The sequence below is a fragment of the Microtus pennsylvanicus genome, chromosome 12 (genome assembly GCF_037038515.1).
Source record: "Microtus pennsylvanicus isolate mMicPen1 chromosome 12, mMicPen1.hap1, whole genome shotgun sequence".
Classification (NCBI taxonomy): Eukaryota; Metazoa; Chordata; class Mammalia; order Rodentia; family Cricetidae; genus Microtus; species Microtus pennsylvanicus.
In genome coordinates, this window is record NC_134590.1 from 6,461,797 (window position 1) to 7,038,512 (window position 576,716).

Sequence of the window (576,716 nt, forward strand, 5' to 3'; positions counted from 1 at the left end):
CAGCACTTCATCTTCCTTCCACTTCCTAAAATCCTGTTGATGCCATTTGTTGTCCAAACCCAACTGAGGACCAGAGAGCACAGAAACTCATTATTGTCGTCATTAAAATCACCTTCCTGTGCTGACACCAGGATGAAGAGAAGAGAAGAAGGGAGAATTATCTAGACAGGCTAAGGGAGAATGTCTTCTATATGTCAAGGCACATGAGACACTTCAATAAAACATAAGAGACAGAAAATGTGTGGGTGCACCCCTCGCGGTCCTGAGTTCCTTGCTCGTGCTCTCTCTCCTGCTCCTGATTTGGACCTTGAGATTTCTGTCCGGTGCTCCAATGTGGGGGTCTGAAAAAGCATGGGATAAAACTGGACTTGCTGAATATAGTGGACAATGAGGAATACTGAGAACTCAAGAACAATCGCAGTGGGTTTTTGATCCTACTGCACGTACTGGCTTTGGGGGAGCCTAGGCAGTTTGGATGCTCACCTTACTAGACCTGGATGGAAGTGGGTGGTCCTTGGACTTCCCACAGGTCAGGGAACCCTGATTGCTCTTCGGGCTGAAGAGGGAGGGGGACTTGATCGGGGGAGGGAAATGGGAGGTGGTGGCGGGGAGGAGGCAGAAATCTTTAATAAATAAATAAATAAACATAGAAAATATAAAAAAAGAGACAGAAAATGGACGGTAACTAATGACTGAAGAAGCGAAATGAAACAGAGAGTGTTGTTGGTTGAATATGAGATGCTCCCCATAGGCTCATGACTTTAAACACTTGTTACCCAGATTAAAACCTTGTCTTGGGAGGTTATTGTAGGTTCCAAGAGACGGATCCTTGAGGGCTATAACCCAGACCTACATCTGGGTTTGTCTATCTTCTTCATGCTGACATGACGTGACCAATTACCTCACATCTCCATCACACAGACACAAGCAAGCCCAATGTCATGCCTTCCCTGTCGTGATGGACTCTTCCTTCTGAACTGTGAGCCATAATAAGCCTATCTTCTCAAGTTGCTTCCATTGGGTATTTATTCTGACATGATAAGAAAAGCATCCAGTACAAAGGATGTCTGAGTCCCAGGAAGAAAACTGAAAATGTACTGTTGAAGAGTCCGTGCCTCTGTTCTAATTCCCAGCATCCCTAATATTGGGAATCCTCATGAACCAAAATCAAGAAAAAAGATCCCAAGTCCCAAGTGGTTAGAACATTTAGCTGCATGTGAAGGGTGCTGAGGGTCAGAACATAATGATTCAATGCCTTCTAGGTTCTAAAGAAAATATTTAATTCCATATATTCTACATGGTCAAATAATGAAAATGTGGACAAATTGCTGATGATATAAGGCTCAGTAGATATTTGTGTGGCATTTGTGAACCCCTAATTTCAATTTCCAGAATCACATAAACCAGGTGCACTGGTACATACCTGTAATCCTAGCACTGTGGAAATGGAGGCAAGAGGACCAGAAGTTCAAAATAACCTTTGGCTACATGGGAAGTCTGGGGCCAGTTTGTGACATGAAACCCTGTCCAAAGGGGGATGCAAATGTGGACCATCTCATTTCCACTACTTCCCTTCAAAAATGTGTGGCTGCTTCCCATTCTCCCATCTTACTCAGAATGATAGAACTTAATTTGAACACCCTGTATGCATGTATTCAACACACACACACACACACACACACACTTTATAACTGAATCGACTCATCCTCTGTTCTAAGGTCTTTTATCAGCCCCTCCTTTACTTTCCTAGCGCCTTTCTTTCAGCTTTCATTATCATAATGGCCTCTTCAGTGGGCTCCCTCTCCATTTCCCAGCACATCAATCAATATTCACTCTGCTGCCAAAGGACTTTTCTACATTTATATTGCATAGTCCCTTAATCTTCTTTGAAACTCATCAATTGATCTCCCTTTCATAATAAAACCCAAATTCCTTAGCATGACACATAAAAGCCTAAACATACCCCTTGAGGTGTCTTATGTTGCAGTCATACCAATCCCTAGGCATTTCTCCAATAGAGCAAAATTTTATACTTTATATGGGGAATCAGATATAATAAAATCAATTAATTATAAACCCTGTTTGCATTGTGTAAGCCGTCATTGATTACAAGTCAGTCTGTACTAGGAATTAATAACTGACCAACAAAGAAGGAAGGAAAGCAAGCCTCCCACAGACAAAGCATGATAGCACATGTCTGTCTTGAGCATATGGCCAGGGACTCTGCCAATCTCCTTCCTTGGAATTCTATTCTTGGGTTCTGTTTCCCTTTGGCATCCATGATCAATGCAGGGAGCACTTGTGTAAGGTCAGGGCCCACGAGCAGAGGGACAAAGGCTGTGTATACCAAAAAGTAAATACAAAAAAATGGTTTGGATTTTTCCTATTTCAATCACTGTTTGCTTAGAGTACAAAAATACGCTCAGAACAATGGCTCATGTGCTATTTAAATTTCTACAGGGAGAAACTGAATTGTGTATTAAGATTTTGGATCTCTCTGTCATATAAACTGTTTCCATTGAAAAATTACAATCTGACTTTGATACTGGGGATTAGAAGCACTACCCAGCAGACTACCTCCTCTGCCTAGCTAACCAGCTGGCCTTCCATTAGCAAAAATATCATTACCTTTGGAAAGCTATTTCTCTGATCCTTCCAGCAGAAATTCCGTATGTTTTCCGTCTGCTGCCATGACACTCTGGGTAGAGTTCTCTCTTTAAGAGGTTAGTGCTCTGTATTCCAATCTTAATTTCATATTTCATCCCCCTGTCCTGGTGCTGACCATTCAGAGAAAGAACTGAGAGAAGCCTTTCTTTATCCTCATAATACCTTAGGACACAAAAAGTTTGTTTAAAAGAACTGATTCTAGGCATAGTGGCCCGTGCCTTAAATACTAGAACTTTGTGGACTGAGGCAGGAGGATTGCCATTGAGTTTGAGGCCCAGCCTATGTTACAAAGTGAGACTCTATCTATGGCAAAGAAGAATATGGAGGAATAGGAGAAGGAGGAAAGAAGAGGAGGAGAAAAAGAATGTAGAAGAGGAAGAAAAGTTGCAATAGATTATTATATGAAACCTACAGACTGTACGATTGTAATTTTTACCGATATTTTTCTAAATTGTAAGTGAAGCATTTCATAAAAACTTGCTCTGGGGTTCTACATCTCTAAGTTATAATGAGTGTTTCTAGCATTCACATGGTAGCCAATATGCAAACTAGTAGAACACACCGGCATTCACATGGTAATCGACATGCAAACTGGGGAAAGCCATCCTGTTTACTTTATATTTGGGCAAACTCTTCTGTGGCTTTTCACAGGAAAACATGAAGAAAACATCTACTCACCCCAGATGAGGCACGTAGAACAGACCAAGACACGATTCCACCCCAGTCTAGCTTTGTGAGCTAATGAATTTCTTGGGAGTCTAAGTGAGGAGTTTTTTGTGAAAACATGGATGAGTCAATTACAGAAAAGCCCACCCAGTGTAGGTGATAGTTTAGGAATTCCACATCCCAACAATTCCCTGCAGTACTTGCAGGCAGCTCCACCAGGGTCTCCTCCTCTCCTTAGCAACTGTTTACTCTGGATACCACCTTGGGGATTTGCCTTGACAACCTTGCAACTTCATGAACTTTGTAAGTCTTGTAAGCTTCATGAACTTCCTAAACCTTGTAATTCTGTCAGTTTCTCGAATCTCCAGAGTCTCACTCCCCACACCAGGAAAAAACACTTCAGTTCAGAGAGAATCACTGTACAATGGTGCTGTTCTGTGTGTCAACCATTATCCGTCTTGCGTGATTAAAAGGATTACTGGCACTGACCTAAAAAAAAAATATATGATTTTTTTGCCAAACTGGGAAGACATTTAGAAATCAATAGCTCATGAAATATGCTGATAGCTTCAAATGAGCTTTGTCTGGGTAACGCCATTAGTGTAAGTTCCTGAATGGCACACAGCAACTATGCTCTCCCCATATACCACACATTAAGTCAATTGTGTGTGCGTATTTGTGCATTTGTTTATTAATATTGATATTCAAACTCTTTTAAGATAATTATATACATGTGACCAGCTAAAAACAATATTAGCACCAGTATTTCAGGGTCTTTGCGATGGGCGGCATACAGCATCAGTATTTCAGGGTCTTCACAATGGGCAGTGTACAGCATCAGTTAATGGTATCTTTAGCCTAACTCAGCAGCTAGGTTTGTGCTGGTTTCCCATGATATCACAAATATTTTATCTCATAGTTTCTGGTCAAAAAGCCTGGAACTGTTTATGCGTAGAAAACAAAGAAAATTTTCTAAAAATGCTTGTTTATATAACCACATGATTTGCAAGGTTTTAAAAGATGAATTATAAATGACAAGTCAAAAGTAAAACATTACAGAGAGCATATTACACTTTACATGTTACATATTACAGGGAATATCAGTGGCTACAGTAGAGCAAACTGCATGCTAAAAATGGATGCCTTATCCTGTATGTAAAGTATGCCTTGATAACTTGAAAACTCAAATTATTTTGTAGGGCTGGAGAACAGGAAATGACCTAAAGGGTCATGAAGAAATTTCAGAGGTCATGAAAATGCCATATATTTTTATGATGGTTGATGGTTATTTGGATAGATATATTTGTCAAAAATATCCCGATATGAGAAACAATTTATTTTTTCTGACTTACATCTCAGAAGAGGAGCTTTTGAAAATCAATAATGAAGCAAAGCAAAGCTCTTGCTTGTTTTTCAAGCCCTATCAAGTTGCTCGTTTAAGAATTTATATTCATAAAGACTGAGAACTGTATTGTTGCAGGGACTGTTCTTGGCCAGATTCCCTCAGGGTTTAAAAATAATATATGTAAATCTTATTAAGTGAGTAGCATCATGAAATTTCTTTCTGTATGAAGATAAATTGTAAATGTTTAGCTTTGTAAAATGACTAGGTTTTCATGTATATTAATATGTATATCAAATTTCATAGCTGTAACATTTTACCATCCAGTGACAAGGACTATCAAAAGCAATGCAAATAGCTGATAAACTTGGATAGTCACAAATCCTTGTTTTACAATTAGGTGGAGAAACTGTCACATAAAAATGGATGAACTTAGAAATACAGATGAACTTTGATAGCAACGCTTATCATCTAGATGCCTGAAGACAAAATCCCTCCAGGTAACAAACGCTGCTTGATGCTACAGTTGGTGAGTATTCATGATACAGTACCTGAAGGCCCTCTCATGCATGGTCTCACATCATCTTTTAAATACCCTCTTTTTTTTCTCATTTTTCTTCTCGAGATTTGCCCTCCTGAGATAAAAGCTATTTTTTAAAAAAAGTGAAGCTGTCTCCCACCATTCCCAGTATCTCCCGATCGGATGCGTCCACACAAGGCTTGATGCACCACACCTGGCAAGAGGCTTGGCAGTGAGCATCTGCTTTCCTGCTGCAAGTGAAAGTTGAGAGACAGCAGAGAACATGAATGAGGAGCAGAAGAGTCAGCATCCAGTCAACAATGAAGGGCGAGAAGGAAAATTTGTGTGTACGCTTACTACAAGGTACTGCTAAACCAGACGTGAAAATGGGCAGAAGCTGATTGAGAGAGCACAAACTTTCAACAGAACACACCAATCAGAAGTCTTAACTCTGCCCAAAATGCTACAGACTAGGCACAGGAGATTAAGCTGACAATGGAGAGTGTGAGGTCATGTGTGTGTGTGCGCGCACACACACACACACAGAATTATAACTAAATCAAATCAATGACTTATCAGAATTTAATGTTGCCTTTTATTGTTTGTTTTTAAACCATTCTTATAATGGATCTGCAAAAAATTCTCCTCATATCAGTCTCCTTTAGGGTAAACCTCCAAGGGCAAATGGCTTGAGAGAACCACAGTGGAGGGAGGGCGCAAGGAGTTAGATCACACAAACATGGAGGGACATGAAGAAGCCTGTGGAACCTGAAAGGATTGTCATAAGCCTGCTACTGCTTTTAAACTGCCCCCAGCCAGACAGCGCAGGAGCTCTCCCAGGTCCTGAACAAGTCCCCCGGCTAGCATAGGCTTCAGTGGTGCTGTGTAGACTTGCAGCCTGAAATCCGAACGTTCTGCCTCAAGACTTCTCTCTTCTTCAGGAAAGTTTCCCCACTGGCTTCCACCCTGGGGACAATGTTTCATGCTTGCGTTCACATCCAGTTAAATGCTAATTGTTCTTTAATATCATCGTTCCAATCGTCTTCCCCTCATTATGACAGCATTGCACTAGGGAGCAAGAATCGAGCAGGGAGGCAAAGGCTTAACGCGGAGAATAAAGATAGAGAGAAAGCGGCGGCGAATTCAGCTTCCCATCAGACCTCTGAACACAGAACCTGGGAGCTTGATGTGAATACATTAAACTTTCATTTGGTTCTTTTTTAACCTTTTTATCATTAACTAGTACAACAGGTATGAGTGTGCACAATTGCATGTGCGTGCACACACGTACAACATGCTTTATTTCATTATTCATTCATTCATCAGTTCAGCATTTACTGAAGCATTCCCTCTACATAACCGCACTAATTCCACAGAAACTTTGTTTTTCCCTTTATGAACAGCTAATGTAAAGTTAATCATTGTCCAATATCCCTCTATGTTATCTTCTCAAAACTAGTTTCATTACTAAAATATGAGAACATTGAGATGCTAATTTCACTGTGATTCTCATCAGTGACTATTAAAACTTTATTGCTCCACCAGAGTTTGAGGCTCTTCCAGGTTTAATAAGCATTGGCTACATGCTAGATACTGTCTCTGGGGCAGGTCAATGTCAAAGTGTGAGCTATCCAACACATACAGTATCACTTCCCTACCAAGGCTTGTGTGGGTCCTACCATAAATAGTCCAATCTACCTTCCAGTCACTTTTTGATGCTGTTATGCATGGCAGGTTCTGTTCCAGCTATATTAATCTATTTCCAAAATTAGGTTGGACTTAAGCTTTGGGTCTTATATTATATCTGATTCTAATTCAATGAGGTATTGATATCTAAGAACTCTGTGTGCCCCAGGATAAAATACAAAATAATCACAGATATGGTAATTGTGTGTGTGTGTGTGTGTGTGCGCGCGCGTGCGTGTGTGTGTGCATGTGTGCATTTGAGTGCCAATGAAGGTAATTAGGGTTTCTTACAGGAGCAATGACAGATGCATGAACAACCTACTTGTGTCTACAAGACTTTTTTCTCCCTCCATCAACAATCATTAACTACCTATAAAAACTCACAAGGGCCAGGGCCTCTTGAGCTTCTCTTTACTCCCTGACAGGATGCTGATAACCTGGTTTTGTGCAGGCAATCTCAGCTACTGAGTGTCCAAGGCTGTGACAACCAGGCCATGCCTGGAAGACAGCACCACCTAACATCTCACCCTTCCCTCTGTCTTTCTCATTCTTCCTACCTCCTTCTCCATGATGTTCCCCCAGCCTTGGAGGGGTGATGCAGATGTCCCATTTAAGACTGAGCATTTGATGGTCTTTAATGCCTGGTTATGAGTCTCTGCAGTAATCACTGCCCACTGTGAAAGGAAACTTCTCTGAAGGAAGCAGACAGCAGCCCTGATCTACAATAATAAACATGAATATGCAGGAGGAAATTTAACAGGCATGAAACTTCCATCTAGCAAAATAATAGCGGTACCTTCTGGTCAGGTTTACAGTATCTGGTGTGAATTCCCTCCTGAGGAATGAACCATCAGTCCAATTAGAAAGCAGCAGACTGCCCCATAACAGTCATGGCATGGTTGCACCAATGGCCACAAAAAGGTTATTTTGTGTAGACTTCCAAGCAGAGAGGTTGAATAAGGGTTTTTTTTTTCCTTAATAGGGAAAAGGGAACATATTTAATGATTTTTGTCACAATTTCAGAACCTAGATAGTATCACACTGTGGAACAGCATGCAGCTACAGTGCAGATATTCAAAGGAAGAACTATGCCAGCACATCCATGCTAATCTATGTACATCAAAGAGGCAGAACAGCACAGAGAGCGGAATGACGAGATCTAAGCCTACGAGGCCTGAGGAGGAGTCCGGGGCTCTCCAGTGTTAGATGCCTCACTGCTCCAACTCCCCAGCCTGTAAGGTGTGGTCAGCCAGAGGCTGCTGTGGAGTAGAATGAGGTTATCCATGAACAGCACGCAGATGGTACCCAATACAGTCTTTCTAAGGCTTCTAAAGTGGTATATAAGTTGAAGGAAGCTAACCTGATAGCTTCCGCATTTTCAGAGATTGTCCCTTCTAATTGGTGATGTCAAGAGCTTAGCTTGGAGAAGGAAGGGAACAACAGTGTCTTGTTAGGAAGCAGAGACTAATTGGGTGTTTCCTTTTCTCAAATACAGCAAATTAGAAACTTGTGTCTTGGGATTGCAAACTCTCCCTTGGCTGTATCTGACAGTGGTTGAGAGCTTGTTTGGAGACAGTGTCCCTGTCGCTGACCTGAACACAGTTGGCGCTGTGATTTTTTGCACAAACCTTCTCTTTACTGTTTTGCTTCTGCTCTCATCTGTCCTCCAGAAGATCAGACTCCATGTGGCTGACTTCTCCATCACTATGACAAAACTTCCTATGTTCAGAAACGCTTCTCCTCAGGGTAGATGGGAACTAACACAGAGACCACAACTGCACAATGTGTAGAGAGTGGGAGACTTTGAAGCTCCCAATCATAAATGGGGGGTCTTCGTCAAACTCTCCCCTTAGGGCTCAGGGAGCTATAGGGGAGAGGAATAGGAAGAGTGTAAGAGCCAGAGGTAACGGAAGACTCGAAGGAAACAGTGTCCTCTGGACACAGTAGACGGATTCACACATGACCTCATACAAACTGTAGCGGCACACACACAAGAACTGCACAGGTTCGTGCTATCCAGGGTCTCAGCACTAAGAGGAGTTGGATATGAAGCCCCATCCCTAGCCAAGAAACTGCTTTTAGCAACGGGGAAATCAGTTTTCCCAAACACACTCCAGGGCAGGCTCCCAACCAAGGAGTAGCTGGCTAACACGAAATGAGCTCAGTGGTATTTTGTAGACTCCTTTTTCATTTTGCTTTGTTTTGGCATTTTTGAGTCTTATTGTGGAGGAGTTGTGAATTTGTTTTAAAGAGAGAAAGAAAAACATAAAGCGGGGTAAGTAGAGAGATGGGGAAGATCTGGGAGGAATTGGGAAAGGCAAGAACACAATCAAAATATACTGTATGAATAAAATTTCAGCTAAGTAAAAGTAAATGATTTGAATGAATGATCTCTAGTGAACTGATTTCGGGGGTATTGTATGGCTGTGTGTTTGGATACATGTACAGACGTGTGAAAAGGTATACATGTGTACACATGTGTGAAGACCAGGTTGACATAGGTTTCTTCTTGTAGTCAGTCTCTCAAAGAACCTGGAGCTTGCCACTTCAGGTAAAGCCAGAGCGTTCCAGAGACGCGTCTTTCTCCCCGACTCCCAGTACTACAGGTAGTGTGTGTGTGTGTGTGTGTGTGTGTGTGTGTGTGTGTGTGTGTGTGTGAATGCTGAGGAGATGATCTCAGTTTCTCACGCCTGTGCAGCAAGCACTTTATTGACACAGCTGGCTCCCCAGGCCTAAATAATTAATGATACTAAATGCTATGAGTCAGGGTTGTGCAGCATGAACACTGGCAAAGTTTAGACTAAGTCCTAAGTGAGCCAGGGTCGAGCAGGACGAACACTGGCATTTAGACTAAGTCCTAAGTGAGCCGGGTCGTGCAGATGAACACTGGCGTTTAGACTAAGTCCTAAGTGAGCCAGGGTCATGCAGCAAGAACACTGGCTTTAGACTAAGTCCTAAGTGAGCCGGGTCGAGCAGGATGAACACTGGCTTCAGACTAAGTCCTAAGTGAGCCGGGTCGTGCAGATGAACACTGGCTTCAGACTAAGTCCTAAGTGAGCCGGGTCGTGCAGCATGGACACTGGCATTTTGAAGTGCAGTTTGTAAGTGCTCCCCTTAGTTCACGGGAAGATTTTGACTGTGATGCCCATTCTGATTTTAAGCCCAACTCTGCAGGCCATGTCACTTTCGTTCTCAAAATATGACCCCTGCAATTAAATTAAAGGAGCTAAGAACTCATATTAGCATTTACATTGTTCAAGGGATTAAAGTTAATTGCCTTCGATTATTTAAGGCAGCTTAACAATACTTCCACTTGGAGACTTTTCCCCTCTTGAGTTTCTCAAGGTGGTTTATAAATCTTCAGTTTATAAACCCTTCTTTCCACTCTAAGTAGTAAAACACAGAGACACATTTAATTTTAATGAAATTTTCCAATGGAAAAAGATAGATCTTCTCTCCGAGTTTAATATGTGAGAACGCAATTCCCGGAGCATTTCAAGATGGTTTGAAATGAAACCTTGCAAATAGTGGGATGCCATCCTTTCCCAGGGACAGCAGGGTGTCATTTCCACCCTTCCCCCTCCAACAGCCTCTCTCCGACAATGAAAACTTAAAAAAAGATAAATAATAAACCAACTATGTTTGTGAAGCTTTGTAATTTATGTTCAAAGGCTATGAGTCACGAAGATCTGGTACAAACTCAGAACCAATCTATTAGCCGTGTGACTCATCAGACTGCCTAACATTTATAGTTCTTCTGTTCCTTGTGTGGACAATGAAGCAAATGGCAACATTTCCCACATAAGACTGAGGTGAGCTCGAAGACTACGACAACTGAGCAATGTGTCAGCACAGCGAGCCCTGGAGGTACACTGCTTCTGCAAAGAGGTGTCACCTATGGCAATTGAGTCTTTTTGGAGAGCATTTTCTGAGTCAGAGATCTTTGAATAAGGGGATCACCATCTGTCTCATCTAATCAGCAGAAGTAATAGTTGTCTGATAGTCTAATAATAACCTGACAGTCTTTCTAAGAAAGGGGCGATTCTCCAGCAGAATGCCTTCAATCTCTCTGTTCTCTGGGCTACAGCCCTCAGACTGGAACTGTGGGTCACCCTGGAACTCACATCGGCCAGCAAAAATGCAGATATGAACTTCTATAAGCACATGAGCGATAGATAGATAGATAGATAGATAGATAGATAGATAGATAGATAGATAGATAGATAGATAGATAGATGCAGGGAAGGAGGGAGGGAGGGAGGGAGGGAGAGATAGTAGATAGACAGACAGATAGATAAACATAGATGATAATTGGTAGGTAGATGACAGAAGACAGATATTAGGTAGGTATACAAATAATAGATAATATTAGTATGAGTCTCTTGAGAACTCTGAAACAGAACCATATACAAATATGAAAACCCAAATAATTAAAAATAAAACTTGATATAAACTAGGGTATCAACATGCTTGGAATATAAGATCCTTGAAGGCAAGCATTAACCTTGAAGTATTAGCCATGCAATAAATATCCAGTAAATACTTCAAGAATCCATCCATCAATATATTTTAGCACAGCCATGCAAATATTGCGACATTTTTAAAGGTACATGTGAATTGAAATGCGCAAGGCCCAGCCTTACAAAGCATAATGTCAAAAAGGTGCTAAATGCAGAAGTGTCCAAATTACCAGCCACGCCAGATGGCTGAGAGCGTATATGAGCCTCCCCAAATGTCAACCTAGGGAACAGAGTGTCCCAAAGGAACTGAAAGCTAGGGACTAGATGAATCACATCTGCTGTTGTCATGGATACCGTTCATCTTATCTGTGTGAACCTGGAAACTAAAAGCACTCAAGAATAGAGTGGCTAGCTACTTAATTGAGGCCTCATCTGTTACCAAAGACTTAGGCCAATAGAGCATCCTTAATGTTTAATAAGCACTCAGAGTGGACTTGGCCTCGCACAAAATGTGACAAATGAACATATACAGTTTCTGTTCCCCTGCTCTGTTGTCGACGCTAGGTACCAACGAGACATTTTAAAACATCTTTGACAGCATCCCAGCTCCAGATATTCTGACATAGAAGCTTGAGGTTGGTATCCCAAAGATTCCCCATGTAAAGTTGTTACAAGTAGGATAAGGAACTGTGGCTGAAAGTGCCCATGGATAGTCTACTGAATGCTCAGAAGCACACAGCATTCACAGTCCTTCATCTATCCAGCTCAATATTCAGGCCAGGCTCTGCTGTAACTGATTCTATCTTAGCGCCTAGGTTCTCCGCTGTCCAACAATTGCTCCAAGGCTTCCAACTTCCTTACTCAGTGAATCTATACAGGTAGGAATATAGGCCAAGGGGATTGCAGACCACATAGGTAAGAAGCTGGTTAGAGAAAAAGGCACACTGTTAAAAAAGCAACATTTCTAGTAAGTCCCAAATCTAGGACAAGTGCAGAAAAAAGGCACTAATACAAGTAGAGACAGAGTTGAATTTTGTGTATATATGGCAAAGTGTCTAAAAATAAATGAGTTTGTGAGCATATATTGTTAAAGTCTCTGAGACATCTGTCTGTGTAGAATTAACTGGATTTTCAATTCTGCTAAATGTTTTTCAAACTACATTTTTTTGTTTGTTTCAGGAAAGAGAAATAAATACTCAGGAGCTCCATTCTACTTTACACCAAACTAGTGAAACGCAAGCAATGGCTTTAGCATGGGAGACAAGGAAAATGAATGACTAGAAACAGAAACAGATGTTTTCTACATTTAAACTTGGGAAAAGTTTGGCAAAATAATATTTTTACTGGCTATTATGGTGTCTTATTCTATGAACCAAATCGAAAATTCTTAGACAGCGTATGTTGCTACGGTTGGAATCTCGCATGTCTCCAGGGTCACATGACAAAGACTTGCTTCCAGTGGCTTCTATTAGAGGTTAAAAACATTGAGAAGCGGGGCCTTAGGATGAGGTCTTCCCGGCACTGGGGTGTTTGGGGGGGGGGGGTGATGGAATCCTGGTGCTTTCCGTTTCTTCCTCTCCACGTCCAACCCTGAGGTTCCGGGACCTGCATGGCTATGAACTCCCTTCACCCAAGCTCTAAACCCAGCAAAGTTGTCTCACCCTGGACTGGAACCGCCAAAGTTGTGAGCCAAAATAAGCCTTGGATATCTCTGGTATTTTATGATAGTGATGGGACTCTGACTAACACCTGTGATCAAAGTAAGTGACCACAACTCTCCCCACTGTTATAGTTACATAAACAAACATGAAGGTGGGCCAGCATGCCATTGTCAAAGCATCCCTGAACCCAGTTCCCTAAGGAGCATTGGGTATGACCTTACAGTTTCTCCTCATTTACTTGGCAAAACTCTGAGGAAGATGGCAGACTCATTTGGCCACTTCTGACAACCAAGAGATGCGACTCACTCTGGTTTATTTTAAAGATGCATATGGATGTTTTTAAAGGAGAAACATTGCAGACATCCATCCTCTGAACCCATGGACTAGACCAATAACACTCATAAGCCTCCCCTCTTCCCTCCATCCTTTTACGTGCATAGTCTTATGTGACACATTGATTGTGTTCTTATGTACGTTCTATTCCCCCACATTATTCATAATTTATTTCTAATTCACAAACCAAGGCAAGATTCAGATGCTTAAAGAACGCCAAGAGGGGTTTAAAACCACTAACTGTTCTTGAAAAAGGATCCACAGTCAGTTCCCAGCACCCACATCAGACAGCTCGCAACCAGCTCAGCAGCTCACAGTTTCAGGGGATCGAACACCCTCTTCTGGTCTCCACAAACCCCTCTATGTATGTGGCTCACATATATACAGTTATGTGCATACACATAAAATAATAACTCCAAAAGAAGCTTTTAAATTTCTAATAGTTCTGTGATAATTCTTGAATATGACTCTAAAATACATGACAATAATAGGAAGTTTTAAAAGGTGCTTTGGATTATAGTAAAGTTTAAGGACTAGCTCAGTAAGTAAAAGAGTCAGTTCACTAAATGGAAGAAAATATTTGCATCTACAAGCTTGGGAGTAGTGCAAAGAAATGGCCAGTAAGAGCATCCTCAGTATCTCTTATCTAGGAAGATGACAAACAAGACCATGATGTCACATTATTTTACATTTGTTTGGGTGGTCACTATAACACTAACAAGATGATGAAAAATATGGAAAAGTGTGTGTGTGTGTGTGTGTGTGTGTCTACAATTCAAATTTTAAAAAGAAGGAAATTCTGACACTGCATGGATGAAGATGTTTTAGATAAGTGAAACAAGCCAATTTAATTATTAAAATAAACACTGTGTCCCTTACAGAAATGCAGTAAGTAAACTAATCAAATTCCTATAGGTAGGAGACAAGAGTGGTGGCTGCTATAGAGAAGGGAGCTGCTAAACGGTTGCAGGATTTCAGTTCTGTGTGATGAAAAAGTTGCAGAAATAATGATAGCCACGCAGCACGGCAGTGAGAAGGTGCTTAGACGCCACAGGACTGTATGCTGAAAGTGTTTATGGTGAGCTGTGACAGTGAACACTTGTCACCCCAGAGCTTGTCAGAAGCCCAAGAGAAGGAACACTCGATGTAAGTGAGTTCCTGACTAATCTGGCCTACACAGTGAGCTAGGCAAGTTAGGGAATACAAGATAAAGTGGTGTTTTATGTGTATTTCGCCACAATAAAGAGTAAGAAATAGGAATGAAATTAAATCAATAGCTTTTACTTATTTTCCTCATGAACCCACAGTTTGGGCAAGGTTAGATATCTTGGTCTGATTCTATGTGATGTCAGCTGTGGTTGAAGATCCTCTTCCAGGATGTCTCACACATGGCTCTCAAGCTGGTGTTGCTGTTGGCCAGGCTCTCAGCTCAGGTTGTCAATCAAGAACTTTAGTTCTCCAAATGGGTGACATGAGGAGCCTTCTTCATGGCATAATATATTGCCCTTTTCCTTGAACACTGAAATCACACCCACAATATTCTATTGGCAAAATAGTCTAAATAATACGGGAAAAAACCCACCCAAATCAAAGGGAAGGGCATAGACCTTACCTTTGGGTAAGAAAAATTGTTGCTGGGCAGTGGTGGCATATGCCTTTAATCCCAGCACTTGGGAGGCAGAGGCAGGTGGATCTCTGTGAGTTTGAAGCCAGTCTGGTCTACAGAGTGAGTTCCATGACAAGCAGAGCTACACAGTAAGACCCTGTCTCGAAAATAAAAACAACAACAAAAGAAAAATTGTCCAAGAATTTATAGCCATCTTTAAGTCAACCGCACAATTAGATTCTTCTAGAACTTTCCTCCAGCTGATAGTTTGTCCACATGACACATTATCTCATCCTTTCAAGAACTTACTTCCTCACGCATGGCTGCCATTGGATCCCTAGAATTCCTCAGAATATATTGTGTAGCCTCAAAGCAACTATCAACTGCTTGATTTTTTTTCAGTTTGTATAAACAAGAATGAGATTGTAATTAACTCAGATCTCTATTTCATGTGAAGCTATGCACGACATAGGTAACCAATAATATATGTGTTGACTGCCATTACATCCAATGCTCATATCTAGCACCAGTAGCCAAAGGGACTGTGTAATATGATATAAACTATGGGCATATATTGTTTCGCTTTTTCACATATGCATTGAGCATGGAGTTGAGAGCCATGAGCAATGTGGAATATTTGTGAATACAGCAAACACCATCTGTTCCCTAAATAAAGTAGAACCTTTGGGGTGCAAGGGATAGTTGGAGATCCACTGCTACATAAGTCACCACTATATTCAAAATAACACTGGCTGACTCTCCCTTTTCTTCAAGATGGTTGAACTTGATTGTCAAGTTAACCTACCTGTTGAGAAGGAGTCTCAGCTGAAAAAAAAAATGCCGCCAACAGATTGGTCTGTAGGTGGGTCTGTGAGGCATCTTCTTGATTGCTAATGATGTAGGAGTACCCAGCCCACTGTAGGCATCTGTCCCTAACTAGGTGGACCTGGGCTATATAAGGAAGGCAGCTGAAAAAGACAGGGAGCATTCCTGCTTCAAGCCAGTAAGAAGTATTCCTCTGTAGTGTCAATGTCTTCCCCACTTGCTTCTCTGCTTTCCTTTTGAGAAGGGTCTCTCACTCAACCTGGAGCTCCCCAGATTTGCTAGACTAGCTGGTTGGCAAGAGCATGGGACCTTCCTGTCTCTACCCTCCCAGCACTGGCGGCATGGGACCTTCCTGTCTCTACCCTCCCAGCACTGGCGGCATGGGACCTTCCTGTCTCTACCCTCCCAGCACTGGCGGCATGGGACCTTCCTGTCTCTACCCTCCCAGCACTGGCGTTGAAGACGCAATGCCGTTGAAGACGCATGCCACCGCTCCAGCTCTTCACAGGTCGTTGTGCCTGCGCAGGGGACACCTCACTCACTAAGCCGTCTTCCCAGATCTCCATTTCATTAGTTTGCTCTTACATGGTTTGTCACTTGACTTTTGTTTGTTTGTTTGTTTGTCTGTTTCTATTTCTTGATACAAGGTTTCTCTGTGTAGCCCTGACTGAAACTCAATCTGTAGACGAGGCTAGCCTAGAACTCTGAGATCTGCCTGCTTCTGCCCCCCCAAGTGCTGGGGTCAAAAGTATGTGCCACCACCGCCCGGCCTTGATAGTTGACTTTCATGCCTCATCTTTATCTTATTCAAAATGAGATTTAATCTTCACAACAGATCTCTGACAGGAGATTTAAAAGGGAAATGAGGAGAATGTTTTTGTATGTAGACCACAGGAGAGTGGGAAATTTCATGAACAGACAAGAGATGAGAATAATGAGTGAAGGCACCAAATAGAGCCATGTTTATAAGAACTTCAGATAGTCAGCAGATACAATATGTGTACATGTGTATACAGGTTTAGCCTAATCTAATACACTATCAAGAGGCAGCATATACAAGCAGACTCAGCATCCCCATCTTCCCAGTTAGAGTGAGGTTTGCTGACTCTCGTGTTTCACACACTATTGTTTTCATCGGATGATGCAGAAATACGGGTTTCCTACGCACCCATGCTGCCCCTTCACTTTTCTCAATGAAGCCAGAAATATCTTCTAAGAACTCCTTAGATCCTCTCTATCCCTGTTTGGAATGCTCTAAGGAGCGCCAATAAGATCAGAGTGAAAGACAAATGCCTTGCTATTGGTCAGCTGGCTCTCATGAGCCTTACCAGTCTTTCCAGACTAGTTTCGCAGCATTCCTGCCCATAACCCAGCCCAACAGTGTGCTTCCTTGGATTTCTGTGGTATCTCCTCTCAGATGGCTTTAGCTCAAGAAGCTTGCACAGTCCTGTCCACTCTCCGGGTCACTGTCCGTATTTTACACCACACGTTGCTCCTAGATTTGCCAGAGATTTGTCTTCACCAACTAGCTTCGCTATAGCCAAGACTTTACTTCTTCCATCACCAATAAGTGATAATTTCTAAGTGCATCTCATGGGTTCATAGGAAAGGGTGTTGAATGTATGCGCAATGAATACAGTCATTCACAAACACCCAGCTTTCTAGGATGTCGGGATCAGCTGACCTGTCGAATGTATCTAAAATGGGGAGTGAGGATTGAGCAAAGAAAGAGACGTGAGACAGGAGATAGAGTTGGGAGGGTTCTCAGCGAATACTTTAGCAGCCTCAAATTTATCTTCCATTGTCCTTTTATACCCAAAGCAAATAGGGAGTGCAAAAAGCTTCTTTTTTTTTCTTTTTGTTTTTTTGAGACAGGGTTTCTCTGTGTAACAGTCCTAACTGTCCTGGAACTCACTCTGTAGACCAGGCTGGCCTCAAACTCCCAGAGATCCGCCTGTCTCTGCCTCCCGAGTACTGGGATTAAAGGCATGCGCTACCACTGCCCTGCACAAAAGGCTTCTTTACCATGGCTCAAAGAACAAACAAGCATAATCACCTCCTTAATACTCAAAACAACCGGCCCTTAGTCAAACATCCTACTATCTGGTCTTGAAGAGCAAGACATCTAGTAGCTATGTCTTTAGTAAGCATCCTCTTATTTAGCGTTTACAAGCTTGAACTCTGACCTTAAGTCAGGATGGAAAGAGAGTCACTGTGGGCTCCCACACTGCTAGGAAGCCCTTCCTAACAACATGCATACCTGCGTTGATAGATCTTGCCTGTCCTCCAGGGGTTGGAAAGCAACATCATATGGAGAGTTGAAAAGATTCAATAGCTATGGAGAGATTAACCCTTAGGGATACTTACGGAGGTTCAACTATAAATAATGCAACTAATAGAATTTAAACCTTTTTCTTTTATTATTTGCTATTGTACCCAGATGTGTTAGTTTTAAAAGCTAAGGTAAAAATTTACCTTTAAACATTGTTCTACCCTAATAGAAGAGCAATGAAAAATAAGAGTATAGAAAAGAAATCCAACTAAAAGCACCATTTTGATCTTATTAACAGAGGGAACACACTAGCGTAGCACTGATGTGTTATTGGAGAAGGAGTGGTGCACTGAGTGATGTGTTTCACTTAACAGTCAGTGCCAAACAATTTAAAGACTCACAGTATTTATTTAGAAACAGTAAGAGCAGTCAGGCTGGTGGTGCATACCTTTAATCTCAGCACTGGGGAAGTAGAGGCAGGTGGATCTCTATGAGTTCAAGGCCAGCCTGGTCTACAGAGTGAGTTCCAGAGCAGGTAGGGCTGTTACACAGAGAAAACCTGTCTCAAAAAGAAAGAAAGAAAGAAAGAAAGAAAGAAAGAAAGAAAGAAAGAAAGAAAGAAAGAAAGAAAGAAAGAGAGGAAGAAAACCAGGGACCCATAACTTAGAAAACAAAATCAAAACGAACGAAACATTTAACAGAAATTATGAAGTTCAGATATAGTTCCTCAACAGTTTTACATTTCTCATTTATGGATTAGACCATCAAAAGCATAATAATAAATCTTCACATGCACAGGTTTAAAATCCTGACATACCATAGGGTAGGCTCTTAATATGCTCTAAGAGAAAATATCACAGATATAGCGTCACATTCTTCCAGTTCTATCTTGCCCAAATGTTTAACACATTGACATTATGCGGGGACCACAAAGATGAACTCTGTGTTCCATAGCATGACCTAATCTTCAGCTCAGATGATAAGAAAAGTAAAATTAGCTTATAGCATCTGCCGCCAACATTTGAAAGCCATGGCTTCTGCCAGAGCTCAGCTTATGACAGCTGAGATATTACACTGTATGAATATCATATTATATGAATATTATACTGTCTATCTTTCTGTTGGGACAAATTACAGCACCAGCATTTTATGGCTGGCAAAAATAATTATAAAAAATCATCATGTATAAAGATAAATACAGTATAACCTCAGTGCTAATTCTATCTCTAAACTACAATGACAATTGTAAAGTTTGAATATTTCTGCCTTTCTGCCCTGATGAATTCACAATCAAAACTTGACAGCTAAAAAAATTGGCAAGATCAACATGTGTAATAACAGATTTAACTTCCATGCTGTCATCGTAATTGTGAAGAAAATAGCAATTGAAATAATCCTGTTTTCTATGGGTATGAGGTCAAGGGAAATTATCTTTCTCAATTTTAAAATATAAATTGTTAGATCTCTTAGAAAATCACAGTAAATTGGACGCTGAAGACTTGATGGTCAATGTTGTCAGGTTTACACTAGGTGCATAGCACAAGTATTTCTCCAGACTACAGGAAATGATCAAACTCAGGCATCCAGAGGAGCATCTAAGAGGGTTTTCTCTAGGAGTCTACTCTCGGGTCACCCAAAAATCGGGCTCATCTACACTGTTACTGTTCTCCTCTTTAATCTAGGCTTACACATCTTATTCCTCATCTTGTCAACAAATATTTGAGTGTCCACTAAATTCTACACATGCACAAGCAATGTTCCCAAGGAGCTTACATTCCAGGCAGGAGATACAGATAATAAAGCAATAAGTGCATTTTGTGGTATCTTATGAATCTCTGTGCATCTGGAAAACCAAATAACAGAAGTGGGTGTGAACGAATATGTCTAAACAAAACGACCCAAATCAGGCTCAGTGAGAAAAGGACATCTGAAAATGTTTACAATGAAAAGGGAAGCAGCTGTTTGGCTATCTGTAATAAGTGAGTTCCAGGCAGAAGTGGAAACATGTCTGGAGAATTCTAGAAATAGAGGTCAGTGAGGTCAAAGAGATGGAAGGGAGCGATGTTCTAAGAACTAAATCACATCACAGGGCTAGAGAGCGAGCGGAACTGTTGAGTTTTTCCTGCTCTTCAAGAGTTCCAGGGTCCTGAAACCACACCGTGCAGCTCACAACTGCCTGTAACTTTAGCTCTAGGGGATTTGACAGTCTCCTCAGCCTTCCATAGGTACCTGCACACATGTAACATACATTCACATAGACATGTATGAACAAATACAAGTAATCCTTAAAAAAAAAAAGTAGAGTGTGTGGGCTCTGGAAGTTTAGTATTTAATGTTGTTAAGCAGTTGGGGGTTAGCAGAAGGCTCGAGTTAGCTGTTAAAGGAGCCTGTACCTCCTTGGGATGGGCCTGTGTCACAACCCTAGTGTGTCACAAACCCTCGTGCATTCGTGGCCTAAAAGAAGCCTGTGGGGATGGTGGCATCAGTGTGAATGTAAGAGCAGGTTCAGAAGGCCACCATCTGCAGCCATTGGTCAGCCATACCCCCTAGGGAAGAATGCCTGAGGACTCCATTTTCATGAGCACAAATGAAGCCAACAGGAAGGCAAGAGTCAGGCAGCGACACACCTGGTGTGCATCGCTACCAAGTTCTGCATGTGTCCACTGGTCTCAGAGCGCGAGCTTCTGGGGGAAAGGAAGACAGGCAGGACTAAGAGAAAGCGGTGAATCAGGATTAACTGGACAGGCTGGAAAATTAGATTTGACAAGAAAGCAGCATGGGCTCCCAGATTCCTGTCTTGGGAAATAGATTGTATGTGTTGCATGAAGTTAATATTTGGGGGAGGAAGATGAACTGACATTCGCCTCTTACTACCAAGGGAAATAATGCATTCTCTTGTCAGTCACCAGGCTTAAAACATTGCCTTGTTTCTAACTTGATCCAACATTATTAAATACGTCCATAAATAATGCATCTCCTCTGCCTTCCAGGAGCTTGCTCCCTTACCACCGCGATAATAGCACGCAAGCTCAGTGTTGGAGTTATGCTAATAGAAAATCTAAATTCTTCCTTCATGCTGAGAATAGATCGATGTTTAGGAGAAAGCTGGGAGAGGTAGCACACCCCTGTGCTGAAGCACCTTCCGGGAGGAAATAGTCACTGCGGGTGGAACTGCAGCTGAGGAGAGCAGATGCCCGGTGGCCTTCTTCAACAGAAAGCCCAAGAAGCAGCAGAGCCCTGGCTTGCCCGAGTTGCAGCAGGAGAACTGTGAGGAGGCCCAAAAGGCCTTGGAACCAGGACTCAGGGTCACAGGTCACAGGAAAGCCAGTGGGACTTCTTGAGTAATGATGAGAACCTAAGAAAGGAAATGGTCAACCCCCCAGTGAAGGAAGAGAGCAGTGTCAGGGCTCCAGACTCACTGTTCCACTCCTTTGGATTCTACCAACCAAGGGCTGAAAACACTCGCAGGGAAACCGACATCTACGCTAAGCCTATGTAGACCTTTTCTTGTCACTTTTTCTCCAAATAACAAAGTAAACAAATGTTCTCATGGCTTTTATTCTATTAGTTGTTTTAGGTATTCTAGAAATGACTTAAAGTATATGGACAGGTGTGCCTAAGTTCTAGACACACGTTAAATCATTTTACAGCAGGGACTTGAGCATCCTTGGTTTTGACATCCTTGGCGTCCTGGAACAAATGTCCCAAGGATACCAACAGTCAACCACACTTGACAAGGGGGTAAGGGAAGAGCAGAGGGAAGAGCAAACAGAGTGTGAAGGCAAGAAGAGCTTGGATATGGCGACCCTTGCCTGCAATCCTAACATTACAGAGGCTAAAGTGTCCATGGTTCAAGACCAACCTGAGTGTCTAAATGTTTTCAAAAGCTCATGAATGAGAGCCTTGGTTATGTTTAAAATTATATATTTTGTTGTTGTTGTTTTTCAAGATAGGGTTTCTCTGTAGCTTTGGAGCCTTTCCTGGAGCTCACTCTGTAGACTAGGATGACCTCGAACTCACAGAGATCCACCTGTTTCTGCCCCCAAGTGCTGAGGTGAAAGGTGTGCACCACTACTGTCTGGCAAGAATTATTTTTCGATTTGGGACAAAAACAAATACTTGATGTTTCTGACATTTGACACAGTCCTGTGTATCTCAGACTCATCTCCAGCTTGTTGTCTAGCTGATCTTGAGTTCCTGGTCCTCACAACCCTACTTCCCAAGCGCTGGAATTATAGATGTGTTCCCCCACGCTGGATCAGCACTAACATGTCAGAACTGAATCCAAGTGTCACAAGCTTGCTTTGTCTTAAAAAATATAGGAATTATTTGTTATTTTTTCCTAGAGATTAACATAAAATATTTTACTTCATCTTATAACAATATTTACATTAAAATTACAGCCTAACAAATGATAAAAAGTTAATGCTGGATTTTTAACTGTATTAATTACTTGCATTATTTTCATTATGTTTTAAAAGTATTAATTTCTTACATTTTAGCATTTTTCTGTATCCACATTGCAAACCTCTTGAAATATAAAATTGGTATGTTTTCTTGGTAATTTTTCATTTCCTACAATGCCTAGAAATATAAGGTATTCATTTAATAATGAGGAAAAAAACAAATACAATGTTGATTGATCTCTCTTGTGTGTGAGTGAGTGTGTGTGTGTGTGTGTGTGTGTGTGTGTGTGTGTGTGTGTATGTACATATGTGGAGGTGGGGTACACTTGCCCATGGAAGCTCAGGTGAAAACCAGAAGTTGACAGTTCAAATTTCTTCCTTTATCTCATCCCATGTTTTTGTTTTTTGATTTGGGGTTTTGTTTGCTTTCTGTTCTGGGTCTTTCGTTTGTTGTTGTTTGCTTGTTTTGTTTTCCACACAGGGCCCCTTCACTGAACCCAAAGCTTGCTGTTTTGGATAGGCAGATAGCACCATGCCCAGCTTTTACGTGGTTGTTAAGAAAGATCAGGCCTTTAATCCTAGCCCTCAGTGAATCTCTGTTAGTTCAGAGCTAGCCTGGACTACACAAGTTTCAGGCTAGCCATATTGAGACTCTAAAACTTAAAAAAAAATTAAATTAAAAAAATCTGAACTTAGGAACTAAGGTTCTCATGTTTGCAAAGCAAATGCTCTACCCACTGAACCATATATCCAGTCCTGATGTCAATAATAAAAACCTAAATAATAGAAACAAAACAAATGTTAGTTAGTTTGTTTGTTTGTTTTTAATAAGGAAGATGACTTAAGTAAATCGGACCAAAAGCTTACAAATAATTGTTCCTCATAGTCTATATTTTTATTGATAGTTTATATTCAGAGTCTTGAGCAGCATTTTTTTATCTGTTGGAGCTATTTTCCAAGTTTGTCTAGAGCAGACCCATCTCAGGAGCTGCTGGAGTGACAGAGTGGCTGTCCTGAATTTAGACAACAATGCAATTCAATTCCATCTTCCCACTTCAGTTTTCTAGGTATTTATCACATTTTGTGACTAAAAATCTATGAAAACTACTTAATTTCCATCAATAAATTTATACCAAGTCCAGGTTGTATCTCAGAACTTAATGGAACATTGGTTCAGAAAACTTGAGCATATGGGAATGCATACTAGTAATTATAAAAGGGAGATTTCAGAATTCTAAGTAATATAAAAAGAAATAACCAGAGCAAAAACAAAACAAAACACAAAAGACAACAGTTTTTTTTTTCTGTGACAAAGGAAAAGTGAGTAAGGAAGGAATTGAACCACAGAAGAAACCTACCTTTAATCCCAACCACTGCTGAATTAATGCCTTCAAGAGGAGAGTGAGCACTGGCTCAGCAATGCCTTATCTCTCAGAGGACCAGAAACTTACCAGACGGTACATGCTAGAACAGATCACATGGAAAGTGGCTCAGTATACTTCTTATTGGGCTTGGGGTGTTGGATGCCAACTGTCAAGGATGAAAGAATCATGGAAGCTCAAACACACAGATCCATTGGCAGCTTTACTGAAGTTGACAGCAAACCTGACCTTCGAGAGGACCCCATTCCCCTTTGTGCCTGTGCAATGGCCCTTAGCGCCTTTCATTGACAATGGTGAATGTCACACCAGCTGGCAGCAGAGAATCATCTACAAGGTCCTGTTCCAGCTTCACAAGAAGGACCACAAGCAGTTGTAGCTAATGCGTACTGCATTGACAAACCATTCCTCTCAAGAAAGTCTGTTGTAAAACAAAAAGCATGGGATTTGCTTAGAGATTTTAAAGAGAACCTTGAAGGCAGATTTTCCTGTGCAATAACTTGAAGAAGGACGCTAAAAAAGAAATCCAACACTAGCTCACAGTTAGCTCAGTAGGTAGAACATGAGACTCTTAATCTCAGGGTCATGGGTTCATGCCCCAGGTTGGGCACCAGACGGACAAGGATGCTAAAAAAGAAATCCCACGCTAGCTCAGAATTGAGTATAATTAAAGGTTATTTATTTAGGGGTAGACTCACAGATCACAATCCTCTGCTGGAACGGGGAACAGCAACCGAATCCAGCAGCCAGCAAAGAGGCTGGACACATGCTTTACATTGGCATATATAGTATAAGAGGCCATGCCCAAGTGGGTGGGTAACTTAAAGGCTCCTGGTGGTAGGAATTCCTATAGCAATAACTGAGACATACAACCATAGAACACTGTTGTGGAATTGGGGAAGGCAAGGTGCATTCACTTAAAAAGCACCAGCTAGAAGTAGTGACATGGCAGGGGGTGGTAGGACGTTGAATGGGAGCCCTACTTAAGAGTTGATGTGGGATGTCCTTCTGAATATGTGTTATTTTATTGGTTGATGAATAAAGCTGTTTCAGCCAATGGCTTAGCAGAGTAAAACCAGGCAGGAAATTTGAACAGAGACATAGAGAGTAGGCAGAGTAAAAGAGATGTCTTGTAGCTGCCAAAGGAGAAAGATATCACACCCTTGTGGAGTTACATAGATTAACAGAAATGGGTTAATTTAAGATGTAAGAGCTAGCTAGAAATATGCCAAAGCCATTGGCCAAATGGTTTTGTAATTAATATAGTTTCTGTGAAATTACTTGGATCTGGGCAGCTAGGAAACAAAAGTGCAAGTTTCTGTCTACAAAAGGTCACAAGGACAGAGGTTCTAAGATGAAGATACTGGCACACCATTTAAAAGCTTCTACATGCGTGACTCTAGACAGTGTGAGCTATACGAGGCACAGGTGCTGCCTTCAGTCCACAGGAGAACATTAGTGATGACCAGTGACTACCACAGGCCTCACAGAGAGCCCAAGGAAACCCCAAAGAAAAACAATGGCTGTGGGATAACAGTGGTGCCCTTGTACTAGGGGCTACACAGAATGACAGAGAAACAGTCAAAGAATTCACTCATTGCTAAATTCTGTTTTGTATATTAACCATAGACTTTTTAAGTGGTAACTTTTAAATGGTATTTTAGAAGTGAGTACACATAGCTAGGGCATAACTCAGCGGTAGAAGGCTCACTAGCATGTCCAAATTCTTGAGTTAAATTCTCAGCGCTGCAAGAATTGTCATAAAAAGAATGAAGAACATCAGAGTGTTGCAGCGCTCTGGGAAATATGCACTAATGCCAGGCACCCCATTCTCTTACCACTGATCCCACAGTAGAAGCAAAGGTGGGATGTAGGTGCACCACTTCCCTCCCCTCCATAGATTCTGATAAGGATGAGAAGCAAAGAGCTCAATTCATAACATAACCTCCAACCACTTGAAAGACATAATTCAATTTCCCTCAGTAGAATCTATAAGCTGTGTAAAAATGATAGAATCCACCATCACCCTACATCCACGCTGTGAAAATCCGGGGCAGCTCTGCCGACATCATCTGCTCTGAGTCACACATTTTATACTTAGCAAAGGACTGCTGAGCTCTTATAATTAAGGATTGACAACAACACCTGGGAAGACATACAAAGGTGCAGCGCACACGTTTACATAATTTAACTTTATCTAACAGGAAGGATATATAAATTTTTTAATAAATAAACCACAGCAGATAGTAGAAAAGGCTTTAGGTAATTATTATACCAAAAGTTATTAATCAAAGATAACACATGTATTAATTTCACAATATACAAAGTAATTAGAATAAGTTATTATAAATTTGTCAAGATAGTAAAATAACAAGTCATCCAAACTCAAGTGAAAAGATGTTATTGGCAGAGGAATTGATAGCTTGGAGACATCTTTATGTATTATAAATCTGCAGTACAGATAAAAGTTTATTGTATAGACAGAGGGTCTAATTCATCATCTGCTCAGTACTGCTGCTGTTGCTGCAAGTGCCAAATGCCATGGATATTTTATGTTTTCTTCTGTAACTTAATTATTATAAGTTAACATCTATATTCTGTCTTAATTCTAGTTAATATCTGATTCAAAGTCCATCACATCCCCCTTGCCTGCTCCTTATCCCTCAGCCTCACAGTTAAGATTGTGAACACAAATTAGATTTAGTGTATTAATGCTTTCAATAAACCCATTAAATACAGGCCCTCTGGTCTCTATGTGGTAAATTTCCTAGCTGCTGTGCCCTAGGTTCTGTCTGAGCTTCTCATGAGAGAGTCCCAGGACTAGGGACAAGCTGATGTCCCAGTGAATGTCCAATTGATGACTTTCAGCAAAAACAAACAAACAAACGAATAAAACGCTCATTGTTGCTAGTTCAGAAAGCAGAGTTGAATAGATTGGAGAAAGTAAAAACCAACTGTTTATCTACCAGCCAGAGATCCCCACTGTCATCAGCTGGGTAAACTTTTCTATACTTTTGTGATTTTTAAAGTTTATATTGCAGTACCATTTTATACACAGCTTTATCTGTCAGATAACACATAACTTTTAGTTAGAATCGTTGAGTTTCAAGACACAGGCAATAGTCAAAGAATCTTAAATCAACAATAGGATGTATGTAGGAACCCGGGAGGACAGGCATTCAGCAGACCTTGCATTGTCTTGCACACCCAATGTCTATACAATATAGCTATACTTTCTGCATCTTGGTTCAAACTAATGGAAGAAATTTAATTAAAATCATCCTTGACCCCAGAAGTATCGACTAATGCGAGAATGGTTATCTCAGCCAACTCTTAAGTAAACCCAATTATTTAATCAAATAGTTAAGAGGAACCGAACATTTCTACCATAACTTTGAGTCATTTTTTTTTTGAGACAAGGTCTCAAACAACCAATGGTGGCGATCATGACCTAACTGTTGAGTGTCCTGTCTACACAAGCCTGTGCCACCAAACGCTCAGTTTACACTCCACCTCTCTTCTGTCATTTTACATCCACCGTATCATTTCTTTCATCTTCTGGGAATTGAGTTTGGGGTCCTGCACATGACAAGCGCTTCCTGCTCCATGCTGCTGCACCTGCCTCTGTCACATCAAGAGACAGCTTGGAGCTATGTGATGATGGTGTATGTGTAAGTGCTATGTAACTTGGGACACTTGTATAGACTTCATATTTTTTTTCAGATATTCAGAAATTCCAGTGCTTGTCAGTATATCTCTGGAGACATCTAAATTTCACCAATGAAATTCTTAGAAGGAATATCAGCGTAAGTGGATGGTAGAGATTACTTGGTGACCAATAAAATCTCCTTCCTTCTTCCTAAATACAGGCTGCCTAATCTGCACCACCCAGACTTCTTGGCAGATAAATGTGTCCTTGTAACTAAATTTTCCTCGAGAGCAGCATAGGAGTGGAAGTGAGGCCCAGGCCTTATCTTTACAGTGTTGGCATGCCTCCTCCTCCTGATGTCTTGCAGCGTGGCTAGCCTCCCTGGTAACCTCTGCACAGAGAGGAAACAGCAAATGCCTGTTACTCACATCACTGCATTGTAAAACTTATGTGCTCCTTCAGAGAGGAATTTTAGTGTGTGTGATGTCCATAAAGATTTCATTGACTTATGACCCCTTAGCATTATAGGAAAGTTCCATTTTTCCATAACTCAACAGAGAGACTCATTTTAATTTTTTTTAAATAAAAAATTTAAAGACAAACCTGCTAGCAGTTTGAGTGTCTCTCGGGTTTTTGATCATTTGGGGTTCTTTGTTTATGGATTTCCAGTTTCTATTCTTTGATGTCTGTTCTGTCATAAATTTGTAAGAACTTTTCATAGAAAATGTGAGAAAGGGATAAAATGAGATGAGTAAGAGCATTTCTCTCTGTGAAACTGGGAGATGGAGCACGAGTTGTTCCTTATGTGGCTTTCTATTTTTACACATTTAAAAATGTCTATAATAAGAAGCAAAGTTTTATGCCAAATGTGGTGGCATATTCTTGTGATCTCAGCACTCGGGAAATCAAGAGTTCAAGACCAAAGTGTGTTATACAGCAAGTATGACAGTCCTGGGGATGTAATAAGCCCCAGTATTATACACACACACACACACACACACACTCCTCTTCTCAGTTTACTGAAAAGATCTAAAAGCAATAATCAAACAATGACATATTATTATTTTTTTATTTGTTTAACTCAGTGTCTTATTCTGTAGGTTCAAGCTGGTCTTGAACCCACTATGCTGGCCCTTGTTACTTAATTGGCTCGTATAGGTCTCGTCTCTTACCACTATTGCATTGAGGATCATGTTTCAGCATGAATTTGGGGGACGGGGGACACGGACACTCAAGCTCAATACTAGTCATGGTAGGAAACTTGTAAGAGGAAAACAATTCATTGTAGATGCAAAAGCCATGATAGAACAAACACGGATTACTAAGAAATAAACTAGGTAAACTTTAGTAAGAGGAGGGCCAATGAGCCACCACCAAAATGTGACTGGCCAGGTAGTCCCAGGACTCAGAGGCAGAGGCAGGTGAATCTATATGAGTTCAAAGTCAGCCTGAGGTGCATAGCGAGTTCCAGGACAGCCAGTGCTACACAGAGAAGCCAGGTCTCAAAAAGCAAACAAACAAATTAAAACAAAACAAAAAATATGACCAATGACAAATTGTCAATCCATGCTGTGAGCCATTTAGAACATGTGGTACAGAAAACATCACGCTGATATTTCATCAAGTAAACACGAAAACGCTATCTAAATACAACTTTCAAAGTACTCTAGTTAAGAAATAGAGAGGTGGACGGGTCAGAGGGGACAGGTTAAGCAAAACTCCATGAAAGCAGCTGGACAACAGCGCCATTAGATATTTCTGAAGATGTATGACCCGATTTTTTCTAATAACTCAATGCTAAATTTAAAAAGAAGAGAAATGGGACTATTTAATTTAAATGACAGCACACATGCAAGTGTGAGTTTCTCACGCATCCTATCAGTGAGCCATATGGGAATTGTGTTTGCCCCCTGATTCAAATAAACAGCCATGAAAAGACATTTTTTTTGTACAATTGGCTTTTTATTACAGTGATAAACACTAACATACTGGTCAACAAGTTCAGTTCTTATGAAGTCTAGCACAAATAGTATAACTTACACTGTGAACCATTTCATGTCTATTTTAATACTTAGACTTTACTACACGTTTTCATTTTTATTACATTAAATATGCTAGTAGCATCTTTTAGTACTTTGATGGGGCTTGTTTGCTTGGTTAGTGTTTTCCCAGAGACAAAATTCAAGGCTTTGTGTATTTGAGGCATCCATGCTGCTACTGAGCTATATGTACTCCAAGCCCTAACCATAATACACTTTGTACACAAATGACTTCAATTTTGCTTTTGTATTAATGAATGATAGAATAAGAATAAATGAATTGAGGTTGTATTGTTGCTAGAATCCATCTTTGACTCTTTTTTAAACTCTAGGCGATCCAAATTGGATAATACCCAACACTTTTTAAGGAAATACTGTTTTAATTAAGAAAGCTATGTATTTTTGAAAGATACATTATCTAGCCTCATATTTTTTATTATCACTATCATTACTACCATTGTTGCTATTGGGATTTTAAAACAGGTTTTCATATAGTGCAAGCTGACCTCAGGCTTACTGTATACCAAAGATTGGCCTCAAACTCCTGATCTACTGTCTCTGCCTCCTGACCGCTGAGATTTTAGGCATGACCCATGCCAGTCCTGACTTACATTCTTTCTTTCCTATATAATTTAATTATTCTTAGCCTGTATGTAGTCCTGGTGCCTGTGTATGCCAGAAGAGGGCATCAGATCCCTGGAACTGGAGTTAGTGAGTTATGAACCCTGGGGGGAAGGGATACTGGGAACTCCACCCAGGGACCCTGGAAAGAGGTCCGGTGCTGGGAACCACCGAACGGTCTCTACAGTGTACGTTCCATTTTAAACAGCAACTACTGCATTTGCTTTCATCTTCAGGGCATTCTCATATGTATACATAATATGCATATATATAATGATTAGTTCAATTTCCTTTTGAATTCTGTTCATATTCTATAACCCACTTATCCACATCGTTAATTTAGTCTAAAAATCACAACAGAGTAACCATTTTTAGATTGTAGACATCCCTAAATTGTCTTTCTAAACCAAATGTGCAAAGATATGCTACTTTTGCGTGTGCTACATGGAGCTTTAAATTCTTATGTGTATAACCTATTTTTAACAAAGTTAAACCCCTCAAAATGTTCATGCAACGATTCCTGTTCAGAAAAGGCCAATGGAACAGAAAGACCCAAGCCAGCAAATAAGGAAGTGAGTGACACAGGAAACATTTCTCCTGCAGGAGTGTAAGGTTTTAATCGATAATGTTACAAAGCGCATGGGGAAAGTACGAGGGAGGAGTCAGGCAAAGGCTGCAAGATTCTGTGGTGAAGCACTGGAGCTTCGGCAGGTCCCATACAGGAAGTGTGGTCTAAGTAATGGCTCTCACAGCCTCAGGAATGGCCACATCATTTAACACCTCTGCCTGTCGGGTCACAGCTATAGTAAGTGTTATTACAGTTGGTTTAATGTGAACTTGCCACCAGTGAGAACCACCTGAGAGGAGTCTTGCCCACAGAACTGTCCCGATTACCCTGATTGCTGTGGGATGGCACCTCTTTGTGTGGCTGGCAGCCCCGATGAAAGGGCTATTTCAGAAGGAAGAGCATCTCGCCTCTGCTTGCTCAGCCTCCCCTCCTGTGTCCCTGTTCATTTGTGCTGCAGCTGCTGCCAACTCCTTTGCTGGTGTCAGAGCCAGCATTTCCAAGTTCTCGTGGAATAGGGACCAATGACTTCCGGAGTCTTCTGGTGTTCCAGTTCCAAATGGGGATATCCCCCCCCCAGGCCCCTGCCCTATGGACTAGTTGTTGCCCGGTGAGAGGCCGCTATTGAGAGACTAGTCTGACTGTGGAGGACCCATCTCCAGAACCCAGTAGGGGATTATCAGCATCGCAAGTGTGACTAGGCTCTCAGTTTGTTAAAGATAACATATATGTATATTTCCTTGATTATGTTCCTCTAGAGAGCAAGGCTAATACTGGTGTATCATTTCAGCCATTTTGCTGACAAAGAAATAGTTGTTGCTTTCTATGACTAAATCAGAAAAGCTAAAGGAGATGTTCATTGATTTTATTAACTTTTAGGGAAACCTTGTGAAATCCTGAGGTGAATGTGTAATGGTAACATCTGTCTCCATTTGTGTTCTAGACACTTAGTGTCAAAATGCCATTCTCATCTTTGGCCAGGATCTTAAGGAATGGTGTTCACTTCCCTTCTGTTACAATGTGCATCAGGATCTTAGCTTCTTTCTAGACTAAATTAGGCTACCTCACCCCATATTGTCATGTATTTTGTAACATTATCAATTAAAATCTTACACTCCAGTCTATTTGGTGTTCTGTTAGCTTCTTGTACCTTTAATAGGGATGTCCTTTAGGTTAGGAAAGTTTTCTTCTATGATTTTGTTAGATATATTTTCTGTGCTTTTGAACTGGACTTCTTATCTTTCTTTGATCTTTTCATGGTGTCCCAGATTTCCTGGATGTTTTGTGTTAAGAGTTTGCTGGATTTAATGTTTTTTTTGACCAATGAATCTATTTTCTCTATAGGATCTTGTTGTCAGTGGCTTCTGTCCTGCCGGTCAGAACATTCAGTCCCAAAGAAACACACGGAGGCCTACATTAATTATAAACTGGCTGGCCTATTAGCTCAGGCTTCTTATTAATTAATTCTTAACTTCTTAAATTAGCCCATAATTCTTTTCTGTGTTAGCTACGTGGCTTGGTACCTTTACCAGTGAGGTGTTGTGAGGTGTTCTCATCTTACTTTCTCTGCATCTGGGTGATGACTGCAGACTGATCTTTCCTCTTCCCAGAATTCTCCTGTTCTCGTCACCCCACCTATACTTCCTGCCTGGCTACTGACCGATTAGTGTTTTATTAAATTATATTAAAACAATACAACTGACAAATCTTTAAAGGGCATAAGATGATTGTTCCATAGCAGTATCTTCAATACCTGAGATTCTCCCTTACAAATCTTCCATTTCTGTTGGTTTTGCTTGCCTCTGTTCTTCCCATTAGTTTACCCAGATTTTCCATTTCCAGAATTCCCTTGGTTTGTTTTTTCTTTATTGCCTCTATTTTGGTCTTCACATATTGAACTGTTTGCTTCACCTGCTTGTCTTTCTTTATGAGATTTATTGATTTCTTCTAATTTTTTTGTTTGTCTTTTCCTCTATTTCTTTAAGGGAAATTTCCTCTTTAAAGGTCTCCATCGTCCTCATAAAGTTACATTTAAAATCATTTTCTTCTGCTTCTTCTGGGTTAGGATGATCACATCTTCCTGTTGTATGACCACTGGGTTCTGGTGTTACCATTTGCTTTTTAGGTCATTGAATGAATTCTTGCATTGGGACCTACCCATCTCTTCCTCCGATTAGTGCCAGCAGCATTTTTGGGTCTTGGTCCAATCTTTGCAGTTGCTGTCTGTATCTTTGGGAACCGTTCTTGGTCTGCTTTGTACTGTTACCGTCTGTGTCTCAGGGAGCCAATGAGGTCTCCCTTGGCCTGCTCTCTTGATCCACCCTCTTGGTCTGCTCTCTTGGTTCACTCTTTTGGTCCACTCTGTGCAGGACTCATAAGTGGATACTAGCTGTAAAGCAAAGGATAATGAACCTACAGTCCACGACCCTAGAGAATCCAAATAACAAGGTGAACCCTAAGAGAAACATATATAGATATCCCTGGGAAGGGGAAATAGACAAGATCTCCTGACAAAATTGGAAGCATGGGGCTGGGGAAAGAAGGGAGGACAGAAGGGGAGGAGGAGGGGAGAAAGGAAGGAGAAGGAGAACTTGAGGGAACAGGATAGTCAAGATGAGGGAAGGACAAAGACAAGAGTAAGGAAATAGATACTTTGATTGAGGGGCCCATTATGGGGCTAGCAAGAAACCTGGTTCTGGAGGAATTCCCAGAAATCCACAAGGATGACCCCAGCTAAGACCCTAAGCAATAGTGGAGAAGGTGGACAAACGGGCCTTGCCCTGTAGTCAGACTGATGAATATCTTAAATATCACCATAGAACCTTCATCCAGCAACTGATGGAAACACAGGCAGAGACCTGCAGCAGAGCACTGGGCTGAGCTTCCAGAGTCCAGTAGAAGAATGGGAGGATGGTAATATGAGCAGAGGTCAAGACCAGGATGGGAACACCTACTGAAATAGCTTAGAGCTAATGAGAGCTCACCAACTCTGGCCAGACAGGGAAGGAACCAGTATAGGACCAAGCTAGAGCCTCTGAATGTTGGTGACAGTTATATGGCTCAGGCAGATTGCTGGGCCAGAGGAAGTGGCACCAGGATTTATCCCTACTGCTTGGACTGGCTTTTTTCAAATCCATTCTCTTTGGATGGATCCCTTGCTCAGCCTGGACACAGTGAGGAGGGCCTTGGTCCTTCCTCAGAGCAATGTGCCTTACCCTCTCTGGGGAATGGATGGAGGTGGGGGTAGGTGAAGAGAATGGGAGGAAGGGAGGGAGTGGGAACTTGGATTGGTATGTAAAATGAAAACAGATTGTTTTCTTTTTTAAAAAATAAAATAAAAAAATCTTACATTCTGGTGGGAGAAATGGATCCTGTGTCACTTCCTTATTTGCTGGCTTGGGTCTTTTTGAACAGGAATCCTTGCATGCACATTTTGAGGGGTTTAGCTTTGTTAAAAATAGATCACATACACAAGAGTTTAAAGCTCCATGTGGCAAACACGGAAGTGGCGTATCTTTGCACATTTGGTTTAGAAAGACAATTTAGGGATGTCTACAATCTAAAACTGGTTACTCTGTTGTGATTTTTAGGCTAGTTTACTATGTGGATAAGTTGAATATAGAATATGAACAGAATTTGAAAGAAAATATAAACTCAGCATTTATATATGCATAGATATCTTCATATATATTCATGATTGAAACTATCAAGCAAAAACAGTACTTGAGGTTTTACACAACATGGAACAGAGGTTGGAGAGATGGCTCAGCCTTTTGAGTGATGACTGCTATTCCAGAAGACTTGGGCTCAGTACTCAGCACCCACACATTGCTCGTAACCATCTGTCACTCAAGTTTAAGGGTATCTGATGTGTTCTTCTATACTCAGCAGGTACCAGGTACAAATGTGGTGTACAGATTATACACACACACACACACACACACACACACACAAAATCAAAACTCCCATATGCATAAAATAAAAATAAATAAAAATTTCTAAAAACTGGAACATTATCATCATTCCTCAATCTTTTGGCTAAAATTCAGTATAGCATTCATTCTTATCAGTTCAAAAACTGGGCCATCAGACCAAGACAGGAGACGCGACACCTATCTGTAACCCGAGTAGAAGTAGAGGCGAGAGGGTCAGTTAGGAGTTCAAGGACATCCTTGGCTACGTAACGAGCTTGGGGCCAGGGAAGGTATCTGAGACCCTATAAGCAAACAAACAAGCAAAGAAACAGAATTTGTAAAGAACATCTATCTTAAAGTTCTTATAGCTGGACATGTACATTCACGGTGAGAAAGTCAGAGATGCCCCAGAGAAGTTGTCTGAACGGCAATGCTCCCATTGGACCTTTGACCTAAATAGGGTGAGGTGCTTGGCACCTAACCTACAGACTGTTAAACATTTGAGACTGTGATGGTTAGCATTTGTTGACCTAAGGGATATAGAGTCATCCAGGAGACAAACCTTCAGACATGTTTATAAAGAAGTTTCTAGACCAGGTTAATTGAAAGACCCACACTAATTGTGGATGGCACCATTTCATGGGCTGGGGTCTCAGACCAAATAAAGAGGAGACCCAGCATTAGCAGCTCTCTGCCTCCGCTGTGGATCTGGGCGGCCGCTGCTTCCCTCTCTTGCTGCCATGCCTTCCTGACATCATGGCTCTTCAAACTGTGAACAACAAATGCTTCCACGACAGCAAGAAAAGAAACTGAAATAGAGAGTCCATCTCTATGCCCAATGTCAGGTTTTAAAATATTTTAAAATTTTCTTATATGGAGTTAAGTTGCCCAACTTAACTCTCTGAACTTCATTTTACTCACCTTTAAGATGTAATTGTAATAATATATCTCACGCCAACAGGTTTGCTATGACCATCAACTGGATACTATGTAAAAGAACATTGTGAAACATTCTTTAACTGTCAGTTAATAGGAATAAACAGATGAGCAGGATTTATAAACCTTACGGTATTGAGATAAAAATGGGTAAAGAATTGTGTGAGGTGATGTGTATAATGACATTTGTATAGAAAGATTAGTTTTTAAGACTTTAGAAAGTTGACAGTGGCCAGGGATGGCGGTGCACACCTTCCTAGCACTCAGCAGACAGAGTCAAGGTCTCAGTGAGTTCCAGACCAGTCTAGTCCACAGTACAAGGTCTATGCCAGCCGGAGTAGTGAGATGTCCCTGACTCAGAAACAACAAGCTAGGTGTGGTGGGGCACGCCTTCAATCCAACACTCAGTAGGGGGAGAAGACTAGCAGACCTCTGTGAGTTCAAGGCCAGCCAGGGCTATTACACAGAGAAGCTCAGTCTCAAAAAAAAAAAAAATCCAAAACAAACAAACAAACAAAACCCAAAAACCAAAAAAAAAAACCAAACCCCACCAACAATTTAAAAAACCAACAGTTGGAAACCCTGATCTTCTACTATAATGACATGCCCAACACTGGACATAACAAATCTCCTCCAATAATGTTCCCCTGAAAGATCCATAAGCAATACGCGCAGGAACAGAAGGAGGCAATAAACAGATGATGATCATGCACGGGTTTCAAAGTGTCACCTCAGTAAAAACTACGAACTATGCCTTCAATTTTTCTTAGTACCAACCTGACCTAAATCAATTTAAAATTTTCATTTAAAGATAAAAACTAAAAGAGAGGTTATAACCAAATTAATACATGCTAATTTGATATGTACAGTACTGCAAATGACCAAATTTGTCACAGACAATTCCAAAGATTTGTTTATTTACCTGTTCTTACTGATTTTTTCAATACTAGGGATTGAATATAGAGACTTATGCAAAGGTAAGAATTCCACAACAAACATATTCCCAGCCTCTAAGACTAACCGATTTATATTGCATTTCCTGAAGTCTGCATAGAGTGGTTCTCAACGTGTGGGTCACAACCCCTTTGGGATGTCAAATGACCCTTTCACAGGAGCTGTATTCCAGATATTTATTTACATTACAATTCATTTGCAAAAAGTAGCACAATTAGTTATGAAGTCGCAATGAAAATAATTTCATGGTTGGGGATCAGCACTACAGGAGGAACTGTATTAAAGGGTCACAGTGTCAGGAAGGCTGGGAACCACTGCCCCATAATCTCCTCCAGTCTCACTAAAATATTTATCACTTATATGTAGGTTACTACTACATAATTATCTTTGATTCAATTTTCTCTTCAGGATTGTAGTTCTCCCATCTAATCTTCCTGTTTGTATGTTGGGAGGACATATTTCAACTCAGATATCCCAGTCTCCTAAAAATGAAGTTTCTAACTTGACCCGCATCCTGTCACCTGGCCCCAGACCCTCCTGCACAGCCATGCCAGAGCTAACATCATGCTTACTATCCTACTGACTCCCCGCACAGCCACAGCAAAGTCACTCTGTGCTTCCTATACTACTGATCCCCTGAACAGTCAAAGTGGAAGTCACAGTGTGCTTACTATCCTACTGACCCAGAAAGGCGTGTTCTCAACAGCTTCCCTTTGCTCTTCAAATCCACACCACACAAAAATCTCCATGTTTCCCCCATCAGAAGATTTACCGTCTCTTCCTTAGGATCCTGGTGCTGTCTCTCCAATCAGGCCTCTGAGATCTTTACACATAAGCCCCTTCCCTCACCTTCAGACCTTCAGATGCTCTCTGATGTTCAAACTTCTCAGTATCTATAGACACAGCTCAGATTCCTAAGTCCAGCATGTGAAGTTGATTACTTTTAACTTTTCCTCACACTGACAGTGCAACCTTTAATCACAAATGAAATGCCTTGACGTAAATATGCCTTGCTCTTTCCCACTTCACATCTTGTGGGGTCACAGATGAAGGAAAGGCCTTCCTCTTCCTTTGTTTCCCATCCATAACCACGCAGTCATTCATTCAAGCATGCATTGAGTAATCCCAGTGTACCAGACCATAACAGCAGAGGTGAACAAGCCAGGGCCCCGGCCTTTGTAATATAAGACACTAACGAAGCTGGTACACGTGTACCAGTTCCGCTTCTTTTACTGTGAGAAAGCACCATGACCACGGTAACTTACAGAAGAGTTTGTTTTGCTTACGATTCCAGAGACAGAATAGCCAGCAGGCTTGGCAGCAGGTACAGGAAGCAGAGAGCTCACGTCTTGAACCACAAACAAAAAGCAGAGAGAACAAACTGGAAATGGCAGGGAGGATTTTTTTTCTCTCAAAGCTTTCTCCAGGGATGTATTTCCTCCAGGAAGCCAAACCACCTGAAGCTCATGATAGCTCCACCAAGTGAGGACCGAGTGATCAAATGCTTCACACTAGGGGAACATTTCTTACTCAAACCACCACACCACGCAATGGCTAATATTGATTGCTGCTATCTAGAGCAAACTAGGAGACAAGCCTCTAGGCTTGCCTGTGAGGGATTATATTGATGAGCGTAATCAATATAATGTAAGGAAGACCCACCTTAAAATTGGGTGGCAGGGTTCCCTGGGCTGGATATCTGAGCATGTACACTCATCTCTCTCAGCTTCTCGATGGCAGACGCAATGTGACCAGCTGCCTCCAGCTCCAGCGGCGGGGTTTTCTCCACCACGTGAGACTATGAACCAAAATAGGCCCTTTTCCTCTGAAGTGATGCTTGCCAGGGATTTCAGTCACAGTAGCAGGAAAAGTCACGCACACACAGTAAAAAGGAGACATGAAACAAGGCTGATGCTCACACAAAATCAGCTAAGGACTCTAATCTTTTTTCCATAAAATTTGAGAGGAATGTCTCATATTTTGTGTATGAAAATCCACTTTGTCAGCCATCAAGCCAGGATGAAGATGTGTCACATAACCCAGGAAGGATGGGAGCTAACTGGCTACAGCCAAGAAAGACAAAATACATCCAAGTGGGCAAAGATTCCACATCAGGAGTCAAACATTGTTACAACTCATCTGTCTATTCATGGACTAGCAAGAGGCTCTCCCATAGACGCTACTGTTTCTACTGGGTTTGACCCCTTATGTCCTGATAGAGTCCAGCATATTTAGTCTTTAATGTATTTGTAGCCACTGTGAGGATTTGGGGTCAAGCTACAAGATATACCATAGATCCAATGGGCATTTGTTCTGCTCTCTTTGGTCATGATATTAATTTCAAAAACAACAAAAAAAAATATCCTCAGAGGAATAATGGATGTTGCAAACCTGAGTAGTGTTTATGATGTAGTTGGTGGTGATCCGTCCTTTGCAACATTTGTAACCCCCTGGAAACCACCTCATAAGATAAAACTGTTTGTTTTCTCAGATTGTCACACTCACATTTATCTGCTCCTTGCTTGTGCTTGTGGGAAGACACGATTCTCATTATTTTTTAAGTAGAGTCATAACCCTTTTGTATTATGTAGAAGCAAACAACAATCGATATTCAGAGAGTTGGTGCAATATGTCTGCACCAAGAATGAAGGAGGAAACCAGAGACTGAGAAGAGAGGAGAGAAGAAGCAGATGTAGAATACAGACAGGTGTTTCACAGAGGCCAAAGGAACCAGGAAGGGAAGCAGACACAGAGATATGTAAGCATCATTTAGATGTGGGAGTCAGGCACAGGGATCCACACACAGAAGAGAATGTTGCAGAAGGATCGCGGATTGATGTGACACCAGAGCATAGGGAAGGACACAGGACCACATGCAGCAGCTGGGGACATGGGTAGTTGGGAGAATGGCCCACAAATGCTGCAAACAGGTAATTTCCCCTCAGTATTCCCTGGGGAGAGAGACACAGTTGCTATGCTTCCCCACCAGAACCAGCTACATAATTCTACCTCTGGAGCCTTGTGCAGAGTTTCCGTCAACCATACACCATACACAATGAGCTATAAATATTTAGCTCTGTGCCCCAGGGAATCCATAGCTCAGTGAGATGAGTTATTCATGTTTATGTGGAAAAAAATGTTCACACCCTCACAGTGCTCAAGTCCCCAGGTTCAAGCTCATCGTGTAGAAGTTTCTATATACTCAGTTTACTTCTGATTCATATTTGGCAACAATTTTATCTCCGTTTTAGACTGTTTGTTTCTTGAGGTAGTTGTGGTGGTGGTGGTTCTGCAGATTGAACCAAGGACTTTGTATATTCTAGGCAAGCACTTCTTCACTGAGCTATAGCCCCAGCCTGGATTGATCATTTCTCTGTGAGGATAATAGGAAAATAAAAGGAGGAGAAAGATAACCAGGGACCGGGTATATAAAACAGTCACTGGACTTGGTGGCCCACACTGCAATCCCATGTCTTGCTCCTCTATTACCGTGTTCGAACATTGAACAAAAGCAACTTGGGGAAGGAAAGGGTTTGTTTGGCTTACAGGTTTCAGCCCATCACTGAGGGATCCATGGTAGGAAGTCCAAGCAGGAACTGAAGCAGAAACCATGGAAGAGCATTGTTTACTGACTTGCTCCCTCAGCTCAACATTGGCTTTTTTACACAGCCCGGACCATCTGCTGGATGGAGACACTGCACACAGTGAGATGGGTCCTTTCACATCAATCAGTAATCAAGAGGTGCCCCCCAGGATGCCCACCAGCTGAACTGAGGGCAGCAGTTCCGCAGCTGAAGTTTCTTTTCCCCAGTGACACTAGTTTGTGTAAAGTTAACAGAACTAACCAGGGCATCCCAGGACGTGAGGAGCAAAGGCAGAGGATTGCCGTTTGAGGCCAGACTGCACTACACAGGAAGTTACAGAACAACCTGGGCTACAGAAACAGGAGAGGAGGAGGTGGGGGAGTTTCTAAAGCAGACAGTAGGGGGGGTCTCTTCTGCATCCATATTTAGAAGAAAGGATCACAAACTGGGTGGGGGTTGCAACACTGTGGCACAGTTGTAAGAAAGAGAACACAGAACTTAGAGTCACTAAATTCTCTTCACTTAAGACAGGAGTTCTCCTTATGCAGGCCAAGGTGCTTACCTTACCTCTCAAAATGTGGAAAAATCTACAACGTAACTTTGACGTGGACATTATTACCTAGGGAATAGTTTTTATCTACAGTGTTCCTAAGCTAGAACATTCCACTCTTCCATTGCTTAGTTTGCTCACCGAAGACAGACACACACACACACGCGCACGCAGGCACACACACACACACACACACATATATCCACGTTTTAGCTTTCCTTTCTTCCTAATTCCATGTGTTGTATTATGTATCAACCATCCTCACTCCTCAGGTACCAACTCATCTTTTAGAACTGAACACAGCTAGTGGGGTACACCTGTAACCCCAGGACTCAGGAGACCCAGGCACGATGATTATGAGTTTGAGGTTAGCCTGGGCTACATAGTAGAAACTGCCTCAAAAAAAGAAAGAAGAAAGAAAGAAAGCAAGAAAGCAAGAAAGCAAGAAAGAAAGAAAGAAAGAAAGAAAGAGAGAAAGAGAGACAGGAGAGATGGCTCAGCAGTTAAGAGTGCATTGGCTGCTCTTCCAGAGGTTCTGAGTTCAATAACCAACAACCACAAGGTGGCTTGATGAGATATGGTGTTCTCTTCTGGCATATGTGCAAACAGAACACTGTATTTCCTTTGAAATATATATATTTCCTTTGAAAAACACCTACTACCTTTAAGTATTTCCTTGGCACATGTTTATGATTTGTTATCTGTGTGACTGTGTTCCTATAGGCACATGAGTATAGATTCCTGTGGAGGCCAGAGAAAGACATTGGAACCTTTGGAGCTGAAGTTCCAAACAACTGTGAGCCCCCTGGTGTGGCTGCTGGGAACTGAACTTGGGTCCTTTGCAAGAACAGGAAGCCATCTTTACTGCTGAGCCATCTGTCCATCCACCTCCTTTAGTATTTTATATTGCTATCGTGAATCACTTACATTTTGAAATGTGTTGATTCAATTCGTCTGTCTCCCCAGCAGATCTGAAGCTCTTCAAGTCTGCGCCATACAAGCTGGTGGCGAGCTGCGGTCTCTTCAAGCAGATCTGAAGATCTTACAAGATGGTGGCAAGCTGCGGTCTCTTCGCTCTCCTGGCAGCTCCATTAATATTTTATTTCTACCCCTGCTCATTTCTGAACTAATGGCTGTGGTTTTATGCTATGGTAGGCAGGCAAAAGTGGAAGTTTTCAATGTCTCCTTTTTATTTCTGGAGTAGTTTAAACTGTGCTGTTGGCTCCTAACTTGAACAATCTGCTCCCTCCCCCTTCCTTCTTCAATTTCCCATAACTGGAAGAGAGAACCAAAGGCACCATGTCTTTAGTTTTATAAAACATAGACCCGAGTCTAGAAACCCAAAGAAGAAATGCTTTGACAGTGTGGCATGTCCCTCCAACTGCATCCTTGGCACCTCTCTTCTGTGCAGACAGCCATATGTCCTTAGAGGTAAGGATGGGAGGAGATGGCAGGATGTCTGAGAAGGTGACAGTCATCAGCTCTCCATGGTAACCTCGTTGATTGCAGTAGTGCAGACAGGACAGTCATGATTCCCCAGTAGTGCAGACAGGACAGTCATGAGTCCCCAGTAGTGCAGACAGGACAGTCATGAGTCCCCAGTAGTGCAGACAGGACAGTCATGAGTCCCCAGTAGTGCAGACAGGACAGTCATGAGTCCCCAGTAGTGCAGACAGGACAGTCATGAGTCCCCAGTAGTGCAGACAAGAAAGTCATGATTCCCCAGGAAATGATGGCCACTGAGAATACAGGAACTGTAGGTTCAGGCTTGGATACTCCAGCCAGAGCACTGTGAGGATTTCATTCTTAAAGCCAATTGTTTGCAGAGTGCCAGCACTGAGACAGGCATCAGGAGTGACCACAGGTTTAAAGAGCGAGGGCAAAGCATCCAGAACACAACTGGCTCTAAGCTGAAAGTCCGGGTTATCAGTCCTGGTTTGTACCATCTGTAGTGCTGTGGAACAATGGTCTTGTACTCTGTAAAGATTTGTCACTTGTATTGGTTTAATAAAACATTGATTGGCCAGTAGCCAAGCAGCAAGTATAGGCGGGGTGACCAGACTAGGAGAATTCTGGGAAGATGAAAGGCTCAGTCTGCAGTCATCACCCAGACCAAGAGGATGCAAGATGAGAATGCCTCACTGATAAAAGATACCAAGCCACGTGGCAAACACAGACAAGAATTATGGGTTAATGTAAGATGTAGGAGGTAGTTAATAAGCAAGCCTGAGCTAATAGGCCAACTGGTTTATAATTAATGTAGGTCTCTGTGTGTTTCTTTGGGACTGAACGGCTGTGGGACCGGGTGGGACAGAAACCTCTGTCAACAGTGGAGCCTTGAATTTGCTGCATTACTGGAAAAGCAGCAGGATAACAGCATTACCTTAGCAAGCAGGGACTTGGGGTCAGGCGGAAGAAACAGTCTAGGTGAAGGAAGACTGACCAGAGAGTAGGTATGAGAGGAAGCAGGAGGGGGCAGTGCCACCATTTGAGGGAAGAGCTTGGCAAAGGGACAGAGGACCTCTAGCATGGTGGGAGATGCTATTTTATGTTGCATTTAGGACCCCATGGGTGTTGTAGAATATTAGTTAAAGATGTGTTACATTCGTGGGCGGTGGTGGCACATGTCTCTAATCCCAACTCTGGGGAGGCAGAGGCAGTGGATCTCTGTGAGTTCGAGGACAGCCTGGTCTATGGAGCGAGTTCCAGGACAGGCTCCAAAACTAGAGAAACCTTGACTCAACCCATCCACAAAAAAAAGAAAGAAAAAAAAGAAGATTTGTTACATTTGTTTGTGCCATGGAACATTTGTTTAATGATATAAAGATGTGTTGCATTCTTTCATGTTACATTTGTTTAACTCTGTGAAGCTGTGTTGCTTTGCCTGTCTAAAACACCTGGTTGGTCTAATAAAGAGTTGAATCACCAAAAGCAAGGCAGGAGAAAGGATAGGTAGGGGTGGCAGCCAGGGAGAATAAATGGAAGGAGAAATCTGGGGATCTAGGAGCAAAAGAAGGAGGAGGAGGACACCACTGGTCAGCCGCCGAGCTACACAGCAAGTCACAGAATAAAGAAGTAAAGAAGGGTTTACATAAAAAGAGAAAGATAAAAGCTCAGTGGCAAAAGGTAGATGGGATAAGAAAAGCTGGCTAGAAACAAGCCAACCTAAGGCCAGGCATCCATAGGAAATAAGCCTCGTGTATTTATTTGGGAGCCCGGGGGCAGACCCTCAAAGAGCAAAGAGTAAAAACAAACAACAAACCAACTACACGTCAGTGAGGGTTTCAGCAGAGGGAAAAAGTCGGAAATCAGTGAGAGAGCTGTAGAAGAGTGGACATTGGAAAGGGAGGTGCGTACATCTCAGCCCTCAGAACTCTGCTGAGGCCAGAAGTCCTAAGAACACTCCAGAAGTGAGATGCAGTCGTAGTCAGAGTTGAGGGTCACAGGTTGATTAGCTGGGGCCCTGCAGAAATGCGATGGGACCGATCTGAACGTCAGTTCCCTTAGAAATACTCACAGACAGCAGAACCATTTTAAACCGAGCATCTGGGTAATCTATGGTCCAGGGATGCTGACACATAAAATTAATCTTCACAGGCATTGAATTGAATTTAGATTTGTTTGAAAAATATTTGGCATAGTGTGTGTAATATAATTGATTTCTTACAGAACCTTAAATTGAATATAGAATTTAATTCCTTGACAAGGCAAGAAATCAGAACCCTCTCTATTAATGAATGAGTCTGTGTAGAAGCCAAAACTATTGGGAAAAATTAAAAAATAAAGAGCCAGGAATGGGGGTGCTGCACCTGGGCAGTCCAGGCAGGAGGACTGTGAACTTGACCTAGCTTGGATTACACAGTAAGACTGGCCTGGGCTGCACAGTAGGACCATTGAGTTCAAGGATAGACTGGTCTACATGGCAGGGTTCTGGCCAGCAAGGGCTGCATTGTGAAATCCTGTCTCAAGAAGGGAACAGAAGCAAAGGCTTAGTGGTTAAGAATATTTGCTCCTCTAGCAGAGGTCCAAGGTTAGGTCCCACCCCCACAATGCAGCCCACAATCTGCTACTCTAGTTCCAAGGGGTCTGGCATTCTCTTGTGGCCCCCCAGATCACCAGGCACACAGTGCACACACATACACGTAGGCAAGCACACATGCACATAATATAAAGAAATAAATAAACTTAGAAAAGAAAGGGTGGGTTGTGTTTGCAGTTGTTTTATTTGTTATTGCTTCATTCTACTTCTCACTTCCTGAAAGTCACTGAAGCTCCATGGAAAAGAGATGCCAAGAGGAAAGGAACAACAACAGCCAAACCCCACCAAATATCAGCCATGGATCCAGAGAAAAGCTAGCTCAGCATCTCACAGATGCTTCCCAAATAGAATACTGTCCTCAAGACAGATCGTTTCCAAATTAGTGGGGGGTATGATATGCATAGCTGAACCCAGCAGGCAATTGTGAAGAGAACAATATGTTTTCTAGTCTTAGCACAACATATAGGAAAGAAATATGAGCAAATAGTTAGCTGTATGAATATTTGAACATTGCAACAACAGAGAGTAGCCTGTGTTAAGATCATTGATAATTCAGAATATTCTATCCATTCATTACATTAATGTATTCCATTAATGCTGTAGTCATTCCTAACTGCTTATCAACATTTTTCTACTATGAGTAAAAAGCTTTTATAATGTAAAGGAGTGTTACCAAGACAGGAATAGTGAAAGCCGGGCAGTGGTGGTGACGCCTTTAATTCCGGCACTTGGGAGGCAGAGGCAGGCGAATCTGTGCCTGGTCCACAGAGCAAGTTTTAGAATAGCCAAGGTTACAGAGAAACATTGTCTCCAAAAAACAAATGTGTGTGTGTGTGTGTGTGTGTGTGTGTGTGTGTGTGTGTGTGAGAGAGAGAGAGAGAGAGAGAGAGAGAGAGAGAGAGAGAGAGAGAGAGAGAAAATATAATATAGGAAGTCAAACTGATGGAGCTTGGTAATGGATTCCATGGGGGGAGTGAGAGAAAACTGAAGTGTCATGAATGTGGCCTCGTGAGGTTTCTGAGTGAAACAGTGGCCCAGGAAACCTGGAAGGAGAGAGTGGAGCACACACTTCATAGACAGGTCTGGGCATCGTTTGCAGTTGTCATAGCATCTGCCTGCACTAGAGCCGAGTAGCGCGCTCCAGTATCGTCTACCTGGGGCTGGTATACCATTCACTAGTTCGGAATGTGAACACAGAAGTGCACTGACTCTACGGCCCTTCCTCCCCCTTATCTTTTTAGCATGATTAGCAGGCATTGAGCAGGTGGGGATTATGGCACACTTGGGAGTGTTTGCTAGCACAGGGAGGCTTGCTTGAAACAGGTGCACACCTGTAAGGTCAGCTTTTTGCAGGCTGGGCAGGTGGACTGGGAAAGTTTCAAGTCAACTAGAGATACCTATGGAGACCTTGTTTCAAAAAAAAAAAAGAAAGAAAGAAAAGGAAAAGAAAAGAAAACCCCAAAGATAATAAATTCCTAGATTTTTTTTTCTTCTTTAGAGATGTCTGGCTGACTTTTTCCTTCTAGCCAGCAGATGGCAGTGTTTTATCTTCTTTAAGTATTTGTAATCACAGCTTTTGTTTTGGATCCTCCATGAAAAAACAAGGGCTTTTGAGAGTTCACCTTACATTCTTTAATCCCAAACTCCCTTAAACTCCTGCTCAATTTGCCTTCTACTTGTTTGGTGCAAACAATTGCTACTAGTTTTGTAAACAGGAAACCCTGCTTTTGTTTCTTCGTTTATTTGTTTTGTCTTGTGATTTCTCTGGGTAACAGCTCTAGCTATCCAGCTCTTGTAGACCAGGGTGGCCTTGAACTCACAGAGATCCGCCTGCCTCTGCCTCCTGAGTGCTGGGATTAAAGGTGTGTGCCACCACCACCCAGCTTCTCTCTCTCTCTCTCTCTCTCTCTCTCTCTCTCTCTCTCTCTTTGACAAATTTACAGTGTGAGGCTCAGGTTGGCCTCCAGTTCTTACCACCACAATTATTTTCTTTAATTTTATTTCTTAACATTTTTTTTTCTGAAAAAGTCAATGATTCCCAGAAATTTCAAAAATACAGTTCCATGTATTTAATTGCAGAGGGCAGAGTTAAAGATTTGATTGGTTTTCCTTTCCCATCAGAAAGATGAACCCCTTCAACTGGGAAGTCTCTGACTGCTGTCTCATTCCCAAGGTACATTGTGTATTGACAGCCTTTAATAATTTTTCCCCTGTAACTGTTTGATGTGTGAAGTAAACCCAGCACACATACAGCTAACTTGCACCTGTGAACACACCACAACGACAGTGGTTCTGAAGTTCTCTGCTCTTCATAACGCCTTCAAGACATATGAATAAATGGGAAATCAACATACAGACGGCCTTGAGCTCTGCGGAGCAAGTCCGAGCCCTTCATCTCAAAAGCACAAACAAGGAGAAAATATTGAGAGACTTGAGCTGTATGCAGGAATGAGATCCCCTTCAAGGCAGTCTCCACGATATCCCATTTCTGTTACCATCATGACTGTTATGATACACAAGAGCAAAAAACGTGGCTGTTCCGTTTCCATTCCCTCCTGAGGTCTTGTTACTCCAAAGCTTATAGAAGCTAGATTTCTGCTATTTACTTAAGTGCAAACAGAAACAATATAGCAACCTACAAGTCCCCCAAACAAAAGGAACGCTCCAGTACCTCCTTTGAATGTATGTACAAGAACAACAGAAAATGCCTCTAATTGGAACTTTCCAAAAGCATTTCTCCCCAATTAGAGTCAGTAATGACTCTAAATGGCACTGTCTCAGGGACAGCTCATCAGTTAATTATAAGGAGCCCTCTAAATTGAGGAGGGAAGAATGATACTCAGTTTTGATCAGTGCAGATAAATATGGCTTGTCATTATTCACTCGATATTTTAGACAGTCCATCAGAGGAAAACAAGGAACAGAAATAATTGTCTCTATGAAGAACAGAGATTATGAGAATAAAACTGAACATTTACTTAACTCTGTCTTCTTGTCTGGGGTGTTTTTTTTCCCCCAACATTCCGTTCATATGATCCCTGGAGACACCCCTTTGCTTGCCCAGTTTCTCTTCCATCTGGTTCCTCTAAACAAGGGGAAACAATGGTAATTCCATTGTTATAGCTAATAACGTGGGAAAATGGAAATACATTTTAAATATAATAGTTACATAATTTAGCATATAAGTAAAATGTGAATGTCAAAGGTTAAAGCCTGTGTAATTTTTGTCTTCTAACATCTGTAGCACTCCATGTTCCAGTAACATCTTAAAATTAGAGCGTTTACTTGATATATATATATACTATATATAATGTATACATATATGTATATATATAATCCCATCAGCTAAAATTTAAACTAATTCTTCCATCTTATAAATATAAAAAAAGCTATTGTAAAAATAACAACTTTTCAGCTTAATGTTTATCTTAACAGTTTTCAGAATTCTCATTTAAAACATTCTTCCCTCCTCATGTATTTTTTATGATTATTTTTCTCCATCTTCTTTCTCTTGTGCTTTGCGTATTTGTGTTCATGGAGTTTCCAGTCACCACAGATGTGTGGCTTTTGCCTGCTGTCAGGCAAAGCCTCTCAATTGCTCCTGTCTACGGCCACCTCCTCCGTGACCTAGAGTTAGGAAGCAGACTCCCGATGCAGAACTGTTTAGAAATAGCCCTTCAGCTTCCCTATCCCCTAAGGAGTTTGCCGCACATGCCTAGAACTCCTTCCATCTGGCCTCCACACAAAGGGCTTATGCCACTTTAACACAAGGCTTTGTTTTATGAGGAGTTCATCTGAGGGAATACCTAGGACACAATAGTCACGGTGCTGGAGAACCTGCTCTGACCAGTTTTGTTGTTGTTGTTTTTTTTTTTAAATACTTAAACTCAAGATGACAGAAACTACATTTGGCTGACTACAAAGACCAAGGAAGGTAAGGGCTGTGATGTTGACAGATCTGAAGCCCAGCTGAGGAAAAGCCACTGCCACGGCTCTTTCCTGGCCATTCTTACAATTCTTGTGTTTGGATGGCTTCAGCAGAACAAGGGGAGGTGGTTACATGGATGCCTGTGCACTAGAATAAAACCTTTGTGAGCCTGACCGGAAGACAGCACTTTATCGCAATCTTGGCTTTTTCAACAGAAAACATATGTAATTAGTGGACTAATGACTTAACTTTCATACATTTTTTTTCCCTTCCAATGTACACCAAGAATTCGCAAACCTCTTATTTAAGCTGAAAATCTTCCTTTTAAAATTGCATGGTGGGCTCCGTGTTGGCTCAACTGAATTTTCTCCTCCCAAGTGGCCACACCATCCCACAGCTCTTCTTTTCACCGCACTCCCGGTCTTAAGATCTGAGGATTTGGTGGTACTTTTGTCTAATGCTAGATTGGAGAAACTAAATCTAAAGAATAAACACCAAAGGGTCACAAGGGAAAGAAAGCAGCAACAAGGAAATATAAGCAGGCACACCCCTCCCCCACACAGCGACTTGACTTTTAATGATTCATTTAAAACTGTGTTATAGAGTGCTACAGCAAAGACTATTTGGGTTCTAGAGATGGCCAAGCCCTTTAGAAGATGCCAATCTTGTTATTAAAGTGGGTGGTTAAAAAAAAGGTTTGTTCTGGCATATTCTTCTCAGAACTTAGTAACACCTAAATTTTTATTCTGTTGCCTGCACCACCACCCCCGTCCCCCCCCCCCTTTCCTGCCTCCTTCATCCTCTATCCCCACCCCCACTCACCCCGCAGCCCTAGCACAGGCCTTTTAGGCCTGGCTCTCCACACCTGGATAAGGCATATTCGGCTGCCAGCAGGCACCTACAAAAGGCAGCAGGAACCCACAGATGAGTTCTGGGTTTGCCAGTGGTGCTGAATCTTGGGTTTAGTGAGTAAATCATTACAACGGAATCCACTTCCAAGCACAAACTGGCTTTAAAAAAAAGGGAAACAGCAAGTCCAAATTGCTTCGTTTTTCTTAGAGGAAATCCTGAAACTGCTGTAGATTGCAGCGTTGGAAAAACAAGCTCATGTTTCCAGTTTCTGTAAAGCGCCACTTCCCCACTCTGAGCTGTTCCAAGGAGTTCAAGCATTCATGCTGACTCAGTTTGTCCCCGCTGCATGACCCGAATGGTCTGCTGGGTTGACTAGGAACAGAGACAAGCTGATATCCGCTTAGCTGTTTTAGGTTTAACAATACATATTACTAGGTCCAGACATTGTGTTGGTCAGATCTATAGAACTATGGAGGTATGAATATATAATGCATCTTTCCAGAAAGAAAGGGCAAACCAAAAACCTCTGCTGATGGTCTCAAGGTCACTGACCCAGGACAACCCTAGAGACTGGGCACCGAACTCCTGATCCCGAGCCCCCTGGAGAAGGTGGGGGGTTCGAGGCCGCGTGGTGGAAGAGCTAGCGAGGACAGTTCTTTTATACTCCAGCTGGAGTAAAACGAACGCAGGCTTGCGTGTTGTCAATGCTGGTGACAGCATCCAGCCAGGGGTGTAGGGGTTCGGGGGTGCGCAGCGGTCCTTTCTCGGCAGAGTCTCCCGAGACACCCGCGGAGAGGGCGGGTGAGCACCGCCCGGGGGTGGGGAGGGGATGGACCCGGGGAGCCCCGAAGCCAGGACGAGGGGCGCGGACCCCGTGTGCGCTCGCACCCCGGGGTTGCGGGAAAGCGGGAGCGGCGGCGGGTAGGGAAGGAAGTAGGAAAGAGGAAGGAAAGGCGGGAGGGGCCGGCGTCCCCGGGCGGCTGCAATTTCTGCGGCCGGCCTGGTGGGAGGAGCGGGAGGAGCGGGAGGAGCGGGAGGAGGATCCCGAGCCGTCCGTCAGCCAGCCGGCGCGGGAGGTGGAGAGAGCGGGAGGAGGAGGATTAAAGATGGCCACCAGCAGCTGCGGGAGACGGCCACCAGCCCTCACTTTCCGGGATGTTGCCCGCGGCCCGGCCCGGCCTTGATGGAGAACAGCAGCCGGTGCAGCGCCGAGGCTGAGGCGGCGGCGGCGGGGACCCGGCGAGGGAGAAGACGCGGCGGAGCAGGGACCCGGGCCGGAGAAGGGAGCGGCGGCGGAGGCGGCGTCGCTGCCCCGGCCGCCTAGCGCGGCTGTCGCCCGGCGGCCCCGGCCCCGCAGCTCGCGGACTGCAGCGGGCGCTCGGCCCCGGCCCGGCCTGGGAGGGTTCCCGGGCCCCGCATCCAGGTTCGCCGGTCCGCGGTGAGTGCTGCTCGCCCGCTCGCCCGCCCGCGGGGCGCTTTGTTCCTGCGGGGTGGAGGCGCTGTCCGCGCGGCCCCGCGCTCGCCGCCGGGCACAGGCCGCGGCCCAGCCGCTCCCCCACCCGCGTCCTCCGCCGGGCCTGGAGAGGGCGCCGTCGGCGTCGGGTCCCCGGCCGGCGGACAAGGGGCAGGCGGGGGCGTAACCTGGCGGCGTCCCGGGAACGGGGGTCCCCCCGGGCGGACCCTACGGGTGACCATTCCTAGATTCCCCCCACCCCCCTCCTCCGCCAGGGCCCCGCGGAGCGCGGCCTCCATCCCTCGGGTGCCGTCTCCAGGGCCGCGGGCCTCTCCTGGCTCATCCCTCTGCGCCCTGAGCTGGAAACCCTTCCCCGTGGAAAGGACCTAGGATGCTTCTGTCCTGCATCGGGGATGTGGTGGCATCACCAACATCCACGGTGATGGCGGGGTTTAAAAGGCAGCGGTGACCTTTCCGATCGGTTGCATCGGAGGTGCTGCGTTCCCATTGATTTTTGACGATTTGAGTCCGAGAGACCGATTCTGAGATCTTCCTCCGTAGACATAATGGGATAAAATCAGATCTAGCATGTTTACCATAAGCATGGGTTTTCAGTGCCTCAACGGTGGCTAAGTGTTTTCTGTGGGAAAATGGTGCTTATGCATATGAAAAACTATTTTCGTTCACTAATAGGCATGGTCGGTCAATACCAAGTGGTTATTATGTTGTCTGAAAAACCAACAAAACAGAAAAACAAAACCTTGTGCATCGAGACAGCATATTTCCAGGCTGGTATCTGTCAGGCAGATTTAGATCAATCAGTTTTCACGATCAAGACGTTTAAGAAGTAAAAAACAAAACAACCCAGGAAATGCTGATATACAGAGAAACTGGATGTAGTGTTAGTGTTTAGGTTTAGTAAAAATAAATCTGTCTTTAAAAAGAAAAATAAAAGCTCATGGGACCCTGCAATGTAAGGATTTAGCTTGATATGCTTTTATGTTTAAAAAAAATCCGTTTTCCATTAGGTTTGGGAACTCATGGTGTTTGAAATCAGTATTGTGTATGATAATACTTAGAACACAGCTCTGCCTCAAGCAACTAGAAATACAGGTTTTGAAATAGTTTCTTTTCCTTAGTTGAAATCCATTCCTGTAAAAATATGCTCCTAACCAAATTTCTGCACGAATGTGGTATGAGTTAGAAAGCACGAGGTTCTGAAGTTACTGGGAAAATATGAAAGCAAGTTAAACAGTAGTGCAGTATTCCAGTGTCTGTCAGATTCTCTGAGCCTGTTTACATCCGGCATTCTCAGTACCACTAAAGTGGTTCATTCAGCGGGGTCTTGGAATTTCCACAAATTATCCTCAGAATGTAGGATTTGCTAGTGGCCCCCCCCCCATTTTATATGGGACCACAACAATTCTGAACAACTGGACATACTAGTTAAGGAATATCTGCCTGGGTTTGTGGCTCCCACCTGTTCTCCCAGTGCTTGGGAGGCTGAGCAAGAGAAACAGCTAAGCTTAGTAGTTTCAAGTCCGTCTGAGCAACACATGTGACACTACCTCAGAAAAATAAAAATGAATGTATGTGCCTGCCTTCCCACCTGATTGTGTCTAATGTCTGTGATCGAGCGGATAGCAGTAGAGCACGGAGATTTTCATGTGTCCTCATGCAAAGGTTAGGAAAACGTTGATCCCATTGTACAGATGGGCATTTAGGCAATTTTGAAGGTCTAGTACCCAAATGGTCTAAATTTAGAGCTAGTGAGGACAGTTGATAGATGGTTGCGTTTTGTTTTGATTTTTCGAGACAGAGTTTCTCTGTGTAACAATCCTAGCTTTGCTGTAACTCTCTCTGTTGACCAAGCTGGCCTTGCCTTGAACTCACAGAGATCCACCTGCCTCTGACTCCCAAGAGCTGGGATTAAAGGTGTGTGTCACCACTGCCCAGCCCCAGTTGATAGATGTTAAGATGAGTAACTGATGTTTTAGGACATCAGTTAGAAGTGGAAACATCTGAAGATGATCATAACATGGCAGACTGGAGCCACAGGCTGTAGGCTTGCAGTAAAAAGGGCTCAGTGGTAGGGACCCCGCTTGGGTGACCCCATGTGTGCCCTGCTCTGGGGTCATACCCAGAGGCCATTCCTGTAGCATCCTTCCCAGGATCAGGTACCCTCTGGTTTGAGTGCTGTCCATGATCTCCCATTCACCTTCCCCCTGTGTTTTCATGTTCTTTTCCATTTATGTCGTGTATAGATGTGTTAATCTGGTGTGTGCACTGATCCCAGCCCCCTTCTGTATGTCTTATGCATTTATTATCCATAATATAATTCACAAATTAATGACATGGCTAGTTTTTTTTTTCTGGTTGGGTTTACTTAGGTATCGTCTTCCAGCAGTGAGGTTTTACTTGTATGTCCAGCTTGTCTCTGTTATAGACAAGCTGAACCTTCCATCACGCCTTTCGTGCCTCTCTGCTGTAAGCCCTCAACCCTGGCAGCCATCAGTGTCTTCTGTGGAACACCATCCAGATGCCTACAGAATGCTGCCTTTTGTGTCTTTATGCATTCGGCATAATGCCTGTGTCACCCAGCAGTGGGACAGTCATGGCTGGCCAATGCTAACAGCCTGCTCTCCCAAACAAAACAAAACAAGACAAAAGACAAGCCAACCCTGACTTGGGACGTTTGGTGGTTACTGTAGTGTAATAATTGCCATAGCCTATTCTAAGCCTCATAAACCACTGTGGCAAAGTCGTAACAGTTCAACCACGGGTGCTGTTCGGCTGGTACCAACCAGCTCCAGCATATGCTGAGTTTCCTTTTCTGACTTAAGAGCATGGTCCCCATTTTGTCCATTCATGATTAATGGACATTTGAGTTCTCCGTTTTGGTTAATTATGAATGGAGATATTTTGAACTTCGGCAGGCAGGTCTGCTTGTCTTGACTGAGTATGCAGAGGTGGGACTCTAAGGTCCTATCTAAGTATCAAGGCACTTTTATCAAACTATCAAACTGTTTTCCAAAACGACCATACCTTCTGCATGCCTACCCACGATGTGGTAGTTTACCATTGTCAGCACTTGTAATTGGCCAGTCTTACTTTAGCCCTTCCTTGTGTGTATATTATGTGCTAATATGTTTGTTTACACTTTGCCTTAGTTCTTATTTTCAGGAGTAGTTGAGACAACAGGAAGTTTAGGATGGACATTTCACACAGTACCTTTTTGTCTTAGCTGTCTTAGCTATGGTCTCGCTTTGATGAGTTATCAAGGCTGTTTCTCGGGTGACTTAGTATGTACTTCATCTTTCATGTTGTGAAATTAGCTTTTAGTAAAGAGATCACTACCAAATTTTATTTTCCACTTTTACTCAGGCTTGAAAAAATTCTCAGGTGCTGCTTGGGTTTCAGTTCAGCTTTGCCCTGAAGAGATTTCACTGCTGTATTTTAAGGCTCATTGGACTGATTGCTTACAGTTCTAACGCTAAAGCTAGGTGTGATCCCTGTTCGTGGGAGGTGGAGGCAGGAGGACCAGGAGTTTAAGGCTAGCCTCAGCTAAGTGGCGAGTTTGAGGGCAGTGAAAGGGTCGGATTGGATTATGTATATTCCTTATAGGCATTTGAATTTTAAAAGTATTTCAAGGGGCTGGAGAGATGGCTCAGTGGTTAAGAGCACTGGCTGCTCTTCCAGAGGTCCTGAGTTCAATTCCCAGCAACCACATGGTGGCTCACAACCATCTGTAATGAGATCTGGTGCCCTCTTCTAGCATGCGGGCATACATGGAGGCAGAATGTTGTATACATAATAAATAAATCTTTTTAAAAAAGTATTTCAATTTAATTATGTTGTCCACATGTGTACAGATGCCCTCAGAAATCAGAAGCCTGGGACTCCCTTGGGTTGGCGTTGTAGGCTGTTGTGATCCTCATGCTGTGGGTGCTGGGAATTGAACTCAGGTCCTCTGAACAGAGGTATGTGCCCTTAACTGTTGAGCCACCTCTCCAACCCCTGAGCATTTAAGTTTCAGTAGTAAAATGCATTCTTTATTTTTAGAATACTATGTCATCAGTTAGGAATGGATTATAAGAAGCGGTAGCTAGAACCTTATTGGCAGTTTTATCAGATTACTAGAATAATTATACCCATAGTCTGAGGACCTGCAGTGTGAGACGTGTGTAACCTTGTCTATTTGCTCATTAATTCATGCCTTTGTTACACTCAGAACAAGCATCTCGTGCATGTTGCTTGCACAGTAGTTGTCAGGGCAGAGCTTAGAGTTGAGTGAACGAGACCGCTGGACAGGGCCTTGCCTAAATGATGGCCTGGGGTATATGAGGTGGGGAGTCCCAAGAACTCAGACTTCACCTTGGTCAGGACTTCCTACAAGAACCAGTGTCTACCTGGAGACCCCCAGGGTATAAGCAGGTGACTTTGAGGTGTCAGCAGACATGCAGACACGCACAGTGGAGGAAGACTGAGTAGCCGTGCTATTTTCCAGTTCTGCTGTCATTGCCCGGTCTCACCCATCCTTAGGATGGCCAGTAGAAGTGCTTGAGAAGGGAGGGGAAGTAGGAAGGAGGAAGAAAAAAAGGAGAAAAGGATGGAAGGAAGGAAGGGAAGGAGTGAGTGAGTCCTTGAGAAAGAACTTGAGAATATGCCAAACAGCAAATGTGTGCTCTGTTACTGAGTTGTTATGTTGGTAGTCTCCTCTCATGGGGGCATTTATAGAATGGATACATTTAATTGTGTAGACTTTGATCTCAGGTTTTGTAAAAAATATTAGTATAGGAATAACTTTGGCATCCCTTTTAAATATATATTCTTAGTTAAGTATATTTGGTATTTATTGTTAACATTTTTATTATTTATTGTGTTTTCTGTTAAACACTTTATCAACATGGAAAGCTCTGATTCTGTGATGATACAAGATTATATTTAGTTCTTCTGGTAGAGCAACAGATTTGATGCCCAGGCATTCTCTTATGATTTTGAAATAGTGTGTGTGTGTGTGTGATCTTTTTTTTTCTCTTTTGAGCATGGTCTCCCTAGAATTCCTGTGCTCAAGTGATTCCTCCTGCGTTCCTCCTGATAGGTAGGATTATGCTCAAGCAGCAATGTTTTTCCTGATTGTTCCACCTCTAACTGCCATTTAAATAAAACAAACCAGCCCACACCAGATTGCTGAGTTCTGGATCTGTGTATTAATATTCAGCTGCTGGTGCTCAGGCCTGTCCTCAGCGTGTCTGACACTTCTCTGATGCCTTCTCCCTCAAGTGTGTCCACCTTGCCTGCCTGTTTAGCTTAGACGCTCAGCTCCTGCGCCATAACCAGACTGAGACCCCAAAATCCTCAGCCTCCGTATCCTTCAGGCCCACATTGACAGAAGCCTCAGATCTGATGGCTTTTGTCTTCTAAATATTCTCCCCCTCAGCCTCTTTCTCATCCCCCAAGCTGGTTTTCAGCCCCTGTCTGTCTCTGAAGTGTTACAGAGATCCTGTAATGATCTGAGCTCCATCCTCCCCCTTGCCCATAGATGCCCCTTATACACTTACCACACTGAATTCTGTCTCTGCCAATTCTGAAAACTAGGAACTTGCAGACTTTCAGTTATTTTCCCTGCATAGAACCCTTGAATCTCCAGATTTAGTATCAGATTGCTGTGGAAGCGGTTGGACCTGGTGAAGATAAAAGTCCTTGGGCCCTGCCCTGCTTCCCCAGTCCTGTCTCTGCCAGCCATTTTTTGGTTCAGTTTACAAAGTAGCACCAAGGGCAAGCCGTGTGTCTGCCGTGCACACTGCAAGGGGGCAGAGCGCTCTCACTCAGCTCAGAAAGGGTTGTGTGGAGCGCTGATAACAAGCGCGTGCTGTTGTAGTTACGTGGATAGTGACTTAACACTTCTGGATTCCGCTGCAGTGTTCAGCCTAGCTGGCCAGTCCGTATCCCTGGAGTGCTGAGTGCCATGGAGGAACAGACTGGGTTCAAAGGGCAACGGCAGGACTGGGCACCATGTGAGTGGGGTTGCCGTTAACTGTGTGAGAGCCTCTCGTGAAGAGAAGAAATCTGGAGCAGCTGAGAGGAAAACTGTAGCTCTGAGAGGAGATCTAGTGCCGAGGCTTGGAATTGGAGGATGTGGGCAGGGAGAAGCAAAGGCTGGCTGCGGAGAGGCCAGAGGGGAGCCGCAGTCCCTGTCCTTGCGGAGGGACTTTGAGCTCTAGGCTCAGGAACTTTTTGCCCATGTCGTATTTCACATTCTCCGCCAGGACAGAGGTGCATTCCGGCTTCCACCTGAAAGTTCAGAGGCCAGCCCACCCGCACTGGCCTCTGCGCCCCCTGAGCTCCCAGGCTGTACTTACTCTCATTCTTAGGCCCGTGGCTTTGTGGGCAGAGGACGAAGCCTAGGTTTCTGTCTTCAGTTTCTGAGTTCCTGTTTCAGTGGTTTCGTGTTTGTGAAATTGTGGAATTGCTGAAAATGGGATTCCTTGTTGATAACTGGGCAGTAGATACCCAGCCACACTGCCGTGACTCATAGCTCCTATGGATGCGGCCCATAGCTCCTATGGTTGCGGCCTGTGCCGCACACTGAGGATCTGATGGTGGTGAGCCTGGACTGCATTTCTCTACGATGGACTTGCAGACCTTATCCCAGCGCTGATGCCACTCTCAAGAGATGCCACACACTAGGCAGGTGACCCATAGGGAAGGAATTAACTCCAAGCTAAGTGCGGGGGTTCATTACAGAGGGCTTGGCTCACCCCTTCTCTTCTTTGCCTTTCTTTAGCAGGGATTTTTTTTTCAAGTTAATTTTTTTATGGCTTCATTTGTCTTTATGTGCAAACATTGACAGGTCTAGAATATAAATTCTGTATACAACTTGAAATATGGTCTTGCAGAATTTTAAATATCTAGCAACATTTTTGTGCACCCAGTGGTATTTCTTACGGTTTCATGTGACTGAACAGAGAGTTGCCCTGTAGTTTGTTTACTCGGCCCTGTTGGTTTAGGACTTTGGTGGGGTGGTTTTTTGAGTCTAGCTGTCTTAGATTCCATTAGAGACCTTTCAACTCTGGAGCATTCTAGTGTCATCCTGGACATTCAACTGCTTGCTACCTGTAATTTTAAGTGGCCTGATCTTTAATCCTCAGACTTCCAAAGCCCTGAAGTTCCTGCTTGTGTTTGGAACTTCTGGGGAAGGACACAGGGAGGGAGACCTAAGAACTGATTCTCCAGAGGCTCAAAGTCTGGAGGCAGAATACTTAATGTCTGTTAGTAATATGAGTCTTTCCTACATTAATGTCTAACCAAGAGGCATCATGTCCAGTAGGTCGAAGGCAATAGCTCATAAATGCTGGATTATTGATCTTCTGTATTGTGTTATATTTTGACCACGTAAGCTATAGATTTCGCTAATGGCTCTTTTAACATTGTTTGGAGTTTGGTGTTTCTGCCTGGACGGGGTCTTGACTTTATTTCCCTGTCAGAGTGGTCAGATGTGCACGTGAGGTTTTCCAATAAAAGATGTGATTTTTTTTTTCAGTTTAAACTTCAGCCCCCTAGAATTCATTTTTAGCTTGGCTTCCAATGTGCACCAGTGTGTTGGTGGATGCTGTGTGGCTTTACACAGTGTTAAGGCTGCTAGTGATTTCTGTATTATTGTTCTGCGATGTCCCACAAAGGAGCATTGTGTCGATGAGAAGCTGCTGTACTCCAGCAAGCTCAGGACTTAAACTGATCTCCAGCTTACAGAGAGCTGGCGTAGACAGGATGCAGTTAGGCCTATGGTGAGACTGCAAGCTGAGATTCGCAACTTCCAATCACCTCGACATGTGGGAAGGCACGGAAGGTGTAACGAGCGGTTCCTACCATTTGGATGTCAGAGAACATTTTCCGAAGGCATTTCAGCTCCCTGACCCTCCTGTGGCCTGACCCCTCAAGCTTTCTTCTGGTAATACTGTGGCAGGACAGTGCCCAAGCCAAGGAGAGAGACTTCCAACTCTACAAGTCCACAGAGCTGTGTTCCCACGTCCAGGTCACCTAGCCTGTCCAGCCTCTTTTTTTTTAATATTTATTTATTATGTATACAATATTCTGTCTGTGTGTATGCCTTCAGGCCAGATGAGGGCACCAGACCTCATTACAGATGGTTGTGAGCCACCATGTGGTTGCTGGGAATTGAACTCAGGACCTCTGGAATAGCAGGCAATGCTCTTAACTGCTGAGCCATCTCTCCAGCCCCCTGTCCAGCCTCTTTGCCAGTCCTTTCCATCCCAGGTCCTTGACTTAATACTGACAACTGAACTCTTTCACACCGTCCCTTAGTTTGCTTTCCTCAGTTTCTTAAGCCTTTGATACTTCTGTGTACGAGGAGCTCACAGGACAAGGTAGTTTCTGACATACAGTAGGTATGTGCTCAACACATAATGACCCGTACATGCCTGGTAATGATCTGTGCATGCCTGGTATCAGACTGGCCCAACTTCTTCCTGTGTGATGGTTCCTCCTGGCCGTTCCCCTCAGTTCTTTAGCTGGTTTGGACTTTGAGGAAGCCTACCATTGGAAGAGGAAAGAAGAGTATGGTATGTGGCCTTCATTTATTAGTCCATTAGGAAGTTAGGCCCAGTGGTTTTGTGTTGCCTGCTGTTTTCGCCTGCTGTAGCTATTCTGTGTATGTAAATCGCATTTCGTGAACTATGAGTTAGGAAGTGTTGCAAGAATTCCTACAACTGTATTTTCTCGAACTATGAAAATTGCTTAGTATATTTTAAGCACAAGTTTGGACAAATGCTTTACCTGTTTTAATTTCACTGAACCTTTGTTAATTCTGTGTTTATTACCTTATTGATTGTTGCAGAGAGAGAGAGAGAGAGAGAGAGAGAGAGAGAGAGAGAGAGCGAGCGCAAGAGAGCTAGCAGTCTCTTGTTCCTGTCACCCGGCTAACAGCCGAGTGCTAATAACAACTTGTGCAGTTGTAGGAAAGCAGCTTGCATTTTATTACGAATAGTGTCCGATGAGTGCAGAAATGTTGATGTTTCGCCCATCCTCCCTTCTACAGACGGCTACTGCCGGGGTTTCTGTCCTACGTTTTCTACAATAGTCATGTAAAACTTTAATTACATGGCATTTTTCACAATTCTGCTTTATTATTAAGACTTCCTCTTTTAATAAGTACTAAATTGGCTTACTGGGTACTTTCATTTCTAATTTGTAACAGAGTACAGAGGAAGAAGAACTCAGTCATCAGTCAGGGATATTTAGTGTCAGTATGCCCATGCTCGGTGTAGAGGAGCTTTTGGGAAGGAAGGATGTTCATAGTGCATTCAGATGAATCGATAAAGAGCACTGTCCTACATAGGGCAGGGCAGCACAATGTTGCCTTTTAAACACAACATAGGCAAAAGTTGGTTTTCATTAAATAGTTGAGTAAAATGTACATAATAATATCATTGTAAAAATATAAAAGTCTTAGGAAAATAAATGTTAAAGGCTTGGGATTTATCTCACTTGGTAGATTCTTGTGTAGCATGCACAAGGCCCAGGGTTACAGCCTCTTGCACATGGCATGGTGTAGCTCGTCCCTAATCCCAGCCTGGGGGAGGTTGAGATGAGAGGCTCGGAAGTCCACCATCATCGTCTGCTACATTAGCAGTTGAAGACCAGCCTGGGCTTCATGAGACTCAAATAATGAAATAAAATAAAACGAGTTTAATGTTCCTTTTAGGAGTTCTGCAGCTTCACTTTGTGGGCATGCTTTACACGTTTCTTTTTTCTGTTCCTCTTAGAAATCACTTGGTAAATTTATTTTATTTTATTTTTATTTTTCGAGTTTATAATCACATTTCTTTGACTAAAGTCTCAGTATCTCTGACTTCTAATTCTATGTTCTTTCCCTGTGATAATTGCTTATAGAACACAGGATTGGGTGATCTAGATGCCAGATATCATATCTGTTTCATGAGACAGGGTCTCCCTCTGGAGCACAGACTGTCTCTGGCATGTGCAGGCTTCACCACTATGTCTGACTGAGATGGCAAATATCATATTAAAGTAGATAAGGGTATAATAAAAAACTTCATTTATTTTTAGAATAATTGTTGTGTACAGATTGCCTGATAATTTTGTGTAGCTTGATTTATTTCTGCAGCATGCACTGATTAAATTGAAAGCAAAAGGGATCATCCTTGCTGCCTGGGATGCCGCAATCCTTAATGGTAAATTCTGTGATTCTTTCCCAAATGTTCATCAATAGCGATGTCAGGACGAGATCGTGCTGCCCACACTTTTATAGCGCAGTGGAGACAGGAGAGTAAATGATTACCGGGTGTGTGCGGAAGTTCTGTGGACACTTCCTGAGTTGAGAGCGTACTGCCATTGATGTGATGGGGAGAACCCTAGCGTGCTACTTGGTCTGAATGACGGAGGAGTGAAAGAATTTCCTTGGTAAAAACTGTAAAGTTTACTTACACCAGGATTACAGCAATCAGAAGTTGGAGGGTTTTACTGTCTGATCCAGGGGAGGCTTAGGGCAGGTACCCTAAAACTTAAGGAACAGAAATGACGTAACATGCAGTGAACATCCAGAGCTTTGTGACATCATTCATGTCTGTGGTAACGTTGTGAGGTCATCTCAGTTCTTTATATAAAATCTAAAGGTCCTCTAGTTCTTTATATTGGTATAGTATTTGATTTAACTTATACACAGCTGTAGATTACATAAAATACCTAAAATAAAGTACTTAACACCATAGAAACACTAAGTAAATGCTCCCTGTCCTGTAGTGTTTAGGAGAGTATTACAAGAAGTTTGCAAAATTTTTACATGTTCATTGTAGACACATTGCATATTTTGTGGCACCAGAATTGAGTCCAAGGTCTCGTACATTTAGGGAGGCAGTCTGCCATGGAATGGGGATGCTGGGCAGCCCCATCCCGGCTCTTCATGATTTCCATCCTTGGACGCAGAGCCTACAGATTATATTCTAGGTTATGCCCTGTAAGGTGACACAGTCTATTGGGTAGATGATAGATATGTGTTGAGTATTTCATTTGATTTGTCAAACTTCATAATGAATTAGATTATTTGGGTCTTTGGCCAAAATGAAAATTGGTATATTGCTGTTTTTTTCTTTTTAATTTCAGAAGTTCCAGTGGTTGCAGTGTTTTTATTTCGTTTAGGTCAAGTAGCACTGAAAGATCTCAGGACTTTACGGAATGTAGGATTGCTGAGGTGGCTGTCAGTGGCCCGCTTGAATGTCTGGGGTAAAAGGACAGAGCTTGGGTGTGTGGCAGGTGACAGGAGGCAGGAGAGGGCAAATGGATTCTTCCTGTGTAATGGGTGATCTGCCTCGGGTCACTCAGAGTACCAGAGGGTACCTAGCCTAGCCTGAAGCATATCCTCCAAAACTATGAAGAACAAAAATCTTTGGAGTTAGTATTAGTTGTGCAACTAGTGCTGATGGGAATTGTATCATAATATCCACTGTGTTCCCCACCTCCCTCTCCTCAGAGACCTAGATTCACATCTGAGTCACCGGAGTAAATAAGCTGGGTGTTGCCCAGCTTCTCAGGTTACATAAGCATACATGGGCTAGCATAGGTGGCTATACCCGCTCAGAAGGAGGGGGAAGGCACGCAGCTGCTGAAGATGCTTCAGGGCCGAGGCGGTCACTGGCATGCGCCTGTGTGGTTGGGGCAGGCTAGGGCGAAAGTGCCCATGGCAGTCCTTGAGATGGTGCAGTGTCCTGTGTTCATTAGCCTGGAGACGAGCAATGTCTTTACGAGAAATGCCGACTTGGTGTGGGTTTCCATATAGTTTGAGATTTTCTCTCCTCTCTTCCCTCTGCTCTGCTGGGGATCGACCCTGAGGCTGGACACATGGGAGGGACATCCCATAATGAATGTTTCTTTTACAAAATGTTGACGGCTGTTTACTGGTATTGGGAAGTTGTTAGAAGGAGTTCTGGCCTCTGGCCTCTGGTCTTAGCAGTGTTGCTGATAGGCAGCTTAGTGTAGCCCCGAGTGTAACTCTCGCTGTGCCTGCGAGTCACCTGGCTGAGAAGAAGAGCTCCTTTAGGAAGCACAATTTTAACGGGGAGCACTGTTGGCACCCCAGCATCTGACTCTTACATAGGTGTTCATAGTGCCCAGTGTGCTTTAGAGTTAAGAATAATTTGAGTTTTGTCAGAGCTTGGAAGTCTCCCTCTATAGTCTGGAGGTAGTGATGGTCCTGTCTGTGCTCCCTCTGTAGTCTGGAGGTAGTGATGGCCCTGTTTGTGCTCCCTCTGTAGTCTGGAGGTAGTGATGGCCCTGTCTGTGCTCCCTCTGTAGTCTGGAGGTAGTGATGGCCCTGTCTGTGCTCCCTCTGTAGTCTGGAGGTAGTGATGGCCCTGTCTGTGCTCCCTCTATAGTCTGGAGGTAGTGATGGCCCTGTCTGTGCTCCCTCTATAGTCTGGAGGTAGTGATGGCCCTGTCTGTGCTCCCTCTATAGTCTGGAGGTAGTGATGGCCCTGTCTGTGCTCCCTCTGTAGTCTGGAGGTAGTGATGGCCCTGTCTGTGCTCCCTCTGTAGTCTGGAGGTAGTGATGGCCCTGTCTGTGCTCCCTCTGTAGTCTGGAGGTAGTGATGGCCCTGTCTGTGCTCCCTCTGTAGTCTGGAGGTAGTGATGGCCCTGTCTGTGCTCCCTCTGTAGTCTGGAGGTAGTGATGGCCCTGTCTGTGCTCCCTCTGTAGTCTGGAGGTAGTGATGGCCCTGTCTGTGCTCCCTCTGTAGTCTGGAGGTAGTGATGGCCCTGTCTGTGCTCCCTCTGTAGTCTGGAGGTAGTGATGGTCCTGTCTGTGCTCCCTCTATAGTCTGGAGGTAGTGATGGCCCTGTCTGTGCTCCCTCTATAGTCTGGAGGTAGTGATGGCCCTGTCTGTGCTCCCTCTATAGTCTGGAGGTAGTGATGGCCCTGTCTGTGCTCCCTCTATAGTCTGGAGGTAGTGATGGTCCTGTCTGTGCTCCCTCTGTAGTCTGGAGGTAGTGATGGTCCTGTCTGTGCTCCCTCTATAGTCTGGAGGTAGTGATGGCCCTGTCTGTGCTCCCTCTATAGTCTGGAGGTAGTGATGGTCCTGTCTGTGCTCCCTCCTTCAGTTTCCTTCTTCCATTTCTTTTTTTTTTTTAAGCAATTCGAGACGAACTGGAATCTCCTGGGAGAAGGTCCTCAGCTGAGGAGCTGTCTCCTTCAGGTGGGCCTGTGGGCAAGTCTGTGAGAAATGTTTTTGATTAATGATTTTTAACTAATGATGTGGATGGCCCAGCTCACTGAGTGGTCCTGAGCTGGGCGAGGAACGGGGCTGAGCAAGCTGTGGAGAGCAAGCCAGCAAGCAGCATTCCGGTGTGGAATGACCTCTGCTTCAGCTCCTACCTTGAACTGCCTAAGCTTCCCTCAGTGAGGCCCTACCCAGATAAGTGAGTGGTAAAGTGGACTTTTAACACGCAAGTATTAAACACAGGATTAGAGTTTGGAAAAAGCGCAGTACAGTGTCTCGGCCCTGGAGACCTAACTGGGCCAATGCTGGGAAGAAGACATGAGAGTCACACGTGGGAAAGCAGGGACTGGGTGGGCTGTGCAGGCACTGACATAGGATGCTCCCTGAATTTATCTGCAGTTATCACAGGAAGGAAGGCTAGCTTGTCTCTCTGGGAGGTCTCTGTAGGGGACCAGTCTCAGGCTGCGAACACCAGGGAAGAGGAAGCTGAGGTTACAGCTTTCTGCACACTCTGTCAACATTTGTCAGCATTTGGGCTGGGGAAAGTTCTGCCATTTCCCCCAAACCTGACCCGGGAAGGCCTTGGGGTCCTGGTCATGGCCGTGCTCATGTCAAACATTACACAGGCACCCAGGTCAGGACTTCATCTGCTCCCCACAGGAAAACATAGGCATATAAGATTCAGTGACAAATCTTGGCTGGATCAGACAGTGTGCCGGGCAAGTCTGTGCTGTGAGGGGCATCTTGTAGTGAATCTGTAGGGAACTGCTTCGGATGTGGTCTCAGGACTCACTCCACACAGCACTTCTGAGCACAGGTTCCTCCCTGGTGGTTAGCTGAGTGGCACACTTTTTCTGCCACTTGAGGTACCCCCCCCCCAAGCACGTCTTTATTAAATGCCCACTTCATATGCCGAAAAATATGAAGTGGGAAGATGCTGCTTCCTGCTCGCGAGCTCGCACCTGCTAGTCCAGGTTCGGAGGAATTTCCTGTGCCAGAGGACCTGCTCCCGAGTGTCCTTGGCTTCCTGCCTCACTGCCATTTGGAATTCCCAATTCAGCCTGTCAGCTTGTTGTCCTGCAACTCTGGCCTCACAGGGCCTCTGGCAAATCCACATGCTGCCTCCCCCCCCCCCCCAATCTTGGCCCCTTGTATTTATTGCTTATACAGAAGAGGACCTCATTTGCGGTTTGTTCTTTAGGTGGGTATCAAACTTGTAAAGAAAGCCAGTCACTGGAACATCTTCAGTGGGACTGTACTCATAAGAAAATAGAATTTTGATGAAGCAGTAGGAATCCCATTTGAAAACTCTAATGGACTGAGTGAGAAGTATCATAAATTTTATTTATTTATTTGGGGCAGGGTCTCATTATGTAGCCTGTCTGGCCTGGATGAAATTCTGTTTGTGGACCAGGCTGGCCTTAGTCCCACAGAAGCCCACCTGCCCCTGCCTCCAGAGTGCTCGGATTAAAGGCGTGCACCTCCATGCTGGACTTTCAGCACTGGTTGCAAGAGACATTAATTTATGTGGTCAAATATATACATTATCTCATTGTTCTGTTTCACACTGTCTGTTCTGTGTTAAGATCTCTGCTAAAATTTGGGAACCAGATGGTCATCTCAATATTCTATAGTAAAATAATTTTACAAAATGCAATTCAGTCATTCATATTTTTTCTCTCTCCTCTCAATCTCTCTCTCTCTCTCTCTCTCTCTCTCTCTCACACACACACACACACACACACACACACACACACACACGACTTTTCTCTATAGTTACAGACTGTAGTCTGGTGATTGAAAGATAAAACTTGGCATGGAAATATCCAACAACACTTCCTGTATTATGGTATTGTTTTAATTGTTTTATGGTAGTATGTCAGGTTCATACCATTTAAGATTTTTTTCTTTTCCTTTCTGTTTATCTTTTCTGTTTACTATCTGTCAGATTTTATGAAAGCTTCTTTGTATTTGCTATTGGCCAGGACTCGGGAAGTTTTGGATCTGGGAAGATGGCCGGTGTTAGACTGGATGGGCTAGACCAAGAGATGTGAGCTCCAGCCAGTATAGCCGAGCAAGGGCTCAAGGGATTTTTTTGGAGGCCATGCCAGAGGCAGAACACCTGAGAGCACCCCACCCAGCTTCTTGTTCTTGAGAATTCAGGTGACGACACCCATGGATTCTGTGAGAGGGACTTGTGGATCCCTCATGCATGAGCAGAAGCATTGCTGTGTACAGGGTCTGTATGGGTGGCCTTCAGCTAGCTCTCTCTGCAGGTCCTGGGCTCTGGATAGTGGCTTGCTACCATTCCTTAAGATTGGGAGTGGTGTTTGAAAGTAGGTCTGGTCTTAGGAAGTATCTAGACAGGGACCAGGCTAGGGACTGCCAAAAACATAGAAACAGAAGTTTATTTATCATAACTTAGCTGAGATAGGGCTAAGGTGGTGAACAAGGAGAGGATGACTATAACAGAAAGATCTAGAAACCCTGGTTGTCCATCCTGGGAGCATGCCGTGGGGGTGGGGTAGAAACAGGGTTAGTTTGACATTCTTTCATGTAAAATGCCTTTTCAGGGTAAAAATCAGTTCCAGGGTTAATGAGTAGCCATCAGTCTGCCCTGTTGGCACTGTGTGACATCACGAGAGCGCCGAGAACTGCTGAGATCTGCTGCTGCTTCCCAGTGCTGTCTTCCAGGGAAACTGGTGTGCAGACAGAAGTGAGCTCCACTCAGCGGGAATGTGCTTCCTTGCAGAACAGGCGGATGTGAAAAAGCACTTTAGCCCCAGGTCCTTGTGTCACTGCAGGAGGCAAACCTGCAGTTCAGAGTGACAGGAAGCAAGGGGAAGGCTTGTTTGTTAGGGTACCTCGTGGTAAGTGTGAGATTCCACAGTAGGCATGGTTGTTAGGGAAGGCATGGTTGGTAGGGCACTCCGTGGTAAGTGTGAGCTTCCAGGCTTTCATTTATGGCCCAGCACAAGCTGCGTTGGCATGACAGTTGGTTGGACTTGGAGGAGAAAGGGACCACGTGGGAAATTTGGTGACAAACTCATGGAGCGTAAGCAGCAGGAGCGAGAGCTGCTCTAGGGCCTCATTAGCAGGAGTTACTTTTTTATTTATTGTTGAGACAGTCTCACTCTGTGGTCCAGCCTGGCATTGGAGTTACTATCCTCCTGCCTCAGCCTCCCAGGCCTGTGATTATAGGCCTGTGCCTTCACGCTAGGCTGAGCAGCAGGCTTTAGACATACTGTTTTTGAGTCCCCTCCTATTAAGGTTGCTTTGCTCAAAAACCTAGATTAGATGAGCCCTGTTCAGGTAAGGTATTGGCCCCTCCCAGAGTCAGAATACAGAGATGTGATGTAGGGCAATCGCCTTGAGGTTCTTTCTTTGTACGTTGATGGTCATTCCCATGAAGCAGAAATCAAAAGCTACACACCCTTCCTAGAAATGGTTAGAACATCTCTTTGGTAACCCCATTTTTTCCCCTGCTTCTGTTTCTGCTTACATTCAAAAAGAGAGATGTGTCAGCGTGTCTTGTTTGTTTGTTTGATTCGTGGTTATCTGTAGCAAGGCTTTGCTGTCTGTCCCAGGCTGGCCTGGGTCTCCTGGCAGCCTCTGTCTCAGTAATGTGCACCAGAGCACCCGGTCCAAGCGCACGAGTTGGGTGCAGCCTTTCCTGTGTAAGAAAGCCCAGATGCAAGCTGAGGTGCCATAGCTAGAGGCTGAGCCATCGTGCAAACAGGGGCACTGGGCATTCCAGGTCTCTGTGATTGTTGGTTGGTATTTTAGAGCTGAAACTGTGCCTACTTGTGTCTGCATGGTGGAGAAGAGGAACACGTGTTTAGAGAGGAACGGCGAGAGGTCCTTGCTACTCCAGCAACCAGGAAGGAAACAGTGGCTGAAGCCTGAGGTGTCTGTCTGCACAGATCCCAAACCAGTTCTCTGCAGACAACAGCTTGCTTTCTGCTACCCTTTGCTTATGGTGGCCATGTTCCTAGCAGGGCAGCTCAGTTCTCCAGTCTCCCCACCCCCACTTTCTGGTCTTCCCAGACTCGGTGAAGGGGCAGCTCCCCCTTAATAGTTGGGGAAGGCAGCCTACCCAGTTCATGCCTGTGTTTCCTTTCTGTGTTTTTGTATGTGTTGGCTTTTTGTTCCTTTTAAAATTGGAGATGGCTCCCTTGGTAAAGAGCCTGCTGTGCCAGGGTGAGGGCCTTTGGTTGGGTCCCTAGCACCTGTGTGAAAGTCCAGGCATGGCAGCATGGGCCGTGACCCCAGTATCGGATAGGCAAAGGCAGGCGGATCCCCGGGACAGGCTGTGCAGCTCATCTGTCTTCATCAGTGAGCTCCAGGTTTAGTGGGAGATCTCTTTCAAATAAGTGAATGAATGAATGAATGAATGAATGAAATAGGTGGAGACACAACCGACAAGGCACACACCCATAGCTGTCCTCGGTCTCTGCAGACATCCATGTGCACACCACAATTGCTGGGCACTTACACACTTGTTGGCTTTCTTCTAAGTTGATATTTTGTTCTATATGTTGAATACCAGTTTGTTACTTGTTCTACAAACGCTTTCTCCCAGCTTAGAACTTCTCCTCAGTTATGTAAGTGCTTTTTAGAGTGGAGGTTAATTTTGGTGAAGCCAGAGACATGGCGCCAGGAGCGCGAGGGAACCGCGTGTGCATTCCCGCTAGAGAGATGAACTAGGGTGCCAAGGTCTCCTTTCCCCCTTTTGATTTGGTCTGGCACCCAGCCCCTGGCACAGTGCCACCAACATTCAAGAAGACGCTCCCCGACTCAGTCACACCTTTCTGGAAACAACCTCTTGGTCACACCTAGAGGTGTGTTCTCATGGCAGTTCTAAACACAGCCAAGACACCTGTGGAGATACACCCTCCCAACCCGGCTGCCTGTCAACCTGACACATCCTGACATTACCACCTGACCACGGAAGTTTCGCTTCTTTCTCTATGTAAAATGCTGTCAGTCCACCCCTAAAGTCCTCACAGACTTTGCCAGTTCCAGTGCTGCTAGGAACCCTCTTCTGAAGCTCTCAATTCTGATCTCTTCACGGTGAGACCCTGTTGAAAATGAACAGACAGGCGACACACTTGCAGTGCACGACAGCACAGAGCACACATTTCAGAAGGGATGCCACGGGAGGATGGCAGGCAAACATCTGGTCAAAGCAAAACCTAAACACATAGGGCAGACACCAAACTGTCCCGCTCCATCGCCGGCCTCTGGGCTGACCATTCAGTCACCTGGGTTCTAGTGGCTGCTTGCAGCCCGGCCTTTAAGCTCCGTTGTCTGCGCTGCAAGGAGCTTCCCTCGGAGTGGAGTCTCATAGATATGCCCAGACTAACAATCACATCTGGGATCCAGTGGGTAATGTTTGGCTGGTCTTTTGAAGACAAGGTCTCATTCTGTAGCCCAGGCTGCTGCGTGTTGGATCTCTGTGCTGTTGACATTGAGACTTCATTTTCTTTTGATTTATACTTTTAAGTATATATTGTGAGTTTTTATTTGCTAATATTTTTAAAAGTTTGGGTGATGGTGGTACACACCTTTAATCCCAGCACTTGGCAGGCAGAGGCAGGCAATTTACTGAGTTCTGAGTTCGAGGCCAGCCTGCTCTACAGAGTAAGTTCTAGGACATCCAAGACTACACAGAGAAACGTTGTCTCAAAAAGCAAACAAAAATCATGGCTTGGAGTCTATTATAGTGGCACGTGCCTTTAATCCCAGCACTCAGGAGGCAGAGGCGGGTGGATCTCTGTGAGTTAGAGGCCAGCCTGGTCTACAGATCGAGTTCCAGGACAGCCAGGGCTCCACAGAGAAACCCTGTCTCAAACTCAGACGAGCTCCTGTGGTGCAGTTGGTTGGCGGGAAGCACTTGTGTGAAAAATACAACTAAACGAGATTTTGTTAAGCTCTTGATGTGTAGAGTATACGCGGCCTATGTTTCCAGTCATTTCTTCTCTTACTGTTTGGCTTTTGTTGTTGTGGTGTTGCTGCTGTGTGAGATAGTCTAGAAAGATCTTCAGACTGAGAAGCATCAACAAGCAGCATATTTAGAGATTGCGCTGCCGCTCATATAGGAAAAAGGGAAGCAAAATCATACATCAGTGTGAATTTATCAAACGAAGGTAAGGGAGGTATGGGGGCAAGGGTTTATGGAAGGGACTGATGCTTCAAAGTTACATCTTTTTATATAGCTTAGGTTTTTCCAGGTCTGTTACTTTTCACATTTAGATGAGAATGGAAGTTGGAAAAATCCTAAATTGCTAAAACAAGTGAACTACTTATATTTTAAATTAGTATTGTGTCCACATTAGAAAATCAGTCTAAGTTACTTATTAACCCAGTGTGTTAACATTTACCCTCAGCTTAAGTGGAGTTCGGGGACATAAAGATCCTCATCTCTTCCTGCCATGCTTACTTTCTGCACTTATGTGAACAAAATAGTTTAGAGACAATTTTAGGTACATTGAGGATTGAGTTTTGAAGTTGTTGGAATAACGGCTTCCTTGAGAAAGATGAGATGTGTAAATATGGGGTAGGAGAAGGAAAGAATAAATCTTTGGGGGGAAGGATTGGAGTTGAAGACATCAGTTTAATCCATCATTTTTAAAACCAGTATATATTCACATGTGAATAAATTGTGAAACTTTAAAAATAGAATCTGTGGGACTAGAGAATGGGTCAGCCCCTTATCCCAGCTCCAGGGATCTGGCACCCTCTTCTGACCTCTCTAGACATCCACACACATGACATACAACCTCTGTAGGTATCCACATACATGACGTATGACCTCTACAGGTGTCCACACACATGACATATCTTCATAAGGACACGCACATACAGATAAATAAAAATTAAAATAAGCATTAAGTTAACAAAATAGGAATCCATACCATAATAAACTGATTGATAAGCAAATACATGGGGAATTCTTATAGAAGAATTCAAGCTCAGGAGCTGGAAGCCATCACTTTGAAGCCAGTTAGCATGGCTAGCAATGGTTAGGGGTGCCAAGGATCAAAACAAAACCAGGGGATCACTGACCATATTCTCAGTGTCTTGCAGCATTTCCCCACAGACTGTATTAGTTGCAAGGAATAAAATAGCGATTATACATTGGTGACTGCAGTTATGACACCCCAAATGGACACATCCTCATCTCTGCCCAAGTGGCATGACCTCCCGTTAGGAGGAACCATCAGGCGAATCCTGAATCAGGAATGCTATACTCTAGAAAATGGAGCGGCATGAGCAGAGGGCGTGTTTTATGAGTAGGTTAGTCCTGTAAATGAAGGCTGCAGAAGGAGCCCTGTTCCCATTAGAGGCCATGATGTAAGCGTGGGCTAGCAGTGCACTGCTTGGTCTTCTGTTGCCTGCCAGGTTGAGAGAAGGTGCTGTAGAACCTGTCACTGGATCAGCTGAGAAATGTGGCTACACAGACCGAGGGATGGGCAGATGAAGGTGTAACGACGAGGATTAGCTGGAGTTGATGGCTCTGTTTTGTCTGTACAGGAATGTACCCCTAGCAAAATGCACAATCGCAGAGAAGCACAGGGCTGTGATGCTTGTGGCACCTGTGATTTATCCTGGGGAGGGGCTGGGGAAGAACAGGTGAGCACAGATTGAAATAAGACGGGTAGCTAGAGGCAGGTGAACCTGGCTTTACTGTGGTTTTTGTGTTCTTATACAGCGTTTGTAACTCTTCTGTAAGTTTGAAATTATTTCGAAGCAAAATATTTAAAACATTAAAAACACCTGCCCTTTATTCCAGAGTGTTCTCATTTACGGAGCCCTTGTTTCTCTGCCTGGAGTCGGAGTTTGGAATGAGCGGTTTGCAGGATTTCTCTCCTCTTTGGTGTTGAACTCTGCAAACCACCCTTGTCAGCTGTGGCTGGAGTTAGGAGAAAACAAGCCATTCGTGGCTCCGGAGACTCTGTTTAGGGGCGCGTTTTCTCTTGTAACTACAATCACACCTGCTCGTCAGCTGCTGTCCTCAGGATTGTCACTATCTTATATTTTAAAGGGCTTTTAGAACAATTTATTCAAATTTTAAAAAGCCCATGATTATTTAATGCTCTTGTTTTATACATTCTGGCCTTTTTATTGCCCTAATAGGTATACATTTGCTTGTTAACTGTCTGCCATTGTTTCCTGTCTCCTTTCCTAGGTGTTGAGGATGTTATACCAAACAAAACAAATTTCTGCTCTCATGAATTTTACTTTCTCTGTGTGTGTGTGTGGGGGGGGGGGTTTAGGGAAAACAAGAGAAGAAGTTAGCTGGAGAGAAGGGAGTGAGGGGATCCTAGGGCAGATTTGGAAACACTCCCTGGGTTGGCTGCACAGAAATGATGTCTCATGAGGGCACTCACAGACAGAGCAGCCAGTGCGAAGGCCTTGAGGCAGGATGTGCCAGGTCCATGAGGTGTGAGGACGTGGTAGGAAATGGTGGCGGGAGCACGACCATGTCTTACTGACTCTTTGATGACAGTGTTAATTCTCACTGAGGGCAAGGAGAAGCCGCCATGGTAGGGATGCTCTACACTCTGATCGTCCTCTCCTGAGAAAGGACTGGAATACAGTCGGGGTAGAGATCTGAGGGTCAGCTCCTAAACCCTAGCAGGAACTCATGAGACAGATGACACTGACATTGACCAGCACAGATACTGTGTAAGTGAAGAGACTCTGACTGTACTTTGGGAATTGTCAGTTGTATCTGCTGCTGGAGTGTAGGGAGGGGTAGGAACTAGGCTTTTAGAGGTGGGGATGGAGGAGGGATCAGTCAAGGAGGTGGGAAGGGAGTCACCAAGAACGGGTCAGACTAAGAGAGTGAGCAGCAGGAACAGGAACCTGTCAGCATGCCCGGGGTGGGGGTGGGGGTGATGCTGGTGCTGCCTGTAGCTCAGGGAAGGTCTGTAGGTTACCTGCTACCTCTAAGTTTCAGTGGTGTGGTGCTGGGGAGAAATCCAATAGGAGTGTGCTCAGTTTGAATGGGACGGTCCTAGCAGGTGGAAGTGATGTCTGACTGTCCCTTCAGGGATATTAGGGGAAAGGGTTGTTTATCTTCTAGTAATTGGAGATCTGTCTGCCAGTAGTTGTTATTTTCTTGGGAGGAGACAGAAGTGGGACTTAACCAGCAATGTCGGTGCTTAGCAGCAGGCTGACATCTGTACTGACGGAGGTTTAGAGGCCATGTGTGACCATGAAGCTGGCACAGTGGTGGGGGTAGGGGGCGGTACCGTCAGCTCCTGTGGTCCTCTTCTCATGGTTTCTGGGATCAGGTCAGCATGTGGAGGGCTACAGATTTCATGTGCTCTTTTCTTTGTTTCCTTGGTGCTTTTCATTATGTTGTCTGGCAGGTGTCCCAGAAGAGCCATAGGAGGCTATAAAATTGCTTATTAAAAGTTTCTTTCTGAAAGTGAGCATTTTGTTATTATTTAATGGTTCACTTTGTTTAAACTCAGAGACCCTTGAAAATTGCTAAAGACTGAGAAACAGTGTTTTTTTTTTTTTCATTGATCTGCAAACTACAAAGAGTTACTTGATTCTAAGTCCTTTAGACTTTGCTGAGATCGAGGCATAGCTAACATTTAGCTAAATCTGGAGTTCAGGCGACTGCTTTTAATTTATATAACTGAGTTTTGAAATTCAGATTTTTATGTATGAACATTTGTGCGTTTAAAAATACTCAACCCTTGGACACTGTACCAGACTCACTCTAAATCAGAGGTAAACAAGGCAGAATATAAGAATATATAAACTATAAGGGCCACGGTGGAAACAGTGTCTAAATTGTGGTCTGTTTAAAACTTGACACCTTGAAATTGTGTTGTAGGCTACAAGTAGAATGTGCTGACATCTTCTAAGCTTTTTCTTGGCTGAACTTATATTGAAATGCAAGCTTAGAAAGCTCCATCCACTGTATCGTGTTTTATATCTGAGCTTTACAGTATCTCTATCTGCATGCCACTCAGAAGGATGGAGTCAGGAAAACATTGGCACGTAGCTGGCTCTTCCAGTTGTCTGGCTTGCTGCTTCTACTTTATCTGATACCTGCTTGGGCCTGGCCTCTCAGAACTGGCAAAACCAGATAATCAGCACGTGTAAGAGAAGAGGAAACAACTCGGGAAGAAAGAGCAGAAGGGAGGAACAGCCCTTTCGCCAAAGAGAAGCCATGAGGTAGCCAGAGAGTATGGTAGAGTATGCAGCATATTAAGGAGCAAGAAGATGCAAATTAAGATTGCAGTGAGTACCATTTTATACCCTAAAATTATAAGGAAGTGAAAGGATATGGCTAAATATGAGCCATTACTGCTCATGAGAGCATAATCGCTAAGCACATAGTAGGGAATAAATTTAGTGCCAGGAAAACTGAATGGATGAGTCTTGGAGATGTAATATTGAATAGAAACATTAAGTCAAACATAAGAGCTGTTTGTCATTTTTATAGATTTATAAAGAAACTAGAATACCATCTTGTTGAAAGAGACATAAATATATAATATACTTAAAACAATGATGAAGGCAAAATAGATGTGTGCATTTATAAATGGCGGGAGTTGGAGGTGTGGAGTAACAGGAGTAACCTACGTTTAGTTCTTGAGTTAGGAGACAGTTGCTAGATGTTCTGTTTTTGTTTGTCTGTATCTAGAGGCTCTCATGTAGCCCCTGCTAGACCTCCAACTTCCTATATAGCTGCGGATGGCCTTGAATTCTTGTTCTGGCCTCACTTTCCATAGTACTGTTGTCTGCGGATATGGCTCGTTTGCTTTGCACTTAAGAATGATGCCGTGCTTTGTAACCCAACCCCAAAGTGGTTACTAATTCTTTTATTAAAAGAATAGGTTTTTTCGCCAGGTGGTTGTGGTGCACGCCTTTAATCCCAGCACTCGGGAGGCAGAGGCAGGCAGATCTCTGTGAGTTCGAGGCCAGCCTGGTCTACAAGAGCTAGTTCCAGGACAGGCTCCAAAGCTACAGAGAAACCCTGTCTCGGGGAAAAAAAAAAGAATAGATTTTTCTTTTGTTCTGTTTTGCTGTTCTACACGTGTGTTAGGGAAGTGTCAGTGCTAGGAAGGGTCCTGACCCACATGTTAGAATTTCTCTGAACTGTGTCCTACACATGAAGGAGAATGCACATTTTATATCTCTGAACTGTGTCCTACACATGAAGGAGAATGCACATATTATATCTCTGAACTGTATGTCTACACATGAAGGAGAATGCACATATTATATCTCTGAACTGTGTCCTAGACATGAAGGAGAATGCACATATTTAGTTTTCATTTGATAAGATTCAGAGTCATGAACCTCGCGATGTTCATGTTATTATTTTGCTTTGAATTTAGCTGAACATTAACAAGTAATTGTAAGTAGCAAATAATATGTTTAAAATATAATTAAGATAGGGCTATAGTTCCGTTAGCAGAACATTTGTCTAGCATTCTGAATGTTGGAAAGTAATATTGAATGAGAACATTAAGCCCTATAAAATAAGCACTGTTTGGTGTTATTTCTATGGATTCGTTTATAGGATCTCCAGCATTCCATGATGAGCTGTGGTAGCTCACGTCTATAATCCTAGCACTTGAAGGTGGGTGCAGGAAGATTGACTCCATAGTGAGTTCAAGGTCAGCCTATGCTACCTAAGACCCGGTTAAGTTCGATTTAGGACAGGTGTCTTCACTGCAATTTGAATTACTAATGGTGCCGCTAAGTCGCTGGTTTAAATGTTTCTTCCTCAGTGAACTTGTTTGTGTCTATCATCTGATACAACATGCAACTTAAAGTTGTTGAAAACGCAATGAAGGATTTTGAAAAGTAACATTTATTATCTATTTGTTTCCATCTGTGTGCCGCGGCATGTTTATTGAACTCAGAGTCCATCTTGCAGAAATCGGCTCTTTACCTGATGAGCTGTCATTAATGAACTGGGCTCATCTCGAAAAATCAAAAAAAAAAAAAAAAAAAGAAATGGCTTCCAATTTTTGAAGAATATTTTTCTCTCCAACTTTACCTTCTAATTAATTAAATATCAGCCAAGCTTGGTTGGCATGGTGGTATTTGCTTGTAATCCCAGAAGCTGGGAGTTCAAGGCTAGCCTGGGCTACAGAGTCTCAACAAATAAATAAATAGATAGATAGATAGATAAATAAACAAACAAACACAAATAAAAACCATCAGCAGTAGTAAAAAGAAACAGCCAAGAAGTGAGATACTTATCACAGCTAGATTAAATTTGGATAGGTCTTGAGTGATTAACTGATTTTGTTTCAATTATTATACTATGAATAGTGAGATTAACAAAGTTTTATGACCCAGACTAGTAGTGAGCAGGAAAGCAGAATGTTGCTACTCACATTTGAAGGCATGGGATGCTGGCTCTATATCCAGATACTAGGATTCTCATGCTGAAATAGGGACTCACAAATAAGAGAAAAATTTAAATACTCTGTGTGTGGAGTGGCTGCAGTGTGACCTGTGAGGGAGGGTGGGGGTTTCTGATTTTAAATTCACACAAATCCGTTTAGCTCTTCACTGCATGTACCTCCTGATGCTGGACACACATACCTAAGGGGATACTGGTTTGTTTGTTTGTTTGCTTGTTTTCTCTGAAGGGGAAACAAGTTAATACCAGCCCCAAAAGGTAGCTCTGGCTTTAGGTTGGCCCCGTCACTCACTACGGCTTTGTCAGTTTGTCTTCATGTAACTTCTCTGGGTCTCAGTTTCTTCACCAAGTAAAGCCAAACTGGGTGACCTATCATGGATACTTTAAGTGACCTGCTTTTCATGGATTTTAAGAAAAGCTATCAGCCCTATTTTTTAAAAGCTTCTTCTTACATTTTGTTTACTCTTTTTGTGTGTGCGTCTGTGCCTGCTGACCTTCTAGAGTCCAGAGAGCAACTTGTAGGAATCCTCTTCTCCATCCACCGTGTGGGTTCCAGGGATCAAACTCAGGTGTGGTTGTCAGGCTTGCCGGCAAGCACCTCTACCCACTGAGCCATCTTGTTGGCCCCTCTCCTGGGTTGTTTTAAAGCAGGGTTTATCTGCCTTGAGTGATGGGCTCTCAGGTGTAAAGGGATGTGGCAGGCGACAGGTACAGATGGCAGAAGATCTTGGGTCAACTTGTCTTCAGGACATGAGCTGAGTCTCTTTCTTTCTCACAGGTGTGATACCCTCGACATCTTCTTCAGGAAGAAAGTGCCTGTCGTTCCTGCCTCTACAGGTTCATGCCAGCCCAGCTCACAGAATCAGGTCAGTTTGGGGACTTTATTAGGCTCTTGGTAAAGGAGCCAAGGACAGAATCCTTGAGTCTCCTGAGCTGGGGTTCCGAATGCCCGCCGAGGTTTCCATTCTGCTTCATCCCTGATAGCTGGGTAAGCTTGGGAATGCCATTTTCTCTTCATTCGCACCAAACCGGGTCTGTTGGAATTCACTATCTTCAGCAGCAATTCTGTCTTTAATCATCAATATTTTTAGTATTGGTACCTGTAAATTGTAAATGGAGACTGGTCGTTCATCTTCCGGCCACCCATATGGAAATAATCACACAGAAACTTTATTAATTACAACACTGCTTGGTCAACAGCTTACACGTGTTCCTACTTAGCTCTTACATCTTAAACTAACCCATTTCTATTAATCTGTGTATCCCCATGAGGCTGTGGCTTACTGATAAGGTTCTGGTGTCCTTCTGCAGCTACATCTAGCCTACCTGTCTCTGTCTTCTTTCTCTCTGCATTCAGGTTAGTTTTCCTGCGTAGCTATATTCTGCCCTACCATATGCCAAAGAAGCTCCTTTATTAACCATTGGTAATAAAACATATTCACAGCATACAGAGGGGAATCCCACATCAGTAAATGACAAAATCATGTATTAGAAACATTTCCTTTGTCTCTTTCCTGGAAAATACTGAGTTTTGATGAACTAACACATCATAAAGTGAAATTATACTATATTGTTAGTGCACTTACATACACGTGGAGCGTCATGGCCTAGCAACATAGCACACTGTGGAACATCGTCCCCCACCCCTCTCTGCTCCGTCCAGCATCTGAGACTCTTGTACTATCACTGGACCCAGAAAAGAGCAAAGTTCAATGCTGAAAGCGAGGTTTTTAGGAGGTGTGCACTGTTTTGACACTGGAGTCGGCAGCAGTGAGCTGGGACATCTGTAGTAACTTCAGAGTGCAGGGTTCTTTAATTAGTTCTGTTGTCTCCACTGTGAGTGACCAGCTGGAGTGGAAAGTGGCACCGTAGGTGTTTGTGAGTCCTGGGATTCTGCAACTGCCTTAACTGTAGCATTTCATTTTAACTGAGGGCCTTTGAATTGCTTAGTTTTTCACGGGCTATCAGTCCTTCAGGGATGTTCTTCACTGTGGAGATGGTGCCTTTTGGGCATCTTCTCTGCTGTTTGAAAATCCCCCAGCTTAACTAAAAAGGGAAAGGTATCAGGCTTTTGGGAGTTTTCCAGGAGACACAGATCCAAGGGCAGAAACACAGCCAGGTTGCACAATGGTGACCCAGGGGCCTAAGCACAGAAATTCCTTGCCAGCTCTCAGCAAAGTGTCTGTTCTCTGGACACATGTGGGTTTCTCTCCTCTGTATATGTGTGTTTCCCTGTCCTCTGCACAACTCACCTTTCCCCATGCTCTTTCCACACGGTGTGTTTCACTCTCTCCTGTACACACTCAGGTTTCTCTGTCCCCTGGACACATGCGCGTGCTCCTGACCCTGGTAACTCCTGCCTTCAGCCGTCACCCTTCACGCTGGCAGCATGCTTCACTGCTCCTCCCCAGCTGTGTCTCAATGGAGACCCCCGGCAGGCTCTTCTACAGGAGCCTACAGTTCCCAGAGCCCCCATTCCTTGCCCGGCTCCAGACAGGCTCAGGAGAGGGGCATTTAAAACCTCACATTGGCCTTCCCTTCAAAGCCTGTTCTCTAAAAAACCCGACTTCTTCCCTCTGAAATGCAGGTGTGGTCACCTGCCAGCGCCCCTTCCAGCAGACAGCGTGTGCAGAAAGTCAGTGGTACAGCACGCTTAGATCCCAGCCCCAGTACCCAATGAGGAACTGAAGCGTTTCAGGGAAGGAACTGAAGAAATGACAGGTGAATTTGTGAATACAGACACTGATTGAAGCTGAAAATGCCCAGTGGAAAAAGTTCTTATAATCTGGATAAAATTGTAAAATAAAGTAGCATATTGCTAATAATTTTAGGATTTTAGATTATAATTTATTTTTCCTTAATTTTAAAAAATGCTGGTTAAAAGTTAGTACCCAGGAGAAGGAGTCTTCACAGCGCAGAGCACTGACCTGGCAGGCCTAAGACCCAGAGTCTGGTGTTCGTCACCACGGACGAAGGGTAAGTCACTGAGTAGGCACAGAATTTAGGTTTCATCACCACTTTCTCTCTTCCTGTGAAACTTTGTATAATTTTCCCCTTTTCTGTAGACTTTTGGCTTATTGAATGATACCTGAGATTTGCACCCCACAGAACTATTTTTAAATCCTTAGTATCCTTAGTGGGGGCTTATTTGGAGAACAGAGTATACTTAGGGGCAATTAATTAACAACAACCCCTGTAGAGAAACCCAAGTGGTCTAAGTGTGAAAACCTGCCAGGCCCCAGACACGCCTCTCCCGTCAACTGTCTGCAGATTTCCAGAGCGCCTCTCATTTTCTCATCAGTAAATGGCTCTGCTACTGGTTCTTAGTAGAAGCGTCAGAGGTGATGACCGCGCAGAGGCGGTCTGGTGCAGCGAGAGGCGTGGCTCTGCCTGACTAGGGAAAGGAGCAGAAGGTCCATGTCCCCGTGGCCTTGTCAGGGAGTGTGCTGGTCATTTCCCCTGTGACCTGTCCTACCAAGATCTCTGCTAAAAACGCCTGCATGGATTACTGTGGCTGTGAGATGTCTCGTTGCTTCCGGGGCCTCCTGAGGAGCAGATCCTTGAGGAAGTGGATCTGTGTAAGTAAGGAGAAGGGAGGAGCTCAGGAGGAAGTCTCCCACACCCAAGCACCTTGACCTGATTGGATCAGGCGTCAGACGTGTGTCCGGGCACATTGTGTTGCTTTGTTTTTTCCTTCAGGAGTGACTGACACACTTGTAATCTCAGCACCTGGAGGCCACAGTGAAGCGACAGTGTGGGCCAGCCTGGGCTACATGGGGACCTGTCAGAAAGGAAAGACGGAACAAACACAAATGAGTGTAATGAAAGGGCTTGGCCGTATAACTGATCTCGAGGAAAGACGGGAAGTGGTGATCTCTGGGACACAGGCTCTCGGGCTGTTTTGTTAGTTCTTTGTGCACTGAGGCAGGAAACTCAAAGAAACTGGCCTAGACTCCACTTCAGAAGCCCAGGTTCAGGACCCTGTGACTGCATGGATGGCCATGTGAACAATCAGATTTCAAATCATACAGAGAAAGGAACAGAGTCCTTAAAAATTTTTTTTCTTACCTAATATTTTTGGTTTTTTATGTAAAAAATTAGGATATCCAATTACTTGTTCAAGAGTTGCCTCTAAGAGCCCCACAGGTATGAATATACCCCTCTGCCCCAGTTTTGATAAAAGTTAAACTTTAAAGAGCAGAGTTAAGATTTGTCTTAGTTCAAAAGCATCAGTAGATAAGCCTTGTGCTTTGCCATATTTGAGGATAGAATATTCAGGAACGAGGGCTGTGGGGTGTGTGTGTGCACGTGCGTGCACATATGTATGTTTACATATCTTTGAAGGAAAACTGCTCAAAGTTTCTTAGAAAGCAAACCATCCCACCTGAAAGGATGCCTCATGCTGGGCTGGGGGAGGGCTCAGGGGTGAAGTGCTTTGGCACAAACCTGATGGCCCGTGTCTCATCCAGACATAACGGTGTCTGTGATCGCAGTGTTGCCGCAGCAGACCAGGAGGTGGAGAGCAGATATGGCAGCTGCGCCGGGGGTACACAGCAGCAAATAACAAGGAGACTGTCTCAGACATGGTGGAAGGCACAGTGCTATGCCCAGAGCTGCCCTCTGACCTCCACATGCATGCTGTAACACGTACATGCGTGCGCGCGCACACACAGACACACACACACAGGGAGGGGGAGGATTAAAAAATAGAGCACATTAAGCCTGACTGTGAAGGTCTTCCCACACACTTAGGTTGTCTAGAAATCAGTGATTGTGTTTTTATGTGGGCTTATCTTTCTCTCCTGTGCTTCTTAGATTATGCTTTTCGGTGTTTTTCATTTCTTGCACCTGCTGAAGAATAGCCTGTTCAAAGAATTTAGTTTGATAATGTCACATTTATATTTGAAATCCACCTACATCATCTGAATAATAACTAATGGTAATAAAAACAGTATTATTAGTAGGTAGCATTTACTGTTTCCTTGGGTTTCTTTATCATATATTACTTCATTTATTCTTCCTAATAAATAGATTCCATTATTGTTAGTCTAATTTTCTGCTTGGGTGGTGATAGGGCCAGAGTCGCTGGTTGGCTCCAACACTCTGCAGCTGCATGGGTCTTATAGAAAAACATCTCACTTCTTCCTTTTGATCCTAAATGGGCATGAAACAGTTTGACTGTTTGTGTTTGAACGCAGTATTAAAGATGATAGACATTTGTATCATGCTCTTTTCTTTTAGGCCACCAGCCATCTCCCAAATCATGACACAGACTTGTTTTGAATGCCCTGACTACCTTGGGCATGTTTCTGGCTAGCTCTTTTAACTTAAATTAACCTGTTTCTCTTTACCTTTGGTCTTGGGGCTTATTACCTTTCTTACTTCTGTGTATCTTACTTTCACCGTTTCTCATATGTGGATGGCAGATAGCAGCTGCCTGACTTCTTGTCCGCAGCTTGTCTCTCTTTCTCTCTTCCTCATTCTCTCATCTTCCTTCTCAAACCTAGATTTCTCCTCCTATTTATTCTGTCTGCCCACCAGCCCCACCTATCCTCTCTCCTGCCTAGCTATTGACTATTCAGCTTTTTATTAGACCAATCAGGTGCCTTAGGCAGGCAAGGTGAAGCAAATGCAACTTATCTTTACACAATTAAACACACATCCTTATATTGTTAAACAAATACAGCATAAATAAAAGTAATACATCTTTGCCTAGTTAAAATAATATTTTACAACAGTTATTGTGTTAAACACATGTTTCAGCCATCTTATTGTATTGGTGAGAAAAATATAAAACTCCCTGGTAGGAAGGTATTTCAGGAAGAGTGTTTCTTCATGCTCTATCCCTGGGTGGAGGTAAAATTTTATTTGGGGAAAAACCTACTGACCTGAAACTGAATCTCAAGCACTGCTAAATCTAATTGTATTTTTGGTATTTAATGTGTTAAGTACTTTACTTTGGAACTCTATCTGTTTAGGTAGTTGCCCGTAGTTACCTTTCGCTGTAGACAGTGTGTGTATGAGACAGGATCTCACTGTGTTGTCCTTGCCGATTTCAGACTTGTGACCTGAGTGCTGGGATTACAGGCATGAGCCTCCACCCCTGGCTCTGGAGTCATTTTGAAAACAGCCATCCTACTGCCATATCCTGTAGATCTCCAGGGCAGGGAGTGCAGCCAGGCTGCCACAGACAGGAACCTTCCTAGGTGCCTGCGCCTTTGTTTCTCTCCTAGAGTCGCCTGTAGCTTGTTTTTGTTGCTGGTTGCTCAGCTTTCTTAGCGTGTTCAGTGGTCCATCCAAGTACGAAGGCTAACTACGTAAGTGCCTTGTTGTGTGTCCTCAGTAGGAGAGAGGGGCCGTGGGCCCTTCTGAGGGTGTCTAGAGCCATTCTCAGAGAAGTGTACCTGGTAGGAGAGAGGAGCCATGGCCCTTTCTGAAGGATGTCCAGCAGGCATTCTTGGAAGAGTGCAGCTTAATGTTCATGGAGAGTTTCCTGCCCAGATCCAGGGAAAGGACGGTTTCTCTAGGACCTTGTGGCAGGAAGAAAGGGAGTACGCTTACTGTAGTAACTGGAAGGGAAAGTCAGAGATTGTCCTGAGAAAAAGCAGGAGGTGCAAGTTTGAGTCTGTTTCCAGGTTACTAATTTGGAGTGTCTCTTTATGGTTTCTTGCATTCATGGGTACTGGGTTTTGTGCTAGACTTTATTTCTGTAGCTCTTTAGGAGTCTGAATGAGAGTGCATTCTAATTCTAGTGGAAACAGGATCTGAGTGAGCTTCACTCTTGTTTAAGAAGCAGGTAGGCCTCAACAGATCAGTCATGCTTTGTCTGAAGCAGACAGCAAAAACTGTGAGGTAACCTTTGGCATCTTTTCTACTTTGTTTCCAAATTGGATATACCCCCCCCCCTTTTTTTTTGTTTTTCGAGACAGGGTTTCTCTGTAGCTTTGGAGCCTTTCCCGGAACTAGCTCTTGTAGACCAGGCTGGCTTCAAACTTCCAGAGATTCACCTGCCTCTGCCTCCTAAGTGCTGGGATTAAAGGTGAGTGCCACCACCGCCTGGCCCCCCCCCTTTTTTTTAAAGAAAAAACGCTTTATTTTATTTTATTTTCTCAGATGTCTTACTCTGTAGCCTTGGCTATCCTGGAACTCACTATGTAGACCAGGCTAGTCTTGAACTCATAGGGATACCCCTGTCCCTGCCTCACGAGTGGTAGGATTAAAGTTTGCTCATTTGGTGTGCAGATGTCTGTCCATGCACTTACACAACACTGTAAGTGTGGAAGTCAGAGGATGACTTTCAGGCGTTGGTGTTTTTCCTACCCCTGTGGAGCCTGAAGCTTGAATGATCAAGTTTGTAGCAAGTGCATTTACATGCCTAGCCACCCTGCGAGCCCTGTGCTCCTTTCTGCATGCTTTACCTAAGCCCTGGATCTCAGCATGGTTGGATTTTTTAAAAGTTAGAAAACTACTCAACAAAATTAATAGACAATGTATAAGGTGTTTTAAGTAATTCACAAGTTTTATAAAGGCACTTATGTTGGAGACCAGCTTTGACAAAAATACCACTTACCAGGTAGGGTCATGGGAATTGGAAAACAGTAAAGAGAATGAAGATGTAAGTGAAAATAATAAAACAGAAACATAGGATAGCACCAGGAGGGGGTTCAGTGAATACTGAAATTCGCCTGTGTTCAATGTCTATACACTTTTATACCCCAACACAACAGGGAAGTAGACAAAAGACTGCTTTACCGTGTTACAAAGAGCAATTTGAGCCTTCAAGCCATTAATCCATGAGAAAAGCATTCTGTTGTTTAGGCAGTGAACCCACCCCAGACCAAGTATCCTGAAGGCAGCCACACCCAAGGTCAAATCTCCTATTTCAAAAGAAGGAGCAGAAGTATGCTTGAATAGCCCGACCACTGGCCAGGGTGGAGTGGATCTACCTGTGTGGGCCACCTTAATGTCAAAAGGACCAAGCAACCACACAGTAGGTCAGGGTGTAACCACACAGTAGGTCAGGGTGTAACCACACAGTAGGTCAGGGTGTAACCACACAGTAGGTCAGGGTGTAACCACACCCTAGGTCAGGGTGTAACCACACAGTAGGTCAGGGTGTAACCACACAGTAGGTCAGGGTGTAACCACACAGTAGGTCAGGGTGTAACCACACACTAGGTCAGGGTGTAACCACACACTAGGTCAGGGTGTGACCACACACTAGGTCAGGGTGTAACCACACACTAGGTCAGGGTGTAACCACACAGTAGGTCAGGGTGTAACCACACAGTAGGTCAGGGTGTAACCACACAGTAGGTCAGGGTGTAACCACACACTAGGTCAGGGTGTAACCACACACTAGGTCAGGGTGTGACCACACACTAGGTCAGGGTGTAACCACACAGTAGGTCAGGGTGTAACCACACACTAGGTCAGGGTGTAACCACACAGTAGGTCAGGGTGTAACCACACACTAGGTCAGGGTGTAACCACACAGTAGGTCAGGGTGTAACCACACACTAGGTCAGGGTGTAACCACACACTAGGTCAGGGTGTAACCACACAGTAGGTCAGGGTGTAACCACACAGTAGGTCAGGGTGTAACCACACAGTAGGTCAGGGTGTAACCACACAGTAGGTCAGGGTGTAACCACACAGTAGGTCAGGGTGTAACCACACAGTAGGTCAGGGTGTAACCACACACTAGGTCAGGGTGTAACCACACACTAGGTCAGGGTGTAACCACACAGTAGGTCAGGGTGTAACCACACAGTAGGTCAGGGTGTAACCACACAGTAGGTCAGGGTGTAACCACACAGTAGGTCAGGGTGTAACCACACAGTAGGTCAGGGTGTAACCACACCCTAGGTCAGGGTGTAACCACACCCTAGGTCAGGGTGTAACCACACAGTAGGTCAGGGTGTAACCACACAGTAGGTCAGGGTGTAACCACACAGTAGGTCAGGGTGTAACCACACAGTAGGTCAGGGTGTAACCACACAGTAGGTCAGGGTGTAACCACACACTAGGTCAGGGTGTAACCACACACTAGGTCAGGGTGTAACCACACACTAGGTCAGGGTGTAACCACACACTAGGTCAGGGTGTAACCACACAGTAGGTCAGGGTGTGACCACACACTAGGTCAGGGTGTAACCACACAGTAGGTCAGGGTGTAACCACACAGTAGGTCAGGGTGTAACCACACAGTAGGTCAGGGTGTAACCACACACTAGGTCAGGGTGTAACCACACAGTAGGTCAGGGTGTAACCACACAGTAGGTCAGGGTGTAACCACACAGTAGGTCAGGGTGTAACCACACAGTAGGTCAGGGTGTGTAGCCACGCTCGTCAACAACGTTGAACAAGCTAAAACTCTCTGAGCTTCAGACAAGGTGGAAATAGGCTCACATTTTTGGGCCTCCACAAGTTTAGTCCTCTAGTTTTGGTTTCCCTTGATGATACACTCCAGTGAACATTGCTGTTGGAGAGATGTCTGTGGTTCAGCCATAGATCTTCACTGCTGCAACTCTGGGGTCCTGAACGTGTTGTGGGCAGAGTCTTGTGCATTTGTTTATACAAGGAAAAGAAAGAGCAGTCATAGTCTTCTATGTTCTTCTCACTTTTAATGAGAATGGTAATCCATTCTCAGAGGAAGCGGTGAACACTCTGCAGGAAATTTATCTCTACTCTGCCCTGAGTACTAGAAATGTAATTGAAGGATATGGCTGGGTAGCAGCGTTTGCTTAGCATATTTTCAGGGCTGCAGAACTCCTACCCCCCCCCCCCAAAAAAAAAGCCAAAACGAAGCCAAGTCCTAGAAATGTAAAGGCAAAGGGAGAACATCTCATTGTGTAACTCACCTCTCACTTCTTTTACTTCTTAGACAATCTCACTGTGTAGCCTGAGTCTGTGTTAGACTCACTATCCTTCTGCCTCAGTTTCCTTCCCCACTCCCAGTCCCAGGATTGTAGGCATGTCACCCAACCATGACTAGCTTGCTTTTGTTCATTTAGACTCAAGTACTTCCACTATTATTCTTAAAGAAATCCACATTCTTTATCTTTTTCTTTCTGGAGTCTGCCTAGTGACGTGGGAAAATATCCTGCCATAGGAGCAGGAAGCCACATGAGATGTACAAAAAAAAATAAGTCCCCGAAAATCGGATAGCAGCAGAATTAGCTGTGCTTGGCTGGGGCTGACGGATGAGAACAGGGTTTACAAGGTGTTTTCCAGAACGGGGCTGAGTGAGCCCAGATCTGCATGATTTTCGTTGGAAAGGCCGAAGAGGTTGTATGCGTTAGACATTTTTTCAGTTTGTCAAAGGTTTTCTATGCATGTGTACAGGTAAAATTGAGATTTTGCACTTCTTCTTGCTAATTTTCAAAGACATATTCACCACCACGCTCTGACAGCTTTGACGCACTCTCACACGAGGCTGCATCTATATACTGAGATGTGACTCTACAGCGGGATGCAGTTCAGAACCAGATCCTGGCTGTAGTCTGTTTTCTGTGGGCCCTAGGTCAACAGCTCTGCTCGGGACTTGAGCTTCTTGCCATCCTTTGTAGCTAGTTTGGGGGAAGGAGCAGAGACTGCAGCCAGCCGACTATCCTAACTCTGCTCCTCTGGCCGCTGGTGTGGCTGCTCATCTTCATTCTCAACTTAGTAAATTAGTAAAGTGCTTCTGGTTTGTAAACTAAAGGAGACTTCATAGCCGGGGCTACACATGAAAATTAGTAGAAACAGGATAGATGATGTCTACATCGCCTGATTATAGTTAGGATTAAAGAGGTCACTTGTGAAAGACGGTGGGTAAATGTGGACCTGAAATATAGCAGCTACTTGGGTCAAGCTAAATGGTCAAATAAGTATGAAATCCCTTTCCTGAGAATACAGTCCTATACTGAATACTTGTGGATGCCTAGGAAACAAAATGTGGGTATGAACCGTGGACCCATATCTCTGAGTAATGATGGCCTGAGAGAAACAAACGGCACATGCTAGAAAGTAACATCTTCTTCCAGAAATCCACTGAAGAAAGCAGAGCAGATAGTTAAATACACAACACGGGGGGTGGGGGGGAGGAGAGAGAGAGAGAGGGAGAGAGAGAGAGGGAGAGAGAGAGAGGGAGAGAGAGAGGGAGAGAGAGAGAGGGAGAGAGATTGAGAGAGCACATAATAATTCCTTTGATCTCTTGGGGTGGAATGTTAACGTTGGACTGCTTATGTGACTTATTTATAGTCTCAATGCATTCTTTTTGATCTTGCTTAGAGGAAATTTGTTTTATTTTTAAACATTTTTTGTAAAAACAAAATAAGTTTGTCACAGTGCTTGCAGTTTGATAGTAGGGTTATAATGCCTGGCTCACAGGGTTAAGGGCCATTGCCTTACCCAAGTGGAATTTTAATTTTTGATGCTTAGACCCAGCTGTGAAGAATCTGCTTTAGTTCACGACTCAGGAAGAACTTTACTAAATATTTAACTGTCTTTTCCTTGTAAGGAGACAGAATTCCAGCTCTGTCTTCCTCCGGTAGTGGCTGAGCCAGGTGAGAATACAGACATGTCAACCCAGTTGGTTTCCATTGCTGTGACACAGGCAAGGAGAGCAACTTTAAGGACCGGCTGACTTTGCCACTAAGGTTTTCATCCAGGAGCAGCTGCTCTGCTGTCCTGGGCTCTGCTGAAGGGACATCATGGCAGAAGGCATAGTGGAGCAGGTTTTGCCAGCAAGCAGAGAGCAAAGGGAAAGCAGGTGTCCCCCTAAGGCATGCCCATGGTGACCTTCCCCCAGCCAGGCCTCCCCTCCTCCAATATTTCATCCCCCTTTCAGTAGTGGCACTAGCTGGAGACTTGGCCTGTCACACATGTGCCTGTGGGGGCGATTGATATCGAAGTCACGGCATGTTACATGGTACAGGAAATAAGGGGATATTTCGAAAGGAAATAAAGGGTCAAAAAAATAGTGAGAGCAGAGCATCTACATGGTGAACTGAGCAGAGTGTTAAGTTGGGAGAATTCGATGAGGCAGGACAGCTTGCTTCTCGGGTAGGTAACTGGGGAGTGATGTGACTTAAGACACGGGCAGGGTAGCAGCACTTGCCTAGACAGGTGGTTTCCATTCTTTGTGATGACGCCTGGTTCCTTCTAGTACAGAGGGAACACTGTCTACACATGAATTTTATTTTTCCTCTGTTTAATCAGACATGGGGGATCACACCTGTACTCATAGAATTCAAGAAGTTGAGGCAGGAGGATTGCTATAAGTTCAAGCCCAGCCTGATCTACTACAGTTGTTTGAATAAGAATGGCTCCCCTAGGCTCATATATTTTTGAATACTTAGTCATCAGGGAGTGGCATTACATGAGAAGGATTAGGAGATATGGTGTTACTGCAGTTGGCGTGACCATGCTGGAGGAAGTGTGTCTGTAGGGGAGGCCCGTGGATCAGGATGTGGACCAGCTACGACTCCAGTGCCATCTGTCCCGCCATGCTGCCCCATCCCCACCATGATGATGATGGACTAAACCTTTAAAGTTGTAAGCATGCTCCCAGTTAAATGCTTTCTTTTATAAGAGTTGCCTTGGTCATAATGTCTCCTCATAGCAACAGAACAGTGACTGAGACAACTACATAATGAGTTCCAGGCCAGCCTGGGCTACAGAGGGGAGCCTATCTCAATCCATCAATCAGGAGTCAGTAGAAAGAATAACAGCATGGAGAAGTGTGTTGTCCCGGCTGCCCGGCTAGCTTAGCCCCGAAATAACCACACAGAAATTGTATTAATTAAATCACTGCTTGGCCCATTAGTTCTAGCCTCTTATTGGCTAACTCTCACATCTTGATTTAATCCATTTATATTCATCTGGATATCACCACGAGTTCATGGCCTACCAGAAAAGATTCGGCATGTCTGATCTGGTGGCTCCATGATGTCTTTCTCCTGACTCTGCTTTCTTCCTCCCAGAATTCAGTTCTGACTTCTCCACCTAACTAAGTTTTGCCCTATCAGGCTCAAAGCAGTTTCTTTATTCATTAACCAATGAAAGCAACACACAAACAGAAGGACCTCCCACACCAGAAGTAGTGTACTGACTGTGCTTCAAGTGCTTCTAGACTTGGTTACAAGGCCACAGTGGTATACTCTGAGCGACTCGTTTTGAACTTCCTCACCCCAGAAGATCAAAGAGGTACACTCACCAGCCTCCTAGCTAAGTGGAAGCTAGTTAAACACATCCACTTTGTGCTGGCTTTGAAAAGTCTGAATGAAGAGCAAATTTAACAATTTGGCTGCATATAAAATTCCCGAGTTTTGTTCTTGTTTTAAATCAGACGCATATTTACATGCTCAGACCTATAGAAATCCAAGCAAGAGCTGAATTGGAACTGAATGGATCTTTGATCCTCTCTCTCTCTTTCTCTCTGTTGTGTGGTCATATAACGTTTAAGTTACACGTTGAAAGACACCTATTTTCTTATACTCATCAAAGGCAGAATTACTCTGGAGAGAGGTCACACCTCTGGTTATAGCATCTTCATCCTTCCATTCAGCTCATTAGCTTCTACTTGTGTGAACTGGATCCACATCCTGTTCTGTGAACTGGAGAATATCCACCTGGTCCTGTTGTGTGAACTGGAGAGAATCCACCTGGTCCTGTTGTGTGAACTGGAAAAGATCCACCCCTGTTCTGCTGTATGAACTGGAGAAGATCACCCATCCCATTGTGTGTGTCAACTCCAGGATACCATAAGCGTAGGTTTATGTGTATGTAGCTTTATTCATATGTAGTTGTGGTTGGTTCCTTTCAGGACACAACAGGCGTACGTTTATGTGGATGTAGCTTTGTTTATATGTGGTTGTAGCTGGTTCCGTGAACTGGGAAACTACAAAACCATAAGATGAAACTGGTAGGAACAGCTCTGTGCTCGTGCCCCAGCAATTTCAGTTCTTGCAGAACATGTTGATAGGGCTGTCCCGTGTTCTTCTCAGGTGGAAGTGGCTTTCCCAAGTCAGCCATGATGGAGCATGTCTCTAATCCCAGCATTCCTGTGAGGCTGACACAAGGGGGCTTGTGAGTCTAGGCTAGCCTGTACTACATGTGTGAGCCTAGGCTAGCCTGTACTGCATGGTGGATTCCAAGCCAGCGGTGATATTCAGTTTCATGTAAATACTAGCTTTCCCTGATTGTGTCCAGTTGGCTCTTGTTAGGAATAGCTGAAAGACTAGTTAACTCTTAAGTAGACAAAACATACTTCCCTCTTGTTCTTCATCTCCATTGTCTCCTTTTCCTTCCGTCCATTGCATATCTGCCCCTCTCCATTCTCCTTCCTTTCTGTTCTGTGTTCTCTTTCTATCGTTTCCCAGAGTTCTATCCCATGTCATGTGTGAAGGAAGCACTGATTGGCTTGATTCACAATAGTTGCCATAAGAGTGGTTCCCAGAGGGCCAGTAAGTAAGATGGCTCAGCAGGTAAAGGCCATTGCCACCAAGCATGACAAACTGAGTTCAATCCCCAAAACCCACATAGTAGAAGGAAGGGGAAGGGACCAACTTCTGCAAGTTGTCCTTGACCCGCATATATACAACTCTCTCTCTCTCTCTCTCTCTCTCTCTCTCTCTCTCTCTCTCTCTCTCTCTCTCTCTCTCTCTCTGCAGTACTCATTGGACAATACTTTTGGGGAATTACAAAAGTCCCTGGGTAGTAATTTTTGCATATTTCTCAAGATCCAAAAGGAGGAAGAAAGACCTAAAAATATCTCTGTAATGTTTTTTGTCAGTGTTGTGACTTTTAAATTCATGAAGTAAGTTCTTTCCTGCCTAGGTCACGACCTGTTAAGCAATCTAGAGAGGATCGTGGTCAGATGTGACCATGGGGTAAAATGGGACGGGGACTCCGTAGCAGCATGCAGGTAACTCAAGGCCACAGCGAGTAGGGGACAAAAATCCTTCAGATGAGATGCCCAGTCCTCAGATCCTGGACCACCTGGTCACGGAGAAAAGAGTGGGGACAGTGGGTAGCATTACCCGAGGGTGCTGTTCTGCATGTGGGACTTGAAGGGAGGGAGGGAAAGTGAGAACATTGTGTCATCCAGGTCAACTGTCAACTTTCTAGCTTGATTGGTTGCTGCTGCCCTGAAACTGTGGGAAATAGAGATGAGCAGATCTCAGTTTCTGAGGCTGTCAGAAATAATTTCAAACTTCTTATAGAAAAGTTGCAAAATATTCTATAGCGAGCACCATGAATTTTGTATCTCGATTTGCCTGTCATTGCCCTTCTCTGGTGTGAGATTTATTACTTATTTACACATATGATCGCTTCTGTGTACATGTAAACACACACAACATTTAAGTTTCCATCTCTTTATGATAGCCCTTCTGCCACGAATCCCTCCATGTAGATCTCGTATGCTAGCAACTGCACCTCTGTGCACTGAGCTCCGTTACGTTCCTTCAGTCTACCATCCTCCTTCTGCTCTACAGCAGTACGGATGCTCGGTGCAGCACTTGGCTGGCCCCCAGTATGAGCTCTTCTGTGGTCTGTGTTGGTCTAGATGTTGTATGAAGTTGCCTTTGCGTAGCTATGATGAACACTCTGAGAAAGAACTTAAGGAGGAAGGGTATGTTGGCTCATGGTTTCAGAGGGTTCATCCCATGCTTGGTTGGTTCCATTGCTTGGGCAGAACATCGTGGAGGATCAAGTCCTTAGCATCTCTTGCTCTAGAATAGTTGTGTACAATTTCTTTGCCTTTTGTTACATGAACATCTTCAGGGTGTGTACGTATCCTACCTTTCCCTTTGTTTTACTGTGGCTGTGCCTTCTGCCTGCTGTGATTTTGAGTACGTGTCCTTGGTAAAATATTACATAAGGAACATGCCTTTTTTTTTTCTTTTTTTGAGACAGGGTTTCTCTGTGTAATGGCCTTAGCTGTCCTAGAACTCGCTTTGTAGACCAGGCTGGCCTAGAACTCAGAGATCTACCTGCCTCTGCCTCCCAAGTGCTGCGGTTAAAGGCGTGCGCCATCACTGCCTGGCAGTTAGTTCCTCATAACATTTCATCTCCTTTGTGTAACATGTGTTGGTGATGCTTGTTGGAATTATTCTATTTATAATTGGTTTGAAATCCTAGTTTCCTCCACCTTCTCCACGATTAATGATTTTATCAGCATTTTGGTTCTCAGACCGCCTCATGTCTCACTGTATTCTTATGTCCTTTTATTTCCCAACATTTTTTTTAAATGAGCGCGTCATTATTTTCACCCTTTATAGGAAGGCTCACCGTGTGCTTGTAGTGATCACTGCTTGGAGTTGGTCCTTGCCCTGAGTGACTGTGGTTCCTCTTCACAAGAAGAAACCAAGATGCAGACACTTGGCATGTATGCCAGTGGTGGGTGCTTTGTTTCTAGGCTCCATTAGGGAACTGAGCCAGTAAATATGTCTATCTTTATACATAAAAACACACATGTATATGTATGTATCATCTGTATGTCTGTATGCTCCTTTTACATAGATAAGTGTATGAACAGTAATGTTTGGTGGTTGTTTGTTCATTTGAGACAGTGTCTTCTGCAACCTCACTTACCATGTGGCCAAGAATGACCTGGAACTCCTGCGTACGACTGCAGGTGGGTCGGGCCAGCCATATTTTGGAATACAGATTCACACTGGTACCTTCACTTGACCCTTTCCATAGAGAGAACATGTTCCCCACTAGTATCAACATTTTTACTCTTAATATTACTCCATTTTCTCAAGTTTTCCGTGTTTCAGCTGTTCAACCTATTATATCTCAGTAGAGCCAAGCTGTAATATACATTGTCGGTGTTTTCTTATTTGGTTTTTGACATTGCGTATAGTAGATTTTGCCACTCAGATTTAAAATTTCTGTGTAGTCCTATCTGCTAGTGACTCTGTTATTGCTCTAACTGCTTAGATAGTAGGAAACATAATAAATTTAAATGTAACTGATACGTAAACAAGGAAGAAATGAAGTGGTTATTTTCTGGAGACACAGGGATAACTCTCAGTGTTGTCGGGATGCTATTAACACATGTTAATGCTGGACCCTAAACAAATGTTATTTCAGGTACAGAATAAACCAACTCTAGACTTCTCCCCAGTCATTTTCAAACAGACTTTATCGTTCTGTAGCTTCAGATACCATCCTGTCTTTGAAGACTGTCCATCCACATGGCTTTGACCCCAGCTCTGAGCTACTCTGAAAGGGGGACTTGGAGCTCCCGATAGCCTTGGTTGGCTGGTCCCCTGGGTCTCGGCCTTTCTCAGTGTTCTTAGTATAGCTCTCACCTTCTTCCCTCACCTCCTTTCTCGGTGTCCATAACTCTGTCATCGGAACAAGTCTACAGTTTATAGAGCAGAGATGACAGGTATCAGCGCAGTAACTCAGATGACTTGTTTGCTTAGTGCATTAAAACCACATGACTTTGACTGGGCATGGTGCTACACACAGTTGGGAGGTAGGGACCAGATCATCTTTGTGAGTTTGAGGCCAGCCTGGTCTCCATAGTGAGTTCATGACAGCCAGATATACAGAGAGAGCTTGTGTCAATAAAAGCTCCAAATAAAGAAGATTGTATGTCTAATTTCAGTCAAGGAAAGTGGAATTTATTGGCATGTAGGAGGGGAATGAGGTTCTGAGCGATTGTGTGCTGTTGATATGGGCACAGCCAAGCCAAGGACTCCAGTGACTCAGCCCTGTGGCAGTGGCAAAGCCTTCCCCTGGGGAAGCTCAGGGACGGCAGAGCCTTCCTTGGGTCCATTGTGGATGTTGACAAGGTCTGTAGAAAATGTCGTCCAAGGCTTTCTCTCCGCAGATGTTCATGGTCAGAAAGGAGACTGTATCTACCTAGACTAGCTAACCTGCCTCCTTATTAATCTGGATGGAATAGCCCTGCCTCCTTATTCAGTTGTCTATAATAAATACTGCTTCCAGGGTGCTGAGCTGGATCCCAGCTTCTCCGTACATGTGCCCGCCTGTTTTCTGTTCTTTCTTTATTCCCTCGCCACTGCAGTTAGGCCAGTCCTTATAGCCATGCAAAGATATGACACTTTTTGTTTTTTGGTTTTGGTCAATAACTGGATCAATATTTTTAAAGTAGAACTGCCAGTATTGTTTATCAAGCGAGTCATAAGAAGATGCTTGGCAGCCAGAATCCAAATGCAGCACGATAGAATTCTCAAAACTTGCAGCTTGCGCAAAGGAATTTCTGTAGTCTATCATTTCTAGACTGCAGTCACGTAGCTGGCCAGCTCTCATCAGAGTTATTTTAACTCCGAATATTAGTTTTAGCTTGTCAAGAATCTGATTAATTTGTAAGAATGATTAGACATCACAAGAGCTCTGTTTTCCCCTTTTTGTTATTGATTGATTTTGTTATTTGATAATCTCAAATATGTGTACAGCATATTCTGACTTTTCTTTCCTCACACCCTCTTACTTCCTGTCCCTGTCACGCCATGACACAGGGTGTGTGTGTGTGTGTGTGTGTGTGTGTGAGAGAGAGAGAGAGAGAGAGAGAGAGAGAGAGAGAGAGAGAAGTGTGATTTAACTGGGGCCATCTGCAGCCATTGAGTTGAGACTATTTTTTTAATATTTATTTATTCATTATGTATACAATATTCTGTCTGTGTGTATGCCTACAGTCCAGAAGAGGGCACTAGACCTCATTACAGATGGTTGTGAGCCACCATGTGGTTGCTGGGAATTGAACTCAGGACCTTTGGAAGAGCAGGCAATGTTCTTAACCGCTGAGCCATCTCTCCAGCCCCCGAGACTATTTCTCTCGTAGTCTTGAAGCCTGGTGGTGTCGTCAGTGGCTCTGTCAATAGCCAATGGTAACTGGTCCAGCAGTGAGTGCTAAGGGCCCGTGAGGCCCTCCTCCATCCAGGCCATCCTGTCCGGGCAGATCCAGTGCAAGCATCCACATCTGCTATGAATATCCGATTGCAGCAGCTGTGTCGTGCCTAGGACATGACCTCTCAGAACCCTTCTCCCTGTCTTCTGGCTCTTAGAGTCTTTATGGCTCGTCTTACGCAGTGTTTCCTGAGCCGTAGTGGGACTGTCTGGTTTAGGGCTGAGCACACTTTCATCCTTTATTCTCATCCATGAGTGTCTGTATTCGCCACCCTACACTGGAAAGGGAACCTTCTCTGATTAAGCCTGAGAGTTGCTGACATCAATGGATAGAAACATAAATACTTAGAAGGCAGCTTGACACTGGCAATTTACTAAAGCACAGTATTTGGTATCAGTGCCATGGGTTTTGACCAGGTTTACGCACATGTGTGAATTCCCTTCTGTGGAGTGGGTCTCGGATCCGTTCAGATAGCCACTGGTTCTTCACGTGGTGCTAGTGCCAATATTGCACCAGTGGGCTTATCTTGCCTGTCAGGTTTGTCTCACAGCTGATGTGGGAGTCACAGCTGGGCTAATGGATGTTTCTCCGATCCATTCACTACCTCAGGCAGTCTGCAGTAGTTTCTGGGACAGTGGCAGCCATGTGGCAGGGAGGGGTCTTCCAGCTCAGGTCTAACTCCTAAGGAGGTACCCCACACCTGTCTCTGGAACGTTTATCACATAACCCATGGCTTCTGGGAACTTTTTTTTAGCCATGTAAGGTATCTCTTCTCAAACTCATCTTTTAATTATCATCATAAAGCTGTGTTTTTGTTTGTTGGGGGTCTTGTTTGGCACAAGGTCTCACTATGTAGCTCTGACAGACTGAAGGTCCCTATGTAGGCTAGACTGGCCTTGAACTCATAGAGATCCTTCTGCCTTTGCATCCCGAGTGCTGGGTTTGAGGTAGGAATCATCATGTCCAGAGTACATTTTTAAAATTTGATTACAAGACAGTAGTTTGCATACATTTTATACTTCCCTTATTTTAGTTGGCTCTTCCCCTTCTCCTCAGCGCTCTCCTCTCCCCCTTCTCCCCTGCTGTCCTCAGCTCCATCCTTCTCACTTTTATGTCACCTCTGTTCTCCTGGCCCCTTCCTCAACGCATCTCTCCTGCAGTGATCTTTTTCTAGTTTCTGGCTTCCATAGGTACTCAGAATCAAACACATGACATTAGAGTTTTGAAGCTAGGAGTCACATAGAAGAGAGTAACAATATAATTTTTCTATTTCTATGCATTTATATACAAATTTCATAATATTTTTCATTTGAGTAAAATACCATTGTATCTATAGACCGTTTTTTCAGTGTCCATTTTTCAGTGATGGACTTCTAGGCTGATAATGTTCCTTAGCTGTGCGGCTAGAACAACATGCGTGTGAATGGTCCATTTGCAACATGTTCTGGATACACTGAATGCTGGGCAAGGTCTGCATTCTATTTGTAGAGCAGCTCTCCCCTCCTGCTTAAGAAGCAGATTGCTTGCTGCCATCCTACGCTGCGACCCTGGCATCCTTGGGTGTAGCGAAAGAAGCTGTTAGTGATTCACTCATGCCGATAGATAAATCATTTGTACAAGTAAGGAGCACAGCTGGTTCTTGCTCACCGAGAAGAGCATGCTGGCCCTCGTGACGGCACAGAACGCCGGACAGGAAGTGGGCAAGCAAGGTGGAGTAATCATGGAGGTGCAGCTGCATGGGTTCGTGTCTGTTCTTCCTGTAGCCACCTCTTGTCAGCTGCCCACTGGGGACTCGCATTACCTTTCCCCTTCATTTCTTGGCCTGTTGTCTTTGTGTTTTTCTCATTTTAGTTTATGATGTTATTTATTCCTTCTCTGAAATTACAGGCTGCCCACAAAACAGATGGTTTTCTTATAGCTAGCCAGACTGATAATCAAACCAGAACTTTTTATAATGAGCAGTTGCCCTTAGATGTGTGGCAGGACTCTAGTCTTATGGTGAAGAACATCAGCTGTAATTTCAGGATTAGTGGATTATGAAACAGGAGCACCAGCCTTCGTGCGGAGCAAACAGCACAGAGGGTAATTGATTCTGCAGTGCTTGCCAGAATCATGGAACTTGGGTGTGTGTTTTGTACAACCAAGCCTTCTTTATTCTAGTGCCCCTTAACTGAGGTTTGCACGCTTACTGTTTCTACTACCCACAGGTCGTGCAGGTTTGGGTGTTTTTCCTTTCTTGTACACTTCTCATTGTTAAATATCTGAGCGAACAAACTTTCTCTTGGGGATCCTAGTTTAAAGCTAATATAAAGAGAGTGTGTGAGGTGTGGAACAGAAATGAAGTAAAAACAGATGGCTGGAGATCAGGCCTTCACTGAACCTTGCTCTTGTTTGTATGCAGTGTCTGAGTTCCCTCACGGTTTGGAGGTTCATGCTATCAGGCAGACTTCTCGGGTCTCATGGGGGTTCCTTTAACATTGCCAGAGTTGGGTGCTTTATTTTAATGTCAGTATTTACTTTGAACTTTATCAGTTAATATTGATTTGGAATTTTGTTGTGACAGGCATTATATTTGTTCAAATTTTGTGATTAGTATTGTAATAAATGTATTTTTATAGTGATAAAATCTGTATCATCTAAAAGTGCCATTTAATTATATTTAACTGTGATTCATTGATACTTTATGCATTCAAAATGTTCTGTAATCATCACTTCTATTTCCAGAACTTTTCTTTGTCTCAGATAGACTCTTTGCTGATTGGGCAGTGATTTCCCGCTCCTCACTTACAGTCTCTGATAACCTCTGCCTTTTGTTCTGTGTCTGCCTGTCTCACACATTTCACGTGTGATCTTAAAAGATTTTCCTCTTCATATATGGCTTTTTCACATAGAATGTTTTCAAGGTCATCTACGTTACTGCAGGTACTGAACTTCAATTTTTTTAGGACAGAACAATACTTTATCATGAGTATATGTCCCCTTTTGTTCCTTTGATAAACAGTTGAGTTATGTCTACTTTTCACCATTGTGAACGGCACTACTGGGGATCTCAGACTCTGCCTGTCTGTGTCCAGTGCTTTTAAGAATTTGCTGGGTCATACGGTGACCAGCCTTTGCAGGGCCAATGAAAGTGCTTTCTGTGTTACATGTTACAATGACACATGAGCGTTCCATTCCACAGTGTCCTGGTTAGTAATAAGTAAACAAGCAAATAATTTATGTGTTCAATTCTTTGGCTGTTTCAGGATTGTGTTACGTTCTTGTTGGTGGGTTATAAAACATCTCTGTGGGTGCTGAATATTAAACCCTAATGAAATATATCAGTTCCAAAGGTTTCCTATGTTCTACCTTTTTGCTTTGTTGGCTCTGTGGTACACTGAAATACTGAATTTTTCTGAAGACCTGTGGACCTGTGTTTCTAGTATTTGCTTGGTTTGCTTGTTGTTTAGGTGACATTTAAAACAAAATATTGCCAAGTTCAAGATCATTGAGTTTTATGCTTTCTTTTTTTTTTTTAATATTTATTTATTTATTTATCATGTATACAATATTCTGTCTGCAGGCCAGAAGAGGGCACCAGACCTCATGACAGATGGTTGTGAGTCACCATGTGGTTGCTGGGATTTGAACTCAGGACCTTTGGAAGAACAAGCAATGCTCTTAACCGCTGAGCCATCTCTCCAGCCCTGAGTTTTATGCTTTCAACTGTAGTATATTGATGCTAACTTCTATGTGGTTATTCCCATTTTTTCAGAGTAAGTTTTTGTTTTTAATTTAGATAGATATTTTGTTTGTGATCTAACAAATAAAGCTTGCCTGAAGGGAAGATTGCAGAGCTAATTACTAGTTAACCACAGGCCAGGCAGTGGTGGCGCACACCTTTAATCCCAGCACTCAGAAGGCAGGGACAAAAGGATCTCTGTGTATTCAAGGCCATCTTGGACTATACTAGATTGATCCAGTCTGAAAGAGAAACAGAGCCAGGTTAATGGTGTGGTGGCTCTTACCTTTAGTCCCAGTACTTGGGAGTCTCAGGCCTTTAATCATCCCAGCACTAGGGAGGTGGAGACTGGAAGGGATATGGCTGGGTTTAGAGAGGGAGCAGCTCAGGCCATTCAGTCTGAGGACTTGTAGGGACAGGATACCCCCTTCGGTCTGAGGATTTCGTACAGGTAAGAACTAGTGGCTGGCAGCGTTCACCCCTTAGTATCTGACTCTGGGTTTTCACTATTAAGACCAATTAGAAATCCGCTACAATCGTCCTTTTCCTGTTGAACGGTCATAGTTTCCCTGCTGAAAATCAGTTGGCTTTACATGTGAAGTGTTTCTCCTGGGCTTCATGTGCTGTGTTGCTGGTGTGTGCGTGCCCGTCATTATGCCAGTGTTTCATTGTTTTGTTGTATTTAACTTGCTTTACTTTGTGTGTATATGTTGATTTGTGTGAATGGATGTAGGCACCTCAGTTGTCTGTTCCCACGCTCATTGTTTTTCTGCCGTAGATGCTGGTGCAGAGGTCCATGGGTTTTATGGCTTCTCTGGCCCATACCTCTCATCTGGCCATGGAAGATGAGATGGGATTACGGGATTACAGGCACTCCTGACGTCATCTGGCTTTTGATCTGGGTTCATGGGCTTGGATTCACTGGGCCAGCTCTCCAGACACTGGCTATTGCTTTTAATATGTACTTTAAAAAGCATTTCTGTTTCTAAGGTTTCAGATATACTTCAGTGGGAGAGCTTGCCTAGCACATGTGAGGGCTAGGTTTGATTCCCTGGGACCACATACACATAGGCACACACACAGACACATTCATACTTATACACATATATGCAGAGATACACACACACTTAGCAACACAGACACGCATGCATGCGTACACATACACACATAGCGACACAGACACACACACATGCACACACACATACATGCACCCCTAATATATTATTAAATCCCTTCCTTCAGGCACCTTGAGCCCCCTCCTGACTGCTTGGGGTTGCAGGCATGTGCCACAGGTCTAGTTTAAGTTTTGCCTTTACTAGTTTCATTTATTTTGTGATACTTCAGAAAGAACTCCAAGTATCACATTCATTACAAATTCTGATGGGTGTCCTTTGAGGAAAATTAATGCCTAGCCCAGCAAATGTTTGGTTACACATTTGATGCTATGCTTTCTGTAGAAACTAATATACTTGATTACAGAAAGAGTATAGGAATGAGAGATACTAGTATCTCTATCTATCTATGTCTCTATGTATCTATATCTATCTATCTATCTATCTATCTATCTATCTATCTATCTATCTATCTATCTATCTATCTAGATTTTTCCAGTCAAGGTTTCTCTCTGTGTAACTTTGGAGCCTGTTCTGGAACTCACTCAGTAGATCAGACTGGCCTCAAACTCACAGAAATCCGCCTGCCTCTGCCTCCGAGTACTAGGATTAAAGGCGTGCGCCACACCACCCAGCATGTGTTTAACTCTTTATCTGATCAAGAACGAATTGTTTTTATGTATTCCGTTGGCAGCAGGGTTTAGGAGATTAGGAATGACCAGCTGCCACTCTCCCATTGTACTGGTGCGCTTTTATTTGTATCAAACATTCCAAAGTACGTCTGCATCCTTGCTACACTTTGTTGTAAGTGAATATTTGGGGGCTGGGACCATAGCCTCAGCAACAGAGCACTTGTCTAGCTTGTGTGAGGCCCCGAGTTCAGTGCAGAGGAAGAAAGGGATGAAGGACCAATAATTATACCATACTTTTACCATAGTCTGGGGCAGTAGTTCTCACCCTACCTAGCAGTGTGGGCCTTTAATGTGGTGACCCCAATCATAAAATCATTTTGTTCCTACTTCAGAAATATAATTTTGCTACTTCTGTGAGTGATAAATATCAGCTATGCAGGATATCGCAACCCACAGGTCTAGGGAGTTGAACATTTTTCTATTCTATATCGTCCTCTCATTTTATGTCTATGAGTGTTGTGTCTGCATGCATGTGTGTGCGCCATGTGCATCTGTACCTGTGGAAGCCAGAGTACGGCATCCAGTCCTTGGACCTGGACTTCCAGATGGTTGGCTTCCATCAGGCAGGTGCTGGGATTCAAACGGTGGTCCTCTGCAGGAGCAACAAGTGCTCTTAACCACTGCGCCACCTCTCCAACCCCCAGCCAAGGGAGAATTAAATATTTTGTAGCAAAAACAATGTGATCAATTACGAGTCTCTCAGAAACTATAATTATTTTTTTAATTTTGAATTTATTTATTCCAACCTATGAATAAAATAGGCGGCTCCCATAATTCTAATTTAAATTACTTTCCCCTGATAACATTGAGAAATCTTGAAACATCGCTTCGTGCCCTTCCTGGTTTGCTCGCTTCGTCTGTGTCTGTGTTCCTTTTCTCTTCCGCATTGTTCTGGAGTGAACGGTATCAGTGAAGTATTTTGGAAGGTGTGCACCTGTGTGTGTACACACTACTGGCATGCTACAGTGTAGGCTGAGCTTGTATGGTAACTGCATTTTAATTGAATTGTTGGTGCAGAGCAGTTGAAGCGGACTCAGTTCCAGGAATAGCAAGCTGGGGAGTGACCTCTGACCAACAGGAACTTACTGCAGCCCTGCAGAGCTGCGGGTGGCAGTACTTGGACTCTGGGTGAGTGTGACTCCTGAGCTTCTCACAGATCTCATTCAGATAGTCAAGGGTCTTCTCACATGTGAAGGAAAGAAGAACGGTACTTGATGTTAGAATGTATAAATGTGAGTGGTGGCTGAGGTTTGCAGAGGTGAAGTCAAGAGATGTGGAGGTGCTTCATGACTGGGTTGTATTGAGTTCAGAGAATTTATAGTCTGTATTTTGGACAGTGTGACTTAAAATTTGCATATTTAGGATATGTTGTTGATTTTCGGAAATTAAAAGTTATGCTATAAATAATTAATATTTTCTTTCATTCTGAATATTTCCATATCAAGAGTTTTTAGAGTTCTTGAGAACCTCTGACATTTAGCTTACAGCCAGTGCTGTGTTTATGCTTTCTGTGCTGTGTCGCTTCTGCACACTGTCCCGGCTGCGGCAGGCTGTCATCTGAAGTGCTGGCCACACTCTGGTTAGCTGCCTGCGTTAGTGGTGCCCTGAGAGCCCCCCTCTCTACTTCACTGTAAGCCTTCACTCTGTCTTTGAAATCTGTGTATTTCTGTCATGTTTGGCTAAACCCCAGAGTATAGTGTGCAGCTCCCCTTACCCACCTGCCACCTGCCACCTGTCCCTTCCCTTCTACTGCCCCTCCAGCGCAGCTTCTCTCCTCCGCTGTCCTCTAGAACTTTATGTCCTCATTATTGTAGGAAGGATTTTATATTTGTTTATTTCACTTTACTTATGTATTATTATTATTATTATGGCCTATTTGGGAAAAGGTCATATTAGAGTCTTGGTTGGCCTGGTACTTGCCATGTAGTCTTGAATGGCCTCAAATTTAGGGCAAGCCTCACTGGGCCCTCTGAGCACTGAGGGTCTGGGTGCGAGCCAGCAGACCTGGCCTTCATCTCTAGGTCTTTAGAGTGCGGACACAACAGTGTTTCTCTCCCTCTCTGGTGGCATTTTATGCTCCTCCTATTCCTGTAGGATGCAGCAGTGGAAAGCAAGGCATAGGAGGCACAGGCCAGTAGTTATTAAATGGATAAATGTGTGGTAGTCATAATGATGCTATTCAAACTTGCCAGCTTAGGAAGACACACATCTATTACCCCAGGTAATAGATGGGCTGGGCTTGCAGGACAGGGTTAGCTGAGTGCTTCTGGCTTCAGATGTCTCAAGAGATTATCTAAAGTTGTGACCTGGGTGGAAACTCCTGTTTTGGATGGCTCATACCCATGGATGTTGACTCAGGAAGCCTGTTGTCTGCTCATGTGGACCCTCCTTAGTGTTGGTTATGTGCCTGCACAGCATGGAAGCTGGCTTCCTCCAGAGCAAACGGTGGATGCCAGCCAGCCAGGGGAAGCTGCTTTTCCTGAGCTAGCCACACATCATCACGTCTGCTGCATTCTGTCCCTAGACGCGTGTCCCTAGGTGTGAGCCACAAGTAAGGAAAGGGTAATTAGACTCTGAAGGAGTGTAAAGGAGTCGGTTCATGTGCTTTATAACCAACGCAGAAGAGACAGCAATTTATACTTTTGTTTTGGGACCTTACCACAATGGATCATTTTCTTGATATTAAAAGCAATGGTCCAGGTAGAAATTGTTTTAGACATTTTAAAGAATGATTTTATTAAAATATTTTGCTTGCTTTTGGAATGCACTGATGCACTTTTCAGAGAAAGAAGTATAGTCTTTGAGCTTTGTGGCATAGAAAAGCTAATAATTAACAAAATTAAAACCCTTTAAACCTTAATTTTTTCACATTCGGAAAATATTGGTTCTTTTTTTGTATGTCAGGCATTTTATTAGGCACTAAGTGTTGGTGCCGAGACAGGCCTGCTCTGTTTCCTCGGAACTCATGATCTGGCGGGGAGATAGACTAGTGCATAGGTATTTACCAATATTAATGAGTGCATTCTGTGGAAACACCAAGGAAGATGGGGTGGCAGAAGACCGTGGGGAGAGCCGCACCTGCCCTGTCAGAAACACCATCGGTCGAGGGGACCGCGAAGCTGAGAATGGAGCTCTCTGTGTGCCAGGAAGGCCCTGTGGTGTGAACAGTTGGTGTGTGAGGCGTTGACAGGATCCTGGGTGATGTCCAGCCAGAAAGGGGAATGCAGTGGAGAGGGAGGAAGGGATCAGACTGAGTCATGATAACGAGTGTGGAACTTATTTCGTGCTCTGCAAGGTATCCGCAGGTTTAAATGTACCAGTTAGAGTTTCTCTTTAACCAGAGGAACCTTGCTGCAAAAGCAAGAAATGACAGGCAGGAGGAGAGTTGGAAAACAGGAAAGAGGCCATCGTGGTCCAAAGAGAAGATGACTTGGCAGTGTCAGAAAAGGAAAAAGATGAAGCTGAGATGGACTTGGTAGAGCTGATGAGACTTAAGGAGACGTGGAGACAAGAAGGTGATTCCTCGGTTTATGGCTAGGGCGGACGGACGAATGCCGCTCCTCTGAGACTGGGCGTTGTGAGAGGGAAATCGTGAGTGTATTTGAGCACTGATTATGTGCAGTCTGCTATCATCTAGAGAGAGCTCACTCGGTCCTGGAATTCAGGGGTTTGGGAAGAGATAAGGACAGTTAAGGTTCTGGAGTGGCCACTTACTTCATGAGCAGGGAGAAAGGGGCAGCATGAGGCTTGCTTTGTTCATGCGTACACATAAAGAGAATGTGTAAGCTTGTCTTCTGTTGCTCTGATAGGATAACCCCACAAAAGCAGCTTTAGGGGGAGGGTGTGAACTAGAATTTGAGGGGCTAGTACATTACTACAAGGAAACCCAGTGACAGGGCCTTGAGGCAGGTGATCATTTCACTTTGGGGAAGTGACCCTCCAGAGCCAGAGCGCAATGCATTTTAATGCAGGTGAGCTAGTGCTTGGCTCATTTTCTGCCATGCACACACCAGAATCTTCTTCCTAGGGAATAGTGCCACCCCAAGTTTCCCCACCTCAGTTACACAACACCCCCACCCCCCAACACTGCCTGCAGGTCTACCTCATCTAGACCCCTGCTGAAACGCCCCAGGAGATTCTAGCCAGTGCCAAGTTGACACTTAAAACTGTATCCCAACATGATGTGTATTTCTTTCTCTTTAAAAATCTTGTTAATTATCTAGTACATAAGAGAGATAATGTTCCCACTGACTTTCTGTTGATGGAGCAGGTAGCAAAGCCACTTCCTCGTGTATGACAACAGTCTGTTCATAACAAACTTAATTCTTTCATTTTCCCACTCTTGCTCTCATTTTGTTGATGTGCCTGGATCAGACGTCGCTTCAATACTCATTGTCTCTCTAGTTTCGTGTGATTTGCATTTGTTGTTTGTTTTCTGAGACAAGGTCTTACTCTGTAACCTTGGCTGGCTCAGACTCACAGAGATCTATCTCTGCCTGCCGAGTGCTGGGATTAAAGGTTTTCGATAGAGGGTATGGGCATGGGTTTATTATATGAAATGTAGGAAACTGTTCCTGAAATATCCACGTGTAATTTTTCTCATGCTTTTATCTGCCTGTAATAATTTAGATGCAGCAATCTTCAAGGCTATTACTTAAATAGCAAAAGTCTTTTTTTTTTTTTTTTTTTTGGTTTTTCTAGACAGGGTTTCTCTGTGGCTTAGGAGCCTGTCCTGGAACTAGCTCTTGTAGACCAGGCTGGTCTCGAACTCACAGAGATCCGCCTGCCTCTGCCTCCCAAGTGCTGGGATTAAAGGCATGCGCCACCACCGCCCGGCAATAGCAAAAGTCTTAAAGGCTTCTTTTGATATATTATTGAAGTTTGATAAGTAGGACGGATTGAAACATCTTCAGATTAGTTTTACATCTATGTGTTGAGCTTTTAATGATTATTAATGTATAACTCAGTTTCATATTATGTGTCCTGTGTCACATGTCGAGTTGGACAGTTCTGCATAGATGTGTTTGATGGGTTTCTAGTTGTCTTTGCATTTCTTTCCCACCACCCCTCATGTCTGTTTCTTTCATCTTAAGTAGAAGCAGTCAATTTGAACTGCCCTCAGTGTAGAAGGAGCCCCACAGAACTGCCCCCAGTGTAGAAGGAGCCCCACAGTAGACTGCCTTTTCTTCTTTCTAGTCCTGGTCCACAGCCCGGAACCCTTTGCTTTCTGTTAACAGCTCTTGTTTCTGACAGTGACGAGCAAAGCCTCATCTCCGTCTCCACTATTCTAGAATAAAGTAGGAAGCCCAGCTTGGTGAAACCTGGCTTACATCATTTCACAGAGATGTGTGTGCCACTACTGCCTGGTCTCTATGATTAACTAGTGTCTTTTGCCGCCCTCTGGTCTCCAGGCAAACTTTGTCAGGATTCTGTAAACAGAAAGGAAGTGCCTATAGATGGGTTCTGTAAACAGGAAGGAAGTGCCTGTAGACGGGTTCTGTAAACAGGAAGGAAGTGCCTATAGATGGGTTCTGTATCCCAGAAGGAAGTGCATGTAGATGGGTTCTGTAAACAGGAAGAAGTGCCTGTAGATGGGTTCTGTAAACAGGAAGGAAGTGTCTGCAAACGGGTTCTGTAAACAGGAAGGAAGTGTCTGCAGACGGGTTCTGTAAACAGGAAGGAAGTGCCTGTAGACGGGTTCTATAACAGGAAGGAAGTACCTGTTCTGACTAGTTTGCTTTTATGGAGCTCATTGTTTTCATGATTTTCAAAACTTATTTCATTGGATTTATAAAATATATAATAATTTATAAGTTCGTTTTAGTGTGTGTATATGTGTAGTGTGTAAGAGGTTTGCATGTAAGTGGTGCATATGTGTGGGAATGTATATGTGTGTACGTATTTGGAGACCAGAGGCTATGCTGAAAGTCTTCCTTGACCATTCTTCAGTTTCTTCCTTGAATCTAGGGCTTACTGGCTCTAGGTGGCTAACCGGCCCTGGGATCTCTGCTTCCCAAAGTGCTGGGATGATGGGTGGCCCATCATACCCTCCCCACCCTTTTGGTGCGTGCTGGGGATCTGGAATCTGGTTCTCAGGCTTGTAGAACTATTGCCTGACTGAAGGAGCACCCTTTACCCATGTTGCTTTTATTAGCGCGCCCCGGTAATGGGTAATGGGAAAGAGCTGTGACGGGTGGGCTTGCAGGTGAGCTTGCTGGTGAGCCTGCACCTGTGGCAATCACTGCAGCCCCTGTTGTGAACGATGCCTCGTGTTTACAGCTGGTCTTTAAGTAGAAGGAAGGTACTGGAGATAACATGGATCACAGCATTTATGTAATGAGTCATGACAGGGAATGCCAGCCACATTCAGACTTCATATTCACCCCAGATACCAACCTAGCAAACTGTGCAAAAAAGCCAAAAAAAATTAGCATAATTATTAATTTAATGTACTGTAGTGAACCAAGTTTGTAGAGACTCAGGCTATACTTTCTATTCTGATTGTCATGGGCCTCAGGTTCTTTGTCCACAGCTTAGAGTTCATTTCTTGAGCTATCTGCTATGGTACAGGTATGGAAGCTTCTGGGCATTGGTGACTGCAGGAGTTGACTAGGCAGAGCCCTCACAGGAGTCCTTGCAGCTTACCCTTCCCTCGGCCTCCTCGTCCGTGCGAGGCCACTGTCCCTCTCAGAGGGTGTGGTCACACACCATCCCAACAGTGGAGGCGAGGCAGCCCTCGTCGTCACTTAGAGCTACTCTGCGGCTGAAACATGGAAACAGCCTGAATGTTTGTTTCAGTTATAGGGCCCAGATGTTTTCAGGGTGGAAGCCACAGCTGGAATGCCTGTCTGTTCCTAGCAGTAGCTTATCTGGGTGATGACGTCTCTCGCACAAGGTCCTGGTGGTGACTGCAGTGTTAAGTCTTACTGTTGGAAGGTTGCTGTTTGTGTCGGGTGTGTTGCCCTTGGTTGTGATTACATTTGACGTGAGCAGCAGTTTGGGGTTACAAGAGAAAGGCCAGATGTCTTAGGGGGACAACTGATTATGTTGGAGTTGATGCATGAAGCTATCTGGCTTGAGTCATTGTTATTTCTTTCTTTGTGTCTCAGGACTGTGACGGCATCAGAGTGGGGAAACGGCAACTCTAGGGTCTTGCTCCTGCTTGTCTTGGGGTCAGGGGCTGTAGTCTTGGGTACGAAGCTACTGCTGATAGACTTTTGTTTGTAACTTTGAAATGCAAGTTTTTTCCTGGTTCCTGTTGGCTTGGGGTAGATGATTGGCGCCTTGTCCTGACAGTTTAATGTAATTAATTTTTGAACATTGAATAAAAATCATAGGCAATTTTCCTAGATTGTATTGACAGATTGAAATGAAGTTATTCCCAAGCTAACACTACCCAGTGTAACTCTCTTAATCACTGAAATGCCCTACCTGATCTCATCTAATGGGTTGTCACTAGCTGACTTCACAGGTGATCCATGAAACCATGGAAGCAGACTTCTTACTTAACGTATTGGAATTAATGTGAGCTTAAGCCACACATAGCTGGTGGCTGCCATATTGGACAATACAGACTTAACTCCTCCCAAGTCCTGGGGGTTACAATCCCTATAAACAGGCCTGTGTGTGGATTTGCCTTAGAATTTCATTCGTTCACCTCACTTTTGATCATGGACCTTACAAGAATCTTGTCACAGAACTGTGTTTGGTGCTGTGTATGTAACTCTTTGGAATTCAGGATTTAGCGGTGTTTCCGGTGTTCGATTCTGCCTCTTCTGGAAAGCCGTGTCCAGGGTGGGTTCTGCTCATTCAGGCTGTTGTGTTTGTTAAGATAATCTGAGAAGACAGAGACTGCTACAGTGAATCTTTTATGTCATGGTGTCTCCTGCTAGGAACACTCTGAAGATCAAGCCAGCGTTTGCTCGAATATTTGAAAAGTGCACTTCCTGTTCTTGAATATTACTTAGTAATAAGATCAGATCTTTAGGAGTGATCGTTATAAAATCTGATACTGTATGTCTGTGGCAATGGTCCTCAGCCCTGGCGCACGTGAGAGGCTATGAAGGAAACCCTCATGCCCACCCACTGCTCTAGGCCTCCACTCCTGACGGGCCGTAAAGGGTGTGCAGAGCACAGTGTCTCGCTGCTCTTAGGACTGGAGGAATCCGTAGGCCTGAGGCAGTGAGCAGATGTGGCTTTCTCTCTGGAGGAAAATAACCTGAATTAGGAACTAATTCAGAATCTCCCTCCCCTTTCTAGTCGGAGCCCAGATTTCAAGTCCCGAGTAAAGTGCCAGCCATCGGGGATGGGCCCCATTGTGCTCACACACCCAGAGCGAGCTGTCCAAGGAACGCCCTAAAGGTCAGTGCCTGGAAGACAAATTAGTGGGCTTCTCTTTAATCTTTACTAACACTGAACTTATTAGTGAATTGTGATGATGGATTGCTTCTGAGTAGAAATGGCTTTTTAAATTTTGATTAATCTATCTTTATACATTTGATGATTAAAATATCTTAGGAACTATAAAATGTCTTAAGAATTACATTTGAATGGGCTGTTTAAAAGCAGATGTACAATGCATGTTCACCTATATGCTTATAGATGTATAAGTCGTATGCAAGGATATTCAAGAAATTGTGATAATGGCTGTAAGGAGGGGACATGAAGCTTGCGGGGATTTCCTTTCACTGTATATTTTTGTATTGGTGCTGTGTTTTAGAACCTGTGGTTATGCTAAATTCCAAAACAAAACAGACAAATACTATGCCTCAAAACTTTCTCGGATTTTTAGCAGTAGTTTTACAATTTTTCTTACTAGGAAGATATAAAACAACCCTGCTGTAAGTGGAGTTGAAGGCCTCTGCAGATTTGGTTTGGATGTGTGATTTAGGGCACCCTTCACCTTTCGTTTTCTGAACTCAAGACTTAGGTTTACTTTTCATTGCATCTTCTTACGCTCTATTTAACTCACCAGGGTCAGATCTGTCCCGTTTGATCTGTAACACCAATTCTTAGAGTGGGCTCTTTCTCTGGTTCAGTTTCTGGTTCTAGCACTTTTGCAGCCACACAGGTGGACGGCCCAGTCCTCTGCATCTTGTCCTTTGACCTTGAAAGACAGCCAGTTCCCGGTGATGATCCCTTGTCTTACCTCTACCCCACCCTTGTCAGCAAAACAGCATTAAATTCATCCACCCAACCCCACACACTATGTTTAGAAATTATTGTTAGCTCATACATAAACCTTTAATGATCTGTTTGTGTCTACCTTTCTTATGCAGGGCTCACCTCTATCATCCCCTCTGGGTCACCCTGTGTGCTAACTGTGCCCAATAGTTAGAGGACCCAGCATCGTGTCTTGTGCTTTTTCCTTTGATGCATAGTCTGTTTGCTAGAAATAAGATCCGCCCCACTCAATGGTCTTTAGTTAAGCTTCCAAGGTCTGATTCGGATGTCACCTCTGATGACTCCAGCTTGTGTCATGTTGACACACAAATCCACCCAGTGCTTTAGGAGTCAAAGTTTTTCTTATTTTTATCATGGTGCTTAGTTTAAGAGATCCCTGAGGCTCTGATGGTCTCTATGCAATACTGAGATGATGCTCAATTCAGTGACCTCCTAAAGCCCATCTGGCTTCAAACTTCTATAGTCCTCTGCCCCACCTTCTCTGTGTGTCTGTTTCTCTGTCTCATCCTATAGTATAGCCCAGGCTACCCTCAAACCATAATCCCCAACCTCAGCCTTCTGAGTGATGGAGTCATAGGAAGTCTGTATAGGATTGTTTTGGCTATCCTGGGTTTTTTTGTTTTTCCATATGAAGTTGAATATTGTTCTTTCGAGGCCTATAAAGAATTGTATTGGGATTTTGATGGGATTGCATTGAATCTGTAGATTGCTTTTGGTAAGATTGCTATTTTTACTATGTTGATCCTACCTATCCAAGAGTATGGGAGATCTTTCCATTTTCTCTTCAATCCATATCCTCTTCAATTTCTTTCTTCAAAGACTTAAAGATTTTGTCTGTAGGTCTTTCACTTGTTTGATTAGAGGTACCCCAAGATATTTTATGTTGTTTGTGGCTATTGTGAAGGGTGATGTTTCTCTGATTTCTTTCTCAGCCCATTTATCATCTGTATATAGGAGGACTACTGATTAATCTTGCTTGTATCCTGCCACATTACTGAAGGTATTTATCAACTGTAGGAGTTCCCTGGTGGAATTTTTTGAGTCCCTTATGTAAACTATTATCATCCACAAATAATGAGAGTTTGACTTCTTCCAGTTGTATCCCCTTAATCTTCTTTTGTTGTCTTACTGCTCTAGCTAGGACTTTGAGTACTATATTGAATAGATATGGAGAGAGTGGACAACTTTGTCTTGTTCCTGATTTAGTGGGGTCACTTTGAGTTTCTCTCCATTTAGTTTGATGTTGGCTGTCAGCTTGTTGTATTTTGCCTTTATTATGTTTAGGTATGTTTCTTGTATCCCTAATCTCTCGAAGATCTTTATCATGAAGAAGTGTTGGATTTTGTTGTAGACTTTCTCAACATCTAATGAGATGATCATGTGGGTTTTTTTTTTCTTTCAGTTTGTTTATGTAGTGGACTATATTGATGGATTTTCATATGTTGAACCATCCCTGCATCACTGGGATGAAGCCTACTTGGTCATGATGGATGATTTTTCTGAGTTGGATTTGGTTTGCCAGTATTTTATTGAGTATTTTTGCACCAATGTTCATGAGGAAGATTGGTCAGTAATTCTCTTTCTTAGTTGCGTCTTTGTGTGATTTAGGTATCAGGGTAACTGTAGACTTGTAAAAAGAGTTCAGTAATGTTTTTTTCTGTTTCTATTATGTTGAACAATTTGTGGAGTATTGGTATTAGCTCTTCTTTCAAAATCTTATAGAATTCTGCACTAAAACCATCTGGTCCTGGGCTTCTTTTGATTAGGAGGCTTTTGATGACTATTTCTATTTTCTTGGGGGTTATAAAACTGTTTAAATTGTTTATCTGGTCTTGATTTAATTTTGGTATGTGGTACTTACCCAGGAAATTGTCCATTTCCTTTAAATTTTCCAATTTAGTGGAGTATATAGGATTTTGAAGTTTGATGAATCTCTGGATTTCCTCAATGTCTGTTGTTATGTCTCCCCTTTCATTTCTGATTTTGTCAACATGGATATTCTTTCTCTGCCTTTGGTTAGTTTGGATAAAGGTTTGTCTATCTTGTTTTTCTTTTTAAATGAACCAACTCTTTGTCTCATTGATTCTTTGTATTGTTTTTTTTCGTTTCTATTTTATTGATTTCAGCCCTTAATTTGATTATTTCCAACCATCTACTCCTCCTGGATGAGTTTGCTTCCTTTTTTCCTAGGGCTTTCAGTTCTGTTAATTTACTAGTGTAGGATTTCTGCAACTTCTTTGCAGATGGTGTTGTGAACTTTCCTCTTAGCACTGCTTTCATTGTGCCCCATAAGTTTGGGTATGCTGTGCTGCCATTTTCACTGAATTTTAGGAACTCTTTAATTTCCTTCTTTTTTTCTTCCTTGATCTAGTGATGATTCAGTTGAATGTTGTTTAGTTTCCATGAGTTTGTGGGTTTTCTGGAGTTAGTGTTGTTGTTGAATTCTAAGTTTAAGCTATGGTGATCTGATAAGATACAGGGGGTTATTCTATATTTTTTTTGTATCTGTTGAGATTTGTTTTGTTACCAAGTATGTAGTCATTTTTAGAGAGGGTTCCATTAGGTGTTGAGAAGAAGATATATTCTTTTGTTTGGGTGGAATGTTCTATAGATGTCTATTAATCCATTTGAATCATGACATCTGTTAGTTCTATTTTTCTGTCAAATTTCTGTTTGGTGACCTGTCCAGTGGTGAGAGTGGGGTGTTGAAGTCTCCACTATTGGTGTGTGTGGTTTGATGTGTGATTTATGCTGTAGTAATGTTTCTTTTACAGATGTGGGTGCCCTTGTATTTGGGGCATAGATGTTCAGAATTAAGACTTCATCTTGTTGGATTTTTCATATGACAAATATGACATGTCCTTCTTCTCTTTTGATTATTTTTAGTTTGAAGTTTTTGTTAAATATTAGGATAACTACACCAACTTGTTTCTTAGGTCTATTATCTTTTTCCAACCCTCTACTCTTAGGTAATGTCTGTGTTTGAAGTTGAGGTGTGTTTCTTGTATGCAGCAGAAGGATGGAGTCTGTTTTCGTATCCATTCTGTTAGTTCGTGCCTTTTTATAGGCAAATTGAGTCCATTGATACTAAGGGATATTATTGACCAGTGATTGCTAGTTCCTGTTATTTTTGTCTTTGTTGTTGTTGATGATATTGTATATGTGTTTCCCTTCTTTGGATTTGCTGGTTTGGGATTATCTATTGCTGTGTCTTTATAGATGTAGCTAACTTCCTTGGGTTGGAGTTTTCCTTCTAGTACTTTCTGTTGGGCTGGATTCATTGGTAGGTATTGTTTAAATCTGGTTTTGTCTTGGAATGTCTTGTTTTGTCCATCTCTGGTGATTGAAAGCTTTGCTGTGTATAGTAGTCTGGGTTGACATCCGTGGTCTCTTAGTGTCTGCATAACACCTGTCTAGGACCCTCTGACTTTCATTGTTTCCATTGAGAAGTTGGGTGTAATTCTAATAGGTCTGCCTTTATATGTTACTTGGCCTTTTTTCTTTTTAGCTCTTAGTATTCTTTCTTTATTTTGCATGTTTAGTGTTTTGACTATCATGTGGCGGGGGCTTTTTTTGTTTTGTTTAGTCTATTTGTTGTTCTGTAAACTTTTCGTACTTTCATAGGTTGTACTTCTTGTACTTTTTTATGTTAGGAAAGTTTTCTTCTATGATTTTGTTGAATATACTTTTTGTACTTCTGTTGATATTATTCTTAGGTTTGTTCTTTTTCACAGTGTTCCATATTTCCTAAATATTTTGTGTTAAGAATTTGTTGAATTTAACATTTTCTTTGGCGGATGAGTCTATTACCTCTATCGTGTCTTCTATGCTTGAGATTCCCATCTCTTGTATTCTGTTGTTTATGCTTGTGTTTGTAGATCCCAATAGTTTACCAGATTTTTGATTTCCAGAATTCCCTCAGTCGATATTTTCTTTGTTGCTTCTATTTCATTTATTAAGTCTTGAATCATTTTCTTCATCTGTTTGGTTGCTTTTTTTTTTTTAAAGGGGTTTGTTGATTTCCAAGTTTTTGTTTGTCTTTTCCTCTGTTTCTTTAAGGAAGTTTTTCATTTCCTCTTTAAGGGCCTCAATCATCTTCATCAAGTTATTTTTACAGTCATTTTCTTCTGCTCCATCTGCGTTGGGATGTTCAGATCTTGCTGTTGTAGATCCACTCACTTCTGGAGGTGCTGTATTACTGTTTATGTTGTTGAGTGTATTCTTACACTGTTGTCTCTCCATCTCTTCCTCCAGTTGAAACAGGTGGAGCCTGTGCTCAGGGCGTCTCCCTTTCTCCAACTGGTGTAGTTGGGGGCTGTGGCTCTGTTGATCTCTCTTAGGGGGCCTGCAGCTCAAGTGGGCACTCTCCTATGTGCAGGAACTTCTGTGTCTCCATAGGTCATCGATGTGACTTGGGATCAGGTACAGAGAATGGCACTGGAGGCTGGCTGGGGCACAGCACTCTCCCAGAGGAACTTCCTACTACAGTTTCTGGAAGCCACTCATGCTTCCCCTCCTCCCTGAGGGGCCCCCAGCTGTGTCACCCCTGCTCACGCTTCTGCTTCTCTACCCCCCATATTTCATTTTTTGTTGTAATAGGAGCGGCGGGGCTGCGTCCCCGACACCCAGCCGCCCACATGGCTAGCTTATGCCCCCAAATAATTATACAGAAAATGTATTCTTTTTTTTTTTTTTTTTGGTTTTTCGAGACAGGGTTTTTCTGTGGCTTTGGAGCCTGTCCTGGAACTAGCTCTGTAGACCAGGCTGGTCTCGAACTCACAGAGATCCGCCTGCCTCTGCCTCTCGAGTGCTGGAATTAAAGGCATGCCCACCATCGCCTGGCCGGAAACTGTATTCTTTTAAACACTGCCTGGCCCATTAGTTCCAGCCTCTTATTGGCTAGCTCTTACATATTGATCTAACCCATTTCTAATAATCTGTGTAGCCCACGAGGTGGCTTACCACGGAAGATCTTAACCTGTGGCTGTCAGGTGGGAGAATCATGGCGACTCCCTGACTCAGCTTCTTTCTCCCAAAATTCTGTTCTGTTTTCTCCACCTACCTAAGGGTTGGCCTATCAAATGGGCCTAGACAGTTTCTTTATTAATAAGAAATCACTCCCACATCATTTCCCCCTTTTCTGTTTAAACAAAAAAGAAAGGCTTTAACTTTAACATAGTAAAATTACATATAACAAAACAGTTACCAAATAAGAATTACAGTTACAATATTTATTTCTACTTTATCTTTTATCATAACTAAGGAAAACTATAACTATCTATCCATTCTTTAACTCCACCAAAGACTCCAGAAGGATATAATATTACCTAAGCAAACAAAAAATCCCAAACCCTAGAAACGACAGAGACATCTTGCTGCCTGGACAGTCACCCAAAGTTCCTCTGTACCATTGGGGCATCCATCTTTGGCCTTCAGGCCCATAGTATACAGCAGACATTTCCATGAAGCAGGAAATTTTAAAGACAGTTCAGTCACTTCCTGCTGTTTCCTGCAGAATGTCTCACAGACTCTCATGAATCAGGAACCCCAAAAGACCATCTTACCTTTAGGCAAGTTCAGCAGTCCTCTCTCTGTGGGTTCTCTGTGTCCAGTTTATGCAACAGTCCAGGCAAGAACAGTTTCTTGCCCAAATGGCTATCAAACTCCATGAGGAGCCTCTTCAATGCCCATCTTCCTCTTGAAGTAGCTGGGGCTGCCAGGAGCAGACATGTCTCATTGCCATGACAAACCCTAAGTTATTAAAATATTTTAAATTCCATATTTTGCAGTCTTTGAGAGATATGAAGAATGTCTATCTAACTGAAATATATCTTTATAGCTAGAAAATCTAACTAACATGACTACAAGCTTTACTATTATCGATGATTATCCATTAGCAACCTATATTTCCTACTATACATTACATTTTAAATGAACTACACAATCACAATACCTTAATCAATATCAGAAATACATATACATATAACAAAATTGACCTTAAAATCCATACCAATGTAAATTATTCATATCTATATCATATCCCCCTTTAAATGTAAAAGAACATTTGTAAACAATATTTGGGAACATGGGTGTTGTAATAGGAGCAGCGGGGCTGCGTCCCCGGCACCTGGCCGCCCACATGGCTAGCTTATGCCCTGAAATAATTACACGAAAACTGTATTCTTTGAAACACTGCCTGGCCCATTAGTTCCAGCCTCTTATTGGCTAGCTCTTACATATTGACCTAACCCATTTCTAATATCCCTGTAACACCACAAGGTGTCTTACCAGGGAAGATCTTAACCTGCATCTGTATCCGGTAGGAGAATTATGGCTACTCCCTGACTCAGCTTCTTTCTCCCAGCATTCTGTTCTGTTTTCTCCGCCTACCTAATTTTATGTCCTATTAAAGGGCCAAGGCAGTCTCTTTATTTAACCAATGAAATTAACACAAGCCAGAAGACTCTCCCCCATCACATGGGCGCAGTTTTTTCTCTCCAAACTGCTTCCTACTGAATGGGGCCACTGTTATTCAGGTCTTTTATGGAATAACCTGTCTGCTAGGTTCATCTCAGTCAGCAGTTGAGCAAAGTAGTTTTTTGACGGTGTTCACAGCAACCTTTCAGGAGGGTGAGGTCTATCATACCATATTGGAATAGAAGAAATGCACAGGGTCTCATCCTCTGTGAAAACAAAAGAAGACCCTTTTCAAAGCATCATATCCTTAGACCCAAATTCTGAAGTCATACCCTCATGATATCCATTCTGGTTCCACTTGGCAGCCTATATAATGAAATGTCTCTCTGTAATTAGCTCCTTTACAGTCAAAAATTTTAAAGAAAACACCATGTACATAATCCAGACTCTCTGTGAATTTTCCATCCATCACGTTGGGCGCCACTCTGTTGTAATAGGAGTGGCGGGGCTTCGTCCCCGACACCTGGCCGCCCACATGGCTAGCTTATGTTCCGAAATAATTACACGGAAACTGTATTCTTTTAAACACTGCCTGGCCCATTAGTTCCAGCCTCTTATTGGCTAGCTCTTACATATTGATCTAACCCATTTCTAATAATCTGTGTAGCCCATGAGGTGGCTTACCACGGAAGATCTTAACCTGCGGCTGTGTCAGGTGGGAGAATCATGGTGACTCCCTGACTCGGCTTCTTTCTCCCAGCATTCTGTTTTGTTTACTCCATCCACCTAAGAGTTGGCCTATCAAATGGGCCTATGCAATTTCTTTATTAATTAACCAATGAAAGCAACAGATTAGAAAGAAATCACTCCCACATCAGATATTTACTAGAGTATTAGTGTAGTATAGATTCTTACTAGAGTATTAGTGGAGTGTAGATTCTTAGTAGAGTAGTAGTCCACAGATTCTTACTAGAGTATTAGTGGAGTATAGATTCGTGGGGTGGACGGAAGGACTGTCTTATGCTACAGGACACACCATTAAAGATGCTTTTTAAGGGGGCTGGAGAGATGGCTCAGTGGTTAAGAGCATTGCCTGCTCTTCCAAAGGTCCTGAGTTCAATTCCCGGCAACCACATGGTGGCTCACAACCATCTATAATGAGGTCTGGTGCCCTCTTCAGGCCTGCAGGCATACACACAGACAGAATATTGTATACATAATAAATAAATAAATGATGCTTTTTAAAGAAGATTTAGCTTTATCTTATATGTATGCGTGTTTGCCTGCACATGTGTGCCTAGTGCCCAAAGATACAGAAGAGGGTGTTGGATTCCCTGGTTCTGGAGTTACAGACAGTTATGAGTTGTCATGTGGGTACTGGGAACCAAACCTGAGTCCTGCAAGAGCAGCAAGTTCTCCTAATGGCTGAGCCATCACCCCAATTCCCATTGAGGATGCTTATGTATGGACATGAGATCTGTAGGCATGGCTAACTCGAAGCTGGAGGCCAGATGTGACCTGTGACCTGATTGTGTGTGTTTTTTGAACTGTGACTAGATTGTCATTTTCAAAGATTTGAAAATATCTCGAAAGAACAATGATTTGTGGTACCAGTGTCCATATATGAACTATATCTGGAGCATAGCCACACTTATTTACTACATGTGACTTCTTTCACCCCACAATTGCAGCATTAAGCAATTATAACAAACACATCCTTGCAAAGTAGTTATTATCTGGCCCTGGATTTGCCAGGCCTCGTTCTAGGCTACACACTCTAGGCTGCCTCAGGATGCTTCAGTTGTTGCCAGCCAAAGGGAGGTGACACGCCCTGGAATTCTAGTCCCACAGCTGAAAACACTGGCATTGCGGTTGGTCTCTGCTCTCTTCTGCCAGTGAAAGTTTATGCAATTGGGTTTTGCTTGACTCTTCCTAACTTGCAGCCAGAAGCTGTGTATAGTCTGGAAGCCAGGCTATTTTTGCTTATAGCATGTTCCGTCTATGAGAGCACATTGCAGAAGCTCGGAAATACAGATCCCTGCATTCGTTAAGATGGTAGCTTCTGCTGGGCATGCTGGCCCATGGCTCCTTCTGAGGAGGCTGTGGAAGAGGATCTTAAGTATGAGGCCCATTTTGTCTGCTCAGCACCATCCTGAATGGAAGTTTGAATGGAGGGTGGGGGTGAGGATGAGGCTTCCAGTGCAGTGCTTGCCCGGCATCTGTAGGTCTTGCACACACTTGGGATCACTTTCACACATTGATTAGCTATAATTATGATTATGATCTAAGTAGACATTGAGTACCCACTATGTGTGGCCCCACACATGCATTGTGATACTCGGTTCTCTTACACTAGAAAACAGAGGGGATTCTCTGATTTAACTTAAGCTGGGCAAGGTGTGTTCGAGGGTTGATTGATGACTTTTCTTTGTGAGCTTTCCCAGCTCCGAGGGATCAAATGCCATCCACAGCATGCCTCCAATGTTTCTAAAGATATTCCGGAAGCACTCCAGCCAAGGTGCTGCTTTTAAAGATCAGGCCCACAGGATCCAGGATCCATTTCCCATGAGGCTGCACACATCAGGCCAATGAGATGAGGATCTAGGATCCATCTCATATGCAAATAGTTTAATTTGTTTAATTATAATATCTTAACTTTCTGAAACTAAATCTAATTAATTTCAAGGCCAGGCCTTTGAACACATGAAATCTAGGACTGGAGAGGTGGCTTAGCTTAGCTGCTCTTCCAGAGGTCCTGATTTGGATTCCCAGCAACCACATGGTGCTCACAACCATCTGTATGGGATCTGGTGCCCTCTTCTGGCATAAAGTTGTACATGCAGAGCACTCATCAATTAACTAAGCAAATCTTAAAATAAAAATGATAATCAGAAATCAGAGGAGGGAGGGAGGGGGGGGAAGCAGGCTTTTGAGAGTGGGGACTGAGCTCAGGGACACTGCTCCAGAAATAAAGACGGGATTGCTGACTGTTGACTGTCAGTGCTTCTTCCTTGGTGTTTCCCCGCTCTGGTTCCCAGCTGCTGCCCGGATTCTGATTGTTCAGCTGTTCTGTTCTTCTGCAGCTTGTATGGTTGACTTGATCTGGACCAGCGGCTCAAGGTTAGGACCTGATGGACCAAAGAGCTGTCTGTGTTTCTACTTATGTTGGATATTTAGGGAAAGTATTTCGTGAATCCGAGTTTCGTTTTTAAATCAAAGTGATTATTTAAAATAATAATGTCAATAGTTATTGTTGCTGGATTCATTTTTTTCTTTTGAAATTTTAAATCTCATTTCCTTATTCATGAAGAAATTTGTAAGAACTTAATAATTATATAACATAACATTCTGTTTAATTTTTGACTGCCAATAGTGTCTTTTATTTCCAGTCCCCTTCAATGGGTTCTGCCAGGGAATTGTTTCCTTAATATTCTGAGTGTTATTCATATTTGGGTTCAGGGTGTGGTTGTTATAATCAGGGAAACTCTCACGAGAGAAGAAAATGCCGTCATGTGTGTAGGGCACTTCCTGAGTACCAGCTGTGTCTGGAGATTAGAATTCTCTGGCAAGATCATACTCAAGACACATTTCTTGTTCCTTACCAGCCTGGCTACAGCCATGATGGAACACACAGAGCGAGCATAGGGTCAGTTGGCCTCCCTCCTACCCTCATACCCTTCCACCATTTATAAAAGTTTTTTTCTGTGTAAAAATACTTGACATGGTGACTTCATCTGAGTATTAAGGAGGAACAAATCCCACTGTCTTTGCTAGAGAATAAAGATTGCTATCCTTGAGTAAACACTTATTTCCTGGGCTCAGAGATGACTTGACGGGTAAAATTTGCTGTGTCGATATGAAGCCCTGAGGTCAGACCCCAGCACCCAGTGAAAGCCAACTGGGGCCATGTACTCCTACAGCCCCAGTACCTGGGGACAGTGGATCAGAGGGCTCTCTTGTCAGTCAGCCAGCCAGTCAGTCTCAGAAAGCTGAGATGGGGAGTGACTGAGCAAGATACTGTGTTAACCTCTGGTGTATACACCTGCACATGCAGACACACACACACACACACACACACACACACAATTTCTGAGTTAGCTTCCAACAATAGTACAAGACTGGTATAGTTATTGTTTTTTTTTTGGGGTGGGGGTTGTTTTGTTTTTTGGGTTTTGTGTGTGTGTTTTGTTTTATTACTTTTTGGGGGCCTGCCACTAGCTCCCAAACAAATACACAGAGATTTATTCTTGCTTATCAGTGCCCAGCCTTAGTTTGGTTTATTTCTAGCTTTTCTTAACTTAAATTATTTTATCCACCTTTGCCTCTCGATTCTATGCCTTTCTTTACTTTTTACTCTGTGACTGGCTGGGTAACTGGCCCCTGGTTTCCTCCCCTCCTCCTTCTCCTTTTTTTTTTTTTGCTCCTCCCTCTTATTTATTATTCCTCCTGGCAGCCCTGCCTATCCTTCTCCTGCTTAGCTATTGGTCGTTCAGCTCTTTATTAGACCAGTCAGGTGTTTTAGACAGACAAAGTAACACATCTTTATAGAGTTAAACAAATGCAACATGAAAGAATGCAACACATCTTTGCATCATTAAACAAATATTCCACAGCATAAAAGAATGTAGCACATCTTAAAATAATATCCCACAACAGACTGGATCCAGATTTCTCTGTCTTCAAATTTTAGCTGAAGCTGGGTTTTCAATTTTTCTGGCAAGTTGCTCTAATGTCTCTGAGTGTGTTTCTCCATCTCTCATTTTGTGGCAATACATGAGTCCATTTCTGTGAAAGTACCTAGCACTGTGTGTCTGAGTCCGAGGACCTTAGACTGCATTTTCTGACCCAGAGGCAGGAAGCTGAGCTCCCTAGGGACCAGCACCAGCCCTGGCTACTCAGTGTAGATGCAGTGCCTCTAAAGGACGGAATAGCTGGTATTTTCCACATGGGAAGCCCGGTCACCAGCCGGTGAGTGGAAAAGACTGGGTTTGAGTAGTTGACGTAGGCAGAAGTAGAGCTGCAGAAACCCGCGAGGCTGGGCTGGGCTGAGGACAGGCCGGGAAGACTGTTGGCTTCCTGAAGTTGAAAACCTGGTAAACATGTCCATAGCCTGAGCTGACATATTCTTTCACCCACAGCCCTGCAGCCCCACTTTCCCTTGTTCTTGCCTCTCTGCTGTAAGGGCGCAGCCCTCATCACCTGTGTCCTCGCCCCACCCAGACTCTCATGGCAAATGGCTGAGTGCATCTGTGCTCACGGAGTGCACTTCATATGGTGCTCGCTCTATCCCGGAGACCTTCATATGGTGCTCGCTCTATCCTGGAGACCTTCATATGGTGCTCGCTCTATCCCGGAGACCTTCATATGGTGCTCGGTCTATCCCAGAGACCTTCATACGGTGCTCGCTCTATCCCGGAGACCTTCATATAGTGCTCTGTCTATCCCAGAGACCTTCATACAGTGCTCGGTCTATCCCAGAGACCTTCATACGGTGCTCGGTGCTCGCTCTATCCCAGAGACCTTCATACGGTGCTCGGTCTATCCCAGAGACCTTCATACGGTGCTCGGTCTATCCCAGAGACCTTCATACGGTGCTCGCTGTATCCCGGAGACCTTCATACAGTGCTCGGTCTATCCCAGAGACCTTCATATGGTGCTCGGTCTATCCCAGAGACCTTCATACAGTGCTCGGTCTATCCCAGAGACCTTCATATGGTGCTCGGCGCTCGCTCTATCCCTGAGACCTTCATACGGCGCTCACTCTATCCCAAAGACCTTCATACGGTGCTCGGTCTATCCCGGAGACCTTCATACGGTGCTCGTTCTGTCCCGGAGACCTTCATATGGTGCTCGTTCTGTCCCGGAGACCTTCATATGGTGCTCGTTCTGTCCCGGAGACCTTCATATGGTGCTCAGCGCTCGCTCTATCCCTGAGACCTTCCTATCCAGGGCACGGTTTACATCTTGTAAATAGGATTCCAATCCAGTTGGTTGTGTCATCATTGAGAACCATCATTCTTATTACATGGTTACAGAACAAATAGGAAAATACATAAAGTTTATGGTGACTCCCAAATATAGGAAGGTGACAAAGCCAAATTGGGGTTTTTGAACACTGTGGAATCAGCTTGGTTTGTTGTTGGAGACCGTGGGTAGGCCCGTGCTGGGAGTACGAGATCAGATGTGTTGTGCCATTCAGGGCTGTACAGTTTGTCTGGATGCTATTTTAAGATACACAGTTTTTATGCCTCTTTCTCCCTCATGTAAGAATCTTTCAGGAGTTGAGAGACCTGACTGGCCTGCTCCTCCTTGCTCTCTGGGGTCTCTGAGCTAAACATCTCTCCCTGGGAACAAATACTGAGTTGTCATCACTGGCTGAGAGAGTCATTCCCCCTTCCCCAGAGAGGGGGGGGGGAGAGACAGAGGGAAGCCTATTCGGAATTTATTTTTGTTTATATGATTCTAATGGTCACAAGTATTTTTTAGAAAAAGAACAGAAAAACTACTTTTAGCTAAGTATTTCTGAAGATGTAATATTTTTCTTGTTACTTTCTGAGCAGATTATATTTAAGTGCATTTTTTGTTTTGTTGTGTTTTTTTTTCTTTTAGCTTTAAAGCATTAAAAGGAAGAGAAAGACTCACTGAAAATACCCTAGAATCAGCTTAGACAAAAGAACTCTAGACTCTCTGCTTATTGCTCCCTACCTTTATGTGTGTGTGTATATGTGTGTGTGTGTATAATAAACCATATAGAAAAAGGTACATTGTAGATTCACACATTCCTACAAAACAGTGTATTTGTCTGTTTTTGTTCTGAAGTTTCATGTTAAAAAGTGGTATTATGTAGCGAGTTGTTTTTCAACATCCTGTCTTTATGCATTTTAAGTCTTCAAATGAACCCATTCTGTTCCATGAAGTTTGCTCATTTCCGTTAGTAAGGACCAGCTCAGATTATGTCTGCTCTCCCACACATCCTATGCACGTGCAAGAGTGTCCCTGGGCATGTGCTTGTGACTGGAGCTGCTAGTTGAGATGGCATGCTTGTGTTCAGTGTCACTAGCTAAACTGGCTAAATGTCACACTGAACTTTAGTATTGTCTTCTTTCCCCGCTGTTGTGTAATTACAATTACAGTGGCAAATGGGAACAAAGGTTTTATCTTTTGGTCCTGAGATCAGGAGTCAGAAATTATCTAACAGTGTAAAAGTACCAGCGTCCAGAGCTGTGTTCCTTCTGAAGGGACAGGGGTGGGGTGACGCGAGCCTCTTCCTTTGTCAGCTTCTGGGGTTCACCCGATTCCTGGCTCATGGCTGCAGTTCCTTGATCCTGCTCCCCCAGCCACATCTTGTCTGGCTCTCATGCTCCTCCCCTGACTTTGTGAACATACCAGCCTGGCTCAGAACATTCTTCTCATCTCAGGGTCCTTGACTTTGTCATATTTGCAAAGTCCTTTTTATTTATTCGGAGGCAGGTCTCATTAGATAGCCCCGGTTGGTTGAATTTAGTTATGTAGACCAGACTGGCCTGAAACTCAAAGAGATCTATCTGCCTGCTGGGTTCAAATGCAAGTGCCAGGCTGGAAAGATGGCTCAGCAGTTAAGAGCACTTGCTTCCGGGGAGCTCCAGCACCCTCTTCCATCCCTCAAGGGTGCTGCACACACGTGGTGCATTTAGATACAGGCAGGCAAAACTCATACACATAAAGTAAAAATAAACTCAAACACCAACATGTGCCACCACATCTGGCCTTGCAGAGTCCCTTTTGCCGTGGAAACTGTCGGGCATCCAAGGGTGACAACTGAGGTATCGTGGCCTGGGACTTCTCTGCTTTATGTGAATGTGGGCTCTTTTGCTTTAGTGGAAAGATTTACTTTGGCTGACTGTAAACTTGTTCTTACTAATTTGCATTTCATTTATTCCTAGTCCGGTTATTCAGCCTTCCTAAGATTTGTGGGTGTTTGTTTCTGTTTTCTGTGAAGTGTGTATTTGTGCTTTGATCACTTTTGGGGTGGGGGTTGTTTGCTTTTCTGTCATTGATTAGAAGGTGCTCTTTGTATGTGTTAGATCTGTCTCATGCTTTTCTGTTCATTCAGGTGTCACAGGCTTCTCCCCCTCCCCAGTTTGGGACTTGTGTGTTATTAGTTTTCTTTTGTTGATTTGGATGTACAGTGGCTTTTAATTTTGATAAAGCTGATTCTGTATTGTTATATGTCTAGTTTTGTTTAACATTCTTTCTTACACTGAGCTTAGGGAACATTTTCCAACTTTGTTATAGCTCATTCCGCAACCAGGCGACTGTGTGAGGCAGGAGGATCATGAACTTGAGTGCAGTCTGGTCTACAGCGATGCTCTTAAACAAGTTTCATTCCCATTAGCGTGTAATACTGTGGTGGGGGCAGGGGGTGTGAGTGGCAGCATCTGCACTTCAGGAGGCCAAACACAGAATCGGGTGACTTGGAGCTGTGAGTTAATACCTGGGGTGTTTCTATGGCCACGGCTCAAATTACCTCAGGATTAAGAAAAGTCAAGTATCAGGCAGTTAAAAATTGTCAGGCAGTTAAAAATGTTTAGTTTTCATTTCAAGCAGAAGAAAGCCTTGGTGTAGAAAGAAAGCCCTGGTTACAACATGCAAGGAGGGTCAGAGAGCTGTATGCGTTCATCCAGATGTTGAGGACCGCTCTCTAAGCTTAGGGTGGTCTGGCCCATCCAGGTGTTGAGGACTTTTCTCTTAGTTTATGGTGGTTTAGCCCATCCAGATGCTGAGGAATTCTAGCTTAGGGTGGTTGAGGACCGCTCTTAGCTTATGTGACTCATTACTTTTAAGACCAGTATACACTGACTTGGTTACATCTTTGGAGAAAGGCATGTTGTCACATCATGGAGGGAGTGAAGACCTGAGCTGGCATTTCCGTGATGTTTTATATATAGCAGACACTGAAGGAATTCAATTTCAACAAAGCCCTGTGGCTGGAATTCAACATCACAGACTGCAGCGCATTGTGTCCCCACACACAGGGAAAGATGACCATAGCTCAACTACTGCCCTATAACCCCAGACCTTCAAATTTACTTTTCCTTACTTGGATTTTTGAGATGGGATCTTACCTTATCGCAGGTCGGCTGGATCTTACAATCCTCCTCCCTCAGACTCTTGAATGTTGATGTTACAGATCTACCGGGGACTTGCAGTGGAGCCCAAGCTGTTCTCCCATTTGAGATCCTCTTGTCTCTGCTTCCTGAGCTCTGAGACACAGCTGTGCATTGTATTATACTGTGGCCCTCTGACTCAATGTAAATCACCTTCCCTAAGCTTCCCTTAGATACCTTTATTCATCTCAACTATATTGATCATCTTTTTCTTATGCATCAAACAGTCTCTCTGTTTGTCTCTGTCTCTCTCTTTCTCTCTGACAGGGTCTCACTGTGTAGTTTTGGAACTAGCTATGTAGACCAGGCTGGCCTTAAAACTCACAGAGATTCCTGACTCTGTCTCCCAAGTTCTGGAATTAAAGGCATGCACCTTTGTCTGTTTCTTATTTACCAGGTATCATCAGGTGTTGGGCAAGAAAAGTTGAGCTGGACATCACCTTTGCCTTCTGTACCATATACTTTTTATTTTTTTAAGTCTGGTGTTGGAAAAATAGCATTTACATAGTGCACTATGGGAACAAAAAAGAGTAGTTGCCTGTGAAATTGAGGGTAGGGAATGCTTTCTCCAAAGAGAGGCAGCTGAGCTGAGATTTAAAGCTCATTTATGAGCATGGAAGCCCTGGCCATGGCTGGATGGACTTGGGATCTGGGGTGTGATGATTCCCAGCATTGCAGGGGCCACAGTAGGGACCCGTGGCTTGGCTGCTCAATCTACAAAGCAGCAACAATCACTTGCACACGCGCTCTTCATTGTCACTGCACTGGGGCTCTGGAGAGGCGAAGGATTAGAGACCGCACCTGTGGGGGAATTCGTAGATCATTGAGGGGTAGTGATGGCTGGATAGCAGTCTTTAAGCAAATTGGTACCTTTTCAGCTTAGACTAATGTGTAATACAGCCTTTGTTCTGGAGACAATTTAGGGGGTTTGTGAAGGGTTTTCATTTAGTAAGAGGTAGGATACATAAATTACAAAGTTTTAAAAAAATAAATGCTATAATATTTAACTTTTTGAGAAATAGTCAATCTGGCCTGCCCAGATTTCTCTCAATAACTTTGAGAGAAAATCTGGTTTTGCCAGTTAGAAAGCAAGTGATATTTTGTTTATTTTTTAATGTATTAGCCCATCACAGACTGAATTCAGGATACAAACCTGACTAAGATTTGGTTTTCACCACTGAAGAAATTATTAGATTAGTGAGGGGAAACCCATTCATTACTTAATGTATCTTAAATAGATAATAACAGTTTGTCCTGGAACCCCATTTGAGTGATCATAGCCTGAGAACACAGATTCTGGTTTCTCCAAAATTCCATATTCTAAGGTGGTTAGCATAGTAACAGAACCTAACACACAAAGAGCCCTGAGGGCTGGGTACTTAGAGGGCATTGCTGTGAACTCAAGCAGGAGCTCCAGGGAGAGGAGGGAATCCCGGAAGCAGCAGCCTCAGGGGTGTTCGATGGCATTCTGAGCCTTTTGATTGGCTCAATTAGTGGTCTGTACATTCCAGAGACTTACACGATGTGGCTAGTAGGTGCAGAGATAGCCCAAGATAGTTTGTAATCAGGTCCTGAGCTCCCACCTTGCAGCACACCGGCCTCTCCACAATCACAGAAGGTATAGTCATCTTATGGTCAAGCGGATGGGTCTTTTTTTTCCAGGAATTTTGCTCCATACTCAAGACAGAGTAGTCTTAAGACCTACTATAAGAAAAATGTCCCTGTGGGTGGGATAAAGTGGCCTGTGCGCTTGGGGACCACTTAGCCCTGAGAAGGTGACATCAAGGCCAAGTACTTTGCAGGTAGGCAAAGCTGAGGAGGGCTCATTCTTGAGAGAAAACAGCATCAACCCATGCAAGGAGCACTGAAAGTATCACCAAGGCTAGGGTTGGGTGTGGAGGGGGGCTTCCTTCCAGGAGAATTTGGACTGGAATCTGCTGAGGGAGGCGGTGCGCTAAAAGAAACCAGAGCATCTGGAAACTCAGATATTAGATCGAGTGTTTTAATGCATTCTCAGGAATAGAGACTCAAATGTTGTGGCATTTTTGCTGTTCACAAGGTAGTTCCGGACCCGTGGAGGACGCTGTTAAGATGACGTACCAGTCCTGTAGTGTGAGATGCGGGGTACCAGTCCTGTAGTATGAGATGTGGGGTACCAGTCCTGTAGTATGAGATGCAGAGTACCAGTTTTGTAGTATGAGATGCGGGGTACCAGTCCTGTGGTGTGAGATGTGGGGTACCAGTCCTGTAGTATGAGATGCAGTTTATCAGTTGGTTCAAAGATCAAGGCTTTGGCTTTGCTGCTTTCCTTTTTTGCTTTCTTTCTTTGTGTTTTTTGGTATTTGTTTGTTTTGAGACAGGATCTTACCATATAGTCTAGGCTGACCTGGGACCTGTGCTGGACTTTCAGGTACAAACCACTGTGCTCAACTTTCAGTTTGGTTTTGAATTTGGAGACAGGGTCCCTTGTAGTCCTGGTTAGCCTCAAACTCTATGTAGCAGAGGAGAACTTGAACTAATCTTCCTGCAGCTCACTTCTGAGGATGGGGTTCCAGGTGTGTGACAGCCACCATGCTGGGTTTATGTTGTTTGGGAGCACAGGCTTGAGACCCAGGGCCTTGTGCATGTTAGGCGCATACTTACAACTGAGCTTCGTCCACAGCCTAAAATTTCTCTCAATTCTTGACTGTCTCCACCTCTGGAATGCTGGCATTAAAGGCTTGCGCCAAGAGAAAATGATGCTAAATCCTGTAGGGTTAGATCTGTCCTGTGCTGTCCAAGGACTTGAGGCTACCAACCATGTCTTTCATCTCTTTCTCTGTTAGTCCTGTGATTTTGCCTCATGTGTTGTTAACTTTCACTCAGGAAGGAGAGGTAGGCGCCCAGGTGGATCGGCTCCCTTCTGCCTGATGCTTTGCCCTTGTTCAGCAAGGAATGCAGGAAATTAATCTGGTTTCTCCAGTTTTTCTTTTGGTTGGAGTTATCATTTCTCTATCTTGTATTTGTTGTTTGTTATTTAAAATCGGGGTCTCATTGTGTGGCTCTTGCTACCTGTCCAGAGCATAGATCTAACTCCTTGGAGTTCCCCCTGCCTCTGCCCCTCAATGCTGGGGTTATAGGCAAGTGTCTTCACAGCTGGGGGACTTTAGCATCATGGCTTTGATCAGGAGACCGTGATCCAAGCTGTTACAGTCGTCCTGTTGTGCTGACACCAGTGTCTGTTGTGTTTATAACTTTTCTTGGTAGCTTTTATCTACACACACACACACACACACACACACACACACACACACACACACCCCTTTCTCTTATTTGTTTTAGCTCAGCACTCAGAATTTACCTTTATTTTCCTTTCTTCTGAAGCCCTGGAGCATGAGTGATAGGATTGAGGAATGGCTGTTCCCTCAGGCCAGGGAACTCTCTGGGGAAGGCTTTCTCTTGGACAGCTGGTCTTCCCTCCCTTGGGTTGTATTCTGGGCGGGACCTTCTCTTACAGAAAGTTTTCCCACCCTTTGCCAGAAGCAGACACCCGGATCTCCCCTCTCTAGAGTGAAACTCTTGGGTTGAAACCTGGGCAGTTTTATGTCTGCTCATCCTGAGACCACACACCTCGAACTTTTCCTTCCTGCTGGCCACTCTCCTGCAGCTTGTCACAGTGAGGTTTTTCACCCATTCGTGGCTCCACGGGCTTCTGGGGTGAAGCAGATTTCACATCAGCCATCTGAGTAGAGAGTCTTTCCTGTTTATTCAGTGGTTTCGCTGTCAAGGCAAGAGTCCTGCTTAAGATTTTCATGGTATGATAAACTTTAGCTTTGCTTTTTCTTTTAAGTTTTTCCTGTCACTCGCTCTCTGCTCTGATAATTACCTGTACATTAGTGCTGTGCACACCACACCACTTACCAACCGTTTCCTTCATGTGGTGGTGTGTGCCTACACGCTGAGAGCATGAGCCCTCACTCACCTGGACTGTGATGGAGGCCCTGCTAAAAGTCGTGATAACCAAATGGTCGTAAAAACATGTGCACCTTGATGGTATCTTTTTGACTTAGTATTTCTCAGTAGCATCCTTGAAGATGCAACCCCAGCTGAGAACTATCATGGAACTCTCTGGTTGCTCTAACCAAGACAACTGGCTTAAATTTTAATCAACCATGTTTCCATGTCTCCATTTTTGCTGTACTAAGTATGTAGTTTGTTAATTAGTTTTGTCAAATTTGATGAGCAAATATTTGTTCTTTGTTTTTATTTGCATTTCTGATGTTCTTAATACCTGTATAGTAATGCACTCTTTTTACCTGCAGTACGTTGTTATTTTAATTGGTTGATTTGTAGTGTTCACTGAGACCGGCTCTCACTTTGAAGCCCAGAGAATCCTTATGCTTCGTGGGTGCTGGAATTTTGGATGTGAGCTGCTAGGCTTGGCTGGTTTCTATGTTTTTATTTTAAGTACATGTTGGTCTAGGGTTTTTGTTTGTTTTCATTTTTTTGTGGGGTTTTTTTTGTTTGTTTTGTTTTGTTTTTTCCAGGCAGGGTTTTTCTATGTAATAGCCCTGGCTGTTGTCCTAGGACTCACTCTGTAGACCAGGCTGGCCTTGAACTCACAAAGATCTGCCTCACAAGTGCTGGGATTAAAGGCGTGTACACCATCTCCACCTGACTTAGGTTTAGGGTTTTTAATTAAAAGAATTCCATAGAGATATTCTAGTTACTAAGCCCTGATCAGACAATCTATTTTGTGCCTATTATTTTTATTAGCTCATTTCTTTCTGTCTTCATTTTTTGTTTATATTTCTTTTAGCCCTGTCCCTGCTGTCTTGCATTCGTAACTCTGGGTATTTTTACCCATAAATTTGTTCTTTTTTTTTTAACAAAGAATTCACTTTTAGTTCTTATCATTTCTTTCTATATTTGTTACTAATCTTTTATTCACATTTATACCTGTGTTTAGATGTATTATTTTTATTTATAAATAGAAGAAATTATAACAATGCCTTTTGGGTTTTGAGACAGACTCTTTCTTTGTAACCCTGCAAGTCTGAAACTATGTAGATGGGGCTGGCTTTTGAGAAATCTGCCTGCCTCTGCCCCCTTGGTGCCAGAGTGCTGGGATTAAAGGCCTGTGCCACCATGCCCATCATAATAATTTACATAGTATGAAGAACTGTAGAATTTCCTGGACTTTAGCACACAAACAGAAATTAATGGGGAAATAGCTCTTTTTTTTTGGTTTTTGAGACCTAGTTTTCCTGGAACTAGCTCTTGTAGATCAGGCTGGCCTCGACCTCCCAAGTGCTGGAATTAAAGGCATGTGGGTCGGGAAATAGCTCTTAACCAGGTATGAATTCTGGGAAATCGAGAGTGCAGAAGGGTTACAGCTGATCAGAATGACCTGGGCTTCAGGAGAAACATCTAGAATGTAATGCAGGATTACAGAGGAAATGAGCTCTAACAGTTCTTGGCAGAATGAACACCTGCTCTCTGAGGACACTAGCCATTGTTGGTCTGACAAGGATTTATTCCATAGTGTAATCAATTATATATTTAGTAATACCAACTAACCTTCAGTAGGGTGATGTTCCCCAGTCATGGTGTCCTGATTGCGAATCCCAGTGGGAGCCCTCACTGCAGGTGGGCGAGGAGGCAAGCTTGGAGATACCTACAGTATCCACTCAGAGCTGTCCACCATAGCTGAGTGTTCTCGGGTGGGTTTAAGTTTCTCTTATTTGTTTTCACCACTGAATATATATCTAAAGAATTGAAGGTGTGCTGAGTTTAGCTTGGAATGGTAGGGAAGGGGTGGGTCTTACATATTTTGTCTTGTAAGAAAGATGGATGGCTTTAGTACATCTCATATTGGGCTAAACTTTTATGACTGTCATTGAAAGGCAAAAAGTTCAGTCTTCAGAAGGTAGGAATTTGATTTATTATTATTATTATTATTATTATTATTATTATTATTACCACTACTACTATTGAACAGGTCTTACTACCTAACCCTTGACTTCCTGGGTAGCCTTGAACTCACAAACATCCACCTGCTTCTGCCCCCAGAATGCTGGGATTCAAGGTGTGACCACAACACCTTCAAGAATTTAATCTCGGGGGCTGGAGAGATGGCTCAGAGGTTAAGAGGATGGCCTCCTCTTCCAAAGGTCCTGAGTTCAATTCCCAGCAACCACATGGTGGCTCACAACCATCTGTAATGGGGTCTGGTGCCCTCTTCTGGCCTGCAGCATACACACAGACAGAATATTGTATACATAATAAATAAATAAATATTTTTTAAAAAAAGAATTTAATCTCTGTGTGACAGAAGCACTGGCCATTGGATCTTCCATGCTAGACTTTGTAGCAGTGTGGTTCTACTGTGTTTCCAACGTAGACATTTTTAAAATTGATTTTTATTGAGCACTACATTTTTCTCTGCTCCCCTCCCTGTCCACCCCCCCCCCCCATGGTCCCCATGCTTTCAGTTTACTCAGGAGATCATGTCCTTTTCCATTTCCCATGTAGATTAATTAGATCTATGCAAGTATCTCTTAGTGTCCTCATTGTTGTCTAAGTTCTCTGGGATTGTGGTTTGTAGGCTGGTTTTCTTTGCCTTGTGTTTAAAAAGCACCTATGAGTGAGCACATGAGATAATTGTCTTTCTGGGTCTGGGTTACCTCACTCAAAATAATGTTTTCTAGCTCCATTTGTTTCCCTGCAAAATTCAAGATGTCGTTATTTTTTTCTGCTGTGTAGCAACTCCATTGTGTACCACATTTTTCTTATCCATTCTTCGATCAAGGGACATGTAGGTTGTTTCCAGGTTCTGGCTATGACAAACAAAGCTGCTATTAACATAGTTAAGCACATGTCCTTGTGGCACGATTGAGCATTCTTTGGATATATATACCCAAAAGTGGTATTACTTGAGGAAGGTTGTTTCCTAATTTTCTGAGAAATTGCCACACTGACATCCAAAGGGGTTGTACCAGCTTGCATTCCCACCAGCAATGCAGAAGTGTTCCCTTTTCTCCACAACCTCTCCAGCATAAGTTGTTTTTGATCTTGGCCATTCTTACAGGTGTAAGATGGAATCTCAGAGTTGTTTTGATTTGCTTTTCTCTGATGACTAAGGATGTTGAACATTTCCTTAAGTGTCTTTCAGCCATTTTAGATTCCTCTGTTGAGAGTTCTCTGTTTAGGTCTGTAATATATATATATATATATATATATATATATATATATATATATATATATATATATATATAGTATATATAATATACTGTAGTATGTGTTCTTTTGGTGACCAATTTCTTGAGTTCTTTGTATATTTTGGAGATCAGACTTCTGTCTGATGTAGGGTTAGTGAAGATATTTTCCCATTCTGTATGCTGTCGTTTTGTCTTGTTGACCATGTCCTTTGCTTTACAGAAGGTTTTCAGTTTCCAGGAGGTCCCATTTATTGATTGTTTCTTTCACTGTCTGTGCTGCTGGGGTTATATTTAGGAAATGGTCTCCAGTGCCAATGTGTTCGAGTGTATTTCCCATTTTTCTTCTATAAGGTTCAGTGTGGCTGGCTTTATGTTGAGGTCTTGATCCATTTGGACATGAGTTTTTGCATGATGATAGATATAGGTCTATTTTCATTCTTCTACGTGTTGATACCCAGTTACGCCAGCACCACTTGTTAAATATGCTTTCTTTTTTCCATTTGATATTTTTTTCTTCTTTGTCAAAAACCAGGTGTTTGAAGATGTGTGGATTGATATCCGGGTCTTCTATTTGGTTCCATTGGTCCTCCTGTCTGTTCATATGCCAATACCAGGCTGTTTTCAGTACTGTAGCTCTATAGTAGAGTTTGAAGTCAGGGATTGTGATGCCTCCAGAAGTTCTTTTATTGTACGGGATTGTTTTGGCTATCTTGGGTATTTTTGCTTTTCCATATGAAGTTGAGTACCGTTCTTTCAAGATTTGTGAAGCATTTTGCTGGGATTTTGATGGGCATTGCCTTGAATCTGTAGATTGCTTTTGGTAAGATTGCCATTTTGATATGTTAATTCTGCCTACCCAAGAGCATGGGAGATTTTTCCACATTCTGGTGTCTTCTTCAATTTCTTTCTTCAAAATTTAATGTTCTTGTCATACAAGTCTTCCACTTATTTGGTTAGAGTTACTCCGAGATATTTTATGCTATTTGTGGCTATTGTGAAGGGTGTTGATTTTCTGATTTCTTCCCCAGCCCTTTTATCATCTGTTTATAGGAGGGCTACTGATTTTTTTTGAGTTAATCTTGTATCCTGCTACATTGCTGAAAGTGTTTATGAGTTGTACAAGTTCCTTGGTAGAAATTCTGGGATTGTTTATCATCAGCAAATGGTGAGGGTTTGACTTCTTCTTTTCTGATTTGTATCACCTTTATCTCCTTTTAGTGTCTTATTGCTCTAGCTAGGAACTCAAGAACTATATTGAATAGATATGGAGAGAGTGGACAACCTTGTCTTGTTCCTGATTTCAGTGGAATTGCTGGGAGTTTCTCTCCATTTAGTTTGATGTTGGCTCTTGGCATGTTGTATATTATCTTTATTATGCTTAGGTATGTTCCTTGTATCCCTGCTCTCTCCAAGACCTTTATCATGAAGGCATGTTGTATTTTGTCAAAAGCTTTTCGGCCTCTAATGAGATCATCATGTAGTTTTTATTTTTCTGCTTGTTTATATGATGGATTATGTTGACAGATTTTCGTATGTTGAACCATCCCTGCATCTCTGGGATGAAGTTGACTTGATCATGGTGGATGATGGTTCTGATGTGTTCTTGGATTCGATTTTTATTGAGTATTTTTACAACCATGTTCATGAGTGAGATTGGTTTGTAATTCTCTTTCTTAGTAATGTCTTTCTGTGGTGTGGGTATCAGAGTAATTGTAGCCTCATAGAAAGAATTTGGCCATGTTTCTTCTGTTTCTATTGTGTGGAATAGTTTGAGGAGTATTGGTATTAGTTCTTCTTTGAAAATCTCGTAGAATTCTGAACTGAAACCATCTGGTCCTGGGCTTTTTTTGGTTGAGAGACCTTTGATGACTGTTTCGATTTCCTCAGCAATTACTGGTCTGTTTGATTTGCTTATCTGGTCTTAATTTAATTTTGGTAAGTGATATTTATCCAGAAAGTTGTCCATTTCCTTTAAGTTTTCCAAATTTGTGGAATAACAAGTTTTTGAAATATGACCTGATGATTTTCTGTATTTCCTCCATGTCTGTTGTTATATCCCCCTTTTCATTTCTGGTTTTGTTAATTTGGATATTCTCTCTCTGTCTTTTGGTTAGTTTGGATAAAGGTTTGTCTGTTTTGTTGATTTTTCTCGAAGAATGGAGAACCAACTCTTTGTCTCATTAATTCTTTGAATTGTTTTCTTTGTTTCTATTTTGTTGATTTCAGCTCTCAATTTGATTATTTACTGCCATCTAGTTCTCTTAGGTGAGTTTGCTTCTTTTTGTTCTGAAGTTTTCAAATGTTCTGTTAATTCACTAGTGTGGGATTTTCCAGCTTCTTAAGTAGGCATTTAGTGCTATGAACTTTCCTCTTAACACTACTTTCATTGTGTCCCATAAATTTGGGTATGTTGTGTGGTCATTTTCATTGAATTTTAGGAAATCTTTAATTTCTCCCTTTATTTCTTCCTTGACTCATTGATGAATCAGGTGAGCATTGTTTAATTTCCATGTGTTTGTGAGTTTTCTGGAATTAGTATTGCTGTTGACTTCTAGTTTTGAGCCATGGTGACTTGATAAGGTACATTGGGTTATTCCATTTTTTTTTTGTATTTGTTGAGGTTTGTTTTGTTACCAAGTATGTGGTCAATTTTTGAGAAGGTTCCATGAGGTGCTGAGAAGAAGGTATATTCTTTTCTGTTTGGATGGAATATTCTGTAGATGTCTGTTAAGTCCATTTGAGTCATAACATCTGTTAGTTCTCTTATTTCTCCATTCATTTTTTTGTCTGACTGATCTATCCAGTGGTAAGAGTGTTGAAGTCTCCCACTATTAGTGTGTGGAGTTTGATGTATGATTTAAGCTTTAGTAGTGTTTCTTTCACATATGAGGGTGCTCTTGTATTTGGGGCATAAATGTTCAATACTGAAATTTCCTCTTGATGGATTTTTCCTGTGACTAATATGAAATGACCTTTTTTGTCTTTCTTGACTGATTTTAGCTTGAAGTCTATTTTGTTGGATATTAGGATAGCTACAGCCGCTTGTTTCTTAGGTCCATTTGATTGGTATATTTTTTTCCTCAACCCATTACTCTGAGATGATGTCTGTTTTTGAGGTTGAGATGTGTTTCTTATATGCATAAAAAGGATGGATTCAGTTTTCGTATCCAATCTGTTAGCCTGTGACTTTTTATAGGTGAGTTGAGTCCATTTACATTAAGCTACATTAATGACCAGTGGTTGCTATCTCCTGTTAATTTAGTTTACATTTCAACATAGACTTTTAACCGTCTGCTTCTGCTGTGTCTGAGCTGCTTCCTACTTCACCTTAAACCGCAACCTCACATGCGGCTTGTAGCACCCAAGTTTTACCCTTTGTTCCTCGAGTGTAAGAAAAACCTGTTTTTTTTTTTTCTAGAAAATCAAAAAGTGGACGCACCTGAGGACCTGCAGGTCCTAGATGAAACTGCTGTTTTTTTTGTTTGTTTGTTTGGTTTTTTTGTTGTTTTTTTTTTCTCATAAGATGAAGGGTAACTTAGCAAAGCTGTCTGAAGTTTTTAGCCAAGCTTCTGGGAGCAGCTGGTGACTGCACACGTGTATTTAAAGGGTTCGCTTGGCCTGTGTGCTTCTGTAGCTTAAATAATGAAAATCCTTTAGAAGGATCTGGGGGAGTGTAAAGTGATTTTCAGGAATTAACACGGGTTGGATCAAGGAGTGCTGTGCAGATTAGGGGCATTATCCTGCTGATGCCTAAACACCCTCTGCTTGGCAGGACAGACACTTTTTCCTTGTTGGAAAAAAATTAGGATTTCTGATGGAAAGCCTATTAAGCACAATCTTTGTAATAAAATAAATCTGTTCATATTTCCCCTTAATATAATTCTGAATATAATTATCCTCCCATTGTGTATTTTGCATATTTCTCTAATTTTCTGCCTTATAATTCTGTTCTTCAGTTGATCTTGGTGGCACAGGCCTATAATCTCAGCTCTTAGGAGGTTCAGACCGGAGGCTTGTCATGAGTTTACTTGTGAGGCTGAGTGGCGTTGATCACACTATAATAGCAAGGCCCTGTATCCCAAAACCAAACCATGTAAAAACTTTTCCTGAACATCCGTTGGGGAAATTGATTATATCCATGTCTGTCCCTGTCCCTCTGCGTCTGTTTGTGTGCGAAAGAGAGAATGGATATATGTAGATAGATAGATAGATAGATAGATAGATAGATAGATAGATAGATGATAGAGATATAGATATATATCATGTCTCTTACATTCTTAAGGATTTATATTACTTTTTTACTTGATTAAACAATTTTTAAAGTTGTATAAAGGAATGAAGCTTCATGATTGAGGAAAGGACCACAAGGCTGTGAGGAAAGATGTCACAGATGAAAGAAACTCAGACCCAGGGGTTTAAGAGCTTTAACCTCTCCTGGTGCTCTGTGGGTTCCTGCTCCTTACTCCATTGCTTTCTCAGCATGAAGTATTGTGTTTGGTTTCTGTCAGGCCCCCTTGCCCAGGCCTCTGGGTGCTGGGGCAAGAGTTATATACTGCTGTTGTAGCCTTATTTTTAACATAACTAAATGAAAATTTATTAATTTATCTCTAAGAAAAATTTCAGATTCTGACCATCCCTTCATGTTAAATAAACATTCAGCTCACAATTTTCAAGAATTGTTTATGATAAATTGGTAAATTAGTGGTAAGCCCGTGATCAGAGCACGAGCAGAGCTCGAAGACTGGAGTGGATTCCCCTCCAGCCTTATTTTGCCCACTGTGGTAATACGAGTGATTCATTGTCTCCTAGTGGAATTCATTAGAGAAAACAGCTACATTTGCAGTAGCAGCAAAAGTGATGTAATTCATAGAACCACACCTAACTAAGAGACTTCTACACTGAAACTATTAAACCCCAACAGGAGGAAGAGCAGACAAGGTGAAAGCAGATTCTGTGTTCATGGATTAGTTGAATTAATGTAAAAATTCACATGCCTGTAGAATCAGTTCAGCCCCTATCTAAATCGAAGTGACCCTCCTTACAAAACTACAAATGAATAAACAACCCAAATAAACAGTATCAACGCCAAGTGAGGGTGACTGCACACATTAGACGTCTAATTCAGGCAGGAAGTTGGAGGCTAATCCTCAATGTGACAGGATCTGTTCTTGTCTGAAGTAAAAACAAAACAAAAATCTTAAGATTCCCATGACCCTAGAGATAGTCACAATTTATAGCAGTCTTGAAGAAGAAAAAAGAGCAAAACCGGAGGCTTCATTCTTCCTGTTTCCAAGTCTGTAGTCATTTTAACTGTTAGATCAGTGGAACAGAGCAAGATAGAGAGAAGTAAGTCCATGAATTTATAAGTGAACTCTCCAGCTAATGTATCCAGAACAGAAAACAATGGACAAAGGCAAGCCCTGTAGTACATGGGGTGGGGGAACTGGGTACCTGTCTTAGGGTAGAAGTCAGGGTAAGAACTCAAACTGGCAGGAACCTGGAGGCAAGAGCTGATGCAGAGGCCATGGAGGGGAGCTGCTTACTGACTTGTTTCTCATAGCTTGCTCAGGACCAGCAGCCCAGTGATGGCAACACCCACCATGGCCTGGGCTCTTCCCATTGGTCACTAATTGAGAAAATACCTCACAGCTGGATCTCACTGAGGCATTTTCTCAACTGAGGTTCCTTCCTCTCTGATGACTCTAGCTTGTGTCAAGTTGACACACAAAACCAGCCAGTACAGCACCCAAATGCAGAAAACTGAGATGATCCCCTGGAATTGGAGTTACAGGCAGTTGTGAGCCACCCAGTATGTGTGCTTACTGTTGAGTTCCAATTCTATTTCTGATTTAGAGATTTTTAGGACTGTAAAATACTACCACATTAGTAGGCTTCTTGAATATATTTGCTGAAATCCTTTTATTAACATTTGGCAGACTTGAGTTGTATTTTCCAAAAATGAATATATTGGACAGCATTGAACTGGGCTCATTTTTGTTACGTTGTAGTTAAATGTTTTTGGCCTTTTGTATGTTCAGGTACTCTTTACCACAATGAGGCTCTTGAGAATATATGATTATGGTAGCCACTCCACACACCTAGCATTGCCAGAGCTAGAACTCTAGGTGGCATGGCCACCCCTCGTCTGAGAGACACCCCTTATTGGGAAGGTGCCTCTTCAGCTGGGAGGCGCCCCTCAGCTGGGAGGTGCCTCTCATCTCGGAGGTGCTCCTCAGACCCTCCTGTCTTAGGGGAGATAGTGTGTGCAGTTGGAAGCCTGCACGCATTCCCCAAGGGCAGCATACTTCTGGTCAGATCTTCATTCTCAAAGGTCTAAGTTGTTGACCCATGGTAGGTGAGACCCCTGCTTAGATGCGGCCTTTCATTTCTTAAGGGGTAGCATGCTAGTTCATGTGACCTCATAGCGAAAATCAAAGCAGGCCATGGCTACTTTAAAACAAACTGAAAACAAACTGCATTTCATTCAGATTGGCCTTATCCTAATGTTCTCCCAGCCTTCCTGGTTCCTTTGTTAGATTTCCTGTTTTTGTGTCTGAGATTGGCTAATTCCCTGCACAATCAGAAGTAACCGAACAGCTGTTGGTGCTTTCTGAACCTGTGATTGAGTCCTTGTGTACTTCAACCCGTTGAGTAGTTCACTGATTGCGGGTACAGTGGGGGGTGCGTGCTCCATAACCGCACATGCGCACTCATGCATCCTTAACGTGAGCGGCCCCGCCCAGTAGCCTTCCTTCCCACGCTCAGTCCATTGGCTCCTCTGCTGCTTCTCTTAGAAAATGTCTGTCACTGTAACGAACTAACAAGACGTCACAAAAGTTTCCAGCCACAGTTCACCAAAGTGGTCTTTAGTTCTATGATCAGTCTTTCTATATTTAAACACTTAAGAGATATGATTCCATCTAATTTATGTAGTTTCAGACTAACAAATTGTTCATCACATGCTCAAAATCCTTCATGTCCAAGCATTTTTAAATTAAAACTAGAAAGTTTGTGGAGTTCGCTTCTTTTTGGCTTTATTTTAGATGTTTTGAGTTTGGGGGTCACCATATATACTTGACTGTTAAGCCTCATAGCAGTAAGGTTTGTGATCCTCTTCTTACAGTTTGAACTAGATGCTAACTGAATGGCAGGCAGTTTTGACTTGCCCCATCATAGCCTATATACATTGGGAACCAGTAGGAGGTTGAGGTTGCCAGTCCACAAAGCTGTTCTGGGAGGTTTCTCAGCTGTAGCTCTGCATTTAAAGCAGTCAGACAGACGCTGGACAGTCTGCGGAAGGTTAAAGTTCTCATAGGCTTGCTTACCCGAGGCAAGGCCGGCCATGCTGACTGCCCGTGTCTTGACATGTTCCTACAGAAACAGAAGTGTGCTTCACCCACCAGCCAAGATGAACATGGTGAAGAGGATCATGGGGCGGCCTCGGCAGGAGGAGTGCAGTCCGCAGGACAACGCCTTGGGCCTGATGCACCTCCGCCGCCTCTTCAGCGAGCTGTGCCATCCTCCGAGGCACATGACTCAGAAAGAACAGGAAGAAAAGCTGTACATGATGCTGCCCGTGTTCAATAGGGTGAGTCCAGCTGGCCGAACATGATCCTTCCAGGACTGCTGGTGCTGTGGAAATCTTAATATTGGCAGAAAGTCATGGATAGATGACAGCATGGGTCTTGTTTCAGTTTTTAATTTTCTGTAAGCCAGGTGAGCACACGTGTAGTCACACCTGGGAGACAGAGCCGACTGCAGGTTTGAGGCCTAAAGAGTGATACCCGCTCTTTGGTTTGGTTTCGCTCTACATTTCTCTAATGAGAGAGGCTGATGCTGGCAGAGTACACTGTGCTGACTTAGTCCTCGTCAGCCCTGGGGTAGAAACGGCGGGCACTCGCTCAGTTTCAGAAGGGGGGAGATTGTCAGTTTTCATTGCGTTATTCTCTTGTGTGATTGCCAAGCCCTTTGTATGCTTCCAAATGGTCACGTAAGGACACTGTGGTGCGGCCTTTAACCCCGGCACTCAGGGTGCAGAGGTAGGCGGATCTCGGTGGGTTCCAGACAGGCATGGTCTACAGAGCGAGTTCCAGCCAGCCTTCCAGAGCTACTTTGTCAGAGCATCTTAGAGAAAAAGGCATCACAGTTAGCATTGGTCAGCTGGCTTTCTGACACATGCCGTAAGCGGAGAGTTACTGGCTATGGTGAACAAAGGAGACTTGGTCCTTTCATGTATTTCTATTCTCGCATGTAGCGATGTTGTTGGAGCTTTATAACATGACATTTTGGTGTTGATCAAGGGTTGCAGTGTGTAGCCTGAGACATCTAGCGGCTCGGCAGTCTTGGAGATCCTGCTGCTGTCCACCAGATGTAGCTGCCCCTGAAGTTCTTAAATCCGAGCTTTCCCTGCTCTTCCCCATTCCCCTTTCTAATGGACTTCCTCCTAAGAAAGGAGAATTCTCTTCCTGCTCCTCCCAACCACAGCGTAGGCAATCCTGCTGCTTCACACACCTAACTCTCTCTATCTTTGTGTAGTTGTGCCTAACTGTTCTCAGCCACTGGCCACTGGTTGAAGGGTTGCTGTAACGCAAAGGTGAATCTTGGGGTACATCCCTTTTGTTCCTCGATAGTTCAGACTTATTCCCTAATGTCATAATCGTTTCTTTTTCCTCCATCCTCACCCCCCTCTTTCTCTTTCTCTTCCCATCCCCTTCTGACTCCTTTTTCTCCCTTGTCTCTCTACCCTGTTTCTGGCTCCCCTCCCTTTTTGCTCCCTCTCTCTCATTCCTTCTTCCCTCTGCCCCATCCCTCTAACACATGTCCCCTATCTCTCCTTCCATCCCCTCTACTCCAGCTCTTCTTGCTCTCTCGCTCTCTCCCACTTTTATCTCATGTCCTCTTCTCCCTCCTGAGTTTCTGACTCACTAATCTTTCTCCATTTCTGTATCATTTTCTCTGGAACATATCTTCTGGAAATTGTTCCTTTCTCCTAATCGTGCTGATATTTAAGGATGAGACACTGAAAATACCTTGGAAATTACGAACGTAGAGAAGCAGGACCTTGTGGTCCGAGGATGTGGCTGAGTTACCTAGCTTGTGTAGTTGAGATGTCATACCTTTGGCCTCCAAAGACCAGAGACCTGTGCTCCTTTCCTATGCCCACTAAGCCTTGACCCCTCCCCGGAGGAGGCTCAAGACAGCCCACTGCTTCCTGATTCCCCCTCAGAACCACCCGAGAGTGCAGGAATCCCATTAAACCTGGATATTTTTAATTTGGCTTGTTGTGATTTGGCTTGATTGGGATTTTTGCGTCGGCAGAGAGCTCATGTTAGGAAAATTCCTAACAATCCCTCTAGGGATTATTTCCTGAATGCTGCTCTCTCAGAAGGCAGGGGTCTTTGTCAGCAGGACTGCTGGTGTGCTCTTAAAGCCACGCTGTGAGATGAGGAATAGTTCCTATTCCGTACCCAGACTTCCACTCTCAGTTTTCCATCCCACTCCCTGTCCTCGTCTACACTGTGCCAGCTTCAGTTGTTTCTTTGACTGCAGAGGGGCAATCATCTTCCTTTTCTGGGCTGTAAAATGAGAGTAAGATTATCCACCTCTAGTTGCTTTTCTTATTACTGTGGTGACATTCGTGATCAGTGTAACTTAGGGTTCACTTTGGATCACAATCTGAAGTCACAGGCTGTCATGGTGAGGAAGACATGGTGGCAGATAGGGGCAGCGGGTCACATGGTATCCGCAGGCAGGAAGCAGAGGGTAATGAATACTCAATGTTCAGATCACTTTTCCATGTGCCTCTCAGTTAAAGTGAGTCTTCTACCTCAGTTAATATAAACTAGATAATCCCTCTCAGACATGCCCAGAGGTTAGCCTACCCAGAGAGCCCTCACAGTGTGCACAGAGGTTAGCCTACCAAGACAGCCCTCACAGTGTGCCCAGAGACTAACCTAACCAGACAGCCCTCACAGTGTGCCCAGGGGTTAGCCTATCTAGACAGCCCTCACAGTGTGCCCCTGGGCTCTCCTAACCAGACAGTCCCCACAGTGTCCCCAGAGACTAAGCTAACCAGACAGCCCTCACAGTGTGCCCAGAGACTAACCTAACCAGACAGCTCTCACAGTGTGCCCAGGGGTTAGCCTACCCAGAGAGCCCTCACAGTGTGCCCAGGGGTTAGCCTATCTAGACAGCCCTCACAGTGTGCCCAGAAACTAACCTAACCAGACAGCCCTCACAGTGTGCCCAGGGGTTAGCCTATCTAGACAGCCCTCACAGTGTGCCCCTGGGCTCTCCTAACCAGACAGTCCCCACGGTGTCCCCAGAGACTAACCTAACGAGACAGCCATCACATTGTGCCCAGAGACTAACCTAACCAGACAGCCCTCACATTGTGCCCAGAGACTGACCTAACCAGACAGCCCTCACATTGTGCCCAGAGACTGACCTAACCAGACAGCCCTCACATTGTGCCCAGAGACTGACCTAACCAGACAGCCCTCACATTGTGCCCAGAGACTAACCTAACCAGACAGCCCTCACAGGTGTGCCCCAAGACTACCCAGACAGCCCTCACATTGTGCCCAGAGACTAACCTAACCAGACAGCACTCACATTGTGCCCAGAGACTAACCTAACCAGACAGCACTCACATTGTGCCCAGAGACTAACCTAACTAGACAGCCCTCACATTGTGCCCAGAGACTAACCTAACCAGACAGCCCTCACATTGTGCCCAGAGACTAACCTAACCAGACAGCTCTCACAGTGTGCCCAGAGACTAACCTAACCAGACAGCCCTCACGTTGTGCCCAGAGACTAACCTAACCAGACAGCCCTCACATTGTGCCCAGAGACTAACCTAACTAGACAGCCCTCACATTGTGCCCAGAGACTAACCTAACTAGACAGCCCTCACATTGTGCCCAGAGACTAACCTAACCAGACAGCCCTCACATTGTGCCCAGAGACTAACCTAACCAGACAGCCCTCACATTGTGCCCAGAGACTAACCTAACCAGACAGCCCTCACATTGTGCCCAGAGACTAACCTAACTAGACAGCCCTCACATTGTGCCCAGAGACTAACCTAACCAGACAGCCCTCACATTGTGCCCAGAGACTAACCTAACCAGACAGCCCTCACATTGTGCCCAGAGACTGACCTAACCAGACAGCCCTCACATTGTGCCCAGAGACTGACCTAACCAGACAGCTCTCCTCTCAGGTTTTTAAGTGGATTTAGTTACCACGTTGGGTGCCACTCTGTTGTAATATGAACGGCGGGCTGCGTCCCGCCACCTGACTAGCTTTACCCGAAATAATTACACGGAAACTGTATTGTTTTAAACACTGCCTGGCCCATTAGTTCCAGCCTCTTATTGGCTAGCTCTTACATATTGATCTACCCCATTTTTAATAATTTGTGTCGCCCACGAGGTGGCTTACCAGGGAAGATCTTAACCTGTGTCTATGTCTGGTGGGAGAATCATGGCAACTGTCTGACTCAGCTTTCTTTTCCCAGCATTTTGTTCTGTTTACTCCACCCACCTAAGGGTTAGCCTATGAAATGGGCCAAGGCAGTTTTTTTATTAATTAACCAAGGAAAGCAACAGATTAGAAAGAAATCACTCCCACATCACTCTCCAAGTGTGCTCGGAGGCTAACTAGGGTGACCTAATCTAATAGTGCCTGGTGGAGCCGTGAGGCGGTGAGTTGAGGAGTTGAGTAGGGCATGGAAAAAACACACTAGGCTTTGATAAATTTGAAAGAAATATAACAAAAGAAATTGGTAGACATTCTTTTAATCTGGTGTTGCTGTAACAAGATGTGCAATGTTAGGGAGTTTTTGTAAGGAAGAATCAAAGAGTCTGGACAGCAGAGGTGCTGACAGTCTGGCAAGGGCTTGCTGAGTCTTGCTAGAGAAGCAAAAGGAAAGGATTTATTTGATTTCTATGTCTAGATCACAAGTCAGTCATTGAGGAAATCTGTAGAAACTCACACAGGAACAGAGAGAGGAACCATAGTGTGGCGCTTACTGGCTTGCTCAGACTGCTTTCTTATGCAATCCAAGCCCACCTGCACAGCGGTGGCACCACACACGGTGGGCTGGGCACACACGGTGGGCTGGGCCCTCCCATATCAGACTTGTTCAGCAACCACTCCGATGGAGACAGCTCCTCAGTTGAGGGTTCCTGTTTCTAGATGACCATAGTTTGTATCAAGCAGGCAAAAATCAGCCAGCACATAGGGATAGTTAGTTTGGTACGTTTACTGAAGTTTGCTGGTTTTGAAGATTACAAAGACTCAATCTTGCTCATAAAAAAAGAAAAAAAAAACTCATGAAGGGAGAAATTTGTAAATTTTCAAAGATAGTGTACAATTAGATCAAAGGAGGAGAGAGCATAGTGTGGAATTATGGGAGGGTGAGTAAGCACTGGGCAGGAGAAGGCTGCTGAGCTCATCTGGGAGACAGATTTTGCTGGGTGAATAGGGTCTGCTAGTGTTGGCTAAGGTCTTGCTAGGTGACCTTAGATTCCTGCTCTCATTGGCGGAAGGGTCCTTTGTGGGTCTAAAGTGAACTGAATAGGGAACTGAGGAGAGCTGACCTTTTCAGGATAGCAGTGTGAAGAGGAAGGAGCAAGAACCGTGCAGGAGGAGACGGTAGCATGAACACAAGGAGAGACAGGACAGTGGTGAAAACAGCCATTTTTAAAATGGGACTGCAATTGGCTATGAATCAAGCCCTGTTCAGAAAGTCGTTGGTTATATTGGAACCAGTTGTAGAGTGTGCTTGCTGTTTTCCTGCTTCATAGTTGGCTTAAAAAGAAAATCGTGGCTATGGTTAGCTCAACATGATTCTTTCAGACTATGAACATTTCCAGGGAGCAACAATGTCTAAAACAGCTGCAAGAATGGCTCTCAGCTTTTAGTGCAGTTCCTTGGGTTGGAACTCAGAGCCTTCTAGTGGTCTACCCTGAGCTACCTGTCCAGTTCACACTCAGCTCTCAGTGTGAACTCTTAAGTGCTACCTGGCATATGTCTGTGTCATCTCCCCCCCCCCCCCAACACACACACACACATACACACACAGATACATACAGACATACACTGACATATACAGAGGCACACACATATATAGACACACTGAAACACACATACAGACACACAGAGAGACATATAAGCACACACACATACAAACACATACAAATACACACATGTACACACACTGACACACTTCAGTGGTTCAGCTTCTGTAGTCACTGAATTGAATCTTAGTCCATGAGTCTTAAAAGTATTTGCATTTTGTGCTTGCTTGCTTGCTTGTTTTCAAAGTGGATCCAAGACAGATTATTTTCTATTTATACTTTTTGGGTTAATTTTCTTATGTCTGTGTTATTGTAAAGAAGTACCTACCATTAACTAGCTATTAAATTTTTTACATTGAAAGCTTTTAATTAGCTGATTAGAAATGCTAGTACATACAGTCCCTTCTTTATAATGAATAGTTCGACCTTCAGAAGTTTAGTATTCCCTCCCTCCCTCCTTCTCTCTCTCTCTCTCTCTCTCTCTCTCTCTCTCTCTCTCTCTCTCTCTCTCTTCCCTCCCTCTCTCTCCCCCCCGCCCCTCTTTCGTATGTGTGTTGGTAGAACATAAATCCACTGTGGGCTCTGCACTGAGCTATATATATCCTCGTCCTTGGTTCAGTACCCACCCACCCACCTCTGTTGCGCATCCTCCTCTATCCTGCCTGCCAGCTCCTAAATAACCACACAGAGACTTCTTATTAATGGTGAAAGCTCGGCCAATAGCTTAGGCTTGTTTCTAACTAGCTGTTATACCTCAAACCATTTCCATTAATTTACTTGCTGTGATGTGGCTCATGGCTCATTACCTACATGTTATGCTTCCTCCGAGTAGCAGCTCTACCTTCTTCCCAGCATTCTCTCTGACTCTAAATCCTGCCTAGCTATTGACTATTCACATCTTTATCAAAACAATCACCATGACATAGCTTTACATAGTGTAAAGGAATATTCCACAACAACCCCATGTATGTGTGCCTATGTAGTTGTAAAACTTCCCGTGTGGGCTCTACTGGCCTACATACCCACCCTGGCTGTGGATTTGGAAGGGCAGGCTCCTTACATGCTTGGGCAAGTGCTCTACCACAGAGGAGTTATGCTTACCTTCCTAGGAAATTCCCAAGTAGTGAAAAGATTGGATGTTATTTCTATACCATTATGACCAGTTAAAATATGTACAAATTATACTCATTGTGTGAATGCTAACAAGCAAAAATTACCATTTCCATCAAATCTACAAATTGAGAGTTGTTTAATGTTTGTCCATGTGCATGAGTGTTCTCCACTAACAGGAAGTATTGTTGGTGAATAAATGGCTCAGTATGGCATTATGGCCAACAAGACTTCGGGAGCCATGGGTTGTGTTGGCCTGTGCTGAGTGCAGTCTTGAAATGCCGCCCTTGAGCTCCATCACAGTCCTGCAGGGCAGCTGCTGCTGTCCTGTCTCAGACCTCAAGATCACAGAAAGTCTGAGAACGGGAATAAACTTACTTGGCAATGTAAAAAATAATCTTTATGTCCAAGAACAAAATCTCACAGAGGAAACACTGGGGATTAAGTTTTGCAAAATGAATAGGTTTTCATTTTCTGAAATTCCATAAGATGGCACTATTAATTATCATAGTATATTTTCCTCTTATTTTGAAATTAATATTTATGAACTTGATCCTTAAGAAATTCCACTTGCTTTTGAAATTATTTTCAGTTTATATTTGAGAAGTATTCAAGTTGAAGTCGGTATCTAAATCCCTCAAGTGACCTTTGCTTTAAAATTGTTGGCATTAGACAGGGCCACACACGTTTAGATCCAGGTAAGAGAAAGACCAAAATTCAAACAGATGGTCTTTTTTGTTGCATTTTATATCCATAGCAACTCATTTAAGAACTAATGGGGGTCAGTATTTAACAATTTTAGATGGTGACATATTTAAGAAACAAGATCTTGTGTATGTCCTAATTTCTTTTATTAGTCATACCTGTTTTTATTTAATGATATCATTCAATAATAATAATAACAGGCTGGGCTCCTACTTTATAAACACTGTTAAATAGCACCATTAGTTTCTTTTCTCTGAATAGGCCAAAAGTGTTTAGTTCAAGTGCTAGGGAATTTTTCAGTATTTATTAGGTAGATATTAAAAATTAGCCTTTTAAGAGGGCTCAGGGACTAGCATCCCCCTCACCAGTGTGAGAGCCTGGCTTTGATTCACAACACTGCTAACATTAGAAGATGATTAACTCATAAAAATAACCCTTGGGATACTAAGTCACCTCTTGTCTGAGTTTCTGTCCTCCCATCAGGTCCCACAGCTGTTTAGCCCCAAAGAAATCACAAAGAGCTTTACATTAATCATAAACTGATTGGCTCATTAGCTCAGGCTTCTTATTAACTCTTAGAACTTATATTAACCCATTATTCTTATCTATGTTAGCCACATGGCTCTGTACCTTTTTCAGTGACATAGTCAGTAACCTCTCGAAGGACAACAGTATGCAGCATTACAGGAAGCTGCTCTGACAAAGATTAGTAGAGAAAATATCCTGGATGCCTCTGGGGATCAGACTGACCCCATATTCAGCTCTTATCTTGGCATAGGTTAGCTTCACTGACCCTTAATTCTCTTAACTGTAAAGGGGATGCTACCAGCACCTGCTCTGTAAAAGTTTATTGGGACGTTAATGACATCTTAAACATTTGAACAGTGCTAGAAATAGTGTAAATCTTTGCTTCTAAGTCTAGTTAATTATTGAATGTGTTTCAAGGTGCTTTTGTTCCTTAGAGTTATTGTCCTACTCCCAGTCAGGGTCACTAATGTCACAAGTTTATCATACAACCATTCTTTCCTGAGCTGAATGTGCTAAGTCTCTCTCTTGATAGGAGGGGAATTCTAGGTGAACTTTTCTGTCCCACCAGCTGCTTCCCAAATAACTACACGGAGACTTATTATTAATTGTTAATGCTTGTCTCCAGCCAGCTCTTACAATTTAAATCAGCCCATTTCTATTCATCTGTATGCTGCCCCAAGTCTCATTTGCCTCATCTATAAACTTCCCATGTTGTTTCTTGAGGGTCTGGCTTGAGGGTCTCCTGACTCCCTCACTCTGCCCTTCTCCCCAATAATCCTGCCTAGCCATCTGCCAATCAGCTTTTTAGTAACAATGAGAGCAACACAGCTTCACAGTGTAGAAAAGGATTACTCCACAGTAGGGAGGGAGGGAGGGAAGGAGAAAGGGGGGAGAGAGAGATAGACAGACCGGCAGATAGACAGGGAGACAGAGAAGACCTCAATCTCCTGCCTTGAAACTCCATGCTCTCTTTAAAAGACATTTACATGGTGGAGCTGTACCTGGGGAAGCATACCTAGTGTTTATAGATGGAGCATTGCTGTCATTTACAGAGAGCATGCTTTCGCCAGGCAATGGTGGCGCACGCCTTTAATCCCAGCACTCCGGAGGCAGAGGCAGGCAGATCTCTGTGAGTTTGAGACCAGTCTGGTCTACAAGAGCTAGTTCCAGGTCAGGCTCCAAAGCTACAGAGAAACCTGTCTTGAAAAACAAAAACAAACAAACAAACAAAAAACAACAAAAAAACACAAAAAACAAAACAAAACAAAAAACCCAAAGAGCAGGCTTTCTTCTGCGCGCCCTTATCTGTTCTGTTTTCCCAGACTGAGATCTCAGTTGCTGTGCTCCTCCTTCTTGCCTTGGTCCAGGCTGCCAGGCCTCTTCACCCTCTTCACCATGATGTCATTTGCACAGCTCTGCCCTCTCTGTAGCATCATACAGTGTCGTCCTTAGGGTCTGTGTCACCTCCTCAGGTCGGCTTGTAGAAGTCTTCCTCCACACTAGACACTCTATTCCTCATAGCACATAGCTATCTTCATTTTCAAGATTTTTTTTGTTTGTCTAAAACAGGCTCTCACCACGTAGCCCTGGCTGTCCTGCAACTCACTGTGCAGACCAGATTCACCTCAAACTCAAAGCATCATTTGCCTCTGTCTCCCAAGCATTGGGATTAATGGTGTGTGCTAACATGCCTGCTATTCTTTTTAATTATGTGTATATATGCATGACACCCCCGCTCCCCCCGTGCTGGAGTTGTAGGTGACAGTGAGCGTCCTGTCATGGGTGCTAGGAATAGAACTTGGGTCCTCTGTAGGTACAGCAAGTGCTCTCACCTCATTGAACCATCTCTCTAGCTTCTTAATTTTAATTTCAATATTTTTATTTCTATTTATTTTTAATGCTGGAGATAGAACCCAGGGACTCATATTCTAACTGCATTCCCTATCACTAAGCTGAACCCCTAATTTTAATAGTCACTGTTTTGCTTTCTGAAACAGGAGCTCTCTGGAGTTCTGAGGCTATGGGATTATAGATATAAATCATAAAACTATACATTTTAAAATTTATAGTCTGTGTTATTCTTGTGTGTGTATATGTACGTGTGTGAGTGTAATTGTGTGTGTGTGTTTGTGTGTGTGTGTCTGTGTGTGTGTTAGTAGGGAGTGAACTGAGTCATTAGAATTTTAAGCTAATTTTTTTAGCATTTGTCATCAGAATTAGAATATGAACTTGGTGGACACTAGAATTTAGTCTTCATTTACCTGTGAGTTCCCAGCTCTTAGACCACTGCTGGGCACGCAGTAGGAATTCGGCAAGTTTTTGTGAATGAATGAATGAATGAATGAATGAATGAAGAGCAGTGCTGTTTCATTATGCTAATATCATTTATGTAGAAGCCATGCTTGTTCATTTCAGAACATACTCCTTTCATCTTTTGAAAAGATTTTGTGATAGAAATGAAGCAATAAAATTCAAGTTTGTATAAGTTGGATGTATTTTCAGAATGTTTTCTGTGCCTTATATGAAGACTTACACTGGAAGAAGTGGCTGTTTACTTAGAAACTTTCTTCCGCTCAGATAAATGAAACACTTAATTCTTACAAGCAGAATATAGTATGCATCAATGTAATCTGTGTCTCAGGAATATTTATAGACACCTTCATTTTAAAATTACATGTTTATCCCTGAGTAGAGGTCAAAAATCATTAGTCGGTACCTGAATTTCTATCTTTTCTTGAGTTTGTTATGGAATATTGGTCTTGGTGATATATAGCCCAGCTACTAAAAGTTACTTGCCACTTACCTTATTGAAGCCCTGTATTCAGACCCACGTATCACCAAAAACAAAACAAACAAACAAAAAACAGAACTATGGGTCTTATTTAACAGACGAAAGATTTAACTGAAAGTACACATTTATCAGAGAGCCATAATGGGGGGGGGGGGCTGGTACAGAGTGCTGGCTGCTCTTGCAGAGGTCACAGGTTCAGTTCTCAGTCCCACCTGGCAGCAAACCACAGACTAATTCCTGTTCAAGGTCATCTGGGACCATCTTCTGACCACATGGGCCCCAGGCAAACCTGTTTATGCACACAATGCATGAACAGAAATGTAAACAAAGCGGTTATATGTGAATAAATTAATTTTTTAAGTTTAAAAAAGTGTAGTAGGAAACAATTGAGGAATTCTTTAAAAACAATTTGTTCTTTGAAAGCATAAAAATTCCTCCTGTGAAATTGACAGAACAGATTACTTCTTGACCAGAGCAACCTTTGCAGAATGGTTTGTTGTTAGTTACCACTTAATTTGAAACAGTATCTTTATAAGGATGTAGGAAACATCCTATATTAAAATGATATTGTGGGGGTTTCTGTATATTTTTCTAGACTCTGTGAAATAAAGTCTTATTATTGTACTGAGAAGTCCAGGTGCACACAGCATACACGTATGACTGTAAACGGAGACTGCTCACTCATTCCCCAGCTGCCCAGACCTGAATAATCACACAACACTGTCTGACCCACTAGCTCAGGATTCTTTTTTATTTATTTATTATGTATACAATATTCTGTCTGTGTATATGTCTGCAGGCCAGAAGAGGGCACCAGACCTCATTACAGATGGTTGTGAGCCACCATGTGGTTGCTGGGAATTGAACTCAGGACCTTTGGAAGAGCAGCCAATGCTCTTAACCACTGAGCCATCTCTCCAGCCCTAGCTCAGGATTCTTATTAACTAACTCTTGTTCTACCACGAGCTTCATGGCTTGTTACCTCTTGCTGCTTGGGCAGTTATATGGCATCTTCTTGACTCCGTGAACTGTCTCTCTCTAGCTCTTCCAGCCTGGCTACATTCTGCTCTGCCACAGGCCAAAGCAGTTTATTTAATAACCAATAGTAATAAAACATAGTCACAGCATACAGAGGGGAATCCCACATCATATGACAGGAATGTGGGCTGAGAAGTCCACATGAGTACATGTATGACAGGCACTGAAAAGTCTACATACATGCATTCATGCAACATTTATGTATGATAGACAGATACTGAGAAGTCCACATGCACACAGCATACATGTATGGCAGATGGTGAGAAAGCCACATTGTATGTGTATGACAGATACTGAGAAGTCTACGTGCACACAGCATACATGTATGGCAGATGGTGAGACCAATTGTAAATAGCATACATACATAACAAAGACTGGGAAGTCTACATACATATAGCAAGAATGCATGGCAGATGCTGAGAGGTCCACTTTGTACATGCTGACAGATAGCAAGGCGTCCACTGCATACAGCTTCCATCTGTGATGCATATAGGTCTTAGGGAGACTGAATGATGGAATTGGTGGAGGGTGGTTCACTAGGCTTTATCTTTTGACTCATTGAGTTTTTTTTTGGGTGTTGAGTTTGCAGTTTGTGTTGCCCTAGCGTTTTATTTGCTGGTTGGTGTTTGTTTTGCTTTTGTTTTTGAGACAGCAGACACTGTGGTTCAGACTGGCTTTGGCTCTGGGCACTCATCCCAGCTCCTCAGCTGGGGTACAGTTGTGTGTACCCAGTCTTCCTTTACCAGTCTCTAGGTAGTACTTGCTTATAGGACAGTGTGCATATAAACACCAACTTAGGAAACTTCCCTGCAAATGCCTAGTGCAATGTTCGTTTGGGAAAGAATGTGGGCAGATTATGTTTGCTGGCTTTATAGCAGCCGTTTGAATAGTAATAATGCAGATAGCACATGGTAAATGGGAAGTGTAGTGTTTACAGCTTACAGGACAGGATTCCCTTTCAGCTGTAAAGAACATTTTAAAAAATTCAGCCTATCCATATGGCTACTAAAATACTACTTCTTCTCTTATGGCGGTCCATCCTGTTTCATCCCTTCTCTTCTGAGTCTACACCAGTTTTTAAGAATTATTATTATAAAGTTCATTTGTCCTAAAATTTTATCAAAGACAGTTTATTTATGAGCCTTCTATTTTTTTCTTTATCTTTTCAAATAGCCTTATATTAAAAATGATTGTGGTTAGAATTTATTTTGAAATATCAAATAAAATGAAGGAATTCTCTGCTCAGTGTAGGTCTGTGTCTGTGTCTTCCCATAGAGCACCTGTCTTCCCTCAGCAAACTGCCCCCTTTCATGAGTTTTCAGTTTAGGCTTCCACAGGGAATGGTTATGTTTCCTGAAGTCTCATAGTGGTGATGTCAGCTTGTTTAGTTAATCATACACTCAACCCATCCATACGCATGAGAACTCATGGCCAGGTATGCTCTTTCGGTAAATGCTTCTTACTTCAGGCAAAGGGACAGGACCTCACTAAATGCTTCTCTCATTTACAGGTTTTTGGAAACGCTCCACCAAATACTATGACAGAAAAATTTTCTGACCTTCTGCAGTTCACAACGCAAGTCTCGCGACTAATGGTGACAGAGATTCGGAGGAGAGCATCAAACAAATCCACAGGTATTTACAGAGGCGTCAGGAGCAGACCTAGGGAGAGGATGGCAGCTTGGTAAACTCGCTGCTGAAATGCAGTAGGGGCAGCCCGGCTGCAGGCACCTGGGCCTCAGCCGCAGCCCTTCTCCACTGCAGTCACTGTTGCCTGCGGTGTCTAAAAGAACAGTTCTGCTGGAAGCTGCCCTACGGGGCCACCGGCCCCTCCACTGCCACCCTGCCATCACCCCGCATCCTCTATACAAATCCTTAAACCGCGGCATGATGCGCAAGGCCAGTCTATGATCTGACGTCTCGTGTGTACTCGTCTCCTTTCCTTGTTCCTTTTCTTTCTTTTGATCAGAATGAGCTGTTGCAGGCTGCAGAGTTGACCGTGCTTTTGTTTCTCTTCTCATTGTGTTCCTCCCAGAAGGACAGTCCTTACTCAGTTTAAGGTTAAGTCACACTTCCTTGATGAAAAATGCTCATAATTTCTGCAATCAAAACATTTTTTATTTTTCCAAACCATTCTTGTGTTTCTTAGCCTCATGAATGGTGCGTGCGTGCATATGTGTGTGTGTGTACATGCGTGCGCACGCGTTTGTGTTATACCATAAGCACCTTAAGAACTGTTGTAGTTGGTTGTTTTTTCAGTTTGACAAAGGTACTGTCCTGTGAGGTGAGGAACCTCAGCTGAGAAATGCCCTCACCATGTGGCACTCAGCACACAGAGTTAAGGCCTTTGGGGCATTTTCTTGATTGAAGATGGATGTGGGAGGGCTCTACCCACTGGACGCAGTGCCACCTGGGCCTGTGTCCTCGGATGGTGTAAGAAGGCAGGTTGAATAGACCCGCAGAGAGCATTCCTCCATGGCTTTTGCTTCAGTTGTCTGCCTTGAGTTCCTGCTCCTGCCTGACTTCCCCCAGTGATGGACTATTGCCTGGAAGTGTGGGATAAAATAAGCCCTTGGAGTTGTTAGGCCAGTGAGGTTATTCTACAGGAGCCCTGGGTGAGGAGCCAGGGTCAGCTGGGACCGTCTTTTAGCATCAGCCTTCCTTCTAGCAAAAAGCCTTAGCTTGGGGCAGAAACTGGTTCCGTGAGTTCGGAGTGAGGTTGTCTTGTTGAGTTACACTCTTGTTGACTTGTGTCTTCATTAAAGAAGGATTTCCTGGAAAATTATTCAGACTCTGCTTAAAAAAACATGATATCTGTTGGCATTTTGGAAGCCAGCACCAGGGAAAGGAGAAAGGCTAGGAACCTTCAGTATGTACACTTCTGCTTCGTTCCTGCGTGCTGGTGGGTTTTCTGCTGTGTAGACAGCTGCCTTCCCACCCTGAACTCAGATGGGAGAGCCAGCCCTCAGGCCTTTTTAATGTGTGTGCTCATCCCATTGTGAGGGACCTATCCTCACAACCCGATCTCACCCTGGTTTCTTCCCAGGTGTCCCATCTGTGTATAACGTCACAGTTGGCTCGGCACCTCAGACCACAGCAGTGGCGCTAAGCACATAATCTGAGATGTCTGTCTGAACCCGAATCCGTTACGCATATTATGCAGTCTTGGAGTAATTAGAATGTCTTTTTTTTCTCTTTTCGGTTTTTCGAGACAGGGTTTCTCTGTAGCGTTGATGCCTGTCCTGGAACTCACTCTGTATATCAGGCTACCCTCGAATTTACAGAGATCCGCCTGCCTTTCCCTCCTGAGTGCTGGGATTAAAGGCGTGCACCACCACTGCTTGGCAGTTAGAATGTCTTTAATTGAGGATTAAATCCATGCATGGTCGGTGGTACAATAAGTGGATTAATACTTGCATTTAAAACCAAGGTGGCTTTGATTACATTTGCACCTGAAATACGTCTAATGAGAGGGTCAGTAAGCCTGTCTGACCGCATTCCCTTCTGCGCCCAGGGTGGAATCGAACCCTCTTGTAGTGCACACTCCTGGTGTAGTTAACGACAGCAGAAGGGAGGATTTGTTGTGTGAGATCTGTGTGGCTGTAGACAGACGGCGGAAAGGGAAGTTCTGTCCCATGTTTGCTGCTGTCATTGAGCTTTCTCTCAGAGTGACACCCGAGAGTAGAGGACAGTTCCAAACTTTGCTTCCACAGGCTCCACCTTCATCCTTGTTCTGTCCTGTGAACACCTGGACTGTCTGGAAGGACACTTGGCTGTGTTCCAGACTTGTTTTCCTGGCTCCCTTGAAGATTTTATACCCAAGCTAATCTTCTCAATGAGATGACAGATGTCTTAAACAGAGTGTGTCTCACTCTTAATTACAGTAATAGTTATGCAAATATTTTAAGTTTTAATTCTGAAGTATTTATAACTTCAGGGGACATTGCAAGAATGATATGGAGAATCTCAGGACACCCTTCATTGTTCTCCACTGTGGCATCTTATTATTAAGGGACTTTAAGGTATATGGTTATCATGTTTCATAAGTCCATATAATATTGAGATTTAACATTCTTAATCTTATTTAGAGTTTTAAAGATTTCACGTTTGCATGTTGCTTTCTCACTTGTGTGCAGTAATATCTTCAGTTTATTGCAAATGACTTTGCTGTATGCAGGAGGCCACAACTAAACCCAATAGTGCAGTTCCCAGTGGCACCATGCTAGTGATGGAGAGGCTGGTGACAGTCACAGTCCTCCAACAGCGCGGTCAGTGACTTGTAGGGAATCTAATTAGACAACCCAGCCTTTCTTTCCAGACAGAAAAACAGTGTGTGGTGCTGTTCTCCAAGGATTTCAGAACCACAGCACCTCAGGTGATACCATCCCCAAGGTGTGCACACGCGGTAGGTAAAAAGAAGCAAGAACAGAGTCCATGAAGTCTAATACCGTCTTCCAGCTAAATTTACAGATGGCTTTTTTTTTGAGGGCCAGGCCTTTTTAGGGCTTTGTTTCTTCATCAGTAAAATAAATATAATAATACTGCAAGCACAGCTCATGCTGTCATCCTGAAGCACCATTGGAAATGGCACTGCTCTCACTGGACTTCACAAAGGGAACGGTGGATTTCATGTTTGTCATGAACACATCTCGTGCTCTGCTTGCTCTGGATGTTGGCTTCTGGAACATCCGTGTGTGACAGGAACTTGCATTTGTCTTAAGGCTGTGCACATTGTGTGCCTATTTGACCTAATTTAAGCTCTTCTGACTCCATGTTTCCTTTCCTCTTGGTGTTTATCTTGATATGCAGTGGAAAAGTTGACACATACATCCCATGTTGTAGCTCAAGAGATGAGTTAACTAAAGTGTGTCTTCATTAACTCTAGAACCCTTAACTCAGCATTCAACTTAACATTGTTAAATGTTATGGAAATTAAAAGATCCTGACACAATGTTTGTGACCAGAAGTAAGGAGTTTGGTCTTGCACTGAGCCACGGCCTCAGCCCAGACAAAATGTGTTAAAGACGCCATAAATGAAATCTATGTTTCCATGAGCTGTTTCCCCACTTAGGGTGGAGGATCCCTTTGCTTGACTGTAAATGCCATTGAAATCGGAAGGTGAGAGTAAACAGTTCTTCCACATTTGTTCATGGTGTGAGGACTTAATTCGTGTTGTTGCTGAAGAGCTACTATTTTTAATATGGTGTGGGTGTGTCAGGTGCATGCACATGAGTGCAGATGCCTTTGGGGACCGGAAGAAACATCTAAAGCCCTGGAACTTGAGTCAGAGGTTCACAGGTAGTTGTGAGCCATTTGAGGTGGGTGTTGGAACTGAACTCATCTTCCAAGAGCAGTGTGTGCAATTATCCAACAAGCTCTTTCTCTATCCCTGATAATTCATTCTGTTAGCAAAGTTTGGGACATCCCTTATATCAACCAGCCACAAATTGTCTAGACCTTCATGTCTGTTCAGGTATATAGCTCCCAGTCACGTACCAGTTGCCCCATACTGTCCATACTTGGGTCTTTCCTGCCTCCTCAAAAAGTGAGTGTTAAAGGTCTTCAAAGGACACATGAAGGGTTCTACTGACTTTGTTCTTTTGGGTTTAGTTTCATTTTCTATTTATTTGGCACATTGACGCACAGAGCATGTAGGTGTGTCTGCTAGGACATTGCCTGTCCCTCTGTCCCTTGCCCTTTTAAATGATGAAGAATTAATGTTCACTGTAAGACAGAATATATAAAAAACACACCATTGCCAGGCATGGCAGAGAGGTCAAAGCAGAAGAATATTGTGAGGGGGGCTAGTCTGGACTGCATGAGAACATGTCTCAAAAACAAACAAAAACAAAACAGTGTAGTAATAGGAGCGGCGGGGCTGCATCTCCAGCACCCCGGCCGCCTGCAAGCTTATGCCCGAAATAACAACACACAAACTGTATTTATTCAAACACTACTTGGCCCATTTCTATCTAGCCTCTTCTCAGCTAACTCTTGCACCTGAATTAGCCCATTTCTAATCATCTGTGTAGCACCACTAGGTGCGCTTACCGGGAAGATTCTAGCCTACGTCCATCCTGGGTTGGAGCTTCATCGCGTGTGCCCAGGAGATGGGAGCATGGTGTCCCTGCTCCAGAGAGCAGAGCTGTCGAGTCTGAGTTCACTTCCTCTTCCTCCCAGCATTCTGTTCTGTTTACTCCTCCCACCTATGTTTTAACCTATCAGGGCCAAGCAGTTTCTTTGTTGCTTAACCAATGAAATCAACAGATTGATATATGAAACTCCCACATCACTTCCCCTTTTTCTGTTTAAACAAAAAAAGGAAGGCTTTAACTTTAACATAGCAAAATTACATATAACAAAACGGTTATCAAGTAAAAATTACAATAATCTTTATCATAATTAAGGAAAACTATAACTATAACTAACTTTCTTAACTCCATCAAAGACTCCAGAAAGATACAATATTACCTAAGCAAACAAGAAAAAAGCAACTTTCAAACTCTAGAAATGACAGAGACATCTCGCTGCCTGGACGGTCATCCAATGTTCCTCTGTACTGTTGGGGCATCCATCTTCGGCCTACAGGCCCATAGTTTCCAGCAGACATTTCCATGAAGCAGGAAATTGCCAAGGCAGTCACTATATGCTTGCCCTGAAGAATGTCTTGCAGACTCTTTCATGAATCAGGAACTCCGAAAGATCGTCTCACTTTTAGGCAAGTTCAGTAGTCCTCTCTCTGCGGGTTCTCTGTGTCCAGTTTATGCAATAGTCCAGGCAAGAGCAGTTTTCTTGCCCAAATGGCTATCAAACTCTTTTTGCAAAGGTATAGTGAAAAAACAATCCTTTAAATCAATAACTATGAGAGGCCATCCTTTTGGTAATAAAGAGGGCAAAAGGAATTCCAGATTGCAGAGGGCCCATAGGTTGAATAACCTTGTTGATGGCCCTGAGATCTGTCACCATTCTCCATTTACCTGATTTTTTCTTAACCACAAATACAGGAGAATTCCAAGGGCTGGTAGATTCTTCTATATGTCCAGCATCTAATTGTTCTTGTACCAGCAGTTCTAAAGCCTGTAACTTTTCCTCAGCTAAAGGCCATTGCTTTCTCCATGTTGGTTTCTCAGTCAACCATTTAGAGGCAAGGCTGTTGGTATCTCTGAAGGGACATCAATTACTTGTTCTTGTACAGCCCGAATGGCCAGTTTTCTCCGTTTGTAATATCTTTTAATATTATTCTCAGAAATATAGGCTCTAGAAGTAGCAGGAATGTTAATTTCAGTATTCCATTGTTGTAATAGGTCACGACCCCATAAATTCATTGCGATATTGGCTACATATGGCCTTAATTTTCCTATTTGACCCTCTGGCCCTATACATTCAACCCATCTCGTGTTCTGCCTTACTCGAGATAGGGTTCCAATTCCCAGGAGCTGAACATTTACATTCTGAAGAGGCTAATACGGATGCCAAGATTCTGGGGGTAATGATACTTACATCAGCACCTGTGTCCAGCAGGCCAGTAATAAAAACGCCATTTACACACACTCTCAGTTTAGGTCTTTGATCATTTATAGAAGTTTGCCAAAACACATGTAACTTATCTTTCTGATCATTATTGCTTGTAACAGTAGGCATGGGGCTTCGTAATTGTCCTGACGAGGCACGTTCTCTGCAGAAACTGGAAATGATTGAACCATGTTTGCCATGGGGGCCTGTGAGCCCCCCCCCTCACGTTTCCCGTCTGTATCAGGTTGCCTTGTCTATCTCTTGTAGACCTGCATTCATTCGTCCAATGTCTGCCTTTTCCACATCTTCTACATCAACCTGAAGGCTGAGTCCTTCTATTTCTAGAAGATGCATTATTATTATTATTATTATTATTTCTGAAAGATGCATTATTATTATTATTATTATTTCTGAAAATCCGTTGTCTACAATTCCTTTTCATATGACCCATTTTGCCACAATTAAAACATTTGGTATTCTGGTGTCTCCTTTTACCATTGGAAATTGCTTCTTCTACCCATGTTTCAGTGCCATAATCAAATGTATCAACATTGAGTGTATGCAAGACCTATTCTTCCAAGGGTGCTGATCTGAGCTTTAAAGGCCCCAAAATCCTTTTGCATTCCACATTTGCATTTTCATAAGCCAAAGACTCAATCATCATACATCTTGCTTCTGGGTCAGATATCCCTATTTGTACAGCCTTAGTTAATCTTTGTAAAAAGTCACTAAAGGGTTCTCTCTGACCCTGTTTAACTCTGACAAATGATTCCATTCTCTGTCCTGGGTCTTGTACCCTGTCCCAAGTCCTTAAGGCTGCTGTAGTACACATGGAGAGTGTGTTTTCATCCAAATTAGCTTGTTCCTGAGGGTCGGAAAAGAGCCCTTCACCTAGAATTTTATCTAAGGAAATGTCAATTCCCTTCGCTTTTTCCTGCTGTTCTAAGAGTCTAGCCTCTTGCCTGAATAAGCATTTCCATTTCAATTGCAGTCCACTCTCAAGTACCGCAGAGCTCAGCTGGAGCCAGTCCAAGGGGGTTGCTCTGCTTGTCATGGCCCACGATCTTAGAATCTCTTTAACAAAAGAGGCTTGCATCCCAAAAGTCATGACAGCCTGTTTAATTTCCTTGAGGTCATTCATACGGACAGGCTCCCATTATCTTCCTTGATGACCCTAGGGTTTCTGGAACCAATCACCTTCTCTGTTGTTATTACTGGAAAGGCAGGTAGAGCTATAGGTAGAGCTTTGTGGAAATTGTCCCAGAGAGATTTACCCACAGATGTAGTTAAAATTTGCCTTTCTACCCTTTGCTCTTCTTCATCAAAATTTAGAAATTCCTCAATCTTTTCAATTCTATTCACCATTGCCTTCTGCAATGTCTGAATCTCCTGTCCAGAATTATGTTCCTAAGCCTCTAAAGTATGAAGTTTGTCCATTAGAGATAACATCTCATCTTTGGACATAATTTTTTTCCTTTTTTTTTCGCTTTATCTTTTTTTTAAATTTATTTATTTATTAAAGATTTCTGTCTCTTCCCCGCCACCGCCTCCCATTTCCCTCCCCCTCCCCCAATTAAGTCTCCCCCCAGCCCGAAAAGCAATCAGGGTTCCCTGTCCTGTGGGAAGTCCAAGGAACCCCCACCTCCATCCAGGTCTAGTAAGTTGAGCATCCAAACTGCCTAGGCTCCCACAAAGCCAGTGCATGCAGTAGGATCAGAAACACATTGCCATTGTTCTTGAGTTCTCAGTAGTCCTCATTGTCCGCTATGTTCAGAGAGTCCGGTTTTATCCCAGGCTTTTCCAGACCCAGGCCAGCTGGCCTTGGTGAGTTCCCGATAGAACATCCCCATTGTCTCAGTGTGTGGGTGCACCCCTCGCGGTCCTGAGTTCCATGCTCATGCTCTCTCTCCTTCTGCTCCTGATTTGGACCTTGAGATTTCAGTCCTGTGCTCCAATTTGGGTCTCTGTCTCTGTCTCCTTTCATCGCTTGCTGAAGGTTAATATTTATGGCATAAACCGTGCCTTCCTGTATTGACAATCTTTCTGCCAATCTGTCGTAAGTTTTAGACAAAATCCAATTGTCACATTCAGCAGTTTTGATTCTCTCAGTTAATGTTTGATTTCCTACAGAAAGGGACTGAAGCTTACAATCCAAATCAGCTGTTCCCTCTTCCATAGTAATGAATTCCTCCTTAACATCAGCCTGGAGAACTTCAAACTGATTCTTGAGAAGATTGTTGTCATTCTCAATTGTTTTTAAGTGTTCAATCTCTGCCTTAAGAATCCTGGATTCGTCTCGTAAAGACTTTATCATATTTCTACTATCAAACCATTTGGTGCCAATGAAAACTACGAATCCCAGAAGGATCCATAGATGTGGGGTGATAGACAACTCTTGTAAAATCTCCCACATGGTACAATTAAAAAAACTGTTAAATTCTTGAACGGTAACGTGTTCAGACATTTTATTTATAAAAGAAAATTTTTTTACCTGCAATGATCGGTTCCTGCCATTGGTGGTCTCTGTGTTTTTGGAGCCTGTCCTAGAACTAGCTCTTGTAGACCAGGCTGGCCTCGAACTCACAGAGATCCGCCTGCCTCTGCCTCCCGAGTGCTGGGATTAAAGGCGTGCACCACCACAGCCTGGCTGGCCTCGAACTCACAGAGATCCGCCTGCCTCTGCCTCCCAAGAGCTGGGATCAAAGGCCACCACTGCCCGGCCAAGTCACTTTGTATCAGACCAAATCTGCCGCTGTGGTGGCTTTTGTTGCAAAACCGCAGGTACTTGAGCTTCTGCTAATTCAGGCAGTGGGCTTCCGCTGCAAATTTAGCCAAGGCAGGCAGAATGGGCCTGTGTGGCCGAGTGTGTCTCGGACTAGGCACTGGGGCCCGAGTCAGGAACTCAGCACTGGGGCCCGAGTCACGAACTAAAAAACAGCACCCGGGAGCGTGCTGTGTTAGCTAGCGGGCTACATGCTTGAGTCGGGGGCAAAATAGCCCGACATTGGATGCCAAAATGTATTGGTGTAAACGAATACAGACAGATTGTAAAAATATATATATAGCTTTAATGGAGAAATAGACTTACAGAACCACCATTCCCGCGGAGACCAGGAAAGCAGAAGCAGCGGCTGGGAGCACCTTCGCCAAATTTATAGGCAAACATTAGCCTGAGGCGAACACACCCCCTTAGGGGCGGGACTTATTCCTACAAAACAGGACCAACAAGATGGCTTGATTAGTAAGAGCCTAATGACATAATTCAGTATGTGGAGACTGTGGTGGAAGGAGAACCAGCTTCCCAGAGTTGTCCTCTAGCTCCCTGTTCCTGCTGTGTAAGCTCTTGCACACGGGCACATACACATATCATAACCATAATGATGGAAATAATGATTAAAAAACAAAACAGACTTTATACCCTTTCAAGTATAAATGCTTATCATTGTACAGATAAATATAAACCAAAAGCATTAATAGTTAAAAATCAAAAGTGTGTTTTTTGTTTTAGTTTAGCATGCTGTATTAGTGTCTGGCAGTCTTGAATAACCGTGGAAAAACCTATTTGACCACTTTTCTAAGTTAATAGTGAGCATCCCAGATGTATTTCCAGTCTGTGCTTGTCTCTCGACTCTGGTCCTCTCTGCCAGGAAAATGACAATGCTTTGAGTTTTAAAGTTGATTTAGTTCTTTAGAAATCTTTTTTCTCCTCTATGAGTATATAGGAGATATTAACCAAATCTCTTCATAAGCAGTGTTGTTATCAGGCATTATGTCAATGTATTGGGTTGCTAGATGCGATCAGTATGAAGAGTAGAAGTCCTTCCCTGAAGCTGCTGCAGATGAGACTGCAGATGCCCAGTTTAACATAAAAGTTGCCCCATCGTGGAGACAACTGGTCTGCTCTGGCCGAGAGTTTCGGCTGCCTGAAGAATGTCTACCTTGTGTCTGTTTAATTGCTCCCAGTGGAAGAGGTGTATGGTTTCTTACTCCTGTCAGTTGGCTCCTTCGTAGCCTTGCAAGAAACAGTTTCTGTTTATACCTGTGCTCTCAGATGGTGGTTGCTAAAGTACATTGATAGTTTTTCTTTTTTGATTTTATTCCCCTTTTCTGTGTAATAAGAATGTCACAAATTTGGGAGCTCCAAACATCACTCCATGTCACTCCCCTTTCCTAAGTGTTACAGAATCCCTGCTGTCCACAGTCAGTTGGTGACTCCTGTACTCTGGGCTCGCTGCCCCCTTGTCAGGTCCTTACTGATTGCACACTCAGGGTCAGTGACCAGGATCACATGTGGACAAGGCTTAGCATGGACTCTGTTCCTGTGGTTCTTGTTCTCTGGAGAGGGCCAGGGACTGTAACTTCATAAACACAGGAATATGGTCATGGGCCACCTGTAGCATCTCACATATTAGCTTTCTCTGGGCAGCTCTACCTGCTGAGCCTTCTCGCCAGTCCAAAGTCATTATCAACTAAATTGACTTTTAGATATTCTTCTAACTCTACCATTCTGTGGAGGATGCTCATCTATCTTACTGTTTCTCCGTCCCCGGGCTAGCCTGTCAAGTAGTCCCTGTGGGTGTAGCTGTGATGGGCGCAGGCAGTGTCTTTGGTCCTCTCACCACCGCTTTCTCTGGACTCACAGTGTCACACACAGTCTTAAAGTAGTGTTTTCTACTTCATTCCCTCTCTCATACACAAATATTCATTAAAAGACTGTATTTTATTTTTTCATAGAGTACAAAATAATGCTATTATAAAATGTGTGCTTAGGAAATGATGCTTTCCCTGATATGTTTTATGGTTTTTTTTTTAAGTTTATAAGGGATTTTCTTCTGCTTACTGGCTTCCCTTTGGTTTTATAGAGGCTGCAAGTCGGGCCATTGTCCAGTTCTTGGAGATCAATCAGAGTGAAGAAGCCAGTAGAGGCTGGATGCTGCTGACAACCATCAACCTGCTGGCATCCTCTGGTCAGGTGAGCGCACAGTGATGGTGTTGGTAAAGGAACCCTTCAGTGTACCGTCTTGGGATTTCAATGCTGCAGTAATCATTTCTGCCTTGAACGTTCTGCTTCCGTGCTTCTCATGACAGCTCCATGAATGTAGTAATAGGAGTGGCGGGGCTGCGTCCCCAGCACCCCGGCCGCCTGGCTAGCGTATGCCCCGAAATAACAACACACAAATTGTATTCATTTAAACACTGCTTGACCCATTATATCTATCCTCTTCTCGGCTAACTCTTGCACCTGGACTAGCCCATTTCTAATAATCTGTGTAGCATCAGTCTTACTGGGAAAGATTCTAGCCTATGTCCATCCTGGGTCGGAGCTTCATTGCGTATGCCTCAGAGAGCAGAGCTCTCGTGTCCGCCTGGGAGAGGGGAGCATGGCGTCTCTCTGAGCTCACTTCCTCTTCCTCCCAGCATTCTGTTCTGTTTACTCCTCCCACCTATGTTTTAACCTATCAGGGCCAAGCAATTTCTTTATTGCTTAACCAGTGAAATCAACAGATTGATATATGACACTCCCACATCACATGAGGCGCTGCCATGTTTCCGTCTTTGTCATGTTACAACACACATAAGTATACCATTATGGAGCATTGTAGGCAACAAGATGGACCACTGGTGGCCCAAGGGAGCTAGCCAGCAGTGGGCATACCCAGCATGTGTGTGACTCACATTAGAAAAATTCTGGCTTAGAACATGCACTCATGTAATATCTTCAGCTAATAAATAAATGACACAGACTATTTATGAGTATTTCTGATTTTTACAGGAAGTAAGGAAGACTAACATCTTGAGTTTCAGAAGGATGTTTTCACCTGATTATCTGACCTGAGACATGTTGAATGTACTCATGAGTGAGACATTTGGACACCTTAGTTTTGTATTTGACATCTTGGGATGTGAAGGGTGTTTTGGTTTTCTAAATCTGGAGTATAATTACCTATTAGAAGGAAAACCAGTGTTCAGTATTTGTTGTCTAAACTCAGTGGACTTAGAAAACCCCAACGTTCTTAACAATGACACTTACTAAAGTCACCACAGAAACAGGGGGTACCTTTAGCAACTGCAGTCTTAAAGTGCTCACCAGCCTGAGCCCTTGGTGCTTGGACTTTTCCTTGGAACAGCCCATGTTCTCTGCAGCTTCCTGGTTTGTCTGCCCTCACTGAAGATGCTTAGAGAACCTGTCAGACCAACTTATCCTGATTTTCAGAACTTACTGTTTACGTTTCAACCTAGAAAGTGGTGCATCTCAGATATCCCTCGAGTCCCGGGTTGGGGGGCGTCCATTCACCATAAGTAACAACCTTCAGGTAGTGCTTGCATAGACCACCATGTCAGTGTCTGTGGCTGCACTAGAGGACTAGCAGAATTCCCAGTTCCTTCTGCCATTAACTATAGCTGCAAATACCTCTATACCACAGTACCCAGATTCAATTTAAAGCACTGTATCCTTATATGCTATTTAAATATTATCTTTGAAATGAAATAATTGTTATCTGTAGTAATAAGAGCGGCGGGGCTGCGTCCCCAACACCCCAGCCACCTGTTCGGCTAGCTTAACCCGAAATAATTACAGGGACACTGTATTCATTTAAACACTGCTTGGCCCTTTAGCTTTAGCCCTTACTGGCTAATTCTGATATACCGATCAACCCATCTCTAATAATCTGTGAGCACCGGTCTTACCGGGAAGATTCTAGTTCAGAGCTTCATCGCATGTGTCTGCCCAGGAGCGGGGCATGGCGTCTCTCTGAGGCATCTGCTCCCGAGAGGAGAGCTGTGAGTCTGAGCTCACTTCCTCTTCCTCCCAGCGTTCTGTTCTGTTTACTCCTCCCACCTATCTTCTAACCAATGAGGACCAAGCAGTTTCTTTTTATTTAACCAATGACCTTCCTCCATCAGTTATCAATACTTCCTATGTGTTGTTTTAATTGAAATGTTTCTGAAAGTTACTAATACTTTTTATAAATGCTTAATTAAGATCTTTTTATGGTGAGAGGGCTGCCCTAGGGGGTAACACCTAACACGACAAAAAAAAAAAAAGATCACTGGATGGAGATTGCTACCTGGCTTTTCAGCTAAGAAAAGAGCCTGACATGGTAGTCTGCTGCTATGATCAGGAGGCTGAGACAGAAGTTGGAAAAATGTAAGGTCAGCCTAGGCTAGCCTGTGAGTTATGGGGCAGCCTGGGCTACATCATGAAACCAAGTCTCAAAAAAAAAAGAAGCAGCCAATGGCGCCTCAGTCACTTAAAACGATGACAAATATGGTACAGTTTGGATGCCAAGTCGTGCCTCAAATGCACCGGTAATAAGATGAGAATGGGAAACCATAGTGCTTTGCATAATGGAAAGGGAAAGCTAGTGAGAATTTGACTGGAAAATGTTGCATTTAAAAAGCAAATTGCGCATTATGCCTTGAGCTGGTGTTTTTGTTTGAGAGCCGTTTTCTGCTGGCACCAGTGTGATAGCAAGATGACTGTAGTCCTGACTCAACATATAAGAGGCAGATAAAATATAGCATAAAATACGGCAATGAGCCACGTGTCGCTCCTCGACAGTAGAAATGCCGTAAACATTGTGAGGTTGAGGGTTAGAGGAAAGAATGGGATTTGGGAAACTCGGAGAAATGACAAAGACTTGAACTACACGCTAGCTACATGGTGGCTTGTGGGGTTGAGAAGCCGCAAACCAAAGCCAAGGAGGCAGCGAGTCTGCAGGGAACGGTGATGTCTATGCAGACGTGGGCCAGACCTTTAAAGCCTTGTTCTCGAAACTTCCCCTCCTCTCCACCCCCACCCCAGGACTATATCTGATGGGTTCATCTCGTGTGTGGCGTTCTGACTGGATTCTCTGCTCCCTCTCCTCTGGCTGTTTATGATCTGTGCTGCTACAAGCTAATGATCTGAATTCAGTTTCTGTTCTTGTTTGTTGGTATTTCATTGGGTGTCTGCCACCAGTTTAAAAAGAAAAGAGTCAAGCTAGAGTGTGAGGCCATTCTCGTGGATTATTGGGCGTACACCCTCAACTGGCTCTCCTACCTAAAGCAGGGTATGTCAGTGATGAGCTTCGATTGCTGTCTTTGTGAGGACCATGCAGTGTTGAGTCTGAGGTGTAAATGCCACACCCTAAGTCATCTTTATTGAAGCTTTCAAGCACCTGCCATTTTGGACTCTGTAGTTCTTCAAACATGTGGTCTCACATCCCAAGTGTCTTCAGGTGGTGTTTCCCCAACTTATTTAGTTATTTGTAATTATCTGTTTCATTTCAGACCTTGTTGATTCTTCCCGTTCATATTGGGTTGCATGTACTGCTATTGTCAGTGGGGGGTTTAGATCAGAGTCACTTAGGGGTCTGTCAATGGTTATAGTCCTAGTCATATGGTCCTTTGAAAGGGAGGAATTCCTAGTCCTGGCCTGCAGCTTCCCATGGGCTGTCTCATATGGCCTAGTCCAGTGATCCTCGGCCTTCCTAATGCTACACCCCTTTAATACAGTTCCACATGCTGTGGTGACCCCTCCCCAGCACGATTAATAAAAACTCAGAGACAGAAATTGGGGTTCAACCTGAAGACCAGAAAAGCAAAGCAGCCAGCCACTCTTACTTTGACCTCAGTCTGGACTTGAGATCCTGTCTCCAGGAATCTCGGAATGAGACTATGTCTGAGAGCTGTCTCCTCTTGTCTTATATTCCTCTCTAGTGCTGGGATTAAAGGTGTGCACCACTAACACTTGGTTTCTATGAAACTAGTGTGTCTACTAGGATTAAAGGTGTGTGTCACCACTGCCTGGTCTGTAAGGCTGGCCAATGGGGCTTCTTTACTCTCTGATCTTCAGCAAGCTTTATTAAAATACAATGAAATGCCACTACACCCCACTACCACCCTAAAATTCTTTTCTTTGCTACTTTGTTACAGTGACACTGCTCCTGTTATGAATAATAATGTAAATATCCTGGTTTTCTAAAAGTCCTAGGCGAACCCTTGTAAAAGGATCATTTCACATCCCAAGTAGTTGTGAGCCATATGTTGAGAACCTCTGCCCTAGATACTCAATAAATATGTCTGATGAGAAAGTGAATTGAAGATATTGCTGGTCCCTACTATAGTCTAACTTTCTGCCCCACTGCACTGTGGATTTTTTGATAATTATATCATACTTCTTAGCGACACTGAAATGATCCCTAAAAGACTATTGATAATTTCGTTTTGTAAATCTCTGAAAATGATAGCACATCATGTGTGTCTCTCAGATGTCCTTCCCACCCAAGACCATCCCAATGAATAGAGATGAAAGTGGCAGGAAAACAAATGTCAATACACTGTTTAGTGGCCGGTGGGTCTACTTACTGAATGATTCATTTATTTCTTCCGACTGGTATTCGACTCGGAGCCTCTTGTCTTCAAGGAAAGAATTCTATCCTAAGGTTTTCTCCAAGCCTTGTTCTAGTTTTTCTTTTGAGATAGTCTTAGTAAGTAGACTAGCCTGGCCTCAAGGTTACCTTGTTGTCCAGATAAAGTTTGACCTTGGGATCCTCCTGTCTCCACCTGTTGCAGCCTGTGCCACCAAACTTAACTGTTAGTCTCTCGTATTTTAGCTGCCGTCTTGATTTATCCTGAACTGTATACACAGTTCTCTTCATTTGTGAGAGAGAGACAGAGAGGAGAGCGAGAAGAGGCCCTGGAGATTAAGTAGTTTCACCATTTGTGGTGTTATGTGTTTTTCTTAAACTCCTAAGGTTTATGTTCTGTGAAACAAGCCGCTTAATAAATAAGTTACTTACTTCACTGTAGCAAACCACTCTTAACATTTGATTAGAGCAGATTTGCCCAAATGGCAAATTGACTGTTTCTCAGTCTGAAGCCGGTTTTTAAATCTTCCTGCATTCAAGAGTGAGCTTGGCTCATATACGGCGCTCTAGCCCATCTTTGTGACGACGTTAGCTGTCCCAGCTCCAGTAATTCCATCTCTCTACTCACTTGGTTGGTTTGTCTTCCAGAAAACCGTGGACTGCATGACAACGATGTCAGTGCCTTCCACCCTGGTTAAATGTCTGTATCTGTTCTTTGACCTTCCACATGTGCCTGAGGCAGGTGGAGGTGCCCAGAATGAGCTACCTCTAGCGGAGCGCCGCGGACTGCTCCAGAAAGTCTTTGTACAGGTAAGCGGGCACTCACCTTGCGGGTTATTTCTGTGTCGGTAAGATAACTAGAGCATTTCTTACGTAGATGTTTTGTCTTCTTCTAGCACAGGTTCTTGCTGTAGGCCAGGCTGACTGCAAACCACAGCCTCCTGTCTCAGCCTCCCAGGTGCTGGGATTATGGGAATGCACCCCCATATTTGCTTGCTTGTTTTCACTTTCATTGGTATTTATTATGGTGTGGCTTTTCCTCATAATTGCATTTTCTTGCAGAAGCAATATGAAAATGCATTCTGGGGATGTTTGAAGGTGTTAGTGCAATTGATTCTGCAAACAGGTCCAGCTGTTAAAATTACATGGGAAGTATCAATGATGTCTCTAAAATTAGATTAAGGAAGTAATTTTTTGCTGAGTTTGTCATATTGAGATTTGGGAAATGTCTTATAATAACAAAAAATGCTATGCAATTTTTATTTATAGATAGGATTTGCCAGGCTTATAAATATTCAACTTAGAAAATAGTGATTTATACTGGCTGCTACCACTTCCTACTGTCTATCTACTGGCTTCTCCTGCTGGACTTCCAACTGTCTGCTGCCACCTCCTCTGAACTTTGGGAATTCCCTTCCCTGTTCTTTTATAGCACTGTGTTAAATGAAGGTAAAAGGCCTTCTTTAAGCACCGTCACATACAGCACCCCATGGTCTTCTGTGGGAGAAAAACTTTTAAGCTTCAAACATTTAGAATACAGTCTGTCCATGGACCTAATATAATTTAAAAAACAAAGCAAATAAAAACAAAACAAAACAAATGACAAATGCGAAATGATTGCACTTGCGTGAGGTGGCTACAGTCTTCAGGAAATGAGAACAAGCGATGCGGGAGGGAAAGCTGTAGGAAAGGGCTCTAGGGGTAAGGTTCCAGCCTTGTAAGATTAGAACCTGTAGGTCCATAGACAGCAGTGTGTATAGCTAACACTACAGTCTGTCACTTCCTGTGCTGAAGATTATGAATTTGATGAGGTTTTTAGAAACTTCAGTGCATAATACACTCATAACACCGTTGAATCTAGGTTTCTGAAGTTATGTAAACAAGGATATAGTTTCCTTATCTACAAAGTGAAACGTGTGTGTCTACAGGCTTTTGAGTTTGAGCTGTAGTTCTCTGCTCAGCACAGACTAGACTTTACATAGCGACTTGCTGCTGTTGTTGCGAGAGCAGCGAGACTAGAGGACGGTGGGTCTGTGCTGTGGTGTAGACGCTGGTGGCCATGTGCCTCTCGTCTTCTCTGCAAGACCTCGAGAAGGCGCTACTGCAGCAGGACGGAGCCTGGGACACTAAGCCAGCTGTAAAATAGACTCGCATCACCAAACAAAATGCTATCTCAATAAATATTTCAGGGCCTTGGTTTGTTGAGTGCTCGTTTATGAGATAGGAAGTCCTGGGTCAGTCCCCAGCGCTGCACTAGCTAGGGGTGGTGGCGCACATCTGTGATCCCAGCATGAAGGAAGCATAGGATAAGGTCTTCAAGATCAGCCCCTGCTCCCTGTGGAGCTCAAAGCTGTCTTGGGCTACATGGAACCCTGTCTCAAAAAAAAAAAAAAAGAATTTTTGAACACTTGATTAATCATATATTCTTATACTAAACTTTAACACTTCATCCCATGTAACTTGAACAACAGTGTTTAACCATAGAACTTTCGGTTTTCGCCAAAATAATTACATTGGCATTTGGCAGATGATCAGAACTGTAGGATTAGGTGAAGAAAAGCATCACATAGGAATTAAAGTTTCTGTGAGACCTTGCTGATGAGTGTAGTGGGTTAATCTTGACAGTTAAGAGTGGCGGCCCCATTTCAGTGACATCTTTTCATTCAAAACAAATTAGCTGAGACCGTAAGCAGCAAGTAGAAGCCGATTTTCTAATCCTAGCATCTAAGCAGGCACGGGGCTCTGTTTCTTTAAGAAATTGACGCCCAGTGTTTGAAAGGGATAGATCTTAACTTAAAATAGTGCGAGGCTCTTGTTAATGTACTGCAGTTGTTAAATGTTAAGGTGCAAAGGAACGTATAGCTTCAGACTCCCCCTTTGCATTGTGGGAGCTGACGTCATGCGTGTAACCCAACCGTGGCGAGGACCTTGTGCGCTCCTTCGCCACTGTGTCAGTTCCTTTGTTTTCCTGCCTCACCCCAGATAGACACCATATCTATCATTTTGTTAAGGAAAAAAACTAGGACGAGCTTATTAAATGCATCAAGCTGGAGGAAATCTCTGTGTTTGTATTCTATGATGACAGATGATTTCCTGGGACCTTAGCAGTTGGTGCCGCTGCACGCAGGCATCCACTGCCTGGTCCGTGTGAGCAGTTCTGCCTCTACCATGCTTGGAAGAGAAGTCCTGTAGGGAAGGAGAGAGCAGCGATAGACAACATTTCCGGCCCGGGGGACAGGGTTAGGCTAAATGGTTTTCAAGAGTCAGTCAGCAGTAAATTGAGAGCCAGTTAGCTATTTTAGGGCTCAGCAGTGAGCAGGGATTTGGTTTGGATTTTATTTTTTAGTTTTTACTATTTCGGTTTGTTTTTTGTTATGAATTAGAGAAATGGCATCTGTTCTAATTGCAGCATCACAAGTAGAATCAAACAGAGCCGACAGCATCCCCTTTATCAGCTTAGCCTTGCTGTGTTTGCTTAGGCAAGAGAAGCACACATCAGGGGGCGCTCTGCACCCAGAAGTTCCTCCAGGCCTTTTGTAGAGAAGGTGCCTATGTTTGCTAACCATGGGAGCCTTTCACCCTCTCAGCCCTCTCTTCCTGTGGGTTGGCAGGTATGAACTAGGAAGCCTATGTTAGTTAAGAAAGTTTCGGCTCTGAGTAGGACACGGACGACCTGTCTTTGCAGGCAGGGCGCGCTATTTCCCGTTCTCTGATTCTTTAGTTCATGGAGCCGTGCTCTCCCTCGTGTTAAGGGACCCACAGTTCCTGAAGAATGTTGTTGAGCTGAAGGAATGATTCTGTGGTGTCTTATATCTCACAAATGTCTAGGTGAGGGGCTTCATCATGGAGAAGGTGATTGTCCCTCACGCTGAACTTGGATCAGAAGGGAGAGACTGTTGAGGGCAAAGTCTACTTGCACTATTGGGGAGCAGCCCCAGTGCAGCAAAATGCCAAGCTAGAGTAATCTTGCAGGTCACAGTTAGCTCCTCCTTCTGGAACTGACAGAGTCTTTGCTGAAAGCCAGATTTCAGGGAGTTTTTTATCAATTAGATGTAATTGAATGATATTTTGAAATTATGATGATTTATACTAATTAGAGATTTCTTCCTACTTCTATATAAAATGGAAACAATTTAAAACTCACTTTAACTATCTAATATCAGTTGTTATACTTAAAAAAATCTATTTCACCAGAGCAAATAAAGAAGAGAAGAACTAAATAAGGAAGTTAAAATGGAAAGTTGTGGTGGCGCACACCTTTAATTCCAGCTCTGGGGAGGCAGAGGCAGAAGGAATCTGTGTGCATTCCAGGCCTAAAGTACTGATACCGAAAAGAAGTATAGCAATGCTGTTTTATTCTGTTTCAAGCTGAATTATCCAAAGATAGAAGAAGGGGAAGTAAGGTTTTTTAAGCACAGTCTCCAGCACACACCTGATCCCTAGATATCTTTTAACGTTCCTAAGAGCAGTGGTCACCGTGATTTTACTGACTGCCCAGTACCCACGCGGAAGCGTGGGTGAAGTTTTGGTCCCACGCCTTCTGGGTAGCACACTCTCTTGTTTCCTTTTCCATCTAGATCTTAGTAAAGCTGTGCAGTTTCGTTTCTCCGGCGGAGGAGCTAGCCCAGAAGGATGACCTGCAGCTCTTGTTCAGTGCAATAACCTCTTGGTGCCCCCCCTATAACCTGCCCTGGAGGAAGAGCGCGGGGGAGGTCCTCACGACCATCTCCCGCCACGGGCTGAGTGTCAACGTGGTGAAGTATATTCACGGTGAGGAGCCTGTTGTCTTCCCACTTTCCCCTGTTGTCTCTAAGTGTTCCAAAATTTGGCCTTTACGTTAATGCATACATTTTGACAGGTCTAGTTTGGCTGAAGCAGAGAGATGTAATTCAAGGCCCACCCCAGCTATGAAGTGAATTTTTGTTTTGTCTGGATAACTTAGTGAGATCCTTTCTCACAATGGAAAGGACAAACAGACTGCCTGTAGCCCAGCTTGACTTGACTAGTTTGTGGGAGAGCGTCTGTCCAGTCCCTAGGATTCCCAGATACACATGTACAGAAACTTACCAGGAGAAAAAAAATGATTTGTTGGGTCTTCCCAAGGCAAGGCATTTTCATAGGTTTTACATAATGGATATGAATTTAAAATTACTTCACTGTTGTGTGAATGTTAGTCTTAATTCAGTGTAGGTTATGCCATTGTCTCTATCCGTTCTCCTAGTGAAAAAAAAGCCAGTGCTTCTGAAGATAGTTCATAAATTCACTGGCAATCTTTCTCATACAGAATAGATAGAAGAGGTAGATTTTTTTTGTCTTCCTAATGTATACATAGTGTCATCTGGCCTTTGAGGAGCCGACGTGAAAGGCAATTCCTGCAGCCTCTCAAGTGTTTCTCTTACTTTGTGTGGATGCACAGAAATGCTGAAGTGTCCTGAAATCCTCGAGTTAATATATGAAGCATATATGTGTGTGGGTGTATGTCTGTGTGTGCATGCGCATGCGTGTGTGTGTGTGTGTGTGTGCGCGCGCGTGCGTGCGTGTGTGGCCTGACACCCCGTCCTGAACTAGCCATTGATGATGTCTTCCTTCTTCTCCCATGTTATTCTTAGCTTCTGTTGTAGGATGCTGAGGCCTCATAGTTGCTGATAGGATGTGACTTAACATTTTATCCCTTTATTTATGAAAGTATTAAGTTGTTTGCACATTGAATACTTGATAATTTCTTTTTCTTCTTTTTTTTAATCTTTGTATGAGTATTTATTAGTGTAAATGGTCAAAAACTATTTGCAAGTGGGCAGTTATTTAGATTTTGTTTAATAATGGCATCAAAGTGTAGTAAGAACTGTGCTAGCATAAGCTGGTTCCCAACTGCTCCTGTGTTACACTTTGTTGCCACTTAGGGCCCCTTCCCGGGCATCTGAGGCCTCATTTCCCCTTTAAAAAAAACAACCTTACCCAGTCCCATGTCATATGTACGTTAGCACGTGATTCTTCCTTAAACCCCTTTTCTTAAGCAATGGATATAGACTTAATTTTTTATCTTTACAGAAAAAGAATGTTTGTCTACGTGTGTGCAGAACATGCAGCAGTCTGACGACCTGTCTCCCCTGGAGATTGTTGAAATGTTTGCAGGGCTCTCGTGCTTCCTCAAAGACTCCAGCGGCGTCTCCCAAACTCTCCTGGATGACTTTCGGATATGGCAAGGATATAATTTCCTCTGTGACCTCTTGCTCAGGTAAACCCCACAGCTTGAGATTACATTTGAAATGTCTGTGGAGAGGTGGGATCGTCAGAAGAAACCAGGGAGCGCTTCCTGTTTGATGCCTTCTTGGGGTCTTGGTGTGGCTCTCCTTTTATTCCCGAGAGGAAGGGGAATTCTGAGTGAGACAGTCTCCTGTAATCACAGAGGAGGCTGGACGGCTGCTTAGTGTGGCTCTCAAGTGTAAACTCTTCCTGCTTCATTATTGTCTTGCTTTTCTTCATCTTATACTACTTGCCAGTGTGTGTGTCTGTGTGTTTGTGTATGAGAGACAGACTAAAAGTTTAAATTTTTGGTTTCATTTAATTCTCGAGATCTCATTCACGAGGACTGCATTTGCATCAGTTGGTCCCGTCCTTTCTTCTATCCAGTCCTTCCACATCCCCTCACTTTTCTCAAGTTCATGGCCTTTTATTTTTAAGTTATTGTTACTTATATAGTTTCTGGTTATTTTTATTAAGTTTCTGGTTTATTATATTTTCAACATAGATTGAAACTGCACTTGTGTATAGAAGATAGATTAGTCATTGCTAAATGTTGTGCCTCCCCACTGTCTCCAGTATTACACACAAAACTGGCTGGGTACATATGTTCTGGGAACTAACTGTGGCCTCGTCCCCACTAGCTATCCTTGGGTGCTCATTGTCTTTGGAACATTTGCTGTATCACAGGACAGCACTGTTTTGTGAATTTATTGTCTGCAAGGACTCTATTCTACTTACTGTTGGCTAATCGGTGACCCCAAGGAGGTATCCCCATCTATAGGAGAGGGCATGTTAATGTCATCCCCGAATAGTAACTGGTGCATTCCTTTAGCTTGTAAGTTGATAAGCTGTCCCTTCATATCTTGAGGCTCCCACACAATCCAATCTTTTATCTGTGGTGAGAGTATAGGATTCTAAACATGGAGGAAGGACATTGGCAGATTAGCTGCTGAAGCCATGGTTGGCTGGAGTAACATCAGAAGCGTGGTTCTGGAGTAGAGTTCTGGGGGGCGTGTTTCATAGTCAGTGGGGGAGAAAGGGCTGTGCAGCTGTGAATATGGTGTAATAACAAGCAGCATGAAGACTCCCTCCAGATGGACGCAATCGGAAAGGCCACAGAGGCACGCTCTAGTGGTGCCCTTGTAGCCATGTGGGCAGGCATCGCTTAGCTGACTCTGCATGCAGCTGGGGTGGAGAAGTGATTGGCGGGTGGAAGCACTTGGCGACCGAGTAGGTGTGGACCTGATCACACACTTAGATTCATGACAATCCCAAACAATACTTGGAAAGCACAGGGGAACAATGCATCCTGTCAGCTGAGTCATGACACTGGCCGGCCGCATCTTTTCTCCTTTCCCAGTCGTAGGCATTTCCTGAGTCTGTGTTGATGACAATTAGTAATTTCTATAATAAGGAAAGTTCTGGTGAGTCTTAGTCCTTATGAAAATGGGATTCTCTCAGGCATTTTGTGCTGTCAGTTGGGCTACAGCAAGAGTCGTATCCTCATGACCTCAGACGGACTCTCACCACCTCAGGCAGGGGCTCTTAGGAGTCAGGTCAGCTCCAAAGTTTGCTTTGCACTCTCAGAGCTTTGACTGACAGTGCCACCCCCAAAAACCCATGCAGCATATATATAACTCTAAGCATTCCCATAAATTTCATTTTTAAACATTGTGGAGAAAACTTACTAGGAGGAATTATCTGAGGCAGGAGAATCACTGTTAGCTCAAGAGCGATCTGTCGTGTATACACACAGTGGATCCTGGTGATAAAATCATGCCATAATTATCTATGGCATGCAGAGCTTCAGGCCAGCAGGGTAGCAGAGGAAAACTGTCTTTTGAAAACAATAAATTAGAAAAAAGTTTGAAATGCTTTATGATGTAGCATAATACAATCTTTAGAATTTTTAAAGAAATATGTATGAGAAAAATGTAAATACTTTGTAATTTATAAATTTACTTACATAGTCTGAAATTGACAAGTAATTCTATATTAAATATAAGAATATTAACAAAAGAAAAAAATGTTCTGAAATCAACCTTTTCTAGATTGGAACAAGCGAAAGAGGCAGAATGCAGAGATGCCTTGAAGGATCTGGTGAATCTGGTAACTTCCCTGACCACGTATGGGGTCAGTGAGCTCAAGCCAGCTGGTGTCACCACAGGGGCCCCCTTCTTGTTGCCTGGATTTACAGTACCTCAGCCTGCAGGCAAAGGTGAGTTCTTCCTGAGTGCCCAGAGTGGAGGAGGAGTGGATTTGTTTCTACTGGTGGATCCTGGGAGGAATTACCAGTGTGAAAGTGATTGCCGTTTTCCATTAAGTTCTTTGCCCGCAGTTGAGCTGCAGAAAGATTTCTCCCTCTTCAGTCTGAGGGACAAGGAGTTGAAAATAGTATGGTAGCACTAAACCAGAGGCGTTCATCGGAAGATGCGTGCTTTTGAGCCCTGTCATCTGGGCCTCCTTCTTTGAGTCTTGCTCCTGCATGTCCTCTGTGTGTGGCTGGAGGTTTGAGCACACACTATGCCTCACCTCTGCTGGGAGGGCCGCTAGGGACATAAGGAAAGCAGGAGGTATGAGTTTTCTTTATCTTTTAAGGTTGTGCAAACCCTAAGACAAAGAGGTCGCGTTATTTCCTTTAAGTTAGAGAATAAGTTTTCATAGGCTACATTCTTCTAACATTTTGATCCTCATAATGGTGCGTTAAATGTTTGATTGGTTCTATTTATTTTTAATTAAATATTTGACCTTGAAGAAAAGTCAGGCCTCTCATGAAAACAGGATCTTGTCTTGGTAAATAGTTGATAGTGGTGAAGCTCATGCTGTGTTGACATGGGAACGTCACACGACACCCACTTGTGTGCTTGTTTTCTATGTCAGGTCACAGTGTGAGGAACGTCCAGGCCTTTGCAGTTCTTCAGAATGCATTTTTAAAAGCAAAAACCAACTTCCTTGCCCAGATCATCCTTGACGCCATCACAAACATTTACATGGCTGACAATGCCAACTACTTCATCCTAGAGTCCCAGCACACCCTGTCCCAGTTTGCGGAGAAGATCGCCAAGCTCCCAGACGTGCAGAACAAATACTTTGAAATGCTGGAGTTTGTTGTTTTTAGCTTAAATTATATTCCTTGTAAAGAACTCATTAGCGTTAGTATCCTGTTGAAATCCAGCTCCTCTTACCACTGTAGCATCATTGCAATGAAAACCCTCCTGAAGTTTACAAGACACGACTACATCTTTAAAGACGTCTTCAGAGAGGTGGGCCTTCTGGAGGTCATGGTCAACCTTTTGCATAAGTATGCTGCCCTCTTGAAGGATCCAGCTCAGGCGCTCAGTGAGCAAGGTAAACCCCCCCCCCCCCCCGGTTGACATGCTGGGAGAGGGTCAGGGAGGCGCTACTGTTTCTCATTTGGTGGTTGATGTGATTGTGGTGTTAGGGTGCGGATTGCCGAGCCTTAACTTCTTCTTCACCTTTTGTTAGGAAATTGGGCAAGGGGGCTAGAATTGATTTACAGTAGTGGGAGAGAGTTCAAAGTAAACATGCGTGGTCTTCATGACTTGAGTTTATTGCTTTCTCTGGGAGATTTCTTTTTAAATTTCTGGAATAATTGAAATTGTTATTAATTACAATTAGTTAAATACAATTAAATGTGGGTATCTCAAAATATTTTCAGTCTAGAGAACAATTATATCTATTTAGTGGTTTCCTAAACTTTATATGCTTTTTTAATAAATAGCTAAAGTACTGCTGTATCTAGCAGGTGACACGATTTAATTGAGAGTTAATACATGTTGAATGGACAACTGATTTATAAGCATCTTTTTGTATGATAATTCTATTGCCCTCACTGATTAGAATCCCCATGAGAAGGCCATATTTACTTGGTTTGGCATTTTCATTTTTAATATTTGTTACATAACTAACTCTTCCCACATAAAATAAAAATCTGTTAATACTGATTTGTTTGGGCATATTTTAGACAGGTGCTGGACACATGTTATTTTGAAGGGTATATTACTAGCATTTGTGTTAGTGGAGAAAGTAAATGTTAAAGGCAGAATGAAAGGAATTAATTATACAACTAAAACTGGCTCAAATAAAAAAGCAATTTTTCTGATTTAGACCTTTGAACCTATCTTCTAGGGGACTCAAGAAATAATAGTTCAGTTGAAGACCAAGAACACTTGGCTCTGTTGGTGATGGAGGCCTTGACCGTGCTCCTTCAAGGCTCGAACACAAATGCAGGTATCAGGAAAGCACAGCTCATGCTTCAGGAGTGGGTCTCCTGCTCTCCGGGTTCCTGTCATCCGGAGGAGAAACACTGGTTCAGTAATGGTACAGTCAAGCCCCCCAAAATGAGGCACCTTTGGCCTGCTAAAATACTGCCCCAGCAAAATCTTTACTGCTGTTATTGTCTGGAAATATATTTACTGCTTTTTATGGTATGCTTTCTGTTTGGCTTTTTTCTTTCTTTTCCCTTTTTAGTTATAGTATGTACTCTTCTTCAAGTGATTGCCTTATTTAAATTATTTCTGAAATACTTTTTCATAGCTGTGGTTCATAGTCGTAATAGAGCCTGATTTTAATCCCAGCACCCAAGAGGTAGAGGTAGGCAGATCTCTGTGAGTTTAAGGCTAGCCTGGTCTGCACAGAGATTAAAGGATACATAGTGAGGGCTGGAGAGATGGCTCAGAGGTTAAGAGCACTGACTGTTCTTTCAGAGGTTCTGAGTTCAATTCCCAGAAGCCACATGGTGGCTCACAACCATCTGTAATGAGATCTGGTGCCCTCTTCTGGCCTGCAGGGATATGTGCAGGAAGACCCCTGTATACCTAATTAATAAATCTTTTTTTTAAAAAAAGGATACATCATGAGACCCTGCCTCAAAGAAACCAAAATTCTAAGACAACTTGAGAGGACTAAGTGAGCTCAGGCTTGTGGGCAGGCTCACATCATGGAGCCCTTCTTAGGACATGTGCACAAGAGCTCGAATTGGATTCTGGTTGTATGGGGAAGCCACATATCATGTAAAATGCGTGACTGTTGGTGGGAGCACAGAGAAACTCTACAGCCAGCGTATTTAAATGTAATGTGTCCCAGCCAACATACTAACCCACAGTGACGAAAAGATAATTCTTCCCCCACAGGAGAATCACAGCCACACTGAGAAAGGTGCAATGCATAATTATATAAGTGATTGTTTAAATACAGTGTGGTAAGTGCTTAGACAAAGCTGAATAAATCTACTCGGTGACAGGAACTATGAGTCAGATGACATTTCCTGGGCACTGTAGGATCATTTGTCCATTGCAGAATGCTCAGTATGCTTATTGCTACTTAGATTAAGTTGACTGAGATACAGACACAATAAATAATGAAAAACAAGAATTTGTCAAGTTAGCTTTCGGTAGTGTCGTGTGGAGTTGTCCAGCCTAGGATCAGATCATTGTTTGCTGTTATAGAGTAGCTGCTTACCCAGTCACTGCCTTGGCACCTCCCAGGTACAGACATTTCCATGTGTTCTTTTGGTGTCTGTCTTTTCCTTTTTAGGAAAGATGTTTCTTCCCTTGTAATCTGAGGCTCTGTGCTGGGTCCACAGAAAGTATTCTTCAGCTGTTAGCCATGTGGAGTCTGATAGGCTCGGGGTTTGTCCCCCTTCATGTACAAAGGATGTCACAAGTTCATGCCCTAAGTCTGGCTTCTTGTTGTTGTTGTTGTTTTAAAGACAAAGTCTTGTTGTTTGATAGCTCCAGCTCGCCTCGTATTCTCTGCCTCCCACTCCCAAGTGTAGGGCTTGAGCTCTAGGACCTCCCCATATCAGCCTAGATCCAGTGTCATGTCCAAAGTTCATGACCTCTCCATATCAGCCTGGATCCAGTGTCATGTCTGAAGTTCATGCCCTCCCCATATCAGCCTGGATCCAGTGTCATGTCTGAAGTTCATGCCCTTTCCATATCAGCCTGGAACCAGTGTGATGTCCGAAGTTCATGCCCTCTTCATATCAGCCTGGATCCAGTGTCATGTCTGAAGTTCATGCCCTCCCCATATCAGCCTGGAACCAGTGTCATGTCTGAAGTTCATGCCCTCCCCATATCAGCCTGGATCCAGTGTCATGTCTGAAGTTCATGCCCTTTCCATATCAGCCTGGAACCAGTGTCATGTCCGAAGTTCATGCCCTCCCCATATCAGCCTGGATCCAGTGTCATGTCTGAAGTTCATGCCCTCCCCATATCAGCCTGGATCCAGTGTCATGTCCGAAGTTCATGCCCTCCCCATATCAGCCTGGATCCAGTGTCATGTCTGAAGTTCATGCCCTTTCCATATCAGCCTGGAGCCAGTGTGATGTCCGAAGTTCATGACCTCTTCATATCAGCCTGGATCCAGTGTCATGTCTGAACTTCAGAACCTCCCCATATCAGCCTGGATCCAGTGTCATGTCCGAAGTTCATGCCCTCCCCATATCAACCTGGATCCAGTGTTATGTCTGAAGTTCACGACCTCACACTGACTTTAAGGCTTTATAATTCCTATAGAGTTATCTAATGGAAAGCCACTTAAATTGAGGTGACAATGGTCACCAAGGTAAAATAAAAAAGCACTGTTAATTGACATATTTTCATTGAAACAAAAATCCTAAGAAAATCCCAAGTTTCATGGGTAATCAAATATGTAAACAGCAACAAGACTGATAAAATTAAAGTGGAACTATAAGGTATTTTATAAAGAAGGATTGCAGAACTACTTGTTAGAAATACAGATTGGTGATTTACATGATTGATCTGAGAACGGGATCCTGAGTGAGTGGGAACACGGGCTGGGATACTGCCTGTGGACATGAACTCTGTGCTGTCACTGACTAGCTGGGACTTAGGGTTAAATAAGCAGAGGGCAGGCTTTGGTGCAGTCCCCACAACTGGTGTTTTCTGTTGTAGATTTTTGGTTTTGGTTGTTGTGTTGCCGTATTTCCTCATTTGATGCCGTTCTTCTCCTGTATCAGGACATTAATCTTCCTCTAATAAGTCTAGAAAATGTATATATGTATGTTTTCTTGACATCCCGCAATGCAATTTTTATATTGTAGTATAAAAGATAAAATAGGTATGTCAGCTTTCCACACGTTTCTTTAAGGTATTGTTCCCACAGAAGCAGTTGAATTTTAGTTCACCTGACTTACCCTGACTGCCTGACGTTACTCCATGCTGTCCCGTTTCTCCCTACCTCAGGAATCTTCCGAGAGTTTGGCGGCGCACGATGTGCACACAATATAGTCAGGTACCCGCAGTGCCGGCAGCACGCCCTGATGACCATACAGCAGCTGGTGCTCTCTCCGAATGGGGACGACGACATGGGCACCCTCCTGGGGCTGATGCACTCAGCCCCACCCACAGAACTGCAGTTGAAGACCGACATCTTAAGGGTACATTTGATTAATACATGTCTGCTTTCTTACTATTAAATCTAAGGGTCCTTTTATATTAAATATACCTCTTTTCATCAAGGAAATTCTTTAAAGAGAATTATTATGTATTACTTTCTAAAATTATGTGTTCAAGTGTGTATCTGTGTATACGCCCTTGACTGGGTGCCAGTGAAGGCCATGGAGCTAGAGTTGGAGGCCGTTGTGAGAAGCCAGGGATTGAACTCAGGCCATTTGCAGAGCAGTACTCGCTCTTAACCACTGAGCCTACACAAGAGAAATGTTAAAAATCCAAAATAACGAAAGCTCCTCAGTTTATATATGCTAGGAGTTTGGGAAAGCGTGCTCACTCGTGCCTGTCGGTGCCTGTGGTCCTCCTGACTGGCCTTGGAGCAGTTATCCTGGCTCGTTAGAATCGTCTGAAGTTAGTAAAAACTAAACGCATATATGATCTATTCAGCTCCAGTCATCTGATGCTACGCTCATGTACTGATGGGCAGAGGAGGAAAATAGCGCAGCCTGCCCGTGCTTCCCCAGGCATCCTTTCCGCCACACTAATTCCGCACAGGATTTCCGTACGTGTATTTCCTCACAGTGCTGTAGTTACATTGCCATGTAAGGAAACTTCAGAACTCACTAAAATTAAACATTCTCCTTTTAATTTGTTTACATAGGAGTTGAGTGACTCCCAGCAAGGTGGAGTAGATAAGTGAAGACTGTGAAGTGACACATGAAAGCATTTGTCCAAGTGCCAGAAAACTTGTGGTTCTAGCAGCAGCTGGTGCTGTTTCCTGTGTGTAGATATTGTTCTGTACGTTCACATGCGTCCACTCACGTGAGCCTCTCCGCAGAGGTGGATGCTGTTGGTGTCCCTGTGTCATTCTACCTATTTTGATTTATTTTATTGCAGTTCCTTGGCTTGCTGGCTAAACCTCTGCCCCAAGGCCCTCCCTGTGTCTATACACTGTCAAGTGGAGCACAGCTTTATTAAACAATCAGAAATGGGAGTCTAGGGGGCCGGGGAGCCAAGGACAGAGCTAGCTGGTCTCGCACAATTGAGTATCAGCTTTAATCAAAAGAGACTTACTTGTTTTTGGCTAGAATTCTTGTTTCGCATTTCAGCAATATCTGCATAAGAACGAAGAGACATTGATATTTGTATGTTTGCATTAATTTATTGATCCACAATTTCTGAATATCATTTCTGTTGTAACAGGCGGGGTTCCTTAGGAAAATGGGGACTATACAGCTGAGGCAGATAAAGTAACAATGTGAGCCTAAATCGTTGTCTTTAGCCAAAAAGTGAGGGAGTGAGCAAAGCAGGGGACTGAATAAACAAAGGACAGAAACACAGCACCATGACAGGACAGGTCACGGAGAACGTGATTTGCTTTGCGCTCTCCTGGCTACCGGTTTGCTAATCTCTAAGCCAGCACTGGTGGTCGAAGCGCCTGCGGCAGTGGACGGTGCCACGTGCTGTGACTTCAGGGCTAGCGCCTCAGTGCTGGGAAGCAGTGGGGAGGATGTGGGATCTCAACTTCAATTTCCATTTTCGCTGCATTCAAAGATGCTTCCCAGAGTCTCCAACTGTGCAGCCCACATGTCTGCTAATTTGCTCCGCAGTTCTTTATACACAGACTGAAATCCTATGGTCTTGATATTCCTGCTGACACACACGTTGAATTATATATTATATACATAGTGACGTTTTCTCTAATGAGCTCCTGGAATTTAGCTCTCATCATAGCTCTTTATCATATCTTGATTTGAGCAAGAAGTCGCCCTGGAACTTGAAAGTTTCCAATACTGATTGGACTGTGAGATTGCCAGCAGGAGCTGCTCTGATAAAGTAGGAGGCAAAATGTCCTGAAATAATAACTCTTAGACTAAGAATTAGGCACCGTTTTCTAACTCTATCAAAGTCCTAACCAGCCATGAAATTTTTCTTAACTCTGAACTCAGCTGTCGGCATCTATAAAACTGTGATCATGTTCTATGTAGAGGTGTTTACATAACATATAAAACTATGAGCCACACAGTGTAAGGGCATCAGTTTCCGTTGTACCTTTCCCATGTTTAGATATGTTCAGATATAGAAGTGTTTTGCTGCCTATATGACTCAGAATAGTAGATACTTAGAATCTGAAATCATCTAGCATACCTAACCTCAGTGTTTGATAGACTATTTAGGGGCTATGCCCCAGGACTGTGACTGTACCCTCCACAGTGTACACTAACCTCGGTATGTAGTAGGCCGTGTCCCGGGACTGTGACCATACACACCACAGTGTATACTCAGTATGTAGTAGGCCGTGTCCTGGGACTGTGACCATACACACCACAGTGTATACTCAGTATGTAGTAGGCCGTGTCCTGGGACTGTGACCATACACACCACAGTGTATACTCAGTATGTAGTAGGCCGTGTCCTGGGACTGTGACCATACACACCACAGTGTATACTCAGTATGTAGTAGGCCGTGTCCTGGGACTGTGACCATACACACCACAGTGTATACTCAGTATGTAGTAGGCCGTGTCCCGGGACTGTGACCGTACACACCACAGTGTATACTCAGTATGTAGTAGGCCGAGTCCTGGGACTGTGACCATACACACCACAGTGTATACTCAGTATGTAGTAGGCCGTGTCCCGGGACTGTGACCGTACACACCACAGTGTATACTCAGTATGTAGTAGGCCGTGTCCTGGGACTGTGACCATACACACCACAGTGTATACTCAGTATGTAGTAGGCCGTGTCCTGGGACTGTGACCATACACACCACAGTGTATACTCAGTATGTAGTAGGCCGTGTCCTGGGACTGTGACCATACACACCACAGTGTATACTCAGTATGTAGTAGGCCGTGTCCTGGGACTGTGACCATACACACCACAGTGTATACTCAGTATGTAGTAGGCCGTGTCCTAGGACTGTGACCGTACACACCACAGTGTATACTCAGTATGCAGTAGGTTGTGTCCTGGGACTGTGACCATACACACCACAGTGTATACTCAGTATGTAGTAGGCCGTGTCCTGGGACTGTGACCATACACACCACAGTGTATACTCAGTATGTAGTAGGCCGAGTCCTGGGACTATGACCATACACACCACAGTGTATACTCAGTATGTAGTAGGCCGTGTCCTAGGACTGTGACCGTACACACCACAGTGTATACTCAGTATGCAGTAGGTTGTGTCCCAGGACTGTGACTGTATACTCTACGGTGTGCACTAACCTCGGTATGTAGTAGGCCGTGTCCCTTATTGAACACCACAGAAAGCTCTAGTAACTGGTGTGATAAAGCAGTTTACTGTCAGCACCAGGACTGGGATCCATTTACTCTTCACGATAACTTTAAGATTTTTATAACATTGAAATTTCTTAACACGAGTTGTAATTTTTAAGAATAAATATAATTTACTAAACTTGACAATGTGGGAATGATATTGATACCAACATTTTTTAAATGGAAATTAATTCTTTGCAGAAGAATGGAAAGGATATACTATGTTTTTATGTTTTAGTAACATACACAGATAATTTTTTTAAGATAAGAAGTCATAGTATATACAATGAAACAAACTTTCATCATTTCTGAAGCAGTGTGTCTCTGGAGGCTGGTTACATATAGCGTATGTAAACTTTATCCTGTACTAGCCAGTAGCCTTTTCATTTTTTGGCTGCCCTTAGAAACATGTGAAATATTTTAAGTTGACTTTCTAAAACGTGATGACTGCTAAGATTAAAATGTGTCTGAACTCATGGTAGCCACTAGCCTGTTGTGTGATAAGAACTGAAACAGAAGGGAGCGAGCCCACTGTGTGTGTCCACAGGTGCCAGACACAGTTCAGGACAATACAATATCATGGTTAGGTGCATTTGGGGAACTGGAATTTCTGGCTTTAAATCCTACCTTTGCTATTTATTTAATGTAGTATAGAATCTTTGATTTTTTTTACTGTAGTCTTAATTTATCATCCAATAATAGTAGTAATATAGGTTGATCAGCCCTGTTTTGAAAATCCAAAATAATAATAAAAAACTCCAAATTCTAAAACTTAAAAAACAAAAGTAGGGTTTGCCCACGTGTATCATGCATGCCTGTGTACCATGTGCATGCCTGTATCCATGGAGACCAGAAGAGGAAGGATGTCAGGTACCCTGGAACTAAGAGGCTACAGCCTGTTGTGAGCTCCCTGCTCAGGTTCTCTGCAGGAGCTGCCAGTGCTCGTGATTGTGGGATCATGACTCCAGCCTCAAAGTCTAGAACTTTCTGCTCCAATGCCCCATGTCAGAAATCCCCTAGAGTAGAGTTTTGTTTCATACATAAGATTATTTAAAATACTTCACTGTTCAGGCTATCTCTGTAAACCATATAGGAAACACAAACACATTTTTCTATTGAACATGGGCTCCCATGCCCAAGGTATATCATCGCATATATACAGGTGTTCTGCAAACATTACACAGAATTCCTGGACCTAAGCCTTTTTAAGGAGAGACACTCACTTTACTTAACACACAGTACTGTTGAACAATTAAAGACTACAGGGTCTGAAGGAATTCGGTGCTTAGTGCCCCATGTAGTTAAATGGGACAGCACCTTTTTTTTTTTGGTCTTCAGGCTCTAATTTTATAGAGAGACTGTCTTACACTCGAGAAACGGTGTGTATGAATCAAGGACCTCGGTTCTTGGCTGCCCTTACCTTTCCCATCCCTCCTGGACTAATCCCCCCTTTATCCTGTAGACAGTCCACATTCTCATGGCCGTGTGATGTTAGATGGTGTGATTTACTTATTTCATACAATCATTCTGTTAAGAAGTTGAATTCATTGATAGTGTTATAAGTTAAACAAGGTAAGGCTTCTAGCCGTTGTTCGGATCCAGTCTTAGCCTATCAAGAAACATGTAACAGCATTGCCTGAGATTGTATTCTGCCACATTGTCACTTGTCACAGCAAAACTTGAATGCTTTATACAACTATTTATTGGTCAAATGACAAAGACATTCATATCAAATATTCACAGAATGATGTTTGCCTTTGATATTCATGCATGGTAGTTTTTAGTTTAGTTTTGTTTTTTAATTTGAATTCCAAATTAATTTTAGGTTACAACTTTTTTCTTTTCTCCTGCAGGCCCTCCTTTCAGTCCTTCGAGAAAGCCATCGCTCAAGAACAGTTTTTAGGAAAGTTGGGGGCTTTGTGTACATCACATCCTTGCTCGTGGCTATGGAGAGGTCCCTGAGCTGTCCTCCCAAGAACGGCTGGGAGAAGGTGAGCCAGAGCCAAGTGTTTGAGCTCCTCCACACCGTGTTCTGCACGCTGACAGCAGCCCTGCGCTACGAGCCGGCCAACTCGCATTTCTTCAAGACAGAGATTCAGTATGAGAAGCTGGCAGATGCTGTGCGGTTTCTTGGCTGCTTCTCGGACCTTAGGAAAATAAGTGCCATGAATGTCTTCCCCTCCAACACGCAACCTTTCCAAAGACTGCTCGAGGAAGAAGCCACCTCAGCGGACTCCGTGGCGCCCACCCTGCGGCACTGCAGCAAGCTCTTCATCTATCTCTACAAAGTAGCCACCGATTCTTTTGACAGGTATGGGCCGCTCCGCCTTCTGGTTGGCAGGGTGTACTCGGCACAAGGTCAGCCTTCAGGCCGGAGTTAACTGGAAGGGAAGGGAAAACTAATCCGTCTTCTGTTTACTTGAGGTCTGTCCTTTTACCCAGGACTGTCACTATTGCCCAGATGTAGAGTTTGCAGTGCAGAAACCAGTGTTTGCCAGTAAAGGAAAGTTCAGTTAGCTTCTGCTGCACGTAATGGAACAGCTTCCCCCCTCCCCGCTGTAATTAAAATTTCTTACTTGTTTTACATACCAACCAGTTTCCCCTCCCTTCTCTCTTCCTTTCTTCCCCTCTTTCCCCCATCCTCTCTCCTCTGTTCAGAAAGGGCAGGCCTCCCATGGGAGTCAACAGAGCATAGCATATCTCACTGAGGCAAGACTAAGTTCCTCACCGTGCATCAAGGCTGGGCGAAGCATCTCTGCGTGAGAATAGGTTCCAAAAAGCCAGCTCATGCTCCAGGAACAGGTCCTGATCCCACTGCTAGTGACCACACAAACAGACCAAGCTACACAACTGTCATCTACATGCAGAGGGCATAGGCCGGCCCCACGCAGGCTCCCTAGCCGTCGCTAGTGAAACAGCTTCTGTCACGTTTCTCTCCTAGTGTGTCTATTGTTCTTTACTCTCGAGAAACACTAGGTGCATGTGGACGTGTTCGTCCTATTCATCAGCTGGAGAAATGGTTACTATAATGCCTGTGTCCAGGCTGCCGTCAGATAGCCTTTCCTACTTCCCATTTCACAGTCCTGGGAAAACGCCATGGCTCCCTAGGAGACACGTGGGTGTCTGGAGCCATCCCTGTCAAGAGGCCGTCAGAACCATTTCCTCACTCTCCCAGTGATAGAGACCTGCTGCACCCCAGGTCCCTGCACACCCCAGCACTGAGGCTCTAGCCCTGCATGATGCTTCTACGTCCTGGCCACCTGCTCGTTGATAGGGTACACACACAAATAGTTGCAGCGTGCGCACACATTCTATCGTGGAGAAATCCAGGGTTCTGCACAGAAAGAGGCCGGCTCCTTCACCCAGCGTCTTTACTTTCATGGTTTGACTGTGTTTTCAGTTGACATCCCACTAAAAATAGCGTGGTCGTGTTCTGATTTCTCTAGTGTAAGCATTATCATTTTTAATAGTTTCCAGTTTTCCTTCATATAATAAATGGAATTTTCCCATTTCAGCCCTAAACAGACCAAGCAACCAGGGATTCTCATGGGTTTTGTCTATTTTGTTCATGGAATATTTACTTTTGAACATATATTGAGATGTTTCTTGCATCTTAATAATATTTCTTGGTTCCAAATAAGTTTGAAAATCCAGGTATTGTACTTAGTTTCTCATCTTGCTGTTAATCACTGACTTGCAGGAAGCAGCCTGCTGTGTGCACTGAAGGCATGAGCTGTGGAAATGTGTAAACTATACTTCTCTTCTCTCTGCTACTGACCCCACTTAGTACCCTTAGATTTAGTGGCATCTGTTTGACAAGGTCCGTGTTAACACTGGGAGAAGCAGCCTCTGCCTCCAGCAGCTCTCCTCTTCCAGTTGGCCCTGCGTTGTGCTCCTCATGGCCCTCCCTCCCGCAGAACGTGAAGATGTTTCTCATGAAACTGACCCTCCATCTCCTGTGATACTAACCAGCTGCCGGCCAGCAGCGCACGCTCCTAACCGCTAACCCCTGTCTGTTTTGTCATCTGTAGTCGTGCAGAACAGATCCCTCCCTGCCTGACAAGCGAGTCTTCTCTCCCCTCTCCTTGGGGAACACCAGCTTTGTCCAGGAAAAGGTACTGATCTCACACGAGAAGTCAATGTGGACTGCCGTGGGGTTTCCTGTGCTTGACTGTGTGTTTGCGCTCTGTAACCTGGGGGTCATGTTTTGTTTAGGGCTTCCTTGGGGGGACTAAAAAAAAATACATTTTAGGATTTTAGATTTTTAGTTTCCCTTCAGTATGTTGATGAAAGTAAAATGTGTTTAACCTGTAATAGTATGTGGTATGTGTAGAATTTTTCATTCATCCCTATTAAGTAGTTTTCACTGTTATGATCTGGAGAGCAGGCGTACTTTCTATTAAGAACATTGTCCCTGGGCTGGGGAGATGGCTTGTGGGTAAAGTGCCTGTTGTACAAGCGTAATGGCCTGAGTTCAGATCCCCAGAAAGCTTGGAAAGCGGTGCTGTAACCCTGGGGGCTTAGAAGGGGAGATGCGAGGCAGTGAGAAGAGAATCTCCAGAAAGTCTGTGGGCCAGCTAACTTGGCATACATGGTATGAACAAGAGACTCTGTCTCAAACCAGGGGCATGCAGGACTGATACCTGAGGTGGTAATTTGACCTCCCCACAAGTCACGCAGGTTCCTGCTGTGTGCCTACTTACACAAGCAACAAATGCCACCCTCCTTACACAGCAGGAAGCTGTGCATAGAGAAGCTTATCTAACAGCAAAAGTGCTCCTCCCAGACCACTGTGCTCCTCCCAGACCACTTTGCTTCTCCCAGACCATTGTGCTACTCCCAGACCACTGTGCTACTCCCAGACCACTGTGCTACTCCCAGACCACTGTGCTACTCCCAGACCACTGTGCTACTCCCAGACCACTGTGCTACTCCCAGACCACTGTGCTACTCCCAGACCACCTTGATTCTCCCAGACCATTGTGCTACTCCCAGACCACTGTGCTACTCCCAGACCACCTTGATTCTCCCAGGCCACTGCACTCCACTGCCCAGGCACTCTTGCTGACTCCTGGCCTCCCGCAGTGTACTCATGAACTGTTCCCCTAAAGAGAAATAATAACTGGGCTCATGCTTCTTTAAGTAGACTGCTCCCCCCTTTCTTATCAGGTATTGTTGGAGACATTCTTGGTTTTACTGTTATTACAAAGTGAACAGCCCTCAAAGGAAACGTGTATTTTCTCAATCAGGTTGAACTGGTTAAAATATGAGGCTATAACAGAGAAAAGGCCAAGTTTTGAAAAAGGGAAGGAAAAAAACCCCTAAGATTTTACTTTCATATATCCCTTGAAAACGTGTAAGCTGGTCTTGTTCATTGCACATGAATTTTATGAATTAAAGGGGTGGGAGAACCAAATTCGCAAGTGATCAGCCAAGCACAGTTAAGATCCACTCAAGAGTCTGTGAACAGCCTGCACCTAGTCTGATCGGTCTGTGCCTTTGGCACCGTGTGCTTTCTCTTCTCTGTTGTCCTCATGGCTACCACAGTTCATTAGCTCATGTAAACATCTCCAATTGAGTTTTTTGAAAAACGAGTCTGAGAATCTGTTATATTATGCTTCTCATCCTAATGACAGTTGTTCAGACTACAAAACAAATATAATTATGGGTAATGGATCAAAAATATCACACATTCTGGTTTTTTTTCTGTGCCAGTAAATTCAATCAAACTCAGATTAAAATTTTGCTTTATATTGAATAAATATGAGCTTTTTTCTTCTTATTCCATGAGCAATGTAGTCTAAGAACTATTTATAGTGTATGGGGCATGATGAATAACCCTGGTAAGAGAATGTGCCTAGATTACAGGCAGGCATGACCCCATTTCTGTGTGGAACTTGAACACGCGTGAGCTGGCTCACCATGGGTCTTGTGATCTCCTGGGTTATACAGGGCTGACCAAGTTCCTATAGAATACTCACTAGGGAAACAAGGGTACATTTTATTTTATTTTTTGTTTTAGATTTTTGCTAGGGCTTGTATCCCATTACAATTAATCATGAATAGTTTTAAATAAATTTTGCATTTCAATATATTTGTGTCCTCAAATATCTTTTTCTTTTTTGTGTGATACTATGAGTTAATACGGCTTTGTTTGTGCATGCCAAATAATTTTCGTTTAAAGAGCTGATCTTAATTCAAGAGGACCTAAATTAGATACGTTTGAGTGAACTCAGTATAGCTTTCCATTGCAAAATGAATGTGATAAAAGACTTTTCCATTAGTGTGTTTATGATCTCAAAAAATTAATATTAGAGAAAGGATTATATTTATGAAGTATTATGAAAATTTTAATTTAGTATGAAATTACTAAAAGTTCTGATTTTAAAATGACCATATTATAAATGAAAAAGGCCTACAATTTGCTATGTTCCAAAACAATTAGTCCTTGTATGGATTCACTGAAACTCATGGAGTAGAAGTTGATAGTCTAAAAGAATAGACTTCTCTTTTAGAAGAAAAACCTGGAAGCACGTCTGTTATTTAACTGGTGATTGACAAAGAGAAATGGCTCTGTGTAGAGTTCGGTGTGACTTTCAGTTAGAAATGTGTTTTCACTGTGTGCAGTGCAGCCATCTGTAGAGATGCGAGGGACTTAGGGGAAGCCGTCACTCACGCAGCGACCATGTCTGTGTGTGTTTTCTCCGTCAGTCTTACAAACCAATGCCGCCTGGCCCCATTCGTGCTGAAATCACGTTGCCCCAGCCCCACTGCTCAGGACTAAGCACGGCCACTTAAGGAAAGCATTCTGTCACAGAGCTGCATGCCCCGCCCCCATGCCTACAGTTTCAGGTTGCCATGTAGGTCAGTTTGTCCCCTCCTGAGCTATAATCAAGCAAATAATACAGTATATTTATTCACACATCCAAGTATAGTCGTTTTGAAATTAGAATAGTCATGTAGTCACTGTATCTCCATAGCTCCTCAACAGATTACATCAGCTCATGGGCATCTCTTCCATTTAGCAGCCTGTGCTGGGTTCGCTGGCAAGAGAGAGAACAGTCTTGTTCCGTGTTTTCCTGACCTGTGGAACATCCGGACATTAGAGAAGTTTGGACTTCTGATGTGTCTTAGATGAAAACCTGGGGGTTGTCTCTATTTTTAAATAGGAAGAGCCAGTTAGCCTCGTGTTTGGGGAAATAAAACTCGTGACTTATAACTTAAGAGAAATACTAGGGCCAAGTTTTAGTTGAGCAATGTTGAGAGTTAGGGAAACAAAATACACAATAATGAAAACAGTTACACAGACCTGCGGGGGAGGGCTGCAGACACTAGTTACTGTCCAATACCTGTGCCTTGAAATACCTAATGAACAGTCACACAGACCTGCGGGGGAGGGCTGCAGACACTAGTTACTGTCCAATACCTGTGCCTTGAAATACCTAATAAACAGTCACACAGACCTGCGGGGGAGGGCTGCAGACACTAGTTACTGTCCAATACCTGTGCCTTGAAATACCTAATGAACAGTCACACAGACCTGCGGGGGAGGGTTGCAACCTAGTCGCTGTCCAATACCTGTGCCTTGAAATACCTAATAAACAGTCACACAGACCTGCGGGGGAGGGCTGCAGACACTAGTTACTGTCCAATACCTGTGCCTTGAAATACCTAATGAACAGTTACACAGACCTGCGGGGGAGGGCTGCAGACACTAGTTACTGTCCAATACCTGTGCCTTGAAATACCTAATGAACAGTCACACAGACCTGCGGGGGAGGGCTGCAGCCACCAGTTACTGTCCAATACCTGTGCCTTGAAATACCTAATAAACAGTTACACAGACCTGCGGGGGAGGGCTGCAGCCACCAGTTACTGTCCAATACCTGTGCCTTGAAATACCTAATGAACAGTTACACAGACCTGCGGGGGAGGGCTGCAGACACTAGTTACTGTCCAATACCTGTGCCTTGAAATACCTAATGAACAGTTACACAGACCTGCAGGGGAGGGCTGCAGACACTAGTTACTGTCCAATACCTGTGCCTTGAAATACCTAATAAACAGTTACACAGACCTGCGGGGGAGGGCTGCAGCCTAGTTGCTGTCCAATACCTGTGCCTTGAAATACCTAATAAACAGTCACACAGACCTGCGGGGGAGGGCTGCAGACACTAGTTACTGTCCAATACCTGTGCCTTGAAATACCTAATGAACAGTCACACAGACCTGCGGGGGAGGGCTGCAGACACTAGTTACTGTCCAATACCTGTGCCTTGAAATACCTAATAAACAGTCACACAGACCTGCGGGGGAGGGCTGCAGACACTAGTTACTGTCCAATACCTGTGCCTTGAAATACCTAATAAACAGTCACACAGACCTGCGGGGGAGGGTTGCAACCTAGTCGCTGTCCAATACCTGTGCCTTGAAATACCTAATAAACAGTCACACAGACCTGCGGGGGAGGGCTGCAGACACTAGTTACTGTCCAATACCTGTGCCTTGAAATACCTAATGAACAGTTACACAGACCTGCGGGGGAGGGCTGCAGACACTAGTTACTGTCCAATACCTGTGCCTTGAAATACCTAATGAACAGTTACACAGACCTGCGGGGGAGGGCTGCAGCCACCAGTTACTGTCCAATACCTGTGCCTTGAAATACCTAATAAACAGTCACACAGACCTGCGGGGGAGGGCTGCAGACACTAGTTACTGTCCAATACCTGTGCCTTGAAATACCTAATGAACAGTTACACAGACCTGCGGGGGAGGGCTGCAGACACTAGTTACTGTCCAATACCTGTGCCTTGAAATACCTAATGAACAGTTACACAGACCTGCGGGGGAGGGCTGCAGACACTAGTTACTGTCCAATACCTGTGCCTTGAAATACCTAATGAACAGTTACACAGACCTGCGGGGGAGGGCTGCAGCCACCAGTTACTGTCCAATACCTGTGCCTTGAAATACCTAATAAACAGTCACACAGACCTGCGGGGGAGGGCTGCAGACACTAGTTACTGTCCAATACCTGTGCCTTGAAATACCTAATGAACAGTTACACAGACCTGCAGGGGAGGGCTGCAGACACTAGTTACTGTCCAATACCTGTGCCTTGAAATACCTAATAAACAGTTACACAGACCTGCGGGGGAGGGCTGCAGCCTAGTTGCTGTCCAATACCTGTGCCTTGAAATACCTAATAAACAGTCACACAGACCTGCGGGGGAGGGCTGCAGACACTAGTTACTGTCCAATACCTGTGCCTTGAAATACCTAATGAACAGTTACACAGACCTGCGGGGGAGGGCTGCAGACACTAGTTACTGTCCAATACCTGTGCCTTGAAATACCTAATGAACAGTTACACAGACCTGCGGGGGAGGGCTGCAGACACTAGTTACTGTCCAATACCTGTGCCTTGAAATACCTAATGAACAGTCACACAGACCTGCGGGGGAGGGCTGCAGACACTAGTTACTGTCCAATACCTGTGCCTTGAAATACCTAATGAACAGTCACACAGACCTGCGGGGGAGGGCTGCAGACACTAGTTACTGTCCAATACCTGTGCCTTGAAATACCTAATAAACAGTCACACAGACCTGCGGGGGAGGGCTGCAGCCACCAGTTACTGTCCAATACCTGTGCCTTGAAATACCTAATAAACAGTTACACAGACCTGCGGGGGAGGGCTGCAGACACTAGTTACTGTCCAATACCTGTGCCTTGAAATACCTAATGAACAGTTACACAGACCTGCGGGGGAGGGCTGCAGACACTAGTTACTGTCCAATACCTGTGCCTTGAAATACCTAATAAACAGTTACACAGACCTGCGGGGGAGGGCTGCAGCCTAGTTGCTGTCCAATACCTGTGCCTTGAAATACCTAATAAACAGTCACACAGACCTGCGGGGGAGGGCTGCAGACACTAGTTACTGTCCAATACCTGTGCCTTGAAATACCTAATGAACAGTTACACAGACCTGCGGGGGAGGGCTGCAGACACTAGTTACTGTCCAATACCTGTGCCTTGAAATACCTAATGAACAGTTACACAGACCTGCGGGGGAGGGCTGCAGACACTAGTTACTGTCCAATACCTGTGCCTTGAAATACCTAATGAACAGTCACACAGACCTGCGGGGGAGGGCTGCAGACACTAGTTACTGTCCAATACCTGTGCCTTGAAATACCTAATGAACAGTCACACAGACCTGCGGGGGAGGGCTGCAGACACTAGTTACTGTCCAATACCTGTGCCTTGAAATACCTAATAAACAGTTACACAGACCTGCGGGGGAGGGCTGCAGACACTAGTTGCTGTCCAATACCTGTGCCTTGAAATACCTAATGAACAGTCACACAGACCTGCGGGGGAGGGCTGCAGCCACTAGTTACTGTCCAATACCTGTGCCTTGAAATACCTAATGAACAGTCACACAGACCTGCGGGGGAGGGCTGCAGCCTAGTTGCTGTCCAATACCTGTGCCTTGAAATACCTAATGAACAGTCACACAGACCTGCGGGGGAGGGCTGCAGCCTAGTTGCTGTCCAATACCTGTGCCTTGAAATGCCTAATGAACAGTCACACAGACCTGCGGGGGAGGGCTGCAGCCTAGTTGCTGTCCAATACCTGTGCCTTGAAATACCTAATGAACAGTCACACAGACCTGCGGGGGAGGGTTGCAGACACTAGTTACTGTCCAATACCTGTGCCTTGAAATACCTAATGAACAGTCACACAGACCTGCGGGGGAGGGCTGCAGACACTAGTTACTGTACAAGACCTAATGAAGGCTGGGCGGACTTTGAGTATTTGACTGTGTATTACCAAAACAAGCTGACAAAACTTTATTGTATAGTAATTTAAGTTGGAGTCTTAAGTAGCAATTTCTAGTAATTAAAATTTATTACAACATTCATATTAGTTGATGTATGAAAAATTATTTTACTCCCTTTGCAAACAGTTGGGTCTTGCTTGTGAATTAACTATTTAATAAACTTACCATAATCCATAATTAAAGATTGGTCATATCTACTACTTGGTAAGAATTGGTGCTGTATTAACGGCCCTATAAAATGCAGCTAGAACTAAAAAATCATGTTTTAGGTTTTTAATAATGTTTACAATGTTTTCTGCTTATGACCATTTTGTCATATAAGGGTTTGAATTTTGCTGCTGTAATATTTATCCATCTATGAAAAGTTTAATTTCTATGGACAAAAGGTATCTTTGGGTGTGGCTATGGTTTAAGTTCAAATTTAAATCATATAATTCACAAATTTCAAAGAAAGGCCTATATGTAAGATATACAACTGAAATTTGTTTTCATCAAATTTGATTTGGTTTTGTTTATAATGAAAATACTGTGTATGAATTTTTTTTAAATTTCAGTGAATGAGGGAATCTCTTACACTTTGGAGAAAGTGTAATCTTTTTTCTAGATGGATAAAAATATTTTCAGGAATAAAGAGAAAGACTATAGGCAGCAACCGTTAGTAAGATTTGCTTAGAAATCTTAGCTCTTTTTGGTTTAGGGTTATTTTTATTTTATGTATACGATTGCGTTGTTTGCATGTGTGTAAGTGCACTGCCTGCTGTGCCTGGTGCCCAGAGAGGCCAGAAGAGGGTGACAGACATCGTGAGCTGCTCTGAGGGTGCTGGGAACTGAGCTGGAGGCCTCTGCCGGAGCAGCCAGCACCCGCCATGTCTCCAGCCCAGACATCCTTGTCGATAAGTCTCGAAGTTAGAGCTTTCTGAGTGTAAACAACCAAATCCAGGAGCGGAGTGAAGCATGGTTGGCACGGCTTGCTGACGTGCGTGAACGCGAGCGCAGATGAGCGCTTTCCTAGAAGTTCTGTAGAAAGAGAATAGTGCGTGTCTGGAAACTGAAGGAAGGCATCTGTTTCCCAAGCTGCTCCTGAGCTGGAGCCGGAGATGCACAGCTTTTAGTGACAGAGCTCGGCCGGCCTGAGATTAGGCTGAGACCCACCCATTGGAACTAGGGCGCCCACGGGCTGTGGCCACAGGTACCTGTTAGGAGCATTGGACAGCAGAAATGTGCATTGTAGATGAGTATTTTAAGATGTAGAAAAAAGAGCGTTGTGGGAGGGAACGGCTTGACTGTCCATCTGATAGAAGCTTGTTGTATGAAAGACGCCGTCTCTGCTCATAAAGACTGAATGTTTTCAGTGATACTGGAGGGACACACAATGTGAACGTAGTTCCAGATCAGCCAAAGACTTATCTGCTGAGCCAGCACTCACTCAGTTGCTTCTGCTAGAGTAGATCACTTACATCTTGTTAGCCGATGATTCTGTTGCCCTTGGGTCAAGAGAAGATTTACACCACACAGCTTCAAAAGACTTGGGCGAGGGATTCAGTTTAGTCAGCTATTACCCAAAGGGTTGTCCTCTTAGAGCTGTGGGTCACTCGTTCCCCTGCTTTTTAAAAATACCTCCTGGTAGACGTGCTGCTGTTTAATGAAGTGACCCAGAGAGTAGACAGTACAGGCATATGAGCCAAGAACTGGTAAGTTGTCTGCATGAAACTCAGTGAGGTGACCATACATTGGTTTTGTTTTTGATGATACATTGGTTTTTTTTTTTTTTTTTTTAAGAGTCTCACTCATCAGGTTTTTGTAACTCCCTGAATTGCAAGCCTTTTTGCGAATCAATGACTTTAAATAGCAGGAGATGAGGAAAGCGAACTCCGACTGGTTTTATGTGAGGTCTCAACAGGCCTTCCTTCTTTGTAGGCATGCCTTTCATTGCGTCTCAACTCCTCCTGTGTATCCTGCAAAAGGTGTCGCTGACCTGAAGCTCGACCTGACGAGTTCACCTCTCCCGAGTTCCGACGCTGTCATCATCCACCCTGGGGCCATGCTGGCCATGCTGGACCTCCTGGCCTCTGTGGGCTCAGTGACTCAGCCAGAGGTAAGCTGGGTTGAATAGTTCTCTCCAGGTTTAGTGAACCAAAGAGAAGTGTGTTTTTTACCTGAGAAATAAGGACCAAGGAGAGCATTGACCGCAGCAGCCCGTCACAGCAGCAGGAAAGCCATTCGGGCCGGCCGCGCTTTCCAGATAGCGGTTTGCTTTTGAATATAGTTAATTTGTTAACAGTAGAACCCAGCTGGTTGCCTCTGGTGTGCGAGTCCCACTGTTACCCCTTTGTAAGTCCTGATCAGTGGTAGCAATGGCTAAGAGGCAATGCAGAGGAAAAACTTCCTACAGGTACCACAATGAGCCTGTTTATCTCTTCTCTTATGAGCACTCAAAAGTTTGGCTTATTTATACTTGGGGTGATGGTTTTTGCTAAAGTGTTGTGTGGCTTCTAAGCCCCAAAGTGTCACAAACGTAAATGACAAACTTCCATTAAGCGAATTGTCTACCACCATGGAAAAGACTGCATGCCCCAGACACGCAGGCACACAGCTTTAATCCCAGCACTGGAAAGGCAAAGGCGAGCCCGTCCTCGGGCAGCCTGCTCTGCCTATTAAGTTCCTAGCTACATAGTGATACCCTGCCTTACAGAGAAGAAAAGGAGACTTTACACCTGTTTCTATGGAAACAGAACTATTTGCGTAATTGTGGTGTTCGGAAGACGTCAGGGAGAAGACAGTTCAGTCAAGCACAAGTGGAGCGAATCGAAATGAGATTTCTACTTGACTGTATTCTTAAGCTGCTATGTTTATTGCTTGAGCCAGTGTCTTAATTTATATGAGCATGTTTTCAAGGAAATAAAACTTGCTGTTGCCATGGTGCTAGTTGTAGAGAACCGCCGCCCGTGTCACTAAGGCCCCCCCCCCCCCCCCCCCCCGGTGCCTCTCTCTGTTAACTTCAGCATGCTTTGGACCTTCAACTTGCTGTGGCCAATATTTTACAATCGCTGGTGCACACGGAGAGGAACCAGCAGGTCATGTGTGAAGCTGGTCTTCATGCACGGCTGCTGCAGAGGTGCAGTGCTGCCCTGGCCGACGAGGACCACTCGCTGCATCCACCCCTCCAGCGCATGTTCGAACGCTTAGCCTCCCAGGCCTTGGAGCCCATGGTGCTGAGGTTAGTAAATTCTTTTTCATATTTACGTGTTAGTAAAAGACAGTTTTGGGAGTCATCGCATTTGAGGTGAGGGTTTTACCATCTGTTCTGACCCTGTGGTGAAGCCCTGCCTTCTCAGGTACCCAGGAAGCTGGGACAGAATGTGGAGGGTGGGGCACAAATGCAAGGCCTGACTGGGTGACAGACAGCCTTGCTGACTCACAGGGAAAAGTGAATGAACTCTGAGGATGTAGCAAGTCTGCCTAGCATGCACGAACTCTTGGGTCCAATTCCCGGTACCACAAAAAATAAAAAGTTTTCTTTCATGGACTTAATTGAGCTAAATACAGACAAACTACAAAATGGACCAACTCTTTGGAAGTGGCACATCTCCATTCCTAGCGCTTATGAGACTGGGGTGGGGGGATTGTGAGTTAAGGGCAGACTGGCCCACCATAGTGACACCTTGTCTCCAAAAGTAGATAAAGGGGGTTGTGTGCCCTATGTCACACACCTCTGGTCTCCCACCATCTCTAACCTGTGTACCACTGCTCTGTACTCCAGCTCCGTAATTTTGTCACATTGAGAATGCTCTGCTTGCACACACACTATATGTGACATTTATAGATTAATAATTTTTATTTATAATGCTCCTGAGATATATGCAAGTTTTTAATGTATATCATGAATTAGTTCCTTCCTGTTTATTGTTAAATAATATGGTGTGAGCATACTACAGTTTGTGAAGCCCTCCAAATTGTATATATGTGTTTGTATATGCATGCGTGTATGTGTGCGCATGTGTGTGCGTACATGTATGTATGTGTGTGCGTGTGTGTGTTTGTGTCTGTGTGGCAGGGAGGAGGTAGTGCTGAGAATCAACCCAAGGCCTCATGCATGCTGGACAAGTACTCTACTACTGAGGTATATCCCTAGATCAAGAAGAATGTTTTAATTCAAGAGGAAAATGCTGTGTTTTAAAAATGAAATTTGGTGAGTTTTTAAACTTTTTTCTGAGGCTGGTGAGATGACTCAGCAGTTGAGGGCATTGGTTGGTTCCCAGAACACACATTGGGACTTAGAAACCCTCTGTAGCTCCAGGTTCGAAACCCTCTTCAGGCCTCTTTGGGCACCAAGCGCACACGTAGTGCACATATAAATTAATATAAATAGATCCTTTTAAAAGCACCTGTTTTCTTTGAAGTCATATAGCCAGATAGATCTAGTAATACATCACTTTTGTTCCTTCTTTTCCACACATACCTAGAGTTTGTCGTTCTGAGACTATACTACTCTGTAATTATTCTTGTCTCATGTTGAAACTTGAAAAGCTTTTCAAAAACATGGCTAAAATCTACTTGTGATTTTTAAAGCACATTGCCAACTTATTGTGAAGAAAAATACTTGACGTAAACGCGTTAACCAGTGTTGTATCAGGTGGCATGGCCTCTCACATGACAAGGCTCTGAAGGAATGTATGTTTGTGTGTGATTCCTGGATGGTGCGCTGTATGTGTGCACCACATCCAGGACACGCTCAACACATTGCATCGCCTAGCCCTTTGCAACTTCTATACTCTTTCTGGTCTTTAAAATAAGAACAAGAAGTTAGCCTATTTTATAACTATTACATGCTATTATTTGAACCCTTACTCTATTTGAGACATAAGGAAAACATTGGTGACCAGACATTAGAAGGAGCTTTATCTGAAAAAAAATGTACAACCTAGTAACGGAATATAGTCACATAAGCAGAAAATGAAAATATTTTATAGTAAATTCTATAATAGCACTGTTATAGAATCTATTTAAGGACAACTTACCCGAAATTTTAGGGAGGGTGGCATAGAACTGGCTTTCTAAAGGATGGCAATTTAGAATAGAATACGGAAAGTAACCAGGTTAAATCCTGGGGGACTCCACCTCGCCGTGAGAAAGACAGATACGGTGGTCCAGTAAGCAGTACAGCACTTGTGTTAAATGAAGACCTCGGGGGATTTGTGGGTGGGGAGAAAGTAGATGCACCAAAGTGGAAGTGTGCCAGCTTTGGGGGAGTTGGGGCTTCCCCTACCTGGAAGGAACAACCACTGAAGCCTTGAGCAAGGCAGGGACAGTCTGTAGGTTTGAACTTTGAAAGCCACTAATGAGTAGATTGTGTTAGGACAAGGTGGGAATCACAGGAGGCAATGAAGACTGCTTCTAGAATACAAAAACAGGGCAGTTAGTCTGGGTAGTATTAGAGACTGGAGAGAAAGGAGCAGATCAGAGACAGTTTCAGGAAGCAGGATTTACATGATTAACATGGGAATTGTATGAATGTAGGCGGTAAAGTAAATGAGAGGACTACGGACACATTTCAGTGATGTGTGGAAGGGGCACTCAGTGTGTGCAGGAACCATAGTAGGTGTGCAGGCGTGTGTTGATTATAATGTGATGTTGGCATCGCATACTGTGTTCTATCTACTCCATATATATATAATAATTCATTATGCCCCACCCTCGATGTGGCATGTTGTCCTGTAATATTCTCAGTCAAGGAGTAACTTTGCTTTTCTCTTTAGGGAGTTTTTGCGTTTGGCAAGCCCTTTGAATTGTGGTGCCTGGGACAAAAAGCTGCTGAAGCAATATAGGGTCCACAAGCCAAGTTCGCTGAGCTACGAGCCCGAGATGAGAAGTAAGCTGAGTTTGAAATTCTTCATCTTGGTTTATTTTGTTAATGAAATCCATGTGAGGGAGGGTGGATATTTATGAAAACTTTTCCAAACAGAAGAGTTCACTGCTGTTTGAGCAGTGGCACAAAGAACACTTCAGGTTCTCTGAATGTGATGGGCGAGTCGTGGTGGGTGGAACGGGATGTGGGCAGGTTAGCTCCTGGTGTAGAAGAGGGATGTGAGGGAAATGTCCTGTGGGTCATTCACAGGAACCAATCAACTCATCCTCAAAGTAGCTTGAATGAGAGGAGAGAAGATAGATGGAATAAACAGGAATGAGGAGCACAGACAGCTATGGTAGATGTGATGAGTAGCCTCTAAGGAGATGTCACTCCGAGCGGAGGAAAGTGACCTGGGAGGAGGAGAATGCAGGCACTGCCCACTGGTCAGTCAGGGTCATAGGACACAAACAGACACCATGCACCCACAACTGGTGGGAAATGGCAGAGGAGCCCTGGATTCTGGGTTCCAGCCTGTGGCTAACTGTGGTTCTTAGATTTCCTTCCATGGTTAATTCTGTGGTTTTGTGCATGTTTCACTTTACGGTTCCTTCTGGATCTTTGCTGGCCATGGAGGTAGGGCAGATAAGGTGACTTAGAATGATGGTTGAATAGACAATGCTAGCGCACCATGTAGAGACTACCTTTCCCAGGTTTGTGTTTTCTGACCTTTTGTTTTGGATGTGCTAGGCAGCTGCTCTGTCCCTGAGGTACATCCTCCCTGTCCGCTGTAATGTCCGTCACAGTCGTTCCCCACAGTTCTGAGGGGAGACTTCTGACGTCAGCGTGTCAACCTTCAGCCATTGATCCCCCTACTGATCACCACCACTGTTAGCTGCCTTGTCATGGAAACTTGAGATCTCTTGAGTTCTAGCATGTTTTTCATGCTAATTACTGTACATCCCCTTTATGTACTTTGGTTTTTGTGTTTTACACAGTTCTTTAGAATTGAGTTGTAATTTCCTTTGTTAAAGTAGAGGAAATAGTAGTTACTCCCTAAAACAGCATCATAACACTATTATGGTCTACCCGGCATCAGGCACATTGGAGATACCGTGCAGCTCATCTTCAGAGGGAATGTTTCCTTTGTTGCATTTGAGATGTTCCCTGGGAAGACAGGACTGTTTATCAGCTCTGTCTACACATAGAGATCCTCAAACAAAGGGTTTTATTCCGATAGCTCTAAGGGTACAAAAGATGGAGGAAGACAGGAAAAGTGAATGTTGCTATTCCTCTCTGAGCTACCTAGTTACTTTCTGCTATGTTGCTTGTGTTGGGGGGCGGGGAGGTCTTATTTTTTTTTTCAAAGAGAAACGATCAGTACTGTTGTGAATTAAGAAACCACACCCCTTAGCTGAGAGTTAGTTACGTGTCAGGGGTGTTGAGCGGTGATTGTGGGCACTCATATTCATTTTAGTACCCAGTGACTGATGTTCTGCAGCATGTGTGGTCTTTGATAGTAAGATTAAAAGGGAACGCAAGCTCTCCAAGTCTGAAACGGAACAACCAGCATTGCAAGAGCACAAGTATCCTTGGTATGGAAAAAAAAATTCTAGCGTGTGAAAATAACTCAGTCTGGTAAAGTCACTTTAAAATTCAGCTTGTTCTCCTCGCTCCTTGCAGGCAGTATGGTCACCTCTCTGGAAGGTCTGGGCTCTGACAACGTTTTCAGCCTACATGAGGATAACCATTATAGGATAAGTAAAAGTCTGGTGAAGTCTGCAGAAGGAAGCACTGTTCCCTTGACCAGGGTGAAATGTCTCGTCTCCATGACAACCCCTCACGACATCAGACTTCATGGCTCCTCCGTTACTCCAGCATTTGTTGAATTTGACACATCCCTTGAAGGCTTTGGGTAAGGAAGCAGCAAGGTCGCCGGACGGCTCCCTTAGAGCCTCGTTCTATCATCTTGAGCCTCATTGAGGTCTTTGCAGATGGACTTGATCTTGACTGCTGGGTTAGAGTGTGCTGTTATACCTTCTGTGCTGTATGTTTTAAGTGATTCCAGTTGTTTGAGCATGCTGTTTCTATGTTTACTTTTTAAAAATTATCATATTAACTATATTGGTATAACTATGGAGTTAATAATTGAGGTCTATGGTTGAGTACGTTTTAGTAAGTTAATTGTGGATAAAATTGTTTTCTTGGGTCACATCCAGCTCATTCATGTATCCTCTCTGAGTGGCAGAATTATGTCATCCTAGAAGGAAGCTGCTTGAACAAAAGAGGTGCTTTATCTGTTCCCTTCCAGACAGTTAGCCAATTCCTGTTGTAATAAATATGAGCTGTAGATGATAGATAAATTCAGATATTAAGCTCAGATTGGGTTCTTTCATTGTGCCTCCAGATTATGTATGATATTATGGTTGATAAATGTCATCTGTATGACTACTCAGTGACATCAGTGATGTCAGATGATAACTTTAAATATCCTGAGATTGATACAGTAGCCAAAGCAGCAATAAAGACTATTGTGAATTCTACAGTGAATCTCCACATTTGTGAAGCCCAGTAGCCTCAGAGTGTGCACAACTATGTCCAGTTGCCGAATTATGAGGAAGCATTGCAGGGAGATATCTTTTCTGTGATAATGAAATTACTCAAGTGTTTTGATTGAGATCGTATTCCCAGATGTATTTCATACCCTCGAATCTCCAGCTATGGTTGCATGCTTGTTTGCACACACGTTGTATAAAAACAGAGTGGCTCTCTAACCAGGATGTGTTTTCTTTACCAGCTGCCTGTTTCTGCCCAGCCTAGCTCCCCATAATGCCCCTACCAATAATGCTGTCACAACTGGTCTTACTGATGGGGCCGTGGTCAGTGGCATTGGTTCAGGTAAGCGTCACTCCTTCCTAGGGAGGTATTTCTTTTGCAGTTCATCTGGTGTTACCGCCTCTTTTAAGAATGTAAATGGGAGTGGGAAGGCCTCCTTCAACATGGCTCCCACAAAGCCGAGTGTAGCGCTGAACCCGCAGGAAGGCATGCAGTTTCAGAAGGTTCTGACACATGCCCAATAGCTTGCAAAAAAGCAAAAGAAGGAAGAAAAAAGTCTTAATCCTGGAGTGATCTTTCTGGGCCTGCCAGCAACATTTTCGGAAAGTCACACCCATGATTACTTTACCCATTTTGGCACCATTAGCAGATTCCAATTGTCCAGAAGTGAACGGACTGGAGACAGCAGAGGTATATGGCTTTGCGGAGTTTGAGTCTGAGGATGTAGCCAAGATAGTTGCAGAAACAATGGACAACTACCTTTATGGTGCAAGAATTCTATCGTGTAAATTTATGTCACCAGAAAAAGTCCATGAGGACCTTTTTAAAGAGTGGAATGTTCCCTTTCTTCAGCCATTATTCCCGGCAGTGAGTTGCTATAATCAGAAACAGGGGCATTTGCAAATGTTGAAGGTGGAATATCTGTTCAAGAAGAAGGAAAAATTACTCCGGAAGAAGCTAGCTAAGAAGGGGATCAATTATAGTTTCCCTTCGTTGGTTTTACCTCATCCAAAGAAAGGGGCTTCACAGGGCACTCAGGAGTCCAAGGCTAACCAGGTTTTGCGTACCCCAAAAGAAAGGCTTTCGGGTATACCTAGGAATACAACGAAGAGGACATTTTAGGAAATGGCCAAAATGGTTCGTAAGAGGACAAAATGGTTCGTAAGAGGAATAAGACGCCTGAGAAGACTGGACAGCCAGGATCCCACACCAATTTATACACCAACATTTTTGAGAGACGAAAATCACAAGTGACCGAAATCGATGACAAGAAAAATGATGAAATCATTTTCAAACAGCCCGTGCCCACAGTGAAAGAAGAGGTACAAGAAAAAGGAAGAGCAACCAGTGGTCCTGAAAGCGTGCTGTGTTGTGTCTTCCAGGCAGATGTGGTCTACATATGTTACTAGTGCAGCGACATGCAAGCCACTGACGAGATTATTGGAGGAAAAACACATTTGTTCATTCTAGTGAGACACGCCATCATGAAGTTGGCTACTGTGCCCTCTCCTGGCCTGAGTTTTATTCAGGCTTCACAGCTGCCTTAGTTTACTCTGCCTGTATCGCATTACAGACTTAAATACCACCAGTGCTGTTTGATTGTCTGTGTGGTGGCTGTGCACATAAAACCCCAAAGAATATGGCAGGCTTCAACCTTCGACACCAGACACTGGAAGTTAAATACACATACGGAGAACGAGAAGGCAGTTCACGTGTGAATACACATTTGTACAAGTGCTGTAAGAATCTGGAATAACTTGTTTTCATACATAATTACAGTGAGCTAGTGTAGGTTTGACAGGTCAGTTTCAGCAGGTATAGTCAAGATTCAAACAGTGACCAAACTTTTCTACCATTTATCCGAGTACAAGAGAACCGAAAAACTTTGTGTTTTGGGGGAGGGGGTTTCCATCATCCGTTTGTTGCTGTGCTTTTGTATTGTGCATGCAGGTTTGTTAATATACCTACAAGAATGTAAACGGGACCCACAAAGCCTTCGTGATTTTTCTCTTTTACTCCAGGTGAGAGGTTCTTCCCTCCTCCCTCTGGCCTAAGCTATTCCAGCTGGTTTTGCATCGAGCACTTCAGTTCTCCCCCAAATAACCACCCAGTCAGGCTCCTCACTGTTGTGCGGCGAGCGAACTCCTCCGAGCAGCATTATGTGTGCCTTGCTATAGTTCTGTCTGCAAAAGACCGCTCCCTAATTGTCTCCACGAAGGAGGAGCTACTCCAGAACTACGGTTGGTGTCAGCCCCTTTCTGCTTTCATGATTCCACAAGGGGAATGTCTACCTTAATTAATATTCATTTGTAAATTTAAAGTATTAATCCTCATCTGGCTTTCACTAGACTAGTGTAGAGCAGGTTATATGGATTTTCGCCTATTTACCAGTGAATTGTAAGATACTTTTCTGTTTGTGTTTCATACGTACACACATACATACATACACATACACATATTCTTTGAGAATTTCCTACGTCTATGCTGTGTCGTTTGGTCCTAAGTACACCCCACTTAAGGCAAGCAGCAGAGGCTGAGCCTGAGCGAGGGCGCATCTCGCGTGCCAGCGCTTAGGATTCTGGTCCTGATGCTGTGCCGAGGGTTCCCATTTCAGTCACGTCGCCCTTCTCCCCACCCTCTCTCACACCTCCCTCTGATAGGTTTTTCTTGCATCTTTCCTTCAAAATTAATGTTCTTTGGTCCAATCTGTTCTCCCTGGGAAGAGAAGGGTCATCATTTTTTGCTTGCCTAAGTCCACGTTACCCCAGGAACCATGAAGTCATCTTTTTTAAAAGTCTGTCCCATCTTGTAAGCCTGGTGTTTGTATTTCACATGCATAGAGAACATCTGCATTTAAAGACTTGAATTTTCTTCTGTACAGGACCTTGTCTGAGATTTGTTCATGAAACCTACCTCTCTGTCTATTTTTTGTCTTGGTGATAGCTAGTTGCCCAGCTCGAAGCCTTGAGTAACCCTCAACTGCCAGGCCTTGCGCTGTCTTACTGTGGCGCACCGTCCATTCCTCTCCAAAGGGGAAACTCTGACTCCATTACTATTGGTTTGCTTCTGAGATGGAAGTCTCACTGTTAGCTCCTGCTGCCTCCACCCCTCCTGCTGTGATTGCAAGCAGGCCCCGCAGCCACATGCAGTGTTGTGCAGTGTTGTGCAGTGTTGTGCAGCGTTAGGGACCGAGTCTGGCTTCTGTGCATGACAGGCAAGCACTGTAGGAGCTGAACCGCCACACCCACCCTGGTCTTCGTTAGGGTTTGTACTACTGTGCAGAGATACCATGACCATGGCAGCTCTTATTTAATTGAGGGAGCGTATGGTTCAGAAGTTCAGTCTGTTACCACCATGGCGGGACATTGCAGCATGTAGGCAGACGTAGTGCTGGAGACGTAGCTGAGAGTTCTGCCTCTTGGGCAGGCAGTAAGGAGTAGCCTGTCCCACTGGGCATAGCTTGAGCATATATGAGACCTCAGTGCCTGCCTTCACCCTGACACACTTCCTCCAGCAAAGCACACCTTCTAGTACTGCCACACCCTTTGAGGGCCATTTTCTTTCAAACTACCACATGCCCCATAGAGTTTTTAAGTAATATCACCTTCAGTACTGGAGAATATTTTCTGTTTATTAATAAGGAAGGGAAGCACAACTTTTTCCTCTGGTGTGCCTTTGGGGGCATGCAAGACAGGAGCCTGTGCCACTGTGAGTCCGGGGTATCAAACTCAGGCTATCAGACTCAGTAATAAGTGCCTTTACCTATGAGCTGGTTTGGGTGTGTGTGGGTGGGTGTGATTGACACCAGGGCTCCATACATGCTAAGCACACGCCAGCCCTGTGCTTCCTATGATGTTCTTCACGCTGCTGGTCTGTTATTGTGGCTTCCTGAGGCCATCTCCACTTCTTACGTGGGTTTCTCCGTTCTGCTCCAGTTGTCCATCACTCAGTGGATTTTGCATTTGTGGTGTCTTCTCTCTTAAAGGAATTCTCATTCTAAATAAGATCTGATGCTTTACTGTAATAGCTATCTTCATAGGCCCAAAGCAGGAATCAGCATTTTGTTTGTGGTTCTTTCATATAATTGGAACTTTACTTTTAAATGTACTTATTTAATGCTCTTTCCTGTCTGCTCCCAAGTTGGTTATGGGTTATGTTAGCTCATTCATGCCCTTTTTTCAATGTGGTTTTAACCTCTGTCTCTCAGCTAATGTCTCCCCCATTACAAATTGTGAGAAAGAGCAAGACTTTGCTATAACTCAGGGGAAGAATACATGTTGGCACGTGTCAGGTTCTGGATTTGCCCCCTAACACCACCAAGAACAACAAACAAAACAAAAGACAGTGCATAAATTTTCAGTTAGATGAACATTAAAATGAAATTAATATGAACCCTTTGTTTGTTTTTTGTTATAGTTGATCAAAATTTATTCTGAACAACTGGAAAGGGAGATGGGAAGGATCTGGGAGGAGTTGGAGGTGGAGGTGGGGGTGGGAGGAGAAAGGGAAGGAGGGAGACCTGGGAGGAGCTGGGGGTAAGAGGAGAAAGGGAAGAGGGAAGATGTGGGAGGAGCTGAGGTGGGGTGGGAAGGAGAAAGCAAAAGGGAGTACTGTGGTAATTAAATTACAGTCTCAAAAATAAAGAACAAAGATAAGAAAAGAAAATTCTCGCTTTCCTGTAATCTTACTGTTTGCATTGTGTAAACCTGTTGCTAGCATGGTGTGACTAGTGCTACATATCAGGCAGAAGTGGGGAGAGCAGAAAACGTATAGAGTTGGGGAAGCTGGCAGAAGAAGATAACTGTAGGACAAGGTTCTCCCAGAAAGCAAGAGCTTACAACCGGCGATGCCTTCCACACAGAGCCACGCAGAGCTGCTGTCCTGAGATTCTGGGCAGGATGGTCTATGGGATGAGCAGCCTTCCTCTGATGCTGATGGTTACAGAACAGGGGCAGGGTGGGCATGCGCTGTGACTCTTTCCCTCTGCTGTAGTTGATGACTTCAGTGAAGAATCCTCCTTCTATGAGATTCTCCCGTGCTGTGCCCGCTTTCGATGTGGAGAACTGATAGTGGAGGGGCAGTGGCATCATCTGGTCCTGCTGATGAGCAAAGGCATGCTGAAGAACAGCACCGCCGCCCTCTATATCGACGGGCAGCTCGTCAGCACTGTGAAGGTAAGCCTTCTGCACCGGGAGACACAGCCCTTCTCAAGCCAGCTCCTGTGCGTGCGTACGTACATGTGTACGTATATGGAGGCCAGCCGATGACTTTGGGTGTCTTCCTCTGTTGCTCACCACTCTGTTTCTAAGACGGGGTCCCTCTAAACCTAGAGCTCACAGGATGACTAGGTTGGTTAGTACCAGCATCTGTGAGCCTTCCTCCTCCACCTCTCCGGTGCTGCTCACTGATGCAGGCCACCATGCCTGGGTTTCCCTTGGGTGCTTATGCTGTGGGAAGGGATGGGGATGTATAAAGAATGTCACACTCTAGTATTCAGGAGCACTGGGAAGGAGGAGTAAAGAATTCCTTCCTGAATGAGGTGAATATTGGTCTCAGTTGAACGTTTCTAAACCTCAAGTTCAAAATACACCAAAATCTAAAACTTCCTGAGTGCCAGTATCATTCGCAAAAGGTGTGTGTGTGGGGGGGGGGATTTCAAAGTATTTTGAATTTTACATTTTCTGAGTAGCAAAGTTTGCATAGATATGCCAAAGTCTGGAAAATCTGTCTAAAGCACTTCCAGTTCAGACTAAATCGATCTAAAGCATTTCCGGTGCAGGCTGTAAGCTGTCCTTACTTTGAACAGAACTCAGCAAGGTTAAAATTCTTGTGTGAGACAGTGTCCATCTTACTCTGATGTTATTTGAGAGAATAACGAAAGCAGATTAGTCTCCTTGTGTGTAAACATCAGCTTCCTGGAATCATCTTCTTCCCCGGTGGTAGTGATGTTTTATCGTGACATTCTGTGCCAATGAGATAGATGCCGGACTTCCCATTGCAGTATTCGCTGATTCCTTGGTGTATGGTAGTGTTTAACGTGAGTCTCTAGACTGCTAGCTTCCTCTTTATTCACACTATTGTGTCGCCAGCTTTTAGGATTGAGAGGCACACAGCAGCATTACACACACATGTCCAAGTACACACGTCTACTGAGAGTAGTCAGGCTGGTATGGACATGTGGGTCCTCACCACCATGTTGCTGACAACACTGGGATCATTCTTTAATAATGTAAAATTTTGGGTATGATCTGAGTTTGGCTGATGTTATGGAAAACAAATCAGTGGCAATGTCCCTCACCTGTCACAGAAGCTACCGTTACAGGTAGACCCTTAATTCCTCATCTCTTACACCCGACTGAAATATATATTTATTTAAAATGAGTTGATTGATAATCAAGATGTCTCATCAGTAAACAAAACATTTTCAACTCTGAGAATGTCAATCAACCATGCCTGTCTTCTGTTGAGATAATATATGTGCATATGAATTATAGATTTTATTTTTCTTACTATTAAGATACTTTTAATCAGTAATTTTCATTAGACTCATATCAAAATTGGTTTCATCATAGAAACTGTGAACTCTACATTTTCAAAGAAGCATCATTAATCTGATAATTAGACCACAGGCAGTGAGTGATAGTAGCCCTATATTCAATTGTTGCCATTTCTCTATATAATGTACTTTGTGAGAATCTGATGACAAATCTCTGCACTGAGCACCCAGTTACAGACCGTAGAATCTTGCCCTTTGGATTCTCAACTTGGTTTGAATATATGGTGTGGTCTTGGGATAATGAGAACACATATAACGTAAAAGTAGTTATTCCTGGGTTCCAAGTTTTCGCCGCCTCACCCTTGTGTCTTCTCTGCAGTTGCATTATGTCCACAGCACTCCTGGAGGCTCCGGCTCAGCAAATCCCCCAGTGCTGAGCACAGTCTACGCCTACATCGGGACTCCGCCTGCACAGCGCCACACCGCGTCACTGGTTTGGCGCCTGGGGCCCACTCACTTCTTAGAGGAAGTTCTACCTCCTTCCAGTGTCACCACTATCTATGAACTTGGACCAAATTACGTTGGAAGTTTCCAGGCTGTCTGCGTGCCATGTGAGTAACTTAGCCTCAGTTCTGCGCACTGTATGGGACATAACTTCTGCAGAGATTCATGTGTGTGTAGGCCTGGGTATGTGCTTTTTAATTGTATCGATCACTCCTGTTGAAATTGCTCTTCTCGGGTTGAGGATATAGCTCAGGATTAGAGTGTTTTGCTGCCATGTCTAGGTTCCCAGCATCACAAATAAATTGATAGAGAAGGCAAAATATAGAGCCAGGCAGTGGTGAGACCCGCCAGCATTTGGGAGGCAGAGGCAGGTGGATCTCTGTGAGTTTAAGGCCAGCCTGATCTACAAGAGCTAGTTCCAGGACAGCTCAGGGCTACATGGAGAAACCCTGTCTCGGAAAACTAAAAGAAGAAAGGGAAAAAAAGAAAGAAAATATAGTACTCCTTTTCACAGTCACACTGTACTTTTCACAGTCACGCTGTACTTTTCACAATCACACTGTCCTTTTCACAATCACGCTGTCCTTTTCACAATCACACTGTCCTTTTCACAGTCACACTGTACTTTTCACAGTCACACTGTCCTTTTCACAGTCACGCTGTCCTTTTCACAGTCACGCTGTCCTTTTCACAATCACACTGTCCTTTTCACAATCACACTGTACTTTTCACAGTCACGCTGTCCTTTTCACAATCACGCTGTCCTTTTCACAATCACACTGTCCTTTTCACAGTCACACTGTACTTTTCACAGTCACGCTGTACTTTTCACAATCACACTGTCCTTTTCACAATCACTGTCCTTTTCACAGTCACGCTGTACTTTTCACAATCACACTGTCCTTTTCACAATCACTGTCCTTTTCACAATCACTGTCCTTTTCACAATCACACTGTCCTTTTCACAATCACTGTCCTTTTCACAGTCACGCTGTACTTTTCACAATCACACTGTCCTTTTCACAATCACTGTCCTTTTCACAGTCACGCTGTACTTTTCACAATCACACTGTACTTTTCACAATCACACTGTCCTTTTCACAGTCACACTGTACTTTTCACAGTCACGCTGTACTTTTCACAGTCACACTGTACTTTTCACAATCACGCTGTCCTTTTCACAGTCACGCTGTCCTTTTCACAGTCACACTGTCCTTTTCACAGTCACACTGTACTTTTCACAATCACACTGTCCTTTTCACAATCACGCTGTACTTTTCACAGTCACACTGTACTTTTCACAGTCACGCTGTACTTTTCACAGTCACGCTGTACTTTTCACAATCACACTGTCCTTTTCACAGTCACACTGTACTTTTCACAGTCACGCTGTACTTTTCACAATCACACTGTCCTTTTCACAGTCACACTGTACTTTTCACAGTCACACTGTACTTTTCACAGTCACGCTGTCCTTTTCACAATCACGCTGTCCTTTTCACAGTCACGCTGTACTTTTCACAGTCACGCTGTACTTTTCACAGTCACACTGTACTTTTCACAGTCACGCTGTCCTTTTCACAATCACGCTGTCCTTTTCACAATCACACTGTCCTTTTCACAGTCACACTGTCCTTTTCACAGTCACACTGTCCTTTTCACAATCACGCTGTCCTTTTCACAATCACTGTCCTTTTCACAGTCACGCTGTCCTTTTCACAATCACACTGTCCTTTTCACAATCACTGTCCTTTTCACAATCACGCTGTCCTTTTCACAATCACACTGTCCTTTTCACAATCACGCTGTCCTTTTCACAATCACTATCCTTTTCACAGTCACGCTGTCCTTTTCACAATCACACTGTCCTTTTCACAATCACACTGTCCTTTTCACAATCACTGTCCTTTTCACAGTCACGCTGTCCTTTTCACAGTCACGCTGTCCTTTTCACAGTCACACTGTCCTTTTCACAGTCACGCTGTCCTTTTCACAGTCACGTTGTCCTTTTCACAATCACACTGTCCTTTTCACAATCACGCTGTCCTTTTCACAGTCACGCTGTACTTTTCACAATCACGCTGTCCTTTTCACAATCACACTGTCCTTTTCACAATCACACTGTCCTTTTCACAATCACACTGTCCTTTTCAGTCACGCTGTACTTTTCACAATCACTGTCCTTTTCACAGTCACGCTGTCCTTTTCACAGTCACACTGTCCTTTTCACAGTCACGCTGTCCTTTTCACAGTCACGCTGTCCTTTTCACAGTCACGCTGTCCTTTTCACAGTCACGCTGTCCTTTTCACAGTCACGCTGTCCTTTTCACAGTCACGCTGTCCTTTTCACAGTCACGCTGTCCTTTTCACAATCACACTGTCCTTTTCACAATCACTGTCCTTTTCACAATCACTGTCCTTTTCACAGTCACGCTGTCCTTTTCACAGTCACGCTGTCCTTTTCACAGTCACGCTGTCCTTTTCACAGTCACGCTGTCCTTTTCACAGTCACGCTGTCCTTTTCACAGTCACGCTGTCCTTTTCACAGTCACGCTGTCCTTTTCACAGTCACACTGTCCTTTTCACAATCACTGTCCTTTTCACAATCACTGTCCTTTTCACAATCACTTCCTTTTCACAGTCACGCTGTCCTTTTCACAGTCACGCTGTCCTTTTCACAGTCACGCTGTCCTTTTCACAGTCACGCTGTCCTTTTCACAGTCACGCTGTCCTTTTCACAGTCACGCTGTCCTTTTCACAGTCACGCTGTCCTTTTCACAGTCACGCTGTCCTTTTCACAGTTACGCTGTCCTTTTCACAGTCACGCTGTCCTTTTCACAGTTAAGCTGTACTTTTCACAGTCACGCTGTCCTTTTCACAGTCACGCTGTACTTTTCACAATCACGCTGTCCTTTTTTGATTCGTTATCTACTCGCTAATTTCCTATGTTTTCTTCTTGAATTAAAGATGATTTTGATCAACTTCAATCTTATTTTCTTTATGTTACTTCTATCACATGAAGCAATTTAAATATTAAAATGTTGAAAAAAGAACAAGTGGGTCCAATAAACAAAATTCTCAAGATTAAAGCTATCACTCCTAATAATCCGTTTTCTGAAATCCGTTTTTGACTACAGTTTACTTGTGACACTCAGGTGTGTCACATCTGCCTTGTTCTTGTTCTGATTTCAGTCATGGTCTCAGAGACCTAGGTTATGACAGAGAAGTTCTAAATACTAACTAGAGGATGATTGAGTACTCTGTTTACTCAGCCTTGTGTCTGATGAGAGCCGACCCTGTGCTCAGTGGGTTAATATCCCCAAGGGCCTAGTTCTCTGCCCCGCCTCGTGCATATTATATTTCTCTCAAATATATATATGGAGTGTTTGATGGTTTGTTAGATGGAGTTTTCATCCCTTTGCCCCCTGTGCAGTAGGCCTGGTGGTCAGGTTCGGTAAGAGTACAACGGTGTAGGCTTGTATGACTGGCAGCCCCTTGCCTATACTGTAGTCACAGAAATAGACAAGAGCTAAAAAGGCAAAATGGCTTTGAAATCTGGCTGTCTTTTATTTCCACTTTAAAAAATATTTAAAGCCACCCAGGCAAGAATGACAGTAAGAATAGACACTTTGTTCTGAGTGTGTAGAAAACTGTTGGCCATTGTGATAAGACACACTCTTTCTTTTGAAGGTAAAGATGTAAAGTCTGAAGGTGTCATTCCTTCGCCTGTGTCACTAGTTGCAGAGGAAAAGGTGTCATTTGGCCTCTATGCGCTTTCCGTGTCCTCCCTAACAGTGGCGAGAATTCGGAAAGTCTATAACAAGTTAGACAGCAAAGCTATCGCTAAACAGGTAAGTGAACGCTCTCCTAGTTCACCATGGCGGTTCTCACTGGGAGGGTGGTCCAGATGGGCCCTCAGGGTCCCTCAGAGGTGAAGCCCAATGTAGTAGAAGGCGATGCTGCTTGCTTTAAAGATGAAAACAAGGGAACATGGGCCAACAAATGTAGGTGGAAAGACAATGGGTTCTCCACAACCAATACAATGCTGCCAGTACTCTCCTAGGCCGCCAGGACCCGGTTTGTCCTCACATCTTCAAAACTAAGATCATCAAGTTAATGTTGTTCTTAGCTGGTGGTAATTTGGTAAAGCATCCAAGAGACTGCCATGGTCTTCCTCCCCACAGGGCAGGGTTGCTGGATGTAACTGCAACATTTGTTACTCATTTCCTCTTCTGGTGTCATTCTCTCACTGACACAACACTTGGACCAAAAGCAGCTTATGGCAAGAAAAGGGTTATTTCTTGTGTTAGGTTTCAGTCCCTCACTGAATCATGGCAGGAACTCAAACAAGAAGTGGAGGAACCCTGCATGTGACTCCCTCTCGGGTTCATGCTTAGTTATTTATGCAGCTCTAGATAACCTGCCTAGGGTGCCTAGGGATGGTGCCGCCCACAGTGGGCCAGTCTCACCTGCATCAATCAGTTAGTAAGACAGTTCCCCGCAGACATGGCCACAGGCCAATCTGATTAGACAGTTCTCGATTGGAGACTTTCCTTTCAGGTGGTTCTAGGTTGTGTCAAGTTGACAATTCAGTCAAACCAAACTATTTCCTTTGTTGTATTGTGTAGTTTTCCAATGCAGACCTGAGCATCTGAAGTGATTGTTCTCTTTGTGTTTTCTTTCTTTTTTAAACATTCGATCTCTAAAAATCAAATATGAAATACCTAGACTTTTTGAGAAATGTGTTCCGTGATTGGAATGGAAGCATTGACTCTCTTGAAATATAAATTCACATCTTCCACTACCTTTCAGTAATTAGATTTGCAACTACCTTTCTGATGCATTTTCTTAGTTTTATTCTGGGACTTTAATTAGCATATTTGTTTTTCCATATTGCCACCTTCATGTGCCATTTATATTTGGTACATTTTACTCCTAATTTAGGCCAAACATATTTAAATATTTAGCTTAATTGGGAAACTGAGAATATCTTGCTGAGTATCAGCGCTTATGTTGGCAGTGTCAAGTTCGGGCTGAGTGTAGCTGAGCCGTAGAACACTTTCTTCGCACACATTCCCTGGGTGTGACCCCACGCCACAGAATGTTAAGAAGTTGAACTTTATGATCCTAAAGAACACAATTTCTAGTGTTTGTTTGATAAGTTATTAGGCTGACTGGTTTGTGCTTTCTGAAGCAAGTTCTCATTGCATAGCCCACATCAGTCTTGACCTGGATTCCTCCTGCCTTAGCCTCCTAGACACTGAAATTTTAAGCTTGGACCACCACATAGACTTCCTTTTTTTAAAAAAAAAAATACTGATACTGTTAAAATTTAAGCAAATACAATAAAAAAAAAAAGGTTTTCTCTGTGATTCTGGCTCTATGGCAGAAGAGCCTAGTCGGTATGTTTTGTATTTTCCTTATGCAATCATGTTTCATCTGTAATCTTGGAAATTTTATACAAATAAAGCTGATTGGGTCTGGATAAAACTGCATCATCAACGGTATTTGTCTGCAAGGCACTGAATGGTGGACAGTCTTCAAGCCATGGGGGAGGTCTGTTCAGGAAGTCTCTCAAATATTTCTGCTATCTTTACCTCTGTCGACTGTGTTTAAAATTACTTTTATGAAATCTCATACTTTGGAAGTCCTTGCCCAGTTAAAGGAAAGATTGTAAAGAAGACTCATATTTACATGTTCTGTAAGGAGGAGACAGAAAGGGTTTACCCATCATAGGAGTGGTAGCACCATTCCAGACCATTCTTCTCTGACTGTGTTCTTTTCCTTTCCTGTTCTCCAGCTGGGCATTTCCTCCCATGAGAATGCCACCCCGGTGAAGCTGGTTCACAATGCCGCAGGCCATCTCAATGGCCCAGCACGCACAATTGGGGCTGCTCTCATTGGTTACTTGGGTGAGTAAGTTGTCTTTCTTATTTCAAATTCTTTGCTTTCAAATGTGCATTTCTTTCCTTCATATTCATAAAAAGGGAGACAAGGAATTTTTTAAGTTTATATTTTGAAGCACTTGACATTACACTTTAACATTAAAGATCATGTTCCTGCCGTGTTATGAATTTGTACCAAATTCTAATCATATTTAAAAATTATGAGCACTCATGAAATCTCCTGAGCTTCTGTACAAACTGCAAATGGCATGTTGAAACAGTTGTGAAAATCAAAGCATTGGTTACTTTGTGGTTTCATTCTATGCTGGTTTTGCTCGTACGTCTTTCTGTTCCTTAGAAATGATCTGAAAGAACTGGGGTTGTCGCTCCATTGTAGACTGTAGCAGGCACGAAGCCATTAGTCTCTTCCCCAGTAACTCCAGACAGCGGCAGAAAGAGTCAAGTAGGGGAGCTTCTGGGTGTAGACACGGTCCGCCTGTCACAGGCATCATCAGAGTTGCCTTCTGGGTGTAGACACGATCCACATGTCACAGGCATCAGAGTTGCCTCGGCTAGAGCTCCACACTCTGTCTTGGAGTTGGAGTTTATGGTTAGGCAGGATCAAGGCACCCCAATCAGGCTCCCAGGCTTCAGGAGAACTGATTAAAGTTGTGCTCCCGTGATGCTGGTTCCTTTTTAGAGTAACAAGCAGTTTTGCTGGGCCAACTCCTATGTTTAATTCGTCCTTGCAATTTTCAGCACCCTATGCTGGCCATATCCTGACCCTGCTTTTCTTTTGTAGTAATATTGTATTATTAAAGGTCTTCTGTTTGATGGAGCACCGCTTTGGGACTTAGGACTTTCCATTCTTTGCAGAAGCCCCCAGCACAGTGTGGTGTGGTGGGAAGTGATGAGCAAAGCATTGGCAGACCAGGTTCCGATTCCTGCCTTCCCACTGAGTGACTCAGGCCAAGCATCTAAGCTGCTTAGACTTCAGTTTCCTTCCCTGTGAATAACACTTACCCTGATAGCCTTAGAAAATAGTTCTCAAAATCCATGGTTCTCATGGATTAAAATGTTATAAATGCTGCAAAGCCTATAAACATTAAATTCATATTAACATGTGGGTATATTTATATTGGGTTTTTCCTTTTTTATTTAGTTAAACTATAATCACATCATTTCTCTCCTCCCTCCTATCCCTCATGTCTAAGGGCCCTGCCTCCTGGCTTCCCAGATTCACAGCCTGTTCTCTTCAAACCATCGTCTTTACACATTCAGAGAACTGAACCAACTTATAAGTACAGCCTGCTGAGTCTGCTCAGTTGCTTGCATGCCTGTGTTTAAGGCTGTCCACTTGGTTTGGGGTAACCCAATCAGAGAGCTCATCTCCAGTGAAGATTGAGTCTCTTTCTCTCAGCAGTTGTCAGCTGCCTGTCACTCTTCATCACGTTGTGGGTCCCAATGAGATATCGACATTAGGATATCAACCGTTGCTGGAACTGTTCAGGTCTTTAGGGAGACATATTGAGATTTCATGAACACAGCTTCTCTGTCACTTCTAAGAGTCACAGTTTCATAGCAGACTTCCTGGTCTTACATTTTCCCCAGCCTCTCCTCCATCCTGTTCCCTGAGAGATGGGGCTGGGTACCGTATGATCAGCTGATCTGCATTTTGATCTGTTGTGACTTTCTATACTGATCTCTTGCTTCTGCAAATAGAGATTGATGGAGGTGCACACATAAAGGTAAGTGTGGAGACTGTAGCCAGGTTATAGTAGGTTAGGAAAATCGCCCTAGAAGATCCTCAGGTCCATGACCTTACCAGCTGTGTGTCATGGCTGGGCAGCACTTATAAGGATAGCTTGCCCCTGGTCATTGTGATGGACATAGTGCCACACCTGGCCAGGACTCTTGATCTTCTCCTCCCTCAGCACCTTGCATTGCACCTTCTAGTACTATGGAAAATAGTCCTCAAGGAGGAGGTTTGGGGTCAGTTCCAGCTCAAATCCTCAAAGTATCTGTAATGTCTTTGGCATTTGGGAGGCATCCAGGAGCTATGGCAACAGGGACACATCCAGGGCTTTAGCAACAGGAAGACATCCAGGAGCTATGGCAACAGGGAGACATCCAGGGCTTTGGCAATAGGGAGACATCCAGGAGCTATGGCAACAGGGAGACATCCAGGGCTTTGGCAACAGGGAGACATCCAGGAGCTATGGCAACAGGGAGACATCCAGGGCTTTGGCAATAGGGAGACATCCAGGAGCTATGGCGACAGGGACACATCCAGGGCTTTGGCAATAGGCTCTATTGTTTTGGGGCTCTCTTGGACATACTCCCCTGACTAACCACTTGAAAGATTTCCCGTGCCTGGTACTAATTGAAGGTTTGTTAAATAGTTTGTGGGAGGAGTATTAGAAGCCTGTATGATGTAATTTCATTTGAAATGTGTGTACATGCACATATACTTATACGTACAAATGCAATTTTAGCTAAGTATAAAATAATGATTTCTCATACGTTTTATATTGTGACTGATCTCAAAACTCTGGGCTCAAGTGATCTTCATCCATCCTTCTTAGTAACAGGGGCTACACGTCACAGCTACTTTTATTTTTAAAGATTTGTTTTAAGTTTTAAGTATGTGTATATGTAGAAGCTGAGGTGCACGTATGGGCAGGCACCCTCAGAGGCCAAACATGCTGGATCCTGAAGCTGGTGTTATGGGAGGTTGTGAGCCACCTAACATGAGTGCTAAGAGTTGAACTCAGGCTCTCTAGGACCACACGCTGTACTCTAACCACTGAGCCATCTCTCCAGCCTCTGATTGGGCATCTTAATCACTCAGTCCTAAGGAGCAGGCAGGTAGCGCTCACCGGCGCAGCATCCCTGGCCTGCACTCATTTCCCCACATGGATCCCCAGCAGAAACTAGGAAACTCTTTCTCACCCCAGATCACGTTCCTGACCTCTGTGTTTCTAGCCTGTCTCTTGCCCAGCACCATGTACTGGATAGGTGAAGCTGCTCTAAACCCATTCTATATGCTTGTATCACGCCTTTCTGGGAGTCCGTAAACTAACACTGCCTTCTCCCAGATTTTTCTTTCTTTTTTTTTTTTATGAAATATGTGACTGAGCAAACTCGTCAGTGTGACTTCTTGTTTGCATGGGAAATCTATTTAATTATCATTCACTCTCTTTTCAATCAGGAGTAAGAACGTTTGTCCCTAAGCCTGTTGCCACTACGCTGCAGTACATTGGAGGAGCTGCTGCCATCCTGGGCCTGGTGGCCATGGCCTCTGATGTGGAAGGGTTGTATGCAGCAGTCAAGGCCCTGGTCTGTGTGGTCAAGAGTAACCCGCTAGCCAGTAAGGAGATGGAGAGAATCAAGGGCTATCAGGTTGGTAACCGTAAGGCTTTACCGTCACTCCACTTTACCCAGATCACCTCATTCTCATCAGTCCTGTTTTCTAAACTGGAAGCGTATTGAATGAGGAGACATCTGTGTGGCTTTAACTTTGGTTTCTCAGGTCCGCGTCTTTCAGTCTCGCGTGTCCTGCAGACTGCATTGTTTCGGCAGCCTTGATATATATGAGGCGCTGGACCCTCGCTGTCCTACGGAATGGTTCCAGGTCTCTGTGCAAGTCTCATCCACATCTCATCCATCCATGCTGCTTTTGCATGTGACCTGGGTGTGACTAGTCCATGTGCTGAACGCTGAGATATTTATCCGCTCATACTACTATGTGAAGTCTGTCCCTACAGTTCTCCCCCTTCAGTTACTATATAGTGCGGTGGTTAGGGGATAATCAGAGGAAATGTCTGTACAAAGCTTTTAAATGGGATGTTTTTGACCTCAGTTTGACCTAATCTGTATGTTCAAACGCCATGGATAGAGAAAGCCAGCCGTGTTCAGAGTGCTGTTTGCTTGCTTGGGTGTTCTTTCCCTACCCAGAAGGAGTGAAGTGAAATGGATCAGGTTAGCTGTTCCTTGGAGAGACTGGGGGTTGGTGACCCCTCAAAGCTTTCCCCATTTTCTTTGTGGCTCCCTTCTGTTTCACTCCCCTTCATCTCTAGCTCTCATACTCACTAAGTATGGAGAGCCACTGTACAGCGAGCACACACGGGGGTTCCCGACGGTGCAGAGGGGGTTGTGAGACTGGCGTTGTTCTCTGCTGTGTAAACGGTTTAAATATTTGAGGGAACACTGAGTCTCTGCTGTCGGACTTTCGTTGTTGTCACTGGACGCCTGTGAAAGCCAGCATGAAGGCAGGGATGCTGTCTTCCGGCTTGTGCTGTTGGAGGCTTGGTCCACGATCTGCTAGCTCTGTGACTGCTGGCCGGCTGTAAAATAGGACATCGGAGTGGAGAGCATGTGCCTGAGGAGAGCTGTTGATCTCATGCAGCAGGAGACAGGAAGGGACTGAGGACTGTTTCTCCGAGTACATCCCCAGTGGCTCCTTTCACCCAGCGGGACCTCACCTGCCCTAATAGCATTAGGTCATGAAGCCAACAAAGAGTTAACCCGTTGACTAGATCCGTTCTATGTGCCACGATCCACTTGATTATCTGCAATAGGCCTGTTGTGCTTCTTCTTCCAGTTGTTGGCAATGCTGCTAAAAAAGAAACGCTCCCTTCTCAACAGCCACATCCTGCATCTCACCTTTTCCCTGGTGGGGACCGTTGACAGTGGCCATGAGACATCCATTATTCCCAATTCCACGGCTTTCCAGGACCTGCTTTGTGATTTTGAAGTAAGTATACACACTAACTCGTAATACAAAGTTGATGGATCTATTCAGCTTTTTCTTTTTTCTTCTCCGAGAGAGTTAAGCATTTTTATCTCAGTTATATGTGTCTGAAATCATGTAATTTTATGATTATATCAGTACCATTTAGTAAAACATAAGAAATCAAGTAATTATATTTCCTTTTCTCCAAATATTTCCTGTTCTACAAATGTTACAGAAACTAAATGCTTAATGCATACCCTGCAACTGCCCATTTCTACTGCAGCAGGCGAAACCAAAGGTTCCCATTACGCTCTTGTGAAAGAAACTTTTCCACGAGAAGTGGAGTCTGGGTGGTTAGCAGCTCCATAGTGAAAGAATGTGTTCCCTAAAACAGCAGTTTTCAAGTTAATGATTTCAAGTTTATGATTCCTCTGATTTCAAGTTTATGATTACCATTTAATATGCAAACATGAATTGAATACCAAATTCTGGCTCCATTTCACAGTACCTTTCTACTCCATGACTTCCTAGAGCATCTTTTATTACTAAGCCACAATGGTCTATAAATAATTCCTCCCCTTTTTATAAACAGCCATTTCAAAAATAAAATAATCATAACAGCATATATTTTCTTTATTATTTTATAATCTAAAATAATGTGGTTTATCTTTGAAGAATATTGTACTATGTCCATTTCTTCTTTCCTATCCTTTTGCTGTATTTGCACATTTTTCTAATTTATAATATCCAAAATAGTTCATATTATTTTCACCTTAAATGATCAGTTAATTTTTTAAATGCATTTAAAAAAATCTTTTCATTGCCCAAATGTATCATATTTACAGCTCTTTAAAGATTTTATTTTTATTTTTTATGTAAGTATATCTGTGCCCGTGTACAGTACCCAAGGAGACCAGAATAGGGTTTCAGGTCCCCTTTAGCTGCAGTTACAGGTAGCTGTGCACCATCCAGTTTGGGTGCTGGGAACTGAAGCTGTCTCCTCTCAAGAGCAGCGAGGGCTCCTGATGACTAAGCCTTCTCGTTAGCCTGTATTCCACTTGTACCTGAATTATAACCTAGGTCTGCTGGCAATGAATTCTCCCATCTGAAGAAGGCTTTTTCTATTCTCTTTTTATTTAAAAATGCTTTTTCGTGAATGCACTTCTACTTGGCTATTTTCACTTTTCCAAACTTTAAAAATTTTCCAAACTTTAAAAATTTATCTTTATGAATGACATATAGAATATATATAATAGATTTAAAAGCATGGTAATTGCATTTCTGTCTTCTTGGGTCTGTTTATAGTGATTGATTTTTCTCCCCATTTTCTACTGTGTATAGTTAATTATATGACTAAAGTATGTTCCATTAATGTGCTTGATTTTGTTCTGCTGACAATGGGGCATTTTCAGGCTTAAATATTCTGTTGTTCATGCTTTGTTGTAGGTCTGGCTCCACGCACCGTATGAACTTCATCTTTCTTTATTTGAACACTTCATTGAACTGCTGACCGAGTCCAGGTATTAGTTAATGCTCATGTGGTTGACTGTCCACTTGTGAAAGAGATGGTCTTGCAATGTGTGAACTGTCTTTCTCTTACAGTGAGGCTTCCAAGAATGCCAAGTTAATGAGGGAATTTCAGCTAATCCCCAAGCTGCTCCTGACTCTCCGAGACATGTCCTTGTCCCAGCCGACCATTGCTGCTATTAGTAATGTCCTGAGCTTCCTGCTGCAGGGCTTTCCCAGCAGCAACGACCTGCTCAGGTGGGTTTGTCTCTCTAGAGACTGAACTCGCCAGTGAGGTAGAGATGAGTTGAGTTGGATGGAATTGGTCCCTAGGGTCCCTATGCTCATGTAACAAATGTAATGTCAGTATCGTGCAGTAAGGTGTGGGAAGGGGTATGGAAATCAGCCAAAAACATTGGCAGACCTAGATGTGAGAGTTTTTATTATAGGAATTGTCAGCCCCACCCTCACTCCTCAAGGCCTGTTCATTCTCGGGTGTGTGTCACACACATGCATATAGACTTCTGCTTTGCACCTTGCCTTACCCTCTGTCACTCAGAAACAGATGAAGCTTTATTGTTGCGACAGAAATATTTTATATGATTTGAGTATTAATTTATTTAGAGTAACTGAAGAGATGGCTCGGGTGTAAGATCACTTGCTATGCAGCTGTGATGAGCTGAGTAGCACCTACATAGCAAGCCAGGTCTGCCTGTAACCCCATACAGATGGAAGCAGAGACAGAAGGGTCACTGGGGCTGGCTGCTCGCCCAGCTGTCACATAGGAGCACCAGGCTCAGGAAGAGACCCAGTCTCAAAAGAACAAAGTAGAGAAGGACAAGGTAGGAAAGGCAGTTCATTCTCTGTCCTGCACAGATGCACAGGCACTCACCCCTACACACATGCTTACCCCACAGTCACACACAAACACACACTTGCACGCCTATGCTGTAGGTAATAGTTTTTTTTTTTAACATGAGGGAAATTCAGAGTCTTTCCTTTTATTTATGGAGTTTGCAGAAAGTTGTTTGATGCTTTTAACTTTGATATTCAAAGCTGAGGCTTTGACACTGTTTTGGAGAATTTCAATTATCTTAATTACTATTATTTATTTAGAATTTATTCTGCCATATAATCACTTAGATGAAATTATCACCAAACCTCATCAACATTTTAACTTTTTAAGTTTTTCACTTTCTTTGTAAATGAACAAGGGCCCAGAGAACTCTAACTGCTTGTCTCTGGTCACATTGTTAAAAGTCAGTCAGTGCCTCTGTGTGTGTGTGCATATAAATATACTTATATCCACGCACACACATCATATATGTATAACCTAGCCTGTATTCTGAACCCAAGCTCTCTATCCCCGGCTCAGTGGACTCACACAGATCGGCCAGAGCATTCTAACCTGACCTGCCATGCTCTCCAGCTTGTTAAGTCACGTGGCTCAGTGCGTTGAGGAGCCCAGACTTCTGAAAACCTAGAGACATCCCTGTGTTGATGGCACTAGGTGTGGTCTAAGAGAAAGCAAACCGAATACTGTCACCTAAAGAGCCATAGAAGTCGAAGCAGAAATGTGTGTGTTTTTGTTTTCTCATTTCTTTGTATCTCGTGATCTAGGGAAAAGAAACATTAGACCTTTTTTGCTTTCTGCTTTATTTAAAGGTTTGGCCAGTTCATCTCCTCTACGTTGCCAACCTTTGCAGTTTGTGAGAAATTCGTGGTTATGGAAATTAATAATGAAGAGAAACCTGATGTGGGTGAGTTAACCAAAGAAAATGGGCAGCTAATCACTCTGCCCTCATATGATACAAATGAGACTGAATTGTATGTGAAAATATTATGTGACATTCCTCTTTATGTTACATTTTTTTGTCTTTACGGATATATCTGTCATATGTTAAATCTATGTAATATGCAGAAATGTAGTGTGGTCACAACATATAAAATCTTTCCTGATTTTAGAGTCATGGCAGTCCTTTTCTGGTATAACTGAAATTACTTCATTTCTAAAATTATGTCCATATTACTAGTATTATTTCTCAGTCTCCCCCACAACCCAATCCTCTACACTCTCACACACATCCAAATCCACACCCTGTCTTTCTGTCTCATTAGAATACAGTCCTCTAAAAATAAAATAAGAAGAAGAAGATAAAATAAAATCAAACCAGAATGGACAAAAAGAAAAAAAAACAGAATAAAAAAGGGTCAAAGGGAAAGAAGCATACGGATACTGAGACACGCATTCACATGCACAGAAAACCCATGAACAAAATCAGAAACCACAATATATAAGCAAAAGACCTGTAAGAAGAAAACAAGTTCCCATACAAAGCATTGTGAGACAAAAGTCTTTGAAAATGCTGTTACATCGAGTTTGTCTTGTGTTGGCCGTCTACTGTGGAGCTTGGGCCTGCCCTTAGGTGTGGCTTGTTTCCCCAGTGAGATGGTGGTGAAAATTAGTTGGAGACAACTTCTGGTTTAAGGATAGGCGGTGGTATCTGCTACTTCAGTGCTAGAAGGCCATCTGGCTGAGACCTCTGCCAGCCCTGGGCATGCTGCCACAATCTCCGAGTTCATAGTGAGGCACTCTTGTTTTCCTGATGCCCTCCATCCCCTCTGGCTCTTCCAGCCTTCCCACCTCCTCTTCCCCAGAGTTCCTGACTCCTGAGGGAGGGAGATGGAGACATCCTATTTAGAACTGAGTGTTCCAAGGCCCCCTGGTGCTCGGCACCTGAAAGAGGGTGTCCTAAGTCCCCTTGTGAACTTGAAGCATCATAATGAATAAAATAATAAATTCCCTTTCTGTTTTTGGGTGACCTAACCTGTTATATAAACCAAGGTGCCTCTGCCTCCTGATCACTGGGATTAAAGTCATGCACCACTGTACTCAGCTAAATTTACTTTTTATTTCACTATGTAGACCTGACTGGCCTGGAACTCACTATGAAGATGAGACTGGCCTTGAACTCACAGAGATCTGCCCACCTCTAGAATGTTAGTTTAAAGGCACGTGTGACCACACCCTGCCAAATCCATATTTTAAAAGGCAGTCTAAAGTTCTAGAGTAGTCCATGATCCAAACAAATAGAAGCTAAAATCACAATAGAGTTCTGGCTGGGCCTCAGTGCTAGCAGAAATGGAAGCGTGGCGGTGACTAATGGTGCCCAAGCCCTAGGCTTCTGGTCTACCCCATTGAGGGCCTCTGAACCTGTCTTGCTCAGCTTTGCTATAGTTTCTTTTGTTCTTTGTGTAGACTTTGCCTCTGTTTTGAAAATTCTCACTTTGCTTTGTGTATTGTATTTGTTGAATAAACTAATGATTCCTATTTTCAAACTTTAACATCTAGTCTCAACAGAAAGCATGGCTCTCATCTCAGAGAAATTAAGAGAAAGTTTATTCTTGAGCCAGTAATGAGTGATCATGTCCTAGGTTCAGGTTGGCTCAGGTAGCATGTTTTAATGTAGAACGGCTTCGTGAAGTTTTACAGTTACAGAACAAAAGTAAGTAGTTTTTCACATACACTGGTGCAAACATTGGATAGCAGGATCCAGCAGAGCAAGGGAGCATCTTGTCATCTTGATGTTCTCCTATCTGTAGCTGGTGAAAGGTCACAGTCTGCTGGCTGAGTTAATTCATTTCAGAAGGGTTTACTGGATCACACAGAGGCGTTAGGTCAGACACGGGAGAGAAGAGCAAGCTTAGGGGAGCCTAAGGCTTCTGGGGTCCTGATCTGCAACATTCCAAGTCTTCATAATTAGGGAGTTCATTGAGTATATCGAAGCTTTAATGTGGGCGTTGCCTGTTCCAGGAGCTTTAGGTCACACGACTGCATTCACCTCATCTTTAAAGAAAGAGGAAGTAGAGGACCTGTCAGGGACACTGAGGTTCTGTGGAAATAACTGTTTTGATTCCTATGATTTTAATTGGTGGCTTCCTCCTACTAAAGAAGATAGGGGAGTATTAGTTAAAACACAGAAGTCTGAAGTCACTACCTTTGACAATGTTGGAGGTATAAACGAACACTGGTCATAGTTCTAAAGAGAAATTATCTGGTTCATTTTCTTTTTGGTATGGTGGAAATCACTTGTGAAGAACATGTTTCCTACAAGGTTTTTTTCCTCATTATTTCAAAGAAGAGGGTTGGGCATTTTATCCTCTATCCCTGGGGTATGTAAATGTGTTTATCTCCCCCTTAGGATCAGAAGAGGAGTTCGGAGGTCTTGTATCTGCTAATCTTATACTTCTGAGGAACAGACTTCTAGACATCTTGCTAAAACTAGTTCATACATCGAAAGAAAAGACAAGCATTAACTTGCAGTAAGTGAAACCTACTACTCCTAGCCTGGCATGGGGCGCACACCTTCAGTCACACTACTTGAGAAGCAGAGGCAGGCAAATCTTTGTGTGTTTAGGCCAGCCTGGTCACATTGTGAGTTCTAGGACAGCTAGGACCACGTAGTGATAACCTTTCTCAAGGAAAAAAAGAAAGAAGACGACGACGATGAAGAATAAAAAGGAGTAAAAGAACCGATATTCCTGTATGCTGGTCCTTGAAAACAGAGGCTGCACTTTCGTTTCCTGGCCACCCAGACCTGAATAATCTCACAGAAACTATATTAATTACAACACTGTTTGGCCAATGGCTCAGACATATTCCTAGCTAGCTCTTACATCTTAAATTAACCCATTTCTGTTCATCTGTACATCACCACAAGGCTATGGTTACCTGTAATGTTCTGGCATCTTTCTCCTTCTGTGCCTACATAGAATTTCTTTGACTCCACCTACTCCCCCCCCCCTTCCAGATTTCCTATCTGGTTTTAATCTGCTAAGCCATTGGCTGAAACAATTTTATTCATTAACCAATAAAAGAAACACATATATAGAAGGACATCCAATATCAGTTACTCATCACTTCCTGTCAAACAGAAAGAGATTTCAAATAGGTTTCAAAGGATTGACTTTAACCCTGAAATTGATAGTATCTCAAAAATGAAGCTCAGCCAAATTTTCTATTTGAAATCTGAGTTTAGTTTGAAAGCTAATTTCCTTTCTTTGAACCCGTCTGTCTTGGAACAGGGCTTGTGAAGAGCTGGTGAGGACCCTGGGTTTTGACTGGATCCTGATGTTCATGGAAGAACACTTGCATCCCACCACAGTCACAGCTGCCATGCGGATTCTTGTGGCCCTGCTGAGTAACCAGTCGATCCTCATCAAGTTTAAGGAAGGACTCAGCGGCGGAGGATGGCTGGAGCAGACGGATTCTGTGCTGACAAATAAGATAGGGACTGTGCTAGGTGAGAGACTCCAGTTCCGTGCTTCAAAATACGCTGCTGGTCTGTCTGAGTGCCGTGTAAGCATGCCCACTCCAGTTGATAGCACCGCCACTAGGAACTGTGAATTCTAATAACAATAAAAAGAAACTTTATAGTCTTCCAGATTCAAAGTACAGCCAGAAATGGAATTTTAATATGTGAAAACTCAGAGAACTGGCTCTGCTTTTAGTGTTCCATGCAATCTTCTTTGACCTCAACTGTTCCAGCAGAATTGACCAATGGGAGCGTTAGTCAGTCACCGTGCTCACCATGCGATAGCTCGTTTGGTTTGCACAGTAACTGGATGATGTGTAAGTACATCATCCATAACTCACAGAATTGACCAATGGGAGCGTCAGTCACCGTGCCGCATGCGATAGCTCGTTTGGTTTGCACAGTAACTGGATGATGTGTAAGTATATCATCCATAACTCACCGACGAGAAGCAAAGCCCAGGGCTGACATCAGTCACACAGCAGGATAGACGCCCCATTGTCTCAGATATGTATGGTGGGGCCTAAGTCACATGTGACCATCGTGATTCAGAAACGAGATGATGTATGCACGAGAGTGAGAAATTTTCCTTCGTTAGAGTATATTTTAGACAATTAATTCAGCCACACTGAGAAACTGGTGAAGATACATATACTTAAAAACAACCTAGACATAAATCGTTCTTACTGTGTTAAATAACATAACTGGAAAATGCGAATCGCCATTTGAAATTTTAATAGCTTCAGAGTGAAAGTCAGTCACTACTGCCTCTGCGCACAGAAGATTTCTGTTGAAATTGTGGCTGACATCCACTCTGCACTGAGCTCTCTGCTGGGCATGGGGTGTCGGAAGGACCATGTTTGGGTCGTACCCTGAACTCCGGTGTAATCGAGGACTCCTGTAGAGACAGAATTCATAGATGCATGCATGTTCTTAGCCACATCCACCTCTCTCCCAGCTGTCTCCTGGCAAAGTTTCAGAGAATGGTGGGTGACCCACTCCGCTTGGGGCGACCACAGCCACAGTGGGCATGGATCTGCCTTCTCCACGCCTGCCGCCTTCTGACACAGTGCAGATGTGTTGTGTGAGGAGGTCTTTGTGTTCATTTACTCCTAAGCCTGATTCCATGTATAACTTAAGGTTAAGATGTGTATGCTGCCTTTTTTTAGGACAAATTGCTCAGTTTCACTTAATTCTTTTGGAAACATGAGCTCTTTGACAGTTACTCTTGTCTTGAATGTGCTTGTCCACTGTGAGAAGCATCTGTGGACCTGTCCCAGCTCTCTTTGAGAACCTGTGTCCTCCTGGGCAGATGGCTGTGGTCCAGCAGGTGGTGTCGTGAACCTGGACTAAAGATGGGGTCAGCCGCCGGTCCCTGGCTGGCTTTGTCTGTGTAAGCACAGGACAAGTGTGCCACAGCCACAGAGTCAGTGTGGCACTGGGACCCTTCCTAACTCTTCTTCCCTCCTTTCCTCCTAGGGTTCAATGTGGGCAGGAGTGCCGGTGGGAGATCCACAGTCAGGGAGATTAACCGGGAGGCCTGCCATTTTCCCGGCTTCCTGGTTCTGCAGTCTTTCCTGCCTAAGCACACGAATGTCCCTGCCCTCTATTTCCTCCTCATGGCCTTGTTTCTGCAGCAGCCTGTGAGTGAGCTGCCTGAGAACCTGCAGGTCAGTGTGCCTGTCACCAGCAGCCGATGTAAGCAGGGCTGCAAGGTAGGAATTAGCTAGTAAGGTGTCGCTGTAAAACCTGATATTCTTTTCCTTTTGACATTTAAAGTTGAATTTGGGGATTTAAAAACCCTGAAAATTTGCTAGGTGATCTTCCTAGAAAGACGTCCCCATCACAGTTACACCTTCTTTTCTCTCTGGTTGTTCTGTGCGATTGTCTGTACATGAGGACTTTGGTTGACATTAACGATGATCTAAAGGATTGTTTTGAGTAATCTAACTTTACCTAGAAATTTGATTTTATACCAGATAATAATAAATGACGGGAGGGTGTGGGGAGATACCCTGAGCCTGTGATCCCCAGAACCCGAGTAAGAAGTCACCATGGCTACACAGCCCTTAAGTAGGGGGAATGGGGGACCCTTGGAACTCATTGACCCTCTGTACCCGAATTGGTAAACCTTGGGTTCAATAAGGAGACTTTTGTCTCAAAATATAAAAATGAAGACTAGAGAGTGATGAAGAACAGATACCAGACATCAGTCTTGGTTCTCCACACACATCTGCTTATTTTGCGCGCGCGCGCGCGCGCGCGCGCGCACACACACACACACACACACACACCACTCTAAAATGAGTAGGTACAAGTATTGGTTTGAAAAACATTGTTAATTTCTTAATGGTATATAACATTTACATTTTCAAGATGATTTCCAGTAATGATTGATTTGGTTGTCATTAAAGATATTAAAATTGTTTATATGTAGCTGATATCTGTGGCTCCATAAAGACTTACGTTAACCTTTAAATTCAACTTTGCTTCCATCCAACATCAAATGATATTCAAAGCAGTTTTAATATTTAACTAAGCCTTTTCCATGAAATCTCCTAAGCGCTACTCTTAGATTTATGCTCAGTAGAATTTGGTTTCCCAGGTCTTTTTGGAACGCATGGCACCATGGCCATGGTGTTCTATAAAGCTGCTCTCAGTAAATCCCACCATCCACTCATTCTGTCACATCTTACTCATAGGTAGCATACGTTTGTGTCACGGCTGAGTTTGGGGACTGACTTCACTGTGCTCCTGTAAACATGTTCTTAAGATGATGACATTGATGATTTCATCTTTTTTCTAATTGCTGTGTGGGGGTTGGGGCCATATTTTGTCTAGAAAAAGGAATAGAGTAACGTTGACTGTGCAGGTACTTGCTGAGATGGACCAGGTGACGGCCTATACCGTATTCCCCAGGCTTTGATGTGTAGAATGGACGGTTACTAATGATCTATTGGTGGTCATTACTCAGTTAAAGCAAAAGTAGTTTCAAAGAGATTTTAGATTGTTAGAATATCTAAACATCTCCTCTAGAGAAAAAATGACCAGTGTCTTATTGTTGCTTGCTTGATCTGCAGTTTGACTTGGATTCCATCTGGACCTTTATCTTTGGAGTCCCCGCCTCCAGCGGAACAGTGGTCTCTTCCATCCACAACGTGTGCACAGAATCTGCTTTCTTACTGCTGGGGATGCTGCGCAGCATGCTGAATTCAGTGAGTTCCAGACGGCCAGAGGGCTGGCAGCCCACAGCCCACGAGCAGTGCTGGCTACCGCACAGAGAAAGCTCGCTGCCGTTTACCACAGCTGTCTGCTTGCCGTGGCTCTAGTCTCCACCGTTTTCTTACCTCTAATGTAAGGACAGGCAGTGTAGTTAAGACCCCAGATTACAGGCTGGAGGAGTGGCTCACTGGCTGACTCTCTGCCTGCTAAGTGGGAGGTGGGGTTTAAGCCCCAGCACTTAAGAGTGACCAGAAACCACAGACTCTGGAAACAAGGGTCCCACGCCTGGTATTCCAAATGTGCTAGCTTCTGTCTACATCTTAAGTTGAAACATCTTGTGATAACAGCATTTATCTCGTAGGTTATGAGGATTTCTGAGGTATTATATACACAAAATATATTAAAAGTATCATAAGTATCACCTAATATTACCACCATAAGATATATAGTAATAGATATGCATATAATCATTACTTTCATTTAGATGTTATTTTCCGTTCTAGTTATTTATAGAATAGCGGTTAGAAGAGTAGTGACAGAATCTACTCCTGTCTGTCGACAGGCACAACGTGAATGGTGGCCTAGCTTGTTACACAGCTTAGAATTGTATGTTAAGAGGAAATGCTAACCTAGAGTCCTTACATTACTTGTATCTGATGGTTCTCATCTAAGAACAAAACAGCATTGAATTAAATGCATTCATTGCCTTTGAACTTTACTTTCCTGCTGGTCCATAAATAAATGTAAAATTCTATGTCGAGAAGCCACGCTCAGGACAGGTCTCAGGAAATATCATTTTTCAAATACTTAGATTTGCATACTGTCTTACGGAACACCACATGTTTGTCAGCTAGTGCTTGCAGGCACTGCACTGTGATGTAGTGGAAGGTGTATAGGGAGAAATGACTTCTGCATTTTTAGCCTGCCCCCGGCCTTCTGGCAGGATGCCCAGGAACAGTAAAGGCAGAGAGCTACTGTCGTGCAGCCGTAGTCATGTTGATGCTAACAACTGTTCTTAGCCGTGCTCTGAGGAGGGCTGGCGGACAGTTTCGAAGGGTGTGGTTGTCCTCTGACTGCTGGATGTGTTACATGTTTGCACATACATCTTTGATCATGTATGATTTATAAGGTTTCGGATCATTGATATGTGCAGTATTAGAAGAAGAATAAATAGTAAATCCCCCCTCTTTAATTTGAGACAAGATCTCCTGTAGCCCAGGCTACCCTTAAACTTTCCCTGTAGCTGAGGATGACCTTAACTCCTGATGTTTCTCCCTCTGCTCCCCAAGAGCTGGCTTGCAGATGTTTGCACCAAGCCCAGCGAAGCACCATTAGAAGCGTCTCTAACACAGCTGTTTTCTCTCGCCCTGCGTTAGCCCTGGCAGTCAGAAGAAGAGGGGTCGTGGCTCCGCGAGTACCCAGTGACCCTGATGCAGTTTTTCAGATACTTGTACCACAACGTTCCAGACCTCGCCTCCATGTGGATGAGCCCCGATTTCCTGTGTGCCTTAGCAGCCACCGTCTTCCCCTTCAACATTCGCCCTTACTCAGAGATGGTAAGAAGTCGGAGGGACTGGTCAGGCTGGAACTGGTCTGCTCTGGAGGAAGCACGTTTTTCCCCCTAAGTTCCTGACTAGCTTGTCTGTCACCTTCTGTACCACGTCTCTGTCCCTGTCCGCTGTCAGGGCCTCCCCCTAGGAGATCCTCGACTGCACCCCCTGCTTTCTGTCTCCATGCTGTTGTGAGTCCGTTGCTGGTGCCTCTGACCAGGCGACTGCTATTGCATGTCTTTCCAGGAGATGGTGGCTGTGTGCTTAGAAACTGTTCTTCTCAGTAGCAGGATTCTAGCCAAACAAACTGGTTTTTGTTTTAGACAGTAGATGTTTGCTGGGTTTTATTTTTACCAAGTGATTTATAGGGTTGACTTTCTTCATCAGTGACAAAATGAGTGTGATTCTTTTGCTCAACTTTTCTTAACCTTGTTCAACCTTTTATTTTGTACTAACTTAACAGGAAAATATTAGTCTACAATCAGACAGACTACAAAGATGTCTGTCCTTTCAGAGCGGGCCAAAGAGATAGTTCACTCTTCCTGTTCCTGTCATGTATTGCAGGGTCGGAAGTGAACGCCCTTCTTCACACTAATTTTCTCCTCTAAATGTGAAGTGCCCACTCCTGACTTATAGAGACAAACTGCAATGACCTTAACACTCTGCTGGCTTAGAGTTTTAGAGTCCTTGTTTTGGTTCAAAAAGTATGTGTATACATATTTGTGTGTGTGTGCACGCGCACATGCACGCATCTGCATGCATATATGGACTTATAACATTTCCTTAACATCTCCTTTTCAACATCTGGGATTTGTCTACAGCTCTTTCTCTGGCTTGGCTGAAACTTATTGATATTTTGTTTAATTGATTTTGTTTAGCTGCAAAATAAAAAAAAAGATAGCTCAGCCCTTGGGGCTTGCCATTATATAGATTCTTCTCTGACCAGTGACATTTGGCTTCTCAGTAGATAGCTTCAGATATGCAGGTACAATTGTCCCCATGACATCACGTCATGTATCTGAAGTGTTCATATTCCCCATAAAGCAGATGTATTACTAAGGGTCTGTTGGAAGTGTTGAGTAGCATGGTGCAGTGCCAGATTCCTGCCTTGAAAGCCAGGATAAAAGAGTCTGGTCCTGAGCTGACTAGCGTAACGGGAAGCAAAGGCTCAAGGGAGGTAGCCCTGCTTTCGATGTCACTGCTGCTGCCTCTGCTCTCAGTTTTGGCAAACAATACAGGTGAGGTGTCAATATACACTCTAACGCGATTGCCCTTGATTCCTTCCGTCAGGTGACAGATCTCGATGACGAGGTTGGCTCTCCAGCAGAAGAATTTAAAGCCTTCGCCGCAGACACAGGCATGAACAGGAGCCAATCAGAGTACTGCAATGTGGGCACTAAGACATATTTAACCAATCATCCAGCTAAGAAGTTTGTTTTTGACTTCATGAGAGTCTTAATGATCGACAACCTCTGCCTCACCCCTGCTAGCAAGCAAACACCTCTAATTGATCTTTTGTTGGAGGTAAAGACAAGGAAATGCACGTATCATTTGCCCACATTGCTTTTATAATGAAAACATTAGGAACCAATTAAACTCTGCGCAGAATAGTTTGAGACTTCAAATTCTTCTGGGTAACGTACAGGAAATGTGTGAGAGTAGATAGTTCTCAGTGCTACATCAATGGCGAACCCTGTCACTTGGTTCCATTTTTATTTTTGTCCTTTCCTCAAGCATGTTTCTACTTTAGTCTTTTATCACCTTTTCTCCTATGGCAAACTTCTCCAATCAGGGCTCAGGAATGCTGACTTTAATTTCTGTCACAGTGCTTCATCTCTGCCCTTGTGCTATGAGCAGAACTAGAGAAAAGGCCTTTGGGTGCAATGAGTGGACACAGGCTGGAGTCAGCTCACAGGCACGGCGTGTGCGTGCCAGCCCCTGTAGACATTGCAGTCCATCCCACTGCCACCCGCGGCTGCTCCCACTGTCCAGTGCATCTTCCAGCATGCTGTCCTGCACATAGAAGATACTCAGCACACGTTCAGTGACCTTTCCCAAGGGCAGCAGGCTTCTAGTTGTTCTCTCTCGTGGGGAGTGAGAGGATCAGTGGCACAGGAGAAAATGAGACTCTGCACTTGAGCGGTTTCGTTGCTGGCTGTAGATGTGAACCATCCCTGAAAACCACTCTCAGGTGTTCTTCTAGAATTGGGCATCTCACTCAGTGGTAGATTGTTTAAGACTGTGGGTTTGATTCTAAACAACAGTGTCAAATGACCAAAACAAAATATTCATCTACTGACATCACTAAAGAAAATAGATCAGAGAGAGAGAATCTGAATGACTCATCCCTTGCCTGACCCTTCTGGGCAGTGCCTGGAAACGGTACCAAAGAGTCCTTGCTTGTGCAAGGTGTGAGGTTAAGATGTGTGGGGACTGCTCTCTTCAAAGGGAGGGATGGAAACGTGTCACATGCTCACAGCTAGACAAACAAAACAGATTTGTCTGCTCCCTCTGGTGGCTATTGCAGTTAACTTTTTAATTGCAACCTCAAAACCATGGAAGGTGTTTATCTCACTCTTTTGAAAACATCTCCATTTGATCAATTAAAAGAAATCACTTGTGGAATTTAGAAGCATCTTAACCAAAACCACAATTTTTTGAAATTGGCAGAGAGAATCATGTGTCAGCAGTAAACCACACGATTAAAATCCTGCCTGATACAACTTGTTGCTCAGGAAACCTTGAGGCGTTATAGAGCTAGATCTGGAGCTTGGTGGAACAGCTCGAGGATGGAGACCAGTGGTAGAGGTCCGTGATGGAGCCTGGTGACGGAGCTGGTGAGAGCTCCGTGATGGAGCTCAGTGCTGGAGCCTGGTGACGGAGCTCAGTGCTGGAGCCTGGTGACGGAGCTCAGTGCTGGAGCCTGGTGACGGAGCTCAGTGCTGGAGCCTGGTGACGGAGCTCAGTGGCAGAGCTCTGTGATGGAGCTTGGTGATAGAATTTGGTGAGAACTCCATGATAGAGCCTGGTGATGGAACTCAGTGGTGGAGTTCAGTGATAGAGCTCCCTGGCGGAGTCTAGTGATGGAGCTCAGTCGTGGAGATCAGTGAGAGAGCTCCCTGGCGGAGTCTAGTGATGGAGCTCAGTGGTGGAGATCAGTGAGAGAGCTCCCTGGCGGAGCCTAGTGATGGAGCTCAGTGGTGGAGATCAGTGAGAGAGCTCCCTGGCGGAGCCTAGTGATGGAGCTCAGTGGTGGAGATCAGTGAGAGAGCTCCCTGGCGGAGCCTAGTGATGGAGCTCAGTGGTGGAGATCAGGAGAGCGGTGACAGCGCTCCACCATGGAACTCTATAGTGGAGTCTGGTAATAGGGCTCAGTGATGAACAAACAAACAGAACAGCTCAAGAAGGAAGATGGATAGCACCTTAGTATCTAGGGGGAAAAAAAACCCTCAAAACCAAACACTGGAATCACAAGATGGTTTTCAACAGAAATGTGCAGGAAGGATAAAGGCTCCAAGGTTGGCATAGAGGTAAGGGAATGGGCAGGTGTGCCTGGCCAGTGAGAGCATCTCTTTACCTCCTGAGAACACTGACAGCTAAGCAACTGGTCATGAGTAACTTAGGGACCTGTGTTTTTGTTTTGTATGTAAGCAGGAATGATATATTATATTTTGGAATATGTATTATATTTATAATTATATATTGACCTGTGTCAACCTCAAGAATGGTCTCATTGTTGGTGTGTAGAGTTGTGCCTTTTGGACTGGAGAGCTGAGTGTGAGGATTGTAGTCTGGGAACAACAGCAGTGTCAGATTGAAGCCCTGGGAGATGTTAAACTCTTTAAAGCTACAGGCAGATTTTCATGTCTTGATCCCCTGTAACAGTTGGCACAGTCCCTTGGTTTGCTGTGTAATAACTCAACTACATCCCTGCCTAACAGGGAAATAGAACTCCATCTTCACCAGAAAGGGTGATGCTTGTTCTTAAAAATCAGAGATGGAGAGCTAGCTCAGGCACCACACGTGCCTACGTAAGCATACATGTAAATAAAAGTAACTTGCAACAGTAAAGAACTTTACACACTTATATATCTATATACAAATCAGTCTAGTTAATATTACTGTTTTCCATGCCTTCCTTAAAAAGCATGATTGTTAATCTTCTGACTCAAGAGCCGAGCTGTGTGTTTACTGCCTCCCGCACGAAGGGAGGGCCTTAAACACGTTAATCTGCCCACTGGGAACCATACTCTCTTCTGTCTGATTAGTGTTAGTTTTGTCATGGGAAAACGTGCTTTCTTGATATCTGCCAACAGAATCCCGTTCCTGTAGAATGGGTTGAGTGTGACATGGTGCCCGTGTTCCCTGTTCCTGTAGAATGGATTGAGTGTGACGTGGTGCCATATTCCCTGTTCCTATAGAATGGATTGAGTGTGACGTAGTGCCGTGTTCCCTGTTCCTGTAGAATGGATTGAGTGTGACGTGGTGCCCTTGTTCCCTGTTCATAGAGAATGGCTTGAGTGTGACGTGGTGCCGTGTTCCCTGTTCCTGTAGAATGGATTGAGTGTGACGTGGTGCCCTTGTTCCCTGTTCATAGAGAATGGCTTGAGTGTGACGTGGTGCCGTGTTCCCTGTTCATAGAGAATGGCTTGAGTGTGACGTGGTACCGTGTTCCCTGTTCATAGAGAATGGCTTGAGTGTGACGTGGTGCCGTGTTCCCTGTTCATAGAGAATGGATTGAGTGTGACGTGGTGCCGTGTTCCCTGTTCATAGAGAATGGATTGAGTGTGACGTGGTGCCGTGTTCCCTGTTCATAGAGAATGGATTGAGTGTGACGTGGTGCCGTGTTCCCTGTTCATAGAGAATGGCTTGAGTGTGACGTGGTGCCGTGTTCCCTGTTCATAGAGAATGGCTTGAGTGTGACGTGGTGCCGTGTTCCCTGTTCATAGAGAATGGCTTGAGTGTGACGTGGTGCCGTGTTCCCTATTCATACAGAATGGCTTGAGTGTGACGTGGTGCCGTGTTCCCTGTTCATAGAGAATGGCTTGAGTGTGACGTGGTGCCGTGTTCCCTGTTCATAGAGAATGGATTGAGTGTGACGTGGTGCCCGTGTTCCCTGTTCATAGAGAATGGATTGAGTGTGACGTGGTGCCGTGTTCCCTGTTCATACAGAATGGCTTGAGTGTGACGTGGTGCCGTGTTCCCTGTTCATAGAGAATGGCTTGAGTGTGACGTGGTGCCGTGTTCCCTGTTCATAGAGAATGGATTGAGTGTGACGTGGTGCCCGTGTTCCCTGTTCATAGAGAATGGCTTGAGTGTGACGTGGTGCCGTGTTCCCTATTCATACAGAATGGCTTGAGTGTGACGTGGTGCCGTGTTCCCTGTTCATAGAGAATGGCTTGAGTGTGACGTGGTGCCGTGTTCCCTGTTCATAGAGAATGGATTGAGTGTGACGTGGTGCCGTGTTCCCTGTTCATAGAGAATGGATTGAGTGTGACACTGAGGTGAAAGCTTAGGACACAGTTGAACTGCTTTCTGACAGCTGTTTCTATTGGTTGTTAGGGTGGCAACCTAGCTTTCAAGTACAGGACCTGGCAGATGGCCAGACACTAGGGATCCTTGGGTTGTCCTAAAGTGTCAGGCCTTTGACACACAGTGGACAATTCCAACTGTCATAATGTTGTTGGTTTGTATTTGTAGACAGGAATGCTGTTGGTTTGTATTTGTAGACAGGAATGCTGTTGGTTTGTATGTGTAGACAGGAATGCTGTTGGTTTGTATGTGTAGACAGGAATGCTGTTGGTTTGTATTTGTAGACAGGAATGCTGTTGGTTTGTATTTGTAGACAGGAATGCTGTTGGTTTGTATGTGTAGACAGGAATGCTGTTGGTTTGTATGTGTAGACAGGAATGCTGTTGGTTTGTATTTGTAGACAGGAATGCTGTTGGTTTGTATTTGTAGACAGGAATGCTGTTGGTTTGTATGTGTAGACAGGAATGCTGTTGGTTTGTATGTGTAGACCGGAATGCTGTTGGTTTGAATTCGTAGACAAGAATGCTGTTGGTTTGTATTTGTAGACAGCAATGCTGTTGGTTTGTATTTGTAGACAGGGATGCTGTTGGTTTGTGTTTGTAGGCAGAGGCATGCTGTTGGTGGTTTGCAAACACGAAAACAGAGCCAGGACTGTTTCTGACCATCGTACCTGGTCCTAATGGCTGGCTCAGCCTGCTTTCTTATACAACCAGGGCAACCTGTCTAGGGATGGCACAGTCCACAGTGAGCTAGACCTGCCCACATTGATCAGTAATCAAGAAAATGACCCACAGGTTGCTCACAGGGCACTTCCTCCATCGAGAGTATCTCTTCCAAAATGGCTCAAGGTTTGTGTGAAGTTGACAAAAACCAACAGTCACCCTTTGTCTCTAAAATAGGAATTTCCCCATTTCAAAGTGGCATTTGCCAGTTAAGGAGGGCATAAATATATATACCAGAGCACATAAGAACATGCTAATGAGTTCTTTAACAGTTAGGCTGCTGAGTCCCAACAGGACCATTCTAACTAGGCAGTGAGGGCCAGTAAGGAATGGAAGTTTCATCATCACTTTGAAGACTCAGGGGACTAAATTCTTGTATAACTCAGTCACCATAAATAAGTCTCCACCTTCTGGAGCTAGAATTTAAAAAACATTTTTGTTTTTTAAATAAAATTAAGTACTGATCAGTGATGAGTCACTTAGCAGTGTGGCCTGCTTTCATCAGGTGGCCCCGTCTTTGTATGGTTAGGTTTCCTCCTGATCCCGGTGTGCGTGTTGTTTTACTTAGGCCTCTCCTGAACGATCTACAAGAACGCAGCAGAAGGAATTCCAGACACACATTTTGGATAGCGTGATGGACCACTTGCTTGCAGCTGACGTGTTATTGGGTAATTCTGTGTTTATTTTTATGTTTTAAAAGTGCATACATTACCACTTTCCTCTCTCTAATCTTCCTTCTTTCTTTCCTGTCTGACCTCTTTGTTTGAGATGATCCATTCACACTTTTTGCATACAGCAGCGTGTTGTCATCGCTATATAGTGCTATGTCACATGTACGTATGCTTATTAATACTATTGCTGATAGATATATAGAAGGTTCCTGTTAGAGACAACGCCATTAAAACTGCTGTGAACATTGTTATTCAGGAACCACAAGTGTGTATGTTCCATGTGTCTGTTGGGTAGTGGGATCTCAGGTATGTGCACGCTATTCTTCAGGTCGGCTTTGGGTCAGAAAGTCAGAAGGCACTGGACTATATTCTTTCAAGGCATTTGTATTGAGTTGCAATACAAATTAACACTTGAGAAAGTCGTTTACAATAGACACATCACTTTTGTATCAAACAACATGAAATTGCTGAGAGAAGAAAATGTTTTAGTTCAAAGCCAGGAATAGCTGCCTGCCTATCATCCAGGCGTGACTCCAGATGCTGCATCAGGAGGACTGCAAGTTCAAGGAAAGCCTAGGCTACCTAGTGAGACCCTCTTGGAAAGGGAAACTATACAACCTACTCTGAGTGATCATATGAATCATAGAACCTTTCTGGTAAATTAACATTTTCATAAAGTAATTTGCCAGGACAACTTAACTATTGCCTTAATATGTAACTGAATTTTTATCACAAATGTCAATTTACATTTTGTGCCTGTTTTTATCCCCTGAGATCATCTCCTTAGAAGTGGAGGTAATCAGTGATCTGTGTGGTCTCCACAGTATAGGGGGGTGACACTGGAGTCCCCTGGTTAGGGAGCCTGCACTCCTGGTCACAGCTGTCTGTGGCACCTGCTTGAGGTGCCTCCGTGTCAGCTGTTTTGTGAGTCTCATGCCCACACGCGTCATTTGGTTGCTGTGGGAAGTGTGCCACAACAGTCTTGCTGAGAAAGCTCCCCTCCCACCCACACCCCCGTTCATTATTCACACTTAATCCATCTTTAATTGAACTTTTTATCTGGTGAAGATGCGCTGATGCTGAGGTTCTGGCTGCAGAACTCTTAGCTTCTCACAGGCTGTTCTTGGGTGTAGAAGTGTTCACAGGACTTCCAGCCACAAAGCTCGTAACCTGGTAAAAAATAATCTTTTCCATGTTTATCCTGATTTCTGGCCAGGCACATCATTTTCTTAAAACCCATGGCCATGTTTCGTGAGGACTGGGTACACTTGTCTTGCCCTAGCCTGGTGTCTTTGGTCTTGTGCTGGTAGATGTCAATTTTCTTAGATATCTTTTCCTACTTGGACTTAGGGGAGGATGCATCTCTGCCCATTACCAGTGGAGGAAGCTACCAGGTGCTGGTGAACAACGTATTTTATTTCACACAGCGTGTGGTGGACAAGCTTTGGCAAGGCATGTTCAACAAAGAATCTAAACTTCTTATAGATTTTATAATTCAACTCATTGCACAGGTAATCCATCGTCTCTATTAACTGTGGAGCACACGTTTTTCTTTTAACTTTTTCCTGTGGTGTCAGAATTATTGGAAGTAGGTATAATTAATATGATAATGAAGATTAACTTTTTATACACCCAAACTCTGTAAAGGTGAATTGAGAAATATCGAATCCTCCTCCCTTATTTGCAGCCAGTGCTCTCTTACAGAAGTGCCTGGGTTTCAAACTGATCCTTCTCCTGCCGACCCTTTCCAACCCAAGCACTTCACATGCCTTAAGTTGATACAACTCGATAAGCTTTTATAGTGTCATGTGAAGACTACGGGGCATGAGATGAGATGTCCCTTCATCTGTGAGCCTCCAGTTCAGTGTCATCCATATTCCTTTGAGAATGTCATTCCCCCATACGTGCTGGACCAAAGAGCATTGGTCAGGCTTGGCACACATCTTACTTACTTTATCATGTAGAAAAGTAGGGTTACTTTTCCATGTATATAATGGGTTAACGTTTTTATGGGTTTTATGTTTTGGTGTTTGTATGTGTGTGTTACTTTGTAATTTTTTTTTCTATTTCATTTTTTATTCTGATTTTTTGTTTGTTTGTTTGCCTGTTTGTTTTCTAAAGAGAACGACAGAAGGGTGTGTCTTTGAGTGGGTGGGGAAAATCCAGGAATAGTTGGAAAGGAAAACTGAGATCAGAATCCATTGTATGAAGAAAAAAATTCAATAAAACAGGCAAATTCCCTTTTATAGTTACATGAATGACATGTGGTGATATGAACAAATTTAAAGATGTAAAAAGTAAATGAAAGAGAAAAAAATTCTCATCTCCATGCCAAGCTGCAACACTTTCCCTGTGCCATGTTCAGCTGGTGTATGGTAGCGGGTACTTAAGCCAGAGACAGTTCTCAGGTGAGGGATGAAGCCAGAGCACAGGACTGGCCCTCACTGACAATCCTGGGATTTCTTCAGTTGCCATAGAGTTGCCACTCACGCTAACAGAGTTGGCTTGGGGGAAGCTTCCTCCCAGGTGACATCTGCGTGTTCACAGGCATGGATCTCCTCACTGGGGGCTGTAAAAGGCTCTAACATTCTAAAATTGCATTTATGTGATCTTGGGTTCTGAATCCATATGAGCAATGACACCCATTCATTGCATGATAGCTGGCTTGAGCGTGCCTGTGAATGACAGCGGGTTTTACGTTTTCATTCTGTTACTGAAAACCTATCTTTCGTTCCTTTAGTCAAAGAGAAGATCACAGGGATTGTCGCTTGATGCGGTCTATCACTGCCTCAATAGGACCATCTTGTACCAGTTCTCACGTGCACACAAAACTGTCCCTCAGCAAGTGGCTCTCCTTGATTCACTCAGGGTCCTTACTGTAAACCGCAACTTGATCCTGGGACCCGGCAACCACGACCAAGAATTCATTAGCTGTCTTGCTCACTGCCTGATTAATCTGCATGTTGGAAGGTAAGTTTCTCGGGTTCTGTCTGTCCTGTTGTCTTGATAGCATCCCATCAGAACTCTTCATTTTCCTTTTCCCTTCAATGAGTTTTATTTACTGCTTTATCGGCAAGCGTTGCATTTCAGCAGAGATAGTGAGGATTGTTCTCTTTTTACTTTAACATCTTTAAATGTGTTAATAATATGTAACTCATGTAATTGTAAAAAGAAAATTGCTTTTTTATTGAAAAAAAATTGTTCTCATACAATAGATTCCAATCATGGTTTTCCCTCCAACTCCTCCCAGAGTCTATCAACCCAACTACCACCTCTCCCTCCCCCCCCTTAAACAAACAAGCAAAAACCACACAAACCAGAATAAAAAGAAAACAGGGATAAACAAGAAACACACAGGCACATCCATGCACAAACAAAATCCATAAAAGTACAAAGTTAGAAAGCATAATGTAAAAGCAAAAGACCAGTAAGATTAAAAAAGAATCTCAAAGCAGTATGAGACAAAACGCCTACAAAAACGCCTTGGGGTCTTTCTGTGTTGGCCCTCTACTGCTGTAGAAGGGAGAACCACGTGTGTAATCACCTCCAGGGGGAAGAGCTTGACTTCAGGGCAGCTGCAGCTGAAACAAAGGGGAGGACCCTGGCATCAGCAGTGTTTTTAGAGAAGTGATCCTTTGCAATTTTAAGATAAACACTGTCTAAAAGCCGTTACTGTGCATGGCCATCTTGATCTCTAAAGGGGCTTTGAGCTATGTGTAGCTAAGTGCATTTGTGAGCTCAGCCCTCAGAAATGGTACGTTTGTGTCAAACCAGGAGTCCTGTTTGCATCTGCAGAATGTCTGTGCTAGCCAAGGAATGATGGCATGTGGCCGGTGTCCACACGTGTCTGCACAGTGATTCATAGTCATTATGTCTCTCAGCTATAATCATGCCTTCACAGTGGAATCTGGTTTGACTGTTTCAGCAACGTGGAAGGATTTGGCTTGGAAGCAGAAGCACGCATGACCACGTGGCACATCATGATTCCCTCAGACATTGAACCCGACGGGGGCTACAGCCAAGATATCAGTGAAGGTAACTGCCCCTCTGGCTGTGATTGTGGTGCATCTCCAGGTTTAGACATAACAACTGGTTTCAGAAACCACTCACCTAGCCAACCTGCCCGTCTGCCAACCTCCACAGACAGTCTTCGAATGCCGAGAACTGTGAGGCTGGCAAAGCCAACCTTCAGCCTCCTCGTGAAAGTCGGTGGCCTTTGTGCTGCAGTCAAGAACATGGTACTGTCTAGAAAGAGAGCCTGGTGCTTGTGCTGGCATGTCCCTGTTAAAGGCTGGTGGTCAGTGGGACCATCTCATCTTTTTGCTTAGACTGACCTTGAACTATGTACCTATGACCTTTTTACCTAGACTGACCTTGAACTATGTATGCAAATCTAGCCCTGAGATGGCAGTGATCCTCCTGCTTCAGGCTCCCACATCTTACTCTCTTTTTTAGAATCTCATCTTTCCCAGCTCATTAAACATCACATACATTGATTTCTTATTTCATGTGTTCTAGTTACTACATAGTGTCTGTCTTCCAGCAATCCCATGGGCTGGTATAATGTGTGGTCCTCTCCTGGGAAGACCAGAGCTCAGAGTCTCCCCTTCATTCCTTTATCTAAGCAATTGGTGCTTCTGTCTTCTACTAAAATGTCTTGGTCCCCAAAACTGAGATTTGCCCCTCAGAACTGGAGGTCTAGAAACTTTGTTCCTGCAGTGTGCTCTGTAGACTCACTTGGAACTCATAAGACCGTAGATCTATTGAATAAGAATCTCCAGGGATGACAATGGCTGTCTGTCACAAGCCCTCAGAGGGATTCTGAGGCTTGCTAAGGATGGGTCAGCTGCTGTCGGTGGGGAGATAAACCGATTCAGCCACCATGAGAGTGAGTGTGGAGGTTCCTCAAAAAACGTAAAAAAGAGAGCCAGCTGTGGTGGTGCACGCCTAAACACCAGCACTCAGGAGGTAGAAGCAGGCAAATATCTGCAAGTTCAAGGCCAATAGCCAAAGCTGCGTAGTGAACTCTGTCTCAAAGAAAAGAAGAGCTACCTGACCTGTTCCTCTCCTGGGTGTATACCCGAAGATCTAAGTCAGCCTACTCAGAGATATTTGCCCGTCCATATGTGTGTCTCTGCTGTTCTGTTACACAAAATAGCCAAGAAATAGAACCAGCCTAGGAAAAAAAAATGTGTCCATAGTCATGACATTATTTTGTTGACCATAATGAAAAATGAAACCTTGCCGAAAGATAAAACTGAAAAACCATTGTTAGTGAGCAAAGCTGGGCTGAGAAAGAAATGCTCTGTTTTCATGTGGAATCTATATTTGACAGACAGACAGACAGAGGTCATAAGAGTTAAAGGGGTCACCGTGAGAGAACAGGGAGAGATGGTAGGAGAGGGGGGAAGGTGGGAAGAATGGGGGAGCTACCGAGGGGGAGGAAGAGTGCCAGCAAGAGTGGGGGACCATGGGAGGCATGAGTAAGGATTACGTGTATGTGTGAGATGCCATGGCGACCCCCGTTGTTTGTGCTGTAACTTAAAATTCATTTATAGAAACAAATATGTTAAAATTTGTTTTTAGGGGCCCGAGGATATAGCCCTGGCAGAGTACTTGAGTGCCACAGATGGGACCCTAGGTTCAGTTGAGGGTAAAGGACAGCAGAGATATCAATTCTTTCTGAAAGTCAGTAGATAAATGAACAGTACATCATTTTCACAGGATGGAAAGGTTTTCTGGAATGTTTTCTACATTGGCAGAACTTAACTTTGGCTTATCTAAATTAAGTAACTCTCTTCACTGAACTGAATATAATCTAATTCTAAAATTGTGTGTTACAATTAAATACAATAGTTCAAATTCCTAGGTGGGAGGCATGAGGGAAACGGCTGCCTTCGAGTCTCTCTGGATCCTTTTCTTTCTTTCCATTTTCAAGGGCGTCAGCTTCTCATTAAAGCCGTCAACAGAGTCTGGACTGAGCTGATCCACAGTAAGAAGCAAGTCCTGGAGGAGCTTTTCCGAGTCAGCCTGCCCGTGAACGACAGGGGCCACGTGGACATAGCCACCGCACGGCCACTCATCGAAGAGGCTGGTTTGAAATGCTGGCAGAATCATTTGGGTGAGAAGGCCCTCTGAGACCCTGTGGCTTCTGCCCCATGTCACTCTGTGCAGCTAAGGCTCTGCACTGTCCACGCGTGAGCTTAGAGAGTAACTCACTGCTGTGGATGTCACTGTCTCAGCTCCATGTCCACGTCCGCGCCCTTTATCCCTAAAGTATGTCCTTAAAAGTGCCTTGGTAGCTGCTTTTATCATATTAGGTACAAACTAATTTGTTGGGTGATGTTAAGGAGCTATATTATGGACCCTCAGTGGTATATAGTGTTTAGGGCTTATACTTCCTAATTTTCCTCAAATCTAAGACATTTTGTGTTCCAAAACATTCTCAACCACAAATGTTTTGAGATAATAGATTGTGAATAATTAACATAGAGACACATTCTAATTTAAATAAATTTTCATTTTAGTAGAAGAGAGTGACATTACAACCAAATATAAATTCAGCTACCGCACTAGTTCTCAAGCACCTGACCTTAAACAGGGCCAGCAATAAATAATCTGTGGCACCTCCAAGAAACTGAGATGAGCGCTTTTTAGTAATTGGAGCGGATCTTCATCTGCGGTGACTCGTCCCCAGATGGGCTCGCAGGCACAGGAGAGGTGCAGGGAGCTCTGTTCCTGTGTTGCTGTGTTTTCTGTATCTGCATGCCTGCAGCTGCATTTACATGGGCTCAGATATGAACTAGAACAGCCATGGATTGTACTGTGATAGGCACGTTCATGTTCCGGGAATATGGTCCGATCTTCCAGATCTCATTTCCTATTATTGCATTGCAGCCATTGTCTCCGACTGGGTGCTGCAGCTCGAGGAAGGGAATGGTGGATCACGGGGAGATGGCTGTGATCTGTAACCAGAACATGGAATAGTCAAGGCCTAATAAATGCATGATGAATTGTACAATTGCTTAATTCTGTATTTGCAGCCCATGAGAAGAAGTGCATAAGTCGGGGAGAAGCCTTGGTGCCTACCACACAATCCAAACTGTCGCGGGTCAGCAGCGGCTTCGGCCTTTCCAAACTGACAGGGTCGAGAAGGAATCGAAAGGAAAGCGGCCTTCACAAACACAACCCTTCCACCCAGGTACAAGACTTAGCGCTGTGGCTCATACCTCGAAGATTTTTTGTATCTCCAGGTCTAGTTTCGATGGTTTATTATTTATTTATTTGTGCATATGAGTGCTCTATCTGCATGTATGCCAGCATAACAGAAGAGAGCATCAGATAGAAAAGGGCACCAGATCTCATTAAAGATGGTTGTGAGCCAACATGTGGTTGCTGGGAATTGAACTCAGGACCTCCGAAGGAGTAGGCAGTGCTCTTAACCACTGAGCCAACTCTCCAGCGGTGTTTTATTTAATACTGTTCACATATGCAAGCAAAAGGTTTGATGTTGAACTGTTCTGCATTCTGCTTGATAAGAGAGAGGTGACAGGTTCCGGTGTCTTCATCTTGTAAGATGCACGTGGCACTGAGTATGAGAATCCACTGAATAGCTGGAGCAAGTGACAGACAGATAACATTTTCAGAGTTTTCCATAATTGTAGAAATTGTTAGGAGTGATAGGAATGTTTATGGTCTAGTTGTAAATACTTGATTGGTTTGTTTCAATCTTATCTGCCTCCTCCATTAATTTTTCATCCTCATTCGTCATGACCCTTCCCTGTGGCAGTGTGAAAAGGGTCTGAAGGACTTGGCATGTGCCCAGCATGTGTTGTGCCATAGCGGGCTTCTAAGAAGCCAACTTTGAGGAGGATCCAGTATACAGGAAGGGGATTAGGGAATGTCCTCAGAGCCCATCCCAATGGACCCAGTGTACAGGAAGGGGATTGGGGATGTCCTGAGAGCTCATCCCTATGGATCCAGTGTGCAGGAAGGGGGTTGGGGATGTCCCCCTATGGAAAAGAGGGGAACTGGGAAGTATCACACTATAGTGTACTTTACATGGCTGGAGACAGAGTTTTTGGCCAAATTTTATGTCACTGTTCGGCACTAATTTCAGGCTCATTCCCCCCCCACCCCAAAAAAAATTTCAGAAAATGCTAAGGTTCTTTTCTTACGGTTTGCTAGGAGATCTCCCAATGGATGTTTACACATATCGCTGTTGTGCGTGACCTGGTGGACACACAGTACAAGGAGTATCAGGAGGTGAGCATCTGCAACACCCGGTGTCCTGCACCCTTGGGTGAGATGTTTGCTGTCTCTTTTAAATATCAAGTGCTTGTTCACAGCAAACCCCACTCCTCATGAAGCCATCAGCCTTCTTTCCTTAAACTACGACTAAAATATGAGTTATTATATTTACTCAAATGACCTGGTTGCGTTTGTTTTCCAATTACAACTTCTTTTCAGGTCGTTTGTGTTCTTTATCATTGAAAAGCACCCTGGCCTCTCTCCCTGCAGCGCCAGCAGAACGCTCTGAAGTACGTGACGGAGGAGTGGTGCCAGATGGAGTGCGAGCTCCTGCGGGAGCGCGGGCTGTGGGGCCCGCCCATCGGCTCCCACCTGGACAAGTGGATGTTAGAGATGACGGAGGGGCCCTGCCGGATGAGGAAGAAGATGGTGCGCAATGACATGTTCTACAACCACTACCCTTACGTGCCGGAGACGGAACAGGAGACCAGCGTGGCGGTGAGTCGGTCAGCCTTCCTGGTGGCTCCTTTTTCCTTGTTAGGTAACACTGTAACTGGAGGACTGTGTCTGTATACCTGTGACATCACCATGAGGCAGAACACATGTTGCATGTTACAGTGTGTTGTAGAAGCTCTTTAGGTCCACCTTTTCATGGTTAAAATTGGAAGCGAGTTTTCCCCCACAGGACTGTTAGGATTATGTCGGTTGAGTGTTAAGAGAGGAGCTTCTACCATAGGGTAAGCACGCAGCAGCTCCTATCTCTCCTTGTGGGAGTCCAGGCTCCATTCACCTGTGGCTCCATTCCCTGTTCAGTGCTGCCTAGGACGCAGGCCCTCACGTCAGCACCCGTGCCCGTCCACAGTGCTGCCTAGAATACAGGTCCCTGCATCAACATCGGTGCCTGTCCACAGTGCTGCCTAGAATACAGGTCCCTGCATCAACATCCGTGCCCGTCCACAGTGCTGCCTAGAATACAGGTCCCTGCATCAACATCGGTGCCCGTCCACAGTGCTGCCTAGAATACAGGTCCCTGCATCAACATCGGTGCCCGTCCACAGTGCTGCCTAGAATACAGGTCCCTGCATCAACATCCGTGCCCGTCCACAGTGCTGCCTAGAATACAGGTCCCTGCATCAACATCCGTGCCCGTCCACAGTGCTGCCTAGAATACAGGTCCCTGCATCAACATCGGTGCCCGTCCACAGTGCTGCCTAGAATACAGGTCCCTGCATCAACATCGGTGCCCGTCCACAGTGCTGCCTAGAATACAGGTCCCTGCATCAACATCCGTGCCCGTCCACAGTGCTGCCTAGAATACAGGTCCCTGCATCAACATCCGTGCCCATCCACAGTGCTGCCTAGAATACAGGTCCCTGCATCAACATCCGTGCCGTCCACAGTGCTGCCTAGAATACAGGTCCCTGCATCAACATCCGTGCCGTCCACAGTGCTGCCTAGAATACAGGTCCCTGCATCAACATCCGTGCCCGTCCACAGTGCTGCCTTGAATATAGGTCCCTGCATCAACATCCGTGCCGTCCACAGTGCTGCCTAGAATACAGGTCCCTGCATCAACATCCGTGCCGTCCACAGTGCTGCCTAGAATACAGGTCCCTGCATCAACATCCGTGCCGTCCACAGTGCTGCCTAGAATACAGGTCCCTGCATCAACATCCGTGCCCATCCACAGATAAACAGAAAATGAAGCTCGTATGAGGTTGGAACACTTGAGATTGTAAAAGAAGGGTATGCTGTCATTTTCTTACACCTGGGTGTATTTGGAGACATGTCAAGTGGAGGAAGGGAGGTGCATAGAGGGAGTTCCCCTCCATTCCCCTTCGTGTGACGTCAAAGGCAATGAGCAGAAGGAGTGTGGTAGCCAGGGAGCAGGGTGTGGCCAGGCTGTAGTGGGACACTGACTACATTTAGCAGACCTGTTCCCTGCCGAGGAACTAGAGCTTACGGTGAAGTTTTATATGTTTCAGGATTCATGTGCTCTTTACAAAAGTGATAGAATTTGAAGTAATCATCTGTTAGTTTATGAAGTCACTGCAAACTGTACAGTACACGTATACTATCTCTTTTAACTCATAAACATACATGGTAGAATTTGTCAGTTTACAATTTTTTTTCAAGAGAAGATTTTAGACTCTATTAATCAATAGTTCCTTAAAACTACTTTTCTCAATGTGTTAGTTCCATCAAGAACAACATACAGTGTCTCTACCTCCAAATGTGGACACATTGTGAACACAGCAACCCCCGTATTCTGCAGGCTTTTCTAGCACCTGCTTTGTGAGAGCAGAGCAGAGCAATAGTCTTTAGGTTTTGATTGTTGCCTCCATTAAGTCCTTAAGGGTTAAAGCCTAGTGTTGTTTGTCCCTGCCGTCCAGAACCAAAATAATCACACAGAAACTATAATATTTAAATCACTGCTTGGCCCATTAGCTCAAGCTTCTTATTAGCTAACTCTTACATATTAATTTAACCCATTTCTAGTAATCTATATATTGCCACATGGCTGTGGCTTACTGGCTAAAGTTCTGTCAGGTTCCAGCAGGGCTACATGGCTTCTCTCTCACTCCATCTTTCTTTCACCCAGCATTCAGTTTAGCTGTCCCGGCCTAGCTCTGTTCCCCCATAGCTCTGCTATAGGCCCAAGGAAGTTCTTTATTAACCAAAGATATTCACACCATACAGAGGGAATCCAACATCACCTCCCCTTTTTTGTTTAAATGAAAAGGAAGGTTTTAACTTAGTAAAATTACATATAACAAAACAGGTATCAAGCAAGAATTATAGTTACAATATTTATATCTACTTTATCTCTTATCATAACTAAGGAAAACTATATTATTACTACCTACTCTTCAGCTCCATCAAAGACTCCAGAGGATATAATATTACCTAAGTAAACAGGAAGTACATTGTAAGCAACTTGCAACACTCTAAAGATGACAGAGACATCTCGCTGTCTGGACAGTCAGCCAAAGTTCTTGTGTACCGTTGGGGCATCCATCTTCAGCCTACTGGCCCATAGTATCCAGCAAACTTTTTCATGAAGCAGGAAATCTCAAAGACAGTTCAGCCTATATTGGCAGTTTGTCATTCATGTTCTTCTGTGTACTACAAAATGTCTAGCAGGCTCTTTTATGAAGCAGGAACTCCAAAGGATGGTCTCACCTTTAGGCAAGTTCACAGTCATTGCTCTGTGGGACCTGCATGTCCAGTTTATGCAACAGTTTAGGCAAGAGCAGTTTCTTACCCAAATGGCTAGCAAACTCCATGAGGAGTCTCACCGATGCCTATCATCCTCTTGAAGTAATTGGTGCTGCCAGGAGCAGACATGTCTCATTGTCATGAAAAGTCCTAATTTCTTAAAACATTTAATTGCCATATTCTGAAGGTCTCTGAAATATTTGAAGAATATCTAATTGAAACATATCTCTATATATCTAGAAAACCTAACATGACTACAAGTTTGCCTATTATAGATGACGATCTATTAACCTTTTTCTTAATTATACATTACATTTTAAATGAACTGCACAATCACAATGCCTTAATCAAGAGCAGAAATATACATATAACAAGATTGACCTTAACCAATGCAAATCTCTATAGCATATCCCCCTTTAAATATAAAGAAACATTTATAGACAATATTTGGGAATATGGGTGTAGTTCTTTCCAAACTGCTTCCTGCTGTAATTTTTTTGAGGAGTGTACAAGGCAACCTTTTATTGGGTTGTGGTCTATCAAACCACATTAGCCTGGAAGGAATCCACACATTCTCATCCTTTGTGGAAACAAAAGAAGAACCTCTTTTCCAAAGCAACATAGCCTTAGACACAAATTCTGAAGTCAAGATACCTTTATAATATACATGCTGGTTTATCTTAGCAGCCCATACAATGAAATGTCTCTCTGTATTTAGCTTCTTCACAGTAAAAAAAAAAAAATTCAAAGAAAACACAATAATATACATAATCCAGACTCTCTGTAAATTCTCCATCTTTATTTGGCTTATCTTTTTTACTCATTTTATCTCTGTACTCTGTCTCTTTAAACTTTGGTTTTGTTTTGTTTTTTTTTCGAATGATTTACTTTCTCTCTATACTCTTCTCTCTCCCAAGACAACATATATTTATTCAACACTGTGACCCATTTAGAGGTCTTCTATATCTGAATCTGTCCTATTGTGTATCTGTAATTCTTTATTGTCCAGGAGCACTTCTTAAATATTATCCACTAAAAGGGGCAAGAGCCAGTTTTCTGGGTCCCGAAGGTAACATAGTGTGGACGAGCATTTCCTCTGGGGGAGGACTGCAGGGTGCAAGTATACAGAGCATGCTTTATTGAAGGTTAAGCTCCATATTCTCCACCCCTGCCCTCAGCCATGTTAAGTCTTTAGAAATAGAGGTCGTTTGACCTTTCTTTCAACTCCCTAAACTCATTGCTGCCCAACTTATAAAATATAGCCAGGCTACTTGCAGTTAGCAGGTGTGTATCAAGAGAAAACAGCTCCCAAAGACTAGTGACCAGCAGGACGAACCTTGTTTATCCAGAGTGATTATTGTTTCTATGTCGTGTTTACATTGTGTTTTCTGTTGTATAAGCTGTAGACTACAGTGGTGATTAAAAAGCTAATTCTACTTTAGATCTTTCTGTTAGAAATTAAATTAGTGATTATTTCTGCATTTTACTATGTCTTTGTTTATTAGACCTTGAGGACGGGGCAAGGAAGTTTTTTGGTGGAGGTAGGTTGAGACGGAGTCTCGTAGTCCAGGTTCACCTCACATGCAGACTCTTCCGCACCACTTCCCAAGTGCTGAGATCACAGGTGTGGATTTTATTGTGTGAGTGTTTTGCATGTGTGTGTATATGTGCACTATGTATGTGCCCAGGATTTTAGGAGGTGAGAGAGAGCATCAGACTCCCTACAACTACAGTTCTGGATGGTTGTAGCCACCATATAGATGTGAGGAACAGAACCCGAGCTCTCCCCACAGCCCCCAGTCAGTTGGTTCTTAAGCCCTGACAATCTACACACTAGGCTTTAAAATAGCTGAGTTGCTTGTCTAACTTTGAAGTTTGTTTATAAAATGTCTGATATGTTTGATGGTTCATGTGCCACAGACTTGAAAGTAAAAATATAAAATTAAAACAAAGAAACCTAAATAATTAATGCCTTGACAAAACTCAGCCAAAAAGGCCTTTCAGATTCTCGCTTGAACCCTCTCTGCACAGTGACTGTTTGGAAGGGTGAGACACTTCCCATAATGCAAGGAGCTGTGCTGGACGGCACTGCTGTTGTGTGGATTGTGTGTGCTCATAGCTGACATTAGGAAGTCAGTACAGGCTGCGATGAAACTGCAAAACCCGTACTCATGACTCTGAGTCCTAAAGCAAGAGAATAAGATCCTGGGCTGGCAAGGTGGCTCAGCAGGTAAAGGTGCTCGCCAGCAAACCTGATGACCTGGGCTCAGTCCCTCAACCCCTGTGGTAGAAGGAGAGAGAACTAACTGGCCTGTCGTCCTCTGTCCTGCACACATGCCTGTGGTACCTCACTAGCTCACACATGCACGTGTGCGTGCACACGCACACACACGCACACATACATGAGTAACTAAATATTTTTAAATAGGTTGTGTCATATTTTTCAAATTAACAACTTCAAATTTCAAATAAATGTGCTGTTCTTTGCAAACATCAGTGTGGTAAGTACGAGCTGCACACGCATTAGCATGGGGTAGCGCCGGGCAGGAAGCTGACTTATTCTACATTTCCTTTGCTGACTAATGGACTCTGGTAGCTGTCTCTGTGTTTTCATGTAGCTCTTCTAGGATTTGAACCTAAACGGCTCATGTGGGAAAGTCCATCACCAGCATGTTTAAAAGATAGTAAAGCTAAAAAGTATAAAATTATTTTCTAGAAATTTTAAGTGAGAAAAGTAGATTTCTGTAACCATAATAATGATGATGATGATAAATAATTTAGTATAGTTTTCCATGTAAAAGGAAATTGAGGTAATAACACTTTGTTGGCATCCTTGTCATGTTTGCCATTCATTTCTGGACTCTTCACACACCTCTGCCTGGGGCTCTGCAGTAGAACAGGCAGAGTTTGTCTGGACAATGGTGATTGGTCCATCTTGTTGTATTTATCATGTATCTGCCTGGAGGGTTTTTCTTTTTATTAATTTCAATATTGAGCACATGTTAAAACAGTACTGCTTATTATTAATTTGTTTTCAGTATTAGAAGTTTTTATCGGGGTAATCTTGTAGTCACAGACGTTCACAGACGTTAGGGTCAAGCTAAGGGCCTTTGCTCGGTCATCATACCCTAAGTTACAACACACTTAACCTCCTTTCTCAGGGTTGAATTTTAAAAACTTTAAAAATTAAAGTGGGTTTTTCTTACTGCTGGGTAGGGCGCCTCAGTCCTCCAGTATTGGGAACCACAGGCCAGAGGATTATCTTGATTTTGGAGCCACTGTAATCTACATAGTGAATTTCCACCTGCCAGGGCTTGGGAATGAGACCCTGTCCAAACACCTGGAAACAGAAAGCTTTTACTTCCCCTGTGGCCATCTCAGTGGGTTTTGGCAACTGTCTCCCATACCAGACCTCTCCCGAGGTCGGAATATGGCCATGTATTTTACAAGGCTCTGGTGTGAGGCACTTGCCTACTTTCTTGTGAAGTGCCAGAGTCCCGGAAACCATGTGAAGTGCTTGGAAGTTCCCTCGGGGTCTGCTCAGCCAAGGGAAAGTAAGAGAGGATCCGCAGACAGGAGTCCTGGCGAGCGGAGCAGCTGGAAAGGGCTGCTAGCTGCTTCCTCCCTGTAGCCAACTGTTTCCTCCCTGTAGCTGACTGTTTCCTCTCTGTAACTGCTGTTTCCTCCCTGTAGCCGACTGTTTCCTCCCTGTAGCCGACTGTTTCCTCCCTGTAGCCGACTGTTTCCTCCCTGTAGCTGACTGTTTCCTCCCTGTAGTCAACTGTTTCCTCCCTGTAACTGCTGTTTCCTCCCTGTAGCTGACTGTTTCCTCCCTATAGCCAAATGTTTCCTCTCTGTAACTGCTGTTTCCTCCCTGTAACTGCTGTTTCCTCTCTGTAACTGCTGTTTCCTCCCTGTAACTGCTGTTTCCTCCCTGTAGCCAACTGTTTCCTCCCTGTAGCCAACTGTTTCCTCTCTGTAACTGCTGTTTCCTCCCTGTAGCCAACTGTTTCCTCTCTGTAACTGCTGTTTCCTCCCTGTAGCTGACTGTTTCCTCTCTGTAACTGCTGTTTCCTCCCTGTAACTGCTGTTTCCTCCCTGTAGCCAACTGTTTCCTCCCTGTAGCCAACTGTTTCCTCTCTGTAACTGCTGTTTCCTCCCTGTAGCCAACTGTTTCCTCTCTGTAACTGCTGTTTCCTCCCTGTAACTGCTGTTTCCTCCCTGTAGCCAACTGTTTCCTCCCTGTAGCCAACTGTTTCCTCTCTGTAACTGCTGTTTCCTCCCTGTAGCCAACTGTTTCCTCTCTGTAACTGCTGTTTCCTCCCTGTAGCTGACTGTTTCCTCTCTGTAACTGCTGTTTCCTCCCTGTAGCTGCTGTTTCCTCCCTGTAGCCAACTGTTTCCTCCCTGTAGCCAACTGTCTCCTCTCTGTAACTGCTGTTTCCTCCCTGTAGCCAACTGTTTCCTCTCTGTAACTGCTGTTTCCTCCCTGTAGCTGACTGCTTCCTCCCTGTAGCTGCTGTTTCCTCCCTGTAGCCAACTGTTTCCTCCCTGTAGCCGACTGTTTCCTCCCTGTAGCCAACTGTTTCCTCCCTGTAGCCAACTGTTTCCTCCCTGTAGCCAACTGTTTCCTCCCTGTAACTGCTGTTTCCTTCCTGTAGCTGACTGTTTCCTCCCTATAGCCAACTGTTTCCTCCCTGTAACTGCTGTTTCCTCCCTGTAACTGCTGTTTCCTTCCTGTAGCTGACTGTTTCCTCCCTATAGCCAACTGTTTCCTCCCTGTAACTGCTGTTTCCTCCCTGTAGCTGACTGTTTCCTCCCTGTAGCCAACTGTTTCCTCTCTGTAACTGCTGTTTCCTCCCTGTAACTGCTGTTTCCTCCCTGTAGCTGACTGTTTCCTCCCTGTAGCCAACTGTTTCCTCCCTGTAGCTGCTGTTTCCTCCCTGTAGCCAACTGTTTCCTCTCTGTAACTGCTGTTTCCTCCCTGTAGCCAACTGTTTCCTCTCTGTAACTGCTGTTTCCTCCCTGTAGCCAACTGTTTCCTCTCTGTAACTGCTGTTTCCTCCCTGTAGCTGCTGTTTCCTCCCTGTAGCCAACTGTTTCCTCCCTGTAGCCAACTGTCTCCTCTCTGTAACTGCTGTTTCCTCCCTGTAGCCAACTGTTTCCTCTCTGTAACTGCTGTTTCCTCCCTGTAGCTGACTGCTTCCTCCCTGTAGCTGCTGTTTCCTCCCTGTAGCCAACTGTTTCCTCCCTGTAGCCGACTGTTTCCTCCCTGTAGCCAACTGTTTCCTCCCTGTAGCCAACTGTTTCCTCTCTGTAGCTGCTGTTTCTTCCCTGTAGCCAACTGTTTCCTCTCTGTAACTGCTGTTTCTTCCCTGTAGCCAACTGTTTCCTCCCTGTAGCTGACTGTTTCCTCCCTGTAGCTGACTGTTTCCTCCCTGTAGCCAACTGTTTCCTCTCTGTAGCTGCTGTTTCTTCCCTGTAGCCAACTGTTTCCTCCCTGTAGCCAACTGTTTCCTCCCTGTAGCTGCTGTTTCCTCCCTGTAGCCAACTGTTTCCTCCCTGTAGCTGACTGTTTCCTCCCTGTAGCCAACTGTTTCCTCCCTGTAGCTGCTGTTTCCTCCCTGTAGCCGACTGTTTCCTCCCTGTAGCCAACTGTTTCCTCCCTGTAGCTGCTGTTTCCTCCCTGTAGCTGACTGTTTCCTCCCTGTAGCTGACTGTTTCCTCCCTGTAGCCAACTGTTTCCTCCCTGTAGCCAACTGTTTCCTCCCTGTAGCCAACTGTTTCCTCCCTGTAGCTGCTGTTTCCTCCCTGTAGCTGCTGTTTCCTCCCTGTAGCTGACTGTTTCCTCCCTGTAGCCAACTGTTTCCTCCCTGTAGCTGCTGTTTCCTCCCTGTAGCCGACTGTTTCCTCCCTGTAGCCGACTGTTTCCTCCCTGTAGCCAACTGTTTCCTCCCTGTAGTCAACTGTTTCCTCCCTGTAACTGCTGTTTCCTCCCTGTAGCCGACTGTTTCCTCCCTGTAGCTGCTGTTTCCTCCCTGTAGCCAACTGTTTCCTCCCTGTAGCCGACTGTTTCCTCCCTGTAGCCGACTGTTTCCTCCCTGTAGTCGACTGTTTCCTCCCTGTAGTCAACTGTTTCCTCCCTGTAACTGCTGTTTCCTCCCTGTAGCCAACTGTTTCCTCTCTGTAACTGCTGTTTCCTCCCTGTAACCGGCTGTTTCTGCATAGAAACTACACCAGACCCTCAGCAGAATTGCCTCTTGTCAATTAGGTGACTGCTAATTCTTCTAAAATTCTTTCCAGAAAAGCTGCTGTTGGGGCTGATGACACAGCCCGCCTTCCCCTGGTGGTTTTCCCTGCTGCTGACTGGAAAGCAGGGAACCTGTGTCTGGGCTTCCGTGGCAGGGTGGATGTCAACCAGTCAGCCCTGGTTGTGTGTACAGAGATGTAGATGACAAAGTAAATCATGTGTGTTGTTACAGCACAGACTTAGGGGATGAGGGGGAAGAAATGTGCACAAGGTTGTTTCTTGGCGTGAGTGTGTGTGTGTTTGTGTGTGTGTATGTGTGTATTCTTTTGAAGTCATCCATGATAACAGCACTGCTGAAGTTTTGTTTTGCAATTTTTATGTCTGTCTGCTGTTCAGGGCACTGAAACTTTGGTATGTTTAAATTTTATTTAAAACCCTGTTCTTTGGTCAGCGAGGAAGTAACCGTATAAGCTCAGTGGTTGTGTAAGTGGCCAAGTAGGTCATGTTAATTCCCTTTGAGTTGAGTACATCTTCTGTATGTCTTATGGTCCTCAAGAAAATTTTGGTTTTGATATCTTTATATGCTTCCCCCCCCTGATGTGTCTATACTTAATACCCTGTTTTCAGTCTGAGATCCCAAGTAAACAACCCGAGGCTCCGAATGATGTCATTGCCCAGAAGGTAAAACACTAATTACCACAAAGGAATGCAGACTGCTGGGGCTTTGTTCTTGATGCACGGTAGACTAGAGACTAACTTTACAGACTGAGTCTCCTATGAGGTCCCTGGGCTTGAGACTTCTCCCCTTCCTCAGCTGCTCTGCGCTCTTGGCAGGGACTTTTTGCTGCTCACTAACAGGCGGGGCTGTCACCTGACCCAGCGTGTGCTGCTTCACGCGTGACTAACCCGTTGTGAGGCATGTTAGTGATGGGCAGGCGGGCACCCTCGGCTTTTAAAATATACTGCAATTATTTTAAATGCTGAGAATGCAAGACTATGCCAATTAAATTGCTTTCTAGTCAGAAGAAATTAATCTAAAAACAAAGCATATGATCACTTTTTTAATTGGCATGTATTTTTCTTTTTTTGTTTGTTTGTTGGTTTGTTTATTTTCTAAAAAGGTTCAGTACTTTCAATATAGATAAAGAAATGTACCTCAACACATTTTGGAAAGAGTCAGTAGCCAGATCTACATCCATTAATCCATTATTTTGCCCATCACTAACTATGCTATCATATCATCTTTGAAAATACTAGTAGTTTTGGCGGTGATACTCCGGTTACTGCCCAGCCTCCTCTACTTGCCGTCTACTAAGTTTGTCTTTCTGTTTCAATGACGTATAAGCAATTTAGAGTTGAATATGATCATTTTCCTTCTTAGAGAATACCATAAAGGGGCTAAGTTTCTTGTCTTCATCTCGTTTAAATGGAACACGCCATTTCCCTTGTTAGGTTGCCCGTCAGCTCGACTTCCCATTCCTGCGAGATCACTCCACATCCTTTGATATTTTCCAGGGTTGTGCCATGTTTTCCTCCCCCCTTTCTGCGTAGCCCCCTCCTCAGTTTGCCCACAGATCTCAATGACCCTGCTCCACACCTGAAATTAAAGGAAGGGCATTATGGCTTCAGTTGGGTATCTCATGTCTGGAAATCCTTTTAGTATTTCAGCCTAAGTATCTCACCCACCCAGGCACTTGCTTTCCATTTTAGTTGGAAATCAGTTACAAGAATGTGAAAAAAAAATAGGATTTTTTTTAAAGAAGATTGAATGTCATACTTCTTTGAGAACCAAAATGCTGTCTGAGGGGGAAGTATGTTTGGAATTTTCAAAGCCTGGGTGTTAGCAGTCCTTATTCATAGACATTCTTAGAGATTTCGAGCCATTGCTTTCTCCTTGTATGTAGTTTTAAGAAGGAAAACAAGTTTAGGTCAATTGGAAAACTCATTTTAGAATAAAGATGATTCTGTGAAAGAAATATCCTAGTATATCCAGAATATTGAATCTTTCCTTATATCTTTAGGTATTCATTTCTTCATCAGAATTAAGTTATATCTGTTCTTTAGTTATATGTTTCCAAATAGTACCAGACAGTAATACAGACCAGCTCATCTTGCAGGCCAGCCAGAGAGTGCCACCTAGTGTTGAAGGTGTTTTCTGTGCCTAGTGATGTAGAGGTGGCGGGTGCTGGCTGTGTTTAGGGTCCTGCAATCTCTCGAAGTAAGCACTTGAGATTGTCCCCGGTGAATGAGCGCCCTTCAGTCTCCTCTGACAGACATCACTAATTTTCCCCTGATGTTTCTATAATGAATATCCCGCTTTCAGTCTGGTTGGTTCAATCCAAGTTGCAGCCCAGTGTCCTTCATAACGGACATGCTCTCCTCTGCTGTCCCAGAAGGTCAGCAGATCCAGAACTGACGGAACTGCACCAGCCCAGAAATGCTATTTGGTTAAACATGGTCTCTTTCTCTTGGGAAGGACAAAACTACCAGTATTGTTCAATATATGTCACCTTACAAACTGTGGAGTTTTTAATGGAGCCACATAACCTGGAAGTCTGTGTATTTAGTGTTTATTCACTTAGTCTACACAATAACCCCTAAACAATAGGAACACAGAGAAACCCTCACAAGCTTGTGTTGTACTGGTTGAAAAAGTCGTTTTCTCTTGTTATTTCTTAGAAACCTGCTCGGTACAGAAGAGCTATAAGCTATGACAGTAAAGAATACTACTTACGCCTGGCCTCTGGAAACCCAGGCATTGTTCAGGATGCTATCGTAGAGAGTTCAGAAGGGGAAGCTACCCAGCAAGAACCAGAGCATGGAGAAGACACCATTGCCAAGGTCAAAGGTCAGCCTCCTCTTTGAATCTGATTTCAAATCATTTGGAGCATTCCTTCCATGTGACTTCACATGTAAATATGAGCATTTGCAAACAGGAGGGTCAACTATAAACATGTCTGTAGACACTTGACCACCGCAACTGAAAGACTGATGTGTGAATGAGAACTGAAGAGACTGTCTCTATTCCCTATAGATAGGTAAGGTTTATAGTCATTGGCTCAATATGTTTTGATTATATTTCACAAAACACTCAGAGAAACCCGATTCTCTTTTAAATTTGTAAGTTTTCTCAAGGCAGAGATTTTTCATTTTATGTGATGTGTAAGTGTGCATACATAGTTAGGTGTGGCACAAGCACACACGTGTGCTCATGCACATGGAAGCCCCAGGTCATTCACAGGCCTAGCTTCTCAGAAGCCTTCTACCTTGCTCTCTGAGCTCTCTTTCATTGGCCTGTAGCTCGCTAGTTCTGTTAGGCTGACTGGCCAGCAAGTCCTAGGAATGCTCCTGGCTCAGCTACACCAGTTCTGGGGTTACACATGTACAACATTACCCCCAGTAAAGTATTTCTTAATTTTAGTTCATCTGTTCCTGTGCTGTTAAAGAGTTCTATTCCTGTTCCTTGTGATCCATTGTTTGACAAATTTCATTCATGAAGAATCACATTGCTACTTTGGGTGAGGCTTGGCATGGTCTCCTAAGCCCTCTGAGTTCTGATGCGTGTAGTATGCCGTCCCCATGTGTAGCAGGGACTGTCATTAGCCGCTCACTCACAGCGCCTCTCCCGCGCTACTCAGACGAACAACGCGTTCTTGCCACTACTTTCGCTAGCTGTTGCCATCATCCGACTTCCCGGAGAATTGACTGTGTGTGATCGTGGTCCCAAGGACTTTACAGTCATTACCAAATTTAGCCCTCCAACAAACCTCTGAGCTAGGTAGACTCCTCCCCCGTTTTATAATGGAGAAAACCATGGTGCACAAAAGGCAGATAATTTCCCAGAGTCATGCAGGATTGAATTCCCAAGCCTTTGCTGCTGACCCTGAAGCACTGCTGCAGGCCTGTGCTCTCCAGCGTTCTCTTCCTGGAGATGTATAACACAGACTGTGTGTGAGTAGCCTTCGCTGCCGTGACAGCACATGACGAGTAAACTCAGAGCAGAGGTTTCAGAGTCTCCTGTCGTGGCTGCTGCCGTTTTTGAGGTCTGTGGCAAGACCACAGGTACCACGCGGGAGAGCAAAGCTGCTCACCTCATGCAGCCACAAAACAGATAGGAAGTGTCTAAATATCCCCTCCTGGGGTACATCTCCTAATGACCTAATTTTTCCCACTGGGCTCACTCTAAAAATTCCACCCTCTCCCCAGCACCATCCTAAGGCTTTAGCCCATGGGCCTGTGGAGGCCACCTGACCCATAACCGACTCTGGAACTAAACTGTTCCCCGCGTGACCCCGTTGGTTTCTGCACTGCAGGCCTGGTGAAGCCTCCCCTGAAGCGCTCTCGGTCCGCACCTGATGGAGGCGATGAGGAGACCCAGGAGCAGCTACAAGACCAGATCGCTGAGAGCAGCTCCATAGAAGAGGAGGAGAAGACAGACAATGCCACCTTGCTGCGCCTGTTGGAGGAAGGAGAGAAGGTACTGTGTGTGCTTCTGGGGAGCGAGTGTGCTGAAGTAGCAGCAAAAGACAAGGAGCAAGAGCGCAGGCGCAGGGCGACTGAGGGTTCTACAGTGCAGACTCATCAGAAATGGAGTGCATGGTTGACCTGCCTCTCTCTTCTGCCCCACCGTTAGACCACACTCTGCAGACAAGCCATCCTGCTGCCCCCGCCATGATGTGCCTTCCCCTCTGCGTCTCCATCACTGTTCATCATGCAAACTGCACCAGCTGACCAGTGCCCTCACCTCCCGCTTGTATTCACTCCGTTCTCCCTCACAAACAGGAAGCTGTCTGCCTCCTCGGTGCTGCCCGCTCCACTGCTTGTAGCCTGAACATCTGCTGCAGCCTGAGCGTCTGCCGCAGCCTGAGTGCCTGCCGCAGCCTGAGCGTCTGCTGCAGCCTGAGCGCCTGCCGCAGCCTGAGCGTCTGCTGCAGCATGCATGCTGCACTCATTGCATGCACCGTGGTTTTAGCTCTGGACTTTGCTCATGCTGTTTCTTCTGACAGCTCCCCCCACTCCCCTTTACCATAAGGTTCCAGCTAGTAACATCTGTGTGTCCATTAGTCTAGAAGTCTGTAGCCCACATGAGGACACTTGCCTGCTCAGCCTCACTTAGGTGCCCCTCCCCCGGGCTTGCAGACTGCCTAATAGCTATCAGCTATTCCCTTATTATAATCTTTTGTTCCTGTATCTTCTCTTCCTGGTGTGTGCTTATACTCAGACACTGTTTCCTATCCACATCCCATCACCTTATATGACTCCAATCATAACAGACGCACAAACCTTCCTGCAGTAATTAGCTATAGGAAGAAAAATGGATAAATAGGTTACTATATCATGAATTCAAATATCACCCTTCTTGAAAGGCTGTCCTTAGTTAAGTCCTCATACAGCCCCAGAGATCTAACCAAGTCATGAGAAGCTGGTGTGTAATTGAGGCAGTTCTGCTCAGATATGTGCTCTGCATAACCTTGAATGAAATTATCAAAGAAAAAGAGCCATGTGATGATGAAAGCTCAGCCGTTCAGAAGACAACAGGAGAGGGAGGCGCCTGTGGGCCTGGAGCTTCAGCATCTCCACCTGGATGCTGTTCCTCACTGTGGTTTTAGTGTTGAAAACTCAGAAGCTTATGTGCCCCGAGATGTCAGTCTGTCATTTCCTCCGTCCCATCCTCCTCTCCATGACAGTAGCTATTTTAAAGAAAGTCAAGCAGCTGAGGGCAGAGCTCAGCAGTAGAATAGGTGTCTAACATGCATGGAGTCTTGGGTTTCATCCCCAGCACCATAAGGAAAACAAATTTAAACATGTCTATGCCTGGGGATATAGCTCACTGGGTAGAGTGCTTAACCTTGCACACAGGAAGTTCTGGGTTCAATCCCCAGTCCTGAATAAGTGGGATAAAGTGGTATAAGGCTGGAATCCTAGCATTCAGGAAGTGTAGGGAGGAGGCTTTGGAGTTTGAGCCCAACCTGGCTGTCTTAGTCAGGGTTCCTGTTGCTATGAAGAGACAGCATGACCATGACAACTCTTATAAAGAAAAACATCTAATTGGAGGCCTACAATTTCGGAAGTTTATTTCATTATATTCATGGTGCAACATGCAGGCCTGACCGTGCTGGAGAAGAGGCTGGTAGTCCTTGACCTGCAGGCTACAGGAATTGGTCTGGGATGCTGAGTGTAGCTTGGGCACATGAGACCTCAAAGCCTGCCTCCACAGTGATACACTCCCTCCAACAAGACCACCCCTCCTAATAGTCCCACTCTTTGGGGGGCCATTTCTTTCAAACCAGCACACTGGCATACATGAGACTACGGGTTACCACTCATGACATGGGTGACCAAGGCTGGTCCCACAACTGTGGCCTCAGCGGGTAGGAGACAGACATGTCACGCAGAGAGAGAGCTGGGGTTTATTTAGCGAGTATTGGGAAGGGTAGAAGAATAAGGAGTTATGGGATGGAGTGGGACAGAGAAAGAGGAAAGAACAGGGAGAGGCAGAGACTGCCTCTTCAGAAGAAGGATGGACAGAGAGAGAGAGATGGATGGGAGGCAAGATCCAAGATCTACTTGTCTCAGCAGGAATGGGGATATTGGGAGTCGGCAGGGATTGTTTCTTACAGGGACAGGGTACCCAGGTGACAGGGCAGGCCAGCAGATTACAATACTGTGTCTCAAAAAATTAAAATAATTTTTAATGTTTGGATTTTGCTGTAAACAGCCCATTCTTTTATTTATTTATTTATTTGTTGGTTGCTTTTTATTTTGAGGCAGGGTCCTGGAACTCTCCATGTAGACCAGGCTGGCCTCGAACTCAGAGATTCGCCTGCTTCTGCCTCCCTAGATGCACCTGGCATAAGAGACTACTCCTAAATGGGGTGTGGGCTTAAATGGGTGATGTGGGTGAACACTTGTCTCCTGTCGCTGAAGGCATCTGCAGGTAGAATTGAGTGTAGGTTGTTTCTTGGGTTTAATATGTTTAGCTTGGGGCTTACTGTAACAGTAACAAGAGAGAGAAATTAGTCAACAAAAAAAAATCTTTTAAAGTTAAAAGAAAGATTATTTGTGACTTTCTTTGTAGATTCAACACATGTACCGCTGTGCTCGCGTCCAGGGCCTGGACACCAGTGAGGGGCTACTGCTGTTTGGGAAAGAGCACTTTTATGTGATTGATGGATTTACCATGACAGCAACCAGGGAAATAAGAGACATTGAAACTTTACCTCCAAAGTAAGTAAATGAATGAAGAGACATAGGTAAAGCTGCCTTTAGATGACAGAAAATATGTTTGCGTTATTTCTTCTTAATCCCAAGCCTGTATCCTAAGTAACTTTATCTCTCAGTTTGTGTGTGCCTCTGGCCAATACTGTCATTTCCACTAAAAAAAAAGGGGGGGGGGAGTTCTTGTTCATCAAATGATAATTGCATTTCATGTCTTTCCATTATGAGCATTGGATACCAAGTTACAGTCACTGTTAACCTGATATTTTAGTCAGTTTTTCTCTTTCTGTGATAAACAGCATCGCCAGAAAAAGCAGTTTGGAGAGGAAAGAGTCAATTTGCCTTACGTTTCCCTGTCCAGATCCCTCCCTGAGGGAAGTCAGGGCAGGAACCATGGAGGACAGGGCAGGAACCGTGGAGGACAGGGCAGGAACCGTGGAGGACAGGGCAGGAACCGTGGAGGACAGGGCAGGAACCGTGGAGGACAGGGCAGGAACCGTGGAGGACAGGGCAGGAACCGTGGAGGACAGGGCAGGAACCGTGGAGGACAGGGCAGGAACCGTGGAGGACAGGGCAGGAACCGTGGAGGAGTGCTGTTATTGGCTTCTTCACCAAGGCTCACTCAGCCTGCTTTCTTCTACAACCTAGGACCACCCACCTGCCCAGGGGATGGCACTGCCCACAGAAATCAAGAAAATTCCCCACAGACCACTCTTACGGACATGTTTGCACTGAGACTCCTCCCAGATGGCTCTAACTATGGCGAGCTGACAGACTGACCAGCACACATATATTTATATGTTCATTCTGAATTGTGAGGTCACTGGTGAAGTCACTGATGCAGGGTGGAGAGATGGCTGGGAGGGTAAAGGGACTTGCTGCTGGAGCATGAGAGCCTGAATTGAGATTCCCCAGACCCACATGACCAACACAAGCATGGCCACACAGGCACCTGTTACCCCAGTGCTGTGGGGACCGAGCTAGGGAAATTGCTAGGGATTCGTGGCCACTAGCTGTGTTCCCTGTCTCAGAGGAGTGAGGCAGAGAGCGATTCAGTGCCTGAAGTCCTCCGCTTGTGCCTGTGCACCAGCATACACACGTGCATATACACGCTACACATGTACACTTAGACATACGTATGTGCCTGTGCACCAGCATACACACGTGCATATACACGCTACACATGTACACACTTAGACATACGCACGTGCCTGTGCACCAGCATACACACGTGCATATACACGCTACACATGTACACACTTAGACATACGTATGTGCCTGTGCACCAGCATACACACGTGCATATACACGCTACACATGTACACACTTAGACATACGCACGTGCCTGTGCACCAGCATACACACGTGCATATACACGCTACACATGTACACACTTAGACATACGTATGTGCCTGTGCACCAGCATACACACGTGCATATACACGCTACACATGTACACTTAGACATACGCACGTGCCTGTGCACCAGCATACACACGTGCATATACACGCTACACATGTACACTTAGACATACGCACGTGCCTGTGCACCAGCATACACGCGTGCATATACACGCTACACATGTACACACTTAGACATACGCACATGCTTGTGCACCAGCATACACACGTGCATATACACGCTACACATGTACACACTTAGACATACGCACATGCTTGTGCACCAGCATACACGCGTGCATATACACGCTACACATGTACACACTTAGACATACGCACGTGCCTGTGCACCAGCATACACGCGTGCATATACACGCTACACATGTACACACTTAGACATACGTATGTGCCTGTGCACCAGCGTACACACGTGCATATACACGCTACACATGTACACACTTAGACATACGCACGTGCGTGTGCACCAGCATACACACGTGCATATACACGCTACACATGTACACACTTAGACATACGTATGTGCCTGTGCACCAGCATACACGCGTGCATATACACGCTACACATGTACACACTTAGACATACGTATGTGCCTATGCACCAGCATACACACGTGCATATACACGCTACACATGTACACACTTAGACATACGCACGTGCCTGTGCACCAGCATACACATGTGCATATACACGCTACACATGTACACTTAGACATACGTATGTGCCTATGCACCAGCATACACACGTGCATATACACCCTACACATGTACACACTTAGACATACGCACGTGCCTGTGCACCAGCATACACACGTGCATATACACGCTACACATGTACACACTTAGACATACGTATGTGCCTGTGCACCAGCATACACGCGTGCATATACACGCTACACATGTACACACTTAGACATACGTATGTGCCTGTGTACCAGCATACACGCGTGCATATACACGCTACACATGTACACACTTAGACATACGTATGTGCCTGTGCACCAGCATACACGCGTGCATATACACGCTACACATGTACACACTTAGACATACGTATGTGCCTGTGCACCAGCATACACACGTGCATATACACGCTACACATGTACACACTTAGACATACGTATGTGCCTGTGCACCAGCATACACACGTGCATATACACGCTACACATGTACACACTTAGACATACGCACGTGCCTGTGCACCAGCATACACACGTGCATATACACGCTACACATGTACACACTTAGACATACGTATGTGCCTGTGCACCAGCATACACGCGTGCATATACACGCTACACATGTACACACTTAGACATACGCACATGCTTGTGCACCAGCATACACGCGTGCATATACACGCTACACATGTACACACTTAGACATACGCACATGCTTGTGCACCAGCATACACACGTGCATATACACGCTACACATGTACACACTTAGACATACGTATGTGCCTGTGCACCAGCATACCAACGTGCATATACACGCTACACATGTACACACTTAGACATACGTATGTGCCTGTGCACCAGCATACACGCGTGCATATACACGCTACACATGTACACACTTAGACATACGCACGTGCCTGTGTACCAGCATACACACGTGCATATACACGCTACACATGTACACACTTAGACATACGTATGTGCCTGTGCACCAGCATACACACGTGCATATACACGCTACACATGTACACACTTAGACATACGTATGTGCCTGTGCACCAGCATACACACGTGCATATACACGCTACACATGTACACACTTAGACATACGTATGTGCCTGTGCACCAGCATACACACGTGCATATACACGCTACACATGTACACACTTAGACATACGCACGTGCCTGTGCACCAGCATACACACGTGCATATACACGCTACACATGTACACACTTAGACATACGTATGTGTCTGTGCACCAGCATACACACGTGCATATACACGCTACACATGTACACACTTAGACATACGTATGTGCCTGTGCACCAGCATACACACATGTATATACACACTACACATGTACTCACCTAGACACATTGCACACATGCATATACACCCTACACATGTGCACACGGTGGTAGGAGCACATTCAGAAACTACACTGTACTTTGAGTGTCCTGGAAGTGGGGTAACCAGAGCCCACACGGGATGACTAGCTGGGCTCTTTTTTATCTTCCTTTCCTTCCCCCAGTCATGAATGAGGTCATTGTAGGTACTAGAGCAGTAAGTGGTCAGAACACACATGTGGGCTTTTGTCTCCTCTTCAGCATTCTGAGCATCTAACACTACAGTTAATGAGACAGGGCCTCTGCATTCCTAGAGGATATCACAAATAATTGCTTTCTTCAACAGTCTCGGCCAAGCTGTGACTCTAATGAGCCCCTCTTCTGTATAAAAAATAAAAAAAACCTTTGTAATTGTGTTTTATGATTCTTGAAAAATAAAATGAAGCCATGTTTTGTAACTCCTCATATAAAATTAGATCTATATTAAAATGTTTTAAGTGTTTTTATTCTGCTTTGGAAAAAAATAGAGCGTATGTTACTGGCTTAGACCCTGTCCAACTGCTTAATAGAAAGGCTGGTCCAACAAAAATAAACTCTTCGAAAGGGGTTTCCTTGTTCATAGGAGACAGTAGAGTGCTCTCCTAACCACATTTGTAGCTGGAAATTCTGTATGTTGTCTCCCCTCCTGGCCCTGTGTTGGAAATGGTGTCTGCTTCATTAATCAATGAGTTTATCCACCTACTGTTGTGTTTTCTTTGCTCCTTTTTCTCTTGGCTACTCATAGTATGCATGAGCCGATTATCCCTCGGGGAGCCAGACAAGGCCCCAGTCAACTCAAGAGAACATGCAGCATTTTTGCATATGAAGACATCAAGGAGGTGCATAAAAGGAGGTACCTCCTGCAGGTGAGTTGGTGGCCCACTAAATGTTTCCCCCCATTCCTGGTCCGAAAATGTAGTATTTTAAATGGATCGGTATGGTGATAACTGCAGCATCCACACTGCACCTTGGAGACTGGGAACCCAAGGGCCATGGCCCTTAGGATGCATCTGTGTTTCCTTAAACAGTCTGAGTTCTACTGCTCCTCCACTGTGCATCTCTCTCTAGTCTTCAAGTGCACATTTTGTCCTTTCATGTAAAAAGTACATCCTCATCATTTTAGGAACAGAATCTTTAAGTTACTATTTATCATTTTGTTTTTAAAGATCTCTTTAATTTTGAGAAGAATAGGAAAATTCCAGTAGCCAGGCGGTGGTGGCGCACACCTTTAATCCCAGCACCCGGGAGGCAGAGGGCAGAGGCAGGCAGATCTCTATGAGTTCGAGGCCAGCCTGGTCTACAAGAGCTAGTTTCAGGACAGGCTCCAAAGCCACAGAGAAACCCTGTCTCAAAAAAACAAAAAAAACAAAAGAAAGAAAGAAAATTCTTTGATTACATGGCTTAATGTACAGAGGATTCATGAGGCTAAAATATTTTCCAGTGGAGAAATTCATCAACCTTGTAGGACTTCACGGTGGGGAAGTTGGTGTGTTTGTTATGTTCTGTTTCATAATTTATTTTTCTCTAACCATTTCAGCCTATCGCTGTTGAAGTTTTCTCTGGGGATGGACGGAATTACCTCCTGGCTTTTCAAAAGGGAATTCGGAATAAAGTCTACCAAAGGTCTCGTTCATGAGGAATCCCTTATTCGCTGTTGTGGGAAGAAATGGGAGGGGGCCCATTGGCAGCCTGTTCTGCTAGGTGCATAAAATCCAGACTCCAGGCCAGTGAGTCGATGTCTTTGTAGTGTTCTTTTTATTTCCCAGCCTCTTGAAATGGGATTCCTCCTCCTAGCTTTTAGGATGGTGCCAGTTCCCTCCTGAAATAGCTGTCTCCCTTCTGGTAACTCAGAGTGAGAACTGAGCCATCTCTCCAGCCCACTAAAGCATTGCTTTTTAGTCTCAGACTTTGTGATTAAATAGCCTTTGACAGTTGTAAAAGCACTTGATCCCGAACCCAGAACCCACAAAACGTAGAAGAGAAGCAGCTCCACGGCTGTCCCTTTAGCCTCCACACGTGTGCCTTTGCACATGCGGTGTACATACATGTACACGGTAATAATAAATCAAGTAAAAGTTGAAAAGTAATGCTTTTGGGTTCTAAATGTTCCACTTTTTTCCTTACCTTTCTGTGGAGCTCCAGAATGAGTTCCCATAGAAACAGGATCCTCTTGAGAGTCTTCACAGCCCTGGAAAAGAAGTTGAATGCCTTCATTGTTGAAAAAGTAGCATAGCGGCTGGGCGATGGTGGCGCACGCCTTTAATCCCAGCACTCGGGAGGCAGAGGCAGGCGGATCTCTGTGAGTTCGAGACCAGCCTGGTCTAGAGAGTTAGTTCCAGGACAGGCTCCAAAGCCACAGAGAAACCCTGTCTCGAAAAACCAAAAAAAAAAAAAAAAAAAGAAAAGAAAGAAAGAAAAGAAAAAGTAGCATAGCTGCTAAAACTGCTGATCAGTTCTTAGTATGTTTTATCATTGGTGAAACATCTAAAAGTTATTTCTGGAGTTTTTCATTTAATATTTTTGAACCATTTTTATGTTCTTTATTTGACCATAGGTAACTAAATGGCAGAAACCAAAACTGTAGATAGCAGAAGACTTGTGTGTGGTACAGAAATGACATGTTCAAATACAGTCCCTAGACTCCTTTCCTGTGCACAGAAATGACCTGTTCAAATACAGTCCCTAGACTCCTTTCCTGTGCACAGAAATGACCTGTTCAAATACAGTCCCTAGACTCCTTTCCTGTGCACAGAAATGACATGTTCAAATACAGTCCCTAGACTCCTTTCCTGTGCGAGGGCTGACCGAGTGACACCCCACCCACTCGTCTGACTTAGCCATTGCGGAGGCAACGCAGTTTAACCTGCACAACTGTGGGGTGCTGGGAGAGATGCGTTTGTCTTTCCTTCAGAAATGTCTTTGTGCACGGCAGGCTCAAGGTCCAGGTCCTCTCCTGGCTTCCCCTTCAGCTCTCCTTTGAGATTTGAAACACATACTGACGTCACGAGCCTGCAAAAGCTAACAGTAGTGCAGGAAAGTTGCACTTGCATGTCACGTTCAATTAGTGATGTCTGTTTTAATGTTAGTTTGGCCGTGTCGTGCCTGCTGTCAGGTGACTACTTAGGTGCAGACACTCATTAGCTCTTCATTTATTGACTCAGTTTCCCCTTCCCCACTTCATGTGACAGCACAGGTGCTGTGGGCCTCTGTGTCAGCATCCTGGTCACAGGGTCAGGCACAGTAAAGATATGGGGGTTGCCCTTGTTTCTAGGGCTCCATGTGGCCCCTACTGAGACTTCATTTTCACTTCTAAATTTTTTAGGTTCCTGGCAGTTGTGCCATCTCTCACTGACAGCTCAGAGTCTGTCTCCGGTCAGAGACCAAACACCAGTGTGGAACAAGGGTAAGCCATGTATTGATGTTCAAATCATTTCTTTGTGAAATCAAGGTGACTTATATCTAGAGAGAATTATTCGGTATTTAAAAACTTGAATTCTCAAAATACAAGCTTTTATTCTTTCATTTAGTGCTGTATGTGAATATTTCTCATCTTCAAACTCTCTTTGGAAATATAACCTTTAGTATTCTTCAGGTGTATAAAGCATTCTCTGACTTTCTGATGGGACCTTTTCCAGGTTTTCTTATAGTACTAAAGAACACTTTGTTTTTAATGTATAAAATGTCTATAATAAAGTAAAGTGTATAAAGTGATGCAAGATTAATAAAAACTCAGAGACAGAAATTGGGGTTCAACCTAAAAATTTGAAAAGCAAAGCAGCCAGCCACTGGCTCTTACCTCGACCTCAGTCTGAAATGGCGATCCTGCCTCCAGGAATCTCAGAATGAGACTGTCTGAGCACTGTCTCTTCCCATTTTATAATCCTCTCTAGGACTGGGATTAAAGGTGTGTGTTACCTCTGCCTGGTCTGTAAGGCTGACCAGTAAGGCTGTTTGACTCTCTGACCTTCAGGCAAGCTTTATTTATTAAAATACAATGAAATGCCACTACACTAAGGCTCTTGATATGCAAAACCAAATTGATACACAAGAAATTCTCCATTTGTATCCTGCCCTTATTAGACTGATTTCTTTTACTGAATAGATACCAGCTTTCTGCATTAGTCACTTAAACTTCAGATTTAAATTACGTTTTTTTGCTTTCATTAAGAGTACACTCGCACTCTGTCAACTGACTGAGCTACCCCTCTCGTGTGCCCACTTTTCCTTGAGTTCCTGTCGTCAGCTGACAGGGGATGTCTCTATACTGTGGTCTTGATTACACCTCTACTTCTACAGATGCCCCAGCCTTCCTTCCTCTTTTGTTCTCTGGTCTTTAAATTTAAACTCCCTGGCTCTGGGTACAAGCCCATCACCCTTGCCTCCGAGCTCCCCCATGGCTCCTTTTAATCAGAGGATCCTCTGGGTGCTGCAGCCATTTCAAGAATCCATACATTCAGCTTTGTTTGCCATCATTCTGTGACAGGCCACCTGGGAAGAAGTGGTGTTGTGAGATTAAACAAATTACACACATACATACATACACATACACAGTGTAAAAACTTAATAGAGTTTTTTACAAATGAATTTTCTTTTCAATCTGTGCACATCAGAATACATTAAGTTAATAAAAAGTTCCTTTTATTTTTCTTTTATCAGTAGCGAATAAAAATTCTCAGTACATGCTTTTGTTAACCTCAGAATCAGGTCCTAAAAGCTCCACACATTTTTGTTGTCAACATAAATACAGGAAGGGGAGCGTTTCAGTACTGAGGAATGTTGTGGTCCTTCCCAGGGATAGTCCGCATGTTCACTTTGCCTGGTGGAAGGACTTTATAAATGTAGAAAATGGTACCTGTACCACCGAACCTGAGGTGTGCCATCTACCTCCCCTTCAGATAATAAAGGGGATAGCCAATGACTCTTGGACCAATGGTTTATTTTTTAATGCATAGTTTGGATAACCTTAAAGAGCATTTTATAACACTCTGACAGAGCAGCAATGCTAACGTCATAGATTCTCACACTGTCAATCACTTATTTCAGGAGCTGCATACCTACTGTGGTTACAAAGTTGGATTCGATCAGGGTTTTCCAGGTCTTTTACCCATGGTGGATAATGCCATGTATACACAGTGCTATGTCCCCCGACGCTAAGGTTAAATCATGAATAGTGAAACACAGTTCATAGAAAAAAATGCCTCCCTTGCTGTATATTGTGACTTCTGAATTTTCATTTGCTTCAGCTATTTTGTGTTTCAAAGTGCTCCTCATAGTCCTATAAAATGATTCACGACCCACATGAACCGTTCTGTGGGCTGGAAAGGATCTGGAGACAGGAGACTGACATGTGTCAGCTGGAAAGCTATTCGGACTGAAAACTCTGACCTACAGCTGACTGTCTTCTGTGTTTAGGTCTGGATTGCTCAGTACTTTGGTTGGCGAGAAGTCTGTGACCCAGAGGTGGGAGGTAAGCACAAGCACACAGAAGGTTCCTTGTACCTCCTAGGTCACGGTCCATAAATGTAGCCACAGAGGAGAGATTGCGCTTTTATGGGAAACCTTTTTTTATGTCCATTTTTGCACATAAAAAATTTTAAACAGCAAAACTAATTACTCACTCTAAGATGTGTCCCTTTATTGTCTTTCCTAAGAGAGGTGAAATCAGCAACTTCCAGTATTTGATGCACTTGAACACCCTGGCCGGCAGATCCTACAATGACCTCATGCAGTACCCCGTCTTCCCCTGGATTCTCGCAGACTACGACTCCGAGGTAAGCTTCCAGTTATTATACCCGAGTGTAATACATTTTCATAAATGAGGGAAGCTTCAGTTCCCCTGTGCTTCTTTGCGGTCTACTGTTCCCTCATCGGCACAGGCACTATATGAGGAAGACAAGAGGGCATTTAGTGTGGGTACATTGGGCATATAAAATATACCAAAGGTTAGATAATGAGAGTCCCTCCCTTGGTACTAGGCACTGGCTCACCATGTCTATTCAGTTTCCTTTGGTGCTGATCAGTTTGCATCCATTGGAAGTGTCAGAAATTGCCTTTGCAGATTGAATTGTTGTCTAGAAAACCTTGGGAGTGGCCCTTCCTGTAAAATAGCACCGCTGCATAGGAGGACTGTTTTCTGCTTTCCTGACAAGCATGGGGGATTCTCGTAACTTGGGGCTCCAAGTCAATGGCATGCAACACTTGTTCTCACTTCTGTCTGCTGACACTTCCTGTTTGGTGGAGATGACACTGGATCTGATGCAGCAGGAGCCAACGGAGTAAGGCATGATTGGCATTTGTAAGCAAGGAGGAGAAAGATTGGTCACTCTCAAATCAGACATCCACCTAACTTTGTCTCTTGCTAGAATCAAGCTGCCTAAATGATCAGAAATTTTACGTGTCGTATTCTAGAGAAATTGAAGCTTTTGTCCTCAGAAAGATGCTAGCCTAAGGTACACTTGATGCGTGAAGCTGATTCAGCTGGGTGAATGAATACATTTCAAGGGGAAAGATTCATGAGGTGAAAATATTCCAGTTCTTCTGAAAAAGAAAATTTTAAATTACAAATTGTAGAGTGTTAGAAAAACAAAAGCAGTGCATTTTTGTGCGGAGGTAGTAAGGGCCCTCACTTCTTATACAGGTGCAACCCCAGCTCTGTGATGTCATCGTAAGATATGACACCTTCTTCCATGCACCCATCCATCAGTGGCTGAGGCATCCTGCCTCTCCCTTCTTTCTGCTCCCATCAACACTGCCAGGCACCCATCCATCAGTGGCCGAGGCATCCTGCCTCTCCCTTCTTTCTGCCCCTATCAACATTGCCAGGCACCCGTTGAGGAATGAAGTAAAAGGAAGTAGAAGGGCGGGAGGAAACCTAGAAAGACTCCGTCCTCCAAATGGGAGCTTTTGGTCTGCAATGTCCTTCTGTGTCCTTGTTAAGAACTAAAAGTATATCCCTGTTACCTTCCTTCCTACAACCGGAATCCCAAGTGTCTTCCTGTGAAATGCATAATTTCCAAAACATTTGTCGAGCGGGGCTGCTCTGAATGTAAGATGTGTAAACGGCACACACTCTGTTGTTTCAGTCCGGCACACAGATAGGGTCACTGCCGTCACAGTTGCTGTATTCACACTGAGAAGGGCGCCTGGTAACTCAGCATTGGGTTTTGTTTCATATTTCAGGAGGTTGATCTTACTAATCCCAAGACATTCAGAAACCTGGCTAAGCCAATGGGCGCACAGACGGACGAACGGCTGGCCCAGTATAAGAAGCGGTATAAGGACTGGGAGGACCCCAATGGTGAGGCACTCTTTCTGCCTTTGGCTTCGTTTTTGCTTTCAAAAGTCAACACTGTTTAGTGCTCTGACACCTGTGAATATGCCTGCAAGCTGCTGGTGTGTTACGTGTGCACACCTGTACATGTGTGATTGCTGCTGGTGTGTTACGTGTGCACACCTGTACATGTGTGATTGCTGCTTGTGTGTTACGTGTGCACACCTGTACATGTGTGATTGCTGCTGGTGTGTTACGTGTGCACACCTGTACATGTGTGATTGCTGCTGGTGTGTTACGTGTGCACACCTGTACATGTGTGATTGCTCCTTGTGTGTTACGTGTGCACACCTGTACATGCGTGCTTGCTGCTGGTGTGTTACGTGTGCACAGCTGTACATGTGTGATTGCTGCTGGTGTGTTACGTGTGCACACCTGTACATGTGTGATTGCTGCTGGTGTGTTACGTGTGCACACCTGTGCATGTGTGATTGCTGCTGGTGTGTTACGTGTGCACAGCTGCACATGTGTGATTGCTGCTGGTGTGTTACGTGTGCACACCTGTACATGTGTGATTGCTGCTGGTGTGTTACGTGTGCACAGCTGCACATGCATGATTGCTGCTGGTGTGTTACGTGTGCACACCTGTACATGTGTGATTGCTGCTGGTGTGTTACGTGTGCACAGCTGCACATGCGTGATTGCTGCTTGTGTGTTACGTGTGCACAGCTGCACATGCGTGATTGCTGCTGGTGTGTTACGTGTGCACACCTGTACATGTGTGATTGCTGCTGGTGTGTTACGTGTGCACACCTGTACATGTGTGATTGCTCCTTGTGTGTTACGTGTGCACACCTGTACATGCGTGATTGCTGCTGGTGTGTTACGTGTGCACACCTGTACATGCGTGATTGCTGCTGGTGTGTTACGTGTGCACACCTGTACATGTGTGATTGCTGCTGGTGTGTTACCTGTGCACAGCTGCACATGCGTGATTGCTGCTGGTGTGTTACGTGTGCACACCTGTACATGCGTGATTGCTGCTTGTGTGTTACGTGTGCACAGCTGCACATGCGTGATTGCTGCTTGTGTGTTACGTGTGCACAGCTGCACATGTGTGATTGCTGCTGGTGTGTTACGTGTGCACAGCTGCACATGTGTGATTGCTGCTGGTGTGTTACGTGTGCACACCTGTACATGCGTGCTTGCTGCTGGTGTGTTACGTGTGCACAGCTGTACATGTGTGATTGCTGCTGGTGTGTTACGTGTGCACACCTGTACATGTGTGATTGCTGCTGGTGTGTTACGTGTGCACACCTGTACATGTGTGATTGCTGCTGGTGTGTTACGTGTGCACAGCTGCACATGTATGATTGCTGCTGGTGTGTTACGTGTGCACACCTGCACATGTGTGATTGCTGCTGGTGTGTTACGTGTGCACACCTGTACATGCGTGCTTGCTGCTGGTGTGTTACGTGTGCACAGCTGTACATGTGTGATTGCTGCTGGTGTGTTACGTGTGCACACCTGTACATGTGTGATTGCTGCTGGTGTGTTACGTGTGCACACCTGTACATGTGTGATTGCTGCTGGTGTGTTACGTGTGCACAGCTGCACATGCGTGATTGCTGCTTGTGTGTTACGTGTGCACAGCTGCACATGCGTGATTGCAATCAAAATTCAATTTTCAAGCCAGTTTGTGGCCATCTCTAAGGTGTTTGAAGCTGTCTGCAGAGCCCTGACAGGAAACTATCTCCTCTGTCTTGGTCTCTACTAATATTTAGTCTGGAACTACACATTAATTGTGTTTCCTTTAATTTCATTTAGGTACTTTTTTAAAAGCCCTTCATTTAAAGTTATGAATTGATGAAATTTGTAAACTATACAATTTATTATATTTAGTGACTTGGATTTTCCCTCAAGTATATAAAGCAAAGGGGGGAACTTTTGATTTTAAGCCTATTTATATGCCTGTGCCCATTTTCTTTCTGCCCCTCTCCCCACCCTGACTGCCAAGGAAGATATACAATAATGATACATACTATTGCACTGCATTTGTTGATAACAGTTTAGAGAACTGTATCATTACAAGCTATAACCTAATAGAAACTAGTAGCCATTAAGTGGGTATTCTGCTTCAGTGGGTGATGGCTTGCGGAGCCCCAAACTAACCACGGCAGGTGCGCTTCTCTCAGGAGAGAATCCAGCAGGCCTGTCCTCGGTGCCTGCAGATGGGATGTACCTGAGGCTAGTGGGGCTGAAGTGGCCTTGCTGCCCATCCCTGGCACTGGCTGCATTTGGTGTCCCGGTTACCTATCACAATTGCTAACATTTTCAAACCTTCTGATTTGATTAACACCAAGTTTACTTTTCTTATTTCCTTTTGTTTTAATGATGCCCCAACTGTCTGGAGCAGGAGAAACTCCAGCATACCACTACGGCACCCACTATTCGTCGGCAATGATTGTGGCCTCATATCTCGTCAGAATGGAGCCTTTCACACAGATATTCTTGCGGCTTCAGGTAAAGCTCAAATTCTGAATTTTTACCATTCTAATTCAGTCTACTTTCATTTAAAATTGTCTTTTCTTAAAAAAATGTGACCTTAGAAGGAGCACTATGGAGCTTTAGTAGTGACAAGTTGGTGATTCAGAGCTGAGCTGAGAGCTGCTAAGCCGAAATTGATAAATAAACCGAGATTCATTTAGGATGAACAAGTGCCAGGGTCCTGTAGTTAGAGTAAACAGCATGAATATTCCAACGTGGAGGGAGGGGACTGGAGGGTTAGTCTTAACTAGAATTCAGCAAGTGTTTTATTTTCAAAGGCCCTATTCTGTGCCCATGGTTATAATTGCCTCCTCCATATTCTCTCTGTGGTCAGCACATGCCTGCTGATACCCCCCCCCGCACTCTGGGTCAGAACATGCCTGCTGATACCCCCCCCCCGCTGACCCCCCCCATCCTCCGCACTCTGGGTCAGCACATGCCTGCTGAACCCACACACACACACACACACACACACACACACACACTCTGTGGTCAGCACATGCCCGCTGACCCCCACACACGCACTCTGTGGTCAGCACATGCCCACTGACCTCCCCCCCCCCGCACTCTGTGGTCAGCACATGCTTGCTGAGCCCCCTCCCCACACTCTGTGGTCAGCACATGCCTGCTGAACCCCCACACACACACTCTGTGGTCAGCACATGCCCGATGACCCCCACACACACACACTCTGTGGTCAGCACATGCCCGCTAACACCCCCCCCCGCACTCTGTGGTCAGCACATGCCCGCTGACGCCCCCCCCCCCCGCACTCTGGGTCAGCACATGCCTGCTGAACCCCCCCACACACACTCTGTGGTCAGCACATGTCCGCTGACCCCCCACACACACACACTCTGTGGTCAGCACATGCCCGCTGACCCCTCCCCACACACACTCTGTGGTCAGCACATGCCTGCTGAACCCATACACACACACACACTCTGTGGTCAGCACATGCCCGCTGACCCCCCCCCCCCGCACTCTGGGTCAGCACATGCCTGCTGAACCCCCCCCACACACACTCTGTGGTCAGCACATGCCTGCTGAACCCCCACACACACACTCTGTGGTCAGCACATGCCCGCTGACCCACCCCCCGCACTCTGGGTCAGCACATGCCTGCTGAACCCACACACACACACACTCTGTGGTCAGCACATGCCCGCTGACCCCCCCCCCCCCGCACTCTGGGTCAGCACATGCCTGCTGAACCCCCCCACACACACTCTGTGGTCAGCACATGCCTGCTGAACCCCCCCACACACACTCTGTGGTCAGCACATGCCTGCTGAACCCCCACACACACACTATGTGGTCAGCACATGCCCGCTGACCCCCCCCCGCACTCTGTGGTCAGCACATGCTTGCTGAGCCCACACACACACACACACTCTGTGGTCAGCACATGCCTGCTGAACCCCCCCACACACACTCTGTGGTCAGCACATGCCCGCTGACCCCCCCCCCCCCCGCACTCTGTGGTCAGCACATGCTTGCTGAGCCCCCTGCACACGTCCCTCTTGGGCTGTCCGGAAGGACATCTGGGGATAAGGACAAAGCTCTATCTTGCAGTTTCAGGGTTAGTTAAGGAGACAGCTACACATTGTTTTGAATGAGTAAATTGTGCAGTGTTTTTTAGAGTGTGATCAACCGTGTCAGAAATGCAGGTAAAGAGTGGAAAGTGGGGGGAGGGAGGCGACTTAACAGAGTTGGCTTGGGGAAGAGGGGGGAAGGGGCCCTGCAAACACCTGGAAACATAGTGGGATCTACACAGGGCCCAAGGCAAGCATATGCCTGGCAAAGGGGGTGGGGACAGCAAGGTGCCAGGGTACCCAGAACAGAGTGGAGAAGCAAGAGACCTCAGCTGCCCTTAGTGGCCTTTGGCGTTTTCCTATAACAACTGTCGAATGCTCCTTTTCCCTAAAGCACCGTCAGGGTCTGACAGGAGAAAACTGAGGGTGCGTGGGTAAAAATGCTTTCTACATTAACATGTTTTAGCAACCATTAACCTCTGATAACTTTCTACCCAACAGAATCGCAGCAAAAACTTAGGTGTGTTAATTTACATTAACATGCACTAGAAAGTCATGGACTCCACCAATGGCAGACATGAATGGGAGTCCTGTGTGGAACCTGGTACCCTGTGAGCTGACGTAAAGAGCAGAACTGGCCAATCATCTGCTCACACTTAGGAACTTGACTTTCCAATTACATGGGTCCCCACGAGAATGTTCCACAGGCCTTCATCCTTTGTGGAAGATTCTTACTCCTCATAGTCTCGCTGTCTCTCTAAAGACTAATAGTCTACAATCTTTTTGTTTTAATTTTACTTTGACTATAAAACATATACTGGGCATCTTTTGTAAAGAATACACCAAAGAGAAAAGGATTTTATGATTATTTCAACTTCTGTTTGTTTAATGTAGGATGGCAAGAAATGAGAATGTAGGCAAAGGTGTATGAAGTGTTTCAGCCCTTGAACTTGACAAACTCTGTTCCCTCCTTCTGCCCACAGGGTGGACACTTCGATCTGGCAGACCGGATGTTCCACAGCGTGCGTGAGGCCTGGTACTCCGCGTCAAAGCACAACATGGCAGATGTGAAAGAACTTATCCCAGAATTTTTTTATTTGCCAGAATTCCTGTTCAATTCTAACAACTTTGACCTGGGTATGTAGAAGTGGCATTTCTTGGGACCGTTAGCAGTCTCTCTTACAAAGCCTGTCTGCGGTGCTTGGACAGCAAGCTCCCTATAATCCACATTGCCGTGCTGAGTGCTTTGAGTGTCTAAATGAAACACAGGAAAGCAAGTTCATGCCTCAAAAGAGCCAGTTCAACTGGGAATCTGGGAGAAATTTAACACTGGCACAGGCGGCATCCAATAGTTGGGGTTGTGTTGTTCAGCGAAAAGAAAGTGGAAAAAATGTGTTTGAGAAACATCTACTGTTGAAACCCTATCAATGGCCGAGGGTGATGTGTACAATCCCGTGCATCTTATTCTTATCTGCTACCAGAGGCATCATCACTTTATATGCCCATTTTTTTTAACTATGATTTAAAAATAATTTAAATCATGTTTCTTTGTCCTGTGAGTACCCTATTTTCCAGGTTGGGGCAGGGGGGGAGTACCAAATCAGCATGTCTTGAAAAGAGAAAATCTCCATGTGTAATGTTCCTTCTGTTACCTGCCAGTTAGGGGAAGAGACTTTGCCTTCAGTTACAGTCTTGTGGATTATGATTTGCTGATCTCTGCTTCTGAGGGTTTCTTTGAAAGCATCAAATCCATGGTTCCCACTTTAGACTATTCCAGCCAGCTGCTCCTGTTTGTCTTTTTTAAGAACCTGATGTCTGTTGTTTCAATGGTTAAGCACAGACGTGATGGTGCTCACCTGCCGTCCAAGCACTTGGGAGACTGGTGTGGGGGTGATCTTAGGGTGCAGGCCAGCCCAGTCTACAGAAAAACCAAAGGAGTAGTGAGCATAAAAACACTACATAAGCTAGTGGTTCACTCCTACATGTGCGGAATGGAAGCCAGAGCTTAAGCAGACACACCCAGCATGTCACATGACACACGTGGCAGTCAGCTGTGTGTGAGTGCCATGTCACATGACACACGTGGCAGTCAGCTGTGAGTGCCACGTCACATGACACACGTGGCAGTCAGCTGTGTGTGAGTGCCATGTCACATGACACACGTGGCAGTCAGCTGTGTGTGAGTGCCACGTCACATGACACACGTGGCAGCTCAGCTGTGTGTGAGTGCCACGTCACATGACACACGTGGCAGTCAGCTGTGTGTGAGTGCCATGTCACATGACATACATTACGTAGATGAGCTGTGTGTGACATGTCACATGACACACGTGGCAGTCAGCTGTGTGTGACATGTCACATGACACACGTGGCAGTCAGCTGTGTGTGACATGTCACATGACACACGTGGCAGTCAGCTGTGAGTGCCACGTCACATGACACACGTGGCAGTCAGCTGTGTGTGAGTGCCACGTCACATGACACACGTGGCAGTCAGCTGTGTGTGAGTGCCACGTCACATGACACACGTGGCAGTCAGCTGTGTGTGAGTGCACTCACGCATGAGCACATGTGAGGCGCTCAAGTGCAGAGTGAAACATTACTCATCCCACCCGACAACATATACCTGATCGTATGAGAAGGCTGTAGGAGGTTTCAGTCCACAGTCTGGTTGGCCCTGGGGTTCAGCCTATGCTGAAGGGGAGCATCGCAGCATAGGCTTGTGGGGTAGAAGGGCCACTGTCCTGGGACTGGAACGCAGAATGAACTGAGCAGGAAGGACTGGTGTTTCTCTGTGTCTTCAGAACGTGCCCAGTGGCCAGAAGACCACCCCTGAGCCCAGCCTCCTTGTAGTACCAGTCTGACCAAACAAGGGCCTCGGGAGACATTCCACACCCGGTATAGCAATAGGGGAACCTCAGAAGCATCATGCTGAGTGGTAAAAACCCAGCTCCGCTATTGTTGTCACACAACATGAGATGCTTTGGCCATCCTCAGAACAGGTAGACCCCAGACTCACGCACACTGTGACTGCCACGTGCAGGAAGAACACTGAACCGCTCCGTGGTTTCTCGGGGACATAATGGTGTTCTGGAGCTACCTAGAAACGCTGGCTGTGTGCCTGCTGAATGACCAAAGCCACAGAATTGGTCTCTTTAAATTGGTCAGAGTCGTCCTATGACTCTTACCTCAAGAACAAAACCAGGCTTCCGCTCTCCGAGCAAAGATCAGTGGCGTGAGAGAAAGCGCACGGGCTTGTTTTCTGTTTGTGCTCCTGTTCTTGTGTCTTTCCTGGGAAAGGCCTGCAGGATACATAAACTAAGGGTTTGCGACTGTGCCAACTTCAGATACCTTTAAAATGACTGGTAGTTCTGAAGAAATATGTCTGACATAAGTATTCTCTAAAGCTCAATTATTTCTCAAAGAGGCCTAGGGATTATTGCTTGGTTTTAATCAACAAAAATTTGGTCTGTGGGGCTGGAAAGATGGCTCAATGGTTAAGAGTGAGGACCATCTTGCCAGAGGGTCCTAGTTCAGTTCCCTGCAGCCATGTAGAGTGACTCACAGTTGTCTGTAATTCACACACACGTGCACACACGTGCGCACACAGACATATACACAGAGCGGGGATTGATTGAGGGGCTGAGAGGGAGCATGTAAAGTGTGTGGTCACTATAGTGATGACTTTTTGACTTTGTAAGTCACATGGTAGTTTCTTTGTGGTTTGTGTTTTTTGAGACAGGGTTTCTCTGTAGCTTTGAAGCCTGTCCTGGAGCTCGCTCTCTAGACCAGGCTGGCCTCGAACTCACAGAGATCCGAGTGCTGGGATTGGAGGTGTGCGCCACCACTGCCAGTCAGTAAACTGGTTTTTACATCCACCACATTGTAAATGATTAAGTCACAACGATGAAGACGTGATGGTTTCTGCAGGAAGTGTTTTTTCTGGCTGTCTCTTTGAGGCAGCCCAGTGCTCTGAAATTTGAAGATTGCGCTACTTGACGAAACAGCACAGTGTTTATCGAACCAGCTGCGGCGAAGTTAGGCCGCTGGTTTAGTGTTTCGGTAACTCCAGCATGGTGCCGTCTCATTTGTCCCTATGGGAATTATAAGCCAAGATGACTTTTTAGAATTAGTTCATTAAAAAACCCTCTTTTCCAGATGATAATTCCAGTTAATTTTTTAAACCTCAGAGCAGATGTTTTCTTTCTTTTTTCTTAAATTGGGAATCTTGTTTTCTAGCCCAGGCTAGCCTATTACTTACTGTGTAGCTTAAGGTGGCCTAGAACTTGCTATATATAGCTGAGGCTGGCCTCTAAGTGTTGGGATTATAAATGTGTACCACTGTACTTGGCTCAAATTATTTCTTTAATACTTTCAGATTATCTAATATAACTTAAATAAGTTTATATGGAATAAGGATCAATATTTATTGCAAAATGATGTTTTTGTTTCTGCCAAGAGGCTCTAATTTTTCCAAATGTTTTTTCTTTTAATGTTGCAAAAATTTATTGTTTCAGATTTTATTTTTTAATGAGAATCATCACTGCAAAATATCTGTTTTCTGTGGATGCCTCTTAAGTGTCAGCCGGGCATGGTTGCCCTAGCCTTTCATCCCAGCACTTGGGAGGCAAAGACAGGCGATTTTCTGTGAGTCAAGGCCAGCCAGAGCTACACACTAGAAAGACTCTGTCTTTAGTGTGTGTATGTGTGTGTGTTCGTGTGTGTGTGTGAACAGATGAGAAAACTCATGTGCTGAAGTTACTGCAACATGTGCCATTGAAGAGATTCGCAGTTATCAGCATTCTAGAAACTGCTGTGTTGCTCTTAGTGAGCCGTAAGCTTAGCCTCAGAGCCTCCAGGGTCTGACCAGGGAGAAACTGTGTTTAACTTTGTAAGTTAACCCCGAAGGACACTTGAGGGAGTTTTGCTTGTTTTGTTTTTTTCTTTTTTTGAATGTTGGCAGTCTTTCTGAGGCTTGCCCTAGGGAGCAGCCTTGGAGAAAGGCCACAACAGCCTCAGGACAGGGGAGGGTATTCTGTGCGCTGAGGCTGAATAGCTCTGGCAATGAGTCTAGCATAGTTTCTGTCTCTTTAATAGGCAGCCAACCACTAAACTACTCTTCCACTTTATTCCTAACGTGTCCAATTGCACAGGCTGCAAACAAAATGGCACCAAGCTTGGAGACGTCATCCTTCCACCCTGGGCAAAGGGAGACCCGAGAGAGTTCATCAGAGTCCACCGCGAGGTAAGGGAAAGCTGGGCTTCTCTGGTTGGTGACTGCACGCGGAGCGAGGATATTTTCATTCTGTTGACCTCTGAACCCAGGCTCTGGAGTGTGACTACGTGAGCGCCCACCTGCACGAGTGGATCGACCTGATCTTCGGCTATAAGCAGCAGGGCCCTGCAGCAGTGGAAGCTGTCAACGTCTTCCATCACCTCTTTTATGAGGGTCAAGTGGATATCTACAACATAAACGACCCTCTGAAGGAGACGGCCACCATTGGCTTCATTAACAACTTTGGTCAGATCCCTAAGCAGGTATGGAGGTTCTTATCCTTCGTGGGTCCGTTTCCTGGAAAATAACTGCCAGTCGAGGTCTAGTTTGAGTAGATTATATGTCTTCAGAAAGTTAGTTGAGCTTTGTGTTGGGTATGACGGCCCCAGCTCTGGCACCGTAACCTGTCGCTGCTTACTGTGGTACATCTCCTAGGCTCAGCCTTTGAACCTCTTTCCTCAGATGATAAATGGGGTGATATAGTTGATGTTACATGTAAAGTGTATGCAAAGGAAGCCATGGTGCCTGGCATCCAAAGGCCTGAGGACATCTCCCTCTAAGTGTGTCCTCCTCCTCCTCCTCAGCTGTTTAAGAAGCCTCACCCGCCAAAGCGAGTGAGGAGTCGGCTCAACGGAGACAACATCGGCATCTCCATCCCCCCGGGAGTCACCAGTGACAAGCTCTTCTTCCACCACCTAGACAACCTGAGGCCTTCGCTGACCCCTGTGAAAGGTAGGACAGTGGGCACCAGAGCCTGGGGTCAGGACGCTTGCTCTGTGTGTGAGGCTTGAGGTCCTACATTCTCATCTGTCTTAATGCAATGATTTCCATACAGAACTCAAAGAGCCTGTGGGGCAGATTGTCTGCACAGACAAAGGAATTCTTGCAGTAGAGCAGAACAAGGTTCTTATCCCACCGGCATGGAACAAGACCTTCGCCTGGGGCTATGCAGACCTCAGCTGCAGACTGGGGACCTACGAGTCAGATAAGGTGTGCATTGCTTCCCTCCTTCATCCTTCCCCTGCAGTCTGGACAGCCTGGCTTAACAGCTGCGGAGAAGCTGGAACAGTTTCGGAGCCTGAAGACCAAGTGTTTCTAGGAAACTTGTGACCTGGGTGCTGACAGCTTCTCTCCCACTCCAAAATTCTTCTAAGAGATCCTAGTCAGCAAAGGGCTCACCATTTCTGCAACCCAAATACCCTTCTTGTTGTCAGGTCACAATCTGGCCGCTCATCATGGTAACAGTAGCCTAAAGCAGCCCCTCCTACAGCACAAAAGCTGTGCTGTGTCCTAGAGAAACAGACGGGTAGTCTGGTAGATGTTGCCCTCTGCCGGCTCCTCCCACCCAGGTCACACTGGGCACTGTTCTCTGTGGGCAGAATGCTCCTTAAACATGCATGTTCACGGCAGACATGCTACCATCACACAGGTTGAACATCATTTTTCCCAAAAGGGTAAAAATCAGACTGGTATGAACACAGTCTCTTAATTTTGTTGCTTAGCAGCTTCTATAGCTTAGACACTCTTAGGCAGTTGGGATAGAACTTCAGGGGAACTGTCACTAACTGAACCCTGTCCACTGCAACTGAACCCAGCCCAGAGTGAGACAGCGCATGCTTGGGCTGCCCTCCCCGGGAGCACAGCGCAGCTCTTCCTCAGCACTTGGTGGCCTGCGTCTCATTTCTACTTTGTTTGACAGGTAGTGACTGTCTATGAATGTCTGTCAGAGTGGGGCCAGATTCTCTGCGCCATCTGCCCCAACCCCAAGCTCGTGATCACGGGCGGAACAAGCACGGTGGTGTGTGTGTGGGAGATGGGCACCTCCAAAGAAAAGGCCAAGCCCCTCACGCTTAAGCAGGTAACCACAGCAGGGGAGAGGGTGGGCGCAAGCTTGCTCAGCTGCCAGGCTCCAGAAACTACAAAGGCCTCCTTAGGCCAGAGCCACTCCAGACAAACCCAGAGCATGGTCGGGGAGGCGTCGTCTGGCTGTGAGGGTGAAGCTGTATGTTGTTTTTGGCTTAAGACTGTTTCCAGCTCTGTAGTTTAGGCTGTCTTCAGACCCATGCTTCCCCAACCACCTAGGTGTTGGAATTGCAGCTGACCCAAAACATTAATTTACTAGAAATACTTTTCAATAATCAGAATAAGCTGTTTCTCAAAAACTGTCTCTTAAAATCTTAATGAAGTTGTCTTTGGGGACTATATTTCAGGGTACTTAAACACAAATGTTTCTTAGAAATTCTTTACCCACGTGTGTTTTCTGTCGATTGTCATTAATGCTCCCCACAGCGGCTCCACTTCGCTGGGCCACCAAGTCTTAGTTGTTTGTCATTTGTCATTCCTAAGAGCAGATCAGATTCATTCACGTGTCAGCAGAACACTGATGGTGTTGCTGACAAGTGTTTTGATTACTTAATCATTATTTGATTCTATTAATTTTTACTTAATGTGAAAGTTTTTTTTTTTAATGGAGTCTATTTTCTGCTTTCAACTCTCCGTGGATTTTAGGGTTGAATTCAGGGCCCAGGGCTTGTGTTTCGGCTCCTCTGCCCACAGCACCATCCTTCTAGTATTAAACTGCTTTGCAGTGCTGGATCTGCGAGGCTTCATCACAGGTGTTTTCAAAATAAGGAGGGTACATCCATGTTTTTAGGATATAATTTGGAAAGCAATTTATTAATAAGCTATCTCATTTGTTCATACAGAACTCTGAGCCTCAAGTTACAAGGTAGTTACTGTGTCTGGGGGTGAGGGCATGCATAAAAGGCATGCAGCGTTACCTTTGAGATAAAGCCAGAACTTGAGTTCAGATGTGACTATCTTAAAGGCAAAAATCAAACCATGTTTTAGCTGTATATGGGGAGAATTAAGTCCCTTGTCCAACAACCTTCCACACGGAGCAAAGGGTCCTTCTGATCACTACAATGAGCATGTGAAGGCATTCTCCACAGCACCAAAGGTAAGGCTGCTGGCGGTCTTGCTAACCACACTTCCGGCAGAAACGACTCAAAGGCAGCCAATGGACTTTGAGCTCATGTGCCGTCAGTGTGGACTTAGGACTTAAAACAGCGTTCTGTGTTTGCCCAGCATATCTCCAGGTGTCTATAAGACCACAAAATTAAGGCAGCTCCTTCTGTAAGCAAGCATGTCCCACTGGGGACAGGGGAGGCAGCATATTTTCAGTAAATGAAACATTGATCAGAAACTTCTCTTAATTCTTCCCTAACCATCGCACATTGCTGTTCTGGGCTCCATTAGCTCTTCTGCTGCAGTCCTGGAAGGAGCCACCCAGTGCAGACACAGCTGCAGCACAGCAGGATGTAGCAGTGGCATGTCAGGACCAGACCCTTCATCTTTTAGGACCATGTACCACAACCATGCAATTTTAATTTCTTTACTTCTGAGCACTTGGTTCATCCTCTTTAAAATCGCAGGTGCTCACAATCATCTAAAGAGTTTATGGCAGAAGAATAGAAAGAAGCTTAGCTTACGGTCTCGACTTTGGCCCCATAGTCAGCACATGATCCCGGGAAGAGTGGAAAGAGTCCAAACCAGTGGTAGCGGACATTCCCCCTTCCTTCAAAGGCCTGGGCCACCATTTTCCATCCTGCTGAAAAGAATGGAAAGGAGGAGAGTCTAGACCGTCACCCCCGCACCTGCTCTGGGCATCCGGCTCTCTAATAATGAACCTGTCCTTCTGCTGGTACTAGAAGACTGGATACAGCTAGGCTACTCTGCCATTGTGGTTGGCCTGATTTCTCGCTTTCCTCCCTTTGTAGGCTTTACTTGGCCACACGGACACTGTTACCTGCGCCACAGCATCGCTAGCCTATCACATAATTGTTAGCGGGTCCCGAGACCGAACCTGCATCATTTGGGATTTGAACAGACTGTCCTTTCTAACCCAGCTCCGCGGCCACCGAGCTCCCGTTTCTGCTCTTTGTATTAATGAGTTAACAGTAAGTAGAATGTTTAGGAAACATATGGCCAGACTAAACACAGACGCAAGCTCTTTGGAAAGTTGATGGATATTCATGTTGTGTATTCACGATGTAGGAGCCACTGCACCTGCTTGAAAAGCAAGTGGATGATTAACTTTATAATCCAAACAACAACAAAAATGTAAATCATAGGACTTGCTAACAGTCTAAGCGCTTTGTTGAAATTCTTTGTACAGTAAAAACTATTAACCACTGGGTCAATGAACGAGAGAAAAATAATTATCAGGTTACTTAAATTTTAAAGTTACCAGAAGATGGTAGCTTCTTTAAAAGTTGGTGTTTCATATATAAATAAATGAATCAGAATAAAATGAATGCCTTGCCCTAGAGTCTCCTGGCAGACCAAGGCCTTCTGAGGTAGACGAGGAGGAGATCCGTTGCTAAGCTGGAATGATATGCAAGGGGAAATCAGGTGTGAGACTTCCTTTCTGCGAGGCATCCTGTGCAGATGGTGCTCCATCCGCAGAGCAATCCTGGGAATTAATAGCAACCTACCTGTTGGCTTCCTGGCTACACATACTCATTTGCATCTTACCCTGGCCCTGTCCTGGGGCTTTCTTCTTAACACAGTATGAGATTCTTACTATCATCCGCACAGCCTTCTGTCTGGAAGGACCCTTATAACTTTGGTTTCTTCTAGGTGATAATATTTGTAAGACTTAATGTTCTCAACATTGTAACTAAATTCCCAACAAAAGCAAAAGAGAAAGGGTCTATTTTGGCTCATGGTATGTAAGTGGCTATGGTCCATCATGGTGAGGAAGACATAGCAGCTAAACCGTTCTAGTCTGCGGGCTGTGAGTGGGTATAAGGCAGTTGTTAGTACTGAAGTCTGTAAGAAGCACTCAGGCCCTAGCAGGCTGGAAGTAGGGCCAGGCCATAGCCCTCAGAGGCCCACCCTGCAGTGATAAGCCTCCTGCCTCAGGAGTCCAGTGATTCCCACCACGGCCATCACCCGTGTTCATGCATCTGTGGGGTACATTTTACACCCAAACTGTGACACTATGTGCTGCGTTTTAGTCAGATATCTTGCAGTCACTCCTAGGAATTTAGCTCTAGTGATTCCCACACAGAGTGTCACTCGCTGCGAGCAGTGCGCTCAGAGCTGGGAATGCATGGGGTCTTGTATGAGCACTGCACCTAAACAGCTTTCTAAAACTGTGGGCACAACATAACTCCTCGGCCTTGGGGTTTCTCAGTGAGATGCTTGATGCCAGCATTCAGAACACTTTGGTCTAGGATTGTTCCTAAGTAGCTCGAATCATGTTTTTAGTCTTGCCAAGCCATTGTACACCCACACAATTGCAGCCAGGGCTCCAAACTGTACAGATGCATTTGGGTTTGTTGAAGATGTTTTAGTGGAGCTTGCTCAGAGGTTAAAGGCACTGGCTGTTCTTCTATAGGACCAGGGTTCAATTCCCAGCATGCACATGCTGGCTCTCAGCTATCTATAACTCAGTCCTAGGGTATCTGAAGCCCCACATCTGGCTTATGTGGGTATCAGGCGAGCACTCATGATGCACAGTCATGCATGCAGGTAGCAGTTGTGTGCATAGCAGTCTTTTAAAGACGGTTTGTTAAGTCTCAGTGACTTCTGGAGAGGTTTCTGTCTCTGATGTACCTTCCATCCACGGCTCCGTCCAGCTTCTCTAATGAACGGCCTGTCCTCTTGCTAGAAATCATCAGCGTGGTTTGTTTCCCTCTTGTGCTGTAAGTACAGATTTGACAGTAGATACACAGCAGTCTGCAGCACCCATCCGCCTTCTCAGTTACTGGAGACGCCGCCCTCCCGAGCTCATAGTTTTCCCGCTGCCCTCTGGTCCTGGTGTTTGAGTTCGTTGCTTCTTGCCTCCATTTGTGATCCCTTGCTCCAGCAAAGACTCCTCTTTCAGTTCTTGAAGCTTCTGTTGAAGATACCTGTATTACAAACACCAAATTGTAGGTTACCTCAGAAATCATACAGCCATTAATCTTCAGGGCGCAAGGATTTTGAGAGCTAGACATATGTCCTCCTCTTCTCCTCAGGGGGACATTGTGTCCTGTGCCGGCACACACATCCATGTGTGGAGCATCAACGGCAACCCGATCGTGAGTGTGAACACATTCACAGGCAGGAGCCAGCAGATCGTCTGCTGCTGTGTGTCCGAGATGAACGAGTGGGACACGCAGAATGTCATTGTGACAGGACACTCGGATGGCGTGGTCCGGGTAAGTGACCTCAGAAAAGCCTTCATACTGTTCCCGCATGCATATACACACGCAAACACGTCTTGAGACCTTCTGTCCACGCTCAAGCTGGACCTAAGTGCAGCCCCTATTTTTGCTGCTTGCTGTGTGTGTTGGCATCACAGAGAGACAGTGTGTGTCCTAAGCTCTGTAGTCACTCAGGAGATTTTCCTTTTCTTTGTAGCTCTAAGTCCCTTAATTGTACCCTTTGTCAAGGTGACTGAATGTCACTCTCCTAAATTATAGGCTCAGGTTTAGAGACAAAGAAACTGACAGCTTCACCCAAACTATATGCAGTGCCTCAGGCAGCAAGTGGGGCGGGGGGGGGGGGGCGCATGTGCAGTTCTGAGGCTACAGCTTCTGCTGCTAACAGACAAGTGTGCTTGGAGGTGAGGTTTGTCTTCATGCATGCAAGACTTTACAAGTTTTGCAACGTTTACTTATGTGGCTCCTGTCTTAGTTACCATTACCATTCCATTGCTATGAAGAGACCATGACCAAGGCAACTATAAAAGATAGCATTTAATTGATGGCTCAGTTTCAGAGGGTCATTCCATGACCCTCATGGCAGGGAGCAGGGCAGCAAGCAGCCAGAGCGCAGGAGCAATAGCTGAGAGTATACATCTTATCCTCAAATTGAAAACAGAGAGAGCAGAAACAAATGGGGGAAAGGGCGGGAGGAAGGGAGGGAGGGACGGAGGGACGGAGGGACGGAGGGAGGGAGGGTGCCTCAATTCAAAGCTCACTCCCAGTGACACACCTCCTAATCCTCCCTAAACAGTCCACCAACTGGGAACCAAACATTCAAATATGTGAACCTTGAACCTACAGGGCCCGGTTGAAACCTCCACAGTGACCTTGACTTTAAACTTTCTTGACCTCTGTCCTTTGCCCCTAGTGAGGGGTAACTACCAAGTAAGGCAAGCAGCCCCACAGGTTGAGAAAAGCCTATTTAGAAGCAATAAGTGGAACCACACACTTGCTCCTCAGCCTGCACCTTTATGAAGTAATGTGTTCACTGTCTCCAGCCTGACTCTGCCCTGTGCTCTTTCCACGTTACTTTATTGCAGTTCTGGAGGATGGAATTTCTACAAGTCCCCGAAACACCAGCTCCTGAGCCTGTGGAAGAACTGGAAACGCAGGAGGGCTGTCCTGAAGCTCAGATAGGTATTTACCACCTGGTTTAGGTGAAGCTCAGATAGGTATTTACCACCTGGTTTAGGTGAAGCACAGATAGGTATTTACCACCTGGTTTAGGTCTCACCGAGCATCTCAAATGGACAAGGCTGGGCGTCGCCCTTGGCACTGTCTCTGCCGCTGTTGCCAGGCTCCTGTGTACCTGGTTTGCTGGAGTAAGTTCACCAGTGCCCTCTTGGGAGGCAGGCTTAGCTGACCTCGACATCTCAGGCAGATACAGGAGTGCTTTCCCTGCAGTGCAGTATTGGGAGAGTCAGGCAGCTCATCACCTCAGTTCTACAGCTGCTGAGCCCAGCTGGTGGGGTACAGTGTGGACAGAAACAAGTGGGTGCAACGCTTTTAAATTGTTAAGCCAAACATCAGTCCCCAGACCACCTGCTCCTGCTCACGTGGGCAGTAATTGCAACTGAAGGCTGCTACCTGTTGTTTCTGAGACAGTGCCAGGTGATTTCTCCTCAGAACAACTGGGGACAGAGCCAGAGAGCCAGCAGTGGCCTGCCCTGTGCCACTGTCTCCACAGAAGCTGCCCCTCATGGTCTGGCACTAATGACTTGTTGGAAGGAATCAGCTTTCAGTTTGGTGACCTCTGTGTTTCTGCACACAGAGAATTGAATGACTTTGGTGATATAAGGGGCTTCTCCGGAAAAAGGCAACATTATCAGAAGGGCATAAAGTGTCTGCTTTCTGTGTCAGGAAAAATGATCCCATCACGTTCTATTGATAATGTAATTCCCCCAGGCTAAACTGTAGCCCCAGAAGAGGTGATCTGAAGTGGGGATGGGGAGAAGTAGGTTCGGAAACTTTGATTCAGTAACTGTTGGGGGGTTGGCTGCCTGTTTCATCTATGTCATTGGATTATGGGGTCCAGTGAGAAGGAAGTCTTTCCTTTAATGAATAAAAGAAGATAAGTAAATAAGATGGAAGAAGGGCCATGCCCAGGGTAGAGAGAATTCCTATATCGTGGTCCTGTGTATTCTGCTGCGGTGGTTTGCAGAAGGGCGAAGGAAGCAGTCCACAGGGAAGGACTGAACAGTACCAGGCATGAGACGCGAGGAAGGCAAGCTAGGGGCTCCCAGGAGCTCAGAGCCACCGCTCAGCAGCTAAGGAAATGTGTGCGCGCGCTGTGCTGGCGCTTGCATGCGCGCTGTGGGTTTCCCTCATGTCCGCCTGTGCACCTTTTCCCCTGGATCTTCTCTGGGAGGTGTGACTGCAGCAGACAGATCACTGTGAGGAAATGGAGAATGACACTGTGAAGAAAAGGATCAAGATTTAAACTTTTGGTCTTAGAAGTGGCATAGCTACCCACTGCTGCAGCCATGGCCCTGTGCTTCTGTTCTTCACTGTTTGTAAGGTTATAGGGGCAACAGTTCAGAGAATAATGTCCAGTACCAAGAGGCATGGCAGGAAGGCATTTGGCAGAGGGAGGAGATATAAGCAATTGGGTAAGATTTTAGACATTAAAGTTGTGTCCTCAAAGACAGGTAGCAGCAGCCCACACAGACATGGAAGACAAGTTCGTGTAGAGAAACAGTGCACACAAACCTCCATGACGGCGAGCAGGTTGTGGGGAGGGCCAGAGGAGCCAGGCTGCTAGGAAGACTGTAGTCTGGGTTCTGCTGTGAAGAATAAAATGCCAAGCTAAGGATTTTCTCAGGCGTAGTCTATAAAATGGAATTCTAAGACAGATCCTACTTCTTTACTGTCTGTAACCTTACTAGAAATACTTGGCTTAAAGTGTTGTGTTATTGTGGTGCTTACCAATAGAAGAAAAGTGAACAGGACCAAAGTAAGTCTGCCTGATGTGTCTGCCGTCTCCCTTTACTCATATTTACCCAGGGCAGCAAGCCCAAGATGAAGACAGCACCGATTCGGAAACAGAGGAGCCGAGCATCAGCCAGGAGCCCAAGGAAACGGCCAGCCAGCCCAGTAGCACCAGCCACAGGCCCAGGGCAGCCTCCTACAGAGCCACTGCCACGTGGTGTACGGACAGCAGCTCAGATGACTCCAGGCGCTGGTCCGACCAGCTCAGTCTTGATGAAAAAGATGGCTTCATATTTGTGAACTACTCTGAGGGTCAGACCAGAGCCCATCTGCAGGGCCCCCTCACTCATGCCCACCCTAACCCCATCGAAGCACGAAATTACAGCAGATTGAAACCAGGTAAGTTGAGGTCTGGTGTCTTTCTCCCTGCCTGTGAGTGATGTGAGAGGTTGTGTGATGGGCCGTGGGGTCCAGCTCCCTTGGGGCTCTCTCCTTGATCACATCTATGGCCTGGGCCACAGACCAAGGCCTCTGACAGTTCTCCTAGAGTTCGAACTAGGCATGTTTTAAACAAGAAACCACAGTGCAAAAACGGCCTCCATTTCTGTCGCTCCCTAGGTTGAGTTTGTCTCTGTCCTCCACTTCTCCATTCCAGGGTACCGGTGGGAGCGGCAGCTGGTGTTCAGAAGCAAACTGACAATGCACACGGCCTTTGATCGAAAGGACAATGCACACCCAGCTGAGGTCACTGCACTGGGTGTCTCCAAGTAAGGGCCATGCTTTTTGGAGCCCATCTCTCTTTCTGGGTCATTTGCATAGCTAGGGACCCTTATTTCAGCCCAATCCTTGAGACACGTATTATACTTGTAGCTGGTCTCATTCTCTTGGTCAGAAGCTTGCCAACTGGGTGGATTTTAATTCTCAACAAATAAACCATAATGCTCTCTGTGTCTTTTAAAGACACAGCAAGGTTTGAGCCAAAGAAAATTGAAATGGGAAAATAAACCCAGGCTAAGTTTTATTTTTTTGCCTTTCTTAACTAACTTCCTTTGAGGGAATCGGGCTTCCTCTGAACACCATGAGCCCTGGACGAGAGCCCTTCTCCTATTCCACAGGGACCACAGCAGAATCCTCGTTGGTGACAGTCGGGGCCGCGTGTTCAGCTGGTCTGTGAGTGACCAGCCCGGCCGCTCTGCTGCTGACCACTGGGTGAAGGATGAAGGTGGCGACAGCTGCTCCGGCTGCTCCGTGCGCTTTTCCCTCACAGAAAGACGGCACCATTGCAGGAACTGTGGGCAGCTCTTCTGTCAGAAGTGAGTGCATTATGAACTATTTCTCTCATAGAAAGTAGAGAAATAATCACAAAAATAGTCGCCACCCTGACTTCAGTTGCATGTGCACATGTCCTGATGGTTGTCGGAGCGCACGTGTGCATGCCGTCCTGACTGTTGTAAGCACACGGGGTATGTGCACATCCATACATGTTGTCCTGATGGTTGTCGGAGCGCACGTGTGCATGCCGTCCTGACTGTTGTAAGCACACGGGGTATGTGCACATCCATACATGTTGTCCTGATGGTTGTCGGAGCGCACGTGTGCATGCCGTCCTGACTGTTGTAAGCACACGGGGTATGTGCACATCCATACATGTTGTCCTGATGGTTGTCGGAGCGCACGTGTGCATGCCGTCCTGACTGTTGTAAGCACACGGGGTATGTGCACATCCATACATGTTGTCCTGATGGTTGTCGGAGCGCACGTGTGCATGCCGTCCTGACTGTTGTAGGCACACGGGGTATGTGCACAAACATACATGTTGTTCTGATGGTTGTCGGAGCGCACGTGTGCATGCCGTCCTGACTGTTGTAGGCACACGGGGTATGTGCACATCCGTACATGTTGTCCTGATGGTTGTCGGAGCGCACGTGTGCATGCCGTCCTGACTGTTGTAAGCACACGGGGTATGTGCACATCCATACATGTTGTCCTGATGGTTGTCGGAGCGCACGTGTGCATGCCGTCCTGACTGTTGTAAGCACACGGGGTATGTGCACATCCATACATGTCCTGATGGTTGTCGGAGCGCACGTGTGCATGCCGTCTGGACTGTTGTAGGCACACGGGGTATGTGCACATCCATACTGCACTGAGACACGGACGGCGTTACTCTCCATGAGTCCTTAAAACCCTCAGCATTTGCCACTCTGCACACAGTCTGGTTCTTTTCTCGGCTTTACACTGCACCATCTGCACCCTTCTGTAAAGTCAGACTCTGGTTCCTAATCCACTCACAGATAACCATTATTCTAGTGTGTTCAGTGTAACCATTGCTGGGCAGCTCACCTCGGGGCTCTGCAGGAATTGATTCCCAACACTTCCTCCTGAGGATCCCTGGTGTTAGCACCGCACCTTGCAGATTCTGTGACTAATCCTGCAGTGGGCTCCATCCTAAGTGCCGGTTTCCTCCCCAGGAGACAGCACATCCTCCAGGACACAGACTTGACCTGGGTCTTACCTGGTCTTGCTAAAGGACTCTAGAATGGCAGTGCTACTCCTCCTGGCCCAGTAGGACACAGAACTTCCAGATTCTTAGTCATGCTTGGTATGCCAAGCCTTTGTCCCTTTGCCAATCTGATGGTTCAGGAAGTGTCTTGTTGTCTTAACTTACAATGCTGGAGACATTGGCATCTTTTCAGGCATCTATTGGCACCCAGGCTTCCTCTAGGAAAGTCTGCCCGTTTTCCTTGTAGGCTTTCGCCCTCCTTCCTGCCTCTCTTGAGTTCTCTGTGCCCTCCGCAGTGCCATGCACATACCTACTTCTAATTTAATTTTGCGTTTGTACTGTCTGGTGCTCAGGCTTCAATTTTGGTTGCACTTATTATACTCAGTTTGTGCATGTATGTTAAAATTTTGGTATCCTAAGTTTGATCATATAGGAAATTTTATTTTCTTTCAACGTTTTCAAGTTTTACTTTTTGCATTTAATTTTTTATTATAACTTCAGGTTATGATAGGTAGTCTATCTTGGCCCAGAACAAATGTGAGCTCCCCATCCCCTGATGGCACATCCAGGCCTCCCTTGTCCTGCACACACAGAAGGGATACTCTGGATATGCCTCTATGACACCCACATTGTCTCATTGTAAATGCCCTCATAGAAAACACCTGTATAATCATTTTTGAAGGCAGGTTCTGAGGTTTCACAGGTCATATGGTCCCTGGTGAGGAGGTGGTCTTTCCATTGACTCTTGAGCAAGCTTATTGTTACCTCACTGAAGCCCTGAGCTTGTTCTCTGTGGGTAAAAGAGCTTGTCTTTAGAGCTGTTGAGTGCACCGAGTGACAGCAAGTGTGGGGATGGAGGCCAGCTGGGCTTCTGAGGTGTTATAATTACTGGTTTTTTTTTTTCCTTACACCCCCGTTCTTAGAAGTGGATTGCAAGGTACATTAGCAGGAATGTCACTGCCAGCATTTCTGACTTGAATGAGGTGGGGCAGAGGATCCTGTCAGGTAGCACTGTGCTTTGATGTTGTGATTATGGGTGGCGCACCCCAGTGTGATGCTCAGTACTGACACCCACCTGTTCTTTGTAGTGGTTTCAGAATTAAGTATAGGTAAGTCTTTAAATTACCCGTTGCTCAGATATGTGTGGTGAAGGCTGTTGAGAGCATTGACCAAGTAGAGCTGCTGCTTTAGCAGACAGGGCCAGAATCGGCTATGTAGGAAGGTGCAACCTTCCTGCCCTCTGCTGCTGAGAACCGCCTCCATCTTGAGCGTTTGAACAAATCCCTAGCCAGTCCGGTGACCCTCTTAAGCACTTGGTTTATTTTCTGACACTCGGGTTAACAGATTGTATGAATCTGCATCTCCGTTTTGTGAGAATCAAGCTGAAAGTGATTTAATGCCATGCCTGGCGTCATATCCTGATTTACTCTATGGAAAGAAACCCACAGTACTTTATAAAGACCATGAACATATCTTAAGTAGCCTGTGGGAGCACTTCTCTCACAATAATAGAAATAAGAACACTTCACTTAGCAAGAAAAGCCAAAAAAAAATGCCTTTAAGAAATGATTGCAGGACTGTGCAGTCTGCTTGCCACACTTGCTGGCATGTTTAGAACAGCCTGTATTCCCGTTTATGAGACCTCCAACAGTCTCACTTCCCAGGGTTCATTCTCCAATACATAGAATGATGCACACCTGGGCTGGCCCTGCTGTGCTGCTAGGAGACTCTCAGCTGAGCAGCCGACGGACACTGGAGATCCTGTCCTGAGAGTGCATCCCCCACCCCGCACAGGCTCATAGCTTAGCTAGACAGAGCTGATCACCTCTGCTCCCTGTGAAGACCCAGTCTCTGAATCTGCACTGCTTCAAGGTCAGAATCCCGGAATCTCCCCACCCAGGAGACTCGAGGAGACTCCACAGGGACGCCACCACACTGGCTCCATGTGGCTCCAGGTTGCTGTCTCAGGAACCAAACATGGGTCAGAAGACACAAACCATGCTACATGGGAAAACAGATGTTGGCACACGGAGATGAAGGATGTGATGCATAAGGATGGTGGAGCCTGCCGCCAAGGGTGTGACTGGTTGTGACTGGTTTGAAACAGGGACCTGGACAGAAGGACGGCTTTGCTCACATTGTGCCCGCCTCCCACCTGCCACCTTGTGTTACCAAGGAAAGAGCTCTGATTCCACTGTCCCATCTCAGAGGACCCTCCAGAGGTGTCCTGAGCAGCGCAGCAGGCCTAGCATGGCTCAAGCCGTGGGACGCACAGCCTGTGGATGCCTGGAGAGAAACTGCCAGTGATATTGGCCTTCCACTCTCACCCACTCCGGCGAGCATTTCAGACTCAGGAAGAGGAAAGTTTGCAGACATCCCCAGACAGGCTCAGGGTGGGGAAGGAAGTCTGCAGTCCCAGTCCGTGCAGGCTTGGCTCTCCAGAAACCTAGAGGACAGCTCCTAAGGAAGAGTAACTGAGGTTGACCTCTGCCCTGCATGTACGCACACGCATACACACAGGACATGTATCGTGTGAAAATGAGGAGTCACTGAAGGATGAAATGGAGAAGCAGAAGAAGGCTGGAAGGACTCCCGTGGTCACGGACAAGAATGAATATTGCCAAGATGTGCATGCTACCCAAAGCAGCTAAGCCTCATTGTGGTCCCCTTCAGAATACCAATGGCATTCTGCACAGAACTAGGGAAAACACTAAAATTAGTAGGGAAACAAAAAGTCAGAGTTATAGTAGCCAAAGCAGCATGCTGCTGGGCTAAAAACAGATGGTGGGCCAGAGGGTCAGCTTGCAGACACATAGAGAAGTCTGTACACTGTGACTGACTGATAAGTTGACAGAAACACCCTGAAGATAACAGCCTCTTCAGCGATGGCTTTGGAACACCCGAGTACCACATACAGGAGGTTAACACTTGACCCTCTCTATTACTGCATGTGGAAGTCAGCTGAAATAGCTCAAATACTTTGGTGTATGACCAGAAAAGCTCTCACTGCACCAAAAGGATAATATAGGAGAGATCCTTTATGCACTGGTTTAGGCTGGCGGTGATAGCGCACGCCTTTAATCGCAGCACTAGGGAGAGAGTGGCAGGCGGATCTCTGAGTTCAAGCCCCAGCATGGTCTACAGAGCAGGCCCGGGCTACAAAGAGAAACCCTGGCTCAGGCAGTTTTCTAGATCAGACTCCAAAGCATCAAGAGCAACGCGTGACAAATGAACTGTGATCACGGAAAAGGGTGCGGTAAGTGAATGGAGACGCTGCCCGCAGGATGGGAGGGAGCGTGTGCTAGCTCGTCATCCTGGATTCATAGCTAGAGCACTTAAACGAAAACTAGGTCATCTAGATTGAAAATTGGACAAGCGGTCCAAATAGGTACTTCACAGATAACCAATAAATATATAAAGTAATACTCAGTGCCATCAGGCCATAAGGAAATATAATTCAAAATGACAGTGAGATTCCATCTGACCCTAATCTGAATAACTGTCACCAGTAACATGCTCCCGTGGACAGGAGGACAAGACGCTCTTCCACACTGTTGTGAGATGCAAATTAGTCTGGATGGAAAACTAAACTGAGCTGCCATGTGGCCAGCTGTCCTTGAGCATACATCCGAGGACATGGAAGTTAGCATCTGGGCCATGGCATAGCCGTGACCATCGTAGTCCCGGAAGCCAAGAGCTAGAGTAGCAGTGAATGAATGAGTGGATTCGGGGATACTGCACATTTGAAAGATGACTGCAGAGGAGCTGTACGGCCTGAGTTCAAGCATAGGAACCCACATGAGAACAGACTCCCAAAGGCTGGCCTCTGACTTCCGCTCGTACTGCATGCATGCACACATGCTAAATAAAATGTAATAGAATAGTGCAAAGTTCTCATGTATATATGCACACACAGTACTAGGTGTCCTTAAAGGACGAAGGAATGGAACTGAAGAACATGTGTGCTGAGTGAAATAGGCCATTGCAGAGAAAGACGAGTATAGCACACATTCAAGGCCATTTATTGAAAGTTAAAAAATAAAAGTTGGCTGACCTGAAAGTAGAGTATGATGAGTAGCTAGTAGTTCAGGTGCTGGGGATGGGGGACAAGGACAGAAGGGACCAGTGGGTCAGATCAGTGCCTGCGTGTACATGTGTAGAAATAGCACTAAGTGCCATTAATATAATTAATATGCATTGGCAGAAACAAAATGAGCAGTTCCCTGTGAGGACATAAATTAAAAGCCAGAAAACATCCAAGTGGGCAGCGCTCACAATCAAGAGGGAAGGTTAGGCTCAACGATGACACCGCCACACTCGCCACACCTATAGTCCGGGAAACTAGAGGCAGCCCAGCACACGGATGCACATGGATGTGGTCAGCTTTTGACTTCCACCGTGTGGGGCTCAGTGAGGAGACTCAGACCTCCTGGCTTGTCATCAGGCTCCTGTACCCCAAACTTCCCTGACCCAGAGCAGTGAGTCCTAAGCAGTTAAGATCTTCTGACGCTCAGGGTGGATGCAGTTTCGCAGACTCACGGCTGTGTGGAGTCCCTCATGATGTTTCTGATTTTCTCTGCTCACAGATGGGCCTCCTGGCATCTCCGCAACATGAGCACCAACCAGCATGGCCTTGGGCGTTATTCTGGTGTCCTGCTTCTTTGTCCCCAGACTGCCTGCTTCCCAGTGCAGTTCCACATCGCTGGCGCCCTCAGCCCCTGGTGGCTTGTGGAGAGAGAGGATCTGTCACTAACCTATCTCCCCTTTCCTGTAGGTGCAGTCGATTTCAGTCAGAAATCAAGCGCTTGAAAATCTCATCCCCAGTGCGAGTCTGCCAGAACTGTTACTATAGCTTACAGCACGAGAGAGGAGCGGAAGACGGGCCTCGAAACTGCCGAGACTGAGGGAGCTCTCTGGGTCCCGTCTCAGCGCCGCGTGCACTGAAGCAGCCTCCACTTGCTCAGCTCCTCGCACTGAGGATCTCTGGATCACGGTTCCAAGGCCGGTGACTGGCAGGCACTAGCAGTGAGCAGCACAAGATGAACGCGAGGTGGTTCCAGGCGTGTTTCAGAACCCAAGTCTCCCGTAGCGTGCGCCCCAACTGTCTTTCCTGCATCTCATTTTTATAGAGCTATTCATCCTTATTTGGAAAAATCAACAAAAACTTTAAAAAAAGGCTTATAGAAAACAGTAGTAAATCTGACTTCTTTGCAAGCAGCTGTGTATACTGTAAATAGGTATAAAGGCCTTTTTTTTCTAAATAAGGACCTAATTGCCTGTAACATGAGACTTCAAACTAAGCCACTAACTCAATGAACTGTTTAAGGTTTGTCTAACATCTCTCAATTATAAATAAGGGTTTTTTTTTAATCCTCAAAGACATTATCTGTAATATTTTGTTTCCTGTTCAAACCAAGCCTGTGTGCCTGATACCATTTCTTTCTAGTTGCCCACAGTATCTCCACTTAAAATAGGCTAGTAACCAAAATTGTGTAGCCCTGCTTTCGGAGCTAATGTGGGAGAAGAGCGGTCTGGTCATGCGGTGACCCGCAAGTACCTGAGCATCGTGTTCTGGCTGCACACCACCACAGTGTTCTTACATGACAGGCCCCTCACCTGACCTGTGGGCTGTGTGGTCCCAGCGCACCTCGGCATCCATGGCCCAAAGGTGACCAACGTCAGGCAGGACACAGCCCTGCCTCAGTTAATGGAAATAGATTTGCATGTCACCCCAAATTAGCTTCTCTGCACAGAGCATAACAAGTGTGTGTCTTTGGAGACACTGTGTTCTACTACAACTTATTTTCAAAGGGTTTAAAAAAGTGTACAGAATTAACATTTAAACCTTGTAAAACTGGATCATGTCAGAACTGCTTAAGATGAACCTTTCCCATCTAATGCCATCTACCTGAGACAGTGAGATTTATACTGTATCGATGTCTATTTTTTTGGTTTTGCTATGAATATAATTACAATATTTTAATATTTAGTTATTTAATTTCTTCTACTAGTTGGATGCAGAACACACAAATCCAGGAGGATTAAAGCTGGTGGGAGCTGAGAGATAAGTTTATAGAAAAATGGCTTTGGTGGTGGGATTTTTTTAAAAATGTGTGTTATGTACATAAATATAAATATATATATATATGAAATCAAATAAAACAATTAATCTAGATTTTAACATTTTCAGATACTTAGTGCTAATAATATGAACAATTCTAAAAGCCCTGTGATTTGAACAATAGAGGATCACTAATGGCCCAAGAGAAAGGACAGGCCTTGACACCCTCACAGAGGGAGGTACCATTCAAAGGACAGTGGCTTTGGCTTCCCGAACTCTCCATCCTTAGCCCTGGTGACAGGCACACTCATGCACTAAAATGCACATATATGCACATGTGTCAGAAACAGGCATTTGGTACAACAGTGAGCTTGTACCCGGTGGGCTGAAAGCAGCTTCAGAACAGAGAGTAGTTCTTCCTGATCCGCAGGTCTCCAGGAGAAACCGTGAAGGCTGCTTTAGTGCCTTATGCTTCCTAAATTTAAACCTTCCTTTATAGGTTTCAGCCTACAGTCTATCTATGATACATATCAAAATTGACTCAAATACTTCCATTTCTAAACGCTCAAGTACACACGGGAAAAGGATTGTTGGCATTAACTCTTTTCACTGGAAGAAAAGTGGCTTTTGCTTTGCTCTCCTTCCTATGTCTTAAGCAGCCCCGCTATCTCCCCATCACGTCTTCAGAAGGGGCTGGTGTTCCTCCTCAGCTGCAGAAACTGCTTCTGCGTGGTGGTGGGCTGGCCCTGTCTGCGCCTGGATGCTTTATAGCAGTGTTACTCACCTTTGCAGAGAAGCGCTCCTCTTTTGGCCCATGACCTGTGTTTACCCGTAGCCGATAGCAGAGGTGTTCTCGAGACTTGAATATAGGAATGTGTGTGTAGCCACTCGAAGCTTGTTCCTCTGTCTAACCCGAAGTTCTATGGGATGAACACTCTTAAAACTTTCAAACACAACTTCCATATCTCGTAGGTGGAAACCAAACCCCCTCACGATAGCATTTCCTCTGGCAGCTGGTGCTGTGGGCAACTGTTTTGTTCCATCAGTTTTGGTTTTTGTTTTCTTTTCACTTCTGCAGAAATCACGGAGTCGCTCAGGCGGGGCAGTGCACTCACTCGCGTCCCTCGGCTCCTAGCTTTCTACTTTTTCTTCTGTGGTCCGTGCCAATATGCTTAGCAACATTGCGTGTGTCCACCTTCCTGTGGTCTGTATTCCTTTTCTGAGTACCTCACAGGGCTCCAGCCTGATGTTCATTCATGCCTCCGCCCACCCACCCCTCCATCCCTACTCATCCGTGTACTCTGACACATCTGTGTGCAGTGTGCAAGTGTAACGTCACACTTTCAAAGACGAGAAGTAGCTGCCCGTAGCAGCCAGCCCTCTGGAGAATAGCAACACACTCTAGATAAGTTATTTTGCACTTTCTTATGTACAAAGGTGGTAGAAACTTATTTTTGCTTTGTATCATTTAAATACATTTTGTTTTGGTAAACGAACTGTGTATAAAATATTTATGCTGTTAAAAACCTGTTTTTAGAGAGTATTTTTAATTTCAGCAAGTTTGGGTACTTGTTGCATGACCATTAACACAGCTGACTTTTTGTGTCAGTGCGATGTATATTTTTGTCCTGTTATTAACTTGTGAGCCCTAGTAACGGCCAACAGTTCGCACAGCGACGGAAGTAAACTGAAGATGCTGGCTGAGACTGGATTGATTGTGGACTTTTGTACTATATCGCAGAACCCCATATCTGTTCCTCTGGTGGTGATGTAAAAGGCCTGAAGAACTCTTATCTAGTGTGCAATCTGTGATTCCGAGTGTTTATTGTATCTCTGTCTGATGCAAAAAGGTAGACAATTACAATCCATGATTAAATGCAATAGTCCAGGTACTTAAGTATTTTTTTCATTTCAAATAAATACCTACTATTTACCACAAAAAAAATTTAAGTTGTTTGAAATTAAGTTCTTCAGAGAAGAAAAACAAAACTGATGACAATTCTCCCTCTACTTAGTGTAATGTTTTTCTGGCTGAACAAACTTCTTTCCTCTCTGCTTAAATCGCAGAGACAAGCTGTGTGGGTCACAGTCCAAGTTCCAGTTTGATCCATCCCTATGAACCAGGCTGCCTGTCTATATCCTGGACTTTCCCACCATACTGGACAGGCTGGCGACCGTGGGGCTGGCAAAAAAGGGAGGCCAGTGGCTTCTGGGGCGCATGCTCTCAAATTTAAATTGGCCTATCAACGACCTTTTTGCATAATTTTGGTTCTTTATTTTTCTAAGCATTGTTTTCATTATATAAAGCACCTCTGCATGTGTGCACATGTGTGTGTGCGTTCATGCATGCATGTGTGCGTATGTGTGTGTGTGCATTCATGCATGCATGTGTGCGTATGTGTGTGTGTGCGTTCATGCATGCATGTGTGTGTATGTGTGTGTGTCTGGTCCCACCCATCTTCTGAGTCCTGCAGCCATTGTGAGCAGCTGTTCCTTCCAGTTCAACCTCCCAGACTTAGGATTCACCAGCCCCAGCTGTTACTAAGGTCGTCGTGGCCATCGGTTGTTTGGTTTAGAGGTAGCAGTATTCCCAGGGGAAAAAAAACAGACAAGACTTTTTAAGTCTATTTAGACTGTCTCAATTATTTTTTGTCTTTGAAGTCCTCTGCCCTCACACAAAGAGCATGGAAGAATAACACAGTTTGCTGCCGACTTTTGGTCTAGACTTATCTTGAACATTTTCTGAGAACCCTCAAATAGCTTTTCCTCATTTGGTTAATATACATCAATATTTAAAGTCTTATAAAAGCCAAGATGTAAAAATATATTTAGTAACTTTTTTTTAAAACAGGGCCTTGCTATGTAGCCCTGGCTGATGTGGAACTCACAGAAATCCAACTGCTTGTCTCTAAAGTGCTAGAAATAAGGTCTGGCCACCACCCCCAGCATAGTTACAGTGTGAAGCCATGTCAACAGATACATATGTTTATAAATTACTGTAGGAAAACAAAAGCACACGTACAGTGACGGAGCAGTCCTGGCTCCGGAGAAGCAGAGCCAAGGTCCCTAGTCTAGCCAATCAGAGCCTGAGGTTTGATGAGAGATCCAGCCTCAGAACAATAAGCTGCAGAGCAACCGAGGAAACCCACTCAACAGGAACACACAACCCCGTACAAACAGAATGGAGTTGTTGGGGTGTGTGTGTGTGTGTGTACACGGAGGTCAGAGGACATTTTGTAGTCAGTCCTCTCCTCCCACCAGGTGGGTCCCAGGGATGGAGCTCAGGTTGTTTGGCTTGGTGACAAGTGCCTTCTACCCACTGAGATATTTCACTGACCCAGAATTGTTTATGGTTGTGAAAGTTCTTTCATGTCTAGCTGAATAGGGACCAGTAGGTTCTCAGATCTGCTTTAGAATTCTTGTTTTACTGTTCTTCAGTGAAAACCTAGCTAACAAATATTCTAATCTTCCCAAGTAAGTGCTTCTTAATAATTTGAAGCTTCGTTTGTCTGTGGGGGTTTTGTTTAGGGTGTGTGTGTGTGTTGTGCTGTGTGTACATGTTAGTGTGCACATGTAGAGGCCAGAGCGCAACATCAGGGTCTTCTACTATGGGCTCCATTCTATCTTTGTTGTTTTTTTTCCTTAAAACCATTATCTCAGGTTTATTGCATGTGTGCATGTATGTCCTGACAACCCTGGATGTCTGCTCTGTTAGGTTTCCAGGCTTGGCATCACCCACCTTTAGCTACCGATCCATCTCCCCAGCCCTGCACTTTCTCTCACTAAACCTGACCAACAAGCTCTGCTGTGTCTCCCTCTCCGGTGCTGCGTGCCTGACCCTTCCATGGGTGCTTCTGAAGATCCCAGTTCAGGTTCTTGTGGCTGTGTGGCACTTTACCACTGAGCCATCCCCCAGCCTCTGCTTTGTTTTTTTACATAGGGTCTCGCTATGTAGTACCATCTGACCTCAGACTCCCAGCAATCCTCCTGTCTCAGCCTCCCAAGTGTGTGCTGTGATCGCAGGTGTGTGCCACCATGCTGATTGTTATCAAGAATCTATATCTGTAACAATGAACCTGTCATAAAATCTGTCTTGTGTCTTTTCCCTGTCCATAACCATAAAGCCTCATGATGTGCTACAAAAATGCTAGTGGCTAGTGTCATAGGGAGCTGTGTGCTGCTGCAGAATCTGAAGAGCTTTAAGGTGTTCACATAGTCCATTATGTGAGGTCTAGGGAGGTAGGTGGATAGGTAGACAGAGAGACAGATGGATGATAGATCATATATAGGACCAAAATAGTACCAGCACCATAGGAAATTCTAAGTTCTGTGGAAGTAGACACTTCCTTCAAACCTAAACTTTTGTCATTAGCAATAATAATGTCTATGGTTGTCTTCAAAGTGGCATGCTCATTTTTGACCATCACAAATGTGTCTGCCACAGAGCCGGCGTCTGCTGCTTGTTCTGTGAGTACAAAGTGTTCTCCAAGAAAGGGGGCTAGTCACACTACGCTAGTCACACTATGGCTCAACCCCAGGCACATCTACCAAGCAGCTGCAGTGTGTCACTGACTCCTAAAAAGTCAAAACTGAACAAAATTCCCCATTTTTACTGTTCACCAAGGCCATTCTTGTTTGTTTTTGTTTTCTGAGACAGGGTTCCTCTGTGTTTCCCTGGCTGTACTGGAACTCTGTTTAGACCAGCCTGGCCTCGAACTCAGATCCTGCCGTCTCTGCCTCCTGAGTGTTGGAATTAAGGCCTGTGCCACCACTGCCTATTTTCAAGGCCATTTCTTAAGCAAAGCTGGTGCCTGTTTTTGTTGCCTGCGCTTGGTAGTGAAGACGTGCTCACTGATTCCACCCTGATCCCAGTTTTCTCCAGCACTCCTGTATTGCAGGGCAAATATCAGCGTGGTGAAAAGAGCAGACCTGGTTTTAGTATTCTATGAGAGCAGGCTTCATGCTAACCCACAGACAGGTTTCAGGACTGGAGGGATAAAGACCTGAAAACCACAACCCAAGGAAAAGATGCAGGAAGTGCTGCCCACACGGAAGGCATGCTTCCCACACTGCCATGGTGTATCTGCAGTCTTGTTTGCTTGCTAATCAGATTCCAGCACATTCTTTGAGCTTCCCCCAACACCTGCCAAATTGGACTGGGCATTGGCAGCTACAACCAGTTATTGGAACTTCCCTCTGAGACTTAAATCTCTGTGAATGACACACTTCGGAAGTGTTGGGGACTAACAAGGACTTTTAAAACCTCCCATTGATATCCTAGACAAGACTACACTCTTGATCATACACAGCTGTCGGCACTACCATTTAATACTGCATAAGCTCTCACAAGTATGCTATACCCATCAGGCCCAGAGCTGTTTCTCCTCTATCACTTGAGCGAATGACAACCTTTTCTGTATCTGAGTTTCTTAGGTGAAAATTTACTAAGATGCCTGCTCCTCAAGTGCTGTCAAGTTGGGGTGCTTGGACGTTAAAGAGCCAAAGTAGTACGTCTGGCCTCAACACGTTCCCACGAACTTGGAAATTGTCTTAGGGTGTCTATTGCTGTGAAGAGACACCATGACCATGGCAACTCTTATAAAGGAAATATTTGAATGGGCAGCTTACATTTCAGAGGTTCGGTCCATTATCATGGCGGGACATGACAGCATGCAGGCAGATGGCAGATGTGCTGGAGGGATAACTGAAAATCCTACATCTTGCTAGCATCTGGAAGTGAACTGAGATACTGGGTGGTATCTTGATCATTTATGAGACCTGAAAGCCCGCCTCCACAGTGACACACTTCCTCCAACAAGGCCACACCTCCTCCAACAAGGCCACACCTCCTAATAGTGCCACTCTCTTCCAGGGTGATTTTCTTTCAAACCACCAGAAATTAACAAGAAATGATGTGCTGAACTATGAAACCCAGAAGCAAATCAGTGGGGAATTGATCATCCATGTGGTCCGGGCACAGTGGAAAGAGCTCCCGGCAGTCAAAGCCCACAGCCACCCTTGCTTCAGAGGAATCTGAGTTCCCAAAGTGAGGTGCATGAGAAACTAGCGTCCTCCCTCTTCCTTCCAGCCTCTGCTCACAGCGCTCACCCTTCCCAGTGTCCTTTTTATGACCTCAGTGAACGTATGCTTAGAATGATTGCCATGCCATCTGCCAGAATCACACCCGGCCATGCCCTCTGCGCAGAATCACACCCGGCCATGCCCTCTGCGCAGAATCACACCCGGCCATGCCCTCTGCGCAGAATCACACCCGGCCATGCCCTCTGCGCAGAATCACACCCGGCCATGCCATCTGCGCAGAATCACACCCGGCCATGCCCTCTGCGCAGAATCACACCCGGCCATGCCCTCTGCGCAGAATCACACCCGGCCATGCCCTCTGCGCAGAATCACACCCGGCCATGCCCTCTGCGCAGAATCACACCCGGCCATGCCATCTGCCAGAATCACACCCGGCCATGCCCTCTGCGCAGAATCACACCCGGCCATGCCCTCTGCGCAGAATCACACCCGGCCATGCCCTCTGCGCAGAATCACACCCGGCCATGCCCTCTGCGCAGAATCACACCCGGCCATGCCCTCTGCGCAGAATCACACCCGGCCATGCCATCTGTGTAGAATCACACCCGGCCATGCCCTCTGCGCAGAATCACACCCGGCCATGCCCTCTGTGTAGAATCACACCCGGCCATGCCATCTGCGCAGAATCACACCCGGCCATGCCCTCTGCGCAGAATCACACCCGGCCATGCCCTCTGCGCAGAATCACACCCGGCCATGCCATCTGCGCAGAATCACACCCGGCCATGCCCTCTGCGCAGAATCACACCCGGCCATGCCATCTGTGTAGAATCACACCCGGCCATGCCCTCTGCGCAGAATCACACCCGGCCATGCCCTCTGCGCAGAATCACACCCGGCCATGCCCTCTGCGCAGAATCACACCCGGCCATGCCCTCTGCGCAGAATCACACCCGGCCATGCCCTCTGCGCAGAATCACACCCGGCCATGCCCTCTGCGCAGAATCACACCCGGCCATGCCCTCTGCGCAGAATCACACCCGGCCATGCCCTCTGCGCAGAATCACACCCGGCCATGCCCTCTGCGCAGAATCACACCCGGCCATGCCATCTGCGCAGAATCACACCCGGCCATGCCCTCTGCGCAGAATCACACCCGGCCATGCCATCTGTGTAGAATCACACCCGGCCATATCAGGAAGATAAACCATTAGAACTTCAACCCTGATCTTCATCTCTCATGCTTCCTGCTCAGACAAAATGAAACTGCAAGCTTTTTCCCAGGGAAGAGGACAGAGTTGTTCCAATAAAAACAACTCGTTTATGGCCTTGCCTTGAAAACTACAACCAACTTCAGACAATGGGGCTTGAAAATGCTGCTTCTAGCTAAGAGCACAGCGCAGGGACGAAGCGTGGACTTAGGCACAATCTCCAAGTTCCACCCCAGTATGAAAATGTAATGTCCAACACACATTTACAACCATAGCAGGAAACCGCTCCTTTGTAAACTGATTCCTGAAAGGACTCCTGGAGCAAAGGTCAACCCAAGCCAGGCTGTGGCTGCCCACCTACAGATCAGTTGTTAATGTCTGGCTTTGCTGCCCGAGTCTCCCACATTATCGAACATGCGTCCAGTTCAAATTCAAATCCATACATTGAAAATGCTACTTTTTCTTCTAGTAGCAACCCCCATGTTCATGCTGATACACATTCAGCTGGGCCATCAGAAAGTTAGACAAAAACCCTCTTCTAGAACGTTCCTATGAGAGCCTGACCTTTCCATAGCAACTCAGTAAACTTATGGTGAGTTTCCCTTGCCCTACCTTTAAAGTTCAGTGGAAAAGCCTCTGCCAGAGCGGGGATTTTAGGCTCTGCAATCTGCAATTTCATAATATCCCGTTGTGCCAATTTTGACCCTCTGTTGAATCGGTACTGTTTTCAACAGTCGTGATACTAAGCCTCCTCGTGTCTTCCCTCTCAGACGACACACTTTCTTACCTACTCATCTTTATTCACACAGTGGTTTTCATCTTCCTGTCCACTCGCTTTCCACTTGCGAGACAGGCTGATAGGGAGCAGTGTGAGTCTCAGAACTGGGTGCTATGGGTGGCATTTGCTTGTCTCCCGGTAGCTCCTCCACACAACAGTACCAACGCCATATTGAGCCACTGCGCTGATTAAAACCCCGAGTGGCTTCTCTCCTTTGTTCCGACCATGCCTTCTGCCTACCCCTTCAGAGGGATGGTTCCGGCACTCCTGAGGGCAGCGGGGGTCCTGTGGTCCGAGCACAACCTTCCCACAGCCATGCTCTGTAGCGGCTCACTGTCTCCCCATGGCCCACCACTGTGCAGAAATCCTCCAAGCACGTCAGCGGCTGGAGCATCTTTGCTCTCAGCTCGGATGCAGTTTTCATAGAACAACTTCTGCAGCATGTGGGGTTAGGGTTAAGCCTTCGTGTATCTAGATCCCAGGCCTGAAACCCAGTCTTTGAATCCTTCACAGACAACTGATTCTAAACCTTCCATGGCCCTTAGTCCTGGAGGGGTCCATGGAGCCGCATGCCCACTCTCTCAGTGAGAAGCATCCTTACCCAAAGTCAGAACAAAGAGAAAGCCTCCCACCTCGACTGAGCCTGCTCAAATGACAGCCCTGCCTCTACCCTGTCTGTACTGCCTGCACCTGCTGCAGGGCAACAATGGGGGCAGGCAGCAGCCCTCCCTGACCTGTGCTCAGCCCTGGGTGCCCCCACTCATTCTGCCTGCTTACAGACCCCATTGCGCAGGTACCATAATAAGCGATATGAATAACTGAGATATCCTTCCTATAAGCAAGCCTGGTGGCTCACACTTATAATCCTAGCATCCAGAAAGCTGAAGCTGGACTCTGGCGAGTTTGAGGCAAGCCTGGACTACAGACAAACAGGACAACCAGGGCTATAGACTCTGAGCGAGTCTTGAGTACACAAAGCAGCATGTACCAGTGCATTGCTCACTGCCAAGCAGAGGTTCACTGTGTAATTTATACACGTGTATTTATCCATCGACCAGCAACGTGCCCACGTTTCTACATTTGCTCCCGTGTTTAACCATTGTGAAGACTTATTTACAACTTTTAGTATACATTTCCAACTTTCTTGGGTCCTGGTGCCTACATTAGCCATGTGTCCTCTCTCCCCACCCCCTCAGCAGGTATCCAAGGGCTTTTTTCCCAGGAACCAGCCAACACCCATCCACACCCTCCATGTTGTTACTAAGTTCCTATTCTAACACATTCTGACCTGGGGACAGGCCACTTGCCAGGATAAAGAAGGTATCTGTTGAGAAAGTACGTGGCAGTGGCAGGCTGTCCCAGCAGCTGCAGGAGGTACCCAAGCCTCTGGACCTCCCTGGGCTTTTCCTGTCGCCCTCCTCTTCACCCCAGCAGAAGTTAGGGGTCCTTCCTGAGTGGACTGCAAACACAGCAGATGCATCTCCCCAGCTGACCTGAAGGGCTCTGAGGGCAGAATGTGGGCTTAGCTGGGGGTGCCAAAGTGACATTCCTGCCGAATAGTACTTCATGTGCACCTCTACTGAAGAGATGGTGCCCACCCTTCAGAAATCAGGAATTTGGGGATGGTCTTAGTTAGGGTCACTATTGCTGTGATGAAACCACAGTCCACTAAAGGAAGTCAGGGCAGGAACTCACACAGGGCAGGAACCTGGAGGCAGGAGCTGATGCCAAGGCCACGGAGGGGTGCTGCTTACTGGCTTGCTCCCCATGGCTTGCTCAGCCTGCTTTCTCATAGAACCCAGGACCACCAGCACAGGGCTGGCACCACTCCCCATGAGCTGGACCCTCCCCCATCAGCCACTAATTAAGAAAATGTCCCACAGGCTTGCCTACAGCCTGCTTACCTGGAGACATTTTCTTAATCAAGGATTTCTCCTCTCCAATGGCTCTAGCCTGTGTCAAATTAACATAGAACTACTCAGCACAGGGATGGTGGGAATGAGTATTCTTCAGTTTTATACCCCCTCCAAAAAATGTATTTTTCTGTCCTTTTATAGGTCTCTCGATAGAGCCTTGGCTGGCTTCAACTCCACAACCCTGCCCCTGCCTCTAGGGTATTGTGATTAAAGGCATGGGCCACCACATCAGGCTGGAATTTAAGATCTTTTAGAGTAGAATTATTCCTGGTGCCTACAAGTGTTCTCTTCTGAGAACTCAGGGGTCAATGTGAAGCTCTTGTCTTTCCCTTTGCTGTCTGGAAGCGAGAAGAACATATGTCCACCTCATTGTGCTCTCGCCTAGAACTTCCGTCAAGTCTTTGGGCCTAGGCTTCCTGGCGTTTTTTTTTAACATGACTAGACTCTACTCCTTACCGCAGGGCAATATATTTGGTTTAGGATTCGTTACCCCTCTCCACAGAAAACAAAACACACAAAAAACCAAAGTGGGACTTGTAATTGTGTCTGACTTAAGTCTAAACAAATGCTCTCCCTATAATATGGAGGTCTGCGTATCTACAATAAAACTGAAAATGAAACAAAGAAAGGGCTTGGAGTGCTTCCCTGGGCTTTTCCCTTTCCGCAGGCTCAGTTGGCCAGTCTCTTAGTGTGCTTTCTACCAACGTGACCAAAACACCATTCCCAAAGGCAGCTTGGGAGGGAGGGAGGGCATATCAGCTTACCTGTCCATCACTGTCCATCCCTGAGCCGTCAGGACAGGAGCCGGGAGGCAGGAACTCACTCGGAAGCCATGGCGGAATGCTGCTTACTGGCTTGCTCAACCTTTCTTGTCTTTCTTCGCTGTGAGCCAACTCATCATCTCTCCAGCCTTCTGCCTGCTGTCTTATACAACTCCGGTGCTAGTCCCGCCCATCTCAGTCACTAATCAAGAAAATGCCCCACAGACTTGCCTATGGTTCCCTCTTCTCAGGTGACTAGCTTGAGGCAGGCTGACAGAAACCTAACCCGGACAATAAGGTATGTCAAGACACAGTGATAACTTTGGAAATAACTACGCTTTTCAGTTTTCTACTTCAAGCAGTTAGGAGGCAGCACATTCCCTTATTATCATGGCTTCTAGGGCCAAGCCACTGCGAAGATTCCATCTGCGTGCTGAATCGTGTGCTTTCCTTTCCTGTGCCGTAAAGGTGGAGCCTAAGAGATATCTCGCGATCAAGTCTCCTTCCTCTGAGTCTTCTGTGAATTCCAAGCTTTTGGATCCCATAAGGGACGATTGACACATTTTCACTCTTTCCCTTTACTGCCCCCCAACACACACACAGTTGTGAGAAACAGCATTCCAATGCCGTGTCTCCCCTACCCCGGTTTTCTTGCTAATTCAGAGGCTCACGGAGACCAGCGTCTTCAGAGGTTTCTCCTTTTAGTTTCTCCCTGATGGAAGCAACATTTTTCATAAAAGTCCCGCGTTGGGAATAATACAAGTGCTTCTCAAGTGGCAAATGGGTTGTCCAAACTCAATATGCATGAAAAGCAGTAATACACGCAAAAATGCTATGCCTGATACAAAACACAGTGCACCCATGGTTCCATTAATGCACAACGCCCACAAAAGGCAAATGAAACAGGTTAGTGGATCAGGGGCAACACAGCTGGGCATCAGCAAAGGGATTAACTGCAAATGGAACACCAGGAACTTCTGGGAAGAACAAGGACACGGTTTCTAACCACATTTAGTGATGGCTGAGTAAGTTTGGGTACGTAAATTAACTGCTCTGGTTGTTCGGAGGCAAGTTCTTCTTAAGGTCAAAGCTGCTGTGGCAATTATACATAGCTGAGGCTGACCTTCAACTCTTGATTCTCCTGCCTCTGTCTCCCTAGTGCTGGGAGAGCAGGCATGCATTGTCATGTACAGCCTGGTGTGTAAATTATATTTCAACAGAGTTTCTGCGGGGGAAAGGCTTACCAGTGAAATGCCCATCTGATCTGGACTAGGTGAAATTTCTGGTTCTCTCATCCCTTCATAACTATGAGGGATTTATCAAACTAATGAAAACTATATTAAAGGGTTTTTCCATGACTATCCTATAAACTGTGCCCTCTTCTAGGCCTTATCTGAGGGTTAAAAACCACTGGGATCCACTAAACTCGAGCTGGACCAACAGAAAAGGAGACTCGGGGTTTACGGACAGCCCAAAGCCCACAGATTCAGAAGGGGATTTGGAAGGGGAGCGATTTGGAGCTCTGTCCTTCCACTAAAGGGGACAAAGTGGCTTTCCATTCTCCCAATTACTCAGACGGCATGTCCGACTCAAGGATTTTCTCTGTGGACAAGGCCTTTATCAGCCATACCCCTCTATGCTTTAGGACACTGGACCGACTCTCCCTGCAGCTTCTGGAGAACACTGTGCTATTGACACAAATGTGCCTGTCGCTACTCTTCACTGAGTGACCCGGATGTGCCGATGGTTCTGCAAAGTACAACACACCTGTACTTGAAGACACCAGGCTGTCAGGATGGCTACTGGTTTAGGGGAAAATGTCTAGACCTGACTGCCTTTACACTTGATCTTAGCCAAAAGGCCGAGAAGCGCTCTGACTGCCTTTACAGAACTTCACAGGCCCTTTCTCCACAGAGGTTCCAAAGGACTGGAGCCTCTCAAAGGAGCTCAGGTGGTACCCATCTCCCATGGGATGGGGTTTGCACCTGCAGCCACTCTTTTCATCCCCCATCCAAGCTAAGCTCCAGTGTTGTTTCCAGAAGGACGCTCTGGGCTACACAGATTAGTGGGGACATTCCAGGTTTGCTCAAGGGAAGGGGAGCCAGCCTACCATTCAAGAAGCACTTAGTCCTACCAGAAAAGCCACAGTCAAAGCAGTTGGTCTTTGGCTCAGCCCTCCCAACCCACCCTTTCCCACTGGCTATGGGCAGCAGTGGGCACAGGCACAATTACTAACGGGTTCCTCTTCATTGGACACAGATGGGGCCCTCTCATGTGTCTCAATAGCAAGGGACAATGAAGCTCACCTTAGAAGTATATAAAATGACACTAGGGGACAAGGGATGGGGCTGTCCAAAAATGAGTGAGAACAGGGCAGGCAGTTCATTTTTCAGATGCTTAAGGAATTCTTCTCCAATGACAAAATGCACAGCCAAGTCAAAATATCATCCATTTTTTATTATTGTTTTTCTATCTCAGTTTCAGTAAAAAGATTCAGAGAACTGATTGACACATATCATAAAGTTTCACCCATGTACAGCTTATATACAGTTGCTACCATTTCCTTTCCAGTGAACGAGGCGTCACTACCTGCGTCCAAACCAAAGTGCGAGTGAGGAGAGAAGGCTGAGTGAGAGGGGCGGTCTGTGTGCGCCACCACAAGGAGAAGCCAAACCATGGGTACAAACAGCAGGCTCCCAGCACTGTGGAAGGCGTCCCCAGCTCTCGTTTGTCCCTTACATTCTGCAGCAGCTGAAGCCTCTTCTGGTGCAAACAGAACGCTGACTGGAGTCTGGCTCTGCCGGTGATTGCTAAAATATGGTCCATTTTAATATACATGCTATAAAAGTATACTGGAAGTGTCAATCTTCAGAGCTTTCTTAAAATTGGGAACCTATTTTTTACATGGCATAATGTACACAATCTAAAAGTCTATTTGAGAAAAGCTTTGACTGTAAATGGTCCTAATTTCATCTGTTTAGGAGAATATTTGTACCTGTGAGTAAGCTATGCTTTCCTAATTCTGTCTTGTAACACCTTACCAATCCCACAGGAATGCGGTAAGCGAGGGGAATCGACGTCGTCCTGAAGCAGCTCAGTGCATCTTCCTATCACAAGGTTTTTGCTGTTTCTCTGGTGCCTGCGACTTTTTATTGTCAACATCTGGAGTGGGAAGTGGGGCAAACAAAAGCAGGGGGTAGGAATCACTTCCCACGTGGCCTGTGGCAGTGCCATGGCTTTCTACAGAAGCAGGACAGGATGGAGGCCGGTGCAGCCCCCGGTCTCAAGTCACCTAGTAGAGAGCAGACCCAACAGTGACGGCCTTCTCCTTTGCAGGACATACACTGTGTGAGGACAGCACACTCGGTCCCTGGAGGCGAATCCTCAGAACCCAGGCACATCTATAGCAGGAAGGGAATGTGTGATCACTGAAATTCATTTCTAATTTAAACAAAATATTTACTCTTTTCATTACCAAAATATCCTTTACAATGTATCTATTTGCCCCCTCTGACACTGAAGTGGAGAACTGGGCGTTTGCTGAGGGTGACCGACAATGCGCGTTGTCAAGATGGCTGGAGAGCACATAGCACACAGCAACAGCTGTGTCCAGGGCTGAGAGGTGTCCTCCAGTCTGGTGACAATGTCCGGCCCACCCAAGGAGGGCATGGCATCCGTGTGCTTTTCTTCTTAACGGCTATAGATGGCCAGCAGGAGTGGGCAGGGGCCTGGGTCTTCTTTCCAGGAGAGGCGCACAGAGAGCAGGAGGCAGCGCCTCACCTCAGCACCTGCCAGGGCTCCGCCCCAGCCCCACCCCTCCCCATCCTGGGACTCAGGGAACTAAGATCCACAGGTTACCACCAAGCCACGGGATGACTTTCTGCAGCTTTTAAGGTGCCACTGTCTTCGCTGAGGACCCACTTCTGGGTCTCTCGGGGAGTTGGCTATGGTTTTAAAGAGTTTAGTCAGAAGTGGATGCTGACGCCTGCTTTTGGACAAATCAGTAATGGTACAGGTTTCAGCCTCTAGCCTCTGAATTCTGAAACTACTTAAAATCAGGACGTTTCCACTCAGCAGACTGTTACCTCTCTGATAGTTAGGCAGTCTCACGGAACAGAGTCCAGGAGTGGAAGCCCCTGGGTTCCATCCCCGGTACCATGAACAAACAAACAAAAAGGAAGAAAAGAAAACAGAAAAAAGTGAACAATCATTCTTTTTCTTTCTTTTTTAATCTAACTCAGCCCTTCAGAAATACTTGAGTCTCTAAGAGGAGGAGGCCCCAGGACCTGGCTCCCCACGATGCCTGCAGCAAGCCTGGGGCTACAGAGAGGCATTTCCCAATGTAGAGGTCGAAGTTTGTGCAAAAGAGCTCACCACCAGGCACAACCCTAAGAGGGGCTCAACTTCCAGTGTTTGACTCTTTAAAACACAAGTCTCCTAAACTGCAGAATCCAGCATGTGAGGGCAGAGAAGTTAACATGGGAAAACATCTTAGAAAAGAGCGGATCTCTCACAGGCAAGCGCCTGCTATACACTCATCAGTTAGACCACGAGTTTGTTAAATATTCACAGTAATTTCAGAGAAAGACATTCACATCTGCAAAACCTGCATCCGTCACCTCTTCAGCCCCATGCCGGCTCAGTGCAAGACTTCGGAGCTGTTCTGAGAGCTCCTCCTTGACAGTCCATCCTCTCAGGGAAGCTAGGCCTTCAAGGTGGGCTGCAGGATTCCTTTCTCGATGAGATGTGTCTTCAAGGTTCTGTAGATGTTTAACTGCTGCTCTGGCTGGAGCACCAACAGCTGCTGCAGGACTTTACTGGGATTCGGACCCCTGATGAGGAAGCAGAGAAAACATGTTGGCACCATTTGCACACTGTTTGCCCAGGGGGTAAGTGAGCACATGCTAGCGAGAACCCATCTGAAGGGCTAAGCAACCACTGCCACAGAACTGCGACTGCTCCCACGTGAGCGCCCAGCACTCGTGTCAAGGGGAGCAACGCACCAGGATATCTGAGGCTTGAGACGCAAGAAGAGTGAGCAGGCAAGGAGGGAACGGCAGGCACAGAACAGAGATCTAAGTTCTACAGAAATTCTCTCAAGGGCAACCTGATGAAGGGCAAATCCTCGGGCCAGGAGACACAGGACAAACCAAAAGGAGGGCACAAAAAGAAATTTACAAGTTTTAGCCTCAAAGAGACTTCTAGACCATGTAAAGTACTTTGTTGATGAAATACCCTAGGGGAACTATGATCTGAACTATGGATGCACCAGTGTCTTCTTCAAAGTCCCAGGGAAACGCAAAGAGCGTGACGCCCTCTGCTCTCTGAACGGAGGCCAAGGACAGCACTGGCCTCTTGCCCATCCACCAGAGCAGTCCACACAGGAGGAAGGGGCCCAGGGAACAGCTACGGGACCAGCCTGCCACCCTCTCTCCTTGGGCTCACTCTTCCAGGATCCCCACTCCAGCCTTTCAGTGTGTCGCCCAGCTGGGGTACACAGAGCTAAGAGGAACCCCAGGCAGGGGTCTCTCCTTCACACCCTGGCTTCTGCTAACACTGCTGCAGTCATGGGAATGCAAATTCCCACAGCCGGGCCTGGAGAGCTCAACACATGTATACATTCTGTGAATGGTCTGTGAGGCAAGACAGACAAAGCGGCTTATACCTGTAAGCTCAGTATTGGACATGAGTTGGAAGCCAGGCTGGACTATGTAGTGAGTTCCAGGTCAGTCTGATCTACAGAGTAAGACACTGTTGCAAAAGAAAATAAAAACAAAACCCAACAAGCCTACCACCTTCCTCAGTGCACTTGCAGAGGGTGCATGTGTAAACAACGGTGAGATCTACTTAGAAAATCCCAATAGCAAAATATGTAGGGTGGTGCAGAATTCTAAGATGCACATTAAAAACAGGTAGGTAAATGATTTACAGTTCAGATTTTAAAAACAGAATTGTAAGAAGTGGAAATCCTGGCGACAAAGAAACGTCTTCTATAGAAACATCACAAGAGGCACAATTTATTCCGAGAAATCTTTGACTTAAAACAGTAGCAGCGTAACAGCACTGAGCCGCCATCCCACGGGTCACTTTCGTGTCTCGAGGCAAAAAGGCAGAAACCTGTGGTGGCCATGTGCCCCTCACAGCCCAGCTGGTCTTGCTGCATTCCGTGGCATGACCTGGAGCAGCCGCCCACGGAGAAAGGAGCTATGCCAGCAAGCTGAGCTAAATGGAAAGTGATGTCAGCAGGTGTTTCCCGGGAGCTGGATCCAGGACATCTCTGCTGCCTCCAAATAGGCCAAGGATCTGCTTTCAGCCACAGGGGCGTGGCGCAGCGTGACTGTGCTGCTAAGAGAACACAGGCAAATCCTTTCCTAAACAAAGAGTATAAATTTCGCCTTCAAAATCTGCCATCTCTAAAGCCTCTGTTGTTGTCTGTTTTATGGATTTCAGGGGCTCAGCCATAAATTACTGATGTCAGACTCTATCAACAAGGAAATACCATACAAAAAGACAAAGAGGGTGATGGGGTCATAAAGAATAAAACAATCAGAAAAGAAAAACACTGTTGAAATGAAGACAGGGAAATGCTTTACAAAAAGACCAAGAAATCGCATGCTAGCTCTAATGGAAGTGGCCCCAGTGTCCTAACACGCATCAGGCAGGCAGCGAGACAAGCAGTGGCCAACGGAGGGATTCCAAAGCCACATCACGATACTCCAACACGACCTCGAAAGAGAGGATGTGCACTTACACGCATGTACCAGAGCAGAGAAAGGAAAGGCCTGCGATTGTGGCAGGAGCCCCCTCTGCGCTATTAACGTAACGCAAGCACTCACAACTCAAATGACCGCACTCAGCTCTTAGCAAAACTGCACCCGACACAGTGTCACATCTGAAATTGCATGGTGGCTGTCTGCTCCTGTCAGATGCGACGTGCGCCAGAAGAGATGGTGAGCTGAGCCGTGAAGCAGGGCTCAGACCTTAGGTTCTTCCAACCACACACTGAAACCAGGACACACAGCAATAAAGAAAGAACAATGGCAAAGTCTTCATTTGCCTGGAAACCAATCAGCATACTTCTAAATAACCTGAGTGTCAGGGGAGACAGTGGCACGGGAAAACGAGCACACTGGCACCCACAGGACGAGGACCCAGGGGTGCTAAAGACGGGGTCTGCAGCCTTAGAAAAGAAGCCTAAATCAGCAACCTAGGTGTTATCTTAAACATCTAGGCGAAGAACAAATTAAACTTTGAAAATATAAAGAAATGAAAAAGTAAGTATAAATCAATGAAGGAGAAAAGAAACATACCACAGAGAAAACTAATAAAGTCTTTGAAAAGGTGAAGGAAACTGATGAAAATGATTGCAACCCCCCCAAAAGATTAATACAAAATTTCTTACACTAGTATAGATACATATTGTTAAGTGTAATTTATGAGTTTCTGAATGTGGGTTTCCCTCTAAATAACTCTGATGAAAACATATTTTCCATGACCTTCTGGGCCCCAGTGGAGACCAGGGAGATCAAATCACCATGGTATGATTGTTGGCTCTCCCATGCTAAACTGCCATTGTAGGGCAGACTGGAAACACTCATATTCTCTAGTGACAAGAACAGTCAATGATTTACTAAACAGCCACCTCCTCCACCCCTCACTGCCAGCTGAGACCTTTACTATCACTTCAGGTCCTCCACTCTCTCAGGAAGGAGCTGTGAGGACAGGGAGGGGATCACTGTGCTCCGTGATGACGTGTCACTCAAGAGAAGCTCTGAGGACAGGGAGGGAATCACTGTGCTCCGTGATGACGTGTCACACGCGAGAAGCTCTGAGGACAGGGAGGGATCACTGTGCCCCGTGATGACATGTCACTCAAGAGAAGCTCTGAGGACAGGGAGGGAATCACTGTGCTCCATGATGACACATCACAGACACTCCAGCAATAACTGGGCTGAATGAACTGTCTGCTTCCTTAACAGCATTCAGTGTGATGCCCACAGTTAAGAAATGTAACCTGGCTGGGTAGTGGTGGCGCACGCCTTTAATCCCAGCACTAGGGAGGCAGAGGCAGGCAGACCTCAGTGAGTTCAAGGTCAGCCTGGTTTACAGAGTGAGTTCCAGAATGGCCAGAGCTACACACAGAGAAATCTTGTCTCAGAAAAAAGAAATGCAATCTGCTTGTATTTTGAACCTCGCATGAGCCGCATTAACCAGGCCTTCTGATTGGGTCCTGCTAACTGTCATGGTGTGCTCACAGCAATGACCACTGGATCCTACGACGAGAGCCACAATTCCATTTCACTTGACATTATAAATGACCACTGGCAGAGAAGTCAACTTAAACTAGTGGGAACTCAAAAGAATGATGCAATGAAGTGTCTGGTTCTGCTTTAGTAGAGAAGTACCTTATAAAGCTTGTGATGTACACATGCACAAACGTCGCCATCAGATACTGACAATCGAACCTGTCCATTATCCCGCCATGTCCAGGAATGGTGTTTGCAAAATCCTGCAGAAACAAACATACAAATGTGAAATACACATCCCCTGCATCAAATTCTGACATGTAAATGTCTTTTCAGTATTACAGACTTTATAAGGAAAACAACTATACTATTAATTTTTTTCTAACAAATACAAATAAATTAGAATACAGCCAACAGATTAAAATGTTATTTTTCAACTCTCCACTCACTGTTGAATGATTTCTAAATTGGCCCGCAGCACTGAAATAACACTACATATTAATTAAGTCTAGCACTTTTTCTCATTACTGTAATCTCTCTAAATTATCTAGTTTTGTAACTGCCTGTAGCCCTGCACAGTGAGCAGCTGTGTGGGAGCTGCCTCACTGTCACATAGACGCACACGCATCTCTAACTTGTGTTTATCCAACAACCCCTGTGCCGGAACAAACACTCCAGTGGTAAGCACCCTTCTTTAAGCATTGAGGTAAAAGAAGAACAAAGCATCTGGGTGGCTGAGAACGTGCTCATCCATCAGACAGCCTGAGGAGAGGCCAGGTGGTGAGGAGAGGCCAGGCGGTGAGGTTTCTGCAGAAGAGCTCACTACCCAAACCCCAGAGAACACAAGTGTTCTTGTGAACATCTGGGCACTAACACACAAGATACAACAGCAACTGCACATTCAGATATAAAAACAAAAAAACCCTCTCCCTTTAATGAGGAACCTTAGAGACCATTAAAAAAACAAAAACCAAAAAAACCACACTGAATGGTGGTGGCACATGTCTTTAACCCCAGCAAAGGCAGGCGGATCTCTGTGAATTGGAGGCCAGCCTGGTCTACAGAGCGAGTTCCAGGAGAGTCAGAGCTACACAGAGAAACTCTGTCTTAAAAAAACAAAACAAAACAAAAAACCCACAATCTAAATACCTGTGACTAATTTTTCCCAACCTATTTCCTCCCTTCTCTGCTCACTGAGGTGTGAGGGAGCCCCAGTAGCCTGATCCCACTGCAAGGGAGGACAGGGCTGCTTCCCACCCTCCCCCACGGGGAGGGAGCATCCTGAGGCCAGGGACCCTGCAGGCTTTCTATATTACCTTGCCCCGACCACAGCACCCTTGGCAGGGCAGAGGCTCCCCGAGTTCATTTACTTCCCTGATGCTTCCCTGATGACCATCCTAAGGTCCAGGGTGGTTTCCAAACGCTGTTCCCTAACAGCCGCTCGGTCCTGGCTCCCTTAATTTTTTTTTGTTTCGTTTTTGTTTTTGTTTTTGGAGACAGGGTTTCCCTGTGGCTTTGGAGCCTAGGAGCCTGTCCTGGAACTTCAGCGAGGCCTCCCTCCCTGAACTCACGTCAACGCTCTTCCTCGGACGTCTCAGTAAGATTTATCCTCGTCCTCTCTTCAGATCTCGGCTCCAATCCCACCTCCTCGGAGCACCGTTCCCTGACCAGCACATCTTCCCCAGCCATTCTAACCCTCAGTGAGCAGATGTACTTTTATCTGGTAAGGGAGGGCGGCTGTGATGATAGGACTTAGGATGACCCTGCTGTACTAACACGTGGGGATGACTTTAAGTGTCTGGACCATAATCAGCGAACCAACTCTCACAGATCAAATCCAACCCACAAGCGGGTCTTACAAACAAAAGTTTTAAGACTTTCACGGACATTTCTGTGGTGCAAGCTTCATACTGCAGCAGCAGCGTTCAGAGCTGAACCCCAGAGAACGTGCAAGAGTGTTCTCTCCAGCCTGACCTGACAGATTCTACCTAACAGGAGGGGCAGTTCCCGATCCAAATGCTCCTTGGCAGAACTGTGGGTCTGGGAGATGCTAAGCTGCAGATGGCGCACTACTCCATTCCTGAAGTCTGAAAGCCACCCCAGCACTGAGAGACACTCCATCTCCAGAACAGGATAAGACACTTCAAAGGAATGAATATGGCATCACTAAACCTCCCCCCCCCCCAAAAAAAATAGACTCAAACCAGCCAGGCAGCATGGCTGTGAGGCTACACGGATGTCAGGGGCTCAGTGTGGACAGTGTGAGCCACATCCCAAGGACAGAGAGCTCCTATTATGCACAGAGACTGCAGCAGAGAATGTGAAACGCACCTTGATCTTAAAAGCTCTTTTGAATCCGCTGGCGAAGAAGCCTCCAAATGGGCCAATCAGCGATGCAAACGTTGACAACGCAATGCTGTGTATCTGGAAGGGATACAAGCTCACTGTTTCCTGAGGAGGAGGAAGGAGAGAGGACCAGCTGCGTTAACACTGTACTTACTCATGCCACCTAACCCAGGATCATGGCAGACACAGGAGGCTGAGACAGACCACATTTCTGTTAACGCCTCAGCGTTAAAGACCATGACTGAAAACACAGCACATCTCCATGCCCTGTGCCGGCTCCCTTCCCGGCACCCACAGCCTCACCACCACACCCACCACAGTCTCCATGCCCTGTGCCAATTCCCTGCCAGGCACCCACAGCCCCACTGCCACACCCGGTAGAATTCCAGCTCAGCCAGGGCTTAGGAAACACAGTTGTGTGGGAAACGTGGGAGATTCACACACACTTCGGTTCACTCTACACTTGCTCTCTAGACCATAGTATTTTGTTCTTATAATCATAGGATTTATTTTAATTTTATATTTTATAACACTATCTAATTTTAAACAATGAAATAGCAAGAAGTTGTCTTTGTCGCCAAAACTAAGTTGAAAGCTATGGAAACAAACAGAAATAAATATTTTTTCTTTCTTCCTTTTTTTTGGATTGCTTTTTCAAGACAAGGTTTCTCTATGTAACCTTGGTAGTCCTGGAACTTGCTCTGTAGACCAGGCTGACCTCGAGTGCTGAGATTAAAGGTGTGCACCATCACTGCCCGGCTCAGAGATGAGTTTCTTAATATACTGTTAAGGGGTGGTGGCATGCCCCTGTTATTCTATACTCTGTAGGCTGACACAGGAGTACCTGGAGTCAAGGGCCAGACAGGGTTATACGGTAAGACCCTGTCTCAAACAAAACAAAGCCTGTCAAAATGGGCATAAACAAAATTATTTCAAAAGATTTAGAGAAATCATCTGAACAGAATTTTACATTCAAATTATCTGAGGGTATAGCTCTCTTTCCCCCCGGAATTAACTATGAACTAAAAGCAGCACAAGACGGATATGGTCCAGGAAAGACGTTCAGTCCACAAAGTTTTGGATCTGTTCTCAAAGAGCAACATCGCTCCAGACTTAAAGACTGGTACGAGCCCAAGCTTTGTAGGATGTAACAGGAAGCATGGATGGTTAAGAAATGTTTAAAAACAAATGATGAGCACTCAAAGAGATAAGTTATTTGTAGATGTTTCCAAAAACTTGCGGCTGTGAGCTTGAAGTACAATGTACATACACACAGATGTGCACAGTTACTGTATGTCCTTGTTTGCTTTCTGCTGCTATAAAGGCAGGGCTATTTGACTTACAGGTTACAGTCACCTGTAGCAAGCCAAGGGGGGAACCTGGAAGCAATCCTGCTTGCTGGCTGGCTTCTCCTGGGCTTGCTCAGCGACTTTCCTTACACAGCTCAGGCCCACTTGCCTAGGGACAGCACCACCCACAATAGGCTAGGCCCTCCTCCAGCAATTATGAAAATGCCTCACAGACAAGCTCATGGGACAATCTGATGGAGGCAATCCTTCCCATGTAAAAACTAACCGGCCTACTTTTTCCCACTCTAATGATGTAACAGAGTCTACTGTAGAATATACCAAACAATCTGGGGGATGACATCTCAGGTGCTTTAAATGGTGGCAATGGAAGGCTCATTTCTAGATTTCTGTATTAATAATGACCCCGAAAAATCAAGGACTCTTTCAATTGATGAGTCTCAAGCTTTATACTTCCTCAAATCATATCAGTAACATTCATTTGTAAAAATCTATTTATTTTAAATTTTATTTATATTTTAAAATAATTTTTAAAAATATAAACTGCTATCAGTATTTAAATCATTATGCAAATAAATCCCCAGTGTATACACATATGCTTGGAAATGTTAATAGCCATTTGATGTTTAAGATGACAAGCATACAACCCACTTCCACATATTTGGAAAAAAGAAAAAAGAACCAGAGAACGAAGGATCCCCAGACACACCGGCTAAGCCATTTGCTCTTACCCTTCTCAACACTGCCTTTAGGAACGGAGGGAGGGAGTAACTCTGAAGCCGGAACAGTTCTGACGGCTCACATTCCGTCACGAAAGAGTTGACATCGCTTCGGTACTCCACTGGGCACACAAAGTACTGGTGTTTGGACAGCACATAGGCAGCCTGAAGACCAAAGCAAGAATTTGTGAGATAGTGCCCAAGCCAAAGGAAGCCAAGTGCCAGAGCGCACAGCCAGACGCCAAGTGCCTGTGCATCAGCATTTGGCTCTACCCAGTGTTAGGTCAGGATGGTCCCAGGAGAAACTGAAAAACCTTCAGAGAACAAAAGAATTTTCAAAAGCAGTGAGATCTCCATACAACCTCAGAAGGGGCGGGGCTGATGTGATCTTAAATGAGCCTTATAGGAGATCTGACTTTTCAATGTTCTAAGTACGCATGCACTGTATGTGTCCCCATGCCAGGGGACTGCCTTTGGAGTCAGTTTCCCCCTTTCTCTTTTTATGTGAATGCTGAGGATCAAACTCGGGTCCCCAGGATTTGCACAGAAAGGGCCTTTACTCACAGAGCCATCTCTCCAGGCCAAGAACTTACTTTTTAAAAGTCTGCATAGTTTCTCTTAGCAGGGCCTAAGACGGCGTGGTAAAGGACTGTGCGGGGGGCTTACTGTACATAGACTGTGCTAACTTCACACTAGACAAACAGTGCACAACAGTGCGGGAGAAAGGCACTGCCCCTTGCCAGCCTACGATGCCATGGGTGCAGTTCTTAAAATTAACCCTCCTCAGCCATGGCAATGGGAGAGAAGATAAAACATCTTGTTCATCTGATTCCATTTCTCCCCCGGCCATGCAATCCACTGTTTTCCTCAAGAACAGCAGAAATTCAAACATGCCACTAGGAAGAGATTACAACGGCTTGTGCATAGGAATGGCAAGCAGTGCTATCACTACGGGGTCTTGTTTAGATCTCATGGGTGCAGCTCCCTGGCAAATATGAAAGGCACCATCTTGCAGGAGATACCTTGCTTCTCTGGTTCTAACAGTCTTTCCTCCCCATCTTTGAAGATGTTCCCTGAGTCTTAGGTGTAGGGATGTATTGGTGGAGATGGGTGGTCTGTCATATCTACAGGTAAGTGTGGCTCTCGCTTTTCATCAAACAAGTTATTTTTGCGGCAGATGGAGATCATCACAGAATCCATACTAATCATAAGGTAGAGAATGACTATGGGTGCCTATTTAATAAGTTTTAATAAACGTATTACTAGCATTTTGTGGTTTTGTAGGTTTAGAAAAGGCTAAACCCTAGCATGCGTTTTCAGAGTATAAATAAAAGTAAAACCCCAGTAGAACTCACAATGAATCCAAATATGACGGTGGAGAAGAAACCGCCAATGAACCCTTCCCAGGTCTTCTTAGGAGACAGCTGAAGAGGCCGGAGAAGGTGGAGGGTTAGTACACGTACTCCTTATACATTCCCCAATGCCCCGTGCATCTCTTCCCTTTGCTCTCATTTGAACAGCTGAAACTGCAGCTGTCCCCTGCACGGTCATGACTGACCTGAGTGAGCGTCTTCAGAGGCACCTAACACGGGGCAGCCCCTCAAACGTGTGGTGTACTGTGATATCTACTCATCCTGCTAGGTAACCTCAAGTTCGTTCATTCGTTCTTTCTTTCTTTCTTTCTTTCTTTCTTTCTTTCTTTCTTTCTTTCTGCTATAAGTTCAATAGCGAAATAATTTCCTCACGTCTTGCATGCTTCTCTTAGAGTGAGATTATTAGTTATCCCATGCAAACCAATGCTGACCCGCCGCTGACCACAAGGCACAGCAGCGCAGCAGTCTAGGTGGTCTCGTGTGTCAGGTAGGCCGAGCAGACAGGGTCCCACTACATAGCCCACTGGGTCTAGAATTCACAACACTCATGCCTCAGCCTCTCCATTGATAAGGTTATAAATTTGTACTAGCATGCTCAGCTCAGTCCTAATATGCAAGATACATGAGATTTCCTTCATGTATTCAACACCCACCCCCATAATCGATGTCTACCTTTAGGTAGAAAGGAACAGATTGTGCTCTGAGAATAGATACTGCGTCTGTTTCAGTCTGGCTACTATTTCACAGTCAATGAAACATTCAGGGAGGAAAATCTGGAGGGAAGTCCGGAACTCAGTGGGGTAAGGGATAGGAGAGAAAACTCAGGAGCTGTGGTATAACCACCCTACGCTGCCAAGGAAGGTAAGCGTTCAGATGCGTATGACTCAGGGGGAAGGAATGGGTCACAGCCCTGGCTACCTGAGCTCCTTGTAGACTATTTAACTTGAAGTTGAGAAACCTCATTGCTAAACTAGCTGGCAGCAATGGTTTCTTAACAAATCTGGTGACAGTTTTGCCACAGAGAAGGAACCAATGCACCTTCTCCTGGGAACAATTCCGTGTCTGTACTGGTGCCATCGAGTGGGCTCCAAGTGTCTGCTGATTACTTAAGAAAGCGTCGAGCTGACTCACACCAGATCATAAGTGAATTGCCCAACTTCCTGGGCATATCATACAAATAATCTCCTTAGCTGAAATCACCTGAAAGGCATTCAAAACCAGTCCCTAGGATTCCTGCACGGGTCTCAGTCTCACGAGGCATGTTAGTTTAGAGCTTGGCCCACGCGAGCATGGAGAACATGCTGACTTGTTCTGCGCAGCAGCTTTAGACACAGCTCAGAGATGCATACTTTGCATGTCAGCAGCCCACGAGAGGAGAGCTGAGGGAGGCACTGTGAGGGGCAGGCTACCCACACGCTCCCCAGGAGCGGCACACTTCATCACATGGCTCCCGACAGCACAAGGCTAATCCAGACTCCAGCCGTTCCTCCCTAACAGCTTCCCTCTCAGCCAAGGAATGTGTGTGAGATCCTATTAAACACTTGGCTCAGTGTGGAAACTGAATCCTACATCAAGTCCCAACATAAAAAGCTCTCTTAAAAAAAAAAGTCCAAGGAAAAGGTTGGATTTCTCATGAAGAACTGGTTTTTCTTGCCCAAAATGAGATCTGAATAATCTAATTCATACCCTTGCCTCCACTGTCCATAAACAGAACCAAATCAAGGCAAAATGGCAGGCTGTTCACGTGTGCTTTCTTCCTTGTCTCAACTTCTTAACCACTGGCTTTAGATCCTCCAGTCTTTTACGTAGATGAACTTGGGAATCTTTGGAGGACAGTACATAAAGACTGTGCGCCTTGCTCTTTTAGGAAGTTTAGTGACAGACAGCATAGCTAGCCACAGGAATGCTGGGAGTGGGTTAAAGAAGTGAGCAATGAAGATGAGCCCACACAAGCAGGGGAAAATAGAGTTGGGCCCCCATGGAGGACCCAGCCGGACACATGACAGCAGAGGGAACTCCTGCCCTCTCCATGGCAGCGCTCTGTGGCCTGTAAGCCTGTGGGAAGGGCGTCTGTCTAACATTTCCATTACCTTAATTAAGGGAGTTCTTCCAAAAAAGAATCCGAAAAGGTAAGCAGTGATGTCATTGCAGATGACGCTTGATATTGGAACAAGGAACCTTGAAAAGATTAGCAGAGAAAAGTCTGTGTGGTTAGACAGCGAACGCTTATCCCCTCTACAGCTCAGAGTGAACCCACGTTACACCCTTTAGCTCACACAGTGGACAGAGCAGAGCATAGCACAGGGCAAGGCCTAGGAGAAGCAGAAAATACCACACATGCTTGCTCCTTTAGCCAGGAGACGGAGAAAATCTATCTCTAAACTTAGAAAACGCTGCTAAAGAAACTATTAAATAACCAATCTCTATAGTTACACACATTTACATTCTAGTTTTGTAAGGAATAACTTTTCAGGAACTATCGCCTCTCAAGAAGAGCAGTCTTGTGAAATGCAAAACAAGTCACTTGTGCAAGCAGAGACTAAAGTGACAAGCTCATGCCAGGCTCTTAATGCAAATTCTCCTTCAGGAAAATTATTAATCTTAATTCGATCTTAGCTTATGTCACACGCTGATAACTTTGCAGAACCTATTTAAATAAGCAACATTTCTCCCTCAATTGAAAGGTTTTATATGATATCCATCCCTAAACTAGAGTGTTTATACAAACACATGGGCATTTTAGTAAGCTGTCAGGAGGGTCAATTTATCCTGGCAAACTCCAGTTAGCTATGAATGATTCTAGTTGCTGACTTTGCGATGGATGTGGAGGGGTAAGACTCGTGTTCACAGTCTAGATGCATGCACAGAGAATTTATTAAGCCTTTCTCCATTCCCGTTTGTTTCTAATTATGAATCTGGATTACTTTTAGTTAATAAAAATGCTGTCTGAATCTGCAAAGCCCAGTGCTGTGGAGCACCCAGCTCTGCACACACATGGTCTAGAAGCTTGTTCCTTTCCAGAGCGGAGCAGGACCTGCCCAAGTGTCCCCTGGAGAAAAGGCACTTCTCCAGTCTGCTAACTGGAAGCCAGATCCCACCTACTTTCTGCACTCCATGTAGATAACATCCAACCTTTGCTTTTAAAACACAATGCTGGGGTTTGTTAGCATCTGAAAATGGAACTGGGTTTTGGGGAAGACTTTCTACATTTTGCTTGGAACTAGAAGAAAGGGTCTCCAGTCACTGGATAGGCATTCTGTGCTGGGTTGTGAAACAGTAAGAGTCAGTGAGATAGCAAGCGGTCTCCATGCAGTAGTGGAAACCAGAAAGCTACTGCCTGGCGTTAGGGGGTTTAAAGGGCAACACATGAAAACAGAATGCAGCATAACACAACATAATCCCTTACCATATCATGCCTTCAAACAGATTTTGGATGACAAGATGTGACTGAGTAACGGTTATCAGTAAAGTGACATGGGTCCATGCGAACTGTCAACAGCCCAACAACACAGAAGTTAGCAAACACGGCTCATCAAACAGCCAATTAATTAGCAAGAGCGATTTTGAAACACAAGTTTTCTGCCATGACTTCTGATCAAACTTTGTAAGATAGGATCATACAAACAAAACAGTGTGGTTAGTAAATTACACTCTTCACATTGTCTACTAAAACCCTGAAATAACAAAAACATTTAGCAAAATTATTTTAATTTATAGATAAAAGGAATGCTAATACCAGTGAGACATACTATTAAGTCTTTAAAATCACAAAGAAATAAGGTGCCATCTTGGAGCACTCTGTTGACAGCATCGCTGTGGTGTGAGGAAGCAGTGCTGGTCTCTGAGAGCCCCATAGTTAGCATGCTGAAGCTGCAGTCTCTCCTGAGTTTCCTGACAACCTTCCCTGCAAAGAGTTATTCTAACTTCGAATGCTTGAAACCCTCAGGATTCAACTGCCTTTACGTTCCATCTTTTCTTGCTGAAAGACGATCTTTCTAAGTCTGCTCAATGACATGATGCAATTTCAGAATTTCAAAGCCCTGTGCTGTTTCCCTCATCACGCCTGCTTGGCCCTCAGTCTGAGGGTGGGCTGTTTTAGTGACTATAGTATAATTACTATGAGCAGAATGTGAACCAAAAACAGTCATTCTGTGTACTCATCAGATAAACTGGTTTGGCAATTAGGAAGTGATTTTTTAAATAATTCAGATTTTTATTTACTCTTAAACATTATTTATATTTTAACAAGATATTTTATGTTGACTGCTTTCTTCTAGTCTACTGGTATACACTTAAAGGAACCAAGCACTTTACAGTAGTTACATTACAATACACCCTTTTTTCCAATAGGCAACTGGCCCTATTATACTGCACAGCTGGCCCTCTACATACAGTTAATCCTATACCCACAAATCCAGGAACCACAGGTACATGGATCAACATGCACACTTATTCTTTTCTTGTCATTATTCCCCAAGCAATAACTATTTGCACAGGATTTGACTATGTTAAGTATTATAATTAACAGGAATGATGTGAGGTACAAAGGAGGATCCAGCGGACCATTGAGAAACAGAAGGCGCTCAAGCGTGCAGAGTTTGTCATTCACAAGGGTCCTAGAACCGTGTTCCTGACAGGAAGTCTGGTTATTTCCAACCAGTCTTGATGTTCTTAGATCTCATTAAGATTTTATTCTAGGATCACCTGAAATTATAAATGTAGAAAACACTACAGATTTCTTAGCAATAATAATTTGTGGAATATCTTCTTAAAGAAACGCTCAAGTGGGAAGTATGAGTCAACCTGAGAAACGCCTTGCTGATCCCGGAGTTGCACCTCTCAGAACTGCATTGTACTTCAGACTTGTAATTAGCTCCACTTTAGGGAAACGAGAAGCTCACTGTGGATCTTGCTTCTCTCCACCGAACAAACTACCTGAGGGCAACAATGACTATGGCTGACCATAACCACCACGAAACCACATACTCTGCACTACGCTGAAGCCAACAGCCAGTGTCCAAGGACACCTTCAATACGTGACACAAACTTGCTAGGCTTCAGCTACTATCCCAGAGATGAGTTCCCACAGTCAGGAAATTCAAACTTATCATTTACATTATTTCCTTTGAAAATACCTAAAAATGTTTCAGGAACACTTTAGGGACAGTTGTATATTTTAAATCTCAAAATCTTTTCAACTTCAACATTTCGTATCAAATGAACACATAAAAAACCTGATAAATTCTTTGGGCTCGGGTAAGACATTAACTAGCTAATTTGACTGTTATCTCTTCACGTACAGGAAGAAAGATGAATGCTACTATGGAAAACTGTTGATACACACCATGTAAAACTGCAGGCGGTAGTGTTTCTTCACCAAGCTCAGCACGAACATGCAGAAACCTGTTCAAAAACACAAGACAAACTGTGGGATTCTGCACGGAGTATAAGATCCCTGAACACCCCCCACACACCCAAAACCAGTTTCCTGCACTTCATCCAAGCATGTGTCAGTCATCACTCAACGACCTCTCCTACTTTACAGAGAGCATCCTAAGCAGTCTCCTGAAGGAACAATTGTGAAATCTCCCACGTGCCAGACATATTCCATGGGAAAAATTCAATCACTGTCTCCTACATTAATTAAATGAATTAGTCCCTTGCTAATATGGAAGCTGGAAAACATCTTAGGTTATCAATTTACCAAGAGCAGGCTGACAGGTTAGTGGCTGAGTGTTTGCCTAGCATGTGGGGGGTGGGGTCTGATGCTTAATCTTCAGCATAGGAAATTCCACTACATAAAATGTCCATTGATTGAGAGTATTACAGAACGTGTTCAGTGTCCATGAAAATGAGTAACTATGGCAGCTAATGCCCATTGAGCATGCTATGTTCCTAACTCCATCTAAGCTTTTATGTGTATTAATCCAGTCCTTCTGATACCGTTGATGTAGCTCTCCTTCACCATCACCACTTCACTATAGGCAGAGACTATGCTTGCTTTTCTGGCTGCCTAGACCCGAATAATCACATAGAAACTGTATTAATTACAACACTGTTTGGCCAATGATTGTAGTGTGAATATTCCTAGCTAGCTCTTACACTCTAAATTAACCCATTTCTATCAATCTGTGTATCACTAAGAGGCTGTGGCCTACCGGAAAGGTTCCTGCGTGCCCTTCTCCTTCGGCAACTCTCTGACTCTGCCTACTCTCTAAATCTGTTCAGATTTCTCACTGGCCAAAACAGTTTTCTTCAGCAACCAATTATAGCAACACATATGCAGAAGGACAATCCACATCACTTCATGAATGAAGAAAAAAGTTTTGTCTCTGCACTGAGAATTGCAGAAATAAAAGAAATGTTTAGATGCTCCTGGTTCTTAAGTCACGTGGTTCCGTGAAAACTCACGTGGCAAGAATAACTTGTAGTGAACAAAGACTGACTTGAAGTTTCTCACACCAGCAGTATACATACAGTGAAACATGTGCTTTTAAGTCACTTCTCACTTCCCAGTGTCTGACTGTGTCACATACATTCACTGCGATGAAGACATGCTACAGTACCCAACTCAGGGACACTCCCCATTCATACACTAACACGACGAGGGGCTCTCTCAGAATACCAGTAAGCTTTCAGACACGCTGCTCAGAGGTGGAGACTCAAAATGCATGAACTGAGTCTGGCTGAGATAAGCCACCATGCATTCTGCAGTGAGCTTGGAGTGGACCTGACACAGAAACTGAGTCTGTTATCGGCTGACCTGTACCACATGAGACAAACACTCGGCCTTGCACTTTGTGCTCAGTTCACCAGGCAGGAAAACCAAGGGTGCATATCTCCACAAGCGGGGAATCGGCCTCTGTCTACTTTTGATACCTCACTCTACATGTCCACTGCAAAGGATGGCAACAAAATACAGGCGCTAGGGAGCTGACCAGAGTTCCTACTCCTACTTGTCACTGACAGGATCATCGGCTTGCTGGACTACAAAACCAGGAGGCCAACATGCTTTGCTGCAAGCATGCAAAAGCTGTAACAATATTCACGAGATGGGGAGAGAACCAAGAACATGAAACCCGTGCTGCTTCAGCTGCCAAGTGTGTGAAAGTCTGGTTTTAGACAGACTGCCTGACGTTTTCCTTCTGTGATGACGAGATTTTGTTTTCTTCATTGAGAATTTTGTGTATGGATGCAGTAGGTACCGTTTCGCCTTTCTGACTCCTCAAATCCACGGAAGCCCACATGCAGAAGCCTGGCACTGCAGCCATTTTTACCACACTGCACAGAATCAATCCCAAATGCACCAAAGACCTCACTCAGAACTACTATAAGGAGCGCTCTCTGAAAGCAACTTAGTTTGCTTGGGTATTGAGGCCAAGCATTGACAAATGGGACCTCACAGAACTAAAAATCCCATACAGCACAGGAAAGAATCAGTCAAGGGAAGAGGAAGACCCAGAGCAGAGAATGTGACAACTCTTCACCTAATGAAGGATTAATACCCAAAATATACAGAAACTCACAAATAGTCCTGAAAAATAAATGGTCAGATTAAAAACTGAGCCGAGGATCTGAACAGATTTCTCAAAAGAAATAAAAATGGATAAGAAATATCTCAAATGCAAATTTAAACACTGAGGTTTCGCCTTACTCTAGCAGAATGGCTAAGATCAAGAAAACAGAGGTGGGTGTTGGTGGTGGCACGTACCTTTAATCCCAGCCCTTGGGAGGCAGAGGCAGGCAGACCTCTGTGAGTTCAAGGTCAGCCTGGTCTACAGAGTTCCCAGACAGCTAGGGCCGTTACTGGGCTGTAGAGAACCCCTGTCTTGAAAAACTGAAAAAGAAGGGAGGGACAGAAGGAAGAAGAGAGGGAGGGAGGGAAGAAAAAACAGCTGACAACAAAAGTTGGTGAGGGTATAGGAAAGGAGAACTATTGTTCTTTACTGGTAGAGCTACAAACTGGTGTAGCCGCTGTGGAAATCAATGTGGAAAATTCTCAAAAGGCTAAACTCAATAGAACAGTGACTAAGACATCAAGTTTATCTAAAGCTAAATATTTTTAAAGAAAAGCATCCTTTATAAAACTAGATATGAAAATCATTATCATTCACAACTACATGGCTATGTGAATATTTTACGCTTAAAACATAAAAGTGTACATATATAACCTAGTAACTCCAGAGTTAAGATAATTTTTACAATTGGATTCACAGTCATACCTTTTCTTGACTGAAGAATATTTAAATAGTTATGTTTTCAATTAAAATCACAGGCTTTATTAGATGACTACAGACACCAGTATTCACTAAAAAAGTCAGTTAGTTTTTACTAACTTGTCACCTGGAAAGAAGGGCACTTAACTGAGGAGCTGCCTCCATCAGACTGGCTTGTAGACATGGCTGTGGGGCATTTTCTTGATTAATGATGGATGTGGAAGGGCCCAACCCACTGCAGGCAGTGACACCCCTGGGCAAGTGGTCTGGAGTAGCAGATCAAGCAATGGGAGCAAGCCAGTAGGCAAAGATCCCCCATAGACTCGGTTCATCCCTTGCCTCCAGGTTCTGGCTGTGGCTTCCCTCAGTGATGAACCATGATCACGAAATATAAATCAAAGAAACTCTTTCTTCCCCAAGTTGCTTTTGATCAGTGTTTTATCACAGCAACAGAAAGCACACTAGCACAGGTCCCTAACCCACTCAGCTATGATGTAACAGCTCTCAATGTAGTTATGTGGAGCGGGACTGGCTGAGCTGGAGGTGCTGATGCAGATATGACCATCCTGCATCCCATCCCAAGCACTCCCAAGGTAGCAGTGAGAGCCGGTTTCCAACCAACAAAACAAAGTCTCTATAGCCAAGAATAGAAGCAGATGAGATGGCCGAGCAGGTCATGAAAAGTTTAGGAAAAATTGAGATACTGGAAAAGCCCACAAGACACAATACAGGAGATTAGACACAATACAGCAGATTTCAGAAAATGAGTTAACAGTTTAAAAACATATCAAGCATTTATAACATTCCAGGTGCAAGATACAAAAAAAAAAAGGTGAGATAGTCACGAGCATTACAGAGCTTACCGTCTAGCTGAAGAGATGGAAAACGGAAAAATAATTGTTTTTAAATTTTAATATTAGTGATTAAGGACCCAGTAAACATGTGGTGTCAACTCTGAACCGGCCACGAGGAGGAGCCTGGGTTTGAACACGGTGCTTACCAACTTCCTCCTCATTCTTTTTATACTACTTGCCAAAACTTCTGGCATCATCTTAGGTAACTTCAGAGGCACGCTGCACTGTGTGGTAGAGTCACACCCTAGACTACGGCTGAGCTGTGCACACAAAGGTTAAAGGAACAGGTAGTTCAGACACTGATACACAGTCATGGCAGCTGAATGTGAGAAGAAAAGCTGCCAAAGGAGACCTAAGGATTTTACAGAAACCAAAACAACCACATATAACATGTAAGCAAAACAATCCTTAGCTAAGATAATACATGCATGACTGTAGCTACTGATGTCCTTTGGGGGTCAAGCACCCCAAACGTATCAACCGACATCACAGAACTTGCAACCACATGTTTGCTCTCATTCCTAAACAGCCCCAACCCAAGTCATCAAGCCTGGGAGATGGTGCTCTTTTTTATGCAAATCTAGTCTCTGTGTACTATTTCCAGTTTTGCTGACTTTTTTTCTTTGCTTCTTAGTCAAATTCTCTTTGTGATGAGATTATTTAATGTCAGGACAACTTCAAGATTCTACTCAGTGAGTTGTCTTGTATGACAGGAAGCAAGTCATTGAACTTCATGGCCTCTGATAAGGTGGACAGACCCAGAGATAGCTACATTTTTTTCCAATAAAATATAATGTCAATGAATCAGCCTAGGCTGTCTTTGCTTTTTACATCAGCTAGGACATCTTTGCAAAGTCCTTTGGTCATGGCAATAAACCAGCATTTCCCTGCGCCCCTTTACACTGTCGTGTGAACATACAGATAAATGAGCGGCAGGGTTCCTATCTCCTTACACCATCTCAAAGTCCAGCTCCATCAGTCAGACTCACAGCACTGCTGACGACTTAAAGACTCATCAGCACCACACGCAAAGCAGTGAGGCCGAGGTGACAGCGCTCAAAAGCGTCCTGTGGATCCACACATTTTCAGCCGTCTCATCATTCAGCAAACACAAAAGGAAACTCACTGCTGGGCTCTAAGAATTGACCAAATGAGAGCCACAAGCATTGAGAGCCACGGAGTTGGACCAAATAGTTCCATGCTCAATCCAAGCTGCTGTGTGTGTGTGTTTGTGTTTTACGGGACTATGACAATTGTCTATCTCCTAGGATGACACGAGAGCTTTCAGATAGCTACATGGGTAGGAACTGGGCAAAATGCAAAAGGCAAATGTTAATTCTTACAACTGGATGTGGATATATAAAGATCTCGATTTGAAAGTATATCTTAGACCAATAACCTGGGACCCGGAGCAATGTTTATTAGACTGTCATAAAATAGTGGCTGGGCTCCAAGGACCAGCTAATTGTTCACTGTTTAGGTGCTGAGTATAAATCTGCAGGGCACAGGCTCTGCCTCCTCGCTCCTCTCCCTGCTAACTGCTCCCAACCCATTTCTCACTTAGTCACAGACTTTGCTTTTATCTTCTCTTGGTGTGGAAACCCCATGTGGCTTCCCCGGGAGAAGGACAAACCCCTTCCGGGACAAAAAATGCTTCTCGAGACACAGGTAGGTACCAACTCTCCGGGCTTGGACATGCCATCTTCTCAGCTCTGATCCCGGCTCAGCCAGCTAGTCCCAGGATGAACAGCAGAGACCCGCCTACTCCTCACTTTTCATGGCACCAGACACCTTTTCTCCAAGCTATCCAAGCCCTCCTCCTCTGAGCAAGGCCTTCTCTTCCTGCTTCTGTTAATCCTACTCATCATGTTTCCGCCGTGAATTGGGGCACTGAGCCTCACAGGCTTTACTCAGGGTTGGGGTCAGCCACTGTCCCCCATGCTGTCAGTGCCGCCACACTGAGGACTTGAATGTTTGTTCAAAGAAGAACCAGTGACTTTCAAATGAGCTTTGTGAACACTGCCCTATTACCGTGCGGTGACATGTCTGGTAGAAATCAGTACATCACAGGGAAAAACAACCAATGGTTATTTTATGAGATTCTAAACCTTTCACATACAGAACAATCTGTAGAAAGTCTCAACAGAAACAACAAGAAAATCAATTCGCTGTCTGTCTCTGGTCGACAGATGCTATTCTCAAGCATGAGCTACAGCCACCAACAGTGGGAAGGGCAGAAAAAGCAGCCTTGTATACATGGACTTGTGCCTGGTTGGACTTCAAGCTGCAGTCTGATACAACTATGGATCAGGAGACACTGGCGTGGGTTTAGACATGGTACTATACAACCACCTGAAGCTACATTAACTGGAAGTGATGGGTTATAGAATAATCACATTTCATCTGTCTAAGAAAATAGGTGACGGAAGATAGGAAAGTAGCGTACAAGCTCGAATACTCTGAAAATTAGAATAACTTCAGCAAGTCCCTGGAGACCGGAAGTAAGGCTCCAAGGCATCAAAATGATCTTACTGAATACTTCTTTGTTTTTCTGAATGTTTACTACAAAGTATAGAGTATATATTTTTTTTAAAAAAAACATCCTATCTTTAATAAGACTGTTTTAGAGTCTTGGCATGGTTTTCATTTCTCCAGTCTCCCATGGAGAGGTACAGACCAGGCCCCGGTCAGCAGCGGGCACAGGTACAGCCTTCCCACACTACTCAGACTCCACTGACTTTAGGAACTTTGTTAGAAAAGCTGGCTGTTCCTGACAGCCCACAGGACTGAGAAAGCAATGGGCTCTGTGAAGATGGGGGAAGAAGTAAAATCAGGTTGAAGCTCAGTTGAGCATGCACGCTCATTTCTATTCAGCCCAGGCAGTCCATGCAAATGCCACCAAGGAAATGAAGACCAACCAGAACCAAGAGGATGGAAGGAAAATATCGCCAGACTCAACAGCCGATTCAGTAGAAGGAGAGTAAAGAGTTAAAAATGAATGGAGAGGCTGGAGGGACGGCCTGTGGCTTAAGAGCACTGGCTTCTCTTCCAGAAGACCTTGGTTTGATTCCCAGTACCCATCTGGTAGCTCACAACTATCTCCAACCCCAGTTCCAGGGCATCCAGTGCCCTCCACTCCCGGCCTCCTCAGGCAGAAAACAGACTGGAGACCCAGCACTTGCCGAGGAATGTAGGACCCTCAATTTGAGCACCACTACAAGCCACCAAAGAAAATAAATGAACGAACTCGGAAAAGCCAGAAGCCACTACAAAACGTTTTCCTGCTAACTTCACTAACTTTTTAAAACATTAATAAGGTGCATTCCTATCTCCCAAGGAAAGATCCCATCTCAAAACTGACTTCAGAGCAAGACACAGAGCACGGATGTGCACTGAGGAGCAGGCAGCCCTGCCTCGCAGACTACAGAATTTAGGTGACCTCTCAGCAGGGGCCACACCTTCCAGCTGCCAAGAATTCAAAGAGACCAACTGCCTACAAACTGAAGGATCAGGGATATTCTAATGCCTATTTCTAAGAACGCATCTTCTGTAAACACATCATCAATAACCTTGTAAAGATTTATTTATTTTACCGTGTGTGTGCATTTAGCCTGTATGGATGTGTATATGCAGAAGAGAGACTGACAGTAGTGATTCATGACGAGCACGCTGAGACTCGAACCTGGGTCTGTGGCAAGAGCAGCAAGTGCTCTTAACCACGGAACCATCTATTAATAACATTTGGGGTGGGGGTTGGGGACAGGGTTTCTCTATGTAGCACTGGCTGTCCTCGAACTCCTCTAGACCAGGCTGGCTTGGCAGTCACAGAGATCTATCTCAGAGTGCTAGGATTAAAGCTATGTGCCACCACACCCGGCTAAAACTTTTAAAATTAAGGGAAGAAATCAGGAAACAGATTGGATAACAAAGCAGAAATAAAGTGTGGAAAATCCTTTAGGAAAACTTCCCATCCTCTCAAAGCCCCAGATGTTCCACACTGGGTTCCACGCCCTAATCGGCAGCAATGAGAAAGGCACTGGCGTCCTGGAAGCAAGCTTGCCCACAAAACACGCCTTCTCCAGCAGATTGCCTGGTTCATACAGAAGAGTGGTTCTCAATCTGTGGGTCACAACCTCTTTGTCAAACCCCTATCTCCAGAAGTATTTATATTACCATTCATAACAGTCGCAAAGTTACAGAATGAAGGAGCAATGATGCAGTTTTATGGTTGGGGTCACCACAACCCGAGGACTGTGTTAAAGGGCCACATCCTTAGCAAGGTGGGGAACCAACGCTCTAGACGAAACCTTATTCCCTAGGGACAATTATAAATACATATTTGCAAAATTTTCTCTGCAAATTATGTTTGATTAATACATACTCTAATAAATGTTTCAAATTTTCTCTTTTTTAATTATAAATTGATAAGAAAAATTTCAGGAACATGGAATGCTATAATTATGTTTGCTTTAATTACCACTAGGGAATGAATGCTACTTAAGCCCACAATGGAAAAAAATAATTTTATGCATGAGTAATGATGTAAAGAGAGCCCGGAACAGAATGCAACAGAAAAAACACACAAACGCATTTAAATAACCTAGGTAAAGACACATGTGGGAAACATTAACGCAGGTCAGTGCAGACCGACCTCAATTTACCTGCCAGGTAGAGGGCGAAGGATATGAACCTGTGGTAGCGAATGAGGAACTGTAGCTGCTCCTCCCTCTGAACAAACGTAGCAAAGTAATCCGCCACTGTCTCTCCATAGAAGAAGTAGTTCACACACAGGAGGAAGTACCTGCAATTGAAACCCATTAGCTTGGTGAGTATGAATGCTCTCCCCACCAAATGGGACACAATTATTCCCTGCATTTTTGATGGCAAAAAAACCAAATTTGAGTGATTAATTCAAAATACACTCTACAAAAAAAATGCTGTTTTCTCATTCAAACTTTATTTCAGACCAGTCAACAGCAATCAGCAATTCACCAAGTACAATTCATGTGTTCAATCAAAATATAGTATCAGAGACAACAATGTCAAAATGCAACAGACAGATGTTCATATGTCCATGCACGCACACACACACATACACACAGCACTGAGTTTACAATCAACAGGCAGATGTGCACACATCTGCGCAAACACAGCATTAAGTTTATAATGAAAATTAGCTCCTGGCTGCTCAATGTTCTTATGTTTAATAACTAACCCCGGAGAACACAACCTCGCCTCACCAGCTAGTTAAGAGGGAAGGAGGAAGAGGTGGCTGATCATCTCCCCCATTGCTCTGCACATAGTTCTGACATTTTTCTCAGTTCTTCTCAATGCCCAGAAGGGTTCCAATCAAACAATGATTCTTCTTATTTTGATTTAGTGTGTGTGTGTTTCCCATATATTTTATAAGAACAGAGAAAAGTACTAGGAGAAAATGGCCCCTTATAATATCAACACCCACTCCACCACTTTCCCCACCTCCAGGATCTTATTAAACAGCTCAGGTTGGTCTTGACCTCTCAGAATAGTCTTGACCTCATGGCCCTCCTGCCTCAGACAATGGGCAATTGAGCAAGTTGTTGTGGCCAGGATCCTAGAACCAGGGTCAAAGGTCTGTGTCAGCACACTCAGGTAGGAACTATTTAGAATAGTCTAAGCCCAGAGGTGAGAAACACCTGTTTTAGGAAGACAGTGGCTTCAGAGAAGATGTTAATGGAATAGCTTCCTTACGACCATGGAGCCTGACTATGAGCTAGCATAGTGCCGTGTTTCCTACTCCAAAGTCTTGGCAGGGATGAATGCCTTAAATGTTAAAAATAATAAGTAAAGCAAAGCTACACACACACACACACAAATCAAATATTTGATGTTCTCTGATCAACTGGGGAAAAAGAGAGCTTTTCATAAAATTATGATCAGGAAGGAAATAAAATTATATATATATTAATCATTTATTAGATGTCACTACAAAGACTAAAATGAAAGCTTGAGGATCGCTGTGCTGGAGGAGGAACAAAGGTTATTTTCTTCATTATAAATTCAGTTACAGCATGTTTCTCTTTCTCCAAAATCATTCTGCAATTAGAAATGTTAGAGATGGACTCGATTTCCCTATCCAGAGCAGTGTGTCAGTCACTCACCAACTCAGTGTTCTGAACCATGGAAGGTCATAGGAGTGATAGACTCTGTACCCAATGGTGATGATCTCGTGGAAACATTTCACTTGGATGCCCAGAACCTGAGAGTAAAACAACAGGGTCACGTGATCTCCAGTGTTTATATCTGTGCTGTGTGACTTATGTGTATTTTAGAAAGTCTTAATCTACCTATTTCTAATTATTCTAAATGGCAATAGCAAAGAGGCAATATTCACTCTTTCAAGGGAAGTGATGCCTAATGGAGCAGCAAAAGGATAGTTAAAACGAGGGCCTGAGATGTTCCCAAGAATAGCCAGGGGTAGCGAGTCCTTGGGAGGTTTCTTTTTTTTTTTTAATTTATTTATTTATTAAGGATTTCTGCCTCCTCCCCGCCACCGCCTCCCACTTCCCCCCCTCCCCTGATCAAGTCCCCCTCCCTCATCAGCTCGAAGAGCAATCAGGGTTCCCTGCCCTGTGGGAAGTCCAAGGACCGCCCACCTCCATCCAGGTCTAGTAAGGTGAGCGGCCAAACTGCCTAGGCTCCCCCAAAGCCAGTGCGTGCAGTAGGATCAAAAACCCATTGCCATTGTTCTTGAGTTCTCAGTAGTCCTCTTGGGAGGTTTTTATTATTATTTATTGCCACGTATTCACCATTTCTTGAGGTGGATAATCTTTTCTGAGACGGGTCTCACACTATAGGACAAACTGGCCTCTCACTCCCTTCTCAGCTCCCCAGCCTCCTGTGTTTCAGGTACAGGTACAGCACAGCCAGCAACAGCTCTGGTCAGTCTGGGCAGCGTCGCCAGCATGTCCACACAGACAACAAAGCTGATGGAGCTCTGCCTGCAAGGTGTCCTTGTGTTCCTGAGCATCAGCCCTTCCCAGTGATAAACCAGGGATCAAGGTGAGGCTGCTGTAATGTCTGTCCTGTCCCTTTAAGAGACAAGCCCTGCCCACTCCCTCCCCCACTCTCCACACCCCCCACCCCCATCCACCAAGTAAGCAAGAGGATCTTTCTTTCACTTCTAGCCTGAGTCCCTTCCTTTCAGTCTCTCTCCCGAAGAGGTAGCTTCTGCCACTCTCCCTTCTCCCCACTTCTTCCCTTTCCTCTCTATAACCCACTAAATAAATACCCACGTTCTCTGCATGGTGTGCCTAACAGATCTCTGTCTCTCACCCGCTGTGCTGCTCCCTGCCTGGGAATGACTGCATTCGTGGCCCATTGTGGTCTCGTGCCTGCTGCCCACTGCCACCACTCAGGGACCTATGGCGTTTTATTTTTACCATAACATTTGGTGCTCCTGACTTGGCCAGGCTCTCTCCATGTTCCTTCCTGCCCACAGGTGGGCCAGCAGAGGACACGTGAAACCCTGGACTCCAGAACCAGTTTCTTTGCATTAGCTCTACATTCTATCTGCCTAAACACTGACCTCTACACTCACCAGCGGCTTCAGTGGTGAGTTTTCCCCTTCCAGTCAGCCAACCACAGCCTTCACTGCTGAGGTTGAGCCCTCCATTGACATTCATCTCTGGTTGCTTCCCGTAGCTAAAAACGTGCCCGGACGACCTCGGTTGGTCCTCCCGTGCTAGCACTGCACATGCTGTGTGGTGCATTCATTTTGGGGCCCGGGGTCCCTCAGATTTTTCTTTTTCTTTTCTTTGGACCGCTCATAAGTAGTCCCCACCATGAGACTGCTCAGAGCGGCCGGAGCCAGTCAGGCTTTAACATCCGCCTGTAGAGAGGAGACGTCCTCCTATAGGCCCTGCGGTGTTTGCTGTTTTGTGGGTTTTCACATCTTCAACTATGGTATAAACCCTCAAACTATCAGCCACCCGCCTGTGAATGCTCTGCTGGTGTCCCACCAGCTCCACTTTTCCTCAAACTATCCCTGACACCACTACCACTGGTCCCGCAGAAACTGATCCACGAGGCAGCTGTTTTCAATTCCAGCCTTTATTCCCCATAGTGGATTGTGGCATGGCGGCTCAGCAACAGGGCAGATCATGCCTCTAGGTCTCTCTTCCATTCAACATGTGACTGCCGCCATTTTGATTGAGGTCAGGTGACTTTATTGCCATCTTAACTGAGAGTCAGTCAGGTGACCAAGTCCTGCCATCTTTACTGAAGTATTCCCTACCTGGTTCCCTGGTGTTGACTCTGTTACATGTCTGTTTTACACAGTGGCATGCCTTTGGAAGAGCCCACCAAAGCATCCACTTTGCCCAATTCCTGTTCACTGTGTGTGTGTGTATGTGTATGTGTGTGCGCGCACGCACGTACATACATGTTTCTTAAATGCACCTATGTTTACTGTTAAATGTTATAATTTTCTGTTCTTGTATCTCATTCCAGACTACAAAGTAAAAAGTCTCATATTTTAAACTGGTATGTACTTTTAAGTCTCTTAATTCAACCCCGATTTAAAATATAATAAGCTGTTCTCTGCTATTATCAGTTCTGCTGTTAACCTTCTATTGTAATTTTTCCTTCTTTCTGTCTTTTTACAAGTATAAATCTTACCTGTTAAATTGAGAGCCAGTATAGTCAAGCTTAGACCCAGTTCTCTAGGAAGATTCTATACTGTAGTTATGACTTATCTATACCCAGTAAACAGCTCTCATCTGCTCAGAGATCTGGGGAATATGGCATTTAAATGCTTAATTATTAAAAAAAAAACTTTTTATAACAAAAACAGACAGGTTGGCTCTTAGCAGCAGCACTCCATTTTCTCCAAAGAAGACAGAAGACAAATGGACACAGAACAACATCCATGCACAATTTGCTTCAACTGCAAAGTGCTGACCACTGAGATAAACTGCCTTTCATCTAAACTGAAGATCTCCAGATGTGGACAGAATCACTGGAATTGACAGCCTAGCTGGTCAGGTCAAGGTAGGCTTGTCTTCCTACAGATTTCTTAGCCCACAGGATCTTCAGGAGCCTGGCAGGCCCTGAGTTAAACAGCAAAAGACAAATACAACCTTCAGCAACCATGGAGGACCCTGAGGAGTAGCTCTAGGTGCCAACCAAGTAAGTTCTTATGTAGTTTTTTAAACAATAACTCAAGTAAAATTTTATCCTTCCAAAGATCTCTGATACAGTCTGACAGCTGAGAGGTTTTGTCAGTTTAAAAGGACAACCTCACCAAACAAATTTCAGTAAAACATAAATACAAGTCATTAAGGTGTGTACCTGCAAATTATAAAGGTGTGAAGACAAATACAACTTATCAAATTTCTCTCACGCTGCCTTCCATAGTCTTAAAAATACTTTTCATTGTGGAAAAACATCTGTCACAATCGTTCTACTGCTGTTTAAATTTTCATAAACCCAAAGAATTCTTGTGAGTTCCAGGGAGCTGAATTGGAGGATCCACCTTAAACAGGTCAGATACGCCCCTCTCAATTCCCTGGTCCTAATTTTTTTTTTCCTAAACTTAACTTTATCCTCTGTTGTGCCTTAAACATGTGTAAGAGACACCAGACGTTTCCATACCACAAACACTGGACAGGAACAAAGAGACCAGCTATGCCAGGATGTGACCAGCACCCATCTTGCTCAGGTCCCCCCACCCCAAGATGCCCACAAATAAGCAGGAAGCAGTCTTGAGAATCCGCAAATCCAATTCCTTTAACCTGTTGTGCCTAACCTCCTGCCTTTTCATATAAAAAAAGAGATGTGAATGTAATGGTCTGCCCTGTCCCTTTAAGAGACAAGCCCCACTCACACACACACCACCCTGCCCACCCCCACCACTGAGGCATGCAGATCTTCCTTCCTCCTTGCAGCCAGGGCCTATTCCTTTCTGTCTTTCTCCTTAAGAGGTAGCTGCTGCCCTGGTTCCTCTCCCCCCACCTCGTCCCCTTCCCTTCCATAATTTTACTTAAACCATAACAGCTGCAACATCTTGCTCACGCCTGGCCAATTCCAAGACTCAAACAGCACAGTGAGAACCTCTGAGCCAGAAGGGAGTCTTGGTGAACACAATGGATTCTTTTCCTTCCTTTAAACAGCACACCCAAGGGCTTGTCATTGTGCAATCTTGTACAAAAAATGATGCAGTAGGAGCTGCGGGCTAGCTTATGCCCCGAAATAACAACACACAAACTGTATTCTTTTAAACACTGCTTGGCCCATTATATCTAGCCTCTTCTTGGCTAACTCTCGCACCTGGACTAGCCCATTTCTAATAATGTGTGTAGCACCCCAAGGTGCGCTTACTGGGAAGATTCTAGCCTGCGTCCATCCTGGGTCAGAGCTTCATCGCGTCTGCCCGCGAGAGGGGAGCATGGCCTCTGAGCTCACTTCCTCTTCCTCCCAGCATTCTGTTCTGTTTACTCCACCCACCTATGTTCTAACCTATCAGGGCCAAGCAGTTTCTTTATTAATTGACCAATGACCTTCCTCCATCAAAATGAGACTTTTATAAGCTTAAAGAGTTTAAAAATCAAAGACTATAACAGGCCAATTTGTAGCTTAGAATATAAAACATTACTGTTTGGTCTTTCATTGAAAAAAGTTTCAAAATTCATGTTTGTAGGTGTATTTTTTTTTAGCATCTCTTGGGTGAATGAGACAGTGATAACGCAACACACTGCACAAGCATGAGGACCTAGGCTGACATGCATGACGTTCCAACCCCGGCACTGGGGAAGGGATGGAGCAGACGCAGGAGCATCCCAGGCCTCAGGGGTCAGACAGAGGCCTGAGCATGAAGCTCCAGACTCAATGAGAGACCCTACCTCCAAAGAGAAGGTGCAGAGACAGACAGACCTCAACAGCAATCTTCCACCTCCAGGATGTACACACACGAGAAAGTGCAGGCACACAAGTGAATGCACACACACAAACATGCACACACGGGTTGAGGAGAGAAGGATTTCTATAAACTAGCCTTCTCAAACCTGCCATTCAGGGATTTTTAAGCTACTTTGACACCAAATATTGATCATATGTCCAATCATATACCTTTAAAAAATAAGTGTTCCCTTTAGTCACATAATAAAGAAATATTATCTCATAGTACAGGAAAGTAAAGAAAGACTGGAGGCAAAAGTCATTAGTGTATTATAAAACAAAGGATATTTAAAGGTCATTCTTCAAATAATCTTTGTGTAAATATGAAATAAAAGGTTATTTTCACAAAAAATAATCAAAGAATGGGGACAAAGTTCAGTGTTGAAGACAAAATGGCAAACTACACTATTTAAGAGAACAAAGAGCTTTTAGAGTATCACGTGCAGTGATGCGATCTCATGAACACCCACGCAGCACTGAAGGCAGCACTGAACGGACAGGAGGGAAAGGGCTTTATTTAGCAGCCATGATATCTGTGTGATTATCGTTACAGCTGGCGAGGAGGCTACAGAAAGTCTGGGACAACCAAAGGAATTCAAAGTGCTAGAGATAAGAATCTTTAAAATGTCTTTATAGTTTTACGAACCAGGAGATTATGCAGAAATTGATACACCGTGCTACTGACACAGGTAGCGATAAACATTGAAAGAATTTCACTGGCCCAGTTAATGTGTTAGGAGATTAAAAACAAGAGCCAATTCTTTAACAGATACTGAAGAGTCCTGGAAGTGATCTGGGGCATTTGCTATCAGAGAGAGAGAGAGAGACAGAGAGAGAGAGAGAGAGAGAGAGAGAGAGAGAGAGAGAGAGAGAGAGAGAGAGAGAGAGAGACTGTGAAGAAGCACGTAACTCTAAGGCCATGTGGAAACAACCACACACACCTGTGGTAGGGGATGGACGGGCAGAGGCAGCATCAAACAGAAACAGCCAGTCACGTCTGCAGATGACCCATGCATGCTAGGCTAAGTAGCTCAGAGCTGTCAGAAGGCACGGATGTGGGTGTGAACAGAGTGCAAACCAGCAGAGAGTGTCGCGGGGACACATGGAGACTAGATTAATTGAAGCTGGAAACTAGGAATGTGCCATCTGACAAAACAACATAGAAAGAACTTATTCCAAAGGTCTTAGAGTTCAGAGATTTGGGGATCTATGGTGACGCAGACATGGAGTTGTGGGGGGCATTGTGGAACAGGCTGTTCAGTGCAGGAGGCACAGAGTGAGCCAGAGAAGAGACAAGTGTCACAGCCTCTCTGCTCTGGACCACCTCCTCCCATTGGTCCACCTTTGGAAGTGGCCACACCTCCGAAAAGTCCATCAGATGGGACTGACTAGGTCAGACTCCTCTCGGTGATTAGATCCCGGTGGGAAGCAAGCCTTCGACTTAGCCTTTTTAGACAACATTACACATTAGAGGGCTAAGGTGAGGAGGGAACAGAGCAGCGAGGAAAGCCTCGAACAGCAGATTTACGCAGGACGGCTGGAGGAACAGACAGGATTTTGACATGTTGAGTGTCAGATGTGCGTTATGCAAATAAAAATGCCTATTTTTGGTTTAGGAATCTATTTTAAGAAAATAATCTGATTTATGAAATCAGAACTTACTTGTGCTCCAGTATGTTCAGAATTAAAGATGTTCTTATTAAAGAATCAGAACATAACCTGAATGTTTAAAAAAAGCACAGTGATTTAAATAACACAATGCTTCACATTCCATTAGACAGCAGGAAAGGTAAAGAAATCTCAAGTACTTTAGGAAGTTTGATGATTCTCTTTTAAAAATCAGGATCCAACTGAGCATGGTGCACACTATAATCCTACCCTGCGGAGGCTGAAGCAGCAGGATTGCCAGTCTGAGGTCAGCCTGGCCTCCCTGAGCAAGTTCAAGGCCAGCCTGGCCTAGTGAGCAAGTCTGAGGCCAGCCTGGCCTCCCTGAGCAAGTTCAAGGCCAGCTTGGGCAATCCGGCAAGTGCTCTGAATTTTGTCATGGAAATGTAATCTGGCCCTTCTTGGGGGCTTCACCCCCTGACTCCCTGTGCTGATAAAAATTTTTTATTGTGATTAATTTTAATTTCAAGCCGGGCGGTGGTGGCGCACGCCTTTAATCCCAGCACTCGGGAGGCAGAGGCAAGGGGATCTCTGTGAGTTCGAGGCCAGCCTGGTCTACAAGAGCTAGTTCCAAGACAGGAACCAAAAGCTACAGAGAAACCCTGTCTCGAAAATAAAAAAAAAAAAATTTTAATTTCAAATGTATTTTTAGTAAAAGGAAAAGCACACCATGCTGCTGATAATCATATCTGTTCTCAACAGGACACGGTGGAAGACAGTAGGGTGGGTTAGAGGCATTCGTCCTCTCGTCCTCTCCGGAGGCAGAAGAGGAATGTGAGTACACGGAAGCGGCTGCGTGGACCAAGATGAGATGAGTAAAAGGGAGGGTCCAACACCAGCACAGCTGCCTGCTGCACACGTATGTCCCGGGAGGGCAGGGGCCACAGTGGGAGCAGCGGTGCCTGCCCAGGGGAGTGAGCAGTTTTATCTAGAGAGCTTGTCACCTTTTCAACTCATCCTTATATAGTAATAAAGAAAAACACTGTGTGTGCCCCAAGAATGGTCATCACTATTCATGGCTAAGCCATGTCTGGATAATTGGAAACACCTGATAAGTCAATGGATTTCTCCTGGCTCCCACAACTGAGGCAGACATCGAGTGAGGAACGCCTCCACTCCTAGCTCCTCTCTCTACCTCCATGACTCCTATTCAACCTTCAGATGTCCGCTCACGCGTTGCGCAATGCTCCAGACCGTCTGCCAACTCCTTTTTTGCTCTGACAGTGCTAGTCTTCATTTAAACACACAGTCTGTACTGAGAAGCAGCTAATCTGTTCTTTACAGTGTAAACAGCAAGCACCAAGAAAACAGGCTGGTGTGCTCTTCTGAGCACCACCATTAACGCATCCCGGGGCTTTGGTAATGCTCGGTGACATAATGCACCAGTCACCTTGAAGCATTTATGAAATGAATGAAGTCAGCTTAATTTATCTGTTTGCCCTCATGACTTGTTTGGCTTCCCGTACGTATCTAAATCTCCCAGGAGGGCAGGTACTCAGCTCGCCAGTCTAAAGCCTAAGGGTTACACACAGGTCAGCTCGGATCCCATGCAGGCAGTACCACCTTCTCTTATTAGCTCCTCCCTTGATTGACACTGGAATAGCCACCTTGCCATCCACCTTGCTTTCTCTGGGTAATCTTCAGGATCAAGCTTAGGCACCATCTCTCTGTAAGCCTTTGCTATCCCTATTTCAGACCAGATGGCGTGCTTCTCTACCCCTGGGCTGAAACATGGCCTGTCATGAGACTTACCACTACTGAGTCCTGAGTGTTTCTGCTGTCACACTAAGTTCTGTGAAGTCAGGGATCGAGACAGCTATAAGTATTTGGAAGTGCTATATGCATTTCCGTCACACCTAATGCTCCCCACAATCCTGGCTATCTAGGTATCTATGTATTAATGCTCCCCACAATCCTGGCTATCTAGGTATCTATGTATTAATGCTCCCCACAATCCTGGCTATCTAGGTATCTATGTATTAATGCTCCCCACAATCCTGGCTATCTAGGTATCTATGTATTAATGCTCCCCACAATCCTGGCTATCTAGGTATCTATGTATTAATGCTCCCCACAATCCTGGCTATCTATGTATTAATGCACACCCACTTGGTCTCTACTGCATGAGTACACTGAGGGTCCATTGCACCAACAACACATTTGTCTAGATCACTTCATGAAGTAGAAACTGCTAAAGGAGCTGAATTTGCTGCTGTCAAGTCATGGGTTACCTTTTTATAATGATATGCTCAAACAACTTCAATGATATGCATCTACTGAAAAGCCAAGGCACTGGTGCCAATCACTTACCAGGAGCATCAGCATGAAGGACCCCATAGAGATGATCAGGAAAAACAGGGAGATCATGGTCAGGGTGAGAATGCCTCGGATCCACCAGTTCTTCCATCTACAGAGAGAAGTCCATAAAGTCAGGATTTAATAACGTGATTTTAAACTTTTGTTATGTGTGGTTTCAACATAATTCCCAGAATTAAAAATTTGCCCTAACTGTTCTTTAAGAATACCTTATTTCAGCTGGGTGGTGGTGGAGCACGCCTTTAATCCCAGCACTCCCGCGGCAGAGACAGGAGGATCCCTGTAAGTTCAAGGTCAGCCTGGTCTACAAAAGTGAGTTCCAGGACAGGTCCAAAGCCAAAGAGAAACCCAGTCTCGAAAAACAAACAAACAAAAAAAAAAGAAAGAAAAAGAAAAAAAACAAAAAGAGACTACTTTGTCTTATATAATGGCAGCAACAGCTAACACGCGACACTGTGTTAGCTAAAGAGAGAAAGGGGCTGCCATTAAGTAAGAGCGCGGGAATGCAAGGATGGAGAGCTGGGAGAGCCTGAATGTGGGAATGGGATTTCCCGATGGGTTCTGTGAGGGAGCAGCCTGAAGTGAGTCTTGGAAAGGAGACGCTTGGGTTCCTAGAGTCGTAGTCATATGTCTCGTTAAGAATGTGGCGCTCCAAAGAGCAGTCAGGGTTCCCTGCCCTGTGGTAAGTCCTAGGTCCTCCCCCCTCCGTCCATATCTAGGAAGGTGAACATCCAACTGCTCTTTGGACTGGAGAGGGAGGGGGAGAGGAGTGGGGGGAAGGGGAGAGGGGTGGGAGGAGGGGGAGAAGAGTGGGAGGAGGAGGAGAAGAGTGGGAGGAGGGGGAGGGAAAGGGGAGGCTGGGAGGAGGTGGAAATTTGTTTTTTTTCTTTATTCTTCTTTTATCAATAAAAAAAATTAAAAAAAAAAAGAATGTGGCGCTCCCAGCAGAGTTTGTTTCTCAGGGTGAAGCACCCCAGCAACAGGAAGGGCTGGCTCCTGGTATGCCGAGGACTGGCCCCCCTCAGACCTCTGCTTTAAGGCCAAGGCATCCAGCAACCCCTCCTCTCATGCTGTTACCTACGAGAATATCCCTTGGGAGTCCTTGTGTTACTTGATCATGCCATGAGGTAGACCGATAGACACTATACACAAAACTAAGACAATACTACACATGACTGTCACTGTAAGCCATATTAGAAACCCTAAGGTGTCACACCCCTGTAGTCCAGCTACCTGGTGCAGTGATGGAAGGCCACTTACACCAGGAGTGTGAGGCCAGCCCACACTGCCCAAGGCGCTGTCTCCTGAACAGACTCTGAAAGCACTGGTATGTGCAGTATGTGGATCACTGTGGATCCAAACTCTCTGCTGGTTTTAAGATGGTGATTTCTGCCACACATGCTTTAGGCCCCACACAGTTGGAGGCTCCCATGGATTCCAACCTCTTCTCCTATGTGAGTCAATACATCCTCCGTGAGTTTCACTAGCAACGTTCATGAAGATCCAAGGGCCTCAGCTGCATGTGTTGGACCATTTGAATACAGAAGGACGGACTGATCTGTGTAAGCGGTACATTCCTCTCTACACACCGACTCCTCCTTTAGTACACTGTCTGCTGAGGGACGTGGCCGCAAAATATAAATGCACATGTACAGAGTATTTGCTCAGCAAATATTTGAGGAGCTAGTGAGCCAATCAACAGGTTAACAAAAATATAAGGCATACAGTTTAAAGCAGGGTTTTCAGGGCCAACAACATGGTTCAGCAGGCAAAGGGGCTTGCTCTGCAGGACTGGTGAAGGCATAAGGTAGGAACAGGTCTAGAGAGTTCTCCTATGACCTTTGACCTCCACACACCAGTGCTGTGGCTCGTGTATATATGAGCACATATATAATAAATTTTAAAATAACTTTGAAACGATTTTCGTCAGTTGGCACTGCAAACTGGCAGAGAAGGCATGACGGGTGACCTGAACAGCTAGGTCACAGAAATCATCAGAGAGCAGAAAGCCGAAGGAATACCAGTGCCCTGCAAGTGTCCTTTTCCTGGTTCATGCAGTCCAGAGCTCCAGTCAAAGGGACCCTGCTGCCATGTGCAGGGTGTGTCTCCCTGCTCCACTAAGCCTCTCTGTGACCACTGCTACAGACACACCACAGTGTGTCTAATTTATGCTCTGGGTGTTTGGAAATCAAACCAAACAGACAAAGTTAGCTATCATATACGAGTTTTATTAGTTTCAGTAATAACATTTAATTTATATTACAAAAGATTTTGATTCAATCTAGTCTAGTTAATGCATTTTAATCTAGGCATAGGCTCCCTCCCTTTTTACAACAGACCTATTGGCTGATTTCATCTACTTATAAAATACTGACAATATCTCTTCTTTTCAACCACTCTCCTACATCATGTGACTGATTTTATCTTTTTAAACACATAAAGAAAGCATGAATCCTAAGTGTGTGTGTGCGTGTGTGTGTGGTGCTGGGGCTCTCATGCAGAGAACCACGCATACAGGACAAACACTCACTCCACCCCTGAGCCACACCCTCATTCCCTATCCTGAATAGTTTAGACACTTCTTTAAATAATCCTTTAACGCCATCTCTGTACCCAAGGATTCAAAATGTCAACAACACGAAAACAAGAGCTTTTTTTTTTTTTTGCTAGCTGCCCAGGCTCCCTGAGGTCTTGGACCGAGTTTACCCTTTCACATTTCCCTCTACTGGTCAGAAAACATGCAAGAAAACATGCACAACCACAACACATTTTACTGGGCGTCAGGCCTGAACTAAACAGCAGTGTGCAGTCAAAAGACAACTGAAAGGTTCTGCTTAGTTGTACAGATGTAACTCTTGCAGATTAATAAATGGATTAGGGAACTGGGCTAAGTCATGAAGCCAGGCAGAAGTAAATAAAATACCTTAAACCAGCCAGTGACGATAATCCTGTCCTGTCCGCATGAAACCCGGAATATTTAGCCTTCCCCAGAGAAGTATCATAAGCCAGGCCTTGGATGGGGGCTGACACCACTCAGATGTCTGTGTCTGGTCTGAGCTTTAACAGCAGCAGCTGCTGAACCGGAAATGTGAAGAAGACACCCACTCTCTTCCCATCGTCTCACCATCACAGTCAACACACCCTGGCCCTCAAGGAACACATAAAGTGTTCCTGCTCACTTTTCAAAAAGAGAAAACTTTTTCTGGCATCGAAATTAAAGGGTATCACTGTGACATATTACTGTTTATACATATATATTAAACTTAATTTTTATCTGTTTCCCCCCACTTTGCCATGCCCCAGCCTGTAGTGATAAGGCAAGCAGGCCTGCTTTTCGTCCTGCTCGGCTCCCGCATGATTAGCTTTACACCCGAAATAACACACAAATTGTATTTCATTTAAACACCACCTGGCCCGTTAGTTCTAGCCTCTTATTGGCTAACTCTCACATCTTGATTAACCTATTTCTAATAATCTGTGTAGCACCACGAAGTGGTAGCTTACCGGGAAAGATTCATCATGTCTGACCTGGCGGCTGGCTCCATGGCATCTGCCTGACTCTGCTTTCTTCCTCCCAACATTCTGTTCTGTCTTCTCCGCCTACCTATGTTCTGACCTATCAGGCCAAGAAGTTTTCTTTATTAATTAACCAATGAAAGCAACAGATAGATAGAAGACCCTCCTATATCATTTCCCCTTTTTCTGTTTAAACAAAAAGGAAGGCCTTAACTTTAACATAGCAAAATTACATATAACAAAAAACAGTTATCAAGCAAGAATTAGTTATAATATTTATATCTATTTTATCTTTTATCATAACGAAGGAAAACTATAACTAGCTATCCATTCTTCAACTCCATCAAAGACTCCAGAAGGATATAATATTTCCTAAGTAAACAAGAAGTAAGCAACTTCCAAACTCTAGAAATGACAAGAGACATCTCACTGCCTGGACAGTCACCCAAAGTTCTTTTGTACCGTTGGGGCATCCATCTTCAGCCTGCAAGCCCATATCCAGCAGACATTTCCATGAAACAGGAAATTTCAAAGACAGTTTCAGTTACTTTTTTCTGTGTCCTGCAGAATGTCTCACAGACTTTTTCATGAGTCATCATGAAAGACCATCTCACCTTTAGGCAAGTTCAGCAGTCCTTTTTCTGCAGGTTGTGTCCAGTTTATGCAATAGTCTAGGCAAGATCAGTTTCTTGCCCAAATGGCTATCAAACTCCATAAGGAGCCTCTTCAATGCCCATCTTCCTCTTGAAGTAGATTGGTGCTGCCAGGAGCAAATGTGTCTTATTGTCATGAAAAGCCCTAAGTTATTAAAACATTAAATGCCATATTCTGTAGTCTTTGAAAGATATGAAGAATACCTATTTAACTGAACTATATCTCTACGTGTCTAGAAAATCTAACATGACTACAAGCTTGACTATTATTGATGATTATTAATTAACAACCTATATTTCTTAATTAAACATTACATTTTTAAATGAACTACACAATCACAATACCTTAATCAATATCCGAAATAAATATATATAACAAAATTTATACTAGTGTAAATTATTCATATCTATATCATATCCCCCTTTAAATGTAAAAGAACATTTATAAGCAATATTTGGGAACATGGGCACAGTTTTTTCTCTCCAAACTGCTTCGTGCTGAATGGGGGTGCTGTTATTTAGGTCTTTCATGGTATAACCTGTGTGCTAGATTCATCTCAGTCAGCAGTTGAATGAAGTAATTTTTTGAAGGTGTTCACAGCAACCTTTAAGGAGGGCATGGTCCATCATACCATATTGGGATAGAAGGAATCCACAGGGTCTCATCCTCTGTGAAAACAAAAGGACTTTTCCAAAGCATCATATCCTTAGATCCAAATTTTGAAGTCAAAGTATTTTCAAAATATCTATCTTGGATTAGTTCAGCAGCATTTATAAACAAATATCTTTTAGCAGCTGTTGCTTCTTCCTCAGCATTCACACAATTCAAAGAGAGCATAATAACAGAGTATCAAGATTCTCTGTGGATTTTTCATCTTTACATGGCTTTATTTTAACCTCTATTTCTTTTATTTTTACTTTTACTTTTTTTTTTTTTTGGTTTCTCGAGACAGGGTTTCTCTGCAGCTTTGGAGCCTGTCCTGGAACTAGCTCTTGTAGACCAGGCTGGTCTCGAACTCACAGAGATCCGCCTGCCTCTGCCTCCCGAGTGCTGGGATTAAAGGCGTGTGCCACCACCACCTGGCTTACTTTTACTTTTTGAGACAAGTTCTCTGTATATCTTTGTCCTGGAATAACTCTGTAGACCAGACTGTCCTTGAACTCACAGAGGTCTGTCTGCCTCTGCCTCACAGGCATTAGAATTAAAGGTGTATACTACCACACCTTGACGTCACAGAGATCAATCTACCTCTGCCCCTTGAAGTCATAGAGGTCAATCTACCTCTGTCTCCCAGGTATTAGGATTAAAGGTGTGTGCCACCACACCCAACTACTCTCTTTTTTTTTTCTTTTTTAAGAACTTTAACCTTTTTCTCTTCTCTCCCAAGCCAGCATATATTTTTTAACAGCATATATTTTTTAACCAACAGTAAAATATTTAGAGGTTTTTTTTTAAAATCTCTCTTTACTATATATCTCTCTTTTTCTGACTACATGAGTCTTTAAGGAGAGGATGAAAGCCGTGGCTTTGACGACTGGATCCAGTCCATTCCTTAGCTTTCTAGCCTCATGGCGAAGGTACTGGCTGTAGCCATTTTCATTGCCACAACTCTATGGCGTTTCAAGGTCCTTGCCAGCAAGCAAGCTGCAGCATTCTGCTCACAGACCACACTCAGTTAGTTGGACTGCCTGCCTGAAAGAGTCAGAGTTTGCCCTGGCAGGACAGCCCAGAAAGCTGGCATTTTAAAATGGCACAGCTTTTTTCCTGCTATGGCTGAAAACCGAAAAGCATGCGTTCAGCTTTTTATCAACACCGTTTAAGTGTTTCATGGCAGGACCTCTTAAAAGAGCTGCAGGGTTTTGCAGCTAAAGCTGAGTCAGGAAGCCTCTCTTACATGAGAGCGCTTGCTTGCCTCTAGCAAGCAAAGCAAACCCAAGAAATTGCTGCCACCAAGAAAACATGCTTTACTCTATTCTTTCCCAAGCTTTCTCAGGCTTTCTGTGGATTCAGTTATCCATGTGGGCACCATTCTGTTACAAATAGCTCTCCTCTACGAGATGGACGCAGGTTAGAATCTTCCCGGTAAGCCACCACCTCATGGTGCTACACACATTAATAGAAATGGGTTAATCAAAATGTGAGAGTTAGCCAGTAAGAGGCTAGAGCTAATGGGGCAGGCAGTGTTTAAATGAATACAGTTTCCGTGTAATTATTTCGGGTAAAGCTAGCTGGGTGGCTGGAACGCAGCCCACCGCTCCTTTTGCAACACCAACCCCCTCCAAAGGCTGGTCCCCTTCCTCCTCACCAAAACATGCACCACTCTTTCACAGAACATGTACCCTATGACTCCTCTTGTCCCATTACCCTGCTCCCTTTACACCTCCTCCTTCTCTTTCATGGTCTCTCTGTGAGTACACGCACATACACACACACACACACACATGCTCACTATTCTACACACAAATTTAAAGCTAAACTCCACATTATTCTGAGTCTGACTAATTTTGCATAATGCAATGATCTCTGGCTTCATCCATTTTCCTGCAAATATTATAACTGTATTCTTTGAAGCTAAATAAAATTCTCAGTGTATGTGGACTACATCTTCCTGATCCATTTATCTGTTGGTGGCATCCAGGGTGTGGCTCTTGTGGAGAGCAGTGCTACAGCATTTACATGGCTACATCTCCTAAGAGTCCTGCAGGCACACACCCAGAAGGAGTGTGGTTGGGTCACATGGTGGTTTTTAAAAGGATTTTGCTATATTTTAATTATGTGTGTCTGTGTGTGGGTATGTGCATGTGTGATTGGGTGTCTGGAGTACAGGAGAGGGAACTGGGACCCCTAGAACTGGAGTTACAGGTGGTTGTGAGCTGTCTGACATGGATGCTGAGAAACAAACTCAAGACCTCTGTAAGAACAGTATGTGTTCTCAACCACCAACCCATTACTCTAGCCCTCTTTTTAAAAAATGGTTACATTGTATTTTGTGAATTTAATTTTGTACATGGTGAGAGATAATAGGTCTTAAGAGAGAGCCAAACTTAGCATCTTAGTCTCATGTCTCTCATGTTGGCTACAGTATAGAGACACGTCTTCTGGCACTTGCCAGTACACCATGAGCTAAGCCGCATGGTGGGTTACTCAGTCTCTCACAAGGGCTATAGTACAGTCACCCAGTCACAGCCCATGGACTTAAGCTGCCAACACAAGCTCCACCAGTGTGCTGCATGATGGGCTTGGTGTTTTTGCTCATGTAGACAGAAAAGGTTCCAGATATGGGTTAAAGAAAATCAGGTTTGATCAAGGAAGACCCCTGAGATCCTGACTACAGACATAAAGAAATAAACCTAAAAGAACTACAAGATGTGTGATATGTATTCAAACACATGAAAAAACTATCTGTGGCTGACTTATGTACAATGCACAATCTATGCTTGTATTAATGCAGATATACTTTAAAAGTTTATGCATTTCCATAGCAAGGGAACCAACCACCAATGAAAATGGATCCATCATTTCAAAATGCCTGTAACAGCCTCCTCAAAATTCTGCATCCAGAACACCTTCAAGGCTGCTGACTGAGATGAGATAGCCTCACAAAATACTCCAGTCAAGACTTGACCATAATCTTAAATTTTCTCAGGGTTGCCAAAGGTAAAAGCAGTCTAGAAAATTATGCCCATGTTCCCAAAAGATAGACTATGTATATTTATCACCATGTAAGGGTGTTGGTTACAAGTTGTTATAATAGTCAGGAAAAAAAGCTGAACAAAGAAGATTAGATCCAGGGGGTCTCATTCCAAAAAGAAAAGGGGGATATAGAAATGATAAAAGGGTAGATTATTCAATCCACTTAATCTAAAAACAACTATTAACCTTAAACATTTCCCATTGGTGTAAATTTTGGTTTATTGATACAAATTTAAAGGTAATTCTGTTTTACCACATATATATTTCTCCTATTATTTAAGAGTAGACTTATTTAAGACTGTGTTTATGCAGGTCATTTAAAAATAAACATACAATTAAAAATAGATTAATAGTCATCTATAACAGTCAAACTTATAGTCATGTTAGCTATGCTTTCAAGGTCATACACGGATATATTTAGATAGATAGATGGTCTTCAAACACTTCAAAGACCTACAGAATATGGCATTTAATAGGTTTAATAACCTAAAGCTTTTCATGGCAGTGAGACATGTCTGCTCCTCATATCACCAATCTACCTCAGAGAAGAAGATGGGCACTGAATATGGCAAACACTAGAAATGTGGGCAAATAAATTGCACTTGCCTCAATTGCTGACAAGATACTCTCCAATCTGGACCAAAGATGCAAGAAAGATAAATGCCAAACTTTGCTAAGACAAGGTAGGACAATTCTTCAAAATTCCCTGCTTCCTAAAAATGTCAGCCATATATACCACGACTGTAAGGCTATAGATCCCCAAAGTCACAGAAGACTCTAGGGTGCCTGTCCAGGCAGCCTGATGTCCCTGTCATTAGGTAACATTTCATCCTGGAGTCATTAAAAAAGTCAAAATTACATAGTTAACATTTTCCTTAGTTATGACAAAAGATAAATTAGATATAAAACTTTAGACTCACAAAGATAGGATAGACAATATAACATTTTCTCTAATTTTGTCAAATACAAATGGCATGGATATTATAACTGCAATTATTTAATAACTTTTCTGTTGTATATAATCTTATGTTAAGGTTATAACCTTCCTTTTAATTAGACAAAAGGGGGAAATGCTGTGGAATAATCCTTATGCACACTGTGAAGATTTGTTACTCAGATTGGTTTAATAAAAAGTTGACTGGCAAGTAGCCAGAGAAAAATTATAGGCAGAACAACCAAACTAGGAGAATGATGAATAGAAGGTGAAGTCAGAGAGATACAAGCAAGCCACTGAGAAAGCAAAATGTATACAAAATGAGCCACATGGCAAAGTATAGATAAGAAATATGGGTTAATTTAAATGTAAAAGTTAGTAACAAACCTGAGCTATCAGCCAAGCATTTATAATTTATATTAAGCTCTGAGTCATTATTGGGAAGCAGTTACCAGTTAGTTGGAAGCATGTAATCGGGACAGGAAAACTCTACCTATACATTTAGTTACTAAGTCTTACAATTTTGCTGCCTATTTTCCTGGCTAGCTGGGTTGTTTGTTCTTTTCTATGAACACAAAGGGTCTTCCAGTATCGTGTGTTGGACAAAGTGGATTTCTTTGCTCATTTCTTCATTTCAAACAGTATATTCCTTCCTGTGCCCTTGAGGTTGGGGCTAACTTTCTTCTACTTCTCTACACAGTGTTTTATCAAGTCTCTCCACTGACTGCGCTGGCTCAGGCATCATGAACTGCCTTAGATGTGAACTGTTCTTTCTCCATTGGTTAAAAGATGCCTTTTCAGGATACAGCCATCAAGGTTAAAGTTATTTACTTTTGGGTTTTGAAATACATGCTCTCATGTTCTTCTGGCTTTTAGGTGATTGGTGAGAACTAATCTTTTTTATATGTTTAACTTTTGTGAGTTGCTGTTTTTCCTTTACAATTTTTAATATGTAAAAATAATTGATATTTAAACTATAATAAGTCAGGAAAAGGTTCTTCATTTCTATTTAGGAATGTTCTTTCCTCCAGATTTGGGGTTTTCTGTCAAAATTTTATTGAATATTTTTTCTCTCCTGTGGTTATCTAGGTTCCTTCTTCCATCACATGTATTCTTAGGTCTGATCTCCATGTATAACCCAGAGGTCTTGGACACTGTAACTGTGGTTTTTATTTTCTTTTCCTTACTGGTGTTTGAGTGTGGAATTTCCTTAATCTTGCCCGCTCTCCCTGACATCCTTTCTTCTGTTTGGCTGAGTCTATTGGTGATGCTTTCCACTCTTGTTTTTACTGGCTTCATTGAGTTTTTCATTGCTGAAATTTCTTTTTTTCCTACCGCAAAGACCTCATTTTCATTTTCCCTGTTGAATCTTCCCTCTGCTGCTTTCTTTTCCATGTCCTAGGCAGACTTGCCTGTATCTTCTGAGATCACTGATCACTTTTACAAGTCAGCTTTGGGAACCTCCATTCGGCACTTTAACTCCTTCAGAATCTTTGGGTTCAGTAGCCAAGGAGTTAGAATCTTTTGGAGCAGCCACGGTGCCATTTCTTTTCTTCACATATCACAACACACACACATCTGCTGGTTTGGACAAACTCTTATTTCACAGCCTCTTCATACGTACTCAGTCACCAGCGTCACACAATAGTGACTCTCCTGCTTCCCCTCCCAACAGCTGCATGCGCAGTTGTGCACAGCCTGTCCTCCTCCATCTTTATACATGCTGGGTATCATGTATAACTACCACTGTCCAAGAACTTCCAATGCTCTTCCTCTATAAAACAGAATGTTTTTCTTCTCCTCCTCTCTCCTTCCCTGGAGACAGTAGGACTGCCCAGTCTCACCCAGAAGTCTCTACTCAGCAATATTTCATTGCATAGCCAATTCTCCCAGTAAGATAAAAAAAGATTAATCTGCACATTTTCCAGAAATACAGAGTTAGAAGATAAACCCCTATGCATCCATGCTGTATATATCGAGTGCAACTGTCTTTAGCCCTCTTCTCTGCTGCTGTGACAGAACGCCTGAAGCTGGGTAACTTATGAGGAATAGAGACAGACTTCTTACAGTCCTGGAGTCCAGCAGTCCAAGGTCAAGTGTGGCATATGGGAATGCTGCCACTTCATCCTACAGTAGAGGCCACAGGCAAGCCAACAAGAAAAGTCACCTCTATATCAAGACTGCTTTTGTGATAAGTACCCCCACTCCCATGACAATGGCACTCACCTACCCACAGGGGCTCTTGTTATGCCATACCTGTTAGTCCTGCTGCACATAAGGTTCTACATGTGAGCTTTGGAAAACACTTGAAAACACATCCTCCTATACACAAAAACTGCCTCGTAGAGTCAAAGGACTCAGTCAAAGAACATAACACAATATGGAGAGCAGGAAATCACTGTTGCTAACATGGAGTGTGCTTGGCACACATGAGGTGCTTCATTCCCTTGTAGAGACGGGGAAAAAAGCAATCATTTTAAGTGGTTACATGCTGATCGAATCACAGCCAGGCTGTTTAATATAAGTATGTCAGTTCTATTTCAAAAGTTAATGACATGTTTTAATTATTTTCCTAGAGGCACAAGCATCATGAGTCAACAAGAACTTGTGTGGTCACGCAGCTTACTTAAGCCAAAGATAAGGACCCTACAGAGGCGGGTCTAAAGAGCAGGCAGGCTCTGTCATATGATGGAGAACAGGAGTTGGAAAAAGGCCATCAAGCATCCTGAAGCAGAGGTAGACAGGAAGTGTGTGGGTTCTCAGAGAAAGGAGATCCAATGCAAAGCTCAGGAGCACGAGTAGGCTTCCGTGGATCTTCCAGGGTTTTTGTGGCATTAGCATCACCTTGGAGCAGAACCCTGCTATGAGCCTCCCTAAGATACTTAGCTGTCCAGGTCTGGTCTCTACCTACCAGCTGTCGGCAGCAGGTACTGGGCTGACATGATACACTGCCACATGTCCCCAAAAGAGACTGAGAGATGAACACACACCAGATCACAGTCACCTGCCTGCTGATGCACACACCTCAAAGCACAGTCACCTGCCTGCTGATGCACACACCCCAAAGCACAATCACCTGCCTGCTGATGCACACACCCAGAGCACAGTCACCTGCCTGCTGATGCACACACCCCAGAGCACACTCACCTGCTGATGCACACACCCCAGAGCACACCTGAATGGTGAAATGGCTGGGGCAACAGCAGAGACTGAAACTCTTCAGGCTTCTCTCACTTTCAAAAGCACATTTCTTCTGAGGCATCACACAGGAAGGGCTTGGCCAAGCAGTTCCACTCTAAGAACATTGTGGATTCAACTTTAACAAAATTGTGTTTCTTTAGGAGAAAGTAGCCACAAAAGATGTTTACTATACATATGCTTTCCATTGTGAAAATTCAGAAACTAAATGACCCCAATGGGTAGAAAATGCTTAAGGACAGGAGAAATTGCTTCTAACTACACAGAATGCAATGGAAACAGCTCGGTAAGAAGACTCTGATCCCATTCTGCACCGCACAGAGGCACGCACAATTCACAGAGCAGAGGATCTAAGAATATACATCACTACTGCAAATATGTATGCTGGGAAGGTCACGAGTTCCGCCTATGACTCAGAAACTTCTCACACAGCGAGGATTCTTAACCCTATATATCTACAAACTCAAATCTCTGCAACATGGTCTCATTTTGGTTTACTGCACTAACTGAAGGCCTCAGAGAAACATGCAAGTACATGTTTGTACAGAAACATCCATGAACTCTGTACAGAGAATTGCCTGAGACTAAACTGTTAGGAGCAGCTACTGTTCTGGTTGTTAGAATGAAGTCTCTCATGAACGGTGTTATACAGTATCTTTTTGATTTTGAGAAGTATTCCCTCCCTATTCAGTGCAGATGAGAACCAGGCCTGGGTGATGTGGGAGTCCCTTCTGTGTGCTGTGATTACCATCAATAAATAAAGAAACTGCTTTGGACCTATAGCAGGGGAGAACTTAGGTAGGCAGGGAAGACGGAACTGAATGCTGGGAAAAAAGAATGTCGGAGTCAGAGAGAAGTCATGGAGCTGCCAGAGATAGATGCTGGGAACTTTACCAAGTAAGCCACAGCCACATGGAGATACACAGATTAATAGAAATGGGTTAAATTAATATGTAAAAGTTAGCCAATAAGAAGCTACAGTTAATGGGCCAAGCAGTGGCTGAATTAATAGTTTCTGGGTGATTATTTCATGGCTGGGCAGCCAGGACCAATGAGCAGCCCCTTCCCCCAACAGACTGGTATGCCAATGTGGGGCTGACCAAATCCACTTACAAGCCTGAGAGAACTTGGAAAATAATTCTAGACAAAGAAAAAACAAAGTTGCTCAGCTTCTTCATACGATTTTCTTGGATGGACTCTGCTTGCTAGAAGCAAGCAGAGGCATGGCTCTTTTAAGAGAGGTTTTCCTGATTCAGTAATAGCAGGAAAAAAGCTGTACCATTTTGAAATGCCAGCTTTCTGGGTCATGTTGCCAGCGACAACTCTGACTCTTTCAGGCAGGAGGTCTGGCTAAAGAGCATTTGAGTGGGGTTTGTAAGCAGAGTACTGCAGCTTGCTTAATGACATAGACTGGCTTTGTGCCTGAGAATGGGGCTGTGTTCATGGCTCTCAGAGGCGCAAGATGCTCCACCATGCTGGTCTGGGCAGGCAAGCAGAAAGCACCATATATACTATAGTAATAGCACAGATTAAGTTTTAGTCTGGGCAGGCAAGCAGAAAGTATTGTATATACCATAGTAATGGTGCTGTTTAAGTTTTAAGAAGCATTTAGCATTTTAAAAAGCACCCCTGGACAGTAAAGAATCACAGATATGCAATAAAGACAAATCCAGATGAGTCATAGTGTTGAATAAATGTACGTAGGCTTGGAAGAGAGAAGAAAAAGAGTATAGAGAGTCATAAAAGGAAGTTAAGGGTTTAAAAAGGGGATAAAGTCTTTAAAGAGATAGAGTGCAGATAGTCATAGATTAAAAGGAATAAAGAAAATTAAGCCACGTAAAAATGGAAAATTCACAGAGAGTCTGGATTATGTATATTATTGTGTTTTCTTTGAATAAAAGACTGTGAATGAGCTAAATACAGAGAGAGATTTCATTGTGTGCACTGCTAAGCTAAACTAGCATGTATATTATAAAGGTATCATGACCTCTAAAGTTGGGTCTAAGGATATGTTGCTTTGGAAAAGAGGTTCTTCTATTGTTTCCACAGAGGATGAGAACCTGTGGATTGCTTCCAGACTAGTGTGGTTTGGTGGAACAAGACCCCCCAAAGGTCGCCGAGAACACCCCCAAAAATTACTATGCCCAACAATCAGCAGGAAGCAGTATGGAGAGAACTACGCCCATATTCTCAAATATTGTCTATAAATATTTGTTTACATTTAAAGGGGGATATGATACAGATATGAATAATTTGCACTGGTGTGGATCTTGGTTTATTGACACAAATTTAAGGTCAATTTTGTTATATGTATATTTCTGTTTTTGATTAAGATAGTGTGTTTGTGTAGCTCATTTAAAATGTATTGTATAATTAAAAAACAGATTAATAGATAATCATCTATAATAGTCAAGCTTGTAGTCATGTTAGATTTTCTAGATGTACAGAAATATATTTCGGATGGATAGGCATTCTTCAAACCTTTCAAAGACTAGAGAATAAGGCATTTAAAATGTTTTAAGAGCTTAAGACTTTTCATGACTGTGAGACACATCTGCTCCTGACAGCACCAATTACTTCAAGAAGAAGATGGGCATTGAAGAGGCTCCTTATGGAGTTTGCTAGCCATTTGGGCAAGAAGCTGCTCCATCCTGGTCTGCTGAACTGGACATTCAGGACTCACAGAGAAATGACTGCTGAACTTTCCTAAAGGTGATACGATCCCTTCGGGGATCCTGCTTCATGAAAGAGTCTGGTAGACAGGACTGGAGAGATGGCTCAGAGGTTAAGAGCACTGCTTGCTCTTCCAAAGGTCCTGAGTTCAATTCCCAGCAACCATATGGTGGCTCACAACCATATGTAATGAGATCTGGTGCCCTCTTCTGGCCCACATGCAGACAGGTTACTTAATAAATAAATCTTAAAAAAAAAAGAGTCTGCTAGACATTCAGCAGGACACAAAAGAAAGTGAATGACAAACTGCCAATATAGGTGAAACTGTCTTTGAAATTTCCTGCTGCATGGAAAAGTCTGCTGGATACTATGGGCCTGTAGGCTGAATATGGATGCCCCAATAGTACAAAAGAACTTTGGGTGACTGTCCATGCAGCAAGATATCTCTGTCAATTCTAGAGTTTTGGAAATTGCTTACAATGTACTTCCTGTTTACTTAGGTAATATTATATCCTTCTGGAGTCTTTGATGGAGTTGAAGAATTGATAGTTACAGTTATAGTTTTCCTTAGTTATGATAAAAGATAAAATAGATATAAATATTGTAACTGTAATTCTTATTTGATACCTGTTTTGTTATATGTAATTTTACGATGTTGAAGATAAAGTCTTCCTTTTCATTTAAACAGAAAAGGGGAGGTGGTGTGGGATTTCCCTCTGTATGCTGTGATTACCATTAATGAATAAAGGAACTGCTATGGACCTATAGCAGGGCAGAACTTAGGTAGGCAGGGAAGATGAAGCTGAATGCTGGGAAAAAGGAAGGCAGAGTCAGAGAGAAGCCATGGAGCTGCCAGAGACAGATGCTTGCAACTTTACCAGGTAAGCCACAGCCATGTGGTGATATACAGATTAATAGAAATAGGTTACATTAGTATGTAATACAGTTTCTGTGTGATTATTTCATGGCTTGGCAGCTGGGGCCAACAAGCAGCCCCCTCCCCCAACACCTGGGTTCGCCATGCCCATTGCCATGCCTGGGTTCAAATCAGTTCTCTACCCTCCAGGTTATTCATTTACAAAACAGTTACAAGCATAACCATGAAAGCGCTGCCGTGAAAATGTTAGTATGTGTTAATTGCCTAAAGTAGGGCTTAGCACACAACATGCACTAATAAATAGCTGCTATTATTTGCTGTTGTTTTATATTAAAAGTCATTACTGAGGAAGGTCTGACACATTGGCATTCAGCATAATTACAGAGCACTGAACTAACACACACATGTGTATGCATTTATAAGACACACATGTATGCACATACACATACAGTATGGAACACCTCTGATGAAATTTTAAAGCAAAGATGTATCATCTGTGAACTAGGTCACAGAAACAACTGGGAACAGGGACTACTAAAATCAGTCAATAAGGTAGCGTACATTTGTCCCATCAGCTTAAAAAAAAACAGGGAAACACTGCTTTGAAATAATTTACTCTAATATAGTTATAATACTGTGACAAATTTCTCCATTTTCAAGTATAATTCCAGGTTTACTTCCCAAAGTCTTTATTTTCTCAAAGACTAGATTAATGCCAGTCCAGAGGAGGCCTCAGATGCAGACTTCAAAAAGCAAAAGCTTCCTTGGTGCCTTCATCTGCCCTCATTTAAACTGGTTCATTTTTTTCTCTTTAAGACAGGCCATAGAAACTAGACTTTTTCTTCTCTTAGGTAGGTCGCAGAAACTAAAAACATACCCTAATTTTCCTCCAGCTTCCTGTCTTAGAGCTGACTACAAGGAAATATTCTTTTTCATCTTGCCTGAAAGAAGACCAGCAGACCCCATTTGAGGAAATCCCTATTTCATCCGAGGAGGATGAAGCACTGTCCACATCCCAGGAGGAAGAAGCACTGTCTACATCCCAGGAGGAAGGAGTGCTATCCACATCCTATGAGGAAGGAGCACTGTTCACATCCCAGGAGGAGGGAGAGCTGTCCACATCCCAGGAGGAAGGAGAACTGTCCACATCCCAGAAGAAAGGAGTACTGTCTACATCCCAGGATGAGGGAGAGCTGTCCACATTCCAGGAAGAAGAAGCACTGTCCACATCCCAGGAGGAAGGAGCACTGTCCACATCCAAGAAGGAAGGAGCACTGTCCACATTCCAGAAGGAGGGAGAGCTGTCCACATCCCAGGAGGATAAAACGCTGTCCCCATCCAGAAATAAGGAGCACTGTCCACATCCCAGGAGGAAGAAGCACTGTTTACATCTAGGAGGAAGGAGCACTGTCTACATCCCAGGAGGAAGGAGCACTGTTCACATCCCAGGAAGAAGGACTTTACTCTGATCTCAGGATCAAGCTCTTTATGAAGAATACACCTTGTCCCTATGTAGCACAGCAGCTTTAAAGGCTTGGGACAGGATTCAAGAACCAAGAAAAAGAGTTGAATCATATCTTAGGGTTAAACAGGGTCAGAGAGAACCTTTTAGTGACTTTTTACAAAGACTAACCAGGGCAGTACAAATAGGGGTAACTGACCCAGAAGCTAGATGTATAATAATTGAATTTTTGGCTTATGAGAATGCCAATATAGAATGCAAAAGGATCCTTGGGCCTTTAAAGATCAGATCAGCACCTATGGATGAATGGGTCTTGCATACAATGAATGTTGAGACATTTGATTACGGTACTGAAGCAAGGGTAGGAGAAGCAATTCCAATGGTAACAAATTGCTCCTGAAAAGATTAAAAGAGGAGATTCTGTAGTGAGAGCGTTCCTGCTGCCCGGCTCCCAGCTGCCTGGCTAGCTAATGCCCCAAAATAATTACCCGGAAACTGTATTCTTTTAAACACTGCCTGGCCTGTTAGTTCTAGCCTCTTATTTGCAAAATCTCACATCTTGATTAACCCATTTCTAATAATCTGTGTAGCACCACAAGATGGTGGCTTACCGGGAAAGATTCAGCATGTCTGACCTGACGGCTGGCTCCATGGCATCTGCCTCACTTCCCTTCTTCCCAGCATTCTGTTCTGTCTACTCCACCCACCTAAGGGCTGGCCTTCCAGAATTTCTCCTACAGAAATTTTAATGCAGAGGGATAATATTATCTTAGAATGGATCTTTCTACCACATAAACCAAGTAAAAAACTAAAAACTTATGTGGAAAAGGTATCTGAATTAATTAAAAGAAGTAAATTGAGACTTCATCAATTAACAGGTATAGACCCAGCAAAGATTTTAGTCTTTTACTGCAGAAGAAATAAAGTTATGGGAAGACAATGAACCCTGGCAAAAGCCCTGTGCTGGTTTTTTGGGAGAAATTAATAGCAATTGTCCCAAAAGCGATAGACTTAACTTATAAAGAGAACTTCTTGGATTCTTCCCTGAACTGTACATGATGCACCAATAACTGGAGCCTGTACATTTTATACTGATGCAAATAATCAGAGAAGGCAGGTTACAAACCAGAAGAATTAAGTAAGGTGGAACAAAGCCCTTATAATTTTGTCCAGAAGGCAGAATTATATGCTGACACCTTTGCTGTCTCCAGGTAGACAGTGTCGAAGCAGACACGCAGTGGGTGACCGCTATAACACGCACATGCACACACACACACAGAGATACATGCACACACATACATGCGCACACAGCTCACACGACCGACCCACGTTGTGAGAGTCAATTAGGAGGGATTGAGTTAAATGTACGTTTGTCCGGATATCCTCAGAATGGGTATTGCCCAACACAACAAGGAAACTCCGGTTGCCTTTAATCCATGACTAGAGCAGAGGTGGTGTGATCCATTAGGAGAAATGTCTATTGTTTATTGTTCAGTACCAAAGGACAGCATCAAGCAGAAGGAAATCAGAGGGTATCATCATATAAAACCTTAGTATCATCTTTGTGTCTGTGCCTCTTGGGATGTGATACAAAATACATCTCTTCCTGGTGGGATGGGAAAAGATGCTGGTGAACGCTGTCAGCATGTGAGCATTTCTCACAGTAACCTGGATGAAACTGAACGCTTCCTTCAATCTTATATATTTTATAATTCAGATCACCAAAGCATCTGGCACAGGGTAAGAGAGACTTAGCTGAAATCCCATGGTCATAAACACCTTAAAATAACACAAATACAAAAACAGTAAAGCGTTGTTGAGTTTGAGATCATACAGTAAAGCGTTGTTGAGTTTGAGATCATAATTTTAGATTCAGTTAAAGAAAGAAACTCTGGGGGCTGGAGAGATGGCTCAGCGGTTAAGAGCACTGACTGTTCTTCCAGAGGACCCGGGTTCGATTCCCAGCACCCACATGGCAGCTCACAACTGTCTGAAAATGCAGTTCCATGAGATCTGACACCTTCACACCAACGAACATAATAAAGTTAAATAAAAAGTTAAAAAAAAAAAAAAGAAAGAAACTCTGGAGGCTGGGAGATGTCTCAGGCCACAAAGCCCCTCCTGCACAAGCGCCTGGTTGGGATCCCAGCACCCTTGTTAAAGCCAAGTCCAGTGGCACAGGACAGCTTGGGGGCAGCGGGAGGTGGGGTGGGGAAAGGGTAGGGGGAAGCAGTGGGGGAGGGGAGGCGTGCTGGCCAAATCAATGAGCTCTGTGAGAGAGATCCTATCTCAAACAATAACCAAATCAGATACCTGATGCTGACCTCTGGCCTGTGCACACACATGCACGTGCATGCCTACACACACATGAACACTTCCACAAGAACACATACACCATATGCACACACAAATGTACACCCCCCCCCAACAACAGCAACCATCAAAGAAAACGATAAAAATTACTTCTTTTTCTCTCGCATTTGAAGAACACACATTGTGTGATTTTCATTGTGAGGCATCCTGCACTGTTTCTGCAGCCTTCACCAGTCAACCTGCACCCAGGTAAACACGGGCACCAACGAGGCACTTCAGATCCTCCTTCATCACAGCCTTCTTCTCCCATGGGCCCCAAACTCACAAAGAGCCAAACATGAAGCATGGACGAACCGGGATGACCATGAAATGCGTGCTTGTGCTAGGCAGCAAGATGGACTTATCCTCACCCATCATACCTTGAAGACAGTCCAGACAGGGCTTTCTTGAGGATCTCAGGGGTCCTGTCTGAGGATGGTGGGATCTCAGGAACATCAGAATCTCCTCTGGCGTCGAGATCTCCATACCTGTCGTCAATATCTGTTTCCTAAAATTAAAAGGAAGAACTGTCTGCAAAGCATCCGTGCGTATGTTTATTCTGAGATGGGGCTAGGAGTGCCTTGGGGCTGGCCCGGAGCTGGCCTGCAGTTCATTGGGTCACCCTGTGGTTCTCAAACTCTGGCACTCCTGCCTTGGCTTACCAGTGCTGGGATCTAGGTGTGTATTATCAGTCCTGGGGCAAAGTGTTCTTTTAAACAGCGCTGCTTGCCAGCACATCCTCTCATTGCTCGGTGAGCCCACTAAGCTGTCCAGTCTAAGACAAAGGCACTATTAGCCTCCACTGAATGCCCAAGCACTGCCATAGTTTCTTGCTAAGTAAGCTTTATTATCTTTGGTAAAAATCCAAAAGAAAGGATTATCTTAAACAAAAGACAGAAGAACAGTTCAGATGACTCCTAAGTCAGGTGTTTGCTGACAGAACCAAGTATTTACTGTTTGCTTCTCAACTGGGAGGACAGGGCCATTTCTGTAGATTCTAACCAGCCATTCAGTCTGGTTTTCTTTGACTAATATCCCAGCATCAACATGAGGAAGGCTACTTGCTTAGGTGTAGCAATATGGATTTTAACACCCATCATTTTTACTGGATCCCAGGAAAGCCAGTAAAATGGACACTATATTTCTCCAGCATATGGACGTGATCAAAAGTGTTACTTCAGTTGTCAGATTAAACTTACTTGATATCTAAGCTAACTTCTAAGAGGGCACGTACGCAAGCACCGTGCGTGCTATAGGCCCTGGGAGCCCTGGGTCTCTAGGACAAAGACCACCCTAGAAGATTCAGGATAGGCTGGCCAAGGCATTTGTGAGAACAGTCATGGCATCCTACCCTTCTCCTAGCCCTCCAAGCCGCTGCAACCAACAGCCTTCAGGAAGGACTGTGATTCACAGATTTGAGGACCAGAGAGAGCAAGCTCAGGGGCAGGCACTGGGCAAACAGAGAGCTGGGAGACAACTCTGAGGAATCCAAGTTCGGCAAGTCTCATCACCATATTACCTGCACTTGATATGATGCTGAGGATGGGGTCAATTCAAACAAGCAGTAGGCTCTTAGGATTAAATCAAACCCTCCAACCCCTCGGGTGGCTTTCCAAATGAAACGTTAGCATTTAGGCAGAATTTTCAGACTTTACAAAACAAAAATCAAAGTTCAGCCTACCAAACATAGCTCTGATATAATGTCGTTTTCCTTCACGTGAAAAACATTTTTGCAATCCATATCCAAGTCCAGTGGACAGTGACAGACCTGGCTCATGCCTCATCTCCTGTGCGGGCCAGTTTTAACTGTCACTTGAACCAACCTGGACTGTGCATGCAAGGGAGGAATTATCTAGAGCGCATATGTATTTTTGCATCACAGCGATGGTACAGTGACTAAGACAGCACTCAAGTGTCTAAAAGTAAAAAAAGCTCGTCAGCAAGCACACTGCAGCATGGCGCATTTATCTCTCTCTGCTCTGTCTGTGTGTGTGGTGTAGCTAGCTGTCCAGGACCCCTGCCTTTGTGACTTCCCTGTCAGTGAGGAGCTTGAGAATTCCAAACTAAAGTAAACTCTTTCTCTTAGTAACACTGCCTGCTCTCAGGATTTTTTCCTCAAAGCAACAGAAATGCAACTGGAACACTGCCCTCCTTCCATGCTGCCGTGCTCTGGAACACTGCCTCCCCCTACACTGCCATGCTCTCAACACTGCCCTCCCCCCACACTGCCATGTTCTAGAACACTGCCCTCCCCCCACACTGCCATGCTCTAGAACACTGCCCTCCCCCACACTGCCATGCTCTCAACACTGCCCTCCCCCCACACTGCCATGTTCTAGAACACTGCCCTCCCCCCACACTGCCATGCTCTAGAACACTGCCCTCCCCCACACTGCCATGCTCTCAACACTGCCCTCCCCCCACACTGCCATGTTCTAGAACACTGCCCTCCCCTACACTGCCATGCTCTCAACACTGCCCTTCCCACACTGCCATGTTCTAGAACACTGCCCTTCCCACACTGCCATGCTCTCAACACTGCCCTTCCCCCACACTGCCATGCTCTAGAACACTGCCCTCCCCCCACACTGCCATGCTCTAGAACACTGCCCTTCCCCCACACTGTCATGCTCTCAACACTGCCCTCCCCCCACACTGCCATGCTCTAGAACACTGCCCTCCCCCACACTGCCATGCTCTAGAACACTACCCTCCCCCACACTGCCATGCTCTAGAACACTACCCTCCCCCACACTGCCATGCTCTAGAACACTACCCTCCCCCACACTGCCATGCTCTAGAACACTGCCCTCCCCCCACACTGCCATGCTCTCAACACTGCCCTCCCCCCACACTGCCATGCTCTAGAACACTGCCCTCCCCCCACACTGCCATGCTCTCAACACTGCCCTCCCCCCACACTGCCATGTTCTAGAACACTGCCCTTCCCCGATGCTGCCATGCTCTTAGTTATATTCCTCAAGTTCCGAGTTTTTTTTAATATTTATTTATGTATTTATTGTGTATACAATATTCTGTCTGTGTGTATGCCTGCAGGCCAGAAGAGGGCACCAGACCCCTTTACAGATGGTTGTGAGCCACCATGTGGTTGCTGGGAATTGAACTCAGGACATTTGGAAGAGCAGGCAATGCTCTTAACCTCTGAGCCATCTCTCCAGTCCCAAGTTCCGAGTTTTATCTTTCTTCCTTTAGAGAAACACAAATTAAAATTTAAGATTTAATTTTATTTGTTTAATTTCATCCTAAATAAAGACTAAAGTGTAATTCCCAAACACAGTATATTAGAACAGCATTACTCACACATCAGAACTGAATGGGTCCTCTGCCCCAAAGACAGTGGTTTCTAAAGGATGTCAGGTGAATGGACAAAGGATCACTTCACTGCACTGATGCATGCTGGGTAGATTCAAACAGTTTTGAAAAGCAAAGTCCCAGACGCCTTTTGCCAAGCCAATAGTTTATAGGTGGTTGTCAAAGTCTACATGGCTCTCCTTTATCTCTGTTCACCAGGGACCTGTACCTCCAGCTCCCAGTCTGCCATGGCCAGGAGTGTTTCCATGAAAAGCACCAGGGTACACAACAGAAACAACTGACCTGCCTCTCCCACCAAGCCTGCCTCTTGGCTTTCCTTCTGTTACCATCAGCCCTCCTGGGCATCACCCTCGTCCCCGTGCCTCAGCCTCCTCCTATCCTGCCTACTCTAACCTGCTGTGCACACTGCAGCCAAGGCCATTTTACAAAGCCACAAATCCATCTTACTGCTCTCTTGCCAAAAATCACCAGGATGAAGCCAAATCACTGAGTGCTGTTTTGGCTGTTTCTACGAGGGCACCCATGTCTTCCGGGCATCCTCCTTGTGCCCCACTTTTTAAAAAGCGTCCTCCCTCTTTCCTGCATGTAGACACTTATTCTCTGTAAATACAGGAATTACAGCCCTCTCTTGCCCACTTTGTTTCTAACCTCCCAGCCCATTCCTCAAGTCCTGCTCCTGCCGGGCCCTGGCCTGACCTCACCAGCAAGGCCACTCCTTTAGATCTCATCTTCTCTGACTCCCAGCTCCAGGTTAGCTACTCTTCAACTATGTCCCGAATTCACTTTAACACAGTGACCTGCCTGCTAGTCTGTATGTTACTAGTTCACACCCTTTGTGCAGGGAAAGTGTTGACCACAGGCAGCAATCCCGACTCTAAGGAGCGGCACTGAACAAACACAAGTCTGTTCACAAGAAAGTTCTCACCTGCTCTCGCTATAAGCAATCTTAGGTAACTCACCTGGCCTGGGACCTACCTTGTACTTAGGTAGAATGAGGACTATCATCCAACTACAAAGCCCAAATAAAAATTGTCTGCTTATGGCATCTGAGCTGAGTGAGTCTCCCTGATCACCTGCAAGTCTGGCTTCTACAGCAAAACTGATCTTAGAATGCGGAGCGAGATGCTTCCTAGATACTGATTCACTTATGATGCGTTCACCAAAGGAAATAATCACTTCCATTGCATAAGTGACAAAGTTTACACTGAAATGTCAAGCAAACCACTCACTCTGCCCAGCTCTAGATAGACTCCCAAACCACTCTGTGCACTAACGCTAAGCCTGCAGGCACCCTGACAGGAAACCTTAACAACAGAAGAGCCAACTTTGAAGGAATAAAGCCGAAGAACATCCACTGCTGTTTGCAGGAGTTCCTATAAGGCTCTGTCAGCAAGACCACATGGCACTGAGACAAAAGACAGAACCATCCCCAGAACAGGGTCCGGGAAGTGACCTTCACACACGTGCCCACCTCATTCTCAACTCTGAAACAGTGTTTAGGAAGGCCTGCTACAACTGCAGAAATGGGATCCTCACCCAGATATCGTGACACGTACAAAACCCAAGTCAAAGAATTTTTAAGATTTATTTATTATGTATACACACACCAGAAGAGGGCGCCAGATCTCATTATAGATGGTTGTGAGCCACCGTGTGGGTGCTGGAAGAGCAGCCAGTGCTCTTAACCTTAGCCCAGTAAAAGAATTTGTAAAATTCCATAAAGTCTCTGAGTTTGGATTAGGTCCTAAAGACTTTTCTTAAATATAACAAAAGCATGATCCATAAAAGAAAAAAGAAAACAAAATTTACTAAATTATTTTTGAAAGACACTGCTAAGAGAATCAGAAGACAAGCCAAAGAGTAGGAGGGCACCTGTCAATCACACAGCTGCTGATAGCCTGACAGCTAGGAGAAAACACTTGTCAATCACACAGCTAGGGATAGCTCTGACAGGTAAAATAGCTTCTAATGGTCTGACAGCTAGACTCTGACATAAAAGACTCTCAAAGTTCAATAAGAACAGTCAACAACCACAACCCATGAGCAAATATTTTAGCACTCTCCGCCAACGAAAACACACAGATGGCAAAGAAGCACAAGGGAAGATGCTCAACATTATTACTCATTAGGGAAATGAAAACCAAAACCTGCAAGTGAAACAGGCACAGGCACACCAACCAAGTTCCAGAGGCTGAGGAGGAGGGCACACTGCGAGTCTGAGGCCGGTCTGGGCAACAGAGACCCAAACAGACGCTCCTGCGCGTGCACACACGCGTGCGCGCGCACATACACACACACACACAGGTAAACACACTCACACACAGTATACACAAAGGTTACACACATATTCACACATGTATACACACACAAGTATATACACAGAAGTATACACACACGTATACACATACAAGTATATAACAGAAGTAAATATATACACTCACGCACATATACACACAAGCGCGCACGCGCACACACACACACACACACACAGCACATCAGTTGTTGGAAACTGTGAAGTTCTGTCCCTGTATGCTGCTGGTAGGACTGTTAAACAGGATAACTACTTCCAAAAACAGTCTGTGAGTTTCTTGGAAAATTAAATGCATAGTCTCCAGATGATCCAGCCATTGTATTCCACAGCCTTTTATCAAGAAATATGAAGCATATATCTATTGTATGTGGCTGTGCACATAAACCCATGGCAGCTGAATTGCTGTGGTGCCAAACAGGAGACAACCTAAAATCCCACTGTGAAACGGGCAGCCTGTCACTCACTCTCTATGTAAACCTACTGCGACATAGGCTGTGCGGGTGTGGCTATAAGGCAATAACCGCACTAAGGGATGGTGACAGAGGTGGAGGCAGCTGGCGGCCAGCCTGGGTGAAACGAGAAAATAAAGGGTGAGATGAAATGTGTACATGTGTACATGCCTGCATCCACTCCGTTTGTGCAGGATCCCACGACATGTGCACTTAACTTACAGTACTGGAAAGCACACCAATGGCCACAGGTTGGCGGGGACAACAAACAGGAGAAGACAACGATTCATTATTTTAATCATGGTGATGGTTACACTGGAAAAAATAGGTCAAAACTCATCAAACAGTAACTGTGATGGGTTACTTGTCTCCCCAACCTCCGGGTCACACCCTGCTAACCTCCAATGTGATAATACTGAGTGGTCACGGGTGGAGACTGCAGCCGGTGCCCTCACAGGACACAGACAGATGTTCCTGCTCCGCCATGCAAAGACAGCCAGTGCCATCTGAAATATGAAACAGCAACTTCCCCTGGGACCACAGCAGCCACAACCTCCATGTTGGACTTCCAGCCTCCAGAACTGTGAAAAATAAATCCCTGACGAGTCTGTTATAGCAACTTAAACTAACAGCACGCATTTTAAGTGTGTTCAATTTAGTGACGTCACTGGAGAGTTTGAAAAGAGGGGTCCAGAGACGCTAAGATTCTTCCCAACCGTGAACACTGGGTGATGAAGGATGTGGGCATTCACGATGTGAAGATGTTTTGTCACTGTGTGAGGGAGAAATACGGCAATGAAATCTGCCAAGTAGCCAACCTGGAGATGGGGAGGGCATCGGGACTGTCCAGGTGGGTCGCATATACCCCAGTGGAAGACAATGGAGGAAGGACCAGAGGAGACACGAGAGCAGAAGTTACTACAACTGGTTTTGAGGATGGAGGAAGGAGCCACAAGCTAATGAATGCAGGAAGACCGAGGATCGAGAGAGGGCAAGGAAATAGCAGTTCCCTTAAAAGCCTCAGGAAGCAGCAGGCCTGCTGACACCTTGAGTTCAGCCCGTGGGTCTCACTCATTTCAGAGAGCTGATTTCAAAACTCTAAGACAGTAGTCTGTGTTGTTTTAAGCCACTGTTGTGGCAATACTATACAGAATACTAAAAAGCACCCATAGTCCAATCTGCCACACCCAGACCCCTCCAGCAACCCGCCTTTCAGCCAGAGTTCTCCAGCCTCTTCACCTGCCAGAGTCCCACCCCCCAGGACTAAGCTTGCCCCTGAGGACTCTGTGTGCTGAGGGACTGGTGATGGCCCTCTGGGTGACAGACATGAAGGAGCCCAGCCTCCTGGGTGGCCACCCCACTACAGCCCTCGCCATCTGCTGTTTAAAATGCCATGGGCAGTAGTCACATGACAGTCCATCTCAAGCCCTGTTCTAGGACGTCCCTGCTCACTGCAACCTTTCCCCAGAGACAACACGTCATTCTTAAAATTACACTATGTCTAATGGTGTCGTTTATGTAAGTCCCAAGTCCCAAATTAGAACTAAAGATCCCTTAAGGGATAAAGGCATAGGATGACACCGAGAAGCTCAGACAGCTGATGGGTTTTACTCAAATGCTAATTACGATTGTGATAGTGAATGTGCGCTTTACCTGAGTTTTTATGAACGACATCACCACTTTCTCCCCACTACACTGTCTTACCCCATCAGAAAATAAAAACCCAATCAAACAACTAAGAATAACCACACCTACTCCCAGTCCTGCCCCACTAGGATCCTGATTTGGGGGTAGGAGAGCTCTGAAAGAAACATTGCGGACAATCAGAAAATGAGAATATAGACTTTTTTTAAAGATGGGTCTGTGTTGCCCAGACTGACCTTGTACTCCTGGACTTAGTGATCCTCCAGCTTCAACCTCCTAACTAGTTGGAAGTGTGAGTGTGTGCCATTGTAACCAGCTAAATAAGACTTGTTCATCTTTAAACCTGTAACAGTATTGTGGCTGTGTAGGCAAATGTCTGTAAGATACACATGCTTAGACAGGCATTCATCTCAGCACTCAGGAGGCAGAGGCACCAGGCTCCACATGCACACCATCCTAGACAGCTGCCAAAAGGCCTCACCTGACAGTAAGTGGATGAAGAAAACAAGAACAGCCAGGGAAGAGCCCAGGACTATCTCGTCTCCTCATCTGGATTTCTACATATTGAGGTGAAATGTTAGGTCCAAGATGAGCTTAATAAATATTGACTGCCCCACAGCGCCACCACGTATCTGAAACAGCCTACTGGAACAGGGAGATGGTGTGGCAGTGAGCCCTTATCTTAATGCAAACAGGTTCGGTGCCCCCTGGGCCAGGTAGACGATGGAGTGAGATGAGCTTCAGCACCTCACATCCAGCTCTCAGTCAGTCAACCAAGAGTCCTGCTGACACGCGAAAGGACTGCCAGCAGTCAGGAAGCAGCCTTTAGGCTCACAAAACCTCTGAGATAAACAGGATCCCCACAGAGCTCTGGACTCTCCCACTCTGTGCATTTCAATGTTATATTAAAACAAAGTTTAAGATCTTGGTAGTTCCGACAAACACGCAGACATAATTACTAGAAGAATACGTCTGACCCCTCTGTGGGGAAAAAAAAAGATCAAGACAACTAACGGCAGCACCAAGAACGGCAGCACCCCGTAAGAACGGCAGCACCCCGCAGGAACGGCAGCACCAAGAACGGCAGGACCCCGCAAGAACGGCAGCACCCCGCAAGAACGGCAGCACTCCGCAGGAACGGCAGCACCCCGCAGGAATGGCAGCACCCCGCAGGAACGGCAGCACCCCGCAGGAACGGCAGCACCCCGCAGGAACGGCAGCACCCCGCAGGAACGGCAGCACCCCGCAGGAACTGGCCCTGTCACCAGCACTGCCACATTCTGCGCTCCTGCAGTCTGAGCTCACGGTGTGTGTGTCAGAGCTCCCAGGGCCAGTTCCTGTGGTAATGAGGGCCTGGGGAATACTCAGCAAGGATGCCCCACAAATGTTGCCATGAAGAAACAGGAAGAGTCGGCGCTACTGATGCTGGTACATGATGCTTGTCAAAAGCATCCATGAGTGGTGACCACGGTAAGCTCCCCGAGAGCAGAGCGTCACTAATTAGTGAGGGAAGATGATCCTGAGAAAGAAGGAAGCAAAGAGGCACCAGGTTTGGCCAAAGTGCCAGTCGGCTCCACCTGGAGAAGCAACGGAAAGAAGCCTGAGCCGCTGCAGACCATCCCTTCGGATTACTTTACTACATAAAGAACTCTAGAGTGGAAAAAATAATAAAATTACCAAAATAACAAAATGCCACCTTTCCCTGGACATTTACAAATGCACACAATACTGACTGCTTGCATCAGGAAGTCCACTCTAGTGGGACAGGTGGTTTGTTAGAGGTAGCAGACACTATTCTCTGGGAATTTCTCAAAACAGTAAGATGAACTGCTTCAAGTCAAGACCCAAAGTGTAAAAGCTCACGCAGTAACACCTTTAGGCTGTTCTTTAGAAATCCCAAATATGAAAAAGACTTTAAGACCCAGTCCCACCCTCATCTACCCTCAGCTTCCTGACTACACACCTGTCCTAGAACAGCCTCTGTGGCATAGCTTATATTCCTGACGACATGTGCTCAGGAAGGCCCTTGTCCTCTGAGGGCCCCAAGAGGGAACTAAAGGACCCATCAGCTGATCCACAGGGAGTACTAACAGCCAGCTCAGTCCTTTCTGGCTATGTCCACAGTTCTGCACAGCTGTATTGTGACCGCTGCCCACCCTAACCAGGCCTCCACACTGAAAGGCACGCCTTAACCCGCGTCTCGGTTCTGCCACACCTGCTCTCCCACTGCAAAATGCCAACTGCTTTGCCGCTCGCTTGGCTATTACTCCAGACACATCGTGAAGAGCAAGTCCAAAAGAACTGGGCCCCTCACAGACATCAGATGCTCTGACTTATGGCTGACTTAGGCTGTGTGGATTTGCTGTGTAACGATCTGCACTGGGTTTGATAGATTAGCCACCTCCTGATCATTTAATGTCCTGGGCCTCAAAAAGGACACCACCAGTGTGTTAGCATAAACTAATTTGTTAGCGCTCACTGGTTCTGAGTCCCTGTTGGACTCAGAGAGTGGCAGGTCCAAGGCCAATACCTGATGTTCGCTCTTCTGTTTTTCAAAACGGTGCTGGACCTACCCCTCCATTTCTGCTTTTTCTTCTTCCTCACGGAAAAGCACTTGCGCCTCTTCCCTGGCACATGCATACTCCCCTGCACTCCAGGCTCACTCCCGCCCAGCGCTCAGGCCTACTCATCCATGTCAGCGCCTCATCTCTCGTTCATTTCTAAGAACACACCTCCTCTCCAACGAAAAACAATGTCTTCCCTTAGCCTCTTTTTTAATAAAAAAAATTCATACGATATATTTTGATCGTGCTTTCCCCTCCCTCCACTCCTCTCAGATCTCCCCACCTCGCTAATCACACAACTTTATGCTCTTTTCCTCTCCCTCAAAACAAAAAAAGCCAAATGAAACAAGAAGCCCACAAGAATACCAGAGTTCACTGTGTGTTGGCCAACTACTCCTGGGCACGGGTTCTGCCCTGGGGTGTGGCTGATGCACCACTGACTCTGCTGGAGGAAACTCATCTTCCCTTTGCACGGAGGTATCAGCTGTGGATAGTTTCCTGGGTAGGGGTAGGCGCCCCTGTCTGCTCCCCTTTCTCAGAGCTGGGGCCCCCATCTGGGCGGGACCTGCACATGCTGCCTCAGGCTCAGAACTCAGGCGAGTTCATCCGTGCATCAGGCCTGTCGTGAGTCACCCATCACCTCCGGCTCTTACAATCTTTCCACCTCCTCTTCAGCACGTCCTTGAGGGGACAGTCATCCTGAGGAGCAACAGTTGTCCTGAGGAGATGGTCGGTCCCCCAATCTTAACGCTGCCATTACACTGCCCCTTCCCAACAACAGCTACCAAGTGTGCTCCCCTCACCTTCCTAACAGAGAGCCTGGCTTCCACCAAGAGCTTTGGCTGAATTCTGTGTGTGCCTCGGCCTTTAGCCTAAAGCACTACTCAGGATACCTTCCGAGCAACCCCTCCTCTTTTGACACCCAGGACCCTTTATCTTGGTTACCCCTTACATCCCTAACTCTTTTCTGGTATGGACACTCTTCCGTTAGTCTCAACATAAGCACCGCCATCTTTTGAAAGATACATGCCTTCTCTACGCTGCAGGACATCGCTGCCCTAGACTGACTAGCCCATTAATTCCCCAGATAGCTCTGCAATCCTACCCTCCTCTTCAGGGTTCCTGACTAGTTCCAGCACTTTCCAGACCACTGCTCCAGAGCTATGCACGTCTCTACAGAAGTTCCCAGGGACAAGCTACCCATGGTGGTGTGCACACCTAACCCCATCACTGGGGAGGAGGGGGGAGAAAGACAAGAGGCTGGTAAGTTCCAGCTCAGCCTGGACTACACATGAAACACTACTTCAGAGGAAACCAGCAACCAAAACAACAACAAAAACCAAGTCCAGTAGCTTCCCAGAGTCCATGAACAGAGAGGAACATCAAAAGCTATAAGGCTCTCGAGTGCTCAACCCTACCTCCCAAACAGGCAGTTTATGCTCTGGGATTTCTAAACGAATTTCTGTGTTCTGTCCCTAGAATGCCGAGTCAAGCAGCAGCTCTGCATGCCTTTTGCCTAGAACACCCTGCCCTAACCGCTGTCCACCTGACTGGATTCCCAGGCATCCTTTCTTCCCACTTCAACCCTCGGGTGCTCTTTAAAGTTTCTCCTACAGTGTCCAGACGATAGTTCATTCAGACCTTCCAGGGCTAACAAGGCCTTCATGGCTGCCTACTGAATCTAACCCACACAAGGCTCCAGGGTGGGGACTGGGCTGAAGGGGTCCTTGTCCTCTGCCAAGTACTACTCCACCATTACAAGTCCTGTAACATTCCCCTGGAGGTAAGAAGCACTTTTCCCACACGTTAATTCTCCAAACACAGAGCCTTCTCTAGGCAGAAGTCTCAGGGTCCTGAACAATGGAAATGTCACATTAACACCAATATAAAGGCTAAAAAAGGGCAAAGCATGGGGTGCAGTTTAATAGCAGGCTATAAAGCACCTCCTCTACTTCTTACATTAAACTCAAAGGGATTTTTTTCTTCTTGTTCTTTACTGGCTCTTGAACAGAACAGCACTTAAAAGAGTTTCGATGGACCAAATATTAACCAGCCTCCAACGGGCAACTGATTTAAAAATAGCCCTTGACCTGGAAATATAGGTGTGTTCAAATACACACCCTGATAAGAAAGGACAGAAGATACAGCTCAACGCCTCAAAGCCTGGCAAGTCAAGGGCCCCTTGAGAGAACACTCCAGAAGTATAAGAATATTTCAGCCGTTTGACCAAGTTCACCCTCATCTAAGAAATCACCACAAGATGAGTTACAGACGGACGCATTTCATCTTGGAAAACCACGTCCGCCAAAATATGTACCAATGGCAGCTAACAACACAGCATATTATAAACAAACACACAAGCCAGTGGGGTAAACAAGTCACCAAAGGGGGATGACGAGTCTAATGAGGCAAATGATACCACAGAAGCCGTTTCTGTTTTAAATACATTCTGGTGCTTACAATGTAAGTAAATCCACTCAAGAGCTATTTTACGCACTGTTTCACGTTTTCAGGACACGTTTTGTCTTAATAAAAGCTCACTAGCTTTCTCTAGTTAGGGAAGTCAACATGAGGAGGCTGGTATTTCCTTAATTCCAAAGGATAGCAGTGCTAAAACAAAATCCCAACCTAATTAATTCTATTCTGGGTCTAGTTCCTAAGGCAGTTTCCACAAAAGGCTGTTCTTAGCCCCACCGTCTCCAGCTTCCAACCTTGCACAGCTAGAAGATGTATCCTATTTCCCAGACTCTCGTTTGAGCCTCATGCCTATCACCAGTATGGAAGACGCTGTCAACTCACCGAGTCCAAAGTTTTGGTCCTAAGATCACCAGCGTGTTTATTGCTTCCGTGTTTTCCTGGCACAGATTTGTACCTCAAGCTCCATCGAGTTCATTAACATAAGCTTTTGGAAGAACAATCAAGCTGCCCCAGTGTTAGAACAACACAGAGGTGGGGCAATTGCAATTAGGTTTCGGTCACAAAAATCAGTGGGCTTGCAAGACCTTGGGCCATCTTAAGACAACTAGAGAGCAGTCTTTCTGTTTTGAGACTGGGGCCAGGGTCAAGCTTACTACAAAGTGGAAATTATTATTTTTTTTTTGCCTCCACCTTTCCCTATTCCCTGGTGCTGGGATTATGAGCAAACACCACCACACCATCGTCCACAAAGGAATTCAAAGGATGATTCAAAAGTTTTGAGTTTCTCAAGCAAAGTGGAATTCTGTAAACATAGCTTTTATAGTTAAGGTATTCTCTGGCCCAGTTTCCCAATCTACCTATTTCACACGGCCATAAAACTGCATGTTTTTTTTTTCTCCAAAAGTTCTTACTGGCACCAGCTTATTAGGAAAACACCTAAACTCCTGACTAGCTTTAACTTTAACAGTGGTACTACACCTGCAAGTCTTTAAGTATGAAGCAAGGTTAATCTATTCTAAGGTGGGGTATGTATGTGCCAAGTCTGGAATTAGCCTGTTCGGTTAAAGGGAAACCGCTGGTGGGGACAACTGCCCCGTGTGAGATGCTCTCACGTGTTCCCCATGAACGACAGACTCAAACCCTCCGAAATCTTATCAGCCCGGAAAAAAGAACAGAGAAACGAAAGCGCAGCTTGGAGCAGCTCCAGAGCCGGTCTGCGTCAGGCTCCAATGACAGCCTAGAACCCAAGGTGCCCGTCTTAAGTTTACTCCCAACTTTGTCGCCCTACCAAGGAGAGGCGAGGGAGTAGACTGCCGGAGCGCCCGCGGTGACGGGTTCCATCCTGGCCCCTGAGCGGGGTTAGGGTGCGGGATGGGGGAAGAATCTACAGTGCACAGGTTCAAGTGCGGCAGCCCTGGCCTCGCACGCCCCGGGGAACACGCAGGACCCCCGCGGCCGGCACGCCCGCTCTGGGGGCGCGGCCCGGGCCCCGCCTCATTCTCTCTGACTCTCTCACTCACTTTGTCGCTGGTGCTCTCGGTTTCGTGGTCGCCGCCGGCCGCCTCTCCCTCGCGGGGTGGCGGTGTCCCCGCTCCCCCGGGACCGGGGCAGCCCCCGCGGTGCCGCAGCTCCAGCATGTCCCGCTCCCGCGTCGCTGGCTGGGCTGGCGTCGTCTAGCGCCCCGCCACCGCGGAGCCGCGCCGGGTCACCCCCAGAACGGCATCAACGAGCGAGCGCTCGAGGCCGCCGGCAGGGGGTGCGGGCAGGCGCGGGCGGGCGGGGACGCGGCGGCGCCGTTGCCAGGTGCGCGGCTCCACGCACTGGCCCCAGAGGGCGGAGGAGCGGGAGGGAGGCCGGCCCTCCCTCGCGCCTCGCGACCGCGCCACACGGCTCGCCCGCCCGCCCCACCTTCCCGCCGCTGAGCTCCCGCAGCACGGTCACGCGCCGCCGGCAGGCCCCGCCCCGCCCGCCCCTCCGCGCTGCACTGCGGTGCCCCGGGCCACGCCCCCGGGTGATGACGTCACCGCCCGGGCCCGAGCCCAGGTGGGGGCTCGGAAAGGTGCGCGCCGGGCCGTGGAGGTGGGAGACCTGGAGGCGAACCCGCGCGACGGGGAAGCCCTCGACGGCGCAGGGGCGTTAGAGCGAGCTCAGCCGGCTCCTTCAAGGGACTCGGCCCAGCTTGACGCGCCGCGGCGCGGCGGAGCTTCGCAGGCGTCCCCAAGCAGAAACTTGCTCGGCAGGACAGACCCGTTGGCTCCGCGTTCCAGATTTGCCTCCGCGGTGCCTGGGGATGAGTTGGCCAATAGTTTAAATCTCGTACCAGGTTCTGCACTGGGAAAACTCGGGCTTTTGATTTTGACTCTCACAACATGTTCTACCGTGGATTCCACAGAGAACCTTGGATGCCTTAGAGCGCCACCGCCAACCGTGTCTCTCCGAAAGACAAGGACCTTGGGACGCTAAAACTGGAGCGGGACGGACACATAATCTGCGTTAATTCCCTTCTAAATCCTGTTAGCAGGTTCTTAGTGTTCTTCACATGCATTTGCTAGCTGGTCCTTAAAGGCTAACGTGACACGTATTCCACAAACCAGGCAGAGGAGCGCCTTTAATGTAATAAATCAACAAATTCTCGGGTCATTACTGACAAAGTAAAAACAAGTAATATGTTGTTCTTACACTCTAATAACTAGTCAGGAAAACTCAAACATCAGATTAAGACACAATGAGAAACAGCAGATCTTTAAAGCTGTCAAGTTCAGTTAGGGATGCCAGCTTCATTTCCCAAAAGTGTAGAGGAATTATAATTTGTTCTTTGTAAGCAGAGTAGCAAAAAATAATGAAGACGGGCCTGAGAGTGCTCAGCGGACTCTGAGACACTGGAAGCCACACCTAGGACTCAACTCCAATCCCCAAGCCCTGCATACATGGGGGATTCCAGAAAGCTGTCCACTGATCGCTACATTTATGATAAATATCACTGAAAACTAATGGAAGACAAGAGTAAGTCCTACGCGTGATTGTGTGTGTGTGTGTTGTTTTGGTTTGGGGTTTGTTTGTTGGTTTGTTTGTTTGGGTAAAGAATAAAAGACTTCAAGTGATTAGGTTAGTTCTACATTTTTGGAGGGCCAGGGATAAAGCACTTTCTGATGGGAAGGTAAAGTAATCCTTTCCACAGAAGAGGCCACAGAAGGCTGTCGATCCCACCCGGCAGATCTGTAAAATGAATAGTAAGGAGGCTGGCCTCCTGACCCCTCCTAGCCCTTACAGACGCTAGCCTTTCCTTCCCCTGGCACAAGGAGGTGGCTCAACAATTCTCTTTCCCTCCAGCAGTCAACCCCTTCTTCCTTCCTTTCTTTCCCCTTTGCGGTAGGGGGAGTAGAACTAAGAGGGATGAGAGAAGACAGTGAACGTAACAGAGTGCTTCTCTGCTCAGGGAAGCCAGCCAGACAATGTCCGTCATCACAGTACTCCCGCCCTTCTCTAAGTTCTGCCGCTCTCTGTGTTTCAGCTGACATGGTAATTTATTTCTGTCTTCATTATAGTTATTGACTCTAGTTGAATGATCGATGGAACCACAGACTAAGATCTTGCCCCAGAGCCAGCCCTTACCCTCAGTCAGCAGCGTTTGTTGAAGAAGGTGAATGGGAAGCAAATGGATAGAGATACATGGCTTGATAGGAAGTTACTTGGTGTTCATGTTTTGTCTTTAATGTTTTGACTTATGCAGTGTGACCGCTGTTCTTGGTTGTCAACTTGACTATATCTGGAACTAAAACCCTGTGAGGTATTTTTCTTGGTTGGAAGACCCACCTAAATCTGGGCCACACCTGCCTGTGGCAGCCAGAACCTGGAAGGAGGAAGTTCTTGACATTTTCTTGCTTGCCCTTGCTCTTGCTGGCAAGGTCATTCCTTCACTGTTATTAGAGCCTTCTTTGGAATCCCCGAGTGTACTGAAGACCAGCTGAGACATCCAGTCATCTTGGGCTGAACAAGTATTCTTGGACTTCACATCAGAAGACAGTCATTGTTGGAATACTCAGAATACAACCTGCAAGCCACTCTAATAAATCACATAGATGATAGATGATAGATAGATAGATAGATAGATAGATAGATAGATAGATAGATAGATAGATAGATAAGGTAGGTGATAGTTAGCTAGTAGGTAGATGATAGACAGATAGATGGACTGTGTCCGGGCTGTCTCTCTAGAGAACTCTAATTGATACACATGCGTATCCACATTTCTTCATGCTTCACTTCACCTTTAAAAGAGATTAAGTTTAACATGTATTCAAAGAAGTTCCAGTAATATTTTATATTTTAATTAAGATATATTACAATATATTCGATGATAGCTGGCTTTATTGCACTTAACATTTGCAGACTTTATTCAAGGCCCTTTTTCTTTCCTTTTTTTTTCTCTTTCACTTTTCTCCACCTTTGTGTTTGTGTTCTATGGTACAAAATCTGACATGTAAGGATTCCCAAGCCTCCGCTGTCACTACAGTTTGACCTGCTGAAGGGCCTCCAGGAGTCCCAGAGTGTGTGGGAGACACTGGGTCAAGAGACTCCTGGCTAATTTGAAGAGTTTCCATGGCAGTGGTCCTGGAACTGCTTAGCTCTTACCAAGGGAGTGGCTGGGTAGTGTGAGAGCATGCAGTGATGATGTTATTTTTATGGTGTCTATTTTAGCTTGGGTTTTAATTTTTCCCATTGCCTGCAATAATAGGAACAGAATATGCAGAGACCTGCTACTGCTCCTCCAAGAACTGCGTCCTGAGGTTTCAAGACTGAGTAAAGTCTCCCTCTTAGGTGAGAATTTGAGCTGCTTCCCACATCCTTGGCTGTGTTATTCCCAGATCACAGAGTCGCCCGAAAACCAACCAGGAGACCGAGCCCTGTATAAAAGCAAAGAGCCTTTCTTACACAAATTTGCAAACTCGGTCTCTTCGCGTGTCCAATGTATTACAGTGATCAGTTAGAGTTGGGTTTTTATAAGTAGCAAAGGTGGGGGTGAGAGGATTTCTAAGGTTTAGGACTCCTGATTGGCTGACAGAGGATTTCTAAGGTTTAGGACTCCTGATTGGCTGACACGTGTCTAGGGGTGTCCTGGTGAAAAGCAATGGGTGTGTACTGGCAGGTGATCCTATCTACAATGGTTGGAATGAACCTTAGGAATTTCCTTAGGTTGGTTTGTTCCTGGGTGTTACCTGAGTAGTCTCAGTTTGTGGTCTTCATAGCCTCAGGGTGAACTACTGAGACTCAGGCCTCTATGGAGCTTGTCATGCTGGGCCCTACAGGCTTCACCTCCCAGCTCGCCAAGCAAAGGAGAACTCTGCCTCGCCAAGGGTTTCTGGTTGCCTGGATACCCTTCCTATAGCTTTTGTGGCCTGACCTACCTTCTCTGCTACCTCTTCCAGCTCTTTATATAAATAAGTTGGAGGTAATCATTTCTGATTTAAGGGGAAAGAGAAGTGAAATAACAAAATAGATGGCTAAAAAAGCCACGAGGAATCGAATGATTAGCTATTTACCTAAAAATAATACATGTAATTCAGTGCAGATAATATTTTTTTTTTTTTTGGTTTTTCAAGACAGGGTTTCTCTGTGGTTTTGGAGCCTGTCCTGGAACTAGCTCTTGTAGACCAGGCTGGTCTCGAACTCACAGAGATCCGCCTGCCTCTGCCTCCCGAGTGCTGGGATTAAAGGCGTGCGCCACCACCGCCCGGCCTGCAGATAGTAATTTTAATGAACTTTCCCCAGCTAGGCTGACAATGCTCCTTCCAAGAACCAAAGTCCACTGCAGTGGTTTGAATAAGAATGGCCCCCATCAGCTCATAGATTTGAATGCTTGCTCACCAGGGAGTGGTAGTTTTTGAAAGGTTTAGGAGGTCTGGCCTTGTTGGAAGAAGTACGTCTCTGGGGGGTGGGCTTAGTGGTTTCAAGGACCCAAGCCAGACCCAGTGGCTCTCTCTTCTTCCTGATGCCTATGGATCTAGATGTAGAACTCTTAGCTACTTGCTCCTGCACCATGTCTGCCTGTGGACCACCATGCTTCCCACCATGATGATAATGGATTTAACCTGTGAAACAGCAAGCAAGCCCCAGTTAAATTCTTCCTCTTATAAGGGTGGCTGTGGTTATGACACCTCTTCACAGCAATAGAATATTGAATAAGACAAATGACTGAACAAAACCCCAATACCTGACAAGAGAAGCCCTTTTCTGAGTCAGTGGCCAGGGCTAAGAGACTCCCAAATATAAGGTCAATCCCTGTTGCCCTAGGTTACCCCCTAAAGGTGGAAAGTAAGTCCCTATTGCTGAAGACACCATGCACTTCAGAAACAGGACCTAAAGACCCCTGAGCAACTGACAAGGATGCCCCCTCCAGGAAACTAGCTTTTATGGTATCAGAAGGCACCATGCAAGCTTCCAGAGAAGAGAAGCAACCAACAGTCCCACCCAGCTATGACACCTATGAACTACATCAGTAACTACCCTACCGGTGCAATAGTGGTACACATTACTTGTTGATAACCAACTACCCTCTAATTGGACTTAAGACCCATACAACAAGAGAGATTTCATGCCGAGCACTGAAAACCTACGTAATTAACCAGTGCTAGTAAAACCATGGTTATTGGAGGAGAGTCTACAACCAGAATAATCCCTAGCAGTAACCTAGAAACATTTGACCTTATATGCACGTGTAGTCTTCTCCCCTCATCAAGTATATGTCTTTTTGCATCAGAAAGAGACCAATCCAGAAAACCACAAGCAGTCAGTATGGAGAGCTGTGGAGCCTAGTCCCAGCAGACACATCTGTGAAACATTCCTGCACCTAAGCTCAGGGAACATGGTGGAAAATGGGCACAGAAAGACGGTAAAGAGCAGAGGCTCAGGGAGTTTGTCATGAGGGTCTGTCTTCCAGTAACATAGGAAGCTATGGCTGTAAAAGTTTACCAACATGACTGCTGAAATGTGAGCTAACCAAGGAGAATATCAACGAGCATGCCAAAGCGCCCAGGAAAAAGCCCATGAGGCCTCGATCCTACCGGAAGAACTAACTACAGACAACTGAATAAAGCTGGGAGCAGACGAGGTGGTGGTCCTCTTTATGCGTTTAGAGCCCAGCAGCCCTGGAAACAAACACACAAGTAACATTATATGGACTGTACAGGTTATGTTTAGGAATATTTATGCATATACAAATACATATATGGATGTAATAATAATTAGGTTTTTTTAATTTTTATTTTCAAGACAGGGTTTCTCCGTAGCTTTTTGGTTCCTGTCCTGGAACTAGCTCTTGTAGACCAGGCTGGCCTCGAACTCACAGAGATCCGCCTGCCTCTGCCTCCCGAGTGCTGGGATTAAAGGCGTGCGCCACCACCGCCTGGCTAATAATTAGTTTTTTAAAAGGCCATGAATTTGAAGGAGAGAAGGAAGGATATATGGAAGGGTTTGGAGGGAGGAAAGGGAAGGAGAAATATTATGATTAAAATAAAATCTCAAAAATAAAAAGGTAAAGTAAAATAAATTAGTAAAAAAGAACAAAAACAGGGTTTCTAAATTAAACCAATCAATGAGGCATCTTATGGGGAAAGTCTTGAAAGATAATTGTCATTCACAACACTCTTATTTTTAAACTGTGCAGGAAAACAATGCTGAGGCCTGTGATGTTACAGTGAGAGAGACCGGAGGGAATGCAATGGGGTGGTAGAAACCTGGGGTTCATGCGCCAATAGTCCTGAGTTGGGGGTCATGTCTCTATTTACCATCTTCAAGCTCTCACCCAACTCACCTGCGCCTTCATCAGACGTGGCTGAAGCCACATCCTAACTGACAGGTTTAAAGTCTCTTTATCAGATGTGGATGAAGCCACGCCCTAACTGACAGGTCTAAAGTCTCTTCAGGTAACACTTCACACAGAACTCTCACACACATCCTTTCACTTGTTCTACTTCACCTATAAGAAATGGCAAATATTATCATTATTCCCATTTTACAAGAAAAAAGTCAGGAAATTCAGAACGATGGGTTTCTAAAGGAAGTTTTGTGTTGAAACCTAAGTGGGTGGGGGATGGGAGAGTGTATGTCTTGGTTTTGTTGTTGTTGCTGTCTTGAGTAATTCTCTAGGAAGCCCAGGCTGACCTTGAACTCACTACAGAGCCCAGGCTAGCCAGAAAGCCTCGGTCTCCACCCTCAGCCTCCCTCAGCTGGAGTCAGGACTGTGACATAACCACAGGCTTGTCATCTACACGTCTATAATTCAAATTCTACCTGGTTCAGGAGGCAAAGAAATTTTTGATGGCAGAAGCAAGCAGCGTGGGAGCTGGGCTTTCAAAGGACGGAGCTAAATGCATTTTCCCCGGATGGTGGGTAGAAGGGTACATGGTAAGCAAAGATAGAAGTTTTATACTTTTAAATACACACCATTAGAGTGACCACATGAGTGTCTTTGTTGTAAAACTGTGTGTGAGTTAGGGAACCAGTCTGAGTGCAAATCTCGGCTCTGCCCCTGCTAGCCTTGACTGAAGAGCTAAAACCCTCTCTGAACCTAAGGGTCTATGTATTTAGTAAAATAGAGACTCTCAAGGGTTTAAACTTTCCCACTCTTACATTTGAATTTAGGCTCAGTTCTCCAAGCGGGGCAAACAGGTGTCTCTCCCAACAAAGGATCATTTATCAACAAATTACATTCAGGGATGAGGGAGAGGGCATGAACAAGGCCTGAATCAGCCCCACTATGTCTCAAGGACAGTTTCTGCAACCCCCTTGAAACTGACCCACGTATGTCCAAAGATTAAACCTCAACCAATTAAAAGTGTATTGATGTAACTGTTGCTTGTTTAACCAATCATATTTGAAATGAAATTCCCCTAGCTGTGCTTAAAAGAAGCCTTCAAGCTCCTCTCAGGGTCACTGTCATTTTGTGAGTGACGCCGCATATGTGGGCATAGTAAATAGCGCTTTTATTCTTACATACTATTTGAGTCTGGGTTCTTCCTTCAGCATTTCCTCAAACCCTACAACATCATTTTCTTCACCATCCTTATAGAGAATAAACTGACTACTTTATGTACACTCCTGAGAACATGCCTGGCCATTGTGGAGGACAGCAGTGTGGCCTTGCTGTGGGACTTGACCATAATCCTAAATTTTCTTTAGGTCCCCATAAGATTATCAGAGCCCCCAGTCAGCAGGAAATAGCCTGGAAAACTATGCCTATATGCCCAAAAATAAATTATGGATGTTTGTTTTTGTTTAGAGTGTTTTGGTTTCAGGTTGTTGTGGATAATGGTCAGGAAGAAAGCTAAACAAAGAAGATTAAATTCGGAGTTTTTGTTTTGAAAAAAGGGGGGTGCTGTGGCAAAATGGTCTGTACCCTGCAAAGATTTGTCACTTGTATTTGTTTAATAAATGCTGACTGGCCAGTAGCTAGGCAGGAAGTATAGGCGTGGCAACCAGATTAGGAGAATTCTGGGAAGAGGAAAGGCTCAGTCTGCAGCTGTCACCCAGACACAGAGGAAGCAAGATGAGGATGCCTCACTGATAAAAGGTACCAAGCCACATGGCTAACACAGACAAGAATTAGGTGTTAATATAAGATATGAATTAATAAGACGCCTGAGCTAAAGGCCAACCAGTTTGTAATTAATGTAAGCCTCTGTGCGTTTCTTTGGAACTGAACGGCTGCAGGACAGGGCAGGACTGAAACCCCTGTCAACATGACCTATTATTGTTATTCATATTCTTAAAATCCACATTCTGAAAGAGAGGACTATTTGATCTCTAAAGTCACTGCTGTACTCAAGAGGACCTTAAAGAACAGAAAACACTACTATTGTTTTGGTGGGGAAGGTGGAAAGTGAGACAGGAAGTGGGGTGTCTTTGGAAACATCAGCTTACCAAAAGGATTTATGTTCAATCCCTGAGAGGAGTCAAAAATAACCCAGACAGAGCTCCCACTATTAACTGGAATCTGTTGTGTCCATGTACACAGCATGAGGGCTGTGGAACTCCTTACACTTCAGCTCCCTCCATGAGTCCTACGTTCCCTGGGAAAATCACGTGGTAGTGATTTAATCAGACACTTTCTATAAATTCACAATTTTAAAGGATGGAGTACTTACACGTGACTTTCCTTTGACTATTGGCAAAAGCACATTTTAAGCAAAAATAAGATTTATGTTTTTAAATAGACACAAGAGAGAGTCTATACATGTCTCTGATACTGTGTAACAGGTGAGTATTTCGTTCTTCAAATACAGGTGGACTTGTGTCTTCTGGGAAATGGACCAAGTAAATACCTGCTCTTGGAAGGGTTGGATCCCAGCCAGGCATGGGACCTCCCTGCAACCCCAGTACTTGGGAGACAGAGGCAGGAGGATCGCTGCGAGTTGGAGGCTAAGCTGGACTTCTTAATTCCAGGACAATATGAAATAAGAGTGGTTGAGATACTGATGCTAGAAAACAAAACAAAACAGACAACAAAAGCAAAAATCAAACCGAAACCAAATAAAGTCAGGACTGAGCCAACACATTGCTGCAGACTAAATCAGTGGTTTTCATCTGTGTTCAGCAAGTTGCTGGAATCCACAGGTAATGAGGCTCCTAGGTGCAGAGACAGACTGACTCTGGTTGATTGTGTTAAGGAAATACTCTGCCACAGTCCCGTTAGCTGCTGCTGTAGCTTGTATCTAGACTCCCAAAGGTCCGTGTGTTAGAGTTTTGATTGGCAGCCTGTGGTATTATTGGGAGATGGTGCAACCTGTGGGAGAGTAGGCCTAATAGAAGGAAGTCAAGTCGTTGGGACCGTGACTCTGAAACCACAGCCTACCCCCTTCCTTCTCCTTCTCCTTTCCCTCCTTCTATCTCTCTCCTCTTTATTTTCTGTTTCTCCTCTTTTCTTCCTCTCTCCTTCCCTTTCTCCTCTTCCCCTCCCTCTCTCCTGACCACCAGACAGTGACTAACAGTTCTTCCTGCATTCCCCAGCAGGATGCTCGTCCTCATTGTAGGCCTACAGGTAGAGGCCCTCTGAGACTACCAGGGAAATTACTCTTTCCTACTTTTAACTTGATTTTCTCACAGCATTGGAAACTTAATAAGGAACATAAAACCATGGTATAACGTTTAAGTGATGATTGCAATGAAATAGAGCATTTCCAAGCCTCATTGTTGTTGGTTAGGAATCTGGGATTTTTTGAGATGGTGGCAATTATTTGTATTTTTAAAAATATGGCATACTTATTAGTAAGTATGTGTGAATCAGATTTTTTAAATATTGACAAGCTTTCATATTTATATATTATCATAGTCCCTCAGAATTCTCCAATTAGACTACATGAAACCTCAGCTTTGGTTTGCAAAATGTCATCACCGTCATGTTGAAGAACTTGCTACAGCTGTGGCTGGAAGGATGGCTCAGTGGTTAAGGGGGTCTCCCAAGGCCCTGAGTTTGACCGCGCCACTCACATCGGACAGCTCACAATAGCCTGTATCTCCGATTCCAAGGGATCTGATGACCCCTTCAGCCTTTGTAAGCACCTGTACATATGCAAATACTCACAGACACACAGACATAAGCATAATTAAAAATAAAATAAATCATTAGGAACGACTGCATTGGTTAACATGACAGAACACTTCTACACTCTACATTCCTTGTATGACCAGCTGTCTGGTAATCCTTTTTTCACATAGTTTGATCCACTAATAATATTTGGTCCTATTTTAGAGACTTTATTGATTTCTTCATCAAATTAATATTAATAGCCCAAATAATTATGGCCAGCAAGTTGATCTTATCTGGATCCATAACAATAATTTACAATTTAGTTTACTATCTGATACATATTTCTACACTTACTTGGGAAAGCCTGATACATGGAGTTGCTAAAAGGACCAAGACCCTCCACTGCGGCCTTCAGATACTTGGGAGGAGCCCAAAGTAGGTGGGTGGACCAGAAGTCTTACTAACCTAAAATGCTTAAGAGATTTGGTTCTCGTTTTTACGGCAGTGGGTTTTGTGTTGTTTCTCATTTTTGTTCACTCCCCATCAATACCTGGGACAGAGTGTAATTCCTTTTCCACTGAGCTCGGGGAACAAACGCACTCTTACTAGGTTTTGTCAAGTTCAGTATGTTTGAGGAAGAGATTAGTAGTGCAGTGAAAACGTCTTCTACAAGGCAAGAGTATAGAGTTGCCTTCAGCAGGGAAACAAACAAATCTGCCTTGTCACTTGGCCATCTTAAGAGGATAAATGACTAGTATCCGTCTACTCTGTGTACATTGGAGACATTCCTCAGATCTGTGGGCTCCTTGACAAATATTCAAAAGGTGCATCACGTGTTCCAGAACACAAAGAATGACTGTCATAGTTAGGGTAGAAAACATTCAAGTGGAGTGACTCGCTAAGAGATTCAGAAGTTCAGTCCATTATCATCATGACGGAGAGCATAGCAGTGTGCAGACAGACATGGTGCTGGAGCTGAGAGTCCTACATCTTACAGGCAACAGGAAGTGGAATGACTCACTGGGTGGTATCCTGAAACCTCAGATTCCACTCCAACAGTGATACACTTCCTCCAATAACGCCACACCTCCTAATAGAGCCACTCCCTGTGAGATTTTGAGGGCCAATTACATTCAAGCTACCGCTGTGATCATAAACATAGCAAGGAAGGGAAAATTGACCAGGTCTTGAAATGAGCAATCGAGGTTCCTAGCTGTCCTTCCAGTAGTCTCTGGGCATGCTCAGTAGGTCTGCCTGGTAATACCTGATCCCATAGACATGCACCTTTTAAAATTGCTTTTCCGTGTTTATTAACATAGTCTGCATATCAAAATTCATAGGTGGCAAAGAATAACCAGCCTACAGTTCACAACTCCAGAGAACTTAGACAACAAATATGACCCTAAGAGAGACATACATGGATACCCTAGGGAGGAGATAAAAACAAGCTCTCCCGAGTAAATTGGGAGCTTGAGAGGCAGTGGGGAGGGTGGAAGGGGAGAGGAAAGAAAGGAACGGAAGTGAGGAAAATGTATAGTTCAATGAAAGACAAAGTATTAAAAATGCATCACCTGACCCTATGGCTAGAAGTTGAGAGCAGAGATCGGCAGAAGAACCCCCAGTGCATCCTTTGTATTGACTTGTTGTCCGCATGGGGCTCCACGTGTTCACCAGAAAAACTCTCCGGTGAGCATCAGAGAACTGTTCAGTGCCCTCTGCTCTTACTGGGAAATGTTCTCTTGCTATGAATACAAGAGAGTGGTGTGAGGCTGTGGGGAGGAGGAACTGTGCTCTACCCGACACCCTCCTCCAAGGGAACAGTATGATTCTTTTATTTCATTTTATTTTATATTTTTAGCTGCTATGCACTTAGAGAAAAGAAACTCAAGACTCAAGAGACTTGTCACTAAAACCTTCAAAGCCCTGCTCTGTATGGCTGCACACTGGGTGTCATGTGATTTCAGGGGGAAAAAAATCCTCGTCTTCAAGGAATGACCATTTTAATGAATTCTTAACGTTTAAATGCCTATGCAAAAAAGAATATGTATGTAAATATATGTGTGCACATATATACATATATATATACTTCATTACAACTATTTTACAAATGCTTCCATTTGATTTCTCAAGCAAACAGTAATAAAAGCTGTAGGAAAAATTCATGAAAATATAAATAAAATCAAGCAGGGTAAAGATTTTGTAAAAACTTAAAAGTTATACAGAAACATTAAATATGTTAATAACATAAAAACAGAATGAGAGTACACAAAATGGTAAAAAAATATAAAGTCATGAGTTATGCACAACATACAAGGAAATAAGCAGCCCTTAAAATTATGTTATTTGAAAAATGTCAGTTTCATCATCCTTAACATTAAGAAAAACCATAAATCCTGTGTCTGGAAGCCTCAATCCACCCACTCAAGAAAAGAGTGTCAGATAATACGCTGTGGTATTAATAGTCAGATGTATTATCTCAGTCAAGTGGGAAACGGTCGTTTGCGATGGGTCTCCAGTCCAGTTCCCTTTATTTTTGTTCTTTCTTTGCTGCTCCATAACTTTCTGCTTGCTTCAGTCGACACATCTTGGCACCCATCTGCAATGCTGTTGGGTGATCCAGGAGGATGTGTCAGAGTCTGTGCCCAACACGCAAGGGTCAACTCGGTCTTTTCCTCTCCTCACTCATTCATCATCTGTGCGCGTTGGGAGTTGTTCCCTTCTCAGAGTGAGTCATGTTTTAGGCTGTTAACCTGTGTGGAAAGAGGCACCAGAAGTCCTTTCCTGTGTGTCTGTGTCCCCGGTCATCTCTTCTTCACCCTTCTCTCCCCCGCCTGTGGGCTCACTATTCTGATCTATTCTTTTCTGAGTCTGGCATGAATGTTTCCTCATACGGGTGAGAGTATGTGCTGTTTGTCTTTCTGTGTCTGGCTTATTTAACATAGCGTAATGATTTTCATTTCCATCATGAATGTGTGAACCAAAGTTTCTTTTTTTTTTCTTTTCTTCTTCTTCTCTGTGCTGACCAGTATTCCACTGTAGAAATAGACCACATTTTCTTTAGCCATTATTCCACTGAGGACAACTGGGTGAATACAACTTTGCCTGTCTTTGTTCAACCAGGTTATTATTATTATTATTTTTTTTTTTTTTTTTTGGATTTTCGAGACAGGGTTTCTCCGTAGCTTTTTGGTTCCTGTCCTGGAACTAGCTCTTGTAGACCAGGCTGGCCTCGAACTCACAGAGATCCACCTGCCTCTGCCTCCCGAGTGCTGGGATTAAAGGCATGCGCCACCACTGCCCAGCTTCAACCAGGTTATTTTTACAGCTCTGTGGAGTAAAGGTTAATCTTAAGAAGAAAGACAGTCGTTTGTGTGGTTCATATTTGTAGAATATAAATACAAAGTTATGGACTATAAATACATTTGTCTGATGAGTGATTTTAAGTTAAAATCCTTTTTGATAAGTTCTCTAACTTCAGTCTCTCTGGTTACATGGTTGAGTGTGAAATAAGTACTTGTTATATGTTAATTCCTATTCACTTGAAACTTATGGCCCTCACTTTGTCAACTGTGCTTTGTAACAACGTATTCTTGTTTTCATCCAATAGATTTTATATTCTTCTCTCTCTCTTTTTTTTTTTTTTTTTCGAGACAGGGGTTCTCTGTGGCTTTGGAACCTGTCCTGGAACTATGACAGATGTTTTAATGTACAAGAAGAAACTTGAAAGGCTCAGTACTGCCTGGCCCGCTCCAGCAGACTGGGTCAGTTTCAGCCATTGCACACATAACAGACTATTATAGACTCGGTCAAATTCTTCTCAGTTTTGTGGCTCACCTTCCCTCTGGTTTCCAACATCTTTCCCGTTTCCATCGGATGCATCTTCAGAATGGCCCGTGATATCCATTTCTGTGAATGTGTGAGATTGTTCCTGTCATCCTGAAGATGGAAACTTTCTCTCCAGGGATACAATGGCTGTTGATGGCCACCAATGGCCGTCAATATCCTTATTTCCTTCAAAATTCCCTTTGTGACTGAAGTGCTTTCTAAAACATACTTCAAAGTTCTTCTGACCTCTCCCTCCGATGATGCCTCAGCTGCACGCTCAGTTAGCTACACTATATCCTACTCCTGGTAGGAAAATCTGTGTTTTTAGCTTCAGCTGCAGGGTGTTATGGACTGGGTAGCTCAAACAATAAAAAAAAAAAAAGAATATTTTCTTGTGTCTCAGAAGGCAGGACCAAAGAGTCACATGGTGGGTTTCTGGGGAGGGCCCTCCTCCTGGATTGCAGACAGAAAACCAGGTGAAGAGGACAGTAGCATTCTCTGGAGTCTTCTCCAAGATGCCTCTCCTTTGGGGCCATCATTTCACCCTGACTTCAGTTACTTCCCATTTCAGAACACAGCATTTAGGACAAGAAGTAGAGGCAACATGAACTGCTGATCATGTGTGGAACGGGTGAGGGTTTAAGAGCAGTGGTGTGCCTTTTACTTGAGCAGCCTACTGTCTGGTGGCACCATAGCTGGAGAAAGGGTCTACAGGAGGGGAGCTGGGCCTGAAGCCGAGGAAGACGTCTGGAAATCTAGAGAAACCCACAAAGCACCAAGCTCGACTATCACTTTATATACAACATCTTTTATCTGCAGGCTTACATGTTATCCTGTTGATTTTCTGGATAAGGACACGGAAAGTCACTGGGACAAGCTCAGACAAGAACCACCAAGGAAGTCCTATCCACAGCCTACACCTTGGCCTGTCTGTTCTGCCCCATATGTCAATACTTGCACATGGTAAATTGTAGGAAATTTGGTTGCATATGGGGCAAGTGGCAGCAGGAAGGTGGACTTTCTGGTTTTAAGAACTGAAATATTTATTTGGAAGCCATTGTAAATAATAGCGGTAAGAGAAATGCTGAGAACAAGTCGGAGGAGTTCCTTGTATTAAGCCAAAATGGGTGAACATCAGTTACGCTTTATTTTCCATCAGAGGCACCGGGTGTTTATATCACTGGGTGATATAACGCACTTGGGTGAGTTATACACAACAATTAGGTGCTACACAATGGTATAACTCTTGCCTAGCATGGGCAAGGCCTTAGACGCAACCCACGCGCTGCCCAAACAGCAGCTAGGACATCTACAACAAATCAGATAAGGTCGTTCCCTTCCAGATGCAGTAGGAAACCCATTAGATTTTAAATAAAAAGTAGCTAGGATTGTGAGACAGCCTATTGGACCCTAGCCTGTTCTGAGCATAGCAGTTTACTTAATGGAACAATTCCACATTTATTTCTACAGCTCTAACTATTGCTGTTTTATGCACTCCTGAGGATGTTTGGGAGAGCCAGCTAGGAGGATTCTGGGATGCTGGCTGCTTGTATCAGGGTATCAGGGGCACAGCAGCCAAGATGCGTCAGGTTCTTTATGATTTGGAGGGAGCACCAACAAAGTTTATAATTTCTTCTTAGATGCAGAATGTGACAGAATGAAACAGGTTGAGCAGCACCCCTAGGATCTTGGCCTGCGTGTTGAAATAATGGTTTTCCCTTGGACTTACACACATGGGGCAAACCATGGGAGAAAGGGACCTGCTGCCGAGCTGTGTGTCTTACTCACAGATCCACCCTCACTCTTGTGATGGTTAAGGATGTGGACAGGAATGCCTGGGGAAAGCCGTGTCTACAAAGCTGATAGCCTGATCTGAACTTCAGTGATGTGGGGAGGTTAGAATGTTGCAGCTCAGAGCCCAGGGCCTAGTTAACAATTTACCTTGGGCTATCTTTTTTTTTCCTTTTTGGTTTTTCAAGACAAGGTTTCTCTGTGCATCTTTGGCTGGCCTTGAACTCACAGAGATCCGCCTGCCTTGCCTCTATCTACCAAGTGCTGAGATTAAAGGCCTGCGCCAGCACACCTGACTCTACTTTGGACTATCTTTAGCCTACTGAATAATCATCCCTTGCCCGGCTCTGTGTCAAATCAAGCATTGTAGTAGAAAAGAATAATAATAATCATAAGCCCTTTTGGAATGTATTCACTTGACAAAATCTTAGTTTTCCACCAATCAAAGGACTCAGAGAGCTGCCAGATAGCACTGAAGGCTGTGGCAAAGCTCTCCTTGTCTCTCTCTAACTCACCTATCTGATGTACCTGCCAATGGATCAGAAAAGCATCTTGACTTACAACTTTTCTTTGCAGTGTTTGTATAAAGTGGTGACAAAATTGTGACCTCGTTGAAGTATGGAACTGGGCGTAACCTAAATCTGTTTTCCTGAACTGGGGTCACTCATATTTGGCTCTAGAATAAAATATTTTATTCTCTTTTAGGGAAGAGCTGCGTTTTTTTTTTTTTTTTTTTTTTTTTTTTTTTTTGTCAACGGGAAGTACAAGAATATGAAATTCAGCCTCTGAAATCCCAGGTTCCTCTAATGGGCCCCAGAGAGGCAGAGGGGAGCTGGTTTCCCACAGCATCGCTGGTAAACTCAATGAAAGGTAACAGGCCAGGGCTTTGAGCTGAGGGTCGTCTAAAGAATGGCTGTGTTTACCAAGAGCAAGAGAACTGGAAACAACTGAGCTTTCTCCCTTCCCGAGAGAAATCAGCCTTGTGCAGCTGGGAGATTTATTTCAGGTAGGCAAGTCTGGGGGTTGGAAGTAAAAGACGAGGTCACGGGAGGAATTATGAGACTGTGGTGCACGCGGGGGAACAGACTGAATGTAGAAGCCAGGAACCGCCGGCACGGAGGTAGAAACTGGTGCTGAGATGGAAGACAGCCTTCCCTGGGACAGGGAGAAGGGAAAGAATCCAGGAACGACAGCAGGCCTAGGAGAGGGTGCACAAGCAAGAAGACAGAAAGCGAAGAGAAAAATTGCCTAGCAAGCGTCTAGGGCTTTCCGTCCTGAGCAATGGCTTTGTTCTTTTAGTTACAATTATCATTAACTAGAGCTGGGGAGATGGCTCCATTGCCCAGTGCTTGCTATGCAAGCCTGGGGGCCTGAGCTTGAGCTCCAGCACCCACAAAAGGCTGGGTGGACAAGACGTAACCTCAACACTTTGAAGACAGAGAAAGGGAATATCCAGGGCAAGCCTTGGGGGCAGACTAGCAGAACCAGTGAGCTAAGGGTTCACTGAGAGAAGCCACCTCAGTACAGCAGGAAACAACCGAGGAAGATGTTCACCATCAACCACTGGCACCCACAGACATAAGCACACATCTCTACATGATGTCGCACACACACACACACACACACACACACACACACACACTAAAAAGGGGAAAACAGTCTCAATAACCACATACCCAAAATACTGTCGTTAGGACTCTCCAGTTAATGATGAGGCCAATTATGCAGTTTTATCCCGGGTCACACAGCAAGTATTCAGACTAACAGGAAATGGACCCTGGAATGTAGGCTTTTCAGTGTACATTAGGAGGCATTTGAGACTCCCGTGTCTACAGGATAGCTGACATTATATAATCCTTATGGCTTTCCAGGCTCTGTTCAAGGTCTTTTAAATACCTTTCGTTCATTTGGTTTGTTGGTTTGGTTTTTTTGGACAGTATCTTAGTCAATGTTCCATTGGTGAAGAGACACCATGACCATGGCAACTCTATAAAGGAAAACATTTAATTGGGGCTGGCTCTTCTTTTAGTTTCAGAGGTTTAGTCCATTGTCATCATGGTGGGGAACATGGTGGCATCCGGGCCGACATGGGGTTGGAGGAACTGAGAGAGTTCTACATCCAGATCTGCAGGCAGCAAGGAGTAGAGAGGGCCGCTGAGCTGGGCTTGGGCCCACCCCCAGTGACACACTTCCTCCAACAAGGCCACACCTCCTAGCCTCTCTTGAGTACACCATCTCCTAATGACCAACCATTCAAGTATGTGAGCCTATGATGCCATTCCTATACAAACCACCACAGACAGGACCTCACTAGGCAATCCAGTTTGGCCTCCAACTTGCAATTCTCCTGTTTCAGGCTCCATGTAATTCCACCATAGCCTACTTTCTACCACCTTCCCTGGAGACATCACTTGCTCCCCCAAATTTATCTAACATATACGATCATACATATGTATCACACATACATACCTGGAATTAGGTTGTATGATCAAAAAGGCAGTGTTATTTACGTAAGGCCACTGAGGTTTTCTTTTTGCATTTTTTTCTTGAAACCGAGTTTGTTTTCCAATACAAAAACATACAATAGGTATCTTAAACTCCTCCAATATGATTGGAACTTGTTCCTTTGATGACTATCTCCCTGTCCTTGCTAATTTTCCTCAGCTTTACACAAACCAGGCACACCTGGGAGAGAGGACCTCAGCTTGGCCAGCAGACATGGCTATGTGACATTTTCTTGATTCTTAGGTGGTGGAGGAGCCTACACCACTGTGGGTGGTGTCACCATGGGCAGGCAGGCCTGCATTGCACAGGAGAGGTAGCAGACCTGGGCACAAGCCAGTAAGCAGCATTTCTCCATGGTCTCTGCATCAGTCTCTCCAGGTTCCTGAGTCGAATTCCTGTCTTGGCTTCCTTCAGTGATGGACTATAACCCGAAGAAAAATAAACCCCCCCACACACACCCATTGCTTTGGTCGTGGTGTTATCACAGCAATGAAAACAAACTAGAACATTCTTCAAACCCATCCTCTTCCAGCCCCTGCTGCGCACCATCCTGCCGTGCAACATTTTCAGAATCCGCACATGAGTGAGACCATGCATGCTTTATTGGCCTAAATGTGGCTCATTTTATTTAACATAATGTCTCCCAGAGCTACCCGTGGTGTCACGAATAACAGTGCTTTTATTCGTTTTTAAAAATTGGCTTAGCATTTTCATTTTTTCTTTTCTTTCATCCACAACATTTATGCTTCCACTTACAATTTGGTGCCCTATGTCGTGGTTGTATTTTAATAAATAAAGCTTGCCTGAAGATCAGAGAGTAAAACAGCTGCACTAATCAGCCTTACAGACCAGGCAGTGACGGCACACACCTTTAATCCCAGCAGCCACATCGGTTTGCCATAGAAACCAGGCAGTCGTGGTGCACACCCTTAATCCCAGAACTAGAGAGGATTATAAAATGGGAGGAGACAGCTCTCGGTCAGTCTCATTCTGAGATTCCTGGAGGCAGGATCGCCATTTCGGACTGAGGGCGAGGGAAGAGCCAGTGGATGGCTGCTTTGCTCTCTGACCTTCAGACAAGCTTTTTTTACTAAAGTACAAATGAATTGCCACTACACTTACCTGTCACCTCATGTGTTCTACTGTTTTCCCTACCTCTCCCAAAGCCTCTTTTTCCCTGTCTCCTGGGCCCCTTCCTAGTTTCCTGGTCTTTACCCATCCCTCCTCCCACCCACACACATATAATTTACAATTATAAGCTGGGATCTGCATATGAGAACATATGGCGTTTGTCTTCCTGAGCCTGGGCTACCTCGCTTAATATAATATTTTCCATCTCGTTTTCTTGCAAATTTCACATTCCTTTGTAGCTGACTAGAAGTCCGTGGTGCTCATGGGTCACATTCTCCTTCATCCATGTATTGATGGACGTCTCAGCGGAGTCCATTTCTTTGCTGTTGTGAAAAGAGCAGCAATAAACATGGATGTACAACTGTCTCTAGGGCAGGATATAGAATTCTCTGGGCGGATGCCCAGGAGTGGTATAGCTGGGTCACATGACTGTGCTATTTTAGTTTTTGAGATGCCTCCGCACTGGTTCTCACATGAGCTCATACTCCACCTGCAGTAACTCGGTTCCTCTTTCCCTATCTCCTCACTCCTTGCTGTTTTCCTAACGGCAGCCATTCTGACTAGGGCGAAATGGAATCTCAAAGTGGTTTCAAGTTGCAACAAATGGCACTATTTTCTTCTTCACCAAGACAGACTAGCATTGTATATATAAACCCCATCTTCTTTACGTGTTAATCACTAATGGTCACTTAGGATAATTCCATGTGCTACTTACTCTCAGCCAGTGTATTATCAGCATACCAGTACACCCAGTGGCCAGCATCTGCGAGCCATGTGCTAACCCCATTTGAACGGTCCACAGTCCACCATCTAAGGAAATGACCACTCCCTCCTCAAGATCACCCGGCACTCCTCAACCACAGCAGAGAACCTGGAGTCTGTGGCAGACTCCGTCGCCTCGGCTGATAGATGGCAGTTGACTTCTCTAACTTGAAAATATTAATTGTGAGGTATTATTTTGTCTTCATTTCTTCTCCCTGGCCAACGTTGAAATGAATATGAAATATTTTCTGCCACCTTCTGCAGTACTGTTTCATCCTTTTCCCACCCATGAGTGAACAGGGAAGGCACAGATGAAAAGCAAAGCTGTGTGCCTATTAAGACCGGAGCGTACGCTAGCCAGCAAATAAAAGCAACTTAAGTTTAGAATAAGCCATAAATAATGTTGTAGTAAAAACATGTCCTGTGCAGTATTTGTAACATAACAAAAATAAAAATAGATTTTCACTGTTTATCTGAATTGAACTTTAAATGGGTACCCTGTATTTTACTTGACAATTCAGCCAAAGTATGAATTCAGATCAGCTGTTTCTGACTCTTGGCAGTTCAAGTTAGTTCAGGCTAACAAGCCCACGTTGTCCCTGGGTTTGACTCACCTGGAACTCTGTCTGAGCCCTGCTTAGAGTACTCTGATATTTTAGGCAGTGGAGGCAGGATTTCCACACACCCCAGAGAACTCAGTATGAAAATGTAGCTTGTAGTGGTTTTTTTTTGGGGTGGGGGGCAACCACCCAACTCCCAGATAAATATATGGAGATTTAGTTTGACTTGTTTCTAGCCAGCTTTTCTAACTTAAATTGAACCATTTCTCTTTAACTGTGTTTTGCCACTGGGCCTTTTTTTTACATTTCTTTATTCTATATCTCTCTTTCCTTCTTACTCCACAGTTGGCTGTGTGGCTGTGTGGCTGCCCCTGGAGTCCTCCTCTCCTTTTCTGGCAACCTTATTCCTCCCTCATTTTTCCAGTCTAGAGTTCTCCTCCTATTTATTCTCTCTGCCCTCCGGCCCCGCCTATCCTTTCTCCTGCCTTGCTATTGGCTGTTCAGTTCGTTGTTAGACCAGTCAAAGTGACACATCTTTACAGAGTTAAACAAAAGCAGCATAAAAGAAGTGCAGCTCATCTTTGCATCCTTAAACAAATATTCCACCACATAAAGGAATGGGACACATCTTCAACTGTCTTCCACTACAGTAGCTAAGGCTGAGCAGAGCGATGATTGTCTTCACTGTGGTCGGAAGACTGGGCCCCTCCACTCTGGAATTCACACCCCTCGGGATGTGATTGGGAGGAGATTAGTCATGGAGGCAGCACCCTCACGAACAGGATTATCTGCTGTCATAAGAGTCTCAAGACATGTCCCTCACCCTTCCACCAGACACAGCAGACAAGCCCTGATTGTGAGCCATCATCCCCATGTTCCCAGTCTCCAGCACTGAGAAACCAGTTGTTGTGTGTGAGTGTTCTTAGCATGTGGGATTTTGTTAAAGGGTTCTCAAAAGGACCGACTGTTGTCATTGAGTCAGGCTTCCTGGCTTCATGGTGAACTGGAGCGTTACCTGGCTACATCTATTTAATTGAAAATTAGGATTAATTCTATTATTTTTCTTTACATCAGAAGAATAGTTATTTAAAAACCCCCACCTGAACCGTTCTCTTCTTAGTCTTAAATGTCTGGTTTAAGTCTTGATATAATAGCCTGATCGTCTATCATCTTTCTCATAGGGATCCTCCTGCCTCTGCAGCTGCCTTTCAAGTATTTGCTTTTTAATGAGTTAGAGTACTCTATCAATTTCAGGACCCTTTTCTTATCTATAAAATTATTAAAGCTATCTGATCAGAAACAAACATACTTGCAATTGAAAACAGGTGAACACATATGCTGTTGTATAATATTCCTAATTTTAGTCTTCTTTTACTTTGATAGGTTGAATACTTTTATAAAGTGTGATAAAAGTACCCATTGTAGGGACTGGAGAGATGGTTCAGTGGGAAATTGGGCTTGGATCCCAGCTCCTACAGAAGCAGCTGGGTGTGACTTGCATGCCTAGAACCCAACACTGTGGGTTTGGGCGTGGGGCAGAGACAAAAAAAATGCTGGAGCTTCAAGCCTAGCTTCAAGTTCAATGAAAGACATTGTCTCAAAGCAATAAGACAGAGAACGACAGAACAGGACAACTGATGTTCTCCTCCGGCCTCCACAGGTATGTATGCAGGTACATGTGTGCACACAGACATATCACCACACAACAAGAGTATCTATTGTATATCAGAACCATAGACTTGTCTACATAGGGTGGATACCCAACTAATAAGCCCACAGGGGGAACAAGCAGAACTAATTGTCATTCATTTATTCAGACATCAAGTATTTCCTGAGCCCATTCTGGACACTTCTGTGAAAATGAAAAGCTGAGAGTTATTTGTGCTATCCTCTTACCAGTGCCCTTACATGCCATTCTTTTAGCCCTCAAAACACCCTCGACTGCCAGGTACTTCAATAATTATCACCCTTTGAAGAGAAGTGAGCCAGGGAGAGGTTGGATAACTCCCTCAAGGTTGTGGGGAGGAGCAGAATGAAACCCTTTTACACAGAAGCCACCCCCACTTTATCTGGGGATTCAATTTCTGCAGTGTCAGCTACCAGCTTGAAAATATTACATGGGAAATTCCAGAAGAAAAAACAGCATGGAAGTTTCTAACTGTGCCTCCTCCTGAGTGGATCTTGCACTGTCCAACCCAAAGTACCAACTGCTCCTTTATCCAGCGTGTCTGAGCTGTATATGCTACCCACCTGTTGGGTACTCAGCTGTTGCAAGGAGGGGCCGCTTGTTCGTCCCGACTGCCCAGAACCAAAATAACCTCACAGAAACTATATTAATTAAAACACTGCTGGGCCCATCAGCTCTAGCTTCTTATTGGCCAACTCTTATATTAATTAATCTGTGTATCACCACGTGGCAGTGGCTTATTGGGGAAAATTCCCAGCATCTCTCTGGTGGATCCATGGTGTCTTTCTGGCTCTGCCCTTCTTTCTCCCAGCATTCAGTTCTGTCTTTCCTGCCTACCTAAACTCTGCCCTATCAACAGGCCAAGGCAGTTTCTTTATTCATTAATAGTATTTACAGCACAAGAGGGGACTCCCACATCACTCAGCCTTGTTCTTCAGGTTGACTGCTGTGGGAAGGCAGTGCATTAGTTTATTTTTTTAAATTTATTTATTTATTAAGGATTTCTGCCTCCTCCCCGCCACCGCCTCCCATTTCCCTCCCTCTCCCCCGATCAAGTCCCCCTCCCTCATCTGCTCGAAGAGCAATCAGGGTTCCCTGACCTGTGGGAAGTCCAAGGACCCCCCACCTCCATCCAGGTCTAGTAAGGTGAGCATCCAAACTGCCTAGGCTCCCCCAAAGCCAGTACGTGCAGTAGGATCAAAAACCCATTGCCATTGTTCTTGAGTTCTCAGTACTCCTCATTTTCCGCTATGTTCAGCAAGTCCGGTTTTATCCCAGGCTTTTTCAGACCCAGGCCAGCTGCCTTGGTGAGATCCCGATAGAATATCCCCATTGTCTCAGTGTGTGGGTGCACCCCTCGCGGTCCTGAGTTCCTTGCTCATGCTCCGTCTCCTTCTGCTCCTGATTTGGACCTTGAGATTTCAGTCCGGTGCTCCAATGTGGGTCTCTGTCTCCTTTCATTGCCTGATGAAGGTTAATATTCAGGAGGATGCCTATATGTTTGTCTTTGAATTCACCTTCTTATTTAGCTTCTCTAGGATCGCGAATTATAGGCTCACTGTCCTTTATTTATGGCTAGAAACCAAATATGAGTGAGTACATTCCATGTTCCTCTTTTTGGGTCTGGCTTACCTCACTCAGGATAGTGTTTTCTATTTCCATCCATTTGTATGCAAAGTTCAAGAAGTCCTTGTTTTTTACTGCTGAGTAGTACTCTAATATGTATATATTTCATACTTTCTTCATCCATTCTTCCATTGAAGGGCATCTAGGTTGTTTCCAGGTTCTGGCTATTACAAACAAGAGTGCATTAGTCTAAATAACTCTTTTCTTTTTATTTTAACTTAATAATATCCCCAAACAGGGGCGCTATACTCTAAGGAGGCTCCCAGACACAGAACAGGGAGGACTACTCTGAACTCTGTAACAATGCTACAAGTCTTTAGGGCACAACAGAGGATGTGTAGGTCTTGTTCTAGTCAGGTTCACCATCCATGGAGGGACTCAGAATGTGTCCTCCAAAGGTTCAGGGGTCTCCTGTGATCTAGAGTACACCAGCTTTCTCGTGGACAAATCAGGCCTTGTCTAGCCTCAGGAAGTACACAACATTTGCAACTGCCCTTATCCTCAATATACTTCCTGTGTGTAAAATCAACACTGATCAATAAGAGGGGAGAATCATCTACTAGCTTTTAATGTGTATGAATATGTATTTGGAGGAGTTCATTCTCTATCTCACAGATAAATCATGTTTTATTTTATTTTTTGGTTTCCTTGAGAAAGTTTCTCTGTGTAGCCCTGGCTGTCCTGGAACTTGCTATGTAGACCAGGTTGGCCTTGAACTCACAGAGAGCCACCTGCCTCTGTCTGCAAAAGTTCTGGAATCAAAGGTGTGGGCTACCACATCTGGCAAGAAGTCATATTTTCAAAATCACAGATATTGGTAAAAATATTCAACAGGTGTGTCCTAGAGTGCTCATGTTTGACTGTGTGTATTTTAAAAACCAGGAAAAATTTAGGAAGATACTGTGTTAGTTTTTTGTTGTTGCCTGACAAAAGGGAGTTAAAGGAGGAAGAGTTAGCTGGGGCTCACACTTCAAGGACCCTCTTCATCAGGGAGAGGAAGGCACCATGACAGGAGCGCAAGGCAGCTGGTCACCCTGCATCCATCATCAGGAAGCCGGGAGAGGTGAGTGCTGCTCTGCTCACTTCCTCCTTTTAATTCAGTCCAGGATCCCAGCCCTTAGGACAGCACCACAGGTAACTAGCACCAGTCTCCCCACCTCAACTGAGCCTGTGAAATTACACAGCCAGCACTCACAGAGGTTCGTCTCCCCGCGGTTCTCCATCCTGTCAAGTTGGCAATCAGTATTAACACTGCGACGTGATTAATTTCAGCTTTCCGTGGCAGTGTTCTTATTAGTGTGGCATCTTTGCATAAAACACCTCATGAAAGATAATCTAGTAAACTGACTTATCACTTATTCACTGTGTCTTCCTACTAAGAATTCTTAGGTAATTTTTTTTCAGTAAAAATTCTTAGCCTAAAGTCATCGAACTTTTGCAATTGTAGCAAATAAATTTAAACGCCCCCCTCTTTTCCCCCAAGACAGGTTTCACTGTGTAACAGCTCTGGCTGTCATGGAACTCATTTTTTAGAGCAGGCTGGCCTTAAACTCAGAGATCCACCTGCCTTTGCCTCCTGAGTGCTGGGACTAAAGGCCATCCTGGTCTACAGAGTGAGTTCCAGGATAGGCAGGACTACACAGAAAAACCCTGTCTCAAAAAAACAACAATAACAAAAAAGTAGCTTTTCTACTTATTTATAGTTATTTGAGTTTTATCCTACTTTTTCTTTTTAATAAAGCAATTCCTATTTCATAATTAATTTAATTCATCTTGTCCTTTCAATGCTATAATTTCTCACTTCTCAATTCTGGAATGTTCTTTACAGGAGTGTATTTTATGTACTTAATCCAAACTGAATATTAAGAAATTCAAATTAAACCATCATCTCCCCCCCTCTCTCACACACACACAGAGGCACATAAACACACATGTGTACAATCTCTGCATTCTTAGTAATGCTTATTTACAGTGTCCTTTACAGAGTAAGCCCCTCTTGGTTCATCTTAAATGCTGCCCTAAACTCATACTTTAAGGATATTTTTCCCCAGTCTCGGCCCACCAGACACCAGGAGAGGCCCCAGTGGTTCTATACCCATCTGTCATCATTGCCAGTGTGGAATAGGGCAGTGGTGGAAGAGGCAGGGAAGGCATTGGGAAAGCCACTGGTGGGAAGACGTGGCCCGACCAGCCATGCTTTGTGAGTGGCTGGCTGCTAGCAGGTGACTGTGGTAAAGCCTTGTAATCCGGTCTCCCCCCCCCCCCCGCAGGCAGCCCTGGTTTCTGATTATAGCTCTGTTACCTGCCAGACATCTGACTCCTAGCAAACTACTTAATCACTACAAGCCCATTTCCTCATCTGCAAAACTAAACAAACAACACTATAGACCACATAATATTGCTGTGAAATTCATAATCTACCAAATACTTTCTGTTTACAACATTTGGGGCTTGCTGCTATATCCCCATGAAGTTGCTAATGAGATGAGATTAGCCAGTCCATAGTCAGGTGTCACTGTGGAATCACGCTGGCTCCACTGAGTAAGAGGAAAGGTATCTGGTAAGATGGTAATTTCTGCAACACATTTTTCTGCCGCGCCCCCCCCCCCCCAGCAGCTTCCACTGCTGTGAGAAATCCTGCAGCCCAAATGGATATTCCAGGAGGAAGAGTAGATCCTGACAGTCTACCCTCTCAGGTCCACAGAAAGACTGGATCCAGAAGTCCGCTTCTGTGGAGAAGAAAACCCAAAACAAGAATGGTAGGAGCCTGACTTTCTTTCTGGCTCCCTGAGTCTCTGAGTCCCCCCCCCCCCCAAAAAAAAACAATCTCCAGGACCAAGAAGCCATAGGTGGGGATTAAAGGAGTAGCAGCCTAAGGCTGGTTCATCTCACGGATCTTAGGATTATTTTCATTTTTTTCCAAAAATAAACTGCACGTTATGGGACTTTGGTTGATAACTTATTAACAGGAGCTTTCAGGAGTTTATTTTCTTTGTCAGGTTCTGGGTTCTTGTGAGAAAAGTCTTACTTTTAAAAAGTGGAAGGTATTGAACACCGACTACAAAAATAACATATAGCCCAATGCCCACAAGTTAATTATACCCCCCATGGAACTAGCCTCTGGTAATTTTACTTTTTAAAAAAGTGTGAATGTGTGTGTATTCATATACTTTAATCCTTTTACCCCTTTTTAGTATCTCATAATCATTTCCCCAAGTAGAACTTTGGGAGACTGAACTGCACACAGGATTCCCCCCCCCCCTTCTAAAAACGAGAGAGTGAGGCCGCACCACATCCAGAGCTGCTGTGCGGGTCTCACAGGATCAGTGTACTCCATGCTTGTCCCTGGTTCCTGGGTCACCCACTCACACTACCCACCCTGAGAGGATGCTCGGTTCACACAGCCTCAGTCTGGTTGGTTCAATAGCACATGCCTCCTTTCTCAAGCGGCTACCACCCGTGCTTGGGGATGTCTGTTTTTATGGCACATTTACCAGACCTTTGGGGAGCTAAGAGCAGATGGAAGAATGGTGTGCCAGCTAAGTTCCCTTTTCCATAATGCTCGGGTCCAGAGACCTGGAGTGTAAGTGCCGTCCTTCTCTCCAGCAGTGTTGATGCAGAAGGACAGGTAGCATCCCATCCTTCCTCTACTTCTGCTGAACGCTAGACCCTGCACACCAAAGCAGAAATAGTGACTTTCCCTCCGCATGGTCAGAGGGGAGTATCAGTTATAAAGTGGTACCCTGGTTATTGAGAACGTATCATAGGCCATATGCCTTACTGAGAGTTTCCCGTATGTTCTTAAAAATCCTCATACAGGGCTGGAGAGATGGCTCAGAGGTTAAGAGCATTGCCTGCTCTTCCAAAGGTCCAGAGTTCAATTCCCAGCAACCACATGGTGGCTCACAACCATCTGTAATGAGATCTGGTGCCCTCTTCTGGCCTGCAGATGTACACACAGACAGAATATTGTATACATAATAAATAAATAAATATTTAAAAAAAAATCCTCATACACCACGAGATCCTGCCATTATTTCACATGTATTCAGACTGAACTTCAAGGAAGGAAAGAGTAAGAGATTGCCAAAGATTTAACCGGTAACCAGCAAAACCAGGGTCTAGGCCAGAGTCTTAGGCCAAGGCTTTGTGCCTTCTGATGTAACATGCAGCTCAGGCTGGCCTCCATCTTGAGGGACACAGATGATGTCCTTGAACTCGATCCCTCTACCTTCCCAGTGATGGGATTATAGGCTTGTCCCGCCATTTCTTGATCTTTTATGGCAATCTGACTCCCCAGATAGGCTGATCATTTGTAAACCTATTTAGCTAATTTTAGTAAATCAAAGATTTAAAAAAAATATTTTTAATTTTATTTGTTTTGAATACCATTCACTGTATTATGAATTTTTTTCTGTCATTTAACCTCATAGCTCTTTTGGGGGGAGTGGTTTTTGTTTTGTTTTGTTTTGTTTTGTTTTTTGAGACAGGGTTTCTCTGACTGAACTGGAACTCGCTCTGTAGACCATGCTGTCTTCCAACTCACAGAGATCCACCTGCCTCTACCTCCCCAGTGCTGGGATTAAAGGAGTGCACTATCAATGGCCAGCAACTTGGAGGCATTTTATCAATTAAGGTTCCTCCCCTATGATGACTTCAGCTTGTGTCAAGTTGACATAAAAACTAGTCAGTACAAGAATATACTATTTTAGTTGGGTGGTGGTGGTGCCCAACTTTAATCTTAACACTTGGGAGGCAGAGATAGGTGGATCTCTGTGAGTTGGAAGCCAGCCTGCTCCACAGAGCAAATTCCAAGAAGCCAGAGCTACACACAAAGAAACCTTGTCTCAAAAACCCAAAAATAAAAAAATAAAAATAAACTAAAAAAATACACACACAGTTTTTATAGATACATACTATAATATATGTATGCTATTTTATTTCAACATTTTCATATATGGCAAGATGTCCATTTCTATTAAACAATATTTGTTATAAATATTAATTGTGAACTGCAGAATTTCTTCTGACTTATTGAAAGAGTAGAAGGGTTTATGGATGCCTATTAGAAATTTAAGAAATCCTGGGTGCCCGGGATAGAGCCCTGAAGGTAGATTGCTTACCTACACAAAGGTAGGTTGGTTCACTCCCCAGAAACATAAACCAGACATGACGGTACCTTCCTGCAGTCTCAGAACTGGGCAGAGGCAGGATCAGGAGTTCAACACCATTCTCAGCTTTGTAATGAGTTCTGGGATATATGAGACCCTTTCTCAACAGCAGCAACAACAAAAACAAACAAAGCAAAGCCCTAAAATCCTGGAACAAAGCCAGACATGGTGTGCAGAGATGTAATACAACACTTGGGAGACTAAGGCAGAAGGGTCGCTATGAGAACAGCCTGGGCTAAAAGATATGTTTGAGACTAGCCTGGGAAACTGCAGAACTCCATTTCCTTCCAAAACAAGGCAGCACAAAACAATGAAGGACGGAGGAAGAGAGAGGGAGAGGGAAAGGCAGAGAGTCGGGAGGAGATGGGGAGAGAGACTGAGGGGTTTTCAACCTTCCTAACGCTGCCACCCTTTGGTACAGTTCCTCATGTTGTGGTTACTTTCCTGCTACTTCAGAACCGTAATTTTGCTACTGTTATGAATCACAGTGTAAATATCTGCCTTTTCCTGTGTTTTCTGAAGGTCTTAGGCAACCCCTGTGAAAGGATCTTTTCACCCTGGAAGAGTCAGAACCCAGTTTGAGAACACTGCCTTAGACGATTACTGCTTGTCCGAGTCCCAGATGGAGCTGGGCAAGCAGGAGAGCTATCACTGACAAAATGGGTAGCCTTGTACCTGGTCAGTCTCCCTCACTGTGGACTTTGTCACTACCTGACCACATGGAGACCTTCTCCCCGAGAAGTCCCTGGTATTTGGCCTCCCCTACCCTGGAAGCTGACTGGGTACCGATGTGAAAACCAAGAATTCGGAGGTCAGAGATTTTCATAGCTGCTTTCATTTCTGTCCCTTTCCCAGTGGTTTGAGTCTGCGCCCCCACCAGGCCCTGTTCTGAACACCCGTTTCCCAGCAGACGATGGACAGTATTTTGAGAGGCTGCAGAGCCTTTCCAAGAAGGACCTGATGAGTAGACACAGGTTATAAGGAGTGGGCCTTAAATTTATAGCCTGGCCCTTGGCCCTGGTCCCTCCTTCTGCTTTCAGGCAATGGATCCTTAGGATGAGAAAAGGGGGGACATAAAAGTCCCAGTTTGAGGGGTTTCTAATGACTTTTTGCTTTAACCAATAGGCAGTACTTTTTTATTCTTTGTGGCTTTATCCCTAGCAGTAAGTTCTATTCTCTGATGCACAGCCCATTTTTCCTCAGATACAATGGCTTTCTCTGTACCTATTGTACCACGAAGAGCAGAGGAAATTGGGGTGCCCACTTTTACCCTAGATGATCAGTAATTACAGACACTCAGTCCCTGCTGTCTTCAGGGGCTCAATGACTTCTCTAGACCAATTTTTAAAAAGGAGGAAGAATCACCTAAACTCAATTAAAAACCGACCCCTACTTAGAGTTGCTGGTCTCTCCAGCTCTGGGATGGGCTCTTTCTTGCTGAGAAGTCTGTAATACCTACACTAAACCTGACTTTCACTTTGCACTGAGCTGTTCTCCTGTCCCAAGTCTCTGCTAGGTGAAAAGGAGCCCACTTATTAGCTTGCTGGGCTGTGGTGATGTGAGAATTCTCTGTCACTCGCTCCCACTGCTGTGAATACCACTCTGGGCACCTTCCCTTTTACAGTGAACTTAAAGCTCCTAAAACCGTAGGACAGAATAGACCCTTCATCCCTCAGGTCCTTTCCTGTTCGATCTTGGCAGTGCAGAAGCAGCTCATACAACCGCCTTGTGCTGTACCCAATGCCACTGCACAGTTCAACGCAACCCCGCCTGTTAATGCAGGAAACGAATGGTTCCAACTTGTCTCACAAAATGTGCAAGCGTACCTGGATTTCCTTACAATTCTGTTTGCTTCTCCTATGAGCTGTCAATCAGTCCTCCAGTGTTAGTCATAGTTCTGATCTCACCTGCAGACATGCCAGGAGCTCCCAAACATCCAGAGGACAGCAAAAGAGGTGCTTGGGGGTTGTGGAAATTTTTAAATGGCTTTTCCTCCACAACAGTTGGGTTTCAGCGTTGCCGGCTCCGCAGTCATCTTCCCCCCAGCCTCTGGACTGTGTGCTCCTTCCCTGTCCTTTCCTCTCATCTTTCTTTCTTCTGTTTTTCCATCTCCTGCTGTCCTTATTTTTTTTGACACTGTGTCTTTTGAATTCTTTTTAAAAATAGTTTTAGTAGAGTCTTACTAGTGGTGGTGATAAACATGGTATTAAACATATCTATTGCAATATGATCTCCAATAATATTTATCAAGAAGGATCTAGCCGAGCCTTTGTTTATTAAGGGAAGCAGTCAGCATGCCTAAGCAGATTGCATGGAGCTGCTTAGCCAGGCTCCTGCAAGCTCAGGTCACTGACTTCAGCATTCCTGGGTGGTTGCTCAAGCTGCACCTCGTTAATAGCTTGCTTGACTAGTGCAGAAGAGCCCCGCCCAGAAGACGTCCTGGCACTTGAGAACATACGATGCTGAAGGCGTGGGCCTTGCTTCTTACAGCTCAGAGGCCATAGATACCATCTTTAATGTTTTGTTATTTCTTCTCCTAATTTTGAAAGTTATCGATTGTGTCAATACAGAGCCTTGATGTTTCTCAAGGTTTATAGAATATTCTGTTAGGAATGTGTGGATAAAGTTCAATTTGGAGGCTTGGAAAGACTGGAGGTATTGTAGATTTATTTAGGGAAATGATCTCAAAATGTCCAGAAGGAATACAAAGGCCAAATCAGAAAAGTAATTCATATTAGACAATCGACATGTTTAGCGTGGATAATGGACAATGAAAAGTACTTTTTTCTGTGTGTGAGAGAAAGAAAGGCTCAGGCCACGTTCCAAGTTTCTGCCATCCTCTTTCAGACTTCCAAGTGAGGGAGCAGAAGCACACTACCACATCCATCCTCAGGTTCCACTTCTGGCTGTTCCTGTGCCGTGGCGGAGATGGAGACACCATCACGACCTGCTACAGCGAGTCCCTGCCTAGGCTGAGGTCTAAAGGTTCTCAGATCTTCGATGAGCACGACACGATGAATAGTTAGATAAGAAACCAGATTTGCTTTCAAATTACCTGGTGGAGGAGGTGGAGGGAAGTGAGTAGGTGTGGGATTTGGCAAGATTGGCCACACGGCTATAATTGTTAAGCCTGACTGGATGGGGTCCTTTTCTTCTTTCTACTTTCATATTTTCCACAAGAGATCTCTTACAAGAGGAATCACTTGATGGAAACTTATTTTTTAATTCCAGCTTTAGCTTCACAGCAAAACAACAGGGAATACAGAGTCCTCACACCCTCCTCCCCACACGAGCAGCTTTGACTGAGTCCTCCCCACACACGTGTATCTTCAACTATGAGTCCTCCCCATACACGTGCACCCTCAACTGTGAGTCCTCCCCTGTGAGTCCTCCCCAGACACATGCAGCCTCCTCCACTGTAAGTCCTCCCCACAAAGTGCAGCCTCCTCCCCTGTGAGTCCTCCCCAGACACGTGCAGCCTCCTCCCCACACAGTGCAGCCTCCTCCACTGTGAGTCCTCCCCAGACACGTGCAGCCTCCTCCACTGTGAGTCCTCCACACACAGTGCAGCCTCCTCTACTGTGAGTCCTCCCCACACAGTGCAGCCTCCTCCACTGTGAGTCCTCCACACACAGTGCAGCCTCCTCCACTGTGAGTCCTCCCCACACAGTGCAGCCTCCTCCACAGTGAGTCCTCCCCACACAGTGCAGCCTCCTCCACAGTGAGTCCTCCCCACACAGTGCAGCCTCCTCCACAGTGAGTCCTCCCCACACAGTGCAGCCTCCTCCACAGTGAGTCCTCCCCACACAGTGCAGCCTCCTCCACTGTGAGTCCTCCACACACAGTGCAGCCTCCTCCACTGTGAGTCCTCCCCACACAGTGCAGCCTCCTCCACTGTGAGTCCTCCCCACACAGTGCAGCCTCCTCCACTGTGAGTCCTCCCCACACAGTGCAGCCTCCTCCACTGTGAGTCCTCCCCACACAGTGCAGCCTCCTCCACTGTGAGTCCTCCCCACACAGTGCAGCCTCCTCCACTGTGAGTCCTCCCCACACAGTGCAGCCTCCTCCACTGTGAGTCCTCCCCACACAGTGCAGCCTCCTCCACTGTGAGTCCTCCGCCCACACGTGCAGTCTCAGCTGTGAAGACGACCTCTGCACATTTGCTGCAGCAGATCAGCCTGGGGTGGCACATGGCTCCCACCCAAAGTCCTTGATTTGCATTGGATGGCATGACTTCCACGGTGCCCACTCCAGCTTGTGACAAACGTGTAGCGACAGGAGTCATTTTAATAACAAGTAGAATATTAACTGCCACATCACGAATGTTTTTATTGTCGCCTTAGCTCTGTTTGTCTCTTTCAGAATACTGGAGTTGAAAATAAATCACACTCTAATTGGAAGTGTCCCCCACCACCTCCTTTTTTGGTTCCCTGTAGGGCTTGAGATTCTACCAGGGTTTAATGCACGAGAGGTAAGTGGTCCTACCCCAGAGCTACACCCTCAGTGCGAGAACTCACTTTGAAAATCATTCGGGGCTAACAGAATGGCTCCGTGGGCAAGGTGCTTGCTGGGAAGACTGGCAACCTGGGTTGGATTGCCACATAAAGGTGAAATGTGAGAACTGCCTCCACAAAGCTGTCCTCTGACCTCACGTGCATGCTGTGACAGGCGTGCACTTGCGTGCACTAAAATTTAAATCATTATTTGAAATTAAAATCAGTAGCTAGTCATATCGCATGCACTTATACTAAAAAGAAATACAATGAAATTTACAATCTTTTAAACCTCGTTTTTGCATACAAGCTTGGGTGGGAAATATGCAAAGACAGACCCGAGAGAGCACCGCTCCATCCAGGAATGAACACAAATCCTCCTGACTGCTCAGTGGAGCCTCTTCTCTGACGCCCACGACATTTCCTGGTGCTTTCTTAGGCTCCTTTGGTAGAGGCTCACACTGGCCTTGATTCTCTGGCCGAATATTAACCCTCTTCTTTAAGCCTTCACTCCCCGTGAGGGACCTCAGTAAGATATCTGCTCAGGTCTCTACAGCAGAATAGATACCAGATTTAGGGGAAAAAAGTCCCCAGGTCCACATTGCATGAGTTTTCCCATGACCACCTCCACAGGTACACGATGTCAGACACAAGGAAGGAAGGAAGAAAAGGAGGGAGGGAGGCAAGGGGAGAAGGAAAGAAAGAGTTGAAAGGGAGATAAAACATAGAAAGACGGCTCAGCAGTAAGAACATGTATTGGTCTTGTAGAGGACCTGAATTCAGTTCCCAGGACCCATGTTAGGAGCTGCATAACTACCTGTTACTCCAGCTTCCAAGGTATCTAGCACCTTTGACCTCCACAGACACCTGCACTCCTGTGGTATACCCCCACACAGACACACACATGCACATAATTCAAAATAATAAAATGAATCTTTAAAAGGGGGTGCAGGTAAGGAAGGACCTTGTTTGCCCTTTGAATATCTGTGATGGTGTATGACGTAATAAGAAGCAGCATTTGAAAACAAAGCGTTTATTTGTCCTGGTCCAGCTTCCATGTCAGGACTTCCACCGTATGCTCCCGCTGTGGACCCTGCCATGCCTTTCCTGCCGTGATGGACTGAAACTATGAGCTGAAAGAAACCTGTTCTCTTTTATAAAGGGTCATAGCTGAAGAGATGGTTCATCAGTTAGGAGCACTGGCTGCTCTCCTTGGGTTCACATCCCAGTATCCACCTCCTGGTGGCTCGCAACCATCTATAACTCCAGTTCTAGGGGATCCAATACCCTCTTCTGGCCTCCATGGGCACCAGGCACACAGGTGGTACTCACTGACACACATGCAGGAAAAAAACATTCATCCACAAACTCTATAGTCATATACATATAAGTTCAACTCTGTCTCTACTTTAAAGCAACATTCTAAGTAAGTCAGCTTGTGTATTGTGTCCGTTTCGTATTGTTTTTTTTTTCCTGTTGCGACCCCAAGGCCACAGAGTGTAGGAAGTTTACCCTTCCCACATGCATAGGAAGCACATGAACTCCAGATGAGGAAGCTGGACTTTGTACTCTCCTCTCACCTGGCTGCCTAGGTGCTGCAAACCTGCTGCTCAAGGCTTGGCCCAGCACTAGATGGTCTCCGGGCTCCTATTCAGTAGCACTTCTTTTTCCTCATGTCTGAATCCCCAGATGTCGTTTTCTATGTTCTTCCAGCATGATTCATGACTGTCAGAGACAATTTCTTTCCATGCAATGAGGAAATCCTTTCTGAAACCTTAACTTTAAAAGTATAACACCCTGCAAAATCCATCAGTCTACTATGCAAGGCTGTGTCTGGAACCCAATATCAATTATTTATTAACTCTTTACTGTGTTTTTAGCTTGTTTTTTTGAGGGGGGTGGGACTCCTAGAAGTGGGAGCAGGTGGATCTGTGACCCTTTGTTTGTTTTTAGGTCTTTTTTCCTCCTATTGGGTTGGCTCATCCAGCTTCAATATGAGGGCTTTTGCCTTGTCTTACTGTATCTTGTTTGGTCCTGTTTGGCTCTTGGGGACCTGCTCTTTTCCAAGGACGAATGAAGGGGGAGTCGATGGGGTGGGGGAGGTAGGGAAGGGAAATTGGGAGGAGTGGAGGAAGGAGAAATTGTGGTTGGGCTGTGTTATATGAAAGAAGAATCTATTTTCAATTAAGATTTTAAAAAATCTTTTCAAGAAAAAGCAAACAAACAGAATGGTTCCTGTGTTAGGCAGCCTTCAAGATGCCCTGATGATGCCCCGTTCCTGGGATTGGTACAGTTATCAACAGTACTCCTTTTCATAATCACATCTGCACTGATGGTCACAGACTCCCTGCAGGAGACCAACCAACCAAGAGTGGTCCCTTATCTCCTGCAACCAACCAATGAGTGGTCCCTTATCTCCTGCAGCCAACCAATGAGTGGTCCTTTATCTCCTGCAACCAACCAATGAGTGGTCCTTTATCACCTGCAGCCAACCAATGAGTGGTCCCTTATCTCCTGCAACACCAGCTCCTATTCCATCCAGAGAAACCAACGTGGCATCTGTGAAACTAACTATTCACCCTGTCTTCATCAGTCCTGGCCCAGTCATGCATCCTCCATGATCCTTTTCTAGGAAATCTTCAAGTGCGTTCCTGCTGGGGAAAGGGCAAGCTCCGCAGACAAGTGAGTCTGCCCTCCCTCAAGGCCCAGTTCCACAAGTACAACTTGTGAAGAAATGAATCCAGAAGAGGCCAATAAGAAAATACAGTTGCGGGGCTGGAGAGATGACTCAGAGGTTATGAACATTTGACTGTTCTTCCAGAGGTCATTTCCCAGCAGTCACATGGTGTGGCTCACAACCATCTGTAATGAGATCTGGTGCCCTCTTCTGGCCTGTAGGCATACATGCAGGCAGAACACTATACATAATCAATACATCTTTTTTTAAAAAAAAAAAAAAAGAAAATACATTGTGTTATACGTCCAACTAAATTGAATCAGCAGGAAGCTACCAGTATACACAGCTCAGATGAGCATAGTCTATGCCCCGCCCTCAGTTTCCTGCAGCACTGTTTCCATGCTGAACTCCCCAGGTCCTTTTCTCGTTCTCCCTTTCTCAGGTGACTTTGCTCATCATCTCCCGTGTGACCTGCAGCTGTCCAGCCTGCACGTGTATTTATTTACCTTTGAGGGGATGGAGACAGAAACTAATTTCAAGGAACAAAGCCAACTGTGTCAGGAGGTGTCTAGGTTTCCCCATCTTGTCTCTGGTTGGGCCTGGATGGAGAGACATGTGGTGTCACAGCCAGAGGGTCCTGGAGCTGGTCTGACATCTTGGCGCTGCCTGTCTCAGGAAGCCATATGAGCTGCTTCCCTCTCTAGGACCCGTTCTTTCCCTCCTCACACATGGCTACCACCTCCAAGCGGACCATTCATTGGTGCTCCCACCGCTGTTAGGGTTCTTCAGAGGAAGAGAAACAGAGGCAGTAGGGTGCGGGCCAGTATGTTATCTGTGTATACGGAGGGGGAGCTTTTAAGGCATTACCCATGCACTTGCAACAGAGACCCCAAATTCTAAAATCTGCCAGGGTAGATTTGCTGACTCAGTACAGATTCCAAAGCCGTTTATGGGCAGAACTGTTTCGTCTTTGGAAGCCAGCCTTTTCCTATTAAATCCGTCAACTAACTAAAGGAGGCCCACCTGTATAGCACGAATTCTAACTGGTATTAATAATAAAAACCCAGAGTCAGATATTAGGGGATGAAAGCTGAGAGATCAGAGAAGCAGTGTGGCCACTAGAGAGACCTTTTACCTCTACCGAATCCTCAAAAGGGGAACCAGTCCTCAGCCTGTGTCCTCTGACTGCATCACCGGATCGTCAGGCCGGCTGCTTCAGACTCTAGGTTGCCAACCCTTTGGGTGTCGCGCATCAGATATCCTGCATATCAGATATTTACATTATGACTCACAACGGTAGCAACACTGCAGTTATGAAGTAGCAGTGAAAACAATTTTAGGGTTGGGGGTCACCACAACATGAGGAACTGTATTTAAACGTCACAACTTTAGGAAGGTTGAGAACCACTGACCAGCAGGTTCCATACAGGGAGGCTGACAAGCAATTTTCTACACTATCACGTGACCACAGAAGCTTCCTCACTCTGGCTGTGAGAGTTGCCTGCCTTTTGCTGCCTTAAGGCTGTGGTTTCTCTGCCCCAGATCTTACACCCTATCCAGTACAATGCCTACAGTGACCAGATGGATAGCCACGGCTACTGTGATTGTCCAGAGGTGAGTCCTCCGAGCCCCACCCCCGACACGCACCCCACGAGCAGTCCTCAGCCCACAGGAAGGCATCCCAGCCTCCACCCCAGAAAAGAAACTGTAGAGTCAGGGAACCTGGGCCTCTTGACTGCTGCCAGGAGCAGTGTTGGTGCAGCCACCTCTACTGCATCCACAAACCTTGCAAACAGCTTCTCAAAGAGGTCCGTACCCACGGGGAGGTTCTGTGATTTGACCTATGCTTGGACATGTTCTTCATATGTGGCGTGCTGACCTGCAGCAGCCTGTGCCAATCCGCAGCCACCTCCTACATCAGGAGCTGCTAGCACCAGTCGGGTCAGTGCCCTGGACTCCGGGGTTTTCTTCCCTTTCGTCCTAGACAGCAATGTGCTAATCTAGGGCTGTGGTCAGAGATGCCCCAGGCTCCATCCCTGGACAGTGAAGGTTCCTGACTATCCAATCTCTGCCCCTGCTTGAGGGACACTTGGGGATTTTGTCTGAGAACAGACCCTTTTCAGCCCCCTAAAAGACTGAAATCTGCCTGGATTTCCTATAGCCCCCAGGCACAGACCATTTTTTGTTTTATAGAAAATTCAAATGATTTTACAAAAACAAAACAAAACACCACCTCCATAGGGGTTGGGGTCATGCTCAACAGGTAAAGTACCCGCCCCACAAAGATGACACCTTGAATTCAGATCTCCAGCATCCGTAAAAACAGGGTGGGGCCTCTGTCTGTAACTCTGGTGAAACGGAGAGGAGACAGGCAAGATGCAAAGGATGAAGGGCAGGGCACTTACTGGCCCACCAGTCTTTTCAAAATGCCAAACTCCAGGTCCCGTGAGGGTCCCTGACTCCAAAAGGAAGACAGCAGGCTAGTAAGATGGCTTTAGTGACTAAAACACTTGACAGCAAGCCTGCCGGGCTGCGTTGGACCCACAGGACCCTAAAGGTAGGAGAGAGAGCTGACTCTTGCGGTTGTCCTCTGACCTCCACAATGCATTGTAGCAAGTGTGAGCACACACATAGTGTACACACATAAATAACAAGGACCTTAGCACACAATGTACATGTGTGTGCACATGCACATACACACATACACGTACTACAATTAAAATAACTTTTCTGTTATACTTCCAGAAAGAAAAGATTCAAAAAATACATTAAAAAATAAAAGCATACATACTGTTTGAGAATACATCTGAGTGCTATGCCCTGGCTAAGTCGTCAGATAAAAGTAACCAGCACACTGTTTTTCCTTTTTCTCTGACCAGAAGCTTCCTGACACCGCTCTCAGCAGAGGAAAAAGCGAATCGGTTGATTTCCAGAAACCTGAGGCTGTGGCAGTGGGTGCGTATTAACTGCGATGCTCTGGTTATTGGGCCTTGCGGCAGCCTGGACAGATATCCACTACCAGGAAGAGGGGTACAACGGACTAATGGGCACGGGTACAGTTAGTGCTGGGGTGGCCAGCTGAATGTCTGGGTCCCTGTTGTTGGTCAAGAGGGTAACGTGACTGGTTTGCCATCTACTTCCTGTCATGAGTGTGGGCCGGGAAACAGACTCCTCAAGTGGAGGAAAGGCCAGGCCGTGAGGTCTGTTGGTTCCTCTTGCACTCAGAAGGGCAAGGAGCCACGGCATTGGGTGTGCTCTGTTTTGTTTGCTGTAACGCCTCCCACCGCATGACTTGTGAAGTCAGAGTAGCTTACACCGGAAACACGGGGAACAGTTCAAAACTGGAGAGTTCATGGACAGATAAATACAATGGCCCTACACGTAGGAAGAAAGGATTCCAAATAAGGCAAATGAAAATGATGGTTTAATAGTCCATTCTGTGGGTGCCCCCGAGGGAAACCATTATACCACGTGTTGGGGTAGGGAGTGCAGAAATGATGCCACATGTCGGTCAAGGATCCTGGCAATCCCTGCCAAGTGGAGAAATACGTTTACTTCCTGAACTGGTTTTGCTGTTGTTCTTTCTCCCTTCTTCCACTTCTCTTGCCTTCTCTGTGATGTTCTGGACCGTGAGCGGCTAATCACCACGTGGAAGGTCTCATTCACACCCCTTGCAAGCTGTGTTAAGTTACAACAATAAATACCAGAAGACCAGTTTGACTCCCTAGTTTGAGAGCTGTTCTATAGACTCCAGTGGTCCAGGTGAAGCGCATGCGCCGATTGTGGACGCTGTCTGAATGGCCATGTTGCTCCTCCCACAGGGCTCCATGGTCCAAGATGAGTGGAAGGGGGAAGTTATGGGGGGGCTGTCACCTTACACCTCCCCGGAACTTCTTAGGTACACCATTATATTCACGTGGTTCTTAGAGGATTTGGCCTTACAATTCCCAGAACCATTAGGAACAGAGAGCCTCGTATTTGTTGAAAATAGTTAGGCCTTGTTAAGGAAATTTTATAAAGTCGATGTGAAATCTTATTTCAGTGATAAAGGTGTTCACCTACACTTCACCCAGGCCTGTTGATGCCTAGTGGGTTACTAAAGGCGGGAGAAAAGTTACATGCTGTAACTCTCTCTTCTGGGATTCATTTTCTCCTATGGTCGGTCACCTCCGATTCTAGGACAAGCTGGATGGACAACATCTGTACCAGAGCAGGAATTGCTCCCTGGCGACTGCAGCTTCCTTATTGTGCCTCGCTAATCCCTAGACAGTGATCAACCCATCAGTTGATTGGCCAAGCAGTGATTTAATTAATACAGTTTCTGTGTGATTATTATGGGACCGGGCAGGATGGAAACCTCATACAATAGGGGTGAAGTTTTAAATCCTCACAGCCCACTCCCAAGGATATACTTTCTCCAACCAGGGTCTGAAGCACGATTAATAAAAGCTCAGGGTCAGAAACTGAGGTTCTACCTGAAGGTCCAAAAAGTAAAACAGCCAGCCACCAGCTCTCACCTCAACCTCAGTCTGAAATGGTGATCCTGCCTCCCGGAAGCTCAGATGAGACTGTATCTAAGAGCTGTCTCCTCCTATTTTATAATCCTCCCTAGGGCTGGGATTAAAGGCATGCACCACCATCATTAAAGGCATGCACCACTCAGTTTCTATGGCAACTAGTGCGGCTACTGGGGTTAAAGTTGTGTGTCATTATGGCTACTGAGAATAAGGTCGTGTGTTATCATAATCTGGTCTGTAAGGCTGAACAGCAGGGACTGTTTTACTCTCAGATCTTCAGGCAGTCTTTATTTACTAAAATACAGTTGAAAAACCACTACGAGGATCCACCTTCCAAAGGTTCCACAACCTTCCCAAACATTGTCACCAACAAGGGAGCAAGCGTTCAAGTTCATGAGCAGCTGGAGGACATTTCTCATCCAAACCACTGAAGGGTGTGTGTGTGTGTGTATACTCTAAATCTACCATCCATCTTTCCAGTGTGTGAACTCATGAACGTCTCACTTTCCTATGCTTCATTGTTGTTGTATGAATGTTCTCATTTTCCCAGCTCTGCCAGGAGAAGCTGACACTTGTGGCTCTGGGCTTAGTGACCACTTCCTCCTGAGTGGCCGCTGCAGAGCGTAGGAAATAGAACTGAAATCCTGGAGCAGGACAATGCTGGGCCTGTCTGTGACGTCAGCAAAGGAGAATGGATAAGCCAAGCAATCATTTAGCAAACAGGTTTGCTCTTCTGGAAAAAACTGGGCTTGAGACATAACTAATCCAGTGACTATGTCAACTCATAACTAATCCTGTGGCTTGAGGCCTGGATCGGGCGACCTGGGTTCACATTTCGGCTTCCCCTTGCTCGCTGGTGTGCTTTCCGTGTGATTAGTATTGGCACAGTATAAAGTAATGTTGGGAGCAGTGAGACCCAGATTCTGAATTTTTTGTAATCCCCTGACCTGAGTGCCTACAGCTGCTCTGAGCACGAGACCTTCAGGAGTTCCTGATGGCAGGAGAGTGGTTTCTGGTGGGTTTGGCTGGGGCGTGGCTATCTCTATATAATCCGCCCCTGAACACAATAAAGGGGGCATTCTTGGGGGAATTCAAGGATGACCCGTGTCGCTGTCTCTCTGTCTGTGTGTGTCTGTGTATTTTAACCTCCAGCCCCTTGCCTGAAGCTCGCGAACTGGGTGCCAGCGCACAGAGCGCAGACACGGGGGTGCGGTGCATGACAAAGTAACCCAAAGATTATGTAAATGACCTGTGTGAGTGCTGAGGAAGAATCCACCTGAGATCATGTCTCCACACACCGCCATTCCTATCGCCAACTCTACTCGCTGGAGTCTCTGCCGCTGTTTTCATTTTTCTTGTTCGGAGCAGAAGAAAGCCTGGGCACTTCTTTTCAAGAAGAAAGGAACTGTACTTGTACTGCTGAGTTTTGTGACCACGTGTGAAACTTAAAAAAGCATTTGGAGGCATACCTTTTGTTTACAGGCAGGAAAAGAATTTTCTTTTAGTGTCTTGAAACAGGTCTTGATATGTATCCCAGGCTGGACCAAAGCCTGAGGCAATCCCCCATCTCAGCCTCCCAAGTGCTTGGGTTATGAGTATGTGCCATCCTGCCTAGCTCTAGAAAAAGAAAAACTCCAAGTAACAAACCAACTATTAAAACAAACAAATCCCAAAGTCTAGTCGAAGAGTGGAAAGGATGAGAATATGAGCAAAGAGGTCAAGACCATGATTGGGACACCCCCTGAAACAGCTCACCTGAGCTAATAGGAGCTCACCAACTCTGGACAGACAAGGAAGGAACCATCTTAGGACCAAACTAGGCCCTTTGGGCAGACTGTGGGGCCACTGGCAGTTTTATACCTGCTGTTCTGGCTTTTTGGAACCTATTTGATGGGGAAGCTCTGTTAACCAATCACATCTAGTTAAGGCGTGGCTACCTGGAGCCCAGGGAAGAAACACGGGACGACCTCTCTCTGGGTGACTCCTGCCGGATACAGAGGAACTCGGACTTCCCATTCTTGTGGCGTGGGTTTCCCCTTATTACAATTAAAAATATAATTGTTTATCTTTAAGCTGGCCCGGTTATTTCCAGAATCGAGCTATTTTCTACACCTATTTCTTTGGATGGACACTTTGCTCATGTAGTTAGATATAGTAGGGAGGGCCTTGGTCCTTCCTCAAAGCAATGTGCCTTACCCTCTCTGAGGAGTGGATGGGACGTGGGGTCGGGGGAAAGGTGGAGGGAATGGAAGGAGGGGAGGGGAGTGGGAACTGGGATTGGTATGTAAAATTTATAAAGTTGTTTTTTTTTTTAAATAAACTAGAAAAAAACAGTTAAACAAATCTAGAGTGTGTTCGAGGCAATAATGAAAAATTTCACTAGGGGGCGCCATAACAACAAATTATGTGCCGCTCCTTTGAAAGTACTTAAGCAAGCTCCGTAGTTTATTGATAGAGTCTTCCCTGTTAGGGAAAACCGTGAGCACGACGGCGGCGTCCTTTCTTCCTACCATAAATACGACAGCCGGCTGTTTCACAGAGAAACATTACTATAATTTGAAAGGAATAAATATTTACTGAGTTCTGGACAGTCCTAATGTCTCTCATTCTGTCAGCCAAGAGCTAAATGTGGATGAATGTAGTTGAATAAAGCATATTAAACGCATTGAATAATGAAATAAGAATGAGTCATTTATAACATTTATAACATTCTCTGAAATGGTAGCACACGCGAGCTGTATGATAAAAACAAATGAAACTTGAAGGTAGCCGGCCCCTCTAAGTGCTTTTTTCATAAGGTGAAAAAAACGCTGTTTTTGAGTTAAACGTGAACCTAGAGTTTGAAGTCACTGATTTTTCAGTAGAGACAGAAAGCAGTGGGATCATAGAACAGTCTGGGCTTGGGGTCCCCTTTCCTTCTCCGTGCCCCCCCCCCCCAATCCATTCTGCCTCTGTCACCTCTAAGTGGAGGGACCAAGCTCAAAGCTCGCTGGGGTCCTGCTAAGGTTTCCTAACGTCAATGTCCCGGTCAGATACCCAGCAGTCGGCTTCAGCTAGAGCGCCCCTCGCGCAGGAAACAGTGCCAGCAATTCATGCAGAGGTTTCTTTTTTTTCCTTTCTAATATTTACTTAGTTATTCTGTCTGCATGTGTGCCTGAAGGCCAGAAGAGGGCACCAGACTCCATTACAGACGGTTGTGAGCCACCATGTGGTTGCTGGGAATTGAACTCTGGACCTTTGGAAGAGCAGGCAATGCTCTTAACCTCTGAGCCATCTCTCCAGCCCCCCATGCAGAGGTTTCTAACATGAAATTTGTTGCTTTCGTTTGAATTCTTTTTTCTGTTTGTTTGTTTTTCTAGTTTTTGTCTGGAGGGCAGTATAATAATTTCTCGATTGGGTTGAGCTGAAGTGCGTTGAACCTTCTGTGTGGGAACCACTGGAAGGACAGAGGGACTGGAACTCATCCTGCAAAGCCAAGGCAACAATAGGAACAGGGAGACAAGGTTAGGATTTTGTACTTGCAGTAGGGTGGTGGTGGCACCCTTTAATCCCAGCAACTTGGGAGGCAGAGGCTGGAGGTTCTCTGTGAGTTTGAGCCCAGCCTGGTCTACAGAGTGAGTTCTAGGATGGCCAGGGCTACAGAGAAACCCTGTCTCGAAAAACCGAAAGAAAAAAAGAAAGATTTTGCACTGCAGTTGGAAGGACTTGTGTGTGTTGTGGGTGAATTTATGAGTGACTGTCCCAAAACACATGTCCAGCAAAGCTTTTGTTTGAGAAGCTCCTCTTCATACCCATTGCATCATATTTAAAATACACAGCTCCATGAATTTGATGAGAAAGAAGGCAGTGGCAGAATCCCGTCCTCAATAGCTTTCAAAACAAGAAAACACTGGGGAGATTCCTAAACAAGGAGCAGAAAGACCTCTACCTCTTCAGCCAGCTTTGAGTTGCTGAAGAAGGGGCCAGAAGAGGACACTAGAGACTGGACTGAGCTCCCATGCTCATTTAGCAGATTCAACCTACTGGTTCAGTATAATCTCCATCAAAATGCCAATGACATCCTTCATGGAACTGGAAAGAACAATCCTGAGATTCACAAGGAACTTCAGAAGACCCCAGATGGTTAAAGCAATCCTTAACAGAAAGGCCAGTGTGTGGGAAGTCTCACAATAGCCAGGCTCAAATCATATTCCAGAGCCATAGTAATAAAAACAGGGTGTTCTGGCACCAAAGACACATCGACCAGCGAAATAAAATACAGGACGGGAAAATAAAGGCACTCAGTTACATTCACCCAATTTTTGACAAAGATGTAATAATCATATGCTGGAGAAAAGATTTCCCGTTCAACAAACGATACTGGGAAAACAGGGTTTCCACATGTAGAAGAATGAAATTAGAGCCATATCTCTCATCTTGAACAAATTGGAACCATTCAAAATGAATCAAAGACTTTAGTATAAGACCTGAAACTGTAAAACTGCTAGAAGACCTAGGAAAAAACATTTCAAACTACAGACGTTGTTCTAGTTAGGGTTTCTACTGCCGTGATGAAACTCCAGAGCTAGAGCAACTCAGGGTTTACTGCTTCTTACTCTTCTAGGTAACAGACCCTGGGCAAGGAAAGTCAGCGCCTGACCTGAGGCACAAGCTGATGCAGAGGCCATGGAGTGGCGCTGTTTACTAGTTGATCCCCATGGCTTGCTCAGCCTGGTTTCTTACAGCACCCAGGACCTCCAGCCCAGGTATAGCACCACCTACAGTGAGCCGACCTTCCACACCAATCACTAATAATGAAAATGCCCACAGGCCAACCTGGTGGGATATCTTTCTTAGTGAGGTTTCCTCTTCCAGAATGAGTCTAGCTTATGTCAAGTCAACATAGAACTGGTCTGTGTGGACACGGACCAAGTTTCCATAAAAAGCATCAGCATCACAGGAGTACACCCGAGGAAGACAAATGGATTTGCACAAACTTTTAAAGCTATGGCACAGCAAAGAAAACTACCTGAATGAAGAAACAGCCTGCAGATAGAACAGTCTTTTCCAGTCACGCACCAGATGGGGTTACACAGAGAAATGCAAAATTAAACACCAGGAAACCAAATATTCTAATCAAGAAGAAAATACAAAAACAGGACATTCAGATTCAAATTCAAAGGAGAGACCCTGCCCCGCAGTCAAATTCCATCAGGCCATCGCTGGTGCACCTCCTGTTGATACAATGACCTAGAGGAATCAGAAACCAGAAGTTGGGGAAGCTCAGGGAGAGCAAGCTGTCAGGACTGCCAGGAAGCAGCATCAAAGAAGATAGCAAAGGCTGCTACCAAGACCCCACAAAGGCAGCACCTAAGGAGAAGACTGTGAAGTCTGTAAAGGTCACCGCTCCCCGAGTTAGTGAAAAAAGCCAACTTGGTAGATCCAAGTTTTAAATAAAGATCCATCTCTAGCTCTTAAAAGGAGGAAGAGAGGAGGAAGAGGGGGGAAGAAGAAGGAAAAGAAGAGGAAGAGGAGGAAGAAGAAAAGGAGGAGAAGAAAAAGATGATGACAGTTTTTGTGCTGATCAGGTGGTACCCTGGCTCTGCCTTCACCAACACCATGTGTGAAGGGCCTGTGTGGTGATGACTTCCTGGAGTCCCTTCTTCCAGCCCCTGTCCCATCCCTCTCTCTGAACTCTTTCATTAAGGTACCAAGGTTTGTAGCTCTTCCTCTGGACTGTAGTGTGGCTCTGGTGGGCTGGGACACTGTGGAATTAATGAACTATGGCATAGTGCCCATTGCCCTCTAGTGTAGACCTATCTAAGCCAGGGATGAAGGAAGAATGCAGGGCTGGAGGCCATCTAAGTTTATCATAAGAGAGCAGCAACAATATTTTTGGTTTGCTTGTTTGTTTATTATAGAAGGTGTGGCCCAGAGTTAGGAGGCAATCAGCAAAAGAGCCTTAGAGGCTTGAGAGATGGCTCAGCAGTTAAGAGCACTGGCTGCTCTTCCAGAGGACTCGGGTTCAATTCCCAGCACTCACAGAGTGGCTCACAACCATTTGTAACTTCAGTCCCTGGGCATCTAACGCCCTCTTCCATCCTCCATGGGCGCTATTTGCATGTGATACACAGACATATTTGTAAGCAGAACACCTATACACATTATACAAAGAAAGAAAGAAGGAGGAGGAGGAGGAGGAGGAGGAGGAGGAGGAGGAGGAGGAGGAGGAGGAGGAGGAGAAAGAGGAGAGAGAGAGAAGAAAGAGAGAAGAGAGAGAAGGATTAGGACTTGGGGCCAAGGTGGCTGAGTTGATGGTCTTTGGCCCTGACCTATGCTCATTTCCCCCAACAGTGTGGGCCTTGCTTGTGCATGGAGCTCTCCGTTCCAGCAATCCACACAGCAGTTGCCACAAGCTCTACCCTATGAAGCACAATTAATAAAAACTCAGGGTCAGAAACTGGGTTTCAACCTGAAGATACGAAGAGCAAAACAGTCAGCCACTGGCTTTTACCTCAACCTCAGTCTGAAATGGTGATCCTGCCTCCCAGAATCACAGAAGGAGACTGTGTGTGAGAGGCATCTCCCCTGTCCCGTTTTATATTCCTCTCTAGTGCTGGTATTAAAGGCATGTACCACCTGATTTCTATGGCAACTAGGGTGGCTACTGGAATTAAAAGTGTGTGTCATTGTGACTACTAGGACTGAAGGTGTGTGTTACCATACCCTAATCTGTAAGGCTGACCAGTGGGATCTTCAGGCAAGCTTTATTTATTAAAATACAATTGAAATGCCACTATAACCTTCCTCTTCCCATTTTCTCTCCTTCTACAGACATCTTCAGGCATGTTGCTATAGAGCCTACCTGTGTGTCAGTGAGTAACAGCGAAGGAAGAGATAGAAAGGCAAATGTGGATCCTAAGCTTACAATTGTGTATGTGTGTGTTTACATGTGAGTTTGTAGGACATGAGGCTAGTGAAGGGATCATGAGAGGGAACAAAAATGCCTTAACAGAGGCGGGAAGTGGGGAAGCCAGTGAAACATGCCAGGATCAGGAGGGATTGACGGGGGACAGGAAAAATCCAGGTGGAAGGAAGGGGCAGAGGCCTGTGGAGACCCGAGGGCAAAGACAAATGAGAACAGTTCAAGGGCACCCACCTGGGAAGAGCTCTGGAAGCCTAAAGCACTAAAAACACGCTGTCCATATTTCAATCAGATGGTCTTTTATACCACGTGTCACAACAACAAGGCGTTTCGGGTAAGATGCTTATAACCCTGTAAAGCTCTTTCTCTTCTAAAGATGGTGTGTCTACAGGATCCCAGTTGAAACTGATCTAGGCAGAGGCATTTACAGAAATGGAGACGCCAAGGAATATTTGCTAGAATTAATGACCGCGCTGATTTTAAGTGTGAAAATGACAATGTGGTGTTTTACTGTTTAAAAAATAGTCTCTTTCCAACACACGCAGTGAAATCATTGCAGATGTAATGATGCGAGGTCTGGAATTCACTTCCAAATAATTGCTTGCGCAGTCCAGTACTTAGAAGACGGGATGGAGTGAGCGGGGGCCATGGATGCAGTGAGCTGGGCTCTGAGTTGGTAATGATCGCAGCTGGGTTCAGAGGATGCTAAGAGGAAGGTCATTCTGTATTCTTTCTGTACTTTTGCCCCAGTTTGAAATTTTTCATAATAATAAAAAGTTAAAAACAAATCACATGCCAAAACACTCCCAAATGTAACTGTCATTATTTAATAACTTTGAACTTAATGTGGACCTAAGAAGCCATCTTTCACAAGAAAAAAATTTGCAGTTTCAAGTCTTTTTCTTGATGATTGGGCCTGAACGTGTTAATCAATGCTGCCCTGTCACAGCCCCTGACATAAGAAAATGCTGAAATGTGATTTTTAAGTCATAAAAATGTGCTCATAGTAATAGCTCCATCTTTTGCATAATATTTAAATCAATGCATTGATTCCCAGTTGCCTGAGACTCTTATTTCAGTAACAAAATAAACGATACATCGTTCAGGAAAGTTGAATCCATTTGGGTTCATTTGTGCTCAAAGTCTGAAGCTAATTAGGGCCTGCCTATCAGCTCCATCTAGGGAAAGTTACCAGGTTGCCAGCGAGGCTGAGTTCCTCCCTTCCTCTCTCCTTCCCTCCTTCCCTTCCTGCCTTCAACCATTTCCGCTCTCACACTCCTTCTCTCCCTTCATCCCTCCCTCCCTCTATCTCTCCCTCCATCTCTCTACCCATCCTTTTACTCCTTCCCTTCTTGCCTTCAACCATTTCCCCTCCCACACTCCTTCTCTCCCTTCATCCCTCCCTCCATCCCTCCTAGTTGCTGTGTTTATGAAGAGAGAAACTACCAGTCACATTGAAACTCATCCTTGATTCTGTATATCTGCAGATAAAGAATTACTAATATATTCAATGCCCAAAGACATCTGTTTTTAAATTCCCCCAGAGCAAGGGTTCTTGGCTCTGTAGCCTCATTTTCTCTCTCTACTCTTGTTCCCTTTTAGACAGCTATCGCGCCCCCTTCGCTTTCATCTCCAGCTTCATCTCTCACTTTCCCGAGGTCAGAACAGCTTTTGCAGCCTGGTCACCCAGCTCTTATCACAACTCTCCCTTGGGTAAACCTGCCAGCCCTTGCTCATCTACCTTGACCCCCCTAGTGGCGCATGACTTGATCCCAGGCTCTGCACCCAGAGGTCTACTGGGGGAAGTTTTAGATCACAACCCTCTCCAGGTTCCTTCACCCTCATTGTCTCACCGTGCCAGCTTTCCCCCCACCCCTGATCTTCTTTTGCTCTTTGAGGCGCAGGTTTCAGCCTTGAAATTGCATTCATGGTCTTGGTAGACTATTGTCTCTTAGACTCGGCTCCAACCGTACAAACGCGGATGCCCTGAGCTGTACTCCCACGCGGACCCACACAGACTCCTCCCGTGTACACCCACGCGGTCTTCTCCCCGTGTACACCACGCAGACTTCTCCCCTGAGGCCTGGTTGTCCTCATTTCTCTCCTCTGCTCCCCACCCGTGACCTAACCTCTGCCTACCAGCTGGCAACTCCTCGGAGATCTGCTACCTCATACCTTCACCACTAAGGAGACTAAGGTTCCGACACGTGAGCTTTTAGAGAACACACCTAACCCTATCTGAAGCACGGCAAGTGGCCCTTTATCCACCCACTGGTCGGTCCTCTCCTTCCCATTCCTTAAGTTATTAGAATGGACGTTCTACAGACAGGCTTTCTGCTGTCTCCCCACCCCCGCCCCCGAACTGTACACCCCTCCCCTGCATCAGAACTTGACACTTGGTGGCTGTATAAACACTTATTGATGACTAATTGATTACACAAATTAGTCACTCAACACTTCAAATCCTTCTTGTACAAACACCACATATAAATATTAATAGAGAAGACATGAAGGATGGAGGGAGGAATGAAAACTGTGTTTAGGAGTTTGGCAATAACAATGGTTGAAAGTGATGGAAGAGACCCTATTGAAGCCTGATAAGTCTTCTTTTTCCCCCAGTACTGGGTCTTGAACTCAGAGCTTTGCACATGCAAGGCAAGTGCTCTGCCACTGAGATGTGGTACCAGCCAAGGTCTGGACGCTAGCAGTGAAAATGATGGTTTTGACTTTGGTTATCAGGACTTAATTAAGGCAAGAGAGGGCGATGGTTAATATTGGTTGTCGACTGACTCAGCAGGATCTAGAAAAACCTAGGCATGTCGGTGAGGGATTTCTAGATTAGGTTAACTAAGGGGAGAGGATCCACACACCCACCTACCTACCCTAACTGTGGGCAGCCACAAGCTGAGGTTTCAAACCGAATAAAAAGGAGAGAGTCAGCTGAACCTTAACCTTCGCCTCTCTCTGCTTCCTAATTGAAGCAATGCCACACCTCACATATCTATGGCCATGGTTTCCCCGCCATGGTGACTGATCCCACGGTGAAAGTGTGAGCCCAAAGAAATCCTTCCTTCTTCCCATTGCTTTTGTCAAGCATTTTGTTGCTATGATGAGTCCCTTTCCAATTCTACCATCTGCATAAAACAATGCCGAGTCTGATATAAAGTCCTTTATATACTGTGATCCCCCACCCCCACAAGCCTCAGAGAACTGTCAAGGGCAGGTGGTGTGGTGCCTCGGGTGCAAAGGGAGAATCTGAGACTGGGAGAGGTTAAGGAATTGTCCGAGGCTGTTGTTGGTTGATTTTGCTACAACCCGGTTCCCAAATAAACTACACATGGAGGATTATTCTCAATTATCAGTGCCTGGCCTTAGCTTGGTTTGTTTCTAGCCAACTTTTCCGAAACTGACCTGACTACCTTTTTCCTCTGGGTTTTTTCCTTCTCTTCTGGATCTCTTTGACTCTTACTCCATGGCTGGCTGGGTGACTGGGTGGCTGACCCCTAGCATCCTCCTCTCCTTGTTCTCTCTTGTTCCTTTCTTTTCCAAATTTCTTGTTCTGCCGGTCAGCCCTGCCTATCTTTGCTCCTGCCTTGCTGTTGGCCTTTCAGCTTTTTATTAGGTGTTTTAGCCAGACAAAGAATCACAGCTTCACAGAGTTAAGCAAATGCAGCATAAACAAAAATCACACACCTGATAATAATATTCCTCGACACTAGGCTGCCTAGCTACTTAGTGAAGGAGACAGTAAGAGAGGAGTCAGCATTACAATGGAAGACATGTTTGTTCCTGCATGGGAGACTGCATCTCTAGGGCTGGTTACACAGCTCAGTGGCAGAGTGCTTGCCTAGTGAGTGGGAGGCCCAGGGTTCAATCCCCAGGACTGTAACAAAACAAGGTGAGAATACTCAACTACCTTGGTAAAGTCACATAGGGTCTGCACACATGACATCAGTAAAACCAAACTGAAAACGCACACTTCTACCAACACGCGGTTAGGCTGGATGGCATAGATACAGCTGTAGACCTTCAGCCGTATTGTGGAATATGGCTGTGCAGTACTGTTAGACTGGATGGCATAGATACAGCTGTAGACCTTCAGCCGTATTGTGGAATATGGCTGTGCAGTACTGTTAGGCTGGATGGCATAGATACAGCTATAGACCTTCAGCCGTATTGTGGAATATGGCTGTGCAGTACTCAGTTCACCATGCATTTTTTTTTCTAGCAGACACGAAACAAGAACAGGATCTCCAGAGTGATGGTCAATGTGAGCCTTTCTTGATTTTGCTGGATGTCCTGTATGGTGTGGAGAGCAGTAGCCCACTTCAGGGTACAAGGAGGATGAGGGTTCCCTGGATGCAAAGCACATCGTGACGAAATGCAGAATGGTTACGATGCACAGCAAAGCTGACTTCTAAAGAAATCTGGAAGCACAAAGAGGAAACGAGGACGGCAAGGTTGGCCTGTGTTGGCAGTAACTGCAATGCTAAGAATGCCAGCCCTTAAAAGGAGCATTTGGAACTAGGAGGAGACAGAAGGAGAAAATGGTTCGGTCCTTGCTTCCTCTTCTATTTTAGCATGAAGGCAATGAGATCTTGAGAATACGTTTATGGAGGAAAAGAAGGACAGCAATAATGAACATTGCCAATCCCGTCAGCACACTGAGTAGACCTGGCTAACACAGAATGGGAAAGTCTGTTTGAAGGCCTCCGGAATGAAGTGATTGCACAGACCTCTTTGGTGGTCTGCCCTGATGTCAGTGGAGAGAAACATGGTAGCATCCAAGTAATTTCCAGCACACAAGGGAATTCAGCAAAGAGTAGATCTGAGGGAAGTGGTTTAAATAACGTTCCCTCTGGTTTTTCACAGGCATGATTCCTTGGAGAGCATGAGCAGCCCTTCTGGTACATTCTGCTTCAGCAGAAGTCCAGCTGAGCAAGCATCTTAATGACCTACTTTGTGTCCAGAGCACTGAGAAGGAGGTGGGGTAAAGGGCTTGAACTTGAGCTAGATTCCAAGGAAGCTGCTTACACCAGGAGGTAAGCCAGCTCCTTTCTGCTCCTTGTTGGGCCCTAGAGTACTTTGTGGATAGATGGCTCCAGTTCACACCTCTGCTTTACCCCATAGGGCTCCAGGTCACACCTCTGCTTTACTCTACATAGGGGATCTCCTCTTTCTTTGTCTGGTAATGTCACTTCTTGGAAGCTCAGTGATTGACTGGGGGGAAAAACATTCTGGTTTCAGTAACCAGAGGTCAGCATCATGGTGGGAAGTGGGGGATTTGAGGCTCCCTCTGGCCATGGAAAGACTTGGTTTTAGCATGCATAAAGGTGGGGAGATCAGCACATTCAGAAGAATCCCCAGCAGACCCTCAACTGGAAGCCATGAAGACCAGAGTGACTGTGCTTGTCTACTTGGCCAGCTTTGGAGTGACCTCAGAGACAAACGTCTTGGTGCGGGTGCTGAAGTGTTTCCAGGTAGTTTTCCCTGCCAGGCGAGCACCAGTTACCATCACCATGACCAGGGCCACTTGTAAAAGAAAAGACTTATTTGGACTTATGGTTCCAGAGGGTTGGGGTCCATAAAGGCAGGAACAGCGTGGCGGCAGGTGGCAGACATGGTGACTGAGCTGAGAACCGAGCACTCAGGTCTCTTGAGGCAAGTAGAAAGCAGAGAGCAGACTGGAAACAGCTCATGCCTTTGAAACCTCCAAGCCTACCCCCAGGGACATGCTTCCTCTAGCAAGGCCACACCTAAGTCTTCCAAAACAGCATGGCCGGTTGGAGACCAAGTGTTCAAATTCCAGAGCCTTTGAGGGACGTTTTCACTCAAACCATCATGAAAGAAAAGACTCATCCCAAATGTGGGCGGTGCTACCCCACAGGCTGAGGTCCTGGACTGAATAAAAAAGAGAACACAAGCTGAGGAGCAATATTCTCTCTCTTTGCTTAATGACTGAGGAGGACACACTATGACCAGCCACCTCATGCTCCTGCAGATGAGACTTTCTGGCGTGATGGCATCCTGGAACCAAGAGCCAAAATAAGTTCTGTATGAAGCTGCTTTTGTCAGCTATGAGACAGCAAAGAGACAATCCAACAGGAGCAGGGTGATTTTATTTTTATTTTTAACTCATTTGAGACATATATCTTGAGTTTTGCTATATATCCCCTATTAGTTCCTAATCCTCCCCTCTTAACCTCTCAACTCTGGGATTAGAGTTCTGCATCTCTGTAGCCCAGCAAACAGTTGGCTTTGTGTGACATTAAGTCAGAGTCTGTAAACTGGGTAAAAGATATCCCGAGGGGGGGTGGAGAAGGAGAGGGCAGAACAAGAAAGAGGGCAGAACAAGATGCCTAATCTTGTCTTCTAGAATAAGGACTGGACTATATGCTGAAGGCTCTTGGGGACACGGCAGAATTCCTAGAAGGGGGATCTCTGAGATCTGGGCCTGCTTGCTCATACATTTATTTCTAGTCTTTCTCCTGCAGTGTCTATACCTGCAGGCATGGACACGCTCTAAGGTCTGCTGGCTTCGGATGCATTTGGCCAAAGGGAGACAACTGGGAAAGGCAGAAATCAAGGGTTCCCTCCATGATTTTCTATTTAGGCAAACGATACCGGCTGTCATCTTTGTACAGGTTAGATGTTGTTCCCAGTTCTGTGAACTGATATCACACTCTGAGCTACAAAAACCATCATTTCCCCTTTGTTCTTTACCCCTGGGTTGTCAGTGACCCCTCTGCTATTGGGTGGCCTCAAAGTCTTCTCTCAGGCTTCCAAACTTTTCTGTCATCCATGTTATCAATATAAATTACATGTATTTTCAGAGTGGTTTGTTTCCTGGAAGGATCAGGAGTGATATAAAAATCTGCTCTAAAATATGACTGATAAAAAAATATAACCACTGAAACTCTGGAAAGATCAGCACAACTTCAGGGAAAGGTGAATTTCACGGAGACAGAGAGACAGACAGACAAGAACAATTGGTTATAAAATACACCAACAGAAGAGAAACGATGAACACTTGGATCCAGGCAGAGACCTGGGTTCAGAGGGAAAGAAATACACTTGGGAGATAGGAAGAAGGCAGAATCCATGATGCTTATGAAGGATTGGCTGTAGAAGAGCAGAGGTAACATCCTCTGTCCCTGCAGCAATGGCTTCTAGAAGAGATGGTGATGCTATTCCGGATATGTGCAGCTGGAAGAGCCTGTGAGATCAGCTTTTGGATAGCTGGGTGTGGAGCAAAAGGTATAGGGAGACACAGCGGAGTCATCAGTCCGGTGGTGTAAACTGGTGTGTACAGGGGGCGGGGGCATGATGCCAGGCTCAGCTCAGACTGGGTTTGTCTGTGGCCCCAGGTCTTTTCCTTTTCAGTGCTGCAAACATGAAAAGGCAGGCTTGGTGGCACATACTCGAGAGGTAGAAGCATGAGGATGTTTGAGGTCATCCCAGTCCCCATAGTGGGTGGTTAGCCCAGGGTACATAGCAAAACCCTGTCTCGAAACAAACACGAGCGTAAACTAGAAACAGGCACAGGGTACCTTGCAATGAGTGTGATGTGTAAGCACAGGTCCCAAGCCTCTGTTGTGCCAGAAATGTTTGGGGTCTTAAAGACGTTCACAGTGAGGTGCGGCGTGTGGGGAGGACGGCAGCTCCAGGCCACCATAGGGTTATTTTACCTTGTGTCTTATCTTCTTTCCTGTTAACTGCACCTTAACTAGGACTCAGAGTTGGTACTCAAAAGGATGCTGGGAGCCTCTGTCCTGACTCTGTATGAAGGCACAGGTAATAGGCTTCAAGTTAACTGCTGTCGGCAATCCTAGATGTAGTGTGTAGCGTTCCATTTCAGACCAGAGTCACTGGGAGACAGTATGCAAGGAAGATTATTTCATTGGTGGTGGCTTTGAGCGGCTTAAGAAACAGCCCCTATAAGGATGGATGAAAAACAACCACATTTTTGCCAAGTCTACACATTATCTGGGTGGGGTGTTTTGCTCTAGGATAAAATATTTGAAACAGGAGAGTTTTATAAAGAGATGAGGGTTAGAAATTCAAAGTTCAAGACTGGATGACCCTTTTGGTCTGACCCCTGGCTTACTCTTTCTTCCTGGCAGAGTCCCAAGGTGGCCCAGAGGGATACCACATAGTGTGTGAGAGTCTTCATCTGTCTCGCTCTGCTTAGAAAGTCACTGGGGTTCAATCATGGCACCTCCACCCCAATTATCTCACATAATTCTAGTCACTTTCCCAAACTCCATCTCTAAACCCCACAGTTGGTTACATTTCTGTCTTTCTATACAAAGGATATATGCCTCGATGGGCTCGAGGGAGGGACAATTGCCACATGCCTCCATGGACATGAGTATGGGGTAGGGGACAAGTGGTATTTGAGCCGTAGCAGCCTGCGGTGGAAAAGTCTGATGTAACAAGCATGTGTGTGACATCTCGACCTTGAAATGACAGAAAGTAGGCAATAGACCAACAAAGGACAGAAGGGCTGCCTTCCTGCTCGTGCAGCATCAGCTCTGAACTTGCCACCCCTGCATCTCAGAGTGGTCCAGGTTTCCAGCCTAGAGAGAGTGTTGGATCACGGCCATCCCATCCTAGGAAAGTTCAGAAGCCCTTTGGAATGCTGCAAACTGTGGCCGAGTAAGCCTTGATTCCCCTCTTAACCTACCCACAAATCTGTCTCCACAGCTAAGCTCTCTCCCTTCTCCCACGACTAATTCTCCCCTCAGGGTGGCATTGGCATTCTTGCTGCTGGATAGAAAATTGATTTCCCCTCTGCTCTGTCTTGTGTTTCTCCATACTGAACCATTTCTCCAATCCTTCAGCCGCCAGAAAAGGCTTCTCTTCTCATCTGGTTTCACCTTCCTAGATATTTCTTAACCCTATCCTTTAGTGCCCTCAGTTTCTACCCCTTCATTTTCTTCCTTTTAATGTTCCACAAAAATGCACAAGGATTTCTGAATTACGGAAACCTAATGCACATTCAGAAACCGAGATGGCCTGGTTTTGCAACTGTCTCTCTGGCCAGAATTCTTTGCCCGATGCCTGCCACCAACAGGTCTGGTCGGCTGGGCCACTGGCATTGGACTTCCAGCTTTAAGTATGACTGTCCTGAATTGTTAGCTTTCTTATCACACAGAAGAGCCAAGTTACTAGTAGGTTCCTTAAAAACGGGCCAATTTGAAGCTAAGTGCTGTGATACATAGTAATCTCAGGACTCAGGAAAGTGAGGCAGGAGGATTGTGAGTTCAAAGCTATCTTAGGCTCCTTAACAAGTTCCAGGCCTAGCCAGGACTCATAGTGAAGCCCTCCTGAAAGAAGGGACCTGATGTGTTTGTTATACCTCTCAGTATGTAGCTGATCTGAGAAAAAACTGAAAGTACATCGTTAAAGGGAGAGATAAATGTTGGTCTAGAGAACGTAAAGATTGCAAACAAAAGAACCCTAGTATTGATAATGTTGAGACAGGCCTAGCAGAAGCAGCCTTGCACATGGTGTGCAAACATTCCTACTGGAAAGGTCCAGGGCCTCTCCTTGGCCCAGGAAAGTTCTTACTCCTTTTATCCATCACTCCAGACCTCAGAAATTAGGCCTCCTTGCTTCTCTTCTTGTCGGCTGGTGTCACCCACTCAATTTCTTAGAATCAGGGCCTCCCAATACTTCTTTTGTTGTCTTTAAAGATATCAGCATGGGGGGCTGGAGAGATGGCTCAGAGGTTAAGAACACTGACTGCCCTTCCAGAGGTCCTGAGTTCAATTCCCAGCAACCATATATGGTGGCTCACAGCCATCTGTAATGAGATCTGGTGCCCTCTTCTGGCCAGCAAGGATACAGACAGACAGAACACTGTATATATAATAAATAAATAAATCTTTAAAAAAAAAAGATATCAGCATGGTGAAGTGTAAGTGAATCCCAAAATAAGATCATAAAAACGTCTAACAGCAAACCCCTGGGGCATGCTGTACCTGACTATCAGTCTAATCCGTGAGTTCCAGGCCAATGAGAGGCCCATCTCAAAAACAAGGTGACGGCTCCTGAGGGACTCCAACTGAGGCTGACCTCTACCCCCATGCACACATGTATACCTGCACATGCATGCATACGCACATGTGTATACACATACGCACACACACACACCATATGCATTAGTGTCAGCAGGATAAATAAAAGAGTCATTAAATGTATTAGTGTAGAGTGAATGTGGCTGGATAATAGGTCAATTATCCAAATGAAACGGCGGCTGCCATATTCTTTCCACTGCGCAGTGTATGAGATCACCTCAGTTGTGCAGCTAGCACTGTGTCTCTGTGTGTCTTCGGAGGACACTGCCTAGACGACCACTAAATGCTTCAATACACAGAGAGACTGACGCCCATGGGTGCTTCATTTTCCTTGTTATACGCATACCTATGGTAAAACCTAATTTTTAATAAGATGTCAATATAAACCAATAACAAATAGAACAGTTGTAGAAATGGACCACAATAAAAGTTTGTGGATTTGTTCTCTCTCAAATACAAGATTGTCTGAATTCATCCTCTTTGGAGAAAGTGAGCGACGTGCATGTCACAGGTGTTGTCTCTTAGCTTTAACCGCTACAGTGGGGTTGCTTGAGCATGGCCACAGTGATACTGCCAAGGTAGGTGTAATAACCGGGGCAGAGCCAGCAGCAGAAACACACAGGACAAGGGACTTGTTGGCAGTCTAAACAGGATGCAGCAGAACGGCATGCTGCTCAGGGCGGCCTGTGACAAACTGTGTGAGCTGTTTCTTTTGGACTATTTAATGTAACATTTTGGACCATGGCTCATGGGTACTGAAGCCACAGAGAGTAAAAGCACCAAAGAGACTACTGTCTTTTACCTGGAGGCAACTTGGGAAGTCTACAGTCGAAGCTTTTAGTGTGTAGGAGCTCTGGGCCAAACATCCTTCCACCGTTGCCTTCTCCAGGGTCCAGAGATGCACACTTGGAAACACACGCAGCTTAGCAATTAGCTCTAGACTCTCTCAAGTGACGGGACACCGTCCCAGAACCAACACAAGCATGCACAACCTCTCTGCTTTGAGAGGGAATAAAAAACCAAGCCTGAGCATATTATTAGCTGGGAACTGTACACAGGTGTCTCCCTGACTCTCAGGGAGAGGAGGGACGTGGAAGCTGTGGGGCTGTATCTCCAACACTAGTCCTGAAGGAGAAGGTGGTAACGCTATTCCGTTAATTTCCTCCCTCTTGCCTGAAGAACCTTTGCTCTGGCCTGGACCTTTTCTCAGCCTCAGATGCTCCATGCAGTCACAGTCTGGGGCCTCAGCTGCCATCGTTCCAAGTCTTGATCTCAGGAAGAAGCTGCTGACTTCATTATGGAATGCAGAACCATCTGGCTCGGCTCTTCTGGGGACTTTAAATTTTAACCAAAGGCAAAGCCTCATTTTGAAAGATAAATCATGTATGATATTCTACAGAACTATGTAGGGTGGAAAGGACTGTTATAACCTCCTTACTTAATATCTACTGTAAGGAATGCGAAATTCAGATCTAGCCAGCGCTGCCTTGCAGATAACCAGGATTTGCTTCCATGTTCTGTGTCTTACATGTACGGAAATAATGAAAGAGGGAAATCTCATCTAGATCCAATGTGGTGTATTTATCTATAAAAGAATGACGGTGGGATTCAAATATTCTTTTGCAAAATATCCAAACCTTGAGGAGAAAGGACACAGGACCTAACACACCTGTTCAGAATTTTAATGATAAGATTTATTATGGCTTAGTGTGCCATTGGTTTCCATTTTGTAATTTTGCAAGGGATTTTCCATTTCCCACATATCCATTAAATATCGGATTCATTGTCTTGGTGTCTCATAGCTATATCACTAGCAGACCATCGTCTGCATTAGACAGGTGTAAGACTCAAATGTGACTAACATTTAATGATGTTTAGTTGCTCTTTCCTGTATGTTCTTGAGGAATCCGGAGCAGAACTGGAGAGCCCTGACATTACAGCGCTCTGCAGAGCAGGAGCACAAACCGCGGTTATTCATGGCAATGGACAGATCCTCCTGCATGGAGTCTTGCAGCACCTCCATCTTTCTGCTCTCAAGGATGCTATAATGAATACATGTATAGGATGGATTATGAGGAAAGTAAGGAAGTTTAAATATTCTCTTTTTTGTATATATACAGGGTCTTGCTACGTAGCCATGGCTGGCCTGGAACTTGTTATGTAGACCAGGCTAGCCTAAACTTAGAGATCTGCAAGTGTCTAGAATGCTGGGATTAAAGGCATACACCAGCACTCTTGACCAGAAGTCTAAATCTCGGTGGGGAGTTTACAGTTTGTCATCTTTTGTTAATCAAAGCTTCTCTGAGGGACAGAATGAACACCCAGCAGGACAGCAATGTTTTTAGGTTCAAATTCTCTGCACAACCTTTCTTATCTGGGGAACAGCCTGGATAGTATGACTCACTGACTTTATTATGGTTCTGAAGGAATAAAAAGTATCGAAGGTAACATTCTTATCTCTCTTTCAGTCAATTCTGTCTTGTTTACAGTAGAAAGCACAAAGCAACAGAGAAGTAGCTGTGCTCAAAGGGGAGCCATGTTTTTCTGTTGCTTTCCTAGGTTTTTATTGGTCTCAGGTCCCTCTTGGCACGTGTCCTTTGTGCCCTGCCTTCACACATCCTGGCCCATTCGGTCTCCTCAGGGGTAGGCAACAGTGTGTCCTGCCCACACAACACACCTTACTCTTGCATCTGTGGGTTTGACCTTTTACCTAGTCCCATTTCTTATGATATTTTTAACAGTTTTAATGAACTTTGTTTTCATGTACCATAAAATTCTGTAATTACTAAGCACACAGCTCAGAAGCTTTTAGGAAATTCACAGTTGTGCAGTTTATAACCACATTATCCTGCACCCCAGCATAGCTAACCAGAGAGCTTCCATTCCTCCAGGGAGCCACTAGCTGGTTGGAATCAGAAGTCGTCCTCAACCCCTTTTCACCTTTTCATTGAGCTGGGGTCTATCAGCTGAACTCAGAGCTTCTCCTGTCTCCCTTCTGAGCACCAGCAATATAGATTGGTCACTACACCAACCCAATCTTAAGTGAGTTCTTGGAATTTGAACTCTGGTCCTCGAATTTGCCCAGCAAATGCTTTAACCACTGAGCATCTCCTTAGCCCTCTATTCTGTTTTATTGCTGAGTAATATTCCACTGTATAACTATATCCCATTTTATCTTCTCATGTATTAGTTGATGTATACTTGGGTTGCTTCCTCTTGTCTAGTATATGCTCTGCTTGCTGAGTCGAAACTGTCTATAGAGGCACGTATTTTCATCTACTCTTTTAAGGATGAAGGAAGTCAGATGGAAAGTGCTAGAATCAATGATCGCTGACTCTTAATACATCACCCTGTTAGTTCACTACATTCCAGAAATACTAAAAGCACAAGTTGGTTTTAAAATTCCAATACTGGGGCTGAGGGAGTAAAACTCACTGGGAAAGTGTATGCTGAGCATATGCGCACAGTCCTGAGTTGGATCTCCAGCACAAAGAGCTAAGTGGAAGAACACGCAAATAGAGGATCTCCAACATTGTCCACTGCCTATGTCCTGGACGTGATTTGTATCCATCGCTTTGGAATACATTCTGGGTTTTGTCCGAAATTCAGACACCTTTGTATTTGTCTAGGAATCCCTTCACAGCCCAAACTGCAACTAGGTAGCAGTGACATCCTTTGAGTAAGTCTCAAATCTATTGGCTACAGTGTGATCCCTTGGCGTGAATAATTCTGAGAGAATTCTACTGAGGGTTCATGCATATGGTGTGAACCGACCCTTGTCATAGGCTCCAAACACTGAGGAAATGCATGATGTGCAAACGGGTTGGCTATAACAAATCAACATCATTTGAACTACATCCATTTGAAAGAGTGCCTAGACCAGCTGTGGTCACATGTGTGCTTTACAACTGCAAGGGAGGGGACCGTCCACAGTCCTCAGGTAGTGGCCAAGAAGGCAAGTTCAGCCTCAGAATCTTCTTCAGACAGGCCTGCCTCCATGTTGTCTTTTGTGTGCACCTGAGTACTGATCAACTAGATCAAAGAATATGAGCATTGGAAGGCAACATAAAAATGACTTTAACCAACAATCTCCTTATTTGTTAGTGTGTTGAAGACCACTAACATTAGGTCCACCAACATTCGAACCCTGGTGGCTTCAGGATTCTGCTCTCCTAAATCCTAATCCATGTTTGTCCTGATACAGGAGAGGCTCACGCTGGCGAGCCTTGGCTGGCTATAAGCAGTGGCAATTGTTCTCAGGGCTATTTGAATGATTCTCTTTGGCTTTGACTCCTGAGCTGAGATTCTCAAGCCTAGCTTGGACAACTACCAGTCTTGGTTTTTAGTAGCTAATGTCCCTCCCCCACCGCCACCCTACGCTGCCAACTGATACCTTTTACGCGTATGAGGTGTATGTGTGTATGAGGTGTATGTGTGTGTACACGCTTGTGTGTAATACATACATGTGTGAAAGTACACAGATGCTGATGTTGGGTGTATTCCTCTATTGATGTCCACTTTATTTTTGAAGCAAGGTCTCTAACAGTGAGCCTATCTCGGCCCCTCCTCCAACCTCTGGCATTGCTGATGTGCTATGGTGCAGGTTTAACGTGGATTGTAGGGTTCCAAACTCAGACCTTGAAGCTTGATGTGGGAAGTGCTTTACTGAGAGCCGCCTCCACCCTCCCACCTCTACCCCAGTCTCCTGATGACTCTGATGAGCTTTAGATTGAGTTCTCCAGGCACTGGGTAAGATGGTTCAGTTCCTCCTTAGTCCTATCCCAGCTATCTGCTTCAGTTCTATCTGTTTTCCCTCCTGTCGGAGGTGTGGGAGAGGCACACAAGTAAATTCAGGGAACTGTGGGCAGACACTTGGTGAAGGAAGCCAACAACTGCCACAATCCAAGCAGGGTTTGAGAAAGCAGATATTTTTAGGCAAAACTCAGCTTCGTGTCTTTGAAGAGACAGCTTTCCCACTCTCCCCCATCTGTGTTGAAAGCACAAATTCAGCACTTAGTAAAAACGAAGTGTGTGTTCTCCCATTATCTCTTCCTTGCCAACGTCACATTGATTTTTTTTTTTAATTTTTTTGTTCCTTGGTTGTGTGCGTTTCTTCTACTTCCAGATCAAGGACCCTGTTCGCTCTCTGAATGAAAATCCCTACCATCCTCCAACATTGCTTCTCCCCAGAGTTTCCACTTCCACTTGACACCTTTCGATGGCGCTGTAATTCTCAGTTTCCATAACATTTAGCTTCTATTTTTAAAACAAATGGCATAATAATACAGAATAGCTTTCTGGAATTTTGTATATTGTACCTCATTTCTACAAAGATGATGAAACAAGGTCATGAGTAAGAGCTGTGCTTTAGTTGGGTGTAGCACACCTTTCATCTCAGTGCCGGGGAGGCAGAGGCAGAGGCAGGTGGATCTCCATGAGTTCAAGGCCAGCGAATCTCCATAGTGAGTTCCAGGACAGCCTGATCTACATAGTGAGGTAGTGAGCCAGAGATGTATAGTGAAGCCCTGTCTTGAAAAAACAATAAAACAAAACAACACACACACACACAAATACATACAAACACACATACACATACCAAAAAATTCTGCATTTTATCAGTTAAGTTTTCACAGTAGTGCTGAGCACAGAGTGATAGTAAACACCCAAGCTTTAATTTCACCTGATCTGTAAAAGTTGAAAATTAATTAAATATGTACTCTGTATGGGAGCACATGCACTTTCATCACCAATGCTTAATTAGGGTCAAGAAGACTTTGTGGAGGAGGTGGTGTTGACAGACAGATGTTGGACACTGGCCGTGGTCTGGATCCTGGGTGAGGTAAAAGGGTTATAAAGATTAGGAAAGTGTGGGCTTGCTCTACAGATGCAAACAGTCTGGAAAGAGATTGTCTGTGAGCACATAGATTCATAGTGACAAAGCAGGGCATTCTAAGCACAGGAGGGCATGAGAGAACAAAGGGTACTGGGCGCAGTGTGTGTGGGTTGATAACAGTTTACTAGAATGATGGAACATTGGAGGCAACTGAAAGTCTAGTAATACATTGATAGTTTACCAATGCTGTCTGACAGGGTCTGCCTCTGTGCTGTCCTGTTGTGGGATATTCAATTACACTGTGAACCCCAAGTTTGCATTTGCATTAATTAAAATAAACCTTCGGTCAGGAGGCTGAGTTAGCAACTAGTTGACAGAAAGCGATCTTAGAGAGTCATTGATGATAGACACACAGGAAGTAGTAGGGAGGGACTTAGTACAGTGTGGGTCCTTTTGTTTTGGCAGAGCAGAAGGGTGCTCTCTTTCAGAGACTCTGGCAAAGAAAGAAGGTCAGCTAGTTGCAACTCAACCTCTCTGAGCTAGCAGGTTTTCACCCCAGCCTTTGACTCCTGAGTCTTATTGATTAATAGAACAATAGAGATTTAATTAAAAGCTATATTTGGCAGCGGTGACATAGCTTGTGCCTGCTCGAACAGAATTCCTGCCAGGCCATGGCCTGAGTGTCTAGTCCATTGCTAGAGAAGCAAGCCAGCAACAGAGGAGCCAGATTGGCTGGTGAAAGCAGCCAGCAGATTAAAGCTCAGCCTCTGTGCTGAAGGAGAAAACAATCAACATTTGGCATCCAGTCCATGGCTGGACCTCACAAAAGGAGAGTCACGGCAGTAAGCTGCCACCACTGCTGCTTGCAGGACACTGGAAAGTGAGTTTGTGCTTGGAAATTGCAGAAGGGGAGCGAACCCTCTGCTGATGGTGCTCTTGCTGCAGACAAACCAAGAAGTCAGCAGATTTAGTGAGACACTTGGGAAGTCCTTAAGGAGAGAGTTTAATAATATTAAAAAGAAAAGTCTTTCCCGTGTTAAGAATCAGAAATATCTCTGGATGGAGAGATGGCTCAGAGGTCAAGAGCACTAATTGCTCTTCTAGGAGTCCTGAGTTCAATTCCCAGCAACCACATGGTGGCCCACAACCATCTGTAATGAAATATGGTTCCCTCTTCTGGCCTGCAGGCATACATGCAGACAGAACACTGTATACATAATAAATAAATAAATCTTTAAAAAAATCAGAAATATCTCAATGCAGGGAGTTAGGACTGAATGGTGCTACTATGAATAGCTTGAAAATGGAAAAAAAACAATTGAGAAGATAAACCACTTATCAGGGACTGACATAATGCTGATTGTAATTACTTTTAGTTTGATAATTCATATTTTATCCATTAAAAAGTGGTTTGATAACTGTGCCAAATACAGAATTTTGACTGATAAGATACAAGCCTTAGACAGACTTACTGTTGATAAGATACAACCCTTAGAAAGACTTAATGATAAAAATAAGATCAGGCAGAGGAATCTAGAGCAGAACCTATCACACCATTGCATTATGAAACTGAAGAGGAGCTGCCTACAGTTATTAGAAAACAAACCTTAATTTATCCAGTTACCATACAAGAATGACTGTCAGATGATAGGCACCCCCAAGGATATAAAGAAGTTCACCAGGATCCTGTAGAAATTTTAGATTTCAAGGGATTTAAGGAAGCAATGATTTCATATGGTATGCATTCACCCTTTGTGAAGCAAATGTTAAATTCATGGGCAACTTAGAAAAGAATTATTCCACAAGACCGAAAAGATTTAGTTAGCTACAACAATATTGGCAGTTGGTCCTCCTTTATAATGGAAAACATTGTCATAGGAAAATGAAGTGGGACTAGAAGTATTAATATTTCCCAAGATTAGCTTCTCAATGAAGGCCAACATGCTGATTTGCAGAGACACTTTACATTTAATATTCATACATTGGCTCTATGCTGTATGGAAACTTTGAATGCTTGGGGCAGGGTTGATGAATCAGGAAAAAAGACTGAGTCATTTATTTAAATTATACAAAGTTCAAAAGAAGACTTCACTAACTTTTCTTGTACAAAGATTGACCAGTTATAAATAGAACGATAACATATCCAGAAGCTAGATAAATATTGAAAGTGCTAATTCAGGATACAAAAAGGTGATTAGTTCTTTAAAGTCAAGATCAGCACATAGATATAGATGATTGAATCTGAAATATAGCTGATATCACATTTATTATGATACTTGAAAAGGAGATGTGATTTCTAAAAATTTCAAGGAAAATCAAAATGTCACATGTTTTAATTGTGGTAAACAAGATCATTTGAAAAGAGATTGTAGGCCAGGTGTTCCTAGAAACAATGTTTTTTTTTTTTCTAGAGATATTCCAAACAGAAGGCTCTAGCGTTTTGAACTATAAAGGAGGTGTGACAAAAGCTAGCATTGGACTAATAAATTTAGACCAACAAGGGACAGAAAAAGTAACCCTTTGCCATTGGGAAATACCCTGAGGGGTCTCATGTAGACCCCAATATCAAATTTGGTTAAAGTATTCCCTGTCAGTATCAAAGAAACTCATCCATAGAGCAATTAAAAGACTTAATACCTATTCTTTAAAAACTCACTGCGCTAGATGTGGTCAAAGAGAGGACAGCTTCAACAAAAGGTTCAGAGAGATCAGAAGCAAGTATTTTGACAAACTGCTTCAAGTGATCAGAGACCAAAGCTAAATATACAAATAAATGACATTGAAATGGGGGGTTTGGTAAACACAGATGCAGATGTAACAATAATTTCACCAAAATCTTGGCATCTAAATTGGCCTCTTCACAAGTAAATATTCAGCTTCTAGAAATTTGAACTTGCATAAAACAAAATGCAAGAAGAATTGAGTGTATAGGGCCATAATGACAGATAGGAAAATTAAAACCATAAATAGCTAATATAACAATAAATTTATGGGGATATGATTTATTGTAGCAATAGAAAACTCAGATTAACATTCCTCAAATCTCAGAAACAAACCACAAAATAAAAAATATGAAGAGAAATATTTAAATGTATCATCAAGAACTATAACAGACTGTTCAGGTTGTATATGAACAGGACACAACAGTTGTTGGTTTTTCAAAGGTACCAACAGCCTTACCTTTAAAATGGTTAACTGACAAACCCATACTGAAACAATGGCCTTTGACATCAGGAAAATTACAGGAACTAGAACAGCTGGTTCAGGAGCAGTTAGATGCCCAACATATTTAAGAGTTGACCAGTCGCCAGGCAGTGGTGGCACTCGCCTTTAATCCCAGCACTCGGGAGTCTGAGGCAGGTGGATCTCTGTGAGTTCACAGCCAGCCTGGCCTACAAGAGCTAGTTCCAGGACAGGAACCAAAAGCTATGGAGAAACTCTGTCTCGAAAAATCAAAAAAAAAAAAAAAAAAAAAGAGTTGACCAGTCCTTGGAATTCTCCTGTATTTGTTATTAAAAGGAAATTGGAAAATGGAGAATGCTGACAAAGTTAAGAGCCACAAATAAGGTAATGAAGCCAATGGATTCTTTATAGCCTAGAATTCCCTAGCCATCTTTAATACCCAAGGGATGGTCCATTATAGTGCTTGATTTAAAAATTGCTCTTTTACCTTTACAAGACAAGGATAGAGAAAAATTTGCCTTCGTGGTGCCTACTTCTAATAATTCTCAGCCTGTTAAAAAGTACTATTGGAAAATTCTTCCACAAGGAATGTTAAACAGCCCCCACCTGGTGTCAATCTTTTGTATAACATCTATTAAAATTCATAAACAGTTCCTTCAACCTATCATTTACCATTATAGGGATGATATCTTGCTGGTTGATTCAGATGCAGATACTATACAAAAAAATGTTTGATGAAATAAAGAGAATTTTTCCTCGTTAAAGATTATAAATTGCTCCTGAAAAAAAATACAAAGAAGAGATTTTACTAAACTATTTCGGATATAAAATAGGTTTACAGAAAATTCAACCACAGAAAGTACAAATCAGGAGAGATTAATTATGAATGAATATCAAAAATTGGGACATATTAACTGGCTATGGCCCACAATTGGATTAACAACTCAAGAACTAATTAATTTAGTTCAAACCTTACAAGTTGACAAGAACTTAAATAGCCCAAGAAAACTATGAGCCAAGGCTGAGATAAAATTGGCTCTTGAAGAAAAGAAATTACAGGATGCACATGTGGATCATTTGGATCCAGAGATTGACTGCATCCTAGTCACTCTATCTTATACTCATTCTCCTACAGGAACTCTTATGCAGAGAGAAGATAATATCTTAGAATGAATATTTTTACCACACAGAGTAAAATATTAAAGACCTATGTAGAAAAGATTTCTGAATTGATTCTGAAAGGAAAATTGAGACTTCATTAATTAGAAGAAATAGACCCAGCAGAAATTGTGGTACCTTTTACTAATGCTGAAATTTGAGTTTTGAATAATTTTTTGAGAGAGATTAACAACAAATATCCCAAAAGCAAGAGATTTCACTTTGTAAAAAGAACTAATTGGATTCTCTCTCATATAATAAAGGGAACACCAATTTCTGGAGTCCCTACTTTCTATACTGATACAAATAAATCAGAAAAGTCAGGCTACAAGTCAGCAAAATTAAGTAAAGTGGCTCAAAGCCTTTGTGATATTTAATAGATTGTGTTCCTTTAACCTCTCTGAGATCTGTTGCATATGATATTTAAAATGTTTTAAGTTTTCTGCAATGAATCATGACCATAGCTAACAACAACCTTTGAAGTCTCCAAAAAATGATGGGGCCATACAATGATGATTCTACCTGGATCATAGTAATGCCATTAAACTGACAAACACCACCCACAGATGTAGAAGGATCTGCGGGCTGCATTCCTGCCCAACTCTTGGCCACCTGGCTAGCTTATGCCCCAAAATAACAACACAAAAATTGTATTCACTTAAACACTGTCTGGCCCATTAGTTTCAGCCTCTTCTTGGCTAATTCTCACATCTTGATTAACCCATTTCTAATAATGTGTGTAGTACCATGAGGTGTTGGCTTACCGGGAAAGATTCTAGCCTACGTCCATCTTGGGCTGGAGCTTCATCGTGTTTGCCTCACTGCCTTCTATGCAGCATCCTGTTCTGTTTACTTCACCTACCTAATTTTCTGTCCTATCAAAGGGCCAAGGCAGTTTCTTTATTAACCAATGAAAGTAACACATAGACAGATGACCCTCCTCCATCACACAGATGAGTTTTGCACTACAAACTGCTCAGGACAACTTCAAAGCTGCTAGCTGAGAGGGTCTGGCCTCATAGACTACTCTAACTAGGGCTTCAGATAAATCCTGAAGTATCCCACTACACAGAGACTTCACAACAGATGTTACAGGTAGTTATCTTGATTTTCTCAAGGTCCACTAAAATGCTGTCAGCCCCCAGTCAGCAGGAGGTAATTTTAAGAACATGAGGCCCACATTCCCAAGAGGTGGAGAGGATGGTTTTTGGTCATTTGGTGGGGTATGGATGTTTGTCATCATTTAAGGGGGTTGGTTGCAAGTTGTTATTGGTCATTATAAGGGAAGAAACTAAGCAAAGGAGGTTGGATTTAAGGATTTCTTCCTGAAAAAGAAAAAAAGGGGGATATAGGAATGATAGAATAAAAGGATAGTTTATTGAATCTACTTTAAACTAAGAAGTAACTATTATTCTCAAATATTTTCCATTGATATGGATTTTTGTATATTGATCCAAATTTAAGGTTATTTTTAAAAATATATATTTATTTATTATGTATACAGTGTTCTGTTTGCATGTGTGCCTATATGCCAGAAGAGGGCACCAGATCTCATTACAGGTGATTTTGAACCATCATGTGGTTGCTGGGAATTGAACTCAGGACCTCTAGAAGAGCAGGCAATGCTCTTAACCTCTGAGCCATCTCTCTAGCCCAAATTTAAGGTTATTTTTGTTAGAATATAGTCTGTATATGTTTCTATTCTTAAAGTGTTTTCGTATATTGATACAAAATTAAGGTTATTTTTGTTAAACTGCATATATGATTTAATTCTTGTTTAAGGCATTGTACATATGCAGCTCATTTAAAAATTAATGTATAATTAAGAAATATAAGTTAGTCTATACTAATCAAACTTGTGGTCAATGGTCATGTTAGGTGTTTTTTCAAGGTTAAACAGAGATATATTTTTGCTAGCTCTGTGGTCTTTGAACTCACCAGAGACCTACAGAATATGAATTTAAGATGTTTTAATAACCTAAGGCTTTTCATGATTGTGAGACATGTCTGCTTCTGGAAGCACCAATTTACTTCAGGAAAGAATGATGGACATTGAAGTAGCTCCATATGGAGTTTGCTTTCAATGTGGCAAAATGCCTCAGAGACTAGAATGAACTAGTTTCTACAAGGGACTCACCAGTGTGGGAGAGTCCCTATGAGGAGTTCTTTGTAGATTAGGAGTTGTTGCTGCTGCATCTACTGGACCTCTCTGTGCAAAGCACACTGGGCAGCTTGAGATCCAAACAAAAGAACAGAGAATTGTTTGCTCTTGCTGAGTCATCTAAATTCTGCCTCTTCTTCCTTCCCAAGGATGGGCTTTTCTACACATGACAGACATCAGAAAGTCTTGGTTTGTTATGGGACAATGGTCTTGTACCCTTTAAAAATTTGTCACTTGTATTGGTTTAATAAAATGCTGATTGGCCAGTAGTTAGGCAGGAAGTATAGGTGGGGTAACCAGAATAGGAGAATTCTAGGAAGAGGAAAGGCTCAGTCTGCAGTAGTCACCCAGACACAGAGGAAGCAAGATGAGAATGCCTCACTGATAAAAGATACCAAGCCACATGGCTAACACAGAGAACTATGGGTTAATATAAGATATAAGAGTTAATAAGAACCCTGAGTGAATAGGCCAACCAGTTTATAATTAATGCAGACCTCTGTGTGTTTCTTTGGGACTGAATGGCTGCAGGGACCTGGTGGGACAGAAACCTCTGCCTACATTGGGTCCTTTGAGAGTTTTGTATCACCTTTTTATCTCACAGGGGTCTTCATAGCTTCCAGATACCTCCATTGACAGCTCCAGGGAAGGACATCTTAAAGCCAGCACCTTTTCAGAAGAGTGGCTGATTTACTAACCTGACAAAGTATCAGTTTCCAACAGAGTAATTGACCTATCCAAGATCGTAGCTGAGAAGATTTGCATCAACAAGGAGCTGAATAATTTCTTTCTTTTTAAATCTCAGGCAGATAAATAGCACATCTACCTGGCCATGGTGCACATCTTGTTCTTGGTACTTAGGAGGCTGAGATGAGAGAATCACCAGTTTGAAACAGGCTTGCCTCTAAGACAAGTTTAACACTGAGTTCAAGACCACCCTGGGATATATCAAAAGACTGTGTCTCAAAAGAAGCCATCAGACAAACAAGCAAAACAACAGTACATCTATTCCAAAAGATAGGGTAATCCTCTGGTTAATTGATGACTATGGCAGTACCCCTTCTGATGGGTGATGCCTGTGCAAAACTGATTGACAAATGGTTTCAGTATTGTGCCTTCACAGCAATCATAACTTTGTCACCTGAAGTATATCAGGTAACTGAGGATTTCCTTGGGTTAATGTGCAGTGAATGTGTTTTTTAGACTGGTTAGTTTGATGTAAAGGTTGATGGAGGAAGGTCATTGGTTAATTAATAAAGAAACTGCTTGGCCCTCATAGGTTAGAACATAGGTGGGTGGAGTAAACAGAACAGAATACTGGGAGGAAGAGGCAGTGAGCTCATACACCTTCGCTCCCCTCTCTGGGGCAGACGTGATGAAGCTCTGACCCAGGATGGATGTAGGCTAGAATCTTCCCCTGTAAGCGCACCTTGGGGTGCTATAGACATTATTAGAAATGGGCTAGTCCAGGTGCGAGAGTTAGCAAAGAAGAGGCTAGATATAATGGGCCAAGCAGTGTTTAAAAGAATACAATTTGTCTGTTGTTATTTCGGGGCATAAACTAGCCAGGTGGCTGGGCTGTGGGAAGAGGCCCACAGCCCCTACTACAAAAGGTACCTGGTCATTGACTGTGGATGTCTTCAGCATCTCTGTGACTAGCTGTCCTGATGGATTAAGGGAATATTGATGTGGATCTGGCTTGTGTGTATTTAGAATGAAAAAAGCTTTAAAAGGGCCAGAGGAGGCAGTTCATAGCTATGTCCTGGAAATTAGGAGATGGAAGTAGGAGGCTTGCTGAAGAGTGTTGAGAGTTCAAGGCCAGACTCAATTGCAATTTTCAAATACTAAAAATTAAAAGTAAGTCTCTTGAAAGCCTGGACTGAGCATATGGCTTGCAAGTTGGATGCTTGTCTGCCATGTGTGAAGCCAGTAAGATCCCTAAGACCATGAAAACCAAAAACAGAAACAAAAATGTGTGTTGACTTAAAAAATAACACAAATTAAAATTAGGTACTTGACTTATGTATAAGCTAAAGACATTTATTTCCAGGGATTAAATTCTTATTATTTGAGATGGTCCAAAATCTTTCTCCTACCCAAGATATGGTGAATTACGTTTCCTTTGTAATGGATACCTAGAGTCACCTGACGATTTTCAGTCTTCAAGTTGCTTTCACACACTCTTCTATTTTTCCTTCCTGGTGCTGACATGGAGCTCAGGCCTTTGAGTGTCATGCTAGGCAAGTGTTCTACTGTTAAGCTACATGCCCAGCCCCTTGCTTTCACAAACATTTAAGCATTATTATTATTGAAGCTAGCAGAAGGCCAGTGTAATATACCGATTAAAAGCATGGTGGCTCTGGAGCCAGATTGGGGTGTGTGTGTGTGTGTGTGTGTGTGTGTGCGTGCGTGTAAAAATTCTAGTCTTCCTATTTTTCTAATTCTTGAGTAGAATTCTTAAATTCTCTGTGCTACAACTTCATTCCACAGGAGGATGTTTATTTTGCCTAATTTGTCGAGCTGTTGAATTAGTGCCATAAACTACTTAGAACACTAAACATTTATTAGCTGCTATCCATGTTCCTCTGTCACAGCATGCTGAGGAGTAGCGGCTGTGTGAAGGGTTTGACGGTGACGGGAAGGATCAAGGAGGAACCTTGCCACTGAAGCAATCTCCAAGCAAGACTGCAGTTTATTAAAGTGAGCTAGGCCTTCTGACACACGAATATTATTCTTCTTAGGAGAGGCTAATTCCCAAGTCAGGTTTGTTTCTGCTTCCCCGTGCAAATAAAGGTTATAAAAACAACCTTCAATACACAACTCTGTCTACTTCAGAATAATCTCAACATTCAGACCAGAGAAGAGAACTATATGCAGATCACAGTGTTGCCATGGAACGTACAATTGTGGACCAGTGTTGCCATGGAAGTTGGGATTGGGGGGTCACAGTGTTGGCATGTAAGGTGGGGTTGCAGATCCCAATGTTTGGGTTATGTGCACTTGTACATCCTCTGAACTTTCCAAGTGTGCCAATGAGCAAAATTCCACTCTATGCACAGAGAAGAAAGCAGAAAGCCAACATAATTCAGATTAAAGTGGCAATGGAGCCAAGTAGCAGTGTGAATCACCATAGTTAGAAAGACTTAAACATTAAACGTTCATTCCAGAAGGGTTGTGGCACCTGACTTAAAGCAAAACTAATGGAACTCATCCTTCACGTTAAGAATTCGGCAGATAATAACGAAATTATCAAATGCTAATGAACCGCACGGGGATTACACTCAGGCAGCCTGTGCCACGGACAACCCAAGGCAGTGGGCCCACAGTTCTTCCTTGGGCCCAAGGAAAATGTTAGGAATTTTTTCCCCACAAGAGGGCGATAACTGCACAAAGTTTCACAAGCGGGTGTAGGCCAACCGGCTACACGAATAAAATAACTTTCCAGCCGCCGCCCGGACAGAAGACTAAGAAGCTGCACCAGGGAGACAGGCAAGGACCAACGCCCACACACTCAGGCGATTAATCCCACGGGAGGAACCGGTTTATGGAGGCTATCAAAAACCATGCATGTTGCCTGTCGTTGTGTAAGCTTGTCAATCAAAACTGTGCACATCAGATCAAATCTGAGGCATTAGACTGACCTAGCATTTTCCTCTGTGAGTTAACTCTAGAACGGGCATTCCTTCAACCATATGATTCTCCATCTGTATGTATTCCAGAATATATACTTCAAAGGAAACCAAGATTGCAAACCAAGGGTTTGGGGGATGCGCAGAGGGGTGATTTTCATTTGAAAAGCGTATATTGGCATTCCTACGTCTATCTGCTTTGTTTGTTTGAAGAGACTTATGCATATTTAAAGTTTTGCTCTTTCCCGTCTTCTGAGGTCCTTTCGGAATCCTCCGGTGGGACGCTCCTGTTATTGTTCCACAGGGTCGCGTGCTGCAGCTGTTTTGCAGGGGTGCTGGGCTGCCGGTTGCGGGGAAGGCAGCCCCCAAGGAGGCTGAGGCAAGTCCGGGAGAGGGGTTCTGGGTCTTTTGGTAGAAGATCCCACCATGCATCTGCTGGCGCTTCCTAACGGGTGAGCAGGGAGGGCACACAACCCCCACCACTCCCACCCCGCGCTAGCCACCAGGGCCTTCACTGCCAGCCCAGGTGTGGGTTGACAGGGTCTTGCTCTCCTTTCTTAATCTCCTTCCCCTTTGGCAGAACTTTCGGGTCCGGTTCCCACCTGACAACATTTAACCGCAAAGAGACCCACTAATGTTCCTCTGACCCCACCACCCGTCTGTTCCTTAGAGCAGGCTGGGCCAGTTTGGGGACATTCTTGTGTCTTCCTTGTATTTCTTTGTAGCCATTAGTTCATTTTGTTAACATTATTTTAAAACTAGCCTTTCTTTTTCAGCCAAAACAGGCCCCAATCCTGTTGTGGCATGGTTAGTCTTCCAGCGGGTTACACGAAACAGGTTCCGAAGAGACTTCTTGTTGTTTAGTGTGTGTTGTTTTTGTTTTGTTTTTGTTTGGTTTTGTTTTGTCCGAAACACATAATCCCCAGCCCCCCCCCTTTTTTGTAGCAATAGCTTTTCTACAGCACCTTCGAGCATCCCGACATTTGACACTAATATAATCGGGGCAGAGGCACTGGTATCTTCGAGGAGCCTATGTACAGTTAGCTGGGGTTTCATTCGCATTCATCCTATGTGTCACCCTGGATCTAATGACGGCTCCTTTCTCTTAAAGCAGAAGTATCAATAGCGAGTGGTGTGGCACTCTGAGTCAAAGGTCAAGGGGGAATGCAGAGCCCAGAGGATCCCGCAAGCTGCAGTTCCCAGGAGTAGGCGGCAACTGGAATCCGGGCACCGGAGAGCCACTGTCCGCCAGGCTTAAAGTCCAGGGGCAGATCATCTTCCTCAAGGCGGCCCTGTGAACCCTTCCTGCAACTTCGGATTTGCCAAAAGCTTTCATTTATTTTTAATTAAAATGCAAATCATTTGCTTTCAAGCACAGCCTGCCCCTCCCCGCTATATAGCTGTATACATATAGAAACATAGTGTTGGAAAGAACAGGGACCTACCCTTAGACCTTCTTTAGTGGGAAGTGGGTATAAGAGCTTGGAGGCCCGGGTAGTTCCCCCAAGGAAAACCAAGTCTGTAGTCCCAAGGGTATTTGGAGCCCACCAGGCAGTGCCTGGCAGAACCTGGGCCAGAGTGGATCAGTAGAGGGCAAAGCGATCTCTACCCGAATGATCCGAGCAGCTCACTCTCCTGGGACGCTGGGGGCAGATTCCCGACATAACCTGGCTAGAGGCACCCGCCTTTCTTCTGAGGCTGGCAGAGTGAATGCGGAACGCTTCCTGCCGGAGGATTTAGGCACCCGAATTCACCCATCAGGGACCAAGGACACAGGTCCCATAATCTTTTATTGCTAGAATTAAGAATCATACTAGTTTAATTTCTACAACGTGAATGACAGTTACAGAATCAACGGACGAGACTTCTTCATTTCAAACCCAGCTTTGCAACTAGCAAGTACAGTTAAACTGGAGTTGACGGATCTCTCTCTCTCTCTCTCTCTCTCTCTCTCTCTCTCTCTCTCTCTCTCTCTCTCTCTCTGTGTGTGTGTGTGTGTGTGTGTGTGTGTGTGTGTGTCCATCTGTCTCTGTCTCTATCTGTGTGCCTCTCTCTCCTTTTGTCTTTCTTTCGGGTCTCTTTTTAACATCTCCTTCCCAACACCAGATACTAAATTCTCAATAGAAAAATGATCGTTTCTAAAACTACCATCTTTTTGCGTATTACAGTATCTACAGGGATAGGCACTTTTGGAGCGGCTAACTTGCAAGACCAGTAGCTTCGTTTTCTCAGTTCCTACCTAGTCCCTGCGAACGCCCTTCCTTCCCGGAGGCCCTGAGCAGATTCCCTGGAGGCCCAAGATTCGGGTGCAGGCTGACCTTATGCCACCGCCGAAATGCTGGATCCGAGTGGGAGAGGTTTGTGAGGAAGCCAGAACCAGGACCGGTGACTGCACCGCCACTATCGCCTCTGAAGTCTCCCCGTGAATTTGGCTGGCGGCTCGTCTCGGGTTTAGGCGCAGAGGCGCGCGTGGAAGTGCAGACAGTGCCTACTTCAGCTCTCCTCAGAAGCCAGAGGCTGGCGGCCTCTTAACATACCTCCCATCCACGCAGAACCCCACCGTTCCTAGTTCAGATCCTAAAGTCTATGAAAAGATGGCATTAGCCAAGTCTTGAAGTTAATAAAGGTGGGACAGATAGAGGAAGACAAATATTATCCCCGGACTCGGAGTGAACGAAAGGGGCAAAGGCTGATTAACTGCTTGGCTTTGCTCTTACATTTCAAACTCAACCCCAGGTAGAAGACTCAAGCTTGGGAAAGGGTGGAAAGGTGGGGGTGATTAAGGCCTCCTGCTTGGACTAACAAAGGCGTCTTGACATTCAAACTCCCTGCTGCAGCTCAATTTTTATTCTTGGGTCATTTGTTGCATTTTATTTCTGTTTTCTGAGCCTTAAATTTGGGTTTAGTAACCTCATGCAGATCTCTGTGATGATTCCCCCGCCCCCCAACACACACTGGTCCATTAACTGCCTGATTCTTCAAGGTCGACCCGAGAGAGGGCTTAGGTCAACCCTGACCAGAACTTAAAGACCAGTCAGAAGTAGCAAAGCCCTTCTGACCATTGCTCCCAATCCCAGCCTTCAAGTCCCGGCTTCTCCAGCTTCCTCAACAGCTCGGAGTTGAGAATTTGACGGGACATTCTGGAGGTATTCCTGTATCTAAAGTTGCCGCCTGAATTTTAGTCATTCTGCCTCCTGTGAATCCAACTAATAATAATACAGGGAGTATTATTATTATTATTATTATCATCATCATCATCATCATCATCATCATCATCATCATCATCATCATCATCATTATTCGTCTCATTCCTCTTAGGTTTGGACACCACGCAAGAGATAAATATTTCCATTAAGCTGATTTCGTTCTTAGAGCAATGAGACACCCCCCCCCCCGCCAAGTGAAAACGGTGGGGAGGGGTGCTCAGGAATGAAAATCAAAATGGAGAAGAAACAGAAAAGAGAAGGAGGAGGAAAGATGGGAAAGGATGACCCTTAGGCCTGCGAGGGGATTAAGGACATCTATAGGTTTAAGGAGAAACAAATTAATTTACACAATTCTGCAAGAGCCCAGATGGCCTTTAATTAATCCCTTCAAAAGAAGGAACCCGGCCTGGGATGCGCCGGCTGCCTGCTCCATTAGCTCCGTTTCTTTTGCAAGGGTCCAGACACCATTCGAGGTGAGGCGCCGAGAGCTGGTGGGGGAAGAGAGGATGACGCGAGCTGATGTGGGCGGAAGGCACGAACTTAAACTACTTTTCCATAAAAGGGCTGGCTTTTCATTATTCCTCTCTTTAAAAAGTAATACCCTCTTCGTTCCTGCTCCCTCCTCCCCTTTTCCATTTTATTTTGCACAATTAATTGAGCGGGGCCTCTGGCCCTGGGCTGGAACCACAGTCTTCTCGCCAGGTCCCTCCCCTTTTGGCTCCGCCCAAGGGACGCCGGGGAGGGGACTAGGAGGGCGCGGCCTTACGGCTTCCTAACTTCAGCCAATCAGAGGATGTGGCGCTCTCTGGTGGGCGTGCCCGAGGAGCGAGGCCAGGAAGAAGCTGAGCGCTATTGGAGGCGGTGGTTACGCCCAGACCTGCGCCCGGCTCCTCAGTCCCGCCCCGCCGAGCAGCCCCAGAGTGGTGACGTCCCTGAAAGTTCTCATTTTGGCCCCCCACCGCCCCTCCCTGGCGTCTCCCAGCTAAAGAGCGGCAGGGAGGGGTGCAAATGTTTTATTACCTTTGAGAGCTTCATCTGAACTGTCAGGCCCGGAGGGAGAGAGCAGAGAAGGGAAGAGCCGCGAGAGGGTCAGTTTGGCCAGAGGACAGGGTTTAGAAGAGCCAAGCCTGGAAAGCCAAGGAGAAATGCCAGAGAGGAGAGAGAAAGGCGGAGAGTGAGAGGAAGAGAGGGCGCCAGGGGGTGGGGCGGGGGTCTCCGGGCCAGTTTGCAGAAGCGGAAGGACAGTCGGAGCGGGAACCGACCCGTCAGACTTTTCACACTTTAGTGTTTTTTTCTTTCTTTTTATTTTCCTCTTTAATCCTTTTCGTTACCGCTACTCGGGCGCCGCGTGGCCCAAAGGGGAAGCAGGCGCGTGGGCGCGCCAAGTCCCCAGGCCGCTGGAGCAGTGACATTGCCCTTTCTGGCTCAGTAGCTCCGGGCCCGCGGCCGTGGCAGACGCGATCCCCGAGCGGGCCGGTTGCGCTCTGTCCCCCGAGCGAGAGGCGAGTGCGAATCAGCTGCGCAGCGGCGAGCGCTGAGAGTCCGAGCGAGATTAGAGACGCGCACCGGGCGAAACGCGGCTCCCTTTGAAGCTCCCCAAAGCCGGCGAGCCAGCCCCCACCCTCCTACATCAAAGTGTACGCTCGGTGGCTTCCAGCCTTGTTGCAAACTCTCAGGGCCCGGCTCCGGGCTTGTTTTGGTGATTTCCCGCGGGGGTGGAGAAGAGGAGAAGTAGAGTCCTCTGAGCCGCGGACGAGGAACGAGCGCCAGTGACCGAAGTCCGGGACTCTCCGAACCAAGGCAGCGCAGAACCCGCCAGCTCTCCAGCGGCCCTCGACCGTCGCCGCCTCCAGCGGGGTGTTTGGACATTTCTGCTGCGCAGCTCGGACAGCAGCTCCGGCCGCCCGCGGTCCCGGCTCCATTGGGCGGTCGCCTCCCAGTGAGCCGAGCCCACCCCCGGCGCATCGGGCTCTCCAGAGCCCCAGCGGGGCCACCGGCCTGCGCGGCTGCGGGTTCGGGCCTGGCTGTGGGATGTTAGCTGTGGGGGCGATGGAGGGCCCCCGGCAGAGCGCGTTCCTGCTCAGCAGTCCGCCCCTGGCCGCCCTGCACAGCATGGCCGAGATGAAGACCCCGCTGTACCCTGCCGCCTACCCCCCGCTGCCCACCGGGCCCCCTTCTTCCTCCTCGTCCTCCTCGTCCTCGTCGCCCTCCCCGCCTTTGGGCTCCCACAATCCAGGCGGCTTGAAGCCCCCGGCCGCGGGGGGCCTCTCGTCCCTGAACAGCCCCCCGCAGCAGCTCTCGGCCGCCACCCCGCACGGCATCAACGACATTCTGAGCCGGCCCTCCATGCCGGTGGCCTCGGGGGCCGCCCTCCCTTCCGCCTCTCCCTCGGGGTCCTCTTCCTCCACCTCCTCGTCCGCCTCTGCCACCTCTGCCTCTGCGGCCGCAGCCGCTGCTGCTGCGGCCGCTGCCGCCGCCGCCTCTTCGCCCGCCGGGCTGCTGGCCGGCCTGCCCCGTTTCAGCAGCCTGAGCCCGCCGCCGCCACCGCCCGGGCTCTACTTCAGCCCCAGCGCTGCGGCCGTGGCCGCAGTGGGCCGGTACCCCAAGCCCCTGGCCGAGCTGCCCGGCAGGACGCCCATCTTCTGGCCCGGGGTGATGCAGAGCCCGCCTTGGAGGGACGCACGCCTGGCCTGTACCCCGCGTGAGTACTATCGCGGGCCTGGATCCCTGTTTCCTATGCCTGCTTTCGGGTCACGGTGCCTAGTGTGCCTGCGGATGGGTCGGTCCTCCTGGACACCCCAGTAGTTTGGCAGTACTAGAATAGCATGCTGTTGCCTGGACCCGGGCTTCTAGCGAGGGATGCGAGATTTCCTGAGTTCGTCAAGTCTCAGGAGCAAGCGTCGGAGGGCGAGTTTTTGTCTGGGCTGCTCCTGAAACGGACCAACTTTGGGTTACAAAGTTGGAAAGCGGCAGGAGAGGGAGAAGGCCTCTGCACTCCTGTTTTTCTGGCTCTTTCCAGCCAACCAGAGTCAGGCCTTCAGTAGCCTGACCCGTGTTTACCGCAAACCCAGGAGGGTAGGACAACTACCCATGGCCCCAAGAAAAGCAGGCCTTTGCACGCACATCTCCCCCGCCACTCCAGCTCACATTTTAGCCGTCTCCCCGCGCACCCCCAACACACTTGTTCACAGCTAGTCCGTTGACGACAGGGCCGGTGGTTCCCAGACCGGGGCCTGGGCTCTCCCTACTCCTGGACCCCAGGGTCCTTGGCAAGTTGGATCTGGGTACAAAGAAGAGGCATTTCGACACTCACTGGCTTAACACAAGAAAAGAGAGGGAGAGAAATATGACCCATGACAGGACGCAGCAGTAAAACGTAGCTCCCAAAGACTTAGTCTGGGTCACCTCGATGACCCAAGATCTGGGTAGGCTTCTGGCCAGTGAGCCCCAGCTCCTAGAAGGCTCCTCGCCCCCAGATGGCGTCCAGGGCCCTGCTCAGATCCTTCTCCCACTCTGTTCTTTCCTGGTGACCAAGTCCCTGAAGTTAGTCCAAGTCACTGGGCCTCCTTACTTGGGGCTTAGTGGCAATAACTTCAGTAACTGAGGAAACCAAGTGAGGCTTTCTTGGGAAGGGGACTCCTTAGGGTTATTGGGGTGTTGGGGACGTGTATCAGTGTTGATTGTAGGGATCGCCATAAGCTGTGCCCCCCTCTTCGTTCTCTTCCTCCAGCCCACAGGGGCCTCATAATAGGGACCCGTTAGCTCTCAATTGTGCAAAACACAAGGAGCCTTTTGTTAACCAACACAGGTTAGGGGAGTGACTAAGGGAAATATATATATAAATTCAGTTACCTTCGTACCAAACTACTTCTCTTTCAGGCGCACAGAGACTAACCCGGGAGGCGAGGGTGACCTTTCTCATGCATTCCTGCTTAGTTTAAGGGGGTGGTGTGCCATTTCAGCACCGCACTCTTTAGCAGTGGCCTCCCTAGTTATTTGGCGCTGTGGTTAAGCATAAAGTATTTACTGCTGCCCCAACTGCACCTGGCTTCGACAAAAGTAGTGAGCAGAAGCCGGCAAAAGGAAGCTCGGGGTGCACCTCCGGCGCAGACCACGGATGAGCATGTACTGCAAACGCGACTGCGCCTAGCTTTGCTAATTCTTTCCCAGCTCCCACTCCCCCATGAAGCACTGTAACTGGTTGCCTCGTCCCTCTCTGATATGATATTGGTTCTTGCAGATCAGGGATCCATTTTGTTGGACAAAGATGGGAAGAGAAAACACACCAGACCCACGTTCTCTGGCCAACAGATCTTTGCTCTGGAGAAGACCTTCGAACAAACGAAGTACCTGGCGGGGCCAGAGAGAGCTCGCTTGGCCTATTCTTTGGGGATGACGGAGAGTCAGGTCAAGGTGAGTGGACCTTTGACACCTCCAGGGATAGCGTTCCCGAACGTGCGAGTGTGTGTGTGTGTTCATACCCACGCGCCTGTATTTTCCCCCTCCCCAAACTGACAATCCGGGTGGAGGTGGGGTGCGCTCTCGGGAGCCTGGGGAGAAGTGGGGAGCCGATGAGAGGGTTGGGGTCGAACAGGCCCTAGGGTCTTTTGGAGGCAAACTGTTGATGAACAAAAGGAGTCAAGTCCCCGCCTTAGAAATTAGGCTAATCTAGACTGCAGCCTGTGCTGGGGGAACTCGCCCTTAGCAAAGAATAAAAGCACTAAGGAGATATCCCTGAGCACAGATCGAGCCGATTAGAAAGCTTGATTTGTTTTATTTGTAAAGACACTCAAGCTTCTGTTTTTCAATTCAGGCCCCACTAGATATATAACTTCCTAACGGGGAGCATCTATATTAATTGCAGTGCTATATTAATTTGTAGGTAAAAGGGAAATGAATCCAGAAGAACGTAGCACTGATAACTTGCTCTGGCTTAGACGAATACGATTGCTTTGGAATAGTCATTTTCCAAGTGAGCTGGCAAGAATCTTAGTGAATTTTAGGGTTGCACTCTCTTAAAAGCAAGTTTATCTGCAGAATTAAGACAGTGCAGTTTATGACAATTTCCAAGTAAGATGTCTCTCTGGCTATAATTGAGTTGTGTACTTCATTTCTAGGGAATCAACTTTCAGAAATCTGTCCCTGAAAGTAAAGGGATTGAACCTGCTGGGTAAATTAAATGGGATGGTTTACTGGCTTTCTGTGTTCTCTTTGACCATTTCAGTTTGTTGCATTTGTTTCTTTAGGGTGTGTGTGTGGAGACTGCTTTCTTTAGTTATATTGTTTCTCATTAAGAAGTAATATCACCAAGCTACTTAAAAGTTTATTTCCCTGCTAGGCAAGCATCTTACAATATATTTCAATCGAGTTTTTTTCACGTTGCCATTAGAAAACCATCACATTCGAAATTATTTTTGTAGCGCGTGGCTAGAGAGTCTACCACCTTAATCTGGAGGTCTTCATTTGCCACCATAAATATGTCCCTATGGCCAGAAATGAATTATTATAGCAATATAAAGAAAATCACTTTTCTTAACAGTTCTATTCCCTGGATAAAATAAACAACGGATGAGAAGCATACAACGAGGACAATTCAACATGTTGAGAAAATTGGTTGTTTTTTCTCCCGATTGTAAACATTAAAATACATGTGTCAGTCCATGTCAAACATCATGAACAGGTTGAACATATTCGTATTGCAAATGAATGTCTTAGGCAGGAGCAATATTACACTAATGTTTGAAAGACGAGGCAAGATCATAATAAAAATAATGTAACCGGCAACCTTTCCGTTTAAAGATAGCGAATGGTAATAATATATTAGCTTTATGAACAACATTGAGGGTGAGTAAAGAAACTCGGCATTGAGCTGTTGAATATTTTCATGTGCCTGCGTTGGTTGCTATGCGTGAACTGGAGTTGCCATTTTATCGGAAAACTTCGGATCACACATCTTAAGTGTTGTGAAGAAGAGAGGAGGACTGACTAGCGAAGTTAGTGAGGATTCGGGCCTCTAATAAGTGAGCAGTCAAGTGTTCAAAAGTGAGAAACTCAGTAGAGATAATCGGATTTAATACTGTGCTCTTCTGTACAAATTACACAACACTGTAGTGGTTTGAAACTTCTTAATCTACAGATACAATTAAGGACTAAAATCCGCCACTATCGGAAAACTAAGGAAGTTTTCCGTTTCTTGCTGGAACATAGGAAAAGCAAGTTTATTTTTAGGGCAACTCTTGTTTTCACTTTTTCGGAGAAATGGCTTATGGCCGGCCTCAATGCTCTTGTGTTACTATCGCTATGGCAACGGCGGTGGGTTAGTGAGGCCACCAGACTGACTTTGACGCCTGGACCTCGGGGGCCCGCAAGGGAGGGTGGCGAGGTGGGAGCCTGGGTCTTCCGGCGTTCAATCACCCCCTTCCCGGCTCTGCCTCCCCCTCCTGCCCTCTCTCAGGTCTGGTTCCAGAACCGCCGGACCAAGTGGAGGAAGAAGCACGCAGCCGAGATGGCCACGGCCAAGAAGAAACAGGACTCGGAGACCGAGCGGCTCAAGGGGACTTCGGAGAACGAGGAGGACGACGACGATTACAACAAGCCTCTGGACCCGAACTCTGATGACGAGAAAATCACGCAGCTGCTAAAAAAGCACAAGTCGAGCAGCGGCGGCCTCCTGCTGCACGCGTCGGAGGCCGAGGGCTCGTCCTGAGCGCCGCCCACAGCGCCGGGATCCCCGACCGCGCCGCTCAGCCGGTCCGGCCCGGGTCCCAACACCCCGGGTCTTTACTATTTTCTAAGATGTACATATCTATTTTTTTAACCTAGAAATTGTGGCGGGGGCTGGGGGTAGGACGGCCGTTGATGAGAAGGAAGGGAGCCCGCCGAGTGTACTGCGCAAAAAAACCCGCAGCCGAACCCGCAACCCCACGGCTTCCCAGGACCCTTCCCACCCGCGACTTCAGCATCGCCTCCCCTCCCCCCCGCCCCCATCCAGGCTCGGTCCCTGGCTCTGCCGTCCCTGAGCTCCGGGTCGTGTTTCTGAAGAGTCAACAGCCAATGCCTGGTGGGAATCTCGGAGCCACGCAGGGCGTCCGCCTCCTAGGGAAAAGGAGACGCTCCCGCGGCCCACAACTGCTCAACCCACTAAGTAACCTGTTGAAGGCTCTATGTAAATAAATCGTGAGTCACACTGACTAGAAGTTACTTTATTGTGAATATTTAAAATGTAAAATGCTTTTTGGAATTTGGTATAAAGAGATGGACCTTTCCTCCCGTTGGTTTTAAGACCTAACACACCACTTGACCTGCTTTCATTTTAACTTGGGAATCGTAGGGAAAAAATGTCGTTGCCCTCCTCAGACACCTTCCTACTCACTCCTCTTAGGGCTCTGGATCTTTCCGAACGGCTTTTCTCCTTCACCGATTCTGTCGCTGACCCGGCAGACCTCGCTGGGCCCCAGGGCAGCCCCAAGGCCCTCCCCCCCCCCCGCCCCGCCCCAGGACTTGAAATTGCAGAACCCGCAAGCTTCTCACACCAGCTTCTGGGTTCCCTTCCGAAATTGCACAGTCGTTTGTTGCTATTTATTAGTGATTTAAAGAAAATATTGGGGAGGGAGGGGCTACAATATCTTGTATTTAATTTAACTCCTTTCTGATAAAAAATGCGTAAAAGTAGATGTTGGGAATTGTTGCAAGCTCTCTGGGTCAGAACATGAAAATTCCATTTAGTTGCTGCAATCCAATCCGAAGTGTTTTGTATTATAAGAATACTATAGAATGTGTAAATTGTTTTCTTTTTAAGCTAATAACAGTGACATATTAGCCTCTTTAACATTTATTAATTTATACGGAATTCGGTTTGTAAAGAAAAGGCAGCCCCTTTGCGAGACCCATGAAATGTAATGCACTTTCTGTTTTGAAGGAGAAATCTAATTAAAAACAGCAACAAAAAAAATAGTTTGAATATGTCTGTTGCCTTGAATGAACAGGTGCAAATCACCTGGCCTCATCAGAGATTTCAAATATAAGTCAAAACCACAAAAAAGTGTTAGGTAGGCGTCCTGGGTAAAATAGCTCCTCCTCCTCCTCCTCCTCCTCCTCCTCCTCCTCCTCCTCCTCCTCCTCCTCCTCCTCCTCCTCCTCCTCCTCCTCCTCATCTCCACCATCACCACCACCAGCAGCAGTAGCACGCAGCAGCTCCACCACCTCCACCGTCTATTCTTTGAAGGATTCGCACCTACCCCTGGTATGGAAGGATGAAGAGACTGTCCCCTTTTCAGAGCTTCCTGCGACTGTCTAGCAGATGCTTGTAATGTCTCTCCTAATTTTTTCCCTTATTTTTCCCCTTTTTCCAGGAAGCCTCTGGGGAATCTAGGAAGACCTCATCTCCTTGTATGGATGCAGTTCCTCAGGCGACCTCTGCTTCAGTTAGCTTAGGGGGAGCAGGGAGCTGGGCGCTGCGGGTCTGCATTAGTTACCTAGCCCAATGCAAAAAAGTCAGGAGCCTGGAATTCCCCAAACAGAGAAGGAAAGAAAGTATCTTTTTAAGTGATGTGGCCTGGCAGCCTTTAGAATTTCAGACACAGTGCCCCAAGCTGCTTCAGTGAGAAATGTGTTAATCTAGGGTACTGGGGGGCAGTTACTGTATTGGGGCCTTGAGGGGCATGGGTGTAATTGGCTATTGTTTTATTTTCAGACTCTCCGTTACAGATCCAGGGAGATAGAGTTTCTCTTTAGTGATGTAGATGAGTGAGTCTGTGTCCAGAGAAAGACAGATCAGTGGTACCCCCATTCTTTACTTCAGGGAACGCAAGTGTAAGAGCTGTTTGGTTTTCTAGAGAATGCAGATTTGAAAAACATCGCTTTCTCCCCAGAAGTTGGAATGGCTAATGGTAATTCTTGTGGTGTATATCCCTCCTGGTTTTTTGGTTTTTCAAGATGTAACCCTGGTTGTCCTGGAACTCGGTCTGTAGACCTGGCTGGTCTCACAGAGATCCGCCTGCCTCTGCCTCCCAAGTGCTGGGATCAAAGGCATGTGCCACCACTGCCTGGCCTGCTATTGGATATTCCTGATGTCAGGGTTCACTGGAAAAGAAGGAAGGAAATCGCCCCACTGTTGCTGTCTCCAGTTTGCAAAGTTCTCCAGAATTTTCGAATGCATTTTGGTTTCTGTGTTCTTAGCAAGACTGAGGTATTCATCCTACAGAAAGGCAGCTGGATTGTCAAGAGTGCTGTATTCTGCTGGACTGGTAGCTGGTTAAGGCCAACTGCGAACAGGCAAGAAACCACCCTCCTCTCCATTCAGTATTTCCGTTTTCTCCTTCTTCCTTCACCCTTTCGTTCTCTCTTCTCTCCCTTTTCAGTATTTTATTATCTCTCTCCTTTGTCATTTTTCCTCTCTCCCTCCCTTTTCCCCTCCTTTCCCTCTCTGTCCTTCTTCAAAATTTTTGAGAAAGGGAACAAACACACTTGCTATTTTCAAAGACACTTTATTGAAAAACATAAAAATCCGTTTCCCACTGTACTCTTGTCAACTTTTAACCTCTCTGCTGCATGAAAAAGCTAGGAAGCAAAAGGAAATAAAACTTTACACTACAATTAAAACATTGTTTCTGGATAATGATAACAATAATTCATAGTTGGAGAACCGATACAATAATAGGAGTCATAGAAAACTTTTGAGTAAGAATTAATGTGTCTCTCAGGAAGTGAATCATCTGACAGTGTTTATTTCAGGTTGGACTTGTGGAGAGGTCCCGTCACAATTCTCTGTGTGCTTGGCGTCTTTAAATGTAGCCTCCACTGTACCCCACCCTCTAAGTAGGACGAGGTGCCAAGAGGTTCTGCAGGGGACCGAGCTGGTGGCCCTGGGCTCTGGGGCCCTGCTGCATTGGCATCCACCCTTTCTTTTCAGTTGACTGCAGCAGTGACTTGAGGTTTCCAGTTAATTTACTTCCATCCCAAACTCCAGCTGGCCACGGGTTACCATGGGCCCCATACAGCTGGTAGGAAGGGTGAAGTGTGGGGGGGTGCCTCTTCTGCTTCCCTTTGTCTGGGTTGGTTTGGTTGGTTTCTTTCTGTGTGTATGCAAAAAGATAGTTTTGCCTAAGAGTTGGTGTGGTGGGGAAACTGAGGAAGCACATTTCCAGTACAAGCAGCTAAGGAGAAGAATCCTTGGGTCTTTCGTTTTGTTTTGAACCGCCAGCCTTCACAGCTAAAGATTCATGACTGAAAGCCAAAAAAATGTTCCACGGGATTTGATAGACCACTGCTTTTACAAGTGCAAAAAGCAAAATGTGTGTGTGTGTGTGTGTGTGTGTGCGCACACACACACACACACACACATGAAAGGAAGCGTACAGTGTTTTGATTTTTGTTGTGTGTGTTTCTTTTCCTAAAAGGGAAGTCAGTGAGGAGGATGGTTGAGGTTTGGGGGCCTGCAGTGGAAGGGAACAGCCATGCTCCTGGATTCGCTGTTTTTGCTCAGTTCTCTTCCATACAAGCTCAATTTTCCTATGTGGTGATTAATTTTCACTTTGGGTTACACTCAGGATTCTGAAGTCAAGCACATATACTTTCCTTCCAGAAGCTGGGGGTGGGGGTGTTAGACATGTTTCCAAGTTTGAGAGCATCTTAATCCACTTTTCTTTTTCGTATTGAGGACAGTGGGAAGAGAGAGGACTCCAAGGGCAGGCGGTTTATTCTGGAGCCCTTCTCTCTTTGGATATACTTATGTTCTATGTCAAAAGCTAAGGGTGTCTTTGAAATCTTCTCCTCTCTAGGGTCGAGCCAACACCAACTTGGTCTCCCTCCCATTCAAGTTAGTGGACTAGGGGAGGACTAGGAATGCATACACACACACACACACACACACACACAGAGAGAGAGAGAGAGAGAGAGAGAGAGAGAGAGAGAGAGAGAGAGAGGGAGGGAGGGAGGGAGGGAGGGAGGGAGGGAGGGAGAGAGAGAGAGAGAGAGAGAGAGAGAGAGAGAGAGAGAGAGAGAGATTCCACTTGGGAACTCCTAGCACTGAATAGCTTAAAGAGACAGTGGCCCCTTTGTTAATCCTCAACAATGAGATGGTGTAGCAACAACAGAGGTAAGTGTTGATTTCATCTATAAACTCCATCTTAGGCTAATTTGAACAGCTTTCTCTGCTTTCAACACCCTTCCCCCTTTACCACACACAGACAGACGTGCAGGGAATGCTCCCCCCACCCCCAGGACCACCTTTTCTTAATAAAGTCAGTTCTTCAGTATGCCCCCCCTTTCCTTAGGAAAGTGCTATTTTGTTCTGAAGCATTTAGATAGCTACTTCAGAGATCTATGTGTCTTCCCTGGGATAATGAATGTTTCCCCTCCCTTCCCCTCTTACCCCATCCATTTCTTCTTTCCCCTCCCCCCTCTTTTTTTGCCTCCCCCTTCTCTGTACTCCTCTTCTCTTCCCCACTTGTTTCTCTTGCTTTTCTCCCCACTTCCCCTTCTTCTTTCCTTCTAGTCCCCCCTTCCTTCTCCTTCCTCTCCCCTGCCCTTTCCTTCCTTTCTGAGACCTTCTCCTGCTGATCTCAAACTGGAGATTCTCCTACCCCTCCTCAGGAATCCTGGGATGGAGGGCCCCTACTACCACACCCAACTAGATCCTCTTAAAACACAGGGCCATAATCCCTCCCATTTATTAATGAGAGGAGGGGAGGTGTGACCAGCGTGGCTAAAGGGTTAGGGGCATTTCTCTGCAACTGGCTTGGAGCTGTTCCACAAACTAGAGAGTTGGTCTTGGTGCCTAAGCTCACTCTCTGGCTTCCTTTCCCATCTGAACCCAGTGACTGGAAGATTAGCTGTCCAGATGTGTATACTTGTTCTGAGGCCCTGGAGCAGACGTTACCATGGAGTAACACATTAGAAATGTTGGAAAGTATAACTTTCCCAAGGCGTTGGTATCTATTCCAGCCAACCTGAAGCAGAAGTCTCTTTTATAGTCTCAGTGTCTTATTTGAAAAAGAAGGGGGCGGGGCTGGTTCAGTGTATAAGGCTAGACTCAAAGATGGATCCTTCTACATTGTAAGGGGGAGTTTTCTACCATGCAGTTTGGATAGGGGCATAGTATTGTTACAGAGGATCTCTAGTACTTTCTATTGCTAGTGCCATTGTCTTCCTTGAGGGTAACCAAAAGACATATTGAGGAATAATTACACTATGTGGCAGATAGAGGAAGCTCAGTAAGGAAGCCAAAGTTCCTTTCACCTCTGTGCTCAGGTTTTTAATTGGTCAGGGTATATAAACTATGAAAAAAAAGGTCAAGTTTTGGGGGGGCAAATTTCCTTGTATTACATAGAGAAAGCTAAGGCTCCTGGAAGTCAGTTCACTTAGTTATTCCCATAGGGCTGCGCCATCTCCAAGCAAAGGCCTTTGAGGTGTTTTTGTGCCTCACACATTGGTGCAGTTCTCAGTCATCTCCAGGAACCGCTGCAGCTTTGGCCTTGGTTCTTGGCCTTGGTTAAGCTCTTGAAAACCATTTTGTAGTCCTCCTCTTCCCTGGGAGGTTGTCCACTTCCCTTCCTGGGTCATCATTGGATCTACAAGGGCTGGTCAAGTTTCCTCCTCAAATCCAAGAGTGGGAGGGCCTGGGAACTCTTTTTGTCTTTGCCACAATCACAAGATCATATAGTGTATGATAGCCAGGCTTGGGCTGAATCTCAGCACTGACACCCCTGATTGGCTGTGCAGTATTGGTTAAGTGACTTGTGCCTTCCCTGTGCCCCTGTGTTCTGTACAGTAGGCATGTCAACTGCACTGTCCTCTTAGGGTTGTAGAGAGAATGAAACCCGTCAGTTTATATGATGTCCTGAGAACAGGTGTGACTCAGGTAAGCTGTGGGAGCCAAACATCCTCATCATCTTCATCACGGGAAGCAGCTGCTGAAGCATCAAGAAAGGCCTTGTCCAAGGTTACTTCCAGCTCTGATGCAGGATAGACACTTGGTCCAGGAGCAATCATAAGATGGAAGTGAGAACAGTCTCGAGGACAAGGTTTGCTTTCCATCACGTGACGCTTAAAGTGCAGCTAGCTGAGGTGTCCTTAAAGGACTTCCAAAAGCTCTGGGAGAGTCCTTCCTTTAGAAAGTAGAGCCTCATCTTTCTGGTCTTGGGTGAGGGCATCATGTTGGTTAGAGAACGTGGCTTGTTCTGCCTCTTGGATCCCTGCCTTAGGGAAGCCAGTGGCCTCTTGTCATTACTCAGACAACTCTATTGAGAGGCGCCCAGAGTCAGGAGTAGGAGCAGGATCTCAGGTACTTCTTCTTCTCAAGATTCTTCTTCCTCTTCCTGGTGTTGGGAATACAGATCAGCACTACCACACATTTTTTATGTAATGCTGGGGACCAAACCCAGGACTGCCCGCATGACAGGCAAGCACTCTGCCAACCGAGTTACATCTTCAACCTAGAGTTAAGACCGCCTACAGCTTTATTTATTTATTTATTTTTGGTTTTTTGAGAAAGGGTTTCTCCATAGCTTTGAAGCCTGTCCTGGAACTAGCTCTTGTAAACCAGGCTGGCTGTGAACTCACAGAGATCCACCTGCCTCTGCCTCCTGAGTGCTGGGATTAAAGGCGTGTGCCACCACTGCCTGGTTTATAAATTACCAAAGGGTAGAGTCTTGAGGCAGACCCTCCAGCCCAGGGACAGCCACCCTCTTGATGGCTGCCTTCTTAGAGCTCCTGACTCAGAGTCAGCCAGCTCACTGGATCTCTGACCTACAGAGAGTACACCAGTAGTAAAGGTTTACTGTTTCAGTCTGGGAACTTTGGGGTCATTTGTTATACAGCACAGATAATTAAGCATCTAACAGATCTATTTTTGTTCTTTGTATAAGAAGTATCAAAAGAAAAGACTCGTGGCATCTTTCCTGAACACCTAAAGCTGGTTGAACACACTTCAGAAGGACCCTGTAAAATAAACAGGAAGCACCACTTAATTTTACTAAACAGCATCTGAGCCCCAGGAATCTTTATTTCTTTTTTCCTCACTTTTTGAAAAGAAATGTATTTATTTTAGGTGTATGTGTATGTGCCTGAGTATATGTGTGGCCAGGTGTATGAAGGCCAGAAGATGGCGTCAGATGCCCTGGAACTGGAGTTGGTTGTATGGCACCAGATTTGGTGCTGGGAACCAAATGCCAGTCCCATGCAAGAGCAAATGCTTTTAACTTCTGCATCATCCCAACTTTATCCCAGGTAAGTCATTTGACTTCAGTTACCTTCCTTTTCTTTCCCTGCACAATTATCTTACTATAAGAGTAGCCCTCTCAAGGTTGAGAAACTTAGTAACATCACTTTCTATAATATGGCTTGTAGTTTGGCTATGTATAAGATACCATGTTTCCATTATGAGACCTTAGACATGGAAAGAAGCAGGCAGCTTTGTGTCCTGTTTGTCCGTTTTGTTTCTCCCCATAAGAAGAGACCAAAGACACACTTCCATTTTTTCCTTTGCTTTATTAGATGCCAGAAAACACACACACACACACACACACACACACACACACACACACACACACACACACACACTACAGTTTTAAGTTGGGAGCTCAGTGTTTGGAAGTTCTTTACTTTCTTACCTTTCTCTTGAGAGCCAGGGCTGTGGGTCTTTGGAGTGGCCATGAGGTGAGGTGTGGGGGGATGAGAGATACTGCTGAAGCTGCTGTGGCATCCTGAGAAGGAATGGGGAGAAGGATGGAGGCACACAAAAGACCTAGATGTGAACAGGACCAAATATTAAGAACAAAAGCCTCTAGACACTCCCTCATTCAGCATGAGTAATAACTGAAGTTAGTTGGCAGACAACTCTTCCTTTGTTAATCTGCTCATCTTTGTAACTTGATTTCTAAAAAGTGCAAAAATAAATAAATACATTTATTCATGACAAAAAATTCTTGGCTATGTGGCCCAAGCTAGGCTGAACTCCGGATTCTCCTGCCTCAGACTCCCAAGGAGTGAGATTATAGGCAAGCCCATTATGGCTAGCTTATGTACTCTATTTTCACATTCTCCTCCCAACAAAGCAAGCAGAGAGCACTCAGGCGACCAGGAATGGATCAATGCCAGCAAGACACAGCCCATGACTGGCCTTCCTCACTCCCTGGGTAAGAAGCCATCCTTGTGCCCTCCCAGGCAGTCTGACAAAGATTATTTCAGTTGGTAAGGGGTCTGGAGAGGTAAATATAAAAACAGCACAGGTCTTCAGACAGACTGCAAGGCAGAAGTGGGCATAGCCTTTGCCTTCAGCATGCTTAAGGTGACTGACAGCCAAGGATTCATGTTCCACCTGAAAGAGGCTTGATATCTTCCAAGTAGACAGATTTTTACTTTTACGTTTTCAGCTTACCTGTGTGTTATCTCACCAGGGAGACAAGTGTGCCTCGGATAGTTTAGAAAGGTCACAGTGGATAGCAGCTTGGAATACAATGTAACATCAGTAACCCTGTGGAAACAGCCAAAATAGTCACTAGAACACGGGGCTTGTTTACTGTTGTGTGAGTCTCATGTAACAATTTGGTATAAAACTTGCTATGAGGGTAGCCTTGAACTTTTGATCCCCCTGCCTCCATCTCCCTAGGGTGGGCCCCATATCCAGTTTTATGTGATTCTGGGGACTGAGTCTAGGGCTTCTGGTATTCTAGATGGGCAGTTTATTAACTGAGCTACAACCTTAAGCCAAGGAACACATCTCCATCTTGCACACACACACACACACACACACACACACACGTGCGGGGGGGGGGGAGAGAGAGAGAGAGAGAGAGAGAGAGAGAGAGAGAGAGAGAGAGAGAGACTGCTGCATGCTGGAAGGAAGTAGTTCTCAGGCTCCCGGAGTCTCTTCTATGGCCTGTTATATTTATAAATAGCAGAGAAATTGTTGTAAAAATAAGCCAACATAAGAGATTAATGAGCTCAATGTCAAGATTTTCCCTGGGAGAAATGGAAGCCCAAGAAATGGTATTTTAATTCATTTAGAGTTACTTTTAAAGAAACGTTTCAGTCAAGCTGTTTCATACTGTTTCTGGTACTCTTCAAGTCACATGGGTGAGGATTACACAAAAGCCAGAGGGCAGGAGAAGGAAGCTCACTGGTCATTTCCAGTGTTTATTGCTGGGAGGTTTATGTCTCATTTATTCCCCCAGCAGAGCATTTGGAATGACAAACTTTGATTTTTCACTAATATTTTCTTTTTGGACAAAAAGTTGGACTACTAAACATATGAACACAGCAAACTGATCTCTGCGTGTTCTAACTAAGAATCCAATTCCTGCAGAATCCTCACGGGGAGCACTTACCTAGGCTACCCTTCATGTCTGCAGCATGCCGTTCTTGGTGCCTAGAAAGTCAGGAGGCAGCATGCAGGGCATGCTGAAGGATTCTTGCAGGATTGTGAGGCTCAGGAGACCTGCAGGCAGAGGCGGGCCTGGTGATCAGCTGAAGTCAACTTCCTCCAACCTGCTGGCTAAAGTCACAACACTGAAAGTCTAAGCATCCATTTTTCCCTGGCCCTTTCAGATACTTAAGAGTCGCTGTGCCTCATGGGGTGTGTGTGTGTGAGGATGTTTTCCCATGTGTAATGGATTCATCTTTCAGTTATTTTTCTTAGGTACCTCTCTCATGCTAGCTTACCACAATGGCCACCTTGCTCTGGAGGGAAGCTGAGAAAAAGCCTGTGATGGTGAGAAATACCCTGGTCCTATAACAGACCAGAAAGGAAATGGGGTTGGGGGAGTGGGGCAGGGGAGGGGGAAGGGGGTGTTTTCCTGGTGCCTTCTTAGATTACCTGGTCGCCTCCCTTTTAAGAAGTTGTTTCCCAGATCCTGCTTCTTGGGCCAGATACTTTCACAAATAAAGCCAAGAGTGATTAAAGAACAGAGGAAGGGAAACCAGTTTCCTGTGGTCCAGCAGGGATGGGGCACATGCGATGTGACGAGGGCCACTGCTCTTAGGGTTTGGAATATCTCACGAGGGCCCAAGAACAGGGAATGCAAACACAATCTTTCCCGAGGCCTGGGGGCAGCTCTTGGAGACTGTCCTTCCGGGGAACAGAGAACTGAACTGAAAAGGCTCTGTGACGCCATGCTGCGGGAGGCCACAGATCTAGAAAATTCTTCCCGTCGACCGAGGACTGGGAAAAGATGCCAAATTTGGGGATTGTTGGCTCCATTGAGCCAAAAGACAAAAGAAACACAGACAAATAAAAATTAGTCCGAACTCTTTGGCAAGAATACCATACCGCGGAGCTGTTCGTGGTACTCGCGCGTGTGCCGGAAAAGAGGACCTGCGGGAATTGCCGCCCACTCCCCCTTCCCCACCCAGCCCCCAGTCTCAAGCCGTTTCTTCCTCTGCTTTTCTTCAAGCTCCTTGTGGGCCATCGAGTGCAGCTCTGCGAAACCAAAGGCAGGCCAGTGCTCCTGCTTAAGTGGGTTTGGCAGTTGGACTCCCTCTAAGGGTGATCCCGGGATTGAGGCAGTGGGGTCCATAGGATGGAGTTAAGATCATTCGGGACACCTCTTTTTAGCATATTCCGCACCTGCTAGCAGAGGGACTAGGAACAGCTGCCACAATTTCCGATCTTCGAAGATCTTCGCAGAGAATGCCTTCCTCCACCCATCGACAGGCAAAGCCAATAATGGCCTCTGCCCTCCCCTGTCCATTGTTCTCTTAGGTCGTAGAACTTTCGTTGCATATTTTCTCCTTTGCCACCCTCACACAGTTTGAACCAACCCTCACTGGGTCAAGGACGGTGTTTGCTAGTAGCAAGTCCTTATCTTCTAGAGCGGACTTTCTATTTACACGCGGTAGACCGGTACTTCCTTCTCTGGTTCCAGGATTTTTTTTTTTGACACATTCCATATAGAGCCAGACCCAACCAAGTTTGGAATTCAGGGCATGGCTACTCCTGGGCTTAGTTCCCTGGTGCCTAGGGTGTCCTCGATGGGCAGACCTTTGGTCAGCGTGGTGACAGACCTGTCTGAGGCCCAGCGGGGATCGATTGATCCCTTGCATCATACCCAATCTTCCTGCCCAGGACAACGAAGAGGGCTCAAGAAGTCAACGCAAGTCCTTGACACTATCTGTCCTAGGTGCCCTGCAGGTCTTCACAGAGAAGACGGGATTGGAATGTTCAGAGCTGGGTACAGTAAATCACCTTCCCTGGTTTATTTAGCCTTACCTTCGCGCCACACACACACACACACACACACACACACACACACACACACACACACACACACACACACACACACACAAGCAGAGCCCCCGCGGCCGGTCTCGCGCGAGCTCATTTCGAATTCGGGGAGCGCCCCCTGCAGGCGTGGAGGACAATGCGGTACCCGGATCAGAAGCACTACAGACCCTGCCGTGCATACCGAGGCCGCGGATGTCCACACGGTTCCTTCTAGACCTAGGGCTATTAGCACCCTCGATACAGACCGTGCCCATGCCCTCGCCGCCGCCTATCCCCGGGAAGGTTTAGTGCTCTGGAGCCTCTCAGGGTCGAGCAGTTCTGGTTTGGGGACCACTGCTACGGACCTTCGCATCGGCCGACCTCTGTCGGTATTCTCTGAGCTGCTGAGACACAAGACATCCAAAGGAGACCTCGCTCCTTTCCTCAAGGAATTTCTAGCCTCTCTCTCTCTCTCTCTTTGTTAGTTCTACCGAGCTCAGCTAAATTGGATCCGACCCTTACTCACTCTGCAAGTGACACAGAGACTGTGTACACATAATACACGTTTTAATTTGTCCCCTGCCGGGCCCTTCCCTCTCCTCCGCAGTTCCCACCAGGTTTGTTCTAGAACAGATGCAAGTAGCTGGCGGGGTCCACCAGCTGTCGCGAACATCAGTTACAAATCTCCGCGAGGGACAAAAACATCTGTTCTGACGAGGTGTGGGACTCCAGGCTCCGTGTCCTGCAAGGACGCGCCACACCCTGGGTGCTGAGGTCGCACGTGCCCCACGGCGCCCTCTCTAACCGATTTCTCATCCTCACCCCTTCCTCTAGGTTCAGGAGGAGGTCTAGTCCCTCCAATCTCCTTTTCCGTGTGCGATGTGACCATTTGCCTCTGTGGCTGTAACGCAGCTGGCTGGTCGCGGGAGGAAGGGCACTGAGCGGTGGCGCGCTGCCTGCGACCCCACCTGGGGACGCCGAGCCAAATCCGAGAAAGCCCAAGGAGCCGAGGCTGGGAGGCCTTCAGTTTTTGATCATTTCGGTGTGCCGTTTTCTTTCTGTTTATTTTGGGTAGGACGTGCATGTAGTGAGAATGCAATAGTGGGAACACCAAGTTAACGTTCGCAATCGGTAGGGGTTTTAACTAGAGTTCGACCCTAGGGGCTGTGTATATACACAGCCTCTAGTGGATGGATCCCAAAGTCATCGTACTTCACCGACTAGGTCTAAATTGGTGGCTTCTTACTGCCACTGCTCAGCAGTTTGTATGTAGTTCCCTGGGAGAGCGGTGGCCGTTCCTATCCACTTCTAGCCAAATAGAGGTTTGTCAGTTCAGAGGAGAGGGCGCCAGGTATAAAATGCTCGTTACAACTGTCTACAAATTTAATGTGGATGAGGGTCTATAGGAGGGGCTCGTTTTTCTCTTCAATTCCCAATTCCATTTACAGCTAACGTTACTAATGGTTAATAAAATACAGTTTGCGATCGTAATATGGGTTCAGCGCTGTCCCAATAAATGTCATAATATGCAAGACAAAAAAGTACCTTACGATTGTGCACTGTACTGTATCACCCCGGGTTTTAGCCATGGATGCACTAAAATAACCTGTTAGCACGCACCAAACTGCATCCCTGTAATAACCTTCTCCATCATTTATTAAAAGTCGTGTCAAGCAGGCCCGTATAATTCATCTCTATGCAAATACATCAATGTCAGGCCATTAGTGTATTGCTCAGGTTTTTATTAAAGTGCATTCTTTTTAATTCAGCCCCGTAAAATACGAGCCCCATTGCTCAAGAATTATAGCAACTATTAGAGTAACATATGGGCAACATGCACTCAGAAAATAAAAAGCAACAGATAAAGTGGCAGGGTCACACTGCAGAGCAAACACTTAACAAAATGGCAATAGGTAATAGATTTTGTTTCCTCCAGGGCCTTTGGTGAAAGGGTGTCATAGGCACGGACACCTCCAAAAAGGCAGACTTCAAGTCATTTTTTTTTTTATTGCTCCACCCAAGAGCCTGCGGGGAATCGGAATCCCGTGGGCATGGGCGAAGGGTAGCATTAACTTCCCAGGTCTCTCCGTGATCATCTTCCCTCCTTCCCGAGATTTCAGCACCCACCAGAGAACACTTCCGTGTTTCTTAAAGCAAAAAAGCTCCAGATTTCAGTGTTCATTCTGCAACAGACACCTGAGCTCCCTTCACGGGCACTTCCCTCCCAGGTTGAGTAGGGCCCCGGATGGAGGAGACTCTGAGTGAGATCCTCCTCACCACCTCTGTCAACCGCTGGGGAAAGGGCGAAGTCGGGCTACGGAGCCTCTGAGCTGGCTGCAAATTTCCCTCCCCTGCGTGTGAAGCATCCGGCTGGGGTGGGTGTGTGTTCCACGAGAATCAACCCGTAGCTGAAAAATAAGGTTGCCCGTTAGCTACTAGCTCTCTGCGCTCTCTGCCTGTTCTCGGCGCTTCTTCCAAGCCATCCCAGGTTTCACTGGCCAGATTGCATTGTTCAAATTTTGCTATCAGCAGAGCTAAAGCACCTGGCATGAGGACAATTAAGTTATTTTACATACTAAGATAGGAGGAAAGCAGTGGGTAGGGTTCAGCCTCCATTTTATCCTGCTCCTCGGGTAGGAGAGAAAGGAAGGAAGAGGGTGAGAGAGAGGTGAGAGGGGAAGGTGAGGGGGGAGGGAGGGAGAAGGTAAGAGGGGGAAGGAGAAGGTGAGTGGGGAGGGAGAAGAAAGGAGGTGAGAGGAGGAGGAGGTGAGAGGAGGAGGAGGTGAGAGGAGGAGGAGGAGGAGGAGGAGGAGGAGGAGGAGGAGGAGGAGGAGGAGGAGGAGGAGGAGGAGGAGGAGGAGGAGGAAAAGATAAAGAGATCCACCACAAGTTTCAGTTTAAAAAAATTAAAACTGTGGTTACAGCAATCAATTTTTAGAGCTCCCCCCCCCAAATACACCACAGATTCTAAACACCACAGAGCACACCCAGAAAAATACAGAGGAGAGTGGACAAAACTCAGAAGAACAATCTTCCAGATTTAATGAGAGTCACCCAGAGCTTCATCCCCCAGCATGGTAATTGAGCAGATCTATTAACTTGTTACACTAGATTTGTTTAAAGAGACTATTACACAGTCATTTAATCAATTTGTTACACTGGAGGTCCTGACTTATGAGACACTTGCCTTATGATTCCTTAATGACTGAATTAATTTGTTTTAATAAAACCAACATTGTGTACAAGCACATTTCTAGAAATGTAATTTTGGAGACAGAACAGTCCAATGCTTCATCCGATTAGGCCCTTTCTCTGGTTTATCGGAGTCTGTACTTTCTGACATAGCTGTGTGCGTGGAGTATTTTTCTTCTTTATAGCGTCATTAATTTAATATGGATCATTAGTTCTTTATACACATGCATGTTCTGACAAATGTACCCAATGAATAATGCAGCTAATGCGCTCAGGCCCAAATGCATCACATCATAAACAGAGGCCTCTGCAAAAATAACAACAATGAAATAAAGCCCCCGCCGGCAGTCTCCATGCTGGTCGTCTGGGTAGCATTCCCAGTTACATAAAAGTCTTGCTTTGCAGAGCAGGACGTGCTTGGCCCCAGGATTATATCAAGATCACCAACTGGGTCTAACGACGACGTAGTGAACACAGATAGACTTATGGTGAATTAAGGCTGTCCTGAGAGCAGTCACGAGACAAGAAAATCGGTTTTGCTCTTGATGGGAACTGACGTGTGTGGAATACAACGCGAATAAACAGAACGTCTCCAAGAAAAAAGGCCTTGATGTTATTGATTATGTAGAATAATTAGGACATTACAAATGGTGATGCCCTCCAAATAACTGGCCTTTAAAGCTTCATTTCTCCGGGAAGGAATGGCCAAGGACCTGGGACAGCATGGGAAGAGGGGGGCACGGTCCAGGGGGCACAGAAATTAATAACAGAGTGGCCAGAATGGTCAGTGTTAAACAATAAGTGATATAAATGGCAACAGAATAGGCCCACTGCAGAGACAGTTGAGCCTGGAGAAATCTAAGGTGGACTGATGGCCCTATGTGAGCACTCAGGCCTCGGTATGGCACAGAAGCCAGGTATTGATTAAGCCAGCGGCTTAACAATTATTACAAGGAAGAGTGAGAGCTACAGATAATTTCAATAAGCGATGTCTTATACATCTTTCTTAAGCATACTCGACGGGCAGACATTTGAGCTTGACTTCATTCCAGGCAGACTTCAGACTGCACACCCGTATTGACAATTGTAGCTGAATGCTTTGGTGCCCTCCTCTCCACGTGCCTCTCAACAGGAAATAAACACATGGGTTGATGAGTGTGATTCATAAATAAAAAGATATCGTTACTTCTGTATCAGAGACAATTAGATTCTAACATGCCAGTGATATTCAGGAAAGTTTCTTACAGTAATAATAATAATAATAATAAACACTCACAATCTACCAAGACTTCAGTTCGAGACACAACAATCAGATGGGCTGTATATCAACCATGGCTAAAGTAATGCAATGTTATTTATGGTTGTGACTCTGTTTTGAAACTAATCTTCCAGACATGGTTCTGTTGGTAACATAGGCTTGGTCATTCATCCTAACGTTTGAATAACATGAAAGATGTCGCTAGAGTGTTGGTTTCTCAAGCGTAAACATTTGTAAAATGAGAAGGAGTCTCAGAAATCAGACAGTCGCTCAGTTCTGACATTTCCACACTCTGCATTTATCTTTTCCGTTTCACCCTGGCCCGATGACTTCTCTGCTGGGCCGGGGGTGTTTATGATGATGAATCAATGTGCTTTAATTAGATCCGTCTTTGCTTCATTTCAATGTGAGCTGGAAATGTATTTCTTTAGTTTATAAAAATGAATAATTTAGTCTCTTCCTAGTTTAACAGAAGTGGTGTGAGACCACAGATCAATGACAGATCCTTTTTTAAAATTTTATTCTGAAACACTTGTGTAATCTCTTACCTTCTTGTTTTGGGAAATGAATTATATGCATCCCTTCCTATTTATAAACAGCTAATACCAAATGTGTTGGCTATTTATTACACAGTAAATTAATTTGACCTTTTGCCCATTTCTCTATACGCTATTTCTGACCATCCCCAAAAAACCATTTAAAGTCAACAACATTAAGCATTTGAGATCACAAGACCAATTCAAGGTCACCTTAATACTGGCAAAAGGTTAATTAGATCACTGTGTAGAAACAGGAATAGACTTTTTTACTCAGTTCATCTAAATAAACAGAGACAGGCTTTCTGAGCTTTCCAACTTCCTTTATTTCTTCAAAAAATAAATTCTTGTAAATATAAATTTCATTTCCAAGCTTACCAATTTTAGCAATATTTGTCATTTCTTGGGCCCTTAGTAGGCATCAGATGTCATATGACACACTTCAAATCGTCTCATGGACTTCTCAGCAGCCCTTTGAGGTGATCATGCCCAGCACGAGGCTACTGAGACTCAGAGAGGAACCAAAGTCAACCAAGGTATTGCTCTAGATGCAAACTCAGACCCTAAACTTTAGACTGAGTCCAAACTGATGCATTGTGCTGTCCTCATGAAGCATACATGGTGTTAAAAAGCATAGCTCTGTTTCCACCTTAATTTCTAACTGCTATTGTCTACAGCTATTTGTTTTCATTTTATTTTCTTCAGCAGGGGAGGGATGTCAAACCCAGGGCCCAGTGCACACTAGGCAAGCGTTCTCCCGCTGGAATCCACTCTCAGCACACCCATAGTTTAGTATGATGGAAGTGGCAGCTTCGGGTCTAAGAACAATGACGTTCTGCATCCACCTGATGCCAGACTTCAGGAAGTCCTAGAAATGATGGCAAAGCAATTACCACAATTGTCTCAAGGTGTGTGTCACAACAGACATGGTCTCCAATCTCCACGGTTAAATCAAGACCTTCTTTTAAGCAACGACAGAGCCTAAGAGTAGACCATCGGTTGTCTCTTAGCACCCAGGCAAGGTCATTTACTAAATCATTTCTTGTGACTCCAGAACAAACCCACACCCTTCAAGGGCTGGCCTCTCACCAGGCACTGCCCTTTCTAGAGAGACTCTTCCTCCCTCTTAAATGGACGGATGGCAGCTGAGGACAACAGATCTGCTCTTGCGGGTGTATCCAAGACGGGGCTCCAGTAGTGTAACTCCCCATAGGACTTTGGCACTGGAAAATTTTCAGCTAAGTACTCTGTTTTAGAGTTATTTTCCCTGGGACTGGGAGAATTTGTTATTCAGACTCCTTGCCTCAGTGGTGTCTTGTTTTATATTTGGCTCCATCTGCTTATAAACAGGGCCTGCTTTCTCTGTGTAGGCTGAACTAAATATTCTCTCTCTCTTGTCTGTCTGTCCATCTGTCTCTCTGTGAGCCTGCCTGTGCATGTGTAGGTGTTGTTCCTATACACACCAGCTTCCATGCCTAGTGAGGAGCGCCGGCTTTGGAGAAGGCAGTCAAGCTGTCTACTTGGGTTATACTTCCAACCCGTGTCTTCTTGTTCGTTTGTTTCTTTCCTCCTTTCCTTTAGCTGTGTGTGTATGTGTTTGAGTGTGTGTGTGTATGCACTTGTAGGCCAAAGGACAACCAACAGGAGTTGTCAGCTTTCTCTTTCTACCATGTGGGGACCTGGTGATTACTCAACAGGTTTGGTGGCAAGCATCTCTACTTGCTGAGTCTTCTGGCAGTCTGTCTGTCTGTCTGTCTCTCTCTGTATGATACCTCTCCTCTGCTTCTCTTCCTTCTTTTTCTTCTAATTCTTTGAGACAGAGTCTTGTTGCATGGTCCAGATGGACTCAGACTTGCTTTGTAGCCCAGACAAACCTCAAACTTAAGCTCCTCCTACCTCAGTTTCCGTGAGTGCTGGGAATATGGCACCTTTCTGGACTAAATCTTGAAGGAGAAGCAAGTGCCCCGCCGTAGTCTTTCTTTACTTATGCTGTATTTTCAGTTTACTTCTGAAATTTAATTTTTTGGAACCCTTGCAGGTCACAGATGTTAAGAACAATTTTCATAACCTATTTCTAGTTTCAGGATGCTGGATATTTGTCAGATATTATAGAATGCTTTTTAGTGGAATGAATCTGAGATCAGAGGCAACGAAAGTTCCTTCTTCTGCCTTCCAAACAGCTTCATTGCTGGACACTCGCTGGGACAGGGTTAGAAGGGACACTGAAGAGGAGACGAACTAGGTCAATCAGTGGGCAATGAAACCAAGGCCTCACTCACGGGAGCTGACACTCTACCACTAAGTTACTTCCTTTCTTAAAATGCAAAATTATTATAATGACTATTCCCATTACTCATATTCTAGAACTTTCATGGTGTCCAATGTACAACTTAATTCTTGTTCATTATTAGGCAACCTGAATCCCTGCAACCCACTCTAGAGCCGCCATTTGGAATGCACAGCTTACTACCATTTCTGGCAACCAGAAGAGTGCACAACCACCTTGCCTGACCAAAGAGGCAGAGTCGTCCGTTTCCAAGGTCTGTGTGTGCAGATTGTCTAAGCTGGTTCTCGGCCCACTGCAGTTCAACTCCAGGTCACGTGACCAACTAGACAGCCTGGTGGAAGTGAGCTCCAAGGCACGCTACTCTGACTGTGCTGAGCGAAAATTGCAAGGGATCTTGCCTGCTAGAGTGATCCCCCTCTGACTTTTCTGCTGGTTCTGCTTTGGGGGCAGGCTTGCTCCTTTGCTACTCCCATGGGCTCTTAGGAAGAGCCCACTGCATCCCACCTTACAATCTGTGCACTGTAACCAAGCTCTCCCTTGCACGAAAATGGGGCAATTTTGGTCCTTATGTTTTATGGTACAACTGAATTAAATTGTGTAGCATGTGCCATGTTGACAGAAAGGCTGGCAAAGAGTACTTGCACTCTGATTCGTAGTCCCATGGCTTTGCCATTGTTGGTAATAATGCCACATGTCAGTGGAGGCAATGACAATGGAAATGCTGGTCCTAATCAGTTACAGCTCCAAAGCAGGGCTTCTGAACTCTGAAGTGTCTTGCCCTGAGTACAGTGGAGGGGCTGGCATTTAATTTGGGTACTCCACAGGCACAAGAGTCAGCTTGAAGATGGGTTACTACTCCCCCCATCCATTTTATAGGGTAGCAATAAACATGGCTGTATCTCATTAAATTTAATGAGCCTTCATAAAATAACTATCACATTCTGAAGGTAATGAAAGAATAGCTTTGATGGTTAGTAAATAAACTGCCAAGGGCAGTCTCATCACACTCTAGGGCTACAGTTAGGTGCAGAGAACATGGGAAGGGGCTGTGTGTGTGTGTGTGTGTGTGTGTGTGTGTGTGTCTGTCTCTCTCTCTCTCTGTATGAAAGGCCAGCCAGGCTATGGTGAGCTTCAACGCATATGAAAGGCCATGATGGAATACTTCTCATTTTGGCCAGGACTTTCCTTATTACACCTTGGTTGTGAGATGCTATTAAACTGATTGTCTTAAAACTTCCTAGAGGATTTTACATATATCATGTCACTTATACTGAATTTGAAAACTATTGTACCAGGTTAGACTAAATAATTTATCTTATAAACATAGAGGTAGAGCAGATTGAACAGAGTATGCAAATTTATGCAAATAGACCTACAAATTTAGACTCTTCTGATCCAAGAGCCTTGGTACTTTATAATCAGGGCGGTGACATTGTAAATCAGGAGTTATTAGTTTGTGGTCTGCCACCTAGTAGGAGCTTGAATTTATGTGCAAAATGGCATGTCTGTATTTTTCTGGAGAGAGTTCCTAGCATCCAATAGACTCTTAAAAGCATTCCCTCCTGAAAGAATCTAAGAAATGCAGCCTAGAACGTACAGTCTAGAGCTGGTCGTTAAGTAAATAGCAGGTATGCCTGTTTTTCACAAAGTATTACTTTATTAGAATAAACAAATTACTTTATGATCTGGCTAAAACTAAAGTTTTGGCAATTTTGATGCCAATCCATTGAGCACTTTGGTCAAAGGTGGCATGTTTGAAAAGAGATTAAATAGGAACAAAACATGAACATATGGGTGGTGTCTTTTTGGCCCAATCCCCTACTATCATTTAACTACACTACGGACTTTCCAAATCAATTCAATGCAACTTATGGAATTCAGGTGGGCAAATGCAGCATGGCTTGCATCCCTAGAAACCTCCAAGACATGCAGAGCAAGGCAGCAGCTCTGTTAGTGGCTGGGTCGCCAGGGGCAAAACATCACCAGAGAATTTTAGAGTTAGATGGGACCTTTGACATTGCTGCAGCGCTTTACCAAACTAAAAGAGATGTTGAACTATAACTCAAGGCTCCTAAGTCTCACCTCATTTATGTCACCTTATCCCCCAAGGTCATTAGGTGAGTGTCTGTAATAAAAGTAAGCTTAGAACTTGCAATGCTCAGCACACAATGATCAGTTCTTCAATGCTTCATTTCTCTATTGCTCTATCTATCTATCTATCTATCTATCTATCTATCTATCTATCTATCTATCTATCTATCATCTATCTATCTATTATCTATCTATCTATCTATCTATCTATCTATCTATCTATCTATCTATCATCTGTCTATCTATTATCTATCTATCTATCTATCTATCTATCTATCTATCATCTATTTACTTACATACATATCTACTGACCTACCCACCTATCATCTATCTTTCTATGTATATATCTATCATCTATCTATCTATCTATCTATCTATCTATCTATCTATCTATCATCTACTTACCTATCTTCCATTCAATATTTGTCATGATCTCTTCTGGCTGGTTAACTTGACAGCTAAACTAGCGTTATCTGAAAGGAGGGAATCTTAGTTGGAAAAAAGCCTCCATAAGATCAGGCCATAAGGCATTTTCTTAATTACATATTGATAGGCGTGGGTCCAGCCCATTGTGGGTAATGCCATCCCTTAACTGATAGTCATGGTTTCTATGAAAAAGCAGGCTGAGCAACCCACATGCAGCAAATCAGTAAACAGCACCCATCCATGGCCTCTGCATCAGCTCCTGCCTCCAGGTTCCTGCCGGGTTTGAGTTCCTGTCCTGACTTCCTTTGATGATGAACAGTACTATGGAAGTGTAAACCAAATAAACCCTTTCTTCCTCAACTAAACTTATTGGTCATGGTGTTTCATTGTAGCAAAAGAAACAGTAACTAAGTCATTATCTACCTACCTCTCATCCACCTATCCAATTTCAGCCTTATAAATATAAACATGGAAACTAAATTACATAAAATCCTGTTTGATATAGTTGGAATTGTTTCCTTTTCTTAGATGCCAACCAGATTATTTTTTTAAAGTATTATTCTGTCTGTATGGTTGTTTCATCTGTATGTGCGCCTATGAAGCTTGTGTGTACCTGGTGCCTGCAGAGGCCGGAAGAGAGCACTTTATCCCTTGGAGCTGGAATTAGAGATGCTTGTGAGCTGTCATGCAGGTACCGGGACTTGAACCCAGGTCCTCTGGAAGAGCAGCCAGTGTTTTAACCACTGGGTTATCTCGCTAGTCCTACACACAAGTTTTTTTATAGGCAAAATCTCCTTAATTTAATATTACCAAAGTATTCTCAAAATGAATATGTATCTTCTTAATTTAAAACTGTATAATTATTCTCAAAGTGAAGATATTTGGAGGCAGTCACACCTCAAGAGTCAAAGTTTTACTAGACCTAGTAGAAGTAGTTTTTGTTGTGTAAAACTTTCTGAACAAATCTGAGGAATAGAAGTTTGATGTGGGATGTCCTTCTGTATATGTGTTGCTTTTATTGGTTGATGAATAAAACTGTTTTGACCAATGGCTTAGCAGGCTTAGCCAGGCGAGAAATCTGAACAGAAATATATAGAGAGTAGGCAGAGTGGAGAAGACGCCATGTAGCTGCCGAAGGAGACAGAGGCAGCTAGAATTTTACCAGTAGGCCATAGCCTCTTGGTGATATACAGATTAATAGAAATGGGTTAAATTAAGATGTAAACACTAGCTAGCAGTATGTCTGAGTCACTGGCCAAACAGTGCTGTAATTAATATAGTTTCTGTGTGAAACGAGCATGCAGTCTCCTTTTACAGAGGCTCTTTCTCCTTCTGCCCCTTCTCTTCTCCCCTGCCCTCTTACCTGACAGCTTCATCATTTGGGGCTACTTATCTTTTTAAATGAGTGGGTGTTCATCCTGGTACCAACAAGTGGATGACATTATCTGAGATGCTACATAGAAAAATTTTTATAACTTACGTGTTTCTTAATATCCATTGGCTCATTGCTAAGTGGAAACATTTATTTTCTTTTTATTAAACAATTTCAAATAAGCCATAATGTCTTTTCTTGTACTGTGCCTACGAAACATGGTGAGGAAAACAATTGAAGTCTCTCAGTGCATGGAGCCAACAGCATCCTCTCAGTGCATGGAGCCAGCAGCATCCTCTCAGTCAAGAAGGATGCTAAAAAAGAAATCCCACACTAGCTCAGAATTGAGTATAATAAAAGGTTATTTATTTAGGGGTAGACTCACAGAATACAAACCTCTGCTGGAACAGGGAACAGCAACTGAATCCTGCAGCCAGAAAAGAGGCTGGATGTGCACTTCATATTGGCATATATAGTATAAGAGGCCACGCCCAAATGGGCGAGTAACTTAAAGGCTACTGGAGGTAGAAATTCCTACAGAACCTCCCCCTTTTGTTTAAATAAGAAAGTTCTAAGCCTAATACAAAATTATATACAATAATAACAAATATAAGGTATAAGAATTAGAATTACAACAGCATAAACAATATCAAGCAAATGATAAATGTTTCAATAATTATCCTATCCTAAGGAGTTTAAGTCTTGTATTATAAATAACTTGACCAAGTCATGAGAGGAAAGTAACAACAACTATCTAGTCTTCAACCCCAACAAAGACCCGAGAAGGGAAATAATATTATTTGAGTAAGCAGGAAGTGCAATCAAGCAACTCCCAAAATGTTCAGCAAATGACAGAGACAACTGGCTATCTGGGCAATCACCCAAAGTCTCATTCACAATATTGGGGCAACCAACTTTGGCTAAGGCCTAGAGTAACTGACAGACCATTTTCTTTTTTTTTAAAGATTTATTTATTTATTATGTGTACAGTATTGTCAGTATTCTGTCTGCATGTATCCCTGCATGCCAGAAGAGGGCACCATATCTCACTACAGATGGTTGTGAGGCACCATGTGGTTGCTGGGAATTGAACTCAGGACCTTTGGAAGAGCAGGCAGTGCTCTTAACCGCTGAGCCATCTCTCCAGCCCCACTGACAGACCATTTTCAGAGGCAGGAAAAATTTCAAAACCATCTTACCCTATTTTGGTAAGATTGACAGATTTTTTTCTTGTATCCTTCTTGTCCTGTTTGGACATCATGCATTTTGTCAGTGGTTGATGCATGGGCAGTTCCTTGTCCAGAGCCCAGTTTTGCCAAGAAGAAAACAAGCTCCAAGTGGAGTGTCTTCGGTGCTCAACATTCTCTCGGGAATAGATGTGTGCTGCCAGGAGCAATCATGTATCACTGCAAGAGAACCCTAAGTTATTTACATGCCATATTCTACAGCTCTTTGAAGCAGTTGAAGAGTACCTGTCTATGCAGAATACAATCTCTATGTATCTAAAGAACATGGTTAGTGTAACTGTAAGTATAACAAACATGGATGACTATTGACCTACACTTCTTAATACCTATATAACTTAAAGACCAAGACTTCATATTAGAATATTAAATAATCTTTAAACAACTGTGCAACAAATGAAGACAATCACATCAAAATGTAAACAATGTATAAGTATCTTGATCAGAGGTAGAAATGTATATTGTAATATGATAAATATATCCTAAAATTATATCAATATACAAAATGTCTTAAGCAGAGGTAGAAGCATGCATGGTTACAATATGACAAAATAACTTTGCCTAGGTATACAAATATTGTATATGAAAATAGGAACATATTCAATATAATTTAAGCTTGTAGCAATATACAAGAATCTATACCAATGTAAATTGCCTATGAATAATACATCACAAGTATTCACTCTATTACTCACCATTATTAGCGTGAGTAAGCTCACAGTAATATATTATCCCATCCAATTTTCCCCCCCTTTTTTCCAAAGAGATCCCTGATCCTACATAATTTTTCCCCAGCCCCCAGTACTATACCAATTATAATCAACCCCTAAATAATGTCCTTAACCTTGAGCACAAACTTTGTTGGGAGAGGGGATGTCATCTTCTAGAATTACTTCCAGCTGTCATGGAAGTGATGGTTTTTTTCTATGGGATCCTTTGAAAGTAAAATGATGGTTAAGTTTCAAGATTACTGTCTGTTATAATTGCAAATAGTCTCTGAGTATTTGGTAGGGTTTTTCTGAGGTTCCTATTTGGAGTTCTAGCCAGAACATTGTAAAAAAGTGCACCATTTCAGCTAACCAAGTTAGAACCATCTTGAACAGCTGGTACCCCAAACAGGTCTTAGGGTAGTGCTATCAGCATCATATCAACCAGGTGGAGTTGTTGTGGGGCCCATTCTTCTTCCTGATTACTGCAGGAAATCTTCAAAGATTACTGCAGGAAAATTCATTGTTCATTTTGGAAAACTTAAACATTATTTATATAGACATGCACAGACATATATATTCAATGAAAGGTATGATAGAGACAAAAATAGGTATGAAGAAAAGTAAAATTTTTTCTAAATTTTTTTCTTTCTGTTCCATACCAGACAGCTTCTGATGTGAGGCAAAAACTCTGAATTTTTCTTTTAACAACATTCTTGTATTTAGAGGACAGAGCCCTTGTCCAACTTCAAAGCCAGTTCTATATATTCATAAATATACATTTATATTCAAATGTATGTTTTGATCACCTGTCCTTACAGGTCATATTCTTTTTTCTTGATGATTCTTATTGGGTAGTTATTTTTTCTTTTGTCAGCATCCAAATATTCATGGTCTCTTGAATTTTTGAAAATGTGTATTTTCTTGTAAAGACAAGAGCAGAACCCTGCCCCAACCCTATATGGTTTCCTTACCACCTGTATGTTGTCACCATTGTGGATGAGCTTTCCCTGCTCATCAACTCCAATGATTTCCTCAATTGTTTCAAATCTTTTTACTACTGTCTTTTGTAAAGCCTGAATCTCTTGGCCTGTATATATTTCTAGTGATTTCATTGAGGCATCTAGCCTCTGATCCTCATTCTGCACATGTGATTCCAAGGTCTTAAGTTTTTCCTTTAAAGATAACACCTCATCCTTGGACACTATTTGGATAGCGTGCAGATTGCCATCCTGGAGAGATACTCTTTCTGCTAACCTATCATAAATTTTTAACAAATTTTGGTTGTCAAATTCAACAGTATGAATTCTTTCAGATAATTTCTCAGTATCCTTTGATATGGATTAAATTTTGTCTGTTAAATTAATGTTACCCTTTTCAATAGTATTAATTTTTTCAGGTAACTTTTGATTTTTCGATGGTATTAATCCTGTCATTATTAGTCTGTAAAGACTGTATCGTTTCTGAAAGTGCCTCATTCTTGGCTCTGTTATCAAATCATTTTCTTAAGGATATAATATGAAGAAAAAAAATCCTAAGTCCCAATATTCAATAAACAGATGTATCATCATAACCATATAAGCCTTGCAGAATACAATCTATAGTATTAGCAAAAAAATTACTAAATTTTTCCATGGTAATATTGTCTGCAATTATATAATTTTAAAGTTCATTGATTTATTAATTAATAAAATATTTACCTGGTATGAGGCTTGGTAAATTGTTTTAGGTGTAATAATCTTTACTGTCCTTAAAGTGTCATGGTTGCAGAGTCTCAACTAGAGTTGCAACCTGGTGCCATTGGACAGTCCTAAGCCAGTTAGCTTTCCCTGCCTTGATGCTGGTTAAATACTGAGAAATAGACTTTGCTTAACAAATTAAAAGCAATTAAATCAATTCTGCACACAGAACAAGAAGCCCAGAACTCAAGAGGCAGGAATATAAACCAGAAATTGTGCAAGTCGCCACGTGGCAGGGAACACGGCAGGGAATGTGGCAGTATGGGGTGTGCACGCGTATGCTTGGGAAATGTCCAAGTTCCCACATGCATTAGCTCTGCTGTGGTGGGGGTTTTACAAAAAAACTGCTTAATAGGTAAAAGCAAGTCAAGCAGGTGGGGGTGGGACCGGTTAGGCCTTGAAGCCGATTCACCTGTAGGTGTGGAGTTCAGATCCGCGTGGGCACCAGATGAAGAAGGATGCTAAAAAAGAAATCCCACACTAGCTCAGAACTGAGTACAATAGAGGATTATTTATTTAGGGGTAGACTCACAGATTACAATTCTCTTCTTGAATGGGGAACAGCAACCGAATCCTGCAGCCGAAAAAGAGGCCAGACACATGCTTTACTTAGGTATATATAGTATAAGAGGCCACGCCCAAGTGGGCAGATAACTTAAAGGCTCCTGTTGGTAGGAATTCCTACAACACCTCAGTGCATGGAGCCAGCAGCATCATTTTAATGCATGGATCCCGCAGCATCCTCTCAGTGCATGGAGCCAGCAGCAACTTCACCTTAGGAAACAGAGATTCTACATTATTGAGCCCATGGATTTATATTCCCCATACACCTCCCTTCACTTCTTTTAACTATGAATGAAAGCCTCCACTGGTGGTTGGAGGCAAAGTGTGGTTGCCATTACAGGGGTAACCGTGGACTCAGCTGAAAAGGGCCTACTTAGGCAGACTGGATCCTATTTGTAGAGAGATCTCTGTCTCTTCTTCATGGCTGGGTCTACTTAATCTCAAATCTTGAGAGGACTGCAGTCTCTCATTCTTTGCTCTCTGAACAGCACTCTACCTGTCGAATGGCCCCTTCCTTGAAACAACTCATGAATTGATTTCCAAGTGTCCTCGATGCACTGGACAGACCTTGAGTGTTGGGACATAATGTGACCATCACATTAGTAATTGCGTGATGAAAATAAAAATGATCCCACCCCCAAGTTCTGTTTTCTGAATCCTAATGATTCAAAAAGGGCTAATACTTGTAAAGATTACTGCTTTGCTTTAGTATTTCCATATAATATCAGTTTTCTATCTTTGCAGTAGGCAGGGATCTGAGTCCATTCACAAATACACACTCACCTTAGCACCAGTAAACAGATATGTAGAAAACAGAGAAGGACCATAGCAGGAAAGTATGTGTGTGTGTGTCCAACTATTAATTACATATAAAATAATTATTATTTTATTGTATCATGGTTGTAATTTTTGTTGTATTATAAATATCACAGATCCATTTTTTTCCTACTACCACAGCAGTTTCTGAAGACATGGAAGCCCATAGTGTTATTACTCTCTAATCTAGTTGAGGGGATGAAATAGTGCCAAAACGCTCATCGCAATTTCATTAGCATATTCATGAGTCGTACTTCTGCAGTGTTGCAGAAACAACACAAATTGGTTTGTGGATTGTGAACTCCCCTTCTTCTCCCCTCCAGAAGCTCGGCCTGCAGATTAGCAAATCAAGTTGGCTCACAAACTTCTAAGCACTAAACTGTACAAGTGTTCTACTTTGCCCTTTATTTCCATATTTTATGATTTTTTAAAATTGAATTCTGTGTGAGTGGACCTAGCATCCAATGCAAGAGCAAAACTGAGACTTAAAGGCTCAGAAAAATGAAAATTCTTGAAAAGTCAGATTAAATTGTCCTGCTGGCAGCAGAGGACGTTTTCTTTTCCCCTCCCTCCCTTCCTCCCTCCCTCCCTCTCTCCCTCCCTCCCTCCCTCCCTCCCTCCCTCCCTCCCTCCCTCCTTTCTTCCCTTCTCCCTTCCTTCCTTCCCTCCCTTCTTACTTCCTTCTTCCCCTCTCCCCCTCTCCCCCTTCCCTCTTCTCCTTTTTTCTTCTTTCTTTCCTTCTTTTCTTCCTTTATCTTTCTGCCCCTTCTCCTGTTGACTGAGGTTTCAGTCCCAAAGAAACACACTACATTATTATAAACTGGTTGGCCTGTTTGCTCAGGCTTCTTATTAACTGTTATAACTTACATTAACCCATACTTCTTGTCTGTGTTAGCCACGCAGTTTGGTACCTTTTATCAGTGAGGCAGTCACATCTTGCTTCCTCTGTGACTCAGCCTTTCTTCTTCCCAGAATTCTCCTGTTCTGGTCGCTCTGCCTATACTTCCTTCCAGGCTTGTAACCAATCAGTGTTTTATTAAACCAGTACAACTTACAAAACTTTACAGGGTATAAGACCATTGTCCCACAGCATTCTCTCTTTCTTCCCTGCTTGAATGGGTTCTAAATGTGGTATGTAGGCCTGTGAGGATTCCTCTCCTTCTGCCTGTATGTGGGTTCTGGGAATTACAGTCAGGTGGTTTGGTTTGCTCAGTAAGTGCTTACACCCTCAGAACCACCCCGGAAGTCCACGAGAGCTCTTACAGTTTGGCTGAGACAAGGCTGTAGTTCACCACTCCAGGTTCCTGTTCCTCTTAGATTTCTCAGCCTCCCTTGCATCGGACACCACTATGGGGCTATGTTTAAGCCAAGGCAAAGTGGACGGCGATGACAACACATTATACCTACATCGGAGCCACAAACCCTGCCAGAACATTCCCCTCCAACTGTAGTCGCTGGCTGGATGTGGAACGTTTGGGGATGGCTTTGACACCAGCAACCGAAGATGCCAAAACCACCATCGTCCTGGCCCCTGAATGGCCCTGTGAAATTACTGTCTCCTCCCCGTTCTCTTTGAACTTAAAGCAAATAGTAAACATTGTCTGTGGTTATCTACTGAGATTGCAGGGTTTATCTTTGAAAAAATCTCGTGTCATGCACTTAATATAGTGGTATTTTCAAAAAAGATTAAATTACGTGTGGGTAGGTTTGAGTCTCCTTAGGTATGTGCAGGTGCATCCGAGCATGTGCAGAGGCAGGCACAGGATCCCCTGGGACTGGAGTTACAGGAAGTTGTGAGTCACCTGTCATGTGAGCTCGAGATGGAGCAAGGTCCTCTGGAAGGGTAGACTGTGCTCCCAACTGCAGAGCCATCTCTCCAGCCCCTTCAGTGGTATTTTTATCATATAGATTTCACGTTCAGAAACTTGATAGCTATTATTGAAAGTTTTATTTGCCATGAGGAATTGACCTTTGAGTTTAAAACACACACTCCCTTTCTGCTGTCTCTTCTTTGGCTGCGGTCCTGTGTTTAGCTTCACTTTACCCCCCTTTCACGAGCCACATGCCACCAGGGAGCATCATATAACTAAATAAACCCAGTCCTTCAATCTCTCATAGCAAATTAAGCATTTGTGAAATGTTTTGGAGCATGTTGAAGCCACTAGTCCTGGTGAACATTAGAGTCTACCATTTTGTTAACTAGAAAACCAGAAAAGCCAACTAACTTTGCTTGGCACACGACATATTTTAGAAACCAAACACTGGAAATATGAATAATTTCTACAGCTTATGTGGCACTTTGGACTTTTCCAGTTACTCCTGCCTCTATAAGCGTGTGCGGCCTAATAGATGTTTTCTCAGTGCTTTCAAAGCATTTGATAGATTTTTTTTTCGGAAGATGAAGCTCACATTTTAAAAGGGGAAAAAAAGCTATATTGTATCACAGGAAAAAAAATCACTGTTAACACATTGAAAAATTCATCTTCTCCCAAGCTCAATAGGCAGCTAAGCAAAGCCCCTCAAGGTGACCATCTCTTTTATGCTATGCTGTTTTTGATTTATATATTGTATTGCTATGTACTTAAAAAAAAGCGATGCCAGCAGGCTTTGTGTTGGGGCCTGGTGGGGGATAATGAGGTACACTACAAAACTGCTATTCGGAATGCAAACAGAGCTGGGGCGGAAGCTGGGGCAGGCACGCAGAGGAAAGCTAATCCTGGGATTTCCTAGCTCATCTGAAAGACAGAGCACAGGTGAGTCGGGATGAAGTTTAAATTTTGTGAAGTTTTTGCAGCCCCGCCTCCCTCCGGCCAAGAGAGACCTCATTGTACTGAGCATTTAGAACTGTTCTGAGCCGGCGAGTCAAGTACGAGGTAGCTCATGTGCTTATATATTTGAATTATAAATGCTTCATTCAATTGTTCCGTGAAGAGAGTGGCATATGCACAAGTTGATCACGTGATATGATGCAACATAACTGATTTCATTAGAGCCCGTTTTCTTGGCTGCCAATCTCTTTATACTGGAAGAAGGTGGCAGAAAACCCTCAGAAGTTTTTCACAGTTTAATTGACAGCTGCATAGTACATCCCCTTTCTTTAGGGCTTCAATCGATTGCCCAGTCTAAGTATGGAAATACTGCTTGTCAAAGACTCCTCGACACGTGAATTCCATAACAAAATATCAGCACACCCATGGCTTGGGTTCCTAATTCATGTCTTGTCCAATATGCAGCGAATCCGAACAACCGCTTCAACTGCTCCCTGGTTTGTTCAGTTCTGCTGGGTGACCGCACAGTGGTTTTCTTTAAACCGGAGGGCTTGTTAAGGTTTTAATTCTCTTTCCTTGGACAGAAAAAAGTAGACCGGACCTATATTACTTGATAAAAATAATACTATTGAATCCATGGCGGGAAAGGGTGGGCGGGGTTCAGAGAGCCACAGATGCTGGTGTCCTCTGGGATCAGCAAGGCAGTAACCTCTGAACATTCAGGGACTAACGTGGAGGGCTGTGTTGTGAGGGCTCAGTGATTCCTAAGGAAACTCACATCCTCTCGGAGGAAGCTGCCTCCAAGGGGAAGAAACTACTCTAGTTGACTGCTCCATCAGTTGTGAGCTGAACTAAAACAGAAAGACATACTTAGTTTTCATCTTTAAAACAGCATGGGAAATTAGGGAAATACAATAAAAAACAAAGGGGCCAATTACTTCTTTTTGCTTTTATCATTTTTCATTTTGAGATTATCTGATGTTAATTATGAGTGATTCCATACTATTCCCTGTTACAGTCACTATAAAATGTTAATATCCCACCTGATAGACCCCTTTCTTGCATATTTAACACATATTAAGAAATAAAGACCATCTTGGATGTACTAGGACTGGTGGTAAACAGCTGCACCGATAGAATCATTCTTTGTTGACATCACACAGCCTCTGTCATGCAGAATTCTAAGAATGACTGAGTGACACTCCTTTAAAGTCAGGCAGGGTCTCTCTTGACGATGAGATATTTCTCCAGAATGACTCACCAGTCATTCTGTAAACAGAGCTCTGCTCCCCTGGCCAGCAGAGGACATTGTCAAGAACTGAAGTTGGAGGTTGTTTCTCTGTCAGGGAGACCCTGACTATGGAGAGGCCTCTTTAAAAGGAACGTGAGTAGCTATAGGGCCCTGCAACTGGCAGCCAGGAAGAACAGGCGACTTGATTTCTTTGGCCTTAATGACACACATCCACAACAGGAATGAACTTGAACTGGGTCCTTCTTGGCCACCCAAGGACCATGTAGGCCAGTTAGCACCTTGATTTCACCCTTGAAGACTTGAGTAGAGGTCCCGGCTGTGCTGTTCCAGACCTCCAACCCATGAGCTGTGTATAACGAGCAGGCATTGTAATAAGCCACTAAGTTTAGTCATATAAATTTTGCTATATGACATCAGGGCACCAACACTGACTGAGGTCCGACAGAAGCTCCAGTCTCTTTGCACGTGAGAGAGATTTTCATGCTAACATAACACCACAGGTGCCGCTCTTCCATATTAACTTCGGACAGACAAAAGCCCAAACAAAATACATTTCAAAATTACAGAAATATAGTTTATTTAATCATCTAAGTATATATCCTGAGCATTATCCTATGCCAGTCACTGTTCCCAGAGTGGAGGACAAACCTGTGAACACAGTAGACAAAAATATAGGTGGTCAACTTCTTTAAAGGGGGAACAACAGAATTATTAGTGTAATAATAAACAGAATGACATCATCACATGTGTTAGGAAGAATTTCTACAAATGCTCCAAAATTTTAATTAATACATTAATTGCATATATTAAAGGGATTTAAAGTGATATTTACATACACGCATAGAGTTCTTACTGTTTCTCAGTGCAACTGAAATTTTTCCTAAAAGAAATATATTTCTGTGCTTCTCTCTGTCTTTTAAAATGAGTTTGCCGCTGGGCAGGGGTGGAGTGCATCTCCCAGCACTCAGGGAGGCAGAGGCAGGGGGATCTCTGTGAGGTTGGAGCCAGCCTGGTTAATAAAGTGAGTTCCAGGATAGTCAGGGCTACACAGAGAGACCCTGTCTCCACCCCCCCCCCAAAAGAGTATAAAACCCACACATTTGCTCTGGAGATCAAGGGACCCCACAAGCTCACAGAGATACTGATGTAAAAGCTAGGGTTCTTTGCTCCTTTTTCATAACCTCCTCCCTAGGGAGCCAAGATTCAAACCCTGGGAGCTTTTCCCCAAGTCAAGCTTACTGTGCTTGCTGTTTAGAAAGATGAGAACAAACACACACTAACACTATCTGTGGTCCTTTAGGGCTTACGAATATTTTGATTATTTTTTCTTTTGAGTCAGAGTCTCACTGTGTAGCCCTGGTTGGCCAGGAACTTGTTTTGTAGACCAGGTTGGGCTTTAACTCACAGAGATCAGCCTGCCTCTGTCTCCAGAGCACTGGAGTTAAAGTTGTGTGCTATTATGTCCTGCGAACATTATTTTTTGGTTTTGGTTATTTAAAAAAATATGTGCCTGCATGTGTGCATGTGTACTGCAGTATGCCTGGTACTTGCAGGTCTGAAGGGCAAAGATCTCCTCAAATTGGTTTGCTAGCTGACACAGTGCTGGGAGCTGAACGGGGGCCTCTGTAAGAGCAGTCAGTACTCTTAACTGCAAAGCCAGCTCTCCAGTCTCAGTACTTTGAATATCCATTTACTAGCATTTTCCTTCCTTCTCTCCCTCCCTCTCTGTGCTTTTTGATGACCTGAAGGATTTCATTAGAGTTGCTTACCATGTGCAAAATGCACTTAGTCCAACTTCAAGAGTGCCCATGGTCTTTCACAGTCTCTTTAAAGACTCAAGGCGATCTTAATCGTAGTCCTCTGTAAAACAAAAAAGCAAATTACATTCTTTCAAATTACAGTGGCACATAGTATATATTACCAGTCCGAATGGGAGGATTTGGTGCATAGTGAGCAAATACTGGACCAAAGCAAATCAAACCCAAATTCTGGAGCTCTATGTACAATGTCAAGGGCTTAGATGGTTTTTGTTTTGTTTTGTTTTTAGCTTTGTTGACCGCAACGTCCTTCTCTCGCTCCTCTCTCTCTCGGGCTGTTTTCACTCCCTGTATGTAGCAACTCTCCTTGGCAGCCTTCAGCTCTGGAATCTGCAACATCTTGGAGTCTTTAACACAATCCAGGCTTCACACCAATGGTGTCTCTGAGCATCCACACTGGGACTCCTCAGCCACTCACCTGGCTTCAGTGGCTCTCCGTAAGAGTGGACTCCAGTGGCCTTCATGAGTCTAAAACAGAAGCACCTGGACAATGTAGCCAAGCTCTGCTTCCTGCCGTATTGGCACTTGTCTCCTCCTCAAATTACGTTTGTGGATGATTTGATTGGTTGTTGCTTTTTATGTAGCTGCATTTCAATGGGATTTTAATAAGTAAAGCTTGCCTGGGGATCGTGAACATGTAACAGCCCCACTGGCCAGCCTTACAAACCAGGCAGTGATAACACACACCTTTAATCCCAGTAGCCATACTAGTTGCCATAGAAACCGGGCATTGTATGCCTTTAATCCCAGTGGTGCATGCCTTTAATTCCAGCCCTAGAGAGGAATATAAAATGGGAGGAACAGCTTTCAACCACAGTCTCATTCCAAGATTCCTGGAGGCAGGATTGCCATTTCAGACTGAGGTCAAGGTAAGAACCAGTGACTGGCTGCTTTGCTTTTTCGGGTCTTCATGTTTGAACCCCAATTTCTCTCTCTGAGTTTTTATTAATTGTGCTTCATTTTTAGGGACAGTAGTTCCTTAGGCCTTTTGTTTTCACAGTTTGTAGGGGATCGTTTCCTTTATTCTGTTTCTCCTTATCTCTTCCAGCACAAACCATGGCTCCGACATGAAATTTCCTGGGGTTTCTTTCTCTTTTCTTACCAAACTGTTCACTTTGTGTTTTCCTTTCCCCGCTTGCTCTTTTTCATTGTACATTTACATAAATGTGATTACCAATAACCACACCACAGTCAACATTTCGTTGCCTTGAAATTGCCTCTGCCAACAAAATTAGTGCAAAACTCTTCAATTTCATCTTCAATTCTTTGGGCAAGGGCAAAAACCAACCATATTCTTTGCCAAAATAACACAGGAATAGTCTGTAGCTCAGTTACTAATACTGTTCCCCTTGAAACCTCTTTAACTGGCCTTCCATAGTCCACATCACTCTCAGCACTACAGTTTTGCAAACTCCTACTAGGATGGCCCATTGAGCTCCACTTAGAGCATTGTACTACTTTCTAGACCCAAGTCCCAAAGAGTTGGGGAACATTATTTTCAGGTGTGTGACTTTTGTTTATGCTGCATTTGTTTAACTCTGTGAAGCTGTGTTGCTGTGCCAGTCTAAAACACCTGATGTTCCTAATAAAGAGACGAATGGCCGATAGCAAGGCAGGAACAAGGGTAGGCAGAGAGTATAAATTGGAGGAGAACCGGGAATGAGAGGAGCAAGGAGCAAGAGAAAGAGAGGAGGACATCAGGGGTCAGCCACCGGCCACCCAGCAACCCATCCAGCCACGGAGTTAGAAGGAAAGTAAGATATACAGAAGCAAGAGAGAGAAAAACTCAGAGGGAGAAGGCAGTCAGGATAATTTAAGATAAGAAAAGCTGGCAAGAAACAAGACAAGCAAAAGCCGGGCATTCATAACTAAGAAAAAGCCTCCGTGTGTGTGATTTATTTAGCCTCCCACAAAAAGTCAAAAGAGCAAAAATAACACACAACACCCAAGCCTTCCATATTCTCCCAAAGCGACAGCATGGTGAGGCGTGCCAGAGCAATGACCCCACGTGGAGCATCAACTTCTTAGTTTTCCTGCGGCTGTGAAGAGACATCACAGCCAAGGCGACTTAGAGAAGGAAGCATTTAATTTGGGACTTGCTGGCAGTTTAAGAGGGAGAGTCCAGCATCATCATGGAACAACATCTCTCTCTCTTGGGCTGTTTTCACTCCCTGTATGCAGCAACTCTCCTTACAGCCCCCAGCTCTGGAATCTGCAACATCTTGGAGTCTCCAGCACAATCCAGACTTCACCTTCTCAGCTTTGCACCTTGGTTTCTCTGGGCGTCCACACAGGGACTCCTCAGCCACACACCTGACCTCAGCGACTCTCCTTAACAGTGGACGCCAGTGGACAGCAGCAGGCAGGCAAGCATGGTGCTGGAGCAGAAGCTGAGCGCATGTCAGTTACTCTCCGAAAGTGTCTCTTGAAGAGAGAAGCATTGCTCTCCTATCTAGTAATATTCTAGACATAGCCTGGTATGTCTTCAACACATTAAATCAATTTATCACAATATGTATTAAAATTGGGCAGAGAGAGACAGAGAGACAGACAGAGATAGAGGGAGAGAGACAGAGAGACAGACAGGCAGAGAGAGACACAGAGACAGAGAAAGGGAGGGAGGGAAAGAAAAAGAGAGAGAGAGAGAGAGAGAGAGAGAGAGAGAGAGAGAGAGAGAGAGAGAGATATTTTTCTCCCTAGGTTGGCTTATTTTTTGAAAGCAAGGATTTGTATTAGCTGTCTTCTCTCCATTGCTATATAAAAAGCTCGTTCCAATTTCAATTGGTACTCTGGTGTCCTAGGGTTTGATTAATGAGTCCACTCAAGCTGTCCATTCCATTTAAAATGATAATAAGTTTGATTGTGTTCCCCTCAACCTTTGTCACTAAAACTAAACAATCTTACCTTAAAAAAAAAAAGCTAACCACAGGGCTACACTGGTGACTGTCTTTTCACTATAACGGAATGGTCTTTCTTTAGTGTGTGTGTGTGTGTGTGTGTGTGTGTGTGTGTGTTTGTGTTGGGGATATAATTTATGGACTGATAAAAAAGTCACACAATCCTTCCTCATTTACCATGCCCTTTAGGTTGGTGTTTAATACTCTTAAACTCTTGACTATTCAGAACCCTGGGAAAGGTTTGCAATGATTTCATGCATTTCCTGAGCAGTGACACTTTGCTTTCTGATTGACTAACCATTTTATAATTAAATGAATGCCCATATCCCTTTCAATACTTCTTTTTTGTTATTAATTTTTGGTGCAAAGTCTTGCATGTATCAGGGTAACTAGGAACTCAATGTCCTCCTGTTTCAGGCCCTAAGAACGGTTGGGGTTAGAAGCCTATGACACCACACTCAGCTTTATCAATTTTCAGCTTTATCAACATATCTGGTTTATATTAACATTGCCCCTATAATAGTCTTATGCTTACTCTTTGTGGGGTAAATATCTTTCTATCCCTTTATTTTCAATTTACATCATTATATTTAATTTAAGACTTCCAGTCAGAATATAATTTGGTCTTGTTTTTTTTTAAATTCATCCTGCTAACATTTACTTTTTATTAGAATGCATGCTGTATTCATTTTCAAAGGCATCACTGCCATGGTTGACTTTATGCCCACCATTTATTTATTTATTTAAAATATTTATTTATTTATTATGTATGTATACAATATTCTGTCTGTGTGTATGTCTGCAGGCCAGAAGAGGGCACCAGACCTCATTACAGATGGTTGTGAGCCACCATGTGGTTGCCGGGAATTGAACTCAGGACCTTTGGAAGAGCAGGCAATGCTCTTAACCACTGAGTCATCTCTCCAGCCCTTTGCCCACCATTTATTATTTGATTCTCATTTATTCTCTTTCTCACACTCTTCTCTCCCATCTTTTCAGCGTTCCTTTGAACTTATTACATATATGTATGTATATGTATGTATTACATATATATGTAGTATACGGAGTTGCATTTACGATTTCCCCCTGACTCTTTTGTTACACAGCTTTGTGATTATTTTTAGCAGCGCCCTAGGAGTCACATAAGATCCTTTCCACTGTCTTGGAGCTATTGCACCGCTTTTCTGAAAATATAGACGCTTTTTAGCTGTAGAAACTGCACTGCCACATTTTCATCTTTACACTGCAGTTGTATCTTATATGCTATATCCTAGACTCCAAGGGGTAGTTTTTATTTTCTCTTTTGAGCAGTCACACATGGACCACGGCATCGAGAGGGAAGTGCAGATTAGGGGGCTTTTGTCAGATTTCCTTAGGCTTCCCGGAACTTGTTCAGGCACCACTGGTTCCCGCTCCTTTGTTGTCCTTTGTGGGACCCCAGACTTAGCTTTGGGAAGCTTTCTGAGTACCACAGTCTCTGAGACACTGCTAACAGCTCCCGCTGTTCTTTCCTGGTAAGTCGCCTTCTAGGACACGGATCATTTCCTCCTTCATCTTCAGTTTGCTACAAATGCAGTACGGGTTTCTTTTTACTTTCGATGTTCTATCTTTTTCAATTACAGAGTGTTCGTTGTTTTATAGTTTCTGTTTCTGTGCTGAGATAGTCTACCATTTAATTCATCATGAGCATAGTTTTATGACCGCGTATAGTTGTATAACTTCTTGAAACCTTTATCTGTTGATTTCTGAAGAAACAATAAACTACTGGGACACCTTATGATTATTCTAACTATTCTCTCTCTGTGTGTCTTTGGTTTTTTGTTTTTTGTTTTTTTTTTGGTTTTTCGAGGCAGGGTTTCTATGTGGTTTTGGAGCCTGTCCTGGAACTAGCTCTTGTAGACCAGGCTGGTCTCGAACTCACAGAGATCCGCCTGCCTCTGCCTCCCAAGTGCTGGGATTAAAGGCGTGCGCCACCACTTTGTTTTTTTTGAGACAGGGTTTCTCTGTGTAGCCCTGGCTGTCCTGGAACTCACTTTGTAGAGCAGGCTGGCTTTGAAATCACAGAGATCTGTCTGCCTCTGCCTCCCAGATGTGTGCCACCACTGCCCAGCCTTATTCTTTCTCTTGACAAGACATCATATCTTTTAAAAGTTTTTTGTGTGTTGGGTAATCTTGTATTATATTCTGACTATCATAAAATAGCAGGAATTTTAGATTCTGTTACTTTTTTCTGGAGAACATTTAAAGTTTTATTAAAATCCGGCTTCAGTTTTCATTTTTCCTGTCATGGGAAGAAACTTAGATTTACATTTCATGCTCTTAGCCTTACTTGGGCTACTGACACGTGTGTCTAGAGGTCTGCCAGAGATTTGTCAATACATCTGTTAGAAATGGGGCTTGGGCATCGATTGGCTCTCACTTTGGGGATCTCTTCCATCAATTGTACTGTTCTTTTGGATCTCTATGACTGAACTTTGCCACAATAGCTTTAATACTTCTACAAGGTAGACACTAGGTTTATTTTCAAGTTACTATAATAATAATAATAATAAAAATAAAAAATACCCAATACTTACTTCCTTGCTCTTTGTGCTTTTTAATGTCTCAATGCTTCTATGTAGCTCTTAAAAATATTTTTGCCTATAATTTATAGACATTATCTATAGCTGGTGTCCTGTTAGTAATTACTTCATCAGAAGTAGAAAACATTGATAATTGAAGTAAAAAATAATAATCATATTTTGTAGAGTTCATAACATTAAATTAAAATGTTAGCTATAGAATAATGATGGGATGGGAAAATGAAAAGATTCTTTCATTATGTTTGGTGAATAGCATTGTTTGAAAAGAGACTTTGATATGTTGAAGAGGAGTACCCTAAGTTATAAAGCAACAACAGATACGAAGCCAAGAGGCTGATCTAACAGGTCAACAGTGAAGAAGAGAGGAAAAATCCTAAATGTACTCAGTCAAAGTGGAAGAAAAGTCATGATGGAGCCAAGAAGTGAGATGGAGCAGGATGGACGTGCAAGAGGTTTTATTTAAATTCAGCTGTATTGATAATTGCCTTAAAAGTAAATGGTTTATATATTCCAATTAAAATGCTAGAGGTGGTTAGATTGGAGGATAACATAAGACCCACTTAAATGCTAGCTATATGGACTGCACCATATAAAACAAACAAAAGCCATGGTAGGAGCGGGAAGGTGAAATGCCAACCCAGTCACAGAGGCTGAGGGGGTTTCATTCTTATGTTCACTGAAGTCACCAGAACACAGAATGCTGCCAAAGATAAAGAAGAATGCTTCTTCATAATGAAGAGGATCATTAACAAGGAAGTTATAAGAAATATGCACTCAATTAATGCACTAAAAGGAGAAACAGGTCATCGAAAACTGTAGCTGAGAGAAGAAAGAGAGTTTCAATAAATTACACAGAAAAGAATAAACTAGTGTTTGCTGAGGGCAGAGCATGCGTAGACAAAAGGATCAGGATGGCACATTTTAGAACCATGGAGGTATTAGATTATTAAGTGAGAATCGGTGTTGTGCAAGTGCATCAAAGGATACTCAAAAATTGGGGATATCTTGCAAATCGTAGCTCAGCAAAGATGACCTAAATCATCTTATATTTGGATGGGGCTATAGTTCAGTGGCAGAGCATTGATCTAGCATGAGTCAGGCACTGAGTTTTATGTTCAGCAATTAAAGCAACAAACAATTGTGGGAAATGGAGCGAGTGAAGTCCTGACTGTGTGATGTTGATGTGGGCACGGCCATGTCAATGCCCTCCAGGGCCTCAACCCTGTGGGAATGGCAAAATCTCCCTCCAGTACATATGTGGATGTTGACAGAAAATGTTCACCATAGCTTTCTTCCTGCAGACACAGCCTGAAGAGCGCTCTCTCCTGCAGAGATGGCTCCTGCAGAGAGCTTAGCTAAACCTGCCTCCTTATTTGTATGCAATAATCCTGCCTCTCTGTACAGAATAACCATGATGTAATTCTGGGGTGCTGTGTTTTCTCCATCTGAGAGTCCAGTCCATCAAGCCTCGGCTTTTCAGTGTGTCTGTATTTTCTTCGTCCCCTCAGCAAAAGGCGTGAAGGGTGTAATTTGCTACTGTTGAGGAGGGATTTACTTCCAGAGATTTTAGGGTAAATATGGTTTGGAAAATTTGGTTAGGAATTAATAAGAAACAAGTAAATACAGTATTTCCTCATTGTACTTCATCATATAGTAAAATTATGATCATAAAAACTTATGATCATTGTGTGAAAACTGTCTTCTTTGGTGAACGTTTTTGAGAAATATTGCCATGTAATCTCTATTGGAAAGCCACACTCTGCCAGCCTCTAGGAAATTCTATGGAGAATGTCTTTTTATTGACCGAAACTAGTGTTTTTCAAATTTACATAGTCACATCAGTTTTGTTTTTTTTTCTATTTCAAGACAGGGTTTCTCTGTGTAGCTTTGGTGCCTGTCCTGGAATTAGCTCTTCTGGACCAGCTGGTCTCAAACTTACAGAGATCCACTTGCCTCTGCCTCGCAAGTGCTGGGATTAAAGGCGTGCGCCACCACCGCCCAGCCACATCAGTAAATCTTGAGGATGTCTCCCAGGAGCCACTTAGATATTCCTGAAGTAGATAGTGCCCACCAAAAAAAAAAAAAAATAGCTAGACAAGGATGATTAGAAACAAATTCTGTCAGAATTGTTTCCTATATTGCCGAACCACACTATTATGTAGGAGTTGGAATATATGGGACATGATGGGGTGGTCCAGATTCAGGAATTTCCAGGATGAGAATCGGTTAAATCTGGGCGGAGACACTAGAGAAGATGGAGCCAGCAGCAGCCGGGAGTAAAGCTGGTGGCTTTCATGTCTATGGAGAGCAAGCGCGGTGGACAGCAGTGAGCAACTAAACATGAAAGGGGGTCGATAGAGAAGTCTGAGAGTCTCGGTTAGTGAAACAGTGAGCTCTTTTTCAGACTTCACCGGGTTGTTGAACGTAGCAATTGTTCAGAACAGATGTCAAAGCCCACTTCTAGATTATGAAGACTATCGTTAGAATTATTTTACTTTTATGTGTCCAGGTTTGTGGAAGTTAGTGGAGGTGCCCATGGAGGTCAGAGGTGATAGATCTCTTAGGAACTAGATGAAGAGCAACTGTGGGACCTCTGACATGGGTGCTGGGAACCGAACCCAGGTCTTTTACCAGAGCTGTATGGGCTCTGAACTGCTGAGTCATCGTTCCAGCCTCTGAAGACTGTGTTCTCACAGAGACAGTTAGAGGCTCACCAGAGAGTCAGTAGATTAGATGGTCTGCAATGAGTTCATTGTTGCCACGTCTTCAGCAAAAAGGGGACCAAATGACATGGAGTCCGAGAAGCCTGACAGCCAACCTTAAATTATTTTGCAATGTACGATCTTTGCATCTATAGACTGGCGACAATTGCTCATTACTCATATTGATTTATACCAGGCTGTGCAGTGAACACACAATTAATAGTTGACTTCATTGGCAGCCAGCTGTTACCTCCATAATTTACTACGAGAATGGTGTGGTCTAGGATGAACAAGAATTATACTGGGAACTGTATTTTTTAGCATTTCAAAGGTCAAACTTGGCTCTTATTAATTTAGTCGGAGGTTTAGTTTCATTTAAAAAGAGGTTTTTTTTGCTGATGCAGAGGCTCTCATATGCTAATGTGAGGCTAAGCTTAGCAGAAATCTCTTTTATCTTTGACTTTAAAGTTGTTTTTGATTTTAATGGCTAATGAAAGCCAGATTTGAAATGGGTACACAATATGTTAGCATTCTCTCGGAGAGCTTTCGCAGCCTCAGAGAGTAAGAAAGACAATCGTCACCTTAGTTGGCATATTTTAAAAAATACGGACGTATTTTTTAAGCAATAAGTATTATAAGAAAAATACTTAAAGCTACTCCAAAGAGATGATCACACAATCACAGCATAGATATAGGTAAATGAAACATTGTAAGGTTTTCTGCTTGCCATCCCAGCACTCAGAAGTCTGAGGCAGGAGGATTGGAAGTCCAAGGCCAGCCTGGGTTCCATAGAGAGACCTTATCTCAAAATAAGGAAGCAGGAAGGAAGGAGGAGGGAAGAGGAGGGGAAATGATGAAATTATAATGTCAAAAAATTGCTTAAAAAGGCAAAAATAATGAAAAATAAACAAAATAAACCACTAACAACAACAAAAAGTCCAATATAAGCAAGTGGACCCCTCCCCACCCATAACATAGGATAAACAGGGTTTTCCTGGGACATACCGGCATCAACAAGAAAATAGGACTGGAGGAGCAGCTTAGTGGATAAGAGGGTCTGCTTTGCTGGCCTGAGTTTGAATCCTTACACTCACATTAAAAGCCAAGCAGGGCTCAGAGGACAACTTTTGGGAATCTGTTCTTTTCTCGTGCTCTGTGGGTCCACGGGGTTGACCTCAGGTGACTGTGCTTGGAGGTAAACCCCTTACTCTCAGCCATCTCTGCTTACCCCACCCCAGATGAAGTCTACAGTGGAGAACCGAAAGGTTTAGTTAATATCGTACTGATAGGTGCGAACTGTAGGCTTTTTAATACTTTGTACTCGAGCAGACGCAACCTTACTTTATGCCAATACTGTCCAATTGCACAACCTTATTCTAACTGCGAAGACAAGATGAGGTGGCTTCTAGGTAATTAGTCAGTTCTCGTAAGTATGTCCAGAGTAATGAAAAGAATATAGACAGATGAACTATTTTAGATCAATCGAGATTAAAAAGCCATTACAACTAACTGCAATGCATGATGGATAACGATTTATTTCCTGGAAGGGCTGTTTTTGAGGTAATTGGTAAAATATGAATGGGTTCTACAGACCAAGTTCCCAGTGTATCTGTGTTACTTCCTGTTTAAGTCATTGCTTATAGTCGAAAATGCCTTTTATTTGGGAAACATACACCTAGGTATTTAGAAGTAGCAAGGTATCGGGTCTGCCAGTTGCTCTTGAAGGGCTCAGGAAAATCTCTAACACACACACACACACACACACACACACACACACACACACACACACACGTTCATGCACGGATGTGGCCATAGGCAGGGGAAGTAAATTAGGTGTGAGAACAAGCCATAATTGGAGCATCTGAGTGACCTGTTTATAGAAGTTATTTGTGTTGCTATTTCTAAGCATCTTCTATAAACTTAATGCTGTTTCAAAATAAGAAGTTAAAGCCAAGCCGGGCGATGGTGGCACAAGCCTTTAATCCCAGCACTCGGGAGGCAGAGACAGGCGGATCTCTGTGAGTTGGAGACCAGCCTGGTCTACAGAGCTAGTTCCAGGACAGGCTCCAAAGCCACGGAGAAACCCTGTCTCGAAAAAGCAAAAAAAAAAAAAAAAAAAAAAAGAAGTTAAAGCCGTTCACAGATAGCTCTAAGTCTGCAGGCTGAATAGCTTCTCTGGTATGCATTTGTCTGTATGTTTGGTACATTTTTATCTATGATTTTCTTCATTTACTAGCTAAGCATTCACAGCTACTTACAAATTCAGTGTCTTCCACTGTAATACGTTTTTCCTAAACATGTTTTTACGAAAGAGGCTATAGTATTTTTTATTCGGGCAAATCGCTTTGTCTATGAAAGTTCGAGGTGGTCTCAGCATTGTTAGGGATCACAGAAACTGAGAGTGCGCTGGGCAGCACCGCTGTTCTACTTTCTCTTCTCCCCACGAGCAAAGGCGTTTCTCAGGGCCCCAGAGCCCCCTCACCTACGGATTAGTGTCTGACTTTCTCTTGATCATGTGACTTGCTTTTGGCCAATGGGATGTTAGCAGATGAGATGCAGCCTTCTGAAGACTGTATATATCCAGAGGTTAAGAATGTTTCCACATCTGGGTGGTGGTGGCGGCACACGCCTTTAATCCCAGCAGTCAGAAGGCAGAGACAGGCGGATCTTTGTGAGTTTGAGGCCAGCCTGGTCTACAGAGTGGGTTCAGCCAAGACTGTTATATAGAGAAACCTCATCTCTATTCCTTCTTGAGTTTCTTTTCTGGAATCTTCTCAAGAAGTTTTAAGAAAGAGGCATGAAGTTCCTAAGGCCCAAAAGTCAATTTGCAAAATGAGCAGTATCAGCTTGGAAGCTTTGAAGCCGCACTTCCCTCCTGAAGAACAACGGCTCACCACCCCTTCCAGCTGTCTGTGCTGGGATGTGACTGTGACCACACCAGGGAGCCAGTGACGGCCATTGAGGGCCTCTACAGGACTCCAGGCACAGGGCAGACAGCATGAAAGATGTCCCTACGTCCACCTAAAAAGGGTACTGGGAGGGAGTGACCAGGCTTGAATGAAGCTGGAGGTGCCATCCCTCATGACCTCTGTTACCTCCCTGCCTACACAGCTCCTCCCCCAGTCCTGTTCCTAATTGGCTAAGGCCCCTGACCAAAGCGTGCCTTTCCAGAGAACACCCCATTTCCTGCTGTATTTCATTGATTTATTTCTGATGTGTCTGAAATGTGCGGGCATGTCTATTCAGCACCTCCTCCGTTCTTTCCCCTTCCTCCATCTTCTTGTTTCTTCTGCATGCTCGCCGCTGAACCAAGGCCTCGTGCATACTAGGCATGCGCGCGAACATCGGGCCACACTGCTAAGCCCTATTTTTATTACCATCTGAGCATGTAAGCCATCAGAGGACAGGGTTAGCTCTACCATCGACCCTGGTATCCCTACATCTAGAAGAGTACCCAGCACGGACAAACAGAAAACACACGTCTGTCCACATTCAGACTATCCCAGGGGCATAAACAACCTTTTGGAAACTTTAAATAGGGCCAGGAGGCCCAAGAGGAATCACTCAGACTGTCTGCTGGAAGGCTGGCTGGGTGGTTCGCAGAACTGGGTGGGAAGAGGCTGGCAACCCAGAGGGTGATAATGGTGACTTGAATTTGGGCAGTGGCGATAGAGATGAAAGGGAACTGGTGTGACCTAAAAGTCGTTTCGAGCGGCTTGGTTTGGATTCTGAGGAATCCAGTCTGGTAGTGGTGGGGTTACTAGAAAATGAATGTTATTAAGTGGCCCTTCAGGAAGAACAGGAAGTCCCAGTTTGCATCATTTGTCAGTTTACGGAACAACTACTCCCACCAGGGCCAAGATGACATCATAGAATGTGGGGCTGATGAGTTTCCAGAGGACCCCCCCCCCCCCCCCCCGCCCTCGATTTCCTCTTTTTCTATTTTTGAGTCAGGGTCTTGCTACGTAGCCCAGGCTAGCCTTGAGTTCACAGCCCTTATTGTCTCCGCCTCCCACAGCTTCCAGCTGCTAGGATCACAGGTGAACGTCACTCTGCGTGGCTTTTACTAAACGTGTACGCGCATGTGTGACGCTGTTGAGAGGAATGCCTTCAAAGATTTATTTGAGTCACACTGCGCTTAAGCTTCACTATTTTGTGGAAATTGTTCTTGACTTAAGGGGAATGCTGATAAGGAACCCTGGCTTGGCTTGTGTGACGTCCCTATTTGAGCTGTAGCATGGAAAAAGCCTTCCTGTTAATCTTCAAGATCTTTAGACAGGGCCTGAGAAGGCGCTGTAGGAAGCAGAAGCTGGAGTTAGCCGGAGGTGGCCATTGGAGGCACCGGCAGAGGATGGAATTTCCTGGGCAGCCGGAAGAACGAGCGGGAAAATGGGATGGGAGAGGTGCTTGGGGTCCTGGCAGCTTGATAGGGCATACTTTTACAGATGCCCACAGGAGGCTGCCCTTTTCTGAGAGATGGGGAAGAGGGTGGGAGGGGAGGAGGAAGGGGACGCTGTGGTCAGGATGTAAAATAAATAAATACATTAATTAAAAAAAAGAAAACAGAGTAAGGAGCTGGAGGCTTTTGTGAATTTGAGGTTAGCCTGGGCTATATAGTGAGACAGGAAGGAGAGAGGGAAGGATAATTCTGCTAAGGGGAATGCTTGGCTCATGGACACTGGTCTGGGAATGATCCTCTTGAGTTTAGCGAGAAAAAGGTGGCGGTACTTTCTATGAGCCCAGCCATTGGGATGCCCCTCAGCCTGCTACAGCAGCACATTTTGTATTAGGAAGATGCCAGGCCAGAAAGAGGTGGAAATACCCGGAGCTATAGCCAGTCTGCAGAGACCTCTTCCAGTAATCAGATAAGACACAAATTCTAAGTGGGGCATTTGGTTCTCAGTCATGCCTTATGGAAGGAACAGCCTCCTCCCCTCAGAAATAAACTCAACAGCACAGTGGTTTGGGTCAGAAACTCACCGTATCGACTTCTTTCCCTTTTGATGGGGACAGGGAGGAACGGTATTGCTCAGGGCTCCTGCCTTACACAGACACACGAGGCAGAGCTACAGCCAGCAGGCACCCCTGTGGCTGAAGCCAGCCCTGCGCTTATGCATCCCCATTGATTGGATCATGACTTAGCATATGTCACACATCTTGCCTGCCGGTCTGTTGGTTTCGGGTTAAATAAATGGCACAGAGGCAACTGTCAGCAAACAGATGAATATTTTCTAAACATGCTCTCAATAAAATATGTGCTTTTCATTTAGAAATGATTGCATTTGGTGTTATTAGGTAGTGTTAATCCTACAGTTTTTATGTTTTAGCTTGTCATGTATCATTTTTCTCATTATGTTTTGTAACTATATTGTTAGTGTTTGGGCAATACTAACTTGTGTGTCTGTGTGTTTATATCTAGCTAGTTGACTGAATGTCATACAGATGTATCTTTTTAACCTTTAGTGTGTCTGTGTCTTGCGTGTGTGAGTGTGTGTGTGTGTGTGTGTGTGTGTGTGTGTGTGTCCAGGAACACCATTGTGAGGTCCTCAGACTTGTTGAGAAGCATCTTAACATACAGTTCTCTCACTGGCCCCAAATGTATCTCCTCTCCAATCAATTTTATTAGGTTTTGTATTTGTTATTTATAAATGGTGTAATTTGCTTTGTTTCCCTTCTTGTCACTTTCAAATGGTTACGCCACTTATTTCTAGTTTACAAACTACTCAATTATTTGTGGCAACAGGGATAAAATTTATATGGCTAAATAAAGCAGCCAATTAAGACGGTAAACTCACTTGAGCCTAACTATTTTAAATTCATCTGTCAGCATCTCTGTAACATAAAGTTACTTATTTATGTCTGAGCTCAGTCCTTTTTTCTGATCAAGTTGGGACTGAGTTTGGACAGAGGGAGGGGAGATGAATCCAGCTCCCTGGAAAGGAGCAGGGCAGCAGGTGCTGATAGTTTCCCATCCCTGTCTTGCAGTACACATTTTCTTCATTGTGTTCGGGTTCTTCATGAAGGTCTAGTCTTCCTCCACAAAGGCTACTCCGTATCTCATGCTCACTTTGTGTTTCCTGCTTTGTCTAGTGAGATGCTGTGTTTACGATGCTGTGTTTTCTTCAGCCAACACTCTACCGTGCTCCTCCTCTGCCACTCCTGGGTATATCCCACGGCATCCCCACCCCACACCTTAAATAGCTTTCTGTGTTAAGAAGGATACTATTTTTGTGGTCAGGATACTTTTGGGACATTAAAAAGCCCCATCTAAAAATGTTGATGTCTCCAGGACCGCCACTTCTCTCATTAGTGCATATTAATTGTACCAAGAATTTCATTATGACAACCCCACAGGTGCAAACAATGTGCCGAGACCACACGCAGCCTCTACTCGCCCTTCTTGGGCAGCACACTCAATTTTAATCTAAGTGCTGTCCACTGTGTTCGGCTCAGCGAGAATGAGAGTGCGGGAGGCTGAGAGCGCAGGGAGTTTGCGCTGGGCGCTGTTCCCTCCTCCATATCGGATCAATGCTGCTACAGCGTTCAGGCTTTGCCCTTCCAGTTTCCATAACCCACATCCTCGATCTCCCGAGGGTGTTCTGTGGGATATGAAGAACCTTTCTGTGGGGGACCCGCCCATTTCTCAGATGAGAGTCCCCCACTTTCGAACACATTTCTGGTGACCTTTCTTTGACTCTGGCCCCCTGGACCCTCTGAAGCCTTTGACTTCTGGGATCTGCTTACCCCAAGGAGTCTTTTCTTGAACTCAGCCACTATTCAAGGATTCTGCTTGGCTCATGAGCAACTTACCATTCTGGTCGTTTAAAATCCTAGGAGGGTGGCCTGTCCATTGGTTGCCTTCTTGGGCTCACCCTTTGATGTAGTTGACCACTGTGGAGGGTGCCTACAATCTAAAATCACCAAGAAAGAGTCACGAGTCGATGGCTGACCCCATAGTCTGGACTCTGGGAGATAAGCAGATTGATCTTTGGTTCTCTGGCTGCACTGAGCTTGTGCATTTTGTAGCCTTGTGAACAACTCTCTAAAGTAGGGCAAGTCAGTTAGAGTCAGCTGGTCAAAGGGTTAGAGACATATTTCAAATATATTTTATTTATCTTTGGCCTCTGGAGAGGCCAAAGACAGGGAGACTAAGGTCTTGATGAACTGCATAGAAAAAAGCTATCTCAAAAAAGGTTTTAAAGTAACAAAGAAAACTATTAGATGGTTGCCGGAATGTTTTAGAAGTTGGGCTGATTAAAATCAGTCATGCAGGCTGTAGAGGTGGCTCCGTAGTTAAGAGCACTGACTGCTCTTTCAGAAGAGCCGGTTTTAATTCCCAGCACCCACATGGAGTTCCCGGAGAGCTGGCACCTCTCACACATACACATACAATGCACATAAAATAAATATAAATGAGTCTTCTTTGAAGGAGTCAGTGAGGCATCAGTTAAGTGTGGGGGAAATGGAGAAGCTGGTTAGTGGCCGGTAGTTACAGCGTGGATACCGTCACCTCACTCTGTCACCTCATGGCAAACGCCACATGCACAAATTGCTTTGTACTAGAAACATCTATGACATCTCCGAGAGAACCGAATAAGAGGTTCATCCATCTCTCCATGTCCTAAGCATGATCCCGCATCAATACAGAAAGATGGAGAAACATGACCCTGCATTAATGACAAAGTATTGATCACCATCAGCTTCCTTTGGTGAATCCACACTCCGTCCCTCCAAAGCTCTCCGCGTATCTGCAAAATAGCTAGTGATTCCCTCGCTAAGACCTCTGGGAGCAGACAGTCTTGTGTGGAAACACCACAGAGTGAATGGGAGAATGACTGTTGGAGGAGTGGTCGCCTCTGAGCAGCCTCCCCGAATTCCTCATCAGTTTGAGCACTGATAGGAACATTCCTGGATCTCCGGCCTTCATGTGCACACCTAAGTACTCCTTGTTTTCTCCTCCACACGACCCAAACGTGCTGAGTCTCCTCTCAGTATCCCGACCTCTCAAGAGCAACATAGACTTGAGCACAAGAAGCATTCCAGAGCTACTTTGGGGGAAAATTGGGAAAAATAAAAATTATAAAATTTATTGCAAAAGAACAAATGTGTGTCAACAAAATAAAAGCACTCATTAAATTACAAAAAGGCTTTTTTAAAAAGGTTTTTGGACAGTCGTATGTTGCATGCCGAACACTTTCCCACCTGTGCTCTCTTCTGTGGTCTCCCTCCTTTCCTGCCAGCCCCCTTTGTTTCCCTTGACAATTTTATGTGTATATTATAGTGTATACACACAATTGATTTTATGTATCTATATATAATCTAGGGATCACAAAAGAGAAAAAAATCATTTTTATCTTTTGGAAAATGATATAATTTTGTTCTTTTGGATAAAAAAATCCATTGTGTATATATAGCATGTTTTATTCATCCACTTCTCTATTAGCAATGGGGGTTTTGTTTTATGACTGGAAAACCAGCGAAGCCAGAGAAAACAGGGACACCCGAAGCAGTCCTCTTTTCTCTGAACAGCTTTAGAGTCTGCCAGAGGGCTGCCCCTCCTCTGTACTTTCAGGATAGATGGACCGGAAGACAGAATTAGCAGCTGCGCTTTGACTTCTACACCTGGATCATATCCTCAGTCCTAAAATTGCGCTGGGTAGCACATTGCCAGTTTCCTACTTTTTCTCTAGAACCTGCCTCCCTGCCTTGATCTCTTTGACACACAAATATGCCTAGATGGCTGAAAGAAGCTTCCAAAGAGGGGCAGCATTCAATTTCCCACTTAGAAGGGACGTACTTGCCCAGATAAAGGACCAGAATCGTAGCCGTTGACTTCAGCTTGGTTACATCAACAATATTCAAAGAAGAGCAATATGTTTTGGGAATAAGGATGGCAACCCTGGTCTCAGCCTTGGGCTGTGTCCTCAGCACTGGCCCGGTTCCTGGAAACCTCCCACAAGGAAGGGTACGCTCTGGGATCAGGAAAATCACTTTAAGACATCAGAAGCTGTTCACAACCCCCACTAAGCAAAACCAAGGTGTTGTGGGAGCTGCGGGCTGCCTTCCTGCCACGCCAGCTCCCGGTCGGCTGGCTAGCTTATGCCCCGAAATAACAACACACAAATTGTATTCTTTTAAACACTGCCTGGCCCAATAGTTTCAACCTCTTAACCCATTTCTAATAATCTATGTAGCACCATGAGGTGCGCTTACCAGGAAAGATTCAACATGTCTGACCTGGTGGCTGGCTGCATCGTGTCTGCCCCGGAGAGAGCTGCATGGCGTCTGAGCTCACTTCCTCTTCCTCCCAGCATTCTGTTCTGTTTATTCCTCCTATCTAAATTTTAACCTATCAGGGCCAAGGCAGTTTCTTTATTTAACCAATGACCTTCCTTCATCACCAAGGTAGTGCTGAGGTTAGCCCTCCCCAAATTACCCACAGTATACTCAACTTCTGAACTTCAAAATCCAGTTGTATGATTTTTTTTCTTGAAGAAACACGAAGGTGTGATTTCCTTAACCCTTCCACGTTTCTACAGTCCAATTTCCAAAAGAAAGCTTACAGGTTTTCTAACAAACTTATTTGTGCGTTGCTTGATAGTTAGGAGCTGAGACACAGAGGGGAATAAAAGAAAGAGCCAACAACAGACAGAGATGCGAACACCAAGTCATAGACGGCACTAGAAGACAACGTGATCAAACTTTTCTGACGACATCAGGATGAGCAATGCTTTCCTCACATAACTGATGAGAGCTAGAAACAAAAGACTGGCATCATAATCACAAAAATGACAGAGCACAGACAGCTCTGAGGAAGAAGGAAATTCTAGAAATGGATCACAAAGTAGCGATGGCAAGAACGGAATGGATGAGGTGGAACACGGCTGACAAACAGAAAAGGCTGTATTTTTAATTCATATGTCAGACAATGAGCTGATTGACTAATATAAAGGCACTAGAATAGGTCACTGGAGCAACGGGACCGCATCAGGTGGCTCCCAATGGCCCGAGACTCCAGCTCTGGGGGAACTGATTCCATCTTCCGGCTTCTGCAGGCATCTACACACACACACACACACACACACACACACACACACACACACACACACACGTACACAGAGACATACATAAACTTTCTTTTAAAAAAGAACCAATGCAACACAGTAGAACAAAAAGGGGAAATGGGCAAAGGACATGGTCAGGGATGTTTTCTATATTTTATATTAAATAGTATTTTTAATGTATTTTACATACCTACCGCAGTTTCCCCTCCTTCCTCTCTTCCCGGTCCCCCCATCCCCCACACCCCTGCTTCCCATTGACTCCCCTCCCCATCCCCTCCCCCTTCATCTCCATTCAGAAAGTGGCTGGCCTCCCAGGGACTTTAACAAAGCAAGGCACATCAAGTTGCAGGATAATCCAGCACAAGGAACAAGTTCCCAAAAGCCAGTTAAGTGCCAGGGACAGACCCTGATCTCAGTGCTAGGAGCCTTACAAAGAGACCAAGCTGCACAACATGATCAGGAATCTTTTTGAACTACAAAATCTTGAACAGTTTGAAATGATTCGACCTCTGGGCATGGTGGTGCATACTTATAACCCTAATACTTGGGGTGGGGAAGGATAAAACAGAAGGATCCCAAATTTGAGTCTACCTTGAGCACACAGAGTTTAAGGCCAGCCTACATGGCCTACAAAGTAGAGAGAGCCCTGCCTCCAAAAATAAATAAATAATAAATAAAGTAAAGAACATATAAATAAAATGGCTTCATGTTATTTAAAATACAACAGTACAAAAATTCAATTTTAGTTTAAGTATTGGGAAATAGAGGGTTTTAAATTTCCAAGAATGATGCAGTGTTGGGAAGGACAGACCGCACTGGAAGAGCAGGGGGGAGGGGGATGAAGAAACGAAGGTGTCCTGCTTTAAATAGCTATGAGACAGGAGGTCCATAGAGAATTATTAAAGAAGAAGCGGAGGAAGATGAAGTCAGGCTTGAGGGTTGATTCCTAGGTTGTAGTGAAAGAGACCTCACTCAATTGCATCGTTCCAATGCTAGACACCCCTTAGACACAGCTGGGGGCTCTACCGGTTTTTTTCTCATTCCAGCAGGGTTGCCATCTTAGCGAGAAAGCATGTGTTCAATTGGGTCCAGGCTCAACATAAAAAAGACACCAAGAACTTGCTGAATTACAGGCAAGAGAAGAGTCCCCTAGAAGGTCCAAAGATAGAAGAACTCTTACTGGGTCCTTTGGATATGATACAATAAGATTAGACAAACTCAACCTATTTAAGAAAAAGCTACTTCTCATCCACTGGGTTGATCATTAAACACATGTGATTTTACATATGTATTGTGTCTAGCTCCATAGAGGTGAGAATACTGAGGGAGAATACTAAGGGTCAGTGAGGAGGTGGAGAAATTGGATGGATCTCCAGTGTGCTGCTGGTGAGAAAGGGTTGCAGACACTATGGAAAAAGTACAGCAATTCCTTAAAAAATAAAAAAGGGATTTCCACATTGCCCCTTGGCTTTACTTTTGGTAATATCCAAAAGAACTGAGGAAGGGTTTTAAATACGTATAGGAATACATCTCTTCTCATAGCAGCGTTAGTCACAGTGGCCCAAAATGGAACCAACTCAGCTGTCTGCAGGTAAATAAAATAGCGTGTATACGAAATATTATTTGGCCTTCAAAGCAATGTTCTGGCCCCTGCTGTGACATGAGTGAATCATGCTACGACGTCTGTTAAGTAAAGTCCGTCACGAAAGGATGAGTGCTCCGATTCCATTGGTATGAGTTCCCTACAGGAGTCAAAGCCCAGGGACAGAAAAGATACCAATGACTGCCAGGGGTTGGACCCCGAGAATAGGGATCTTTCATTGATACAGTCAGTCTCAGAGGAGATGCCATGACAATTACACGACAGTGTGGATACATCTAGTGTATTGGAAAATGGATAAAATGGTAATTTAATATTTTTACAATATTTATAGATTATTAAAAATACAAAAATGAGGAGAACGAAAGTGAAGGCTGTAAAAGGGGTTGTTTGCATGTCCCTGAAGGCTCTGTATGTTGTGGTCTCAGAGTGGCAAGGCACAGTTTGCCTTCTAGAGGGGTCTTGGTAAGGTGTAGGGAGAAGAGCTGTGCTCTAAGAACGGGTGTGATTCAGCTTTGTGTCTGCGGAGTGACCTTACTCTAGACACATGGGTGTCACATGTATTTCGGCAAACCCCTCCCTTATCTACTTAAAAACTGATCATGGCATCCAAGCCCACGACGATGCCATCACCTTTGCCCTGACAAAATCTCTTCCCTCATCATTAGAGAAAGTGGAGGGTTTTTTTTAAAATACCTTTTGTTTCTTTGTTTCTTCCCCCCTCTTTCATTTGCCAACAAAAGAGTTGTCAAAAGTAATGTTTATAATAATTTAACGGATTATTTGCTTATTAGATATTAATCATTCTGCCGTGCCCAGGGCCCATGCTGGGGCTTTGCCGCTAGAACAGCGATTCTGATCTCAATTAGATTATGTCTCTCTCCTTTACCTCCCCATAAATCATTCCGGCAAACTAAAATTAACAGCTACTGGAGCGCATTAATAATCTGCCTCACACATTGGAAAATGCATTAGCCGGAACCCTCCCATCGCTCTGACTGCTAAGCACATCATTTTGTTTATGAAATATAAACATTTCATGGAAGAGCTCTCCTACATTTCTCTGGGCCTCTGACAGCTAAAATGATTGCACACAATTGCCAGTCAGTCATGCGCCCAAATAAAGTTTGTTTAAAGTCATGGTTCTGTGACCGCCCCATTTTCTCAGGCATTAAAAAACCTACATTTAAAATAAAAAAATCCCCTGTGGTCATGAAAATAATAATAATCCCTTAAAAATGATACTTCATGTGAGTCCGCTTCTTTGCATAGTTTACAGAGTGAGTGCCTTCAGGTTTGTACCTGCCCCTGAGATGTTGGGGTGTTTCTCACACTTTATTTTCCCCTGCAGGGAAACTAAGGCCCAGGAGGGAAACTGATAGAGGTCACGCAGCAAGTGGTGGGGGGCAGACAGAGTGCAGGATTTGGCTGCGAGTCTCATTTTGTGCTTCTTCCCGCTCTGCATGCTGTCTCTCAAACCAGATACTCCCAGCGTCTGTGCTCCCCGCCTCCCTGTGTGCTCAGTGCACACTTATCGCAGCCAGGTATCCCTTCATAGATGGGTAAGTCGATCCGCCTTTATTCTAACAAGGTAGAGAGCAAAGCTGAGGAAAGTCAGAGGCAAACAATCGCTTTCCTTATTCCAATTTATGGTGCCTCCTCAATGCACGCATTACGTTGTGCTGTGTGGTTTAGCAGCATTGCGCACAGAGGAAATAAACTGAGAGGCTGTACAGCCGAAGCATCTTCTCAATCCTACGTGGTCAGCCTAGCATCTTCTCATTCCTATGTGTCTGGTCTAGAATCTTCTCATTCCTACATGGTCAGCCTAGCATCTTCTCATTCCTATGTGTCTGGTCTAGCATCTTCTCATTCCTGTGTGTCTGGTCTAGCATCTTCTCATTCCTGTGTGTCTGGTCTAGCATCTTCTCATTCCTATGTGTCTGGTCTAGCATCTTCTCATTCCTGTGTGTCTGGTCTAGCATCTTCTCATTCCTGTGTGTCTGGTCTAGCATCTTCTCATTCCTATGTGGCCGGTCTAGAATCTTCTCATTCCTATGTGGCCGGTCTAGAATCTTCTCATTCCTATGTGTCTGGTCTAGCATCTTCTCATTCCTGTGTGGCTGGTCTTGCTATGTGATGCAAGCACTTATGCGCCCTTTGACCTGACAGCAAACATCTTAGTCTTGATGGCAGGAACAGTCAGCTGACAGTGCAGTTGACTGGTCCTTGGTTGTGGCGGAAGTGCTGACACAGTCTTAACCGTGAAGCTCTGAGTGTTGCCGCTCTATCTGTAGCCACAGCATCAGCAATGCGGATGGTGCATATAGCAACAGCCCCAGCTACTGAACGGAAAGAACAAAACGAGGACTTGTCACATGTTTTAAAAAAGATTTATCGACAGCCACAACTTCAGGAAATGTTGCTAAGGCATCACCGATGCCGTTTCTTACCATTCCTGTGTCCGGGGCTAGCCCGGAACTGGGCCGCCATCTCCACATTTCAGCTGATGAGGAAATACGGACAAAACTCATTCCATTCGTACTTGAGAATTTCGAGGCCAATCAAGTAGAAAATGTGATAAGAAACAAATTCTTCAGAATTACACATGATTTTAATCAGCTGTGGTGTGGTCAAGCCAACGTAATCAAATTCTTCAGAATTATACACAATTTTAATCAGCTGCGGTGTGGGGTCAAGTCAATGTGCTCTTTTAAGGGGGCATCTTCCCAAGCCCAGAGGCCCAGGCCTCTCCTGATTGCTCATAAACAGATGTCTCAAGCACATCTCCCTCTGTCCCTCCCATCCACAGACCCAGCCTCTCATCTAGTTGTCTGTGACAATAACGGGCAAGTCTTTTGTTTGGTCCTTTAACATCAGATTCATGAGAGAGATACCCAGTGAAGCCTGATTGCCAACTTAGGAAGTCAAATTTGTCCATTTTAGACCAGCATTGGCACACCTGGTGTGGGCGGCTGGCCTGTAGCAGTGAGGGCTGAGTCCTCCCCTCAGGCATCGGGACCTGCCACCGACTCAGTCAGGTTCCCCTTGCACAAGGCCCCCCTCTAGATTCCTGTTTCCCGTTGACTTCAGCTGAGGCTAACAGAGAAAACAACCACTTCTTGGCTTTTTTTCTTTTTCAATGAACCCATTTATGAGATAGAAATCCATGCATTCGAAAGTGTATTTGGAGCATGTGGATATTTGTGTGGCCTTTAGGAGAAACTACAGGGGTAATTTCTGTGACTGTTTCTTACACGTTATTCTGATTTTCATTATGTTCTTCTATGTCTCTGGGCCTTGGTAAAAAAAATCATGATTGTCGTTTTCCAAGATCTTTGGTGGAGAGGTTCCTAGAGCCTTTCGGGCAATATTCATTTGGAGGTAAATGATTACTTTCTGAATGATGCATGAAACTAAGTAATTTGCACAGTCTATGCTACTCTTCAAGAAATTTTTAATGAGTGCGGTATAATAAAACAGTAATTGAATTGGTAATATATTTGTCATTTCTGTTAAAAGCTATTTCCTCAGCCCAGCAATAGGAAAGGGTCATTTGGCAAGCGGGCATTAAGTATGCGTGGTACACACCCTACTGCACAGTGCAGTCAAGTATCTTTTGGAGCAGCGGCTTCTATGCATGCGTAATAACCAATTTTTAAATGTCAAAGTTGCAGACGTTTTAAGAAAGAAATCCATATTTTGGACTAAATGTCATTTCAGATAACCACGCTGTTTGAAAGCTTCACGAAGGTTTAAAATAAAAATAAGAAAGGAAAGAAGCCAGAGCCCTCTAAGATTTGGCTTGTTTATTTTTCCATTTCCATAACTTGATAATGACAAAACCAAACTTCCCAGAAAACTCAGCGCCAAATTGCGCTTTCAGCTGAGACCCGGTGATCCTCGCTTCCCTCTGCGGGAAATCTTCAGTTTAGTTACAAATCCCCGAGAAGCAGGTTTTATAATGGAAAGGCTGAGGGCCTCTCTGCCATCCTAAGAGGCAGAGCCGGGCTGCTTGGAAGGATGTAGGTGCATCTAATATACATATATTACGAAGCTGTGTTTGTCTTAACCGTAAAGAAAAGTGATGGCACCGATAAAAATCAGCCTTGGAGTCAGCACAAACTTTCCTTCCTCTGGAGTTCTCTTCAGACCCGTGCATCACTGGAGAAGAGCAAACGCTACACCGTTCTTTCATCCAGGAATAAACTAAGCACTGTCCCGTTCCTGACGAACTTCTGACTGTTTCGCTGTTTCTGGGGGATGATGGTTGGCATGGCAAGAATCTTATAAGACACCCAGGAATCTGTGTGGACTGAGACTCGCCCCTGTTTTTCTTTGTTACATTAAGCAATAATGACTTGCATTTAATGAGTGGAATTTTATATATTTTTTCATGTACATTTAGTACAGTCATATACAACACACCTCAAATGTGTGGCAGATTTATGCACATCCTGTTGATTGGAGGGCAGTGTAGCAATGGCCTGTTGACTTAGCCTCCAAAGGGGGGTTCACATGGGGGCAGGATTTGACTCCCTGCCTGCCCACATGACTGCTGCTCAGATCTGTCTTCTCATTTGACTTAATACGGGAGTCCATTCCTTTCACTTCGGAACCAAAGGGAAGTGAGAAGTACCTGACAAGGACTGCTGCCTTCCTTCTCCTCGTCTTCCTCCTCCTTTCTTTTGTAAAGATGGGCAATGGGAAAAACCTATTAATTTCTATTTCCAGTGTCTCCCCTGTCTTTCTTAAGAGTGGCAACAAATCTTTGCTCCACATATAAACAGCAAAGGGGGAAAATAATGTTGGTGCCTACAACTTGTCCAGTCTAATGCTAGCGGATCACGTCTTTGAGAAGACGGTTTGAAGCCTTTGTTTCTCTACCTCTTTCCTCTGCCCTCTTGCTGTGCAGGATGACAGTCACCCTTGCCACATTGGTCATGAACATGGTGTTTCTCACCACCTTCTGTCTCACACACAGACAGACAGTGCTTGGGGATTAGCTATGACTTCCTGGAAGAATTAGGGACACACACAGTGCCATTCTGTATTGGCTGTGCACCATATGCCTTTATGACATTTTCAAAACCTATCTGCAGCCAGAATTATATGCTTTTTGGGGAGAAAGCAAAGCTTTATTGGCAAGAGATTTTTTATAATACATTTTTATTAAAATATAGTTGCATTATTTCTCCCTTCTCTTTTCATTTTTCCTTACCCCCTCTCAAATTGATGGCTTCTTTTTCTTTGATTACACACACACACACACTCACACACACAGTTTGAGAGAGAGAAAAGAGAGAGGCACAAATATGTAAATCCAGCCAGCTGAGTCCATTTTTGTTGATTATGTATGTATGATTTCAAGGCTGACCACTTTATATTGGAGAACCAGTTAGGAGCCCCATCCTTAAGAGACGTTAATTCTTGCTGTCTCAGCGGTTGTTAGACCCTCGTAGCTCTTTGCAGAGTGTGGGAAACTTGAGATTCCCCTCCTGCTCTAGCGTATCTACTGACACAGTCATCGTTCAGGTCTTGTTTAGGCAACTATTTCTAGAAGACAGTCTGAGAGCCGACTTCTTGGTCCTAACATTCTTTCTGCCCCCTCTTCGGCAATATTCCCTGAGTGTTATGTACAGGAGTTGTGTTGTAGATGTACTCCTGGAAGCTGGGCTCCCCAAGACTGGTTGATCACCGCAATATGTCCGGTTGTGTTTTTCTATCGTGGTCTCCATTGGCTGTAAAGAGAGGCTTCTCTGATGAGGGGTGAGAGCTGTACTTACCTGTGGGTATAAGGATATGCTTTGGAATGCAGTTAGGATTTATGCTTGTTTACTGGAGCAGTAGTGGCAGTAGTAGGTTCTCTATGATTCATGGCCTCACTAGACCCAGGTAGATTCTCCTCTATGATCCATGGCCTCAGTAGCCCCAGGAAGGTTCTCCTCTATGATCCATGGCCTCACTAGACCCAGGTAGGTTCTCCTCTATGATCCATGGCCTCACTAGCCCCAGGTAGGTTCTCCTCTATGATCCATAGCCTCACTAGCCCCAGGTAGGTTCTCCTCTATGATCCATGGCCTCACTAGACCCAGGTAGGTTCTCCTCTATGATCCATGGCCTCACTAGCCCCAGGTATGTTCTCCTCTATGATCCATGGCCTCACTAGCCCCAGGTAGTTGGCTAGATTTCTAGTACCAGGTGCAACCTGAGCAAGCTTTCAGTTCAATTAGACAGCTGTTGCTCACTGTCCAGATATGAATGCCACTGTTGAGCCTTAGGGATAGCTTGTCATATAGGTTATTGTTCTGGCTCATAGGTGTTGTAGCTGGATGGATATAACTGTTTAATTGCTTTCTTCCTTTGGAAGTGTGCTTAGTACTTTTTGGTATCATGGAAGCTAGACTAGAGGAAGGAGACTTCCATGTTAAATTCAGCTTAAATCTAGTGAGAGCTCACTGACTCTGGACTGATAGCGGGTGAGCCTGCATAGGACTAAATTAGGCCCGCTAAATGTGGGGGAGTTGTGAGGCTTGGACAGTCTCTGGGGCCACTGGCAGTGGGACCAGGATTTATCCCTAGTGTGTGATCTGGTGTCTAGGAGCACATTCTTTTGGGAGGGATACTTTGCTCAGCCTAGATATAGGGGGGAAGGGCCTTGGTCTTGCCTTAAAGTGAAGTATCAGACTTTGTTGACTCCCCATGGGAAGCCTTACCCTTTCTGAGGAGTGGATGGAGAGGTGGGGTTGGGGGAAGATGGAGGAAGTGGGAGAAAGGAAGGGAGTGGAATCGGGGACAGCCATATAAAATGAGAAAAGGTTGTATATCAAAATGTTCTTAATAAAAAAAAATCAAGCTCAAATCATCCAATTCCTGCAGCCTCACTGTGTGGTGTCCTCACAACAGGAGTTTACCTTCGACCTCAGAAGGCAACCAAGGGCAGCAACAATAACCTATTTTGTTTTGGATGTAACTGACGCTTTTGTCTCCTCAGAATTCCTATATACACTTCTTCTTCATTAACTAAATAACAGAACTCATTACTTTAAATGGCCAAAGTATGCAACCTCGAAGCCTTTGAAATTAAGTCCTCCCATTCCCTTGCAACAGCCCATTTTACTTTCTCATAAGGAGAGGGGGTGAATGGTGGGTGAATCTGAAATGGTTGGTGTCTAGTTTGAAAGAGCACCTGGAAGCTGGGCTGCTGCTCACCGCAGTCACCCAGATCCTTGTTGTTGCTTAGCATTCACACCGCACATGGTGTTTTCAGAGGGCTCTGAACTCACTTGTATTAGCCATTCCTCGTACCAAAGCTGAGAGGCAGGTTGGCTGTCCTCACGATGAGGTGGAGAAGACTCGGCAGGTTTTAGTTTAGAGGGGTTTTTAGTGTCTCGCCTTCGGGGCCTGCATCCCGGAAACCCAGCACGGAATGATGCTAAGTGGAGCCATGGGCTCTAGGACACGATGACCTGTGCTTATTTTCAGGCTGACAGGACTCATAAAGATGACTTCAGCTTTACTAAGGGGGATTTTTCAGTGAAGAGAAGCTGATTAATGTACGACAAACAAAGGTATTCGTGCCTTGGAATAGTCAGGGATCTCAAATATTTATTACTACACAGGGTATTTAGAGAACAAAAATCCAAAAAACAAGCTACCAAATAGGTTTTGAAGGGTACCATCCTCTCTTCCACCCCACTTTTCCTTTTTCAGTCCCTTCCTCTTACGCCTTCACCTCTTCCAATGTGCTCTGAGCCAAATCGTCCTGTTTTGCATTTCTACCATGTCATTATGACATTCTGCCAGAGGCATGCTGACAAATACCCGGGGTATTTGTTGCCACACAGCAAACTGGCATCTCTCCTTATACGGTGATACTGCGGTGTTGGAATCAAAGTTTTGTCTTTGACACGTCTGTCTCAACATAAGGTTTTAAGTAACTCTATGCAGTCATGATTCACACAGAGTAACAGGTGCCTCAGAACTGCTTTGCTAGTTTAGGCATAATGCTTTGATTTTAATTGTCTATTTGACAGATAAAATCACTCCTGCAAGTTTGCATTCAATAATATAGTGCTCAGGAGGAGCCTGATTAGCCAGGCAGGGAAAGGCTGAATCACCGTCGCGATTGTGAACTAAAGAATGAAGTGAGCGTGTGAGTGGAGTATCTTATAACGCAGCCTCGGGAGCATCCATTGCTCCCCTGTCCATACATTCAGCATAAATTTGATCAAGTAGCCACTGATCAGTGCTTACTTTCCCTTCCCCATCCTCACCATCACAGGAAGCACTTGAGGAATGACCTACAATTTATGATGCTTTATCAATGTTTTTACTCACTATGGAGGAAAGTGTGAGGAACATATTTCATGATGAAGTGGGTTTCTAGTTAACAGGACAAAATGAAAGCCAAGTCATACATCAGTGTAATATGTCAAGCACGGAAATGATTCAATTTATTGTAAATAACCCCCGACTTGCAAAGGAAGGACGGCAGCAGAAATCAGTTGATTCCATATGTGAGCAAAGGAAAATTACCAGGAAGAGGTAATAGGCCCCATTTATCCCTTGACAGAAACTCATATGGCTTGTCCTTATTCCTGCTGGGTGATCAAGGACTGTGTCTCTGAGATCTGAGGAGGCTGGGCAAACATATCAGACTTCCCATGGAAAAGCTGCGATTCCTGACACCGTTTCAACACTCGCAGCGATCCACAGCTCTGAGAGATGAAAGTTCATCAAGTGACATCTTACCACTTCAGACATGATTCTCAAAGTCTCTTTACCCTGCAAAACCCAGGGTGCTTACTTAAAAATTAAAATTGCCTGATGCCCCTGATAGAGTGATCAAACCCAAGTTCTCCCTTGGCTGGCTGAGTCTGTGTTGTAATGCAAACACCTTTGGTCATTCTGGTTCTTAGGTGGCCAGATTTAGTGGACAAAATAGCAAGGACATAAAGATAAACAAATAAACAACAATAACAAAAACAGTTAAGTTTTCCCAGCAAATGGGAAGCTGAGCTAGGAGGATTGCTATCAATTTGAAGTCCGCTAGGGCTACAAACTGAAATTGTTTCAAATGCAGAAAAATCAACCCAAAAAGTGAATTTGAATTTCTGATGAATAACCTTTGAGTATGCCCATGTGATCTTTGAACATGCTCATCCTAAAAAAGAATTGTTATTGTCGTAGAATTGAAATTAATTGGACGTTTTAAGTTCTTAAACTGAGTTTAAGAAACACTGCCTCGGGTAGGCATTCTGAGTGCATCCAAAGCTCAGGCTCCAGGTGAAACCGTTTTGGACAATGTTTGGCTGGTCTGTCTTTGCACAGCTGAGAAGAGCTTTGTAAATTACCGAAGAGTGCACACACAGGCCAGCCAAGCCCTGCTCCACACCTTTTTACAAGGTAAGGGTTTTCCCACAGGAAAAACAACACCTTTGGGGACTGTGCGTCATCAGCACACACACACACACACACACACACACACCGCCATTAACAGATTCCGAAGTGGCGGAGAAGGTGGGGGATGGATGGGCACTTTGTCTATAAGACTTTCATTGCCTTTTTTTCCCCTGGAGTAGATAATGAGTTTCTAAACCTCGGGCCACACAGTTGGCTGTCTCTGTTTGGTTCCTCTTAAGAGCAATGAAGTTCATCACCATGCAAGTCCCGGCTGTGCTTTTGGAAGGAAAGCTTTTGGAAATTCTTCGTGCCAGTACCAACTCACTTTGCATTGCGTGTGCAGGGAACTTTGTGTTTCTCAAGTCCAAAGAATCGTTCAGGACAAAAGATGTGCAGAGATAGAAGAAGGTGGTAGCCTTGGTTGTCTGTGTCAGAGCCGTGTTCCACTTTTAATGCCCTTCTGAAGTCTGCTCCTGAACAGAGACCACCCTCACTGTGCCCATGCTTAAAAACACACACTTCACAAAACTGCTGAAGGGCCCACCGAGTATGCGTCATCGTTGGTTCAAAAAACCTCCTTTGCTTCATTTTGCTACAGTTTCTCCCCAGCTGAGAGCAAGAGCTCTCATTGATCTTGACTGACTGGGAACAATTTCTCATTTACATCTTCTGAGTTTACAATTCATTGCAAAGCCCCCCCAGATAAGGTGGGAGCAAACAGAGCCTTCTGGAAAGACCCTCAGCATTAATAATATACTGTTTACCTTAATGAAAGCATTATCTGAATGGGAGGGCCCAGGCTTTTCGTTGTTGCTGGACACAAGCGGTCTGGAAGCTGGAGGAAGAATTGCCACCCATGTTCCTTCTGAACCTTTTTTACAGCAAATTCAATCCCATTGACTTAAAAAACAATTTTTTTTTGTCTTTTAGCCAAGCCATCAACTTTTTCGACAACTTTGCTTCCATTTCTAGGAATCCACAGCTAGTGAAGAATGAGTGGCGTGGGAAACTTATCTCCCTCACTCCAGCCATCTGTATTACAGCCAGCCGGGTAAGACAGCCGTCTGTATTACAGCCAGCCGGTAAGACAGCCGTCTGTATTACAGTCAGCCGGGTAAGACAGCCGTCTGTATTACAGCCAGACGGGTAAGACAGCCGTCTGTATTACAGCCAGCCGGGTAAGACAGCCGTCTGTATTACAGCCAGCCGGGTAAGACAGCCGTCTGTATTACAGCCAGCCGGGTAAGACAGCCGTCTGTATTACAGCCAGCCGGGTAAGACAGCCGTCTGTATTACAGCCAGCCGGGTAAGACAGCCGTCTGTATTACAGCCAGCCGGTAAGACAGCCGTCCGGTAAGACAGCCGTCTGTATTACAGCCAGCCGGGTAAGACAGCCGTCTGTGTTTCAGCAGGCCGGGTAAGACAGCCTTCAGGTAGTAGTTCCAGTATTCATGAACACAAGACACACCTCCTCCCTCACTCCAGCCGTCTGTATTACAGTCAGCCGGGTAAGACAGCCATCAGGTAGTAGTTCCAGCATTCATGTATGAACACAATGGAGCAAGTCTTTGTACCTAATCAAAATGTAGAGAACCTGAGACCATAGAGTGTCCCTAGTGATACAGTCACAACACACTCCTGCACCTAAGGCTCAGGGATGATTGCAAAAGGACTAGAAAGAGTGTAAGAGCCAGAGGGCCAGGGAAGATTGTGCCTCCAAGAAATGTCAGGGATGCGACACTCATGAAGTCTCATTAACATGGCTGCATAAACATGACCTGAGCAAGGATGACGTCGATAGACACACTGACACGTGTGAAGGCATGGGGCCTCAACCCTAGACACAGAACTAGAGGGCAGTAAGGAATGGCGAGAGCGGGAGAAATAGTCTTTTCAGACAGAGCTCACCGATTGTGATCACATCCAAGTAACATCGTACAGACTGAGCAGGTTGTGTTTATATATTCAGTAGCATGTATGCAACAGAAATGAAAGAAATAGATGCCATGACTTTGAGAGAGAACAAGGTGGGGTGTCCATGAGAAGGTTTGGAGGGAGAAAAGGGAAAGAGGAAATGATAGATCTATTTTTAAACGTTTTAATTTAAAAAATCTATATTTTAATTTCAGAAAATAAAAAAAACTCAAAAAGCAGCGACCCTTTGCAAAACTAACATTCTTCACATTGCTGGTGAACGGTCATCTCTGTGTGACCCCGGTACTAGGTGACCAGGAACAAAATAAACTGGCCCTTGCCTTGCAGAGTCTTAGCAACTAATACTTAACTAATTATATAATATTGTTTTCATATAGGTCATTCATCCATTGGTAGCATGACAAAGGCCTGGACTAGGGTAGATATTATCTTTTTATTAGGCTAAGTATAATATTATAACAGACGTTGTTCATACACGGCCTGCACCTCTTGATCTGAAGGCTTTGGAGAAGATAACAGAGGGGTTGTTGGTGATGGAGAGAAAGCGCACTGAAAGGGGCGGTGGAAGGGTTGAAAGCATCGGGCTTCTTAAGTTTCCTTGAGCAAGAGGGCACTTGGGCCGTGGACAAGTTACTGTAATGCACCAGCCAGGGACTGTTTGCGGGAAGACAGATGTGTTGGCGGCAGGGGACTTTTAAAGCTTGCTGGAAAAGCAGGAAGGGTTAATCGCTGAGTTGCAGGGAAGGTCAGCAACTATAAGCTGAGTCTTCTGAACTCTCCGACGTTTACTATCTCAGGAAGAGACCCGGGTCTATTAGACACCTCTCGGAGGAAAGGTGACAGGCTGGATTAGACGGGTTTGAGAGACAGAAAGGACTAGATTCAGAAGAATGGAGAAGGCAGGCTTGGTGTCGTCCAGCTAGATTTATTTTAGCTCTTATAAATAAAAACATGAGTCGAGCCTCTCTGCAGAATTATTTACAGAAGGATTTTAAGCTATGGGCCCTTTCCAGGTTAAGCACTGGATGCTAAAGTTTATGAAGGAGAATGACTTTGGCTACCGTGGCCCCAATTTGGACAAATCTGCCATTAACACCAGCAAGGCAGTTATTTTACTGGGGGTGACAGATTGTGAGGTAGGGAGAGTAATTCAGACTATTACCCAGGTGAAGGCATGAAAGCTCGTGATATATGGAGACCACTTAAATTCATTGTATCTTGTACATCACATCTTTGATAGATTATAGCTGTGGCATTAAAATGGAAATGGTTTCTCTGAGGTCTGACAGGGGCTGGGGTGACCTGTGACCTCCCTCTGAGGAATGTGACTGACCGAATTATCAGTTAAGAGAAAAATCTATGGGGAATAGACTCACAGCCAGCAGCGAATCCCCCATGCATGCACATATATATATATATATATATATATATATATATATATATATATATGTAATATTATATCTCCTTTGGTTTGATGGAAGGCTTTGGATCTGAAGTCTTGTTTTCATCTCCTCTCCTTCAGCCTCCCCTGGCATGGCCCCTAACCTGGCATAACATCCTCAGCTCTGGTTTCATATTGGCAGGGCCCCTAATATTGATTGAAAAATTGTTATTAGAGATAGTGGGCCTCCTGCACACTGCCTGCTGATTTAATTTGGAAAACATTTAATTTTATGAAGCGGTAAATGATGGTGCCACGCTCCCCTGTGTTAGGGAGCAGCTGGCTCTTTACCTACTCACCCGCCCAAGTCCCAGGCGTCCTCTCGGCAATCATTTGCTCCCTTCCCCTTTGCTTAACAAGTTATTTCAATTTCTAAACGAAGGCTGAACAAGAGAAAGACAACATGCAAATTGAGATCCCAGCCGCCATTCACACGTGAAAAAGTTCCCCTGGAATTCCCTCAACTCAACCCACCCCCTTTCTCTGCATCTGTCATGAAAAAAACAGAGCCCTTGTTCTCTTCAGATTGTTTTCAGCAATGACCTGACACCACCATCTATAATTAATTACATCATTTACATTAGACTATTGACTAAACAAATACATAAATCATAGGCAGAGTCAATAGGTGCAGACATATTTAATCATGTTCTAAATAATGATTACTGCTCCCATAATGCAATAATTATTTTCAGCAGCTGACTTGAATTAATCTTCTGTCAGTGTGCCATCTGAAAGAGAGAGAGAGACAAAGATGGAGAAGGCAGAGCTGGCGAGGAGTGGCTCTCTGTTTCCCTTCCTCTCGTCCCTCCTGCGGCTCCTGCTGCTCTCCTCTTCTCCTGACCCTTTCCCCAGTTCTCTTTCCCTCCGCTTTCATGCTCTTATTCACGACTGTGTCCTCTGTTGGTTCTTCGGGCCACCTGTCTGGGTTCCTTCCTCCTTATCTCTCAACAGGAAGCTCCCTGTTTTCTCCAAGCCGCACGGGCCGCACCTACCTCCTCTATAGTGTCCGTCCGGTCTCTGATCCACCACCTTCCACTCTAACAGTCTGGACAGCTTAAGTGGCAAGGGTTCCAGGGAGGGGCTATCTCAGGAACTAACCCAGGCTAGATTTCTCTTCTGGACGCCTTTCCATCATCATTTTCCAGTTTGGAACTGTAAGTTGAATAGATAGGGTTACAGGCTACTCTATGAGCCTGATATGTAATTTTGAGACTAATTCAGAGTTTGTCATCAGAAGAGAATAAACTGTTTTTTATATTTATATTGTACATTCAAAACTTAAAATGTAATTTTCTTCCTGAAGTATTTTATTTGTGATCAAATATACTGGGTGGCATGCCATTGAGACGACACCCCCTGTCACCCCACATACGGCTATCCTGTGAGAAGACACCCCTGTCACCCCACATACGGCTATCCTGTGAGAAGACACCCCTGTCACCCCACATACGGCTATCCTGTGAGACGACACCCCTGTCACCCCACATACGGCTATCCTGTGAGACGACACCCCTGTCACCCCACATACGGCTATCCTGTGAGACGACACCCCTGTCACCCCACATACGGCTATCCTGTGAGACGACACCCCTGTCACCCCACATACGGCTATCCTGTGAGACGACACCCCTGTCACCCCACATACGGCTATCCTGTGAGACAACACCCCTGTCACCCCACATACGGCTATCCTGTGAGACGACACCCCTGTCACCCCACATACGGCTATCCTGTGAGACAACACCCCTGTCACCCCACATACGGCTATCCTGTGAGACGACACCCCTGTCACCCCACATACGGCTATCCTGTGGGAAGAGATGGCACAGAGGACAGGCAGCAGCTCACTCTACCAGACACCGCTGGTTTGAAGCAGTGACAGTAAGAGACTAGCTAGCGATAAATGCAAATACGTTTCATATAATTTTATATACTACCTTATCCTTAGCACAATTCTCGGTTTCTCTGTAAATTCATTTTTACATTGTTGCATTGAGTGGATTATACAGACAGTTGGAGATGTTTGCTCCTCAAAGCTAATTTTAATGCCATCTCCTAAAAGCTTTTTTTCGCAATGATCTTTTTAATTAATGTTTATCCTCAGGGATTCATGGAGGGGAAGCCTTTTCTCTACAGTTTCATCCAGAAGCTTAAACTACCCCGTTCATAGGAATGGCGAGATGGGTGGTGGTGTGAGCCCAGACAGCCTCCTTTCCACTCTCAGCGGTTAGGTCCTTGCTGGTCACACACACTCACACACACTCACACACTCACACATATGCTCACACTCACACACACACTTACACATACACACTCACACACTCACATACACACATAACCGCTAAGGCCATGTTAACAGAACTGAATTGGGAATGACCCTGATTGGCTGAGGAAAGACTTCTCAGGTAGGGAATATTAATATTTAGAAACACAGGTAATAGAGACTTAAGCGTTCAAAACATATTTACTGTGTGCCTACCTGTACAGGTCCTATGCTAGGGACTGGTTTGCCAGGACAATCAGAGATTCAAAGTTGTTATTAGCACATCCTTGCTAAACTCCTGGCTGAACTGCAGGTAGATAATTTTCAACCAAAGCAATTATTTCTAGAACAATATTTTTGTTGCTGTTGTTTCAGAATGAGTCAGTTCTAGGCTTCACAGACGGGGTAGTGACTGCCACAGAGGACCTGGCTCTGTTGCCAGCACCCGCGTGCCACCTGTAAGCTTGGCTCTGAGGCATTAGATAGCTTCATCTGGCCTCTGTGGGCACCGACACACAGGAGGCATTCTCTCTCTCTCTCTCTCTCTCTCTCTCTCTCTCTCTCTCTCTCTCTCTCTCTCACACACACACACACACACACACAAATAAAATAATAATAGAAATCTTAAAAAAATAAGTCAGTTATGTTGTAAATAGTTGGACAAGGGTTCGAGTGTGATGTATAACTAAATATTGAAAAGAAGGACAGTGGGGTTCCTTGCTTTGGTCCTAAAGAAAAAGTCAAAGAAGACCTAGGTTTGGCAAAGAGACAGTTGATTTGATCGACAAGGGCGAGGGAGGCAGGGGAGAGTTTTAGGGTGCTAGCTATGGAAACCTGAGCTTTACACATGCTAGCTAAGCAGCGTGCCACTGAGCCACACAAAACCTATTGTGAAAATCATTATCAGCTGTCGGTAACTGAAACACAATGCAGCATGGAAGTCTTGCCAAAGAACTCCAGACCCTTCCCCCAGCCCCCAAAGGAAAGCTCCTTCTCCAGGAACAAGGGCAGGGCATATCTGACAATGCGATCTTTTTGTTTGCTTGTTTTGTTTTTCTGGAGACAGGGTTTCTCTGTGTATCTCTGGCTGCCCTGGCTGTTCTAGAACTGGACTGGCCTTGAACTCCGAGGTCTACCTGCCTCCTCCTCCTGAGTACTGGGACCAAACACAAGGTAATTTTGAAGCATCCTTATTTATCGATCAAAGCCAACAAACACCTGAGCAAAAACTAGCAGCTGCAAAGTGAGGTGTAGCCTCCTTGAGTCAAACAGTAAGGTATCAGATCTTCTCACCAGAACTAAACTAAGCAACCTGTGCTATTCTTCACGTTAGAGAGCTTCACATTTTAGTATTGCCAAACAGGTATTTTTTGTGAAGTTATGTAGTGTAATGTGCTGTTCACTGATCTTTGGTTCCTTAAGTACTTGCCATCTCTCCAATGGCACCATGAAGTACTTGGATTGCATAGATCACTAAACCTAATTTAGAGTCAACTATGAGAAATACAAACCTGAACTTCTGCTGCTGTGCTTGGTCTGTGCCTCAGTGGGGCACAGGAGCCACAGAGCACTCTGCCTTCCTTAGGTCTGGTCTTAGCTGCAGCGATGTACCTCTTTCATGTGTGACATCTTCGGATACAGAGCTATAGGGGCAGGGATAAGAGCACTTATTTGGGGACCCATGGCAAAGAATTTGGAGTACTTCATAACTCAGCACATGAAAGACTCATAGAGAAATGGAGAAATTACCCATTTTGGCTACTATTTTGAAATATTTATAAAAGTAAATGAGAAAAGATTCCCCCTTTCCATCAGGGCCTGGGTTATGGGTTGGTTAATATTGCATGGTGAATAAGTTATAAATAAACAATAAACAGAAGTAAAAATAGCAACTATAAAAATATTGATATAAATAATAAATAAATAAAGCACAGGTTTAGGGCTAAGGTGGAATGGAACTAGATATGAAACTTAATTGAGCCTGGCTTTGAGTTTAAGAAGTCTTTTGGAACCAGCAGTTCAGTAAGGATTTCAAGGTTTTATTTCCTTTTAATTTTAAATGAGTCCTTTCACAGTTCCCATCTCCTCTGGTCAGCCAACCAAAGATAACCATTACTGTAATTCCAGTTCACTGCCTGGGGAAAGTATTGTCCCAAGGATGGGTTTAGACTAAAGAGACCATATGCTTCCAGTTTGAAAAGGACTATTCCTTACTTATATGTGTGTGTATGTGTGTGTATCATATATATTTGTTTTTTAGGTCTTTTTGGCACGGCACACCACCACATCCTTTTCTCAGAACCAATCCAGGAAGAGAAAACTCTTTTTCTTCAGTTTGATCTGACCGGAAGCCACGCAGACTGAGATCCACACGTGACAGTGGCACGGGTTTCTGGGGGCCAAAGGTGTGGAGTGCTCTGTCTGGTCTGCTGGACTCCTTGACTGGATTCTGTCAGCTGATGAGGAGCACGGTCGAGCTTCTATCCCTTCTCAAAGTGAAAGGCAGAGATGGCTAACACATGTTCATTGCAGGCCATACGTGACGGAGTCAGCCTTGAGCAGAGCAAACAGAACCTACAGTCCCAGGCTGTATTTTTGTTTTTGATGGTGCTGGGGGTGGAAAGCAGGGCTTTGCACAGAGAGAGAGAGAGAGAGAGAGAGAGAGAGAGAGAGAGAGAGAGAGAGAGAGAGAGAGAGAGAAAGTTAAATTCTGCTGAGCTACACCCCAGCTTTGAAAGCCAGATGGTGGATGTGAAAGTCTAGTTTCATGGGTGCATTATACTTTGTCACCAGTAAACCTATGAAAAAACTCAAGCATAGCATTATATTCCTGTCTCTTCAGTTATTCTACCTCATGCCAACCATCTCTCCTTTCTTCCTCCTTACTCTGTTCAGGATACACTCTGCCTCCTGTAAACATGTTCCACGCTCTCATGTTTGTTTGTTCCCGAGGTATAGACATTGGTACGTGGAAAACGCTCACCATTTATTATTTATCTAATAAATGAATAGTTGTGATGCCTCTGGTTGCTTATCTCTGGGGGATGACAAAATGGGTTCAGCTATTAACTTCTTGCTTTGCATACTGGGGCAGTGTTTCCTGTTTTGTCCCATTTTCTTTATCTAATGTGGTAGTAAGAATCCTGAGTTGATAATCATAACTGTGACAACTCTTATATCACACCCCTCCCCTAAAGGCTCCTTGTGTCTCCTCTTTAGCTTAATGGCAGATCCAAAGTGATGGTTTAAGTTTCAGCCATCACACCTGTGTTAGGGGAGGAGGCAAGAAGATGAGGAGGAGGGCAAAAGCATCAGCTGCTCTCTTTAGGAACTATCTCCAAAAGGACAAACACCCTCCTGCTTGAAGTCTTGGCCATTCAAAACAGTTTCTGTGGCCACACATTGCTACAACAGAAGCTGAGAAGTGCAACCTTTTACCCAGTTAAAGAAAAAAAAAATCAACGTTCCATTGCTGAGAAAAGAGGGGAGGACTAAGTGAGAACGAATGAGTTCCTGCCACACTTCTGCCGTACGTTTAATGTGAGGATTGAACCACAGAGACTTGTAAACCCCTGGGTATCTGCTGGGCCTACGCTGCTTGCTCATGGCTGTCTTCTCAGAGGCCATCCAAAACAAGCCTTGTGTGGTCACTGTACTGGACCAGTCAGACCCACACTAAAGCACTTCTTACCCACACCCCAGTGAGCTGGCTTCTTGTCCCCTGCTGCGGTGTTGATGGGAGCCTAGGACCATGCGTATGACCAACAGTACAAAACAAACATATCCTCTTCTTCCGAGTATCGCTATAAATCACCTCATGTCTAATTGCTCTTCATTGAGCTGAAGAGTTATTAATCTTTGTTACGAAGACATGCTAATTGTACCTGATCAACCTGACAAAATAAGCAAATCATAAAGCCAACCAAGTAGAAATCAAACAAAATGAATATCGAGGAGAGGACAAAGGGTCATAAGGCCACCTGGCTTTTTTACAGCGTGAAGTCAACAGTCGGTTGTTGACTCAAGTTCCTTCGTTTATATCTTATCTCTGGCTATTTGCTTTAAGAGTTTAGCACTCATCAGTAACTAGAGAAAACCGCCTGCATCTGCCCTCCTATGCTTGCATTAGCACCTTCCTAGTCACCTCCACAGCCATTACCTCCCTGTCATCAGCGTGAGCCCCCTGTGCGGGGGACTGCCCTCACCTGGAATTAGCTGAGCCAGATACAGTAAACAGAGCAGGCTTCCAGGCAAGTGCTTGCCCTTGGCCAGCTTGCAGGCTGCATCTAGCTGGGGTTAACTGAGCACTAGCAGATAAGGCCATCCTCAGCTGAAGAAGGGAGATGAGGAGGAGAGTCCATTAAAAACACTGCTAGCTTGACTTATCGCTACACGTGACTATATCCTTTTAAATGTCCACAGTGCCTATAAAAATTCCATCTTCCCCCCCACGTGGTCAACTGGCTGACTTTGGTGAACATGGGCAAGGTTCTGACCCTGTGCATTTATCTCAGATAGAGCCAGGTTACCTCGTCCTGTGGTCTAAAAATACCCAGCTCTTCTGTAGGTTCATTTGATCTCTGGATATAAGGATATAAAATTAAGCCAGGATTGAGAGGCAATGTGGACTCAGAGACCCATGCACGCCACCCTGGCTGCCCGAAAACATTGAACATTTGTCTTCAGGGATAGTCCAGCCAAGAACACCCTGGGAAGGGACCAGGATGCCTGTAGGTTTCCCCAGGCTCCCGAGGGCAGCAGATTGTGGCTGATTTTGGATCTCTGCTCCTTGTGTTTTCCCCTTTCTGGAACAGTGTTGAAGAAGCAGAGTGAGCTTCAGGGTCTTTTAGCTAGTCCTAGCTTGTCACCATAATTTGAAGGCCTTTAGGGAGCAAGTGAGATAGTTCAGAGGTTGGAAGCACACGCAGTTTTGCAGAGGAGGTGAATTTGGTTCTCATCACTCAGGTCAGGCAGCTCACAGCTGTTTGTAACTCCAGCGCTGGGGGATCTGACGCCCTCTTCTGGCCTCCACTGGTACCTACACGCATGTGCACAAACGCTTTCATGTGCATAATTTAAAATAAAAGGAAGTCTTAGGAAAAAAATAAGTCAGGGTTTTGAACATTCACTTCCATGTCTATAAAATAAGAATTTACAGGCTGTTTCTCCTTTCCCCATCTCTCCATTCCTCCCTTTATTCCTTTCTTCTTTGCTGGCAATGGACCCTGGGGCTTTGAACATAGTAAATAAACTCTTCACCACCAGGCTACACCTCCAGCAAAGACTGTTTTCTGAAACCATCCACTGGTTGAAACCCCAAGTCTCTCTCATGCTACATGTCCCATTTTTTCCTCTGTATCATCAGTTTTTCAGATATTTGCCTTACTTAAATTTCTACCTAGGATGTTTATACTTTTTATATTTTCTTATACTCCTCTTATATTTTTTCCCAGTCTTCTAGATGGAGTACCAAGTGTGCTTCTTCTAAAATTGCAGTCCAATGTGGTCAGCCAGACAGTTTCCTCTAGGTCTGAAAGCCAACTGGAGTTTCAGTAACCTCTGTGTGTGATCTGAAAGAAGCAAGAACATTTTGTGGCCTAAAGTTGTCCAGAGCTACTGGTGTGTTCCCAGAAGCTGGCGAAATCGTAGGAGCGGAGACGCTTCCCAGTGTGCTTTGAGAAAGTGAGCATCCCCGAATCCATGAAGGAAGCAGAGAGAAACAACAGTCCTGGTGTTAAGGAGGCCTTGGACTTTCATCTAGTCTCCTAGTCACACTGAAAAATGACATTCTTTCGGCACAGTGCTCAGTATCAATGGAGATGCTGCCTTGGGAAGCCATGGGAGCTTGACCATCACTAACTCAACACCCCTTTGTTCTGTACAGCGTGGCGTTGGCCTGCATGGTGTTCAGTGTATCTTCTCAATTTGTTCCTCAGCTCCAAAATGATCCAAGCTGAAAGTCAGCCGAGTTTGACTTGGGACTGATCTAGATGTACACTGCTGTGTTAAACTGTCCATAGGTAGATGATTATTAATGAAGTCTGTTCATTATTACCTTTAATGGTGTTTTAAAACGACCTTTTAAAGTGATGCTTCAGAAGTGTGAGCCATAGCAATGGGATGGAGTCTTGATTCAGTCCCAGTAGCTTTACACCTGTGAAATCACAATCCATTGCCATCTGCCAGTGAAGGGAGCTGTGAATGCGAGCGGGGTTCCCATAAGCCACAAGCAGGGTTCCCATAAGCCACAAGCGGGGTCTCCATAAGCCACAAGCGGGGTCCCCATAAGCCACAAGCGGGGTTCCCATAAGCCACAAGCGGGGTTCCCATAAGCCACAAGCGGGGTTCCTATAAGCCACAGCGGAGTTTCCATAAGCCACAAGTGGGGTTCCCATAAGCCACAAGCGGGGTCCCCATAAGCCACAAGCGTGGTTCCCATAAGCCACAAGCGGGGTTCCCATAAGCCACAAGCGGGGTTCCCATAAGCCACTCTTGAAGAAAAGTCAAACGCCTTGTATATTGCTCTCTCCTGCAGTTAGTGACCGAGTTCAGGGAAGACTGAGCCAGGTTGCTTACTGTTTGAGGAACGGAGAGGAGTTTGGAACAAGGGAAGGTCCAGGTAGTGGACCAGTCTCCAGCTTAGCCTCACTCAGCTACTCCTGAGTCAGTCTCATAGAGCTGCCCTGGATATTCCAGTTCCGTGGAAGGGGAGATGAGGAAGCAGGGCTCTGCTGTTAGACCTAAGATAAATAGGAAGGAACCAAAGGTGCCAGCCGGAGCAGTCTGTGACCTGTAAGGAAAAAGCATAATGAGGTGGGTAGACCCGCCTAATTAAATTAAATGCAAGTAGCCACTGATTAAGAATTTCACTGTGGAAAGAATGCTGTTAATGGCGGGATTTATTTACACCTTAAACAGAGTGTTTCCTTACTGATCTCAAGTAGTAAAATTGCCTTCTTCCTGGTGAAATTTATTGCCATTTAAACATGCCAAAAGGCCTTTCTGGCAGTCATTATATTAATCTATCATCTCTGCAACTGCCAGTGTCCTGTGCCGTGGTCAGATCCAATCCGAGAAGGGTCAACAGAATTCTCCATCACATGCTTGCCTCTTGATTGCCGTCAATTTACTTTTGTCAACAGAAAGGGCATCGCTGGAGAATGAAATAGAAGATCCCCTTAAGACCTCTGGCAAACACAGTTCCTGGCTCTGGCTGCGGAGGAGCGGAGGCGTAGCTTCTGCCCGCCTGCGCAGGAGCGCGATCCTGTTTTTGTGCCTGTGGCTGTGTACTTAGTTGGGCCACCTCTTGGACGAGCTTGGGCACAGGGGGGAATGAGGTACTGCCACCTGTCGGTTTTTCTCTCCAGTGAGGAGAAGAAGCACGGGCCAGATGGGAACCTAGGCGGCAGTTCCTGGTTTCCAGCGAGCAGGGGTCTTCCTTGGAGGAGGTGCGCTGCCTTAGTGAAGGGGTTTTCTCTCTCCCTTCCTCTCCACAGCCCTCACAACTCCTTGCCTTCTTTTACCGTCCAACGCGTCTTACGTGGCTTTGCAGACTGCTCAGTTTGCAGTCAGGGTTCACAGCAGAAGAGGAAGCACAGAAAGAAAACGGAAAGCCTATATATGGTACTGAGCAGTGAGCCTTCATGTTTTCTCTGTGTGGAGAAAACGAGGTGGGAAAACGAGAGGAAAGAGTATAATGAGAGGGGATTCACAATAATTTTTCAGACATACTAAGAAACTTTGTGTGTCTTTTGATAGGAGTGAGGAGAGAGGGGCATCTTTGTTTTTGTCTCTCCTGGTTCATATTTGGGGACACAGTTTGTGCTTTAGGTATGATTTTTATAGGAATTCCATTCATGATTTTAGATACCTGTAGGCAATCCGGACGCCTATTAAAGTTCATCTACACAGTGGAATATTGTATGGTGGTTCAAAAGAGTGAACCCAGGTGACACACAAGTATAGAAGGCTTTCAACAATATACTTTGGAGGAAAAACTGCAATATGCAAAAATGATGCAACCATTATTCCTTTTCCATTATTTTCCAAAACAAACCTCCCCAGATGTTTGTTTATGCTTTAGAAATAGACATAGGTGTAACAGACATCAGCTACAAAGGTGGCAGGGGCAGGGGGTAGTAGCTACCTGGTACCAGATTTGGGGAAAAAACCCTCTAGATCCAATCACTGAAGAAATGATTTCCAAACAAGTCCCTTCTCTGTCCCAGTTGTCATTCCTGCCTCCAAGCTGTTGATACATGACTGTCAAAATGGACCGGACAATTCTCTGTTGTGGGTACTGTCCCCTGTACTAGAATGTCAGCAGCAATCCCTGTCCCACTGTGACTTCAGTGACATTCCTTCATCCATCCAGCTGTGACAGTCACAGCTTCTGCCCGTCTCCTGCTAGGTAACCTTGCTGGGGATTGAGGACCACCGTGCTAGGAGAATTCATATTAACAGCTAGTGACTCAGGAAAGAACTTACAGATCTGGAGAAAATATTTGATCTCTAACGGCATCTGCTGTCGACCCTTGCGAGCCCTGAGTTCGAGTCCTAAAAATCCACATGGTAGAAAGAGAAACCCGACTTCTGCAAGCTGACCTCTGACCTCCACACGTGACCTAGCAATTGGTTTTGTTTTTAAAATTTGATTGATTTTTAAAATGTGAACTCCGCTTGTGGTTATCTAGCCTGCCAAATATTACCAAATTTAATTCCACATCTGGCTGCTGATTTGGGAGGTGGTAGAGCCCATAATAAAAAACCCAGCCCATGAAGGAGACCCGAGACAGACTTGGAGTTTGCTCTTTTATTAAAACCTCCTTTGTAAGATCCACTGACATATTTTTGTTGGCGGTGCAGAGCTCTGTTTTGCAACATCGTTGATTCTCTAGGCAGCGTGGAACCTTCTGGTAGGACCCTGTCCCGCTGGGCGACCTCAGGGAAGCCACCAGGCTTCATCAATCTCCTGCGTGAGAGGCACGGAGCAGTCATAACAACTCAACTGGCGAGCTAGAAAGCCTCCTGAACAAAGGTCTGTGTGAGGACAAACTCGGGATATTTATTGTGATTATGAGCCTCCCGGGGCCCTTTGAAGAATTCTGTCTGATTTATCAGGCAGCTGTGCCGTGGATATGCATGGAGTGAGCTGGGAAGGACTGGGGGTAGGGTGAGGTGGAGAGCATGGCCAGGTTGACGGCAGAGCTCCAGGAGTGACCTCATAGTTACCCCCAGATGGCCAGACTATTTCTGGTTGTCACTAAGGGTGTTGATGTGGTCCCACTTTCCGTTCTTGCTAAACTTTGGGAAGCAAGCAAGACTTCAGATTGTAACGCCCACTTTATCCCGTGATGGACATGGTGATGGCTAAACATAGGCCGCCCTTTCCACTGCTCCTTGCTGACTGGTTGACCGGCCATTCCTACTCACCGTGGCTTCGGCTTCAGTAACTGCCCTTTCTCTTCCGTTTTCAGCTCCAGCTTCAGCGTTTTCGGAGATCCTGGCCTTTTACAGCTTAGCTATGCTCCTGCTCGCTTAGCTCTAAACCATGAGTATGTTTTTTTCTTTCTTCCCCTTCCCTCCAGATGAGGACAAAATGGTGAATTGAAAGGCTTAGCAGAAAAATAAGAACTGGTGGGTCCTAGAGTCCAGAATTCCCCATCACAGCGTGTGTGAGAGACCAAGCATGGTCCTTGTCTTCACTTAGAAAGGTACTGAACTTGACTTGAAGGGACATATTTCAATTCTAAATCCAAAAAAGTGGGGTGCACAGGACAAAAGCAACATCTACTCCAAGCATTTCCCAAGAAGGTCCTTTGCTATTATCAGCACGACCTCTGGGCATATCTACTTATCATTCGTGGAATTCTTTAAGGTTCAGTTTACCCAAATAACTTCCTTAATGTCTAGATTTCTTATCTCTCCTGGCCAGAAATTCCTCCCAGCTGATCCACGGTGGCCCATTAAGGTAGCACTATCTCTCTAGAGGTCACTGCAGTGATATACCATGGCTGTCAGCAAGGGGCAGAGGGACTGAGAAAAGCTGCCACCTGCTTCTGAAAACCTTCTGTAAGGGTTGACATTTCATAACGGACCAGGCAGTTTCAATACTGAAAGCAGAGATCAAGGTCTGAGAATATGGGTGGAGAAGAGAGAAACTTTAAATAAGCCCTCCTGTGGCTCAGATGTGCTCCATACACTTACCCTGTGTTAGCGAGCTCCTTGTGCACCGCTGGCTGAGCCCACTCTCAGGCTGTCTATATATCTGTGACACGGAATGGGACATATTCTGGAAAAGACTCTGGGTGTTGGATCCATCACAGAAGCAGTGACAGCCCTGTCAGTTTTAACTAGACAGAGGAGCAATCGTTTAGTATGGTCGTCACCACGCACAGATAAAATCATCACTAAACATGTGTTAGGCGACACAGAGATGTCTCTTCAATGACACTGCCCTGGAAATGAAGAGCTGAGGCTTGCCAGGCGGCGTGGAACACAGCAACCGCGCAAACCGCCTGCCTCCCTGGTAGGGGCTCCCTCCCCAACGCTTACCACCGTCTCTAATGGGATTAACTAAGAAGTAATTGCACACAGCTTGCACCCTGCTGAGCTCTCTTCCACACACTCATCAAGTATCCTTTAGAAGTGGCGGGCCATCTATCGGGTGTCATGCAAGCAATTAGTGCCAACAGCGATAGAAGCGGCAAAAAGCGAAGACCATTTGGAGGGATACTGAACAAATAAGACAGAGGTAGTCAGTTTTGTTTTTCATTTTAGACAGAAAGTCAGAATAAAGGCTGCTGTAGAGTCTGAGCTATAACGAGGACGTGACGGGATCTCTCTTCTTCCTAGTGCTTCCTCAGCACGGAGCTAGTGCACGTTAACATTTAAGACTCTATGAATTCATAAGTGAAGCTCTACATCCACATCATAACAATGTATGAGTGATCTCACTGATAAAGGAAAAGATGGTGAAGGTGTGACTTTTCTCCCTAATAACTGCTAATGTTATTTTCTACATTTCAATTGTTGTAAATAACATGTACAAACACATCTAGTCCTATGTAATAGGCACCATTGAATATCATTGACCTATGGAGAAATTGAGACTTAGCAAGATGAGGTAACTTGTCCAAATTCATGCAAAGGGAATTTGAATTTGGACACAGTTTTCTTACTGTTTTAGGGAATTATCAATTAGAATTGGACCTGTGGATTCTACCCTTCAGTTAGGTGCACAGCATTCTTGACATTCAGCACGCCCGGTCCTCTTTATCCTGTCGTCTTGCTCCAGTCATCTTCCCCCCGCCCCCCTCCAGGTCACCTTCTTCCATTGCAAAGTGGCAGGCCTGTCTGTGGAGGATGAGAAAGGCAAGCTGTTCTCGCTGGATTCTCTTGTCAACACGGCGTGGCAATCGAGGATGTGCTATAAGCACATCCAGGAATCTACCCTCACCTTAATTTATGAGTTGTGCCTTTGCTTGTGGCATCAGCCTCTACACACGCTGTCTTCTCCTGTGTCCCCTTGCCTCTGTTTCTTCATCTGCGAGGTGCAGTATGTCAGGGGTGCGCGGTCACAGGGGCGTGCGGTGATGAGAGGCAATAATACTTCCTTTCAATTGGGAGGAGTCCGTAAACATTCAGACCTTCCTCCCACTCCGTCCTTGAAAAGTTACGGTGAGCTGTGGTGCCAGCGGGAAGAGTAAGAGGAAGGAACGAGTCAGGGTGCTGTCTCGCCTGGACCGGAAGTGTGTGCTCATGGCCTCCACAGTGCTTGAGTTGCGTCAAGGCGCTTTGTGCTGAGGGAGGGGCATCTGTCTTGGTGTGCGTCACATGACGGCTCATCTTAGCCTTTGATGGATGGACTGGTGATGCCTCTTCAGTTTCTCTTGGTGGGTTTTGAAATTCTTCAGTCTTCCATCATTGCTTGTCTCACTGGATCTCAAACGTCTCCTGGATCTGCACCCAGTCAATAGGTCTTTACAGTTTTGGAAGAGGTCGTATAGGTTCTGGCATAGGGCAGTGAATTTGACCATTTTTTCTTCAGTTCCAGGGCCTGCCTGGGGGTGAGGGGACCTGAAAACAGAGATGGAATGGTGAAGACATCATCCTGGAGCTCTTGTCAGCTGGTTGTAGGTCTGCATGGTTCTCAGGGAGGTCAACCACAGAGGGGAACTCAAGTTTTGGAGAGCCTCGAATCTTATGTACTACAATGTGTGATCTCTAAGGAAAACTATCAAAATTCTCCCCGGACTCACTGGCGAGGCTTTGGAAGGCTCACACCACGGAGGACACCGCAAATGACATTAGTTTTCGGTTACATCTACACATCTTCACATGCCTCATCAAGTGGAATGACGTCTTCTGCTCCCCTTCAGAACCTAAGCTGGGTCCATGTATTAGGAGTGCATGCTAATCTCCTATTTCCTAACTGCCCATTTCCTCTGCTATTTCCCTTTCAGTTGCTTATCTTGGAATTATTAGAAGCTTACACAAGTGACTGCAAAGAGATTCTGTGTACACACTAATTGTACACTTGCAGCAATAGATGGTATTTTTTATATATTTACCTGGTGCTAGACTCTGGGATAAACACTGGGCAGGTAGTACGTAGCCTACTCAGTCCTTTTACTACTATCTGTGAGATGACTGCTCCCCGTTTTCTTTCTTTTGTTTTTACATTTATTTGTATTGTGTGTGTGTGTGTGTGTGTGTGTGTGTGTGTGTTTGAGTCAGGGGACAGCTTGTGAGAAGAGCTGCTTCTCTCCTTCTACCTTGTGGGACCCAGGGATTGAACTCTGGATATCAGACTTGGCAGCAAGCGCCCTTACCCCTGGTCAACTCACTGGCTCCATTTTTCTTTCAGTAAAGAAACTTGCTCATTCTCATAGATAGCAAATGGAAGAAATGGGGCTCCACCTCAGGTCTGTATGATTTGATCAGGCTCCAAGTTGTTGACCATTTTGCAGTGAACCTGGCAGTGTGTAAACCCATCTATTCTGCACATAGCAGGAACAGTACACATTTGGTAAGGAGGCGAGTTAGGTCCAAACTAAACCATTGTGCACCCATTAATAGATGATACAGCTCTTCCACCTCTCAGGCATCTAAACTGTAAAATGGAACAATATACACCACCCCTCTCTGCTTGGAAACTGCTGCCTGGATGGTCTGCCTGAGCGTCGGTCTAGACTTGCGCTCTGTAACTGCTCAGTGAATGCTCACGTTCCTAAGCACCTGTCTCAGCATCTGCCTGAATGCAGATCTTAAATAAATAACTGACATCCAAATGTTGTCCCAGAGTTTAGGATGGAGCCAGTCATCAAACAGTAGTCTCTAGTGGAAAGAGCCGGGGCTGAGACTTGGAAAAACAAAGATCAGTCTATGAAGTTCAAAGAGACCAAGGAGAAGGTGCGCTCCTGGCTAAGCGCTCCCGGGTTGAACCGAAGACTCAGAAAAGTTCTTTTCATTTGATTTTGTGTTGGACTGACTTTTAAGAAAACAATCTTGGGAGTGTTTATTTTATAAGTTTAACAGCGTCCAAGAAAATGTGAACAGTCAGAGTCTGAAGCACAGTTGTGAATAGAACTCATTTTCGGAAAGCAGAAAGACTTTCCTGTCCTGGACCTACACAGCCATAGTGACCCACCCCGAAACAGGACAAAAGGCATTGTCAACTGGGTGGGGGAAGCTCTTCCTGGATGCCTCTCTGAAAATCAGGCAATTTGAAATGAAAACACATGGACAAACGGGAAACCGAGGAGCATTTCATAACTTCCGAGCAGGATGGGCTTGGAGTGCTAGTTGGTGGCGCTGGACAGAGGACACGGAGACAGATGAAGACACTGTGACCATCTGCATTTCCCGACACTCACGGGGTGCCTGCGGCCGGTGCTTCTGCTCCTTCTGGGAGCTCTGCGGTATCCGAGCAGCTTTAATAAACACACTTTACTTAGGCATTTACTTCTACTGTTTGGACTTCTCCAAGAAGGTTTTAGACAGTTAATGGAGTTGCGCCTGCGGTGTGTGCATGCATGCGCTTCTGAGAAAGGCAGAGGAGCAAGCTGGGAACAAGTGGAGGAGTATCTCCATCCGTTCTCAATGCAAGTGTGCTACCCACATTTAAAAAAATAAACCTTAATTCCTTATAAAAATGTTACGTTGAGGGATAAATGTCATTGCTCTTTCTCATTTTCTAATGAAGTTTAGATGGGTATTTAGCAGTATTCGTCCTCATTAAGATTTGCATCTAACTCCGACTCTGTCCAATTTACCCAGAAATGGCAAAGCCTGTGTATCTGGAAGGTCGAGACCCATGGCCCTATCTTTATAGCGTTAGGTTAAAGCCTTCACCGTGGAGTCGAGTGAGGTTAGCGGTTTTATTGGTTCTACTTATATTTTGTTAATGATGCTACCACTGCAGGAGCCTTTGTTAGCCTAGAGTTCACTCTGTCATGTTCTCTTTGGCTGTGGGTGCTGCCTGTCAATCTTTTCTCCCCCAGCCTTTGCACCAACCATACAAGGCTCTTGACATCACCTTTGAGCAGTCTTCTGAAAAGTGAGGCTGCCACAGTCTGTCAACGCGTGGGGTCTCCTTAGGCAGCTTCCATGATTGCCTTTGTAGATAGAATAGAAAAGAAATACGGTGATTGCCACGTAAACTCTTTGAGGTTATGAATGGGCGTCATAGAAAAGCAATATTTTTAGGAAGATTAAGATAGTAGTGGGGTTTTAAGAAAGGGAAATGAAATCGATGTTCCTAGCTGAAATTTTATTGCCCTGGTTAAGAGGGATCATGGGAGGATGATGTAATTTCCCATGTGGTTGAAACAGACAGTGATGGGAGCAAAGATTGTGGGGATATACTGGTTTGGAGGGGACAGAGAGTTTGGTGTTAAGTCATCCAATGAATCCAGTGATAACAATCAGTTGAATCAAATTATTCAAAATAATGGCCCATGAGTGTGGATTTAACCTGTACACAGTGGGGGAGGAAGAGCCTGAAGCAGCAGAGAGAATGGCCTGGGGCCTTGATTCTCAGCTTCTCTGGTTCCACGAGCTTGAATTGCTCACAGGTGACTTTCCTGGTAATCTCCCCTGTTGAGAATTACGCACACTGTGTCTACCACACGTGTGAAGAAAACACGCAACAAGTTTTCCCGGTGTGATAACATGTTTGGATAGATTCCAGGGCATCTCTGAAGGCGACCCAGGAAACAGGGCCCTTATGGAATCACCCCACCTTACCCATCCCAACCTCTGGGAGAGGATTGCTGCTCGTGGGGTTTCAAGGTTCAGTCTTTGCAGTCAGGTTGCTAGACTTGATAATAAATGATGTCCAGGGAGCGGCAGTGGCATCAGAATTGCCTATTCAGCCAGGGTTTCTCGGAGCTGCACACTGCCCTCAACAGAGAACTGTGTTTATCACTTTGCAGATGCAATAAAAATAACAAATGTCCAGAGTAAACCTAATTCACTATGCTACTTAGTATTTGAAATACATAAATATGTCAAGCAAAAGACCTCTAATAGACCCCTTTATCCTGGTAATAGTGTACATATAATTTTCCTCTCATTAGTACAAAAACTACCCAGGGAACTCTCTGCCCATCCTTCATCCATTTAATCTGCATTAGCTTCCTTTTACCTTGTGTTTAATCTGCTTTCCCTCAAGGTATTTTGAATAAATCAATAGGAATACATGATTGTTTAATGATTTTTAGAAGAGCCCCTTCGACCACAGCTGCATGATTTAGAATGACTAATTCCACTTTTTACAATTGATCCTTCCCTGTGTGGACCATCCATTTCTGCCAGGCCATTGTGAGAGAATTCTCCAGCAGACTGCTCTCTATTCCCGGGGCTCCTGGAGGGTCTGGCTGCGATGCTGGCTGGCAGGGCCCCTCCCTCTTCACCATCTGATTAAGCATCACATAAAGGCCCACCCTAGACCCCCCTTCCCCCCAGCAGCTCAGCTGCTGCTACCAGGCAATTTCTTACAGCTCTGATGTGTCTGACTTCAAAATTTCTTTTCCCCATTTTTCTTTGGCCATTCATGCTTGAGAACACCTAAAATTTCCTGAGCATTTTGGTGGAAGAATTGGTAAAATGTGTCCACATAGTGGCCGTTTATTTGGGCAATAGTTGTGTAGGGTATTCTCTGCATGTGGAGTTGGCAGGGGCGGGGAGCAAGATGCATGCATGTGTATGCGTGTGCTTTTAGTCTATACCTGCGTGTGAGTATGTGACTGCCTAGAGCTCTGGATTGCTATACTATGTAGTCACTTTAGAGAAGTTTGAATTGGAGTTCAGAGATGCTTGTCTCAGTCTTCATCCATTCCTTGAATGTTCTGAGTCAGGAACTGTGGGTGGGCTTGGGCCTGGAGAAGAGAAACATACACAATGAAGGATTAAAAAAAAGCAGAGAAGCAGGGAACTATAGAGCCTGGAGGGCAATTTCCGCCTTCCTGCCTGTGATCCCACCCCATCTGGAATATTCTAGTCCTCCTGGACCTGGCTGTATCCCCTTTCTTGATGCCTCTGGTTCTGTTTTCTAGTTACAAATTCCTGTTTTATGTTCAAGCAAGTTTGATGAACTTTAATCTGTGGAAGTTTTACTATAAGAGAGTAATGTTGATTGACCTCTACATAGGCCTGAGACTTCACTGAAGGCATCATAGTAGCTTAGATTTGGATTCTTTGTAGATTCCTGAGGATATGCTTGTAGTAGTTCAAGTTCACAGAAAAATAGGCAAATGAATTCTCAGACTCCCTGGACCAATGTTCAGTGGTAGAGTTAAATAAATTGATTGCTTTTCCATTATACATAAAATAATATTGAATATGCATTGCCATTGTTGGATAACTGCATTTAAAAATGGATTCTGTCACGAATGTCAGCTTTCTGCCCCTATCATCACATTCCCCGAACTTATTTTCTCATTTATTCTCTAAAATGGAGGAGGAAATTTCTTATTCTTGTGATTGTGGTGAGAATTAAACAGATAACGTAAGTCAGTTCCTTGGCTCTTAGCTAATGTCCATTTAATTAGCACAGTTGGCACCGAGTGCCTCTGATGCACTCCAATGGTAACAACTAAAACCCAAGGCGTTCTCACTCTATGCCAGGCACTCATGACTCAGCCTCACTTTGTGCTAGTTCAGAGATTTCATGCCAGCCTGTGAGGGAGGGCACAGCCCGTGAGGGACAGGGCACAGTCATGGGGGACGGGGCACAGCCCATAAAGGACAAGGCACAGCCTGTGAGGGACGGGGCACAGCCTGTGAGGGATGGGGTACAGCCTGTGAGGGACGGGGTACAGCCTGTGAGGGACGGGGTACAGCCTGTGAGGGACGGGGCACAGCCTGTGAGGGAGAGCACAGCCTGTGAGGGACGGGGTACAGCCTGTGAGGGACGGGGTACAGCCTGTGAGGGACGGGGCACAGCCTGTAAGGAATGGGGCACAGCCTGTGAGGGATGGGGTACAGCCTGTGAGGGACGGGTATAGTCATAGATGCTCTCTTCTTCAGCGTCTGCATTCTCCTCTCATCCTCACCCTACCACTCAGTCTCTCTGCCGGCTGGAGCTGAATCTGGGGTGGGGGAAAACGAGATGCTGAAGAGCTTCCCTGGGGGAAAATTTTAAGTTAAAATCAATTCTCTGCCACTGAAAAGATTTCCAGCTAAGACAATGTTATCATAGATAAACTGATTCTGCATGTTTAGAGAGAACTAAATGCCAAAAATGTGTGTTATGTTTTGCACCATTAGGTAACATTGTCGTAAAATTAGCTGCTAAGCCACGAGGTGGTTTGAGGGGGTGTTCCCCATACTCTCCAGCATCTGAATGTTTGGTCCCCAGTTGGTGACACTCTTTGGGTAGGTTTAGAAGGTGTGGTCTTGCTGGAGAAAGTATGTTACTGGGGACTGGCTTTGCTCTGTCTTCTTCCTGGTTTTGGTGGAGATGTGACTTTTCAGCTGCTTTTCGGTCCACCTGCCACCCATTACCTTTTCCCTGACACAAATGGTCTCATCCCTCGGGAATCATGAGCCAAACAACCCTCTTCTAGAGTTGCCTTGGTCTCAGTGTTTGACCACAGCAATAGAAAATAAGTCAGACAAATTTACACAAAATAGCAGGAATTTGGATCTAGGAGTCATCTGTGCTCTGGGCTGTAGTTGCCACGGTTACCAAGTGACATTGGTGACACCAGAGGACTAGGTGAGCTAGCAGGGTAGGGTTTAGTTCCAAGGCTCCAATGATGTCTATTGCCTCAAGCTTCAGTCAGGATAGGGCTCAGGTAGAGTTTTTTCTTTTAATATGAGGATTAAGTCTACCCGTGTTTGATGAGATTGCCTTAAAACCTGGCATGAAAATCTAGTTGTAGGAGCAGATATCCATTGGACAAAACAGCAACAAAACCCAGCTGTATTATGTGCCAGTCTAAGGGGTTTCCTCTGATGGGAATGTATGACTCCCAGTCCACCAGCCTGAGGATGGGACCTGTTCTTGCTCCATCCCATTTGACGACTCTTTATTAGAGTGGATACCTTAGTGACCAGTTTTGTTCCGTATTGTGTGTGTGTGTGTGTATGTGTGCGTGCATATGTGTGTGTGTGTGTGTCTGTGTGTAGGTCAGAGAACTAATTTTTGCATCTCATTCCTCAGGTGCCGCCTACATTTTTTGTTTTGAGACAGAGTTTCTCACTGGCCTGGACCTTATCAAGTAGGCTAAGATAGGCTAGGATAGGTTAACTGGTCCTCCCGTCCCAAGGATCTTCCTGCTTCCACTTTCTCGGTGCTGGGATAACAAGCACATGCCATCATGTTCAACTTTTAAAAACGAAGGCTTCTCTTGCTGGCAAGGCAAACACTTTATTGACTGGACTGTCTTCCCAGCTTCAGCTTCCCCAATGTCACTGTGGAAGGCACCTTTTCAGCCCTCTCTCTTTTAAGTCTCTTAATTTTCTGAAGCAGGTCCGATGATGGACTCAGTTTGATTGATGAGGAACTCAAGAAGCCAAGGCACACAGAGGTCCCACAGAGTATGACAGAGCAGGGATTTCGGCCCGGGCAATCCAGCTGAACAGCCCTGTATGTAACGCTCCCCTACTGCTTATCATCTGGGGTTCATACAAAGAGAAGGACAGCATGCCAGTGTCTTTCTTTACCCTCAGTGTGTGTCATTGTTTGGAGGAGAATGACCCCCATAGGCCCATATGTTAGTGGAACTGTTTGAGAGGGCTTAGGAGACGTGGCCTTATTGGAGGAAGTGTGTCCCTGGGGGTGTGTGTCGAGGTTTCAAATATATGGGCTGATATGCCTAAATGCCACACAGCATTACCCTTTTACTGGCCCTTCCAATCCGTATTGCTTTAATGATATTTTCATAAAGTGCTGGTTCAGCAACTAACAGCATTGTAAATGCTAAAATTTGGTGTGTGTGTGTGTGTGTGTGTGTAAGCATTATACACTGGTACTTATAAATTTTATTTATTTACTTATTCTTAAATATTTATCTATTTATCTATCTATCTATCTATCTATCTATCTATCTATCTATCTATTTGTGTACATTTGTACGCGAGAGTGTTAAGGCCAACACTGTTAAAGGTTAAACAGTGTTAAGATCAAAACTCAGGCTGTTCTTCACTTTCTGCCTTGTTTGAGGCGGGATCTCTCCTGTTGCTGCTCTATATAGTCCACACTGATGAGATTTGAGAGGACTCTCCCAGGCTGTGGGTCACTGGGCTGAGATGGGAAGGCAGCAGCTGCAGGGATTCCCCTGTCTGTGCCTCCCACCTTGCCACAAAAGTGCAGAGTTTACAGACATGCACTGCCGTGCCTGGCTCTTCTGTGGCTTCTGGGGATCTGGACTCAGGTCATCAGGCTTGTGTGGCAAGGTTTTTGGTAACCTGCTGAGCTGTCTCCTCTGCCCTATGTCAATGTTTTGTGTGTTGGTAGCAGCAGAAACAATAAAAGGAAGGGGTGGTGGTTTGAGAACATTTGCTCAGCTGGGAGGGAGGGATTGGACACGGGCTCCTGCTGACAAATCAGGCTAGAGAAATTCGAACCCGTGAAGGAGTTCTCCTGGCTGAACCTTGGTTGTTTGTTGACATGGAGGGTCCTTCTTCATGTGGGTCTCAGAGAGGGTTTGGCTAATTCTAGGAGCATTTTCTTCAGCAAGGAACTGGGAAGAGCTGTCTTGTTTGTAGCTCTGAGATGGTGTGTGTTAAAATTTCCCTGAACCTCTTGATCTTTGAACTTCAGTGCTGGGGCGAAAGGGCTGGCCGTTATGGTAGAACTGTGTTCAAGAACTTTCTCTGGAGGATTAAGAAACTGAGTTTTTGCTGCCCGTGGCTGCGCCCCTGAAAGGCTAGCTCATCACTTCAGACCAGCAGGGTGCTCTATTACTGACCAGCTCTTCAGCTGGAAGGAACCTGAGCTGAAAGACAGGTGGAGAGCTTTGGTCACTACTGCGTTCAGTATTCCTAATGGCTTGACTGGCGTAGCCCCATCCTTGGCCTCATGAGTCAATGTTTTCTTTACAGGAATCATTTGGAACCAGGGTGATCTTGCCTTTATGGAGGAAGTGCATATTTAAACAGAATGGAGCTCTCCACACTCACCAAGCCCAGAGACAGTCTAAATGACTCAGGGCAGACAAATATTATTTCATAATTTTTTAAAAGCCCAGGGCACACCATTCCATCTTGCTGCCGATTTTACAGCTGTAACTCTTGGCGATGCTTCTGAAGCCAGGGCACCGAGTCAAAGCTGGAGGCTGAGCAAGCTCTTGGGGTCACAGACGCCGGCCTTTAGTATGTGCAACCGAGCATTGTGCTTCCTTAGCAGAACATTTGTCAGGGTGACAAGTATTGGGGATACATCACGAGGAATGAAAACTTAGAAACAATCCTTCATACGTCTGAAGCCTGTGAAATCGTGTGGTTAATTTACATCCTAAATTTTTATCGTAGGTGAGAGCTTATGTTCTAAATAGACCCAACCATAAGTCACTCTTTTTGTGTGGGGTGGACAAGCGTAGTGTGGGTTCTTTTCCTTCTTTCGCTTGGGGTGTGAGGGTCAGTGTGAAAAGAGTTTACGATTTTTTTTTTTGACTTCATATTTTCGAGTAAAGAATGTTCCTCTGGGCCTGGAGTGATCGTGTGTCGTAAGTCCACGGCGTGGTTAATAGACTATATAAAATGTTATTGTGCGTAGAAGCACGCCCGGCGGGTACACATGTATACACATCTCTACATGCGATTGTTAATGGACTGTTTTAGATCCTTACATCAACTGTTTTTTAAACAAGCTTCTTCGAGCCGTTGCCTCAAATGTTTGCATTTTGGGAGCTGATCAAAGCCCTGAAGGTTTTGTGTAAATCAATAGAGTGGCGTGACCCGTGGAGGATGTGAGGCCGAGGGAGGTTTTGTTTGAAGAATGGTACGGCCGCAGGGTTTGCCAGCCAGCCTGTGAAGAATGCCCTTCTGTTTCTGCTGCCCTCCCGGACCTTCTTTTATCCCTTGCCTGTCCTCCGAGGGCATGTGGTGTTCTCCGCAGCGCCATTCTGCTTACCCTTGCTTCTCATCTTTCTACCCAGTCCTCGACTCTCACCCGCATAAACGTCTTTCTCTGACAACATGCTGGTGCAAACCGAGTCCAAGACCTGGCCTGCTTTGCATGCAGTTAGCTTGGCTCATGTATCCTTGGGTTGGGCACATGTACCCTTGAAGTCATGCTGAGCAAAAATGTTGGCAATGTGCCTGAGTCTAAAGAGCTGAGCTGGCTACCTGGGCAGCGCAACATACTTGAGGCAAAGTCATTACTCAGTCCTAGGCTCGTGACCACATCCACTTCCTGGAGTGGGGACTTGCTAATATCTTTTCTTATTTTATTTGAAATGGAATGTGGGCATTAAATTGGCTGGAATCATAATGTCCTAACTTTAGGTGTGAAGATGTAAAGAAATTTAGCATCTCACCAAGTTTGCGAGCAAAATTTTCTTACCAAACACACCTCAAAAATAATAATAGTACTTTTCTAAAGATGACGTTTAAATTTGCAAAAAGCTCTTCACTTACTTATGACGTATTTCTTGCTTGTTTTTTTTTTTTATGTTTGACATGGTAATAAAATGTGACTTAGAAACAGGTCCTACCAGGTAATTTAATTGGCTTTTTTTGTTAATTGTTAGGGAGATGATACCTTAGGATACAGATTTCAACCCTCATGGTAGGAAAACATTGCAAAAACAGTGGCCCAAATTAACGGTCCCCATGGAGCAAGGCCTCAACTCCTCTCTAGCTTTAGAGTATTGGACACACCTGGATGGCCAAAGGGGACCTTTTATCCTCAGAGGAACAGGATACTCCTGTGTAAGAAATGCTCCAACTTCAACGTGTTAAAATATGACCTCGAAACCGCACACACTGCTCAGTTGCTTTAACTGCGGTCGTGTTTGCCTGCTAAGTGGTGACGGCACTGAGGCCGTACACCAGAGATTAGGCACGTCTTTGTGTTCCCTTCAACACAGAACTAGGGGTGCATTGTTGGCGATGGAAGTTTGTCCTTCTTGTTGAGCTGAATTAGGGCACCAGGATGATGGGCAAGGGACTCTGCCTGATGAGAGAGTTTTCCAAGGGCTACATCAGTCTGGAGGAGAGAACAGAACACAGGCAGACTTACGTCAGGAGTGAGCCATCACAGCAATGCTCAGGATGCTCGGACTTCATTGCTCAGGTGCTGGTGGCCAAGGTGTGACGCAGAAATGCTGTCTTCACTCTGCCTCAAATGTGAGGCCTTTGAAAGTGGGAGCCCCTCCAGGTTATTTATGCCTTTTATGCAGCTTTTCAAAACTGTTGATGTCAAGCACACTGCTCTTTTTTAAAACATACTTTTCATATTGTTTAAGAATTTCATTCATGCGTATGTGTAGTTTGATAACATTCACTTCCCCTAATTCCTCCCATCCCCACCTCATCTGAAAACTGCTTCAGGATGAACGTGTTTGGAAAATGTGGCTAACTAAACTTGGCTACTTTCTAAATTACAGCAATTATCAAAGGCTTCTGAATGGTCACATCCATTGCGAACGTTCAGACTCAGGACCAAGCTTGCCTCCCCATTTTGGGTTAAGGGGTATTTCCATCACAAGGAGTACTGGTGTTTCTCAGAACACAGTTTTTTTTTTTTTTTTTTAAATTTTCGAGACAGGGTTTCTCCGTAGCTTTTGGTTCCTGTCCTGGAACTAGCTTGTAGACCAGGCTGGCCTCGAACTCCCAGAGATCTGCCTGCCTCTGCCTCCCCAGTGCTGGGATTAAAGGCGTGTGCCACCACCGCCCGGCCTCAGAACACAGTTTTAAAAACAGTGGTAAAGGTCAAAGACTTTTTAATTGTTTGAATAATGCTATTCTTTTTGCAATTTAAATAAATTTAATCTGCCCTTATAGGATACAGTTCACCCAAATTGCCCAAATATGTGTAGCGTTGAGAGGATTAGTGAAATCCATCCTTTGAAAGGTAAGTTCCCTGGGATAAAACAGGACTCGCTGAACATAGCAGACAATGATGACTACTGAGAACTCAAGAACAATGGCAGTGGGTTTATGATCCTACTGCACGTACTGGCTTTGGGGGAGCCTAGGCAGTTTAGATGCTCACCTTACTAGACCTGGATGGAGGTGGGCGGTCCTTGGACTTCCCACAGGGCAGGGAACCCTGATTGCTCTTTGGGCTGACGAGGGAGGGGGACTTGATTGGGGGAGGGGGAGGGAAATGGGAGACGGTGGCAGGGAAGAGACAGAAATCTTTAATAAATAAATAAATTAAAGAAAAAAAGAAAGGTAAGTTCCCTCCAGGCTCTTGTGGGCAAGCTCAACCCTTTCCTAATCATTGTGCTCTCATGCCGGCAGCTCTAATCTATCAAGGCTCATATTCTGCCAACTTTGCTGCTCAAATCCCTATCCTAAAACAACGGGGCTTGAAAACCAGGAACTGGTAAGTAGATATTGGACAAAGCTGACGGCAGAAACACAAATGCTCTCTGGCACCATGAATTGGCACGGGTGAATGTCAAAGCTTATTTGCTGGGCCTTTTCCACCCTTTGAACCAGAGATATTATTTAAATTTTACATTGTCGAGCACCATAATTTTTCTTCCTGGCATTAAAGCTGCTTTGTGGGGCTGGAAAGAAGGCCAGTGGTTAAGAGCTCTTTCAGAGAACCAGGGTTCCATTCCTAGCCTCCACGTAGCAGCTCACAAAAGTCTATAACTCAAGTTTCAGTGGATCCAACTCTCTCACACAGACATACATATGGATCAAACACGAATGCAAATAATATAAATAAATAAATAAAGACTGTGTTGTGTAGCTTCAGCTTGTTAGGTCTTTCTCGTGGTCTTAAACTAGTGTGCAAAGTGAAGACTTTAACTTAGAGAAAATGTGTCCATAAATTAAAATTTCTATGTACTAACTTGAACGGAAAACTATGAGTATGTTTCCTATGCAGAGCTCTAGTTAAGGACGTCACAAATTAGGACAGACGCTTAAGACTGTTCCAAAAGAATGAAAATTTGAAACTGCTCAGTAGTGGAAAGAAGTGAGATTCATGGCATTCTAGTGAGTATGAAAAGACGCTGAGATCCCAGCGTACCCCCGTCTGACTACTGCCACCAAGACAGACAAGAACAAATGCTGGCGAGGATGTTGGAAAGAGGAGCACTTCTACACTGCTGGGATGAGGGCGAATTAGAATAGCCACCATGGAAAAGACCATGGACAGAACTGCCATGTGACCCAGCTGGAGCACTCCTGAGCATTCCCCAAGGAATCCAAGCTAGCAGCACATCCACATTTGCTGTAGCACTAGAGATACAGCGCCTACCTAGAGGCTACCTATCTGTCATCTATCTGTCTGTCTGTCTGTCTGTCTATCTATCTATGTATCTACCAACCTAGCTATTGATTTACCTACTTGCTTATCTATCTATCTATCTATCTATCTATCTATCTATCTATCTATCTATCTATCTATCTATCTATCTATCTATCTATCTACTTATCTTTCTAATCTATCATCATCAATCTATCTACTATCTATCCATCTATCATCAATCTATCTACTATCTATCAATCTATCTGTCTACCTATCATCAATCTATCTACTGTCTGTCTATCTATCTATCTATCTATCTATCTATCTATCTATCTATCTCTGTCATCAATATATCTTTATCTATCCATCTATCTGCCATCTGAAAATAGAAGGAGGACTATTTGATGGGGGAGAAAGGGACAGATGGGAAAGGGGATGGCAAGAGATAAAGTGTTAGAGATAAGTATGAGCAATGCTCATAATATATGTGTATAGAAATGTAAAGAAACAGAGTATTTTGGGTGCTGGGGAGATAGCTTAGTGGCTAAGGAAACTGCTGTGGGATAATACTTGTACTCTGTAAAGATTTGTCACTCATATTTGTTTAATAAAACACTGACCAGCCAGTAGCCAGGCAGAAAGTATAGGTGGGGTGACCAGATAGGAGAATTCTGGGAAGAGGGAAAACAGACTCAGTTACCACCCAGACACAGAGGAAGTAAGATGAGAATGTCTCACTGAGAAAAGGTACCAAGCCACACGGCTAAACATAGACAAGAATTATGGGTTATTTTAAGTTGTAAGAGCTAGCTAATAATAAGCCTGAGCTAGTAGAGCAAACAGTTTATAACTAATATAAGCCTCTGATCTTTCTTTGGGACTGAGCAGATGTGAGATCAGGCAGAACAGAAACTTCCATCTTCAGAAAACTTATTCTACAAACAGATGGACCAGAGTTTAAACCCCTAGCACCCATGTAAAAAAGTTGTGCAAGGGGGCTGGAGAGATGGCTCAGTGGTTAAAAGCATTGCCTTGCTCTTCCAAAGGTCCTGAGTTCAATTCCCAGCAACCACATGGTGGCTCACAGCCATCTGTAATGAGGTCTGGTGCCCTCTTCTGGACTGTAGGCATACATGTAGACAGAATATTGTATATATAATAAATAAATAAATTAATTAAATAAATAAATAGTTGTGCAAGGCTGCAGGCCCTGTAACTTTGGGTAGAGGCACAAGGATGGTCTGGGCTCGCTGGCTTCATGTTTAGTCAGAGGTTTTGTCTCACAGAAATCAGGTAGAGCAACAGAGTAGGATGCGCAATACCTTCCTGTACACCTTGTGAGTGTGTGAGCACAGGCACCGCTCACACCCACACCCCCCCCACACACACACACAGGCAATGGAACCTAGCACAAATCTTGATCCTGTCATTAAACCACCACTAACAATGCTAATCATTGTTAATAATTGTACAGAATTACTTAGTGAAGACCTTATTCCAGGTAACCCTGTGACAACTATCTCTGTCTTTATATATTTTCTCTGGGAGAGATGTCTCCACCACCAACTCCCCGAGGAGCTATCCAAAGTGGGAAGCCACATAAACCTAAATGAAATTATTCAAAAGACCATTTTCCTGTAGAGAAGGAGCCTCATTTCCGGGGGCAGGAAAGGCAGAGGCAGTCAACCTTCAGCTCCGCTGTACTGGCCAGTGAGGTGTGCAGGCCTCTGCAGGTCAGTGCACCGGGCCACCAACCTGCGTGTGGACAGGCTCTGTTCCCTGTCACTTCCCGCCGGTCCTGAAAACCATTAATCCTATTAATTTCGTATCAAAAGACTGGCAGCAATTCTACAAATGAGTAAACACAGAGCTGAAAGTGTAATCATACGGGCCCAGAAAATTGGATTCAGGTCTTCATTGAACAATCCCCTTTCAATTGAGCAATTTCATTATCACCATCACTGGAACAAATCACTTTATTAAACACAAGGAGCTTTTGTGGAGAAATTTCTTCTTGTGGGCAACATTATGAAGCTCTCAAACATAAAAACAGCACTTAGGGTTGTCAAGGGGTTTCTTTAAGCAATTCAACTAATGGCTTACGACAAGAAGGACTGGGAATGCTCATTCAAGCCCTCCGTTTTGCTATGCAGCTGTATCTCTCTCTCTCTCTTTTTCATTCTAAGGGGGAAAAAGCCCTTTTGGTGCTTTTAGTGGAATTAATATTTTCAGTAAGGAGTTTGCTGACAAGAGATTTCTTTCTCTCTCTCTCTTTCTCTCTCTATCTCTTCCTTCTTTCTTCCCTCCCTCTGTCCTTCCTCCCTCTTTGAAGGACATTGGAGTTTGAAGAGGCAGGACATTACAGAAGACAGTATTTATTTGCATTGGCTGAAGCAATTTATTAACTAAAAACTTTTGTATAGAAGCCTTAAGACAATCTAAAAGAGTTTCCTATGTGGAGTCAGAAGGCATGACTTAAGGGTGGTCAAGCAGGACCTTGCTTTCTGCATTTCCTGTTTGGCAGGTAGGGCCTTCGCGGGACCAGACGTAGGAAATGAATGGCAGCTGAGAGTTCCTACACTGGTTAGTCCCCCCTGGGTGTAGGGCTCACAAGACTAAGGTAGTAAATAAAACTTAGAGAGACGCCAGGGAGAAATGAAACAAACAAGCCCAATACCTGAAAGTGCCAGGTATCCCAAGCCCCACCCCCAGCTATAGGGCAGTGATAGTTGTCGAGGAGAGGACGGTTCCCATTGGCCAAGCTGTCTGTGAGTTGTGTAACATCGGGGACACAGCTTTCACAAGCCATTGTCCACACTGAGGTGGGCTTTCCAGTGTGGCCATCCCCTTTGACTCACAAACTCCCGTAAGCAACCTAGCAACCGGACACTTGGAAGTAACCACAATACACTCAGCACTTCCCTAAGCCATTCGTGGGTGGAAAGCTTTCTTTGGTCTGTCTTGGTCCCTGATCTGGAAACAGTGCAGTGATTAAAATACAGAATCTGAGAGACAAGGCAGAGTCAGGAGTCAAGCCCGGGGGCCCCATGGAATTTTCTGCCATGATGAAGCATCCCCTCTCTGTCTTCCATTGTGATGATTGCTCTCAGTATTGGGGTGCCCATCTCTGAAGATCTATCTAATGTGACACAGGAACCGAGGTGTAGTTTTATTTGATTGTGCTTAATTTTAATTAGTGTCAATTCATGTAGCTGTGTGTGGCTGGACCTCTTCTCCCGAACAGCACAGATCTGGAGTAGAGTTCAGAGGGCTGAGCAGAGCAGCAAGCAGCTCCTCCTCCTCAGAAGGTCTTAGTGAGTTCTGGGAGATGCTCAGCCAAGTGAGGGAAGGTCAGAAGAAACCAGCAGAGAAGAGAAATCGCCACAGGAAACATTTGCCGCTGATCATTTAATAAACTACTAGGGATGCTCAATCTCATTGCAGGGAGGCCGTTCCCACTCTGTTTCAGCTCTTAGGCCTTAAACACTGCTCAGCCAAGACCATAGATCCAGTGGAGGCTACTGTATAGACAATCAAAAGTTACTGTATTCAAAAACCAATAGATTCGATACAGACTAAACTTTTGTAACACTGATTTTCCTAGAGTTCCGGCTTTCCTTCACATTGGTTCTTTCATCAGAGGGCAGTAGCCCCTGAATCTGGGCTCTTCAGGATGCTCCAGGAGGCTCACAGTACACAGGATGGTGCCACAGAGACAGAAATGCTCACCCCATCTCACCTTAAACCATTTTGCTTCATCAGCAGGCATGCAAATGTCACTTCTTTGGTAAACCCTCCTGGATCTCTAGTTACCATGGCTTCCTTGAAGGATCCACCACAGTGATCTCCAACTACTGGTGCCATTTCTGCTCAAGAACAGAGGCGACCAAGAGATGGGGAACAAGAGACAGACTGCTGTGGGATTTTACCAGCTGCTGCCCTGCCCCAGGATTTCCAGTTACACGGAGGGAAGGTTTCTGATTAAAATATATGTTGCTGGAATCTTATTGCTCAAACTAAGACTATCTTACCCAGTGAAAATATTCTTGTGTTTAGGAAGTTGAGTATCTGCCCACTACATGCATTCTCTGCCCTTGGGTCTCTCTTCTCTATCCATATTATGACTGCTTCAAACACAAGACTGCCAGGTACCTGCACCATTCGGTGATGGTACAAACCATTCAGTTTCCATGGAGGGTTGGTGTTTTCTCATGCTGTAAGGATAATGACCCAGACAGCTAGCTCAGACTGCTTGGGTAAAAATGCTTGTCTACCATGTAGAGATCAACAGCCTTGGGAAAATTATTTCATCTTTTCATGTCTCAGTTTCTACACATGAACCTGGGAATGTCAGAGTGTTGGAGGACTTGGTTAGTCTTTAACAGCTGTCGGCTCTTATGTGAGGTTCCTGCCCCCAAATATGTTCAAGACAAGCTTGCCTCATAAGAGGGGATGGGGTTAGACCTAGGCATCTTCAGGCATGTACTCGCCAGTTCTTGGCAGCCTGGCTTGCTGGTTTCTTTGGTATGTGGCCTGTGAATTAAGAATCTTTCAAATTGATGGAGAAGCCAAGTGAGTTGCTCCACCTGGGGCAAAGCTGGGTGGCTTTGTAGAAAGTCTGGCCCTGGACTGAGGGGAAAGTCTGGCCCTGGACTGAGGGGAAAGTCTAGCCCTGGACTGAGGGGAAAGTCTGACCCTGGACTGAGGGGAAAGTCTGGCCCTGGACTGAGGGGAAAGTCTAACTCTAAGGGGCTGTGAAAATGATCCAGAGAAGTAAGGTACAAAGTTAGCCTACACTTGCTCCCAGAGTCACAAGAGGAGAGGGCAGAGATGAAAGCAAAAGGATTAGCCCTCACTCAGATCCACGCTTCCAGTTTCTTCGTTTCTAGTACCTGGACTCATTGCTGGTGTCTCTTCCTTACAGGTTGTGGCGATGCCAACACTGATGTGACTGTCAGGATGCCTTTCCCCACAGTGAAGAGATGCCAGCTTTGGATCTTTCTACGGAGTTTCTGAGCCCGCAGCTCCCTCTTAGGTGGGAGGTCTCCTTGCTTTTTCTCAATGATGAGAATGTGTGCTTATAGCCTAGCCTCACAGATTTGTGTGCTAATTTTATGAGCGACTATAAAAGGGAAGGCCACGAAGGCATTGCATGGGCTGGGGGTTGTATTCTTGGTTTTCTGTGATGATGACAAATCCTTGTTCAATTGGTTGTACATAGGCTTTGTGTGATCTGTTTACACAGATGTAGGGAATGAGGCATGATTTCACAGGGGTATAAATAATTGACATCTACCACTTTTCTCAATGACGTTTACTTACTAATGTACAGGAGTCTCTGCCTTTTGAACTGAGCCTTTTGTTTTTATTTTGTTGCATGGAAAGGGATTCTAAGAGGAGGATAAGAGCAGAGTCATTTGGGGATCCAAATCTGAAGGTCACTGGGCAGATAAGGAGTTGTCCTGCGGTCCCTTGGAGGGATTCAGGATCCATTATTAAGAGAGAAGAGAGACAGGCCTGGAGTGAGAGAAAAACAAGAGTCTCAGAGAGGGATTGAGGAGAACAGGACCTCCTTTGTCTTCTCGCAAGGAGACAGCAGCCACAGACTCAAGATAGTCCACAAGGCCCTATCCTCAGCACCAGGGTCCTGGGCACTGGGATTCTCTCAGCCAAAGTCTCTCAGTCTTGCAAAGATATCTTTCCAAGTCTAGATTTGTCTCTCTAAGTTCTAGATTTGAGCTTCTAGGCTTTAGCTTCATGTTATCTAAGTTCTTGATTTGTCCCTCTAAGTTCTAGATTTGAGCCTCTAAGGTCTAGCTTTGTGCATCCAAGTTTTAGATTTGCCTCTCTAAGTTCTAGATTTGAACGTCTAATTTCTAGTTTTGTGTGTCTAAGTTCTAGATTTGTCCATCTAAGTTCTAAATTTGAACTTTGAACTTCTAGTTTTGTGTATCTCAGTTCTAGATTTGAACTCCTAACTTCTAGCTTTGTGTATATAAATGCCCTAAGAGACTTTTGAAAATAATGTTTTCACCCATTGTGCTGGCTCATGTTTATAATTCTAGCATTTGAAAGTCCAAGGCAAGAGGATTTTCTAGCATTTAAAAGGCTCAGGTAGGAGAATTACTGTGAATTTGAGGCTAGGCTGGACTCTGTAGGAAGTTCCAGACTCTACTGCTACAGAGTGAAGTTTTGTCTCAAAACAAAGAAAGGAAACCCACACAAGACAGGCAAATAAGAATAATGTTGCATAGCTTGGCTGACTTCTCCAGTCCACCACCTGACTCTGGAAGTATCAGTCTGGGTCACTCCGAAATGAAACGAATTCTGTGAATCCCATGCCTGATTAGCATCCTCTATAGCATCTGTTCATTCGGTCACTCAGACAGCAATCTGATAGGTGTGTGTATGTGTGCATGAGTACACGCGAGTACGTGTGTGTGTGTGTGTGTGTGTGTGTGTGTGATATAACAAGACCACGACCTGGCCTCTAAGTAAGAACTTTCACTCTGCAGAAACACCAAAAGCACTGTTAGTGATGTCTTTCAGCTCTTTAGTGCAGCTCCAGACCATCGTCTCTGAAAATGGAGTCTGAGATGACATGTGGCTGAAAGATGCCTTTTAAAACCAGTGATTGGTAGGAAAAGGAATCTGTGCTCTTCATGCTTTATTAAAATATCTGTGTCAGAAGCTCGATGGCCCTGTCCCCGTGGGCATTGCTCCAGTGCAGCTGCAGCATGGTCCTTCTTGCTGTCTGTGTTTGAGGACCCTCCCTCTCAAGCTGAGCATTGCAATCTGAGAACTCACAGTGGTGGCCTAGCTGCTGGCTGTCCGTACCCGTATTTTATGCCCTGCCTTATTCCTTTAGTGCACCTGCAGAGTGACTAAGGGCTGCCTTCGCAGCTCAGGTGTTCTCAATGACTTTAGCAGTGGCAGCCTACCAAATCTGTGGCTGAGCGGAGTAGGAAGGTTAAAGTTGAAAATACCGGTGTTGACTAAAGTAAGGTAACATTAGGGAATTATTCATTCATTCATTCAACAGAATTTTACTCCACAGAGACTCTGATTTGAACATTAATTTCCACACCACTCAGGGACGTTAAACTTTCAGTTTTGGGGCATTAAGACTTTATTTCAGTCATTCTCTCAGTTTTGAAATGATTTGCTCTTTTCCCTCTCTTCCTCTCCTGCCAAAACTTTCCTAAATGTCTAAAAATTTAAAATTTCTTTTGTTCTTTTTCTCGACATACTTGAAGGTGTCTACAGCTCTGTATCCAGCAAGTGAGGGCATGGAAATGAAGGGTTTTGGCTTGAGGAGGAAGGAGCCTTCAAACAACCTGCTGTTTGGAGATTGTCATAGACTTTCCCAGTTTTCACAGAAGAAATGGAATCAAAAAGACCGTCATTGTTAAAGCTGAAGCGAAACTTTCTTCTTGTGTACACCATGGGTACCAACTAGCGAGAGCCGCACCAGTGAAGCTGACTGAAGACTCAGGGCTCCCGTCAACACTGACTCTTCAGGACACTCCACATCCCAAGCAAGGCCGCTCTCCCTGGCCTCCTGCGCAGCAGCTCTGAGCCTGCCAACTCTCCGTTACTAAGAATTTATTTTAAAATACCGTTTCCAGAATTTCCTCCTTTCCAATGAAGAGTCTGTGTGTACTTCAGTAGGCATTCAAAATCACATTCATAATCTTTTTGAAATCTTTCCCTCATGTAAATGCCCTGGCTTCAGAGCCGGTTGGCATGGCCAGCTTTGGCGATGGAAGGAAGGGTTGTGGGGGAAAACAATTAAATAGCAACGAGTAACCACTGAGAATAAACACTGTGCCCGGACTCTGGGTGGGTTGCAGATTTGGGACCAGAGGTCAGAATTTTAAATCCCACAGTGTCTGCCTCTTGGGGTACTCCACAGCCTTGTGAAGGTAGGCCATCTTAAACTTAGCCTCTCATCTGCCCCTCCTCCCTTTGCTGTACTGTATGATGGCCATTTCTTCTACTGCTTACTTTTTCTTATCACCGTGAAAAACAATTATTTGACAAAAGCAACTTAGGGGAGGAAGGGTTTATTTGAGCTCACGGCTTAAAGGGCTGTTGTCTGCCATGGTGGGTCAGCCATAGTGGTGGAGGTGAGACTCCCCTGTGAGTCTCTAGCCAGTCAGGTGGACAGTCCAGACTGCCCGCCACCTCATTGGTTTCGCCTCTGTGTTTCAGAATTCCACAGCATAGATATAGAGTTACTGCTCTCGTTCTAAAACCTGACACTGAAGGCTGAAGTGACAGCAGGAGGCTTACCTAGCATTCTGTGGGTTTGACCCCGGGACCCCGAAAAGAAGTGTCAAGAAGAGGAAGAGGGGCATTGGCATTAGTAATCTGGAAGCTGTAGAAGAGTCTCTCTCTGTCTCTCTCTCTCTCTGTGTGTCTCTCTGTGTCTCTCTCTCTCTCTGTCTCTCTCTCTCTCTCTCTCTCTCTCTCTCTGTCTCTCTCTCTCTCTCTGTCTCTCTCTGTCTCTCTCTCTCAATGGGTGGCAGCACCAGTGCTTGCTGAAGAAGTCTGAGCAGTGTCCCCTCTCCAGTGGCAGCCCCGATCCATCTGTGGCCTCTGATATCATCTCTTTTGTGGGTTGAAACCAGGGTTCTCCAGCAAGATGGCTGCCCAGTTAGCCAGTGCACTGAAGCCTTCGTCTTTCTTATGGCCGCCTGAGTTAAGGGAAAGCAACCAAAGGAAGCTCACAGTGCTGCGGGGGATGTTTATCTCTTTAAAAATCCTTCCCACTCATGTCCCTTCCTGTGTCATTCCTCAAGAAACCCCGGAAGAGGAGAGATGTGGTGGCCTGAAGAGGGGCCACAGTGTGGCAGAGGTTTGGGGGAGTGCTTTTCAGTATCAGTTTGCAGAGTGACCCAGTGCTCGGCATGCATGTTCTCCGTGGGAAGATTGGTGGCCCCCAAACCAGCCCAGTGACAAGGTAACTACAGGAGAGTCAGGTTCATGAGCAAGAACTGGAAGTGGTGAAAGGCTGAAAGGAGGGATGGCTGGAAGAGGAACATCAGATGTCTCACTAGGCCAGAGGTAGTTCCCAGCGAAGAAGAATGAACTAAGAAGCAATTTGTTGGCATCCACTCTAGAGCAGGATTGTCAAAGAAACACAAGATCCATTTGCTGCCAAGAGATAAACATTGTGTGTCTGAAGATAGTGAGTTAATATGGACACAGATAAATGACCTGCTAGTGACAATCACCACAGTAGAGTCTCCGTGAGCTTGGCCGTGGACGGAGTCTGTTGTTCCGTGCTTCCTGTCCTTTCTGTCATATTCTCCTCATGGACCAAAGACAGCAACAGGATCGAAAGTTAACAGTTCATTAACCCGCAAACTAAGTTTGACTAAGTACTTGCTGAAGACTGGGAGCAGCGCTCAGGGCTTCCACGGCTCCCTGACTGGCAGGCCCCGTACGGAGGTGCTTTGAGACCAGCCCCTTGACTAGGTACACATCTAGATCTTAAAGCCGAAGTCGTTCCGGCAACGCCGGTTGTCAGGATCAGAAGGATGTCTGCACTCCTGACAGACGTTCAGGAGTGTTGTAAAGGTTATTTAGAGCCCCAGCAGGAAGGTGTTCACAGCCAATAGCTTTCTTCTTCTAGCCTAGTCTTAGTCGTGAGGGCTTCGCATCGTCCGTTTCCGGTGACTCGAAGGACACCATCATTTCTACACAAGTGGCTGCTGGGAAGCTTCCCTTCTACATACACTCTCTATGAGAATGTTACAAAGACTCCGACTGTAATCAAGAATAGCCGCGCTGTTAAAGAAACCAACAATGCATCATCAAGATAAATCTGGGCAAAAAAAAAAAAAAAAATTCTAGACTCAAAGGCTCTGTTGGAGAGTGTCTGTACCAGTCCTGGAATGCTTTAAAAATTCCAGCTTATTTAAAAATAAATAATAAATAAATAAAAAATAAAAGTTCCAGCTTGTTTGAAAGGCTTCATCCGCCCTGCAGAGCCTTGTGCCTGGAGACAATCGCGGCCGGCTAGGAGAGGGCCCCCTGAGGCCTGCAGTGTGGTCCTGTTTCTCATCTACAGGCTCAGCGGTTTGTGAGCTGCCCCTTTTGTGTTGGACACAGAGTGAACTTTGCAGAGTTAATATGAATCCTTACTTTCCCACTTAGCACGCACGGGGCTGATTTCAGATGCAAAAGACTGCGCGGGGTTCCGTTCTCAGCCCCCCCCCCCCCACCGCCTCGCCCGCCAGCTCCGTTCAGTCCTGGGGGAAGGGAACTTTCAAGTCATTCTTAAATCGTTGAATTCCGAAGGCAAATCTTAAAAAGTCACCCTCAGTCTCCGTCTTCTGTCCGCGCAAGCAAACTGGGCTACAAAAGCAGAGGCCTCCCCGAGCCCTGTTTACTTAGACTGCGAACGCTATTCAAGCCAGCGATGTCAGATTAAAGGAAGAAAGAGGAGAGAAATCAAAGCCTTAAACTGCACATAAAAGGCCATCGCTGGCAAGCAATCTGTTCGACTTCCAACTCTTTGCACTTTATGAATAAAGGTCAATCTGTTATTGGCACCCAAATGTTAGCGTTCTTATGAAGGCTTAAGCGGCTCTATCAGCCGAGTAAGTGAGAGTGAGCTACAGCCCCACACCTAATCATTCAGGTCCAGCTGGGACTCGGGAGCTTCTCAAAAGCCAAGAGGCACAGGGGGTCTGTGTGTGATTGGTGGGGAAAGCAGTTGGCAGGCATCTAGGGAGGGACAATGGGGGGAGGAATAAAGTTCCTTAGAATATGCAAGCCTAGAGTCTTTGGGACCCCCCTCATCTGCCTTAGACTTCCTGGGGCTTTTTTTTTTAAATTATCAATTATACTCCAATACACATTTACCTTTCTTCCTTCATAATACCTGCTAGCTCCTTCCAACCAGTTTTCTCCAGATGAAGGTAGACTGCAGGAAGTTGGTGAGCTCTAGCAGGCACCCTGTGTGCTTTATAGGTTATACCTACATGAAGGGACAAGCACACAGGATGTGTGGAGTTTGGTATAAGTAACAGTAGCTATGTGACAAGAATTAAGAAACCACCTCAGTAATGCTGATGTGATGACAAAGACATTTTCCTGATGCGCTTTCGGGTGACAGCTAGCCTTTGGGCATTTGGGCCTTTAACTTGCACATATTTAACGTCTACATATAAGCTGAACATAAATGTAAACAAGCAAAATGCCCATTGTGTCCTCCAAATCCCTCCACTCTGAGAGTCAACATTGCTGGCATGAAGACAGCTTCCATTGCTGAACAGCCGCACCCCATCTTCGACACACACCTCAGGCTTGGCGGCCTTGCTCCTGTGTGTGAGCTCCGCAGGCTAATATGAAGTCACCTTAAAATCCCATTCAGCTAGGCTGCTCTTTCCTAACTGGCTTTGATATTGTGTAGCAGGGATGTGCTGTAAGGCTTAGCAAACTGTTCCCCTGAAAACTGGAGTATAAAGCAGAACTGTAACAAACAAGACTTTCTGATAAGAGGCAGGCCACCCTCAGATCTGAGTGTTGGGAGGGCCGGAGGGCCGGTGTGAGCAGTGGGTCCTTCATGTCCTCCTAATCCCCTCACTCTGTGGAGGCATTCTTTCCACTTGGAGCCCCTGCTAACAGACAGCCCAGATACACCAGGTTGATGGACTCTCCATCTCTATTCTGGGGCTGCTCTTTGTTCTTGGGCTTCACACAGTCCTCGGTGGATTAACAGTTTCTGTCCCCTCCAGGAGACAACTACATCCGAAGTCTAGAGCTACGTGTTCCCATCAACTAAAGCCCTTAGACTGTTCTCTAACTACGGAATAACAGGGCGATCTCTCTTTGGACAGAATTTACATGATAACTTGCTCTCCTTGCATTCTTAGGACGCCAGTTCAGAGTCCTAATAGATAAATTCATACTCAGTAAATGACACAAGTCATTCGAGTTAACCCACACAGAGCGATTCTCCTTTCTACCTCTTCTCCCTGCCATTCATTCTTCCTTCTGGGTATCAACTGCTATTATTGACTTCCTGTGAGAGTCTTCCATTATTGTTGCTTTTATTTTATTTTTTATCTAGGACAGTGATTAGAACTAAGAATCTGTCTGACAGTGGTTTGAATTCCAAAGGAAGAGGAGTCTCACAGAACATAAGGAATTTCTCTTAAGAGACAGTTTCTAGGGTGACAGTTGACCTGGTCAGGTGTTCTAGGTTCAGTGGAGTAGAATAAAAGGAGGTTATAAGCTAGGGGCATCTTGTTGGGCAAGAGTTTTCAGCCTTGTTGGGCCTACTGGATTCATGTTGAAGAAACCTCCCGTGTCTATAGATCTTTTAATCTTCTTTTTTAGGCAACAATTTTGGAAAATTAGGAAATCAGCATCTGAGAAAATGAATTCGTTATTAGCATTTTCAATCAGGAATGTAACCTTTGAGCTGGTGAAGTGGCTTTGCCAAATCAATCTATTTAGGAAATTAAAAATAAAATTAGGCACATTTATTGCAAATTAAAGTGAAATGGAATTGAACAATTTTTGACTGATGCCAGCAGAGAAATGTCCCTTTGAGATCTTTGTGTCAACAAAGAAATGGGCCAGTCTCAAGAACTGTATGGCTCCTGGACCTCTTACCTCTACCATAGGCGGCTCGGAGGTGGTGGACACAGCAAGGACTCCGACTACCTATAGGGCTGTCTTCTGTCCTTTATTTACGTATATATTCAATTGTTTAGGAGTGGGACAAAGAGCAGATCTCATGCTGGGCAGTTCTAGGAAAGGGTTTTTAAAAATTGTTATTGTTATTTGAGACAGTTTCATTATGTACCCCTGGCTGATTTCTAAAAACTCACAGAGATCCACCTTCCTCTCCCTCCAGAACGCTTGATGCGGGTTCAGTAATGTCTTCTGTGCAAGGAGCAGGGCAGAATGTTTGAAAACGGATCCTCCAGAGTAAGGAGGGTGGCAGGGGGGAAACCCTGGTCACTATTTATTTTAGTGAGGTGGGACAGACAGGGGAGAGGCTGTCGGGTCTGGTGAAGTCAGCTGTGTTAGGGGTTCTCTGGCTACAGTTAAGACCTGTGATAGTCACTGACCAGCCCCTTCCCTAAGCAAACCTAGCTGGGCCTTTTGGACTCCTTCCCCAGTAGCCTACCAGGCTGACTGAGAGCAGAGTTTGGTTGGCAGATAGGAGTTGTAAGACTCCCGGTCGGAGAGATGGCTTAGTGTTTAGGGGCACTGGCTGCTCTTCCAGAGGTCCTGAGTTCAAATCCCAGCACCCACATGGTAGCTCACAACT

The 576,716-nt window shown here is 44.6% G+C and overlaps 3 protein-coding genes, 1 long non-coding RNA gene and 1 pseudogene across 8 annotated transcripts; 4 read left to right on the forward strand and 1 right to left on the reverse strand.

The window, feature by feature from the left end:
• Positions 1-50,858: 50,858 nt before the first annotated feature.
• Positions 50,859-305,993, forward strand: Wdfy3 (WD repeat and FYVE domain containing 3). 5 transcript variants are annotated; one of them, XM_075942728.1, is made up of 67 exons: positions 50,859-50,892; positions 77,345-77,432; positions 140,288-140,498; positions 153,681-153,804; positions 164,544-164,653; positions 169,683-169,844; positions 173,612-173,804; positions 175,083-175,269; positions 177,329-177,495; positions 178,158-178,625; positions 179,427-179,528; positions 182,507-182,700; positions 187,856-188,313; positions 190,034-190,117; positions 198,772-198,949; positions 199,857-200,071; positions 202,611-202,723; positions 204,383-204,614; positions 205,497-205,597; positions 207,277-207,495; positions 210,248-210,429; positions 212,131-212,362; positions 215,946-216,106; positions 218,056-218,167; positions 221,352-221,542; positions 222,744-222,896; positions 224,322-224,395; positions 224,478-224,639; positions 226,047-226,141; positions 228,584-228,704; positions 229,467-229,684; positions 231,176-231,411; positions 232,777-232,911; positions 234,295-234,474; positions 235,759-235,992; positions 241,291-241,390; positions 242,744-242,904; positions 244,134-244,363; positions 245,319-245,428; positions 247,332-247,514; positions 248,437-248,594; positions 249,581-249,658; positions 249,914-250,141; positions 259,739-259,792; positions 261,791-261,959; positions 263,425-263,588; positions 266,190-266,338; positions 270,558-270,678; positions 271,350-271,435; positions 273,135-273,215; positions 275,225-275,279; positions 275,464-275,583; positions 276,992-277,109; positions 279,499-279,605; positions 282,148-282,301; positions 286,318-286,409; positions 286,490-286,702; positions 287,024-287,171; positions 287,275-287,429; positions 288,139-288,297; positions 290,219-290,398; positions 292,466-292,648; positions 293,737-293,833; positions 295,700-296,023; positions 296,280-296,391; positions 296,740-296,937; positions 302,902-305,993. In XM_075942728.1, the coding sequence occupies exons 3-67, from the start codon at positions 140,319-140,321 to the stop codon at positions 303,029-303,031; spliced, it is 10,590 nt and encodes a 3,529-aa protein (XP_075798843.1). In that variant the 5' UTR covers positions 50,859-50,892; positions 77,345-77,432; positions 140,288-140,318; the 3' UTR covers positions 303,032-305,993. The 5 variants fall into 5 exon arrangements, with proteins under 5 accessions (XP_075798843.1, XP_075798842.1, XP_075798844.1 ...); XM_075942727.1 differs by lacking the exons at positions 50,859-50,892; positions 77,345-77,432 and adding exons at positions 102,075-102,093; positions 109,225-109,326; XM_075942729.1 differs by lacking the exons at positions 50,859-50,892; positions 77,345-77,432 and adding exons at positions 102,075-102,093; positions 109,225-109,326 and having other exon boundaries at positions 231,176-231,366.
• On the forward strand, positions 205,699-206,664 carry LOC142832915 (MKI67 FHA domain-interacting nucleolar phosphoprotein-like; annotated as a pseudogene).
• Positions 305,994-317,332: 11,339 nt separating the features above from the next.
• On the reverse strand, positions 317,333-386,726 carry Cds1 (CDP-diacylglycerol synthase 1). Its single transcript, XM_075943051.1, has 13 exons — positions 386,472-386,726; positions 372,613-372,740; positions 352,868-352,964; positions 344,098-344,195; positions 342,619-342,758; positions 334,232-334,290; positions 332,294-332,376; positions 330,978-331,065; positions 328,870-328,938; positions 327,527-327,679; positions 325,474-325,593; positions 323,302-323,405; positions 317,333-319,728 (listed from the first exon to the last, which is right to left on the reverse strand). Exons 1-13 carry the CDS (start codon positions 386,586-386,588, stop codon positions 319,599-319,601), a joined length of 1,386 nt encoding a protein of 461 aa, XP_075799166.1. The 5' UTR covers positions 386,589-386,726; the 3' UTR covers positions 317,333-319,598.
• Positions 386,727-424,210: 37,484 nt separating this feature from the next.
• Positions 424,211-429,428, forward strand: LOC142832494 (uncharacterized). Its single transcript, XR_012907235.1, has 3 exons — positions 424,211-424,317; positions 425,583-425,658; positions 427,771-429,428. It is a non-coding gene; the product is annotated as an uncharacterized LOC142832494 (long non-coding RNA).
• A 35,198-nt stretch (positions 429,429-464,626) lies between these two features.
• On the forward strand, positions 464,627-471,326 carry Nkx6-1 (NK6 homeobox 1). The gene is made up of 3 exons (XM_075942892.1): positions 464,627-466,077; positions 467,617-467,789; positions 469,831-471,326. The coding sequence occupies exons 1-3, from the start codon at positions 465,408-465,410 to the stop codon at positions 470,080-470,082; spliced, it is 1,095 nt and encodes a 364-aa protein (XP_075799007.1). The 5' UTR covers positions 464,627-465,407; the 3' UTR covers positions 470,083-471,326.
• Positions 471,327-576,716: the final 105,390 nt, after the last annotated feature.

Excerpts from the sequence above, each read along its gene's own strand:
- Wdfy3 (XM_075942728.1), top strand. The coding sequence starts at position 140,319 with ATGAACATGGTGAAGAGGATCATGGGGCGGCCTCGGCAGGAGGAGTGC. Across the intron at positions 242,905-244,133 it reads TAATTCAACTCATTGCACAG|TCAAAGAGAAGATCACAGGG; the intron begins GTAATCCATCGT and ends TCGTTCCTTTAG. Across the intron at positions 275,280-275,463 it reads CTGTGACCCAGAGGTGGGAG|AGAGGTGAAATCAGCAACTT; the intron begins GTAAGCACAAGC and ends GTCTTTCCTAAG.
- Cds1 (XM_075943051.1), bottom strand. The coding sequence starts at position 386,588 with ATGCTGGAGCTGCGGCACCGCGGGGGCTGCCCCGGTCCCGGGGGAGCG. Across the intron at positions 372,741-386,471 it reads CCGAGAGCACCAGCGACAAA|GAAACAGATATTGACGACAG; the intron begins GTGAGTGAGAGA and ends TTTTAATTTTAG. Across the intron at positions 344,196-352,867 it reads CCTTCATGCTGATGCTCCTG|GTTCTGGGCATCCAAGTGAA; the intron begins GTAAGTGATTGG and ends TTTTACTCTCAG.
- Nkx6-1 (XM_075942892.1), top strand. The coding sequence starts at position 465,408 with ATGTTAGCTGTGGGGGCGATGGAGGGCCCCCGGCAGAGCGCGTTCCTG. Across the intron at positions 466,078-467,616 it reads ACGCCTGGCCTGTACCCCGC|ATCAGGGATCCATTTTGTTG; the intron begins GTGAGTACTATC and ends TGGTTCTTGCAG. Across the intron at positions 467,790-469,830 it reads TGACGGAGAGTCAGGTCAAG|GTCTGGTTCCAGAACCGCCG; the intron begins GTGAGTGGACCT and ends GCCCTCTCTCAG.